The sequence below is a fragment of the Schistocerca nitens genome, chromosome 6, assembly GCF_023898315.1.
Source record: "Schistocerca nitens isolate TAMUIC-IGC-003100 chromosome 6, iqSchNite1.1, whole genome shotgun sequence".
NCBI lineage: Eukaryota > Metazoa > Arthropoda > Insecta > Orthoptera > Acrididae > Schistocerca > Schistocerca nitens.
In genome coordinates, this window is record NC_064619.1 from 433,732,223 (window position 1) to 434,308,938 (window position 576,716).

Genomic DNA, 576,716 nt, shown 5'->3' on the forward strand with positions numbered 1-576,716 from the left:
CCCCAGCGACTACGCTCGAGGGCAATGAGCTATGGATAAGCTGCGAGGGCTGTTCGAAAAGTAAGGTCTGATCGGTCGCGAAATGGAAACCGCAGTGAAAATTAAAAATTTTTTATTCATAACAGTTAGCCACACCTTCCAGCTACTTCTGTAAATAGTCGCCACTCCGACTTAGACATTTGTCGTGGCATTGTACAAACTCTCCAGTACCCATTGCTTTCCGCCAGTTCTCTACGCTGGTCTGCCTTTCATTGTTTGTGCCAAAATGTTGTCTTCGTAGTCAGCGGTTCATGTGAACAGAGATGAACAACGGAGGGAGCCAATTAAGGGCTGTATTGTGGGTGATCAAACACTTCCCATCGAAAACAGGAGCGTCTTCAGAAAGTGGCTGAGAATTGTCTTGAAGAAAGAAACGCATAACATTTATGTTATGTGGGCTGCATAGCTTCAGGCGAAATCTCTCACCAGATCCACATACTTGGAGGGAGACACTGATGTTTTAGGCATTTCTACGTGATCACTTTGCCCTCTGAACTGAAAAGAGCGACGTGAAGCGATCGGCAGGTACACTAAAAACACTGCCCATCACATCTGTGCAAAGTTCCGTCGGATTTTCACAGTGGTTTCCATTCCGCGCCAAATCGGACCTTACTTTCCGAATACGCCTCGTAAATCTGTGCTTGTCTGGCCAGTCACTACTGGGATATCAATGTATCATTAGGTGTTGCGCTATAGCGACATCTTTGAGAGTTTACTAAAGAGAGTGCTGGATTCGATGCCGTGTCCAGGCATACACTACCTTAACTCTTACTTAAATTATTTTCCAAATGAATTTCTGCTACTTCTATTAACACCGAATCCCAAAAAGATAAAGTCGACGGTAGAATTTCGACATTGTTGTACCGCATAGAAAGACCATGTCGATGCAGTACCCCATCACAGCTGATTCATTGGGCTGTAAGAGACCGATGACCTTTGGTGTGACATGGTCTTTCATGGACCGTGAAATGTTACTTTTTCCTCCTTGATCTACTGTTTTGATATTGGTTTTATTTTGCAATGAAACGTTGTGGGGTTTGGCAGCGCTCGTGCAATCTCCCTGCCACTCTCACGAACTCTGGAAAAAAGGCTCCCAGCGATTTCACGATTTCAGAATAATTAATGAGGCCTCCGCTTGTTGAGTAATCATTCATACAGAATATAACAATCGAATATTTCCACTGAAAAGTCGTCAAATTGATCTCATTGGGGATACCAGTATTACAAAGGATCGCCAGTACAATGAAAGCACAGTTTCAAATAAACAAATTTGACTGAACATATTTATAAGATTTTCAGAAATGGGGGGTCGCTTATTAAAAGTTGTGAAGTTGAGCTAACTAAGTTAAATAGATCACTTTTAATTAACCTAGTTTGATTCGTTGATGTAGAACAGTGTGTCCAATCTTTTAGCTTACCTGGGCCACATATATAATAATTCCAATTCCAAAGAAAGCAGGTGTTGACAGATGTGAAAATTACAGGAAAATTAAAGCGACCTTTGGAGAAAAGAGAGCCACTTGTATGAATATCAAGAACTCAGTTGGAAACCCAGTTCTAAGCAAAGAAGGGAAAGCAGAAAGGGTTCAAAAATGGTTCAAATGGCTCTGAGCACTATGGGACTCAACTGCTGTGGTCATAAGTCCCCTAGAACTTAGAACTACTTAAACCTAACTAACCTAAGGACAGCACACAACACCCAGCCATCACGAGGCAGAGAAAATCCCTGACCCCGCCGGGAATCGAACCCGGGAACCCGGGCGTGGGAAGCGAGAACGCTACCGCACGACCACAAGCAGAAAGGGTTCAAATGGCTCTGAGCACTATGCGACTTAACATCTGAGGTCATCAGTCCCCTAGAACTTAGAACTACTTAAACCTAACTAACCTAAGGACATCACATACATTCATGCCCGAGGCAGGATTCGAACCTGCGACCGTAGCGATCGCGCGGTTCCGGACTGAAGCGACTAGAACTGCTCGTCCACCGCGGCCGGCTTTGGGCAGGGCATCATATACACACTTAACACTAAGAGGAAAGCACGCAATGCACCAGTGAGAGAACAGCATAGTGTGGCGAGAGTTTCATATTGAAAATATTCAGTTTATGAACCATGGACCTTGCCGTTGGTGGGGAGGCTTGCGTGCCTCATCGATAGCCGTATCGTAGGTGCAACCACAACGGAGGAGTATCTGTTGAGAGGCCAGACAAACGTGTGGTTCCTGAAGAGAGGCAGCAGCCTTTTCAGTAGTTACAGGGGAAACTGTCTGGATGATTGACTGATCTGGCCCTGTAACACTAACCAAAACGGCTTTACTGTTGTGGTACTGCGAACGGCTGAAAGCAAGGGGAAATTACAGCCGTAATTTTTCCCGAAGGCATGCAGCTTTATTGTACGATTAAATGATGATGGTGTCATCTTGGGTAAAATATTCCGGAGGTAAAATAATCCCCCATTCGGATCTCCGGGCGGGGACTACTCAAGTAGACGTCGTTATCAGGAGAAAGAAAATTGGCGTTCTACGGATCGGAGCGTGGAATGTCTGATCCCTTAATCGGGCAGGTAGGTTACAAAATTTAAAAAGGGAAATTGATAGGTTCAAGTTAGATATAGTGGTAATTAGTGAAGTTCGGTGGCTAGAGGACAAATGTAAGGATTTGGAGGCTTATCTCACGAGGGGTAGTGAGCAAGATGTACGAGACAGGAGAAATACCCTCAGACTTCAAGAAGAATATAATAATTCCAATTCCAAAGAAAGCAGGTGTTGACAGATGTGAAAATTACAGGAAAATTAAAGCGACCTTTGGAGAAAAGAGAGCCACTTGTATGAATATCAAGAACTCAGTTGGAAACCCAGTTCTAAGCAAAGAAGGGAAAGCAGAAAGGTGGAAGGAGTATATAGAGGGTGTATACAACGGCGATGTACTTGAGGACAATCTTATGGAAGAGGATGTAGATGAAGATAAAATAGGAGATACGATACTGCGTGAAGAGTTTGACAGAGCACTGAAAGACCTGTGTCGAAACAAGGCCCCGGGAGTAGACAACATTCTATTAGAATTACTGACGGCCTTGGGAGAGCCAGTCGTGACAAAACTCTACCATTTAGTGAGAAAGATGTACGAGACAGGCGAAATACCCTCAGACTTCAAGAAGAATATAATAATTCCAATTCCAAAGAAAGCAGGTGTTGGCAGATGTGAAAATTACCGAACTATCAGTTTAATAAGTCACAGTTGCAAAATACTAACGCGAATTCTTTACAGACGAATGGAAAAACTGGTAGAAGCCGACCTTGGGGAAGATGAGTTGGGATTCCGTAGAAATGTTGGAACACGTGAGGCAATAGTGACCCTACGACTTATCTTAGAAGAAAGATTAAGGAAAGGCAAACCTACGTTTCTAGCATTTGTAGACTTAGAGAAAGCTTTTGACAATGTTGACTGGAATACTCTCTTTCAAATTCTTAAGGTGGCAGGGGTAAAATACAGGGAGCGAAAGGCCATTTACAATTTGTACAGAAACCAGATGGCAGTTATAAGAGTCGAGGGGCATGAGAGGGAAGCCGTGGTTGGGAAGGTAGTGAGACAGGGTTGTAGCCTCTCCCCGGTGTTATTCAATCTGTATATTGAGCAAGCAGTAAAGGAAACAAAAGAAAAATTCTGAGTATGTATTAAAATCCATGGAGAAGAAATAAAAACTTTGAGGTTCGCCGATGACATTGTAATTCTGTCAGAGACAGCAAAGGACTTAGAAGAGCAGTTGAACGGAATGGATAGTCTCTTGAAAGGAGGATATAAGATGAACATCAACAAAAGCAAAACGAGGATAATGGAATGTAGTTGAGTTAACTCGTGTGATGCTGAGGGAATTAGATTAGGAAATGAGACACTTAAAATAATAAAGGAGTTTTGCTACTTGGGGAGCAAAATAACTGATGATGGTCGAAGTAGAGAGGATATAAAATGTAGACTGGCAATGGCAAGGAAAGCGTTTCTGAAGAAGAGAAATTTATTAACAACGAGTATAGTTTTAAGTGTCAGGAAGTCGTTTCTGAAAGTATTTGTATGGAGTGTAGCCATATATGGAAGTGAAACATGGACGATAACCAGTTTGGACAAGAAGAGAATGGAAGGTTTCGAAATGTGGTGCTACAGAAGAATACTGAAGATTAGATGGGTAGATGACATAACTAATGAGGAGGTATTGAATAGAATTGGGGAGAAAGGGACTGGTTGGTAGGACATGTTCTGAGGCATCAAGGGATCACTAATTTAGCATTGGAGGGCATCGTGGAGGGTAAAAACCGTAGAGGGAGACCAAGAGATGAATACACTAAGCAGATTCAGAAGGATGTAGGTTGCAGTAAGTACTGGGAGATGAAGCAGCTTGCACAGGATACAGTAGCATGGAGAGCTGTATCAAACCAGTCTCAGGACTGAAGACCACAACAACAACAACAAGTTCTAAGTCTAGGAAACTGATGACCTCACATGTTAAGTCCCATAGTGCTTAGAGCCATTTGAACCTTTCGAGTTATCAGCCGATCGTTTCCAAATGCTTGGCCGGCACGATAACCTGATCTAAAATCTTGTTATTCTGTTTGTGGGGCTACCTGAAGGACAGGGTTTACCACGGGAACATTCACACATGTACTAATCTGAAGCGTAGTATATCAAGAGAGGTAGCCGGCAGACGGACATGCTTCGTTGTGCTGTGCAGAATCCAATCCTGCGCTTTCAGGTTCTTATGGGCACTGATGGGCGCCATATTGAGCCCATTTTGCTGCAGTAATGGTACCGGCATGTAGTGGTATGATGTACCGTAGCAGCACGTTAAAAGTGTTTCAATTGAATTGATTCTGCATTATTTCTCTTCCCCATGTCCTTGACATTAATACTACCAACTGTGATCCTCGTATGGTAATTAATTTACGTATTGTAACGTGTCAAATAGGGAAAGTTTAATTATAAGGACTCAGTATATTGTCGTTGGTGTTCGTAAAAAAGTTCTCGGTGTTGAAGATGTACACTTTAGTTCATACTGCATCCTTTCCTAGAGGGTACGGGGAAGAAACGGCTGTTCTGTCTAGGACCTTCCTAATTAATTTTTTCCTTCAACTGTACACGAATGATATTCGTAAGAAGTGGACGTGTCCAATAGCCGTGCAGCCAATGTCGCATGCGAGACGGCGTTTGTGGAGCTGAGCTAATCGCCGCGGGGAAGACCGTCGCGCCATTGACAAAGCCGTCACGGCGTCGATCGTGCGGTCCACGTGCCGCCTGAGTGGCGTTACACACTTCCTGTGACCTGACGCCGCTGCCTTACTTCCGTCTTTTCACTTACCATCGACCGTAATAACATCTCCAGTGGCTTTTGATCCACGTAGCAGGAAGACTATTTTTACAAAAGCTGACCACAGATTTTGCCTTATGTAAGTCACCGTTTGATTAGTATTAATTTATCCAGACACGTTTCAGCAATTTCTGTCTTGCTTTAAAAGGGTATTATTTATTTTCTTTCTGAAAATTATTTTTATAAGTAAACGTCTTATGGAATTTATACGGGATGTTCAAAAAGTCTCTGCGCAGTGCCGTATGATTGTTAGACGCGCGTGCCGTATGCCGCAGTGAATATGCCGAAATGAAACTCACTGCAGTATCGTTGTGCGTGTATTGTTTCGTTGAAAAATATGGGACCCACAATCCGACGTCTAGAAATTGCATTCCAAACTCCTATTTTCACAGAATGAAGTGGTTCCTCATGAATACAGAAGGGATTTGCGGTGCCCACTTTGTATGGGAAAAGTTCTAATTTTTTCCTTGCAGCTGTGTGGGCCGTTCCGAGACTCCTGGGCGAGTTTTCTTACTGACTTGTCCGGACTCATGGACATTTTATCGGTAATATCGAGTATTTTATCCTCAGACAAAACACTAGGACGACCACTTTTGCGTACATCTGTCACTGAACCCGTACTTCGAAATGTGTTAATCAAATCTCGCAGAGTATCGCGATGTGGGAGTGTTGTCTCCGGGAAAACTGAATTAAATGTTTGACGAACTGCAACTGTATTTACCGCCAGCTTTGAAAACTTGTTCCACTAAGAACACAAGTTCTTTAATGGTAAGCATTTTAACACTGACAAAAACGAAATAAAGGAGCTAAACTTAAACGTTCACGTCAACACGTAACGACACACACCAGCGATACTACTGACGCTGGCTGAGATAAACGAAACAGTGGAATGTTGTGAGAGTCCACTTGAAGGAAAGTAACCCAGACAGGCGAACAATCATACGGCACGCGCGGCTAACAATCATATGGCACTGCGGAGAGACTTTTTGAACACCTCGTATGAATGCTATTTACATGTACCTAGCGGTAATCTGGCGTCAGATTTTGCGTCACTTTACTTTTACAGCTAACGAGACATATGACAAACTTGAAGCACTGAATGCTGTACGCTTGTGCTAAGCTGAAAATTAGGCCTAGGATACTCATTTGGAAATAAGACATACAGCTGTTCACATTCCTCTTAGGACGTTTTCAGGAATGTGCATACGTTTATATCTACCATGTATTCAACGCATTGTTATCTGCAAACAGCGAAACTTCTGCTGCTTTCTGGCTCGTCCTTCATTTCAGAACGAAAATCGCAAGTGCTCCCATTTGAGTTTTCGAAACATGTCCGTTAACATTCACATGTTGTTCGAACCTACCGATAACAAATCTAGCAGCCCGCCTCTGAATTGCTTCGCTGACTTCCTTTAATCCGACCTGGTACGTATCCCAAACACTCGAGAAGTACTCATGAATAGGTCGCACCAGCGTCCTATATGGGTTTCCTTTACAGGTGAACCACTTTTCCCTAAAATTCTCCCAATAAACCGAAATCGACCATTTGCCTTCCGTAACACAGTTCTCACATGCTCGTTTCACCTCACATCGCTTTGCAATGTTACGCCCAGATATTTAAACAACGTCAGTGTGTCAAGCAGGGCGCTAGTAATACTGTATCCGAACATTACAGGTTTGCTCTTCCTACTCATCCGCATTAACTAACATTTTTCTACGTTTAGAGCTCGCTGCCATTCATCACACCAACTAGAAGTTTTGTGTAGTTTCTTGTGTCCGCCTACCGTCACAGAAGTACGACACCTTACCGTACACCGCAGCATCGTCAGCAAATAACCGCACATTGCTGCCCACCCTGTCCGCCAAGTGCTTATGTGTATAGAGAACAACAGTGGTCCTATCACCGTTCGCTGGGGCACTCCTTACGATACCCTTGTCTCTGATGAACACTCGCGGTCGACGACAACATACTCGGTTCTATAAATTAAAAAGTCTTCGAGTCACTCACATAGCTGCGAACTTATTTCATGAGCTCGTACCTTCGTTAACAGCCTGCAATGGGGCACCGTGTCAAATGCTTTCCGGAAATCTAGGTATACGGGATCTACCTGTTGCCCTTCACTCATAGTTCGCAGTGTATGATATGAGAAAAGGGAAAGCCGAGTTCACACGAGCGATGTTTTCTAAAATCATGCTGATTCGTGGACATAAGCTTCTCGGTCTCAAGAAAATTTAGTGTATTCGAACTAAGAATATGGTTCAAATGGCTCTGAGCACTATAGGACTTAACTTCTGAGGTCATCAGTCCCCTAGAACTTAGAACTACTTAAACCTAACTAACCTAAGGACATCACACACATCCATGTCCGAGGCAGGATTCGAACCTGCGACGGTAGTGGTCGCACGGTTCCAGACTGTAGCGCCTAGAACCGCTCGGCCACTCCGGCCGGCGAACTAAGAATATGTTCAAGGCTTCTGCAGCAAAGCGAAGTTAGGGATATGGGTCTGAAATTTTTCGGGTCCATTACCTTTTACCGTTCTTATATACAGGAGTCCCCTGCGTTTATTTTTCCAGTTGCTCGGGACTTTGCGCTGAGTAAGGCTAGGTAAGGGGCCATTGCCGTAGAGTACTGTTTGTAAAATCGAACTGGGATTCCATCCGGACCTGGTGACTTAATTGCTTTCAAGTCTTGGAGTTGTTTCTGTACGTCAGGGATGCTTATTACTGTGTCGTCCATACCGGAGTCTGTACGATGGCCAAATGACGGTATGTTTGTAAGATTTAAAACCTCACCTTTGTTTTGCTATCTTCAGCTGCCACACCAGACTGGTCAACAAAGGACTGGATGGTAGCCTTAGATCCGCTTAGCGAGTTTACATAGGACCAGAATTTTCTCGGATGCTCTGCCAGATCTTTTGCTAAGACATGACGGAGGTAGTTGTATGCTTCGCGTATATGTAGCTTTTCACAGACGTACGAATCTCTGCTAGCCTTTGCTTGTCATCATTTGTGTGTTCTTTCTTGAACGGAGAGTGCAACAGCCTCTATTTCCTCAGCATTTTGCAAATTTCATTATTAAACCACGGTGGGTCTTTTCCATCTTTAATCCACTTACTAGGCACATAACTTTCAAGACCACGAGTTACAGTCTGCTTAAACATTGCCCATAATTCCTCTAAGTCAATCTTACGGGAACTAATAGATGTCAGTTCACTGTCTGAGATGCTGACAACTGCTTATGTGCTCTTTCTAGCAGGAGCAGTCTTCTGGCCTTCTTGACTGATTTATTACTAACTTTCGTAACCATGGTTGCTATAATGACATTACGATCGCTAATTCCCGATTATACACTGACATTGTTGGTAAGATCTTTCGAGTCACTGTGGAAGTACCCCTGCAGTAAAAGAGGATCGTGGACACTAGGACTGGAAAAATAGGAAATTTGTGGTAAGTTTTTATGGAACCAAACTGCTGAGTTCATCGGTCCCTAGGCTTACACGCTACTTAATCTAACTTAGCTAATTTACGCTAAGGTCAACACACACCCGCATGCCCGAGGGAGGACTCGAACCTCCGACGGGGGGAGCCGCGCGAACCCTGGCAAGACGCCCAGGACCTCGCGGCTACCCCGCGCTGTTCTAGGACTGGGCTTATACATGAAATAAAGTTATGATCCACAATTTAAAAGCAAACTAGTGCATTGTTTGAATAAACACAGTTAACTTGGATACATTTTCGCACTTTAATATTTGATTACTGTGATCCGTCGTTATTATGAGCCAGTCTGCAAAAAACACTTTGCTGCTTTGTCGACATTTTGTGTAATCAACTAAAGTTAACTGCCAACGCGTCTGTCGCAGTGGTAACACCGGTTCCCGTCGGATCACCGTAGTTAAGCACTGTCGGGCTTGGCTAGCGCTTGGATGGGTCACCGTCCGGTCTGCTGAGCGCTGTTGGCAAGCAGGGTCCACTCAGCCCTTGTGAGGCAAACTGAGGAGTTGTCTGACGGAGAAGCAGCGGCTCTGGTCGTGAAAACTACAACTGCTGGCAGAGTGGTGTGACGCCCTCAGACCCCTTCATATCCGGTTCCTGTGACACCTAAAGGCTGAATATGGTACGGTCGTCGGTCACAACCGTAGGGTATTTCGAGACCTCTTCGGACGGAGTTTAGTTTTTAGTGTTAAGTTAATTAAATAGCCGCTGAACACGGTTAACTTCACTATACTGGACCGTAGCCGAGGTCTGTAACGCATGAATATACCGTGGCACTCGTCTCGGAGCTCCTGTTTGAGTCCTCATGACGAATCAAACATTCGCTGCCAGTATTTGGCTGTCAAGGAGAGAAGAAATTAAAAGAGCTGTCTTTTGAAATTCTTCCGTTACTGCTAAGTGTGACTTTCGCCTTAGCAGGCTGGCTTTTTGTTTTTTCTTTTCGGCGCACTGCCAGTCCCACACAGCACCTCTACACATTTGTTGGTATTCTGTCCTTACACAGCCCCACTTTATTTCATCTATCCTGTATGAATGAGAAAAAACTCGATTCATCACAGAATGTTTGGTACTCTTATGTGCTCTGCCGTAGTATTGCCAACTCAAACTTCTGGGTAGGCAAAGCTGAGTCCAAAGGGTTTAACCTGGTGGTGTGATGGAAACACCGGTTTTGTGGAGGACAGTTGGTACCTGTTTCCTCCACCCAGTGCCTGCTCCGAACGTTAGCACAGAGAGAGTTCCGTGGGGCATTCTCTTAATTTTTTTGGACGAAACTCCATTGCTGTGAGATAGTCTTTTTTTCAGTTTCGAATTACGAATTCAGAACTGTGTTAGGGTTTATGTTAGCTTTTCGACGACTGAGTAGGTTATAACATATTTCATATAGAAATGTGTGTGAAATCTCGTAATTTTAAGTAGTTTTTTTATGATCCACGTCTTTCCTGTTATGGCCTTCAGCCAACCGTGTGGTCGTTACTTTGTCTCCTACCGTTGTTGAATAATTTTCAAATGATTAAGTGTGATATAATAAGCATGATATACAATTTCCGTGTGAAATACTGTAACTTAAGCTATTTTCTTTGTGAACTGCATCTTTGCTATTGTGGCATTCAGACAACCACGTGGTCGTTACTCTATCTCTTACCACTATAGAACTATCTTAAAATGATTGCGCGTATTATAATAACCATAGTAATATACAGTTTCCGTGTGAAATCATGTTATTTTAACTGGTTTCCTTTGTGAAGCACGTCTTTGCTATTGTGTTCAGCCAGGCAAGTGGTTGTTTGCTCTGTCTCTTAACAATTCTGAAATGACTGCGTGTGTTGTAATAAGCATAGTGATATGCAATTGGCGTCTGAAGCATTGCACTTTTGAGTAGTTTTCTTTGTAAACGATCCTTTAACTTTGGCCAATGATCGAACCACATACTGGTTACTTCTTAGTTCTTTGTTTTGGAGCTTGAGCAGATAATTGCTAGGATTTCGTTTCACCAGTACATTAGTTCTTTTTTAGTAACCGCTTTATTCATATTTTCTTTTCTATACTCGGTATCAAGATTATGTTTGCAAAAGTAACATGCTTGAATACAAAAGCTACCAGATTTTGTGTCCCAGCATCTGGTGCATGGTTAAATTCAGCAGCTTCGTGGGTATCTGCAGGCGGATGTTTGAGAAAATGAATGTTTCCTTTTTTTTTTTGAACCCATGTACAATTATCGCTTCCTCAGCCTGATCAGCAGTGAGCAAGGTTAAGGAAATGAAGTTGGAATTTTAAATTCGTCTTAAGAGATCTTTTGTACTGAATAATTAATTAAGAGAACGTAAGCTCGTAGCGCGTCAAGTTTGATCTTTCTTAGAGTAATACAATAGTGGAAATTAAATGAAAATAGTCCAGATGCTAATTAACTTGAAACTCTTCTTTCCCCATCATGTGGTCCCTGCAAGCAACTACAGTGCATTCTTTGTTATGACAGAAGTGTACAGTAGCAGAGGTGATAGAAAGGACTGATTACCTGTATTTAGAAGGCAGAGATGCTTGCGTGTTTATGACGTCACTTTCGCCAATCCTTACACACTTCTAATTATTCATTCTGATTAACACCCACGTTATCCGCCACATAATTTAATAACTTATCAATGACCACTTCACATATTTTATCGGGGCAAACCTTAGGTTTCTGAGCTAAAATCTCTGCAGGGTACGTCTGGAAAGTCAATTTGGCGTACACAGAATCAAAGCGAGCGACCTCAGACGGTCCTGGCAACAAATACAGTAAATATCGCAGATTTCAGAGTGCAGTTTAATCCCAAGGCAGATACAGTAATCTTCCAAGTAGGTGGCGTAAAGTTCCTGATCACCAGTCTTTGAGCTGGTGTCCTGGATGAAACGTAAAACTTCTCCGCAACGCAGTGCCACATGAAATGAGGGCATGTGGCACTGTTGGTGGTGATCTGTACCTCAGATGGGAACCTTAATCTCGGCGGCCCCCTATGAGCTATTCGAGAGGAGCAGACAATGTGCAAAAAATTGGAAATTTGTGGTAAGTTCCTATGGGACCAAACTGCTAAGGTCATCGGTCCCTAGGCGTACACACTACTTAATCTAACTTAAACACACACATCCATGCCCGAGGGAGGACTCGAACCTCCGACGGGGGTAACCGCGAGAACCGTGTCAAGGCGCCCTTGTCCGCACGGCTACCCCGCGCGGCCAGACAATGTGTCCGCACCAGCTTTCACCCTCTCCCTTCTTTCACCATCGTTATACAACAGAGACGTAACACCACACAATGCGTCCACCCATTACACTTATCTACACGCCACGAATACCCATTCGTACGACACAACTCTCAAATGGTCACAAGGAAAGGGGCCAATGAACGTGGCTGAGGCCAACTCGTGGGATATCCCAGCCAAGAATGCCATACGACATTTAATTCAATTGAAGTCGCTTCTCTGTAAATTTACAGTTTATTCCTGGATTAATTCTGTTATTTCGGTTAATATTCACGGCGCCGTTGATGATCACTGTTCGTTAGGTACATTGTGTTTCTTTCGCACTAAATTTGACCGTTTCACAGAAGTTGCATGGCACCCCACATGTGCAAACAGAAAATCACTTGATGCAAAACAGACGTAATTACCGAACGTCCACGCGTTTTACCGCGATCTATGATACAAATGGTCACTGCATAATTGTTTTGTCCCGAACTAACCTCACAAGATCCACAATTTAAAAAGCTGCTTGCATTGCGAGCTGTCGACATGCAGTAGAGGGGGTATCGATAGAACATTCTTACAAGCAGATCAAAATAAACTTCTTTGGATATGAAAGCACGGATCGGAAAGCCTGGGTTGTTCCCGTAATACTCCTAGTCGACCTAAGATAATATCAGCTGCTGGTAGAAATGCTAGAGTGTATCCAACTTCGTAATTACGGAGCCCACTGGTTATGGCGACAGTAACGTCGGGGTCACACGTACCACTGACGAAATGTGGGACCTCTTGCAACGTTCTTTCAAATTATGCGGCGTTGTTTGAAATTATTGTTATACTCAAATGAGTGCCTGAACTGGGAATGCATACAAAACGAGCTATCGTGTAGCGTGTTGTAACTGCAAGTGGTGTGTTTACTCTGTGTTATTGTTAGCAAAACTGTATACTAACTGATGGGCAATGCAACTCCCAGTACCAATATATAAATACAGTCACTGCAAAATACCTTCAGCCCCTTAGGTACTGAATCCTCTGGCCCTGTTCAAAACTGATAACTTCGGTCCCTGTGAACATAAGAAATAAATAAAATTGTTTTACCTCTAAAGCAGCAACGGTGGATCGCGATACATTCTGCTCTCTCGTGAAGAAGAATAAAATTACTAGCTACAGGCTCAGCGGTGTGCAATGCTGGCCGTAATACTTTGAAATACACGTGAAATTCTTTTGGCTGATAAATGAAAACATTTAAGAAAAATTGAATGTCTTTAAAAAACATATGACCTGGACAGGGAGGTGGTATTGATTTGGGTGAATTACTAACACTGCCTTTTTCAATAGTGAAGTTTGATTCGAAGTTAAGTTTAGCTTTTCAGAACATCTGACAATTTAAATTACATGCTCAGAAAAATTATATCCTTTTTGATAAACGAAAACCTTTCTTTGCTGACGTAGTCACAAACAATCAGATTTGTACAGCAAGTATTATCTAACATCACTAAAAAGCATGAAGACAAATCATCAAATTACGTATACCTGTGTTAACAAATCTTAGAAACATTACAAAAGGGAAATATCTAACTAGCCTATACATCAAATATGTTTAAGTACATTCTTGGGTTACTCAACGTAGAACTCACTGTTATCAACTCCACTCACTGTTAGCCAACTCATTTACATTAATGCGCTGGCAAATGGAAAGTAATAGAAAATTAACTTTTTTACCTTCACTGCGAGAAAACTTCTGCTTCCGCATTTGTATTTCCAATAAAGCTTCTTTGTAATTTCAATCCTTTCCTATAACAATTACATTTACAGGGTGATTCAAAAAGAATACCACAACTTTAAAAATGTGTATTTAATGAAAGAAACATAATATAACCTTCTGTTACACATCATTACAAAGAGTATTTAAAAAGGTTTTTTTTTCACTCAAAAACAAGTTCAGAGATGTTCAATATGGCCCCCTCCAGACACTCGAGCAATATCAACCCAATACTCCAACTCGTTCCACACTCTCTGTAGCATATCAGGCGTAACAATTTGGATAGCTGCTGTTATTTCTCGTTTCAAATCATCAATGGTGGCTGGGAGAGGTGGCCGAAACACCATATCCTTAACATACCCCATAAGAAAAAATCGCAGGGGGTAAGATCAGGGCTTCTTGGAGGCCAGTGATGAAGTGCTCTGTCACGGGCTGCCTGGCGGCTTTTCCCTTTGCACAAACACCAATTCTCTGTAAACTGTTTATACCAACGTTTAATACACCACCTATCAGGAGGTTTAACACCATACTTCGTTCGAAATGCACGCTGAACAACTGTCGTCGATTCACTTCTGCCGTACTCAATAACACAAAAAGCTTTCTGTTGAGCGGTCGCCATCTTAGCATCAACTGACGCTGACGCCTAGTCAACAGCGCCTCAAGCGAACAAATGTACAACTAAATGAAACTTTATAGCTCCCTTAATTCGCCGACAGATAGTGCTTAGCTCTGCCTTTTGTCGTTGCAGAGTTTTAAATTCCTAAAGTTGTGGTATTCTTTTTGAATCACCCTGTACATTTCATCATTTCCCTTTACATTCCATTATAAAATCACTCATCATTTTTAACTACCGGTGTAACACAAACTATTGTTATGAGAAAATTTCTACATTATAATCTAACATTTGGTGGCTTTGCAGAGCAAACCACAAAAACTGCCTACTGCATCCCCTATCGCTCACCGATTGATACCCACACATCGCTGTGAGCCAAGCGCTCTCTTACTCCAGCACTACAATCTAAGACCAGAAGCAGTAGTATCTTTGGCTCTGCAGTCGTGCTAAGTCAGCGATCCGCTTTATAGAACTCTTCAGAGACATACATCGTTTACAACTTAATAGTTTCATTTTGTTTACGTTAATATCATTATAATATTCGGGTTCGACTTATAACTGTACCCCAGTAGACTCCTTTCACTCTATTTCGATGCGACCCACCACGAATTCCTCTCTGATGCCAACCTTTTAACCTCACAGTAGCACTTGCAGCCTATGACCTCAATTATTGGGTGGATATATTCCAATCTCTGTCTTTCCCTACAGTTTTTATCCTCTACTGCTTCCTCTACTACCATAGAGGTTATTCCTTGATGTCTTAACAGATGTCTTATTATCCTGTCCCTTCTTCTTGTCAGCATTTTCCATAATTCTTCTGTAGCACCACATCTCAAATGCCTCGATTCTCTTCCGTTCAGGTTTTTCCACAGTCCATGTTTCACTTCCATATATTGTTGTGCTCCAAAAGTAAAATCCCAGAAATTTCTTCCTGAAATTAAGGCCTATGTTTATAGCGTCCATCATGGGCTATTTTGCTGCGTTCCTAGCAGAATTCTTTAACTTCATCCACTTCTTAATCCCCAACTCTGATGTGAAGTTTCTCATTGTTCCCATTTCTGTTGCTTCTCATTACTTTCGTCGTTCTTTGATTTACTGTCAGAGCACAGAATTGTACGGCTGTGAAACAGGGACTTTGGGAAAGCCGGAACAGAAGAGAGTCGAAGCGTTTGAGATGTGGTGCTACAGGAGGAATATGAAGTGAATTGTTAAGGAATGAGGTGATCCTCCACAGAGTTGTGAAGAAGGGAACGTATGGAAAACACTGATAACCAGAAGGGACAGTTCATTTCCTAAGACATCTGAGGATAACCTGCATGGTACTAGAGGGAGCAGGAGAGGGCAAAAACTGTAGGGGAAGATAGAAATTGGAGTACGTGCTGCAAATAATTGAGAAGGTAAGGTGCAAGAGCTACCCTGACGCAGGAGAGGAATTCGTGGCGGGCAGTAGTAAACCAGTCAGAAAATTGATGACTCAAAAAACCACTGCTGGTTTTGAGCCTTTCCATGCGGTGAGTCCAGATTTTCATTAGCCTTTCCATTCGGTGAATCCAGGGTTTCATTCTGACGCAAGGGTCATTCACCGAGGAGTATCTACTGCGAGACGCTGTGACGGTGATCGCGGAAGTTGATCGTGAGCTCACGTACTATATATTAACGGGGCTCTATTGTGCGAAGGTCGATTGATACACGATCAACGTGAGCCAATCTTGATAGTGCTCTTGGGAGCTCGGCTGCCTTTTCATTTGCATTTCTGTTCCTGTATTGGCAGTTGTTAATTAGGTGCCATCCACTAGAAGACAAAGTGACAGATTTACATGTTCTTTCTATTTAAAATTTAAAAAGGAATGCCAGTAACTTGTACGTATGTCCGATTTAAATTTATCAATAAATATTGCACCTTCTGGGTGTTGTCTTGCTGTAATCTACCTTCTATTTAACCACCTGAGCTGGCAGTGTCGTTCAGTGTGTTTCACTAGGCGCGAGGGGCTGGGTACTTAACTGAGTATTGGACACAGATTTGATAAATCCATTTATGCGTTAAATTGTGGGAAAGTGGTATACTGATATTTTCCTTTATATTATATGTAATCCACTGAGGTGATAAAAGTCATGAGATGCACTTATACAGATGGCGGTAGTAAAGCATACACAAGGTATAAAAGCGCAATGCACTGAAGGATCTGTCATCTGTTCTCAGGTGATTCACGTGAAATGGTTTCTGACAGGATTATGGCCGTACTACGGTAATTAACAGACTTTGAAATCGCATTGGTAGTTGGAGCTAGATGCATGGGACTTCCATTTCGGAATTTGTTACGGAATTCAATATTCCGAGATTCACTGTGTCCAGAGTGCTCAGAGAATACCAAATTTCAGACCTATGACAACGCAGTAGCCGACGGTATTCGCTTAACGACCGAGAGCAGCGGTGTCTGCGTAGAGTTTTCAATGCTGACATGGCGGCTATGGTGGCAGACGACCGACGAGAGTGCCTTTGCTAACAGCACATCACCTGTAGCACCTATACTGGGCACGTGACTATATCGGTTGGGACCTTAGATACTGGAAAACCGTGGCTTTTGTCAGATGAGTCCCGATTTCAGTTAATAAGAGCTGCTGGTAGCGTACAACTGGTGTGGAGACTCCACGAAGCGATGGACCGAAGTTGTCAACAAGTCATTGTGCAAGTTGGTTGTGGCTCTGCAACGGTGTGGGCTGTGTTTACATGGAATGGATTCAGTCCTCTGGTCCAACGTTCAGTTGACTGGAAATTATTGTCTTAGATTACTTGGAGACCATCTGCAGCCATTCATCGACTTCATGTTACCAAACAAAGATGGAATTTTTATAGATGACAATGCGTCCTGCCACTGTGCCATAATTGTTCGCGACTGATTTTAAGAACATTTGGGACAGTTTGAGCGAATAGTTTGGCCACCCAGGTGACCCGACTTGAAACCCACCGAACTTTAAGCAAGTGGAAATAATACCAACGTCCTTCACTGAAATTAATGGAATTAAAAAATTCTGAAAAACGTCTCATGTGATGTTAATGGAATTTCGGACAGAATTCTGAAAATTTGTTCCAACTTAATAAGTAATGTCCTTAGTGATATACAGGTATGCAATACATCACTGGAACAGAGAATTATTCCAGACAGGTTAAAATAAGCATTCGTTAAAACTCTTCATAAGAAAGGTAGGAAGATCGACTTCAACAATTATCGTCCAGTGTTCTTAATTAATTTTTTTCTCAAAATATCCGAAAATTTGTCTCACACTTAAATGAATACAGTTTAGTCAGAATATCACAGTTTGGATTTCAGGAAGTTTGCTCAACTGAGACATTCACTCATCAAAGACTACAACCCTTAAATAATAATATATCGCAAGTTCGTATTTTCTGTGATATCGCCAAGCTGTCTGACTGTGCACATCATGTTACTCTGGTAGAAAAACTCAGGCTTTATGGAACTGATGGCTTTACACTCATCTGGTTTGAATTACACTTAAACAGAATGAAAAGTATTGTGCTGAGTAATTCAATCAATATCGCAAGAGTAGAAAATTTTACTGACTAGGGAGAAATCGCTGAGTCCCACAGGGTTCAATTTTGGGTCCACTCCTTTTTCTTATATATATGGATGATCTTCGTCTTAACATTCAACAAGCAGAATTACTTTTTGCAGACGATACTAGTTTTGTAATAAATATCATTAGGGAGAAAGCAATAAGAGAAGTGTTAAATGATATTTTACAAAGATTCAGAAAGTGGTTATCAGAAAATGGACTCTCCCCAAATTTTGAGAAAACATACCATATTCAGTTCTGTACAACAACTGATTTAGCACATGAACGGAGTCAGTAAGCAGGGTAGAAAGTTCCAAATTTTTGGGTGTCAATATTGATGAAAACTGAACTGGAAGAAGCATACTAATGACTTCTCAAACAATTACGTTCAGCAACTTTTGTTCTTCGTATAATTGCTAATCTAGGAAATAAACGAATAAACCTCAAGACATAGTTTGCATATTTACACTCAATAATATCTTATGGAATAATTTTCTGGGTAGCTCTTTACTTGGGAAGAAAGTATTGATTGCACAATAGCGAGCAGTAGGAATAATATGTAGTGTTCACTCATGGACGTCATATAGGTACCTCTTCAAGGAGCTAAGCATTTTAACTGCGCCGTCAAAATACATGTATCCGCTAATGAAATTTGTAATAAATAATCCATCACAATTTGAGAAGAGCAGTGATATCCATATCTACAACAATAGAGGGAAAAATGGCCTCCCCCCCCCCCACACCCCATTGTCAAAGCTCTCAGTGCCTGAGAAAGGAGTTCAATATGCAGCAACAAAAATGTTTGACCATGTGCCCATTGACATAAAATATCTGACAGATAGAGAAGCAAGTTTTAACTCTAATTTAAAATTATTTCGCCTGGACAACTTCTTCTATTCCGTTCACGAATTTATACTTAAAAACTTGTAGCCACTAAAGAAATCATAAAAGTATAGTTGCATGAGTACGTGTAAAACAATAATGTTTTTATTAATGTTTACACTAATCATGTATACATATCCTGTAAACTAACTCGTAACACGTAATTTCCATACAATAATCGTTCAAATGATTTATGTAACTTATAACTAAATAAGTAACTAGTTTTTAAATAATTTTGTTGCTGTTACCTTATTGGCGCCTTTAAACTTTCTTAATGTTTCATATTATAAATTAATTGTTGGCGTTTCCAGACAATGTAACAACAATACTATATGTGCTCGACTAAACAATTATATGTGCTCATGTATCAACGTATGCCTTATGTGAATTCTTTGTGTTAAATAAACCTGCGAAAACTTTTTTTGCTGAGAGTCGACTCATTCTCTTTTCACTGATGGACTCCACGTCCTTCAACCACTTCAACAATTGCTTCAAGGTTTTACAATCGCTCAAATTACAGGTCGGTAATACTGATACCTGCCTGCTGTGGCCGACGCTGACTCGTAGACAGATTATTCAGGTCATCTTAGAAAGTAAATGCGTTGTGTTGTAAACTTGTAAACTTATCTATAGAACAAAATTTCACGACAAACAGAAGAAAAATAATACACAGTTTTCTGGAAAGCCTGACCTATGCTGTGCTTAGTAATGGGAGCTGGAAAACCAACTCTGCAAGATTTGGTGGGAAAGGGTGAGCACTTTAGCTTAGATGAGTAGGTTAAACATTAAAACAGACACGAAAAAATTAACAGAAATTCGCTGAAACACGACAGAAAACCCTACTGTGAAGGTGAACTGGCAAAACTAACACGACTGCAAAAGCAGCAATGAGTGAGCTACATTTTCACTAACTTTAATTAAAAAAAAATTTTGACCATCCTCTAGGTTAGCGGCGTACGTTGGTTGGTGCGAAGGTACGCAGCTGAGCCGAAGCGTTATGACGATATGATTAATAACATGTTGCTTCATCGAGAACGCAATATAGTAGTGATTCGATGTGCCTTAGATTAGACACGTCCATGGTTTCCAGAAGTATGTCGCATGAGATTATGTACAAGTTCATGCAATTCCTGTAGATTACAGACTTGTAGGAACGCAAGTGGCACTCGATAGCGTCGCAGGTGTGTTCCGTCGGGCTTACATCAGGCGGATTTTGTGGTCAAGACGTTAACTGAAGTACACTGTCAGGTTCCTCAGCCATTCGCCTGGATGATGGCGTATACGGACACGACCAAACATTACAAAGAGCATTATAGCTAATAATCTTTACCTTTGTGAAGCCATGAGTAAACCTTACACCATTTGTCATTGAAACTAGTTTCCAATTCCACTTTTTCCTTTTTTTGGCACTAGTACTTTATTAGTTTCGTTGACGGCGAAGCCAATTATAAAAAGGCTTCAACAATAACAAACTGTTTCGATCGATATTTCCGACTAGCTACTGAGTTCGATGTAAGTTACCCGACTGCAAGTCCTGTCCCCAGATTCATCGCCACCGTGCGGGGTGAACAAGGAACAGCTGCTTCTGCAAGCGGAGATCAGAGATAAAAAATCGATTAAGTGATATTCGCGATCGAAACTTAAATCTTCATATGTTTTGATATTTGCAATAAAGATCGTAACTGCAACAATTACGTATACTTATCACAAGGAAAGGAAAACTAGAAATAGCATGAAAAGTGCAATACACAGTAACATAAGAGACAACAATGGCTGCGTCACACAGTACTGTCAGCTATGTGCGTAACGTTGGCTGCAGCCAAAATCAAATCACTGTCGACAGAAGCCTGTCAGCTTCTTCCGATCGAGGACATTTTTGTCCTAAATTGGCATTTGATTATCGTCATACAGCGATTCAGGTCTATGGGGCTGATCGGCAACTCAAAGTTGAGACTCTGCTCGATTGGCCTTTAGGACTAAGAGCTGTATTTTGAACTTCAGTTACCTTTACAAGAGTGCCTCGTAACTCGTACAATGAACACACTATATTGTGTGAAATATTTCCGTTCCGGTTAATCGGCATTTTTATGTGCCCCGGCAAGGTTTAATCGGGAGTCGGGTTTTCAACAGAAAAATCGGGAAAACCCCGCCCAAATCGGGGTATCTGGCAACCTTGTGTAGCATATCTGTCAAAAACCACTGATGTGGAATGGTGCGCCGAGTTCCCTGCTGGTCGCGTTAACGCCCGTCTCCATATCGCAAGAATCGTAACGCGGAAGCAATGCCAAGTTAACTGGGAGACACTCGAGCATCAAGCCTATCGTGTCGATATCTGCCCAAGAGTTTATCATGACTTCGGTCCTTAAAAAAAGGCCTTGAACGTTGACGTTTCCGGTAGCACGGGAATGTGCAGCATGCAGTTATGGACTTCTTCTTCACGCGGCTTTCGAACGGAAACTTTTTGATCGAACCTTATATTTACGGCTTTGTTTAAGACCGAAAATGCGCATCGCCTAACTCGCTGTCGGTCACTGAAGCAGAAAAAGATCTCTGATTTCTTGCAAAATAAAATTGAAGTTATCTTGAGTATTTTAGGAAGTTTGTAGGTGACTTTAGTCTGAAATGCAAAAATAAATAATAGTTAATGAAACTGATAAAAAGGAAGAAATTCTTTTTAATTTCTAGTTTTACTTTCTGTTTCTCTTTGTATACAAATACAAATGTTATTGAAACTACAGTACAATTACTTTCACGTTATTTTTGTGAAGGGTATCCTTACTTCGAGTTTCTCTTGATGCCACTTCAAGCAGTCAAAGTTCGGTAAAATTGAATTCTTTCTTATTTAAATGTTTTTATTCTGTCGTAAGTTATGGATAAAGTGCTTGTTAGGATTCCGTATCTCAGTGAGTAAAAATCCCCTTGTTGTCTGTCTCCCTGTCTGTCTGTCCGACTGTGAACAACCAGGAAGGGGTAGACATATCGTGTTGAAATTTATGTCATATACTAAGATCTACCATCCCTTGGCAATGTAAGGAATTTAAGTTTCTAAGTCAATGTAACCAAAATATACGGCCATGTTGTTGTTGTTGTTGTTGTGGTCTTCAGTCCTGAGACTGGTTTGATGCAGCTCTCCATGCTACTCTATCCTGTGCAAGCTGCTTAATCTCCCAGTACCTACTGCAGCCTGCATCCTTCTCAATATGTCACATATTTTGATGCACTACTGGCCATTAAAATTACTGCACCACGAAGTTGACGTGCTACAGACGCGAAATTTAACCGACAGGAAGAAGATGCTGTGATATGCAAACGATTAGCTTTTCAGAGCATTCACACAAGGTCGGCGCCGGTGCCGACACCTACAACGTGCTGACACGAGGAAAGTTTCCAACCGATTTCTCATACACAAACAGCGGTTGACTGGCGTTGCCTGGTGAAACGTTGTTGTGATGCCTCGTGTAAGGAGCAGAAATGCGTACCATCACGTTTCCGACTTTGATAAAGGTCGGACTGTAGCCTATCACGATTGCGGTTTGTCGTATCGCGACATTGCTGCTCGCGTTGGTCGAGATCCAGTGACTGTTAGCAGAATATGGAATCGGTGGGTTCAAGAGGGTAATACGGAACGCCTTGCTGGATCCCAACGGCCTCGTATCACTAGCAGTCGAGATGGCAGGCATGTTATCCGCATGGCTGTAACGGATCGTGCAGCCACGTCTCGATCCCTGAGTCAAAATATGGGGACGTTTGCAAGACAACATCCATCTGCACGAACAGTTCGACGACGTTTGCAGCAGCATTGACTATCAGCTCGGATACCACGGCTGCGGTTACCCTTGACGCTGCATCACAGACAGGAGCGCCTGCGATGGTGTACTCGACGACGAACCTGGGTGCACGAATGGCAAAACATCATTTTTTCGGATGAATCCAGGTTCTGTTTACAGCATCACGATGGTCGCATCCGTGTTTGGCGACATCGCGGTGAACGCACATTGAAAGCGTGTATTCGTCATCGCCATACTGGCGTATCACCTGGCGTGATGGTATGGGGTGCCATTGGTTACACGTCTCGGTCTCCTCTTGTTCGCATTGGCGGCACTTTGAACAGTGGACGTTACATGTCAGATGTGTTACGACCCGTGGCTCTAGCCTTCATTCGATCCCTGCGAAACCCTACATTTCAACAGGACAACGCACGACCGCATGTTGCAGGTTCTGTACGGGCCTTTCTGGATACAGAAAATGTTCGACTACTGCCCTGCCCAGCACATTCTTCAGATCTCTGACCAACCGAAAACGTCTGGTCAATGGTGGCCGAGCAACTGGCTCTTCACAATACGCCTGTCACTACTCTTTATGAACTGTGGTATCGTGTTGAAGCTGCATGGGCAGCTGTACCTGTACACGCCATCCGAGCTCTGTTTGACTCAGTGCCCAGGCGTATCAAGGCCGTTATTACGGCCAGAGGTTGTTGTTCTGTGTACTGATTTCTCAGGATCTATGCACCCAAATTGCGTGAAAATGTAATCACATGTCAGTTCTAGTATAATATATTTGTCCAATGAATACCCGTTTATCATCTTCATTTCTTCTTGGTGTAGCAATTTCAATGGCCAGTAGTGTACTTCCAAACTCACTCACCAAAACCTATAGAGTACTTCTCGTTGTCCTAGAATCCTGAAGTTTGGCAGGAAGCTAGTGAAGGAAAATCCGAAAAGTGGTAATTTTTAACTATGCCATGAAAAAAAAATTGTTATCTGTTGTCTGACTGTCGTCTGTCGGTCTGCTAAGGTGTCTTTTTCTCTGGAACGGGGAGACGTACCAAGTTTCTAATTTACATCAAATACTAAGGTGTATGGTCCCTTAGGGGTGTAATAACAAGTATGCCAAGTAAATGAAACCAAAAGATACGGCTCTTTACGCAAACTCACTATAGGGTATTTCCCTTTGACCTAAATCATGAAATTTGGCAAGAAATATGATTTGAGAGTGCAAGTAAAGGAAAAAATCAGAAAGTTCTTAATCTGTAATTATATCACACAAAAAATTTTGTTTTGTAATTTTTTATAAAAACTAAACTACGCCGAAGACGCCCCGAAGTCCCAACGGTACCGACCGGCCGCCGTCTCATCCTCAGCCCACAGGAGTCACTGGATGCGGATATGGAGGGGCATGTGGTCAACATACCGCTCTCACGGCCGTATATCAGTTTACCAGACCGGAGCCCCTACTCCTCAATGCTCCCCAACAGCGCTCGGCAGTCTGGATGGTCACCCATCCAAGTGTTAACCTAGCACGGAAGCGCTGAAATTCTGTGATCTGACGGGAACCGCTGTTACCACTGCGGCTGGGCCTGTGGCTATAATATGTTATACGACATCAAAATTGAAATTAAAACATTCTCGAATGTCATGGAATTTCCAGGATCGATATCCTGCAACTATGAGTGTCGATGACAGGCAAAAATAGTCGATATAATCGATTCTTGGAATGTGTGAATTGTCTATGTACATAGTTAAGTTTGTACGGAGTCCTCAGAGCTCGAGTCCTCCTCACACCTGGTGAAATTTTTTCTACTTCTCACCCTACTTTTGTCAACCTTTAGCAACAGACTGGCTATATCACTCAGAGATAACTCGCTGTGTATCAAGTTCTGTTCGATAACTTTATTTGTTAATTTGTTTCATCATCTGCTTACGTAATAAACTTTCCCAGAAGTACTCGTATTAAATTATTCCTTGGCTCAAATGGCTCTGAGCACTATGGGACTTAACATCTGAGGTCATCAGTCCCCTAGAACTGAGAACTACTTAAACCTAACTAACCTAAGGACATCACACACATCCATGCCCGAGGCAGGATTCGAACCTGCGACCGTTGAAGTCGCGCGGTTCCGAACTGTAGCGCCTAGAACCGCTCGGCCACCGCGGCCGGCAAAATTATTCCTTCTGCAGTTCTCCATTAAATAAATACTATGGTTTCCTGATGTATTTTAAACAGAAAAGCAAATATATATTAAGTTTACGTTTTTAAGTTATTTTCCTATGCAAATGGGCGACATGTCCGTGATAGATAAGAAGAAATCGGGGAGAGGGGTGCTCAGGTGGTTGATGAAAATGCAGTCCATTATTTTGGGGGCGTAGGTCTGACATTAATTGTTGAATTTTTAATGTTGCTAAATGGTAATATGTCACAGGTACGAGATTTTCTGTAGTCAGAATATTGTTCAGGACAGCAGTTACAAATCGTATTTCCTCAGCCGTTGTCAGAGCAGTTAAGGAACTGGACTCACATTCAGGTGCAGCCGGGTTCGAATCTCTATCTCGTCACCCACTTTTAGGTTTACTATGATTTTGTATAAAGTTTAAGATAATCCCGAAAGCCTTACATTTAATTTCCGTCCACATATTTATACAGTCCGAGCTTGTACTCTAATGATCTTGCCATTTGTTAATCCTGCCTTGACATCAAATATGTGGGGTCTAGCCGGCCGGTGTGGACGTGCGGTTCTAAGCGCTTCAGTTTGGAACCGCGTGACCGCTACGGTCGCAGGTTCGAATCCTGCCTCGGGCATGGATGTGTGTGACGTCCTTAGGTTAATTAGGTTTAAGTAGTTCTAAGTTCTAGGGGACTGATGACCTCAGTAGTTAAGTCCCATAGTGCTCAGAGCCATGTGGGGTCTAGAAAGCCTGCCTTCTCGGATCGCTAGACAACAATTCAAACAAATCATGTTAATGAGTTTTATTACGGAAAATAAATGACAGTACTTAACTTTGAGAAGTAAATAGGTTTGTCGCTGACAAAGGGCGACATGCAATGGTTCAAATGGCTCTGAGCACTATGGGACTCAACATCTATGGTCATCAGTACCCTAGAACTTAGAACTACTTAAACCTAACTAACCTAAGGACATCACACAACACCCAGTCATTACGAGGCAGAGAAAATCCCTGACCCCGCCGTGAATCGAACCCGGGAACCCGGGCGCGGGAAGCGAGAACGCTACCGCACGACCACGAGCTGCGGACAACATGCAATATAATCAATGTCCTTCAGTATAACGATTCCAATACAAGCGAAGTAATACAGTGGATGCTTCTACTAATGTCGCTGGTCTTGACGCTTCAGTAGAACTGGCCGCGACCAGTCGGGAGCGGCGCTCGTGTTATCTTCGCCTGGAGGTCGCTGCTGTTGCGCTGTCGTCCTAGAAAGGGGCCGGTGAGCGTGCAGTTGGCTGACGTCTTGTTCACAGCCCTCTCTGCTCGATCGCTCCGACTGGCGTGCTGGCGCTTGTCTTTACGCCGTAACACCATTGAAGGAACGTTAAACCTTATTGTTCCTTTATTCAGCTACTGGGTTCAGGAGTAAAGAGTTTTTAAACCGGCAGGGCGTAAGTGTTGTTGAATGGTATTGTTATTTTCAATAAATAGATGGACGCTCAACTTACGTTCGGAGCAGTATATCTGCTGGACCTGACTGAATTTGTTTATGTTTACTTGCTTTACTTTTTATTGCTTTACCTCTGTGTCAGTTCCATAAGGTTATGGAAGAAGTCACTACGTTATGGAAGAAAAGGATGAAAAATGTAAACGTTTGAACTACGAAGATTTAGAATGAAAATGATAACCAATAATTAAATAACCTTGCTTTTAGAGATGATCTTACATTACAACAGCCCATAGACAGATTGAACTCGTAAAAGAAATCGCAGAAAAAATAAAAATGTTCAAATGTGTGTGAAATCTTATGGGACTTAAATGCTAAGGTCATCAGTCCCTAAGCTTACACACTACTTAACCTAAATTATCCTAAGGACAAACACACAGCCGGCCGCGGTGGCCATGCGGTTCTGGCGCTGCAGTCCGGAACCGCGGGGCTGCTACGGTCGCAGGTTCGAATCCTGCCTCGGGCATGGTTGTATGTGACGTCCTTAGGTTAGTTAGGTTTAAGTAGTTCTAAGTTCTAGCGGACTTATGACCTAAGATGTTGAGTCCCATAGTGCTCAGAACCATTTGATTTGAACAAACACACACACCCATGCCCGAGGGAGGACTCGAACCTCCGCCGGGACCAGTCGCACAGTGCATGACTGCAGCGCCTCAGACCGCTCGGCTAAACCCGCGCGGCAGAAAAAATAAGTCGGTACATTTCATTCGAAATAAGTTTCAACAAGAAATCATGAAGGTACATAGAAACATATCGACCGAAATCAGATCAGTTCAACGCTTTAGCTACTCCGATGCGATAATTAAGGAATATCGGATTGGGAAGGACGCTAATGACGTTAGGTGGTGGAAAAAAAAGGTAGTATGGAACTGATGGCCAGCAGTCCCCACCTGGGGAAGTTCGGCCGCCGAGTCTTTTCAGTTGACGCCACATTGAGCAACTTGCGTGTCGATGTTGATGAAATGACGATGAGGACAACACCTAGTCGCTGAAAGGAGGAAACCCCGACCTCTCCGGGAATCGAACTCGGGTCCGCTGCATGGCAGTCAGACGTCTGACCACCCAAAATTCTGCAACGGGAAGTGCATCTCAAAATGTACCGAACTAAAACACAATTCCATCATTAAACCATAATGTCTCCTTGCACCAGCGATACTAATTTTGGCCAAGAATGCTGATGTCGAAAGCAATCGAAAATAGTACGAAAATCTCTAAGAAAGATCCTTGAGCCCAAATGCATTAGCAGTCAGTTCAGACTACCTGCAAGAAGCAGTCAAGAGATCAAATGATGCACAAAAATTTATAGGGACATTAGAAAATGCAGATTAAAATTTTTTGGCCATATTAAGAGTACGACCCAGATAGATTAATAAGATAACTAGCCGACATTAAAATAGGGGTACAGCGAAAACAGACCTTGAAATGATTTAGCAGGATAAAAGAAATGTAAAATTTTCAGCAATTAATCAATAAGATACCAAGAGTACAAGACAATTTTTCAGTCTTATTTTCAACAATGGCAAGTTTACTAGGAGGAGAAACTGAAGAATAATGGAGAAACTTGATCTGAAGCAAGGAAATACGACCACTGTAATGCAATGAAAGAAATATGGTTATAGAGGAAAGACAACCAATGTTTCTAACGACTTTGAGCAGATCTAAATATGGTCATTCGCATAAAAAATAATGATGCTTATTCAGCACAAGATTTACTTCATTTAACAAATGTTAGTCGTGGAGGTGGATAAAGGAAGGCGTCGGCTATCGCGAACTGATATGAAACACCCGGCTGTTCGCATGAGAAAGTGTGGGGAAACCATGGAAACCTAAATTAGGCTAACTGGATCAAGTATACAATCCTGAATCAAGCAGCCCCAAGGCAAGTATGAATCCACCAACAAAATTTCGGGATTTCTTAAGGGATATATTCTGATTTGATGAATGAGATTGCTTTTATGAAACAGATACAGATTCTGATGCACACGATTGGAAGACAGTTAATGTACACAAGTTTGATTGAGACAACTTTTTGACATCAGAAAGGCCGTCTGCTCACATGAACAAGAACCGGATCCACTATAAGTGAAGGGTTATCGGGTGTGGAATGCGAGACAGTGGCAAGTAGGAAAACAAAATGAATTGTTGTATTTCCAGAGGAAAAATTCGGAGAAAGCTCGTATGTTGGTAGAGTGTGGGTGAACCGTCGTATGCAGAGTGGCAGGGAAAAAGCCGCTAAGCCGCGACTGTTGTCGAGTTCTTAGTAAAGGTAATGTTCTCGAGAGAACAAAGGCTGAAGCACTTTCTCTGGCGCGCGAGCTTGTCGGTCGGTCTACTCCTTGCGAAACCTGTAGAGTGACTTATGGAAGCGGAGCAACGCTGTGTGGGATCGCTTGTGTTTCCAGGACCGCTACGTCACACCACTGTACTTTGGTGAGACTGGCAGGTAGGAGGAATACTCTATGCGGTTTCTGGATTAAAAAAAAAAAAAAAAAAAGAATTTGTTTACAGCTTCATGCTTTGTATGCTCAGGCAACCTTACGCTGCGTGTGCGTCCGTGTGTGTGAGTGAGGTGAGGGAAGAGGAGATGGGGGAGGGGGTGGGGGGAGGAGAGAGAAACCTGGCACGGAGAGTACTTCGGATACCACAATCATTTCCTTCATTTCCTGTTCCATTCGCGGACTGTGAGTGGAAAGTGTGAGTGTCAGTAAGCCACCTAGGAGCTCATATTTCTATAAGTTTTTCGTGGTGGTCATTTGATGCGATGTTCTCGTGCGTGGGAGGAAGTGATTTGTTGCCTGGCTCTTCTTGGAATGTATGCTCTGGGGATTTTAACTGTAAACCTTACAAAGATGCTCATCGCCTCTCCTACAAAGTCTGCCACTACACTTCGAGGAATCGTACAGGGTAGCGCAAAATAGCTGTTAGAAAGTATTTGTAATAATTACTAGCGATCTTGGCTAACTTGACTCCTCAAGAATAATATTATTCTCCTCGTAATGTCGTTGTGCAGCATCTCTCAAAATTTTATACCTCACTCATTGATGTCTCACTGGACATTTCAGAATGGAAGCACTACCATTGGAATAGTGTTTTCTGGTTGTAAAGACCTTTCACGAAAATTCTGTACGTATCGTCGCAGTGGAACGCGCGTTCAGCAGACGTTTGGCCCAAGAACAATACCATCCAGAATGACCATTTATAAAGGGGGAGGAGGGCGCTGGTATAGAAGTACAGTTAAATCGTAATAATGAAATTCGAGAATCCGCGAATACAGGTTATTTGTAATGTTTTCGCTGTTTTTAATGGGTCTGTGAGTTGTTTTGAAAAGACCGCATACCTACATGGTTCCAAGAAGGGCCGGTCAGGAAGACTAGCGTCAGTTTTAACCCTGGAGAATATGGAACGAGTGCGAATCTTATTCCGTGACGAGCTCAGCACCTCAACAAGACACGCAGCATAGCAACTTCGGATGTCACTATGGTCTCTCCAGAGGATAATGGAAGAGAAGCTTTAACTTTTCCATCACAAAATACAACTGTGCCAACCTTTGGGGAACAGGGGCTTGGAGCGGCGATACTCTTTTGGAATTGAGATTATTGAGGCGTCTGAAAATGGAGCACTCGATACTGATCACATGTGATGATTAGGCACACTTTCCTCCCCATGACTTTGTCAACATACAGAATTGGAGCCACTGGCCTGTGGAGAATACACATGCTCAAGCTGCTGCACCAGCTCCTCAACAAAAACTCACTGTTTGTTTCGCAATTAGTGCAACAAGACTCATTGGGTCCATTTTTATTGACAGACTTGTCACAGCAGACAAATACAGACTGTTACTGGTCAGGCATGGTCGGCACGCGTCGATGCCGTTTCTTCTTTGGCATTTTCTCACAATCGAGTGGCGTCTTATTGCTCCCTGAGTTACTACCACAACAAGTTGCTGACGTGCCTCCGTCAGTGGCAGTAGTGTAGTACTGCTGTACCACCTTCGGTGTGAGCACTATATTTCCATGTGGTGGTGTATGTGAAGCAGTCGGTCGGTTGCGACAGAGCAGCGACCAAGTCTCCGCGGCGCACGACCAGGACGGGCCACTGGCGGCGTGCATGCGCGATCGGATTTGTCAGGGACAAGCTGTGAGAGCTGCAAAGTTCGTCGCTCACCGAACCTGGATGCTGCAGGTGAGTAATCAGTTATGAAACCTCTTGCCGGTTGCTGCTTCCTGGGTAGTTCCTACAAGCAGCAACGTATGGTGTGCTGTCTTGGTTCAAATGGCTCTGGGCACTATGGGAATTAACATCTGTGGTCATCAGTCCCCTAGAACTTAGAACTACTTAAACCTAACTAACCTAAGGACATCACACACATCCATGCCCGAGGCAGGATTCGAACCTGCGACCGTAGCGGTCACGCGGTTCCAGACTGAAGCGCCTAGAATCGCACGGCCACACCGGCCGGCGGTTTGCTGGAGTTGGCAAAATTATACAGTCGTCTTCCTGTATGGTGTTTAACTATTGAATTGATTGTAACTTATTAGTAAAGTGCACCGGCGGTATCTTCTGCCTTGTGGCCGTTAACGTTCCTCTTACCTGCCCTGGTCGTTAGCGTAGTTTTTCGGCAATGTGTTTTCCTCGCCGTGTTGATGCTGTCCGGCACTACGTGTAGTTCGACAGCCTTGGTGTTGTTCATTTTTTTGAGTGGTTATTGTGCCTTGACTGCATTTAGACGCCAATTGTCAAGACGTAGTGCTGCTGGTACCTTGGTCCTCGCTGATATTGTCGGTTTTCGTGCCGTTGGTCAGGTGGAAGGGAATTAATTAGGTTGTTCGTTGGTTCTTCAGCCATCCCTAGGTCTTGTTGCCATCGGATTATTTAGTATTACGCTTGGCTGCCTGTCTCACCTAAAATTCTATTAGACTTTTCTCCCCAGGCCGACCCTTGGAACACTTCTGAGCACGATTGTTCTATTCTTTTGGATTGTGATTTTCTTTTAGTCTCAAGTACTGTGAGAGGCCTTCAGCTATGTATTAATTTAGTTTGTTTTAATGTGCAGTAGACGGCCTTCAGTGCCCGCATCTCGGGGTCGTGCGGTAGCGTTCTCGCTTCCCACGCCCGGGTTCCCGGGTTCGATTCCCGGCGGGATCAGGGATTTTCTCTGCCTCGTGATGGCTGGGTGTTGTGTGCTGTCCTTAGGTTAGTTAGGTTTAAGTAGTTCTAAGTTCTAGGGGACTTATGACCACAGCAGTTGAGTCCCATAGTGCTCAGAGCCATTTGAACCATTTGAACGGCCTTCAGCCGAACCTTATGTGAAATATTTTAAGATAAGGCCTTCAGCTGTCTTAAATTAAAATTTGAAAAATCATTTGAAAGTTTTCCTCTCTATCTCAATTTTGTTATCCAGGGCTTAAGCCTTGAGTTGTTCAATGATCAGTATGTGGCCTTCAGCCGAACCTTAAGTGAAATATTTTAAGATAAGGCCTTCAGCCATCTCAAATTAAAATTTGAAAGGTCATTTGTTTAAATCCTTTTAAAATTTTCTTACTGAAATTCGTGTTATCCAGGCCTTAAGCCCTCAGTTCTTCTATTTTGTAACTAAGGCCTTCAGCCATGTGTATTCCGTAAGGCAATTTTAATAACTTGTGTTCTGCCCTTTAGCCGTATTGTTTCTGAATTCTTATAAGGGCATGTGTGATTAAGTGTTTTAGCAAAATATAGTTTGTATGTTTGTGCAACTAACAGCAACTGATTTGGGCCACTTTCCACAACTTGATCCGCTCTGTCCTGCGAAACCAGATTTCAACTGGAACATTAATTTGTATCGGTTGCACGATGCGGCCGAATGCTCTGAAACTGCTGGTTCATGCTGAGCGGAATACGTCCAAACACTACAGCGGACATCTTCAATTTCTTTCAGAGGCTGTTCGGAGATCAGACCGTTACCCTGGAGACGTTAGCATTCACTGGAGATGGTACGGAATGGCCCCCTTGTAATCCCGATCTCAGCCCGTGTGATTATTTCTAATAGGGTCTATAGTAATTCATATGCAAGCTTCCAGGATGTTGGTACTGCAATTTCCATAGAGATGCATGAAGTATAAAATAATATTCTTCAGAAAATCGTCTCGGATTCAGTTCACGGCTTTACAGACTCGTTGCTGTAGAAGGAAAGCACTCTGCAAACCGTTTGCGTTAATTTTCCAGTTCTCTGCTATAGCGCAAATATGATAACAAGCATCTATCACGCTATGTCATTTTGTAGAAGACAAAAACTTTCTGATACTTACTTTGCGCCACCCTGTAATTCCAAAACTAACCCGTGACAATAAGCGCTACTCTTCCACCGTTCTTTTCTGTCAGTTCTACGTGCCAAAGAAAAAGACCGAAGAGCAAGACGCGAGAATCGATCGAATGATGGTTCTATACCCTACCTCTTTCGTGGATGAATTACAGATTCTAAGAGTTTTTCCAGTGAATCTCAATCTGCCACCTACCTTTGGTACAACTTCACTTCCTGACGAAAAATGTCAAGCATCCGTAAGGAAGGAAGAAATGAAATGAAATTTTACGGGTTGAGAGGATATGTGACGTTATTCAGTGATTACAAACCCGAGTCAAATTTACGAAGAACTTTGCAGTGTGAGGGCACTTACAATGGAACCCCTCTGGTCTGGATGCATGACGGCTGGGAAGGGTGTCATGAAGCCGTCGTACCCTCCCCTGATGCAGGCTGCCTGGCAAATGTTAGAACTCATGCTTGACATTATGGGTACTGCGACTGGGACAGATTTCTCTTCCGAGCTGGTCCCACACCTGTCCTGTCGAGAACAGATCTAGGGATGTTGTGAGACACAGGAGTGTCTCATTAGCACGCAGACGGGTCATGGAGACAAATGCCATGTGTGGACGAGCGTTGTACGAGGTGCATTCAAGTTCTAAGGCCTACGATTTTTTTTTCTAAGTAACTACTCACCCGATATCGATGAAACTGGCGCTACTTTTCGACGTAATCACCCTGCAGACGTACACATTTTTCACAACGCTGACGTCATGATTCCATGGCAGCGGCGAAGGCTTCTTTAGGAGTCTGTTTTGACCACTGGAAAATCGCTGAGGCAATAGCAGCACGGCTGGTGAATGTGCGGCCACGGAGAGTGTCTTTCATTGTTGGAAAAAGCCAAAAGTTACTAGGAGCCAGGTCAGGTGAGTAGGGAGCATGAGGAATCACTTCAAAGTTGTTATCACGAAGAAACTGTTGCGTAACGTTAGCTCGATGTGCGGGTGCGTTGTCTTGGTGAAACAGCACACGCGCAGCTCTTCCCGGACGTTTTTGTTGCAGTGCAGGAAGGAATTTGTTCTTCAAAACATTTTCGTAGGATGCACCTGTTACCGTAGCGCCTTTTGGAACGCAATGGGTAAGGATTACGCGCTCGCTGTCCCAGAACATGGGCACCATCATTTTTTCAGCACTGGCGGTTACCCGAAATTTTTTTGGTGGCGGTGAATCTGTGTGCTTCCATTGAGCTGACTGGCGCTTTGTTTCTGGATTGAAAAATGGCATCCACGTCTCATCCATTGTCACAACCGATGAAAAGAAAGTCCCATTTAAGCTGTCGTTGCACGTCAACATTGCTCGGCAACATGCCACACGGGCAGCCGTGTGGTCATCCGTCAGCATTCGTGGCAACCACCTGGATGACAATTTTCGCATTTTCAGGTCGTCATGCAGGATTGTGTGCACAGAACCCACATAAATGCCTACTCTGGAGGCGATCTGTTCAACAGTCATTCGACGATCCCTCAAAACAATTCTCTCCACTTTCTCGATCGTGTCGTCAGACCGGCTTGTGCGAGCCCGAGGTTGTTTCGGTTTGTTGTCACACGATGTTCTGTCTTCATTAAATTGTCGCACCCACGAACGCACTTTCGACACATCCATAACTCCATCACGACATGTCTCCTTCAACTGTCGATGAATTTCAATTGGTTTCACATCACGCAAATTCAGAAAACGAATGATTGCACGATGTTCAAGTAAGGAAAACGTCGCCATTTTAAGTATTTAAAACAGTTCTCATTCTCGCCGCTGGTGGTAAAATTCCATCTGCCGTACGGTGCTGCCATCTCTGGGACGTATTGACAATGAACGCGGCCTCATTTTAAAACAATGCGCATGTCTCTATCTCTTTCCAGTCCGGAGAAAAATAATCGGAGGCCTTAGAACTTGAATGTACCTCGTACTCTTGAAAAATGGCACCACGGTACTGTTGCATGAGAAGTAACATTAGAGGATGTAGCGTGTTCGTAACGTTCCGTGTCGGAGATGTACCACTGTGCCGTCAGCGTTTCACGATTCACTACCAGCCGTTACCTGAAGTCATACCCGATGTTTCCCTAGACCATGACGCAATGAGTAAGAGACTGCTTCAAAACATTGGAAGAATGGAATCTGTCCCCAGGTCGCAGCCATACTCGCCGATGATGGTCATCCGGCGCAGCATGTGCGAAAAGCCTCGCTGAGCTTCCGAGAGTATCGATCAGATCATTTATACATGGTGTCTTTTCGAGTGGTACGACCATGTATCCTGCAAAAAGTACGGATAATTTCCAGCACGAAAATTCCCTCTTCCGTTTAATGTGTTTGGTCAGCTGTTGAGTCAATGATCAACGTCGCAGTTTCTTGTTCATAGTGTGCGACAGTTTCGTGGTTATTTTATTGAGAGCACTGGACATGATAGCTTGCGAGTACAGGTTTTTCAATGGCGGGGTGTTCTTACGGTGCGATCTCAGCTTCCTCTTTGTCGGCAGAAGACAGACAATCTCGTTAGGAGAGACAAACCTTCCCAGGAAGATGGGCAACTTCACGAAAGTGGGGCTGTGTTCAGCTTCGTTCTTCTGTGTCCTTGGCTCATGGAAGAGTACGCCGTGGTACCAAGCAGTAATTGAATAAGATATTTTTTCCTCATTTGCATGAACATCAAAGGCCGAAATACCACGATGCTGGCCGATCAGCAACAGGAAGACAGCTGCTTCCGCTTTCAAAAAATTTGGTTTATCCAGTCGCATGTGTCGCCCCACTACCATGCTTGGCGTGAAGAAGTCGACCATTCGAGAAGACACTGCTCCAGACTGGTACCAGCCTCGTGTTAGTCGAAGTGCGTTTTTTACTCCTACTCTGGGAAGATCCTGCTGTGTTCCTCACTTTTTTCGTGAAACAAGCAGTATTCTTGTGCGTCACATTGGCAACAGCATTTAGTCATCCCTTCGATGTACAGTTTTTTGAAAAGTAGGGAGCTGAGGGTGGAGAATGGAGATTCGTGGCATTTCGTATACTGGCGACTGTACCATTGGTCTCCCGCATGCCGTCTCGTACTGATGGGCGCACGCTTTGCTGGTTTTGGGGAAACGTAAATGTCGCACTGGCGGCCGTGTGATCCATATTCTGAGCAGCTCCCTGTTTTATTGGTCTTGGATGCATCTTGACTTGCCTATCTGATAATACTTCGTGATTTTGCCTCATTAACTTTGAATCTGTGAGCTGTTACAGATAAGAATATCCTGTTACAATTTCTCCATGCAGTGTTCCACATAATTTGTTACGTCCCCAGCAATTTGTGTCGGTTCAATCGTGAGTATACAGAACTTTGTTCTCTGTCAATTTCTTGAGAACTTTTGACTAACATTCACAGCAAATAAAAATCTGTTAGACTTGATTTAAATTTCAGGATTATTTTAACTATTCTCCAACTTTCCCACTAATAACAAATATAACCTGTTGTAGATCGAAGTTTGTTATCACTGAGGTAGTTTTATTGTAATGCATTTTGGCCAAACTCAGCGATCAGTTATTATTCAGAAAGGATAACGGCCATTGCACTCCACTCATGATGTGTGATTATAAGCACTCCGTCGTCAGGCCACGAGTGGCCTACCGGGACCATCCGACCGTCGTGTCATCCTCAGTGGAGGATGCGGATAGGAGGGGCGTGGGGTCAGCACACCGCTCTCCCGGTCGTTATGATGGTATTCTTGACCGAAGCCGCTACTATTCGGTCGAGTAGTTCCACAATTGGCATCACGAGGCTGAGTGCACCCCGAAAAATGGCAACAGCGCATGGCGGCCTGGATGGTCACCCATCCAAGTGCCGACCACGCCCGACAGCGTTTAACTTCGGTGATTTCACGGGAACCAATGTATCCTCTGCGGCAAGGCCGTTGCCTTTTGTGATTATAGATCTGTTTATCATCTAAGGATAACTGAGTCATTTTCCCATAGGTTTCCAAGTTCACTGTCTGTTGTTTCACGATAATTTGGCTAACGGTCTTGCAGTATTCAGACGTCACATCATAACGCAAGTCCAGGGCACACTGCACCCACAGCAAACAGACACTATACCTTCAGTAGGAATGACCTGGAGAAAGTGCCTTTAGCCGGTACAGGCATCCACGCGGAAAACTTCCTGTTTAAAATTGTTGAAATTCTTGAAAACATAGTCAGCGATCTTAAAATTTGTTAAAATTAAAATTTAAAATAGTCTTGATCGCAATTTTTTTTATTGGAGTGAGTAACCGGTTTCGACTCTTTCATAGAGTCATCTTCAGACTCCAGAGCAGTGGATGGACACTGCCAGACGAGGGTCGACGGGAATTGATTAATTAGTTAACATTTTAAATAATATCCAATGCAAGTTAACATTTACAGTTGAACATAAAGAACATAAAAGTATACATTTCTTGTTGTTGTGGTCTTCAGTCTGAAGACTGGTTTGATGCAGCTCTCCATACTACTCTATCCTGATGCAAGACTCTTCATCTCTGATTAACTATTGCAACCTACATCCTTCTGAGTCTGCTTACTGTACTCATATCTTGGTCTCCCTCAACGATTTATAGCCCTCACACTTCCCTACAATACTTGATTGATGTTTCAGAATGCGTCCTATCAACCGACCCCTTCCTTTAGTCAAGTTTTGCCACAAATTTCGTGTCTCCCTAATTCTATTCAGTGTCTTCTCATTAGTTACGTGATCTACTCATCTCATCTTCAGGATTATTCTGTAATACCACATTTCGAAAGCTTCTATTCTCTTTTTGTCTAAACTGTATATAGTCCATGTTTCACTTCCACACTTTGGATCCTTTATTGTATGATTATATGATAGGGGAACAAACACTTGTAGCAGATACTTCTGTAAAGTATCTGGGAGTATGCGTACGGAACGATTTGAAGTGGAATGATCATATAAAATTAATTGTTGGTAACGCGTGTGCCAGGTTGAGATTCATTGGGAGAGTCCTTAGAAAATGTAGTCCATCAATAAAGGAGGTGGCTTACAAAACACTCGTTGGACCTATACTTGAGTATTGCTCATCAGTGTGGGATCCGTACCAGGTCGGGTTGACAGAGGAGACAGATAAGATCCAAAGAAGAGCGGCGCATTTCGTCACAGAGTTATTTGGTAAGCGTGACAGCGTACGGAGATGTTTAGCAAACTCAAGTGCCCTCCGCCACACACCGTTGGGTGGCTTGCAGTGTATAAATGTAGATGTAGATCTAGATGTAGATTGCTGCACCCTAGACCACTACTTTCAGAAAAGACTTCCTAACACTTTTATCTATGAAACTTCCTGGCAGATTAAAACTGTGTGCCCGACCGAGACTCGAACTCGGGACCTTTGCCTTTCGCCAAGTTGGTAGAGCACTTGCCCGCGAAAGGCAAAGGTCCCGAGTTCGAGTCTCGGTCGGGCACACAGTTTTAATCTGCCAGGAAGTTTCATATCAGCGCACACTCCGCTGCAGAGTGAAAATCTCATTCTGGACTTATGTCTATATTCGTTGTTACCAAATTTCTCTTCTTCAGAAATGCTTTTCTTACCATTGACAGTCCACATTTTATATGCTCTTTGCTTCAGACATTATTAGTTATTTTGGTGCCCAAATAGCAAAAGTCATCTGTTACTGTAAGTGTCGTTTCCTAAGTTAATTTCCTTAGCATCATCTGATTTAATTCAACCTTATTCCATTATCACTATTTTGCTTTTGTTGATGTTCATCTTACATCCTCCTTTCATGACAATTTCCATCCCGTTCATGTGTTCTGCCAAATCCTCTGCTGTCTCTGACAGAATTAAAATATCACTGGAAAACCATGAAGTTTTTATTTCTTTTCCCTGAGCTTTAATTTCTACTCTAATTTTTTTTATTTCCTTTACTGCTTGTTCAATGTAAGCAATACTTAACAAGTAATACATTTCTTAGATCTTCCGATTTCAGAATATGAAGACAAACACCGCTTTGCAACATGCAGAAAATCAACATCATCTGATATGACAATTAATGCCGATTCTTGCTAGCCACACAACTATAAGGAGGCCTTCTTTCACGCGATGATTCGTATAGTTCTTAAGCTGCCACTGGAGGAAACTGACATTCAAAACGAAATTGATATACTAGGGCAAACAGCGAAAACCAACAGTTTTAAAACTGGAATCGTAGATCCATTATTTACAAATTTACCGAAAACGTATGTTAATACCGAACGTAATGAAAGGAAATATACAAGTATGGTCTATAGTAACAACATATCACACAAAATTAGTAGATTATTCAAGAACACAGATCTCACTGTGGCCTTCACTGTTGACGATATTTATAGAATAAAATAAAACATACAACAAACAAATTTAATAACAGATTTTGAAAATTTGGAGTTTTTAAACTAACACACAATACCTGACAACAATACATCGGAAAAGTTGGATATAACATCCACATCACATTTTGCAAACGCAGAGTAGGCACAGGTAGCAGTAAATCGTTATTTGGACAGAATAGCCACTCTTGTGGGTCAATTGAACATAAGCTCAAAGTATTATACAATGCCTCTGAAGGTCTGTTGCTAAATACACTAGAAGAAATTGAAATTTTCATACAGTACAAAAAAGATCGGTCGATATTACTCAATCAGTCAGTACTACTCACTCAGCAAATAGATTTTAAATAAAGATAATTTTCGATCTGTTTGATGACTTGCTACGAAAAAAAATTGCTTGCTCTTTTTGAAAATTAACTATATACTGCCAATAATATATTTCATGAAATATTATGTAGGCTTCTGTGTTAAGTTACTTCATACATATTTTATCATGAATGCAAAAGTGTTTTAAACATTATTTGCAATTACATTCAAAATAATGAATGCACAACATTCTGAACAAGTTTCTGGAGTGGCTGTATTGCGGTGAGGCTAGACTATGATCGCAAGGGTTTCCTGCTGTGCATGTAACAACATGCAGTATTAATTTATTCTTTTAAATATTGCTAGATATTGACAATCACGTATTTCACGAAACATTTTTTAGACTTGTACATTAGGCTGCTTCTTACATATTTAGTACCAAAACAAAAAACTTTTTAGCAGTTGTTTGTGATTGGATTCAAAACAATGATTATACAGCATTGTGTACGTGGCTGAATCGCTGGTTAGGCTGGGTATGATTGCATGGTATTTCAGCAATGCATGGCACTGAATTCCGTATTGGCGATCGCCGCTGAAGGACGACTTTTAGCAAACGCTTATGTAAAGACCATACTCGGCCGAACCGAAAGCTGTACGACAGCAGCACAGCATCTTTGATCGCTATCGAAAAGATGTACTCGACGCTGGTTAGTGGCGTCCGCAAAATTCCGCAGAATGCATTCCACCAAAGTGTTAATGAGTACCCTTGGTTGGACGATTACATCTTTTCACGTAATGTTATGTAAAATTTTAACTGTGTAACATGTAAACTGTTATTTCGTATTACGCTACTTCCTATACATTTTACCGCCAATGCAGAAAACTTTCACAAACACTTATTTATAATTAAACCCAAGACAATGATTACACAGCATTCTGTACTTAGTATTAGGGTGGCTATGCTTCTGGCGATATTGGATAATAGACACATGGGTTTTATGCACTAAATGACAGTGCGTAAAATTTTGGAGGTTGATGGTGAAGGACGACTTCGTTCAAGGGAGACATGAAGATTGGAATGCAGTTTGGCAGCAGCGTAGCATCACTGATCTTTAATGACAAGGCGTCCACATCGTTAGGTGACCAGAGGCGCCCTGCAGCCCATTCTTGGTGTACAGAAAGTCCCACAGAGGGCAGTCTAGTAACATGATACCACTGGCTCGACAATTACACTTTTTAACATTATGCTATGTAACATATAAATTATTAATTAGATATAAGGTACGACAATACCCAGCGTAGTATTAAGGTTCATATTCAAGCTGTATGACATGTATCGCATATGTTGCATCCTGTTTGCTAAAGATGACGTAGGGGACAGGCAAGGGCGGAATTCTACTGTTTAACATCATGACGCCGTCACATAGTCAGCAGTCGACATCAGTGGCTGGTGTCCACAGTTCCTCCTGCATGCCAGAATCTCCACGCGTTATCACTGGGTATAACATCATATAGTTTGTGTTTAACTTGATGTTTATTACATTAAATTTTATCCTCTAATCTGTTGCACTCTAAATTGTAGAGAATGGCCCGAAGATGGTCCACATCGGTTCGAAACCGGTCAGTCCGCAGCTCGTGGTCGTGTGGTAGCGTTCTCGCTTCCCGCGCCCGGGCTCGATTCCCGGCGGGGTCAGGGATTTTCTCTGCCTCGTGATGACTGCGTGTTGTGTGATGTTCCTAGGTTAGTTAGGTTTAAGTAGTTCTAACTCCTAGGTGACTGATGACCATAGATGTTAAGTCCCTTAGTGCGCAGAGCCATTTGAACCATTTTTTTGAAACCGGTCACTACTTATGAATAAAAGTGTTTTCATGCGATCAAGACTATTCTATGTAATATATTATTGTTCGTAAACGGTTGCTTTCATCGACTCCCCGACTTAGATGATATATTATGAAATGTATTCACAATCTGCCCGCCTTCGGAAGGACGACGGTTCAATCCCGCGTCCGGCCATCCTGATTTAGGTTTTCCGTGATTTCCCTAAATCACTCCAGGCAAATGCCGGGATGGTTCCTCTGAAAGGGCACGGCCGACTTCCTTCCCCATCCTTCCCTAATCCGATGAGACCGATGACCACGCTGTCTGGTCTCCTTCCCCAAACAACCAACCAACCACAATCTGCCAATACAGTACCACAACAGCTATACCATTAACTGCAAACGCACGAAAATTTATGCCGGACTGTGAGTCGAACCCTGTTCTCCCGCTTGTCGCGAGTGGTTGCCTTAACCACTTTGGCTATCAGAGTACGTTTCGAAGGACCGATCTAAATCCCCATACTTTCCAGTGTCGGCTTCATATAGTGCTCGCACAGATATGTGATTCCCACTGACGGAGGGACTTCTTTATTTTTTTCGTCACGTTGCCTTGGCTCTGTCATGAAATGCATTAGTACAGAGTCTGTCATTGAGAGTGTCTGTATAGTTCGATGCAATGTTCCTTCGGACAAGTATTTGATGATATACACTCCTGGAAATTGAAATAAGAACACCGTGAATTCATTGTCCCAGGAAGGGGAAACTTTATTGACACATTCCTGGGGTCAGATACATCACATGATCACACTGACAGAACCACAGGCACATAGACACAGGCAACAGAGCATGCACAATGTCGGCACTAGTACAGTGTATATCCACCTTTCGCAGCAATGCAGGCTGCTATTCTCCCATGGAGACGATCGTAGAGATGCTGGATGTAGTCCTGTGGAACGGCTTGCCATGCCATTTCCACCTGGCGCCTCAGTTGGACTAGCGTTCGTGCTGGACGTGCAGACCGCGTGAGACGACGCTTCATCCAGTCCCAAACATGCTCAATGGGGGACAGATCCGGAGATCTTGCTGGCCAGGGTAGTTGACTTACACCTTCTAGAGCACGTTGGGTGGCACGGGATACATGCGGACGTGCATTGTCCTGTTGGAACAGCAAGTTCCCTTGCCGGTCTAGGAATGGTAGAACGATGGGTTCGATGACGGTCTGGATGTACCGTGCACTATTCAGTGTCCCCTCGACGATCACCAGTGGTGTACGGCCAGTGTAGGAGATCGGTCCCCACACCATGATGCCGGGTGTTGGCCCTGTGTGCCTCGGTCGTATGCAGTCCTGATTGTGGCGCTCACCTGCACGGCGCCAAACACGCATACGGCCATCATTGGCACCAAGGCAGAAGCGACTCTCATCGCTGAAGACGACACGTCTCCATTCGTCCCTCCATTCACGCCTGTCGCGACACCACTGGAGGCGGGCTGCACGATGTTGGGGCGTGAGCGGAAGACGGCCTAACGGTGTGCGGGACCGTAGCCCAGCTTCATGGAGACGGTTGCGAATGGTCCTCGCCGATACCCCAGGAGCAACAGTGTCCCTAATTTGCTGGGAAGTGGCGGTGCGGTCCCCTACGGCACTGCGTAGGATCCTACGGTCTTGGCGTGCATCCGTGCGTCGCTGCGGTCCGGTCCCAGGTCGACGGGCACGTGCACCTTCCGCCGACCACTGGCGACAACATCGATGTACTGTGGAGACCTCACGCCCCACGTGTTGAGCAATTCGGTGGTACGTCCACCCAGCCTCCCGCATGCCCACTATACGCCCTCGCTCAAAGTCCGTCAACTGCACATACGGTTCACGTCCACGCTGTCGCGGGATGCTACCAGTGTTAAAGACTGCGATGGAGCTCCGTATGCCACGGCAAACTGGCTGACACTGACGGCGGCGGTGGACAAATGCTGCGCAGCTAGCGCCATTCGACGGCCAACACCGCGGTTCCTGGTGTGTCCGCTGTGCCGTGCGTGTGATCATTGCTTGTCCAGCCCTCTCGCAGTGTCCGGAGCAAGTATGGTGGGTCTGACACACCGGTGTCAATGTGTTCTTTTTTCCATTTCCAGGAGTGTAGTTGCTGAAAGAATCAAGGAAAATTTGTGTTCATTTCAATAGTTACCCGATTCGTACAATTATATTCGATTGAAACTTCAATTAATCCTCAACATGTTGATTAAAATATATGTTTAACGCCGGTGGAAAGCACAAAACATCGCAACTGTACTAAATATCTTCTTATAGAATTATTCTGAGCAGTTTCGGTAACGTACTAGACCTCTTAGCAACAGTCAAATCTGAGCAAGTAGGGGGCGCCATGACGAATGCAGAAATAAGTGACCACAATGTCGTCGTAGGGATATTGAATCTGTGACATTCAAGATCGACCAAAAATAAATGCAATGTATATTTAAAAATTAGATTAAATTCCTAAGAGACAACCTCCATTCCTCCCACTCTACGCCACCGTCGAAAAAACGTGGCTCAAATTTAAAGAAATCGTATTGATGGTAGTTAGAAGAGCTTTATACCAAATAAATTAATAAAAGAGATAAGACATCCCCGATGGTATAAAAAACAGGTGAGGCAGCTGTTGCAGAAGCAACGGAATAAACTTTTCTTAAATTTTTCTTTAGTCATCAGTATTCTGCATGGTTTGATGCAGCCGGCCGCCTGCGCCAACCTTTTCATCTCCGAGTAGCAACTGCAACCTACGTCCTCAATTAATTGTTGGATGTATTACAACCTCAGTTTTCCACAACAGTTTTTACAACGTGCCAAATTTAAAAGACCACAAAATCTCCAAGACTGGCGACAGTGTACAGAAGCTCAAAATTAGTGCAGGCTTTCATTAGAGATGTTTTTAATGTTCACAGCGAAAGTCTGTCTATAAATCTGGCAGAAAATCCAAAGAGCTTCTGTCGTATGTAAAATATATCAGTGGCAGGAGACAAAACAATACCATCACTGCGTGACAGCAACTGTAATATGACTGACGACAGCGTGACTAAAGCGAAGTTATTAAACATATTCTTCAATAATTTTATCATCAAAGAAGACGTAGTAAACATACCAGAGTAATACAAGAGTAATTTGGAAGTAGATACTCTTGCTGTAGCAAACCAACTAAACTCACTTAACTAATGGAAGTGCCGGCTGGAGTGGCCGAGCTGTACTTGGCGCTACAGTCTGGAGCCGCGCGACCGCTACGGTCGCAGGTTCGAATCCTGCCTCGGGCATGGATGTGTGTGATGTCCTTAGGTTAGTTAGGTTTAAATAGTTCTAAGTTCTAGGGGACTGATAACCTCAGCAGTTAAGTCCCATAGTGCTCAGAGCCTTTTTTTTGAACAAATGCAAGTCTTCTAGTCCAGACTACTCAGGTCACCAGCATACAAGAAAGGAAGTAGAAATAATCTATTGAGTGATAGACGCAAATCAGCGACATCGATATGCAGTAGGATTTTCAGGCATAAACTGTCACCGGACCTTATGAAATGACTCGAAGGAAACGAACTATTGATACATAACCAGCAAAAATTCCGAAAATATCGTTCTTGTGGAATACAACTGGCTCTGTTAACACGCAGTAATGAGTTCTATCGACAGGTGACATCAAATCGATCCCATATTTCCAGATTTCCAGAAAGCTTTTGTACTGTTCCTCACAAGCGACTTCTAACCAAGTTATATACCTATGGAATATTGTCTCAACTGTGCGACTGGAGTCATGGTTAACTGTCAGAAAGGTCGTAGTAGTAACTGACCCGAAGTCATCTAGTGAAGCCGAAGATACTTATGTGGTTCCCCAAGGAAGCGTTATTGGCCCTATGCTCTTCTTGATCTATAGAAGCCAGCTGTTGTGGCCGAGCGGTTCTAGGCGCTTCAGCCCGGAATCGCGCTGCTGCTACGGTCGCAGGTTCGAATCCTGCCTCGGGAATGGATGTGTGTGATTTCCTTAGGTTAGTTAGGTTTAAGTAGTTCTAAGGGACTGGTGACCTCAGATGTTAAGTCCCATAGAGTTTAGAGCCATTTGAACCATTTGATCTATATAAATGGTTTAGAAGATGCGTGAGAAAGGTAATGAGACTGACAGCACTACGGGCAATCTGATAATGCTGTGATGTTCTTCTTGCGTAGACTGATGTGTTAATCTGTGCCAGATGCTCAGTCCGAGTTTCAGACACGTACAGCCATCACGTGATTTTTGAGGGCGCCATCAGTGAGTTCAGTTTCCGTTGTGTGTTACAAAAATGGAAGAGTGAAATTTAGAGCAACGTTATGGCATCAAGTCGGGTGTTAAACTTGAAGAATCCGTGAGTGTGAACTGTGAAATGTTGAAACAGGTCTATGGGGAACATTCTTTACCAAGAGCACAACGGTAGCGTTCTCGCTTCCCACGCCCGGGTTCCCGTGCTCGATTCCCGGCGGGGTCAGGGATTTTCTCTGCCTCGTGATGACTGGGTATTGTGTGATGTCCTTAGGTTAGTTAGGTTTAAGTAGTTCTAAGTTCTAAGGGACTGATGACCATAGATGTTAAGTCCCATAGTGCTCAGAGCCACCAAGAGCACAAGTTCATCGCCGGAACAAATCATTTTTGGATGCCCGAGAACACGCTGAAGGTGAACCTCGCTCAGGGAGACATTCAACTTCAAAAACTGACGAAAACGTGGAACGTGTGTATGCATTCCTGACACCAGACCGACGTTTAACAATAAGAATGATTGGTGACCGATTAAACATTTCCATCGTACACCAAATTTTGACCGAAGTTTTACACATGCGAAAGGTTTGTGCTAAAATGGTGCGAAAAGTTTGTGACCGACATGTAAAAGGCCCTATCAGTTCAAGGCTTTCATTGCTCTATCAAGGCAGGGAACAACGGCTCCGCTGGTGTACAGCTGCCGAAGGAAACTACTTTCAAGGGGTCAATATTGTTGTTCGAAAAAAATAAAAACTTTGATAGATAAAAAAATCAGTCTCATTACTGTTCTCTCACACCTCGTGGGAGAATCCATCTCTGATTGTTTGCAGATGATGTCGTTTACCATGTACTAGTCATCAGGAGATTAACATGAGTTACAAAATATCCGCAAGGTGCGAAAAATGGCAATTGGCCCTAAATAATGAAAAATGTCATGTCATCCCCATGAGTACCAAAAAAAAAAAACCGTTAAGTTTTGGTTACACGATAAATCACACAAAATTAAAGGTTATCAGTTCAACAAAATACATAGGGATTATATGGTTCAAATGGCTCTGAGCAATATGGGACTTAACGTCTGAGGTCATCAGTCCCCTAGAACATAGAACTACTTAAACCTAACTAACGACATCACACACATCCATGCCCGAGGCAGGATTCGAACCTGCGACCGTAGTAGTCGCGCGGATCCGGACTGAAGCGCCTAGAACCACTCGACCACCGCGGCCGGCCTAGGGATTATAACTGCTAACATCTGATTACGACTGCTAACAACTGATTATAACTGCTAACAACTGAAACTGGAACCAGTAGACAGAAAATTTTATCAGGAAGGCAAACCCAAGACTACGTTTTATGAGCAGAATACTTAGAAAGTACAACTAATCTGCTAAAGAGGACGCCCACACCACGCTTGTTCGTCATTTTCTGGAGTACTGCTATTCGGTACGTGATCCTTACCAGACAAGACTGACGGAGGACATCAAGAAAGTTCAGAGAATAACAATTCGTTGTGTATTATCATGAAATTGGAGAGATATTCTCAGTGTATGGTAAAAATGTATTTTTCGTTTCACCGAAATCTTCTCATGATATTACGATCATCAGATTTTTACTACGAATGGCAAAATAGTTTGTTGATTTAGGTGTACATTTTTCCCACGTGGTATTCGAGAGGGGAACGGTCGAGAAATAATATTGTTGTATGCACCCCGTCTCAGACACTTAAGTGTGAATTGCAGAGTAATCGTATAGATGTAGATGTACACTCAAGCGCCAAAAAAAGTGGTACAGGCATGCCTATTCAAATAGAGATATGTAAACAGGAAGAATACGGCGCTGCGGTCAGCAACGCCTTTTTTAAGACAACAAGTGCCTGGCGCAGTTGTTACTGCTGCTGCAATTGACAGGTTATCAAGATTTAAGTGAGTTTGAACGTGGTGTTAATAGCCGGCGCACGAGCGATGGGACACAGCACCTGCGAGGTAGCGATGACGTGGGGATTTTCCCGTACGACCATTTCAGGAGTGTACCGTGAATATCAAATGTGTGACATCGGTGCGGCCGGAAAAAGATCTTGCACGAACGGGACCAACGACGATTGAAGAGAATCGTTCAACATGACAGAAGTGCACCGCTTTCGCAGATTACTGTAGATTTCAATGCTGGGCCAACAACAAGGGTCAGCGTGCGAACCATTCAACGGAACATCATAGATATGGGCTTTCGGAGTCGAAGGCCCATTCGTGTAGCCTTGATGACTGCGCGACACAATGCTTTACATCTCGCCTGGGCCCGTGAACACCGGCATTGCTCTGTTGATGACTAAAAACATGTTGCCTGGTCGGACGAGTCTCCTTTCAAATTGCATCGAGCGGATGGACCTGTACAGGTACGGGGATAACCTGATGAAAACACTGACCCTGCATGTCAGCAGAGGAGTGTTCAGGCAGGTGCAGGCTCTGTAATGGTTTGGGGGGTAGGCAGTTGGAGTGATATGGAACACCTGACACATCTAGATACGACTCTGACAGGTGACACGTACATAAGCATCCTGTCTGATCACCTCTATCCCTTCATGTCCATTGTGCATTCCGACGGGCTCGAGCAATTCCAGCAGGACATGCGACACCCCACACGTCCAGGATTGCTACAGAGTGGCTCCAGGAACGCTCTTCCGAGTTTAGACACTTCCGCCGGCCACAGACATGAACATTATTAAGTATATCTGTGACGCCTCGCAACGTGCTGTTCAGAAGAGATCTGCACCCCATCGTACTACTACGGATTTATGTACAGCTCTTCAGGATTCATCGTGTCAATCCCCTCCAGCACAACTTCAGACATTAGTCGAGTCCATGTCAAGTCGTGTTGCGGCACTTCAGCTTGCTTGCGGGGGCCCTGCACGATATTAGGCACGTGCACCATTTTCTTTGGCTCTTCAGTGTAGATGCAGACTACTCTAGTAACGGAAGAATTACCAACAAACTCGCGAATTTGATTATATTGATAGATATCGCATAATGTAAGTTTGGCGTTGAAGGCAGTCCTGCTTCTCCTCTTCACTTCATCGAACGCCATGCAAGACTATGCGAGAAACTGAAAATGTAGACATGCAATATGTTATTAGAGCTGCACGCTTTCACTCTTCGTTCTCTTCTAGTAAGAGGTAATTAGGATTTATAAATAACTATTTTTCAGTCCTCTGCCCAAAAATTCATCGTCGTACAGAATTCACTCAGCACCAGGTATCTTCTACGTGCAGAAGATCCACGTATAAAGCAAGACTTCTCCCGCTTTCCCCTTTCATGAACGTTACAGACTGTGTCGATCGAATTTCGCAGCAACGACGAGCACGATAGTGGGTGAAAGCCTTTCATCCGCCTCAGAACACTCGCTGTCTGAGTCATCCACGTATTTAGCTTTCCCTGAGTGGATCTAGCGTTGCGCGATGCGCTGCAGATGCTGCAAGGAAACTAGAAATCAGAGACGCGTCTTATGCTCAGGTTTCCCGCAACAAGCACCGTTGAGAAAGATAGCCGTTTTCGGAGAGGGTCCGGTGCGCAGTTCTGATCTGCTACTGCAGAATACTAGTACCACGCACTCTACATATGCTTAGACATTTACGTGTGTACTTGCTAGCAATCTTACGGAACGTGGCGTGCCGTACATAGTGTACCCTTCGTGTAAACCTTGATCTCCAGTAATACAGCCGTGGCCTGTAAACGATATTATGTCATAGAATAGTAAGGAGCAAAAATGGTCATGTGGAAATATGGCTGGAAATGGGCTCCAATGCAGTTACGGGAGACCGGGGCGGAATCAACCACTGGGGCAGAACGGTGACTGTGGTCTGATTTTGTCTAGAGGTACTGAAGTGCACTGACTGACAAGTGTTCACCAAACCGGTGTCTGTTATGGTTTAGTTAAGGTTGCAGCTTTTGCTGTGGACCAGTTACGTATTCCTGTAAAAGCCAGCGAATTGGCCGTTCTGCCATAACTTACCCGACCGTTTCCAACTAACGTAAGTCTGTCATAGTTTTTTCTTCACAACCAACGTCTTAACCACACAGATCAGCGTGTTCTTAGCTGTCTTTGTATACATTGCAATTCGAAAAAAAAATTGTTTAGAGTGGTCACTGAACATTTTCTCAACAGATAAGCTTTTGGGGGCGGAACGGTCTACTGGTATAGTCCGTTCCACCCACGTCACCTTTTCTTCTTCCTTTGACGGATTAATCAGCGTGTTTTGTCTTTCCCGTTTGCAGATGGTACGTCTTCGTGTACGGAAAACGGAGAGGCAAAATTGGTCCCCTAAAAACATGCATACATCAATAACTCCACTGGGTCAAGCTTTCCCTACGTTTAATACGAAAAATGTTACACCGGTACTAAATAGTTACGCCAGGACAGAAAAGAGTGACATTATATCCCTACATGAACGAGCTACAAGAAGTGTCCAAAAATCTCTAGAAGATAAAGAAAATAAACAGAATAGAGCAGAAAGCTAGAGAAGAAAAGAAGAAAATGGAAGGAAAAGGAAGAGAAAAGGAGAAGAAAATGATTCTACAGAAAATGCAACATCCGAATACGACGAAGGTGCTGCATGTATATATTGCAAGGAATTATATTCCACTTCGGCTGACGGTTGGATTCCGTGTGAGAAGTGCAAGCGATGAGCTCATAATTCGTGTACTGACATAGATGGTGAGGATGATGAAGCCCAACTTAATTGTATATTGTGTCAACGAAGAAATAAAAAAAAAATATGGCCCGCGTGTTGGAAGAGACTTAGAGACTTTTTTATTGATATAACAAACGAAATACATTACTTTATGTTATCTTCTTTTATTGCAAACTGCATTACAAAAGCGTTTGAATAAACGGTTCCTAATTGTTCTATAAAGTTTTTACACGGTTAAGATTTCAAAAATTTGGCCCAGACTTCAGATGGGCAGTTCTGCCCCAGTCCCCCCTACATGCTCTTGAAGGTGAAGATAAAATATATTTGACAGAGCAAATTGCAGTGATTGAAAGCACACATGACAGCTCATGAGATAAATGTCCTGTCTGCAGTTGTGTTTTAGCTCCACACTCAAGAGGCAGTGAAGTCGAGCACCGTTACGTAGAAGTCATATTACCCTTTGTTCGATCAAAGGGACATCTTCCAGAAGAGGGGCAGTGTCACTCACAGCAAGCGCAGATATGCCTCGCCTGTGAGATGTCGTGGGAGGATTGAAACTTGAAACGAGGGGAGGGGGGGGCAGTGGAGAGGGACAGGGATCTTAAATTTCTTCTTTTTCTTATTTATCTACTCTGGCAGCTGTATCCAATGTTATGCGGTGCTCAAGTTTATCCACATCACTTCTACAACTTTTCATTCGCTAAATGCGTAGGGTCACACAGCATCCTGAAATGACTTTGAAACATTTAAACCCTATGGTTTTAATAGATCTTAAAAAACAAAAGAAACACAGCGGAAACTCTAAAATCTGGACTGACAGCGCAATGACTGATGTACTTCAATATGCATTCTTAGCAAGACCATTCTTAAACATGTTTGCTCTATAAAGGGACCGAGCGAGGTGGCGCAGTGGTTAGACACTGGACTCGCATTCGGGAGGACGACGGTTCAATCCCGCGTCTGGCCATCCTGATTTAAGTTTTCCGTGATTTCCCTAAATCATTCCAGGCAAAAGCCGGGATGGTTCCTCTGAAAGGGCACGGCCGACTTCCTTCCCCATCCTTCCCTAATCCGATGAGACCGATGACCACGCTGTCTGGTCTCCTTCCCCAACCAACCAACCAACTCTATAAAGGAATGGGACTCTGAATAATGGTAACGGATGAGTGATTTAGCCTTCAAGAATCCAGTTATTTATCGACAAAGTTTAATGCTCAAAATAACACTACCAGCACAAAAAAATGGCTCTGAGCACTATGGGACTCAACTGCTGTGGTCATCAGTCCCCTAGAACTTAGAACTACTTAAACCTAACTAACCTAAGGACATCACACACATCCATGCCCGAGGCAGGATTCGAACCTGCGACCGTAGCAGTCGCACGGTTCCGGACTGCGCGCCTAGAACCGCGAGACCACCGTGGCCGGCCTACCAGCACACATCACTGTTCAATCATAAGAGCTATAGTCCCATTCTTATATTAGAGGTAAGGGAATAAAATCAATATCTTGACGATTAGCGTTGCAAAGCCTCTTAGTACACAAAGATCACTTAAGGATGGGTTCATTATCATGCACTAGTGTTGCACTATCAGATCAATTGATACAAGCAAGACTATCAAAGGCAGTAAAACTCTAGAAGGTGGTTTAATACCAAATAAAAGAACACTTTAGACTGGTGTGCCTAAGATCGCTCCAACTATAATTGCTGCTATGTAAACGTCTTCCATGACAAAGTAATGGGATGAAGTTCATTCTGGCACATTGTGTCTGTTGCAGCTTGCATATATTCAGAGACAAGCAAAAATTCAGTGGAAAATTATCCCCCACCCCTTAACCTATTGTTATGCTAATTGATTATGAGCCTCTGGGAATTGATTTATGACTCTCTGGGGATAATACACCCTTCTGATAAGCCCCACACCCCTCCCCTCCATCTACTAACCTACTACTCCCCCACCCCTCTGCGAAAGGGAACACTTGTTCAGTTTTGAGCCACTTGTTTCTCTCTCCTGGGAAATCTCTCAGCCCTTCTCCCAGTTCACTTCCCCCCCACCCAATTTCCCCCTACCATTCTCCACTTCCCCTCCCTCTCCCACTTGTTAGTCGGCAGGAAAAAGACTGCCGATGTGATCAGGTACTGGAGAGGAAGGACGTGAGGTAAAGTCTTTATTTATTTATTTTGAGCTCTGGAGTGAAATGTGCTCTTAATGGCGTTATCCTGCTGCTGGGTTGTCCTACAACCACCCCTGCCCCTCTTTCTGCCACTCTGTGCACCCACTTTTCCCAGTCGCACATGTGTGTATGTTCACCTTTAAGTTTGAAGACTGACTGCCCTAGTCGATAATACCGCCACCAGACGGTGTTGGAAACGGTCCTGCAGCCACCAAAACCTGTCCACCTTCCCACCATGCCCCGTCCCCACTTGTGTATTGGCTGGAAAAAGGCTGAAGTGGAAGGTACTGTCTTTATTTTTGGCAGGAAATGTGTTTAATTGACGAGATGTTGGTGTTGGACAGATCCGCGTTTAATAATTGTATTACCTATCTACATCTACGTGATTACTCCGCTATTCACAATAAAGTGCCTGGCAGAGGGTTCAATGAACCATCTTCAAGCTGTTTCTCTACCATTCCACTCTCGAACGGCACGCGGGAAAAACGAGCACATAAATTTTTCTGTGCGAGCCCTGATTTCTCTTATTTTATCGTGATTATTTCTCTCTATGTAGGTGGGTGCCAACAGAATGTTTTCGCAGCCAGAGGAGAAAACTGGTGATTGAAATTTCATGAGAAGATCCCGTCGCAACGAAAAACGCCTTTGTTTTAATGCTTGCCACTCCAATTGATGTATCATGTCAGTGATACTATCTTCCCTATTTCGCGATAATACAAAACGAGCTGCCCTTCTTTATACTTTTTCGATGTCATCCGTCAATCTCACCTCATGCGGATCCCACACCACACAGCAATACTCCAGAATAGGGTGGACAATCGTGGTGTAAGCAGTCTCTTTAGTGGACCTGTTGCACTTCCTAAGTGTTCTGCCAATGAATCGCAGTCTTTGGTTTGCTCTACCCACAATATTATCTATGTGATCGTTCCAATTTAGGTTATTTGTAATTGTAATCCCTAAGTATTTAGTTTAATTTACAGCCTTCAGATCTGTGTGAATTATCGCATCATCGAAATTTAGCTTTAAGATAGAGCTGTGAACTGTGTCCATACCCTCCTACATGGGGAATGGAATGAAGTGGTAAAGGATGAGCGTAGGAGGAATACTTTTCAGCAAATAGCGGTGATGAAACGGGATGGACTGAGGATGCAGTTCACAACTCATAGACATTACTGTCTGTGTAGCAGCAGTTCATTTTTTTTTAAGTGGCCAGTTAATCCACAGTGCAGGAGATAATTTTGTCCTATTCCACAGCCCCAAGCTGAATTAACCAGAGGTGCTCACCTTGGTGTATGGGGCTCAACTGAGGGCGGTTGAAACGAGTTTTGCTCTCCTTTCTGATTGTGTGTATGTATATGTTCACCTTGTTGTGCGCTCTGGTCCATAAGACCACTCTAAATTGGTGGGGAATTGTTCTGCTGCCACTGCCAGAAGAATTTCCTTCTACTGATCTACAAGTGTATAGCTGCTGAGGAAGTTGTACACAGACACATACATACACAGTAAGAAGGGACAGGACAGCAAACTATCACTGATGTGTAGGAACAGTAGCCTTCTATGGATCTTTGAGTGCAACAGCTGCTGAGGAAGTTGTACACAGACACATACATACACAGTAAGAAGGGACAGGACAGCAAACTATCACTGATGTGTAGGAACAGTAACCTTCTATGGATCTTTGAGTGCAACAGCTGCTGAGGAAGTTGTACACAGACACATACATACACAGTAAGAAGGGACAGGACAGCAAACTATCACTGATGTGTAGGAACAGTAGCCTTCTATGGATCTTTGAGTGCAACAGCTGCTGAGGAAGTTGTACACAGACACATACATACACAGTAAGAAGGGACAGGACAGCAAACTATCACTGAAGTGTAGGAACAGTAGCCTTCTATGGATCTTTGAGTGCAACAGCTGCTGAGGAAGTTGTACACAGACACATACATACACAGTAAGAAGGGACAGGACAGCAAACTATCACTGAAGTGTAGGAACAGTAGCCTTCTATGGATATTTGAGTGCAACAGCTGCTGAGGAAGTTGTACACAGACACATACATACACAGTAAGAAGGGACAGGACAGCCAACTATCACTGATGTGTAGGAAGATTTGCCTCCTACAGATCTACGAGATTGCTGTTGCTGAGGAACTTGTACACGGATACATGATAAGAAGGGATAGGGCAGCAAAATATCTCTGAAGTGTGGAAGGCCAATACACACAACTGATGGAAAATGCTTCACTGCTATAACTGCACATCGAAATTGTCGTGAAGAAAACACCATGTGTAAACAATGGATCATAATGCAACACAGGCACTGCGAATTGAGAAAAATCGTCGTAACAACACAACTACCGCAGAAACCTTCGCCAAAAGGTCTCACCAGGAGCGGCCGGTGGCAGCTGTACATGTGTTTGCCTTGATTTGCGTGTACAGATACAGACCAACCAGCTTAGAACCAGTCTTACCTCCCCTCCTACCTCCCCTCCTCCCTGCCTGTCCTCCTTCCTGTTCTAGCCTGTCGCTGATGATGCCCGAGGAGATCCATCTTCTGGCAGTGATATAGGCCTACTGCTTCCAGTCTGCAGAAATCATTCACAAATGGACAAAAGACTCAAGAACAGGTCGCTTCCTGCAGTCCGTTACACTTATTTCTCGAAAATATTTCCCACCCTGGAACAATAGCGAAAACTATTTGTCACGGATGAATAACTGAACTGTCAACAGCGGCGTGCTTTCAAACATTCTGCATGCGCCGACACTGTCTGAAAGTGATCCTCAGCTAAGTAAAATCAGTCTCATGTAGGAAAAACATTGAAATAATACATCTCACTTAACTGAGTCACATACTGACCTTTACACTAGTCACCTCACAGTGCGCTGATTCAACCACTCTGCTCCTGCCAGGTGGAGAGCAGTGACCACACTCGCTAGCGTCTGCCACTGCACATAGTTATAACCCATCATCGCCCGAGTTTATTTTAATCCTTCAGGTAAACTGTCTGGAGACTGTCTGATATAGGTCTCAGACGCTTCACTGTATCAAATAACAGCTGTGTGTGTGTGTGTGTGTGTGTGTGTGTGTGTGTGCGTGTATGTGTGTATATACAGGGTGTTTCAAAAATGACCGGTATATTTGAAACGGCAATAAAAACTAAACGAGCAGCGATAGAAATACACCGTTTGTTGCAATATGCTTGGGACAACAGTACATTTTCAGGCGGACAAACTTTCGAAATTACAGTAGTTACAATTTTCAACAACAGATGGCGCTGCAAGTGATGTGAAAGATATAGAAGACAACGCAGTCTGTGGGTGCGCCATTCTGTACGTCGTCTTTCTGCTGTAAGCGTGTGCTGTTCACAACGTGCAAGTGTGCTGTAGACAACATGGTTTATTCCTTAGAACAGAGGATTTTTCTGGTGTTGGAATTCCACCGCCTCGAACACAGTGTTGTTGCAACAAGACGAAGTTTTCAACGGAGGTTTAATGTAACCAAAGGACCGAAAAGCGATACAATAAAGGATCTGTTTGAAAAATTTCAACGGACTGGGAACGTGACGGATGAACGTGCTGGAAAGGTAGGGCGACCGCGTACGGCAACCACAGAGGGCAACGCGCAGTTAGTGCAGCAGGTGATCCAACAGCGGCCTCGGGTTTCCGTTCGCCGTGTTGCAGCTGCGGTCCAAATGACGCCAACGTCCACGTATCGTCTCATGCGCCAGAGTTTACACCTCTATCCATACAAAATTCAAACGCGGCAACCCCTCAGCGCCGCTACCATTGCTGCACGAGAGACATTCGCTAACGATATAGTGCACAGGATTGATGACGGCGATATGCATGTGGGCAGCATTTGGTTTACTGACGAAGCTTATTTTTACCTGGACGGCTTCGTCAATAAACAGAACTGGCGCATATGGGGAACCGAAAAGCCCCATGTTGCAGTCCCATCGTCCCTGCATCCTCAAAAAGTACTGGTCTGGGCCGCCATTTCTTCCAAAGGAATCATTGGCCCATTTTTCAGATCCGAAACGATTACTGCATCACGCTATCTGGACATTCTTCGTGAATTTGTGGCGGTACAAACTGCCTTAGACGACACTGCGAACACCTCGTGGTTTATGCAAGATGGTGCCCGGCCACATCGCACGGCCGACGTCTTTAATTTCCTGAATGAATATTTCGATGATCGTGTGATTGCTTTGGGCTATCCGAAACATACAGAAGGCGGTGTGGATTGGCCTCCCTATTCGCCAGACATGAACCCCTGTGACTTGTTTCTGTGGGGACACTTGAAAGACCAGGTGTACCGCCAGAATCCAGAAATAATTGAACAGCCGAAGCAGTACATCTCATCTGCATGTGAAGCCATTCCGCCAGACACGTTGTCAAAGGTTTCGGGTAATTTCATTCAGAGACTACGCCATATTATTGCTACGCATGGTGGATATGTGGAAAATATCGTACTATAGAGTTTCCCAGACCGCAGCGCCATCTGTTGTTGAAAATTGTAACTACTGTAATTTCGAAAGTTTGTCTGCCTGAAAATGTACTGTTGTCCCAAACATATTGCAACAAACGGTGTATTTCTATCGCTGCTCGTTTAGTTTTTATTGCCGTTTCAAATATACCGGTCATTTTTGAAACACCCTGTATATGTGTTGCAAGCCCCTCTATATATGTTTCCGTAAGAAATTTAGCCCAAATTTACCTCGCACTCTATAAAAAATCTACGTGCTGCCAAAACTATGTATCCAACTTATGTTATCCAACTTAAACTCATATGCTAACCTTTGACTAAACAGAACCTAATTTGAACTGAACTGTAATAGTTCTGCTTTCCCAAGCCTGTTCTGTCCCCTCACTGATGGTACACAAAGAGATCCATCTGCTGGCGATGCTCTGCTTTGGTCAGTGTCATGTTGACAATGATATACTGTTTCAGGTCTACAGGAATCATACGTATTTGTAGGAAATGCTGACCGCTGGAACAATAGCGAAATACTGGACTATTCGTCAGAATGGTCAACAGCATGCTGTGGTCCTCGGCTACGTCTCGCGCTGGGAAGAAGCTACGCTCACCAGAGGGACGGATGCTGTGACCGGGCAAGTGCAGTAACAGGCAGCCATTGAGACCACAGTGGTGGTCATTACTCAGTACGCTGGCGCCGACCGCCCCACTACTACCGTTCACTTCCAGCAACCTCTCGTAGCCTGAGCACTCAAAATCAGTGTCTGTGGAAATCATATAAATGAACTGTATATGTGCAGTCCAGACGCATAAATATCGGTACGGAACAGCAGCTTTCGCAGTATCTATTCGCCATGTCGGAAAAAGAACACAGTCATTTTTACACCTGGCAGCAATCTACGATTCTCGTCCATCCCTTCATGTTACTTCGTAACATTCAATAGAGTGAAAGTACGATCTCGGTCTACGATACTGTTGTCGATGATGGATGAGCAAATTGCCGAGGTCAGAGCTCTATAATAATCATTTTTGTCGTAATTTTCCTCAGTTTTACGTATTTTGTATGAATATCAAGAGCTCAGATGGCAACCCAGTTCTAAGCAAAGAAGGGAAGGCAGAAAGGTGGAAGGAGTATATAGAGGGTTTATACAAGGGCGATGTACTTGAGGACAATATTATGGAAATGGAAGAGGATGTAGATGAAGATGAAATGGGAGACAAGATACTGCGTGAAGAGTTTGACAGAGCACTGAAAGACCTGAGTCGAAACAAGGCCCCGGGAGTAGACAACATTCCATTAGAACTACTGATGGCCTTGGGAGAGCCAGTCATGACAAAACTCTACCATCTGGTGAGCAAGATGTATGAGACAGGCGAAATACCCACAGACTTCAAGAAGAATATAATAATTCCAATCCCAAAGAAATCAGGTGTTGACAGATGTGAAAATTACCGAACTATCAGTTTAATAAGTCACAGCTGCAAAATACTAACGCGAATTCTTTACAGACGAATGGAAAAACTGGTAGAAGCGGACCTCGGGGAAGCTCAGTTTGGATTCCGTAGAAATGTTGGAACACGTGAGGCAATACTAACCTTACGACTTATCTTAGAAGAAAGATTAAGAAAAGGCAAACCTACGTTTCTAGCATTTATAGACTTAGAGAAAGCTTTTGACAATGTTAACTGGAATACTCTCTTTCAAATTCTGAAGGTGGCAGGGGTAAAATACAGGGAGCGAAAGGCTATTTACAATTTGTACAGAAACCAGATGGCAGTTATAAGAGTCGAGGGGCATGAAAGGGAAGCAGTGGTTGGGAAAGGAGTGAGACAGGGTTGTAGCCTCTCCCCGATGTTATTCAATCTGTATATTGAGCAAGCAGGAAAGGAAACAAAAGAAAAATTCGGAGTAGGTATTAAAATTCATGGAGAAGAAGTAAAAAACTTTGAGGTTCGCCGATTACATTGTAATTCTGTCAGAGACAGCAAAGGACTTGGAAGAGCAGTTGAACGGAATGGACAGTGTCTTGAAAGGAGGATATAAGATGAACATCAACAAAAGCAAAACGAGGATAATGGAATGTAGTCAAATTAAATCGGGTGATGCTGAGGGAATTAGATTAGGAAATGAGACACTTAAAATAGTAAAGGAGTTTTGCTATTTAGGGAGTAAAATAACTGATGACGGTCGAAGTAGAGAGGATATAAAATGTAGACTGGCAATGGCAAGGAAATCGTTTCTGAAGAAGAGAAATTTGTTAACATCGAGTATAGATTTAAGTGTCAGGAAGTCGTTTCTGAAAGTATTTGTATGGAGTGTAGCCATGTATGGAAGTGAAACATGGACGATAACCAGTTTGGACAAGAAGAGAATAGAAGCTTTCGAAATGTGGTGCTACAGAAGAATGCTGAAGATAAGGTGGGTAGATCACGTAACTAATGAGGAGGTATTGAACAGGATTGGGGAGAAGAGACGTTTGTGGCACAACTTGACTAGAAGAAGGGATCGGTTGGTAGGACATGTTTTCAGGCATCAAGGGATCACAAATTTAGCATTGGAGGGCAGCGTGGAGGGTAAAAATCGTAGAGGGAGACCAAGAGATGAATACACTAAGCAGATTAAGAAGGATGTAGGTTGCAGTAGGTACTGGGAGATGAAGAAGCTTGCACAGGATAGAGTAGCATGGAGAGCTGCATCAAACCAGTCTCAGGACTGAAGACCACAACAACAACAACAACGTATTTTCCATCAATTTCGCAATTGTACCAGGTTTGTCCATAATTTCAACGCATTTTATCAAATTACTCGAGTTCAAAAGCCACTGCTCTCGGCGACTTCTTTCGTCAACAAAATGTCTCATCACGTCGATCTCGTGATGCTATCAGCTAATGACATGGCAACATGGTTCTCAGTTTCTACATCATTACTAAACCATCCATTACTTTGCGAGTGCTATATACATGTGTACGTATCGTGAATCCTGTCACACTGCCAACAGCACATGGCACAAATACTGTTTCGTAGTGCAGGAAATATCCGCAGCAGAGAGGAGGTGCAAAAACTGCTTTGCTTAGCCGAAACACTTAATAAATTCGGTAAGATTTTATTGCAATTGGCCATCTCTCCCTGCGTGGATGGGAGTCACAAAGTATCCTCGCATTCGTAGGATCAAGACGGAAATTGAAAGATCTCACCAGCACTTTTGATGATTACCACCCCAACAAACGAATCATATGCACAGCAGTACTTTGTCCTCCGTTCCGAAGTGAGCGGCCTCTTCGTTGAACCAATTGGCCAAAGATACGCATCTCGTAACTCTTCGTCTGTCTTTAACCAGCGCTCCCTGCACTCCCTGCAACATTTAATTTGGAACTGACCAGAAGTACGAGGACCCATACCTACTACATTCGACGTCCTGTAAAGGAACAGAACGAGCTGAGTCCCACGTCGTCAATACACTTCAACATTTTGACTTCGGAAGAGCATAACACGTGTTACAAACTTGTACAGCCAACCGACGCTAGTGATATAGATCAGTATTCTCATTCCAGTATCGTAACTGCCGTTCTGTGAAGATTGTAGATACGAGCTTGATACATTTCAGAGTGTTGTGGTGATCTAACAGACGCTCAAGAAGAAGAAGAAATATATGATTAATACATGAGGGAGCTCCAGACGGAAGGACTTTGAAACATTTTACATAAATCACTTGTGCTAACAATTCTGGAGTATTGTTCTAGTGTTCGGAGTCCACACCAAGAAGGAGAGAAATGATCATAGAGCGTAAAGGCACACCCTCCTAAGGCTACTCGGCTCTGCACTTAAACACGCTGTCATGTTAAAGCAGTGTGTTTTCCGATCTATTACTCGTGGACTACAAAGCTGTTAATGCTCCAACGCAGGAAACATGTTTTCAATACCTCACATGCATTCACCCTGCAAGTTTTGTATTCCAGTCATTATGGCAACAAACTTTAAGATAGTAAAACTACTACCTTCTGCAGCAAAGAAAAAAAAGCACAGTATCTTATGTAGCGGGGAAATGATGTATTTCGCATTGATCCTCGTTCGTCTAGAGGAGGGTACCGAAAGGGGTTTTCCAGCTGTTTGGCGGACATGATTCATCACACATGCGTTGGAAGTCTGTGCCAGTTGTGGTATGGAAGAGGTTTGCTGTTAACGATTACAGTTGGATAGTGATTTAAAACACACCCAGAACAAACGAATTGTATACTAGTCGAACGTAAGTTATACCACACAACTGACATCTCGAGAGAACAACGGGAAATGTGCGATGATGACCTGCTACAACAGCTCCCTCTCTCTAAACTGCAACATTAGTCTACCTTGCTACAATTATGTCAAGTGATTACTCCATCTACTTTCTATAACCCTTTAGCGGAGATCCATGTCAATTTAGAGACAGATGGTTCTGTTTTCTGGGAAAGCATCTAAGACAGCAGTCAATTTGCATGCATTGTTATTACCTCAGTAGACATACTGCAGAATGTTGTTACAAACCATACAGCAGCTATTCTGTAAGGTATTTGTTAGCTGACATCGCATGATTGTGGTTGGTAGAGAGTACAGAGAAGCACATCGTAGATACTGTTTGTTAGAGTGTAAAACTCGTAGATAGTCTTGCACGGGGTCAAACACACGATCCATTCTCTAGTTGTATATTGCAGTCCCCAAGCTCGTAACAAAGTTCTTTAGCTAAGGAGGACGCAGAGTTTACCGTGTCACTTTATAAAAATCTATAAGGTGGTTGCCGATGAAAATACAACAAAATGCGGGAAAATTGAAGGCTAGTGAGAAAGTACTTACATGTCTACTTGGTGCAGGTCGGCATAACTCTCAGTTCGGCAGAATTGTAGTGTCGGTGCTGTTTACCCTCTGCTATATGTTCTCGGTATGAAGGATGTTCGTAGGTCCAGTGGATGTTTTCACAAAAAGAAGCAATCTAGTGATCTATCGTCACAAGCCTTTAAAAATTAATGGGAATGACTGATGAGAGGGACGAGAATTCTCACAACGGAAACTTTCCATCGCACCCCTCTCAGATTTAGTGTGAAGTTGGCTCCGTTGTATGTCCAGTAAAAAACTGCACACAGATCAAGCAGAAAAACAGGAAGAAGGTGTACTGAACTTTGGAATAAAGAGAAAAAATTAGGAACAGTGAACGGTCGGACTTAATATGTGCAGTATCAAGCGATGTTTATCGCCGTTGTGTCGTGGTTGTGTGGTCATCGTGTCGGACTGCAGCAGGGGAGATTCGGGTACAAATCACACTCCCTCCCATTTTTTAAAATTTTTTCCACAGAATTACGAGACTCCCGTCAGGTCATTGACGTGTCTGTTTGGTGTATTCAAATTTGTGTATATGTTGTGACGTAATGTCACACCGTAATAGTGACGTATAACGAAGTTCACAACACCTTCTTCCTGTTTTCATGCCGGCCGTTGTGGCCGAACGGTTCTAGGCGCTTCAGTCTGGAACCGCGCGACCGCTACGGTCGCAGGTTCCAATCCTGCCTCGGGCATGGATGTGGATGATGTCCTTAGGTTAGTTAGGTTTAAGTAGTTCTAAGTTCTATTGAACTGAAGACCTCAAGTCCCATAGTGCTCAGAGTCATTTGAACCAGTTTTCATGCTTGATCTGTGTTCAGTTTCTGACGGGCTATTCCATGGGCCAACTTACCACAAAACCTTAGGGCGGTGTGATGGGGAGTTTCCCTTGTGAGTATCTATTATTCAGTTGTGTAAGCGACGGGTACAGCACATTACAATACCATGCAGAAAGAATTTAAGGATTTAGTTGACAATGAAAGAGCAAAAAATTACAACGATCGACAGACAGGGTTTGTTGTTCTGTAAAATTTCTAATGTCGCAAGCATTATTCCAGTCCCAGTTGCTGCAACATTGTGGAACAGAATTGAACGAAGAGTATGGAGACTTCATATATGACTGCAAAGTATGTTAGTTAAGTCAAGAGGCATGCCTCGAACGATTTTTCGATTTAAAACTCGCTACTATTGAACTTATGGAGGAAGAAGTGGAAGAACATAAATTAGAACATCTGGAATGTATTGCTGAACTCTCATTTCAAGTGGACTTAACTGCACACTGTCCACAACAAGCCGTTGCAAAATGAGACAGAACTTCTTTTTGATTTTATGGGGTTGCATTTAAAAAGAAAATCACGTTAAAGGAGGGACTCATTCTGAGAAATACAGTCCAGTTCCATAAACTCTCTGCAGTTAAAGAAAACGCGAGATTTGAAAAATGCATTGTGACCTTTAAATAATCGCAGTGATTGTTTCCTAAAAGTTTTGAAGACACTGTCAGCCTTAATCTGTTTTCGAGTCTGTTTGCCGTTTCAGATGAAAGCACCCTTGTGCATGTGTAGATGTAACTCATTGACCTGCAAGGTAATTCCCGCTTTAATGACAGATCCTTTTACGGCGTCTACACCGCTTTCCTCAGGTAGTTTTTCGACGTCTCCCTAATGAGGTAGCAATATTTCGATAGACATATTTGTGTGAAAGACCTTTTCTTCGATTATGCGACTAAATAAGTGTAACATCCACGAGATAAATTTTAGCTACAGTGCGACGAGAGGAAATCATGCCTGTGACAGTTATAAACATTATCTATGCGACATATGAAAAAATAGTGAAAACGATAATAATATTAATTATTTATATAATATTCTATGATGTAATTGGACATATCGATGTGTATCATACAAAGACAATGATAATTGTAAATTCCTTTTATGATCTGCGTTTGTCTTCCTTTGTTTTTACCTTTTGTTGGTTGGCTTTTGTAGGTTGCCGACGCATATCGAACTGAGGTCTGTTAAGAAATTGTAATTATTTGTTATTTATTACTTGAAAATAGAGTTCATTTATATTATAAACATGAGTGAATAATTATTTGTAACTTTAATTCCTCTCTCAGTAAGCATTATCTGTGTTAATTATTTCTTTCCGCTGCAAGGAGCGCAGCCATTGATGATAGCGATTTGTATCGCGTTTTTGTCTGTGTTTTCCTTAGAAACAAATCAAATGTTTGCTTGATGATGTCTAAATAGTGCACAATACGAAAGTTTCTGTAAAGTTTAATAAGCAGTTAAAATACTTATTTGGTCTAACAATAGAAAGTCTCTACCAATCGTCTGCCACCATCTTAATAATTATCTCAGAGGCAAATTCAAATTACACAACTCTGCAGAAATAAATGCCGAAGGTGATACAAATGCGTAAAAATAAATGTGCACCGGTGGTCCCGAACTCATTTTAATGAAAATAATTCGAATCAGATTGGTTCTTTAAAAACAGTACTCATAGCACGATCGTTATAACAAAACTTTTCTAGCTGATGTATGGAGCCGAAATTAATTACGCACGAGTTGCGAAGAATATTGTTTCAGGCAACATACGTCAGTGTTGTGCGCGGCTGATATTCGGTGGTTTTAACGATCATTTTGCGGAAGACAACTGCTTCCATCTTAATCAATAGTTGTAAGGAATCTGTTGTATGAACTGTGATATAGTAACACTTACACAACTTACAGACAACACTTTAACACGACGTTAACTTGGAGTTCTTTAGCAACTTGATCAAATCTTTAGCCGGGAGAAAAATTATTTAGTAATTACTCAATGTAATAAAATAAGAGTATCATTTCCATTTACAAAATAGTTAAATACCAAACCACTTAATAACACAGCAAACGCCACTTAGGTCACCATTATGTGGTAACTTGAATGCAAAAATTTGTATGCCGACTGTTTGTACCAGATAAAAATTGTATTATGTCTTCAGTGCGCGAGAAATAAATAATTGTGAAAATTTGTTTTGTTTGTGACCTGTTTTATTGTGAAATCTGAAATATACCGTAAAACCAAGTTGCATGCAGTACGACTGCAATGCCATTTAAATAAAGGCTGTTCACAGTTCCCCCCTCTCCCCACTCCAAGCACTCAGTATGGGAGGACAGTGGGGGGGGGGAGGGGGGGCGAGAAAAATCAGTGTTAGAAGTGGGTATTTGTTGGGGACGGGGAGCGTGGGCTGAATAAAATGACAGTTGGGATATGCATATTTGACTAAATGTTGAAACAGGAAAATTCAAATGTTGAATGGACAGGTGGGAGAAACTTGGCGTGGTGGATGGGAGGTGGTGTGGCTGCAAGAAACGTCAATGGACCTACACATAGGCAAGTGGTTGAAGCATCAAAGTGGGGGGGGGGGGGAGGGGTGCCAAGAATGGGGGAGAGACCAGAAGACACAGATCGCGGGAGTGGGGAGATGGATGGGGGTTCAAAGTGGATAGAAAAGATCAGGCTGCAGTCACAAAGCAATATTTATGAAATATAGTAAAATTAGGAAAATATATAGTAATCACAATATGCCTACAGTAATGGGAAAATGCGTTAGCCTTGTGTAAACCAGAGTTGTTATTGCTTAGTAAGAATAAGCACCTAATGAAAGCCACTTTGGTGTTACATAGCAAAAAAAGATTAGTGCATGTAGAAACCTATCTTAATTTCAATAGATACATATTTATTAAAAGGATGGTAAGTAAGCACAGGGAGATGACAGACTTTCCAGCATATTCAGTTAACCTTGACTAGACTTCCCGGCTATTTACATAAAACTTGTTGCATCTTTGGGTTGTGGACATAAGAATAATGGTGTGCTTTAGGGGAAACAGTCAAATGGCGTTGTGTTCCTTTAAAAAGAGTCGTTATACCAAGTTTCACTCGAATCAACACACGAAAGAAGAAAAACCATTTAAATGTAAGTGTAAATGTAGTAACACGCCATGCGTGAAGGTGATGACACTCAAATGTTTAAGTACATTCTAACTCACAAATTATAACCCGACTGAGAATTACATTTCCACACTTCAGCAGAGCATCTCTACTCACCTGGTCCCGACAGCAGACTCGCTCTCACAATCCTCATTTCACTATGCCAGACGCAACCTTCGGTATCTCTCCATTTGTACGCCCACAAAAAATACAGTCCTGGAAATTGAAATAAGAACACCGTGAATTCATTGTCCCAGGAAGGGGAAACTTTATTGACACATTCCTGGGGTCAGATACATCACATGATCACACTGACAGAACCACAGGCACATAGACACAGGCAACAGAGCATGCACAATGTCGGCACTAGTACAGTGTATATCCACCTTTCGCAGCAATGCAGGCTGCTATTCTCCCATGGAGACGATCGTAGAGATGCTGGATGTAGTCCTGTGGAACGGCTTGCCATGCCATTTCCACCTGGCGCCTCAGTTGGACCAGCGTTCGTGCTGGACGTGCAGACCGCGTGAGACGACGCTTCATCCAGTCCCAAACATGCTCAATGGGGGACAGATCCGGAGATCTTGCTGGCCAGGGTAGTTGACTTACACCTTCTAGAGCACGTTGGGTGCATTGTCCTGTTGGAACAGCAAGTTCCCTTGCCGGTCTAGGAATGGTAGAACGATGGGTTCGATGACGGTTTGGATGTACCGTGCACTATTCAGTGTCCCCTCGACGATCACCATTGGTGTACGGCCAGTGTAGGAGATCGCTCCCCACACCATGATGCCGGGTGTTGGCCCTGTGTGCCTCGGTCGTATGCAGTCCTGATTGTGGCGCTCACCTGCACGGCGCCAAACACGCATACGACCATCATTGGCACCAAGGCAGAAGCGACTCTCATCGCTGAAGACGACACGTCTCCATTCGTCCCTCCATTCACGCCTGTCGCGACACCACTGGAGGCGGGCTGCACGATGTTGGGGCGTGAGCGGAAGACGGCCTAACGGTGTGCGGGACCGTAGCCCAGCTTCATGGAGACGGTTGCGAATGGTCCTCGCCGATACCCCAGGAGCAACAGTGTCCCTAATTTGCTGGGAAATGGCGGTGCGGTCCCCTACGGCACTGCGTAGGATCCTACGGTCTTGGCGTGCATCCGTGCGTCGCTGCGGTCCGGTCCCAGGTCGACGGGCACGTGCACCTTCCGCCGACCACTGGCGACAACATCGATGTACTGTGGAGACCTCACGCCCCACGTGTTGAGCAATTCGGCGGTACGTCCACCCGGCCTCCCGCATGCCCACTATACGCCCTCGCTCAAAGTCCGTCAACTGCACATACGGTTCACGTCCACGCTGTCGCGGCATGCTACCAGTGTTAAAGACTGCGATGGAGCTCCGTATGCCACGGCAAACTGGCTGACACTGACGGCGGCGGTGCACAAATGCTGCGCAGCTAGCGCCATTCGACGGCCAACACCGCGGGTCCTGGTGTGTCCGCTGTGCCGTGCGTGTGATCATTGCTTGTACAGCCCTCTTGCAGTGTCCGGAGCAAGTATGGTGGGTCTGACACACCGGTGTCAATGTGTTCTTTTTTCCATTTCCAGGAGTGTATGATGCGCTAAGCCATTCAGAAGTGCTGGAAAATGCGACCATTTTTTCGCCTCAGTTCTTTCAGAACACAGAAAGCTTCGAGAAGCTTCTCGAAGCTTCTAGCCAGCACAGAACCAGTAAAATGGTAAGATTTTAAGAATGGCCGGAAATATTTGGCTGCAGTTAAGATTTAGGTCCAGCAACTAATACTGAAAGGAAAGCTATGTGACATCCCCCTGGCCTCCCATAGAAAGAAAGAAGGAGGAAACCTCTATTGACTTGCAGCTGCGTCAACAAGTGTCCTTTGCATGCTTGGTGTTGCCAAAAAAAGGTTTAGTACATGAGGAGGCATGAGGCTGCTGATCAAAAATGGCTAACCTGAGAAATAAAACAAAATATCGTACAGACTCCCTCCTCCAAGCATAGGCATTTGAGCGGAAAAGAAATGAGAGTCAGTGGGTGAGAACGTTATGGAAGAGGTATGAACGAACGATGGTGGACGAGTTTAGGCATGTTCTGTGCAGCTACATCGCGCATTCCTCGACAGCCAATGAGCGTTCATTAGCGTCCTGATCAATCAACTGTGAATGTAGTAGTCAATGTGAGCATTAAACGTGATCGTAGCGAGTTATTTAGTGGAATTTTTATTTCATTTGTCGTTTGTTATCAGCGCTGATAATGGTCGTAAGCAGCAAATTCTACGTAAGCTAGCGAGGGACATAGTTTGCAAGATACACGCTATCTTCAAACCACGTCCATGCGCGAACCGGCAACAGTGCAATCCCCGTCCGCGCCTCGACCTGCACGAAACGAAATCGTTCATGAATCGCACCACGGTTCACGAAACAATAACGTCCCGCCCCTTAGACAAGTATCGTGATGATGTTTCGACCGGTGCCTAATTAGACATATCTCCGACATGTGACGTCGGTTCTCATACTGTTCTTCCCAAACACTGTGGTCATTCACTGCTGGCCACCGTAAATGCAACACCAAGAAAGACAAGAGGTAGCACAACAAAATTTATTTTGTAGATAACATGTTGACGAAGTATCCAATGATTACGTTTACAGACGTCTGTGACATGTGGTTCCTGCCAGAATCAGTAGCCAGAGTAGCCGCCATTGTTGGAGATCACCGCTGCCACACGTCTCGGCATTGAGTCAAAGAGACGTTGGATGTGTTCCTGGGGTACAGCAGCCCAAGCAGCTTCCACACGTTTCCAAAGATCATCTGGTGTGGCAGCTGGGGATGTAATCTGGGTCACTCGTTGAGCAACCATGGACCACATGTTTTCTATCGGCGAAAGATCCGGAGAGCGAGCCGGCCAGGGAAGCAATTCAGTCTGGTTATTGACGAAGAACCTTTGGACAATGCGTGCCACGTGTGGTCGCGCATTATCCTGTCGAAATATGGCTGTGGCCGAGCCCTGAAGGTAAGGAAGGACAACTGGCTCCAGCACCTCGGATATGTAGCGCCGGCTATTTAAAGTACCGGCAATGCGTACTAGAGGCGTGCGAGAGTAATATCCAATACCGCCCCATACCATAATACCCGGTGCAAGACCAGTGTGGCGGTGCATAATGCAGCTGTCCAGCATCCTCTCTCCACGGTGTCTCCACACTCGAATCCGACCATCGTGGTGCTGCAGACAGAAGCGTGCCTCGTCAGTAAAGACAACGTCATGCCATTCTGCCGTCCACATCCGTCTGTCATCACACCATTGGCGACGGAGACGTCTGTGGTTCTGCGTCAATGGTAGACGAAGCAATGGACGCCTTGCGGACAGACCACTCTGCTGTAAACGGCGTCGAATGGTACGCGCAGACACTGGATGATGCGTTACAGACGCAATGTGCTGTGCTATGGTTCGGAATGTCACTGAGCGATCCGTCACTGCCATGCGCACAATTTGCCTATCAGCACGTGCAGTGGTGCACCGAGGTGAATGCGATCGACCACGTCGGTCCGTCGTACCCTCCTGCATCCAACGGTCACATATCGGCATTACAGTTGTTTGGTTTCGTCCAACACGACTAGCGATTTCTCTGTATGATAATTCACAATCTCGGTAAGCCACTATCCTTCCTCTGTCGAACTCGGATACTTGATCAAACGATGTTCGCTGTTGTCTACGAGGCATAACTGATCGTCTTGCGAAACAACCACAAGGTAAACACACGTGCCGAACGTACACTCGTCGAAATCGCCAAGCCTTAAATGGCGCTATGAGGTGGCGCCACAGGCGCGCGTGATGTGCGTCTGCGCTGAAATTCTAATGAGTTGCATATCTCATCGCTGCAAACCCATGTTGTAAATTTCACTTGATTCGGATGCTTCCTTCAGGGTGTTGCATTTACGGTGGCCAGCAGTGTACATTGATCAGCCAGAACATTAAAACCACCGTCCTGCTATCGATATAAACCCGTCCAGGCGATAGCAGTGTCACCTGGCGTGAAATAACAGCAGAATCATGCACGGTGCATGCAGTATCAGTGAGCGACTTGTCGGGTGTTCGAGGAGTGCTGTGGTGAGTGTCTTCAACACGTGGCGAAACCAAGGTGAAACCACGCCCAGACGTCGTGAGGTTGGGCGACCACCCGTCATTACAGATGTCGGACGTCGTAGGCTGGGCAGACTAGTGGAACAGGACAGGCGACGAACTGTGGCGGAACTAACGTCAGACTTTAATGCTTGCTGGAGTACAAGTGTGTCTGGACACACAGTGCACTGAACACTCCTAAGGATGGGCCTGCACAGCCGACGACCCATGAATGTACCCTTGTTAACACCACCACATCGGCAAGCTGACTGAAATGGACACATGATCATCGACACTGGACGTTGGCACAGTGGTAGAGGTTGCGTGGTCTGATGACTCCCGACACCTTCTTCATCATGCCGATGGGAGGGCGTGAATCTTGTGTCTTCCAGCTCCTTGACAGCTGCACTGTGGGACGGAGGCAAGCTGATGGCAGCTCCATTATGCTCTAGAGAACATTCACGTGTCCATCCATGGGTCCAATGGAGCTCGTTCAAGGCACCATGATGGCCAACGAACATCGTACACTGGTTACAAACCACGTACACACCTTCATGACGATCATGTTTCCAGACGGCAGTAGTATTTTTGATCAACAGAACGCGCCATAAGATAAGGCCAACAGTGTGATGGAGTGGTTCGAGGTACATAGTGGCGAGTTCCAATTGATGTGCTGCCTCCCTCCCCACCCCAACTCACGAGATTTGAACCCGATCGAACACTTCTGGAATGAGATTGATCGTAGAGTCAGTGCTCATCGCCTCTCTCCCTGGGATTTATGGGAATTTGGTGACTTTTGTTTGCAGATGTAGTGCCAACTCCTCCAGCGACCTACCAAGGCCTGACTGCTTAGCCGGCCGCGGTGGTCTAGCGGTTCTGGCGCTGCAGTCCGGAACCGCGGGACTGCTACGGTCGCAGGTTCGAATCCTGCCTCGGGCATGGGTGTGTGTGATGTCCTTAGGTTAGTTAGGTTTAAGTAGTTCTAAGTTCTAGGGGACTTATGACCTAAGATGTTGAGTCCCATAGTGCTCAGAGCCATTTGAACCTGACTGCTTCCATGCCATGATGCGTCGCTGCTATTATCCATGCCAAAGGTGGATGTATAGGCTATTAGGTGGGTGGTCATAATATTCTGGCTGGTCAGTGTACACTGCAATAAAACTGGCTCACACACACTAGGACTGGTCCCATAAGGCAGGCGCCAATAATCCCCACCCACACATTGAGGCTGAAGAGGTGCAGAAGGTTCGCTGCTACTATAACACGGGAATTCTCCGAAGTAAACTGGTCGGTGCTGGGAAGGTTGACGATAACGTCCCTCGTTAAGGCAGTCTCACCTGTGAATAAAATGGATAACAAGACTCCCAGCGCCGCAGTGGCCTTTTCGACGAACCAGCGACAAAACCGTCGCCATAAAGGTAAGATCGTAGTTAATAACGCTTGCACGCGTTGTATGTGAGAGGGATAGGAGCAGTTGTGGAGAATGTTCCACACAGTCGTCTGGTTTACGCCGCGTTGGTGGGCCGCCTGCCGATGCTGATACTGACAAGGGAACCTCCCCATCGCACCCCCCTCAGATTTAGTTAGAATTTGGCACAGTGGATAGGCCTTGAAAAACTGAACACAGATCAATCGAGAAAACAGGAAGAAGTTGTTGGGAACTATGAAAAAATAAGCAAAATATACTAACTGAGTAGTCGATGGGTAATATATGCAAAATCAAGGATGATATCAGCACAGGCGCGCCGTGGTCCCGTGGTTAGCGTGAACGGCTGCGAAACGAGAGGTCCTTGGTTCAAGTCTTCCCTCGACTGAAAATTTTACTTTCTTTACTTTCGCAAAGTTATGATCTGTCCGTTCGTTCATTGACGTCTCTGTTCACTGTAATAAGTTTAGTGTCTGTGTTTTGCGAACGCACCGCAAAACCGTGCGATTAGCAGACGAAAGGACGTGCCTCTCCAATGGGAACCGAAAACATTTGATCGCAAGGTCATAGGTCAACTGATTCCTCCACAGGAAAACGTCTCTGATATATTCTACACGACACTGGTGACGGCATGTGCGTCACATGACAGGAATATGTTGTCGACACACCTAACTTCCACACTTGGCGAATGGGTAAAAAGATTCTTCTACCTTGCCCGATTTAGGTTTTCTTGTGGATGTGATAATCACTTCCAAAAAATTGATGAAAACGTAAGAGTGTATCACATAAACTTCAACAAATGAATGCAACAGTTTCACAGTCGCACAGTTTTCTCTGTGCTCTGTCAAAACATATGTTTTTAAGGTTTTCAAATTTTTCCGTGTGTAGACCGTCAAATCCTGCATATGTCCAAGCAAATCTGAACATGTCCTGGAATTTTGCACAGCGAAGTTAATTATGTGTGAGTGCCTGAACTCTGATAATTGTCTGAAAATAATAAATTTTCATCTGAGGGAAGACTTGAACCGAGGACCTCTCGTTCCGCAGATGCTGACGCTAACCACGGGACCACGGCGCTCTTGTGCTCACATCGTCCTTGATGTTGCCTATGTTTCCTATGGACTGCTTAGTTTGTATATTTTGCTTATTTTTTCATAGTTCCACACAATTTCTTCCTGTTTTCTCGATTGATCTGTGTTCAGATTTTCGAGGCCTATCGACTGTGCCAACTTATAACTAAATCTGAGTGGGGTGCGATGGGGAGGTTCCCTTGTGAGGTCAAATTCTGCAGTGTTCAACACCTCCAAGAGCTGTGCGTAAGCACTGGGCGCAACCAACTCTCGTGGTTAACTATTCCCTTAAACGAGCTTATCTCACACAAATCGCGAAACACTGTTGCAAACTGTGGCGCAGTTGATGTCGGCGGGGATATTTTTACCGGTACAGTCTTGTTGCCGCCCTTCCATAGCAATTTGCCTGTCCGTCAGTAAAGATCACGTCGGCCTGTACCTTGCTGGTGTACCGGGCCATCGTCTCTCAGCGCTGCACTACGTGACACACGCTCACACCTGAGTGAGTCGGCAATATCAGTGAAGCGGATGCCCCCTAGTACTGATGTGTGAGCGCACCGCCATCATGAATAACATCACTGCCTTCTTGACTGTGGGGCTAAACCACTAGTTCAGACAGAACATTCCCACTTGTTTGGTGACTTCTCATGTGTGCTTTCAGTCATTGAAACCTACACAGTCTAATATTTTTTATCTCCAGCTTCCTTGGGAATGCATTTCCGGCCACTTGTCCATACGACCCTTCTTAGTTCCTTATCCCCTCTGGGATCATTTGCTACAGTTCATTCCCATTGAGCAAAATCATCTCGAATAAGTGGCAGTTCCATATTAAATAAATCGGCCGCAACACATGCTTGTATCTGACAGTTATAATTAAAGTGCAGCTACCCACAGAGGTCCAGTGTGGGCTGTAATTATCGTATGACAGCGAAACTGGTAGATATGCTAATGCGTTAATGGGGAACCGGTTTACACGGGAAAAAAAAAAGTTGCAACTTTGGCCATCAGGTGCAGATCTGATGTTGTGAATGCAGGAAAGACTTATAGAAGTGTTTGCATATGTTGTTCCTTAAGAGATGTTGACAGAAAAGGTCGAACAAGTGAGAAAGGCCTAGTGTCGATTTTATTATTAACAGCCGCTTACACAGGTTGTTCAGTATGAGGACTGGAGACGTTGACGACGTGTTGCACAGCGCCAGATTTGCACCTCGTGATCAGATTTGGAACTAATTTTTTTCCAGCGTAAGTCAGTTCCTCATTAACGCATCAGCATGTCTTCCAAATTTTCTGGACCTCCGTGAGTAACTGCACCTTAATTATAACCACCCAGTAGATACTTGAAGCTTGTGGGTGAATCCACTATTTTCAGCTGTTTGTGAAAAGGGGAAAGACGGGAAGGAATAGGGAAGATGCTGATGTCACAAGCAGAAGTTATAGAGAAAGCACATGTGAACGCTGAGCGGTAACACAATATGTAAAGAGACGTGAAAATCTAACAGCCATGGCGGATAAGAACGCTGTGGTAGCGGAAGGATTAGAACAAGCATTTGCAGGAGAGTGTGGACTCGGCTGTTGGAAAGACAGAGGAGAAAGGAAAATTAAGTTCAGCAATGTATTTCAGCTAGTAATAGCGAATACACTCTCCAAGAATCATAGAAGGAGGAGGTATACTTGGAAAAGGCCTGGGGATAAGGAATTATGCCAGCTGAATTACACCATGTTAAGACAGAGATTCTGAAATCAGATATTGGATCGTATGGTGCACGCAGAAGCAGATAAAGACTCAGAGCTAAATTTAGTAACGATGAGCACTAGACCAAGTTTATGAGAATCGTCAGATAGAATCAGTATGTAAGGATGTAGGACACAGTCTTATAGAGGAATGATGATGCGTGTTTGACGTTCTCTGAATCTTCAGATACTGCGATAATCACTACCATAGTAGGCAGTACAGCTGAAGAGGAGCAGACATCCCTTAAAAGGGCAAAAGGGCAAGTTGGATAGAAAAAAATGGTGCAGGAAGTGTGAAGGGACCTTGGCTACCGGAATAGTTACTTCAGTTCATCAACGAAAGTAGAAAGTACAAAAAAGTTGAGGAAAGGAAAGGAATGCATTAACATAGAACATTTAGCAATCAAAAGGAAGTGTAAGAAAGCTTAAGCGAAATGGCTAAAGGAAGAATGAAAAGAAATCGAAAATGAAATGATCTTCCGTAGGAAAGTGAAATCGGGAGTTACCAGGACCAGAAAAATGACATGAAAGGACTAGGCCCCTTTAACTAACATAATTTATCTTTGGACAACAAATTGATTTTTACATTTTTTTTGGTAACAGATTCCCTTTGAAAAACAGGTAGAAAAATTAAAGTTAATTTGGTATTATAGGTGTTGAAAATGGTGAATGAGACGGCTGTTAATTTACAATAATAATAACCTCAAAGAAGTTCGGTAATAAGACCTTAACAATACAGGGCATCTTAAAATTTTTAAATTAAATAACTTTAAACAAACCAGCCAATTAAAATAATTAAAACAGTTCTAGATAAATTTCTTCAGAACATACATCAAAAGATTCATAATAAAAGTAGAACAACGATGCAATATTTATTAAGCATTAAAGGGAAAACTTCTTGTACGGAGTCAGTTAATCAAAGGCCTCTTGGTCTAAAGCAAAATTTCTTTCACAGCGCAAGTCAGATAACGTAAGATACTCAACTTGAGCACAGACAGCCAGAACGCGTGACTGCAAACAAATAGCAAGCCGCGCTACGAAATGCTCGAGAGCGGAGGACACGGCCGCCAGTAAGCCAGGCCCACGCGGCAAGAAGCCGCCGACACGGAACACTCTCCTAGCAACTTAGTAAGTGCTTTTAACAAACAAGAAAGATAAGTATCTGACTGCATTGTACTACAGGTAAAAGTTATGGATTAACCATGATTGCACTTACAGAGCATTTCCAATAAGTTGATACGCCCTAGGAAGTAAGCTTCGCTAACGGAGAACTACAAAAGGAACCTGTAATTTCTTCCAGGAACGAATATAATAAACAACTCGCTAGGATCTTACCATTAGCCGGAGCTCACGACATGCTTAAAAGGATTCGATAATACACTACTGGCCATTAAAATTGCTACACCACGAAGTTGACGTGTAATTTCTTCCAGGAACGAATATAATAAACAACTCGCTAGGATCTTACCATTAGCCGGAGCTCACGACATGCTTAAAAGGATTCGATAATACACTACTGGCCATTAAAATTGCTACACCACGAAGTTGACGTGTAATTTCTTCCAGGAACGAATATAATAAACAACTCGCTAGGATCTTACCATTAGCCGGAGCTCACGACATGCTTAAAAGGATTCGATAATACACTACTGGCCATTAAAATTGCTACACCACGAAGTTGACGTGCAATTTCTTCCAGGAACGAATATAATAAACAACTCGCTAGGATCTTACCATTAGCCGGAGCTCACGACATGCTTAAAAGGGTTCGATAATACACTACCGGCCATTAAAATTGCTACACCACGAAGATGACGTGCTACAGACGCGAAATTTAACCGACAGGAAGAAGATGCTGTGATATGCAAATGATTAGCTTTTCAGAGCATTCACACAAGGTTGGCGCCGGTGCCGACACCTACAACGTGCTGACATGAGGAAAGTTTCCAGCCGATTTCTCATACACAAACAGCAGTTGACCGGCGTTGCCTGGTGAAACGTTGTTGTGATTCCTCGTGTAAGAGGGAGAAATGCGTGCCATCACGTTTCCGACTTTGATAAAGGTCGGATTGCAGCCTATCGCCATTGCGGTTTATCGTATCGCGACATTGCTGCTCGCGTTGGTCGAGATCCAATGACTGTTAGCAGAATATGGAATCGGTGGGTTCAACAGGGTAATAGGGAACGCCGTGCTGGATCCCAACGGCCTCGTATCACTAGCAGTCGAGATGACAGGCATCTTATCCGCATGGCTCTAAAGGATCGAGCAGCCACTTCTCGATCCCTGAGTCAACAGATGGGGACGTTTGCAAGACAACAACCATCTGCACGAACAGTTCGACGACGTTTGCAGCAGCATGGACTATCAGCTCGCAGACCATGGCTGCGGTTACGCTTGACGCTGCATCACAGACAGGAGCGCCTGCGATGGTGTACTCAACGACGAACCTGGGTGCACGAACGGCAAAACGTCATCATTTCGGATGAATCCATGTTCTGTTTACAGCATCATGGTGATCGCATCCGTGTTTGGCGACATCGCGGTGAACGCACATTTGAAGCGTATGTTCGTCATCGCCATACTGGCATACCACCCGGCGTGATGGTATGGGGTGCCATTGGTTACACGTCTCGGTCACCTCTTGTTCGCATTGACGGCACTTTGAACAGTGTACGTTACATTTCAGATGTGTTACGACCCGTGGCTCTACCCTTCATTCGATCCCTGCGAAACCCTACATTTCAGCAGGATAGTGTAAGACCGCATGTTGCAGATCCTGTACGGGCTTTCTGGATACAGAAAATGTTCGACTGGTGCCCTGGCCAGCACATTCTCCAGATCTCTCACCAACTGAAAGCGTCTGGTCAATGGTGGCCGAGCAATTGGCTCGTCACAATACGCCAGTCACTACTCTTGATGAACTGTGGTATCGTGTTGAAACTGCATGGGCAGCTGTACCTGTACACGCCATCCAAGGTCTGTTTGACTCAATGCCCAGGCGTATCAAGGCCGTTATTACGGCCAGAGGTGGTTGTTCTGTGTACTGATTTCTCAGGATCTATGGCACCCAAATTGCTTGAAAATGTAATCACATGTCAGTTCTAGTATAATATATTTGTCCAATGGGTACCCGTTTATCATCTGCATTTCTTCTTGGTGTAGCAGTTTTAATGGCCGGTAGTCTGGTAATACCAGAGAGCCTACCAGCTTCTAAAACATCGTAAAAAATATTAAAACTTGGAACAGCTGCTTCTCCTGCATAAGAATTTTAGAACAATTTAAAAAAAAAAAAACTAGGGCAGATGTAGGTCCCTGATATAGCTATGCGTGACAACTGGGCACATTACAAAACCATAGCAACATTAACCATGGGAAATTTTTTGTGAGGGAGCGCTAGCCAGCAGATTAAGGCAAGTAATTTCAAAATTACGCAGAGCAGACAGGGCAATACACTAGTCCTAAAATCGCAGAACCAGACAACAAGTCGTTGCATTGACTTAGCTCACATTCATTACACCGGCTAGTGACTGTAGACGTTAGTATATGATATAAATTTCAAGTTGATACGTCTACTCGTCCCTGAGAAAAAAGGGTCGCAGCAGATGGACGGACGAACATGCAGTCAGATAAGAAATGACAAGATTGCCTTTCGCGGGAAAGTACTCTACCAAGTAGAGAGCACTTGCTCACGAAAGGCAAAGGTCCCGATTTCGAGTCTCGGTGCGGCACACGGTTTTAATCTGCCAGGAAGTTTCATATCAGCGCACACTCCGCTGCAGAGCGAAAATCTCATTCTAAGAAATGACAAATTTTTTTCGGGTGATATATTTGCAAATTCACAATTTTCGGAATTTTTTCCTTTACTTTTGCAGTGAAACCTTGTTTCTTGCCAAATTTCATGCTTATAAACCAACGGGAAGTACACTAGGTTTTTATGAATGAGTTTGTATCAAAATATGTGACATAAATGGCCGTATCTTTTGATTGCACTGTCTTAGAAGCTTGCCTTTTTTTTACATCGTCAGGGGACCGTAGACCTTAATAAGTGACATAAATTTCAACTTGAAACGCCTCCCAGTTCCTGAGGAAAAGGATTTTGAATAGTCGGACAGACAGACAGGCAGACAGACACATAGAGAACAAAGTGACCCTACAAGGTTTCCGTATTTAACGATTGCGGTACAGTACCCTAAAAGTATTGAGAAAGGGAAAACTACAAAAGGGTTCCATCCTGATTTTAATAGCAGCCCGTAACACCACAACTGCAGTTTGAGCCGTCGTATTACTTCTGGATTTCCAGAAGGCTTTTGACACTGTACCACACAAGCGGCTTGTAGTGAAATTGCGTGCTTATGGAATATCGTCTCAGTTTTGTGACTAGATTTGTCAGAGAGGTGACAGTTCGTAGTAACTGACGGAAAGTCATCGAATAAAACAGAAGTTATTTCTGGCGTTGCCCAAGGTATGTTACAGGCCCTTTGCTGTACCTTATCTATATAAACGATTTGGGAGACAATCTGAGCAGCCGTCTTAGGTTGTTTGCAGATGACGCTGTCGTTTATCGGCTAATAACATCATCAGAAGATCAAAACAAATTGCAAAACGATTAAGAAAAGATTGGGCAACGGCCTTGCCGCCGTGGTTACACCGGTTCCCGTGAGATCACCAAAGATAAGCGCTGTCGGGCGTGGTCGGCACTTGGATGGGTGACCATCTAGGCCGCCGTGCGCTGTTGCCATTTTTCGGGGTGCACTCAGTCTCGTGCTGCCAATTAAGGAGCTACTCGACCGAATAGTAGCGGCTTCGGTCAAGAACACCATCATAACGACCGGGAAAGACGTGTGCTGACCCCACGCCCCTCCTATCCGCATCCTCCACGGAGGATGACACGGCGGTCGGATGGTCCCGGTAGGCCACTCGTGGCCTGAAGGCGGAGTCCTTTTTAGAAAAGATATCTGAATGGTAAGAAAATTTACAGTTGACTCTAAATAACGAAAAGTGTGATGTCACCCACATGAGGCTAACAGGAATTCGTTAAACTTCGGTTAAACGATAAATCACTCTAATCTAAAGGCGTAAATTCAGCTAAATGCCTAGGAATTACAATTACGAACATTTAAATTGGAAGGAACACACAGAAAATGTTGTGGGGAAGGCTAACCAAAGACTGCGTTTTATTGGCAGGACACTTAGAAAATGTAACAGATCTGCTAAGATGACTGTCTGAACTAGGCTTGTCCGTCCTCTTTTAGAATACTGCTGCGCGGTGTGGTATCCTTACCAGATGGGGGTGACGGAGTACATCGAGAAAGTTCAAAGAAGGGCAGCACGTTGTGTATTATCGCGAAATATGGGAGAGAGTGTCACAGAAATAATACAGGATTTGGGCTGAACATCGTTAAAATAAAGGCGTTTTTCGTTGCGACGGAATCTTCTCACGAAATTCCAATCACCAACTTTCTCCTCCGAATGCGAAAATATTTTGTTGACACCGACCTACATAGGGAGAAACGATCACCGCGATAAAATAAGAGAAATCAGAGCTCGTACGGAAAGATATAGGTGTTCGTTCTTTCCGCGCGCTGTACCATATTGGAATAATAGAGAATTTTGAAGGTGGTTCCATGAACCCTCTTCCAGGCACTAAAATGTGATTTGCAGAGTATCCATGTAGATGTAGATGTACTTTCCGTGGCGTCATTCTAGTTGCATGTGGTAACCCTACTTTGCCTGCATGTGGTAACCCAACTTGAAGCGGCATCGCAACAGCAGGGTGGCAAGGCGAGAAGCGATTCCGACGCCGGAAGCGGTTTTACGTTTCACGTCACGCACCTCTCGTAAACGCTTCAAGGCCAACTTTCGGCCGGGGAGATTCGCTACTCAGGGACAAGACACGGCCGTTACTGAGAAACGTGCAGTATGGAGGAGGCGGGGCTTTCTCGGTGATGCGAAATGTTCCAAGTGCGGTACATGGCCTTCCACGCCCAATGCAGGTCGAATCTGTAAAGCCCTCTTTATGCCGAACCGAACACACAGCGAACGTGCAACATCCAACGAGAATCCTCTCTAGTGTAAAAGCTAGATGCGCGTGAACATTCGGTCGTGTTCGGTTCGCATTCGCTCGTCTTTCTCTAATTGTTGATGTTTTAGAGAACCATTCGGGTCCTCTGCGTTTCGGTCGTAGCAGTAGAGAAAAGTTTCACTGCTATCTTGTATACTCTTGTTGTTGTTGACACGAGTTGTGTGAGCAATGGAGAATGTAATGTTATTGATAGAAGAATGTAGCTATCATATGTGCTTCTAGGAGCGCAAATGCAAAAGGACTGATTAGTAGAAAATTACAGAAGTACTTGAAGGTCCGACTGGAAACCTGAGAAAGACAATAAAATCATTAGATGCTTGCATCAGGCGAGAACGGATTGAATAAATTCGAGCTTTGTAATTTATATGATTAAAAAGGAATGCATAATAAATTTAATTGAAAGGAAGCAAGTGTTATCTATCGAGCTGATTGAAATTAAAAATATGATCACTCTCATTACTTGCGTTCATGGTATCTGTAATTACAAGGCTTAAGTACTACTGTTACGTTAAAGATTTTCTATGATAAATAAAAATGGTTTGCCCGGTATCATGCTGTCCGACCCCTGACAAATTATATTGCAGATTTTATCAAGTAGTCTGTTTGAAAGAACAACAGTATGTTTTTTTGTCATCAGTCTTCTGACTGGTTTGATGGGGCCCGCCACGAATCCCTCTCCTGTGCCAACCTCTTCATCTTAGAGTAGCACTTGCAACCTACGTCCTAAATTATTTGTTGGACCTATTCCAGATGTGGACTCTGACCACAATCTATTGGTTATGACCTGTAGATTAAAACTGAAGAAACTGCAAAAAGGTGGGAATTTAAGGAGATGGGACCTGGATAAACTGAAAGAACCAGAAGTTGTAGAGAGTTTCAGGGAGAGCATAAAGGAACAATTGACAGGAATGGGGGAAAGAAATACAGTAGAAGAAGAATGGGTAGCTCTGAGGGATGAAGTAGTGAAGGCAGCAGAGGATCAAGTAGGTAAAAAGACGAGGGCTAGTAGAAATCCTTGGGTAACAGAAGAAATATTGAATTTAATTGATGAAAGGAGAAAATATAAAAATGCAGTAAATGAAGCAGGCAAAAAGGAATACAAACGTCTCAAAAATGAGATCGACAGGAAGTGCAAAATGGCTAAGCAGGGATGGATAGAGGACAAATGTAAGGATGTAGAGGCTTATCTCACTAGGGGTAAGATAGATACTGCCTACAGGAAAATTAAAGAGACCTTTGGAGATAAGAGAACCACTTGTATGAACATCAAGAGCTCAGATGGAAACCCAGTTCTAAGCAAAGAAGGGAAAGCAGAAAGGTGGAAGGAGTATATAGAGGGACTATACAAGGGCGATGTACTTGAGCACAATATTAAGGAAATTGAAGAGGATGTAGATGAAGATGAAATGGGAGATACGATACTGCGTGAAGAGTTTGACAGAGCACTGAAAGACCTGAGTCGAAACAAGGCCCCCGGAGTAGACAACATTCCATTAGAACTAATGACGGCCTTGGGAGAGCCAGTCCTGACAAAACTCTACCATCTGGTGAGCAAGATGTATGAAACAGGCGAAATACCCTCAGACTTCAAGAAGAATATAATAATTCCAATCCCAAAGAAAGCAGGTGTTGACAGATGTGAGAATTACCGAACAATCAGTTTAATAAGCCACAGCTGCAAAATACTAACACGAATTCTTTACAGACGAATGGAAAAACTGGTAGAAGCCGACCTCGGGGAAGATCAGTTTGGATTCCGTAGAAATACTGGAACACGTGAGGCAATACTGACCCTACGACTTATCTTAGAAGAAAGAGTAAGGAAAGGCAAACCTACGTTTCTAGCATTTGTAGACTTAGAGAAAGCTTTTGACAATGTTGACTGGAATACTCTCTTTCAAATTCTAAAGGTGGCAGGGGTAAAATACAGGGAGCGAAAGGCTATTTACAATTTGTACAGAAACCAGATGGCAGTTATAAGAGTCGAGGGACATGTAAGGGACGCAGTGGTTGGGAAGGGAGTGAGACAGGGTTGTAGCCTCTCCCCGATGTTATTCAATCTGTATATTGAGCAAGCTGTAAAGGAAACAAAAGAAAAATTCGGAGTAGGTATTAAAATCCATGGAGAAGAAATAAAAACTTTGAGGTTCGCCGATGACATTGTAATTCTGTCAGAGACAGCAAAGGACTTGGAAGAGCAGTTGAACGGAATGGATGGTGTCTTGAAGGGAGGATATAAGATGAACATCAACAAAAGCAAAACGAGGATAATGGAATGTAGTCGAATTAAGTCGGGTGATGTTGAGGGTATTAGATTAGGAAATGAGACACTTAAAGTAGTAAAGGAGTTTTGCTACTTGGGGAGCAAAATAACTGATGATGGTCGAAGTAGAGACGATATAAAATGTAGATTGGCAATGGCAAGGAAAGCGTTTCTGAAGAAGGGAAATTTGTTAACATCGAGTATAGATTTAAGTGTCAGGAAGTCTTTTCTGAAAGTATTTGTATTGAGTGTAGCCATGTATGGAAGTGAAACATGGACGATAAATAGTTTGGACAAGAAGAGAATAGAAGCTTTCGAAATGTGGTGCTACAGAAGTATGCTGAAGATTAGATGGGTAGATCACATAACTAATGAGGAGGTACTGAATAGGATTGGGGAGCAGAGGAGTTTGTGGCACAACTTGACCAGAAGAAGGGATCGGTTGGTAGGACATGTTCTGAGGCATCAAGGGATCACGAATTTAGTATTGGAGGGCAGCGTGGAGGGTAAAAATCGTAGGGGAGACCAAGAGATGCATACACTAAGCAGATTCAGAAGGATGTAGGTTGCAGTAGTTACTGGGAGATGAAGAAGCTTGCACAGGATAGAGTAGCATGGAGAGCTGCATCAAACCAGTCTCAGGACTGAAGACCACAACAACAACAACAACATTCCAGTCTCTGTCTTCCTCTACAGTTTTTGCCCTCTACAGCTCCCTCTAGTACCATGGAAGTCATCCTTCATGTCTTAACAGATGTTCTATCATCCTGTCCCTTCTCCTTATCAGTGTTTTCCACATATTCCTTTCCTCTCCTCGTTCCTTATCAGTCCTAATTTTCAACATTCCTGTAGCACCACATGTCAAATGCTTCGATTCTCTTCTGTTCCGTTTTTCCCAAAGTCCATGTTTCACTATCATACAATGCTGTACTCCAGACGTACAGCCGGCCGTGGTGGCCAAGCGGTTAAAGGCGCTACAGTCTGGAACCGCGCGACCGCTACGGTCACAGGTTCGAATCCTGCCTCGGGCATGGATGTGTGTGATGTCCTTAGGTTAGTTAGGTTTAAGTAGTTCTAAGTTCTAGGGGACTGATGACCTCAGCAGTTAAGTCCCATAGTGCTCAGAGCCATTTGAACCATTTTGAACCAGACGTACATTCTCAGAAATTTCTTCCTCAGTTTAAGGACAATATTTGATATTAGTAGACTTCTCTTGGCCAGGAATGCCCTTTTTGCCAGTGTTAGACTGCTTTTGATGTCCTCCTTGCTCCGTCCATCGTTGGTTACTTTACTGCCTAGATAGCAGAATTCCTTGACGTTATCTACTTCGTGACCATCAGTCTTGATGTTAAGTTTCTCGCTGTTCTCATTTCTACTACTTCTCATTACCTTCGTCTTTCTCCGATTTACTCTCAAACCATACTGTGTACTCATTAGACTGTTCATTCCGTTCAGCAGATCATTTAGTTCTTCTTCACTTTCACTCAGGAAAGCAATGTCATCAGAGAATCGTATCAATGATATCCTTTCACCTTGACTTTTAATTCCACTCCTGACCCTTTCGTTTATTTCCATCATTGCTTCCTCGATGTACAGATTGAACAGTAGGGCGAAAGGCAGCATCCTTGTCTTACACCATTTTTAATATGAGCACTTCGTTCTTGGTCGTCCACTTTTATTATTCCCTCTTAGTTGTACATATTGTGTGACTCGCCTCTCCCTATAGCTTACCCCTACTTTTCTCAGAATTTCGAACATATTCCACCATTTTACATTGTCGAACGCTTTTTCTAGGTCGACAAATTCTATGAACGTGTCTTGATTTTTCTTTAGTCTTCCTTCCATTATCAACCGCAACGTCAGAATTCCCACTTTTGTACCTTTACCTTTCGTAAACCCAAACTGATCTTCATCTAGCGCATCCTCAATTTGTTGACATTATTATTCTTTTCTGTACTTAAATAGAATCCTTGAAGTGCTTCATATACGTCACAGCAGACATCGGAAACTATCTGATGTATACAGGGGTTGGACAGAAATGTGAAAACACCAAATACACAACACATTACACTGCCTAAAAAACCAATGGCTTTAAAAACGCCTTCCAGCCGTCTCGGAATGGATGAATACAAATCCTATACGGTTTTCAAGAGGATCTTATAGTATTCTTCTTGCGAAATACAGGCAAATTCAGCTAACGACGATGGAAGTGAATAGCGACCACACACACTTCTCTCCAAAGACCACAAAGGCTCCATAATGTGGAGATCTGGTGTCTGTCATGGCCAGGGAAGACGCATCACCTCATCCTCGTGGTCATGAAACCAGTCCTGGACGATGTGACCTGTGTGAACAGAGGCGTTGTTTTCTTGGAACAAAGTACTTGTGTTGGGCAACAAACATTATACCATGGGATGGACCTGATCAGCCAAAATGGGCACACAATCGTTGGCAGTAATTCGACCTTAGAGTACCCACGGCGCCAACGGAATATCACGATATGTCCGCCCAAATCATCACAGAACCCCGGTCACGTTTCACTCTTCGGCTGTTAGTTGGAAACGGCGTGCAACTAGACTCATTCGACCAAATGACTTTCTCCCATTGCTCCATATTCCAGGTTTTAAGGCTTCGGCACCACGTTTCTCTGTTATGGGCATTTGCATCAGTGTAGTCGGACAGTTTCGGAATTCCAGCCCGCCTTGCAATTCCCTGCTTACACTGTGTCATCAAAAGTATCCGGACACCCTCCATCGGTAATGCTGCAATTCAGTATGGTGTTGGCCGACCCTTAACCTTGATGACAGCTTCCACTCTCGCAGGCATACGTTCTATTAGGTGCTGGAAGGTTTCTTGGGAAATGGCAACCCATTCACGGACAGCTGCACTGAAGAGAGGTATCGCTGTCGGTCGGTGAGGCCTGGCACGAAGACGGCATTCCAAAACATCCCAAAGGTGTTCTATAGGATTCAGGTCAGGACTCTCTGCAGGCCAGTCCATTACGGGGATGTTATTGTCGCGTAACCGCTCCGCTACAGGCCGTGGATTATGAACAGGTGCTCGATCGTGTTGAAAGATGCAGTCGCCATCCTCGGATTGCTCTTCAACAGTGGGAAGCAAGAAGGTGCTTAAAACATCAATGTAGATCTGTGCTGTGATAGTGCCACGCAAAACAACAAGGGGTGCAACCCCCCCCCCCCCCCCCCATGAAAAACACAACCACACCATAACATCATCGCCTCCGAATTTCACTGTTGGCACTACACACGCTGTCAGATGACGTTCACCGGGCATTCGCCATACTCACACCCTGCCATCGAATAGCCACACTGTGTAAAGTGATTCGTCGACACAACGTTTTTACACTTTCAGTCGTCCAATGTTTACGCCCCTTACACCAAGCGAGGCGTCGTTTGGCATTTACCGGCGTGAAGTGTTGCTTGTGAACAGCCACTCGAACATGAAATCCATGTTTTTTCACCTCCCGCCTAACTGTCATAGTACTTTCAGTGAATCCTGATGCAGTTTGGAATTCCTGTGTGATGGTCTGGATAGATGTCTGCCTATTACAGATTACAACCCTCTTCAAATGTCGGCGGTCTCTGTCAGTCAACAGACGAGGTCGGCCTGTACGCTTTTGTGCTGTACGTGTCCCTTCACGTTTTCTTTTCAATATCACATCGGAAACAGTGGACCTACGGATGTTTAGGAGTGTAGAAATCTCACGTACAGACGTATGACAGAAGTGACACCCAATCACCTGACCACGATCGATGTCCGTGAGTTTCGCGGAGCGCCCCATTCTGCTCTCTCACGAAGTCAAGTGACTACTGAGGTCGCTGATAGGGAGTACCTGGCAGTAGCTGGCACCACAATGAACCTAAGACGAAAAACGTATGTTTTGGGGATGTCCGGATACTTTTGATCTCATAGTGTATGTAGCACCCTTCTTTCTGTATTGGTGCTGACAGAGTTCGCGAGTGCGACATTCAGTTCTCCAATGACTTTTGCACCTGTCGTCCTCTTGTTTTTCTTCACAGTTCTTTTCACAATGATCGTCTGACACTGTCACTCAACACACATTTTCGTCCGCGCTGTGTCCGCTTCTACTGTATGCGCTATAAATCTTCGATATCATGGTACTTGAAATTCCGAACTACCTTCGTTACGGAAGCACCCAATATACGAACACCAACAATTTGCTCACGTTCGAAGTCACTTAGCTCCGATATAATACGCCCACAACTACAAATATCATTGTTCCGACCACGACTGACACTTGCAACGTACTGAGGTCTTAGCAAGTCAGAAACTGCAATTTACTTTTGTCATGGTAAGTAGGCGTATGTTGACTGTAAAAGTGATCGATTATTACTTCGTAAAGCGTGTATTGGCATTTTGATGTGCGCTATTAAGATCAGGCACTTTCAGCGCAGCCTTATGAGTTCAGGCTTGAGAATGAACCATTTGGTCGCCAACCGTATGTACTGAAACTTTGATAGATTTGTTAATAAATGCTTCATGAAAAAAATAGTGTTCTGCTTTTAAACATCCGAGCTAAATAATCCTCTCTGAATACCAACGTTTTGCATGATGGCTCTAACTACACTGATGGAAAAAAAGTCACAGCACCAAGAATGTGTTGTCCGACATAAATGAAAGTTGGATGGCGTGTTTCTATATCTGGAAGATGATATCTATTCATATTTCGCGCTAGTCGTATAAAGTGATACTCTTAGCGGCACTGTGAGGATACAAATCAAGTTTACTTTACACACTGTAACAGTCGTGGGCGTTATTTATCTTTGAGATTGGACGTGGTAAGTTGATATCAGACAAGAATTCCTTTAAAGCTACAAAGACTCCATTATCAACATCTCACTGAGCTTGAACGAGGTCGTGTAATAGGGCTACGAGAAGCTGGATGTTCCTTATACGGTAGTGTAGAAAAGCTTGACAAGAATGTAGCCACTGTACATTACTGCTGGCAGCGATGATCACGTGAATGTACACCCGCAGGAAGCTCGTGTGCCGGATGACTACACGGCAGTACCAGGAGGGAAGACCATCGTGGTCGGCGTATGGTTCTGGAGCGTCGTACTTGCAGCAGCAATTTGAGCAGTATTTGGTACCACAGTGACAAAACAAGTGTTACAAATTGGTTACTTTAGGACAGCTCCGTTCCAGATGCCCTTAGTGTGCATTTCACTGACCGAATCACCGCTATCTGCGACTTCAATAGTGACAAGCGATAGCTCATTGGAGGGCAGGATGGATGTCTGTTTATTTTCTGATGAAAGCTGGTTCTTCCTCGGTGCCAGTGGTGACAGTATGCTGGTTGGGAGGCCATTTGAGAGCCTGCAACCAGTCTGTCGGCGTGTGAGAGACATTGGACCTACACCTGGAGCCATGGTCTGGGACGTGATTTCAAATGACAGCACCCTGACTGCAAATTTGTTCGTCACTCTGATGATTCGACCTGTTGTGCTCATATTCATGAACAGCATTCCAGGGAGTCTCCTATTTTCCAACAGGATAACACTAGTCCATAGCGCTGTGGTAACCCAACATACTCTACAGAGTGTCGACAAGTTGCCTTGGCCTGCTCGATCACCAGATCTGTCTCCAATCGAGCACATATGGGACATCATCGGGCGACAACTTTAGCGTCATCCACAACCAGCATTAACCGTCCCTGTATTGACCGACCAAGACCAAAAGACATGGAACTCCATCCCATAACTGACTTCTGGCACCTGTACTGCATAATGTATGCCACGCTTGCGTTCAACGTTCTGGCGGTTACACCGGTTATTAATGTACCAGCATTTCACATTTGCAGTGGCTTATCTCGCGCTTACATTAACCTTGCAATAATAATCACTTAAATATATTACCTAGACAAATCTATTCTCGAAATGTCATTACTCTGCATTAATTATTTTTTGTTGTTGCGGTTTTTTTTCGTCAGTGTATATAGTTATGTATCCTGTTAGCACCCAAAAACAACAACTCAGCGGTCATTGGCTATGTTCGTTGTCTCGTGTTCTCTTCCGTTCCCTCTAGTATCGATGTAAGCGAGTGGTAGTGAACAATGGTGAATTGTCTGCGAACGCGCACTCGCTCGTATGCGCCTCCACTCGAGCCATCGTAGATAGGCCTTAGAGGTGGGCGTTCACTGGGGCGCGTTGCACGAACGGCACTATTGTTTCTTTGCAACTTGTAAAACTAGCCGACCAGCGGAAAATGCGGCCTTCCTAAACATGGGGGGGGGGGGGGGGGGGGGGGCATTCGGCTGAGGTCTAAGTGTTCGCGTGTGCTGCGTATTCATGTGACATCACAGAAGAACCCCGCAAACTTTTTAAAAAATTGGTCTCTACCTGCCCAGCCTTTCAGTACATTACAGTGTACCGTACTGAAAGTATTTGCAAATTACACATTCATTTATTATGTTTGCAGAGAAGTTTCGATACAACTAACTCGAACGATACTGCATAAAGAACTTTGGCATTTACGATGGCCGCAAAGCATTAAGTAGCAGGTGGAGTGCATAGTAAATACCAGTGACGTAAATAAAGGCCCCGCAAACCTCAGATATGTTTTAAAATTAGTTAATAGCCCAGTAACGAAAGTTAAATTGGAGAAATTTGGAAATTTGTGGTAAAGACTATGGGACCAAATTGCTGAGGTCATCGGTCCCTAGGCTTACGCACTACTTAATCTGACTTAAACTAACTTACACTAAGGATAACACACACACACGCCCATGCCCGAGGGAGGACTCGAACCTCCGACAAGGGGAGCCGCGCGAACCGTGTCAGGACGCCATAGACCGCACGGCTACCCCGCGCGGCTAAACTGGAGAATAATCTGACAATTAAAAATTTGGAAGTAGAAGTCAATACAGTTGCAGCACAATATCCACTAGAATGTAAACATGGTATGTGTGATAGTCATAATAGAACAGGACGTACAGCAACGCCTTTTCTAAAGATCAAAAGTAGACAGTCTTAAGTGACTAAACCGGTAATGAGAAATAAGTAGTACTGAATGCAATCTAGACTATTAAATTCTCTGCTACTGCAAAAACTGAACGGGGAAGGTTCTGATAGATTGAAAATTCATAGGGGGACAGGGTAACGGCTTTGAAAATGAATCGGGTGTAAACTACGGTGACGCATAATTTGAAAACGGAGCACCAGCAATAGACGCCGATTCACCATCAACACTCTACTCAACCTCAAGATAATGAGCAAGATTCACGGGATTCTTCCAAGGTAAATTGAATGAAGAGACTAAACTAAAAATTGATAAACAGCGAGACATACAAGCCCCAAAGTCCTTTTCCTAGAGTCACTAAGACCAAAAGATTGTTTAGCTGCGATTACTATTGTAAATATACTGAAACAAGTCAGAAAATTAAATGATTTTGGCTATGCTACGCCCTTACCTAATGCAGTATATTGTGCAGCGTGTTGGTTATTTGGAGACAGAAAATGAATGGCGTGATGGACAAATTAATAATTGCCAAGCAAGAAAATAAAACTACGTGAAACACGCTCTGCATATTTAAATTAGTAACTGTCAGGGCCTAAAAAAAATGGCCCTGAGCACTATGGGACTTAACATCTATGGTCATCAGTCCCCTAGAACTTAGAACTGATTAAACCTAACTAACCTAAGGACGGCACAGAACACCCAGTCATCACGAGGCAGAGAAAATTCCTGTCCCCGTCGGGAATCGACCCCGTGAACCCGGGCGTGGGAAGCTAGAACGCTACCGCACGACCACGAGCTGCGGACTGTCAGGGTCTAAGCAAGGAAATCAAACTATATGAAACTTGCTCTGCACATTTAAATATGTGTACTACTTACAACGTCTGGAAACTTGGAAAAATCATTCACACACTTTCCGATGAAGAGCATGACCAAATGAAAGCTACAATTTCTACAACACTGGATGCAACAAAGACTTTATACCAAATTGCTTTCCAAGGCCATAGTAAGTCTGAAATAAGTGAAGAGCGGCAGTTTCTAAAATATAATAGACCTCTCCAGATATGATCCTTTTTTTGAGAGCACACCCGTCAGATGAAAGTACTAAAACCAAACATCCAAATCGAGATGACACAACAACTGTTAAATGATTGTGCTGTAGTGCGGATCATCATTTTTACTTACTGTAGACACAACCCCCGATGTGTCAAGAAAGGAGCAACGTAGTAAGATATTTGCACTTAGATTTAAGCAAACCATATAGAAATGAATTTGAAATAATAAAATCTTTTTTAGGATTCCATGAGGTAAGGGGCCATGATGCTGAGACTGTTGCGAAAAAGAAATAAGTGATTTACCTAAAATTAACATACAACTGGATAGGTAAAGAAGTTGCAAGTGCGATGGTGGTGCATCTAAGAGCGACAAATACTTAGGATCGCAGTCAAGAATTAAACTATATATACGCGGTGTTTGTTCTTTGGCGAGAACGCTCAATGATCTCTTCAGTGTAGAAATACAAACACGCTCGAACTCTTACGGGAATCAGTAAATCGCTGCTAGTAGTGAGGGTAATTGGCAGGGACATTACGTCAATAGTGTGCGTATGAGTTGGAAATTTGAGTCGGGCAGGGACCGTGTCTGGATGGCCGAGGCGGTAAAGGCGAGAAAAAGAAAAATTTTGGTACGAGCCACGGTCTGGCACAAGATTTCAGCTTTCCACTTTGATATATTTTAGTGGCCAACAGCAGCTAGTGTCTTTATTTCCTTTGTATGCAGTCTGCCATCGGTAGAGCAACAGAGCGGACGCGTACGTGTTGACTTCGTGCGGCGCGCGAGCTCGCCTTGTTTACTTTCTGACGGCCGTTGCTTAAGTGCCGGCTTACCTTGTACGATCCATGGCGAACCGTTACCGTAAATCAACACTCCGATTTACTTTCTGCAACGATTATGCCCGACCCAAAGCACTCGAGGTGGAGCGTTTTCTGCGAGAGGAAGTGAAGATCCCGGCTACCGATATTATCGGCATACATTTGTCCATCGTGAGCAGCACGGTCTATGTGAAAATCATTAACGACGCGGCGTGCGAACGCATACTACGTGAGACCAAACAGGGGCTCCGCTTCTGTCACGCTGATGGCAATGTGGGGGAGGTAACCGTCGACCACGCAGGCTTAGGTATGCGAACGATACGCATTTTCGAATTGCCATTCGAACTTCCTGCTGAGGAAGTCGTCGCGGCACTACGCCCATACGGCACAGTCCGTGGCCACACTGCGGAGAAGTGGACACAGTTTCTGACGTATCCTGTCCTAAACGGGTTCCGACAGGTCACCATAGATCTCCGAAGCCACGTCCCGTCCTACGGCGGATGCCGTGCAATAATTATATACGACGGCCAGCCTCGGACCTGTTCCGGGTGCGGCAAAGAAGGCCACCTTAGATCCGAATGCCTACAACGGCGTATTACGCAACTTCTAGCTGCCGAAGAACCACCCACGTCGCAACCTACGGTGCTACCGGTGACCTATGCCGCTGCTCTAGCCTCTCCTACCGCTTTGCAACGTCGCCCGGTCACCACAAACGACGCCACCAACGAGCCCGACCCGACACCGACGGAGAGCGCCTCGGACGACACGCCGCCTCGGCCGGCCATCGACGCCGCTCCGAAGATGCCGGCGCAACCCGACGCTGACCCTGACCTCAGAAACACGATGGAGATCGACTCGCTCCATCGTTCCTACAGCGGCCTTTCTGCCAGAACGACGCGACTCCCTTGCGTCGTCGGACACGGAGGGTCGCACAAGGAAACAACGTTCCCCGAAACGTCGCAAGCGAAGACGTCGCACCGTTTCCGGCCAAGAGGAGATGTTACAAGTCGAGGAGGACGTAACCGTCGACCAGCACGAGGCCTCCGAACCCGCTACTGCTGACGAAGACGTAATGAGCGCGGAGACATCTATCGGTGTGCCTGCGCCCCGTGCTGACGCTGAACTAAATCATGAACGTAACACAGGCGACACTACACCACGCACAATTACAACATCTTCTGCAGACAAAATGGACGATACACCAGTTTCCACTTCCACGGCGTGGCACGAGGAGGAGGTCAAGGAGCAGGACCCGTTACGGGACCCTGCGCCGTCACGGCCGCACCACTAATCATACTCTCCCCAGACTCCCCTGCGGGCCAGCGGGATAACGTTCCGCTGCGACGCCCACACCCTTGCGCGGACGGCGGAGTGGACCAGCCTCCAGCAATCCGACACCAGGCCTACCGGATAGCAACCATCAACACCAACAACATCCGTTCCAGGGTGAAAATCCGCCTTATGCAGGAGATGTTCTGGGCTTCGGATATTGATTTCGCCCTTCTGCAGGAAGTTCACTTGGCTAGTCTCCCGGATATCAATGGCTATACCGCCCACGCCTCCGCGAGTGATCCTATGGGCCGCGGGGTGGCCATCTACGTCCGTCACGGGATTTCTGTGACCGATGTCGCCTTCCTTCCATCAGCTCGGGGCATGGCACTCACTGCCATGGGGACACGCATCATTAATGTCTACGCTCCCTCAGGCACCGACCGACGGCATGAAAGAGCCCAGTTTTATTCCGAGGAAATCGCTCCACTGTTTTTAGGGCGTAATGACCAATGCCTACTAGGAGGTGATTTTAACTGCGTTCTGCATCCTAAAGATCAGATTCCCCACTATACTACATGCCAGGAGCTACGTATAGTGGTGCGAGACCTCCTGCTTCACGATACCTGGGAAGTACAACAGGGCGACCCTTCTGGCCATACCTTTCTTACAAGTCATTCCGCAAGCCGCCTAGACAGGATATATGTCTCACAAACTCTTAGATCTGCGATACGGGGCGCCGAACGATGGCCGCTGGCCTTTTCCGACCATTGCGCTTACATCTGTACGGTCCTCCTTCCGCCGCAATCAGTATGGCGCAGCCGTGCACCATGGAAACTCAATACCTCACACTTGCATGACCTGGCGTGTCGCCAACAAGTCACTGAAACGTCGACAGCCTGCGAACGACGCCTTCCCCGCTACCACTCGACATTGACATGGTGGTTGGACTGCGCCAAGCCGGCGATCCGGAGGACACTGATGAGATACGGGAAGGACATGGCCGACTGGCATCGCACCACTGTTGACTTCTATTACGCGATTCTCCGAGATCTGGATGCTCAACCGCCAACCCCGGACAACCAGTTGGAACGGCAAAGAACTAAGGCGAAGATAATTGCGCTGGCACGCCGGAAACTGCAAGGGGTCGTGATACGGACGCGGCGCCACGATCACGCGGATTTAGAAATTCCATCCATGCATGATATAGTGTCCGACAAACGAAGGCGTCGTCGGCAGATCATCAGCACTCTGACCACGCCTCATGGAACGCAGGTGACCACTCAGAATGACATCGTCCACGCATTCGTCGAGCACTACCGTCGTACTTGTAGTGATGAAGACGCTGAAACTGCAGCAGACGACTCCGTTTTGCATTACGTCACGCGCACCCTCCCCCACACGGAGGCGGATGCTTTGACAGTGCCGGTCACGCCAGACGAAGTCAACCACGCCATCGCCAAGGGTGCAGTCAACAGATCGCCCGGCTTTGACGGCTTACCGATTGTTTTACCGTACCTTTCGGGACCTCATGGCACCACGGTGGACGACTATGTATCAAGAACTGATGACATCTGACCAAGCAATCCCAACCGCCTTTGCTGAGGGCATCATTATACCGGTCCACAAACCAGCCCGAGGTTCGATGGTCACGAGTTACTGACCGCTCACCCTACTCAATGCCGATTACAAGATTTTCGCGCGCTTACTGGCAATGCGGCTCCGAACTACACTCCCTCATATCCCCTCGCCAGAGCAAACGACGCCTGGCGAACAGGTTAACATACAGACTGCCACAGGGGAATGCCGCGACTTAACTGCGATAGCGGCGGCCTGTAGATTCCGGGCAGCGGTCGTCGCTATAGACTTCGACAGCGCCTTCGATAAAGTGCGTCATCGTTTCCTGTTTTCGGTGGCAGCCCGAATGGGCATCCCCCCACCGTTTCTCGACGTCATCCGGCGTCTTTACGACAGTGCCAGTTCACGTGTCCAAGTCAATGGACGTTTAGCAGGGCCGGTACCTATCTGCCGTTCGATACGGCGGGGGTGCCCCCTCTCTACCCTCCTGTATGCCATTGCCCTTGAGCCCCTTATTGGTGGCTTGACGACCAAGCTCTCTGGCCTCACCCTACGCCAACACACTTTTCGCTGTCGGGCATATGCTGATGACCTTCTCCTCCTCATTCGCTCCGTCTCTGAGATTCGGGAAGTCCTCGAATTGATTACCCGTTATGGGGCTGTCGCTGGCAGTGCCATGAATGTCGCCAAATCTTCTGCAATGCACATTGGACGAGGTCTCCAGGAGGGTGGAGTGGCACCCCTGCCGCTTGTGCGGACTTTCCGGTACCTGGGCATTACCTTTACCCCCACGGTCACACACACAGCGGCAACGAATTTCCGTCGCCTGTTACACGTCATCCGCAACGACGTCCGCCAGAACCTCTTGCGCCGTCAGGACACACTTCAACGGGTTGAGTTTATTAATCTTTATGTGGCATCAAAATTGGTTCACATCGCGCAAGTTCTCCCTCTGCCAACTGCAATTGGGCGCAACATTCAGGCGGCTTTTGGCTATTATCTCACGGCTGGTTCAATGTTTAAAGTCCGTTATGAGACACTTACCCTGCCCTCACGGTATGGTGGCGTCGGGCTCGTCAATGTCCGTATGCGAGCTGCAGCCTTGTACATGAGTACCATGAGAAAACAGTGGATGGGCCAGGGTACATCTCTAACACGCAGCCTGCTTGAAGTCCTCCTACCTGCTTCCACCTCACCACCGGTGTCTGTCGGCCATATCGTGCCTTATTTGTCCCATATTTCGACCTTTTTCGTCGACTACAGTTACATACATACCAGTCTCCCAGATACACGCCCACCTAGGACTAAGGATTTTTACAGCCTGTTGCTGCGCTGTGTTCCCCGGAATGTGATGGAGACCAAACATCCCTCCATCCAGTGGCCCATAGTGTGGACTACCGTCCACCAGCCCTTCCTCCCTACGAACGTCCGGGCACTGTGGTGTCACATAGTCAACAGGAAATTTGCCACGAAGCAGCGCCTGCACAACATTGGCTTGTCAGAATCCCCTCTTTGTCTCCTTTGCCAGCAACTGGACACTGATGAACACCGTCTGACATGCGCCTCATCGCAAGATGTATGGCGCTTCGTGCAGCAAATCATTGCCTGCTATCTCCGGGTGCCACCAGACACAATCGAACCTCGAATGTTTCTATACCCTGAGGACCGACATTTTCCCGCCGCCAAATGTCATGCTATTACGTGGGTCAAAGGATGGGCGGTCGCTTATCTCTTTCATGAGGGACCTAAATCCCGCCTCGACTTTTGGACCTATTTACGAACAGCCCATGCAGCTCTCGAAAACACGCCACGTTACCGAACATTATTTGCTAACTATCTTCGAGCGGTCTTTGTTAGACCTCCACTGAGTTGGGGGGTGCCTGGCTCCTCCCCCGGCGGTGTCTGAGTTTCAACCGCCTACGATCTATTCTACTTCTGACCTCCGCGGATGGGAGAGCGCGTCGCAGATTGCGCGGATTTTATTTCTTTTTGCTTTTCCTTTTTGCTTTCTTTTTCTTTAACCAGAATTTATATTTCTTTTCTTTTTCGTCGATGTGTTCCCATAATTTCATGATATTAGTGAATCTTACTAAAACACATGCAAATAAATAAATAACAAAAAAAGCGGTCTCACGCACAAAAAAAAGTGGTCAGCGTGACCGATTGCAGTCCTACGGGCCCGGGTTCGATTCCCGGCTGGGAAAAGTTAAAAAAAAAGGCGGTAAAGGCGAGAAAAAGAAAAATTTTGGTACGAGCCACGGTCTGGCACAAGATTTCAGCTTTCCACTCTGATATATTTTAGTGGCCAACAGCAGCTAGTGTCTTTATTTCCTCTGTATTATAAATAATTAAAGCACGGGTCCAAAGTGCTGAGTTTGCACGCTTTTCAACACATAATTTAAATTTGTTACTAAACGGTTCCGCCTTTAATATAGTGAAACTGCAACAGTTTTACGAAACATTACAATTCATCATGTTTCTTGAGTGCTACTGTTGCTTGGTGGCAAAAATAAATGAAACTGTTTGCAGCTGACAGACATGTTATGAAGAAACAGTACTCAACTAGATAGTTTTTCAGAACTGATTCATTGTCATCAGTCAAACGAAGTTCGTACAGTGTCCGTCAACAGGTATTAAGTGGGCATTCCGGGACGAATTTGACATTTCACCTTTGACCTTCGTGTTGTCTACATTCAGGGGCAGGGGAAATAATATAGTTGACATCACACTCTTATAAGTGATGTCATCATCCTTTTCTGTGACAAGTCACGTCCGCAATCCTGTTCCCTCCCCCCCCCCCCCCCTATAACAAACCAATCACAGCAAAGTATTAAAAATGAAGCAGCGTTGCTTGTGACTGATTATGATGACGACGCCACTGATGAGAGAAATGATATCACTGATATAGTTACCCTTGCCCCTGAATGTACGTAACCCAAATGTCAAAATTTTCCCGGAATCTCTGCTTAATACCTACTCCTATCCAGTATCATTTTAAAGAGTGAGACAAAAACACAAAGCGATTAAGCTTCTAATGTGATAAAACATTTGGAAACTTTCTATTTCAATGTCAGATTTTGGAAAATATTAACCTAGTTTTCAAGCGACTGTTGCTGTGCGGACATTTTGTTTGGTAAATATTGGTTTGTTTGAGAATGGGCATAGTTCAAAACCGGTCACCAACTAAATAAACAACCATTTTAGTTGCAACTCTAGCTGTCTCTTTTTGCATCACAATCAGTTTCATAACATCAGACGGCACATCTAAGTTAGTTAGATATTTATATGAACCAAAACTATCATCTGCAAGAACCAAAAACGAAGGAATTATTGTTAACGTCATTTCACCGTTTAAATCTGATAATGTGTTGGATTCCTTAGAAAACATTAACTCTCTCAGAACCAAGCCTATTTTATGCACGTATCCATAGAAACCAGGCAGTTTTAGCACTGCTTAAAAAATCACTGCATGAAATCTGCTGACTGGATTGTGACACGTTTAGTACCATTTTTAAGCTGCGCTTTTCTGCTTTAATAGTGCGTGAAAGGAACTTCACTGGAATGTGTGGCTTTCAGTTACAGTTATGGAAATCACTTGGATGTTTTTAAGAAATTAGAAAAGTCATACAAAGAAAGAAGCTCAAACTTTGTTTTATTTTTAATTTTACAGTACTGCCGACAGCCTTGCCACGGTGGTAAAACCGGTTCCCGTCAAATCACCGAAGTTAAGCGCTGTCAGGCTTCACTACCAATTGGATATGTCAGTGTCCGGGTCCACCGAGCACTGTTGGCAAGCAGGCTGCACCCAGACCTTGTGAAACCAAATGAGGAGCTACTTGATCGGGAAGTAGCGGCTCCAGTCACGATAACTGACGACTGCCGGGGCCGAGCGGTTCTAGGTGCTTCAGTCCGGAACCACGCGCAGGTTCGAATCATGCCTCGGGCATGGATGGGTTTCATGTCCTTAGGTTAGTTACGCTTAAGTAGTTCTAAGTCTAGGGGACTGATGACCTCAGATGTTAGGTCCCATTTGAACCAACTGCTGGGAGAGCAGTGTGCTGACCACATGCCCATTCATGTCCGCCCCAGTGCCGCTTGTCGTCTCAGGGTGAGATGCTGTTTAGTCAGTAGTGTAGGGCTTTCCGGGGCCCGTTTCGATGAAGCTAATTTTATGGTATTACATTATATCTTAATGTTTGTCTACAGATAATCATATAAAATGGTAAATGGTTCAAATGGCTCTGAGCACTAAGGGACTTAACTTATGAGGTCATCAGTCCCCTAGAACTTAGAACTACTTAAACCTAACTAAGCCAAGGACATAACACACATCCATGCCCGAGGCAGGATTCGAACCTGCGACCGTAGTGGTCCCGCGGTTCCAGACTGTAGCGCCTAGAACCGGTCGGCTACTCCGGCCGGCATATTCATATAAACCTTACTCAGAATCATATCTGTTTTTAGTGTGGGAAATTTTGAAACAAAGATTCCAGGCATAGTGCAACACCACATTGTTCACACTGGTAGCATGTCTGCGAGAGGCCTTGCCGCTCTCTTTCTTGCTTTTGGAACAGCACACGACACACACGACCGGCATATTTCTTAGTAGCTGGAGGTATGTGCTGCAAAAAATCTCTGTGTTAGCGAGCTTACAGTTCCTTCATTTCTTTGTACGACTTCAAGTGTATTATCTACAACAACCTGGGCTGCAAGCATTGTTATAAATTACTGTTATTGTGAATTTCTTATTGTGCACCGCATTGCATAGCCACGTTGCATTTGATGTCATATCGGCAGCACTCGGGAATGTAATTTTCGCCACCATTTCATAGTTCTGTGCTGGAATAATCATGCTGCAAGTGCAGGTCTTCAATAGATTGTAATCCAACACGTGAAGTGGTTACAATACTGGAGTCCCATTTTGGTAGTATGTGTACCAAATATGACCTGAAGCCTCTTAGACAATGTATGCACATACCCTTTATCCTTTCAATTCATCGTCAATATCGTATCTGTACGCATGAAAGACATTTCGCGCTTTTACAGCTTAGTAGCTACTGAATCTTTGTGATTATGTTTCCTACACTACTAGCCATTAAAACTGCTACACCACGAAGATGACGTGCTACAGACTAGAAATTTAACCTACGGGAAGGAGATGCTGTGATATGCAAATGATTAGTTTTTCAGAGCATTCACACAAGGTTGGCGCCGGTGGCGACACCTACTACGTGCTGACATGAGGAAAGTTTCCAACCGATTTCTCATACACAAACAGCAGTTGACCGGCGTTGCCTTGTGAAACGTTGTTGTGAAGCCTCGTATAAGGAGGCGAAATGCTTACCATCACGTTTCCGACTTTGATAAAGGTCGGATTGTAGCCTACCGTATAGAGTATCGTATCGCGACATTGCTGCTCGCGGTGGTCGAGATCGGTTAGCAGAATATGAAATCGGTGGGTTCAGGAGGGTAATACGGAACGCCGTGCTGGATCCCAACGGCCTCGTATCACTAGCAGTCGAGATGACAGGCATATTATCCGTATGGCTGTAACGGATCGTGCAGCCACGTCTCGATCCCTGAGTCAACAGACGGGGACGTTTGCAAGACAGCAACCATCTGCACGAACAGTTCGGCGACGTTTGCAGCAGCATGGATTATCAGCTCGGAGATCATGGCTGCGGTTACCCTTGACGCTGCATCACAGATAGGAGTGCCTGCGATGGTGTGCTCAACGACGAACCTGGGTGCACGAATGGCAAAACGTCATTTTTTCAGATGAATCCAGGTTCTGTTTACAGCATCGTGATGGTCGCATCCGTGTTTGACGACATCGCGGTGAACGCACATTGGAAGCGTGTATTCGTCAACGCCATACTGGCGTATCACCCGGAATAATGATATGGGGTGCCATTGGTTACACGTCTCGGTCACCTCTTGTTCGAATTGACGGCACTTTGAACAGTGGACGTTTCATTTCGGATGTGTTACGACCTGTGGCTCTATCCTTCATTCGATCCCTGTGAAACCCTAGATTTCAGCAGGATAATGCACGACCGCATGTTGCTTTGGCCAGCACATTCTCCAGATCTCACACCATTTGAAAAGTCTGGTGAATGGTGGCCGAGCAACTGGCTAGTCACAATACGCCAGTCATTACTGTTGAGAACTGTGGTATCGTGTTGATGCTGCATGGGCAGCTGTACCTGTACACGCCATCCAAGCTGTATTTGACTTAATGCCCAGGCGTATCAGAGGTGGTTGTTCTGGGTACTGATTTCTCAGGATCTGTGCACCCAAACTGCGTGAAAATGTAATCACATGTCAGTTCTAGTATAATATATTTGTCCAATGAATACCCGTTTATCATCTGCATTTCTTCTTGGTGTAGCAATTTTAATGGCCAGTAGTGTACATTGTTCGCGGTTACAAAAGCCCCAGCACCTTCTCAGACAGTTGCTGGAATAGCTCACGACTGAAACAAAGTCGGTCTAAATACACTGTGATGTGTGCCGCTGAGTTCTTCGGCTATCGATTCGCATCAGCGGTAGTTGCAGCACTGGCTGCGCGACTAGAGGGCGCGCGAGGACGCGAGGACGGGATTTTAATAGGGGTGTGGCGCGCGATAGCGAGATGCTCAACTCTTTTCATCGTTTTATTACCCATCCTGCCCCACGTCGTCCTGGCTCAGTTTGCAACGACACAGCCTTTCTCACTGGTAGCCAGCAAACTACCGGAGCTGTGGGGAGACGACATCCTCAGCTCACACTGACGGAACAGTGGGCATCAGATAGTCACATTCGTCTTAACGCCGACAAAACTAAGCTTGTCCTCTTCACTCCCAAACGGCCCGACTTGCGGGACAGGTTTACTCTTCACCGTAGATAACTTGCGTGGACGAACGAAGTAAAATACTTGCGGGTCACCGTGGACAGCTAACACCCTCGTCAAACGTCATATACACAACAAGAGGATTCAACTATTATACCTCCTACATCAATTATAGCCATTGTTGCGCAGTTTCCAGATGTTCGAGCGAAACTTCGGCTACATCGAGCGACAGTTTTGCCTGCACTTCTTTATGGCTGCTCCGCGTGGGGAACTACCAGCCCATCCAACCTTCGTCCACTCCAAGTCATTCAAAACAAATGCCTCCGCCTCTGCTTAGGAGCTCTAAGATGGGCCCGGATTGCCGACCTTCACATCGAACTGAACATCCCACGCATCTCCGATCACATCACGTGTCCAAGGCAGAAACTCCTTCATAGGATCGAGGAACTCAGGCCGACAACTGGAATTTACTGGTTCTATCGTTTCACAACGCTGGTACCGAGTGCGAGTCCCACGTGCAATCATCGAGGCCCCCAGTATCTGGATTCAGCGTTAACCGACACCTTTATTAGGGCCTGGGGCTACGAGCCCTTCCCCTGCTTACGTCTGAATAAAGCTTGAATAAATCCCTGTACCCAGCCATCCTAGAACTCCAGCCTTACTGCAAGGTAGTACTTCGGTTTACCTCAAATACGCACACACACACACACACACACACACACACACACACACACACAGAAAGAAAGAAAGATAGTGAGACGAGGAAGCACAGCAAACAGCGCATGAGTCAGTACAACAAGTGAGACGCTGCTACGGAGCCGGGTTGTGGACTCCTAGAGGACGCGAGTGAAACAAACAACGTCGAAAGCAGCGGGCCCTGGCGCGTTGCTGTTTCGCGAGGACGAAACAAGCCACTGAGGCTGGCGTCCCGAAGGTTTGGCAGTGCAAAGCGAGAACTGCTACTCCTAGATTCAGGGTAACATCATCAAGTAACGTTCATGGAGAATTTAAACATCTGGGCTAATACTGTTTTGCACCGAGTGGTCATGTATTATATACCTAAACTTACTATGTGCTTAAAAACATCTAGAACGCTATGGCTAAAGTCCGTTAAAATGGTTTAAATGGCTCTGAGCACTGCGGGACATAACATCTGTAGTCATCAGTCCCCTAGAACTTAGAACTACTTAAACCTAACTAACCTAAGGACATCACACACATCCATGCCCGAGGCAGTATTCGAAGCTATTCCAGACTGAAGGGCCTGAAACCGTTCGGCCACAGCGACCGACAAAGTCCGTTAAAAACATCTGCTATGTGGATGTAGTGGTAACCCAGTGGTTGTTACTTCTGATTTTTTTTAATTAAACATTTTGGACCGACATAGGCTGCTGTTAGTTGATATGTGGGTGGCTAGAGTAGCCTAACTTAAATATTCTCTGTTGTTATTATTCTTACGGCCATCTTTAACATGTCCTGGCAGTATTACCGTATGCTTTGTTTTGGAGTAATTTGTGGCAGTAAAATGGTTTCTGTCTAGCCTTTAACCGCACATCGATTTTTAAATTGTTACCATTGAATACTTATAAAACCTTAAGCCTGTTACGTTCCAGGATTTGAGGTCTTATTCATAGACAAGTCGTAACCTACTGTCTGGGCATATTCATTTATCAATCGTAAGTCTATCTGAGGGTCCAGTCCGGAACCGCACTTCTGCTACGGTCGCAGGTTCGAATCCTGCCTCGGACATGGATGTGTGTGATGTCCTTAGGTTAGTTAGGTTTAAGTAGTTCTAAGTCTAGGGGACTGATGACCTCAGATGTTAAGTCCCATAGCGCTTAGAGCCATTTTTTCTGTCTCAGGGACAATATGCCTGTATACGTCGCTCTTTCAAATTATCATTGTACGGTAAAACTTCGTAAAGTGAATGAAATCCATCTTCTCCTGGTCTTCTCTGTTTAGAATTGTTAACAAGATGTAAGGACGACCGTATCTGAGTATAATGCAAATGGCTGATAACTTGCGGACAGAAGTCACAACTAAGAACACGATTTCGGAGTATCCAAGCATGTTAAATAGGAAATGGTTGAAATGGCTCTGACCACTATGGGACTTAACTTCTGAGGTCATCAGTCCCATAGAACTTAGAACTACTTAAACCTAACTAACCTAAGGACATCACAACATCCATGCCCGAGGCAGGATTCGAACCTGCGACCGTAGCGGTCACGCGGTTCCAGACTGAAGCGCCTAGAACCGCACGGGCACACCGATCGGCTGTTAAATAGGAAGAGAGGACCACAGTCGATAGGAATGTTATAATTTTCAACACTACCGTCAGCCGTAATTACATAGTCAATTTATTGGCAACCAGTTTCGACGATACACTCCATCATCAGGCAATCTAAATACATAGTGGCTAAAGTTTTCCCCACAGCATCACTGAGAAAGTCCGACGCAAAAATTTCTGATATCCGCAACAATTGTAAGCAACCACACATTGTTTGTAGTCTCACTGTGTGTGGTTGCTTACAAGAGCGGTTATTTTCACGTGGGACTTTCGGACTGATGTCTTTCAGGAAATTTAAGCCACTATGTATTTAGAGGTCCTGATGATGATGTGTATCGTCGAAACCAGTCGCCAATAAATTGGTAATGAAATTTGTAACACCGAAAATGTTGACAAATTACCTTCTGCAACATCTAAAATTTTCGCCGTTTGATATTCGTTGATAACTTGCACTGTACTTTTGATTCTGAAGCTGTAAGCTGTATTACAGAAACTATATTTAATACGTAATTGATGTACTAGTGTATTAATTTTTGACTGTGTACGACTGATTGCAATTATAATGTAAATTGTTGGGTAATAGCCAAAGGAATTTTGTTGAAATGTATCATTGCAGAGTCTCAAGGCCTGCAGAAAGACCGTTCACTCATGTAATGTCATGTATCTCGAATCAGGGAGTGGGTTTGTTCACAGTGACACAGATATCCATAAGGACCGTGCAAAAACGTTCAGAGCACCGCGGATTATTGACACGGTGACCGTCGCTGCGGCTTCCCTTGACGCGGCAGCAAAAATGCGCACCAACCCCTCTCGAATTAATACTTTCACAACATTAGAGCAGACACACTTTTCCGTCTTGCTGTGTCACGGAAAGCCTGGGCAAAGGAGCATGCGACCTTAATTCTGATAGAAGCAGACAGTTCCCAGTGGTCTCTGAAGGCGCAGCAGGTGAAACATGTGCCTGGATTTTGTCCCTCGATGATGTTCCGTCGGCAACTCTGACCAGCGTATTACTTGGGCGTCGAGAACCTAGTCTACAGGCGTGGGAATCTTCCACGGACCACCGCTACAAGAGCAAGACACCACCGATACAATATTCCCAACATGTGCAAGCACTCCGTTGACACGTCCATCCACCTTCCCACAGGTCCACAATGCGACCTTGTTCAAATGGCCGAAACTGTTCAACAGGATTACGTGCTCGTCAGCGGGGCATTCCATTCTCTCTCTCACTGAAAACGCCTCGTCATGGGTTGCTGAGTGACTGGCACACCACCACTCACCAGCCACTACGGCTGATGAATTCTGGCGTAGAGCTGAAGTAGCACGCAATGCCATATCCCTCTCTGTCACCGAACCTCCACTTGATGAGTCCGCGCGGGGTGGCTGTGCGGTCTTAGTCGCCTTGCAATGGTTCGCACTCACTGTCGCAGGTTCGAGTCCTCCCTCGGACATGGGTGTGAGTGTTGTCCTTAGCGTAAGTTGGTTTAAGTTAGATTAAATAGTGTCCAAGCCTAGGGACCGATGATCTCAACAATTTGGTCCCATAGAACTTACCATAAATTTCCAATTTTCCACTTGGTGACCAGCTGGATTAGAATTGTTGTTGCTGCCAGACCTGTCAGTCCTACGCAATAAGTTTCACAACCTGCATATTGGCAGATTACCTACAAATTTAATTATGTATTCTTCCTACTACATTGTATGCTCATGGCAAGTGAAAATTAGGTTACTTGCTATCTTTTTTGGTGGTACAATTTTAATGGCAAGCAGAGTTTTTATTAATCTATCCACCTTCCACGTGGTCTTCATCTCAGTTGTCTCTTTCCGTTTGGAATCTAATAAAGAATGTCCTCAGTTCATCTTCCATCGACTCAGCTGTCTATTTATACCACCCAACTCCAAGTGGCGTGGGTACATGACACTGGTTTCCAGCACAATCAAAAGTCTCTGTAAACAATGGTCCAAATATTCTACCAACCGTTCAGTTCTTTGACGATAGAAATCCACTCTTTGGTCACAAAGACATGCGAGAAATACTCGGTGAACTTCTTTACCGTTATAAAATCTGTTCCTCCCAGCCTATCCCTCCCCTCCCCCCCCTCCCTCCCTCTAATGTTCTTTCATTTTTCCGAAAGGATTGCCTAGATATTGTCATCTGTTAATCACGTCGATGGCCTTCCTTCCTGATCGGCATCACTCACTTCTGTGCGCCCTTGGTTAATTGTTAGCACCATTTCACTACAGCTTGAAGCCACGTTTCATTTGGCCCATACACCGCCAGAAATTTCGTGGTGAATCTGTGTGAAATATAGACATCTGGCCCACGAGAATCGTACTGTCCTGTGCACATCAATTTTGGAGTACGTTTCCAGTTGCTGCGGCATTTCATTCCTGAACGGTGAAGTACATGTTATCTGTGTCTACAGGAAACCTGAAACATGGACTCTATTCTGACAATGTGCCACTCCTGTTGCACAGTGGTCTTAGCATGGGAGGACATATATAACTTATCTCCTGAAGCCGCTACGTAAATATCTGTGGTCTAGGACCATTTTGAATGTACGAAGAAATGTTTTCGAACAGCGAAATTCCAATCAAAGTGTAATTCTTGGGCTTTGTGTAGATAACGCGCTAAAAAAACATATTGATAAAACAGAACGATCACTTTGGTCTGTAGCCAGAACCGATTGTTATCGGAAACTGTCTTAATGAGTTCCACTTTAATTTGTCTCTACTCACAGGTGTGACAGTAGACAATAGGCTACAATATCATTGAAAAGAAAAGCGACGGACCTAATGAAACTTCATCATGATTACTACAAGCATTATTGGACATGAAGCTCAAAATAAAAATGATTGTTAGAAATTAGTAATACCAAATTTCTCAGTGATTCATTATTTCTTGTTTTAATAAAACTACAAAAATACTTGAGTTTTATTTATTTGAACGTTAACGAAGTATTATTTATCATTTGTAACTACAAAATTACCTCTTTTCACATCCATAATTCCAGTTAGAAGTCCACTTCCTTGGGGCGCATTAACTGGTGTCTACTCCTATCCAGGGGTAATTGTCTCAGAATTTTGGGCACCACTGAATAGTGACTAAAGGAGGCTGTTCGCAGATGGTGCAGTTGTCTATAAGAAGATGGCAATGCGTCAAGATTGAAGTGAACTGCAGAAAGGCCTGCAGAGGATTGATGACTGCTGATTGGTGTGGAGAGTGGCAGTTGACCTTGAATGTTAAAAAGAAGTAACATACCGAGCACGAATAGGTCAAGAAATCCCCTATTGTACAATTACACTATGGGTGACAAATCACTGCGAAAGTAACTTCCTGAAAATACCTATCAGCAACATTCTGGAGCACCTGTAGTTAGTAACCACATGAAAGGAATTGTAAGAAAAGCAAATTCCGTGTTGAGATTTTATAAGGAGAATTATAAGGAAATGTAATTCATCCATGAAAGACTTGTTCAACTGATTCTTGAGTACTTCCCGTCACTTTGGGACCCATACAAGGTTGCATTAACAGAAGGACACACAACGTCCAACAAAGAGTGACGCATTTCGTCACAGGACTATTTAGTTGGCACAAGAGTGTTAAGGAGATGCTCATCAAACTCCAAAAGCTACAAGAGGGATGATGTGCATCATGGAAAATTTTGCTATTGAAATTAGAGACGGAGTATGTTGCGGGAACAGTCAAGCAACATACTACTTCTTTCTACATATGCCTCACGAAATGAGCACAACAAGATATAATCTGGGAAATTAGAGCTAATATGGAGGTTTGGAGACGATCATACTTTCCATGTGCTGTTCAGAAATGGAACAGGGAGAAGTTGGAAACAGGTAGTGTTACCAGAAGTACCCTCTGGTACACATCATAAGTTGGTTTGCGAAATATGGATGTAGATGTAGTAATGAGGAGCGTGAGACGTAGAAGACTTGCAGCTGCAAGCGCCAATTTTATTTAGAAATGGGATACTGTAGTAAAATCAGCAAAAGAAGATCCCTGACAGCTGGCAGGATTGTTGCCAGCTTTCAACTAGGATGCACAAATGGCTGTAGCCGAAAAGAGTTTTCGTCTATAGAGCTGCGACAACACTAGAGCGTTGCCACAGACACATAGACAAAAGTGCATTATGTTATTGGTTAAGAGAAAAGTGCGAAGCGGCCACCGCAACTATGAGAGATCGCCTTTTGCCAGCTCTACTGGAGACGTCAGGTATTACTATACAAAATTGTTATCGTAGTCTTCAGTCCAAAAACTGTTGGGATGCAACTTTCCACACAAGTCTACCCTCTGTCAGCTTCCTCATATCTACATACCTACTGTAACCTACAGCTACTTGAACCTTCGTACTGCAGCTGGTGCCAGCCCTTGTCGCCGGGCGGTTCTAGGCGCGTCAGTCCGGAACCGCGCTTTTGCTACGGTCGCAGGTTCGAATCTTGCCTCGGGCATGTATGTGTGTTATGTCCTTAGGTTAGTTAGGTTTAAATAGTTCTAAGTCTAGGGGACTGATGACCTCAGGTGTTAAGTCCCATAGTGCTTGGAGCCATTTGAACCAGTTTTTTTTTTTTTTTTTTTTTCGGACGCGGGTTTGAATCGTCGTCCTCCTGAATGTGAGACCACTGCGAGTCCACTGCGCTACCTCGCCCGGTATGATTAATTGTGGGTAGCGTTACCTTATATCTTTTTATATAGGAGATGCCTGTGTCGATTCTTCTTGGTAACAGGTGGTGGGGCCGGCCGAAGTGGCCGTGCGGTTAAAGGCGCTGCAGTCTGGAACCGCAAGACCGCTACGGTCGCAGGTTCGAATCCTGCCTCGGGCATGGATGTTTGTGATGTCCTTAGGTTAGTTAGGTTTAACTAGTTCTAAGTTCTAGGGGACTAATGACCTCAGCAGTTGAGTCCCATAGTGCTCAGAGCCATTTGAACCATTTGAACAGGTGGTGGACTTCGGTTTATTGGTAGAATACTGAGGAAGTGCAATCAGTCTGCAAAACAGATTACTTACAAACTACTCGTGCGACCGGTTCTAGGATACTGCCCAAGTATGTGGGACCCGTAGCAAATAGGACTAACAGGGGACACTGAACGTACACAGAGAAGGGCAGCACGAACAGTCACAGCTTTGTTTAATACGTGGGAGAGTGTCTCAGAGATACTGAAGGAACTGAACTGTCAGACTCTTCAAGACAGACGTAAACTATCCCGAGAATGTCTACTACCTACGTTTCAAGAACAAGCTTTAAATGATTACTCTAGGAATATACTACAACCTCCTACGTATCGCTCACGTAGGGATCGTGAGGATAAGATGAGAATAATTACTGCACGCACAAAGGCATTCAAACCATCATTCTTCCTGGGCTCCATACGTGAATGGAACAGGAAGAAACCCTAATAACTGGTCCAATGGGACGTACTCTCTGCCACGCACCTCACGGTGATTTGCAGAGTATAGATGAAGATGTAGACGTAGAAAGCTATCAGTTACGTTATCTTTGAACTTCTAACAACTTGTAAGTTTTTTAACCAGGTTCTTTTCCATGGCAATTCTGCAGAGAGAACTTAATCCAACATTTGTCATTGAATTGCGAAGGCAATTTTTAATTTTTTTAAGGGTGCTTCTACTTCTTTCAGACGAAGCTGTTGTGACAGGGAATGTAAGACTCAATATGATGGACTTTGTTACTTCGTTATAAATATTTTGAAAATCACTGTCCGCCGGCCGGAGTTGCCGTGCGGTTCTAGGCGCTCCAGTCTGGAAACGAGCGACCGCTACGATAGCAGGTTCGACTCCTGCCTCGGGCATGGATGTGTGTGATGTCCTTAGGTTAGTTAGGTTTAATTAGTTCTAAGTTCTAGGCGACTGATGACCTCAGAAGTTAAGTCGCATAGTGCTCCGAGCAATTTGAACCAAAATCACTGTCCATTATAAATTTAAATTGGTCTGTAGGTGGTAAATATTTGTTTGTCAATACAAATGTTTCCTAACTCATTTTCCAGTAATTATTTGTTGAAGAATGGGTAAGATGTGTGAAGGCCATTTAGATTCATTGTTGGTAAATTTGATTTATAATTTCCAAACTGATTCTTATCAAACAACTCTATAAACTGAATGTTCTGAAGTTCTCCAAAACACATTTCCATTTGCACGTGCATGTTATGTAAGATCTCAGTAACGTCTTAAGGGACTGGAAGTCACACCCAGTAACACTTATCCTACTGTGAAATTTCTTTTACGGTTTTCAGTAGATGAGGTCTCAGTTTTTTCTGATCTAATAGCCTTTAAGTAACAAGATGGTATTTTTCATTTCAGCACTGCACACAGTTAATATACCAAGCAATTTCGTGTTGAAGAAGTGCACAGAGGTAATCAACATATACAAATATTTCTATGTAAAGGCAAAGCAGGAAAAGAAATTGAGTGGTAAAGCTTTGGAAAATAATTTGAAGCCATATTGATCATTAATAGAAAAAAATATGAAAAGATATTCAAATACCGCTACCAGTCACAAAAATTGTTGACTACTAAATTATTTATTTAGCTTGAAACATGTCTGTAAATAAGTAATTTAATAGTTAACAAATTTTGTGACTGGTTGCGGTATTTCGAAATCTTTTCATATTTTGGAAAATGTCTTTCAACTCATGGAATTTAAGATATATTTTCTGAACGACTCATGGATTGAAATTCCGGTATGTACTACATGTTTGAGGCAATCTGAATCTTTTATTTTCTGAAGTTGTGTTCTGTCTTAGGAACCGCTAAAAAATCAGTGGAAAGTTACAAGATTGTAGATGAAAATCCTAACTGTTCTGATACTTTTAGAACAATGTCAGAGCGGTAGATTACGTTTACGAACATGTAAGAGGTCCGAGCAGATGTAATTTCGATGTATTGCTCACGCGCTGCCTGCGATATGTAAGATATAAGAGAATCTCAGACCAGAGAGCAATGTTGACTGCAGTAGGAACTGTGTAGCTGTAGCAGTAAGTAGTTGCTAGCGAGCAGTCTGGTCTGGTGTATCGTGTTGGCTGGGCCGGTCGTGGTGCAGCGATGCCGGAGCCTGAGCATTATTGTATAAGGTAAAAAGCAGCCTCACGCATGTGTAGTATTGTTATCTCAAGTCACATGTAAATGTTTTAAAAATGTCCTAATAATAATCTTTCTCATAAAAAGTAACTTTTAACAACCATTCATTTCGATTTAAAGAATTTACTAATTTCTCCAATCCATGATCATCCCGATTATTGCAAAAGAAAAATCAGTTGTTTCCTTTCATAAATGACAAATCTATCGGCCAGCATTGCACAGGGCTGTGCCAGAAAAATTTATTGTAAGAGCAGATATATATGCGTTATCCGGCGACTTCATTGAGGTAAGAATTTTTCTTTTTTTTATTCAGAATGATCTTTCGGGGCCATGACGCAGCACTGCTGACGTCCAAAATTTACCAGGTTAAATTCACAGTCAATTATTGAAAAGTTACAAGTGAGTGACAATTTAATTGAGAGGTTAGTTACATTGTATTATTACCAGGTTACTGAATTTATTTTTGTTGGGACGTTATACTGAATGTGAACGACATAATTATAATTTTTACCGTTGAGAGGTTTAGGAATTTTTCTGTTTTGAGGTTACACTAAATGTGAAAGAATTTTGTGGGGAGGTTACACTTGGCGACAACCGGCCAGGATCGTATTTCTTTGTGAATTTCTGAGAAGTAGTCAGTTATATATATATATCTGCTCTTATTTACTTAATTTTAAATGTAGTTTGCATCTGGCGCAACGCATTTACTAACTTGTCACTCTTTCTTTCACAGGTCATCGGCAATTTATTGCTCTTTGTTGTAATTGTATTTGTTTCATTTTTGCTTTGACTTTGATTGATTTTGTGCTTAATTTTGATTTGTGAAAAATGCCGCGAAAAACTGTTAACAGTACATCGCGATATGCAATGAGTGAAATAGCCGACTCGAATAATTTGAACGATAATACTTGCGACACTCAGTGTAATAGTGATAATCCCTTAATTACAGATAATCGGTGGCTGCCGATCACTAGTAATGATATTGATGCTAATGATGAGCAAACAAATTCAATCATGTCCACCGTAAATGTAACAATTGATGACGCGGCATGTTCCGTTACAATGAACGCTCTCCAGTTAGACACGCATGATTTGCAAAATATACGTAGCGAACAGCTAATTGTTTCTAACGAAGGTGAACAATATTCACAAAATACGTCAAATTTATTTGATTTCGATGTAATAACCAACAGTGCACATCCGATTGGCAAACCTTTTTGTGAATCAAACAATGACCAAATGGTTACACAAAACGCGACAAATGCAGATACATCATCACACAGCACAGAGAATACGGCAGCTAATTTTGGCATGGATCAAGTTAAGGCAGTATTGCTACAACTTAATGAAAATCTCAAACAGTGGAAGAAAGAACAAAACAACCATTTCAAACAACTTAATGAAAAATACGACAACCATTTCAAACAACTTGCTGAATCGTGCAAACTACTTAACCAAAGTTTCAAACAGTCGAATGAAAAACACGACAACTTTAATGAACAGAACAAACAACTTAGTGAACAGACTACGGCCGTTGCCGTGCAACGTCATGATACTAAAGAGCAATTACGTGAGGAAAGTAAGGCTTGTGCTAAGAACAGTAATGAAAAATTAATTACACATGTAGCCACAACGAAATTACTTAAAGATGAAATTAGTGCAGTCGCTAAACAATGTCCTGAAAATGCAACACAGTTACGCAACGAGTTTAAATTAATGTCAGCAGAACTTTCACGCCCTCTGGAAGCGAAAGTCGATAAGAAATGTGAACAACAGAACAGCCAAATTGACGAACGTTTTAAAGTGACAGAATTGAAAAATGTTTCAGTCTCTAACACGTCACAGCATACGCTAAATTCATTACATTTCTCACACTCACACAGCCAGTGTAACTTAGGTGATTTAGAGAGAGTATGTGACTTATAAGATTCCGAACAGACACAGGCAAATAGAGTCTCATGCAATCCTGAACCTACTCAGACACTCAGAGACGAAAATTTTGATTATAAGCACTTTCTATCCGTTAGGAAATTTAAGTTATTTAAAAATGACAGAACACAAATACACCCTTTCAACTGGATACAAGGATTTGCTTTTGCATCCACCAGCTTGGCCTGTAATGCAGAAACTAGATTGGACTGGATACAACAATTTAATTTTGAATTTTCACCGGCTTCGCCTCTAATGCAGAAACTAAAATTTGTTTGCAGCGCGTAATTGACCTCAGGGGGTTCATTACACTTCGATGAATATGTGCCGTAGCGTGCACAGGGCCCCGAACCGTAGTAGTGCTATTTCATCTTTAGTTTTCTGCACTGCTGCCTTCTCTTCTACTATCCTTTATATCTATCAAAACAGCTCTTCAACTATCGATCTATCTAGGATTAAGAATGAGTAAAGAAAACCTGATGTGACAAGTTTACTTGAAAGTGACAGTTTTCATTAGAGTGTCCCGAAATGACAAGAACTACCAGCGTAATTTTAATAACAGACAAAATTGTAATCATCAGTATGTACAAAATTTTCAGCAATCGCAAACACATTTTGGCAACAATAGAGGTTTTTCTCCACAACAGCAACAAAATCAGCCGGTTAGCATACTCTAGCATTAAAAGGTTTTCGCTTTGCTTTTCGTATTTAACCAAATATAACATTGATGATGATAATTCATGGCAATGTTTGCCGACAAGATAAAGAATGCAACCTTTTAACACTAGATTGCGTACTCACGGCAGTTCCCCTTGGCCGTTTTTTGGTACGACTTGGGAAGAGAGAAAAATTAACGAATGATCGACGATGCGTCGGTTCTCGATTGTGTTTAGGAGACGTACGGATTGATTGCGTGAAAATAGTTTCTCAAATGACCTCTTAACCCGGATTGCTTTCACGCAATCAGACTCTTCAATGAAATTACCTAAGGGACCTGTTTGAATAATAAAAAAAATGCAAAACAGTGAAATTTTGTAAAAAAAGTTGTCAGATCGGAAATTGAACACATTAATGGTCTCCCAAATACAATCGAGACACCGCGATAAAGAGCGAACCTGTAACAAAGTTCATTTAAACATAAACATTATTTGTGGTCAATTTAAAGAAAAGAATAAGCATAGATTTTCTGTACAGTGAAACATCAATATATTCTCAAAGAACAAAGGCGTTAAACTATAAACATTAACAAATTTACAATGAATACAAAACTTACACTTTTATGTTTTTCTCATACGTGGAACAGTCCAACAATCGCTGCTTTTGTATGTGTGATATTTTGTAAAAATTAAATGTCCTGGCGTGCGCGTAAGTATTTTTTTATCGTCACAAAGTTTACAAAAGCGTTTTTGTTTTCTTGGTGATAACGTGGTTTTTCACACTAAATGAAATATAACTTGTAGCGGTGCTACACAACACGTCTTAACAAGTCGGCAACCAAACATCAAAGGTAATGGAGTACATGTTAACATATCGGCGAGCAGAATTACAACTAACTATAAAGACTCTAGAATTTTCCTAACAAATGATAAATTGTTCTTTCTTCTGTTTCGCAGCTTCTTGCTATCAAGTGCTGCGGCAATGATTTTAAATATCTGCGCCCAGCGAGTCATAGTGTACCTTTTAAACGCTGGCCGCGCGTCTTGGTATAGGCGCACATTATAAACAGATTTCGTTTCTTTACTCTCGTGTTGTCATGCTTAGTATCATTACAAACTACAGCTCGATGGCTGTCCTTTTCTCATATGCAAAATGTCTGAAATCCAATAATATCACATTGCTTCCCGCGTGAGGAGCGATGACTCCGTCAGGATCATCGCGACTCACGCGTAGTCGTGATATTATTGCTTTCGTGAAACAAGTTAGTATTACTTGCAAAACTTCTTTACAATAGATTTTACACACTACATCAGGCAAAGTGGTTAACATACAGTGTATCAAGTAAGTATATTCGTACGACTGAAATTGATAGTAACTTGTCCATAGGGTAACTACATGACAATTGAACTGTGCTCTTTCTAAGGATAACAAATGTTCATTTCTCGGTAAAAGAAATTAAGATAAAGATACACATACATAGATACATTACACATGGCATAATAAAATTAAAAAATAACAAAGAAATAAATTACTTTTCGCAGGAAGTCTGGGTGCTGTGTGCACTCGTGGAAAAAATATGTTACAAAAAATTGACATTCTTGTTTTTCAATGACATATTACAGGAATATTTTTGTCGTTTTTTCGTCGAAGATTTCTTGCAGTAAATACGTAGCACTTTACTTATTTGTGGCTTTCATGACCTGAAAAAAAATGTTTCACTACACTTGGGTAGGTATGAGTTGCACTGGGAGTGGTAGAACTTCGGGTATAAATGATAGCACTGTACTTGAGTGGGGAAATTGATTACACTTTCACAGTGGAGGAAAAGTAGGGCATCACTTTCACTGTGGAAGTTGGAGTAGTTGTCGGGGTGTGATGTTGCGTTGGAAATACGTCGTGGGTCAGGAACTGGAAGATTGGTTCTGCAACATGTTGAGCCGTATGGTGGCGGTCTCTGTTTCACTTGACACATGTCCGTGCTTCCATTTATGTTTTCGTACATGAAAAATACAGAAAAAAAATCTGTATTAGAATGTGCTTACTTACTAATAACTTAGTCTAAAAGAAAACTGGATTAGGTAAGGATAACAATTGTTTATGTACATAAGGTCTCATTCTCTTAGGAATGCTTAGTTCTCATATTTATCTATTTTTCTGGTTTTATTTGGTTCGACACGTTTTCGTCATTACTCGGCCTGGTCAGTAAATTCGGTAGCAATTGTCAAATTTGAGCTTAAGACTCTTCCGATTAGTGTCTTTATAATTTCACAAGGTACATGAGTGCTTAATTCATTGCTTCATCATATTTTATTTTGAATGCATTTCAAACACATTTGGCATCCGCGCTCGTTGTGCAAAGAAAAATTGATTGTTGAGCGCTCAGCGTACACAGTGTTACGTCCGTTGGTCACAATCACGTGATAATAACTTGACAGTACCACAACGCTAGCAGCAGTATTCTGCGAGAAGCAGAGCGTTTGGTGTCTACTAGCCGTGGCGTGAGTTTTTACACAGTTTTTCATCGACTCTGGATTACGGAAGCAGCCAGATGCGGCGACTCCCGCAGCTGTTTCGAAGAATGTGTCCGTGGAAAGGCGTACAGTACCGTTTGTGGTAAGTACAACACTCACTCACTTTCACTCTTCGGCTTCCTACATCGTGGTTTCGTGGTACAAGTACTTATAACATTACTTCACACGCGGTATTTAACACGTGTCCTTGGAGTTATCACCTTTTCAGTTCACACGTTATTATTAATTCGTGTTCACATTTATTTGGTCGTCATGTTAAGGTTCACACGCACCACTTTTATACGTGTCCGTTAATTACTTGTCTATAGTCGGTTCACACGCAGCAGCATATACGTGTCCATTTATTACTGACTGCATTATTATACAAAGTACAGTTAACATTTAGTATACATATCATGTCTAAAAATTATTTACAAAGAAATATTTAGTCTCTGTGACTACAAGGCCTGACAAAAAGCGTGTCTCTTGTTCGTAGTTTGTGCTTCCAAGGCACTTTAGGTTTACACTTTGTTCGAAATCTTGTTATTCTTTTCTTTTTACAATAGTTACTCTTTTATCAAGTTCAGCTCTTTTATTTTCTCTCTATTACGTCGTTAGTTTGAAGACATAGTCAATGTGGCTTCGTTTACGTGATGAACAGTTCGTGTTCAAACTACCATTAGGGAAATTAGGAAGCTTGGTGTTCCCTGTCGTGCAATTGCACATAACAAATCTTAACTGAACTCGCAATTTGCGGAGAATAAGCATAGCCCGTCGACATCCAATGTGTCACGATTATCCATTCGTATAGCCTGTATGTATCAATCATGCAACCAGCTCGTAAAATTCACTTCTCCACTGGATAAGGTAGGATGGTAAGGATACTGGTTAGAGGAAAACACAAAAGACTTTTATGGAGTGAAGAGATTTGAAGACACAGTGTTAATGACGTATTATATGATGAGCTTAACATAAAATATTATCACCTTAGTTTTTCATGACAAATAGTATAATTAAATCGATACAGTAGTTTCAGTGTCGTCTGATCCAGCTCTCTAAACAATTTTTTATGCATATCTAAAATTACTTAAACCATGCATTAGCAGTGAACTGTGTCTGTTAACTATCTTCTGTTCCATGTATCGTAAAATTGGTTTTCTAAAAAAAAAATCGTCGTATCTCGAGGACCTGAAATAGATATTTCTAGTACTAAATTAGTTTATTTATAAATGATCTTTGTAAGTATTTCAGCTGCACTGTGCCGTAAAATTCTTATGTGCGTATACGGTTTTCTCCGTATTATAATAAAATAATTGAGTTGCGCACTTCTTTCCTGCTACCTGGATCGTTATTGACTTACTTGATTCTTATATGCTAAGCTGCTGCTTTTTGCCTGCTGTGTTTCATAGGTGGTCTCATAAAATTTGTTGTCACACACTCCTTATGCATAACATAACATTTACCTCATTAGAGTAAGCGACCTTAATCAATTTTTTTTAACCTACGAGCAATCATTCTGGTCTGAATGATCATTTTAATTTATTTCATTCAAGAGGAGAGAGCTTCGCTATACTTAAAACTAGTGGTAGCAGGTGGCACTTAGCACGTCCCTACTATAATATTTATTTGTCAGCTCTTTTGGCTGTAGCCGTTCATGGCTCAATTAACTTAAAACTAACTTACATCTAAGGCAAATCTTGCTCTCCTACAATAAATGTGTTTTACTTAAGGTGCTCATATAAATTACTTATCTTGTGTGGCAGGTCAACAGGGTGTTAGTCCTGTGCATTACTCTTACATACGTTGGTACTTCACACATAGTATGACAACTTATAGTGTGTGTATATTTTATTTTGGCAGCTTAACTTAACAGATATTTTCAATGATTGACGCGGTATTTCTTCAAGTCTGCGTGATGAAACAATCCTTTTATTCGTCCAGATACAGGGTCAGCTAATAGATAGCAACCAATGTGCGGCTTTCTTAAGATAATATATGGTCCTTCATACAAGTGCTGCCACTTGCGATTCTTATGATGAATCAAAGATGGTTTGAAGTGGGTCTTTAATAGCACTCGTTCATTTATACGATACGATAAGACTTTGCTAATGTGTTTGTAATGCACCTTTTTTCTTAGGTTGGCATGAGTGGTTAAAGATATGAGAGCTTATTGGTTCCGCAGCTTCCCCGTGGAGGCCTAAAGAAGCTGCTAATGGTTTTCCGACTGGGGTGGAGCTGAAATGTCAGTTATTTTTACTTGACTAGTATTTTGCGACCTACCAGGTCGAAAATTCGCGTTCGTATCCCATACGACTTGTGCATCACTTGATTGCGTGTTATTTGACATCGCGTTTGGTGCTTGGTTCGCCTGTGTGTAGAAAATGGTCGGATTTTATTGGCTATTATGACCGGCGTTGTCAGGAAAAGCATGCGACGAATTGTCCTGACTATTGTTCCTGAACTGTTGGTTGTGTTGGTGAGAAAATGTCGCATTTTTCGGCTGTGAAAAATTCATTTGGTGAGAGGGAGTGAAGTGACTCGGCTGACTGTACTGTTGTGGTTTCGTTATAATTGTTCCATTTTCTCTTGTGACGATTTCCATTATTCGTCTTGTTGTTCTGGTACTGGTAATTACCGTTGTGATTTATCGGTGAATTACCGTATTGTTGCTGTGTGTTTTGATAAATCGGATTGTATCTATTCTGGTGTGGATATTTGTTATATTGTTTCCATTACGGCGGTTGAAACTGTTATGATTTCCGTAAGGCTGACCGTTTGGTTGTCCCGTGTTATGTTGGTACGACATTCCATTGAAGCAATTTGTTATGTGCTGCTGCGGAGCGGGCGGTCCATTATTATAATTATTCCGCGCGCTCGCACGCACATCCTCATAGATCATATCCAAATTGTCAAGAACAGAAAGAAAGGCTTCTAGGTCTTCTTCACTCACATTAACTAGTTTCTCTCTTATTGACACAGGGAGTTTTGACTTTAAGATCATGATTACATCTTTGGTTGAAATGGGCGTGTCCCAATACTGAATTTTACGTAGATATTTTTCAAAATAACGTCTCAAACCTCGTCCTTTGGTGTTGAAAGGTTCGGCGTTGTAAACCTCCTTTCGGAGTCTTTGTTGTATACCTGAACTCCAGAATTTATTCAAAAAATACTTTTCAAAATCTGCATAGATGTGACATTTATCTATTATTTCTGTAACCCAAATTGATCCTTCACCGTGTACATAGCCTAAAGTGAACTGTATCCGCTGCCTGTCGTTCCATGATTCTGGAAAAGCACATGTGAATGATTTTAGAAATGCCATGGGATGTATATTTCGTTTTTCAGGTATAAAAGGCTGAAAAACTCTGTGCTTTAGCACACTCTCGTCTCGCATTAGTTCAACGAGTGTTAGTTGATCGGTATGACTACGTGACGTAGAAGTTTCATCACGCGTATTATTTACTGTTGGTGAGAATTGTACCTGACACTCGGGATATTGACGATTATCGTGTTCTGGCGGTAGCGAATACTCACTTGGATTGTCACCTTGCAATTCCGTAACTTGTCGTTTCAGTTGATCTATATCATTGCTTAGCTGACGTTTCCATTCCGGAAGATCGTGGCTAAATGCTCGTCTGATTTCACCTAATTCACTGGTTAAAGTGTCACCAGAAGTACCGGGAGCGGTTAAGATTTCTGCTGTAGCAGATTTAACCGTACCCTTTAGCTCAGCGTGTACCTTGCTGATAATGTACTGTTCTTTGGATTGCATCCACTCTTCAAATTCCCTATTAAGTGTATTGCTTATACCGGTGTTGACATTGCGATCTTTTTGTCAATATTGACATCGGATATTTGCTGAGCAAGGTCTTCGACTCGCTCGCCAACGTGGTTGACACTTTCTGTCAATTGGCTTACTCTCTTTGAAACCTCACTGTAATGTTTCAAAGAGTCACTCGCAGTTGATTTACACACATCTATTTGGGCCTGCATATCTATGAAGTTGCTACCAATATTGGTCTCGGCGGATTCCACCATCGAAAGAACACTATCAATTTTTGCGTGTACGCTTGCGTTTAGCTCGCTTGCGTAAGCAGTGGTAATGGCTTTAATTTTTTCCTCCATGGTGTCATTCGAATTTTTGATTTGTGCTTGGATGTCGGTAATAACAGAATCTATATTGTTCATTCGCACTTGAGTGTCCTCTATCCTTGATTCTAAACTGTTGAACCTGCTGTCACTTTGATTTGCTAACTGACTGATTTGCGTTTCAATATTGTCACTTTGGTTTGTTAACTGACCGATTTGCGTTTCAATATTGTCACTTTGGTTTGTTAACTGACTGATTTGCGTTTCAATATTGTCACTTTGGTTTGTAAGCTGTGCCATGTTTGCTTCAAAACTGGTTTTCATATCAGCAAACAATTTTAGTATATCTGACAGCGAGCATTCACGTGACTGCGACGCGGTCTGTGGCGCCGACAGCTCACGTGTCGCTTCGTCGTCTGTTGTTCCCTCACTACGAGATTCAGGTTTGTTTACACCCGCGCGCGGTCTAAGTTGCCTTGGTTGCTCATCAGCCATCGTAAATTTAAAGTAGTTACACTGCACGAGCTAAAAAAAGATAATTTTTTTTTTTAATTATGATTTTCACTTGTCGGGTGCGCCAAGGATTTCGCGTCCTGATTTCACAGATATTGCTTGCGTGTTATAAACAATTGAAACTCTGACACACGAAAATGCCAATATGGCAACGGGAGTGATAAAATAAATGAAAAACACTTACAGAGCACTGAAACTGGCACAGATAGCGGCCATTGTGATTCACTAAAATGCACAACAATAGAAATTCTTACTAACTATTTCTAACTATTGTAAGCGAAATGATGTGATAGAGGCGGATCTAATAGCAAAAGGAAACAGAAATTTGGAAATTAAATTGCTCGAGGAAAAGGAAAAAAAGCATAGAGAGTGAATCTCACGAGCCGACTGAATGCTCGGTAGGCAAAGCTTCAAACGTAATGAAAAATCGTACTCACATTAGTTGTCTTGCACGCTGCTATTTATTGCTGTTGTGGATTCTTACTGCGATTTTCTGCATATACGTCCTTTTTTTTTTATCACTGGCTTCGGCTTCCAATTTTCTCCAGATGGTAGCATGAAAATAGAAAGAACAAATTAGTTTTTTAGTTAGGTCCCTGTTCGGGCGCCACATCTAGCATTAAAAGGTTTTCGCTTTGCTTTTCGTATTTAACCAAATATAACATTGATGATGATAATTCATGGCAATGTTTGCCGACAAGATAAAGAATGCAACCTTTTAACACTAGATTGCGTACTCACGGCAGTTCCCCTTGGCCGTTTTTTGGTACGACTTGGGAAGAGAGAAAAATTAACGAATGATCGACGATGCGTCGGTTCTCGATTGTGTTTAGGAGACGTACGGATTGATTGCGTGAAAATAGTTTCTCAAATGACCTCTTAACCCGGATTGCTTTCACGCAATCAGACTCTTCAATGAAATTACCTAAGGGACCTGTTTGAATAATAAAAAAAATGCAAAACAGTGAAATTTTGTAAAAAAAGTTGTCAGATCGGAAATTGAACACATTAATGGTCTCCCAAATACAATCGAGACACCGCGATAAAGAGCGAACCTGTAACAAAGTTCATTTAAACATAAACATTATTTGTGGTCAATTTAAAGAAAAGAATAAGCATAGATTTTCTGTACAGTGAAACATCAATATATTCTCAAAGAACAAAGGCGTTAAACTATAAACATTAACAAATTTACAATGAATACAAAACTTACACTTTTATGTTTTTCTCATACGTGGAACAGTCCAACAATCGCTGCTTTTGTATGTGTGATATTTTGTAAAAATTAAATGTCCTGGCGTGCGCGTAAGTATTTTTTTATCGTCACAAAGTTTACAAAAGCGTTTTTGTTTTCTTGGTGATAACGTGGTTTTTCACACTAAATGAAATATAACTTGTAGCGGTGCTACACAACACGTCTTAACAAGTCGGCAACCAAACATCAAAGGTAATGGAGTACATGTTAACATATCGGCGAGCAGAATTACAACTAACTATAAAGACTCTAGAATTTTCCTAACAAATGATAAATTGTTCTTTCTTCTGTTTCGCAGCTTCTTGCTATCAAGTGCTGCGGCAATGATTTTAAATATCTGCGCCCAGCGAGTCATAGTGTACCTTTTAAACGCTGGCCGCGCGTCTTGGTATAGGCGCACATTATAAACAGATTTCGTTTCTTTACTCTCGTGTTGTCATGCTTAGTATCATTACAAACTACAGCTCGATGGCTGTCCTTTTCTCATATGCAAAATGTCTGAAATCCAATAATATCACAATACCTAACCAACAATGTAGTCTGCAAGGTCAACCAAGCTTTAATGTTTCGCCGCCTACACGTATAGCGTCGGCTCCGCCAAATAGTAACGCACAGCAACAAGGAAATCACTACGTACAGAAGACACATCATTTCAACTCGTATCGCAACGCGCCGTATAGTAATGACTGTCATGACAGACGTAAAAGTAATGAGCACAGTTTTCAGCGTAACAGTCGGTCTTACCAGCAGCAGAATCAGCCACAACAACGGATAATCATGAATGAACCAGACAGTAGATATCATCCCAAACCTAATACGTCAGGACGAAATAACAGAACAGTACAAATAGTTGAAATGCCACAGCATCCTCCCGCAAATAACAGCACGTCAGAAAGAATTTGACTAGATACAGTACATATTGAACCTTCCAGCAACGTAAGCAATACTTTTGACACAGAGCATCTTGTTCACGAAAATGTTATTACTTTTGACGACATCCGAGACACTCTTTTGCAGGAAAAACCAGTTATTCAAAAAACCATTTCCCACCCTGTCATTGAAGTAAAGATTGGATCATCCAAATTTTCAGCAGTAATCGATTCTGGATCACCTATGTCAGTTATAAATGAAGAAACCTTCAACGAATGTAACAAAGAGAATATTTATCCTACGTTACCATTAGGCAAAACTGAAGTAAAAGGAGCAGTATCTAGTAAAGGAGTAGATGTAAAGTTACAGACACACTTATCATTTTGTATTGCAGGTCATACGTTTCACTCAAATTTTTGGATTGTTCCCTTATTGACAACAGACGTTATTTTAGGTACGAATTTTCTGGTACAACACGACGCAATTATTGACTTTCAAAATTCCTATTTAATGTTAAAGGATGAAAATGTACAACTGGCATTAGAATTTCAGCACTCTTTATCTGCAGAAGAACAAATAATTAATCGAACAGAGGTCATTTCTACATCGCGTTACATAGACTGTCATTTGACATTGTTCACAGATACGTACGTACACAACTATAATACTCCAGACGAAGCCGACTATGACGTTATGCAAATGATTTCTGATAAAGTGAAACAAAGCAGTGCAAATACAGACGACGAACGTACGCAACTACGCAAAATTCTTTTACAGCAAGGTCCAGTTTTTAACAACATCCCTGGTACAATGTCCGGTTTTATGTATGAATTTCAAGTTAAACAGCACGACACATTTGAAGCTAAACATTATCCCATTCCTCATATTCACAGAGAACAAGTTAAGAAAGAATTGCAAGCTATGCTCGACCAAGGAATTATTGAACCGGCAGTTAGTCCGTACGTAAACCCGCTCAAAAAAAAAAAAAAAAAAAAAAAAAACCGGCTCTGAGCACTATGGGACTCAACTGCTGTGGTCATTAGTCCCCTAGAACTTAGAACTACTTAAACCTAACTAACCTAAGTACATCACACACACCCATGCCCGAGGCAGGATTCGAACCTGCGACCGTAGCAGCAGCGCGGCTCCGGACTGGAGCGCCTAGAACCGCACGGCCACCGCGGCCGGCCAAACCCGCTCCATATTGTTAAGAAAAAGGATGGTTCACTTCGCCTCGTACTTGATTCGCGTCACAACAACGACATTATTATTAATGAAACAGATCGCCCACAGACACTAGAAGAAGTTCTACAGAAATTTCATGGTACTGCTATTTATTCCACATTAGATTTGAAATCGGGATTTTGCCAAATTCAGCTCCATCCGAACTGCAGAAAGTACACAGAATTTCTCTGTTTTGGAGACTGTTATCAATTTTGTAAATTACCGTTCGGTTTAACAATTTCTTCAGCAGCGTTTATTCGCGGTTTGAATACTACACTTCCGACAGAACTTAAAGACAGAATCACAACGTATGTAGACGACATTCTTATTGCAGAAGCTAACTGGTCTGAACACAATTTGATTCTTGAACAACTGTTACAAACTTTTCGTGCACAAGGACTCACAGTTACTCTTAGCAAATCGCACTTTGGTAAAACTTCCATAAAATTTCTTGGACATGTAATTTCAGCAGAAGGCATTGCGCCTGACCCGGAAAAACTTCAAGCTTTACGTGACATTACTGTTCCTACGACGAAGAAACAGTTACGGGGCTTTCTGGGATTTATTAACTTTTTCCGTAAATTTATTCATTACGCTACTTTAGACACCCCTAAATTATGCCAGTTGACGGGTAAAAACACTATTTGGTCGTGGGATAGCCAAGCACATTCTGAATTTGTCAATCTAAAACAAGCTTTGTTGAACGCACCTCTTTTATCACACCCTGATCCTACCAGAAATTTTTCCATTGCCACCGACAGTTCTAACACCGCTTTAGGCGTACACATTTTTCAGGAAATTGAAGAAGATGGTACTACAGTAATTAAAAACATCGCCTTTGCGAGTCGCATTCTGTCACCTGCTGAACGCAAGTATTCTGTTACAGAACTTGAAACATTATGTGTTGTATGGGCATTTACGAGATTTAGGCATTTTCTTTACGGAAGACATACGACCGTTTACACAGATCATAGAGCTATCCAGTTTTTACTTTCAGCAAAATTTACACATGACAGATTAAGCAGATGGAAACTTTATTTACAGGAATTTAATTTTACAATTGTTCACATTCCCGGTACACAAAATGTTGTAGCAGACGCATTATCCCGTTCTCTCAGCAACAATCAGCAAGACATCGCAACCAACTTCTGCCAAGCAAATTCTAGCGTCATGTATATTCAACAAGTTGCATTCGAAAATTTTATTTTGGCGTCATTACGAGATATAGCACAGGAGCAGAGCAAAGACAACGTATGGAAAGAAATTAAACACCTTTGGCAAGATAAGGATAATGTTACCATTAGAAACCATTATACTGTACGCAATAATATTCTGTTTCGCCGCTCTCACCCTGACAGCAACAGTTGGTTATTATGTATTCCTGACGAGCTTGTTAACAAATTAATTTGGTATACTCATTTAAGTTACGCACATTACGGAGCCAGAAATGTTTTCTTATACTGAGACAGAACGGTTATTTTGCCAACATGGAGAAACGTATACGATGAGTTTTAGCGTCATGTAAAATCTGCCAGAAAGCTAAATCAGACACGACTTCACATATTCCTCCATTACATCCCATTCTACCGATTAAATCGAGACATATGGCCTCTGTAGACATTTTTGGTCCGATTCCGAGAACTAATAGAGGTTTTTGCTACATCTTTATCGCTGTTGAACTCACTTCGAAATTTGTTACCTTCACTCCGTTACGCAAAGCTACTGCTAAATCTGTTTCGAATGCATTTGTAAAACATTTTTTATTTCATGTAGGGCATGTATTGAAAGTAATTTCCGACAATGGACCACAATTTCGATCTACGATATGGACACGTATGTTACGAGCTAGAAACATTTCTCCGATCTATATATCCAGGTACCATGCTTCTTCGAACCCTTGTGAACGACTAATGAAAGAAATTGGTGAACTATGTAGAATATACTGCCATAAAAAACATATTGATTGGGACACATATATACTCTCATTCCAGGATGTAATTAACTCCATACCAAATGAATCTACTATGCTATCTCCGACTGTTATACTGAAAAATGTTGAACCACCCAACAAAATTAAAGAACTAGTATCTTTTCCTACATCTCGTCGACTACGCCACCATGAAATGATTGACATTGCACTCAAAAACATCAAATGTGCCGCAGAGCGCCGGAGAAGACAGCAAAAACAGGTTTGTACACGCCGTGACTTTCACATTGGACAGAAGATATTAGTGCGTACACACTATTTATCCAACAGAGGAAAGAGTAGATGCAGTAAATTTGAGCTTCTATACGCAGGTCCATATCGAATTCGCAGCATTCCTCGCCCCAATGTAGTACACGTCGAAACTTTGAGAACCAGAAAAAGCAAGGGCAATAATCATGTCTCCAATAGTAAACCCTTTATTGAATGAATATACTTTATGATTTATTACACTGTAATGCCATCTCCTGAATTTTATATGACCACTTATGCAATTATATTTATATGAACACTTACTGATGATTATCATATTTTTTCTTGGCAAGTGCCCGGCAAGGTAAGGTTAGCAGGTCGCTTTTCTTGTCGTTATATATCAGACCGTGCACATTTTCCATTTTTTGTGTATGTATGATTGTTTTCCTATCGAAAGTAGAATTTTTGTCTGTATGCACTATGAAATGTTTAAGATGTAACAAACACCAGATGACTTTGACATTTTTCCTTATATCTCAATATCTTGACTATTCTACATTTTTTGGCTACTGCATTATGAGACTGTGTGTACATTTTTGCACCTGAACACTCTCTATGTTTTTGACATAATACGTTTTCTGTCATGCTATGCTGTATGCTTAATTATATCACTAGAAACAAGTTTTTATTTAATGAGTATATGATTTAAATGCAAGTTATTAATCCTTATTCATCATTTTCAGAAAGCAATAACGTGTAAAAGAAATAAATTAAACAAACCACAGTGGATTACTATGAAATGGGAATTTCACCATCGGAATGAACGAAAGAAAATGCAATACCTTGTCATGAAGAGTAAATGGATCAGAATTAACAAGTGTTAACCAGAATATACTATACACATCGTATGATAGCAGTATTGACTAATTATTTTTCTTTCAGAATACGAGGCGATTGATGCAGGCTGTCAGACAGAACTACACATCTTAGTTTTAGTGATGAAATATGCTAGAAATAAGAAACTCTATACTATGAATAGTTGTATGAAGTTAATGGTAATATGAGTAATGAATAATGAAGTGTCTATTTTTGCAGATGATAATAAACGATGATGAATAGTTATATGAAGAATATGCTAATATGAATAACGAAGTTTTTCTTTGCAGGTGATGATAGTGATGAAGTTATGGTAGTATGAATAATGAAGTTTTTCTTTGCAGATGATGATAAATAACTACATAGCATTTCTTAACTAACAGTAAATATACAAACGTCATTGTGGTGTCATTGCCAGACACCACACTTGCTAGGTGGTAGCTTAAATCGGCCGCGGTCCATTAGTACATGTCGGACCCACGTGTCGCCACTGTGTGATCGCAGACCGAGCGCCACCACACGGCAGGTCTCGAGAGACGTACGGGAACTCGCCCCAGTTGTACGACGACGTTGCTAGCGACTATACGGACGAAGCCTTTGCTCTCATTTGCCGAGAGACAGTTAGAATAGCCTTCAGCTAAGTTAATGTCTACGACCTAGCAAGGCGCCATTAGCCTTAGATAGCTTGTATCTAAAGAGTCGCACTTGTATCGCCACAATCTCCAGATGTCTCATCAAGAACGATGTATACAAAGGAAGGATTAAAAGTTAAGTAGTCCAGAAGCTACGTACTTTTCTTTATAGCATTCATTAAGTCTCCTGTTTCAGACCTCACTCCATCCTTCGTGAGTTAGCGCGTGCATCTTGGCCGCCTCTTTCAATTAGTGTGCGTAGTGTTGGCAAGTCTGCCGACACAACAGTCATCATTAAGTATTTGTTGCAGTTCGTTTTGACAGTATGTCTTATGTCGCAAGGTATAATGACTGAATGTTTTGGGAAAGACAGCTAGAGTACATACATATTGAGTACACGTTTCATTACCTGTTAATTCGAAGTTCACTACTTTTCAGCATAATATGCGTTTCTTCTTTCAGCTCAATAATCCATTTTGTATTTTTTCGAGGAGAAGCTATTCATGAAATTAATGTGCTACAAGCAGTTAGTCATTAAACCTGTTCTAGTACTTGCATTTTTTTTTACCCATTCATGAATGTGATCACATATACTCTACTTGTTTCATAACCTTGCTACAGCTGACTCATGACGAATGACGTTATTAATCCTTATTTCCTGCAATAAGTCAAAAGCAAATATTCATGCCCCAGCAATTAATTACCGATCTCAACGCAATGCATTGCTAGCAGAAAAAAATCTATTACCAGTCCCAGCTTTCACCGGTATACAACCAAATAATGCTACCAGTTCAAGACATATTTCTAGTCCTAAATGTAACGCAAATTTCTCTGATGTGTTGATTCCATTATGTCTATGTATTATTGTAATACAGACTTTGAATAATAGTTCCAATGTCTTATATTTTAAATTTGTCTTATGTCACTTAGATGATATCATATATGAATACCAGTAGCTCGATGCTACACTCATTAGCTCCTGTTTTGAATGATGACTTCTGAATAATACTGAATAATGTTTTGTAAAACTATATGAATACTTTGTAACTGGCCAATGAGTGCCAATAATTACCGCAATCAGATGAGTTATGAAAAGTGTTTTGTAATATTCAATACTTGCTACATGTTTAGTAACTGGCCAATGAATGCCACTGTTTACTGTAATATGATGACTTATGTATAAATGCTATGCCATTAATAAACTCTTGCTTTGAATGATGACTTCTGAATAATGCATAAAAATGGTTTGTAACTGGCCAATGAGTGCCAATATTTACTTTAATCAGATGACTTATGAATAATGTTCTATAATACTCCATACATAGTACGGAAATGTTTAGTAACTAGGCAATGAGTGCCAATATTTACTGTAATCAGATGACTTATGCATAATGTTCTGTAATACTCCATACATAGTACAGAAATGTTTAGTAACTAGGCAATGAGTGGCAACAATTACTTAAATCGGTTGATAGACTAATGTAATTCTCAATGATGACTAGCATAAGACTTAATGTCCTTCACCTTCTGACCTAATTACCAGAATTTACTGCAATATCCGTTTGTCCTGTCCATCTTCATGATTATGGAGCACTATATTTGGTTTTTGCACTAATTCTACGTTGGTGAAAGAGTATGGATTCTACAAAAATGTGGTGTTGACACATCATGCTGTCCACCACCTTGAACGATGGAGATGTTATTATGGTCCTACTGTTTGGTGTACCTAATGTACTACCAAAATGATAACATTGAATATTAATACAACATTTCAGTGTCTTGGCTACACTGATAAATACTTCAGGGATGAGAACTTCAGATTGTCTCACTTGGTGTTGTGCTTCTGTAGAAAGATATGGACTTTCAGTGCAGCTACATGCAACCTACTGTGGTACAACCATGATGCAATCCTTCCCATTCCTTTCCTAGTTCTTGTAAAATGGTAAAGACATATACAGTGCGTGTGCACTTCATTTCATTTGTTAACAAGATCAGTTGTCCTAAATATGCTAAAGACTTTTACAGTGCGTGTGCACTTCATTTCATTTGTTAACAAGATCAGTTGTCCTAAATATGCTAAAGATTTTTACAGTGCGTGTGCACTTTCTTTCATTTGTTAATAAGATCAGTTGTCCTCAAAATACTAAAGACTTATACAGTGCGTGTGCACTTTATTTCACTTCATGATATGTTATGTAAAAATGCTAAAGACTTATACAGTGCGTGTGCACTTTGTCATTTGTTAATATCTTTTGTACTCATTGCGTATACATTTTGTCATTACTTAATATGTTCTGCACTTATCAATAATGTATATATTCTGTGACTGTAGACTTAGTTAATTAAGTAGATTATAGAAAAATTTGTTGCTCATGGCAAGTCCAAAGAATCTCAGACCAGAGAGCAATGTTGACTGCAGTAGGAACTGTGTAGCTGTAGCAGTAAGTAGTTGCTAGCGAGCAGTCTGGTCTGGTGTATCGTGTTGGCTGGGCCGGTCGTGGTGCAGCGATGCCGGAGCCTGAGCATTATTGTATAAGGTAAAAAGCAGCCTCACGCATGTGTAGTATTGTTATCTCAAGTCACATGTAAATGTTTTAAAAATGTCCTAATAATAATCTTTCTCATAAAAAGTAACTTTTAACAACCATTCATTTCGATTTAAAGAATTTACTAATTTCTCCAATCCATGATCATCCCGATTATTGCAAAAGAAAAATCAGTTGTTTCCTTTCATAAATGACAAATCTATCGGCCAGCATTGCACAGGGCTGTGCCAGAAAAATTTATTGTAAGAGCAGATATATATGCGTTATCCGGCGACTTCATTGAGGTAAGAATTTTTCTTTTTTTTATTCAGAATGATCTTTCGGGGCCATGACGCAGCACTGCTGACGTCCAAAATTTACCAGGTTAAATTCACAGTCAATTATTGAAAAGTTACAAGTGAGTGACAATTTAATTGAGAGGTTAGTTACATTGTATTATTACCAGGTTACTGAATTTATTTTTGTTGGGACGTTATACTGAATGTGAACGACATAATTATAATTTTTACCGTTGAGAGGTTTAGGAATTTTTCTGTTTTGAGGTTACACTAAATGTGAAAGAATTTTGTGGGGAGGTTACAAACATAACAGTGCAAAAATTTAGCTTGCAGACACTTTTGTATAACAATATTTTGGTCACCTCCATGTTTACCGGCCATAACTGCTCCATCATGTTTGGCTTTATTTCGTCACTGGGAACATTGTGAAAATCAATAAATCTTTCTATGGGACCATCTTGTGGGTAAAACCTGAGAATAATATTCATTTGTTACTTACAAGAAACATCCAGGGTTTCATCTGCTTATACTCCGACAAACTCGCATGACTGTAACTCTTCTTCTATGTGATAATTAGTGATACAAGCAACTGATTCAATTAATTAATTTTGAACAGAGCTTCATGTTACTTTCAACCCAGAAGTTCTGTGCAACTGATTATGAATAAACATTTCCTGTCTAGACAAAAGTTCCAATAATTCAAGGTTATTCCCTTGATGTCGGAACTTTCATGTTCAAAATGTCCTCTGAAAGCAAGCTCTTCCTCGATCTAGAAACAAACATCAATAGTCTGATTCATAATTGCATAATGTTTTCTGGCTAGAAGTATGGCTCCTTTAGAAATTGGATGTTCAATTCGTCCATGACCCAACAACTGAAAACTCTCTTGATTCTGAAGGTGCCTTCTTGAATTCTGGTGTTCCTCGGCTTTTCTGTCGAAAGTTTATCACACGTACTTTGAAAGAAGCTGAGGTCCATTTTTTTTTCGACCCAGGCCCACCAAACAAAATATACCTGGAACAACACAATTCATTTATTACATTTATTAGAGATAAAGTTAGTGAACTGGTAATACATCTTCATCTACATCCATATTCCGCCAGCCACCTGACGGTGTGTGGCGGAGGGTACCCTGAGTACCTCTATCGGTTCTCCCTTCTATTCCAGTCTCGTATTGTTCGTGGAAAGAAGGATTGTCGGTATGCTTCTGTGTGGGCTCTAATCTCTCTGATTTTATCCCCATGGTCTCTTCGCGAGATATACGTAGGAGGGAGCAATATACTGCTTGACTCTTCGGTGAAGGTATGTTCTCGAAATTTTAACAAAAGCCCGTACCGAGCTACTGAGCGTCTCTCTTGCAGAGTCTTCCACTGGAGTTTATCTATCATCTCCGTAACGCTTTCGCGATTATTAAATGATCCTGTAACGAAGCGCGCTGCTCTCCGTTGGATCTTCTCTATCTCTTCTGTCAACCCTATCTGGTACGGATCCCACACTGCTGAGCAGTATTCAAGCAGTGGGCGAACAAGCGTACTGTAACCTACTTCCTTTGTTTTCGGATTGCATTTCCTTAGGATTCTTCCAATGAATGTTAACTCTGAAATTATTGGTATATCAGAGTTGTTGTTGTTGTTGTTGTTGTGGTCTTCAGTCCTGAGACTGGTTTGATGCAGCTCTCCATGCTACTCTATCCTGTGCAAGCTTCTTCATCTCCCAGTACCTACTGCAACCTACATCCTTCTGAATCTGCTTAGTGTATGCATCTCTTGGTCTCCCCCTACGATTTTTACCCTCCACGCTGCCCTCCAATACTAAATTGGTGATCCCTTGATGCCTCAGAACATGTCCTACCAACCGATCCCTTCTTCTGGTCAAGTTGTGCCACAAACTCCTCTTCTCCCCAATCCTATTCAGTACCTCCTCATTAGTTATGTGATCTACCCATCTAATCTTCAGCATTCTTCTGTAGCACCACATTTCGAAAGCTTCTATTCTCTTCTTGTCCAAACTATTTATCGTCCATGTTTCACTTCCATACATGGCTACACTCCATACAAATACTTTCAGAAAAGACTTCCTGACACTTAAATCTATACTCGATGTTAACAAATTTCTCTTCTTCAGAAACGCTTTCCTTGCCATTGCCAGTCTACATTTTATATCCTCTCTACTTCGACCATCATCAGTTATTTTGCTCCCCAAATAGCAAAACTCCTTTACTACTTTAAGTGTCTCATTTCCTAATCTAATACCCTCAACATCACCCGACTTAATTCGACTACATTCCATTATCCTCGTTTTGCTTTTGTTGATGTTCATCTTATATCCTCCCTTCAAGACACCCTCCATTCCATTCAACTGCTCTTCCAGGTCCTTTGCTGTCTCTGACAGAATTACAATGTCATCGGCGAACCTCAAAGTTTTTATTTCTTCTCCATGGATTTTTATACCTACTCCGAATTTTTCTTTTGTTTCCTTTACTGCTTGCTCAATATACAGATTGAATAACATCGGGGAGAGGCTACAACCCTGTCTTACTCCCTTCCCAACCACTGCTTCCCTTTCATGTCCCTCGACTCTTATAACTGCCATCTGGTTTCTGTACAAATTGTAAATAGCCTTTCGCTCCCTGTATTTTACCCCTGCCACCTTTAGAATTTGAAAGAGAGTATTCCAGTCAACATTGTCAAAAGCTTTCTCTAAGTCTACAAATGCTAGAAACGTAGGTTTACCTTTCCTTAATCTTTCTTCTAAGATAAGTCGTAAGGTCAGTATTGCCTCACGTGTCCCAGTATTTCTACGGAATCCAAACTGATCTTCCCCGAGGTCGGCTTCTACTAGTTTTTCCATTCGTCTGTAAAGAATTCGTGTTAGTATTTTGCAGCTGTGGCTTATTAAACTGATTGTTCGGTAATTTTCACATCTGTCAACACCTGCTTTCTTTGGGATTGGAATTATTATATTCTTCTTGAAGTCTGAGGGTATTTCGCCTGTTTCATACATCTTGCTCACCAGATGGTAGAGTTTTGTCAGGACTGGCTCTCCCAAGGCCGTCAGTAGTTCCAATGGAATGTTGTCTACTCCGGGGGCCTTGTTTCGACTCAGGTCTTTCAGTGCTCTGTCAAACTCTTCACGCAGTATCGTATCTCCCATTTCATCTTCATCTACATCCTCTTCCATTTCCATAATATTGTCCTCAAGTACATCGCCCTTGTATAGACCCTCTATATACTCCTTCCACCTTTCTGCTTTCCCTTCTTTGCTTAGAACTGGATTTCCATCTGAGCTCTTGATGTTCATACAAGTGGTTCTCTTATCTCCAAAGGTCTCTTTAATTTTCCTGTAGGCAGTATCTATCTTACCCCTAGTAAGATAAGCCTCTACATCCTTACATTTGTCCTCTAGCCATCCCTGCTTAGCCATTTTGCACTTCCTGTCGATCTCATTTTTGAGACGTTTGTATTCCTTTTTGCCTGCTTCATTTACTGCATTTTTATATTTTCTCCTTTCATCAATTAAATTCAATATTTCTTCTGTTACCCAAGGATTTCTACTAGCCCTCGTCTTTTTACCTACTTGATACTCTGCTGCCTTCACTACTTCATCCCTCAAAGCTACCCATTCTTCTTCTACTGTATTTCTTTCCCCCATTCCTGTCAATTGTTCCCTTATGCTCTCCCTGAAACTCTGTACAACCTCTGGTTCTTTCAGTTTATCCAGGTCCCATCTCCTTAAATTCCCACCTTTTTGCAGTTTCTTCAGTTTTAATCTACAGGTCATAACCAATAGATTGTGGTCAGAGTCCACATCTGCCCCTGGAAATGTCTTACAATTTAAAACCTGGTTCCTAAATCTCTGTCTTACCATTATATAATCAATCTGATACCTTTTAGTATCTCCAGGGTTCTTCCATGTATACAACCTTCTATCATGATTCTTAAACCAAGTGTTAGCTATGATTAAATTGTGCTCTGTGCAAAATTCTACCAGGCGGCTTCCTCTTTCATTTCTTAGCCCCAATCCATATTCACCTACTATGTTTCCTTCTCTCCCTTTTCCTACACTGGAATTCCAGTCACCCATAACTATTAAATTTTCATCTCCCTTCACAATCTGAATAATTTCTTTTATTTCATCATACATTTCTTCAATTTCTTCGTCATCTGCAGAGCTAGTTGGCATATAAACTTGTACTACTGTAGTAGGTGTGGGCTTTGTATCTATCTTGGCCACAATAATGCGTTCACTAAGCTGTTTGTAGTAGCTTACCCGCGTTCCTATTTTCCTATTCATTATTAAACCTACTCCTGCATTACCCCTATTTGACTTTGTGTTTATAACCCTGTAGTCACCTGACCAGAAGTCTTGTTCCTCCTGCCACCGAACTTCACTAATTCCCACTATATCTAACTTTAACCTATCCATTTCCCTTTTCAAATTTTCTAACCTACCTGCCCGATTAAGGGACCTGACATTCCACGCTCCGATCCGTAGAACGCCAGTTTTCTTTCTCCTGATAACGACATCCTCTTGAGTAGTCCCCGCCCGGAGATCCGAATGGGGGACTATTTTACCTCCGGAATATTTTACCCAAGAGGACGCCATCATCATTTAATCATACAGTAAAGCTGCATGCCCTCGGGAAAAATTACGGCCGTAGTTTCCCCTTGCTTTCAGCCGTTCGCAGTACCAGCACAGCAAGGCCGTTTTGGTTAATGTTACAAGGCCAGATCAGTCAATCATCCAGACTGTTGCCCTTGCAGCTACTGAAAAGGCTGCTGCCCCTCTTCAGGAACCACACGTTTGTCTGGCCTCTCAACAGATACCCCTCCGTTATGGTTGTACCTACGGTACGGCTATCTGTATCGATGAGGCACGCAAGCCTCCCCACCAACGGCAAGGTCCATGGTTCATGGGGGGAGGATATCAGAGCACCACTTAAATAATTTGATAATTCAGAGGCTTCCTTTACCATGCTACAGATTAGCTGGCTGTTTCTCAAGGAGTTCCTTGCGGGGTGGGGGAGTGGCTCTGTACGTATAAAACAGTATTTCATTTGAGTCCATAGATGTATCACGACACTGCACTGAACAGATATTTGAAAGTTGTGCAGCATTAATTGAATTTAGTGAAACTAAACTTCTAATTGCTGTTGTTTATAGGTCCCCTAACTCCGACTTCAGAGCATTTTTGCTTAAGCTAGAGAGGGTTCTTGATTCACTTTGTAGGAAGTAACCAGAAAGTAGTTATATGTTGTGACTTCAATATTAATTTTGTACATGATTGTGCAAGAAAAAGGATGTTGGTAGATCTCCTAAATTCATATGATCTGATGCAAACTGTGTTTTTTTTCCAACTAGGGTGTAGGGTAACAGTAGCACAGTCATAAACAATATTTTTATTCATTCTTCATTACTAGATGGGCATTCTGTTAGTAAAAGGGTGAATGACCTTTCAGACCATGATGCACAAATTTTAACACTAAAAGGTTTTTGTACTCAAACCAATGTCGTATTTAATTATAAACTACGTAGGAAAGTTAATCCAACAGCAATAGAGAGTTTTTCAAAACTTGTCAAGGAACAAGAGTGGCAAGATGTTTACAGTGCCGATTTTTTTTTATTCGTGTCAGAAGCACCATGGATACAGGAATATAAAAAAAAAATGAATAGCACACAGAAAAATAATTACAGGCATATGAAAATATATGTAAATATATATACAAATATGTGTGCACAGAAACAAAATGTTATAGGCATTTGGCCCATAAGCGGGCTACGTCGACAGCATTTGGGGTTGCCAACATCAGATCCTCTAAAGTGCAGTGTGAAGGACATTCAGGGCAGTTATACATGTGCTGGGTCGTCTGCACCTCTCCACAGTCGCAGAGATTAGATGTAGTAGAATATCCCCACTTCAGAAGCTTATCTCTTGACCGTGCAGTGTTGGTGCGTAGCCTGTTTAGTGATCTCCAGACCACCCAGTCCTCATCGTAACCTGGTGCCAATTCTTCCTTTGGTTCCATCCAGTGCCCTTCTCCCGACCGCTTCCATCTCTCCACCCTAGATCCAGGTTGGTCGCTAAAATCTTCGGTTGCTCTGAGAAAACTGCGTCGAGATTTCAAGCGTTTGGTGGCCGGCTGAGTTTTGAGGAGGGGGTGGCTCTCTGCCATCTCAGCCCTCGCTCTTTCACTATAGGCTGCCGCTTCTCTTCGCACTGCAGGAGGTGCAATCCCAGCAAGATGGTAGAGCTTGTCTGTTGGCGTCGGTTTCAGACATCCAGTGACGAGCCTGCAGGTCTCGTTCAGAGCAATGTCGACCTGTTTAGCGTGGGTAGAGTTGTACCAGACACTGCTTGCATATTCGCCTGCTGGGAAGCAAACTGCTAGTGCTGTGGTCCTCACTACCTCTGGCTTTGCGCCCCAGGAGGAGTTCGTTATTTTCCGAAGAATATTATTTCTGCCACTCACCTTCATTTTGGTGTTAATAAAGTGCTGTTTATACGTCAGAGCCCTGTCTAGGGTTACTCCTAGGTATTTGGGGTTAACGCAGTGTTCGAGGAGTGTGTCCTTCCAGAAGACACGCAGCTTACGGGATGCCTGCTTGTTACGGAGATGGAAGGCGCAAACTTGTGTTTTGCTAGGGTTCGGCCTGAGTTGATTGTTGGCGTAGTACTGACAGAGCATGTCTAGCGCATCCGTGAGCTTTGTCTCAACATCCTCAAAGGAGTCACCCTGTACGGTCATAGCACGGTCATCGGCGTAGATATAGTTTTCCGTACCAGCTGGCAGTGGTTGATCGTTAGTGTATATGTTAAAAAGTAAGGGTGCCAGTACGCTGCCCTGAGGGAGACCATTTTTCTGGCCCCGCCACCTGCTACGCACCCCTTGGAATTCCACAGAGAACCTACGGTTCTCTAACAGACTTCTAACTGTGGATGTGAATTTAAAGTCCCTGATAATGGCATACAGCTTCTTCATTAGCAGACGTAAGTTGACGGTGTCATATGCGGCTGTCAAGTCTATAAAGGCGACACCGGTTGTTTTCCGGTTCTCATAGCCGTCTTCAATCAGCTGCGTGAGGTTAATTACCTGAGATGTAGTGCTTTTCCCTGGGCGGAAACCTCCTTGTTGGGGGATTAGGTAGGGTTCTATTGCAATGGAGAGGCGATCCTGGAGTATTCTTTCAAAGATTTTAAATATATGGCAGAGAAGTGATATGGGTCGGAAATTTCTGGGGTCATCAGCATTTTTGCCTGGTTTTAAAATGGCAATAACTTTAGCCTTCCTCCAGATTGTGGGAATCTGACCTGTTTCCATGCAATTGTTAAACAGTTTCAGTAGCCATTGTTTAACGTTGGGACCAAAGTGTTTAATCTGTTCAACAAAAATCCCGTCCAGGCCCGGGGCCTTCCTTAGCTTGCATTTCGCTATGGCTTTGTGCCGATAATATAGATGATAAATACAATGCTTTCTATAACACACTTCTCATGCTCTTTGAGAGTTGCTTTCCATTAGAAAATTGGAAACGGGGTACTAGCAATAATGGACAGCCAGGTTGGCTGACTAGATGGATAAGGATATCATGTAGAACAAAGCGGGAATTATATCAAAATGTTAGAAGCAATCACAATCAAGCTACAGTAGCCCATTACAAACAATATTGTAAGGTGCTTAAAATGTTACTAGCAAGGCAAAAAGTATGTGGTATGCAAATAGAATAGCTAATTCACAGGATAAAATTAAAGCCATTTGGTCAGTTGTGAAGGAAGTGTCTGGTCAGCAGCACAAGGTTGATGATATAAAGTCAGTTTGCAGTAATAATATTTCTGTTACTGATAAATCAGATATATGTACAGTATTTAACAACCATTTTCTGAGCATTGCTGGTGAATTAAATAAAAATTTAGTTTCTACAGGAAATCATATAAATTTCTTAGCAAATGCCTTTCCGAGATTGACGTCTGAAATACTCCTCTGTGATACAGACAAGAGGGAGATTGAGTCAATAATTAAATCACTGAAGACTAAGAACTCTCATGGTTATGATGGAGTGTCTAGTAGAATATTAAAGTACTGTGCTGCACATATTAGCCCTGTATTTAGCCATATCTGTAATTTCTCCTTTAGGAATGATCAGGTTCCCGAGCGATTCAAGTACTCAGTAGTAAAGCCGCTTCATAAAAAGGGAGAAAGGGATAATGTAGATAATTTTAGACCTATTTCTATGCCATCAGTGTTTGCAAAAGTTATCGAAAAGGCTGTGTATGTAAGGTTAATTGATCATTTTATATCACACGATTTGCTATCAAATGTACAGTTCGGCTTTAGAAGCCGTTTGACAACTGAAAATGCTATATTCTCTTTTCTCTGTGAGGTACTGGATGGGCTAAACAAAAAGTTTCGAACGCTTGGCGTATTTTTTGATTTAACAAAGGCATTTGACTGCGTTGATCTCACAATATTGCTCCAGAAGTTGGACCATTACGGAATAAGGGGAGTAGCTCACAATTGGTTCACCTCTTACTTTAGCAACAGGCAGCAAAAGGTCATTATTCACAACGTTGATAACGGCTGTAATGTGGGATCTGATTGGGGTACTGTCAAGTGGGGGGTGCCCCAGGGATCAGAGTTGGGGCCGCTCCTGTTCCTTATTTATATAAATGATATGCCCTCTAGTATTATGGGTAACTCTAAAATATTTCTGTTTGCTGATGACACTAGCTTGGTAGTAAAGGATGTTGTGTGCAACATTGACTCGGTGTCAAGTAGTGCAGTACATGACCTCAGTTCATGGCTTGTAGAAAATAAACTAACGTTAAATCACAGTAAGACTCCGTTTTTAGAGCTCCTAACACACAATTCAACAAAACCTGACGTTTTAATCTCACAGAACGGGCATATGATTTGTGAAACTGAACAGTTCAAACTACTAGGTGTTCGGATAGATAGTAAGCTGTCGTGGAAAGCCCACGTTCAGGATCTTGTTCAAAGATTTAATACTGCCATTTTTACTATTCGAACAGTATGAAAAGTGAGTGATACTTCGACACGTAAATTAGTCTACTTTGCTTATTTTCATTCACTTATGTCGTATGGTATTATGTTTTGGGGTAACTCTTCCCATTCTAGAAGGATATTTTTGGCTCAGAAACCGGCGGTTCGGGCAATAAGTGGTGTGAGTTCGCGAACCTATTGTCGACCTCTGTTCACGAGTCTGGGTATTTTGACATTGGCCTCTCAATATGTATATTCCTTATTGTCGTTTCTTGTTACCAATATTAGTTTATTTCCAAGAATAAGCAGCTTTCACTCGGTTAATACTCGGCAGAAATCAAACCTCCATTTAGATCGGACTTCCTTAACTCTTGTGCAAAAAGGTGTGCAGTATACTGCTGCATCCATTTTCAATAAGCTACCACTCGAATCCAAAAATCTTAGCACTAATCCACGCGCTTTCAAATCGAAACTGAAGAGTTTCCTCATGGGTCACTCCTATTCTGTCGAGGAGTTCCTTGAAAAATTAAGATGATTCTCATTGTATTGCTGAAAGCGTTTGCTTAAACTTATGGACTGATTTTCTTTCAGGTTCATGAACTTTTATTTTTATCTGTTATTACTTTTATGTTGTAAGTTCATGTACTGACACGTTCCATGACCTTGGAGATTTGCTCCTCAATTTGGTTCTACGGAACTTGACACGTAAATTAAAAAAAAAAATTGTCAATGATACTTTTTATACCACAAAAACCGAAATTATCTGTTTTGTTTCTCATCAACTATTTTAACATCTAAGTGTGATGTGATTAGCTTATTTTTGTTAGCGTACTTTGTTTCAAGTCCAGCTTGAAAATGGTTTATCATCTAATTCACGAAATAAACAAGTGTTCTGTCTGCTTGAGTTATAATATACACAACAAAAAGAGTTTTGCATCACCTCGGTTCCGAGAGATCCGGAACCTGTACAGAAAATTGGAATAGAGATCAACATAAACATCATTCCCGCCCTTTTTATTGATCATGAAAACCACACGTTGCATGTTGTACTACCATACAGCGAGACCTTCAGAGGTGGTGGTCCAGATTGCTGTACACACCTGTACCTCTAATACCCAGTAGCACGACCTCTTGCGTTGATGCATGCCAGTATTCGTCGTGGCATACTATCCACACGTTCATCAACGCAAGGCACTGTTGGTCCAGATTGTCCCACTCCTCAACGGCGATTCGGCGTAGACGCCTCTGAGTGGTTGGTGGGTCACTCGTCTATAAATAGCTCTTTCCAATACATCCCAGGCATGTTCGATAGGGTTCATGTCTGGAGACCATACTGGCCACTCTAGTAGAGCAATGTCGTTATCCTCAAGGAAGTCATTCACAAGATGTGCACGATGGGAGCGCGAATTATCGTCCACGAAGACGAATGCCTCACCATTATTCTGCCAGTATGGTTGCACTGTCGGTTGGAGGATGGCATTCAAGTATCGTACAGCAGTTATGGCGCCTTGTATGACCACTAGCGGCGTAAGTCGGCCCCACATAATGCCACCCCAAAACAGCAGGGAACCTCCACTTCGCTGCACTCGCTGGACAGTGTGTCTAAGGCGTTCAACCTGACCGTGTTGCCTCCAAACACGTCTCTGACGATTGTCTGGTTGAAAGCATATGCGACACTCATCGCTGAAGAGAACGTGATGCCAATCCTGAGCGGTCCATTCGGCATGTTGTTGGCCCCATCTATACCGCGCTGCGTTGTGTCGTTGTTGCAAAGATGGACCTCGCCATGGACGTCGGGAATGAAGTTGTGCATCATGCAGCCTATTGCACACAGTTTGAGTCGTAACACGATGTCCTGTGGGTGCACGAAAAGCATTACGCAACATGGTGGCGTTCTGTCAGGGTTCCTCCGAGCCATAATCCGTAAGTAGCGGTCATCCTCTGCAGTAGTAGCCCTAGGGCGGCCTGAGCGAGGCATGCCATCGACAGTTCCTGTCTCTCTGCATCTCCTCCATGTCTGCACAACATCGTTTTGGTTCACTCCGAGACGCCTAGATACTTTCCTTGTTGGGAGCCCTTCTTGGCACAAAGTAACAATGCGGACGCGATCGAACGGCGGTATTGACCGTCTAGGCATAGTTGAACTAAACACGAGCCGTGTACCTCCTTCCTGGTGGAATGACTGGAGTTGATCGACTGTCGGACCCCCTCCGTGTAATAGGCACTGCTCATGCAAGGTTGTTTACATCTTTGGGCGGGTTAAGTGACATCTCTGAACAGTCAAAGGGACTGTGTCTGTGATACAATATCCACAGTCAACGTCTATCTTCAGTAGTTCAGCAAACCGAGCTGATGCAAAACATTTTTTTATGTGTGTTTAATCATTTAGTCACATATGCTCACAAATTATACTACTGAAACAAGTTTTGTTAAACCAGGACTCAAAAGCTCGCTATATAACACACAGTTTCACAGTTGAGGCAAGCCTTACTGCCATGCTCCTACGGCACACGTGATTCCCTGCTGGCTGTTGCACGGAAACAAGAGGCTATTTTAAGAAGTCTCAAGTGAACTAATAAAGTGGACAGCATGCATAGCATAGTGAACTCTCAGCTTTTGGATGGATCGAATGAAACTGTAGTAACTTCCAAAACAAACTAACACTGTTTTCAAATGCTTTGTTATGTTGTAACTCTCAATTGCTAGTTTTCTTCAAATTTTTGTGTAGGTTAAACCTCAAAAGCCTGCATGAGCTTCACCACAGATTCACACACTTCTCTCCATTACCAAACTCATGATTCCTCAATGCCTATCAACTGATCCCTTCTTTTAGTGAAGATGTACCTCAATTCTTTTCTCCCTGATTTTATTTGATATTTCTTCGTTAATTATCCAGTTTTCTCATTTAATCATAAATGTTCTGCTGTAGTACCACATTTCTAAAAATTCTATTCTCTTATTGCTTGTACTGTTTATTGTCTTTCACTTCTGTACAAGGCTACACGCCAGATAAATGTGTTCAGAAAAAAGTTCATAACAAATTAATAATGATGTTATATAATTGGTGTTAGTAATATGCAAAAAATTACACTTACCAATACTGGAAATGTAACTGGGATAAAACGAAGTTTGTTAACTGTATCGACCATGCTGATAACGAAAACGACAATGAAACACTCGAATTAGCTCTCGTTTCAAAATGAAGGGGCCATTCACAAATTAAGACACCCGTTAAGGGGGAGGGAGGGGCCAGGGGGCCAACAACGTTTGACATCGTGTGACAAGGGGGGGGGGGGGTGGACGAGGCATAATCTTCATGATGTTACATGTATGAAGTTTTGTATTACAACTGGTAAACTTAAGCTCTCAGAAAACAACTTTAAGACACTACCAACTGTATCATTGTTATTTACTAAGGTTCAAATTAGTGATGAGTATGGGACATCTGGGTAGAGCGGCTCGCACGGGTCGTGTTAGGTTTAGGTGTTTCGAGATGGGCAGAAGAACTGTGACGGTGCAAACAAATTAGTGGCACATGCACACACACTTAGTTGTATAGTAACTAGTTGGATGTGGTTGCGCAGATACAACTAACTAGTGGCGTGTAAAGGCGTGCGTTACTGAACAAGTGTCAACAATTTATGTCCATCCAGGCGCCACACTGTCAGTCACTGTAGTGAACACTTGTCCCTTGGTGAACGCTAAAGGCGACTCTCACAGGCTGATCTCCACTACGAACTGTAGCTACGAACAGCAACCCTGGAACTCCGTACTAGAACTGTCTTACGCCAACGCTGAAAACGAACCGTCCGTTGCTGCCTGTGGCCGCCGCTTATCACAACGCGTTCGAAACAGTTCCGCACTGTCGCCTGATAAACAAAGTAAGAGCCTACGGAATATCAGACAAGCTGTGTGGCTGGATTGAAGAGTTTTTCTCAAACAGAACACAGCATGTTGTTCTCAATGGAGAGACATTTACAGACGTTAAGGTAACCTCTGGTGTGCCACAGGGGAGTGTTATGGGACCACTGCTTTTCACAATATATATAAATGACCTAGTAGATAGTGTCGGAAGTTCCATGCGGCTTTTCGCGGATGATGCTGTAATATACAGAGAAGTTGCAGCATTAGAAAATTGCAGCGAAATGCAGAAAGATCTGCAGCGGATGGGCACTTGGTGCAGGTAGTGGCAACTGACCCTTAACATAGACAAATGTAATGTATTGCGAATACATAGAAGGAAGGATCCTTTATAGTATCATTATATGATAGCAAAACAAACACTGGTAGCAGTTACTTCTGTAAACTATCTGGGACTATGCGTACGGAACGATTTGAAGTGGAATGATCATATAAAATTAATTGTTGGTAAGGCGAGTGCCAGGTTGAGGTTCATTGGGAGAGTCCTTAGAAAATGTAGTCCATCAACAAAGGAGGTGGCTTACAAAGCACTCGTTCGACCTATACTTGACTATTGCTCATCGGTGTGGGATCTGTACCAGGTCAGGTTGACGGAGGAGATAGAGAAGATCCAAAGAAGAGCGGCGCGTTTCGTCACAAGGTTATTTGGTAAGCGTGATAGTGTTACGGAGATGTTTAGCAAACTCAAGTGGGTTCTCGCTTCCCACGCCCGGGTTCCCGGGTTCCTGGGTTCGATTCCCGGCGGGGCAGGGATTTTCTCTGCCTCGTGATGACTGGGTGTTGTATGCTGTCCTTAGGTTAGTTAGGTTTAAGTAGTTCTAAGTTCTAGGGGACTGATGACCATAGATGTTAAGTCCCATAGTGCTCAGAGCCATCTGAACCATTTTTTGAAACTCAAGTGGCAGGCCCTGCAAGAGAGGCGCTCTACATCGCGGTGTAGCTTGCTGTCCAGGTTTCGAGAGAGTGTGTTTCTGGATGTGGTATCGAATATATTGCTTCCCCCTACTTATACCTCCCGAGGAGATCACGGTAGTAAAATTAGAGAGATTCGAGCGCGCACGGAGGCTTTCCGGCAGTCGTTCTTCCCGCGAACCATACGCGACTGGAACAGAAAAGGGAGGTAATGACAGTGGCACATTGTAAAGTGCCCTCCGCCACACACCTTTGGGTGGCTTGCGGAGTATAAATGTAGATGTAGATATAGAAGTCCATCTCATTGGCGGCCGCTTTTGTGGTTGGCGGCAAACTTGAAAGCGCCACCTTGGACAGCAGTCGGAAACTGTCTCAAAGCGCCAGCTCCGGTTGTGTCCATTGGCGAGGACACAAAACTTTTTGGCCTTTGGCGCCCACGCGATGTACCTGCGGTGCCGCGAGTCGTCCTCCTTTGACATATGCCGGAAGGCAATACCGTCTTTGAGGCTTTGACAAAAACCGCCACCGCTCTGATTTCGTCTATGCTGAATTTTTTATGTCATTCAGTCGAAACTATACTTTCACTGAGTGACGGACTTGTTTTTCTTGGCTCTACTATTTTGTGATTTACAATTTATCTAAAAAAATTTAAATTAGTAAAAAAAGTGATTAAGGTATTCTTTACCGCAAACTAATTGAAGTATACAGTGCTGCTTATGCTGATAAAAATAAACAAAATGTAGAAGACGAAGATAGCACCGTATGGCGAAGTTTGTAAAGTAGTGACAATGTGGATGATGAAGTGAATTTAACAATCAGAGAACTGCAAATAAGACACGAAAACTGATTTTTTCGAAAATTTCTTCGTCGTCAAAACCGTCAAAATAACTAGAGCCCTTGGGTATAATAGTAAGTTTGAGTTTTATGTTAATTTAATATTTCGTTCTCCGGTTGTCAAAATAACTAGAGCCCTTTGGTATAACAGTAAGTTTGGGTTTTATGTTATTTTAATATTTCGTTCTCCGTGGCTAAAAATATATTTAGTGTTCTGGGGCAAATTGAAAAACAGAACAACTGAGTCAGTTACGTTCACTCGTTATCCACTACTCATTATTAAGCAAAATCGCCAACCGTATCTTTTTGTCTGTCTTTTGGATGTAATGGTGGAAGGTACAGGGTCGATATCAGTGCAGTTCTCACTATCGTGTACCTGGATTCTTCTGGGTAATTTAGTATACATATTGTGTGAAATGCCTTTTTTCAACATTTTACATACTTACTTTTAATTTCAGGAAGAAACCAAACACGACATACCAGAGGACGCTAAAGACGTTAGTATGCAATCAGGTGGAAGCCAGTGACCATAAACAGTACCTAAAACAACGCCTAGACAGAACACTTTTGGGAATAAAATTGTAGTACTAGAATCTGAGCTCAGAAGCTTGCTTTTAGCACATGATATTGGCACGACGAAAGATGAAGCAACAAAAGACTAACAACATTAGGGAAAGACATTCAACAAGAAAGAAACATACTGAAGAGAACGACAGAGAAAAGTCATAATTCATTATTCTTAAAAAAAAAAAAAACTAGAAATTTGTGAAAGTAATTCCGACTTAACAGCCGCTCTTACAATTCGAAATACTGTTCATCGGCTTATAGTAGAAGAACATTAATCCGATTTACTTAAAATAATATATGAGGTTGCAACTTTTAGTGTACAGTTGATGATAGACGTCGCCCTGAAATTATTAGGTGTTGGAAAACACTGGACGACTTACTAGTCGAACTTCGTAAACAAGGCTATACTATCAGTCGACCAGGGTTATATTTAAGACTCCTTCGCAGACGAGTCCATACAGAGGCAGGAAAAAAAAAAAAACAAATGGTAACTGCTCCTCTTAAATTGTGCAAACCAGACTGTAGGCTTCGTGTAAAGGATAAAGACGGCGAATTCTGTACAATTGGCATAAGAAACTTTGAGTCTTTAGATTCAATTTTGTTCCCTGATCAAGTATTCTTTTTTGCCTATGGATGACAAAGCATGTGTGCCATTAGATATTACAGCAGCAAATGGTCAAGCACCATTAATGCACCTTGCCAACAAGATCATAATTTCCTGGTCGCTGAAAAACAGTCATTCTCTCCGTTTTGCAGGTATTGTAATACAGAAAGATGGTGAAGGGAAACCTGAAGCTATGACTCACTTTGGGCATACATTCGTAGTGATTCGTAGTGGAAAACATCCTTTCTCTAACGCAGCGGTCCATGCCACAGACATACACAGACTTTCTGAATTACCAGCTTTCGAAAAGTTAACAAGAACTGGAGAAGATTTTTGTAATACCCGTGTTTATTTTCACTTGAGATGGTGGTCCCGACGAAAATCCACGATACGAGCAGGTTGTAGTTTCAGATGTACAACATTGTAAAGATTTTGACTTCGATGCTATTTACATTGTTACAAGTTCTCCAGGAAGAAGAGCATTTAACGGAGTGGAGTGACGAATGTCACCTTTCAGTCGCGAAGTTACTCGTGTTCTATTGAGAAATGACAGTTTCGGTTCACATCTCGATTCCGGTACTCAAACTACTGACTTGGAGGTAGAAAAACAGGACTTGGAGAGTGCAAATGTCGTGCTGGCTAATGTTTGGACCCAACTCTTCATTGACGGTCTTCCTGGGGCTGCCGAATACATTGTGCCGTCAGATACCAGACTGGATATCACACTATTGCCGCAGTGTCGAGGCATACTTATTTAGAACGTGTGGCATCTGTGGCCTATATTTTTCATCATACAACGCCAATAACCAATACATACAATTACATAAGTGCCAACAAGAGGTTTTGCCGATCGCGAAGATTCATCCTCAAACAACTGCAGCTGGATGTGCCAAGAATGATCTTTGTCTGATAAACGACGACGATGTTATGTGGTTGGATGAAGAGGATGGGACACGTCGAATATTCCTAACATCATCCACATCGAGAACCAAGTAACTGCTATGCCAATGGTAAACAATGCAGGAGGAATGGTTTCAAAGTGCTTGGACATAAGATGATTAAATTCTGCGCATTTCATTTGATTTGCCATGTTCTGTAAATTTTCTAAAACATTTGATTTGTTCTTGATTCTATGAAAAAAGATTTTACACTGAAGAACCAAAGAAACTGGTACCGCTGCCTAATATGATGTAGGGCCCCCGCCAGCACGCAGAGGTGCCGCAACACGATGTGGCATGGACTCGACTAATGTCTGAAGGAGTGCTGCAGGAAATTGACATCATGAATACTGCAGGGCTGTCCATAAACCTATAAGAGTATGATGGGGTGAAGATCTCTTCTGAACAGCACGCTGCAAGGTATCCCAGATGTGCTCAATATTGTTCATGCCTGGGGAGTCTGGCGGCCAGTGGAAGTTTTTAAATTCAGAAGAGTGTTCCTGGAGCCACTCTGTAGCAATCGTGGACTTGTGCAGTGTCGCATCGTCCTGCTGGGATTGCCCATGTTCATCGGAGTGCACAATGGACATGAATGGATGCAGTTGATCAGATACGATGCTTAAGCCGTCGGCACACGGACCGTGCATCCGAACGTTGAGCGTTGAGCGTGCCGAGTTTCTGACGTCATAGCGTGGAATAGCACGTTCGGGAGTCTTTCCGAGCGTGCAGAGCAATATCTGGCATGTCAGATATTCTGAGCGTGCGTCTGAGCGTTGACCAATGAGATGACACAACGCCAACTACGTCACACGCACGCCGTCTCCCTTCAGTACACAGTTGTGAGGCGCCATATTGGCGTTCATTTCAAGCCTATATGTATATATGCCGTTTCGGAGCACCAGCAAATTGAGAATCACTGGAAAACCCGTTGTTGGTTGTGTGATTCGTTCCAGTAAAATAATGAGAAACATCATATTCGTGGCAAAAGAATTATTGTAACTTGCGTATTATAAGAGTAGGCTATTTGAATACAGCGAAGCACTGAAGATCCACCCAAAATGCATTGTTCTTGGTACAATTTGTTATAATTAAATTTCAATTAGTAACATAATTATCTACGATTAACGTTTTTAGCAAAGGGTAACACAATGTGATCGAGCACAGTAAGCGTGCTGTTGGTTTACCGTAATGAGTAGCGTCTCTGTTCCAGGATGAGCTTTCGTTGGGGCGGTGGTTCGCGTCGTAACACTTCCAATTTTTTTCCCTAGCATTCGCGTTTTTATTAGGTTCTGATACTTTATTATTAGTTTAATGTAAGTATATGCTATAATATTTGCTGTTATGTAAATATAAGTTCACCTGGCTTAATCTACAGGACAGCTTGCGCTACTTGTATAAAGATATTTTGCTCTTTTTACTTTTACGCTTCGTACTTCACATGTTGCAAAGATTCTGCTACTGGGTAGGAACAGTGATCAAGTAAGACTGACCTTGGGGTTTTACTAAAATGTGGGAACGATGAAATAATGTTTATCTTATGCGGAGAAGTATTCCAAATTTGTACCGCACTGTTTGTAATGGAACTTTTATAAGCCAGTGTCATTGATTGGACATGGTACTTTGCTTTTCGTAGACGATGGAGAAAATGTGCGTTTCAATAGAGCTAGCGTGGGAATTTTACGCGCGCCCGTTGAGTAAACAGTGTGATTTACGAACTACAAACATCCCTCAACTGCCGCTGGAGTGCGTTGCGATCGCGTATACCACGTTGGGGCCCACGTACCGTATGCACAAGTCGCATCGTTCTTGAGCGTTCAGCAGCACGTTGAACTTGGCACGCTCAACGTTGACGTTCGACAGCACGGCCCGTGTGGCGACGGCTTTACGTAGTGTCACCTGCCAGAATCATATCTAGACGTATCAGGGGTCCCACACCACTCCAACTACACACGCAGCACACTATTACAGAGTCTCCACCAGCTTGAACAGTCCCCTGTTGACATGCAGGGTCCGTGGATTCATGAGGTGGTCTCCATAGCCGTACACATCCATCCGCTCGATACAATTTAAAACGAGACTCATCCGACCAGGCTACATGTTTCCAGTCATCAACAGTCCAATGTCGGTGTTTACGGGCCCAGACGAGGCATAAAGCTTTGTGTCGTGCAGTCATCAAGGGTACATGAGCGGGCCTTCTACTCCGATAGCTCATTTCGATTATGTCTAGTTGAATGGTTCGCCCGCTGACACTTGTTGATGGCCCAGCATTGAAATCTGCAACAATTTGCAGAAGCGTAGCCCTTGGCTCACATTGAACGATTTTCTTCAGTAATCATTGGTTCTGTTCTTGCAGGATCTTTTTCCGGCCGCAGCGATGTCGGAGATTTGATGTTTTACCGGATTCCTGATGTTCACAGTACACTCATAGTGTGGTCATACGGGAAAATCCCCACTTCATTGCTACCTCGGAGATTCTGTGTTCCATCGCTCATGTGCCGACTGTAACACCACGTTCAGACCCACATAAATCTTGATAACCTGCCGTTATAGCAGTAAACGACCTAACAAATGCGCCAGATACTTTTTGTCTTATGTAGGCGTTGCCGAAAGCAGAGCCGTATTCTGCCTGTTTACATATCTTTGTGTTTGAATACGCATGCCTTGACCAGTTTCTTTAGCATTTACGTGTTTATACAAAAGTGCTATTTTAATTTAAAATTTCTGAATTTAAAACTGCAAAATCAGTCACTATACACCAAAAGAGGGGGTGGTCATACAAATGTGGTCACCTGTGATAAGGAAGGGGGGGGGGGGCTTCAAAATTATGAGATTAGTGTAAGACATAAAAAAAGTTTTGCATCACCTCGGTTCCGAGAGTTGCGGAACCTGTACAGAAAATTGGAATAGAGATCAACATAAACATCATTCCCGCTCTTTTGTTGATCATGAAAACCACACATTTCACGTTGTACGATCATACAGCGAGACCTTCAGAGGTGGTGGTCCAGATTGCTGTACACACCAGTACCTCTAACACCCAGTAGCACGACTTCTTGCGTTGATGCATGCCTGTATTCGTCGTGGCATACTATCCACACGTTCATCAAGGCAAGGCACTACTGGTCCAGATTGTCCCACTCCTCAACGTCGATTCGGCGTAGTACCCTCAGAATGGTTGGTGGGTCACGTACTCCATAAACAGCCCTTTTCAATCTATCCCAGGCATGTTCGATAGGGTTCATGTCTGGAAAACATACTGGCCACTCTAGTAGAGCAATGTCGTTATCCTCAAGGAAGTCATTCAGAAGATGTAGACGACGGGGGCGCAAACTGCCGTCCACGAAGACGAATGCCTCACCAATATGCCGCTGATGTGGTTGCACTATCGGTCGGAGGATGGAATTTACGTGTTTTACAGCCGTTACGGCGCCTTCCATGACCACCAGCGGCGTACGTCAGCCCCACATAATGTCACCCCAAAACAGTAGGGAACCACCACCTTGTTGCACTCGCTGAACAGTCTGTCTAAGGCTGCCTCCAAACACGTCTCCGCCGATTGTCTGATTGAAGGCATATGTTTCACTCATTGCTGAAGAGAACGTGATGCCAGTTCTGAGCGGTCCACTCGGCATGTTGTTGGGCCCATCTGTACTGCGCTGCGTCGTGTCGTGGTTGCAAAGATGGACCTCGCCATGGACGTCAGGAGGAAGTTGCGAATCATGCAGCCTATTGTGCACAGTTTGAGTCGTAACACGACGTCCTGTGGCTGCACGTAATGCATTATTCAACATGGTGGCGTTTCTGTGAGGGTTCTTCTGATCCATAATCCGTAAGTAGCGGTCATCCACTGCAGTAGTAGCCCTTGGGCGGCCTGAGCGAGGTATGCCATCGACAATTCCTATCTCTCTGTATCTCCTCCATGTCCGAAAACATCGGTTTGGTTCACTCCGAGACGTCTAGATACTTCCCTTGTTGAGAGCCCTTTTTGGCACAAAGTAACAATGCGGACGAGATCGAACCGCGGCATTGGCCGTCTAGGCACAGTTGAACTACAGACAACACGAGCCGTGTACCTCCTTCCTGATGGAGTGACTGGAATTGATCGGCTGTCGGACCCCCGCCTTCTAATAGGTGCTGCTCATGCGTGGTTGTCTACATCTTTGGGTGGGTTGAGTGACATCTCTGAACAGTCAAAGGGACTGTGTCTGTGATACAATATCCAGTCAACGTCTATCAACAGTTCTGCAAACCAGGGTAATGCAAAAGTTTTTTTGATGTGTGTATTTTATTAGCGGTCAATATCAGTCCCTTCCCATATAAGCTTCGAAATCCTGCTGATGGTACACAAAGTTCTTAAGTTTCAGCCGACAGTAACTGCGTATATTTTGGCGCTATTTTTAGCCCAGTCTCGTAGCAACAGAGGGAAGGAGAAGAGGAAGGGAGGAGCGGAGTACGCTTCATTTAAGCGTAGTTTCAGTCTGATACAAGCTGTGTTCTGTTGGCGTGCTGAAAGAGCGTGTTACTGAACTGCAATTAGTCCGTGTAGTCACTGTAATTCCTGCGATTCAATATGCCTCGCGAATGCGTAAAATGTGCTGACAATTTTTGGTACGTTTGCAGACAGGCTACATTGATATCGCAAAGGAGGCCGAAACATCGTATATTAGGAAGGCACTCAGACTGTAATACGTCTATGAAATAGGGGACAAGGACTAGCCATGGGCTCCTCATGTATTTTACTGGTGTCTCGAATCTTCACTCGTGGTTGAATCGTAAAAATCTTCCACTAGCTTTGCTATATCTTTGTTCTGGCGACAACCATGACACCATGTGAATGATTGTTACTTTTGTACGACAACTCCATTAACACATGGTATTTCCGAGAGGAAAACGTCTTCCTTGACATATCATAACATACAGTCGGCAATGCGACCAGTGCCTCGCGGAGGCACCTCCTGTTCTTGTCCCACCTGATTATGATAGTGACGAGGGTAATAGTGAAACCAGTGCTGCACCATCACCCTCAAAACCCAGATTTTGTGTGTAAGATGAGTGTACCGAGATCACAAAATAACAGTGTGATCTAGCGAGAGCTCTGGAACTGCCGAAACGTAAAGCTGAACTGCTGGCGTCAATACTACGACTGTGGAATTGTCTTCATAAGGCGGTATTTGTGACAGCGTTCCATAACCGCCATATGCCACCCATTCTGTTTTTCTGAAGTGAAAAGAACTTGATATATTTTAGTTATGTAGACCTACAGGGACTAAAGGCAGCTATGAGCAGTCTATAAAAATGATCAGTGGAGGTGGTTCATCGATTCCTCCCAAGTCAGCCTCAAGTGTGTTGTGCTACTGCATAATGGCAACGTATTACCGTATATTCCGATTATAGGAAAGAAATGTATGATGAAATAAAACATTGTTATTGCAACTGAACTATGAGAAGTTTAAATGGCAGATTTTCGGGGACCTGAAAAACATAGGCGTTTACTTGTGCTACAACACGGCTACACCAAATTCTGTTGCTTCCTGCATCCCTGGGATAGCCGCGCCAAGGCACTTCATTATAAAAAGAAAGATTGGCCTGAGGATCAATCAGTTGAACCAGGATCTTTCAATGTTAAACATGAAGCACCTGTCGAACCGAAGAACATAAATCTCCCTGCTGTTCATATATAATTGGGCCTAATGAAAAACTTCGTTAAGATGACGCACAAAACTGGGGATGCATTTCTCTATTTGCACGAGAAATTTCCACGTCATAGTGAGGCAAAAATAAAAGAGGGGATTTTTGTGGGTCCCCAGACACGCAAGCTGTACAAAGACGAGCATTTCAACTCAGTACTGACAGGTGATGAAAAGTTAGGTTGGAATGTCTTTGTTCAAGTGTCAACGAACTTTGTAGGAAATCAGAGGAGGCAAATCTTCTGCATTGCTATAATACATTGGGGTGCAACATGTCCTTAAAGTTACAGCTACATCTACATGGATACTCCGCAAAACAGACTTAAGTGCCTGGCAGAGGGTTCATCGAATCACTTTCACAATTCTCTACTATTCCAATCTCCTCGTATAGCGCGCGGAAAGAACGAACACCTATATCTTTACGTACGAGCTCGGATTTCCCTTATTTTATCGTGGTGATCGTTTCTCCCTATGTAGGTCGGTGTCAACAGAATATTTTCGTATACGGAAGAGAAAGTTGGTGATTGGAATTACGTGAGAAGATTCCGTCGCAACGAAAAACGTCTTTGTTTTAATGATGTCCAGCCCAAATCCTGTATCATTTCAGTGACTCTCTCTCCTATATTTCGCGATAATATAAAACATGCTGCCCTTCTTTGAACTTTTTCGATGTACTCTGTCAATCCCATCTGGTAAGGATCCCACACCGCTCTCTTCCTAGATTCCTACTTAGACTTCTTTCCTGACTACTGTGCTTTTATAACCGACGAGAACAGACACACTTCCACTAGCATATTCCGGACATGGAAATGAGATACCAGGGAAAGTAGAATGCATCAGTGTTATCCGATTACTGCTGGACGCTAATCAGGGAATCCGCAGTAGAAAACTGCAAACGTCAGGCAAAGCAGTTGCACCTTCAGTGACCCTCCTCTGAGGGATAACACCAAGGTAAACACATTCATAAGCTCATAAAGGCAATAACGTCAAGTTATCATAACTTCAAAACGATAGCTAATCTTGCATTTTCATTATCAGCACATCCGAAAAAATAAATATTAGTTGTTTTCACGCCAGTTACAGAAAAAAGTAAAATCGTGTTATTAAACTAATGGTTCAGTAATATTCATACTTGTCAGCAGCTGCTATCTTTGGAACTGAGATTATTATAATATTTCAGAAGGCTTTTTTGATACCCATCTCATGATACACGCCTAACAGGCGGAATAATTTGATCATGGGATATTCTCACATGGACCTTACCATTACTCTTGCAATGTTGTCCACGTTTTGTCTTAGGTCTTTAGTGCTCTGACAGATACTGCTCGTATTATAGTGTCTCATTTTGTCTCCATTTACTTCCTCTTCTCTTTCAGTAATATTTTACTCAAGTTTGTTTCCTTTGTATACCTCTTCTGTATATCTTTTCCACATTTTGGTCTCCTCTACTTACCGGGATTAGTGGTTTGTCATCTGAATACACTACATTCTTACAGCTGTTTCTCTTTTCTCCCAGTCTCCATAATTTTTGTGTATAAGTTATACGTTTTTCCTACAGTCATAAATGCTTCCTACCTCTTTGCACGTCTCCTCTAGCCTTTCTTGCTTTCCACTTCACACTTTCTACCAGCCTCATTTTGTAGGTCTCTTTTCTTTCATTGCCTGCTTTACAGCAGCATTCTTATATTTTTTCTGTCATTAAAGTAATTATCTTACATGTTATCCAAGGATTTCTATTGGACCTTGTGTTTCTGCCTATTTGGTCCTCTGCTGTTATCAGTATTTCACCCCTCAAAGCTAGTCGTTTATCTTGTATTGTGTTGCTTCTTCTGTTTCAGTCAAGTATAGTGCTCCTTTAGAAACTCTCTGTGACCTCTGGTTCTTTCTATTTATACAGGTCCCATGTCCTTAATTTATTACCACTCTACGATGTCTTCAGAGTTAATTTAAAATTCATAATCAATAAATTGTGACTAGAGTCCACATCTGCCCCTGAAAGTGTTTTTAACTTTAAATTTGGTTTTGAAATGCCCGTCTTAGTACTATGTAGGCCAGAGGAAACGACTCGCAGCCGGCCGAAGTGGCCGCGCGGTTCTGGCGCTGCAGTCTGGAGCCGCGAGACCGCTACGGTCGCAGGTTCGAATCCTGCCTCGGGCATGGATGTGTGTGATGTCCTTAGGTTAGTTAGGTTTAACTAGTTCTAAGTTCTAGGGGACTAATGACCTCAGCAGTTGAGTCCCATAGTGCTCAGAGCCATTTGAACCATTTTTTGAAACGACTCGCAGTCTTATCTTTGACGGCTGACGGTAGCAGTTCAGTTCGCTCTGTGTTTCGAGTGTATTATATCGTGTATCCTTGTATGTATCCAATTTCTATAAAAGAAAGTGTGTTGTGTACACCGTACCACTGTGTTGTCTGTCATGCACTATCACTGTGTACTGGAGTTCCACATCGGTGACCTACAACTTCGAGTGAACACTAAAATTATGCAAACTCGCGTCGCGACAATATAGCCTTCACGCCCCCATTGTGTTGCTCCGATCGCGAATTTCGTTGAACTCTTGCGGCGCTCTCTATCGACAGACACGAATAGTGTTCCGTATGTTGCCCAAGAGGTTAAAAGTGGCAGTGACACTTATCACATTGTAGCCTCGATGCAAATCGCAGGGACACAACAATGCAATTAATAATCCGTTTGTTGAATTCGTTACGGACTGTGCCAGTGTAATGTCTGTCCCTGCATTCCGTCATCATTTTCACGGCATGTGCTAATGATCTGTGACAAACGTGTCGAGACCGTTACCGTACGCACCTGACATGTGTCTATCCAATAAGCATGCCATCTCAGCCGCGCGTCTTACCGTTCTCCCTCCGGTCCAAGCAGCCGCCTGCATTACCGCCACCGCCCACCCACGGTTCCCTCCGTGCTGTGGGGCCGTATTCCAACCACATTACCGAACCAAACTGTCGACTGCTTCACGGCTCACACAACAGCTGTTCTACACAGACAAATCGCACTTGTGGTTCGTGATCCTCGAAAGCATATTCTCCTTCAATGCCATCGTCAAGGACAACACAAAGTACTCAGCCACCTTGGCACCCAGGCTGACATTATCTACGATGTGAGCCTGGCACCATAGTCTACGAAAAAGTATGAAACCGCCAAAACAACGCTCTTATGATGCCTCTCCCAGTCTCCCAAAATGCAGCTACACCAGGTACTTTACAACGAACATTTACAGGATGGTCCCTCCTCTGAATTGCGGCGGCGTCTTTACAACAAAACAGATCAGTGCATCATGTCTGACGATGGGCTGTGGACGATCTAGATCATCAAGCTCCCGTGTCGGGTGCAAATGACTTTACTCACCACTAGTAACCAGTCTCCTGATGCCCACCTGCCCCTGGCCAGCCGCATTTTCGCCTTTTCTCGGTGCAGGCACAACATTAACAAAGCTCCCAACATAGGTGTGGATATGCACGCTGCACTGCCACGTGTGCAACCTTCCTAAGCGACCGACAGTGGCTGTGCACTCCTGGCCCAGCCTGTCGATGTCACAGTGGACGCCGCCCCCTGTGTTTACAAAAAAACTCAGCTCCAGCAGTCACTCCCAATACATCAGCAGCCATGCAAGCGCAGTCTCACCTCTGTTGGTACGACACTCGCGTTGGTGACACTGTGTTCCTCTGTCATCAACCTTGTGACTACCCACACTCACCTCACGACCTGCAAGAGGTGTCGCGAGCCGTGAACAATACGTAAGCTGCCAGAGAGTTGTTCCACTCTCGAGCACCTCTGTTTCTCACTTATCGCCTCCACTCGTGGATCTGCACCTGTCACCTGACACCCCTAGTTGCCTGACGCAGCCGCCCCTCGCCTCACCATTTACTGAGGTTAGTGCATCATCTGCTGCTTATTCCGACCTCGCTCCTTCGCCACCTGCTGTCATCTGCATCGCACACGCATGACTGCTCCTCACCTCCCCCAACCGTGCAGCCATGCCAGATGGTGCCTGCTGTGCTTTGCCTGCATCTAAGCTGTACGCCACTGCCAGTGTTGAGCCAGTGCTTGCACCCTGGGCTCCCTGCTGCACCGTGTCTGAACCTTCACAGCTTGCTAACCGTGCCACTCACACGCAGACTACCGCCTTGCTAGGGCAACCTGGCTCCAGCCTACTTCTGACAACCAACGTTATTGCTGTTGCTCAAGGCACCGACCACCAACTCTGAACTGGTGGTTTCACCCCGAGTAATCTTCTTAAGGGGATACGGAATCGGATTTTGGGTTAAAAAATCGAATTTTTTTTTATTGGCGTATTATATTCTGCCATGTTTCCTCTTTAAAATGACGTATCATACATAGCTCTACTACAATTATAACTATTTTATTTTTATATATTTGTGAGATCGGGTATTGCGCTTTAGTTATACACGTCTCTCGTGGCTGACCATGAACTTTTTGGCAGTACCTTTAAAGTGACATGAATTCAAATATCCCGGTTTCCAGCGACTATTTATACACTAGTTGCCCGAAAATGTTTCTCTCTGGTTTCCTCAAGTTACTCTTTGACTTTGTGGCGGGACTGTTTTGTAAACAGTGTGATATAAGAAAGTAGTTGTTGTTGAGTTATTTCGTATTTAGTGCTTCATTTTTCGCAGTGAAAATGCCTAGAGCTAAAGCAAAAGTATTTAAAAAGCGTGTGAACTGGCAAAAGAAAAGAAATAATGATTCATTAGCAAAGCAAAGCAGTTCATCATCATCACTGTTGGAAAATGTGAATCCACTTATTACTGATTTGCCGAACGAACTTACACCAAATGAAAACAGTGCTTCTCATAAAAAACTAAGAGATTTGGAAGAGAAATATAATTTACTTGATAGAGGGAATGAAGTTTTTGAACTCATTGATACGAATATATTGTGTGAAGCTCTTGAAAACAGTTTGTGCTGCAAAAAATGTCATGGAAACGTTTCTCTGAAAGTAGAATCCCATGTTGGCCTGGCTGCCCAGTTTAATTTAATATGCAGTGTTTGTAAATACAGCTGTAAGTTTCCAAGTTCGGTTTCAGTAACTGTAAATAATGGATACAAGAAAACTGAACTTTATAGAGTAAATATTAGGTTAGTTTATGGATTGCGAGCAATTGGTAAGGGCAAACCAGCTGGTGATATGCTATGTGGTGTTCTAAATCTTCCAAGTGCACCTTCAAAGTTTGAAGCTTACAATTATGTACTAGGATCTGCAGTTGAAGATGTAGCACAGAAGTCAATGCAGGTTGCTGTGGAAGAAGCAGTGGAAGAAAATGACGGCAGTCGTGACCTCACAGTGGCGTTTGATGGCACGTGGCAGAAAAGGGGCCACACCTCCAACAATGGTGTTGTAACAGCAACTAGTGTTGATACTGGCAAGGTTATTGATGTTGCAATAATGTCTAAATACTGTAGGTGCACAGGCAGGCTGAAAAATGAACACAGTGATGACTGTATTGCTAATTATTATGGTAGTAGTGGTGGCATGGAGGTTGCTGGGGTGAAGAAAATTTTTCATCGCTCTTCACAGTGGTATAATGTTCGCTATGTCAAATATCTGGGAGATGGTGACTCTAAAGCATTCAAAGAAGTTTTGGAAAGCAAACCATATGGGAACAGTGTAAATACAAGCAAACTTGAATGTATAGGACATGTGCAGAAGAGAATGGGTGCCAGGCTGAGAAGGTTAAAATCAGTTATGAAAGGGAAAAAACTAGATGATGGGAAAACCTTGGATGGCAGAGGAAGATTGACTGATTCCATAATAGACCACATTCAGAACTGCTATGGCCTTGCAATCAGGCAAAATACAGGCAATCTTGAAGAAATGAGGAGAGCTATATGGGCTTTATATTTCCACACCGCATCCACGGATGAGCATCCACAACATGGTTTGTGCCCCAAAGGTGAAAACAGCTGGTGTAAATACAATAGGGGACTAACAACAGGAGAGAAATACATTCACCACCACAGTCTACCATCAGCCATCATGGCAGAAATAAAGCCCATTTTCAGAGATCTGGCTGACAGAAGTCTTCTGATGAAATGTCTTCACGGAAAAACGCAGAACCCCAACGAGTGCTTGAATAGTGTGATATGGCATCGTCTCCCAAAAACAGTGTTTGTCAGAATTAATACACTACATTTTGGTGTGTATGATGCTGTGGCAACCTTCAATCTTGGAAATATAACTAAATGCCAGGTCCTTCAAAAGTTGGGTATGTGTGTTGGTTCCCGTACGGTACGTGCTATGTTCTTTTTAGATCAGCACAGACTAAGGCATGCTGATAATATAATCAAGACATTAGTGAAAAAAGCAAGACAGGTGCAGAGGGGTGCCAAAAGAAGACTTGAAGATGATTATGAAGACTGTGAAGGGGGTATTAGCTATGGATCAGGAATGTTTTAATCTTCTTTCTCCGTTTCCCGTAAGTTTACTTTTTACTTCATCTAGGAACATTATCTCAGGTACTGGTCAACCTAGAAGTCTGAAATTTTTATGACGTAGTGACATAGGTCCCTATTACATACTGAAACAACGATTTTTTAATTACTTGATTTACAAAAGACTTAGGGGTGATAGTCTAGTAAAAAGCGATGGAAAAAATTTACTTAAAAATAAATGTACAATATCTCTGTAAGAAAATACTTTGACAATAAACTGTTGTTTCAGTATTGTTGTAACATATGAATGCACCTACAGTAAAATTTTTACCTCTCTGTCTCCAGTAGTTTGTGAGAAAATGTTCCCTATAGTAGGCATATATTAACATTGCGGGGATACGTGATTCCGTATCCCCTTAACTTGTCAGCCATCAACAATGGCAAGGTGCACTGCATTAACACTGCACCCAGCCTGGCAGTTAGTCAGTGCCCCAGACTTCAACCCCCCGACTGCCTCTGCACAGTGGAAGCAGTGTTACTAGGTGGCATCGTATGCTCATCAGGTAGCAACTGGGTCTCATCCATATACCTCATCCATAAGAAGGATGGCTTGGCCATACTTTGCAGGGACTATCGTGACATGGTACTAGAGGGGTAAAAAACTATAAAGGAAGACAGATTGCAGTAGATCTGGGACATAGGTTGCAAGTGCTACTCTGAGATGAAGAGATTGGCACAGGAGAGGAATTTATCGCGGGCCACATCAAAAATGGTTCAAATGGCTCTGAGCACTATGGGACTTAACATCTGTGGTCATCAGTCCCCTAGAACTTAGAACTACTTAAACCTAACTAACCTAAGGACATCACACACATCCATGCCCGAGGCAGGATTCGAACCTGCGACCGTAGAAGTCGCGCGGTTCCGGACTGCGCGCCTAGAACCGCTAGACCACCGCAGCCGGCGCGGGCCACATCAAACCAGTCAGAAGACTGGTGACTCAAAAAAAAAAAAATTGTGCCTTGAATGCTCACACTATAATGGACAGTTACCTGGCCCCTAACGCCCAAGACTTCACACACTAGTGATTTAGCAATAGCAGCCATCCTTCAGCAAGAGATCGATGGTTGCAATCAACCCTTGCGCTGCTTCTCCTGTAAGCTCACCAAGACACAGTGCACGTGATTGGCTTTGGCTGACAACCAGGAGTTACAGGCTGTTTACGAGTCCATACAGTATTTCCGAGATGATACTGAAGGACGCCCCCTTGTCATTTACAAGTTCCACAGGCCCCTAGCTGAGACCATCCATAGCCACCCAAGGACAATTGCCTCTGCTGTTACCATCACCTTGAATACATTGTGCAATTCACTAAGGACGTCTGTCACGTGAAAGGCGCAGACAGCATAGTCACTGACTATTTGTCATGCACGGGCACCTTCTTAGCCATGATCGACTTCGAGAAGCTCATGCAAACTCGAACATGACAACCCTCAGCTATAGGTCATCTTTAACGATGCCTCCTCCACCCTCACCATTGAGCGAAATTTTATCACTGGTTCAACCCGCCCTGTCCTTTGCAACATATCACATGGGTGCACACACCTGCTCGTCCCACAACCACAGAATTATTTTCGACCTGTTTCACAACCTCGCCTCGCCCCCTTCCCCCCCAGTGTCAAGTCTGCTACTTGCCTTATTACTGAGCAGTCTGTTTGGCCGCATCTTAAGCAAGACTGCAGGTTGTGGGTGAGGGCTTGTGTACTGTGCCAGCAATGGAAAATCACCCAGCACACGCAGCCCTCTCTAGGCACCTTTCAGATACCAAAGGGACGCTTCCAATACATTAATGTTGACCTGGTCAGCCCCCTACTCCCATCTGGCAACTCCTGCATTGTTGACTGGGTAACACAGTGTGTTGGGGCTATCCCCATCCAAGCCATCACTGCTCAAACAGTTGCCAGATATGTCTACTTGGCTTGTGCAATTCAGCTGCCTTGCCTTCATAACTATGGACCGAGGCGGGCAATTTGAGTTCTTGCCGTTTGCCAAAATCTGTGAACTATGTGGCATTACCTGTTACAGAACCACTGCTGCTTTATGTGCCATGGAGGTGACTGGTCTGATGCATTCCTGTGGGTGCTGCTGTTGTCCGCATGGCATATTTTTTTATACGCCTCAATAGCTCACTAGCCGAGATTTTATATGGCGAGACACTATCCCTCCCTGGTGATCTTATCTCTTCAAACTTCCCATTATGCCAAGCTCTCTCACTTTCTTGATTGACAGCATCCAGTGCCACATTGCCAACTTCCATGTTCTCCCCCTTCCCCCATACCACTCCTAAAATGTTCGTCTCCAAAGATCTAGTCACGTGTGACCATGTCGTGCAGGATGATGATACTGTCTGCACCACATTCCAGCCCTCATTCTCAAACCTGCATAGAGTTCTCCAATGTGGCCCCAACACCTATGACATTCTGCTTAATGGCAAACCAGTTACGGTCTCCATCAAGTGACTAAAACATGCCTGGTAGCTTATCGATGAGCCACCTGATAGGGACTCTCCCATCATGGTCGCTACCTCCCCTACTCTTGACTCTCCTTCCCTTGCAGTTGCATCCCCTCCTTTCCAGACGCTACTTGACATTCGTTGCTTCTGCCCAGAGGATCTTAGCCTCAAGGATACAGAGAATGAGCTGGTAGTCACAGCAGCTTATGATGACTGCACAGTATTACCTGAGTCCCTGGTACCCCATTTCTGAGAAGTTCTCCCCTTAACCGATAAAGCCAACACCCGCAACTCTGCACGCACATTTCACCGATGATGACCACCTGGCCATCTAATCCACTTGCCCGCCCCTTCTGAACAACGAGCTCCTTACAGACCCAACTGATGCACACATAATGGGGGATACATCTTCCTCCTCTCCCATGCTCACCTAAGTGGGCTGCACCATTCACACCCAGCACCCTCACCAGTGCTTAACACCCCCCCCCCCCCCCAGTTGTCACCTCCCCATCGGGCTCTCTACACCAACATTAGCATTGCTGGCCAGACAAAATGGCTCTTAGTCTTGTCGCTGGTGGTTAATTTGTTGATGGTAGCAGTGTCCAGTTCATTCTGTGACTTGAGTGTGTTATATTGTATCCATGTATATATCAAGTTTCTCCAAAATAGTGTTGTTCTATAATTTTTCCTTTTCTTTTTCCCACTATCAAATTCCAGTCAGCCAGCAGTCTTTCTTAACAAGTTAATGGAGTTTTATTTGATTTTGTGTTTATTTTATGCTTAACAAGGACATGTAATAGAAGAAATGTTTAAACTTCTATCATCAGGTGGATTTATGCGGGTTAATGAGGCATATATATGTTGTGTTATAACTTTTGGGTAATGTGGGACTGTCTCCAGCAGTCACAGGCTCCTTTCATTGTTGGTTATGCATTAGATATGTGGCAATGTTTCATTCAATATCAGTAACAGTCATGGTAAAGCCCAGTTAAAAAATGCTTGTACTTAAAGTAGTGAACATTTGTTCTTCCTTTGATGGAGCAGTTGTGTCATTTTTAAGCTCTCGGCACACAATCATGTTAATGTGATAGCAATATGTAATAAATATACATATCTAAGGTATCCAATGGAGAGCAGTTTCATGTGAGAAAATGAAACAAATTTTGGGAAGTTTACAGCAATCAGTTCACTTGTTGTTTGAGTAGTTCCTTTTCATTAATAATATATGTAACCTCAAAATGGTTATCTGAAATGACCTAAAGGAAATATGAATTAAATGAAACATTGAGAATGTGAAACAAAAAAAATTACAAACAAAAATGAGGATAGCGAACCCTCACCTACAGTTGATCAATGGGTGCCACTTCCACAAATGTAACACATAAATTTTCACTAGCTTTTGATTGTGAACATTACTCTCCTGCTTTTTCTCTTCCTTCTTAACATGTAGAAGCATAATGTTCTTTTTCTGAATGTTTCACATACATAACTGTTTCTATGAAGTTGTATGTGTATGCACCAATCAGCTGCATGTGAATATTGTAAGGCAACCATGTAATTCTGATTGAAGTCAAATTATACATTTACAAAATATGATGTTTTATTCACACAACTTGTTTCAGCTGAACTGCAAATCATTCTTAACTGAAACACACACTTAAGTTGAAGTGGTTGTGTGAATAAAACAAAATAATTCACACTTTCAGTGCTTGATTTCAATAACCATACAATCAACTGTTGCAGACAAACTCCAGTACTTTAAGGAATGGCAAATCAACAGTTTTCGCAGGAACAAGGCAAAACCATCAAGTATTAAGAAAATATCCTTCTTATGCAAGTAGACAGTTACTTTTAAGACCATTCTAATTCTGAACTTAACAGACAGATGTAGGCCAGTTCATAAAATTAGAATCAGAGCAGTTTCATTATCTTGATTTGCAATTTGAGAATTTATCCAACAATAAGTTATTGGATGGCCTACACCTTCAACCAGAAAGATGCTGTGTGCTTATATGGTCTTGGTAAATGTCTGCTTCTAAATTATTAATTTTCTAAAAATGGGGCAGGAGAAAATTTATATTTTAGGAAACACATTAACTCATAGATTACTGTTCATTTTTTATGGTTCTGTGTGCAAAAGTAAATTAAATATGATGTTCTTTAAAATTTGAAATTTCATAGCTGGTAATATCACACTTATCAAAACATTCATTCAGAGCTGTTAGGCCATGGTTGAATGGATTTCTGGGAGAAATCTGCTGTTTCATCCCTATCTATGGAGGGCATCTTCAAGGAAGGTTGTAGCTTCTACAAATGTCTGATTCACACCCTGGCTCACTACTCACTGCAGCAAAAGTTTATTTCCATGTGCTGCTGCACAGAGGCATGAAGTCTCATTTTTTTTAAAAACTCTAGCACAACTGGCTGTTATCCATTTCTGTCATCTGCTACTGCATTGTCCCATGATGGAAGATTGCTGGGCACCATCTTCAGCACCAGAATCCAGATACTATTCAGTTTTGTACCCTTCATCTTCCTAATAAAATTTCTGGCATCCTTATCACCTCTCTGTATATATGTTAAAATGAACAGTAAAGTCTATCACAATATTTGCTCATGGCTGCTAGGACATGTCTTATGAACTCAAATCTGATGGTCTCATGGCTGCAAAGCATGTTCCACAACAGCTAATTTATCCATTCCTTCCCTTCAACAGTTGACCCTACGGTCATTACTTTTTATCACTCTTTTGATAATAAACACACATATCTACAAATTCATAGTATTCTGTAAACTACTACTTTTTCCAGTAGCTTGTGAGCATCCTTGGCCAACATAATATTTTTTATTTTTATTTTATTTTTTTTTTTTTATGGGTGGCATTGTAGACTGTGGTGATGCTCCAGTTTTTCAAGGTCTCTTCTGTATGGTCAGTGATATCTTTAGTGAATGGCAAGAAAATTTTGGATTTCACAGATAGCTGCATGTCAGTAAGATCTTTACATCACCATCTTAACATTCTTATTTCAGCATATGGATACCTCTTATTTAGCAACATTCTGATAAGCTATTCCAGATCTGTGTTGAGCAATTCCTGTTTGCAGATATTCATCACTTTATCCACTAATGTTTTTATAACACTGGATGGTGATCTGAACCCTTGTGTAGGTAATGTCCATATCTATCTAAAAACAAAGATGATGTGACTTACCAAACGAAAGTGCTGGCAGGTCGATAGACACACAAACACACACACAAAATTCAAGCTTTCGCAACCAACGGTTGCTCCATCAGGAAAGAGGGAAGGACAGGGAAAGACGAGAGGATGTGGGTTTTAAGGGAGAGGGTAAGGAGTCATTCCAATCCCGGGAGCGGAAAGACTTACCTTAGGGGGGAAAAAGGACAACTATGCACTCGCGCGCGCGCGCGCGCGCGCGCGCGCGCACACACACACACACACACACACACACACACACACACACACACACATATCCATCCGCACATACACAGTCACAAGCAGACATTTTCCATGTATAGCGTTTTTGGCATACTGGTACACTCAATCTCTTAACTAGGGAGCAAGAAACCAGTCTAAGTGCTTTGAGGTCCTCCAGCAAGTATGTACGTGTACAAACATTTCGTATCAAGAGTTGGACATAAATCACAGTTTTCATGACATGCTATTCTCATTCTAAAATAAAGAAATATTATTCATCTGACATGCAGTCTACCTTAATAAATGGTGTATTAGCTCTCACATTGACTAAAAAATGCATGACAGCAGTAGAAGTAAGAAAGTTAGAGTAGAATGGGTCTTGGGCATCAAGACGATCAGAGATGGGGCATTAGTTCAGATTTGATAGAAGCACGGAAGGACCTTGGCTATGGCCCATGTGGAAGTGCTCTCTAGAAACTATATAAAGCTCAGATCATGGTTATCACTTAAACCAGAGTGACCAATGTCACTGGAACTGTTAAAAAAATCAGAAAATATACACCAAAATTTATGTGACAATTTGAACAGATAAAAATCTGTATTTTCTAGTTTTGAAAATTTTCCCATTGTGGCATATTGCATCCAAAGAGAAGTCTGAATGACCTCATTTTGTGTCTGGCTTAACATGGAGTTATTGAGGAAAAACAGTTGTGCAGTATGATTATTGCAAATGAAACCTGAATCTGCAGCAAAGCATGTCCGTTATATGTAAGTGGTTATCTCTATCTTTACTCCTTCCATTGAACATATTGCATTCACAATGGCCAATATAGTCTTTCATAAGAATTCAACACAACCTGGAAATGATTTAAAGAAAATGAATACATCAGGGACCATTCTGCAGTAGGGCTTTTCATAACTACAAGTTCACAATTTCACCTGTACATCATAAATTGCTCAGTGAGGCACCTCAGTTCCATACATACAATTGAGTCTTAATTGCATGCCATATATATTATGAATCAAGGGACAGTAATGAAAGACACAGTTACATTAAAAATGCGAAACACAAAATGGTACTTCTAAATTTATTTTCCACTTTCATTCTACATTTTTACTTCTGTATCTATGTGACAATAAAAATCAAATACAAAAGATTATAATTTGGTTTCAGCTCATGACATTTTTTAAGAACACACACAGCCCATACATTCATCACATAGTCTTCCATTCACTTAACTTACACACAATTTAAAAATAAAAATAAATCTATATTCAGCATGTTTATAACAGACAATTCAGACTGGGAGTTGATGATAAACATTGCTTCTTCTTGTGAGCTTCCTTCAATAATTAACTTACTGAAGGAGCCAGGAAGGGAACAACTTGAAACACTGTGGCTATGAATGTCCTTTATGAGCAAGAATTTGGACAAATTGTTATGTTTCGTTTTCAGATGGTCCATTGTGATATGACACAGTTACATATAGTTATATATGACTTTCACAACAGTATTACAATGTAGTATGCCACAAGTAACAATGCTCAAGTATTTAAAATCAACATTGGTAACTTGTCTACACTTATATTTTCTGATCCTTCAAACAACTGGCAACTGAAAATTACAATTTTATTGACAGTATAGCATGGTTGGATGCCAAATTACTGTTCAAGTACATGTATGTCTGTTTCTTAAGGCATCATTTCATGAATACAAAAACAATCAGTAAATGTGCTACGAATAGAACATAAGTAATTGGCACTGGTATTTGGACACACAAGCCAGTGGCCAATTTCCATATCAAAACTACAATATTGGTAGCAGTTAGTTATCTCTCTTCATATAAAAAGCTTTACAGATTTTAATTACCATAAAATAATACAACCTATCACTTATGAATAATAGAGGTAAGCTTATTTCACAAAGCATATCACTCCTCTTTTTTTGGCAGTGTTATAATCTACAAACACTTACCTCACTCTACTCTGTTATAACAGTATTAAGTTCTGTTCACTTCATTTCCATATTAAAATTAGGATACAGATACTCAGGACTAATTATTGAATTATTGCATTGTAGTGCAACGGAGTTCCTGCACTGCATATGTATTGTCAAGTCATGCTTAAATGGAGCCAAGTGTGGTACATGGAAGGCACCAAGTGATTGATTATATGTCTGTCATCTCCACTAAAGCACTGTGAAGAAATATGTGCAAGTAACAGAGAAGGCAAGGAGTCTTATGTTAAGGAGGCACATAAGGAGGTGGTTTTCTGTAAGTCGGCGTGGGTTTGGGACGGTTTTGGCGTCCAGAATCTCGACTAGTTGTGAAAGGAGGCGGCGGCTGGTACGGTGTGTCGTCAGTAGCCGTATTATTCTCTCCCAACAGTGGGTGAGCAGCTGTTGGTGGCGCACTAGGCTCTGCTTCACTTCGCTGATATTCTGGTGGTGGAAGAGGTGGTTTTTCGTCCTTCATGATCACAGGACTCTTGTTCTCTGGCTCGGGTCGCTCCTCGAGTTCATCTTGGAATATCACCGGTATTCCCTTATTACGGAAAGTCTGACGCTCGTCTTCATCACCCACACTCAGTTTGCCACGTCTTCTCCTTCGGTACAGCACACATGCAACAATCCCAGCCAGTAATATCATGCCTACAATAATCACAGCTGGTACAATAAAAGTAATGAGGTATTCATCTGAAGATCCTACAGCTGCTTCTTCAAGTGGTGGTACTTTTTCCTCGATAGGATGTATCAAGGTAAACTCTCCTTGGCATATCTGTGCTGGTATTACCTCTATTTCTTCCACAGGGAATTCTGGGCCGAGGACCATACCCACACGATCTGATATACTATGATCATTATTCAATAAAATTTTTCTCAGTTTTCTAATTTCATCCTCTGGACACACAGAGGTATTCAGTGTCCTGTTGTGCCATGTAACAATTGTTGAACCTTCTATTATGTCACTTAAAGCAATTGCAGAGGCATCGTTGTCTCCAAAAAGATCACATAATTTCTCAATAAACTTTCTTTTGTCTGAAGCACTGCTTTTAAATTTATTATATGGGACATCCAACTTCATTCTGAATTCAACATTGTAATTAACTTTCCTTGCAGGCTTTACTTCTACAGTCAGTACATCATGTGCAGTTAACCCTCCTTTATCTTCACACACCTAAAAAGAGAGCAAACAATTATTTCAGTTTTTTGAAACTCTCAGAATCTGATGAGAAAAATAAACAAAATTATGCTTTCACTTACCAGATGGTATTCCTTGCTGCCTTCATCACCTGGCATTGGGATTCCATAAAATTCCTGATTCTTTGTATCAAACTGAAGCCAGTTGTCTGAAGAAATTTTGTTCAGCTCTAATGTAAGCAAGTTAAGATGCATATTACGGACATTTCCTTCTTCTGGATCATAAAATGAATCCTGTGAACAAGTTAAAACATAATGTAGTTTCTGATTAGTTAATAGAAATTGGTATATGAAACTGTTTGTGAAGACAGCAGCAAAGTTGCTTTAATTAACTATGGGGACATTTTTTTGTCTTACCTCAGGTACAACAACAATCAGCAACTCTCCAACAACTGCTTCAATATGATCAATTGGATTCCTAGGTACAGGAGGGAAGTTCTCAGTAGTGCTTGGTGGAGGCACTATTGGCTGATCTGGTTTTGATGGTGGTTCACATTGTCCAATTCCTCGGTATGACACTTTTTTCACTTTAATGAAATCATGTGCAAGAAGATCTCTTAGTGCCTTTGACGGTTCACCCTCTTCATTTGCAGTTAATCTCTGCAAATGGAAAAAGCAAACAAAAACATATAGTCTCTAAACAGAATACAACTGAAACAAGATGCTTTTTCCTTTTGAAACCATTACTCAACCATGTGATGAGGTTTCCCCTTTGCGTAACTTACTAACATAACAGAGTAACACACTATATTGGCTACAACTTTTCCTGCTGCATTGTCTGCAAAAAATAATCTAATCACCTTTTACTGTCAAATACTTTCCTTCAAGGCACCTGGACAACAAATTTAAGGTAACTGCAAAAAATATGCATGTACCACCAAGTCTGTTCTATTTCAGGCTCTGCATGCTAGAGGCTAAAAAAAGACACACTTCATGGCTAACTTCTACCTCCCTGGTGGTACCATAACAAGCTCTGTCTACATTAATATCACTAACCATGAACAGTATTTTTCAGTTCAATAGCGGTCTCCCCTTGAATTCTAAAATATTCCTCCCCATCTTGCTTGAAAACTCATGGATACCACATGCATGCAATGATAAGCTGTCTCTGTAAACACACTGAAGATATTGCAGAGGTCTTCAAAAAAGAGCAAATATCCTTCCTACCACTTCCACATCTCATGGGCCATATCCAGGATATTAGACCATACCTGTGACCCTGTTGCATTTTGAGACAATGTACTGAAATAGAGTCTGAGAGATTTAAATACAGCATATTATATCTAATATATGACACATCTACTAGAAGCCATCATTAAAAAAATACCTATCTTTCAATGCTATATTATGTTGCACTGTTTATTCTTACCTTATATAATCTATCTATTTCATCTTTTGGGCAATGTGATCTTGGCAAGGAATCATTTGTCCATGTGAATATGATAGGATCTGTCACTGTCAAATTTCTAACAGTTACTCTGCTGGTATCTGGATCTCCATAGAGTGCTGCCAGACTGTCCAGTACTCTTAGTTGCCAATCAACTGCTGTTGGAAATTCATATTTCTTTTCCAGTCGCAAATGGAGAGTGAATTCATGGTTAACAGTACGTCTTCCTTTGTGATGTTGAACCAATATCTCTAAATTGTCAGAGACAGTCTTTCCTTCTCTATCCATTGCTTCAATTACAAAGGTCCACCTTGACACTTGCTCCTCCAATGGCCTGCAGAATGTATTCAGATGAGATGAATAACTAACAGGTTAACAATCATAGTCTAAAAACGCTTAACAAAGTTTTCAACTCACAAAGCATAGACTTCTTGTTTTTCTCTGTCAAACTGCACCCAGTATGTTGGAGGCACCAACGTTCCTTCAAGAGTCTTAAACATGAGCCTTAAGTTTCTTGTATTGCCATCTTCCAAATCTGAGAAAACATCCTCTGGTATAATGTGCCTGCAAAATTAATGAAGAGGTAAGTATATGATATGAAGATATGAAGAAATGAAAGCACTCCAAGGATTACCTTCCAGCACAATCAAGTATGGATAAATTCAAAACAACAAAAGTTCCAAAAAGTCTTAACATACATTACACCATGTTTGTATGGATTCCTTGAGATGATATATAAATAGGAAAAATTGACCATCATCTATCACAAACCTCTCAGTGGTGTTTCTGATCCCATTCCTCTAAAGTCTTAAGCAAGAATGTGCACAAAACAACATTTAACTTCTTCACGAGAAGTGTCTGCAATATACTACATTAAAGTCAGTGTTAACATGTTGTCTCTACACACTTTTTGGGAGATACTGCGACTTCAAAGAATATACACAAACACTACAAAGTATCATTAATATCTGTGGAGGCTTTACATTGATGTAATCCTTGCATGTTGTAGTTTTACTGTTTGTAACCATTCTGACTGCATTTCACATGACATTTGCTTACCTCCGCCATCAAAGACAACACCTCGCTCATGCCCACAATTGCACTTTGGAATATTGTCTTTCTACATTTGACTATCAATTTACTTCCCAGGATTTTTTTCCTTCAAAGATGTTCCATATAAAATAATCAAGCCAATTTATATCTTCAGTTCATTTACATTTTCTTGCTTTTATACTGTTACTCAAAGTCCTTATATATTTAGTACAAGGAACAACCACAGTTTTATTTATCACCTTGAAAAAATAAAGCTATGTAATCAATTTTTGATAGTTTTCAGATACCACTCTGCAGTCTTAGCACACACTGAAATCCCCATGCCTGAGTACTATAGCACACTGCTATAGGAGCTAAAATAAAATAGCAGAGCTCTTTGATAAAGTGACATTCATTTTTAGGAGAAATGTTGCAGCTGTGTCAGGCCAATCCATGTGGCTTCTTCAATTATCTGAATTGGCCTGATACAGCTGCAACATTTCTGCTACTGCCAAAAATGAATTACTGCACACTGATTCACTTTATCAATGGGCAGTACTATTTTGCTTTGTCTCCTACGACACTGTGCTATAGTACTCGGGCATGGGGTTTTTAATGTGAAGTAAAAACATTTATCTGCAAATTACAGAATTTGATTGAGAAAACCTCTGGCTACTGAAGGAGTTTACTATGCTACACATATTACAATTTATGAATGAGAGACGCAAGCCCCACATCTCTTCATGATGTCAAAATTCTGGAACTGTCAATACACTATCATGCTGCATTACTGTACTGCATCACAATAGCTGCCTACTAAAATGGTGAAACAGATTTATTTATTTATTTATTGTATGGGAAACATTACAAGTTTTTGAACCAGGATAGCTGTACATATACAAAGATTACTAAACCTCTACGTACAAAAACTACAACACAACTCTACAGCACAATATAATACGAATGACAACAGCTACAAACAAATATCAAAATCTTATATAGTTTATCACTCCTGTCATTCAGCACCACTGGCACAAGATGGCAATGAAGATTTGCCCCACTTGTGGGAGAGTCTCCACATCTTCCATGGCACTTTCAGATGCAATTCAAAGTAGACCAAATTGCCCAAGGCTGGTCAAATTCAAGAGCTTCTCCTGGATGCAGGGCATTTTTAGGCATTGTGGAGTACAGGTTTGTTGTCAGCAGCATGTACATTCACTAATGATATTGAATTCATTTTCGGAATGAGTCCTGGCTGTGACAAGAGCGAGATGTCTTTAACTTAATCTTTTTTTGCTCCACATGGGATGTAGTCGAAGGTCTTTTTTATTGTCATGGCAAGGTTGACACTAAGGATTTGATATTCATGTGTTGAGACAAATTCAAGACAGTTCATTTACTGATTCAGACTGTCTTACTGTAAAAGCCATGAATGATAAAAGTACACTTTGGTTTCCATTGTTAAGTTACCACCACCACCACCACCACCTTAACTTCTCAGCGAGCTATGGCATCTGGACTCCTTAGCAACAAGTTAAATCTATTAGACTGTTCACATGTCTACTGTCCAGCTCTGAATTACCTAGTGACTTGTTGCAATTTGCACTGTCTAAATGCTGTTAAAATCTGGGTTAGCCATGTTAAAATCTGGGTTAGCCAACAATGCCATCTCTCGGGTAGCTTCCCACAGAATGTACACACATTATCCTGTAAAGCACCCAGCACTTCTATGAAGTTTTGACACTGTCTCCAAGCCTCCCATCTGATCTGACCACCTAAGAAGTGGTCAAACAGGATGAGCTACCTTACAATGAATACACTGAAACAAAAATTGTACAAATTGACAATGAAGTCACAGACCCAGTTGGTGAGTTTTTGTATTTAGGGCAGTTTAAGATTACTGAATGAGCAGCAAAACAAATAAACAGATGAATACAAATGGCTTGGAGTGGTTCTAGCAAACGTAACAGACTTTTTACAACTTAAGCTTCTGATGTGTCTGAAACAGGAACTTCACTAACTGCATGTATTACTAGCTTTGAATTAAGGCAGCAACACACACACCATCACTATGAAAACTATTCAAAAACTGAGTTTCGCTGAAGAGATTAATGCTGGGAATCAGAGATGGATAAACAAACCAGTTATTCAGGGACAAACCTGAGTTGAAGGTATAATATGATTGTAACAAAAACAAAAGGAAGTGGGTAGGTAATGCAACCAGGCCAATAGATGACAAATAATTTAAGGAATTACTTTGTTGGGGACCAAGATAAAGCTAAACACATAGGCTATGGCCTAATGGAAGGGAGTAGATGGTATTAGAAACATGTTGGAGCAATAATGACACATATAACTGCGGACCATAACACGTAGACGAGAGTTGTGAGGCATTTATCTGTATTGGATGCCAAAAGCTGATAATTGCACTCATTCTGTCTACTGCTATCATTCAGATAGGAAGTATGAAGTCAAAAGGTATCACAATAACTGAACCATTTCTTCCAAGATGGCAGTTATCCCTAATTCAGTTCATCCTTCACGAGTATTAATATATCATTTAGTGATATGAATATAATAGAAGGAAACATTCCACGTGGGAAAAAATATATCTAAAAACATAGATGATGTGACTTACCAAACGAAAGCACTGGCACGTCGATAGACACACAAACAAACACAAACAAACATACACACAAAATTCAAGCTTTCGCAACAAACTGAGGCAACAGTTTGTTGCGAAAGCTTGAATTTTGTGTGTATGTTTGTGTGTCTATTGACATGCCAGCACTTTCGTTTGGTAAGTCACATCATCTTTGTTTTTAAATATATCATTTAGGATGGATAAAATAAAAGTGTTAATATATCTCATACCTGAGGGCTTTACCAGCCGTTATGGGTAGTTTGCGAAGTCTGTGCTCAATTGTAGGAGGGATGTTTTTCACACCATATTCAATATCTTCATCTGTTGGTTTTGGCAGAGGGACTGCTTTCTCAGAAGTAACTGCAGGAAGTGGAGGTGTTGGCTCTTCTTCTGTGGTTGATGCTAGTGATGTGCTGCTTGTATCACTGAAGCTGGTGTTAATACTGCTACTGGTGAAACTGGTTTCATTAGAACCAAAACTACTACTCCAAGTTGGAAGAGGTTCAGTCACCTGGTGGACAAAAAATGGTTGTCATTTTATAATATAAATACTTTGGTAGTAACATATTATGAGAAATTATATTTGAAGTAGTGTACTTGTGTACTGAGTAACAAAGCATAGGCAAACTTTCTGCATAACAATCTAGAGAAAACGTTAAGTAGAAATTTAAAAACTGTTTTCTTTTGTAATAATGTTAATATTTTACTGAACTTTGCTTTTAATATTGCACAGTGATAAATAAGACTAGTTAACTGCCTTTATTGCAGGCTTTTGTTAAATTCGGTAATATATGTGGTGTATGTTCTTTCATCACATTCCTTATCTCAGTGTGATTGTGGTTGGCTTATGTGTTGCTAACGTTCAGTCTTATCTAAACACAAGATACTAAAAAAAAACTAATTGATTCAATATGAGTGCCACCAATCTGTTCAGACTTTTTCTGCAATTTTATTTTATCTGCGAGCAAGATACTTAACAAAAAATATGTATGTATTCTGATAGTAAACATTTTTAAGATTTTATTGTTAATATTTTAAATATTTCTATTTTATTTTCAGAGCAAGACATACCTGCGTACTTGGAGACTCTGGTGAGGATGATGGCTCAACCTCAGTTACAAAAACTGGTGTAGCTGATGGTACCACCTCTGCTTCATACACTCTGCTGGGTTCCACCAAAACCTCCATGCTCATTAAATTGGTAGGTCTGATGGGTATCTAAAACAGAGTTTCAGAATTCTACAACAACAATTTATCAAAAACAGGTAATGAGATATAATGAATTAGGAATAAAATCTGTCTACAGGTGTGGATGCAGTCCATGGGGCCATGCTTTACTCCTTATGCAAATCACAGTGTCTTATTGTATGTTAACATACAAGCAATCTTTTCAGTATTTCAGAAATTTCAGAAATGATCTTTTTGTGAAATAGTATCATGACTGTTCAGAATAACAGCAGTCACAATACAGTATATAGTAGGTAATCTCATTTACACCGTAAAATTAACAAGTGACCTGAGATTGAAGTATTGGAAAAGGACAGCATTGTGTAAAACATTTTCAGTTTACTTCTTATATCAGATCTGGGTAAAACCTCCAGCTTTCAAAGAAATCACCCCTCATCTTCATCAGGAAGAACTGATTGTTGTGGCTGCTGTTGTAGTGATTATTTAAAGCCCATAGATAGTTTGTAATTGGTAGGCATGCATCATCATTATTATGCTGTGCTGACAGTGTCCATGTCTGCACTGGTAGTGCCAGCACTCTATCCAGAAAATAATGAATAACCATGTGGTGATCTACATACTCTGCACTTTCTACACTACTACATCTGGCAGAATACATAGCATCCTGGGAAGAAGAGGTGTAAGATCTATTTTCCAACCACCAAAGAAGGTAAAGAAGATGCTGTGCCCCATTAAGGACAACCTCAGTCCCAGTAATGCTGGAATTTACAAGGTTCTTAGTGAGTGAAGAAGCAACTACAATGGTCAGCCTGTCTATACCACTGCCAGCTGTTGTGCAGAACACCAAAGGCACATTAAAGATTAAAAACTTGGGAAATAAGCAGTTGTTGAACACAGTCTCACTAATGAACACAGAATAATGTCTGATGAAACTAAAGTCTTGTCCCACACTTCTACATACTGGCATTCTGTTACCAAAGAATGCTACAGAAATTAGAATATATGGAAACAACTATAACTGGGGCTGTGGCTATCAACATCTATGTACACGTCCACAAGTCATCTAATGGTACATGGTGGAGGGTAATTTGTGTTCATTGTCACTTCCCCCTTCACCTGTTCCAGTTGCAAATGATTTGTGAGAGAAATGATTGCTGGTAGGTCTCTGTATGGGCTTGACTCTCACCGATTTTATCTCCATGGTCTTTTCATGAGATATAGGTAGGAGGAAGCAATACATTGGTTGACTCTTCCAGGAATGTACACTCTTGGAACTTTAACAATAAACCACACTATGTTGCAGAATGCCTCTCTTGCAGAATCTGCCACTGGGGCTGGTGGATCAGCTCTGAGAGACAAATGAGCAGTAACACAATATGTTGCTCTTCTTTGGAGGTTCTCTATTTCCTCTATCAAGCCTATTTTTTATGGATCCCAGTCTGATGAGCAATACTGAAGTATTGGACAAACAAGTATTTTGTAAGTTACTTCTTTTGTTGGTGGACTACATTTCTTGAAGATTCTTCCAATGAATATCAGTGTGGCATCTGCCATACCTGCAGTTATATCTATGTGGCTGTTCCACTTCAGATCACTCTGTACTCATACTCTTAGATATTTTATTGAAGTAAATTCTTCCAGTGAGTGTTCAACAATCATGTAATCAATCAGTAATTGGTCTTTCTGTCTACGTAAATGCAATAAGTTATACTTGTTTATGTTGAATGTCAACTGCCATTCCCTGCACCAAGTGCTGATCCTATGCGGGCCCTCCTCCATTTTTCAACAATTTTGTAACATTGCAACTTCTCTGCATACAACAACATCTGTTAAAAGCCTTGTGGAACTACTGATGCTATAAGATTTGATGCAACAAATAAACTGAGAATGTATCAACACAATAAATGATCTGTTTTGGATGTGACAAATTGTGGGCTTCACCACCAGGGTGTGTGTCGGAGGACACTTTACGTGCCACTGTCATTACCTCCCTTTCCTGTTCCGCTCGCGTATGGTTCGCAGGAAGAACGACTGCCGGAAAGCCTCCGTGCGCGCTTGAATCTCTCTAGTTTTACTTTCGTGATCTCCTTGGGAGGTATAAGTAGGGGGAAGCAATATATTCGATACCTCATCCAGAAACACACCCTCTCGAAAGCTGGACAGCAAGCTACACCACGATGCAGAGCGCCTCTCTTGCAGAGTCTGCCACTTGAGTTTGCTAAACATATCTGTAACGCTATCAAGCTTACCAAATAACCCTGTGATGAAACGCACTGCTCTTCTTTGGATCTTTCTATCTTCTCCGTCAACCCGACCTGGTACGGATCCCACACTGATGAGAAATACTCAAGTATAGGTCAAACGAGTGTTTTGTAAGCCACCTCCTTTGTTGATGGACTACATTTTCTAAGGACTCTCCCAATGAATCTCAACCTGGCACCCGCCTTACCAACAATTAATTTTATATGATCATTCCACTTCAAATCGTTCTGTACGCATACTCCCAGATATTTTACAGAAGTAACTGCTACCAGTGTTTGTTCCGCTATCATATAATCATACAAAAAGGGATCCTTCTATCTATGTATTTGCAATACATTACATTTGTCTATGTTAAGGGTCAGTTGCCACTCCCTGCACCAAGTGCCTATCTGCTGCAGATCTTCCTGCATTTCATGGAGTATAACTGTCACTGAATGACTACATTTATGTGAGGCTTCCAAATATGGTTTTCATAAACTGCTTTCCAGTACCACTTTTAACAGTTCATGTAAAAACTTCAAAATTGATTATGAAAATGCAGTCCAAACTGCTGAATTGTCCCTTCCTCAACTGATATTCATTTTCATGTAAGTGCTCAACTATTCTTGAGATTTGCTTTAGTTGTTGGGCTCCTACTTGCTTTTAAAAATGTTGGCTATCTCAGTGGCGTGGCTTTTGTGTGCCTCAGCAGAAAATGACATACTGAGCAAGAAGTTTGCACCTCCTTAATTGAAGAGAAATGGACACTGTGCTATTTAAATCAGAAACTAAACAACTGATTTCCTGAGGCAATTTATCTAAAATAACTGACAATTGGAAATCTGACATTAGATTGGACTAGCAACATCAATTTTGGCTTTAATGTGTAAACTTATGAATGAAAATGGTTTATGACATTCAGTTTCGATCTTCTGCAAGTTGTGTTGCTTTTATATGTGGTAACTACTCACTCGTCACCAGTCCAAAAACTAGTTTGATGCAGAACTCCATGCTAGCCCATTAAGTGCAAGCCTCTTGATCTCTGCTCAAGTACTGCAACCCACATCCATTATAATCTGCTTACTGTACTCATCTCCTGGTCTCCCTCTACAATTGTATCCCTCACATTCCCCCCCCCCCCCTCCCCCCCATTCTTTCAGTGAAGTTGTGTCACAAATTTATTTTTACCCTCAATTCCATTCAGTACATACAAGTAAGATTTCAAGGAATATGGCTTGAAGTCAATGGTTTTGGGATTGAAGTCAATGGTTTTGAAACCTGTGGGTTTTTTCAGGTGAGTAGTTCATACTTTGGTTGTTTGGTTCATGGCAGTGAGAATTTGAATGGCTTTTTAGAACACCTGAATTCAATCGACCTAAATATTATTCATTTCACGATGGACAAGGAGAAGGGTGGCCACCCTTCCCTTCCTTAATGTGTTGGTCAGGAGGAATGTTGATGGTATTTTGGGAAATGTGTTTATAGGAAGCCTACTCACACTGAACTTTATCTACAGCCTGATAGTTGTCACCATCCAGATCTGCATGAAGGAGTACTTCATGGCATCAGTCTCGTGTGTGTGTGTGTGTGTGTGTGTGTGTGTGTGTGTGTGTGTGTGTGTGTGTGTGTGTGAGTGTGTGAGTGAGAGAGAGAGAGAGAGAGAGAGAGGGGGGGGGAGAGGGAGAGAGAGAGAGGGGGGGGGGTGCGGGGAGAGGGAGAGAGAGAGAGAGAGAGAGAGAGAGACATTGTCCTTTACTTCTTCCATTGACACCCCCCCCCCCCCTCTTGTTTCCAGTACCATATTAATTTGTTATTGCCATCACTGAATCTTTTCCAGGTTGAAAATGGGGCATAGTATCAAGAATGAACTTTGGTGCTTGCACGTATTGATTGTGTTACTTACTAGGACTGGTGTAGGAAGAATTGTGAAAGAATGTACAGGGCTTGTTGGCAGATTATAGCCAGCAGCAACAGATGTGAGCATTGAGCTGAGTTCCGCCTCTGACTCAAGTTGGTCCGCATCCTCCCCATGGTGATGTCTATGAGGATGAGGTGATGCTGTGGCCTCTGGGAATGAAGGTGAAGCCATCGTAGGCACAATTCTGGCTTCAGGAATAGCATCAGTCTCACTTTCAATGTCACCATCATATCCGCTTGGCACGTCTTCATCATCATAGTCACCTGAACCGACCTGAAATGAGATCAGAATGAACATAATGAATACATTTCAGTAAGAGCTATCAAATCTTAAATTCTTTATTTAAAAAAAAAAAAAAAATACACGATGGCACAAAATAATAAAAAGAAAGGCAGTTGCATCCACAAAGAACTATGAAATGTGTTAAATCAAACAGCTGCAAGTAAAAAGCCTGGTGTAAACTCTTTTTACTTTTGCAACTCATATTGTTTTTCTTGCATGAGAAAAATAAGCAATGTAACACATCTCTCATAAAATAATCAAACAATGGAAAATCTGCTTACTTATTTGACCATTTTACTGTTGTGCCTACCTGCAACTCAGCATATCTGCTATATGGTGAGTAGCAATATAAGTAATATAATAAGTTACTTGTACACATTTGTAAACAGCTGTTCCCAGTAAACATCTGGACTTCCTGATAGTTAATGAAGTAAAACTGAAATCACTAAATACTACCTACAGGCTGTGTATCACAAGTGGCCTCTGTAATGGCTGATACTAAGCATTTTGCAGTGATTCCCAGCTTTTGAAATGTGTCTGGCAGAAGATTCACACCATGAACTCAATGACTGAGACTTCAACTGGGTTAAGATCTGGAGAATTTGGGGATCATGAAAGTACTTTCAAATTATGATCGTGTTTGCAGGAACACTGCACTGACAAATAATATCACTGGTTGTCAACCTGAACACTGAGCAGAAAGTGTGACAAAGAGTCTGTCTTATGGCTTTGTTGTGTTCGGTCATTTGTCCTGTGTACACGCTACGCAATAATGAAAGCATTCTACATTGTATCCAGGTTATGTGATTATCCACCATTTTCATCATCTATACCCTGCAGAACTACATTGGTGACCCACACGACCTTGTTTCCATGCAATTTCATCATTTCTGACTATTGTGCAATTATAATGCTGCTGTCGTGCCCCCACTGTGCCATGCAATTTATGCCCGTGGACAATGTTTTTCACGCCAAGAAATTAGACACTACAGGTAACAGCATGCATGAAGCCCACATGATACATAGTGTCAGTGGCATTCCCTAGAACACTACTACTTTAGTGGTCAACACTGCCAAGGAATGAAATGTAACAAACCATGTGATTTATGACCATGTTCAGGACTCTGTTCCTTTCACAAACCAGGCTGCATCCAAACCACAGTAATCCAACTAGTTGGATTCATGCTTACTTGCTTTTGTAGGGACATCAACTGTGTTGGGTACGAATGTGATCACTCTGAACCTCGTGCAGCTGGCTGCATCACCTTCCACGTCACCTACTGCGCATCATGCTGTGTCACATATGACAGTACTTGCTTGGGCATTCTGTCACTACAAACATAGTCTTGGCAATCTACCAGTAACAGGAGAAATCTCAGATTACCACCATTCTGGACAGATCATCCATCATTACGGTTCACCATTGTGGACAATGTTTATGCATAAAATGATGTCATCAGTGATGGCACAAAATTTGTTGCTCTACTACGCCACTTTGGGGGAAACATGCAGACACAGCTCACCAGAGTAATAAATCATCTATCACATCATTTACAATGAAAGTTCATGATAAGACTCCATCACAATTATGATGATGCCTCCATACACATATCAACCTTCAACCTCATGCCCCACCATATGTTATGGACCCTGCGGGTTGCCAGATCCCCCACTAGATATGGTCATTCATAAGCATGAACCACTGGACCTATGCCTTCAACTTGCTGATCGAATATACTCTCACAGACTGTGCATTAATAATATTGATAACAGTGGCAGCTGGCATGACACACAACCACAATGACAATAAAAAGGATGGCCCACCAACAACGAGCTGACCCAATCCTGCATGACTTTCACTGAAGCTGATGTCACCATGCCCAGGCCAGAGCAATGACCTTTGCACACCATCAATGAACTGCCACTTTCCCACCATCTGTAATGCACATGCATCTACACCAGTGTAGAATGTGACAAACTGCATCACATCTGCACCTGTGCAACATGCCCCTGCCCATTCCATGCCTGTGCAGAATCGCTTTTGTTGCTATTGTGCAACATGTGCCAGTTCCACCCACAACTGCCATCCTCCATGTAATTTTCCAAACTACACACTTGGTTCACTGATGCACACTGTTCTGCACAGGATATCTGAGTTGCCTAGATTGCCTTAATGACAGTGGTGGATCACAGCTGACTCATCTCCTTCAACAAAGAACAACTTTTTGCACTTGACTGCAGTAGCGACAAGCTATACCTCACTGACATGGGCTTAGTGGTCAGCACTGTGCTGCCCTCCTCACCAGCCAACCAAAATCTCATACACCCGTTCAGATCTGCACAGCAAATGATTCATCAATCTATATCTATGGCTCACAAGACTGCACATTAGACCTCAGCCTCAATGAAGAATTCACTTGAAAACTTATTGTGGATGCAGCACAATCAGTTATCGGTGCAAACTGTCTCTGATGCTTCCGGCAGATCTGTCCAACAGCATGCTCACCTCTGTTGTAACTGGCAATGCTCCCTCAGTGGCCCAGCACAATGGCACAGGTCACTCCGCACCCCTACTACCACCGCCTCTCATGGATACACCCGACAATCATCGGCTTCACCTGGAATGCCTCCTTAACACTGACCTTATTCAACACATCCAACAATATCTCAACACACACATGAAACGAACTTTCACATACAGTGTGACAGTGACATCTGCCACAAGATCCAGGATGTCAAAAGTGAGCTCATTGCAATACTTAAGATTCTTGACTGGCTACATCAACCACCTCCATCTGTTACCTCCAACTTGCAGACATCTCTACACCATGCTGACCTGACACCTCTGTCACCAACGAAGAACAAGCTCACATCACCACTCCCAGCTACATCAACAATGGTCAGTACCACACCACTCACTTCCCACTCTCTAATGAGTCTTTTTACACCCCCACCCCCACCCCCTCACTCGCTTCCACCAGAATGATTCAGTGTGCCATTAAGAACAGAACAGTCCATGAGATCATCACCACTCTCAACCCCCCAGTATGTCGCAGACCATGTTGGCTACCACCAGGTCTACTTTGGGCCGCCAAAGCAGCATTGTATGAGCTTTTACAAGCTGCTACAGTTTCTAGGCTTCTCCCATAAAACTGGATCTCTCCCCCCCCCCCCCCCCCCCCCCCAAAAAAAAAGGATCTCTCACTTGCGTGGAGATTACAGAATCCTCAATGCTCATAACATTATAGGCTGCTAACTGTACCAAATGGCCAAGACTTAACCCAATATTTACCGAATTCCTCTGGTGTTAGTGTTATTGGCTGTAAGATGGCACACTTACTAATACGAATGTGCCCAGACAACATTTGCAAAATTGCCATTATCACACCTTTCGGTTTATTCAAATTTAAGCTCATACCATGTGGACTTGGGCACATGCAATAAACATAGCAACACTCCACTGATAGTTTACTCTTCAAATCCCCATTCTGTTATGTTTATCCTGATGAAATTTTAATTTTCTCTCCAGTCAAGGAATCTCAAAGTTTTCAATACCCTCTCTCACAATGGCTTTGTAATCAACTAGGACAAATGTAAACTACGACTCAAAGAAATCATCTTCCTCAGGCACATTATCAGAGCATCAGGCATCTGTCCCATACCACAATGTATCAAGACTATCCACCAACTGCCTCCACCACACAACTTTCGAGAACTACGTCGGTTCTTATGCATGATAAATTTCTACAGAAGACACCTTCCACAGCCAGCCTCCCTGCAAGCGCCACTAACACCAGCTTTCACCATCAACAATGCCAAAGGCAAATACAAGCTTACATGGATGAGTGAATGCCTCTGCTTTTGGAAGCATTAAGCACTGCCTTACCCAGGCCATCACCTTGGTCATCCCCTCCATTATGCACAGCTTATCATAACAATAAATGTGAGTGACTCTGCTATTGGAGCCGTGCTAGAACACGAGGTGGTGGTGGTGATGGGGGGGGGGGGGATAGACTATTTCTTCTCATGCAAGCCCACGGTATCATAAAGCAAGTAGTCCGTGTACAACAGGAAGTTACTGGTGCTTCATGAAGCAGTATGCTACTTCAGACAGGACATAGACTGATTCCCCCTGATTATCTACGCCAATCATTGTGCACTTGCTGACTAATTGAAACCCACCCAAGGACACCCGCTCCAAATGGTTTTGAATACCTGCCACCTCAATGGCATGAAGAACATTGTGGCAGATTATTTTTCACCATCAGCTTCTTATCATCAACCCTTGAATATGATCACTTCAATGAGGTACAACGATAAAATGCACAGTTACAAGTCCTCATTCACAATCCATCCTTGAATCTACAAAGTGAATCTCGTCCTGTCTCAGAGGTAACCTGCCCTATACTCTGAAGTTTTGCAAAATCAGACAAACACTCTCATACATCAACATTCCCACTATGTTATATTCAAACAGCTCCACAATTTCACATACCTGGGAATTTGCCCATCCACCCATCTAATGATGGACAGGTTTGTATGACTTAACGCAATCAAAGACTGTAAACTCTGGGCTTGTGCATGTGTCCCATGCCAGAAGACTACGTCTTACATCACATGCAACTGCTTATAGGATGCTTTCAACATATACATATTGACCTCATCGACTATCTGCCTCTGATTTACCACTATATTCTTTCAGCAATTGATTGGGTCACATGTTGGTTTGGAGTAATACAGCTAAGAGAGATAATAACTGGATCTAATGCCAAAGTATTTATGGAAATGTGGATCTCATGCTTCAGCTGCTCCTAGTCCAGCCCAGCAGACCACGCAGGAAGTTTGAAACTGCATGGTTCCTTGAACTATGGAAATGACAGGTGCTAAGTGATTCAGAACCACAGCATACCATCCTCAAAGTAACAGTCTCATTGAATGGTGGTGCTGCATATTAAAAGCAACACTCCTGTGTTATGGAGGGCTACAGGCCGAGGCACTCCTATGCGCCCACCTGCGATTTTGCACAGCACAAAACCATGACCTCGGTGGCTCACTGCCTGCAAACTTCGTGCTCCAAGAATCATCACCTATGCCCCCAGACCTAGTGGACTTAGTTGCACGTGTCAAGAACCACATAGCATCCATCCGTAAACCACCCACACTCGGCACCTAAAGTCTCTCTTCACAAAGTACTCACAGACTGTGGCTTTGTAAAAAAGATGACATGGTACCCCCCTTCCACTTACCGCCTACTCAAGCCCCCACAAAATGCTCTGAAGAGATGATCAAACCTTGCACATATTAAATAGGAAACCTACCATATCCACCAACTGACTCAAACGCACGTGGTCACTACAGGATGCCTCACCAGATGACATGTGCCAAGCAACCCCATATCACTCCACACAGCCTGCTTCACAGTGTTCCGCAAGGAGGGGGAGGAGACGTCTGTGGAAACAGTGCAGAAACAAGTAGCATTGCTAGCAGTTGACCAGAGCTCTGGCAGAAACTCTCTGACAGTCTGGCTTACAGCTTGTCTTATGTGTGCTCTGTGTGATAATGAATGTGTTCTGGATTGTACCTGGGTTGTGTGATTATTCACAACCATCACCGCTTAGGTTCTTCCAGTTATTTGCAGATACTTCTAGATACGTAAGCAGATAGACTACCTTGGCAGGTAAATTACCTTGGCAGGTAAATTATCTTGCTGAAAAATCCATCATCTCAAGGGAAAATATGCAGGGTGGCCTGGTGTGTGTGTGTGTGGGGGGGGGGGGGAGGTGGGAGGGGGTGGGGAGAGGGAGAGGGAATGATCGTATGGCATTGAAGGGACTCCCTACGTGACGAAGTTTGGCTGCTAAGCCGCAAATCATTTCAGTTGACACCACATTGGGCGACTTGTGTGTCAATGAGGATGAAATAATGATGATGATGACAACACAACACCCAGTTCCTAATGAGAGAAAATCTCTGATCCCACCAGGAATTTAAGCTGGGCCCAATACATGGCAGTTAGACATGTTGACCACTCAACTCAGGGGGCAGATAGTGAACTGGTAAACAGATCATTTGAGAGACCCTAGCATAAGAACAAGTGGTCTGAGAAAAGGCCAAAAAATGCTCCAGATCATGAAACTGCCCCAACTACCTTCATGATTTGTTGCTGTTGCAGTCTTCAGTCAGAAGACTGGCTTCATGCATTTTACATTAGCCCCTACTCTGTTTTGTGCAAACCTCTCCTCCTTAGTATAACTATCACAAACTACATACATTGAACCTGCTTACTGTATTCAAACCTGATTTCCCTCTGTAATTCCACTCCACCTTCCCACAAACTTACTGCCACTGCCAAACTGACAAGTCTTTGATGCCTTGAGATGTGTCAATAGACCTCTTTTCTTAGTCAAGTTGTGCCATAAGTTTCTTTTTCCCGCAATCTGATTTAGTACATCCTCATTATTTGCTTGATCTGCCCATCTAATTTTCAATATTCTTCTGTAGCACAATATTTCAAAAGCTTTGGCTCTCTTCTCATTTTAACTGCTTATTACCCATGTTTCACCTCCATACTGGGCTACATTCTATACAAAGATAGCAGAAAATATTTCCTAACATTTGAACTGATATTCACTGTTAAAGTTCTCTTTTTCAGAAACGTTTATTGCTATTGCCAGTATGCATTTTATATCCTATTTGCTTCAGTCATCATCATTTATTTTTCTACCCAGATAATAAAACTGATTACCTACCTTTAGTGTCTCATTTAATAATCCTCATTTTATAATCTAATTCCATCACTATTATCTGATTTGATTCCTGGACTATTTTAGCTAAAATTCACCTCAGATTGCATCTGATGTTTACACTTTAGTTTATCACAATTTTATTAGTCGACTCTGGATGCACTCTAACATGTAGGCACGGAAACTTTTCTGTGCCACAGATGGATGGATGGATGGATGGATGGATGGATGGATGGGATGGTGTGTGTGTGGGGGGGGGAGGGGGGGGGTCTCTTTCGTGAAGAAGGCTTTAGCTGAAAGCTTATATGCAGCAACAGTCTTTTCATCATGTCTGTCTACAACAACTCAACGTGTCATCTTTACGAAGAATTGTAATCTCTCCTTTTCTTGATATTGATGATATTTCAACTTGGACTTTGCATTGTTGATTCTACCATCCAATACAGATAGTAATGTTTTTTAGACATACCAGCGTACTGGCTTTTATTGTCAGATATTTGTATACTGTGTATTAGCTTGAAATTTTCTCCACGAGTTTATGACTCTTAATACCATCTACTATATTACTAAATGGTTAGCCCAGTTCATGGCACCTTATCCCAGTTGGAGGTTGCCTATTGATGACTTCCATGGGCAACAAAAACTTTATTTTCAGTATTTCATATAATTATTGAGTCAATTTAAAAATGTAAAATGCTGTCATAATTTAATCATTAACAGATGTAATGTACAGTTACAGGTTTAACACGATAAGACAAGCATTACAGTTAAAACTGTGTATATGTCTTGTGGCAATGCTACTCACCGCACACAAGTACCCATAATTCATTCATCCAATATCTGAGAATGAGTGGTCGTAACAACAGTCAATGAACTTTAAACATCATTTCAAACCTTTCCTAAACTCACTCTGTCTTACCTGCTTTAACTCATTTGTAAAGCAATCAGAAGTTTGAAGTCAATTCGATAGAACGTTTAAACACATACAAATAATAATAATAATAATAATAATAATAATTAAAACTAATACTTAAGACAACACAAAAATGGCACAGTTTTCATTGTTTAAACTTCCAGTATCTATATTTGGTTTTGAATAAAATTTTGTAAAGTGGTTACCTCTCTCCTCTCTCTGTGACTGGAAGACGTTTCAGTCTTTACATGCCAGCCAATAACAGGCAGCTGGAGAACTTCAGCCAATGTCCCATCATGCGCCTGCTGCTTCAGCTGGTTGACTAGTTGTGAGTAATGCTTTCGCAGTTGACCTTCACAGCCCACCTGGCGAACAAATCACAAATTAGGAAGACACTGAAATTCTTACAGTACAATGTTCACTACAATCATCAGAGAAAAAAGCATTGTCGACAGTGAGTGAATCTGGACTGGTAATCAAGAAATCATTTGCAAAGAAGTGTGTGTATGCAACAGGTACCAGAAAAATCAGGAAGCATAAATTTCTCACTTTAAATAGTTGTTCAACATTGTTTCACCATATGAGATAAAGATCTCTACGGGCCTGTTGCTGCTCTGTGAAGCACATACCTGCCACCCTAACACAAAAATAAATTTTTTCTGTCCAGCACTAGGCTTATTATTTATCAGTTTCTCTTCTGCAGAAATCTCTCTTGTACTTTTTAATGAAAGATCTTCATACAAGGTTGCAGCTGCCTAATAAAATAAAGCATCCTTATGGAGGATGGTCACTTGGTATCTTACAAATTTGTATGTACTTTCGTGATCTCTCATCGACATTTAACATTGACAGATAATGTGCAATGGTCTCCCAAAGCTCTTTATTCTCAAGGGGAATACATGTAAAACAGACCACCAAAACAACAGCATTTTCAATTACAAACAAAAATGTTACTGAGAGAAGTTATTGGATGAGAAGGAGTAATAATAATCTCTGTGTAGGTGGTCAGATACAGAAGATGTAACTTTCAGCTTAGCTTTGTTATTTACACACACACACACACACACACACACACACACACACACACACAAAATTAGTTTTTTCTGTACTACTTGTCAAATTTAGTTCTTAGGGCATGACAGAGTTTCATATCCACTGAATCAGTTGTAAAACTGACAAGTTTTGCTTCTTGCCTCCTCTTGGAAAAACTTCTGCACATTCCCATCATGAAGGCACTATATAGCGTTCATTACTTCTAAGTGTTACACTATGTATGGAGTAGTGTCTGGGCACTGAAAGACATCCTGACAATGCCAAATGTGTGTCCCATGATAGTACAGTTATTAAAAATAAGTCAAACTCTAGGAAAAGTGGATAGTACAGAATGGTAGCCAATAGGAATATACAGTGGACATACAATCTGTATGTCTGTAAAAAACAGGTTGAACATTAGGTTGTCCTCCAGTATTGCATGTCACAAAATTTCATATTTCACTGCCAATTTCATAGTGACAAATTTAACAAATGGGTGCAGATACCAATTGCCAGGATTTTTTTCTTAGGTGAGGCATTATGTACCAACAATATGTGCCTCTTCACAACATGCACTACTTGTCCGTAAAAAAATTGGTACCTGCAACCATTTGTTAAAGTTGTCACAATGTAAATCTGGTGAAATATTAAATTATGTGGCATGTGATTCTGGCAGGATGTTCAGGCTGTCCAAGATACACCTCTTACTAGTTACCATTTTGTGTTATCCACATTTTCTGGTGCTTGAAACGATATGTAATGAGTTTCTGTATGACCGTCTTTTCAGAGATGGTTATGGGGCTTAACTGTTCGGTACAGAGTGTCAGATCAATCACCCTTCAGCTGTCTACTTTCCAAACCGTTATTTTATTTGGCTACCAGTTTTGGCAATTCACTATGCCATCTTCAGGCCCCCTGTCCAATGTGTAGGAAGATTTCAACCTCAGTTCCAGCAAAATAGGGTCCAGCATTCAAATAATGGTATCTGTAGATTTCTGCTGGATAAGTGATCACTTCAACCATCATCATCTCAGCAGATCATGGTTGAAGTGATCACTGTATCAAGCAGAAACCTACAGATGCCAGTAGAATGCTGATCCCTATTTTGACTGGAACTTGGGTTGGAATCTTCCTACACATCAGTCAGGGGGCCTGAAGATGGCATAGTAAATCACCAAACTGGTAGCCAAATAAAACAACAGTTTGGAAATTATATGGCTGAAAGGTGATTTGACAGCCTAAATGTAATAAGTATTCAATCATTAACACACATTTCATCAAGGGAAGTTGACAGATGAGGCTTATAGTCTATCGGTGTGTATGGTGTGGTCTTGCACATAACTGGCCTATTTTATAAATAGGACCTAAAATAGGGCCAGTCCTGATCCTAAATGAAATGCTGCTACAACTCTTGGTTTACCATCTACTAAACATATGACAATAGACGTATCCTGCTCATTTGAAACATAAAATTACAGAAATTCTTAGCAGCTGTTTTGAATATTGTGAGGTGGTTGGCCTGGAAAAATTAAATAGGCTGCAAATGTGCCAAACCAGGAGATGACAGTTTTACTTCCAGGTAACATTAAAATGTCAAGGACACAATTACATGCCAGTGACCCCACAGATATTTAAATGCTGTTATGAGCTCCACATCTTTACCATTAAACTTGTGAACTGATACTATCTGGTTCTCACCCTTGTTCATAGCAATACATATTTTGCTTTTATTTTTATTTAAAAGGAGATTTAATTGTGTATATTAAGTATAAATACTGTCAAAGCCATTCTGCATGTACATTTATTCTCTCACCTAATGAAAATGTTTTCTTGCAGACAAAAGCACTGTGAACGAAAAGAGTGCTACTGACCTTATCTAAGAAACCATTTTATATGTTTATAATATAAGCAGTATCTTTCATTCTATTCAATATTCGTTATCTAGTGTAATGTACTGTGTTATGTAAGTCAAAAATGTTTTACAGTCGTTTGCATATCTATAACAACAACTTAGTTCACAGTCAACAGTAAGGTGAAGATTCCAATGCTATTTGAAAATTTATTGAAGGTGAGAGCTACCTTTGCACCTGACCACACAATTTGTAAGACATTATGTAATATACGTGACTGGCATGAGTGATTTCTCTGAACCCATGCAGTTTCTTTGAGAAAAGCCTCTTTTCCTCCATAAATGTCTCAATGTTGTTGCTTAGGATATCTTCTTATATCTTTCAACAGAATCATATGAAGGTTATTGGTGTGCAATTCCGTGCAGTTATTCTTTTTTAGAATCAGAAGTGTCTTCCAGTCTTTCCTAGTCTTGCAAGCCTATTCAATATGCATAAGACTCTAGATGAATATGGACTAGGAAAGGGTCTCCCTACATTGTATTCAATGTATATGATTGTTTCAGAAGCAAATTAGGAATGTAGATGCCATTAAAAAAAAAGTTCATTTATTTTTCAATATAGTTTCCTTTTTGGGATATATGCTGTTTCCAACATCCTGGCCATTTCTCAATCATTTTTAAAAATAGTAAGCTCTCTAAAATACACCTCTGTCTCAACAATGACCTCTTCATTTGAGTATAATTTTAATATCTGTAAACCATATCTTCATGTTTTGTGTAATGAGAAGCCAGTTTAGGTGAATAGGGGCTGTGCAGGAGTAGCAACTCTAAACACATTGGAGCCCCACTGTGGCGAAACAAGCATTTTTTTTCCTTTACCAAATGGAGCCATGTTTCCTTCAGTTTCTTGTCAAATTGGTCTATAGTGATGCCCAGTGATAGTTTTTCCTTTTTCTAAGAACCTTACAACTACTTCACCCTTCACATCCCAGAAACTGTCACAATAACTCTCCTGGGGGATGGGATCAATTTCACCTTCTTTGGAGCAGATTCACCACAGCAACCCTTCATTTTGATTGTTTCTTGGATTATGAGGTAAAATGAAACTAGGTCGCATCCAAGGTGATAACATGGTCAAAAAGTCTTTCAGATATTGCCTAAATTCCTCCAAACATACATACAAAGTTGAAAGGTACACCCATGTCCACCATCAACCATCACAACAGCCATTGGGCCTACAATTTTTTTTACAACAATTTATCATGTAAAATATTGATTGCTATTCCTGCCAACACACCTGTAGTCTCGGGTACAGCATGCACTTTTGTTTAATGATCAGCAATGGCCTTTTTAAAATTATTTCTTTGGTAACCAAATTTGTCAGGAGTTCTCAGCAGTCCTCATTAAAAATGGTTTGACCACATTTAAATTCATGGAACTAATTTCTAACTGTACTCACTCTCACTGATAGGGAATGGTCAACATAAATATCACCCAACTTCACTTTTTTGATCACCAGTTTTTTCACCAAAAAGCAAAATGCTAATTAATGAATGATACTGTACTTTTTCCAACTTGGTAAAAACTCGTAGCACCACTTACTGAAATGGTTGGGAAGTACAAACGAACCTTGAGTCACCATCATTTTTCTTTTAGCATTGTCTTATAGGTCACAACGTGAGACAGTACATAAACTTGCATTAACAATGACATCTGCCATCCAACATAGCTGATAGGCCGATGACCGTAGCAGTCTGGCCCCTTTAATCCCACAAACCACAACATAGCTGATAATTCAATGATGGACAACAACTGGAAAGTAACTGTTGGGAACCATGTTCCCATTATGGTATAGAGAAGCTGCTGCCCTAAATATGAAGGATTTCCAATAAGTAATGCAACATATTTTTATCTCAGCCAATTTCAGTTAAAAAATACAGAATTTGTGGTGGAATACTCCTGCTTCAGCCCCTGTAGTTTCACTACATTCCAACAGATGGCAGTGCTACATGTAGCCTTCAAAATTGTGCCGGTACTGGTGGTGCGTTCAATGCAGAGAGATGTCACCGAGTTTCTTTTGGTGGGAAACCAGAGCATCACAGATATTCTCAGGCACTTGCAGAATGTCTACATAGACCTGGAATGGAACAAAAGCATGGTGAGTTGTTGGGCAAAGTGTCGCCAAAGCAACAATGTTGCACAAACCTGTGTGATCTTCCACACACCAGGCGACTGCACAATTCTGTGACTACTCTAACATTGGAACATGCTGACGCACTCATTAGAGGAGATCAATGTATCTCAATGAAACACTTCACGGGAAAACTGGACATCTCTGTTGGTAGAGCTGACACACTTATTCACCAGTTGGGATACTCAAATGTGTGTGTCCTCTGGGTTCATCACCACCTAACAAGAGATCATAAAGAACAATGAAGGGCCATCTGTGTGGAATTTTTTTCGTGTTACGAGGCTTATTGTGACAATTTTTTGTCAACATCATCACAAGTGATGGAACAACTGGAAAAAAATGGCAATCCACACCACCTCTCCTCTGAAGAAAAAGTTCAAAGCCACACCCACAGACACTATGTTATGATGATAATCTTCTGGGACTATGAAGGGGTTATTCTGTTTGATGTCCTTCCTCATGATGCAACAATAAACTCTGCCGTATATTGTGCCACCCTCAGGTAATTGAAGAAACCACATCATCATGTTCAGAACCACAAAAATGCGAATGACCTTTTCCTTCTCCATGACAGCACATGGTCTCACACAAGTCTGTGCATCCAAGAGGCACTCCCAAATTGCATTGGCCTGTTATTCCTCATCCTCCCTACAACTTGGATGTCATGCCTTCCTCCTCCTATCTGTCTGGCCCAATGACAGACGCACTCCAAGGGAGGCAATATATAGGTGGAGGGCAGGTTATTGATGCAGCAAGATGTTGACTCTGACATCGACCAGTAAAATGTACCATGTGGGCATACAGGCCCTCACAGTAAAGTTGTTTAAGGCAGTTGCATTGAACAGAGATTATGTTGAAAAAATAGGATTTTGCAGCGAAAAGAGTGGGGAATAATATAGTTATTGAAATTCTGATTAAAACTAATCTGCTTTCAGAAACGAAAAAAAAGTTTTGCATTACTCATTGAACATGCCTTTTATGTTTCTCTGACGCTGTGTGTCACAATGCACACTGACAGGCATGGAAACAGGAATAATGCCACTGGATTCTTGAAGCATAGACTGGCCTCCCAGGTTACATGATTGAAATCCTACTGAGCACATATGGAAGGCCATTAGGTATGTTGGGCCTCATCTCCAATAAAGCTTTGTGACTTGTGGGTGGTAGTTAAGTCAACACATATCAGTATGGTTGCCCTACACTTTTTATGTTTAGTAAAACCACAAGAAAATGCTACAATCAAGATGAAACTGGATTTACCTGGTGCTAACCAGTTGTGTGCTTCAGCTGCTCATGAACGCACTCAACCAAGTCTCATGCACAGCCAAATAGTAGCTAATCACACTGTCTGTGCCCCTAAGGGAGACAAGCTTCATTGGGTTTGTTACAATTTTTACAGTTTGCAGTTGGGTGCAAATATGATATGAAATTTTACTAACAGGAGAATGCCTCCTGATGTGTGATTTATTCTACCATCACATATTATACAATTTAAGCTGTATACCTTTCCTAGTATTCATTTAGGGGCACAATCCCCCCCCCAAAAATATATGTATCCACATTCTGAAGCAGGAGGAATGGAGTTTAGGGTTCAATATTCATTGGCAAACTGAAGTTTTTTAGGAAAGCTGTGGACATCATACATCAGGATAGCTGCAGAGAGATTTATATTTTGGCCATCTCGAACACAGGTAAAGTGGCTGAGTATACTGACTAATAAGAATTATTACACAGTATCTCAGTGGAATTCTGACATGCCTTTATGACCACATATCACAGAAAAACATTACACACTGCAGAACATGTTAAGAATCAAATACATACAATTAAGTGTTACATGAGCAGGCATTCAGAATGTTTAATAGAAAAACCTTAATATACATTGTTACTAACTTTCTGGATACAATATATGTATTTTTCATACAAAAACTGACACTTATGGAGCATGGTTGACTGAAATCATCTTTGTAACTAGCCTTGTTTTAATTTTGCAATAAACTCAATGAAACCAAACAAAATATAAATCATGGGCATAATGTTCCAGAATGCAGATATTCACGTAGTTTCTAATAGTCTTTTAATTACAACTGAGTTGGAATTCTTTGTTTAATGCGTTATGTCAGATGGTAACTTGTTCAAGATTGCTTTATTAAGGTATACTGGTGAGCCAAATCATCATGACCACAGGCTTTTTAGTGTGTTGCTGCACCTGTAGAAAGCAATCAGCAGTGTTTCTGTATGGCATAGATTTGCCAAGTCCCTGGAAGGTTTCCTGGGGTATTTGGCACCAGGTGTCTGTGCATAGCTCTCATAATTCTCATAAATTATGGGCTAGTGGTTTGTGGACATAGAACTGAAAACCAATAGCATCCAAAATGTATTCCATTGGGTTCAGATCAAGCAAACTTGATGAGTAAGATATCAGCACAAACTTATTATCATGCTCCTCAAACAACTACAGCACAAGTCTAACTTTGAGACATGGGTAATTTTCCTATTGTAAGATGCCCTCAACATCAAGGAAAACATCAAGCATGGAAGGAACGCACATCATCTGAAATAATGTTTGTGTACTCCTCAGCTGTCAAGATGCCTTTGGTTGCTACCAGAGATTCCATGAAAGCCCAAATGAGAGTCCCCTTAGTGTAGTACCATCCTGACTGGCCTGTGTCTATGTGGTGCATTTTTTAAGCAGCTGTGGGCCTGGATGTTGTCGTTTCTGGACACAACTGTTCGACCTGGTGTATCAAAAAGATGATTGACCTGACCAGGTACCATATTTTCATTGATCCAGTGTCCAATCTTGATATTCCGGTGGCCACTGCGATCATATTTGATGACATCGTTTGAGTCAATGTGGAAACACACAGTCCTATGTTCAGCAATTTGTGCTGACCAGTGTACTCCAGGTTCCCAATGAGTTTATTGCACAAGTAAACAAGTGTGGGTACAGAGAAGATTCTGGTCAACTATGCTTCATCGTGTCAGTTTTTATGTGAAAAATACTTTTAATTTTATCATAAAAGTTAGTTCGAATGTATATTAAGCTATTTCAAAAAAACATACAGAGTGCATCAACATTGGACTGTTAACAGATCTGCCACATTTCACTTCGTATCCATCTTTACAAAGTGGGAATGTTTCCAATCTTCAGGTGCTGTAATCAGATGTTGATGTCCAACACCTTGTTGCATACTCGAGGTTTGTGGTCCTTCAAATACTTTGCATAGATGCTCATGACAGAATCACAAACAGGCAACCAACATAGCCACTTCCAAAATGCTTGTTCCTAGGTTCTAGGCCATAACAATCTCCTCTTTGTCACAATCATTTATGTCAGCAGATTTTCCCATTTACAGCCTGGTCCAGTGCTAGAAAGATTCCCAGTCACCTCTGCTCTGCTTATACAGGGTGAACATTAATAAAACCAACAAACTGCAGGGACAGATGGAGGAAATGAGGTCCTATGGACATGTGTCCGGAAATGTATTGTTGCCACAGTAAATGACACTGACAAAAGAGAGTTCTTCTGACCACGAACATTAAGAATATTTATTAGTGAATTATGTTAAAACTGAAGGGATCATTGCTTGGGTCATCTGCTAAGATGACAATTTGGACTCCACCAACTCAATTTCTGTGCAGAGTACGTTTTCACAACATTTTATGGCATTTGTATAATATTTTTTTATGTATTTGCTATTTGTAAATGCTCCTGATTTTATTTCTTAATTGTAAGAAAGCTTTTTGACTCTCTTTTGACATTGCTGAGGCTTTCATATACCACACTGTTTTGTACTCTGCTTCAATTTTGATTACAAGCAATCCACAGAATTAAAGAAAATTCTGATACGAAATATTGTGATTCCAAATATGTGTTCCTTTCTTCTAGTTTCCATAAGAATTATTCTCAGCTGTCTTAGTAGAGACTTTCAAACACAGCATGCATATTGCAAAACATTTATTATCTATGGTATTAGCTTTCAATATATGTTAATCATTGATTTTTCTGTAAAATCTATCTAAATTTTCAACCAAAAAGTATTTCCTTCTTAGCATCAAAATTTTCTTTTTGTAACCAACACTAAGTGAGCCAGATGTTTATGTGCAAATTATATTACCTTTGTAATCTGTCAAAATATCTGCTATTGGTTCTATGTCTATAGCACCTGAGGTAATTGGATCTTACTGAATGTTTTCACTGGTTGTTACTTTCGACAAATACTGAGAAAAATAGTAGCTGCTCTGTAAGTAGTGATTATTATGTATGTAGATTAAAACAGTCATTTCTTGTTAGATACAAATATAAATAAAGAAAAGTGGCTACGAAGATCTCAGGAAATAAGATCTTCTCACATAAATAATTACTAACAGCTAATGCTGTGCTATGCCCAGTCTGTTAGAAATTTGTGTATGAATGATTCATATTACCTGCCATCTTACAGCTGATGAATGCCTATTCGATCTCTGCTTTAAATTTCCTGGTCCAGCCAGTACGATACTTTCACTTAGCAAGTCTTCCTGAGTATTATGTGGCTCGAGGTGAAATAAACTCTGTTACAAAAATACTGCAGATCAGTTATGGGAACCATAACATTAATTAGTAATTTACAAATTAAAATGCTTACACAAACACTCAAAATAATGGCTCATTCACTATTTTAAGTAATAATAGATGCAAGATGACAAAATGATTATCAATGGAGGTAACATGTTGTAACATGTGATGAACAAATTATGTACTAGAATTTGACTTACATGGTGAAGGCCTAAAAATCCTGAAAGATTCTTAACAGCAGAAATTCGTTGTGACGGCTTCAAACTGTCGTATTTTACATCTAGAGCAATAGTTAAAAAAGTGGGGTCTTCACCTCGATCACATTTTACCTGAAAATTTAATGAACGTATATAAATCCTAAACATCATGTAAAGTAACAACATTAGCATAGAAATTTACCTTGCTTATAATTCCCAGGTTTTTTCCTCAGACGAAATGAATATTACATCGAGTACTATAACGGGATTGCCAAAGGTATAATTTAAGGAAACTAAAGGGAATCTTTCATTGTTCCAACAAAAGTACCTTATTCAATATTGTATGGATAAAATATGAACTTTTTTTTTCTTCAGTTTCAGTTCTCACAATGATTCTTACAAAGAGAGCTTATAGGACCTATGAAATCCTGAAATGTAGTGTACTGCCATCAGTTTCTTCCATTTCTTGGAATATCTTTAAAAGTTTTTCAGCTAGTCAGACATGCAATCTAGACACAATACACAGCTTTATCAACAAATTTTTGCTATACAGGATAGCATAATCTTATATCACTATAGAAAATAATGTTTTCCATTAAAAAAGTAACAACATTAAAAAAATACCTTATGGTGTGGACTAATTGGTAGAGAGTTATCAACAGCTATTGCTTCTGCTGCAACATTACTTGGTATAACTTCTATCGAAAAGACATCTTTGGCTGTATTCTCAGGATGCTGCCCAAGTGCTTTCACTGTGATGTAGTACTCCCCAGCATCTGCAATACTGGGCACTCCCTCAAATTGTCCTCTTAACTTGTCAAACAACAACCAGGATGGAAGAGGCCTGCCAGATGGTCCATAAGCCTGAAAATAATGCATATAATTTTGTGTATAGCACAAACAATATTCTGACAGTATAATGGAATCGGATAAATAGTAGATTTTTATCTATCTGATTACATTACATATAGTATTCTGTTTCTTTTGTACGTGTATTGAAATTTATGATGAAAGAAAATGACAAACTGTTGATGACAAGGTCCACTGTATGTTCATTGTTGGAACAGCATATTAAGTATGTGTTTCTTATTCACATGCACATTCCAGTTCATTGTTATGTAGCATGAGGATTGCTTTGTACTATTTTCATAGTAGCTCTTTTCAATAATCGCACTGCAAGATAGGAGACATTAAATAAGTGATAAATTCTGTGTAAAGAATTTCATTCAATAATTTATTGCAACTTAATGTGCATTACAAATAATTCGGATTCATTCCCTGCTTCAGTAAATGTTGTATTTACTCTGGTTAGTACATTGCAAGGGGTTTACTTAGAGATAACTTCTTAATTTAGATAATTAAATTACGGATTATGTAAATATGTACAGTATTTATCATCAATGTGTAGCCAGCCTAAAATTATTTTCATAGTTCTGCTGTTCAGTTTAATTGCAAACCCTCTGGGAGCAGTGCCTTATGAGTCACATATCCTCATGTTACCCATGCGAAATCAAATTCCTTTCAAAAATAACTGTCAAGGAGGGAGAGGTGGTCACTTACCCATAAATCAAAATTTGTTTCCTAAACAAAACACGGGAATCAACAATGGACAATATATGTATGATAAGACAGCTATGTGCACGACACAAACACATTTGTCTGATCCAAGGTTTCAAAAAGGCACATGGCAAAATTCATTCTGAGAGGCTGTATGATACCACACATAAGACTGATAAATGCGAAAAGTTTAGTATTGGTAGACATACTGCTGTGTGTTGAAAGAGGTTTGGAACAAAATGTGGTCACGAGGATGGTGATGCAGCCTTCCCACTGGTATTTGCTTTCAAGTTTCTCCACTTGGTTTGATGGCTTTTCACTCAGTTAACATGGCATAATTGTGAACTTTCCATCCACAAGCGAAATGAATGTCTTGATTAAGAAAAACTGAAGCAAAATAAAGGCTTAATTTAATTAAAATATACATATGAGAAAAAAATTAAGTAATTTGTTTATTATTTCAAAATTAGACATCATAGCCAGCCATTAACACATTTATCCCACTTTCAGAAAAAATGGTTAATGCTTTTGTGGGCTCCAAAAATATGATAACTGTCTGGGGAGAAATTAGGACTGTATGGAGGATGTGTAAGGGCTTCCCACTGAAACTTCTGTAGCATAGCTGAAACAACCTGGAAACATGTGGGTGGGCATTTTGCTGTAGGATATTTTGACTATGTTGCAAAAGTTTTGTGCAGAAGCCCTTACAATCATGCAGGCCCAATCTCTGCCCATCCAATTTCCATATTTTTGGAGCCCTGAAGGAACACATTTGTGGCCATCGATTTGCTTCAGACAAAGTAATGCATGCCTGGGTATAATAATGATTCCATAGGCAACTGCAAACATTTTTCCATGAAGGCATTGACCATCTTGTCTCTCAGTGAGATAAAATGTATTAACACCTATGGCAATTCTTTTGAAATAATAAACAGTTGTGCATGCTGTGTGCTACAAGAACAGCGACGTGAAGTCTGTGTGGCATTAGGTGAACATCATTAACTTCCGTAGCAAGAGAAATGATGAACTTGATGGGATTTGTTGCATGACAGAAACTGAACGAATGGGTGCCCATAAAGCAGTTACAGATACAGTTATTGTGGCAAAGTACAATTTAATGAGAAGATTCCTTACAAGCAATGGACATCAGAGGTGTAAAACTAACTGAATGAGCAAGAGTTTGAACCTCTTTGACAGATAATGAGGCCATTGCTTAAACTGTGAGAGATCCAAAGCTTGTATTTTCGCTTGGCAGTAATTTTGTGACTTTTTTTTGTGAGAACGGATAACCATTCTAAGTGCTAAAGTTCAGTTAAAATTGACTAATGACAGTTCCCAGCACCCACTTGATTCCATGCAATACCCTTACCACATTGCCAATGTTATATATAAAGAAAGAATGAACCAGTAAGAAACCTCTGTCATTTCAAAATAGCGGCAATGTTGTGGAAGTACAGTCACTATATTTTGTCAACCAAGTAAGTGTTGTTTGAGACAATGTCCAGTTTGCTTTTCAAATAGTTCAATCATTGATTTCTTTTCTAATTAAAGTTGTGTACAATAACTGTGTATATGACATCAATTTCATAATTAACAGTAAAAACTTAAATCCACATATCTTGCATATTTTTACACAAAGAACTAGTAGTAGTGTCACCAGTAATAAGAATATTTTATTTCATGTATGTGTTTTGTTTTGAGATGACTTTTCTGCAATGTCAGTTTGCTTTTTGGCATTAGTGACATTCCAAGTATAAATATATTGTTAACATCATTACTTACTGCAGGCAGAGTGACAGTGTGGAAAGTTACATGTCTACTGTCGGTTAGATGACTTAGTAAAAATGTTAAAGCTGGGAACAGAATGAATTCTTGTCAAGCTGTGTTTAGTACGAGAGGTGACAGAAAGACTAGTGAGCATGTTTGTTATATAGTCAGTTGGCAGCTACTGGTGAAGTGCCCCTGAAAGTGAAAGTGGATCCTCCTCCTCTGGGGATGAAGTCTGACAGGCATCTGGAGAGGATTGTTGCTCTGATGAAAAGAACCCACTACACTGTCAGATGAAGTGGCCAGCATTTGGCTTTTAATGAGTGACTGTTGTTCACTTCTGGCATGTAATTTGTGCCATAATCGACATAACTGCACTGGTAATCAGTGTCTATAGGAAGAACCAAAGCTGAAGGGTAGAAAACCTTGTTTGAGCAATGCCATTGGGAGTGTGCTCTAAAATAGGAGGCAACTGTAATGTCTTATTGGCTTTTGCTTTTGCTTTTAGTAATAGTAAACTTAAAGCAAACAAGCAAGACTGTTGCATGTGGTGACAGTGACCAGACAAACTGTAACTAGGTAATTTACTCTTGGAAGCCAGTAAAACTGTTGTGTATCCACACATATACCTCTTCTTGCATGTGAGACATGCTGGGTATACAGCACACAGGTGTGAATGTGGCTGTGGTGACAGCAAAAACATCTGTTCCCAAAGTAAAAATAAAAATAACTTTGACAAATCATGAAAACAACAGACCCCATGCAGCAGGATAAACTCTAGGAAATAGCATGTAGCCACTATATAACTAAAAGATACCTTTCAGTGTACTTTTACAGTTCTTCAGATTTTATTCCCCAATAACGTAGAATAATTACATTGTACCCCATTAATGTGATGATGGGACTGGTTATCAGCAGTTACACCAACACCAGCAGTTACACCAGCACACTTCACAGCTCAAGGGCAAGCAGACTAGCTGGGCACCTGTGAAATTCCACTGGCAGTGCCAGAATAATGCTGAGGCAGCATGCTGCAAGACACAGCCTGGCAAAGTGACAAGTGCAGTTACGTCAAGCTTCCCCCCCACCCCCAATTCAATGCTGTGCCACCTTGACCTCTCTGTGTGTCCAGTGCTGTGACGAAGGCTTAACAAGCTGGTCAAAATTTGCCACAAATACTTGCTGCCCAGACCTAGCAGATCTGTCTTTGACTGCTGTCTGCACTGAGTACTACTACTTGACAGCTGTCAAACCAGTGTGTGTCACCTACTCTCACCTACAACTAGCTGCTGACTGCTAGCTGCTCCTAGACCCGATGCTGCTGGTGTCTAAAAGGGCGCCATCCAGTAAGGGTTCATCTCCAGGCTGTCATCAACTAGGTCCTGGGTATTTTCGAGGAGTCCTGGATTGGCAGTCCTCATATGGGCACACATCACACCTGACCTACTACTGCTAGCTGTTGGTGTCCTGAGCTTACATGACTTGCTATTGGTGGAACATCTGCCACAGCCACGAGCTGCGAGGCTGCTAAAGCTGCAACTCTGCCTCCCAGCATCCGTGCACTGCCAACAAGCTACCTCGTGTTACACCGAGGTGGTCTCTGCCAGCCAGTGTCTACCCACACCTTTGCAACACCACATTCGTCTGTCATAGGAGTTCTTGCTAAATTAAGTATGGTGTTCTTTTGGCGGTGTTTCTGATTCCATGACTGCTGATGAACTGGTCCGTCGCACCAGGTGCCCTGGTGACTGGTGCGAGTGTGCAGTATAAACGCCAATGGACCATTCTGGAGCTGTAATACAGCTATTACTGCAAATCTGATGTAATCAGCGGATATACCACTAATGTAATGTGATGCCAAGTGAACAGTATGTATACCTAATCACACTTTCCTTTTAGTGTGTAACACGAGTCTATGGAGTTTGTAACGGAACATATTAAAGGCTTTACTTTCCCGAAGTATGCGATACCCTCCAAATTCAACCAGTTTAATGAGTATTTATGATTATAGAAAAGTTATTGTGTATGTTAACAATGATTGCACAACATGTCTCCATAAACAGTCAACCCATTAAATTATACTGAATAACTGACCCACACAAAAGTTAATATCACTTGATCACTGATACAGCAAATGTCATCATGTAAAAACACTAAGTTCATCTTAAATAATTAATATGAAGTACGAAAAATAGTGGCCAACTTAGGTATTTTGGATCTCCTTAAATAAAAATCACCCAGTGAAACCTATTTGTTCACTAGGAGCGTTTTCACTCAGTATTCACGTAATCTATCCTATTTTAGACGAAAACCAATGTAATTCTTAATAATTCATGTTACTTACTTATTTATGCAAATTAGAGAAGTCAATTGACAAACTTCTAAAAAACGACCTTTTTGTAACAAAGAATTATTCTGTCAAGTCAACAAATCTGTCTGTCATTTTAATAACATGTTAAATTATGTCACTCGATGCAAATTAATAACTTTTCTGCACAAATTATGATAACAGATGTACATGTGACTTATAAACTATATCTCTTTTTAGTAGTTCTTTGACAATGTTATAAATACAAGCAGCGAGAATGGTCAGATAGTCAGTCGGAGGCAGTGGGGCAGTCGGAATGTCACTTTGGTGAAGTGTGTTTCTGTGTTATTGTTTGGGATGGAAAAACAATGCAAAGAACATGTAAAGGAAGTACTACTTTGTGTTGTGTTATGGTCTTTGGTGGACAGTGGAATTAAGATGGCCACCAAAGTAATAAATATTTGATGTTTACATATGTGTTGGTTTCGTTTGTTCTTTATCATCAAAAGCACATGAAAAACACGGGACCTCATGTTTTTAACCCTAGACAACCAGATTTAGAGCCAGCATCAGCATCGAGACACAGCAGCGATCCAGCAAGCAGCAGAGATTACTACAATGCATTGTAATGGCGCCAACCTAACATCAAGTGCTAACAAGCTCCGTAAATGGGAGTGAAATAGTGCGATTACAGCAACTAGAGATATCAACGACTAGGCAGACCATTACAAGTTGCATAATGTGACGGTTCAATCCCATAAGGTCTCTGAGCTGGTTTGAATGCCCACCTCAACTTGGGCCCCATTTTATAAAAGGTTCTTCAAGCCTGCTTAACAAGATTGGTATGTGGCATGCCATGCAGTATGCAAGCTTCCCGAGCTCACTGGCGAGACAGTCACATAGAGCAGCTAATTCTGGGGGAATACAGTTGTTTGGGGAATTTTCATTAATGAGCGTACTTAAAATTTTACCTGAGTGATTAAAGTCAAGGTGGCTCTGAATTTGTTCTTTCCCGCTATTTTGGGGCCAGTTTTATTCAACATGTGGGCCTAATTCCAGATTGGAGGAGAGGCAATTTTTTTTTTTTTTTTTTTTTTTTTTTTTTTTTTTTTTTTTTTTGCATTGAGATGGACGTGCTTAAGGAAGACAGCTATGATTTCAGATATTTATCTCCTGAACAGGATCGGATCCGCAGGCTGTGAGATCAGTTTAGTGATTTCTTAACCGATCATCTGGGTGAAGTGAAAAGTGAAGAATATAAAACAGAGTTTACAGGCGATATCCCTATGAGGCATCCGCCATATTGGCTCTCTCCACCTCGTATTAAACAGCTTAAGATCACCATGAGATGAGATGTTGAAAGAGGAAGTTATACGCTCATCACCATGTTCTTATCCCATATTTTATGAGCCCAGGGGGCGTGATGGAGTACATCCTGTTGTGGATTACCGAGCCTTCAACAAAAAGGCTGTTCTCCAGTCAATAACATTACCTGAACTGCATACATGTTTTTGGCTGGTTGCAGAAGATGAAGATTTTTACTACCCTTTGTATCAATCACGCTTATTACCAGATTACATAACCATAACGACTTTTAACCGTGATTGGAATCTTTTTGAGTATACCCAAGTTCGGTCTGCGCTGTCTACGGACCATTCCAGAATTTTGGACTAGGCTTTTTCGGATTTGAAGTTCCAGTGTTGTTCCATCCTCCCGTGCCTTTGGTTTAAAATCTGGGGGAGGGGCGGTGACGCTTCAATTCCGTCACGTCTGCGAGCAGCTTTGAATACCCGTTCAACACCTCCGGCACAGCCAGCACCAAGCGAGGCCAGAGAAATGTTGAAGTCGGCAGCAGCTGGTGAGACGGCATTACGTTGCCCGATTCGCCGGTGCCGCTTTCCAGGCCCGTCTCAACTCCTGTCAAGCGACCAACAAGTAAACATCTGGTGGACAACCTATGCCGAGCGGACACAGTTCGGCGATTTGGTACGGGCCTCGATCCGGTGGCAAGTGGGACCCATCAACGGATTTCCCAGCCGGCAGATGATTTCGAGGCGTGGTCTCACCTGGGTTTCAAGTGTATTGGAATTTTAGCTCTGTAGAAACTTGTTGCGTGCCAACGGTTACGGACGTTTGATGAACTTCAAGTTATATGGTGACTGTGTTTGTTACAAATGCTTCCTATTCATTACTAACTGATCGTGAGAGATTCTGTGTTTACTTGCGTGGCCTACCGGATGGCCGTTTCAATAACGATTGTAATTAGTCTGTTGGTTACTGTTTTCACGGCCCTCATTTTGGCTATTGGGTATTTTGTGGGCACCATTCAAGCTAGAGTGCTTCCTCACAACTTTGGTGGTTATGATTTAGTTTTTTTGTAACTGCCACCTTGAATCTGAAACCATATTTGAGTATTTTTAATACTGTTGTTGCTTTAAAGAGAATGCAGATGATATTATAAACCTACGACCTCAAGAATTTTTCTTTCTATTCTCGTCTTGCTAATTGACTTTAGACAGCTTAAAATTTTGTAAATCCTTTATTCATCGATGTAGGTGGTGGTACTTCGCACGTTTTTTTTCAATGATGGTGCATTGGGATTATTATACATTGTGGTTATAAAATTGTAAGGCTATCTGGGGGTTCCTCTCTTGATTGTTCAAATGTGTGTGAAATGCTAAGGTCATCAGTCCCTAAGCTTACACACTACTTAACCTAAATTATCCTAAGGACAAACACACACACCCATGCCCGAGGGAGAACTCGAACCTCCGCCGGGACCAGCCGCACAGTCTCTTGATTGGATTTTGGTTTAAATTCAATTCTTTGTGCTGACGACAAGAATTTTTCCTGGAATGTTGCTGCACCACCACTTCCACCTACCGACTAAACTCGCTATCCCCAACCTGCTGCTGCATGTTGCACGGAACCGAAGCCAAATCTACATCGACGTGTGAAAGTGCAAGCGATATTACATGCATTTGGCTGACAAAGGACGAATCGTTCGCCCACACGTGTGCTTTCAAGCGGGAAGACGTTTACAGCTGCGCATTTCACAGCTTCCGCACTGCGCAAAGTGATTTAGAGGTGAAAGACGGCCGAGTATGGAAACCTGGCGCAAAGTAGACGTGTATGTGAACCGAAACATTTTCTTTGTGAGATCATAAGATTACTAAAACAGGAGCAAGTGTAGTACAGCATGAAACGAAATTTGCTGTATGTTAAAGAAGTAGACGCCGCATCAGCAGTGGGGAAAACTAAAAAGAAATAAAAACTCTGCATTAACAGCACTCCCGACAAAGACACTAAAGATAGGTGATCGCGGTAGTTTCGATACGAAAGTGTTTACATACACTTGTTTTCTGGACAGTGCCGAGCGTGTCTGAATCTGCAGCTACGAAGTCTTTTCTGAATGAGCGTAATCTGTTATTTTCAGTGGAAAACATCTGTTTATTTACGTATGATGAAATCTGCTATCAACATGAAGTGATACAGTCTACATAAGAAATTATTTTCGAAGAAATGTTCAGCTTCCCTCCTCCTACCATCTACTCTTCACTGTTTTCACCTACAATGGTCTCTTTCTTTCCGTGTTATTCACTGCAACGGCAGCGGCCGCTCAGAAGGCAAGAATTGCTGATTTCCTTTTAGTTCTCGAAGCCACGACAGCTTGCTCTCCGCGTGCAGCAGTGAGTCCTCTTTGTGGCGTGTTAAATCACACGGACGTTTCCCGTTCGATCTGTTGCGCGCTTCAAAGAACATCTAAATGGACACTAAAGCACCTTTCACTCTAGCGAACTTTCTTGTCCCAGTCGACTACTCGTGATAAATAAGTCTACTGCAGCGCCCCTGGCTTTTTATTCCTGTACTAAGTATCGTCTGTCACAGGCGGTCGTTTTTGTTTGAACGTCAACACCAAAACCGCTGTGCGGTATGGTTCCCGAACAGTGAAAGTGAGGTTATGAGGACCATACTTTGTATGAAAAATCCAAATGTTGTAACAAGAATGTAGGAAGAAGACTGATAACAGAGTTTATTAATGACAATACCCTATGGTAAATTCTTCACACTCTTCAGAACTGAAAGAATAGGAACTATTTCGTCCAAAGATTTCAAAATATCTAAATTTATTTGGTCGAGAAAATACAGGGGTGAACAAAAATATGGAAACACAAAGAACACAACACATTACCATGTCCAATACGGTGTAGGAAAATCGTTGGCGTTTAAACAACTTCTAGTCGTCTCGGAATGGATAAATACAGTTCCTCTATGGTTTTCAAGGGAATCTTTTACTATTCTTCCGACAAAATAATGAGCAAGTCCAGATAACTATGATGGCTGTGGATAGCGATTACGCACCCTCCTCTCCAAAGTATGTGAGATCTGGCGACTGTGGTGGGCAGGGAAGTTGCGACATTCATCCTCCTGCTCACAAAACCAGTCCTGGACGATGCGAGCCGTGTGAACAGCGGCTGAGTCGTCTTTGAATACAGCATACAGTGTACAATGGCATGGACGTGATAAGCCAAAATGGTCGTATAATCCATCGCAGGAATGCGATCTGGCGTGGAATACCGCTGTCCAATCATCACCGAATCCCTGCCAGGTTTTACGCTTGGGACAAACTGGGCCATAATTTGGAAAAAGTGTGCAAGACTCATCTAACCAGATAACTTTCTTTCACTGCTTCGTAGTCCAGGTTTCAGGACTTCGGCACCAGGTTAAACCTGATGCATGCTTCTGAATCACTGATGAGAAGGTTTAGAATTCCGTCTCGACCTGCAGTTTATTGCTTTCGGAGCTTCGTCAGTTTTGTTTTGGTGCCGACAGAGTTCGCAAGCGCGACAATCAGTTCTGCAGTTACTATAGCAGCTGTCGTTCTATTATTTTTCGTCAGTCCTTTTCAATGAGCGTCTGTCACAATCACTCAAAAGACACTTTCGTCTGTTTTGTTACTTAAGAGGAGGTTTAGTATCTTTTGGTTCAAAAAATCGATTTTTTAAAATTGCATTTTTGGATTCATGAAAGTGTTTAGAATCCACCCCTGAAACGGTTTTCCGAATACGGAACGGAAATGTTTGTTATTCGCGGTTGAACAAAAAAATGCACCTGCCTGAAATCGGCCTTTTCCACGCACCATTTTTTTCTTTCTTTCGGAAGACGAGTTAGTGTACCGGTGCTTGGGAGGAAACACACAAAATTCAAATGAAAGTTTGAACGCGTGTGTTTGGAAGTTAGCCCTCAAGCATTTGCATTCTGGTGCAAAGACTGTGGACGTTGCGACTTTCCTGGCACTGAGCAGCTTCAACGAAGGGTATTCAGCAATTCTGAAGACGCATTTCGCCAAGCATTCGGACGACCACCGGATTCAAGCGGCCGAAAACCACTTGACACCGGCCGTACGAGCGGCTCTGGAGCAGCGCAGGATGGCCCAGATCGAGCAGAACGCCCTCTATGAGGAAGAAGGAGGACTAGTTTATGGACCCGGAATAGCAGATTGAATGTAAGTTGCATAGTATTGCATTTATATGTAGTCAAAACTTCAAACGCGTTTTTCTCGAAATGACTTTTTTTTCATCGCGCAGTATGGTAACTTCAAATCTACTGAACAGATTGGCATGATACTTTGTTTCCGACGAAGTTAACTAAATTGTCTAGGCGATGTACCACTTTTACTCCGATCCATCAACTATAAATATTTTTACTTTGCAGACGAAGTCGAAAAATCGATGAAAAAACCCTATTTTTTTTTCAAATGGCCGCCATTTTGTTTCCTATGGACCAAATAACTTAAGCGAGGTACAACTCCTAAAGAATCTTGTATACTTCGGTAACGTCAACTCAGTTTTGATTTCAGACGAGCCGGCTGACCTGTGACATACCGTACGTGGAAGTCTACATCGAAATTTTGTTTCGTTCCGACGGCACTTGCGCCTTTGCTCTTCGAGGAAAGAGGAAATATCAATAAACATTTTGACCAAATTTGACATTGATATCTATAACACATCCCGAGAAAAAAAATTCTCAAAGAACATGCTTTTTTCGGGCCAAAGATATTAAACCTCCACTAAACGGATGATGTTTTACTGCTTTCCCTGTATGCGGCAGGAATCCTCGATAAGAAGCCTCTTGAAACATAAAACACTCCAGCTCCTTTGGTTACAGAAGTACCGACCATAAGAGCACCAACAATTGGCCCACTTTCGAATTCACGTAGCTCCACCACAATGCACTCTCATCTACACAGAACACGACTGATTCTTGCAACGTACTGAGGACATTGCGCAGGAGCCGTTTGCGTTAAAACAGAACACGCAACCTGCAGACATCGGTAGCATCTGCATTTACGTTCAAGCACGCATTTCTCGCATTGTTTCCATATTTTTGTCCAAACCCTGTATATACCTACAAACATACCTAACAATGTTTACAAGACAGAAAACCGCATGTTCTTATTTTGTCCTCTGAATCTTTTTCCTAGGTGTCAATGAACATTGAAAATTATTTTGCTTGTTAAATAAAACTGAATTTTTCACTGTTGAAACGATTTTAATTAAAAACGTTTCTTCATTTACATTCTTTTTTATGCACAGTGTAGGCTTTTTCTTTGTTCAGGTATTCTAACACACAAATATCTTTTTGCTTTCGAATATTTCATTTCTTTTGTGAAAGAACGCTAGTAGGGGAAAAAAAACCAGGCCACCGAGGAACCTTCGCGATTAATCACGAAACCAAAGCGAACAACAAAATAAACATTAAGAAGAAACAAGATCCGTTAGTACGACAGAAGTAAGTTGGCGAAAATAGGTTAACTTCCTATGTTAGCATAAGAACCAGCGGTCTCCTGTTTTTAGTCATGCACAGCCTACAGCACACTACTCTGTATTTTAGAAATCCACCGCCTGACACTGTCAGTTGATCACTGACGTCATTGATATCCTCTCGAGGTGGTGGTCATCTGATTTACACGCAAGCAAATGACGCGCACCCACAACGAGTAGACTGTTTCGGACAAAAACTCACCCGTTTAAAATGGAATGAATGCCGCTGCTATCACAGTGGCATCGACAACCGCTTGATTCCGCCGACGACCGAACACTGTCGATCTTTTCATACCAGCACGCCAATACGTGGGTGGCCACAATGCAGCCAATCTCATCGCCCGAAAAATACAGACTTCGGACGACAATCTCTGAAATTCGAATCTGTCTGTTTCTTTCGGTCGATTAGGCCGACGCAAGACACAATAAACATGGATTGCAAGGAAATCTAACAACAGAATAGTCTGTGGCATCCACAGGATGAAAAATATCATAATAGAGATGTAACTGAGTCTATGGACTGGAATCGCAACTGTCTTGAAAAGCACAAGTAGGCAAAATCTTTACCGGAACTTTCAGGCATAAATTATAACCTCAAAAAATTATTTGTTCAAGTGAGAAGGGTGCCTTATCTTATGCTTAAAGTTACTCTGGTGGATCTTTTTTGGTCTGTTGTAGGTAGCCATTAGCTGTATGCAAATTATTATTACAAATTATTAGTTTTATGCCATTAGGGTGGCGATTCTGTTATGCGAAGTGATTCGCAGATGTGGCGTATGTTTTTCCTCTTGTCAGGTTTTCAGAGTATATTACTCTAAAATTTATATTTTTGCCTAACAATAATAATAATAATAATTATTATTATTATTATTAATCGTGGAAAGCTAATGCCCATCTACCACGACCCAAGAAGATCTACTACAACAAATTTAGGCGTAAGATAGTCCATCCTTCTCCCTTGAGCAAAGTAACTTTGAAGTTTGCAAATTATGCCTCAAATTTCTGGTAAAGATTTTGCCTACTCGAAATTTCCTATAAAGCTATAATTTCAGCTATATCCCAATGATTATTTTCATCCTCACAGTCCATATTTCATGTGTGAGAATGTCGGTCGATTCAACCGAAGAAAACAAACTGATCTGAATTTCACTGATCGTCGTCCGAAGTGTACAGTTGGGTGATGAGATCGGCCGCAATGTGGGTGCTCACGGACTGTCGTACTTATTTGGAAACGTCAGTCCACACCAGCCACCTCCGACCGACACCAGCCACCTCCGACCGACACCAGCCACCTCCGACCGACACCAGCCACCTCCGACCGACACCAGCCACCTCCGACCGACACCAGCCACCTCCGACCGACACCAGCCACCTCCGACCGACACCAGCCACCTCCGACCGACACCAGCCACCTCCGACCGACACCAGCCACCTCCGACCGACACCAGCCACCTCCGACCGACACCAGCCACCTCCGACCGACACCAGCCACCTCCGACCGACACCAGCCACCTCCGACCGACACCAGCCACCTCCGACCGACACCAGCCACCTCCGACCGACACCAGCCACCTCCGACCGACACCAGCCACCTCCGACCGACACCAGCCACCTCCGACCGACACCAGCCACCTCCGACCGACACCAGCCACCTCCGACCGACACCAGCCACCTCCGACCGACACCAGCCACCTCCGACCGACACCAGCCACCTCCGACCGACACCAGCCACCTCCGACCGACGTCGGCTCGCACCGAACAACTCTGACCGACATCGGCCGACACCTGCCACCTCCGACCGACACCGGCCACCTCCGACCGACACCGATCGACGTCAGCCGACACCGGCCACCTCCGACCGACACCAGCCACCTCCGACCGACGTCGGCTGGCACCGAACAACTCCAACCGACGTAGGCCGACACCAGCCACGTCAGACCGACGTCGGACGACACGTACCACCTACGACTGATCGCGGTCGATATTGACCGTTTCCGACCAACATCGGGTGACACTAGCTATGTTCGACTAGTCGATATCGGCCATCTTCAACCGATGTCGGTTGTCGAAAAAATCCACCGATCTCGGTACCACTGTGACCGCAGCCTAAGCCGCTTGTAGATCACGTATCTCTTGATCCATATTTGGCGAGCACACGCCCGCGTGAAGAGAGGTACTTGCCGGCCGCGTGAAGCCGAGCCGGGTGAAAAGTGAGCTATGTGAAGTGAGTGTCGCTTCGTTACGCCGATGCAGCCCCCTGTCCAGTACTCACGTCGTATCGGTCGACGGCGCCGGAGAAGGCGTCTGCGGGGATGTCTATCTGCAGCAGGCGGCCCGCGACGGCGAGGCGGTCGGGAACTCCCCACTGTCGCCGCAGCGGGCCGTCGGGCGCGGGAGGCGGGGCGCCCTCCTCCGGCTCGAAGGCGAAGTCCTCCTCAGAGGGCGAGGAGGGGGCGGAGGAGGAGGAGGAGGAGGAGGAGGAGGAGGAGAAGGAAGTGGAGCCGGTGGCGGCCGTCGTGGCCACCAGGAGGAAGATGAGCAGGGGGCAGTGGCCGGAGAGCGGCCGTGGGCGGGTGCGCGGCGCCGCCATCACGAACACTCGCGCATGGGCCGGCCGCCTGCCAACACACACAAACACACGGCGGGCTCAGTAAAAAGTACCACCACTTCTCATTTTGCTGCAAAAGAAAAAAAAATATTCAACTTGGAAACAGGAGATAATCCCTCTGCATTTGCAAAACATCTAAGGTAACATATTCTGTGACGTTTCGGGATTGCAGCCGGATCGTGTTGACTTCTAGAGGCGGACACTCACTTGAATATCACTAGACGGTTGCCAGCCGAAATATTGTGGCAAGAAGTCAACGTGATCCAGCTGCAATCCCGAAACCTCGTAGAATGTTCTGTACACTGGGTAACGTGTTCACAACTCACCACCAGGAGAATAGCAGCAGTGGTAGTCAGCTCTGTTGTGCAAGAGCCGTATAGATATTTGGGCCGTCGCCTCAGGCAGCGTATGCACCAGTCTTATTGTTAATTGCTTAACTACATAAATTAGTATGTTATGAGGCCAAAATAGGGTAGATATAGCAAGGGCGCGATAAATTGGTCGCCTGCCCCCCAAACATCGATTGTTAAAATTCGGCACAATTCGAAACACTTCGTGACTACCGTTCTCTGTTTCAGATTCCTGCCACTCTGAGCGACGCCGTAGTATTTTAATTGCCTTACGAAGTTTTGCTGTGTTGTCCGTGTGAGCGGACAAGTAACAGTTTAATAACAGTAACTCTACTTATATACGAATGCACTATTGAATGTGAGACACGACCACAGATGTTTATCAAGTTTGTGAATGTCACTTTTCTTCTAAAAAATGGCTCTGAGCACAATGGGACTTAACTTCTGAGGTCATCAGTCCCCTAGAACTTAGAACTACTTAAACCTAACTAACCTAAGGACATCACACACATCCATGCCCGAGGCAGAATTCGAACCTGCGACCGTAACGGTCGCGCGGTTCCAGACTGTAGCGCCTAGAACCGCTCGGCCACCCTGGCCGGCCCTTTTTCTTCAACTTATTGTCTTACAATACAGCATTCATAATTTGATATTCCTTGCTACTAATATGTACCGTTTTAGAACATGAGCGTCTCTATAATGCGCACTGACGAATCCGTGTTTCTTCTGTGTCAAAATTAATGAAGTAGCAGAGAATCGGTACAAGTCGCGCAAGCCAGTCAGTTGTCGGTATGGAAGACAGACAATGAAACTTTCCCTGCCTCTCATCTCTAAACACCGCTTTGGCCACGCTATTTGCCCTTCTGTCCCTGAGGTCAGCGGCCAGCTTTACTTAGCTCACGGCCAAATTCACCAACTTAAATTAAAATTAAGCACTTCTTAATATATTGCTGTCTCTACAGCAACTTGTTGGTTACTGAGCGGGAGAACTACTCTCTTAGGAAGCTCTTAACGGGTAATGCTCACTTCACAACAATTCCCACAGACATGACGTCATCTTGACGTAACGCACGATATCGATGACCGCATGATCGGCTATTGACTTTGTGAAAAAGAAGAATATAATGTTATTGCTCCTCGATTAGGTCGTAGTAGTTAAAGGTGTCCTCTTAGGTTACTGCCAAACCACATACTCGGAAATCGCTAAATATTTATTTCATACTTTGTTCTCAGATCAGACTGAATGTAAATAATATCGAATATTTCAGAACATATTTGTATAACATTCATAAGAAAGTAACAGAACGTGTTAACAACGCTAATATGAAAAAAAATTGCATGTAACGAGATGCAAACAAGCAGCTTTCGACTCCAGAAACCACGACGTTACTCATATGCTAGCAGTTAATCTTGCGATGTTTAACTCCGGTCTTCGTCATCATACTCTATCTTGCAGACTCGTATTTTTGACGCGTTATTAAGTGACACTTGTTGTGTCGTCTGTGTTAGTAAGTGACACTTGTTGTGTCGTCTGTGTTAGTAAGTGACACTTGTTGTGTCGTCTGTGTTAGTAAGTGACACTTGTTGTGTCGTCTGTGTTAGTAAGTGACACTTGTTGTGTCGTCTGTGTTAGTAAGTGACACTTGTTGTGTCGTCTGTGTTAGTAAGTGACACTTGTTGTGTCATCTGTGTTAGTAAGTGACACTTGTTGTGTCATCTGTGTTAGTAAGTGACACTTGTTGTGTTATCTGTGTTAGTAAGTGACACTTGTTGTGTTATCTGTGTTATTAAGTGACACTTGTTGTGTTATCTGTGTTATTAAGTGACACTTGTTGTGTCGTCTGTGTTATTAAGTGACACTTGTTGTGTCGTCTGTGTTATTAAGTGACACTTGTTGTGTCGTCTGTGTTAGTAAGTGACACTTGTTGTGTCGTCTGTGTTAGTAAGTGACACTTGTTGTGTCGTCTGTGTTAGTAAGTGACACTTGTTGTGTCATCTGTGTTAGTAAGTGACACTTGTTGTGTCATCTGTGTTAGTAAGTGACACTTGTTGTGTCATCTGTGTTAGTAAGTGACACTTGTTGTGTCATCTGTGTTAGTAAGTGACACTTGTTGTGTCATCTGTGTTAGTAAGTGACACTTGTTGTGTCATCTGTGTTAGTAAGTGACACTTGTTGTGTCGTCTGTGTTATTAAGTGACACTTGTTGTGTTGTCTGTGTTATTAAGTGACATATAATGATAATGATGATGTGTTTCTGATAAATTTTCAATGCTCCGTTGCACTGAAACGGCATAGTGCAAATTATAAAACAAGTGTGTTTCATGCTTACTTTGTAAATTACTGACGATAACAACCCACTCCGAAGGGAGCACTCTTATATGAAGGCACTAACTGTCGATAAATCATTACGTGACATCTTATTATAGCAATAATTATAATAAATAATTCCCAGAATGACGTGTTTTTGTAAATGTCCGGTACGAGCGCATGAAATCTTGTGAGAGGCCTGTGTCGAATGCTAACGTAAGTCGATAGCCGATCATGCGGCCGTCGATTTTCTGTGTGACGTCAAAATGACGTCACGTTTGCGGGAATTATTGCTCTTAAAGTCCGTTGACGTTTATGGATTGGGGTGTTTTCTGCTAGATGCACATTATAAAATACGCTGTGAGAACCACGGACGGCTCTGATACTTGATACGGGCCGCAAGCAGCCCAAGGACCGCTTTTTGACGACCATTGGACTAGACAGCAATAAAATCTTAAAATATGTGGATAAAAATCCTAGGTAAAGATCGCTAAAACTCCTTTATTTGATCACTGACGAGTCGCCTTCAAATCTAAAACACGCAGAACTGCACAACTGAAAGGGACAATAGCACACTACATTTTGTATTTAAACTTCCATTCTAGGATTCATAGCAATAAAAATTTTATTATTTGATTCCGTGTATACCAGCCACCAGGCAGTACATTCCATCATAATCTGTTCGGCTGAATCGCTCTTGTTGTCATGTACACTCTGAAATTTTTTTTTGTATTGATTGTGACAAAATAAAGACACACAAAGTGCTTTTGGTAGGTGATATACGGCTGTGATCTTACCTAAAGTAGGTCGTCCTGGTTGCATACAGTCTATCACTAGCCATGTGTTAACAAGGAAGCAGCTGCAGGACGGCTGTCAGAGAACTAACCACATATGCTGAGTTATTACTACACGAAAACGTTGTCAGATGGCGCTATCAGCCAACGAAGTTTTACAGAGTCGTGCCTCTATAGTAATATTCAGAATGGCAACGTAACTAACTATGTTACATTTCTACAATCTGTAGAACCCTTATACCGAACATAGGCTATTCCTTAAGCAGTAACAACCAGACAAACACTAAAAAGCAAGAAATAAAATGGTCATAGTTGAAAGTAGTACAGTATTTAAGATACAGGAAAGTATTAACAGTGGCAATAATCAGCAACCATTATACTGAATAATAAAGAGAGTATTCACTGTAACTCGAGGTCTAGGTGCCAATTATAATCAGCGAGATAAGTGGTTTTCATTACACCAATATATTAACAGACAACCTAAGTTCATGTATGTACAGAACTTGATCATATGTGTAAAAGCACAATTTGAATGACATGTTCAAAGCCAAGTACCGAAGTTGTAAGCCGTAGAAAAGACTGGTTGGTTGGTTTCAGAGAGGTGGGGGGGAGAGAGATAAGGGACCAAACTGCGAGGTCATAGGTCTCATAGAGAAAGATGCAGACCAAATGTAGCTAAAGATCTAAGTGCTGGGCACACGGTATTACTTATAGTGAAGTAGCTCACAGGTAGTAGCTGCATGTATGGAGATTCAGCATAAATTATATGCATAAAAGCGTAATAGTGTGACACCCACATAACAGAGGTAAAAAGAATGTCAAATGGTATCGCAAAGTACATGAGTATAAAATAATCAATGGATACACTAGAATATATTGAGTGAAGGTTCACATAAGAGAAGCAGTTATTGACACTAGTTATAATAGAGGCTCAACTCTGTAAAACTTCGTTTGCTAGAAGCGCCATCTGATAGCGCTTTCGTGTAGCAATAATGCTACATAAGAGATTAGTTCTCCGACCGCCGTCTTGGAGCAAATTCCTAGATCTTTTAGCAGTGCGAGTTACTCCTATGGCTAGTGATAGTCTATATGTAACCATAACGACCTACTTTAGGTAAGATCACAGCTGTGTATCACCTACCAAAAGCACTTTGGGTGTCTTTCTTTTGTCACAATAAATACAATAAAATTTCGGTATGGACATGCCAACAAGAGCGATTCAGCCGAACAGATTACGACGGAATGTAATGCCTGGTGGCTGGTATACACGGAATCAAATAATAAAATTTTTATTGCTACGTATCATAGAATGGAAATTTAAATACAAAATGTATTGTGTATTGTTCATTTCTGTTGTGCAATTTTCTGTACTTTAACACTGAAGATGGCTAGTCAATAAGCTGAAACTAGTTATCAAATAAGCGAGTTTTAGCGATCTTGAACTAGGATTTTTTTATCTACATGTTTTAACATAATAGTTCACGTATCTTCCGATTTGGCAATGTCAAATAACAACAGAAAAAATCTTATTTTACCAGAAAATTATCGGATGCACAAAACCAAAACAAAAACGAAAACATTTTTCGAGCACCAATGTGAACATGGCAAACAACTCAGTAGTTAATTTAATTTTATCGATTTTCGCAGCTGCGCATGTAATTGTAATGAATACTTTCGGAGTATATTAAACAGAGCCTTCAGTCACTAATATTTGACCGAGTGGAGCGGCGCAGTGTTAGCACACTGGACTTGTATTCGGGGGAACGACGGTTCAAACCCACGTCCGACCATCCTGATTTAGATTTTCCATGATTTCCCTAAATCGCTTCAGGTAAATGCCGAGAACGTTCCTTTGACAGGACACGGCCGACTTTCTTCCCCATCGTTCCTAATCCGATGGGACCGATGACCTCGCTGTTTGGTCCCCTCCCCCAACCAACCAACCAAAACTTATATTTGTCTTTTATTACACTACACCGCGCATTTCTGGACCTGTGGACACATTTTCAGGTTTATCTAGGTGGTTACCTTAATTTTCTTGTTCTTGAGCTCTGATGATGCTTCAGAACAGTGTATTTCTGTTTTCAGATGTTTAGGTGTTGACTTCCGGAAATCGTGGAAGAAAGAAACGAATGAAACTAAGAATGAGGAAATTCGCGAATCTTACCAGGTAATTGTACCGCTATACTACTTCACTTCGCTCACGATGCACATGTTTGTCTGTAGATGACAAACTGTAACTAAAATAGTTCAAATGGCTCTGGGCACTATGGGACTCAATATCTGAGGTCATCAGTCCCCTAGAACTTTGAACTACTTAAACCTAACTAACCTAAGGACATCACACACATTCATGCCCGAGGCAGGATTCGAACCTGCGACCGTAGCGGTCGCGCGGTTCCAAACTGAAGCGCCTAGAACCGCACGGCAACGCCGGCCGGCCGAAGTTAACCTATATTTTGATATTTGTATGGTAGTTACATCTTTTTCAGCTATGGCTTGAAGAACACCTCTTTTCGTTGTTAACAGGTATTACATTAAGAATAAGTGTCTAAAATTACTCAAATAACTGCGGATAGTAAATTCTATTTGTTTATTTTGACAGTGATTCATCTTCTTTTAGTTTCTGGGAATACATCTAGATTCTTGTGGGTAGGCTGGGTTCTTTTGCAAATCATTAATGACATGCCTGGGGATACACAATTGTCAACATAAAACAACATAGCGTCCAGGGATGTTTTACTCAGCTTATCTGGTAAGTCACAGAAGCCCCGTCCTTCCTCACTCTACCCGGCTTCCGTGCAAATAACCCGTACCCAAAATCCAGACATACCAACCCGTTCTGCCCCAAACCACTTCCTGACAAGTATTCTAGTCACATCCATCATTTTCAAAACCACTTCCCCTTCCCCCAGAACGTTACTCCTACTAATACTAACACAATGTCCTATCTCTCTAACAAGTGTCCGCAGCTCGCGGTCGCGTTCTCGCTTCCAGAGCACGCGGTCCCGGGTTCGATTCCCGGCGGGATCAGGGATTTTCACCTGCCTCGAGATGACTGGGTGTTTGTGTTGTCCTCATCATTTCATCATCATTCATGAAAGTGGCGAGATTGGACTGAGCAACGGTTGGGAATTTGTACGGGCGCTGATAACCGCGCAGTTGAGCGCCCCATCAACCAATCATCACCTTTAACAAATCTGCTCTCCCCTCCTTCCCTTCTTTTTTTTACTCTCTCTCTCTCTCTCTCTCTCTCTCTCTCTCTCTCTCTCTCTCTCTCTCTCTCTCTCTCTCTCTCTCTCTCACACACACACACACACACACACACACACACACACACACACACACACTCTATATAACTTCTGCGACTTGTAGAGGGTGAGTGAATGCATAATACTTTGAACTGAAATCTATATTCGGAAACTTACCGTTTCCGTGATACACCGCCCGCATCTCGTGGTCGTGCGGTAGCTTTCTCGCTTCCCACGCCCGGGTTCCCGGGTTCGATTCCCGGCGGAGTCAGGGATTTTCTCTGCCTCGTGATGGCTGGGTGTTGTGTGATGTCCTTAGGTTAGTTAGGTTTAAGTAGTTCTAAGTTCTAGGGGACTGATGACCATAGATGTCAAGTCCCATAGTGCTCAGAGCCATTTGAACCATCGTGATACACCCATTTGAAAACATGTTGAGAATGCGACCGCTTTTATAAGTAACTGATCGGGGGTGACCCAGTACATCATTTGTTTTTCATTTCCACTCGTTCACAGCTAAAGCAATTGCTCGTATACTCGCTGACAAGTTCTCATCGGCGTGATGCAGTACGCCTTCTTCCAATTCGGGTGCGCGGCGTCTCCTTGGAGCTCCACAGCCACGCCTGCTGATTGTGAAGGTACCCTTTCTGGAAGGCGTTGCGTAATTATGGCGAAAAGGACATGCGATGGGGTCGGATGTTGTGGAGAACGAACTTGATAAAGGCGACGAGCAGCTCTTCCATTACTGAGAGCTTCGCCGTGCAGAAGGATCATATCAGTGTATTCTGCAAACGTGTATTCAACCATGTTGCTCTAACACTCACAGACACGTGAATGAGGTTCGAACCAGGTCAGAGAGGTACGATAGACGTCAAATGACATCAGCTGATACGACGTAGTCATCCCCCACCATGACTACCCTGTTGCATAAATACCTAACAAACGCCGGCCGGAGTGGCCGAGCGGTTCTAGGCGCTACAGTCTGGAACCGGGCGGCCGCTACGGTCGCAGGTTCGAAATCTGCCTCGGGCATGGATGTGTGTGATGTCCTTAGGTTAGTTAGGTTTAAGTAGTTCTAAGTTCTAGGGGACTGATGACCTCAGAAGGTAAGTCCCATAGTACTCAGAGCCATTTGAACCTATCAAACATGTTTTCAAACGGTTGTAGCACGAAAACGCTAAGTTTTTGGACATGGGTTCCTATTCAAAATATTACGTACTCATTCCGCCCTCTACAACTCTCTCTCTCTCTCTCTCCACAACAAATGATCTTAGCGCAGAAAACAGTCACTGTCAGGTTACCTTCCATTCGGAAAGTGGGTGCACTCAGCGACTATTATGTGACTTATAAATTGTAGAGTGCAACAATCAGTCGTCTTTTTTTTCCCTTAGATTTCATTACGCAAAAGGTGCAGTGGTTAGCACACTGGACTCGCATTCGGAAGGACGACGGTTCAATCCCGCGTCCGGCCATCCTGATTTAGGTTTTCCGTGATTTTCCTAAATCGCTCGAGGCAAATGCCGGGATGGTTCCTTTGAAAGGGCACGGCCGACTTCCTTCACCATCCTTCCCTAACCCTATGAGACCGATAACCTCGCTGTTTGGTCTCTTCCCCCAAACAACCAACCAACCAACCATTACGCAAATCCAGATTTCGGATAGTAGCTAGCCATTCTCAATAATGCACTATTTTCTATTGTCAATGCATGTAAGTCCCTGTTGTTCGGGCGTCAGTCACAGTTCTTTGAATACTAAAACAGTCACTGTTCAAAAATTCTCTATATTTTCAACCACAACTTGGGTTTCGAGAAAAATGTTTAGTGTTGATTTAAACGAGCACGAGACACACTTGGCAGCACCGCTTAATCAGCTATCAAAATCGGACTTCGACTGCATGTATTAATTGTATATCATAGATACACAGCATTAATTACTGACCGTTTCTTGCTGAACAGATGGAGGAAAAAATCGAAAGAAATTCCTTTAAGAAACGTTTCCACAGCCGAAATAGCTATCTATAAAGTAAATAATATACACTGAAGGGACAAAGACACTCGTACACCCGCCTAACATCGTGTGGGCCCCCCGCACACATGCAGAAGTGCCTCAACTCGACGTGAGATGGACTCGACTAATGTCTGAAATAGTCCTGGAGGGAATTGACACCATAAATCCGTAAGAGTACGAGGGGGTGGAGATTTCTTCTGAATAGCACGCTGTAAGGCATCCCAGATATGCTCAATAATGTTATGTCTGTGGAGTTTGGTGGCCAGCGTAGTGTGTAAACTCTGAAGAGTGTACTGGAGCCACTCTGTAGCAATTCTGGAGGTGTGGGGTGTCGCAATGTCCTGCTGGAACTGCCCAAGTCCGTCGGAATGCACAACGGACGTAAATCGATGCAGGTGACCAGACAGGATGCTTGCGTACGTGTCACCTGTCAGAGTCGTATCTAGACGTACCTGGGGCCCCATATCACTCCAACTGCACACGCCCCACACCATTACAGAGCCTCCACCAGCGTCGACAGTCCCCTGCTGACACGAAGCGTCCTTGGATTCATGAGGTTGTACCCATACCCGTACACATCCAACCGCTCGACATAATTTGAAAGGAAACACGTCCGAGCAGGCAACATGTTTCCAGTCATCAACAGTCCAATGTCGGTGTTGACGGGCCCAGGCGAGGCGTAAAGCTTTGTGTCATGCAGTCATCAGGTGTATATGCTTGGGTCTTCGGCTCCAAGCCCATGTCGATGATGTTCCGTTGAATGGTTCGCACGCTGACGCTTGTTGATGGCCGAGCATCTGCAGCAATTTGCAGAAAGATTGCCCTTCTGTCACGTTGAACTAATCTCTTCAGTTGTCGTTGCTCCCGTTCTTGCAGGATACTTTTCCGGCCGCAGCGATGTCGAAGATTTGATATTTTAGCGGATTCCTGATATTCACGGTACACTCGTGAAATTGTCGTACGGTAAAATCCCCACTTCATCGCTACATCGGAGATGCTGTGTTCCATGGCTCGTGCGTCAACTATAACACCTGCATCAAACTCACTTAAATGTTGATAACCTGCCATTGTAGCATTAGTAACCAATCTAACAACTGCGCCAGACACTTGTCGTCTTATATAGGCACTTCATCTTATAACTGCACAAAACGAAATCCGTTCTCTTGAAGTGTCAAAACATTGAAAGTGACGATTGCAGTCGAACGTGACATGATCTGCGAAATTTTGCTATTCAGAATTGATCCAAGTACATGCCAAAATAATATGAGATTAAACAACACAGGTTTCCAAGTTCGTTTTTTGTCCTAATCTAACTGCTTTATACAATCAGCCCTTATTTGAAGGTGTGTGTGTGTGTGTGTGTGTCTCACAGGCCTGTTGATTGATACATTCCTTCATTCATCCACAAATGTCAAACAATGGTACCCTCCGCGATACATCATGCGGTGGCTTGCAGAGTACGTATATAGATGTAGAACAATTTAAGGAATGCAATAAGTAAGAAGCAGCTCTTATGATTTGTTTCTTCAAGCTACGCTAACTTCTACCTAAGGCCTACCAGCAGACCTGCTCTTCTGACTTCTATTGCCCTCGAATAACGGTATTCGGAAGACTGAGCGTAATAACGACTATCACCTTTTTTTGTGCGAAAGACTTCTTATGCCCTTATTCACATGTGTTTCTGCATTTATGAACTGTTCAAAAAATGGCTCTAAGCACTATGGGACTTAACATCTGATGTCATCGGTCCCCTAGAATTAGAACTACGTAAACCTAACCTAAGGACATCACACACATCCATGCTCGAGGCAGGATTCGAACCTGCGACCGTAGCAGCTGCGTGGTGCCGGACTGAAGCGCCTAGACCCGTTCGGCCACAGAGGCCGGCTTTATGAACTGTACTCGCTGAGTCACTGTTCCTATTAAATGTCTTCATTCCTATTCGTTTTGGTCACAGAACATTAATGATTTGGTGGTGGACAGTCTGTCCATGGCACCATGCTCACGTACACACACCAAGAAAAGAAAAGCAATATAGACAGAACTAGTTCACATACTCCATTATTACTAGCACACTGACATATTCAACTTGTGCACTGCACGACTTAAAAAAAATATATATATAACCGCACTTTCGCTTAAAACTTCCACACTAAGAAACCGTGGTCAATATATGAAACTATTCACTGACGTTTCGTCCCCACTGATGGGGAAACATCATCAGATATAAATAAGAAGTCGCATCGATAGTCAAGGACGACCGGAAATTACCCAGATGTACAGGGGGCACTACCATCCGTTACGTGATCATCCGTTGCTAGTAACATCGTTCTCGATTAAAAGTAATCGATCTTTAGTCTCTTGGAGCAAATTCGGCATCCATATTTAATTTTACGTAACTCCCTCTTATTTTCTGTTAACAGTAACATAGTGTTTATGTATTTCGATTGTCTCTTTGTACAAAAGCGCATGATAATGCGTAGTCTTGGTTAAAACACTAGTCTCACTGCATTTTATTTCATTGTCTCATTTCGAGAAACATGTTTTGCTACGGATGTTTTGTCATTTTCTCCGAAGCGGCAGTCCCTTTTAAGTTCGACTAAGCGAGTATTACTACTACTTTCCTTGGTTCCAACGTGTACTTCGACATAACTACACCAAAGTTTATGCACACCGGATGTCGCTAGTGGATGACGTACATCCTTTGTAGTTCGTAGCATTATTTTATTTTCCTGGTGGGTTCAAAAATCGTTTGAATCTCATGCCTGGCCAAAACTATACCGACGCTTTCCGTAACCTTTATAATAAAAGGAGAGAAAACTTTTCCTATGGCATGCGCTGTTCCTCATTAGTCCTGGAATCCTCTCCACTTCAATTTAGAGCTCGTTCACCATCTCAGTGCAGTACCATTTTTTTCTAAAAAGCTGGCGTAAGTAACAGTTCTTCTCGGAAAGAAAACTGTGTCACATAATTTATTAGTCCTATCCAGTAAAGTTTTAATTTCATGTCTAGGTTGCGTATCTGTACGTGTTGCTTTCCTGTACAATTTTGGCCCATAGTTCCGTCCGCCCGTTTGATCAATGACATAATAGAAAATTAAGTTGCCCGTTGCTCTTTCTCCAACGCAAATTGATTTTTGGGATGATAATATTTAGAAGTACCAGGAAGATATCCAGACCCTCTTCGTCGTGGGTTCATACTACAAATACATCTCCACAGAGCGGAACCTCTTGGTATTATTCTAATTACATTTAAAATTTCTTCTTCTCTCATGCATTGGGGCACTTGGACCATTGCGACTTCTTATCAGTCCATCTCTTCTTTGGTCTACAAACATTCCTTCTTTCTTTAGGGATGTACTGTAGCTGCTGTTTTGGAATAAGTCCACCATCTATTCTTTCTATACGTTCTTTCCATTCTTTTCTGTATTCCTTAGCCTATTCATTTCGCTGTAAGTTTCTGCATTCTGCCGGATAGCCTCGTTACTCAATCCCTGTCTTCTTGTTACCTCCTGGACTGTTCTCAAAAATCTCATCTGGGCTGTTTAGAGTTCTGTGTACTAGAGTTCGTAGTCCACTTATTGCTTGTATACAGTCCACAAGGAGCTGCCGTAATCTTTGAAGGTGCCACATCTCATACTGACACTCTGAATTTTCTTTCAGTACTCACTTCAACGAGATATGATACGTCACAGCCCAAGAATATGAAGATATTAATTTGTTCAAAAGTTTTGTTTCCTAATATGAATTTATACATTAAAAGTTGCGACTCTTGAAACGGCATCCACTTGGTTTTGTTTGTCGGTATGCGCAAATTATATTGATTTGCTGTTTTATATAGTTTATATAGCTCTCTTTGATATCCGCACTACGATCCGGCCGTCGCAAACATAACGGTTTGGATGATTTTTTTCTTCTTCTGGACCAACACTCAAAATTTCCATCATTTAACTGTTATAATGTGCATATTTCACTATCTAGACACCTCCTTAGGCCATTTCCAAGTTTTATGTCAAACATCGTCCGACTTGGGTGAAACAGTCATCGTTGAAAAAAAAAAAAAATATATATATATATATATATATATATATATATATATATATATATATATATATATATATATATATATATATACGTAAACTTGTAAATTATAGATTGCACCGTTCAGTCGTCCTATTTAAATTTTATTGTGCAGATCTAGATTTCAGCTAGAAGTTAGCCATTCTCAATGCACTATTATTTTCGCTCAATGCATGTAATGCCTGTTGGTCGGGCTTCATCCATAGTTCATTAAATACTAGCTGAAATCTAGATTTGCCAATAAAATTTAAAAAGAACGACTGATCGCTGCAAGCTATAATTTACAAGTCAATATAACAGTCGCTGAGTGCAACAGATTATATAAACCTGTTGTCTCATAGGTAAGTGTGAGAGCATATCTGCTATACACAAAAAGGCTGGAAACTTTCAAATGAGTTTTGATAAAATTTCCCCCTTTCAAGCTGTCCTCTGTATTAAATTTCATAACACGTTGTTTCCATTCCTCACAATGTCGTCTAAATGTAAATTAAAAAGTATCGATGAAATACACCCCCGTCCCCTGTCTGACCACTTTATTAATATATCCTAGGGCGATATTTCCAGATTCCACCTTCACATTTATCCGTGTTCCCCTATAGATACATTGGATAACTTCGATCACATGTAGTGGTATTCCTCTTTTTTCCATTGTATTCCGTATTTTTTCTCTCTGCACATTACCAAAAGCTTTACTGAACTCTATAAAGACAATGTAGGTTTTTAAATGGTTCTCTCTTCTTTTTCTATTATGTGTTTAATGACAAAATGTTATCTGAACAGGACCTTCCTTTCTGAAAAACTATTTGTTCGAGTAACATGCTGTGTACGATATTTTTCTAAATTTCTGTAAATGAAAATCCCGCCCGACGCGTGGAATTGCGCTGCTTTGATAAAAGCTGACTGATACTCCAGTTATCATACTCTGCTGCTTTTTGTCGATTGTCGCGCACTTCACACTAACGTGTGTAAATATATGGTTATTTATGCATTGAAATACGCATATACCAAATGTTCCAGGCCTACCCAAATACCTACGCTACCACGAATTTCTAAAAAAAACTATTCGTCTGAATTCCTTCGAGTAAAACGTGTTTTAGGTAACGGTTATTGATGAATCGGATGGTGAAGAAACTTCATCTACAATTCAACGGAAAAAGAACTTCGTTAACTCTATAATTTCAAATGGCAAGATGATACATACTTAGTTTGGTTGATTAGAGCTCTAAAAACTGAACATAATATTACTGGGATGCTTTTCTAGCAAGTTACGTCAATTCGATGGTATCAATCAACGGTCTCCCTTGCGGTGACTGCCTGAACAATGGTTAAGGAAACAAGGAAATACCGTAGGGTAAGGGATGCCTTTGAAAACACATTCATAATGTTTTAGTCCGTCAAATTTCTTTTCTTTCACTTCCTGTTTTAAATAAAATAATTTTTTTAGCTGTTCAACAGTATAATTTTTAAGGAATGACATTTTCTAGGTTATCAAGCCGCATCATTTCGAATACAATTCTCGAGCTTCCGACAGCTGTCTTCGCTATCGTCAACAGAAGTGAAACTTTTGATCGACGAGAATATTTTACTCACAAGGGAACCTCCCCATCGCACCCCCCTCAGATTTAGATATAAGTTGGCACACTGGATAGGCCTTGAAAAACTGAACACAGATCAATCGAGAAAATAGGAAGAAGTTGTGTGGAACTATGAAAAAATAAGCAAAATATACAAACTGAGTTGTCCGTGCGCAAGATAGGCAACACCGTGGTTAGCGTGAGCAGCTGCGGAACGAGAGGTCCTTGGTTCAAGTCTTCCCTCGAGTGAAAAGTTTAATTTCTTTATTTTCGCAAAGTTATGATCTGTCCGTTCGTTCATTGACGTCTCTGTTCACTGTAATAAGTTTAGTGTGTGTTTTGCGACCGCGCCGGAAAACCGTGCGATTAGTAGACGAAAGGACTTGCCTCTCCAATGGGAACCGAAAACATTTGATCGCAAGGTCAACCGATTCCTCCACAGGAAAACACGTCTGATATATTCTATACGACATTGGTGACGGCATGTGCGTCACATGAAAGGAATATGTTGTCGACCCACCTAACTTCTACACTTGGCGAATGGGTAAAAAAGACTCTTCTACCTTGCCCGATTTCGGTTTTCTTGTGGATGTGATAATCACTCCCAAAAAAGTGATGAGAACATAAGAGTTTGTCACATAAACTGAAAATAAAAAATTAAATATTTCACTCGAGGAAAGTCTTGAACCAAGGACCACTCGTTCCGCAGCTTCGCACGCTAACCACGGCGGTCCTTAGCGCAAATTAACCTTGATGTTGCCTATGTTGCACATGGACTACTCAGTTTGTATATTTTGCTTATTTTTTTGTAGTTCCGCACAACTTCTTCCTGTTTTCTCGATTGATCTGTGTTCAGTTTTTCAAGGCCTATCTACTGTGCCAACTTATAACTAAATCTGAGGGGGGTGCGATGGGGAGGTTCCCTTGTCAGGTATTCCGGCGCGAAAGACTGAGGACACAGTATCACAGGTGTGGATTCAAGGGGAGAGGGGGTGGAGAATCTTGAGCCAAACATCTATCCGCCCTCCCACCGTAAGAATATTTTACCGGAAGTGTTTATACTTTCACATATAAAAAAAAAAGGTTCAAACGGCTCTGAGCACTATGGGACTTAAAATCTGAGGTCATCAGTCCCCTAGAACTTAGAACTACTTAAACCTAACTAACCTAAGGACATCACACACATCCACGCCCGAGGCAGGACTCGAACCTGCGACCGTAGCAGTCGCGCGGTTCCGGACTGACGCGCCTAGAACCGCTCGGCCACCGCGGCCGGCCTTTCACATACATTTATTTCCAAATTTCTCTGTTATCTTTGGGAGCATAAGATTGCCTCAAAAACGGCAAGGAATTCTAGAAAATCACAAGCTTCGTCTAACACAGTACTTTTCAGTTACTTTCCTGCCTGGATTGACTTTACGTCCCAACTTGCTGCAGAAAACATACCACTGAGGAAGAGCACCCACTCACAGCTTTGCCCTAACTGTTGCCAACAATACAGCCTCCACAGGTAGAAGCGACGACAGACAAGAAGTTGAGTAAGCCACATTGAATAAGGCACACCACGGGGGGAAAGACCCTCCAATGAAGGCCTCGAAATGAGGCGGAGACGACCAAAAGAAACCGTATTTTCTTCATTTACGCGTAAGTATGGCAATAGTTTGCAGACAAGTTTTCATAATCTTTGTGGTAAGCGAAATACAGTAAACGGTCGAAAGCATCAGGACAACCCCAACGTAATGCGGCACTGACCGCTAGCTGTAACTAGAGGCGGAGAATATTGTGAATACTGAAGTGAGAATATTGTGTTGTCAATAGAGATGTAGTAACAGTAAAATGTGTCGGTCTGGAGAGCTCAGTAACTTACGACGTGAAGTAGTCACTGGATGTCACCTGAGTGACAGATCCAGCAGGGACGTTTGAATTCTTATGGCCAAGTCGACTTTTGTGATTGTGAAGTGGACCGCGCGACCGCTACGGTCGCAGGTTCGAATCCTGCCTCGGGCATGGATGTGTGCGATGTCCTTAGGTTACTTAGGTTTAAGTAGTTCTAAGTTCTAGGGGACTGATGACCTCAGATGTCCCATAGTGCTCAGAGCCAACGCAAACAAACAACCACAACTATACCGAGAGTAGACAGACCTCATAAGATTGACTGGAACCGTCGCATTACGGAGGGTGTCTGTTTAAAAATATACAATACAAAGGCATGAAACCAAAGGATGCAACCACTGTTGAGATCCAAAATGTTACTAGCACTCCAGCTAATACAATGACAGTGTGTAGGAAGTTGAAAATAGCCAGTGGATGACTAAACGAGTAATTTGGAGTGATGAATCACGCTATGCTCTATGGAAATCCGATGGAAGAGATTGGGCTTGGCAAATGCCTAGAGAACTTTAGCTGTCATCATGTGTAGTGCCAACTGTGAAGTACAGAGTTGATAGTGTTATGGTGCTGAAGAAAACGGAGGAGAATTAATAGGTTACTGTTTAACGACCCGTCGCCAATGTGGACATTAGAAACAAAGAACGAGCTCGGAGTAGGCAAGTATGGAGAAGGAAAGCGGCCGTGGCCTTTCGAAGGAACCATTACGGCATTATGCGATTCAGGGAAATCACGGGAAACCTACATGAGGATGGCTGGACGCGCGCGTTTGAACCGTCGTCCTCCCGAATGCGAGTCTAGTATAGGGACAAGGGAACCTCCCCATCGCACCCCCCTCAGATTTAGTTATAAGTTGGCACAGGGATAGGCCATGAAAAACTGAACACAGATCAATCGAGAAAACAGGAAGAAGTTGTATGGAACTATGAAAAAAATAAGCAAAATATACAAACTGAGTAGTCCGTGTCAAAGATAAGCCACATCAAGGTACGTGTACACTGACGAGCACCGTGGTCCCGTGGTTACCGCGAGCAGCTACGGAACGCAAGGTCCCTGGTTCAATCCTCCCTCGAGTTAAAAGTTTTAATTTTTTATTTTCAGACAATTATCAAAGTTCATGCACTCAGACATGATCAACTTCGCTCTCCAAAATTCCAGGACATGTTCAGATTTGCTTGGACACATGCAGGATTTGACGGTCTACACACGGAAAAACTTGAAAACGTTAAAAACGTATGTTTTGACAGAGCACAGGGAAAACTGTGCGACTGTGAAACTTGCATTCATTTGTTGCAGTTTATGTGACAAACTCTTATGTCTTCATCACTTTTTTGGGAGTGATTATCACATCCACAAGAAAACCTAAATCGGGCAAGGTAGAAGAAACTTTTTACCCATTCGCCAAGTGTGCAAGTTAGGTGGGTCGACAACATATTCCTGTAATGTGAAGCACATGCCGTCACCAGTGTCGTATAGAATATTTCAGACGTGTTTCCCTGTGGAGGAATCGGTTGACCTATGAATTTGCGATCAAATGTTTTCGGTGCCTATTGGAGAGGCACGTCCTTTCGTCTACTAATCGCACGGTTTTGCGGTGCGGTCGCAAAACACAGACACTAAACTTATTACAGTGAACAGAGACGTCAATGAATGAACGGTCAGATCGTAACTTTGCGAAAATAAAGTAAGTAAAATTTTTACTCGAGGGAGGACTCGAACCAAGGACCTCTCATTCCGCAGTTACTCACTCTAACCACGGGAACACGGCGCTCCTCAGCTTACACAGTCCTTGATGTTGCATATCTTACACTTGGACTACTCAGTTTGTATAATTTGCTTATTTTTTCATAGTTACACACAACTTCTTCCTGTTTTCTCGATTGATCTGTGTTCAGTTTTTCAAGGCCTATCCACTGTGTCAATTTATAACTAAATCTGACGGGGGTGCGATGGGGAGGTTCCCTTGTGAGCACTGCGCTGCCCCGCTCGGTCTGAAGAAAACGCTGAATGCGGAAGGATACGAACGCAGTTTATAGTGTACAATGGAGGAACAGTTCCGATACGATAATTGTTTGTATCAGTGTTACAGTGCATCCTGTCATGAAGCAGCATCCGTGAAGCATTAGTTTGCAGACGGTAACGTTCCGGAAATGAAATGGCCGGTCCTGAGTCCCTACGTGAACACAACAGAACACCTTTTGGTGACTTAAAACGTAGTGTTTGCTCCCAAATCTAACTTCCAGCTCCATCACTAACTTCTCTGAATACGGCTCTTGAGGAAGAACGAACTGGCATTCCTTCTCGGACTTGCAGACACCTCACTGAAAGTATCCCGAGCTGAACTGAAGCCGTCATACAGCCATAGGCCGGTCACATCCAGTAGCAGTGTTCAATTTTGGTCAGATAGTGTTCTGCTAATGCTGAGAGCTCAGTTAGATTTAATACCGTACAAATTCTGAAGATATCAAAGTTGTGGAACTTTATTGCTATTATAGTCCTTAAGTGAACTCGTGACGAAGGTACTCCTCAAATTTTTGAACGGTTACTTTGCAAATTATGTAATTCTCTGAATTTCATTTTGTTGTAAGTTGTGCTAAAGCGATGTAGTCGTGCATGTAAAATTAATTATTAAAGTTTAAAATATTTTATAAATTGTTATTTTCAGTCCGAAGAATGCTCTCATGCTGGCGTATCCTAATCAGGCCATGGTCTCCCTCTGTCCCCCGCCCCCTCTCCCATGCTTCGCAGCATTACTAATCTATTATTTTATGCATTACATTATTATGTCCGCTCCCGTAGTAATGGTAAGCGTGACGAATTGTCAATCCTCTGGGCCCGGGTTCGATTCCCGGCTTGGTCGGGTAATTATCTCCGCCCAGGGACTGGGTATTGTGCTGTCCTCATCATCATCCTATCATCCTCACCGACTGCCGATCGCTGAAGTGGCGTCAAATTTAAAGACCGGCACCCGGCGAACGGAGTGCCCTACGGGAGGCCCTAGCCATACCATTAAATTAAATAAATTATTATTATTATTATTATTATTATTATTATTATTATTAAAATTAAAATGCTAGCTCGTAGGCATCTCTGCCTCTTTCGAAGCGGTAAGTTACATTGAGGGAGGACGGGGGGGGGGGAGGGGAATGATGTGACCAACTGCGACTCCCCCTCTCCTCCTTCCAAGAACCGAACTAGGATCAGCGACTGCACGATCGCCAATGATGTTTTAAAGTGTCAACAACATTGTTGTTCATAAATTATTTCAGAAGAACACAACTGCTTGTTTCGGTTTACGGTAAAATTCGTTCGAAACTGATTTCGCATCATTCTAGACACATTTAGGCTCCGCAGAAGGCAGCAGCTTTACATGTGGTACGGTGAAACGACGTAAGACTACTTGTTGCACAGCTCGTTGCGCCCGCGCGCGTTTTACTTGAAGGTGAAGTAATGCTACCGAATTTGAAACTAAATACGGCGAAATTAAAAGGAGAGCGCCGCGGGGAGAGGATTAGGGCGGAGCTCTGCGTGGGCGCGTTTAATTCCATTTGGCGGCCGTTTCTCTCCCTGCGGCCGCCGGGCCCCGCTTATCTGCAAGAGAAACGCGTGGCCGCGAGGTGCGCGCGCCGCCAACAGAGCGGGCCCTGAGTCTCCACCTCCGGGACTCCCTGGGGCGTAGTTAACTGCGTCCCTCTCCGCTCGGCTTCTGACCACACTCACTGGAACTTAACTTTACCACAGAGGAACTTTCGACAAGAGCTCACGCGACGTACTTCTTTTCATTTCTCTTGGGGCATTAATCAAGGGACTGTCAAATACAGAGTCCAAAAAAACGCACCCATACACTTTATAATAGCTGATACGAGGGTCACTCCCAAAGAAATGCACACTATTTTTTTAAAAAATACCTCTTTTATTCTACATGTTTGAAACTTTTGCGGTGTGTAGATACATCCTTGAAGAACAATATTCTCATTTCTCCACATAATTTCCATCCCTCTCAACTACCTTACGTCATCTTGGAACCAGCGCCTGTATACCCGCATGGTAAACTTCTGGACCAACCAGTTGGAGCCACTGTTTGGCAGCGTGCACAAGGGAGTCATCATCTTCAAACCTTGTTCCACGAAGAGAGTATTTCAGTGTCCCAAAGAGATGATAGTCACATGGTGCCAAGTCAGGACTGTAAGGCGGGTGTTTCAGTGTTGTCCGTCCGAGTTTTGTGATCGCTTCAATGGTTTTTTGACTGACATGTGGCCGTGCATTGTCGTGCAACAGCGAAACATCCAGCTTTTGCCAATGTCGTAGAACACGACTCAGTCGAGCTTGAAGTTTCTTCAGTGTCGTCACATATGCATCAGAATTTATGGTGGCTCCACTTGGCATGATGTCCACAAGCAAGAGCCCATCGGAATCGAAAAACACCGTAGCCATAACTTTTCCAGCAGAAGGTATGGTTTTGAATTTTTTTTTTCTTGGGTGACTTCGCATGATGCCACTCCATTGATTGCCTCTTCGTCTCAGGTGATAAAACATGGCTCCATGCCAGCCGGGGTGGCCGTGCGGTTCTAGGCGCTACAGTCTGGTACCGCGAGACCGCTACGGTCGTAGGGTCGAATCCTGCCTCGGGCATGGATGTGTGTGATGACCTTAGGTTAGTTAGGTTTAAGTAGTTCTAAGTTCTAGGGGACTGATGACCTCAGAAGTTAAGTCTCATAGTGCTCAGAGCCATTTGAACCATGGTTCCATCATTTTTCAACAGTCACAATTCTTCCAAGAAATTCATCTCCACCATTCTCGTACTGTTCCAAAAGTTCACTGCATACCGTTTTTCTTGTTTCTTTGTGAGCCACTGTCAACATCCTGGGAACCCACATAGCACAAACCTTTTTTAACGCCAACACTTTCAGTATTCTGCAGACACTTCCTTCCCCCATCCCAATGTAGAGTGACAATTCGTTCATTGTGATGCGTGTGTCAGCAGTCACCAATTCGCTAACTCTCTGCACATTGTCTGGAGTGTGTGTAGTACGAGGCCTGCCGCTGCGAGGACAATCCTCAATATTGCCGTGCCCGCTATCATCACGTAACCTGGTTGCCCACCGACCAACTGTACTGCGATCGACAGCAGCATCTCTATACACCTTTCTCAACCTCTTGTGGATGTTACCCACTGTCTCGATTTCACAGCACAGGAATTCTATGACAGCACGTTGCTTCTGACGAACGTCAAGTTTAGCAGCCATCTTGAAGACATGCTCTGACGGCGCCACTTACGGGAACAGGTTGAACTAAGTTTGAAAACAAGCGGGAAGGATGTATCCACACTGTAAAACTTTCACACATGCAGAATGAAAACTGTATTTTTACAAAAATAGTGTGCATTTCTTTTGGAGTGAGCCTCGTACATATGTGGTAGCCACCTATAAAATTTGGTATTGCTTTACTTTTGTAATGCAATAGATGATTATTATTATTATTATTATTATTATTATTATTATTTGAGGGGCGTTCGATATCATGGTCATCAGCGCCCTGACGAAGAGTCAGCATCCTAATCGCGTTGGTGACGACGAAGGCTGTCCCCCTCATCCAGAGCAGTTTATAACGTATTAAAGTCTGCCTCCCTACCCCACCAATTTAGGAATGAGCCCTGAAAGTTCACAAAATTTCACCATCGTTGTAACACTGGAATCAGTATCTGCGAGGATGGTGGGCAGATCTCCATCGACACTGAGGGCTGCCCTAATACCAGTATATAGCACATACGTTGCCAAAATATGCTGAACTGAAAGTGGCACGCCATAAACTACACAAAGTGGTGGATCCACCCGCAGGAGGAGGAAGCCATATGTTAAAGGGCTATGTCCGATGCGCAGTCTGGTAAGCAGAATCTCCTTACAGCTGTGAGATGATGATGTTTGGTTGTGGGGCGCTCAACTGTGGGGTTATCAGCACCGGTAAAAAGTCCCAACATTTCCACAGTCCAACATTTCATTTCCACAGTCCAACATTTCATTTCCACAGTCCAACATTTCATTTCCACAGTCCAACATTTCATTTCCACAGTCCAACATTTCATTTCCACAGTCCAACATTTCATTTCCACAGTCCAACATTTCATTTCCACAGTCCAACATTTCATTTCCACAGTCCAACATTTCCACAGTCCAACATTTCCACAGTCCAACATTTCCACAGTCCAACATTTCCACAGTCCAACATTTCCACAGTCCAACATTTCCACAGTCCAACATTTCCACAGTCCAACATTTCCACAGTCCAACATTTCCACAGTCCAACATTTCCACAGTCCAACATTTCCACAGTCCAACATTTCCACAGTCCAACATTTCCACAGTCCAACATTTCCACAGTCCAACATTTCCACAGTCCAACATTTCCACAGTCCAACATTTCCACAGTCCAACATTTCCACAGTCCAACATTTCCACAGTCCAACATTTCCACAGTCCAACATTTCCACAGTCCAACATTTCCACAGTCCAACATTTCCACAGTCCAACATTTCCACAGTCCAACATGTCCACAGTCCAACATTTCCACAGTCCAACATTTCCACAGTCCAACATTTCCACAGTCCAACATTTCCACAGTCCAACATTTCCACAGTCCATGTAGCCACTGTCACGAATGATGATGATGAAATAATGAGGACAACACAAACACCCAGTCTCCGAGCAGAGAAAATCTCCAACCCGTTCAGGAATCAAACCCGGGACCACGTGATCCAGAGGCAGCAACGCTAGCTACTAGACCGCGAGCTGTAGACTACAGCGGTGAGGCTGACATGAAGTCCGCGATGCCTTTGTGGCGATTTGAGTGACCGCAGTTTGTTTTTTGTCACTTGTAACCATTCAGTCTCCCACTGACGCAGGATGCGTCTGTCAGAAAATGAGATGATGGGGTGCAACGGGATGGCCATTGACGGACAGCACCATCCCGACATGCTTCCTTGGAGGCCACGTCGTTGCCCTGTATACCGACCTGACCAGGTACCCAGCAAAAGATCACTTCCTTGCCAGCGTGCTGGAGCCGCTGTGAGGGGTCGAATGAGCTGAATCAGCTGGGCTACTGGATACACTTTGTGAAGTGCTTGCAATGCACTAAGCGACTCTGAACAGACAAGAAACCTTGTATGGTGGTGTCTGTGAACCCTCTCCAGTGCCATCAGAATGCCATATAATTCCGCATCGTAATTTGTACATTCTTCCGGAAGACGCACTTTGAAAACCCTGTCAGGGAAAACAGCAGAGCCGAGGACATTCTCTTGCTGGGCTCCATCTGTATAAACAACAATAAAACTGTGGTACATACTTAAAATGGACAAAACGTAAAAACGTAATCTGCAGTACAAATGGTTCAAATGGCTCTGAGCAGTATGGGACTCAACTTCTGAGGTCATTAGTCCCCTAGAACTTAGAACTAGTTAAACCTAACTAACCTAAGGACATCACACACATCCATGCCCGAGGCAGGATTCGAACCTGCGACCGTAGCAGTCTCGCGGTTCCAGACTGCAGCGCCTAGAACCGCACGGCCACTTCGGCCGGCTCTGCAGTACATGTTTTCTTGTACTGTGTCAAGTTCAAAACAACATTGGGCCTCTGAAGACGCCAAAACGGCAATGCGTTCCATCCCTGGTTGTGTGATTTTGATGCCTGATAGATCCAGATCCTTGAGACGGTCTGTAGCACGTATCCGAAATGGTTTGATCTCATGGGGCCGATTCCTGAACAGGTGCTCAAAGGTGGGTTGGACCACTAAACGAAATGTCAATGACTGAGGTGACGCTGATGTATTCAGCGCCTGTCGAGCCAAAAGGATACGTCGACGAATCTAGATAGGTGGTTCACCAGCCTCTGCACACAGACTCTGAACTGGGCTTGACCGAAAGGCTCCAGTCGATATCCGAATGCTCTCATGAATGCAGTAGAAGAAACTGTGCTAAGTTCAAGTCAGTGACATGATTCTCCTCATAGCCGATAGCAAGCAGCGCAAAAACCACAGTTCAGGTATATAAGCCGAGATCACAAGAAAAGATGGACAAAGGATGTGCTAATACCGAATGTGTAATTCATTTTCAAAAAAGAGAGAAAAAAACTATCCTGGCCGATTGGAACGGTGTGTTAGGGATGGAAAAGAAATGTTCCTGATCTATATTAACGACCTAGGAGAAGATCACAGTAGCAGTCTTAGATTGTTTCCAGATGATGCTATCATTTACCGTCTTGTAAAATCATCAGATGACGAAAACGAATTGCAAAATGATTTAGATAAGATATCTGTTTGGTGCAAAAAGTGGCAATTGACCTTGAATAAAGAAAAGTGTGAAGTTATTCACATGAGTACTAAAAGAAATACGCTAAATTTCGATTACTCGATAAGTCACACAAATATGAAGGCTGTAAATTCAACTCAATACTTAGGAATATCAATTACAAATACCATAAATTGGAACGATTACATAGATAATGTTGTGGGTAGAGCAAACCAAAGACTGCGATTCATTGGCAGAACACTTAGAAAGGGTAACAGGTCTACTAAAGAGACTGCTTACACCACGCTTGTCCGCCCTATTCTGGAGTGCTGCTATGCGGTATGGGGTCCGCATTAGATGGGACTGACGGATGACATCGAAAAAGTACAAAGAAGGGCGGCTCGTTTTGTATTATCGCGAAATAGAGGAGATAGTGCCACAGACATGATACCTGAATTGGAGTCTTAATTATTAAAAGAAAGGCCTTTTTCGTTGCGACGGGATCTTCTCATGAAATTTCAATCACCAATTTTCTCCTCCGATTGCGAAAACATTCTATTGGCACCCACCTACATAGGGATAAATGATCATCATGACAAAATAAGAGATATCAGGGCTCGCACAGAAAAATTTAAGTGCTCGTTTTTCCCGCGCGCCGTTCGAGAGTTCAAAGACAGCTTGAAGGTGAAACACTGAATCCTCTGCCATTCAATTTATTGTGAATAGCAGAGTAATCACGTAGATGTAGATGTGAAGTATTACTGTAGATTATGGACCCGGTAGTAGGAATGAGGTAGGAACACGACACACAGATTTCTGCAATATATTACAGCTAGTAATAGCAAATACGATATTCAAAAGCCACATGAGGAGGTGGTATACTTGGAAACGCCGTGGATAGCAATTACTGGACGGTAAGCGTACTCAGAAGCAGATCTATCTGCTCGAAAAAGGTCAAGACACCTGCTATTGACACTGATATGAGGAGTTTGTACACCCTTCACCTTTACGGCGGCTTGAAATCTGCTAGGCCACTTTCAATGAGGTATCTGAATACCTGTGGAGTAAGGGGAAGCCCGCTCTTCGTCGAAAGCCGGAAGCAGAGAAGGTAGTGATGTTGGACGCTAGGGTTTGGAATGAAGTAGGCGTTCTATGCCTCTATGCCATACCAAAGATATTCCGTTGTGTTCTCGTCGCGATTCAGGGCAGGCCAGTACATTTCGGGAACGTTATTATCCATAAACCATTGTCCGACGGATGCTGCTTCCTGGCAGGGTACAATGTCTCGCCGATACAAGCTCCGTGTACTTAAAGTTCCTCTAGTATACGAAGTTTCTTACGAGCAACAAGGGGATCACACATTAACCACGAAAAATACATCTCCGTACTTCACTGTTGGCACTATACCTGGTGGCAGGATGTTCAGGCATTCGCCAAACCTCAACCCTTCCATCGGATTGCCGCTGGGTGTAGCGTGATTCGTCACTCCAAATCACTCACTTGTGGCGTGGCTCTCTATACTGGACCAAGTGTCTGTTAGCACTGATTACAATAATGTGTGGCTTGCGATGAGCTGCTCGAAAGCTGCACATCATTATTTTTAACTAACTATAAATAGTCATGGTGCTACCTAGATTGCCGGAAGCACTTTGGATCTCTTGAGTTATTGCTTCCGGTGATTTCCCGCCACGGCTTCGAACGTCGACTAGTCAGCTGAGTAAAAACTCCTGTCCACGTCGATTGGTCAGCTGAGTAAAAACTCCTGTCCAGGCCGACTCTTGGTGATGTGATTGTAAAGCCGAAACCCAAAGGAACAACCGCAGCTAAGCCAAGGCCAGGTAGACCACCTGCACTGACAGACAGGGACCCTCAAGCATTGCAAAGGATGACTGTACAAAATAGCGTGAAATCAGCGGAAGGAATCACTCGTGACTCCCACAGTGTTACCAACAGTCCAGCTAGCTCAATGGCTGTACATAATGAGTTAAAAAGAAAGGGATACAACCGTTGAGCAGCTTCTCATAAGGCACACATTTCTGTAAACAGTGCCAAGCTTGAGGTAGGATAAATGGTGACGCTACTGGACAGTGGGTGGCAGCAAACGAGTGATTTGGGGTGATGAGTCAAAAAAAGTTCAAATGTGAATGAAATCGTTTGGGGCTTAACTGTTAAGGTCATCAGTCCCTAAACTCACACACTACTTAATCTAAATTATCCTAAGGACAAACACATACACCCATGCCCGAGGGAGGACTCGAACCTCCGCCGGGACCAGCCGGGTGATGAGTCACGCCATAGCCTGTGTCAGTCCGACGGAAGAACGTTACTTGCCGACCGTGCAGTACGGAGGAGATGGTGTTACGGTATGTGGGTGCTTTTCGTGGCTAGGTGTAGTCCCTTTATTGCGCTTCAGAAGCCACTAAATGCGGATCGATATGGACACATTTTAGAGTATTTTTATGCAGGAACATTTCGATGATGATGATGATGATGAATGGTTTGTAGGGCGCTCAACTGCGCGGTCATCAGCGCCCATACAAAGTCCCAATTTTTACATAGTCCAATCTAGCCACTGTCACGGATGATGATGATGATGATAACACCACACACACCCAGTCCCCGGGTAGAGAAAATCCCCAACCCGGCCGGAAATCGAACTCTGGACCCCGTGATCTAGAGGCAGCAATGCTAGACGCTAGACCACAGCTGCGGACGAGACGATGATTGTATCAGCGTGATAACGCGCCCTGTCATAAAGCAGCACGTGTGACGCAATGGTTTGTGGACAGTAACACTACTGAAATGGACTGGGCTGCGCAGAATCCAGACCTGAAGCCAGTGGAACACTTTCGGGATGAGTCACAACGTCGACTTCAGACCCCAACGTCCAACTTCACTACCTACTGTGGTTTCTGCGCTTGGGGAAGAATGAGCTGCCATTCCCCCACAGACATTCAGACGCTTCACTGCAAGGGTCCCCAGCATAGTTCAAGCCATCATCAAGGCGAAGAGTGGACACACTCAACATTAATATCCACTAATAGGCGTCCAGACACTTTTTGTCACCTCATGTACGTGTAGTCTTTGGTAGTAAGTGCTGCTCTGAGTTTAAGAGATTGGCACAGGAAAGGAATTCGTGGCAGTCCGCATCAATCTAGTCAGTAGAATGATGGGAAAAAAAGATGTTCATTTCGAAGTTACCGTGCAAATAAACACACAAATTTCAGAATTACTACCTTATAAAAACACTGCAATTTACACCATTAAAGTCTAGCCGTGTTTACTAACAAGAGGTAACGAACCCGAATCGTGGCGGCTTTAATTTTGGCGGCATGGCACTCCGCTGGCGCCACTAACTACTTGGGTTGCCAATATCGACCTGATTATATGTCGCGAGCTAGGGTCATTGGTCGAGGCGTGTGTTGTTGGTTTGGCGAGACCTGTGATAGTCAGTTGGCTGGAGGGAGGACATGTGGAGGCCAAGTTGTTGCTTTTGGGGAACTTAGACCGTCCAGTAAGGGGCTCGAGAAGCCACGAGTGGTTAAATCGGTCGGCGCAAGCCCTGCCAGCGCTCTTGAGGACTGGTAGCAGCGAGTTGCAGGAAGAGCAATCTAGTCGGCAAGTTCCCGGCCTACTCTGCAGGCTTAAATTTTATGACACCTCGAAGACCGCCTTTAGGGTTGGAGGCAATAACACACCGACTTGGAATCTTGGAAGTCTTGGCTCCTTAACAACTGGATGGAGTTGAATGAAGTAATTTTTTTTTTTTTTTGGGTGGGGGGAGACTTGATATTGCAAAGCCACGTCTGTTTTAACGTGGAATTGTATCTGTTGTATTAATGCGCCTCAGAGTGATTATGTGTACGATCATTGGCCTGTGTAACTGATTGCAATATGTTGTTCCACGCCGTATTTCGTGCAAGTCTACGAGTATTGTATGTTATAAACTGCATCGACGAAATTAAATTTGTAACATAATCTGCGTCGGGGGCAATGCACCCTCTGTAGATGAGAATCCCTTAAGAATTCCATTAGCAAGTGCTGATATTTTGTCTTGTAAAAGTAATTTTAAGGAGTGTGTAGCTTGTAACTTTGTGTAGTCGCTTTCGCGATAAGCTGAGATTTCCTAGAACTTAGGCATTCTCGTCTGTAGCCTTATTTTCGCGGATTACTGTTCATTCCCAGCGTGTTTTGGCAGGATAGCTCTGGCAGCGGACGACGCGTTACTGTTCCCTGGACCCGGAGCAGAGGCGTGTTTGCTTTCTGCTGCGGCGGTACTTCCGTCGTCGCACGGCGTCTGGGTTAGCCAGCAACCGGTGGCTCTTCCAACTGGATTACGCTGACTCAAGTAAAGTAAAGTGATTTTTGATGCGTGCCATAGCGGTGTGTAGCCTATTAATCGGGAACCATTAGTCTGTCCCATTTGGTGAATTCAGTAAGCTCATGAGGTTTAACCATTTCGGGACGCGAGGACCGTATACGTGGCCCGATTGTCGCTTCACACACCCAGCGCTGTATCTAGGGACTGCCTTGGTATATCGACACGGGACGGGGCACATACTGCCAAAAGGGTAATCGTTCTGGCTTCTTTCAATTGGGGTCGTCAACGCTTTCTTGCTGTAAGTTACCATAGCAAAGAAAAGAGGAGTCATTTGCAGTTTCGGAAGAGTCTCGTCAAGGAGCTTGTGAGTGACGTCAGGGCTCAACCAACCCATCGAGGAAGAGGCCACGCTCTGAGCATGGTTACCTACACAGGATGCATGGCCTGTACAATGCTATCGCAAGAATGGACACCGGGAAACAGGGTGACTGTGTCGTTTACAGTGATCGCTTCAAGCCAGAAGGGCGAAAACGGTCCCCCCTTTTTTTTTTGCGAAACGTGCCCGTCCAACCCTTCTCTTCATGTGCCTGAGTGCTTCAACAGGTATTACAAAGTAGCAAAGTACCGAAAGAACTTGTAAAATGTGGTTGGCATATCGATTTTTCGATAGGCAAAGTTGTAAAGTTAGTTTTAAGCAAATATTTTTAAATTTTTGTAGTTTATTGACAAAAATTAAATTTTTCAACCCTCAAAATGGACTTTTTATTTTTCTCTCCACGGACGTCCCATAAGAGATAAAATTGTATTTTATATGTCGTTTTAAAGAATAGGATACAACTAATTTTAATATGTCTAAATCAATGCATCACCTCTCAACTAAAAAAAAGCAAAAGAAGCAAATTTTTCATTTTTTTCTATTTCAACATCACCGCCAAGTCAAAAAGTGCGCGATATGGAATAATGGAAATAGTATGCCAGTAAAGAGCGTGTTTTAAGCTTCATTTACAAAAATTACACCTATAAGTCAAAAATTGTAGATTTTATAAGCGATGGAAGAAACCTAAGGGATATGGAACCCGCAAAGCACCGCCGAATTGCTCCGCTTTGGGGAATTCTGCTGTAGTTCTCACATTACCTTGTATTTTGGGCAGTTGTATTTTTATTAAGGCTCACTGTAAACGTTTCTGCTAGTGTGTACCAGTTGGGAGTCACATTTAAATTGCATGTCCTTCCAGCTTTGCCTGTGTTTTGGGGGACTGTATTTATTTCCTAATCGATTTTTTAAAATTTTATCCATATTTTGCAGCTTAAAACGTGACTGTATTCAAAACATTGGAGGTATGAATTAAACAACGCCTTCAGTCTCAAATTTTTCGTCTTTTATTAACTACACGATGAATTTCGAACCCTGTGGGTCCATCGTCAGGTGTAATTTGTCTTAATACATGTTTTATTTTTTCTCCTGAATGAGGTGAAATGCATATTCCTGTCACTAAAAGGTTTAATGTTAGGTTATGAATTTCGTAAGTCGAACGCGAAAAATATGTGCAAAATAGTGGAAAATGAACAGTGTAAACTTACCACATACCAAGGAAAGCATTTTTAACGTTTTAGTACCGGCAACCATTCTTTTCTCCGTCGTTTTAGTACATATCACTTCATTCAAGATTGAAATTTGCACACATACGTTTATAAACACTTCACAGATGTTTTGATACACGGTGGGTCAAAGATGATACGTGTGAGTGCAAATGTACATCTTGAATGAAGGGACATGTACTAAAACGACGGAGAAAAGAATGTTTGCCGGTACTAAAACGTTAAAAATGCTTTCCTTGGATGATGTGGTAAGTTTACACTGTTCATTTTCCACTATTTTGCATATATTTTCCGCGTTCGACTTACGAAATTCATAACCTAACATTAAACCTTTTAATGACAGGGCCCGCATCTCGTGGTCGTGCGGTAGCGTTCTCGCTTCCCACGCCCGGGTTCCCGGGTTCGATTCCCGGCGGGGTCAGGGATTTTCTCTGCCTCGTGATGGCTGGGTGTTGTGTGCTGTCCTTAGGTTAGTTAGGTTTAAGTAGTTCTAAGTTCTAGGGGACTTATGACCACAGCAGTTGAGTCCCATAGTGCTCAGAGCCATTTTTTTAATGACAGGAATATGCAGTTCACCTCATTCAGGAGAAGAAATAAAATATGTATTAAGACAAATTACACCTGACGATGAACCCACAGGGTCCGAAATGCATCGTGTAGTTAATAAAACACGAGAAAGTTGTGACCGAAGGCGTTGTTTAATTCATACCTCCAATAATCGATTTTTATCAAGACATATATTGTTAAGGGGCTTCCAGCAGCCGTCAGTGGTGTGACTTATTACCCTTTCTATATTTCGGATGGGTGTTATCCACTTGTGTACTGTGTTACCCATACTTGGAAACGGTTAGTACATTAAAATTGTTTGTTTAACCCGCTTGTAACTAGGTCTAGTTGGCGTGACTTCGTTCTTGTATTTGGGAACAATATACTATTAGTTTGAAGCCCTGCTTTTAATGGTATAAATTGTTAAAGTCTGTTATTAATGAATTGAGCCTGTTCAAGTTTTTTTAAAGATTGTGAGCGCTGTTATTCTTTTAATAAGGTTTTTAATATTTTAATTATAATATTGTTGTTAACAATGAAGTGTATTCCATGAAGCAAGAAATGACGAAATACGTGGGTACACCTTCAGTATGTTTTTCCTAAAAATTACCCCAACCCTTGTTGTGAGGTATCAGTACCATTATTATTATTATTATCATCCGATGGTGATTCGTCACATTACATACTGTAGCACATGTCAAGAACATCTGACCATACAGCGAACATCATGTCAAAGCCTCTGATATGGTATTTGGAAGCTGTGTAAATACACATTGTAAGAACAGCGAATGGAAACACACTCCAAATTTAATGACAGTCTATCAGCAAAACGTTACCAGCATACAATTCAGCACCATAACAACTCGCAGTGTAACACTTGGCAGAGATAGAAACCAGTTTCCTCGTTGATAGGGTATGATGTGAATGATCCATGTACGACGTCCCCAACTCTGCAAAAGTATCACATGTATATCTACGATGACATCACATGTAAAACACAGCCTTGACATTGAGTTCTTCCCTAGTGCAATTGATGTCAGAGTATGTGGAGTACGAACCTTCCTAATCACAACTGGTTTAAGAATAGGAACCAAGATCATATTCGGTTAGAAAACCGGAGACGCAGTTACTTAGCTATTGACAGCTGTTCGTTTACTGCAGTCTTTGGTTATGTTCTTGTCCCCATCGCAGCCAAACTGCACAACGAACTGCATCCTCCCTGCTTCGACAGTTTGAATTACAGTAATAAAACAATACGTATTAGTTCAGCGCTCCAGCTTCCTACTCATGTGTCTTGGCCTGTTTCGAAATTTATGGCGGCGTAGTTCCTAACTCAGTACATTTTAGACTGCGAAATAGACTTCGATCGGCAATATTTCCCTGACTTGAGAGCGGCTCTGCTTGGGCGCAACTTTCCGCTCCGAAAGCGAAGTTAGGTTTGTCTTTGCGTGTTGCTGGAGAGTTACGGCGCCCGCCGAAGTCTGTTCCCTTTGCTGCATCTGCTGTGTTGCAGCAAATATTTGCTATCAGAGTGAATTGCCGCTACCGCCGCGGGCACGCTGCACGACGATGAAAATAACAGAACTCGGTTGCGCCGAAGGAGGAGGGGCGGCGACTGAGGTTTTGAATTATTGAATGGCCGACGACAAAAAAGTCCCCATAAATAAGGCGTTGAAACGGCCCGCGCGTGGAGTGCTGGAATTGCGTAGCAGGTGTCTGCCTCGCCCTGGAAGTTCTAGCGCTTGACTCGACGATACGAATTTCGATTTCTGATGTCATACTTGCCTCGACAGCAAAAGAAGGAGAGAAGGGGGACACACTTTTCACCGTGAGCTGTCCGTCATATACATACTGGCCATTAAAATTGCTGCAACAATAAGAAATGCAGATGATAAACGGGTATTCATTGGACAAATATATTATACTAGAACTGACATGTGATTACATTTTCACGCAATTTGGGTGCATAGATCCTGAGAAATCAGTACCCAAAACAACCACCTCTGGCCGTAATAACGGCCTTGATACGCCCGCGCATTGAGTCAAACAGAGCTTGGATGGCGTGTACAGGTACAGCTGCCCAGGCAGCTTCAACACGATACCACAGTTCATCAAGAGTAGTGGCTGGCGTATTGTGACGAGCCACCATTGACCAGACGTTTTCAATTGATGAGAGATCTGGAGAAGGTGCTGGCCAGGGCAGCAGTCGAACATTTTCTGTATCCAGAAAGGCCCGTACAGGACCTGCAACATGCGGTCGTGCATTATCCAGCTGAAATGTAGGGTCACGCAGGGATCGAATGATGGGTAGAACCACGGGTCGTAACATATCTGAAATGTAACGTCCACTGTTCAAAGTGCCGTCAATGCGAACAAGAGGTGACCGAGACGTGTAACCAATGGCACCCCATACCACCACGCCGGGTGATACGCCAGTATGAGGACGACGAATACAAGCTTCCAATGTGCGTTCACCGCGATGTCGCCAAACACGGATGCGACCATCATGATGCTGTAAAGAGAACCTGGATTCATCGGAAAAAATGACGTTTTGCCATTCGTGCACCCAGGTTCGTCGTTGAGCACACCATCGCAGGCACTCCTATCTGTGATGCAGCGTCAAGGGTAACCGCAGCCATGATCTCCGAGCTGATAGTCCATGCTGCTGCAAACGTCGCCGAACTGTTCTTGCAGATGGTTGCTGTCTTGCAAACGTCCCCGTCTGTTGACTCAGGGATCGAGACGTCGCTGCACGATCCGTTACAGCCATGCGGATAAGATGCCTGTCATCTCGACTGCTAGTGATACGAGGCCGTTGGGATCCAGCACGACGTTCCGTATTACCCACATTCTGCTAACAGTCATTGGATCTCGACCAAGGCGAGCAGCAATGTCGCGATACGATAAACCGCAGTCGCGATAGGCTACAATCCAACCTTTATCGAAGTCGGAAAGGTGATTGTACGCATTTCTGCTCCTTACACGAGGCATCACAACAACGTTTCACCAGGCAACGCCGGTCAACTGCTGTTTGTGTACGAGAAATCGGTTGGAAACTTTCCTCATGTCAGCACGTCGTAGGTGTCGCCATCGGCGCCAGTCTTGTGTGAATGCTCTGAAAAACTAATCATTTGCATATCACAGAATCTTCTTCCTGTCGGTTAAATTTTGCGACTGTAGCACGTCATCTTCGCGGTGTAACAATTTTAATGGCCAGTAGTGTACTTTGCCAACCCCCTTACGGTGCGTGGTGGAGGGTACTTCGAGTAAAACAGCCTGTCTACAACCCCTAGGTTGGCTTTTACAGCGCAGTATTTGACTGGGTATTGTCTCAACGGGGTTTGTACGCCGCTGCTTTCCTCTGAACTGACTGCCCCAGTTAGTCATAGGAGGCATCCTCAGTTTAGATGTAAATACCATCTTCAAGCGCTACGAAAAGAAGATAAACTAGAATGGATACTCCATAGTTAATTAATATTAAAAGAGCCCAGATAAATCTGAAGATCAGGCTATACACTGATTGCGTACGAATCAATCGTACCAGCCATGTAACAAATTCAGCTAATTTATGAAGTTGCATGAGAGAACACGAGCGGGTAGGACATGAAACGTTTCTTTGCGTCATCAAGTACCACACCGGGCGAACGGGGCCTAACCGAAAAAAAAAAAAAACTGTAATGGATCAACAAACAATTACTCATTGCCATAGTAATGGTATCTACGAATCAACAGCCAGACTTGTGACATTGAGTTAAGAAAGTAAAACGAAGGCATAAATTCCGTAGAATGCCAATCTGTGAACCTCAAAAGTAGCTTAATATGCAAGTGCCCATTCGGATGTCGATTTCCCGATCTTTAGAACCGTACTCTGGCTCTTTACCAATTAACCACTTTTTTCTTTTTTAATTTTTTTCGATAGCTCTAGTACACTTTTTTGCGAAATGAGACTCCTTTCTTCCGTTCCTCCCTTCCTTTCGCTCGCCATATATTTTCTTCTCGTCATCTATTTCCCCGTCACAGGTGTTCTTTTAATAAAAAGCTATTTTAAATTTGAAAGGAATTATGACATGACGTCTTTCTTTTTTATAATGTAAATGATTTCATCGTTTGTGATGTACTTGTTTTCTTATTTCTAATTTGGAAGTTTTGCCTCTTTTATAATTTTGAAATATCACTTTTTTTTATAAAACGGCATTACTGCCTCTTTACAAATAATGCTTTTTATTTGAATGGAAATTACGTAAGAGAATAAAGGAAGATGGATGAACTCAATTGGCTAGTTTGATGAAACCACATGTTAATACGAAACTAAACTTCAATCCTTTTGAATTATCATGCTTCGCCACTGAAAAAATAAATCTATGTTTCACAAAGGTAAAATTATTTTAAATCAAAACCTATCTTCCTTTTAAAGTAGTGAATTTTCTTCTTTATGTTTGTGATTCCGTTTCCCTGAGTTAAACTACTGTTTCTTGATGGTGGTAAACACATCTCTATAAAAATCAAATTATTCTTTCTTTGAAAGTACTGCGTTTTTCACTTGCATCAACTTGGAAAGAAAAAAAAACTGAACTCAAATTTTCTGTAATAGCTTATTTTCGAAGTCTTTTCTTCATAATATGTAACACAAAATTTGAGGGATTTAAGTTAACTTCAATTCTCTCTCACAATTACTTCTGTTGTACTGAGAGAGTGAATCGAAGAATGTTTCGAAACGTGTTTTTCTACTTACGTTTCAGATAATCCTTATCTTTCAGTGTTGTTGCCAAAGGTACTCCCGAGTATCTTGTTCACCAGGTTTGGACCAGTATTGAGTAATGATATTTATGAATAAATGAAGGACGTGAAATTATTAAAAACGATTCATCGCAAAAATTCACCCAACTATTTCAAAATACAAATCACAGGTCCGTATCTTAGCGTGTATGTAAATGAGGTATACGGAAAACCTGACTCTAAATTGTACACGTTTCCTCTTTGTCAAATGGTTCAAATGGCACTGAGCACTATGGGACTTAACATCTGAGGTCATCATTCCCCTAGAACTTAGAACTACTTAAACCTAACTAACTACTTTAACCTAACTAACCCATGCCCGAGGGAGGATTCGAGCCTGCGACCTTAGCGTTCGTCCTGTTTGTCATCGTCAGCGGAAGGCCAGTTCGGTATGTCAAGAAGAGGAGAAAAGAGGAAGAATCAGAATATTATCTCACACTTGGCTTGTAACACTATCTGTTTTTAAGTTTTATGTTCTTCCTTGTGGCGGGCAGAATGGTAAATTGTCCGTTCTCCTAACGACAAGCCAATACAGTCCATAGGCGGCAGGTATAGGATATCCCAAACTAGTGTGTGTCATTGTGAGGGATTGCACGTCGCTAGTGCCCGCATGGCGCTTAGAGTTTCGGTGCCACCCAAAGCTACTTTATTCTCCACCATCTGAAAAGATTTTCAGGCAACCATAATTACCATAGCAGTCTATATGGTGTCACACTCGGTAATAATTTTACGTTGGCTGCCGATGATCATAGTCGGTCGAAACTGAAGGCAAATGAAGGTTTGTCTTATAAATAGACCGTGCTACTGCCATATAATTGCAATTTTTGTAAGATAGAGGAAGTAGAGTTTAAAAATAAACACGGAGAAATCTGAGTATATGATAATGGATGGTGAATTCTGCTGGGGCGCTTTTAATGAGGTGTCAAGGTATGTGGAGGAGTGACAGCTCAATCTCCGTCAAGAGGGAACGTAGTGTTCCGTTAGATTCTGGTAGGAGCACTGGGGAACCCAGTCCATTTCAGGAATGTTACTGTTCACAAACCATGACCACAAATGAAGCTTTATGAAAGGGTGCTTTGTCATGCTTACACAATCATCGTCTCCGAACTGTTCCTCTACTGGACGCAGCACACAGTGCTATAAAATGAAAATGTGTTCATATCCTTCCACATTTACCATTTTCTTAGGCGCGATAAGAGGATCACACTACAACCACGAAAAACACCGCCATAATGTAACACCACCTCCACCGTACTTCACTGCTGGGCGATTGTCAAACTCAAATGCTTCCATCGGACTGCCACAGGATAAAGCGTGATTCGGAACTAAAAATCACTCCAGTCATCCTCTGTCCAGTGGGGTCGCTCTTTACCCAATCTCAAGCTTTGCTCAGCACTGACTCCAGAAATGTTTGCTAATGAGGAGCCGCTTTAGCACATGTTTAGTAACTCCATAAGCACAGTCTTTGTGCTAGTTGGTCTGGTGGTATCACACTGAAGCTCACCAGTGATATCTTCCTCTGAATTCATGCAATTTTTTATACCTACCCTTCGCAAAGCTCGACGGTCCCTGTTCTGTACGGACAGGTTGCGCGTCGTCTTTCATTCCTAAGGGACCAAACTGCTGAGGTCATCGGTCCCTAGGCTTACACTCTACTTAAACTAACGTATGCTAAGAACAATACACACACACACACACACACACACACACACACACACACACACACGCGCACGCACGCCCGAGGGAGGACTCGAACCTCCTGCGGGAGGGGTCGCGCAATCCGTGACATCGCGACTCAAACCGCGCGGCCACTCCTCGCGGCGCGTAGTTTTTCTTTGGCTGTGATTGTTCCTTCAAGTTTTCACTTTAAAATCACGTCACCAGCAGACGACTTGTGCAGCTTTAGAAGTGTTGAAACGCCCCTGATGCTTTTGTTATTCAGGCAAAATGCAGTGACTAGTCCACGTTCGAAGTCACTGAGCTCTCATGATACACTCTTTCCGCTGTTAAAGCCTCGCTACTGACAACACAATACTCCCCTCTTCCACGCTCGCGGGCTCGACTCTCGTGACACCTGGTGGTCAGATCCGCATGACCCAGAGCTGTCCGCATACTTTTGATACATGGGCCATTACCTTGGGAATCCGGAAAGAGAGAAAGTGTACTGTTTCTCCTGGGTGGACTTGGGTTTAAAAAAAAATGTAAACTAAATATTACGACAAATTTTATAAATAATCGACAAGTACGCCAAAGAAGAAGAGATAGAACTACAATGGACATGTTATTCCATGGACTCTTGCGCGTCTATGCGTGAAATATCTTTCCTTTGTCATTCGCTTATCTTATCTGCTTGGATTCGGACCTAAGAGGACGTTCTTGTGTAAAGCTCATCTTGCTGTACCAGCTGATAATGTAACTTTTACTTAAAACCAGAAAAATATAATGTTTGTTTTGTCAAAAGAATTTGTGTATGTGGTCAGTCTATTGTAAATCTGATATCTTTATTGCCTTAAGCAGATATGGGCCTTAACAAAGAATTTTCATTGTTAGGCGCCATCTTAGAAAAATCTTTAACATTTTTCTTTTAGCTCATCTACGAGACGTGCCGTCGGTTAGGGCAATTAACTTTATTTCAGATCCCACGAGACCGGAGGCAGCTACTAATAATTTAACAATTTTATTTACAGATTTTGTTTATATCACGAGATAACATCCCAGGCAGGAAAGGTCTGGTCACAGGATTCCAGTTCCATTATAGGATTTCATTTGTAGATGCTACTCTTGTTATCTTATATTGGGGAATCGAGACGAAACCACGACATTAAGTTACGTATTACAGTAGTGTTCATCGAACAGACTTGGCAAATATTCGCTAGTGTTGAATAAATAAGAAAAGGACAATTAAGTATCGACGATTACGTAACTACCCTGAGAACTGAGCTAGTTTACTGAGTGCTCATACAAGTCGGACTAAATTAAACAACATATTACACTGTTAATAATATTCCTACATTAGTTATTTCTCTTTTATGCTGAGCCATTGCATTAATATGTGTTTCTTTTTATACAAGTCACGGCTCATATTTTATTTTATTACATTACAAAAGGTGAACTGTTATGCTTGGAAATGGATCACAGGAGACGAAGAGCTGGTGTTTGAATATTAGGCGGCATCAGAAATGAAGAAATCGAAAAAATTATGGATGTGGAAGGAAAAATAACGGAGTCTATCAAGCAAGATGAACAGGTTGTTATCCTACGGCCTTAAAGAACGAATGGATCATGATAGATAGCCAAAGGATGTGTGGAGGTGCAGACGAAAGAGGAAACTTAAACTAGCTCGAATTGCGTAGATGATGGGCGACAGATGTTGAGGAACAACTCGCATTATATATATATATATATATATTCACGAGCTGTGATATACCAACTGCACAAACATATATATATATATATATATATATATATATATATATATATATATATATATATATATATACTCCTGGAAATTGAAATAAGGACACTGTGAATTCATTGTCCCAGGAAGGGGAAACTTTATTGACACATTCCTGGGGTCAGATACATCACATGATCACACTGACAGAACCACAGGCACATAGACACAGGCAACAGAGCATGCACAATGTCGGCACTAGTACAGTGTATATCCACCTTTCGCAGCAATGCAGGCTGCTATTCTCCCATGGAGACGATCGTAGAGATGCTGGATGTAGTTCTGTGGAACGGCTTGCCATGCCATTTCCACCTGGCGCCTAAGTTGGACCAGCGTTCGTGCTGGACGTGCAGACCGCGTGAGACGACGCTTCATCCGGTCCCAAACATGCTCAATGGGGGACAGATCCGGAGATCTTGCTGGCCAGGGTAGTTGACTTACACCTTCTAGAGCACGTTGGGTGGCACGGGATACATGCGGACGTGCATTGTCCTGTTGGAACAGCAAGTTCCCTTGCCGGTCTAGGAATGGTAGAACGATGGGTTCGATGACGGTTTGGATGCACCGTGCACTATTCAGTGTCCCCTCGACGATCACCAGTGGTGTACGGCCAGTGTAGGAGATCGCTCCCCACACCATGATGCCGGGTGTTGGCCCTGTGTGCCTCGGTCGTATGCAGTCCTGATTGTGGCGCTCACCTGCACGGCGCCAAACACGCATACGACCATCATTGGCACCAAGGCAGAAGCGACTCTCATCGCTGAAGACGACACGTCTCCATTCGTCCCTCCATTCACGCCTGTCGCGACACCACTGGAGGCGGGCTGCACGATGTTGTGGCGTGAGCGGAAGACGGCCTAACGGTGTGCGGGACCGTAGCCCAGCTTCATGGAGACGGTTGCGAATGGTCCTCGCCGATACCCCAGGAGCAACAGTGTCCCTAATTTGCTGGGAAGTGGCGGTGCGGTCCCCTACGGCACTGCGTAGGATCCTACGGTCTTGGCGTGCATCCGTGCGTCGCTGCGGTCCGGTCCCAGGTCGACGGGCACGTGCACCTTCCTCCGACCACTGGCGACAACATCGATGTACTGTGGAGACCTCACGCCCCACGTGTTGAGCAATTCGGCGGTACGTCCACCCGGCCTCCCGCATGCCCTCTATACGCCCTCGCTCAAAGTCCGTCAACTGCACATACGGTTCACGTCCACGCTGTCGCGGCATGCTACCAGTGTTAAAGACTGCGATGGAGCTCCGTATGCCACGGCAAACTGGCTGACACTGACGGCGGCGGTGCACAAATGCTGCGCAGCTAGCGCCATTCGACGGCCAACACCGCGGTTCCTGGTGTGTCCGCTGTGCCGTGCGTGTGATCATTGCTTGTACAGCCCTCTCGCAGTGTCCGGAGCAAGTATGGTGGGTCTGACACACCGGTGTCAATGTGTTCTTTTTTCCATTTCCAGGAGTGTATATATTCACGAGCTGTGATATACCAACTGCACAAACATAGCGCTCTTCTGTAACGTTGGTCGTCCACCTCCATAGCTGAGTGGCCAGCGAGGCAGGATGCCATGTCTAGGGCCCGCGTTCGATTCCCAGCCGGATCGGAAATTTAAGTCATCCACCTGGCGATCGGTGTATCTGGCGGGAGGCGCTAGTCGCACGTACATTTCATTTCGTTGGTCGAGAGGCGAAACCACTGACCACGTAGAGACAGAAAACGAAATTTGTTGAAATTTTCTCTATTCCCACGTATAATTTGGCGCTCTCTTTGCCCATGCGGCTACCTATTTCGCCTGTACGATAGGTCCATGCGTGTCATGCAAGTAGCTGATTGCAGAAGAGAGAAGTCGCCAACCAACTGGACAGCCTTGGACGCGTCTCTGGAGCGCCTAATAAGGTGAAACGAGGACCGACTTTCTATTGTTACGCTGCACGTACAAGAAAACGGCTGAGCCCAGAATGGGGCTACTGCTGAAACGACTTAGTCCAGAGTTTCTTCCTTACTACTGGCCGAAGTAATCCGCTAGCAAGACACTGCAGAACCAAGTTCAGGTTCATATTTTCGACCTAATAAGGAACTGTGCCGATGTTAATTTCTGCAGCTTAAGGTACGTTTCATAAACGTCTAGCTACATCAAAACTTCCCGTATAATGAGGTTTTCGATCCTCCACAGGTGATGGGATAAACCACCAGAGTGTTTACGAAAGTTTGCTACTTATATATACCGCCTACAGGCACGGTAGATTATTATTCTTAGGTGAAACAAAATTCACACACTTGGATGTCGCAGTGCGATTTCTTGTATACCAATATTAATAAAATTTCGTCACGTGCATATTTTCGACAGAAAATGACACCACAGAACGGCAGTAATTTCTTGCACAAGTGGTCTCTTCCTTCAATACTGAACAGTAGCGCTGTACAGCTAGTACACTGGGTAGAATTTCCGTCAGTAAACTTCAGTTGGAGAGTTCGATTGCTTGGTATGGTACCTAGCTTGTAATATTTATACAGCAATCACAGCAGGTCTTACACAAAATACAACAAAATTTCTTTCATTCCACTTTTAAAAGAATTCTTTATTTCTGGATGTTTACTCCGATCTCTTCTAAGCACTGCACCCCCTACTTCAGGTCATTGCTCTGTTTTCAGTTTTCCCCGAAGAAAAACCTAAAAGAACGGCTCCACACATCTCTTTGGTCTATCCGCCTCCTCCCTTTCTTTATCCTATTATAGATATTTTCCTTGCAACCATGCAAATCGCAAAATCACATCGTCTAAGCGTATTGTTTAACACCACATCAATACCATTCGAACCCAGTTTTTGGTAGACCTTCCTATCTATCGATTAGTACGAAATATCATGAATCACTTTCATGTCCATTACATTTCCAAGGATATAACGTCACCAGTACGGCTGGCAGACCATTTCACAGGTAATTCCCAAACTTTGTTACTATTTATATCTTCATCAGCAAGTTACGACTAATTGTTTCTTTCGTCGTCGTCGTCGTCGTCATCAAATGTACTCGTCCTTGCGAATATGGACAACCATAAGCTGCATAATACAATGACGACAATGAAGTTTCTGTCGGACCGGGACACGAAACCGGATTTCCCAATTAACGCGAGTGGTCGGAACAGTTGATGGCTGACCATACTTGCAACTCCGAAGGCATTTCATGTATTTCATAACGGCTGAAGTCCGTTCCTTCGGACATGCGTGCATGTCTGACGAAACATGCATCGTACTTCAGAACAAAAAAGGCAACGCAGTATCGTAAATACCCGTCACCGGGCAAGCGACTTTCAATTAAAATGTGTCTCCCTGTACGGGAATACACGCAATGGATGTACGAAAACAATGGTTCAAATGGCTCTGAGCACTATGGGATTTAACATCTGAGGTCATCAGTCTCCTAGAACTTAGAACTACTTAAACCTATCTAACCTAAGGACATCACACACATCCATGCCCTAGGCAGGATTCGAACCTGCGACCGTAGCTGTAGCGCGGTTCCAGACTGAAGCGCCAAGAACCGCTCGGCCACAACCAATGGATGTACGAGTGCAGGTCGCAGGAACAGGTTGACGACGTATGTAAGTTTGGGTCTGACCGTGAAGTATGCTGGGATAACCTAATGGTAAGACGACCGCTCGCGATAAGTGGGGAATTCGGGTTCGAATCCTGGTCTGGCACAAATTTTTGTTGTCGTCGTTCCACTATTTACCTGCTGATTGTCCATATTCGCAACTGCGAATACATTTCATGTATTTCATAATGGTTCCTGTCACTGCAGTGCCTTTCCTTCGGACATGCGTGAATGTCGTAGGAACTTTGCATTGTATTTCTGAACAACATAGGCGCTGCAATATCCTAAACATTATTATTACCATTGTTACTATCATTATTATTGTTGTTGCCTGCATCGATGGATACCTGGACGAATCTCATCTATTACCGCTACGGAAACTGCGTAAATGGAATTTTACGGCTTTCACAAGTGGCAGCCTTGATTTGAATAATGCAGAGCAAAAGCTGTCCCGCAGCCCCCTTTGCAAACGAATAATTATTCGTCGTCATTCTGTTTCTCAGAAAGCACTCCCAAAGCGTCTTGAATATCTTTACTCCGTTGGATTTTTCAAGGAATGGGCTGCTACTTAAAATTCAGTGAAAAAGCTCAGCTTACTCCCATAACTCCGTATGCCACCAAAATCAAACTTACGGATGTGCAGTTTTATACGAGTGAAGTGCTGACATGCGTATTCCACAGATAGAGAATAGCTGTGAGCAAAGTAACGCACAGTTAACGTATTCAAGGCATAATCGCAAACGCAACGTACTTTCATGCTGTTGTGATCGTAAAGCAGCGTGGGCAGCAGTACGGCATGCGAAAACGCCGAAGACAAAGACTTCCTATTGCCCTTGGTGCATCTCGTAAATAGGCTGGAATTGCTGGTCGTGAATATGATGCCAGGTGTCCTCAGGGCCCGTTATCGAACATTTTTCTATACAAGCGACGTACCATTTGGCCTCTCCCCAAGGTCCGTCGTCGTCGACGTCGTCGTTGTCGTCCTCCTCCTCCACATACTGTCTTCACTTGCTAAGGCCGGCCGCGGTGGTCTAGCGGTTCTAGGCGCTCAGTCCGGAACCGCGCGACTGCTACGGTCGCAGGTTCGAATCCTGCCTCGGGCGTGGATGTGTGTGATGTCCTTAGGTTAGTACGGTTTAAGTAGTTCTAAGTTCTAGGGGACAGATGACCTCAGAAGTTAAGTTCCATAGTGCTCAGAGCCATTTGAATTTTTACATTTCGGTATCTTACTACGTCGTTAAAAATTAAAAGAAGCAACAATCCATTCCCATTTGAGGTAACTCGTGAGATGGTTAAAAGCTTCTAGTGAAAGCAGAAGAGCTAGACTTATTGTTCTGTTCTAGCTACAATAAAATTGTGCTGTCTATTACAGCGAGTAGAAAGAAATAAAATAGAAAGTTTGTTATTATTTTGTTTGATAATGGAAGTTCTTAATGCTGCAACTTAGGAATTATTTCACTTTTTCCAAAAAGTGGGGTGGAAATAAAAAAAACTGCCATCTTATTTTATATTGACGTCTTCAACATAAGACTGTTTAATTGTGTAAGTTGCATGTGACAGGTGAGAAAAACTCAGCAGCAAGCACTTACAACCGTAAAAAATTGTCATTTTGTTGATAATTCATAAAATGACCAAAAAATTTTGTACGAGGGGCGTTTGAAAAGTCCGTGCAACTACTTATGTGTTTGGGGTAAACCTTTTTTGTCTTTCGACACAGTCCCCTTTTAGACTTATACACTTCGTCCAACGCTGTTCTAATTTGTTGATCCCTTCCGAATAGTACGAATTGTCCAAGTCTGCAAAAAAATGGTTCAAATGGCTCTGAGCACTATGGGACTTAACAGCTATGGTCATCAGTCCCCTAGAACTTAGAACTACTTAAACCCAACTAACCTAAGGACAGCACACAACACCCAGTCATCACGAGGCAGAGAAAATCCCTGACCCCGCCGGGAATCGAACCCGGGAACCCGGGCGCGGGAAGCGAGAACGCTACCGCACGACCACGAGCTGCGGACCCAAGTCTGCAAAATAGCTATTAGTTGCTGCAATCACCTCCTCGTTTGAATAAAATCTTTGTCCCGCCAGCCATTTCTTCAAATTGGGGAAGAACAAATAGTAGTCCGAGGGAGCCAATGCTGGAGAATAGGGGGGATGTGAAACTAGTTGGAATCCTATTTCCATTAATTTTGCGACCACAACTGCTGAGGTGTGTGCTGGTGCATTGTCGTGACGGAAAAGGACGTTTTTGTGGTCCAAGCGCCGGCGTTTGTCTTGCAGCTCGGTTTTCAAACGGTCGAATAACGATGAATAATATGCACCTGTAATAGTTTTACCCTTTTCCCTTGCGAATGCCAAAAGAGCCGCCATAACCTTTCTGGCCGAAGAAATGGTCTTTGCCTTTTTTGATGCAGATTCTCCCTTGGTAACCCGTTGTTTAGATTGCTTTTTGGTCTCAGGAGTATAGTAATGTATCCACGTTTCATCCATAGTGAATAAACGACATTAAAGTCCTGCGGATTCTTCCTGAACAGCTGCAAACAGTCCTTGCAACACTTCACACGATTCCATTTTATCACCATATCATGGATTTATGAATGATTTCTGGAGTCGTAACCTCCACAGGGCGTCCAGAACGTTCAGCATCCCTTGTGCCACACGGCCACTCCGAAAATTTTGGAACCACTTACAAACTGTTCCAATCGAAGGTTCAGAGTCACCGTAATGTTTATCAAGCTTCTCTTTAGTCTCCTGAGAGGTTTTGCCTTTCATAAAGTAATGTTTAATCACCACACGAAATTCTTTTTCGTCCATTTTTTGACAATCATTCGCCTTCCTTGTTTCACACGAATGCCAAACACAAAGAAATATACCAATATGGCTGAAACAGTGTGTGTTAAAAACTTCCTGGCAGATTAAAACTGTGCCCCGACCGAGACTCGAACTCGGGACCTTTGCCTTTCGCGGGCAAGTGCTCTACCAACTGAGCTACCGAAGCACGACTCACGCCCGGTACTCACAGCTTTACTTCTGCCAGTACCTCGTCTCCTACCTTCCAAACTTTACAGAAGCTCTCCTGCGAACCTTGCAGAACTAGCACTCCCGAAAGAAAGGATATTGCGGGGACATGGCTGTGGCTAAGCCATGTCTCCGCAATATCCTTTCTTTCAGGAGTTTGGAAGGTACGAGACGAGGTACTGGCAGAAGTAAAGCTGTGAGTACCGGTCGTGAGTCGTGCTTCGGTAGCTCAGTTGGTAGAGCACTTGCCCGCGAAAGGCAAAGGTCCCGAGTTTGAGTCTCGGTCGGGCACACAGTTTTAATCTGCCAGGAAGTTTCATATCAGCGCACGCTCCGCTTCAGAGTGAAAATCTCATTCTGGAAATAGTGTGTGTTCTTTCCAAATATGCTAATAACTAAACATGACCTCGATACGCGCCGGTGGTGGCATCTCTCGGACTTTGCACGGACTTTTCAAACGCCCCTCGTATGTAATTGAAATGGAAAACATTAATTTGGGGGGAGGGGGGGGCGAGAGATACGAAAATGAAAAAAAAGAAGAAAAAAAAAGGAACTCTGTGGACGTGTCTTCGATTAATGGTGACAGCATGAACTTTAACTAGCACGGCCATCACTGAAACGGCGTCTGATGAAAATATTTGTGCAAAGCTGTGAACCACATGAGATTTGTTATTTATCTATAAACATTGTAACAAACAGTTTCTGGTTCATACAAGCTGAATCACAATTAATGCCGAAAACTGTCGCGGATGAAACTTGTGATAACAGAAGCAAAAATGTAGCGTAAACATGGATCTTCGAACAAGCTATTTGCGAGACAAATGAGAATGTGTGGTTGCGAGCCACTACTGACGTCATTGTGAAATATTGTCCTAGTTAGTATAAATTTATGTGAAATGTTAAGTTCTAACTGGGCTCAAATGTCACCTATAGCCTCCCTTACCTTGTGCGACAATGGGGAGTGTGGTAACTACATTTGCTGTTAATAAAGTCGACAGCTAACGCGACAATATGACCGAAGAGGTACAGACTATATCCTGGGCTCAAAGATCACCTGACTTCGATTCTCCAAATTTTTTCTGTCTCCGGTGGTCTTAAAAACCGATACGGTTGAACAATTGGAGCAGCGACATATACACTCTTATCAAGATTTAAGTGATCATCTGGATGCGTTTGAAAGAATTCGTAATTAAATACAGAAACGAGTATAGCATTGCATCCAAAGGCAAGTACGACAAGTTCAAAAATGTGTGTGAAATCGTCATCAGTCCCTAAGCTTACACACTACTTAACCTAAATTTTCCTAAAGACAAACAAACACACCCATGCCCGAGGGAGGACTCGTACCTCCGCCGGGACCAGTACGACAAGTGTAACACCACCTTTAACAGACACGATTGTACAGTAAATTGTCACTTGTATCGGTACGAGGCAGTATTCGGTTTCGTGTTAAGGTAAACCTTGGGTGAAATTTGAGCCCAACAACATGGGGGACTTACGGAGTTTACGTTTCGAATACGGTAATGCTAACTAGGGCAATATTTCATATTGAAGTCGGCAGCTCGTAACCATGAATGAATACTGAAAATTTTTCTCTGCTTTTATCGTAAACTTTTACCCGTATCATCTTTCGCTGCTAATCGCGGTACACTCTTCTGTACACGTTTTACCTTTGGGCGTCTCTGACGCTTTTCTCGTCTTGGCGCACCATGTAGCCGCTTGAGTCGCTTGACCCTTAAACCGGCTCTGCCTACATTTGTGAGCGTCCATTAGCCTAGATCAGTAATTATTTACTAACCTGGCGAAGGTGACACCGATTGCCTTCTGTAAAACTCGTTGATCAAGGAAGCCGGCTTCCCCAAGAGTATTCGCTCTCTTGAAGCGTACGGCTTTCACCAGAAGGATACCTTCACTATGTCTCTCCTGATGTGTACTTTTCCAAAGCGAATGCGTCACTGCTGGAGTCACCGCCAGGGGAACTTGACTGAGCGTGGCAACTTTGGCGCTAGGCCAGCAGGTGACGGCAAGCACTTTCCTTGCATTCATTGATGGCCTGTCTAATCTGGCGCCAGTAAATAGGTAATCAGAACACATGTGAAATTAGTTGCGGCGAGCCCCGAACCGTCATTTCGTTGTCATCAGCGATAGCGTCAGTTGCAGAAACAAAGCGGAACGTTCCAATTACAGCACAGTGCAGCTGCTAATTTCGAGTTGATCCCTACATCCCAAATGACACAATGAACCCCGTAATTTACCGGATGGTTATAATTAAAGTGCAGCTACTAACGAAGGTCCAATATGGGCTGTGATTATCGTACGGCAACGAAACTTGGTGGGTATTCTAATGCGTTACTGCGGGGCCGATTTACGCTGGAAAAAATTAGTTCCATTGTTGGCCACCAGGTGCTAAATCTGGCGCTGTACAGCATCTCGTAGACGTCTCCGGTGCTCATATCGAACAAATTGTGTAAGCAGCGGTTAATAATAAAATCAACATTAAGCCCTTCTTACTTGTTTGTCCTTTTCTACCCATGTCCTGTTCCTAATCCATAGGATGTGGAAACGTTTCTATTCTTCTTTCTTGCGTTCACAGCGAGAGATCTGCATCACGTGGTCAAAACAGGATCTAATTTTTTTCAGCATAAATCGGTTCCGCATCAACGCTGCCATACGACAATTACAGTCCACACTGGTGCTCCGTGAGTAGCTGTATCTTAATTACATTTGCCCGGTATAACTAGACAAAGACGTGTTCAAAATGCTCGTTTCTGACAATTTCTGAAGTACACTTCTTGAACATCTGAAATTGTTCTGGTTCTGATTTCCAGTCCCAGCCAATCCTGTGCATTAACTGCTGCATCCTACATCCGTTTGAATCTGCTTACTGTTGTCTTGGTCTCACTCTACAATTTCTCTCCCCCCTCCCCTCCCTTCCTCCACACACCCAACAACCACTCCAAATTAAGTTTTCATTGATGACTCAAAGTGCGTTCGATCAATCGATGTCTATTTTTGGTCAAATTGTGCTATAAATTCCGTTCAACACCGATTACATTGTTGCTCCTCAGTAGCTATCCTTTCTACCCACATAATCTTTGACATTCTTCTGTAGCACCATATTCCCACAGCTCGTATTATTTTCTTATCTACTTCACATAATTATTGACTGAATTTAAAAACATTAAAACCCTGTCATAATCTACTGATTAGAAGTATAATCTTATGTAAAAAGTTCAGCACAATAAGTATTACAGTTGGAAACCGCGTGTTTGTCTTAGACAGTGTAACTGTGCACAAATACCTTAACTGTATTCATCCAGTATATCTAAGAATGAGCTGTTAGCGACTACCAATAAACTTGACACATCATTTTAAACCTTCTTTAAACTTTTTTCGCTTACATTTTGAAAGTCAAAATTTGGCACATTAACTCATTTATAAAGTAGTGAGTCGTTTTATGCCGTTTTATGCACGAGAGACTGATTCTTTAAATAATCTAGGTTTACTGGCGCCTTCTGAGAAGACTTCCTAACATTTAAATTTATGTTCGGTGTTAATAAACTTCGGTGTTTTTTGAGCGCTTTTCTTGTTATTGAGAGTGTGCTTTTTATGTCGTCCTAATTTGGCTATCCTCAGTCATTTTGCTCCCCAAATAGAATAGCAAAACTCATCTTCCGCTTTTACTTTCTCAAATCCTAATCTAATTCCCTCACGATCGTCTGACTTAATTCTACTACATTCCATTACCTTTGTTTTACTTTTGTTGATGTTCTTCTTAAAATCTTTCTTCGAGACACCATCCATTTCATTCGACTGCTCTTCGAGGTCCTTAGCCGAATCTGTCAAAATTATGTTATTGGAAAACCTCAAAGATTTTATATTCTCTCCCTGAACATTAACCATATTCCAAAATTTCTGCTTGGTCAGTAAGCATATTGACTAACTTCGGGGTAGTCTACAACCCATTCTCACTCCATTGTCAACTATTGCTTCTTTTTATGTTTTTCAACTCTTATAACTGCAGTACGGTTTCTGTGAAAGTTGTAAATAACCGTTCGCTCCCTGTGTTCTATCTATGTTATCTTCAAAATTTTGAAGAACGCAGTCTAGTCGGAATTGTCAAACGCATTCTCTAAATCTAAAAATGCTACAAATGTAGGTTTGCCGTTCCTCAACCTGTTTTGTAAGATAAGTTACGGAATCAGTACTGCCTCTCGTGTTCCTTCATTTCTCCGGAACTCAAATTGATCTTCCCAGAGATCAACTTCTACCAGTTCTTTCGTATATCTGTAAATAATTTGTGTCAGTATTTTGCAACCATGACTTACCAAAGTAAAATAAAGGTATTCCTTTGGGATAGGAATTACTACATTGTTCTCGAACACTGATAGTATTTCGCCAGTGTCATACGTCTTGGGTACCAGGTGAAATAGTATTGTCCTGACTTGTTCTCCCAACGATCTCAAAACTTCTGAGGGAATATCGGCTACTCGAGGGTCTTGTTTTGACTAGCTCCTTTCAGCGCTACGTAAAATTTTTCTAGCAGTATTATATCCCATGTCTTACACACATCTGCATCCTCTTCTCTTTCTTGTCCCTCCTTCCACCTTCAGCTTTTCTTTCTTTGCTTAATACTGGCTTGCCATCTGCACTCTTAAATTTCAATCAAGTGGTTTCTCTGCCACGGATCTTTCTAATTTTTTTGTAAGCAGTATCTATCTTTCCCATAGCCATGCATCCTACAATAGCTTGCCATTTTGCAATTTCTTCCAGTATCATTTCAGACGTCAAAATCCCCTTCTTGCCTACTTCGCTTACTGCATTTTTGTATTTTCTCCTGGGCCGGGCCGTGCCTTTTTGCCTCTTTGATCCTCTGCTCCCTTCACTACAGGATTCATACACTCCCGTCTATGACCAAATTGTTAGTTTCTTGATGTCTCAGGATGTGCACAATCAATTTGAGGAAGTTTTGCCTCGGGCATGGGTGTGTGTGTGTGTTTGTCCTTAGGATAATTTAGGTTAAGTAGTGTATAAGCTTAGGGACTGATGACCTTAGTAGTTAAGTCTCGTACGATTTCACACACATTTGAACATTTTTGAAGTTTTGCCGTAAATTTCTTTATTCTCCATTCGACCAGTACCACCTCACTAAATACTCAATACACCCCTGTAGGCTTCAGTATTCTTCAGTAGCACCACATTACAAAAATTTCGATCATCATCTTGTCTGAACTGCTTATCGACCACTTCTCATTTCCATACAAGTTTGTGTTACATGTTAATAAATCCCAATTAAAACAAAAGTTTTAAAATACTGCTTTTAGTGACTCATTTCGAACCATGAGTCTCTAACACTCACTACCTTTTCAGAAATGATTTTCTTGCTATTCCCAAACTGCACTTCGTATCCTCTCTGTTTCGGCCATCATCAGTTATTTTGTCGCCCAAATAGCAAAACTCACCTATTAGTTTTAATATCTCACTTCCCGCTCTAATTCCCTAAGCAAACCTAATTTAGTTCGACTACATCCCACTATCAATGTTTTTTTTATTGTTGTTGTTCTTCAGGGCCAGTGCTAGAACATTTTTCCGCAAAGCGACGTACCATTATGTATGTACATTACACATATACTCCAAAACGACTGGATTAATTTCAACCAAATTTGGTATAAATCTGGAAAAAAGCACTGAGAGGGTAAGAACAATCTGCTTTCCATAGGGGTGGGGATTGGATGTACGAGAAGCCGTGAGGTATGAAACTATTCAGATATTAGTACCGAATCGATAGTTTTTGGGTTCGCTAGGTTCGTTGGTGACATTTCCGATGATGCTTCACTTGTATGTGTGTGTGGAGGATGCAGAGTGCAGGACAGAGACATAACGGCATACCCCTTGTAACGCCTGGAGCAGTTTCAACTAAATTTGGTGTATACATGACATTATTCGCTTAGAAACAATGTAGGGGGAGAGATACCCCTATTACACTAATTTCTTTCCTGTATTCATTTCACGTGAAATATTGTAATAGCGTGAAGCACAGCACACTGCTGAATGCTCATAGAAGTATAATGAGGGGAGTTGACATGATGTCACAACCTCGATGAAAGTGGAATCGTTCAAGCGATACTTTCTTTTACATACATGCATTTTTGTTGTGCGCTTTACTTCAACTATAGTGGTTTCATTTCTGTCATTTAACTTCAAATTTCCTATCAGTCCATCTCGAAAACCTCTCCGGGTGAATACTTGTACCGTGAGAAGAAATTATTGGAAACCGACCAAACATACCGAAATATGTTATCAGCTGTTTCGGGAAGAGGTCATAGACCGAACATCAGTTTCGTCAGTCCGTATTAAGGAAAATATATGTTCGACATTGCGTCGATGTAGGGGGGCGATCTCTTATTCTTGAAGATTCAAGTTGCCAAGATCGCTAGTAATTCTTTTTATTACTGATTTGACAGATCTACGCTGCCATCGGATCTTGTAACATTATTAGATGTAAAGGCTTTTTACAATACTGAAAAGCGACTCATCAGGTGGTTCAAATTTTTAATGATGATGAGTAACTAGGCAACTTGAAACATGTCTTGCTGTAATAAAAATCGAACCATTTCAAAATACGGCAGATTACACTTATTCTTCGTACAGCCATATTTAAATTGTATGATGGTGGAACATCAGCTGGTACAATTTTTATTAAAAATGAAACTCTTCCAGAGTTTTCATATTTTATGTGAAATCTTATGTACATCTGGAAGAGTTTAATTTTTAATAAATGATTACACTTATTTCTGAAAATCGTTATACACCGAATAGCCAAAGAAACTGGTACGTGGACGGTCCCCACGAGCGCGCAGGACGTGCCGCAACACGACGTGGCATGGGCTCCACTAATGTCTGCAGCAGTGCTGGAGGGAACTGAAACCATGAATCCTGCAAGGCTGTCCATAAATCCGTAAGAGCACGAGGCAGTGGAGATCTCTTTTGAACAGTACGTTGCAAGGCATCCCAGATATGCTCAATAACGTTCATATGTCTGGGCAGTTTGGTGGCCAGCGGAAGTGTTTGAACTCAGAACTCTGAAGCAATTCTGGTCGTGTGTGGTGTCGCACTGTCCTGCCGGAACTGCCCAAATCCGTCGGAAGGCACAATGGACGTGAGTATCCGGATGGAGGTGACCATACGGGATGCTTACGTACGTGTCACCTGCAAGAGTCGTATCTAGATGTATCAGTTCCATATCACTCCAACTGCACAAGCCCCACACCATTACAGAGCCTCCACCAGCTTGAACAGTCCCCTGCTGACATGCAGGGTCCATGGAATCATAAGGTTGTCTCCATACCCATACATGTCCATCCACTCGATACAATTTGAAACGAGACTCGTCCGACCAGGCAACATGTTTCCAGAAATCAACAGTCCTATGTCGGTATTGACGGGCCCATGCGAGGCGTGAAGCTTTGTGTCGTGGAGTCATCAAGGGTACACGCGTGGGCCTTCGGCTCCGAAAAGCCATATATTCACGGTACACTCGCGAAATGGTCGTACGAGAAAATTCCCACTTCATGCTACCTCGGAGGTGCTGTGTCCCATCGCTCGTGCGCCGACTATAACACCACATTCAAACTCATTTAAATCTTGATAACCTGCCACTGAGGCAACAGTAACCGATCTACCAACTATGCCAGACACTTGTCTCAAATAGGAGCTGCCGACCGCAGTGACGCATTCTGCCTGTTTACATTTCTCTGTATTTGAATACGCATGGCTATACCAGTTTCTTTGGCGCTTCAGTGAATTTTTAGCGCACTTCCTTGTAAGTGACATTCACGTTGATCTTCAGATTCACCAGCCCGCATCATTGTGACAAGTTCCCGCAAGAGCTGAAGTGCTTATGAAATCATCGCATTGCAGTCCCATTCCACATCCATAATGGAAAAATGTCTGTTATATTTTATAAATATATGAGACAATTGCGCACGCAAGCGAAGTTGCGGTCACAAAGAGAGGAAATTATTAAAATAAAAGAAATGATTATTCATTATTAGCGTTTAGCGTTCAAAACTTGACTCCCACTCCTGAAGATAGTACGTAAATGGTATTTTACAAGCTGGTATACAGGGTGGTCCATTGATAGTAACCGGGCCAAATATCTCACGAAATAAGCATCAAACGAAAAAACTACAAAGAACGAAACTCGTCTAGCTTGAAGGGGGAAGCGAGATGGAGCTATGGTTGGCCCGCTAGATGGCGCTGCCATAGGTCAAACGGATATCAACTGCGTTTTTTTAAAGATAGGAACCCCCATTTTTATTACATATTCGTGTAGTACGTAAAGAAATATGTTTTAGTTGGACCACTTGTTTCACTTTGTGATAGATGGCGCTGTAATAGTCACAAACATATGGCTCACAATTTTAAACGAACAGTTGGTAACAGGTAGGTTTTTTAAATTAAAATACAGAACCTAGGTACGTTTGAACATTTTATTTCGGTTATTCCAATGTGATACATGTAACTTTGTAAACTTACCATTTCTGAGAACGCATGCTGTTACAGCGTGATTACTTGTAAATATTACATTAATGCAATAAATGCCCAAAATGATGTCCGTCAACCTCAGTGTATATTGGCAATACGTGTAACGACATTCCTCTCAACAGCGAGTAGTTCACCTTCCGTAATGTTTGCACATGATTTACAATGCGCTGACGGATGTTGTAAGGCGTTGTCGGTGGATCACGATAGCAGATATCCGTCAACTTTCCCCACAGAAAGAAATCCGGGGACGTCAGATCCGGTGAACGTGCGGGCCATGGTATGGTGCTTCGACGACCATCCATCTGTCACGAAATATGCTATTCAATACCGCTTCAACCGCACGCGAACTATGTGCCGGACATCCATCATGTTGGAAGTACATCGCCATTCTGTCATGCAGTGAAACATCTTGTAGTACTTCTGTAGAACATTACGTAGGAAATCAGCATACATTGCACCATTTAGATTGCCATCGATAAAATGTGGGCCAATTATACTCCCTCCCATAATGCCACACCATACATTAACCCGCCAAGGTCGATGATGTTCCACTTGTCGCAGCCATCGTGGATTTTCCGTTGCCCAATAGTGCATATTACGCCGGTTTACGTTACCGCTGTTGGTGAATGACGCTTCGACGCTAAATAGAACGCGTGCACAAAATCTGTCATCGTCTCGTAATTTCTCTTGTGCCCAGTGGCAGAACTGTACCGAAATAGAGGAAACCGTGGTGTACGTCCATTAGCTCGTGCCACTACCACTCAGTGGGGTACGTCTTCATATCGTGGTACTGTCTAGACCGCTGTCTTGTTCGGTGGAGTGGAAGCGGCGATGTAACAGAAACTCCCGGGGCTGCAAGGAACAATAGCTGCGAAGGGTGGCGGAGTGCGCCGTTCCACGTGCGGCCGACAGGGCGTTTCTTGCCGCCGTTTCGCCGGGCCAGCCGGAGCGGGCTACTTAATATCGTGGCCGGGTGCGGAATTCCGAGCGCCCGAGGAACACAAGTTGGCCAAAGTGGCACCGAAGTTCTCCAGGGCTTACCGGGGCGACGCGGCGGCTGACGCCGCTGCCCAGATGATCAGACCGTCAGCCAGCCACCGTCTGGGCCAGCGCGAGTGCCGATGGCAAATATGCAGCCGGCGAAAACATGTAAGCCGATAACAGAGTAAAGTTTCAACTTCGAGAGTGAATCTTTCACTGCACAGCAGAGTGTGCGCGCTTATGAAACTTCCTGGCGCATAACCGTCCTCTGTACGGGGTCAAGTGAGATATACGGGCCCTGCAACGAACTAGTGACGTCACACAAGTCGGCTTGTCCAGCGTAAGTCACGAACGGTCGGCTCCGTGCAGGACCCACGGGAAAACTATATTTATTTGAAAAGGTACCCACTAAAGGCCTTAATTTTGTCGTGTGTTATCGAGAACTTGCATGGATTTAAACATGCACTCAAGAATTTTTAAACTCGTCTGAAATACACTCCTGGAAATGGAAAAAAGAACACATTGACACCGGTGTGTCAGACCCACCATACTTGCTCCGGACACTGCGAGAGGGCTGTACAAGCAATGATCACACGCACGGCACAGCGGACACACCAGGAACCGCGGTGTTGGCCGTCGAATGGCGCTAGCTGCGCAGCATTTGTGCACCGCCGCCGTCAGTGTCAGCCAGTTTGCCGTGGCATACGGAGCTCCATCGCAGTCTTTAACACTGGTAGCATGCCGCGACAGCGTGGACGTGAACCGTATGTGCAGTTGACGGACTTTGAGCGAGGGCGTATAGTGGGCATGCGGGAGGCCGGGTGGACGTACCGCCGAATTGCTCAACACGTGGGGCGTGAGGTCTCCACAGTACATCGATGTTGTCGCCAGTGGTCGGCGGAAGGTGCACGTGCCCGTCGACCTGGGACCGGACCGCAGCGACGCACGGATGCACGCCAAGACCGTAGGATCCTACGCAGTGCCGTAGAGGACCGCACCGCCACTTCCCAGCAAATTAGGGACACTGTTGCTCCTGGGGTATCGGCGAGGACCATTCGCAACCGTCTCCATGAAGCTGGGCTACGGTCCCGCACACCGTTAGGCCGTCTTCCGCTCACGCCCCAACATCGTGCAGCCCGCCTCCAGTGGTGTCGCGACAGGCGTGAATGGAGGGACGAATGGAGACGTGTCGTCTTCAGCGATGAGAGTCGCTTCTGCCTTGGTGCCAATGATGGTCGTATGCGTGTTTGGCGCCGTGCAGGTGAGCGCCACAATCAGGACTGCATACGACCGAGGCACACAGGGCCAACACCCGGCATCATGGTGTGGGGAGCGATCTCCTACACTGGCCGTACACCACTGGTGATCGTCGAGGGGACACTGAATAGTGCACGGTACATCCAAACCGTCATCGAACCCATCGTTCTACCATTCCTAGACCGGCAAGGGAACTTGCTGTTCCAACAGGACAATGCACGTCCGCGTGTATCCCGTGCCACCCAACGTGCTCTAGAAGGTGTAAGTCAACTACCCTGGCCAGCAACATCTCCGGATCTGTCCCCCATTGAGCATGTTTGGGACTGGATGAAGCGTCGTCTCACGCGGTCTGCACGTCCAGCACGAACGCTGGTCCAACTGAGGCGCCAGGTGGAAATGGCATGGCAAGCCGTTCCACAGGACTACATCCAGCATCTCTACGATCGTCTCCATGGGAGAATAGCAGCCTGCATTGCTGCGAAAGGTGGATATACACTGTACTAGTGTCGACATTGTGCATGCTCTGTTGCCTGTGTCTATGTGCCTGTGGTTCTGTCAGTGTGATCATGTGATGTATCTGACCCCAGGAATGTGTCAATAAAGTTTCCCCTTCCTGGGACAATGAATTCACGGTGTTCTTATTTCAATTTCCAGGAGTGTAGTTACTCGCTTATAAAACGCTAATACGACCTATTCTTTAGTACTGCTCGAGCGTTTGGGATCCCTATGAGGTCGGATTGAGGGAGGACATAGAAGCAATTCAGAGGCGGGCTGCTAGATTTGTTAATGGTAGATTTGATCATCACCAGAGTGTTACGGAAATGCTTCAGGAACTCGGGTGGGAGTCTCTAGAGGAAAGGAGGCGTTCTTTTCGTGAATCGCTACTGAGGAAATTTAGAGAACCAGCACTTGAAGCTGACTGCAGTACAATTTTACTGCCGCCAACTTACATTTCTTGGAAAGACCACAAAGATAAGATAAGAGAGATTAGGGCTCGTACAGAGGCATATAGGCAGTTACTTTTCCCTCGTTCTGTTTGGGAGTGGAACAGGGTGAGAAGATGCTAGTTGTGGTACGAGGTACCCTCCGCCACGCACCGTATGGTGGATTGCGGAGTATGGATGTAGATGTAGATGTAGTTCTAAGTTCTAGGTGTGCTGATGACCTCAGATGTTAAGCCCCATAGTGCTCAGAGCCATTTGAACAAATGTCCAAAGAAGATCTTGATGTACCATCCTCAGGGAAGAAGGAGAACAGAAAGACCGAGAAGTGCTTAAACTGGGTGAAGGACGACACGAGAAAAAGATAAAAAGAAGAAGACGAAGAAGTTGGGGGGAGAGAAACCGATGGCGATAAATGTGGTGTGTGGATGTGGTGAAAGCTGTACGAACCCCACAGAAAATATATTCTCATCCCTATGTTATGCTGTATTGACCACTAGATATCATGAAACACGGACCCACCAGTATAAAAGGAGGCGGGCAATTTGTTGCCAGTAACGAAGCTGTAACAGCAGAAATGATCGATCAGAACAGTTCGCTGCTTTCGAACGTGGGCTGCTCACTGGACGACACTTGAGTAAAATTAAAAAATAAATAAATAAATAAATAAAATGTTCCAATGGCTCTGAGCACTATGGGACTTAACATCTGAGGTCATTAGTCCCCTAGAACTTAGAACTACTTAAACCTAACTAACCTAAGGACATCACACACATCCATGCCCGAGGCAGAATTCGAACCTGCGACCTTAGCGGTCGCGCGGTTCCAGACTGAAGCGCCTAGAATCGCTCAGCCACATCGGCCGGCAGTAAAATTTCCATCATGGACGTTTCAACCTTTCTAAGGCTGCCCAAGTTGACTGTTGGTGTAAGTGAAGTGGAAACGTGAAGAAACGACCGCAGCTAAACCAAGACCATACAGACCTGATATAGCGTCGTAAAGGAACCTTAGAGCATTGCAGGGAGTGGTTGTCAAAAGCCGCATCAAATGTGGAGACGGAATCACTCGTGAGGTCTGAAGTGATACCAGCAGTCCAGCTACCACAATGACTGTGCGTGCCGAGTGCAGTGCGGTACAAATGGTCAAACAGCTCCTCGTAAGTCTCATATTTATCATGGTAAATGCTAAGCTACCCTTCGGGTGGTGTATACAGCAGCGCCACTGGACAGCGAATAACTGGAAACGAGTGATTTGGAGTTATGAATCACACAGTACCCTGTGGCACTATGATGGAAGGGTTTCCGTTTGATCAATGCCTTCAGAACTTGACCTGCCATCATGTGTAGTGCCAACAGTGAAATGCAGCGGTGGTAGTCGTACGCTACGTGGGTGTTTTTCATGGTTAGTATGTGGAGCCCTTTAAAGTCTTCAAGAAAACGCTAAATGCGAAAGGACATAAAGACAGTTTACATCCTTTTGTTGTAGACCAACCGTTCGGAAACAGAAACACAATGCACCCTGTCATGAATCAACATTTATGATGCAATGGTTTGTGCACCTTAATATGAAATGAACTGGCCTGCCCAGAGTCCCGACCTGAGTCCAATGTGACAGCTTTGGGGTGAGTTAGAACGTCGATTTCTCTCCAGAACCCAATGCTGAACAGCATTACCTCCTCTGGTCTCAGCTCTTGAGGCTGAATAGGCTGCCTTTCCCCAAAGACATCCAGAGTGCCCAGTGGAGCTCAAGCCATTATTAACTCTTCTTATCAGACACTAATAAGAGTTGGTATACTTTTGATGGTGATGATATTTGGTTTCTGGGGCGCTCAACTGCATTCTTACCAGCCCCCGTACAAATTCCCAATCTTTTCACTGTCCAGTCTCGCCAGTCTTTCCGAATGATGGTGAAATGAGGAGGACAAAACAAACACCCAGTTCCCAGCTGAAGGAAATCCCCGAGCCGGCCGGGAATCGAATCCGCGACCCCCATGATCCAGAGGCAGCAACGTTAGCGACTAGACCACGAACTGCAGACATGGAGTACTCTTGATCAAATAGTATACATGCAGACTACACACAATACCGTCATGTTTGAAAATTGTGTATAATGAACTCCGTCTTCGGGACACAATTGGCACCATCGTGACCATCCGACCGCCATGTCTTCCTCAGATGAGGATGAGGATAGGAGGGACGTGTCGTCAGAACACCGCTCTCCCAGTCGTTATGATGGTTTTCTTTGACTGGAGCCGCCGCTACCATTCAGTCGAGTAGCTCCTCAATTGGTGCACCCCGAAAAATGGTAGCAGCGCATGGCGGCCTGGATGGTCACCCATCCAAGTGCCAGCCCACGTCCGGTGTATCCACTGCGGCAAGGCCGCTGCCCTTGAAAATTGTGTATGCTGATATAATATTGTAAGGGGACGTTCATTAGTTACGTGAGCACAAAATAGGTGGGACTGGGGGTAGGGATCCAGCAAAATTTCAACAAATCTCATTTAAACGGGTGGCGGGGTGGGGAGAGACAGAGGAAATTCCACGTCTAAAATTAAAGCAACGAAATTTTGCATGGTTGCGTTAATTGTGTCACGAAACAGTATAAACAAGTGATAGTAAATAACAATGTAAAGAATACAGAACGTAATCATCTGCAACATGCATAACGGTAGAGAGCTGATCTTCGTTTTTTTCCTACTTTTCGAATTTGCACACACATTCTGACAACTGCTTAATGTGCTCAGTATGGGGCATAACCACCTGATGTCATCAATCTCATGCCTGAGGCAATAATGCTCATTCTTCATGCAGAGCTGCTCGTAAGTCGTGGAGAGTGTTTGGTGGATGCTGACGTGAAGCAACCCGTCTCCCTAGTGCATCCCAGACATGCTCAATAGGATTGAAATCGGGTGAGGGAGCAGGCCGCATCATGCGTGCAACATCTTCCGTTTCCAAAAAAACATCAGCCACCCGTGAGGTCGATCATTATCCTCCATCAAAACAAAATCTGGGCCCACAACACCTCGCAACACCCACGCATGAGATCCCAAGGTCTCCTCACGGTACCTGACAGCAGATAAATCTTACTGATTCATCCGTGCAATTTCATGAAGAGGTGTTCGAGTAGTCAATATAATTGCTGCCCACACCGTTAGGGATTCTCCTCGATATCGGTCTCTTTCCATAATGTTTGAGTCCCGAAATCGTGTTCCACGTGCCCTCCAGATGCCAATCCGTCGAGAATCACTCTCCAGACCAAATCGGGACTCATATGCGAAAAGAACATTAGCCCACCGTTCAACGGTTCAGGTGGCATGTTGACGGCTCCACTCTAGACTTTCCCTTCTGTGAAGACACGCCAGAGAGACAGCAGATCTCCAACAATAAAGGCCATTTTGCTGAAGCCTTCTTTACACCGTTTGCCTCGATACAACACGTTCAGGGGATGCTCCGAGGTCAGATGTCGGATGCCAGTTGCAGTGCAGTATACTAAGGCGATACCGCCGTGTCCTTACAGCCAGTGTTCTCGCTTCCCACGCCCGGGTTCCCGGGTTCGATTCCCGGCGGGGTCGGGGATTTTCTCTGCCTCGTGATGACTGGGTGTTGTGTGCTGTCCTTAGGTTAGTTAGGTTTAAGTAGTTCTAAGTTCTAGGGGACTGATGACCATAGATGTTAAGTCCCATAGTGCTCAGAGCCATTTGAACCATTTTGAACCTTACAGCCAAATAACGGTCCACTCTGTCTCATGTCACACATGGTCAGCCCTGTCATAGTCTCTGGGATACAGTTTCGGTCTCTATAAACTGTCGCCTTATGCGAGAAACAACAGAACGATTCACATTAAGCCATCGGGCCACTTACGTTTGACACTCTCATGCTTCCATTTTTTCTAAGGCCCTACACAGGAGAGAGTGTTGGCGTCTTCTCTGTGCCATACTGCACCGTCTGTGACTGTGTACACAGCGATTGTGTACGTGGGGCTACCCTGCAAATACTAACCCGCTTGATAGGTGTCCTGACGCCATTGCTGGTGTGGTTGATCGTCGATCGGGACGCCATCTTCCACTCAGAACACGATCGCAACGACGTTGTTGACGGTTTGTATGATTATATCGTGAATTAGACACAGAACGGGGAAACAGCCGTTTGTTGTTTAAATTGTGGACACCAGTGTACATTGTTATAATGCATAACATATTGTTTTATACTATTAATGTAGTGGACTGTTAAGGCAGCCAGTCCACAGTGAAGTAGCCGAAAGGGCACGCGTCAACTCACGCCGTCTGGCGTTAAGTCTGGGACAGGATTCGTAATGAATGTGATAAAGAAAAGAACGTAGCTACTAGAACACTTAACTTTTATATCGTCCTTTGGTATACAGCATTCTTGATGATACAAGTGAGACTCTTTAGATTCATGAAATGGTACAAATGGCGCCTTGCTAGGTCGTAGCCATTAACTTAACTGTCTCTCGGCAAATGAGAGAAAGGCTTCGTCCGTGTAGTCGCTAGCAATGTCGTCCGTACAACTGGGGCGAGTGCTAGTCCGTCTCTCGAGACCTGCCTTGTGGTGGCGCTCGGTCTGCGATCCTGACAGTGGCGACACGCGGGTCCGACATGTACTAATGGACCGCGGCCGATTTAAGCTACCACCTAGCAAGTGTGGTGTCTGGCGGTGACACCACAATTAATCTCAACTATCTTTATGATCTCTCTGAACTGCACTTAGTCATGTGCGTTCCCGGGAGTCTCCAATCTGAAACAAGAGCCGCGCAAGTGTGAATTTCATTCGGAGAGTTCTCTACCACGTCGATCGAAATCACCGGGTGTCAATCAGTGAGTCAGTCGTGATATTCTGGAGCGCTTATAAAGCTGATGTTACTGTGTTCAATATGAATTTCTATCAAAACTTTTACAATGTGTGAGTTAAACGGCGAGCGAGCAAGAATTTAATTGTTTGTGGAAGGAAGCTAAGCTGAAGTTCACCAACAAGAATTCAAGAATTTTCTTAGTGATCATATAAATCAAGAGATTGAAAAGCTACGTAATCATACGGTTCGAAGGAAGTGCAAACAAACTTCGTCTTTCATCATCTTAGTAAGTAAAGTTTTGTGCTGATGCAGGTTTTTTTTTTTTTTTTTTTGTTTTTGTTTTACAGTATCAGTTAGTGCAGTAGTGACATATGGCGAATATCCGTCTGAACTTATTCATGCTAAGTGTAATATAACACGGACAATGTTTGTATAAATTACGATCATTTGTTTTGAAACCTAAGAGAGGGGGGGGGGGGGGGGGAGAGAGAGAGAGAGAGAGAGAGAGAGAGAGAGAGAGAGAGAGAGAGAGAGTGTGTGTGTGTTTTTATTATGTTTCATGAGCGGCGCAGCAGCTAAGCGGGCCTTTGTTTTTAATAACGAAATTACGTTTAATAAACGAAAATGTGATGTAACTTCACTACTCTGTCAGAGTTCGATGTTAACTTTTCTAAAAGGGCCACGCTCGATGGCAGATGTACGTTGAAAAACTTACATAGCAGTCATTTATGTATGTTCTTACGAAACAAAATGTTGTGTTTCTTCTAAAAGAAAAGTGTTAAGGATTTAATTATTTTGAAAATTGATGGATCCAGTTTATTTATACCGAGGTGTGTGAATATCAGGAAGAGCGGTGATTTTTACTGAATGAAAATTTATATACCTTACGAAGCTGTAAGCAAGAGGTGTTTAATCCAACTTATCGAGTTTAAGAGAAGTGATATAAACTGTGAATCTAGGAATGATTTCAAAGCATAGTGATCTGATAGGGTACATCAGTGAAATATTATCTGTTTCGTTATTCAAGAGGCGTCTAAATTTAGCACAAATAACGTAATCAATATTTCCTGCATTTGAGAATTTTAATACGATTACCATAGATAATTGTGTTTACGGATCTTGGTGTTAAGTCATCCTTGGTTCGCATAGTAACAGATAAACGAATAGAAGAGTATCTTTAATCTCAACTCACGTAATTACACCAAAAGATATATTTATAATATTCAGTGCCCACAAATTGACCGCTTGAGCGGAGTGAACCTCTCTGAATAACCAGTTTACTAATTTTGGGATATACACAGGTGTGTTTAGACGCGACCTCTCTGAACAAGGTAGTGGAACTTCCTTGGACTACGAGCTAAGTAAGATACGCTCGGCCAGAAGAGTCTTTAAGCTTCCGATCCCTAATATACCTATAGAGAGACTGCGACGCGACCCGCCCTGAGATATTAACATCTCGGGTTAATTGACATTTAATGTATATATACACCAATAAAAGGCCAATAATTTAGATGTGCATGTGAACATTTAATACTATTTCCGTGGAACCTTTTTGTCCGTTTATGTCTGTCTGTCCGTCCGTAAGGGTTGGCATGTTTAAAATAAAATGTTTTTAGTTATGTGTTAAAAAACACTGATAAATACGCTTTACAAATAAAACATGGTTTTATTAAAGTGTATTATTCATGATATTTTATTTTAAGTATTTTGTGGCTGTGAACATAGTACCCGTGTATGTAATTATATAAAATATAATGGTCAGCCCACCGGTTGCACATAGTCCTTTAAAAAAAACCGCATTAACTAGCTTTCGATAGTTCTATCTTCATCAGAATGGTACATGAAACCACATAACAACTTTTAAAATTTCAGCAACCGTACTCTCGTCAAATGATGTGTGTGTGTTCTACATCTACATCTACGTTTATGCTCCGCAAACCACCCAACGGTGTGTGGCGGAGGGCACTTTTCGTGCCACTGTCATTACCTCCCTTTCCTGTTCCAGTCGCGTATGGTTCGCGGGAAGAACGACAGCCGGAAAGCCTCCGTGCGCGCTCTAATCTCTCTAATTTTACATTCGTGATCTCCTCTGGAGGAATAAGTAGGGGGAAGCAGCATATTCGATACCTCATCCGAAAACGCACCCTCTCGAAACCTGGACAGCAATCAATACCACGATGCAGAGCGCCTCTCTTGCAGAGTCTGCCACTTGAGTTTGCTAAACATCTCCGTAACGCTATCACGCTTACCAAATAACCCTGTGACGAAACGCGCCGCTATTCTTTGGATCTTCTCTATCTCCTCTGTCAACCCGACCTGGTATGGATCCCACACTGATGAGCAATACTCAAGTATAGGTCGAACAAGTGTTTTGTAAGCCACCTCCTTTGTTGATGGACTACATTTTCTAAGCACTCTCCCAATGAATCTCAACCTGGTACCCGCCTTACCAACAATTAATTTTATATGATCATTCCACTTCAAATCGTTCCGCACGCATACTCCCAGATATTTTACAGAAGTAACTGGTACCAGTGTTTGTTCCGCTATCATATAATCATACAATCAAGGATCCTTGTTTCTATGTATTCGCAATACATTACATCTGTCTATGTTAAGGGTCAGTTGCCACTCCCTGCACCAAGTGCCTATCCGCTGCAGATCTTCCTGAATTTCGCTGCAATTCTTCTATTGCTGCAACTTCTATGTATACTACAGCATAATTCTCCAAAAGCTGCGTGGGACTTCCGACACTATCTACTAGGTCATTTATATATATTGTGAAAAGCCATGGTTCCGTAACACTCCCGTGCGGCACGCCAGAGGTTAAGTCTGTAGACGTCTCTCCATTGAGAACGACATGCTGTGTTCCGTTTGCTAAAAACTCTTCAATCCATCCACACAGCTGGTCTGATATACCGTACGCTCTTACTTCGTTTATCAGGCGACAGTGTGGTACTGTATCGAACGCCTTCCGGAATTCAAAGAAAATGGCATTTTGCGGGTCTCATGAACAAATAAAGTGAGTTGGGTCCCACACGATCGCTGTTTCCGGAATGCATGTTGATTCCTACGGAGTAGATTCTGGGTTTCCAGAAATGACATGATACGCGAGCAAAAAACATATTCTAAAATTCTACAACAGTTCGATGTCAACCGGCTGCGGTGGCCAAGCGCTTCTAGGCGCTTCAGTCTGGAACCACGCGACCGCTACGGTTGCAGGTTCGAATCCTGCCACGGGCATGGATGTGTGCGATATCCTTAGGTTAGTTAGGTTTTTTGTAGTTCTAAGTTTTAGGGGACTGATGACCTCAGACGTTAAGTCCCATAGTGCTCAGAGCCATTTGAACCAGCCAAGTTCGATGTCAGAGACATAGGCCTATAGTTTTGCGCATATGCTCGACGACTCTTCTTGAAAACTGGGACTACCTGTGCTCTTTTCCAATCATTTGGAACCTTCCGCCGGCCGAAGTGGCCGTGCGGTTCTAGGCGCTGCAGTCTGGAACCGCGAGACCGCTACGGTCGCAGGTTCGAATCCTGCCTCGGGCATGGATGTGTGTGATGTCCTCAGGTTAGTTACGTTTAACTAGTTCTAAGTTTTAGGGGACTAATGACCTCAGAAGTTGAGTCCCATAGTGCTCAGAGCCATTTGAAAAAATTTTTTGGAACCTTCCGTTCCTCTACAGACTTGCGGTAGACTGCTGTTAGAAGGGGAGCAAGTTCCTTCGCGTACTCTATGTAGAATCGAATTTGTATCCTGTCAGGTCCGGTGGACTTTCCTCTGTTGAGTGATTTCAGTTGCTTTTCTGTTCCTTGGACACTTATTTCGATGTCAGCCATTTTTTCGTTCGTGCGAGGATTTAGAGAAGGAACTGCAGTGTGGTCTTTACTTGTGAAACAGCTTCGAAAAAAGGTGTTTAGTACTTCAGCTTTACGCGTGTCATCCTCTGTTTCAATGCCATTATCATCACAGAGTGCCTGGATATGCTGTTTCGATCCACTTATTGATTTAACGTAAGACCAGAACTTCCTAGGATTTTCTGTCAAGTCGGTACATATAATTTTACTTTTGAATTCACTGAAAGCTTCACGCATAGCCCTCCTTATGCTAACTTTGACATCGTTTAACTTCTAGTTTGTCTGAGAGGTTTTGGCTGCGTTTAAATTTGCAATGAAGCTCTCTGTGTTTCGCAGATTATTCATTATTTAAAAGAAACGAAAAAGGGGGGGGGCAAGGGGATCCAAAATTTTAAACGAAGTCCCTCACGTAATTAATGAACGTCCCCTAAACAACATTGTTGTTGTTGTTGTTGTTGTTGTTGTGGTCTTCAGTCCTGAGACTGGTTTGATGCAGCTCTCCATGCTACTCTATCCTGTGCAAGCTTCTTCATCTCCCAGTAGCTACTGCAACCTACATCCTTCTGAATCTGCTTAGTGTATTGATCTCTTGGTCTCCCTCTACGATTTTTACCCTCCACGCTGCCCTCCAATGCTAAATTTGTGATCCCTTGATGCCTCAAAACATGTCCTACCAACCGATCCCTTCTTCTAGTCAAGTTGTGCCACAAGCTCCTCTTCTCCCAAATTCTATTCAATACCTTCTCATTAGTTATGTGATCTACCCATCTAATCTTTAGCATTCTTCTGGAGCACCTCATTTCGAAAGCTTCTATTCTTTTCTTGTCGAAAATATTTACCGTCCACGTTTTATTTCCATACATGGCTACACTCCATACAAATACTTTCAGAAACGACTTCCTGACGCTTAAATCTATACTCGATGTTAACAAATTTCTCTTCTTCAGAAACGCTTTCCTTGCCATTGCCAGTCTACATTTTATATCCTCTCTACTTCGACCATCATCAGTTATTTTGCTCCCTAAATAGCAAAACTCCTTTACTACTTTAAGTGTCTCATTTCCTAATCTAATCACCTCAGCATCACCCGATTTAATTTGACTACATTCCATTATCCTCGTTTTTCTTCTGTTGATGTTCATCTTATATCCTCCTTTCAAGACACTGTCCATTCCGTTCATGTGGTACCATAAACAAAATAAGTCAACAAAATTCGCAGGGCTTCTGACCTCACAGAAGATATTACTATCAGTTTGTTATGTACATTCTTTGATGGTCGACTGCCAAACTTGTACAGTGCACTGAGCATCTGCAGTTCCCCTTACCTGTCGTAATACGTTGTTACCCCCATGTACATGACTGCGTCGCCTGTTTATGGCCTCATAAAAAGTACAGAGCGCATCCTCTAGCCCGTTTCTGTATATCGTCGCACATGACGCAGCTGTTCATCAAACGTTCCTTTTTTACGGGTGCATCTGCAAGCTTCCGAAAGTCTGCGGAAGACGCACCGAAAGCAAAGCAGTCTGTTGAAATATTGTAATCGTTCCCGTTGCCTGAATAAAATTGTAGCGGTGCGGACACTTACAATGTTTTACAGATACGCGACGAAGCTTGCGTCATAAATAAGCGAGGCACATCTGGGTCCGGCACTAAAAGCGCATGTATCGCGTTTTAGCGGAGCAGACACGCCGCTCCCCCCCCCCACCCCCTCCCCCCATCCCTCCCACCGCAGACAGGGCGGTGAAAACGTCCTGGATGACAACTGGAGGATAGACGACGCGCAGCCGAATAGGAGTAGGCGGGGCTAGGCGGACCGTGGAGATGAATAGTGGGGACGTGCGCTAGGAAGCGCCGCAGCGCAGGTCCGGCCGAGTGCGGTGATTTACAACTACAGGGGCCCGGCAGTCCATCGCGCGACCTGCGAGCACGCAGCCTCTTTAATTATAGCCCGGAAATTCCAGTCCTAAATCTGCTCTCGCGGCACAATATTCGCTTCGTGCCGTGAGAACGATACCATCTCGCTAATGGAATTTCGGGACCGCGCGGAGATCTGAATTAAATATCTCGCGCCCATTGCCTGGTGCGCCAAGCTACCGCCCGACGCGAAAGCGACCGAGTTCGAACCGGGGAATTCCCCTATTGAAGTTCGCGGAAGGGAAATGAGCTGGTGCGTTGTATCCAGGCAGCTGGTAGCACCGTCTTCGTTAATGAGCCTAACTTAGTTTTGCCGGCCAGAGTGACCGAGCGGTTCTAGGCGCTACAGTCTGGAACCGTGGGACCGCTACGGTCGCACGTTCGAACTCTGCCTCGGGCATGGATGTGTGTGATGTCCTTAGGTTAGTTAGGTTTAAGTAGTTCAAAGTTCTAGGGGACTTCAAATGGTTCAAATGGCTCTGAGCACTATGGGACTCAACTTCTGAGGTCATTAGTCCCCTAGAACTTAGAACTAGTTAAACCTAACTAACCTAAGGACATCACACACATCCATGCCCGAGGCAGGATTCGAACCTGCGACCGTAGCGGTCACGCGGTTCCAGACTGCAGCGCCAAGAACCGCACGGCCACTTCAGCCGGCTCTAGGGGACTAATGACCTCAGAAGTTAAGTCCCATAGTGCTAAGAGCCATTTGAACCTAACCTAGTTTGAATATGATTTTTCCTTGGATGGGGGGCAACAGAAATAATATACTTTTCAAATTAAATAATCACTGTCATCTCACTCAAATTAAATAATCACTGTCATCTCACTCTAAGTTTTAGGGTTCATTTGAATAGTGGATATGGTAAACGTTGTAAATGTCAACTCCCACATTTGTCACGAGAATGAAAAAAGAATTTAACTCTGTTCATAACTGATTTGTATTAAAAAATTTGGGCAACTGCTCGTACGACTCGCATGCTGAGGGTTCCGCAAATACTGGGAATCGATGATCTCGACGATTTTTGTCTGTTACAGATATCGATACTGGCAAGATATCGATACCAGGAATCCCAAGTCTTTCGAGGAAGTTTTGATTTCAAGTTTAAATTTTTTGTATAATTTCGTATTCACTATTGTAATTTTTCTTCTATCTTATTAATTTTTGAGTTCTATTAACATGCTATGCTAACTAGCAATTGCAGACGCCTTGACTTAATCTGCTCTCATCCCTGTTTGCATTACTGCTAAGATCTGACGGAAGTCTCCAGAGACGAAAACTGTACAGCCCGCCATGGGGGTATTCTTGTTACGCAAATGAATTGTTCAGTGCAACGCTACAATGGATAGTTTAAGGGTTATCAGAACCTCATCCCAAACGACAGGAGTGCAGTGCTGCATCAATTACCAGTACCGCTTTGCTTTGAAACATTATTGATGCCGTATGTGCCGTAGGTATTTATATAGATATAGACGCGAGGTCGCCGGACGGTCCCTCGCCTGTCACCGCTAGATGGCAGAGGCATCTCTTTCACAGCGAATTTCATTTCCTCGTAGATCAGCCAATTAGCCCGAATTTTTTATGAACTATACACATAAATCTTCCTTGTGAATACACTACATTTTACTGGAAACTAGATCAAAATCACCACCGTTCCCGAGATTTTGGCGAATTACGAACGCAATGTAAGTTCGTAAAGGCAAAAAAAAAAAAAAAATTAATGTGACATAATTTTACATATTTGCATAATTTATTTTACCTGTACTGCGAAACCTAGCTTGTTCAGAAAGTTCATGGTACTACATCAATGCGAAGTACCATTTAATTTTTTATGAGTGAGTTCCCAACTATGCCATGTCATTTGACTACACTGACTTAAAAGTTTTTACATCGACAAGGTACCGTAGACCTTAGTATGTGAGATATTTTTTGAACATGATACTTCAACCCGTTCCTGAGAAAAAGGGATCTCTAAGGATACACACACAAGGTAGTGTGACCTATAAGGGTTCTCTTCTTACTGAATATGGTACGAAACCATAAAAATTGAGATGATGTTTTGGTATCACGGAATTATGCTGCTCATTGCATCACCGCAAAATAATGAGACAAACTAGAAGATCAATAGTTCATTAACAACATTTTAGGTGCTATACCAGGAAAAAAAAAACTGGTCTGTAAATGACAATACGAATGATTTTACAAGCCGATCCTTGTAAAGGCGAAACCAACAACCAGAAACTGTTCATACAGCTACTTATTCACACTAGTAGCACTTTTACCGGTTTCATATAGACAGGTTATCTTCAGACTAGCGTTCACGTTTATATTACATTTGTTGTTTACATTAGTTGTAGGCTGTTCACTGTCCAACCATCTGAAGATCAAGCTGTTAGTTCTGAACTGGTAAAGGACGCTATTTGTGTGGATAAACAGCATTATTATCAGTGGCTGATTGCTGTTTTCTTCTTTGCAACAGTCGATTTCTAAGAACTTCCTAACTGGCACGTAGAACCAACCAGTTTCCTGGTATTGCAATTAGAGTGTTCTTAATAAAGTATTTATTTTCTAATTTATATCTTTTTTTCGGTGATGTGGTGAGCAGCATAACACTGTGGGATCAAAGTAATTTATCAATTTTGTGGGTAGAAATCAGTTATGTACAAACAGAGATACCTTGTTTTTCATTCTTCTGACAAATATGAGATCTGGCACTTAGTACATTTTCCATCTCCACTCTTCATACAACAAACAATAAAAACTTTAAAAAAGCGGCAGTTATTTCATGTAACAAGTTTGAATGCTTTGTAGGCGATCTCGTCATATACAATGGGTTTCATATTAAGTGTTTTTATTTGTTTCTTACACAGAAGGCAGTGAAAGGAATATTTAGATGGGTAAAAGTAAGAAACGCTATACTCTCTGTGGAGATTATTTAGTTATTTTCCAGAGAGGTACAGCAACAAGCTACAGCTTTTTAAAATAGAACATCATTTTCTTTCAATAATGTAGCTGACGTATTTTAGGCAACTGTGTACAAAACAATTTATATCAACTATCCATCAATTTTAGTTGGGGAGCCAGAAAGTTTCGAAGTTTTAGGGTGGATGCACCATGCTGTAGATAATTCAGGGAGATGATCTGGTGACGGAATGTTTATTTAATTGAGGTCTATAAATGAGTGCCTTTTGCCTGGATGCACAACTCAATGGACCTGCTAAACGATCCGTGCGCGAAACGTAAAAGCTGCTGCTGTCACGACCTTCCTCGCTGGTTTCGCTGAAATCATGTTCGCTTACACTGTATCCTTCCACTGTGGTATATAAACAAGTTCTGAATGCACAAACGAGGATCAGTCCACCACTGTACATAGTGACGCGGAATAGAAATGGCATACAGATGCGACGAGTACACGGAAATGTTGCACTCCTAATGTGAATAGCGATGACGCACCCTTCTCTTCAAAGCAGACCACGAAGGCTTAATAATATTCGTATCTGGTGGGTGTGGTGGCCAGGGCAGACGCGAAACTTCATGCTCGAGCTCACAAAACCAATCCTGGACGAGGCAGGCTCTGTGAATAAGGTTCCTGTCGCCTTGGAATGCAGCCTCACCACTAGGAAACATACATTGTTCCATAGGATGGGCCTAATTAATCAACTGTCCAAATCTTCACGGAAACCCCACCATGTTTCACTCGTAGAACGTAAACACTGCCAGAAGTTGGAAATCTTGTGAAACAAGACTCATCCGTCCAAATGACTTTCTTCCATTGCTTCATAGTCCAAATTTTATTGTTTCTGCACCACATTTTCTCGTTACGGGCATTTGCATCCTTATGAGTATTTTTACAATTCCAGTTCGCCCTGAAATTCTTTCTTATGGAGCTCCTTTGTGTTTTCTTCGGTGCCACAGAGTTCTGAGTGTGACATTCCGTGCTGCATTTACTTTTACAGCTGGCTGAGCACTATGGGACTTAACATCTATGGTCACCAGTCCCCTAGAACTTAGAACTACTTAAACCTAACTAACCTAAGGACATCACACAACACCCAGTCATCACGAACTTTTACAGCTGCGTCCTCTTATTTTTAGTCAAATCCTCTTCAACACCCGCTTGCCACCATCAGTCAGCACTCAATTTCGTCCGCGTTGTGACTTGGCGGATGATGTTTTTCGGCTTTCCTTGCAAGCGGCCCGCCATGCGAGCACCAACATCTTGCCCACGTTCGAAATAGGTTCGACATAATGCACTCACCACTACAAAGAACTCTGTCCTGATGACGACTGACACTTGCAACGTATTGAGGACTTGTACAGGCGCCGTTCGTGGTCAAATACAACAGCGCGACCTGCAGGCTCGGCCAACAGCTGCATTTATTATTAAGCGTGCGTTTCTCGCGGTGTTCCTGAAAGTGCAAACTGCTGCACAGTGAAAGACTGACTGTGGAAAGTAAAATGCGTTTAGGTGCTTTTAACCGTTTCATTTTTTCGAGCGAAAGACATTAATGTACGGCTTAAATCACTTAATAAAGGCAAGGCCTGCGGTCCAGATTGTGTACCAGTCAGGTTCCTCTCAGAGTATGCTGATAAAGTAGCTCCCTATTTAGCAATTATATACAAACACTCACTCAGAGAAAGATCCGTATCTAAAGACTGGAAAATTGCTCAAGTCACACCAATACCCAAAAAGGGAAGTAGGAGTAATCCGCTCAATTACAGGCCTATATCACTAATGTCGATTTGCAGTAGGGTTTTGGAACATATACTGTATTCGAACATTATGAAGTACCTAGAAGAAAACGATTTATTGACACATAGTCAGCACGGTTTCAGAAAATATCGTTCTTGTGAAACACAACTAGCTCTTTATACCCATGAAGTAACGAGTGCTATCGACAGGGGATGTCAAACTGATTCCATATTTTTAGATTTCCAGAAGGCTTTCGACACCTTTCCTCACAAGCGTCTTCTAACCAAACTGCGTGCCTACGGAGTATCGCCTCAGTTGTGCGACTGGATTCGTGATTTCCTGTCAGAAAGGTCACAGTTCATAGTAATAGACGGAAAGTCATCGAGTAAAACAGAAGTAATATCCGGCGTCCCCCCAGTAAGTGTTATAGGCCCTCTATTGTTCCTGATCTATATTAACGACGTAGGAGACAATCTGAGTAGCCGTTTTAAATTGTTTGCAGATGATGCTGTCATTTACCGTCTTGTACAGTCATCAGATGATCAAAACGACTTGCAAAATGATTTAGATAAGATATCTGTATGGTGCGAAAAATGGCAACTGACACTGAATAAAGAAAAGTGTGAAGTTATTCACATCAGTACTAAAAGAAATCAGCTAAATACTTAGGAATTACAATTGAAAAGAACCTAAATTGGAACGATCACATAATATTGTAGGTAGAACAAACCAAAGACTGCGATTCATTGGCAGAACACTTAGAAGGTGCAACAGGTGTACTAAAGAGACTGCTTACACCACGCTTGTCCGCCCTATTCTGGAGTACTGCTGTGCGGTGTAGGATCCGCACCAGGTGGGACTGACGGATGACATCGAAAAAGTACAAAGAACTGCGGCTCGTTTTGTATTATCACGAAATAGGGGAGACAGTGTCACAGACATGATACGTAAATTGGAGTGGCAATCATTAAAACAAAGGCGTTTATCGTTGCGACGGGATCTTCTCATGAAATTTCAAACACCAGTTTTCTCCTCCGATTGCGAAAACATTCTGTTGGCACCCACCTACATAGGGAGAAATGATCATCACGATAAAATAAGATAAATCAGGGCTCGCACAGAAAAATTGAAGTGCTCGTTTTTCCTGCGCGCCGTTCGAGAGTGGAACGGTAGAGAGAGAGCTTAAAGGTGGCTCATTGAACCCTCTGCCAGGCACTTTATTGTGAATAGCAGAGTAATCACGATTTTAAGTAATATCGTAGTCTGAAGTAACAACATGAAAAAATTTTTTTTTACCATTTCATTTTTCAGGACTGTAAGGGGTTGTATATACATAGTCAATCGTAAGTGCCCCTGTTGGAGCAATGGTCTTTAGTCCGAAGACTGGTTTAATGCAGCTCTCCATGGTACACTATCCTGTGAAAGCCTCTCCGTCTCCCAACTACTGCAGCTCACGTTCTTCTTAACCTGCTTACTGTATTCATCTCTTGGTATTCTATGATTACTACCCCCCCCCCCCCCCCCCCGCCGCACCCACGCTCACTCTTCGCTCCAATACTAAACTGGCGATCCCTTGTTGTCTCAGAAAGAATGCGTCCCATCCAAGTGACCCCTTCTTTAGCAGAGTTGTGCCACAGATTTCTTGACTCACCAGTTCTATTCAGTACCTCCTCATTAGTTGCGTGACCTACCAATCTAATCTTCAGCATTCTTCTATAGCACCATATTTCAAACGTTTGTATTCTCTTGTTGTTTAAACTATTACACATCCAAACATCGCTACATTCCATACAAATACTATCAGAAAAAGACTTCCTGACAGCTAAATCTACATTCCGTGCTAACAAATTTCTCTTCTTTAGAAACAATTTTCTTGCCAATGACAGCCTACATTTTACAGCCTCTCTACTTCGACCACCAGCAGTTATTTTGCTGCACAAATAGCAAAATTCATGCAATACTTGTTTCCTAATCTAATTCCCTCGACATTACCCGATTTATTTCGGCTACATTCGATTATCCTTATTTTGCCTTTGTTGATGTATGCCATATATTCCGCTTTCAGGACACAGTCCATTCCGTTCAACAATTCTTCCAGGCCCTTTGTTGTCATTGGTAAATCTCAAAGTTTTATTTCCTATCTCTGGACTTCGATTCCTACGTCAAATTTTTCTTTGATTTCCTTTACTGCTTGCTTAATGTACAGATTGAATAACATTGACGATAGGTTACAGCCCAGTCTCACTCCCTTGTCATTGTCAACCACTGCTTCCGTTTCGTGGCCTCTGTCTCTTGTAACTGCCGCCTGGTTTCTGTACAAGTTGTAAATAGCCTTTCGCTCCCTGTGTTTTACTCCTGCTACGTTATGAATTTGAAAGACAGTATTCCAGTCAACACTGTCGAAAGCTTTCTCTAAGACCACAAATCCTACAAACTTAGACTTTCCTTTCCGTAACCTATCTTTTATGTCGTAGGTCATTATTGCGTCGCGTGTCCTTAGATTTGGATTCCGGAGACATGTAGGCACAAGCGAGGCAATATTGACCATACGACTTACAAGATAGATTAAGGGAAAGCAAACGCAGATTTATAGCATTTGTAAATTTAGAGAAAGCTTTCGAGAATGCTGAGAGGAATACTGTCTTCGAAATTTTGAAGGAAGCAGGGGTAAAATACAGGTAGCGAAAGGTTATTTACAACTTGTGCAGAAACCAGACGGCAGTTACAAGAGTCGAGGGGCATGAAAGGGAAGCAGCGGTTGAGAAAGGAATGAGATAGCTTTGTAGCCTGTCTGCGATGTTATCTAGTCTGTAAACTGAGCAGTGTCTCTTCAGGTCTCGAAAGACACCAGCACAAAATCTACGCGACATACTACGAGTAAAATCACACATCGGTGGATAGAACATTTCTCGACGTCTGTAGCTCACATTACAACACGAAGGCTGTTTGTGAGGCAGCAAACGTCAATACGTGCGTGCAGTTCAGTGACACGAATCGTCTGGGAAGGCGCGACAGCAATCCGCTTGACAAATCTGTTTGTTGGGTTGCCTATCCGCAGGCGCTAATTAATTCCTCGCGACAGTATGGAGTGGAGCGGAAGGTTAACAGTGGCACCAGCTGTGCCGATCAGTGGCAGATCTGCGACTTAGGAGGTGGCGCCATCGCTGGCCGAAATAGGAGGACCGTGGTGTGTGGGTTAGTTCGCGGCTGCCAGTGCGGGAAGACGGTTAGTGTCCGCTGGGTAAGCGTAGTGCTGCCGGTTTCGAAGTTTCTGATCTGGCGGGAGGCCACTGAGTTGGTTTCGGGACATGTCAGTGCTTATCCTGATTTGATAGCCTAATTTGGATGTGGAGGTGGAGGTGCCATATAACCGTGGCCTGCGGCGGAGATTATTGGACTTCCTTACGGGAGCAATACGGTGACAGACCTACGTCCAGCAAAGGGTTGATGTCTCGCTTCCCGCGCCTGGGTTCCCGGGTTCGATTCCCGGCGGGGTCAGGGATTTTCTCTGCCTCGTGATGACTGGGTGTTGTGTGATGTCCTTAGGTTAGTTAGGTTTAAGTAGTTCTAAGTTCTAGGGGACTGATGACCATAGATGTTAAGTCCCACAGTGCTCAGAGCCATTTGAACCAAAGGGTTGATGCGCTACGTCTACTTATGTGTTCCTAAGTCATATATTTACTGTTTCCAATGGCGGTCTGCATTTACAGTTGCTCAATACCACAGGTCACGCCTTGGTTCAAATGGCTCTGAGCACTATGGGACTTAACATCTGAGGTCATCAGTCCCCTAGAACTTAGAACTACTTAAACCTAACTAACCAAAGGGCATCACACACTTCCATGCCAGAGGCAGGATTCGAACCTGCGACCGTAGCGGTCGCGCGGTTCCAGACTGCAGAGCCTAGAACCGCGCGGCCACACCGGCCGGCCGGTCACACCTTGGTGGGCTAATATGGCGTACAGTATTTTGTGTTCAGCACCAGCACGGTGTGTCTGATTGTTCTAATTGCATTGGCAAGCATACCATGCATATGTACAGAGAAACTGGTCTTTGAGTATGTGAAAGATGTGCCTTCACAAAAATGTTCGAATGTGTGCGAATTCCAAAGGGACCAAACTGCTGAGGTAATCGGTCCCTAGACTTTAACTTATGCTAAGAACAACAACAACAACAACAACAACAACAACCACACACACACACACACACACACACACACACACACACACACACACACACACACACACACACACACACACACACATATTGCTATAAGCATCCCACGTCTTTTGATTAAACTCTGTACGCTGACGGATGTAGGACCTTATTCAAAAATCTTGATGTTATATTATTGCGTAACTTATGACGTGAGGAAGCTGCGTTATTACTATGGGAAAATGAATTAAGGAAGAGGTTATTCTCGTCAACGCTCTCACCGTAACTGTGTTGCGACTTCGGTTATTTCTTGTGCCGATCAGGTATTAGTGGTGTTGGTTTTCAGGAATTAATTATCGTTGCTTTCATATTATCTAAAGAAATGTGTCATGTACAAGTATGACATTCTTGTATGGGTGCTGCATATCCAGTACATGTTGTCAATAGGATGAATCCGACGCTATTTGTCACTCCATGGCGAGCGATGGCAATTTATGTTACCGGCTCTACAGCTGACTGGGGCGCCTCGACTGTGTTGGTCGAGTTTCGGTCATAAGAGATTACATTACTGACTGTTAATCCTTTAGCATTTTACCAAAAACTTTTAAATTATTGTCATTGCTACTTGCCTCCCTTGTGTCCTAGCTGTGTAAACAGTGTTATTAAAACCTTGATTTTAATTTATATCTCATTGGTTACAGAACTTTTTGTCTATTGTACTGGCTGAGTTTGTTTAAATGATTATTGCTGTTTTTAAATTTTTAAGAAACTTCAAAACTTAAGGGAACCATCTATAGTTTTGAATTCAACATCTTTGTTGATTGTTTTCATTTGATCTTTCATTAATTCGTCCACTGGGACATAAAACTAAGAAGAGTGTACTTAATACTGATTGTTAATATCCTAGTAATCTGTTATTATCTCGTGACTATTTAGTTTTAATAAATATTTGAGAGCGTCAATCTCTCTTTTTAACACGAAGTCCTTGTTTCACCTCTCCTTTGGTACACAGCACAACCTATAAATGCAAGCCGTAATTATAAGAATTCTTCCCTTTCGCAGAGTGACGTTCATACCACAGCAAATTCCCATTGGTTTTCTAACAACACACCGTACGGCATATACGTCATACCCTTTCAAGGGTTAAGAGTGATACTAGAAGCTGATGCCGGCCAATAAATTGCAATGCGGCGGTGAACTTGCACTTTAATTACAATTTTCATCTTCATTTTACTGAAAAACTAAATGCATAAACTGTTACGTACGAAGGAGGCTTCAGTAAGGGGAGACGACGCGCAGAACGTATTTTGTATCTGAAACTGGTAATAGCGTATTAGAAACAGAGGAGCAAGAATTTAATGTTGACATTCGTAGACTTCAATGAAGTTTATGATTTGGTAGGTAGACGAACACTGTTTCAAATTTTAGAGTAGATGTGTTTGGATAAAAGAAATCCAATGAACTGACCACAAACACGGTAACATACCCAACACCCAAAGTCAAGTCGGGAGGCTTTCAGAGGCCATAGAGAGTCAGTCAGCGAGACGAAATCTACCCTTCGTTCTTTAACAGTGTTCTTGTAAGGTGGTGATGAAATGGCGACGCGAAATGAAAGGAATGGGTGGAGTACGACAGGAACGCAAGACAAAACGAATACGGGTAGATAGTCTAGCATTCACAGACGATATCGTGATATTGTCTGAATCATTAGAAGAGACTTAACCAAACCTCCCAACTTCAGAGACAAACGGCTAATGCAGGCCTACAGATCGCTATCGAAAAGACTCAGTATATGACAAACATCAAGGCAGTTCCTAGATGCGTGACAATAGAAGGAAGGAAAATACATGAGATCGAGAGATTTAAACACTTAGGAGAAAGAGTAGCAACCACGATTACAAAAAAAGGAAGCAATGGAAGCCCCTAGTAAAAACAATGGATTTAGCATACTGATTATCTATGAACATCTACGTTAGAATATTTCGATCAATGGAAAATTGAGGCATTGCCAGATAGTGATCCGCTCTGGACCCATATACTCAGCAGAAAGTCAACCAAATATGAGCAAGAGTACTTAAGAAAGTGGAACTGTTGGAACGAAAGATTCTCAGGTGGATATTGAGTCCTCGAAGAACAAAAGATGGTCAGTTTAGAAGAGCGAGCCATGAATTGTTTACTAAGATAGAGAGAATCTCGTATACTATCAGGAAAAGAAGGAGAGTGGTCCTCGGACACACCCTTAGAATGGACAAAGGGAATTTAACACAGCACATAATATAGTTTCTTGTCAAAGAGAACCAACAGATGCAAAGGGATCAGGCAGAAATGCGAATACAGGATTCAGAGATAGATAACAGGACGATTTTTAAAACAAAACTGCAGGCTTTCACATGTTTCCAGCACAGAACTAGACCCAGAGCAAAACCATCATGCACAAAAGAGGGAAGAAGGTTGTGAAGTATGAAATTAACAAAATATTTGTCAATGAGGAAGACCAGAAGAAACGAAGCTGGCGCGAATTAACGTAAACAAGAAGTAAAAGAAACCTAAGATAGCCGTTTTTGTGATATGTATACAAAGACCATCATGTTATTGACAAAAACTGTGATTAACAGCGACTGTAGCCTGAACTGCTCCAAATTTATGTGAGAACTGTTAAACACTTTTCAAACTGGACAAACGTATCTAACATTCTTCAACTTCATTCTTCATGTCTACATATTTGCAGCCCACTGCCGCTAAAGGGCTCCGAATTGTAGCGTGAACATGGCACTGTGTAACTATGTTGGCGCGTGAGTAACAGCGTACTATAATTGTGTTTTGAATTCGAAGAGTTCGTCCACATACGGAGCATCCCCTCCTTAAGTATGACAACGCCAATCCACACACGTGCGCTGCGATATCGGCAGCATCCCGACGCCTTGGCTTCAATGTCATCGATCATACTCCACACTGTCTCGACTTGGCCCCATCCGATTTTTTTTCTGTTTCCAAACTCTGAAGAAAACCTTCCAAGACTTCACATTGATGATGATGACACGGTACAAGCAGAGGTAAGGTTGTGGCTAAGTCAATAAAGTCAAATAATCTACAGTGACGTAAACAACAAACTGGTGCCGCGCGGCATCAGCCGAGCGGTCGAAGGCGCTGAAAAAAATGGTTCAAACGGCTCTGAGCACTATGGTCATCAGTTCCCTAGAACTTAGAACTACTTAAACCTAACTAACCTAAGGACATCACACAACACCCAGTCATCACGAGGCAGAGAAAATCTCTGACCCCGCCGGGAATCGAACCCGGGAACCCAGGCGCGGGAAGAAGGCGCCGCAGTCATGGACTGTGCGGCTGGTCCCGGCGGAGGTTCGAGGCCTCCCTTGGGCATGGGTGTGTGTGTTTGTCCTTATGATAATTTAGGTTAAGTAGTGTGTAAGCTTAGGGACTGATGACCTTAGCAGTTAAGTCCCATAAGATTTCACACACATTTGAACATTTTTGAACAAACTGGTTTCTCGTTGGGAGAAATATGTTCGTCGCCAGGGTGATTGTGTTGAGAAATAAGTATGTACGTATGAAGAAGAAAGTTAACAACGTTAGTTTTAATTAAAATGCTTTAAGAGTTTCTACGTAAAAAATTCGGAACCATTAGTTTCAAGCAAGCTCTCGTAATTCGTCCACAGCATTATACTGAGCGGGGTGACCTAGTTCTATATTTTGTGAAGACACTGATTTTACCCACTCTTGTTAGTGTATGTTTTTCACTGTACTACGACCCACGCACTAATCTCTTTCATCGTCACGTGCGTTTATTTAATAGTTTTCACGCATTAACTTTATTACTGTTCTTACGATAATGTACTAGTTGTATTATAAGGGTTTTAATGTAAGTTAGCATATTTTACTTTACAATAGCGTCCTTTAACATTCTTTATTTCTCACTGTTCTTTCACTCCCGCTCCCACAATGCATTTCCCCGTACCAGTTGTTTATGGCGCAAATGTACTTCCATCTCGTCGCACGCGCAACCTGCCTTGTTTTCGTAGTGTTCACACTCTCCGCTTCCCACCAGTCAGCGTGCAGTCCATAACATGACTTGCCATTTTATGTGACTGATTTTATTTCTGGATTTCAACTCTCCTATCTGACAAAGCCCCGATCATAGGGGCCAATATATCTAATGAGTGTACAATGAAGTGCACTGCCAGTATATTTTCTTCTTAAAAGTGTCAGATTGCTTTATTATGTCGGCCGGTGTGGGCGAGCGGTTCTAGGCGCTACAGTCTGCAACCGCGCGACCACTACGGTCGCAGGTTCAAATCTTGCCTCGGGTATGGATGTGTGTGGTGTCCTTAGGTTAGTTAGGTTTAATTAGATTTAAGTTCTAGGGGACTGATGACCTCCGCTGTTCAGTCCTATAGGGCTCAGAGCTATTTGAACCATGTCCTGGTATTACAATTTAAGAACAACAGAATTAAAGTAATTCACATATATAGACATTTACAGACAGACAGGTCTAGAATGTCTAGGATGTCCCAGGTAGTTGGCCGTAGCCTTGCAGTAGGAACCATCCCGCGATTTGAGTGAAATAATTCAGGCTGGGACAGGTATACATCAAAGTGCCACATCCTACCACTGTAGCAAAACAAACCGCACTGAAAGCAATGTTTACTGGAGAGATCCTGAATGCTGCGTAGCACTGAAACTAAAAATATTCGTAATGCACAAGTATAAATATGGAAGCCATCAAACACGCCTGTTAGCTTCAAAGACAGAGGCCCCTTCTGACGCCAATTGGTCGTGGAAGAAGGAAAGTGACGTTACAAAGCGTTGAAGCGCTTTTAACTTTTGTGGCATGACTAAAAGTGGCATTACTCGAGGTGGCGCCACGGGAATCTGGTTGTTTCCACATGCAACTTCGGTGACGCCACTAGAGTGGCATGTGTAAACGCTCGGATTGTGAAAGATGGGAGAGTAACTCAGCCTTGTTCTTTTCAAAGGAACCATCCCAGCATTTCCCTTAAGCGATCTGGGGAAACTACAGGAAGTGTAAATCTGAATAACAGGACTGGGATTTTAATCGCCATCTTCCCGAATGCGAGTCTAGTGCTTTACCGCTGCGCTGCCTGGCTCGGTGCTTTGGTCCCGAATAATCGAAGACAGACTACGCCCGTTGACGGATGAGAGCACTCTGACACGAGCGGCCACGAAGCGGCACAAGATGAATCGCCGCTGTCAAAACCTGCGAAATCCGACACGCACTGCAGATCGGGCCTTTTCGGTTTTTCCGGCGTAATCGGAAGAGTTTTTGCAGCCAATTTGAGAAGAACGGTGCTCAGTCTAATTGGATCCGCAATCGAGTGTAATTGTTCGTGACGGTCGAATTCCGAATCCCTTCATAATGCACGGGGGAAATTGAAAGCGCGACGGATACGGGCGGCGCCGCATACCGGAGAGCGAGAGGGGAGCGTGCAAGTTAATTGCCATTCACGCAGTCAGACACGATACAAAAAGATGAAAGAACGGCGAATTCCGGCGACGAATCGGCAGGACGCGCGACGCGTGGCCAGCCGCGGCCGGATCCACAGGCATCGGGCCGACAGATTGACTGCGTCACGTCAGCTCTTCGCTCCTGTAGCAGCTAATTAAATTTGTCATTTGGCAAAGTTACAATTGAAAATGGGCGAAACTGACAGGGAATGAGAGAGAGAGAGAGAGAGAGAGAGAGAGAGAGAGAGAGAGAGAGAGATCGTGGTACTTTACGCGATTGGATGGAATCCCGACGGTGGCGAGTATTGGGTAGCCGTTTCGCCCGTTTGTGAAGCGGATTCCGATTAACGTAATGCGTTCGGCGCTGCGCCCGCGTGTGAGGGAGAGCACGTCGGCTTGCATTTCGCAGGCGCTACGAAGTCGTTCCCCATCAGAGCACGTCTGCCGATTAACTTCGAGTGATTACTGTCGACGATGCCGAGGAGACGAGGAGTTTTCCGAGGAAAGATTACAAGTGGTTCTCATAATCAAGCTTACAGGGCAATTCGTATCATTTCCTACATTACAAAAAATGGCTCTAAGCACTATAGGACATCTGAGGTCTTCAGTCCCGTAGACGTAGAACTACTTAAACATAACTAAACTAAGGACATTACACACACCCATGCTCGAGGCAGGATTCGAACCTGCGACCGTAGCAGCAGCGCGGTTCGGGACTGAAGGGCCTAGAACCGCTCGGCCACCACGGCCGGCTCCTACAATACGTCTTACGGTGTGTGGCAAAGAGTACTTTGTGTGCCGCTTTGACTTCACCGTTTATCTGTACCAGTCACGGAAGGTCAGTGGGAGGAACGATTATTGGTAAGCCTCCATGTGTGAGCTCGAAACACTCTAATTTTACTTTTACGGTCTTTTCGTGAGATTTACGTAGGCTGAAGACGTATTGGTTGACTCTTCTTGGAACGTACCGACACAATCGGAATTTTAACAGTAAACTCCGTGAGGCAGAACGCCTCTCTTTTAGAGAGTGCCACTGGAGTTAAATGAGCATCTATGTGACGCTTTCGTGCTTATAAGTGAACTTGCAGCGAAACATACTGCTCTTCTTAGCGACTTCTGTATTTCCTTTATCAGTCCTATTTAGTACGGATCCCAGATTCTACATCTACATATATACTCCGCTAGCCACCAAGCGGTGTCTGGCGGAGGGAGAATTCGCACCGAAGTCATATCATATCATCGTCTCCCCCCCCCCCCCCACACACACACACACACACGCCGCACTCTGTTCTACTCGCGGATCGCGCGAGGGAGAAACGACTGTCTGAATGCCTCAGTACGAGCTCTAATTTCCCTTATCTTTGAATGGTGATCATTGCGCGATTTGAAAGTTGGTGGTTCAAATGGCTCTGAGCACTATCCGACTTAACTTCTGAGGTCATCAGTCGCCTAGAACTTAGAACTAATTAAACCTAACTAACCTAAGGACATCACACAGATCCAAGCCCGAGGCAGGATTCGAACCTGCGACCGTAGCGGGCGCTCCGTTCCAGACTGCAGCGCGTAGAACCGCACGGCCACTCCGGCCGGCAAAGTTGGTGGTAATAATATACGCTCTACATCTTCGGTGAAGATCGGATTTCGGAATTTAGTGAGCAGCCCCTTCCGTTTAGCTCGTCTTCTATCTGCAAGTGTGCCCCACTTCAAACTTTCTATGAGATATGTATCGCTCTCGCAATGGATAAATGTACCTATCACGAATCTTGCCTCTCTTCTTTGGACCTTCTCAATCTCTTGAATCAGACCCAACTGGTAAGGGTCCCATATAGACGAACAATACTCTAAGATTGGACGAACTAACGTATTGTAAGCAATTTCCTTTGTTGAAGGACTGCATCGCTTTAAGATTCTACCAATAAACCGCAATCTAGAGTTCGCCTTACCCGTTACTTGTGTAATCTGATCCTTCCATTTGAGATCATTTCGATTAGTCACACCCAGATACTTGACAAATGTCACCGCTTCCCAAGACTGGGCATTTATTTTGTACTCTTACATTAATGGGGATTTTCGCCTTGTTATACGCAGTAGGTTACACTTACTAATATTGAGAGGTAACTGCCAGTCATTACACCACGCACTTATTTCCTGCAAATCCTCACTGATTTGTTCATAAGTTTCGTGTGATACTACTTTTCTGTAGACTACAGCATCATCGGCAAACAGACTAACGCCGCTGTCAGTACCATCAACCATATCGTTTATGTAAATCGTAAAAAGCAGCGGACCTATCACGCTGCCCTGGGACACACCTGAAGTTACGCTTGTTTCTGTTGAAGTCACCTCATTCAGGACGACATACTGCTCTCTGTCTGTTATAAAACTTTCTATCCAACCGCATATGTCATCGGATAGACCGCAAGCGCGCACTTTCTGGCGCAAGTGACAGTGCGGAACTGAGTCCAACGCCTTTCGAAAGACGAGAAATATGGCATCAACCTGGGAGCCGGTATCTAGAGCCTGTTGTATATCATGCACAAAGAGGGCCAGCTGTGTCTCGCATGAACGTGCTAGTTTCTGCAGATGAGCTTCTCAGAGTCTAGAAAGGTCATTACGTCTTAACACAAAATATGTTCCATGATGATTGACGAGCAGTAATCAAGTAGTGGTTGAATGAGGGTATTTTGAGCTACTTCCTTTGCAGGTGGACTATACATCCTGATCTGCCTTACCTGCTCATAGATTTATGTCGCCGTTCCATAGTTTTATGTCGCCGTTCCACCTTAAATTGTTCGGTACACAAATTCAGATACTGAATAGATGTGACTGCAGTACAATAGTTGGAAGTAGTCCTCTAGTCTGACCATCGTGAGCCTTACTGTCTATTACCCGTTACATTTCCAGAATGAAATTTTCATTCTGCAGCGGAATGTTGACTGACAAGACACTTCCTGTTAGATTAAAACTGTGTGCCGGATTGAGGCACAAACTCGGGACTTTTGCCTTTCACGGGCAAGAACTCACCAAGAGAGCTACCCACGCACGACTCACGACCCGTCTACACAGCTTTATTTCCGCCAGTTGGAACGTAGGAGATGAGGTACTGGTGGAAGTAAGGCTGTGAGGACGGGACATTAGTCGTGTTTGGCTAGCTCAGTTGATGAGCACTTGCCCGTGATAGGTAGCGATCCCAAGTTCCAGTCTCGATCCGGTACACAGTTTTTGTCTACAGGAAGTTGTACGCTCCACTTCCATATGTTGAGAGTCAACTGCGAATTGTTGCACGAAGCGTTGGCCCTGTGCGTCTTCCTGCATTATAATACAATTTTCTAGTGTTGCGACTTCTCTGTGTACAACATCATCCGTAGAAAGCCTTATGGTACTTCTGACCGATTTATCCACTACACCATCTTCAACGTCAGGAAAATAGCCTTACGTTACTTCTGATTTTATGCACACTAATATATATATATATATATATATATATATATATATATATATATATATATATATATATATACGAGGCGTGTTTTTTAAGTAAGGTCCGTTGGAACATAAGTACACAACGAAAGGTTTTTTCAAAACAAGCTAATTTATTTTCGGAAAGTACATACTTCACTCTATTTTTCGACATAGTTGCCAAGTTTGTTCAAACACGTATCATACTTCTCAACCAGTCTTAAAACACCCTCTTCATAAACACTTGCCGCCTGCTCCGATAACCAAGAGTTCACTGGTGTTTTCACGTCGTCGTCATCATTGTAACGGTTGCCACTGAGGTGTTGTTTGAGGTGGAGGAACAGATGGTAATCTTTCGGCGCAAGATCAGGACTGTAGGGTGGGCGGTCTAAAACTTCGCAGCCAAAACTGTCCAATAAATCGCGGGTCCGACCTGCAGTGTGAGGTCTTGCATTGTCATGGAGGAGGACAATTCCCTTTTTCAGCATGCCGCGCCTTTTCTTTGAATCGCTCTGCGTAGCTTTCTCCGGTTTTGGCAGTATGCTTCTGCTTTCATAACTATTCCTCGTTGCATGAAGTCGACCAACAAAATATCATGCCTATCCCAAAGCACCGACGCCATGATTTTGCGCTGGGACAGAGTCTGTTTGGCTTTCACCTTTACAAGCGAGTGTGTGTGTCTCCATTCCATGCTCTGTTGCTTCGATTCGGGCGTGATATACGAAACCCATGTTTCGTCTCCAGTTACGATCTGACTCAAGAAGCCGTCACCTTCTTCGTGATAACGAGCCAAGAACTTCGTCAGACACTCAAATCTTTGGTTTTTGTGGTCCTCTGTTAGGAGTTTCGGGACCCAACGGGAGCACAGTTTCCTATTTCTAAACTTTAGGTGTTCAGAAACAATGTTGTAAAGCACTGATATAGACACGTCAGGAAATTTGTTTGAGAGACCTGTTATTGTGAAGCGCCCGTTCTCACGAATCCTCGCTTCAACTGAAGCCACCAAATCGTCTGTAATCAAAGATGGCCGACCGGAGCGGTCCTCCTCATGGAATTTGTCACGGCCATCTCTGAATTCTCGTAGCCACTAACGCACTTTGCTTTCACTCATAACAGTATCACCGTACACTTCGCAAATCTGTCGATGAATTTCTGCATCAGACAGGTTCCTTGCTGACAAACGCCGTATCACTGAGCGGACTGCACACGCGGCGGGCGAGTTGATAGTCTTAAACGTTTTGAAATCACACAACAGAACAGTACAGGTTAGCTACAGAGCTGAAACTGAGCACAGTTGTTCCCGAGGCATGCCGGTACACGACGCACGCGCTCGTTGCGGTATCCACGTGAACTACTAGTGTCTACAACAAAACGGACCTTACTTAAAAAAAAAAAAAAAACACACCCCGTATATACCTAGTGCAAAAAATGGTATAAATGGCTCTGAGAACTATGGGACTTAACTTCTAAGGTCATCAGTCCCCTAGAAATTAGAACTACTTAAACCTAACTAACCTAAGGACATCACACACGTCCATGCCCGAGGCAGGATTCGAACCTGCGACCGTAGCGGTCGCGCGGTTCCGGACTGTAGCGCCTAGAACCGCTTGGCCACCCCGGCCGGCATACCTAGTGCATAACGCTTTTTTTCTAGATTTTGAAGATGGTTTTGTGTTGTTACTATCCGAGGCCTGGACAAAAACCCTGTAGAACTACCACTAATAATAGCAAATTAAGCCTTGAATTAATAAATATCTAACTGTGTATTCTGAAATCGAAGGACGATAGCACCCATGGTTGTTACCGTCAAAAGTCATACACAGAATAAATAGCTTGTCAGTTACACTAAAAAAAAAAGGAAAAAGGCGGGCTTTCAAGAGCGTATTAGAAATGTCCCACATCAGTTTTGCGTTCGGATAGGTAGGAACTCGTCACATCAATTCATTTTAACAAGTCTCCAAATTCGAAGTACGAATCACACGCTGAAGTAGTTTAAACACGCATCGATATAATTTCTCGTATTTGTACAGTAGCTGCTAGCGAAGTAACGATCTGCGATATAAAGGGCATCCCTCCCAAAAGTCGCCAGGTACATTTTCTCCAAATACAACACATGACTATTTCAGTTTACAATATTTTAAATGAACCGCCGGCCGGTGTGGCCGAGCGGTTCTAGGCGCTTCAGTCTGGAACCGCGCGACCGCTACGGTCGAGGGTTCGAATCCTGCCTCGGGCATGGATGTGTCTGATGTCCTTAGGTTAGTTAAGTTCAACTACTTCTACGTTCTAGGGGACTGATGGCCTCAGATGCTAAGTCCCATTTTAAATGAACTGAATCTGTTCTGGTGAGTGCGGCTGCCCTCTGATAGTGTCCTCTTTCTGCAATGTTTTTCAATACGATTGGAGGTAAAATCTGCCCCCCCCCCCAACCCCCCCATCACATCTTACAATTCTGGAGCGTGGTTGTCTTCTCAGCTGCATCTGCATTCAACAGTATTCCGAAGTAGACAGATGGGTTGGCTATTAAAGTAAATTAATACGGTCACTATAAGCGGACCGTTACCGAGTGTGTTCAGGTCACCACACAGTACAAGGTAGTAACTGACAGTAGGTACTTACATTACAGGTATGACGGTAGTAGTTGCAGCAGGTGCGGCCTGTGGCGGCTCACCTGTAACAGAAGACGGGTCGGTCGTGAGACGATGCGCTGCGTGAGGAACGCTAGGCTATACTGTACTGGAGCCTGTCAGGGGGGACACACAGGACCAGCGAGAGCCCCCCTCTCTTCCTGTGAGTCAGCGCCCGCGGCCTCTACTCTCCATGCCCCACACACCTCGCGCCCCAGGTGTCTGTGTTTCCTCCCACCCTGACCACAGCCGCCCTCTCTGGGATTCCGCCCTCCGCGTCAAACAACGAACGGATTTCCGCTCTTCCCAACAGGTGCTTTTCAGTGATTCATTTTGGCCAACTGGCACATGTCGGGCATGCAGCAAAGTATCGAACTGCGACGTAGATGGCGTCCGTTCCTCCTAAGCCTCGTCAGGTTCATTTTCGCTGGGTGTTTCGGCAGATAATTGTAATTTCGTTTTCCAATGTGTGGCTGGAGGCAGCTCAGACAAATAAGACTCATTGTATCTCTCATGCAGCGCCCTACGTAGCCGGAAAACGTCGCTTAGTTATCTGTTACGAACAAAACGAATTTTAGCGCGGAATTTTACTTGTCCACACTCGATATAGAGGCCCCCAATTAATATAGTGAACACGGTGGGTCATGAACTGCAGATTAAAACTGAAGAAACTGCAAAAAGGTGGGAATTTAAGGAGATGGGACCTGGATAAACTGACTAAACCAAAGGCTGTAGAGAGTATCAGAGAGAGCATTAGGGATCGATTGACAAGAATGGGGGCAAGAAATACAGTAGAAGAAGAATGGGTAGCTTTGAGAGATGAAATAGTGAAGGCAGCAGAGGATCAAGTAGGTAAAAAGACGAGGGCAAGTAGAAATCCTTGGGTAACAGAAGAAATATTGAATTTAATTGATGAAAGAAAATATAAAAATGCAGTAAATGAAGCACGCAAAAAGGAATACAAACGTCTCAAAAATGAGATCGACAGGAAGTGCAAAATGGCTAAGCAGGGATGGCTACAGGACAAATGTAAGGAGGTAGAGGCATATATCACTAGGGGTAAGATAGATACTGCCTACAGCAAAGTTAAAGAGACCTTTGGAGAAGAGAGAACCACTTGTATGAATATCAAGAGCTCAGATGGAAGCCCAGTTCTAAGCAAAGAAGGGAAAGCAGAAAGGTGGAAGGAGTATATAGAAGGTCTATACAAAGGCGATGTACTTGAGGACAATATTATGGAAATGGAAGAGGATGTAGATGAAGATGAAATGGGAGATATGATATTGCAGTCGAAACAAGGCCCCGGGAGTAGAAAATATTCCATTAGAACTACTGATAACCTTGGGAGAGCCAGCCCTGACAAAACTCTACCATCTGGTAAGCAAGATGTATGACACAGGCGAAATACCCTCAGACTTCAAGAAGAATAGAATAATTCCAATCCCAAAGAAAGCAGGTGATGACAGGTGTGAAAATTACCAAACTATCTGTTTAGTAAGTCACGGCTGCAAAATACTAACACGAATTCTTTACAGACGAATGGAAAAACTGGTAGAAGCCGACCTCGGGGAAGATCAGTTTGGATTCCGTAGAAATGTTGGAACACGTGAGGCAATACTGACCCCACGACTTATCTTAGAAAATAGATTAAGGAAAGGCAAACCTACGTTTCTAGCATTTGTAGACTTAGAGAAAGCTTTTGACAATGTTGACTGGAATACTCTCTTTCAAATTCTGAAGGTGGCAGGGGTAAAATACAGGGAGCGAAAGGCTATTTACAATTTGTACAGAAACCAGATGGCAGTTGTTAGAGTCGAGGGACATGAAAGGGAAGCAGTGGTTGGGAAGGGAGTGAGACAGGGTTGTAGCCTCTCCCCGACGTTATTCAATCTGTATATTGAGCAAGCAGTAAAGGAAACAAAAGAAAAATACGGACTAGGTATTAAAATCCATGGAGAAGAAATAAAAACTTTGAGGTTCGCCGATGACATTGTAATTCTATCAGAGACTGAAAAGGACCTGGAAGAGCAGCTGAATACAATGGACAGTGTCTTGAAAGGAGGATATAAGATGAACATCAACAAAAGCAAAACGAGGATAATGGAACGTAGTCGAATTAAGTCGGGTGATGCTGAGGGGAATTAGATTAGGAAATGAGACACTTAAAGTAGTAAAGGAGTTTTGATATTGGGGAAGCAAAATAACTAGTGGTGGTCGAAGTAGAGAGGATATAAAATGTAGACTGGCAATGGCAAGGAAAGCGTTTCTGAAGAAGGGAAATTTGTTAATATTGAATATAGATTTAAGTGTCAGGAAGTCATTTTTGGAAGTATTTGTATGGAGTGTAGCCATGTATGGAAGTGAAACATGGACGAGAAGAAAATAGAAGCTTCCGAAATGTGGTGCTACAAAAGAATGCTGAAGATGAGATGGGTAGATCACATAACTAATGAGGAGATATTGAATAGATTTGGGGAGAAGACAAATTTGTGGCACAACTGGACTAGAAGAAGGGATCGGTTGGTAGGATATGTTCTGAGGCATCAAGGGATCACCAATTTAGTATTGGAGAGCAGCGTGGAGGGTAAAAATCGTAGGAGGAGACCAAGAGCAGATCCATAAGGATGTAGGTAGCAGTAGGTACTGGGAGATGAAGAAGCTTGCACAGGATAGAGTAGCATGGAGAGCTGCATCAAACCAGTCTCTGGACTGAAGACCATAACAACATAACGCGGTGGGGAAAATAAAAGTGGCCCGGACTAGTGGATACAGTTGGACGTGAATTTGTGCAGCATTAACGGAGGAGGAAAAGACCTACAGTTACTTCCATCAGGTTGGAGCAACTGGCCATACAGCCGGCCGAACCTTCGAGCACTTTTACACAGTCTTCGTGCTTCACAGGGTTGTTAGCAGAAGTCAGTCTGGTCGCAGCCCTAGCTGGCCAAGCAGGTCACTTAATCTGTCAGTGTACGATTACTTCGTGTATGGTGCTCTCAAGTCTAAGGTGTATCGCAACAACCCTGTCTTCAAGAACTGCAGCTAGACATTTCGGATGAGACAGCAGCAATTCCAGCCGGCCACCTTCGATCAGCCTTTAGCAACTTGCTGACCAGGGGCCCAAAGTGCCGAGAGATGAATGGTGGTCACTTTCAACGTCTTTCGTAATCAGGTTAGTACTGTATTTCCTTTCCTCTGCTGTGTTTCTCTGTAGCCTCGAACACTGTTCCCTGGGTCACTTTTTTGCCCCAACCTGTGTTAACAGCAACATTAAAGAACCGATCAGCGGCTGCTCGAGTACAGGTTCAAAAAAATGGTTCAAATGGCTCTCAGCACTATGGGACGTAACATCTATGGTCATCAGTCCCCTAGAACTTAGAACTACTTAAACCTAACTAACCTAAGGACATCACACAACACCCAGCCATCACGAGGCAGAGAAAATCCCTGACCCCGCCGGGAATCGAACCCGGGAACCCGGGCTCGAGTACAGGTTATCATTCGTGTTTCACTGCCCCTATTAACATATACCGATAAAACGAATAATGGAACAGACTAATTTGGCACTTCTCTATGAATAAACACGCAAAATCCCGCGTTAATAATAATTTTGTTCGTAACAGGAAACAAACCAACGTATTCCGTCGACAATGGGCGTCGCATGAAAGACGTGACGAGGATTATTTGTCTGGGCTGACTTCAGCTACACATGGCAAAAACGAAATTGAAAATATCTGCCCAAGCACTAGAGAAAATGATCCTGAGGACTCTTGGGACACCTGGTATACCGAAGGTAGAGGTGCGGTATGGGACATTTCACATTCATAATCTAGGTGATAAATTTACAGTACTTTAAGAAATATTGTTTTTCGACAAAACAAGAATTATTCGGGTGGCCGCAACATTTTCCTGAAACTGGTGCTAATCATCATTCATGCTATGAATTTATGTTCGCAGGCGCATAAAATGCATTTAAAAAAATGCTTAGTGTCAGATACAGCAAGGCACTTTGAGTTGAAGGAAACGTGTAATAATTTGAAAAAGAGATTGTAAGATGAACATCAACAAAAGAGCAAAAGTTTATTTGATTAAATGAACTTAAAGTGGCTGAAAATATAATGAATAGAGAGAAGCATACGAGCGGTAATATTTGAGGGGTAATGTAATGTAGTCGACTTAAACCAGGTAATGTTGAAGAAATTACATTAGGAAATGACACACTGAACGCAGTGGATTAATTTTTCTATTAAGGCAGTAAAGTAAAGGCAAGAGTTGAGGCAGAGAGGGTATAAAATTTTGTCAATAAAACCGTCTATATCGCTAAATAGAGTAAAGTGTCCCAATATGGGGTAGCTATGATTTTATCCCATATTGCTAATATCATTAAGAATTAATCCTACTTTTACACATATATTAAGTATGGGATTTTAAGATTAGGTTTATTTTGCTTTTAGCTTCTAAATGTAAAATCATTCTTTTATGATTTATTTTTAGAGAATTCCAAGAGCAGTTCTCAATATGGGGGTGACTGCTGTTATATGGTACCATCTTTTCGAAAAATTTTCAGTTAGAAATATGACAATAAAATCAGTATTACTAGAAATAGTTTAACACAATTTCCATAAGCAGATAATGCACTGTTTTAAATTCTTCAGTCACAAAAAGCAAACAATTAAATGAAAATTATTTTCTTAGTTTAAACTGAATAAAATAAATGAAAGAAAAACAACTAAAATGATCACATGGGGTTTATAATTCAATAGTTTGCACTTCAAGCACATGAAATTCTTTTTCGGTTTACCTGCACAGTTTATGTGAGCCCATTTCAGGCATTTTTTTTTTTACAACGGATCCCCTCTTCACCTGGCCGATCATCTCAAAACAACCTTGCACAATACACACACAGTCCGCATCAACGCCCTCTTCGCTTTCATTTCCCCCATCACCAGCCTCTGACAGAGAAGACAATTCTTAATCTTCAGAAGAAGATGAAGTTGGAAGATCTAGAGATTTTCTTCCTCTTTTCTGCATTTGCTTAGCAGGGCTAGTTGACCTCTGTGCATAGGGATCGTTCTGCGTAATATTTAGGTGCCATTTAGTCTGTGTAAGCCTTTCAGTTTTTTTTTTTAAATTATAAGCCCTTACGATGTTGTTCATTTGAGGCCTTTCGGGTTGGTATTTATGTGTTGATCAGGTTATGATCTTCGCAGAGCCTGCTGTAGGACTTCCTTGGCCAGCGGTATTGTAAATAGAGGGCAGAGAACTCAAGTCTGCAGATCACACCAACCAAGTCGACGAATGGATTTGTGATCCTCTGATTACCCCAAAAAATCGCTCCTCCATTAACAGGCAATGCCTTACCAAGTCATATTCAAGATCCGGTGGAAATATAGGCTTTCTTCCCACTCCATAATTTTGTAATACTATCTTCATTGTCAGATTCTCGCCTTTGCTTTAAATGCCTTTCTAACGTTGTTTGTGGTACACAGAAATGTCTAGTAGCTTTTAAGTAGCCTATTTATTTCCTTAAAACGGCTTACATAGATCCTTTCATTTGGTCTTTACCGCAAGCCTTTCTTTTCTTCAGTGAAGCCATCTAATAAGGAAAAAATATATATTACACTGTATTATATATTGTAATACGGTATATCTTTATTTCAAAAATATTATAAAGAACGTATTCGACCATAAAAATAAATTTCTAAATAAGCTCCTGCAAATGTGGGGTACCCCATTTTGTATCCATATTAAGCTTCCCACCATCTTCACTTTCCTTCGTAACCAAATGCTATACAGATGCACGAAAGTGAATACTGAAATATCATGTACTTACGATTAAAACGAAATAAATAAAGTACTTATGAAGTCAATATGCCCAAACAACGATGCAGCTTGATTTCCGTGACACCACAAAAATTTTTCAGATGGCAAATACAAGCGAACGGATGCAACCTAAACAAACTACAGCTCATAAACTGCTTCCGGTCATAAGATGGTATAGGGCTCATATAGAGCAAGTTCAGATACTTGCCAGTAGATGTCTGGTGCCAACAGTAGTAATAACTAGGTACCCTACATTAGGCGGTTTCTTCGTATTATGAGACTTTACCCTTTGCAGGACCTTAAAAAAGTGTTTGATATTTTGGGAGGTATGGACCAAAGTAGACAAAAGTGCCCAATAAACATGGGTTGTAAAATGCATGCCTGAAGAGCTACGAGCTAATTCAAGATCTTTCCTATTACGAGCGATCTACAGAATGCAGTAAACAAATGAGAACACATCCCTCTGTTATTGTTCATTGGTACAGCATCCAGTAAATACCTGTTACTGTTGTTACTGTACACCGTATTCACATTTCTGGCCAAGTGCAGCACATACACGATGTCTGCCATTTCCAATCTGGAACAATAAGCTTCCATTAGGCTGGTAAGTGTAATGATAAAACTGCAACGTGAAAGCATTTCACAGACTCATCAAAACAGTAACTACTTCTATTAGAACTGTGTATGCGCTGAACATACCGAGAACTGTGAATACGGCTTACAGTAAGGAACACTAACATAAGTTACGGCATGCTGTATCCATGGCCAATAAGGGAGGAATGTGTCATTTGTTTACTGTATTGCACATCGTTTGTAATAGCAAAGAGCCTGCAGTGGAAGAAATGTGTTTCACAGTAGAGAAGATGCACTACTTATAGCTCTTAAGGTATACATTGTAGAGCCCACGTTTACTGGACATGTTTTCTTGTTTTGGTCCGTATTACCATTACTCAAAATATGGAATGCAACACTCTTACTTCTCTAGCGACCTGTCCCAGATAAGCGCCACTACCACTAGCAATGGAAGTCTATCGGCTCGAGCAATAATTTGGCTTTATGTACCACCGGCATTAGGGTGATGAAAGCATTCGATTGTGTTACCCTTAGTTTGTCACTATCGGACTTTATACTCGTAAATGTACATAACGTTCCTCAATGAAATGGGCGAAACAATACGCAAAATCACAATAGGGGTATTTCGCGAAAGCAGTATCTGGATAATCCGCAGAATCGCATTCTTGAGCTGCAAAATCAATTTGCCACTTGAATCACATTCTTGAATTCACTAACATCTGAGGGAGTATTGTACCAGTCTGTTGCCAATAATATTGAACCATATGCCGATACAGTGAAGCGTGCAGCCGGTATCGAACAACAGAATACATTTTCATTACGAAAATTCTGTTTCTTAATTTAATGTCGAAGTCGCTGTAGAAAGTCCTTATAGATTCAGTTATCCTACTTGCGCATATTTTATATTGTCGGTAGAAATATGCGTCCAAAGGCTGTACGTATTTGTTGTCTTTGGCAGAATGGCCTTGCATTCAATGTCGTTACCAGCAAATGAATCATTTGCTGTTGGTGTGTCCTCATCAGCACTACAACAATCACGAAGTAGTTTACATTCCTGGATATTTGCAACACTCTTATAAAAGTACTAAGGACAAAGAATTTTAAACGGTCTTCTGACATTTTCCCACTTGTGCTAGCCAACATATGTGTCTACAGTGTAAGACTGTCCTCAATAAGCCGGCCGCGGTGGTCTAGCGGTTCTAGGCGCTCAGTCCGGAACCGCGCGACTGCTACGGTCGCAGGTTCGAATCCTGCCTCTGGCATGGATGTGTGTGATGTCCTTAGGTTAGTTAGGTTTAAGTAGTTCTAAGTTCTAGGGGACTGATGACCTCAGATGTTAAGTCCCATAGTGCTCAGAGCCATTTGAACCATATTGTCCTCAATACCTTTTTAACTTTCGGGACGAAATTATTTTCCTGAACATAAATGCACACATTTTCTGTTAGGTGTCCACTGATTGGAAGTCCGAAATCTATTGTGTAACTATGAGTAGTATTGTGTGCATATTGGGCCAACGCAACTGCTGATTTTTCCCTTTTTTAGAAAGTGTCACACCAAAAGGTACTTCGCAATTAAATCCACTTTGAACGATGTTCCGAATGCCAGTGTGGGTGTATCTGAAAATTTACAGTTTTCTTAATTGTTTGACAAAACGGGCCTCAGACTGCCGAATACCTTGGTCTTTCTGTACATCTCCGAATGTCATGAAAGCAGTGATACGTCCACGGGACCTACTGCGTTTTTTCTTGAGGCTTGCTTCGAAAGCGGCACAACATTTACACTTTCTGTGCCCCATTTCCTTTGTTTTCGGCATTACCCAGATTTTCGGATGCCAGTAATGGCCACATTTTCCTTCATTCCTTGCTATGTCAAATTGAGACAGAATCCGTTGTTTTATCTCCAGTTCTCGATTTTTTTTTTTGTCGAAATGGATGTTCATTATGTATTTTTTTTCCGTATAGTTAAATATTACTTTGACGTTCAGTGCTCTTCTTATTGAAGGGCGTCTCGTCAGTAATGGGCTATAGGTCGCAACTTTACGTGGAGGTGTATGGTAGTTATCATGAATACACTGAAAACGTTCTTCCAAAAATTTTGTTATAATAACAACAGTGGATTTGCTTTCTGGTGAAGGTTCATAGTCACCAGAACTGTTAGCTTCTGTTTGAGGAGTACTCTTTACATCACTGTCACCAAGACTACAATCTTTAACGCTATTAATCGTTATCTATAATGTCGTTTTATTCATCCACTATTCTATCTAACGTAACTTCAACTGAGCTGTCAAAAGAATATTCATGTTTCTAAATAATCAGAGCCACCAAACCGAAAGTGTCATCATGTCCTACACCATCCACCGTTGGATAACGCCTTCTTATCTTAGATGCCACAATACTTGAAAGGTTCCAAACGTTAACTGTTCCGCTCATTTTTACTGTATATGTATGATAGTACTGACACATGTACACTGAACACTTCACCTATCTGCTGAGATAAATGGTTTACTGACATGTCAAACCCCCCTCCATCAAGACCGTAAGCGCTGCTATGTGCAAACCAAGAGCAAAACAATCACACGCCATCACGGGAATGGTTAGAAGTGTGGAATCGTTTTGTGCATAAACGTTTAAAAACAAATTCATTTTCGTACGGAGAGATGTCCCTTTTAAGTATCGAAGGCGTGGTCGATTTGTCTGGCGATAATAAACTGTACACAAAAACCTTCTCCTTCATCAGTATATTTATTATTGATTACCGTATCAAAATCCCTAAAGCAGTTGATGAGCTTAGCATTCACATATGGCCAGAGAAACACAACGAGGACTTTAAATTATTTATATACACATCAAAAAAAGTTTTGCATCACCTCGGTTCCGAGAGTTCCGGAACCTATACAGAAAATTGGATGGGAGATCAACATAAACTTCATTTCTGCCCTTTTTATTGCTCATGAAAACCACACATTGCACGTTGTACCGCTACGCAGCGAGACCTTCAGAGCTCGTGGTCCAGATTGCTGTACACACCGGTACCTCTAATACCAAGTAGCACGTCCTCTTGATTTGATGCACGCGTATATTCGTCGTGGCATACTATCCACAAGTTCATCAAGGCACTGTTGGTCCAGACTGTCCCACACTCAACGGCGATTCGGCGTAGATCCTCAGAGTGGTTGGTGGGTCACGTCATCCATAAACAGCCCTGTTCAATCTATCCCAGGCATGTCGATAGGGTTCATGTCTGGAGAACATGCTGGCCACTCTAGCCCAGCCATGTCGTTATGCTGAAGGAAGTCATTCACAAGATGTGCACGATGGGGGGCGCGAACTGGTGTCCATCAAGACGAATGTCTCGCCAATATGTCGCCGATATGGTTGCACTATCGGTCGGAGGATGGCATTCACGTACCGTACAGTCGTTATGGCGCCTTCAATGACCACCAGCGACGTACGTCGGCCCCACGTAATGTCACCCCCAAAACAGCAGGGAACCTCTACCTTGCTGCACTCGCTGGACAATGTGTCTAAGGCGTTCAGCCTGACCAGGTTGCCTCCAAACATGTCTCCGACGGTTGTCTGGTTGAAGGCATATGCGACACTCATCGGTGAAGAGAACGTGATGCCAACTATGAGCGGTCCATTCGGCATGTTTTTGGGCCCATCTGTACCGTGCTGCATGGTATTGTGGTGGCAAAGATGGACCTCGCCATGGACATCGCGAGTGAAGTTGCGCATCAGGCAGCCTATTGCGCACAGTTTGAGTCGTATCACGACGTCCTGTGGCTGCACAAAAAGCATTATTCAACATAGTGCCGTAGCTGTCAGGGTTTCTCCGAGCCATAATCCATGGGCAGCGGTCATCCACTGCAGTAGTAGCCCTTAGGAGGCCTGAGCGAGGTATGTCATCGACAATTTCTGTCTCTCTGAATCTCCTCCATGTCCGAACAACATCGCTTTGGTTCACTCCGAGATGCCTGGACACTTCCCTTGTTGAGAGCTCCCCTGGCACAAAGCAACAATGCGGACGCGATCGAATCGCGGTACTGACCATCTAGGCATGGTTGAACAACAGACAACACGAGCCGTGTACCTCTTTCCTGGTGGAATGACTGGAACTGATCGGCCGTCGGACCCCCTCCGCCTAATAGGCGCTGCTCATGCATGGTTGTTAATATTTTTGGGCGGGTTTAGTGACATTTCTGAACAGTGAAAGGGACTGTGTCTGTCATACAATATCCACAGTCAATGTCTATCTTCAGGAGATCTGGGAACCGGGGTGATGCAAAACTGTTTTTGATGTGTGTATGAATTGTTTTGAATTATCGTTTCGGCTACTGACATCTTAGATCAAAACTTAGTAATTACAACGTTCAATGTCAGCTATTAAAACTTGTATCTGCAGGGGCGTAAACGTCAATCATAGAACTCCGACCGCGAACTCGCCTGCTTCCGCCACCAGAACTGGAGAATAAGCCTTCGAGCTCGTGCTGGCGAAACGTCATAAAGTCATTAAACAACCGTCGGTCGAAGATCCCGTGACAGAAACCAACAGGCAATACGTCATGAAGTGGTAGAAGAAAGCCTTTGCAATTTTATATTCTGCAAGTACTTACCTCGACACACAATAACTTCAAAAATCTGCAGTGAACTGGGTAACACGATTTTCGCCTGAAGCTTTCAGCCTAACAAATGTTTGGTTTAGTCCTCAGTATTGACCACGGCACGCAACTCGTGCTTCTTTGACAAGCTCTGTACACAGCTTTCTTCAAATATTGACATCCAGGAAAGTGCACAGGCGAATACGACCGTCTGCCGAAGATGCTGTTGAAAGCGAGCACGGTTATGTAATGAATGATAGGAGTCTCTGCAGATACTCTAGCCTGCCCAGAACCTTTTACCTCAAAGAATCCATCAACGCAAAAGCAAAAAAGCTGAAGGTAGGTGATGTGGAGAGCCTTTGTTATTTGGTACAAAACTGTGAACAAACAGATTCAAATAGCCCTGTAGGGAGCTCTCAAATGAACATCAAACTTGAGTTGATATGCTTTCTTCTCACAGAGGTGTACAATTACAAAACAATGCGCCGGATGGTACAGGTTCTTAGCGAAAAACGCACGTCTTTGCGAAATTTATAGTGGTTCTACCCGGTGGAGTTTCTGACTCAGGCAGTGTGATGAGTCAGGAGTGCGATCCGCCTAGTACAACAATGCTAGTAAAGAATTCAGGAAGGTCGACCCAGATTGTGCATGACACTGCAGAGCTGACGTCACACACTCGCAAACACCGAGTCGATACTGGGTCTCTAATAACTTACTACACCAGTAAATGGGTCTGAAATAGTACGAGTAGAGGCGGAGCTGAAAAGGGCACACATCACATTGTTAGTACCTGAAATGTATGCGCAGTTACGAATATGGACAACTATCAGTTGTATAATGGAATGATGACAATGAAAATTTGTGCTGGCCCGGGACTCGAACCCGCACCCGCATTTCCCGGTTTCTCACTTGTCCTTCTAAACAACACATGCACTGCACTATCGCACATTGTTAGTAGCCTGTGCTAGGTGGACAGAAAAAAATTAATAACAGCTAGCGATTTGTATTTAAAATCTATGTAAACAGCAGTCCCACTGCGTTCAAATACCTGAAATGGGATACATAGATATCGAACGACCTCACAACTTGTTTTCAGGTATATTCTTGAAGAGCTGCTGCACAAATTTTGAAGTAATGTGCCATTAAACGTCAGCGTTAACACAAAAAAATAGTTTTAATTGGACTGTTACTCAGTAATTTTTTTGTCAGACCTACAAAACAGTTATACAAGAGTTGGTATTATGCAGCTTAAACATTAACACTGTCCTACGACCGTCCTGTAATACTTCCTCTTTCCTGCAGTATGAGTAATTATTTTATATTTATACGTGACAGTAAATTATTGTCGAGGGAAAGGGTGCATCACCTTGCCAATATGAAAAAATAGCCTAACTATAAAAATCAGTAAGAGTATAGGCGTGCTAGAACCTTCTCTTACAGTATAAAATTATTTTAGCCTCAAGCTCAGCAGTCGCCGACGGAAAGCAGCGCGCCTGGTGACGCAAAAACATATTGTTGCTTATCATTAATGCAAAAAGTTAGGTTTGTTTGATGATGATAATTACAATCGGACTTCGTTAAAAACGTAGACTGCAGGTTTGACTTACAAATAATGAAATGAGAAGACGATAGCGCGCTGATGGGGTGCGATCATTGCGTCACAAACTTTAATTTAGAGGCCCAGAATTGAGCAAAATAAACATCATTAGTGCGGGCGTGTGCGGTTTCATATTGTGCTACCCAAAGAAAGATAAAACGGTTTAAATTCCTTAACAGGAAGTACGAGTTACAGGAATGATACAACCTTCTCGTAGCAAGGCTCGAAGAAGGAAGGAATACCTGTTCAATTGGTTTCACAAAAGAAGATCGAAAATGTCTTTCATAGATAATGAATTTATAAAGATCAAGTTGATTTTATGAGCTAATATTGTCTCTAATATCGAAATGTCAACTTGAAATAAAGTTTTTGCTAGAGTCCACCCACGCAAGTACAATCCTAGTTCTATCTACAAGAATTTTCATTAGACTAATTATTTCAATAATCGTTATAATCCTTGCAACAGCACTATCAAAAAAATCAATTAATGACCGAGAAAAAAGATCACCATTTGAATGCGGGTTAGATCGAAAAAAGATCACCATTTGAATGCGGGTTGGATCGAAAAAAGATCACCATTTGAATGCGGGTTAGATCGAAAAAAGATCAGCACGAATACCATGCAATACGATGTTACTAGCCAGGCGGATGCATAGAAATATGTCTTTCCTCATTCGGACAGGAAAACATGTTACATATCCCTTACCTCCAGAAATTTCCTTAAGTGGCTATCTGTTGAGACATGCTGTTTATAGGAAAACATGAACGTGTAAGAAGCATTACGTACCGGAAGAGAGGGTGCAGCAGAACGGCCGAGGTATTTAAATAAAATGGTGTGAAACGTAAGTCCCTACTCCCGAAAGCTCCAATACGAGAGAACCTACACTTCACAGCGTGATGCCGAGAAGACGTTTAAAGTTTTTCTAGAGTAATGACAGATCGCTAATTCAGAAGATACCACAGTTCATCACTGCTAATTGCAACAGGACAGTGGCTGAGTAGTTGCTGAATGACTGTAAGATACACAACTTTCATAAAATACAAGCAAGCCAAATAATCGTATTTTTGAAAAAGCATGATCTGCACAATAGATGTGTGTCATTTTATTAAATAGAACCGATCATCCTCATGTACACATATAACTAGTAGTTTTTATTAAAATAACGCATAGATATTGCGCAAAACACGTGTTTTCAAAAATACTTAGAAGCTACAAATCATCACCTTCTTAAAGTCATATTTATCGATAAGCGCTGGGAAGGAAGGAGAGGGAAGCAGGGGAGGAAAATAGTGGGAATGGGAGGACAGCAGTAGGAAGTGGGGAGGAGGGCCGAAGAGCTCGGGGGGCAAAGATGTAAAGACGAAGCTGTGGGGGGACGAATGGATAAAGAGGGAGATGTAAGGGAAGAACAGGTAAAGAGGAAGCGGTAGGACTAGTGGAAGGAGGAGTTCAGGGAAAAGGGTAGGGGGACGAAGGGGTGAAAAGGAAGGGGTAATGAGGGAATGGAGCGAGTGAAGAAGTAGGGGAAGGGAAGAGTGGAAGAACGTAGTTAGAGAAGCCAAACAGAGGTAGAGAGACACGGAAGAGGATGGCAACTAATAGATGGAGACAAAAAAGGTAAAAAAGATATAAGGCGGTTTGACGTGGCCGTTTTAATGTGTGTGTATATCGGGGGGGGGGGGGGGGGGGGAGGAGGCGGCGCCTGTACTACGACACTGCCAACGTCAGTAAGCAGTTGTCGTAGCCATTACCGCATGTTACATATACTCTCCTGTGTTCGCGGCCGACTGCGGCCTCATAGTGGTTCAAATGGCTCTGAGCACTATGGGACTTAATATCTGAGGTCATCAGTCCCCTAGACTTAGAAAATACTTAAATCTAACTAACATAAGGACATCACGCAACGGCCTTGCCGCAGTGGATACACCGGTTCCCGAGAGATCACCTACGTTTAGCGCTGTCGGGCGTGGTCGGCACTTGAATGGGTAACCATCCAGGCCGCCATGCTCTGTTGCCATTTTTCGGGGTGCACTCAGCCTCGTGATACCAATTGAGGAGCTACTCGACCGACTAGTAGCGGCTTCGGTCAAGAATACCATCATTACGACAGGGAGAGCGGTGTGCTGATCCCACGCCCCTCCTATCCGCATCCTCCACTGAGGATGACACGGCGGTCGGATGGTCCCGGTAGGCCACTCGTGGCCTGAAGACGGAGTGCTAAGGACATCACACACATCCATGCCCGAGGCAGGATTCGAACCTGCGACCGTAGCAGCAGCGCGGTTCCGGACTCAAGCACCTAGAACCGCTCGGCCACAGCGGCCGGGTAATATCACAGCATTGCTGCGTACGAATAGACACCACGATACTCATGGAGTGGATATGGAGGACCGAAGGATGATGTAGGAGTGATCAGATTGTGAAGGCTTTCTCTATTCCTTGAGAATGTACGTGTGTGTGTGTGGGGGGGGGAGAGAGAGAGAGAGAGAGCGAGAGAGAGAGAGAGAGCGAGAGCGAGCGAGAGAGAGAGAGCGAGAGAGAGAGAGAGAGAGAGAGCGAGAGAGAGAGAGCGAGAGCGAGAGCGAGAGCGAGAGAGCGAGAGCGAGAGCGAGAGAGCGAGAGCGAGAGCGAGAGAGCGAGAGAGAGCGAGAGAGAGCGAGCGAGAGAGAGAGAGAGAGAGCGAGAGGGGGAGGAGGGGAGGAGGGGAGGGGGAGGGGGGAGGGGGATGGAGAGGGGGAGAGAGAGAGAGAGAGAGAGAGAGAGAAATGAATAATGACGTATCTGCCAGTCTGCCAGCTGAGATTATATTCCAGAGACGGGCCGAGGCAGCAGACGCAGTGAGCGACATGCATATTACGCGACTGCGACTGCAGTGGTTCTGCTCGCTGCTCTCTGCGGACCTGCCGCAACCCCGCAGTGCAGCGGGGCGCGGAGAATAAATAGTGGGGCGAGAGGCGGCCCTCTCCTGCCGTAAGTAGCAGGCGTGTCGTGAAAGTTGCACGAGGACGCGCGGGCATTACTCCATAGCCCTGCGCGGGATTAAGCCCCAGAAGGGTCCCGGCTGTATAACGGCTAGCCGCCAGCCAAGTTAGGGCTCTGAGCTACAAACCAAACACCGGCCACTAAGGACGAGTAACGGCCGAGGGTAAGTCCGCGAAATATGTGCAGCCGTAGCCACCTCCAGCGGCGAGCGCCAGTCTGGGAGAGCCACCCTATATTCCCTCTGCGAGGCAAGCTCCATGATAGACGCTCTGTGTGTGCACGATGTTACCAGCCAAGAGGATGTATAGGAATATGTCTTTCCTCATTCAGACAGGAACACATATGCAGAGTGTAGCAGAAAGATACGACCAATCTTTCAGTACACATTCCTAACACAGGTGGAGTGCGTCACAGCCGGAATGTTCTACATTCAGGGATGTGACAGCAAAGCAGCAAAGTCTAGTAAATATGGGCTCTAAAATGCATACCTGAAGAGCGACGAGCACTTTTTTAGTGGAAGATATGTTTCACAGTAGCAAAGATTGTCAGTACTTCATATAATTATTGAATGAAAATTTAAAACGCTGCCACACCCTAATCATTAAAAGAGGTATAAACTTACGTTAAAAGTTTAACACAGTAAGACAAGTATTAGAGTCAGAAACTATGTACATCATGATAACTCGCCGCACGCAAATAGCCAGACTACACTGACGGAAAAATATCGCGACACCAAGGAGGAGTTGTGCGACATGAACAAAAGTTGGCAGGCGCATTTCTACTACTATTACTGCTGCTGCTGCTTATTCAAATTTCGCGTCACTCCACAAGAATGGCGCTACTAGCGGCACTATGGGATCGCAAATCAGGTACCAGATTTGCTTTAATTACACATTCTAACGGTTGTGAGTGTTAGCTACCTTTGACATTGGACGTGGTGAGTTGATGTTAGAGAAGAATCCCTTTAAGGCGACAAATTTGCCGTTATCAACACATCACTGAGTTAAGGTGAGGTAGTGTAATAAGGCTACGAGAAGCTGGATGTTCCTTCTTAAGACTGTGCAGGAATGCAGCCACTGTAAAGGAATGCTGGCGGTGGTGGTCGTGATCGCAAGAGAACAGGTCTCCAGACGGCCATGTGGCGCACCGTGTTCGGTGTATAGCTCTAGCGCAGGGGTCTCCAAACTTTTTAGTCCGCGGGCCACATTGACTCCTCTACGAAGTCATCAGGGCCAAGATCTACCTAGTGGGATTAAAGCACCCTAGCACTCCATGATCACCGTAATGTAAGGCTAAAGGAAAGATGAAATCGCAAAAATCTAAGGTTGTGGGAATAGCTAGCATTGAAACGAACTACGATTTTTATTTAATTACATAATTTTGATTGGTGAACGTACCTGACCGAAATTCTGGCGTATTTTATTCTGGCGAATTTCACCGACAAAAAAGCATGTCACTGCACATTCTTCACGAAAGCGTCCTGCAAAGTTAACGAAATCTCAAAATCATTGTTAGCAACACTATTACTGCAAGACGTAACAGAGGTAGAGTATGTCAACGCATTGTTATTTCAAGCGTCGCAATAATAAGTTTAGTTATGTAGTCTTGTAGCGAGTAGCAGAGCCAATGTCGCGGTATATTGGTCGCGATAGGCGTCGAAACTCAAATGTTGGCAGTATAGGTACGACCTCAAATATTTGGCGGGCCGTATACCGGCGATGTCCGGCTAGATATCGCGGGCCGTTTTGATGGCCCTCGCGGGCCGGTTTCGGCCCGCGGGCCGTAGTTTGGAGACCCCTGCTCTAGCGCATCCTACTGCATATGTAGCAGCAATATGAGCAGCAGTTGGCACCTCAGTAACAACGAATTTCCAAAAATCGATTACTTCAAGGACAGCTCCGAGCCAAACACCCTGTACCGTTCACTTCACTGGCCCCCAACCACCGCCATTTGCCACTTCAGTGGTGCCATTGGAGAGGAGGGCGGAGGTCTGTTGTATTTTTTGATGAAAGCTGCTTCTGCCTCGGTGGCAGTGATGGCCGTGAGTTGGTTAGGAGGCCATTTGAAGGCCTGCATCAAACCTGTCTGCGTGCTAGACAAACTGGACCTACACCTGGACTTATGGTCTGGGGTGTGGTTTCGTATAATAGCTGGAGCACTCGCGTGGTTATCCCACGCACCATGACTGCACATCTGTGAGTCAGTCTAGTGATTCGATCTGTTACGCTGCCATTAATGAACAGCGTTTCACGGGGTGTTTTTCAACAGGATAACGCTTGTCCACATACCGCCGTTCCAAGCCGACATGCTCTACAGACTTCGACATGTTGCCTTGGCCTGCTAGATCACAATATATGAAACCAATCGAGCACGTATGGGACATCATCGGACGACAACTTTAGCGTCATCCACAACATGTATTGACGATTGTTGGATAAGCCTCCGCATGAGCTCGAATCTCTCCACTTTTCCTTCAGGCGTTATTGCCTGCACTCTTCCCCAGCGACGACCGTTTCGACACACAGGCCACCACGGTGCTGCAATTTCTGTCATTTATCCTATTACACAGATGAGGCTACATCATCAAACTTCACAGTACCCACCTTTGGGCTACGAAGAATCCCGTGGTATGGTGACAGCGAATCATCAGCACCGGTTCAGCCTCAATGTAAGGCCGGGAATTATTTACGACTGCCTCCTGGGACCAGTCATCCTTCCACAACACCTCACAGGCGAGGCGTATCTGCACTTCTTGCGTTTGATCCGCCTCCCCTGCTGGAACACGTGCCTTTGGTGGTACGATGGGTAATGATACTACTACATGTTGGTGCTCCAGCTCACTGCCCTCTTCAGTTTGGAGCTAAAACACTATAATACAAACAGTGAATTCCCATTTGCCTGGTGTGGTCTCATGTGTGCTTTCAGTCGTTGAAACCTACACTGTCCAGGATCTTTTATCTCCACCTTCAAGCAGGTGTACCTCCGCTGGAAAACATTTCTGGTCACACGTCCATATGACTTTTTCTTCTTTTTCTCTCAGCGATCGCTCCCTGCAGTTTGTCCTCACATAGCGAAGTATGTATACAGAGATGCAGAAAATAAGCTCGCCCAAGAAAATATTAGCCACCCCTTACAAGACGACAATGGTCGCTTTGCAGCGCTGTAGATGGCGCAGAAGTGAAACCACGTTGCCGTGTGATCCTCCCCCACTGACGTAAATGACGGCAGCGAAGTCGTGTCTAATACCAAATCTGTTGTGTCGGATCAGCACAGTAAGATGGATCAAGCTGATGAAGTGGGAGAATCACAGAAAATAGCTTTCGTGTTTCGACGTACCCATGACCATACCTCGAATGACGTTGCTTGTTTTACAGCTGTATCAACGGGATTGTCCAACATGTTTACAAGAAATGGTGAACCATTGAATTAACTTTCGCTTGTGTGATGCCAGACGCCGTAAAATCATTACGACATAGATCAACGCCGCCGCCTGTATGACGTGACATACCACGTCACGTCACGGGTCAAAGTCGACGTGAGGTATCGGTAGGTTGAATTAAACTACGAATTGTTGGGTTCAATTTGTCAACACTACTGCCAATGTAGGCGTCGCCTACGAACAGCCGCCGAATGCGCCTATCCGGCAGTTAAGAGAGGCTGCGAAGAAAGCGCTGCAGCCCGTGATTGAATGAGCAACAGGGGCGCCGGTTGAAATGGGCCCCGTAGGGCGCCTCGTTGCGCGCGCATACACACACAGACACACACACACACACACACACACACACACACACACACACACACACACAGACCATGTCGTGGGCCGAGGCGGCGCTGGCCGCGCTAGCCTCCCTGGGGAGCAAGTACCGCCCACGCTCATCCTTTATTCACGGCGCGTTGCGCGCGCGCGTGTGTGTGTGTGTGTGTGTGTGTGTGTGTGTGTGTGTGTGTGTGTGAATTTCCCCCGGGACACCGGCACCTGCTCCGGTGTTCTCAGCCACCCAGTGGCTCACGTCGCGTACTCGCCAAGTGCAAGGCAAGCACCTGCCGACGGCTGTGTATCTTCCCGACTGCTGGCCGCCTCTTGACAGGCATTTTTAAACAAAAGAGGCAACACCGACACGAGTGCTCAAGTTCACTCCAAAATTGCTAGCTGCTCCGCGATGGAAAGCCACTGCAGAAACTTTTACATCCACCACGTCTTTCCCTTCTCTATACACAGTTCCCTGCGACAGTCTGCTTAGACAGAATTTACAGCACTGACTCTCAACGCTATCTTCAAACTTTAAAAAAATGTTGTTCTGTGTTGTTCGCTGAAGGAAATGAAGGAAGGCTAGATGGGGGAGCGCAAACTCCACGGCATAAGAGGGGAAAGCAAAAAAGCGACCGTGTCTTTTTCAAATAAACCATCGTCAGTAGACCTGCGCCTCAATGTCCTGGCTGGGATTTGGATGATACTCCTTCCGAATGCAAGCTCAATGGATTAACAATTGTGCAACGTCTGTCAAAAGTGGTGCGCTAAGTTTTGAAATAAGGAGCTTTTGGCTCCTCAAGACGACCACGTTTGAACGACCCATCCAGCCAAATGGTACTGCGCCGAGCCGAACCTCGACGTGTGTGGAGACACTCAGATTGGCTGGCATAGCTCGGGAGATCTGGTTCGATTTCCGGCGCTGACTTAGCAATCCACCGAGATGAGGTATTGCATTCCCATGTTTGTGGAATAATGTCGCAACACTCTTCGTTTAAACGGAGACCATTTTTTTCACGCATCGAACAACGCATTTTGCACTATTTATTATTGCAGTGATGTCCGGGGCGTAACTGAACAATAAGTTACCATCGAAAGTGTCGACCGAGCGAGGTGGCGCAGTGCTTAGCACACTGGACTCGCATTCGGGAGGACCACGGTTCAATCCCGTCTCCGGCCATCCTGATTTAGGTTTTCCGTGGTTTCCCTAAATCGCTTCAGGCAAATGCCGGGATGGTTCCTTTGAAAGGGCACGGCCGATTTCCTTCCCCATCCTTCCCTCACCCGAGCTTGCGCTCCGTCTCTAATGACCTCGTTGTCGACGGGACGTTAAACACTAATATCATCCTCCTCCCTCGAAAGTGTTACAAAGTGCTGTGTTAGTACAATGAGCAGCACAAGGAAGCCGTTCATGATGTTCTAAAGCTTTTCATGTTTTGGCAGCGACACAACATTTATGCAACATAGCCAGAGAAGTGTTCCATAGCCATTTTTTATTTCTTTAGTACTATTCATTCCATTCTCCTTAATCACGGTATTTCGTTGTAAATAAAACTATTCACAAGAGACGAATATGTGTTGACGTAATGCGCGGTAAGCGTAAAATAGTTCACTTGACTGTCCAGCCCAGGTATGAACTGTTGCTGGAAATCCCTGATTAGGAACTCCTATATTACTAAAAGGCATAATAATATTTTGAACTGCACCGAATTGTTCCTTAAGATATCTACTTATATTAGAGCAATGTGACACGATATCTGTAAACGCTGTCGCATCCAAAACGTGCACCAACATCTGTTCGTATTATTGGCCTGGTTTTTGGAAAAATTCACCAGAAACAGCATTATAAGGTTGTGGTGTTTCGAAAGTCTAATCAGGAAACATCGCGTTTCTTTACCGGTTGAGCGACGCCAGGTAAGAAACGTTACTATATACACTCCTGGAAATTGAAATAAGAACACCGTGAATTCATTGTCCCAGGAAGGGGAAACTTTATTGACACATTCCTGGGGTCAGATACATCACATGATCACACTGACAGAACCACAGGCACATAGACACAGGCAGCAGAGCATGCACAATGTCGGCACTAGTACAGTGTATAACCACCTTTCGCAGCAATGCAGGCTGCTATTCTCCCATGGAGACGATCGTAGAGATGCTGGATGTAGTCCTGTGGAACGGCTTGCCATGCCATTTCCACCTGGCGCCTCAGTTGGACCAGCGTTCGTGCTGGACGTGCAGACCGCGTGAGACGACGCTTCATCCAGTCCCAAACATGCTCAATGGGGGACAGATCCGGAGATCTTGCTGGCCAGGGTAGTTGACTTACACCTTCTACAGCACGTTGGGTGGCACGGGATACATGCGGACGTGCATTGTCCTGTTGGAACAGCAAGTTCCCTTGCCGGTCTAGGAATGGTAGAACGATGGGTTCGATGACGGTTTGGACGTACCGTGCACTATTCAGTGTCCCCTCGACGATCACCAGTGGTGTACGGCCAGTGTAGGAGATCGCTCCCCACACCATGATGCCGGGTGTTGGCCCTGTGTGCCTCGGTCGTATGCAGTCCTGATTGTGGCGCTCACCTGCACGGCGCCAAACACGCATACGACCATCATTGGCACCAAGGCAGAAGCGACTCTCATCGCTGAAGACGACACGTCTCCATTCGTCCCTCCATTCACGCCTGTCGCGACACCACTGGAGGCGGGCTGCACGATGTTGGGGCGTGAGCGGAAGACGGCCTAACGGTGTGCGGGACCGTAGCCCAGCTTCATGGAGACGGTTGCGAATGGTCCTCGCCGATACCCCAGGAGCAACAGTGTCCCTAATTTGCTGGGAAGTGGCGGTTCTGTCCCCTACGGCACTGCCTAGGATCCTATGGTCTTGGCGTGCATCCGTGCGTCGCTGCGGTCCGGTCCCAGGTCGACGGGCACGTACACCTTCCGCCGACCACTGGCGACAACATCGATGTACTGTGGAGACCTCACGCCCCACGTGTTGAGCAATTCGGCGGTACGCCCACCCGGCCTCCCGCATGCCCACTATACGCCCTCGCTCCAAGTCCGTCAACTGCACATACGGTTTACGTCCACGCTGTCGCGGCATGGTACCAGTGTTAAAGACTGCGATGGAGCTCCGTATGCCACGGCAAACTGGCTGACACTGAAGGCGGCGGTGCACAAATGCTGCGCAGCTAGCGCCATTCGACGGCCAACACCGCGGTTCCTGGTGTGTCCGCTGTGCCGTGCGTGTGATCATTGCTTGTACAGCCCTCTCGCAGTGTCAGGAGCAAGTATGGTGGGTCTGACACACCGGTGTCAATGTGTTCTTTTTTCCATTTCCAGGAGTGTATATTTATGTATTTGTAGTATGTTAAGTGGAAACTTGTTATTTAAAAAGATTTTGTTTCTTTTCTTTCATGTCGAGCGTGGCAGCTAGATGATCCAGTGGAGACTCCAGACGCGGCGGACGACGAGAGCTAACCACTGTTGCATCGTGGTCGAAGGCCGGCGGCTGGAAGAACCGTTGAAACATCATGCTGACCATTATTAAAATAGGGTTTTTTTTTTTTTTTTTTTTTTTTTTTGTAAAAGGAAAAGAAGTTCAATGTTGAACGTGGAAGGATAAAGTTTGTAATTGATGTCAATTGGTAAATAAACTTCGAGTTGGAACTTGGAACAGTCAGTTGACTCTGTTGTTACGACATGCATCGTAAATATTACTTATGTGTGAGATTTGCAAGTTTTATTAAAATTCAGACTTCTTGAGAGGTTCTGGCAGGGTTTTGTCGAGAGTGTGGACGATCTTCAATGGTTGACTGGTTTGAAGTTTTATTGATGAGAGGTCGACACGTATTGATATTTTGAAAATAATCGATACTGTGAAGTGTGTTATGATTCTGTTTTGAAACTTTATTTGCGATTGTGGTCGGGAGGATCGGTTTTAAAGTGGAATATTTCGTTGAATGAGAACAGGATTGAGTCTTTACTGACATAAATTAATTTAAGGAAAAATCAGGACAATTTCAATTTATTCTGGCAAAGATATCAAGGAGGGTCAGACCGCACAACGAATATATAGAAACTCTGTGACTTTGTTGAACGGTCAAAAAATGTTTTTCTACGACAAAACTTGTCTACAACAGGGACTGGTGAATTTTGCTGCATCTATCCTTATCTTCTAGGTTGAACCTGCTACAGCTTAATGTTTTTCTTTATGGATTTTTCAAGTAACTGTGAAAAGAACTTATAATTTGATCTGCGGCGGACCGTCGATATTGTGTACACGGTTAGGCTGTTGTGAAGCCTGTTTGTTTGCAGACTGCCTTTCTTTCTCCTGCTGCAGACATCGTTGCTGAGTTGCTGCGACAGGATCGGCGGTTCAGCGCAAGGTCTCATATCTTCACGTATTGCTTTTTACTATTTCATGCATCCCTGAAGGAGCTGTGTCAGTTCGGTATTTCTTACTGCTGTGTTTCTTTAAACAAGTCCTCGTCCACTATAAACACAATGACAGTAACTAACGCACGACATTATGCCTGCAGCTTTCGCCTACAGCCAATAGAAATTTATTTCAGGCTTCCCTTTTTAGGCCCTGTCTGTTTCATCAGTTGTACACATTCCTTTCAGCCTTACTTCTTACTGCGCTAGCTTCCTCACGCTGAATGATTACAGAAAGAAACGCCAGGAATCAGTAGCCTTTGCTAGATGTAGACGCCCATGGATAAAGACGCGTTTAACGTCTTTAGAGTCAACCATGGCCTAGCATTCAATCATGGTTCCCATACTCTATACTATACAGGAACTGGTGCGGTCACCCTGACCAGTCAGGCTGTGCTCGCTTAAGGCGGTCATGCAATCATGAATTTTTTATTTATTTATTTCTCAAATAAAGACCTGTCGCGTGTTGTATAACAGGTCGTATATTGCGTGATTTTTCTTGTTCAAAAATGGTTCAAATGGCTCTGAGCAATATGGGACTGAATATCTGTGGTCATCAGCCCCTAGAACTTAGAACTACTTACACCTAACTAACCTAACGACATGACACACATCCATGCCCGAGGCAGGATTCGAACCTGCGACCGTAGCGGTCACGCGGTTCCAGACTTGAGCGCCTAGAACCGCACGGCCACACCGGCCGGCGATTTTACTTGTTATGTCATACAAGTTACCTGGGGAATTGATTAAAAGAACACCTTAGCTATACATTTATAAACGAAAAAGGAAAACACAAACAGTACATATGTACAAAGTCAAAACCACTACTTAACTTAATGGTGTAAGCTCCACCTCACACCGCCGGCCAAAGTGGCCGCGCGGTTCTGGCGCTGCAGTCTGGAACCGCGAGACCGCTACGGTCGCAGGTTCGAATCCTGCCTCGGGCATGGATGTGTGTGATGTCCTTATGTTAGTTAGGTTTAAGTAGATCTAAGTTCTAGGGGACTAATGACCTCAGCAGTTGAGTCCCATAGTGCTCAGAGCCATTTGAACCACCTCACACTGGCCTATGTTCGATGGGCCATGACCCGCCATAAACACAGCGAGTCAGGCTTGTAAGTGAGCGACCGTTTGTAGCTGCAGTTTATGGCGGGTCATGGCCCATCGAACATAGGCTGGTGTGAGGTGGAGCGTACACCATTAAGTCAAGTGGTGGTTTTGACTTTGCACGTATGTACTGTTTTCCTTTTCTTTTTCGATTATAAATGTATAGCTATGGTGTTCTTTTAATCATTGACGAAGGTCTTATTAGGCACTTGCGGGTTTTATTGTTGTTCTGAAGAAGGTGTAGTTATCTCCGCCGAAACCTGGTTTAACACTTAACACTAGGTCCTTTTTTGTCAATCGAGGCTGGTTTTTAGTTTTTTAATATATTAACCAACGATTGCTGACGCGCTGCGATGTTGAAGGTTCTTACCATCTGGTCTACTAAATTGTTCGTGTAGGCGGCGTCAAGAATACAGTGACATATTTACATAGGTATCAGGCAAGCAGTCAGTACCTATTCCGTCTCATAAACATCATCATTTTTCAAACGACCACAAGGAAAGGCATACCATGTATTAGGAAAAAAATCGCGAAACGAATAAAAGAACTATTTGTGGGAACACCAAAACTACCACACGATTATAGCGGCGGACATGTTGCAGAAACTGCAAGCTTTGTTAACGTTTAAGGTGCGTTAATGCCAGGTAATAGTAAACGACGTAATTTTCTTGACTGAGGTGCTAAATTTAAGATTCTAATTTTGGATAGCTACTGGACAAGCAATTGCTGCTTCGCCAATTGCAAACGAGGAAACAATTATCGTAGCATTCTACACACACATCAATTCAGTTAACAATAACGAAGAACAGGAAAACCACGAAAAGCACACACATCTAGACATATTGTGAAAGTGGATGTGTGTGTGTGTGTGTGTGTGTGTGTGTGTGTGTGTGTGTGTGTGTGTGTGTGTGTGTGTGTGTGTGTGTTTTGTCCTTAGCGTAAGTTAGTTTAAGTCAGATTAAGTAGTGTGTAAACCTAGGAAACTAAAAGGGTAATACAGTATGTAAAGAGACAAGAAAATCTAATAGTCATGGGAGACTGGAATGCAGTTGTAGGGGAAGGAGAAAAAGAAAAGGTTACAGGAGCATATGGGCTTGGGACGAGGAATGAGAGAGGAGAAAGATTGAGTTCTGTAATAAACTTCAGCAAGTAACAGCAAATACTCTGTTCATGAATCACAAGAGGAGGAGGTATACTTGGAAAAGGCCGGGAGATACGGGAAGATTTCAGTTAGATTACATCATGGTCAGACAGAGATTCCGAAATCAGGTACTGGATTGTAAGGCGTACCCAGGAGCAAATATAGACTCAGATGACGATATAGTAGTGACGAAGAATAGGCTGAAGTTTAAGAGATTGGTTAGGAAGAATCAGTACATAAAGAAGTGAGATATGGAAGTACTAAGGAATGAAGATATACGCTTGAAGTTCTCTAAGGCTGTAGATACTCCAATAAGGAATAGCTCAGTAGGCAGTACAGTTAAAGAGGAAAGAGCATCTCTAAAAATGGCAATCACAGAAGTTGGGAAGAAAAACAGATACAAAGAAGGTAACTGCGAAGAAACCATGAGTGACAGAAGAAATACTTCAACTGATCGATAAAAGGAGGAAGTACAAAAATGTTCCGGGAGACTCAGGAATACAGAAATATAAGTCGCTGAGGAATGAAATAAACAGGAAGTGCTGGGAAGCTTAGACGAAATGGCCGCAGGAAAAATGTGACGACATCGAAAAGGAAATGTTTGTCGGAAGGACAGACTTAGCACACAGGCAAGTCAAAACAACCTTCGGTGACATTAAAAGCGAGGGTGATAACATTAAGTGAGCAATGGGAATTCCACTGTTAAATGCAAAGGAGAAGCGGATAGGTGGAAATAATACACTAAAAGCCTCTATGAGAGGGAAGATTTATCTGATGTGATAGAAGAAGAAATAGGAGTCGATTTAGAAGAGATAGGGGAGCCAGTATTAAAACCAGAATTTAAAGATCTTTGGAGGACTTAAAATCAAATAAGGCAGAAGGGATAGATAACATTCCATCTGAATTTCTAAAATCCTTGCGAAAAGTGGCAGCAAAACGACTATTCACGTTGGTGTGTAGAATGGATGAGGCTGGCGACAAACCAACTGACTTTCGGAAAAACATCATCCACACAATTCCGAAGACGGCAAGAGCTGAAAAGTGCGAGAATTATCGCACAATCAGCTTAACAGCTCATGCATCCAAGTTGCTTACAAAAATAATACACAGAACAATGGAAAAGAAAATTGAGGATGCGCTAGGTGACGATCAGTTTGGCTTTAGGAAAGGTAAAGGCACGATACACGCAATTCTGACATTGCGGTTAATAATGGAAGCAAGGCTAAAGAAAAATCAAGACACTTTCATAGGATTTGTCGACCTGGAAAAAGCGTACGACAATATAAAATGGTGCAAGCTGTTCGAGATTCTGAAAAAAGTACGGGTAAGCTATAGGGAGAGACGGATTATATACAATGTGTAGAACAGCCAAGAGGGAATAATATGAGTGGACTACCAAGAATGAGGTGCTCGTATTAAAAATGGTGTAAGACAAGGATGTAGCCTTTCGCCCCTACTGTTCAATCTGTACATCGAGGAAACAATGATGGAAATAAAAGAAAGGTTCAGGAGCGGAATTAAAATTCAGAGTGAAAGGATATCAATGATACGATTCGGTGATGACATTGCAATCCTCAGTGAAAGTGAAGAAGAATTAAATGATCTGCTGAACGGAATGAACCGTCTAATGAGTACAGAGTATGGATTGAGAGTAAATCAAAGAAACACGAAGGTAATGAGAAGTAGTAGACATGAGAACAGCGAGAAAACATTACGATTGATGGTCACGAGGTAGCTGAAGATAAGGAATACTGCTACCTAGGCAGTAAAATAACCAATGACGGACGGAGCAATGGCAAAAAGATCATTCCTGGCCAAGAGAAGTCTACTAATATCAAATATCGGTCTTAATTTGAGGAAGAAATTTCTGATCATGTACGTCTGGAGTACACCATTGTGCGGTAGTGAAACATGGACTGTGGGGAAAACCGGTACAGAAGAGAATCGAAGCATCTGAGATGTGGTGCTACAGACGAATGTTGAAGATTAGGTGGACTGATAAGGGAAGGAATGAGGAGGTTCTGCGCAGTATCGGAGAGGAAAGGAATATGTGGGAAACACTGATAAAGAGAAGGGACAGGATGACAGGACATCTGTTAAGACATGAGGGAATGAACTTCCTGGCAGATTGAAACTGTGTGCCGGACCGAGAGAAGGTAGGAGACGAGGTACTGGCGGAAGTAGAGCTGTGAGGACGGGGCGTGAGTCGTGCTTGGGTAGCTCAGTTGGTAGAGCACTTGCCCGCGAAAGGCAAAGGTCCCGAGTTCGAGTCTCGGTCCGGCACACAGTTTTAATCTGCCAGGAAGTTTGAAATCAGCGCACACTCCGCTGCAGAGTGAAAATGTCATTCATGAGGGAATGACTTCCGTGGTACTAGAGGGAGCTGTAGAGGGCAAGAGATTGGAATACAACCAGCAAATAATGGAGGACGTAGGTTGCAAGAGCTAATCTGTGATGAAGTTGTTAGGACAGGAGAGGAATTCGTGGGGGGCCCCATCAAACCAGTCAGAAGAATGGTGGGGGAAAAAAAAGCCTAGGGACCGATGACCTCAGCAGTTTGGTCCCATAGGAACTTACCAAATTTCCAAAAAGTCCTTCAGGGTGTATAGCTGCGCCCTTTTATGAAATTTTTACAGTAGTTTCGGCTGAGTTGCAGCGGGTTTCCTCAGGGCTAAAGTTAATTAGCTGAGGAGAGGGAACGTCGATGTATCTCTTTTCTGTATATCGCACCAGACCATCGTGGTCATGTGTGTTAGATTTTATTGGCCCTGAAATAACATCGGTGTGTTGAGAGAGAGAGAGAGAGAGAGAGAGAGAGAGAGAGAGAGAGAGAGAGAGAGAGAGAGGGGGGCGGCTGTACGGCAGACTGATCGTGACTTGCACGGCTTGCTGGCAATTAGTGGCAATTAGTAACCTTCTATGAATCAGTGACGAGCCGGTCGCGGTGATGCCCAATAACGCTCCTGCGCTACTAATACGCGCGACTCCACAGATCGACACTGGCACAGCACCATCGCGATTGTCGACAGGCTGTTAACTTTCAAGAAGCACGATTACTTCCAGGACGTCGTGGATACGCATACGCAAAGTAAGGGGGGGAATCTAAATTCAGAAGCAGCCTGACGACGTCAGCAGCGAAGATGGCGATGGGCTCCCCGCGTCATGGCTACCAACAATCCCGGTACGTCGCGCCGAGTGTGATCGCAGGGCAACGGCCTCACCGAACAGTGCCGCGAGAGATAAAACAAATAGCGCAGCTAACAGCAAAAAAACACGGGCCCAACTACGAAAAGGTGTGTAAAACACTACTATTCCGCCACATATCCCATCCCTGCCTCTTAACATAAAAATGGTTCAAATGGCTGTGAGCACTATGGGACTTACCATCTGAGGTCATCAGTCCCCTAGAACTTAGAACTACTTAAACCTAAATAACCTAAGGACATCACACACATCCACACCCGAGGCAGGCGCCTAGAACCGCTCGGCCACAACGGCCGGCCCTCCCTCTTAACACCCACCAACGATATTCCTATAAATTTTGGTAAATTGTCCTGTTGATATGTTACTGTAAAAATTATTTCGCTGTAGACTTTTAGACATCTCAGAATCGTTTGATAGGTATCAGCATATACCTGCCCCCCCCCCCCCCAAAAAAAAAAATCAGGTGAAACATACGTTGGAAATTTTTCCCCACAATACAATGTATCGAAGCGTAGCAGACTATCTCTTGGGCAAGGTGATGTCTTGTGTCGTGCTTGTACCCTTATTTCTTGACCATTAGGTTGCCTATTTGAAGTAATCTGTTTTACATAGTCTGATACATTCGTAAATAATTTTGCCAACCACCAGTTTCGAGCTAGAGTTCTTGATCCATTTGTCTTCTAGCTGAAAGCCGTCTTTTCTGCCATATTCTTTTCACTATATAAAAGCCAAAAGTGCCGGCAGCTAAATTATGGAATTTCTCTTCGTTTACAGCCACAGTCGTTCACTGCAAACACTTCACAGACAACAGCAGACTGGCAGCATGACGCAGATCAGTAAGGTCCACTTGTAAGTGTCCCTCTAATATGGACGAGGGCTATACGGACTGAATCCCAACTGCGTCAGGCGAAATGGGCTGGTCGTGTGTGGCGGCCTTGATGCGTCCAGGAGAAATACTTCGTTCGCTTACTTTCCCTATGTCGAGTTCGCGCAAAATAACTCTGCACTAGCGCGGAAACGCGTTCTCGTTGTGAGCAATGGGCGAGTCCACCACGTTCTTCTGTAGGATGGCCGCCTCGGTTGGATGTCACCTGCCAACGTGAGCACTTCCAGCATTGTCGTCGTCTCTCTGCTACGTAGCTAGGCGCCACACTTTTTGCCCATCACATGTGCAGGGAAAGTTCTTCATAATGAGGTACACGTGATTCTATGCAACGACATTAATTTCTGTCAGATGAGGCAAATGAAGACCCAGAAATCGTATTAAAAGCTGTATTTTGGGAGGTTGTAGGAATCGCTACTGCACTCACTGAATAAATGGAATACAGAAGGAGGAAAACATCACTACAAGTACTTCACAGGGGTTCACTACTTCGGGAAGATGCAGAGGAGAAAATTTTATAATTTAGGTAATATTGCGTAACAGGTTATCACTGAACTGACACAAAATGTCCACGTGATACGTTCTTTATTTCTCATTGACAGTATCGTACTAAGTGATGTCCACTATAATATATTTTTACCCTTTTTGTTTTGTGAGATTCCCCTCTGCTTGTGTGTTGTCCATCTCGTTTAGTTTTGGTTGATCCTTCGTATCTTTTTCAGTTTTATGACATTTTAATGGATAATTAAAAGTAAGCTTCAAATAGTTTTATTAGTAATGCTTCTTGACTACAAGCTTGTTTCGGCTGTACTGCCATTCTCAAGTAAACCTGTAGATGGTACGTTTAGTGAGTGTACTTCCGTTTATAAAAGTTGTACACCTAGTTGGAATAGATGCTCACATTGCATCGGTGAGTAAACTCTCGACTGTCTATTGGTTGCTAATTCGTTATAATCATGAGAGTTTTCTTTGCATGATTTCTTATGTTTATAGTATAATTTTGGTAGTCAGTGATGTTAGTTGCGTTTCACTGCTTTTATAATTTTCATCAGCAACCAAAACCCTCATCAAGTATTTGAAATTTACAGAAAAACAACTATTACAGACTGCATAATAAGTCGAAGTTATTGTCACCCAAAATCGCAGACATATTCCTCTTTCAATGATCAATAGAATAATCAATTTACCATTAGAACACCAAATAAGAGAAAATGAGCTTACAATATTCCTGTATATATCCCAACAAAACCAACATCTCGACTTTTGTCAACCCGAGCAATTCGTGTAACTATTGCGCAAACTTCTACATCGCTCACACAGGACGAAATTTTAGCATTCGATTCAAAGAACGCACAAGAAATTACGACAGCAATTGATCAAGCTTTCACCTGCATCTCAAAACCCAAAACCACAAATTCTACACAGAATACCGAAAGGACATCCCATGAACATCTTGGAAGAATTAGATGAACAAATCGATCTCAGACATAAAATTACCTGGAAAATTTTGCTGACATTTTGGAAAACGATCGGATGAAAATCACAGTAAACAGGAAGCAAAAGATAACCATAGATACAAATGAAACAAAATTATAATGTCAATGAAATGCAACTAACATCACTGACTAGCAAAGATTATAATGTAAACCCGAAGCATCACCCAAAATAAACTGTCAATCCGGCTGTCGGAAGCATTTCACGAAAATATTCTATGCAAATAACTTACGTGATTATAATGACCTAACAACCAATAGGGAGTCGTCAATTTACTCACTGATGCAATATGGGCGTCTATCCCAACTAAACATTCATTAAAAAAATGTCATGGCATTCTGTGCCGCAGGCCTGACAGACAAGAAGATATTTTTCAGTATTATAGTATAAGAAATTATCAACTATTTGATGAATTACTGCCCATACTGACATAACCTGTTAGTAAGATTGTTTGTAGACTTGCTAGCAGCAGTTTATCAGTTACGTTTACGTGAGAGATCCGTTTGTCTGCTGCCTAACTACACCTCCCCTACGACGTGGTGGTCGTTCACAAATGAGCACCCGACCTATACCGTTGTCTACTCTTCTTCCGTGTGCAGCTAGGCTTCTAGTTATTTTGTGCAGACTGTCTTTGTGATTATATTACTCCGTGAAGACCCCAGGAATCCAAAGCAAATACTTCTACAACTTTGATTTAAATTGAGATTGACTTTTGAGCGAGTCGAGTGGTGGGGGACAACCGTCCGCCAATCATTATGTTGCCCGTTTTGACGGGACGCGCAAAACCCTGTCATGCATGTCTGGCTGTACTGTGTCATCACAGATTCCCGCCATTGCGCTCTGTGAATCACAAACTTGTTTCATTCGAGCTCTAATATCGAACGCGTACCGTATCTGTAATCAAACGTTACCCACCTCCGTAGCACAGATATGGAACGGAGGCTTGCGCAGTGGTGATCCGACTAGGAGATAGCTGCTTCGAATCCTGATGCTGAAAAAAATCGTCGAGCGCATTCAGCCGGCAGATTTATGTGGTAGAAAGGAACATGTTGGCTGAGTCTTCAGGGAACGCTTGCGCTTGGAATTTTAACGGTTCTCTACTCCATGGTACATGTCACCCCTCTTGCAGAATCTGGTTCTACGTAAGGGTTTCCCAACGAAACGGACACACGTTTCCAAGGTTGTTAGGCGTAGACCTACGCTGCAGGAATTGCGATTACCCTGATCTCCCCCGCCCATGTGATTTCCCTATTTTTGGCGCCTTAAAGGAAGACATTCGTGGCAGTTGGTTTGTTTCAGATAAAGGGGTGCACGGGTGGGTACAATCAAAAAAATGGCTCTGAGCACTATGGGACTTAACTGCTGAGGTCATCAGTCCCCTAGAACTTAGAACTACGTAAACCTAACTAACCTAAGGACAACACAAACATCCATGCCCGAGGCAGGATTCGAACCTGCGACCGTAACGGTCGCGCGGCTCCAGACTGTAGCGCCTAGAACCGCTCGGCCACTCCGGCCGGCTGGGTACAATCATGATCCCATAGGTAACAGCAGACATCTTGCCCCGAAGGCATTGACCGGCTTTCTCACAGTGGGATAAATGTATTAACGGTTAACGCGATTACTTTTGAAATAATAAACAGTGTAACAATTTTTTTCTATCCGTCTCGTTTTCATTTCACTGCCCTTTATAACAGGAGCAGGGAAGACTGGCAGATTAGACCAGGCTGGATGCAAGTCAGATAGCCTAATGTACGAGGTAGCTGCTCAGAGTATAGAAGAGGTGTCATCAGACTTCTGAGTAACTTGATGAGGAACGTTACGACTTCCCCTCCTGAGCCAACCTTTTCATCTCAGAGTAATAATTACATTACTTGTACTCTATTAGTTGCATATATACGAACATCTGTCTTTCCCTACAGCTTCTAGTCTCTGCTGCTTACTCAAGTAGCATGAATGTTATTCCTTGGTGTCTTTACCCACGCCCTATCATCCAGTCCTACGGTCATCAACATGTTTTGTTGAAGAGCCAATACTGACCTTGTGGAACGGCCCTAGGAACATAAATATACTGATCTTATCGTTAACTAGTAACGTACTTAAATTAGTATTTTACGAGCCTTCAACGAACTATATATGCCAGGAGTCTCTCCAAAGACTCGTCAGGTACATTTTCTCTGAAGTTTCGGCAGACATTTGCAATTTCGTTTTTGCAATTTGTAACTGTAGTCAGCCCAAGCAAGAAATGCTCGTCACGTCACATATACGACGCTCACTGTCGACGGAAAGCGTTGGTTTGTTTCCAGTTGCAAGCAAACCTAATTTTAAAAGCGGAATTTTACGTTCGCACTCGATAGAGCGGTGTGATATTAGTTTCATCGGTATGTATTAACACGGACAGTGAAATACCAAGTGTAACGAGTACTTCAGCAACGACAACACTGCCCTGGCCGACGCCGGCTGCTACCACCATGCAACAGCGCTACTCAATCGCTGCAGTGGTCCTGGTTATTTTACTGTCCACGTTAATAGATACGGATAAAACGAATATCGCACAATACTAATTGGGACCGCTCTATCGAATGGATACGTACAATTACGCTTTGAAAATAATTTTGTTTGTAGTGGGAAACAGGCCGACGCTTTCCGTCGACGCTAGGCGTCGCATGAAAGATGTGATGAGCAGTATTTGTTTTGGCTGACTCGTAGGGAGAGCCTGTATAGTGACTGCACGATACGTTTGCTGCCGGCCCTTCGACCATAGATACTAGAAGACTGGTCTTTATGTGCAGAAGCTATAGGGCTGCTGTGGCTCCAACATAAACCATGTGACTGTTGGCAAAACATGGCGGGATTTCAAATTAGCGGTCTGCCATCCTATGTTTGTATCGTATTTTACCCACATTTCTCAACTGACTGCCAAACGCTTCCAACAAAAATTACTTTTTTATTTGCGAAAAATTATGTCAGAACTACATTTGACCTGGAGTTGTTCACAGTACCATTTATAAAATCTAACAAATACATCGAATGCCCCTCTGGTGGGCAGCGGGACGAAATTACTATAAACTATCAATTAAAGTAAAATGTCGTTAAAATTCTTTTAAACAGTAAGAGTGGGCTCGTGTCAAAACTTTAAATATTGGATTCGCTGCGTTTTGAGCTCTAGTCACTTATAAAAGAAAATGGGATATGGGAATTATGTCAACTATAGGTGCCAAAATTGTCGACTTTAGGAGCAGGTCCATTTTAGAGTATCAATTTTAGGTGCACTTCAAAGGTTCAGTTCCTACTATTTTTGCAAAAGTTTAAACTATCAGTTAAAAAAATATTTTAGATTAAAGGTTGAAGTTTCAGAAAATAATTTTGGAGCCTACATTTATTTAATAGTATTAGAAGGTAGAAAAAAAATTTTCATGTGTCGACTATAGGTGCTCTTACTTTATTATAATCTCGCTTGTATATACAAGAAGGCGCGTATGTGCAGATGGCTTAAAGTTTTTCCGTTTCAGGACCTGTATCCAAAGCTGCCTTCGGTTTTCATGCTTAGGGAACCTATGAGTAGGAACGAGAAACAGTTATACTTACTTCTGTAACCGAATTATCACAGATACTTTCCAAAATGTAATATGAGTCTGACTTTACAGGCATCACTTTCAACACTTTATGTGATACTCTATTTCAAGTGTAAAAAACACATAAAAGTCACTTCAGCAGATTTCAATAAACGCATCTGCACTATCATAGAAACACACGTGAAATGTAATGCCATTTCCCCCGACAAAACGCTGAGTACAGCCATAAGCGCAACAACATTCACGTGACTTTAGTCCAGAGATGTTGGAGCCACGAAAATGACGTCAGGGCCAGTCTATTATATTTATGGTCGAAGTGCCGGCCCTGAACTACTGACCGTCAAAAGTCGGCACCATTCGGAACACTTCGCGTCCACTGTTCTCTGTTTTACAGTGCTGCCACCCTCAGCGACCCGAAATTCGCGAGACTAATTGCATGACTAAGTGGTGGTGTGTTGTTTGAATGAGTAAATAATCAGTTGGTTAATAACAGTAGTTGTACCTACATTTAAATGCTCATGAAATATGAGACAGGGTCGAAGATTTTTACTAAATGCTGTAATTGTCGTTTTCCTACTACTCATTGCACTATATTACAACAGTCTTAATTTAATTTCATATTCATTGCCAAAAATACGAAGTGTATTTTAGGATGAATGCCTCTGTAATGCACATTCACGAACCTACGTTTCTTTCGCGTCAAAACCTACAGTACACCATTGCTTCTGAACGGTACGAGTCGCGCACGCCCTAAATTGTTAGCACTTGAAGACAAGCAATAAAACGTCTCCCCCTCCCCCCCCCCCCCCCCAATTTATCTAATTCTGCAGCCGCCGCGCTACTAACTCCTCAGCCCTTGAGGTAAGTGGTCAACTTTACTTACCTCACGGCCGAATTCAGCAACGTCAATTAAAATTAAACGTATCTTAAAACATCATTTCTGTAAGTATTTTTGTTTTTTACTGAGCAGGAAATTTACATCCCTAATAAACTCTTAATTAGTTAACGCTTTTGGATTCGGCTTTTATTTGCTAGATGCATATTATCACAAAATACGCCTGAGAACCGCGGGCTACACGAATATCTGAGTCGGGCGGCAGTTTGACAACCACTATTCCAGTCAATTCTTGCCACCGCTTTCCATGTGTTTCTCCCCTCGCTGATTCTACGCAGAACCACCTCATTATAATAGCGCTTACCAGGCACTATTACGAAATTACGACTACTACGAAAATAGTAAATGTGCTGTGTTTTTGAGTGCTAGTGTGCAGTACAATAGCAACACCTGTCTTATCTGGCGGCAATTGGCACTGGCTAAGCTTTCTCATTATTGCAGGCTCTAATCTGAATGTTTTAATTTGACACTTGTAACATTAATGGATCAACAACATACAAACTAGTCTGAAAAACGAATCTTACATCCTAGTCTTCCAGATAAACTTTCGTTTATATTTCAAATTAATCACAGTTGGTTTATTAAAAGTATTTCTTAAGTACTTAAGTAATAAGGATCGATAAATAATTCAGTTATAAATAAGCTCATACTATGGGTTCTTTAATTGGTTTGACAATTACGTAACCTCAGAATGCATTGTAAGTAACTACGTTCACAATGACGGGCTGAACTTTACCGTGAATAAATATTTAGTCTAATTAATCGAGTCAATAAGCGCTAAGGCTGAAGTGAAGGCGAAGCAAGATCTATCGCAGGAGTGGGTTATCGTATAAGTGGGGTTCACAAAGCGGCCGATTTATCTTTTATAATTTCTAATAGACAGCGAGTAGAATGAAAATGACTGTAGCGATGTATGACAAAGTGTGCAAGCGTCTCTGGAATCCAACTAGATCGCCCCGAATTCTTGTATAAACTCCTACTTGCTATAACCCCACCCGTCTTGTGCAGTTTTTATCGAACGCGCACTATCAGCTAACACATGACGTGCTGTTATGTTCACTAGACACCTTTCTGCAGTAGACTGCACAGATATCGTGTGTAGCCCAGACACGGTCTCTCTATGTGGCGAAAAGCGGCAGTTGACCCTAAATAATGAAAAGTGTGATGTCATCCACATGACTACGTAAATGAATCCGTCAGATACCGGTTACATGAAAAATGGCACAGTCTAAAGGCTGTAATGCAATTAAATACCGACAAATTACAATGACGAACGACTTAAATTGGAACGATGACATAGATAACGTTGCGGGTTAGGCAGAACACTTAGAAGACGCAACAGATCTGCTAAAGAAACACCCTACACTACACCTGTCTGTCCTCTTCTGGAGTACTGCAGCACGAAGTGGGATCCTGATGAGATATGATTGACAGAGGACGTCTAAGAAGTTCAGAGAAATACAGTTCAGTTTTGTACTATCGCAAAATAAGGGAGAGTGTCGAGTATGATAAGCAAGTTGAGATGGCAATCATTAAGACGTGTTTTCGTTGTGGCAAGACCTTTTTACGAAATTTCAATCACCAGCGTTCTTCTTCGAATGCGAAAATATCCTGCTGACGACCACCTACACAAGGAGAAATGAGTTTCGTAGTAAAATTAGTCAGATCTCGCACGGTAAAATTCAAGTGTTAGTTTTTCCCGTGCGCTGTAGGAGAATGGAACGGTAGAGAAATAGTGTGGCACTCGTTCGAACCCTCTGCCAGGCACTTAAGTGTGAATTGTAGAGTAGTCATGAAGATGTAGATGTAAACATTCGTGCGTCATACACGGGACACCACATGGGACAACCTTTCCCTTCAATTTTGACCACGCAGTTTAAATTTAGAAACACCTTCCTGTATCGTAATATGGTCATCGGTTTTCCTGGAGCACAAAGTAAATATTGGGAGGCGAAATTTGATTCACGCCTTTTATGTCTTCAAACAGAAACTGAAGTTTTACTGAGTTACTAAGTTTCTGAAAAACAGGGGCCAGAGTTGCTTTCATTCGTGTGACTTAATTTCTCGTCTGCTCCCTTGTGACAGCTAATAATTTTATCTGGTATCCGTCTGATTTGAAATTATCTTTAGGGAAGAAATTAATAGGGAGTGGGATGGGAGGAAAATTATTCTCTTAGTGACGAACAAGCGTTGATCTATGCTGTTTGTATACATTGTGATATACTAGGAAATGTGTTAGTTATGAAACCACTAAAGTCTTGAGCAAAGAAATCCAATTATTAGAATTCAGAGGTGCTTTCGTTGAATTTAATATGTAAAGTCGTTAGAAGATATTGCCTCAGATATCTGCGTCATTTCACGGCGTCCGGGAGAATGTGCAGAAGTATAATTTCCTGTGAAGAGATTTATGGAGTTTAATAACAAGGAAATCGAAGGAGTGAGCGTAATGTGGTGCCAGTAAATCTTAGGTGGGTTTATACTCGGACAGACGAGATCGTAAGTGAATTTTAAGTTAAGTATCAATCGCACTGCTTGGATAGCTGCCAGAATAGTAGCGTCTTCGAGCTGCATATTCTTCCCGTCTACAACTCAAGAACTCGAATGAAACTTTTCGCAGTTTATCACTCGCCAACACTTACTTATTCGTGTTGGATTGTGGTTCACATCGTGGCGAGCTGACGTCCAATTTTTGCGAACTGGCCGCGTGGAGTGTTTCAGCATAGAAGTGTGACGATTAGCTTCCAGAGGGAGAAAAGTTGTATGTGCTTTTATCGCGTTGTTACGAAGTTCTGAGTTAAAGATGTGAATATCTGTGATTCAAACATTCGTCCTTCTCGAGTCAACAAACAACCTTGATGGGTAATTTCTTCGATGTCATAACGTTCAAGGCCTCGCCTAAACTAATAAAACAGCACTGACGTTTATGATAATTCGAAACCAGCAACTTTCTTATCAGTTTTTAATTAATGTCAGTGTATTTGTGCCTATCCTTCCCGCTCAAATTGCCAATAAGTGAGACATAGTTCCAGTTAAAAACACTGAATATAAGTGGTTGGAGTCATTGGCGAAAAAATCGATGACCAGGCAGTGATTCAAAGTGTCAGTGGCAATTGTTGATAAATGACGAATCTGCAATGTAATGAATATCTGCGATTATCAAAACCGGTAAAAGTGAAAGATAATTACAGGACCTGTTGAACAGAATGAATAGTCTAATGAGTATAGAATATAGACTGAGGGTAAACTGAAGAGAGACGAAAATATTAAGCAGCAGAAATAATATTAGCGATAAACTTATCAGAATTGGTGACCAAGAATAAGATAACATGAAGACATTCTGTTATGTTAGAAGCAAAATAACACATAATAGAGAAGCAAAGAGACATAAAAATCAAACTAGGACAGGCTGAGAAGGCATTGATGGCCAAAGGAACTCTACTAGTATCGAATATCGGTCTTAATTTTTTGAGGCCGAAATTTCTGAGAATGTTCGTTTGGATCACAGCAATGCATGCAAAGGAATCGTAGTCTGTGAAAAAGCAAAGAAAGAAGGGAAACGGCTCGTCAGATATGTGTTGTAGAAGGGTGTTGAAAATTAGACAGACTGATGAAAATGATGTAACATATGAATATATTTTGAGACGTCTTATTTCGCTACTTCTGTATCTTCAAAATATCTAGGTTGGATCTTCACTGCCAGAGAGAGAATCTTTCCGTATGCATAAGCCACCGCTCAGGATGACAACAAATGTTTGACGCACGGGCTTCATGTCGCCACACACGACTAGTGAATGTGTTCGTATCTGAAAATCGATACCTGGATCGCACTACCCAGACCCAAAATTATTCTTTCAGAGAGCCACGTTTTCGTCGAAGAGTCACCTTTCTTCTCACTCATTTCGGCTTGTCACCATAAGAAAGCTCACTTGATTTAAAAATAATTAAAGATATTTATGAAGTTCGTAATTCTGTTTTATACATTAATGGAGGAGATAATCGGAACACACTACATTACATGAGCATAATATTAATGTCGCATTTTAGTTGTTATAGTTTTAAAACCTAAATTGATATTAAAATGGGAACCATAAGTGCTGATCTTTGTATTATTGGTTTAGCAACTTTCTGATTCATCCAGATTTCGTCGCTCTGCAGTAACCATTCCGTGCAGTGGACATTCCCCAGTTCTGCACCCGCTGATTCAGCTGATAGCGTATTTCGCCAATTTTCACAGGGCTGCGTGTGACCCATAGATTGCACCTCTGGTGTGGACACGAACGTCAGCAGAGCGCACGCGAAGCCCACTTACTAGAACATAGCTACGCCAACTAGAAAAGCGTTTCGTGTTCATCTAGCTAACTCGCTTCCCAGAATAGAGCAATATAACATCGCTCGAACAGTTTGCGCAGTACAGACGGTGCTGAATTTCCTCTGCATGTAAAGCAGTTGCGGTTAACGCCAAGGTCACCCATTTTGTACATATCCAATCCACTTCAACTGAATTATCTACTCTGCCATTCATTATCGTACCATCCGAATCCTTAGCGAACTTCAAACGCGTCTTATCATTCCTCAGTGCTTCAGTACCCCACTTCCTTCCACAATGACTCTTCCGGATGATTCTCTTAAGCTTTAGCCCACTTTGCATGATTACTAAATTGGGCTCTGGGTCTATACCTGCACCCGAGTACGCTTACAGTCGAATATCTGATTTCGAGGTCTTTGTCTGACCATGATGTAATCCACCTGAAATCTTCCCGTGACTCTTGATATTTTCCAAGTAAATCTCCTTCTCTAATGACTCTTTAACAAAATATTGACAGTGACCATCTGAAACTTATTGTTGAACGCAATTAATCTTTCTCCTCTCTCATTCCTTGTCCCAAGCCAATATTCTCCTGTAACCTTTTCTTCTATTCCTTCCCCTATAGCTGCATTCCAGTCCTCCATAACTGTTAGATTTCATCATCTTCCTTTACAGACTCAATTACTCGTTCAATTTCCTTACGCTCACATACTTTTTCTGTCTCTTCATCGTCTGATAGCGACGTCTGAACTATAGTTGTCGGTGCTGGTTGCTGTCGAATCTAACGAGAACAACCATGTCGCTGAACTGTTCACAGTAGCTCAATCTCTGCCCTACTTAACTATTCGTAACGAATCCTACTACCGTCATACCGTTTTCTGCTGCTGTTCATATTATCCTATATTTGTCTTATTTTCATTTCACTTCACTGACTCGTATTACATCTGTATTAAGAGTTTTCATTTCCTTTTCTGATTTTCTTGCTTTCCCACTACGTTCAAACTACTAACATTCCATTCTCTGACTCGTAGAATGTTATCCCTTCGTTGTTTCCCCCATTTTTTTCTCATGATCATCGCTTCCTTGGTACTCGAGATCCCAATGGAGGACTAATCCGAAATCTTTTGCCAATGGAGAGACCATCATGACACTTTTACAGTTACAGGCCACTTGTCCTGTGGGTACACATTGTGTGTCTTTAATGCAGCTGTTTCCATATCCTTCTGCATTCTCATGCATCAATGCTGCTGCTTCCTCCGTTGAAGCCAGTTTCCCACCCCAAGGATAGACTGTATGCTGAACGTCTGTCCCCTCCTACGTCCTCTCCGACGAGGCCGATGGCAGATGAGGGTGACTTCTTATGCCAGAAGCCTTCGGCCGCCAATCCTGGTGATCTTTATTCAGAACTCAAGTAATGGCTGGGTTCGAATCCGGGACACGGCATATTTTGATTACTAGTCAACGACGCCACCCCTCTACCACGAGAATTATTGTACCAGTATTGAAACTAGATTCCAGAATTTGTAGCGAAAAAGAAAACCAGTGCGGTTTTTTAAAAACGTTTTTCGTCATACCTTCACTGGATTGATGCCTGATACGACTCTCTCTCCTATCCCAAGCCTTTCATTTCAGAATAGCGCATACACGCAACGCCCTCGATTAGTTGCTGGATATATTCAAATACACCCCCCCCCCCCTTTACATTTTGCTCCACTACGCCTATCTCTAGTAGGATGGAAGTTATTCCGTGATGCCTTAACGCATCCTGTTCCGTCTTCTATTTCTTCTTCAATGATTCTGCAGAGAAACGGCTAATTCCGTCTCTGTCGCTTTAGCATCCTTCTGTAACGCCTCAACTGAAACGTTTCGATTCTCCTCTTTGCCGTTTTTCTCCCAGCGCTATCCATGATTACTTTCCATCGGCTTTCATACTCAGGAACTTCTTACTCCAGTTAAGCTATAATTTTGACGCTAGCAAACTTCTTTCAGCGAGGGATGCCCTGTTAATGCGGTGAAATCGACAGACGTGTAAGTAGCTTGAGATATACACACATCAAAAACAGTTTTGCATCAACTCGGTTCCGAGAGTTCCGGAACCTGTACATCAATGTAAATGTCATTTCCGCCCTTTATATTGCTCATGAAAACCACGCATTGCATGTTGTACCACCACACAGCGAGACCTTGAGAGGTCGTGGCCCAGACTGCTGTATACACACCGGTACCTCTAATACCAAGTAGCACGTCCTCTTGATTTGATGCACGCGTGTATTCGTCGTGGCATACTATCCACAAGTTCATCAAGGCACTGTTGGTCCTGATTGTCCCACTCCTCAACGGCGATTCGGCGTAGATCCTCTGAGTGGTCGATGGGTCACGTCGTCCATAAACAGCCCTTTTTAATCTATCCCAGGCATGTTCGATAGGGTTCATGTCTGGAGAACATGCCGGCCACTCTCGTCGAGCGATGTCGTTATCCTGAGGGAAGTCATTCACAAGATGTGCACGATGGGGGTGGGAATTGTCGTCCATGATGACGAATGTCTCACCAATATACTGTCGTTATGGTTGCACTGTCGGTCGGAGGATGTCATTCAGGTACCGTACAGCCGTTACAGCGCCTTCCACGACCACCGGCGGCGTACGTCGGTCCCACATAATGCTACCCCAAAACATCAGGGAACCTCCACCTTGCTGAATTCGCTGAACAGTGTGTCTAAGACGTTCAGCCTGACCGGGTTGTCTCCAAACACGTCTCCGACGATTGTCTGGTTGAAGGCATATCCGACACTAATCGTTGAAGAGAACGTGTTGCCAATCGTGAGCGGTCCATTCGGCATGTTATTGGGCCCATCTGTACCGTGCTGCATTGTGTCGTGGTTGTACAGATGGACCTCGCCACGGACATCGCGAGTGGAGCTGCGCATCAGGCAGCCTATTGAGTACAGTTTGAGTGGTAACAAGGCGTCCTGTGGCGTAGCTGTCAGGGTTCCTCCGCGCCATAATCCATGGGCAGCGGTCATTCACTGCAGTAGTAGCCCTTAGGAGGCCTGGGCGAGGCATGTCATCGACAGTTCCTGTCTCTCTGAATCTCCTCCATGTCCAAAAAACATCGCTTTGGTTCACTCCGAGATGCCTGGACAAATCCGTTGTTGAGAGCCCTTTCTGGCACAGAGCAACAATGCGGACGCGATCGAACCGCAATATTGACCATTTACGCATGGTTGAACAACAGACAACACGAGCCATGTCCCTCCTTTCTGGTGGAATGACTGGAACTGATCGCCTGTCGGACCCCCTCTGTCTAATAGGCGCTGCTCATGCGTGGTTGTTTACATCTTTGCGCTGGTTTAGTGACATCTCTGAACAGTCAAAGAGACTGTCTCTGTGATAAAATATCCACAGTCAATGTCTATCTTCAGGAGTTCTGGAAAGAGGGGTGATGCAAAACTTTTTTTGATGTGTATATGAATTGCTTTGAACTATCGTTTCAGCTAATGACATCTTAGATCAAAACTTAGAACTTACAACGTTCAATGTCAGTTATTAAAACCTGTATCTGTATGGGGCGTCAACGTCAATCATAGTACTCTGACCGCGAACTCGCCTGTAGTCCGCCACCAGCAACGGCGGATAAACCTTCGATCTCGTGCTGGCGAAACGTCATAAAGTCATTAAACAACCGTCGGTCGAAGATCCCGAGACAGAAACCAATAGGCAATACGACATGAAGTGGTACAAGAAAGCCTTTACAATATTATATTCTGCAAGTACTTACCTCGACAAACAATAACTTCAAAAATTTGCAGTGAACTGGAAACAAGATTTTCGCCTGAAGCTTTCAGGCTAGCAAATGTTTAGTTTTGCTCTCAGTATTGACGACGGCACGCAACTCGTGCTTCTTTGACAAGATCTCTACACAGCTGTCTTCAAACTTTGACATCTAGCAAAGTGCAGAGGCGAATACGACCGTCTGTCGAAGATGCTGTCGAAAGTTATTGTTTCGTATCAAGATAATCTGATGGGGAACGTTGAATATATGATGTATATAGGAAAGTCACAAGACCAGAAAACTGGACCGAAACTGGCGAAGATCTGGAAGTGTCGACGGCTAGGTCAGGAATTATTACTTACTTACATACTTACTACTGCTACACTAGAAATCTGATCGAAAGGCTCGTTAGATATTGCACATTGTACAATACAAATAGTGATTGCGAGAAATATTAAATCACAAAATGAAATGCTGACTATGTCGTAAGAACCGACTAACTATCGTCTTACAACGCATATCGTTTTGTGCAGGTGTGACATTTTATACGGGAAATATGACGAGGTATTTATTGAGCAATTGGTGATTCGGCCCTCATAGTTCAAGGTATAGTTAGCTACAACAGGACCCAGGAGCCTCACTTCTGTCGGTGTCCTTGAGTTGTCAACATGTAGCACCTGTGGGCATCACAGGAGACGTCGTGGACAACCGCCGGCCGCCGTCAACACAACAGGGCGACATGCTACAGCCTACGACGTTTATATCGATACCTTTGCTTGCAGTGCGTCTTTGGGTTACGTTACCTAGCTACGGTTTACCTGGCACCCTTGCAGCGCCTCGAGCGGGATTTAAGTACGCGAACAGCTTTTATTGTTAGTAGCTGTCCGTGCGCTGGGGGTTGACTGCCTCGGAAGGAATCTCTCTGGATCGCAGCCTGAGCTCTCTAGCTGTGACGGTGCATTCAGCGTGTTTGGATGGCGGATGTTTAGTTTGCGGAGCGCGATTACGCCTACTCGAGAGTCACCACTTCCCTCTGCTTGTGCGTCATCGGGCCTAACTCTGGATTTCGACTAGGCCTGTTTCCTGCTGCCTTGGTTGGTGGACATTGCCACACATACTGTCCTTAATTTTCCTTGGCCTGACGCAAGAATAACCGTCAGTACCATTTCATGTGTGCGGTAAAGTGTCCGCTGCAATTCGAGAAAAATCCTGTGCTTTTGCTACTCAATTTCGTTTGATGTCCTAGCCGTAAGGTGAAAGGCTTATACTGCTAACAATTGTTTAGGCCGAAATCCCGGTTAAAAAGATTTTAAGAAGGCTTCCACTTTACCATGTGCTATTTGGGAGTACCTGTTCTCGACGCGCTTTTACTTAATCTACTGGCACTTGTTTCCTAGGTTTGGTTATATTTAATTTCTTGTAAAAATTATTGTCTGTTAACCTTATTCTAGAAATATTTGACGCCGGCCGATGTGGCCGAGCGGTTTTAGGCCTTCCTGTCTGGAGCCGCGCGACCGCTACGGTCGCAGGTTCGAACCCTTCCTCGGGCATGGATGTGTGTGATGTCCTTAGGTTAGTTAGGTTTCAGTAGTTCTAGGGGACTGATGACCTCAGATGTTAAGTCCCATAGTGCTCAGAGCCATTTGAACCAAAGATTTGTCATTAACTGCTTTATGGTGCGTACATTTTCTAGATTTAGGTATTTTAAAAAAAAATTCAGTGTCAGTTGACTCTGATCTATAAAGATTCGCCGTTACCTGCACCTCCTCTCCAAGTTTAGGTATCTGTAATATTTTCCAGTGTTAATTCAGAATAAAAAGGTTCATGCGTGTGTTGTAATTTATTATCTACATCCTGCTGTACCACAAGTACTTGCAGGGCTATCGGACTCAGCTGACAGCCCCCATTTTCCCTGTCAAGGTTGGGGGCTTGAATGCTATTTGTCGTTTATATGTTAAGTAAATCTGAGGTCTTTCATGCGTGCTGGTTCTAGAATCTGACCTGAATCGAGCAACAGTTCGGGGCGCGGGCCGAGTTCAAGCCGTTTACTTGCGTTGATTAATCGACGTGTTTTTTAAAATGTATGCACCATATGGTCTTTTATATGGAATTGCAAGTAATCAGAATTATTGTTGGACCCAGTAAGAGCCTCAGAGATGGATTTCTGATGTTTATAGAGTTCAAGGAGTGTTTGGCTTTTATTTTTTAAAAAAAGTTATCTGAAGTATTATGAGAACTGAAATCAATTTATTTTTATTTGGGTTATTCTCGTGAACTTAATGATTCGTGATTGTTGATGTTAAACTAGGCTCCTGTCGGGAAAAGGTATTACTCATTTTGCCCTGGAAGATAAATATGTTCAAACGATTGTTTTCTTTACACTTAGCGCGTTACCGATTCCACATCCTAGCTCCCTGCCATTTCAAAGTGTACTTGATACTGAACACCAGTGTACTCTTTCCCCAGATTTCAGTACTTCATACTCTTTTTCCGTTGCCTCGTCAATCTTAAATTCGGGCTGTATCGCAATTAAAGAGTCGAATTTGGGCTTTCCCCTTTGTTTATGATTGTAGAACTGTTCTTCGGGTTCACCTCCACTCCCACGATTAGCTTCGATTAATCAATGTTCATAAGTACGAGGGTCACTCCAAAAGAAATGGACACTATTTTTTTTAAATCCATCTTTTATTCTACATGTTTGTAAGTTTTAGAGTGTGTAGATACACCCTTTAGGAACAATATTTTCATTTCTCCACATAATTTCCATCTCTCTCAACTGCCTTGCGCCATCTTGGAGTCAGCGCCTGTATACCCGCACGGTAAAATTCTGGACCAACCTGTTGGAGCCACTATTTGGCAGTGTGCACAAGGGATTCATCATCTTCAAACCTTGTTCCACAAAGAGACTTTCAGTTTCCCAAAAAGGTGATAGCCACATGGAGCCAGGTCAAGACTGTAAGGCGAGTGTTTCAGTGTTGTCCATCCGAGTTCTGTGATCGCTTCCATGGTTTTTTGACTGACATGTGGCCGTGCATTGTCGTGCAACAGCAAAACATCCCGCTTTTGCCTATGTGGTCGAACACGACTCAGTCGAGCTTGAAGTTTCTTCAGTGTCGTCACATATGCATCATAATTTACGGGGGTTCCACTTGGCATGATGTCCACAAGCAAGAGTCCCTGCGGAATAGAAAAACACCGTAGCCATAACTTTTCCAGCAGAAGGTGTGGTTTTGAATTTTTTTTTTCTTGGGTGAATTTGCGTGATGCCACTCATTGATTGCCTCTTCGTTTCTGGTGAAAAATGATGGAGCCGTGTTTCATCACCTGTCACAATTCTTCCAAAATTCATCTCCACCATTCTCGTACTGTTCCAAAAGTTCGCTGCATACCGTTTTCCTTGTTTCTTTGTGAGCCACTGTCAACATCCTGGGAACCCACCTGGCACAAACCTTTTTTAACGCCAACACTTCCTTCCCCCATCCCAACGTAGCGTGACAATTCGTTCACTGTGATGCGTCTGTCAGCAGCCACCAATTCGTTAACTCTCTGCACATTGTCTGGAGTGTGTGCAGTACGAGGCCTGCCGCTGTGAGGACAATCCTCAATATTGCCGTGCCCGCTTTCATCACGTAACCTGCTTGCCCACCGACTAGCTGTACTGCGATCGACAGGAGCATCTCCATACACCTTTCTCAACCTCTTGTGGATGTTTCCCACTGTCTCGATTTCACAGCACAGGAATTCTATGACAGCACGTTGCTTCTGACGAACGTCAAGTGTAGCAGCCATCTTGAAGACATGCTGTGACGGCGCCACTCACGGGAACAGGTTGAACTAATTTTGAAAACAAGCGGGAAGGATGTATCTACACCCTGTAAAACTTTCACACATGCAGAATGAAAACTGTATTTTTACAAAAATAGTGTGCATTTCTTTCGGAGTGACCCTCGTAATTGCAAATCGGACAGTCCGATTCTTCATAGACCACAAGGTGTGGCATTACCTTCATTGGGTTACACTTATTAACTGAAGCGGTGGGCAAGCGAGGTGGACCACCACTTCTTCTACCAGTTCATTTTGTGCGCTATCTTTTGAATCACCTTGTAGAGAAATAGAAGGCGCAGTTGTTGCCATCACAGGGCGGGGCGTCTGCGTGACGGCAGGAAGTGGTTTGGCTGCCGGCGAGGCGTCGTTATGCACTGCGGCAGCCTTCATTAGGGCCGCTAATTGAGAAGGTGGTGGCTGGCTGCATCCAGGTACCGCCCCCCCCCCCCTCCCCCACCCCGTGGCTCCAACCTAGCCGCCGCCCTCCTGCGCAGCATCTTGTTGCCTTTCGCCGCGACTACACTCGTCTCTTTACTCAATTACAGATTTCTCTGTTACGTTACCACAAACTGAAGGAAAGCATGCGCAGCAACAAAGTCTAAAGTCGTTATAGCGTGACGCACATTAAGTGGCTCTTTTTCTTGAGAAGACGGCATTAAGCGGCTTCTATTGTTACTATTTCCAAAGAAGGCAGGTACTGATTGTTGTGAATACTAGCGAAACATCAGGTCAATAAGTCATGGTTGCAAAATATTAAAACGCATTGTTTGCAGGCGAATAGGAAGATTAATAGACACGGACATAGGTTCAAATGGTTCAAATGGCTCTGAGCACTATGGGACTTAACATCTGTGGTCATCAGTCCCCTAGAACTTAGAACTTCTTATACCTAACTAACCTAAGGACATCACACACATCCATGATGATTCGAACCTGCGACCGTAGCAGTCGCGCGGTTCCGGACTGAGCGCCTAGAGCCGCTAGACCACCGCGGCCGGCACCGACATAGGGAAAAATCAGTTTAGATCCCAGAGAAATGGATGAATGCAAGCGGCGATGCTGACTCAACGAGTTATCTTAGAAGACAGACTGAAGAAATGTAAACCTGCTTTTATATCACCTATAAATTTAGAGAAATATCTTGACATTTTTGACTAGATTGCACTGTTTGAAATTCTGAAGTTGTGAGAAATAAAATACAGGGAGCAAAAACTTATCTGTAACTGGAACAGAATACATTTTATAGTGACTTGAAAAAGGTTATAAGATGAATATAAAAATAAAAAAAAACAAGGATAATGGAATGTTTCAGAACTAAATCAGGCGATGTTACGAGAATTAGATTAAGAAATGGAACACTAAAATTAGTGGATAACATCTGCCATTTAAGCTGCAAAATAACTGACGATGGCCAAAGTAGAAAAGATATAGAATGTACGTAGACTGATAACAGCGAGGAAAGCGTTTTTCATAAAGAGAATTTTGTTAACTTGTAATTAAACTGAAGTGTCATCTTTTCCGAAGGTGTTTGTCTGAAGTATAGTAGTTATATAGAAGTGAAAAGTACGAGGAACACTACAGACAAGAAGAGAATAGAAGCTTTTAAAATGTTTTTCTATAGAACGATGCAGATTATTAGATAACTGACGGAGCTGTAATGAATCGAACCGCTGGGAAAATAAACCGAACGCACAACTTGACTAAAGGAAGAATCTGATCATAGAACACATCCTGAGACATCGAGGCACTGTTAATTTGGTAATAGAGGGAAGTGCCGGGGTTAAAACTGTAAAGAAAGAATAGGGAGTGTCTACAGTAAACAGGTTCAAATGGATGTCGTTTGCGCCATCCGAAGTGGCCATGCGGTTCTAGGCACTGCAGTCTGGAACCGCGAGACCGCTACGGTCGCAGGTTCGAATCCTGCCTCGGGTATGGATGTGTGTGATGTCCTTAGGTTAGTTAGGTTTAACTAGTTGTAAGTTCTAGGGGACTAATGACCTCAGCAGTTGAGTCCCATAGTGCTCAGAGCCATTTGAACCATCTGAATGCTTATTTCTAGCGTGTGGCCAAAAGGGGGGACGGGGGGTGGGGGGTGGTTGAACGTGACGTGTTTCATTAGGATTCGTCCAACGAATCTTGACTTTGCCATCTCCTTTTCCTACATATAGTTTTATGTCGTTGTTACGGTTTAGGTCTCACGTCGCTCCTGAATATGCTCGTATTACACACACACACACACACACACACACACACACACACACACACACACACACGAAACAAACAAACCAGCTCTATTACACTCACTTGGGGTGCTCCAGATGTTCGTTTGCATGTGACGATTTCGCTCCGATATGGAGACCGACGACAATGTAGGAGGTAGAATGTATGTAAAAGGTGTACAACTTTGCTTCTGCCGTTTGCCGATAGGTGGCGACAACGGTAAGTAGCGGTCGAAAGAAACAGATCGCAGACGTCAGGAAGTTAGCTTGGACCTCGGTCAACATAACCTCATTCAAACATTAGTCGATTTGTGTCTGCATCATAAAGTTGGTCGTGATTGAAAATGTCAGTTTAAGAGCCTAATTCTCGTCATTTGCGAGAGGTGTTACTGTTTTGTTTCAGTATGAAGAAAACAGCGGCTAAGTCTCATCGAATGCTCTCAAGTACGTATGGTAAGGACGCGATTAGTGAAAGAACGTGTCGTGGGTGGTTTCAACGCTTCAAGAGCGGTGATTTTGTCGTAGACCGGTGTAGTGGTGGAAGAGAGAATGTTTTCGAAGATGCAGAATTGGACACATTTCTGAGTGAAGACTCGCGTCGAACTCAAGAAGAATTGGCACGATTAGTGGGAGTGACACAACAAGCCATTTCAAAACGTCTCAAGGCTATGGGAATGATTCAGAAACAAGGAACTTGGGTCCCGTGTGAGCTGAAACCAAGAGACGTTGAACAGCGTTAGTGTGTTTGTGAATAGTTACTTCAGAGGCAAAAACGGAACGGATTTCTGCATCGCACTGTGACCGGGGACGAAAAATGGGCTCATTACGATAACCCTACACGCAAAAAATCATGGGTATGTCCCGGCCATGCTTGCACGTCGACGGCCAAACCGAGTATTCACTGCTCCAAGATCAAGCTCTGCATTTGGTGGGACCAACTCGGCGTCGTGTACTATGAGGTGTTAAAACCAAGTGAAACAATCACAATTGCTCTTATCGAACGCAATTAATGCGTTTGAACAGAGCATTAAAAGGCAAACGGCCGCAATACGGAGAGAGGCACGATAAAGTGATTTTGCAGCACGACAACGCTCGACCCCACGTTGCAAAGGAGGTCAAAACGTACTTGGAAACGTTGAAATGTGAAGTCCTACCCCACCCGCCGTATACTCCAGTCATTGCTCCCTCTGACTCTGTTTAGATTAATGGCGCATCCAATCTCATGAAGAAGTCATAAATCGGATCGATTCGTGGATCGCTTCAAAAGATGACAAGTTTTTCGACGCGGGATTCGTACACTGCCCGAAAGATGGGAGAAAGTAGTGGCCAGCGATGGAAAATGCTTTGGATGATACATGTGTAACCAATTTGTTTCATTAAAGCCTCAAATGTTGGGGGGACAAACGGCGGAAGCAAGGTTGTACACCATGTAGAGATGAAAATATTGGGAAAGCAGGAAAGACACCTTTAAATCCTTATAAGGGATGATGAATTGCAAAAAATTAATGCCTTGCTTCATACGACGGTAAAAATCTTTGGAGAACTTTAGTCTTTCTCTGTCTGTCTGTCTGTCTGTCTGTCTGTCTCTCTCTGCCCATGACTGATCACCTGACCACTAGGAGTTTAAGCAGAGGGAATTATCTGTCGGAAATAAATCCCATATATCTATAAATGCGAAAGTTTGCGTGGACGCGTGTTTGTTACTCCTTCACGCTGAAGCGGCTAGACGGATTTGTAATGGAACTAGCTTATACCCTGAATTAACACAGACTTCTACAAGAAGTGTGTAGTACAAGATATTTACTGATCTGAAGAATATAACACGAACTGTGGAACAGTTAGTACGCTTAGAAAAAGCTATTTACTCTTTAACTTTTGAACTGGTATCTTTTTTTGTGAGAATGCTTTTATTGTTTAATATGTCCTATACGATACAATTCAACGTAATGAACACGATGCTCTTACAATCCTCTTTCATACAAGCTGCTGAGCATCAGGCGTATCTTACAGCTTTTGAGACGCGTGAAGGCTCACAACAACGGTGTCAATCAAATGCTGTACGGCAGAGAGAGGACATGGCTTTACATGTATAACGTGGTAGGCATTTAGTGAGGTTCGACTTGATTATGATATGCGAGCGTATGCCCTGGTAACAGGCTCACACGTGACAGCAGATGATGTCGTTGCACGTAAAATTGTGCTGCACCGAACTAGGAACTGCTTATTTTCTTTCTTCGCCGAGTTAATATGTTTGTTACTTCTGGATGAACTTCGGAGTGGAGATACCCTGAATTAACACAAAGGTTACCTTTTATTATTATTAAAAAAAATGCGCTGTTCCGGTAGGATGGATAACGTGACTAAAAAGTCAAACATTAAAGTCAATTACGAAATGATTGTATTAAGTTTCGCGTGGAGACTAGTTTTTTCCTTAAGAAAGCGAGTGAGTTGTGAGCGACACGTATTCTGTCAGCTTTTCCCATCGCCTCAAAATCTGATGTACTTTCTTCCGATGACATGCGCGTTATGCTGGGCCGCAAGTGCCTCGTGTCTCATTATCTCCATTACTTTTGTGATGGCGCATATGCATGGATAGTGCGTTTGGGCATTCACATTTCTTTATAAATAACTTCAACCGTGAGTAATACCGATGGACGCAGGTGGTTTGTTAATAAATGTCTTCGTCCCTATTGTGTTAAAGTCACTGAAGTTAATTTGATGGAATATCCAGGAGAGAAACCAATGAAATGCAACAACGAGAAATGAAAGGGAAATTCTGAACCTGTAATTTGAGTGGATGTGGTGAAAAAAGAAATTTTCACTGAATTCATTTCAGCGAATTTATTTGAATTGGTATATATCTCTATGGCAGGGAAAATTAAGGGTCTCCGTATCCTGGTGGTGCTATTCCCGCATGCTCCATAGGAGAACCTCTGATTGTTAGTCTTCGGTAATAACAGAGGGAAATATGAGAGCGACAGTGAAAATCTTGAGTCAGGCCTGAAGGCGTTCTCAGATTCCCTCACGATTAAGGCGGCTGCTCGCTATAAGCAGTAAATCCGTAATCGAATCGCAATCGGACACAAATTTCCATTTCTCAGGATACATTCACAGATTTTCGTCTTATGTTTTATATTGAAACCGAATTCCCTGACGTTTAGAGGCACCAATTCTTTTATTAAAAATGAGCAAAGCATTGAACGGTTCGGAGTTTCGTTTGTATCAGCTTGCATTCGCAGTGCTACAGTTGAAATTACAGGTGATAAACATGGAACAGTTTGACAGTAATTGTTTAGCTGGGCTATAGTGTTGTAGCATTTCAGTCAACGAGGAAATGCAAAATAGAGACCGTTTGTATAGGCGTTTCATTTGGGTGTCGATGCTAAAATTTACGATAGTGAATAGCTGCCGCCCATCTAGCCATCAAAATTTTGGAGAGAGAAGGCTCTTCTACTGCACTGTTACTTTGTCAAACAATATTGCAGAGCTCGTTGAAAGATCGGTGCAATGCGTCGCAATTTGGGCACGCGGTTAGCTATCATTATGTACACGCTCACCGGACAATAACCAAATTTCCATTATGTTGGCGTTTTGTGTCACGGGAATAAATTTGAGCGCGGAATGGCCGTCCCGCCGACATTTTATAAAACATCCGTAGTTTGTTCAGCTGTCAGCGGGCGCTGTTTACACGTGTGGTTGCCGTCCTCGCCGACGAAATTATCCGCTATTAATATGCAGATTGTTTGCGACAGACATCCGTTGACATGCGGATAATGCGTTTTTATAGCCAAGTAATTAAAACGCAGCGCGGCGCATTAGTAGCGAACGTGAGGTTTCTGGTGCGTGGTTAAGAAGAATATTCTTTCACTGCTGATCTGTCTGGTCGATTTTCCTGGTTTTTTTTTTAATTTTTTTTTATTTGTAGATACCTAGTGAAGAAATTACTCTAGGTCCATGGGCGTATGCGGCCTCAGAGGAATTTTATCCAGGGGGTGGGGTTATTTAAGACTTAAAAAAATGCCTTTTTTATACGAATAAGTTCACCAGTTTCGAGACGTGTCATGCTACAAGAACTAATTTTATAGGTGACACAAACATTTATTACATCCCATCGAAGTGACGATTATCCTCCCAATATTTCTTACAAAATGGTTCAAATGGCTCTAAGCACTATGGGGCTTAACATCTGAGATCATCAGACTTAGAACCTATCTAACCTAAGGACATCACACACATCCATGCCCGAGGCAGGATTCGAACCTGCAGCCGTAGCAGCAGCGCGGTTCCGGGCTGAAGCGCCTAGAACCGCTCGGCCACAGCGGAGAACAACATTTGTTACACGTAGATTTCTTTGGTACTTAAAAGAGCTCATGATTTCATGATTATCTTGTATTACGAAAATGATTACGGATGTGGTACTTTTTTTAAGTCGATTGTCTGAAATTCTGTCGTATGATATGACGCGTATCCAACAAAATATCAGTAAGTTACGAATTAAAGCAATAAAATACAATGTTGCGCAAAAATTAAGCACGAAAGTAACTTTCGCATGATGTGTCATTGTCATGTAACACAGCTCGATGAAACTTGGAACCTGCACGGAATGAACTGCTCTTGTATAGTGCAGAAGGTAACTGAAAGAAATACGCAGTGAGACAAAATTACACACTGAAACATCCTGGCAGATTAAAAGTGTGTGCCGGACCGAGACTCGAACTCGGGACCTTTGCCTTCATATCAGCGCACACTCTGCTACAGAGTGAAAATCTCATTCTGAAAATTACACATTTAGCTAAAGACAATAATTACAATGAAATCACCGTAATTTATGATGGTCCCCTGGACACTACGAAAGGTGGGACATGGTACTTATGGTGTGAGATCAACACCAACGGCAATTCATACTCTGTAATGCGTTCCCGTGCTGGCCACAAGGTTGGCAGGTGACTCTTGTGGTAAGGCGTTCCGTTCCTGCAGCAGAGCGGTTGACCACTCTTGGACGGTTGTTGGTGCACGCCGTCGTGTGCTGCAGTATATCTTCCCAACTCATGTCACACTTGCTATCAAAAAATGGTTCAAATGGCTCTGAGCACTATGGGACATAACATCTATGGTCATCAGTCCCCTATAACTTAGAACTACTTAAACCTAACTAACCTAAGGACAACACACAACACCCGGTCATCACGAGGCAGAGAAAATCCCTGACCCCGCTGGGAATCGAACCCGGGACACTTGCTATCCAACGCACCCTCACTGCTAGTTTCGTCGTCGATCTGGTGATTCAAACTGTTGCCATGAATAGCATTTCAGGTGCTGTTTTTCCAAGTGGATAAAGCTTGCTCACATGCCGCTGTTGTAACCCAATATGCTTTACAGAGTGTCGACATGTTGCCTCGGCCTGTTCGACCACCAGATCCGTCTCCAGTAGAGCACGTATGGCATATCGTTCGACGACAATTCCAGCATCATCCACAAACAGCATTTACCGTCCATGTATTGACCAACCAAGTACAACAGGCATGGAACTCCAGCCCACTAACTGACATCCGGCGCCTGTACAACACAACGCATGCTTTCATCAACATTCTGGCGGTTACACCTGTTACTAACGTCCCAGCATTTCACGTTTGCAGTGGCTTAATTCGCACCTACATTAATCTGTGATCTTCAAAGTTTTACTAAAATGTGTTACCTAGACAAATGTATTGTCTAAAGTTCATTACTCTACATTAATTATTCTTCGGCATTGCGATTTTTTCCGTCAGTGTATGTGAATGACCTACCACTTAACATTCAACAAGCGAAACTGGTACTTTTTACATACGATACTAGTGTTATAACAAATCTCATTAGAGAGAAAGCAGCAGAAGAGTTGGTAAATGATGTTCTCAAAAGAATTATGCAGCAGTTCTCTGGAAACGGACTCTCCCTAAATTCTGAAAAAAAAAGAATACTACGTTGGGGTTCTGTACAGAAAATAGAGTGATAGAAACGACTGAGGAGGAGGAGGAGATTAGTGTTTAACGTCCCGTCGACAACGAGGTCATTAGAGACGGAGCGCAAGCTCGGGTGAGGGAAGGATGGGGAAGGAAATCGGCCGTGCCCTGTCAAAGGAACCATCCCGGCATTTGCCTGGAGGGATTTAGGGAAATCACGGAAAACCTAAATCAGGATGGCCGGAGACGGGATTGAACCGTCGTCCTCCCGAATGCGAGTCCAGTGTGCTAACCACTACGCCACCTCGCTCGGTTAGAAACGACTGATGCCGCACATGAACAGGACTCAGTAAAGAGGGTGGGGTATTCCAAATTTTTGATTGAAAATTATGATGAAAACTTGAACGGGAGGAAGCATATTACTGGGCGTCTCAAACAATAAACTTTAGATAATTTTTCTCTTCGTATAATGACTAACCATGAAAACAAACGTATTAACCTTCTGACATTCTGCATATTTCCACGCAGTGTCTTAAGAATAATTTTCTGGAGTAACTCATCACTTAGAAAGAACATATTGACTGCACAAAAACGAGCAGTAAGAGTAGTACCTACTTTTCACCCACGGACGTTATGTCGGTATTGTAGTGTTAGCAGTTAGCCAACACTACGCACACTACTTGAGAGAGGAGGCCGAATGCACGCGTTAACTCACGCAGGCTGGCGTGAGGTCTGAAACAGGATACGTAATGAATGCTATAAAGAAAAGTACGTAGCTGCTGGATTACTTAACTTTAATCCATCATTGTTGTACATCGCTCTTGACGGTACATGTTAAAGAATATAAACTGTTAATGGCGCCTTGCTAGGTCGTAGCCATTGACTTAGCTGAAGGCTATTCTAACTATCTGCTCTGCAAATGAGCGAGGCTTCGTCAGTGTGCATCGCTAGCTAAGTCGTCCGTACAACTGGGGCGAGTGTTAGTAAGTCTCTCGAGACCTGCCGTGTGGTGGCGCTCGGTCTGCGATCACTGACAGTGGCGACACGCGGGTCCGACATGTACTAATGGACCGCGGCCGATTTAAAGCTACCACCTAGCAAGTGTGGTGTCTGGCGGTGACACCACAGGTATCTCTTCAAGGAGCTAGGAATATTAACTGCGACGTCAGAATACGTATATTCGATAATGAAATTTATATAGTTTGAGAAGTAAGGCCGGCCGCTGTGGACGAACGGTTCTAGGCGCTTCAGCAATCCGGACTCGCGCTGCTGCTACGGTCGCAGCTTCGAATCCTGCCTCGGGCATGGATGTGTGTGATGTCCTTAGATGTTAAGTCCCATAGTGCTTGGGTTTTTTTTTTTTTTTTTGTTTTGAAGTATGTGACGTCTATATTTGTCATTGGCTCAGGCAGGAGTTCAATACGTAAAAAGAAATATTTTTAGCAATTTCGCAACATCGTAAAATGTCTGACAGGTAACGAAGTAAGCTTTAAAGCTAATTTAAAATTATGTCACCTGGACAACTCCTCCTATTCCACTTACGAATTTTCGCTTAAAAACTGATGGTGAGTAAAAATGTAGTTGCATGAGTTTGATTAAAAGTAATAATGTATTCATTAATGTTAACACTAAACATCCTGTAAACTTATGCGTTCCATATCATTTCGAAAAAACAATCTTTCAAATGTTCTATGGGACAGGTAACTAACGAACTAAGCACAGCGCTCTCTCGCTGCACTTGTGCCTTTAAACTGACGGTTTGTTCACTTGTCGAAATACCGGCCCTTCTCGAAGACACCACCCTGCTGCATGCCCATTAGTTGTCTGAATACTTTACACCCCGTGACAAACTCGCGTTTCACAATGCGTTAGAAGCGCAGGAGACCAAGTGAGGCTTGCGGCGGCCTGACATTGACTGCGAAGAGCCGGCCAGCGCCCCTTCCAGTAATCAGCTGGAGTGCGCCTGGAGAGGCTAACTCTCTCCAGAAATAGCGGCCGTTTTTACCGAGGCGAGCACGGCGCGCGTTTTTCACGTCTACATACCTACTTCGCAGATCACTCTCTGATCGATAGCCTGCAAGACTCGGAAAGGGGTACGTGGAGAGTTCTCCTTCACTTTCAGCACAAAACAATCAGTGACTTCTTTGTTCAAATGTTTCGCCTGTCTACCCGTCCAGTCCGATGATGTGGAAATTACTGTTTACTGTAGCGTCGACGACGAGGTCATTAGAGACTCAACACAAGCTCGGACCCAGGAAAAACAGAGGAGGCTGGCCGCGTCTTTTCCAAACGGATCATCAGCCTTAATCGATTTACGCAAATTACATAAAACTACTTATGCATATTTTTTGAATTATGTGGCCGCCATTTGAGGGTTACAATTTGTATTTTATTGTTACACGGTCCAGATTTCAGCTGTTGGCTATTTTTATGTACAAAAACTTATCATGTTAACTGATTCTTCCGTCGGTTCTTGGTGGAACAACATTATAATAAATGAAAAGCACTAGTTTGCTTTTGTTCTACAGTATTGCTTTTATTGTGTTAACCGGTTTTCGGCTTACAAGGTCATCTTCAGACATTTGCTGAGTAATGTCACCAAAGAAGTGACCGTGTTTGTAAACAACACTGGAAGAGAAGCTACATGTCTACATTGAAGCAGAAACATACAATAAGTAACATCTTTGTCATTGTGGTGGTAGTGCAATGTAAAAAGTAAAAAATTTGAACATTAAATTAATAAATAAAAAAGGAGTAGACAGGAAAAAACTTGAACTGCATGCCTAAATAACAGTTTCTATTAATAAAAAAACTAATGAAATAAAAAAATAGTACTTGACAAGGCTACTTCATGAGGTATAAAACATGGAGAGTGATCAATTAAAAGAAGAAAAAATTAGCATTTAAGCACAGAATATATAAGGAACTTAAGCACTATCAATAAGATAAATGGAAATGAATAAACGCAGGAAAATGGAGGAGGTTGAGGGAACATACTGATAATGCAATCTTGGAGAGTGTGATGCTACTGCATTTTAAAAGGTAAAAAAAAAAAAAAGGCTGAACAATACACAAATACAAAAGGAGGAAACATTAACATTATACTCAAAACTGACGGTGTAACAGCTGGCATTAAATAAATGAACCAAGTAAAATAAAAACAATATTTGATGAGACAGTGCGAAAATGTGATGTGAAATGTTTTATCATATTTATTTATTTGAATCACTTTTTTTTACCGAACCCTGTGTGTTTTCAAAGTAATCCTTGACTGTATGGAATTTACTGCTTAACAGGTACTTTAACTACCTTTTTAAGCGATTGTGGTAATCTCTCTGATCTTGTTGGCACTTTATAGTACAATTTCATTCCTTGGTGGAAAATTATGTTTTGTGTTTTATGTTTATTATTTCATCTTAGATGCAGTCAAGATCTTGTTAAATGGTCATAGACACAACTGGTTGTAGAGTAATCATTTTTGATGTGCGTAGCTAAACTGGTAAATCTACACACTATGTAGTTACAATCCTCAATGTTTTGAAGAGACATTTACACTCAGTTTGACTGCTGCTTTTTGTTGTTATTCTCAGCGCCTTATTCTGTAGTTTGAAACTTTTTCCCCAGAAAATGTTCCCATGGCTAAGAATTGAGTGTAGGTGTGAATAGTACGTAAATAGGTGACACTGCCTGTTACACGCTGATGCCAGGATCGCAGGGGCATAACGTACTGATGACATTCAGTTTGCAAGTACATCTGTGCGTTCACATTACTTCAAACTGAAAAGCAATACTCATTACTAGAAGTTGTGTGTTTCTTACAGATCAATAGACGTAGTCATGTAATTTAAGAGTGACATTTTCCACCTTCAAACAAATTCATGGCATTTATTTTCAATATGCTGAATGCAACTTTGATGCATATTTACCAATTGCAAACTTCCTCGAGGGTTTTAGTTGTTTTGCCTGGAACCGAGCGAGTTGGCGCAGTGGTTAGCACACTGGACTCGCATTCGGGAGGACGACGGTTCAATCCCGTCTCCAGCCATCCTGATTTAGGTTTTCCGTGATTTCCCTAAATCGCTTCAGGCAAATGCCGGGATGGTTCCTTTGAAAGGGCACAGCCGATTTCCTTCCCCATCCTTCCCTCACCCGAGCTTGCGCTCCGTCTCTAATGACCTCGTTGACGACGGGACGTTAAACACTAATCTCCTCCTCTCCTCCTGTTTTGCCTGGAAGGAGTTCTCAGTACAACTTTTTCCACCTGATTAGTGGGGTATTTATGTAGATCAGAACTAGCATCTGTTCTAAGACGCCATCTTAACCACTGTGCCTCCTTTCTTGGTCACAGTCTAATGATTACCACCTATAAGCAGTACCTGCAACCCACTGACAGTCGATTATCTGAGGCGATAATACTCTTACACTCCACAACAGGGATTCGAAATCCATTGCAATTTTCGTTCTACTCAGAACGAAAGCACAACTGTTTCACGCCAGTGTACGTTCATAAGCAGGATTAGGTCCTCTGAAAATCGGGTCCAACCCAACTCATACTCCATGCGCACTGACTTCATTATTGCAGACTGCGAGGATTTTCAACAGCCTTTGGGCTGAATGAATACATGCCACCGTATCTCGCACAAGATGTTGCAGCATACTTGCCATGAAGTGCCCGTGCAATTCACCTCTGCCTTTGATCGTCCTATTTATCAATTTTTCTAAGAGCCTCCTTTCGAATTTCTGTCTCCTGTGTTACAATAAGTGTGGTGTTCTCTGTCTGTTCACGTACGAACACTCACACGCTCTGAAACTCCAGCGACCAGGGGACGAGGAAAACTGCATTAACGTCCAACGCAGTTTGTGGTTTTAAATAACAAAACAGATTTTCATGGGCATTGTGTTTGATGGTAAAATATCCTGAGTCGTTTGACCGCGTCAAATTCTTCGTCAAACTTCTTCACTGCTCGACCTTTCGATCCCTCTACTGGGATGATCATCAGGATTCCGCTGATGTCCCTGGGTGGCCAACCCATGAGCACAGTTTCATACAGGAATAACTTGCAGCCTTTAATAGCGGTCACATTATAACGCAAGACTTCAACAAATTAGGGTGGATAAAAAGCCGTGGGTTAAGGCAGTTAGCTACATACAGTATTTTCTGACTTCCGAAAAGCATTTAACGCAGTACTACGCTAACGCTTATTAAAGAACTAGCTGAGAAACCCGGCGTTGCTACATAATTTTTCATATCTGTGCCCGAGACTCTGTACACATGGAATTTATTTTTGACTTATAAAGCTTCTTCGTAATACAACGTTTGAAGTACACTGAAGAGCCCAATATCGTGTAGGGCCCCCACGAGCACGCAGAAGTTGGTTGGTTGGTTGGTTTGGGGAAGGAGACCACACAGCGTGGTCATCGGTCTCATCGGATTAGGGAAGAAAGTCGGCCGTGCCCTTTCTGAGGAACCATCCCGGCATTTGCCTGGAGTGATTTAGGGAAATCACGCAGAAGTGCCGCAACACGACGTGGCATGGGCTCGACCAATGCCTGAAGTAGTGCTGAAGGGAACTGACGCCATGAATCCCGCAGGGCTCTCCATAAATCCGTAACAGTACGAGGGGCTGGAGATCTCTTCTGAACAGCACGTTGCAAGGCATCCCAGATATGCTCAATAATGTTCATTTCTGGGGAGTTTGATGGCCAGCGGAAGTGTTTAAACTCAGAAGAATGTTTCTGGAGCCACTCTGCAGCAATCCTGGACTGCGGGGTGTCGCACTGTGCTGCTGGAATTGCCGAAGTCGGTATAGGTGATCAGATAGGATGCTTACGTATAGAGTCGTATCTAGACGTATCAGGGGTTCCATATAACTCCAATTGCACAGCCCTCACACCATTACAGAGCCTCCACCAGCTTGAACAGTCAACTGCTGACATTTAGGGCCCACGGAGAAGTTGTCTCCATACCCGTACACGTCCATCCGCTCGATACGATTTGAAACGTGACTCGTTCGACCAGGCAACATGTTTCCACCCCTCAACAGTCCAATTTCAGCGTTGACAGACCCATGCGAGGCGTAAAGCTTTATGTCGTGCAGTCGTCAAGAAAGCCCATATCAATGATGTTTCGTTGAACGGTTCGCACGCTGACACTTGTTGATGGCCCACCATTGAAATCTGCAGAAATTTGCAGAACGGTTGCACTTCTGTCACGTTGATCGAGTCGCTTCAGCCGTCGTTGGTTCCGTTGTTGCTGCAACTTTTTCCGGCCACAGCGATGTCGGAGATTTGATGTGTTACCGAATTTCTGATACTCACGGTACATTCGTGAAAATCGTGAAAATCCCCACTTCTACCTCGGATATGCTGTGTCCCGTCGCTCGTGCGCCAACCATAACACCACGTTCAAACCCATGTAAATCGTGGTAACCTGCCGTTTTAGCAGCAGTAACCGATCTAACAATTGCGGCAGACACTTGTTGTCTGATATAGGCACTGCCGACCGCAGCGCCGTATTCTGCATGTTATATATCTCTGTATTTGAATAGACATGCCTATAGAAGTTTCTTTGGCGCTTCAGTGTAGTATGACTAGGGACATGAACAAAAAGCTTGTTTGCTTCACTAACATGGGAGAGAGTCACGTAGTACTGGTCATGCGAAAAAGCAACTGACACCAACGTCGACGTCCGCAACCCATAGCGTCTGGCTTTGTGCTTTGTTTATGGTCATGGGCTAAATTAACCCCTCTGGGAATTGCACACCCTTAAACAGAAACAGTAAATTCTTAGGAGTAATTGGGATTTGGTGTATAAAAACTCGCCTGCCTGCACCATTTCCTGTCAAAATTTCCGCTTCTATGATTCTACGCTGTAGGGAAGCCACTTTAAACCTCTGTGTGCGAAGGGTTTTGAGAAGCGAGATAATGCATGACTCTGCTCCTCGCTTTCAGAAGGAGTTTCCAAAGAGCGAGTCAAAGCCTGATGTTCTCGAGCCACTCAAGTCTCGCCTCACGATCTTCATTGGATTCTTAAGACCACATAGCCCTCAGTCTTTTAGCGTTTCTGATGTATTCAGAAAGAATCATATCCTAGGCGTTTTTATTCGTAAACAAGATGTAATAAAAAGGTAATGAATAGGCACTCAAATCACAAAGCACACTTAATAAATTCCTTTTTTCTGGCAAATGATGTAAATAAAACCTATCTAAAGTAGCAAAGCAGAATGTTTAAATTTTTAATACAAGAAGAAAAATCATCGAATTGTGTATCACAGTCAAGTAAATTCGTTATTTTGTATTCGTCAACATAAGACTGTTGCTTAGTTCTGTCATGACATGAACTTGAAATAGGTACATATAATGAAAATTGTAAATTTTAACGTATTATTCAAGAGCATAAGCGATATGTCGATTACAAAGATGTACGTGTGAAAGAACACTGCGAGGTAGTTATCGCTGAGGCAGAGTACGTGTAACAAAAATGTTATGTTAGCTCGCGCAGTAGTAAGTAGTGGCTACTGAGGACTAGCAGGCGTAGCGTGCGAGAGGCTGGCAGTGTCTGTTGCGATGCTCCAGAGTCGGCAGTCGCTTAATATTAAATATTCAGTGTAGTAATTGCAGTGTTGTATATTAATGATTTATGGAAGAATATTTGAAGTAAAATTAATTAATAAAATGCTACAAATATTATTAAGAAATTTTGATGAAGAATCTTTCTACGTAATGTTACTTCGACCTAAAATAAGGTAATCAATATTCATGTATCTTTGCGATTTTGCTGTAGAACGAATTTGAATGAGACTAGCTTTGTATGTAAACCCTAGTTTTTTATTGTAATTTTTTGTAAAGATAATTTGTTTACAAAAATGGAATTTTTATGATATGGCTTAACAATTGCATGTCAGTCTCACAATACAGTACGATTTTCAAGTAAGGTATTACAGTCATTCGCCTCAGTCACGTTCCGCCTCCTAATTCCAAGTCATTTTTATTTAAACAAATTCTAAATGTGTCTCAGTCAAATATTTTGCACTTTGGCTTTTGTAACTGTAGTTAGTTTAGTAGTGCTGAGAGTAGAACAACGCGTTATCCAAGGCGACACCAATACGAGGTAAGAATTTATTACACACAGTTTATGGATTTTCGCACAGGCACCACTTTTGTACTTATTCAGATGTACAGGACCGTAATAAGATCGGGTAGGTCTGAATGCACTTACCTCTAATTTGGCACTATCGCGCACAGGTTTTAATTAGTTTTGGTTTACTGGTATTGCTTTCTTGCTAGTAGACAGATTGTTTAAAACAGGGTCAGGTAAATATACAGGTATACGTTATCAGATACGCAGTCAGAACACCACTTGATACAACTGTTCTTTGTTGCGGTCTCTGACGCATTTTCACGGTTCGCGTGGCTGCCCCCGTCGGAGGTTCGAGTCCTCCCTCGGGCGTGTGTGTGTGTTGTTTTTAGCGTAAGTTAGGTTAACTTACTTTAGACGTAAACGTTACAAACTTTCAGACTTACATGTCACTGAATTAGAAAACAACTAACAGCGCCATCTATTGGTTCTTTGATATATTGTGTCACGATGATTAAACGCCTGAACTACTGAGCTGAGCAGACGAATTTCGATAAAAATTAACTTCCGATATCTTTTTTTCCGTGTTCCCATTTTGATAAAGTAAAGCCTATAATTACAGCAAATTACGCTGAAGTTACCTGTGAAAACCCCATGAAAATTCATCTACCAGTTGTGAATATTGGTGTGTTTAGAGACACGACGGTTTTACAGTTTTATTATTACTGTGGATGTACGATTATATGGGTTATCAAGCTAAATTTTTGACTAGATTGGGGGTATCTTGGTAGAAAGAACGCAGCACGTTATCTTCGATGGAGCGTCATCAACAGATGTAGAAGTAAACTCATTGGTGCATCAGAGAGGTGTGTCAGGACCGTTACTGTTCACGTTAATAGAGAACTAGTTTGTGTTCATGAGCTGTACTAACAAACAGCACAAAACACGTCGAGATATTAATAAAGCATTTGTAGTCAAGACACACATACAATTAAATACATAATAATTCATAATTTTTTGTCATCTGGTTATAGACCATAGTAAAACGTACAAACAAAGCTTCTGTGAGTACTATACATCAAAATGTGTAGTCTCCCTGTTTTTGTAAGATACGTCCATCAATAGTTATAAATTGTTCAAATCAGTTCTTTCTCTTTGAAACATGATGTATTTTCGGGCTCAGCTCGTTCTGTTCCCAAAGATCGCTTGGCTTTATCAATTCAGAAATTATCTGCAGAATTTCCGGGAACGTTACGCGGATACCACAAGCCCCCAGAGGGAGAGTTCGCTAATTAGCTGTTTCCCGCAGGCGCTTTGATCTGTAGTCCTCGTGTTTTAATCCGGAATTAAATCTAGAGCCCCTCTGCAGCGCCTCAAGGAATGAGGTCGTAATTCGCATTTCTGGCGGCTCGCTGGTCTCATAGCTAAAAGCGTCCTGTCCGATTAGAGGAAAGATAGATACTTTCCAATTTCTTCTCATTTAAATATATTTCGTTCCATTTCCATATACATTTTAGTCAAACAAATTACACTGCATTTAACGTGTCGTATATTCATAGCAAAGGTGTAAATCATGCACTTTGACACTCAAGTTGATGACGGGCAGTTTTTTCCACTTAGAGTCGTAAAGCATGTCTTAATCGAACGACTGAAGTATGTCCGTTCTCGACTGGACCTGTATCTGTTATTCGAAAACTAAGTTCCACAAAACTGTTTAGTACTAAAATTAATTACAGATGTCAGAAAGTTAGTTCCGAACAGCCGTGACGGTTACGACAGATTGCTCCTACAGCAAAGAAGAAAATTAGTTACACCTTGTTTTGATGCACAAAAAGGGCAGACAGAGACCAGCAAAGTTTGTAATAGCGCTCTCGAGCTTCAGCTGAGAATTAGCACCTTATCTGAGGACACTGTTTCCAGGTACGTGAAAATGCTGACAGCGTTATAAAGTCGCTTACAAAAAAAAACTGGAAATGTTCAAATGGCTCTGAGCACTATGGGACTTAACTTCTGAGGTACTCAGTCCCCTATAACTTAGAACTACTTAAACCTAACTAACCTAAGGACATCACACACATCCATGCGCGAGGCAGGATTCGAACCTGCGACCGTAGCGGTCGCGCGGTTCCAGACTGTAGCGCCTAGAACCGCTCGGCCACTCCGGCCGCCGGCAATGGAAATGTGATACATGTACTGTACAGTAAAGAAATTATGTCTGAGTATGAGTATAAGCTATAATAAAATAACGTACAGTATGATGTAGAAAAGAGCTGAGCATCTACTATTACATTTATACTCCAAAAGCCACCTTATGGCGTGTATCGGAGGATACTTCTGATACCACTATCTGTTACCCCCTTTCCCTTTTCGATTCACGGGTGGCGAGTAGGAAGGATGACTGTGGCTAAAGCTCCTAATAACATCTAATTTATCTGATTTTCTCCTTGTGGTCGTTTCCCAAGACGAATATTGTAGAAAGTAAATTTTTCCCACTGTTCTTGGAACGCACGCTCTAAAACTTTCAACAGTAAATGTCTCTCATTATGCGCAATAACTCTCCACTGAAGCTTGTTGAGCATCTCTGTAACTCTCTCGCACCGACTAATCGATCCAATAACTATACACACAGATCTTCGTTGAGTCTCGTGTATCTCTTCTGTTAACCCTACTTGCTGAGTGTCTCAGTGTAATGAATAAACAGGAATCGGCAGAACCAGTGTTTTGGAGGTCACCTATCGTGTATGAATTACATTTCTTGAAGATTCTCCCAAAGAATATCTCTGCACCATCTGCTTATCCTACTATTTGTGATTACTCGACTTTAGGTCGCTTCAGAAGGTTGCTCCTAGGTTATTTTATGGAAGCTAATGTTTATAGCAATTTGGCACCAAACACGTAAATGTATAATAGAGTATCTCTTCGCCTATTGATGTACAATACTGAGCTGGTGCGATGCTGGCGCCAGTCTCCCTCGATTCTCGTCACGATCGTCTGGGTCGATTTTCGATGCGTGCTTGGCTTCGTATCTTTGGCGGATGGCTATTTAACTGCGGCGCGCGCGCTCTCTGGGTCTTCAGTTCGGGTATCAGCTGTCAGCGACAGTCACGTCTTGGGATGAGCCTGTATGCAGCGTGGCGAGTGGTCGAGTCGGTTCGACGAAGGAGCGTGGGCCGCTGCTGCGGCGTGTTTAGCCGTTGTAAGGCAGATCCGCTGCCGACGGTGATTGGGGTTTCTTGCATATGTGAAGGACAGATTTCCTTCGTGTCTGTTGCATGTGATTCAAAGTCAATGAACTGGAGTCGTCGAAGTGTTCATCGGTGGGCTCTGTTCATCAAGATAATTGAATACCGCTGTGCACTGAAAACTATCTTGGCTGTTTCAGTTACCTTTGATCTTGCTACCTCATATGTTGACGGCATTTAAGGGAATGCTAGTGACGCACAACCAATAGACATGAAGCCGTGTTTAATGCATACCAAGTAGTGCGTAAGTTTGTGCCTGGCGTTCAGTAGCCGGCCAAAATATTTTCCCTAATTCCTTTTCTATTTTATTATTTTATTTGTTGTTTAACCAAATCTTGAGAGCCACTGTCACGTATGTTAAGTCTGCTTATTGTTCATTTGTGTTGCGTAGAATTGAAGGTTTATTGGTAACTAGTTGGGTTAATATCCTTGTGTATGTGTTGCGTCATAATGTTGTCTGCTACTGATGTATTTATGTTTCAGATAATTGGCGGTGGTCGACGCTCGTAAGCTCCGATCGGGGTATCACGGCGGAAGAGTGAAAATTAAGGACCTGGATCGGTGTCTATGGTTACGTGGTTAAGGTGCGGCTTACTTGTAGATCAAAGTTGAGTATATTTTTATTTCACCTTCTGGTCCGTACATCTCCTGTATCTGTTAGACCCTTTCGGTTTGCTCGCGTCCATCACCAATTTATCGTAAAGTTGAGGCGGTCCCACGTTAAGACGATTTCATATGTTATTATTATACTGAATGTATTATAATCCTGTTAATTTGTCAGAAATTTTAAGACAAATTTTGGAAAGGTCTGAGTTTATTGGTCTTAAGTGGATTAATGTTCTTAGCCGGGTCTTGAGCTACATGAAAACCAGTTTCTATGTAGTTGAAGCATGTTTGATTAATTGTGGTTTTATAAATATTGTTTTAATTAATGAAAGTTGGTTAAGCAAAATTTGAAAGATCTGAGTTTGTTGGACTTAATGCATTCTTTAGCTGTTGGAAGTAGTCAGAGTTTTGACGTGAGCCATGTGAAAAACAGTTCCACCCAAGTCATGAAATTTGTGTGATTTAGTTCACTCAGTCATATTTGATTAATGATGCTTTTATGAAAATTGTTTTAATTAATGAAATTTGGTTGAGACAATTTTGCTACTGTTACTTTGATAAGAGAAATATTTTTGTAATAAAGAAGTGTGTGGCAACTACAAACTGGTTGTGTGTTTAATTTCGATGTGTCAAACTTTTTTTTCCCCACACATCAAACACATTACGTTTATTTACGTCGAAAGCAAGCTCCCATTGCTGCACCAACAGTCGATCCTCTGTATGTTTTCCTGCATTTTGCTAGTCTTCTGTAGCTGCAGCCTTCCTATAGACAACATAGTATGCAGATAGCCTCACAGGACTTCCAATGTTATTCGCTGCATCCTTTTATATATAAAACAGAATGTATTTCTGTACATATGTCCAGAATCTCCTCTTAAAGCAATGGATCAATTTCAACCAAAGCTGGCACACATACTGCTTGGTATATGAGAATTAGCACTGTCGAGTTTAGAATCCCTTAGGTCATGTAGAAGCGGAGATAACGGGCAAAAAAGGGGTTTCCTATACCGGACATGTGGACATGTTAGCTGACCTGCATGACAGGCATGTTGCGTGGCTAGTAATGGCATGCCCTGCACGACCTATAATTTCAGATAAGCACAGCTCAGGAAAGAGAGAGATGGGGGAGGAGAGAGAGAGAGAGAGAGAGAGAGAGAGAGAGGGGGGGGGGATAGTCAGAGCGTAGGATGATGTGGCGGAGGAGGAGGAGGTAGAGATTGGGGAGGAAGTAAGGACAGAAAATGGGAGAGGAGGAAATGGACGTAGGGAGTGGCAAGAGGATGACGACGGAGGAAGGAAGATATGTTCAGAGACAGGGGCAGAGGAGACGGACGAAGAGAGGGGAGGAGGACATGAAGGCACAGAGAAAGAGGGGAGGATCAGGTGGACAGAGATATGGGGCAAGGAAGAGGTGGACACAAAGAAGGGGAGGAGGAAATTTATGTAATATATGTGTCAAGCGAGTACACGAGCAAGGCTGCGGAGAAAAGGCTAGTTATTAATATGAACTGGAAGTAGTAGCGGTCCTCTAACATTCCCTGGGTTTACTCCCGATGATGATGATTGGTGTGTGGGGCGCTCAACTGCGGAGTCATCAGCGCCCACACAAAGTCCCAGTCTTTTATACAGCCTAATTTTTGTACACAGTCCAGTCTAACCACTGTCACGAATGATGATGATGGAATGATTAGGACAGCCGGCCGGTGTGGTTCTAGGCGCTTCAGTCTGGAACCGCGCGACCGCTACGGTTCGAATCCTGCCTCGGGCACGGATGTGTGTGATGTCCTTAGGTTAGTTAGGTTTAAGTAGTTCTAAGTTCTATGGGACTGATGACCTCAGATGTTAAGTCCTATAGTGCTCAGAGCCATTTTTTGATTAGGACAACACAAATACCCAGTCCCCGGGCAGAGAAAAAGCCAACCTGGCCGGCAATCGAACCCGGGACCCCGTGATCCAGAGGCAGGAACGCTAGTCACTAGACCACGAGCTGCGGACGTTTACTCCCGAAATAACCTCTACATCTGTCAATCTTGTTCCGTTACGAACGACATGTAGAGTTCTACAAGAAAATCCTATATCCAATCATGAATTTAGTCCGATGTTCAGTATGTTCGTATTTTGTACACTACACATTATATGTAGTATAATGTGTGGGTGCGTGTTCGAAACCTCAGCGGAACTGACTGCAGCACGTAAAACACTTTAGAAATGTTTCAGTTTAACTGGTTGTGGCTGTTGATGCAATAAGCCGTCGGAGGAGAGCATACGAATCAGCCACCTATTCATACATATAAGCATCTGAACAACTTATAGACAGTTCAGTAGCCAAGCAATCGACAGAATAACAAGTTACATCCATTTATAACGACAAAAGTTTGTTAAAGTCGTTGATGAAAAACAAAATATACTATATCTCCAGACTCCTGTCAGCCTGTGTTTGTTAAAGTCGTTAATGAAAAACAAAAAACGCAAGCTGTGTTCACAGTCCTTTGTGCTTTCAATACAGTAGGAAATATATAAAATCAATGTCACTTGAGGCCCAGGAAAATCCGATACGCTAATGTTACGATCACGACTGTCTTTCTTTAGTCATTCAATATCGCATCAAACATTGTCCGAAACACTTTAAACATTAATTTCCCTTTTCACTACAAAACTAAAATTTATTCGTTCGATGATGAGTTACGTATAATTACCAAGCACCGAGCCAGGCTGCTTAATGAACACATCTAACAGTTTCCCACTTGCGTGAGCGGAGCGCACTTCCGTATGAGACCGAACATTTGATTCATTTCTATATCTCCAGAAATTCGGGGAGATCTCCCGAATAAATTTCCCGAATTTATTTTTAACAAATAATATTGCAGATCGAAACGATGGTTTAAATCAGGATTCCACTACGATCTGTTTTTTTAAATAAGTTGCTTATCAATTACTATCACTTGAAGGCATATTGCCGCCTGCTTTATACTGTAGCTTCCACGGTCTGCTGTACCTCGAGGATAAGTTCTCCCACCTACTGAAACTCACCCCTCCCCCCTCCCCCCCCTACACACACCTACACACACACACACACACACACACACACACACACACACACACACACACACACACACACACACACACACACACACACCAACAGCAGCAATTGCACTGAAGGTAATTCTGTATTGAAATTAAATTATTACCCACAAGGTGCCATAAACGCAACAACTTCCGCACGCGAAGATACTCGTGTGAACCCGGAATTTGCTGCTTCGTGGTTGGCAGCTCTGCTTCGAGGTATTCACTTTTCAATTTCCACTAGTACATGTTCAAGAATGACGCAGGGGGAGAAAACTGATAGTCTTTCTGACACCGTACTCTGCTTGCCATTACGAATTTTACCGCAATGGAAGCTATTAGCACACGCAGCTGCCACCACCCGATGCCCTGAGAAGATTAGTCTAGGTAAAGAAAGGAGAGGGTGAGGGGGGAGAGGGGGGGAGAGAGAGATGGGGGGAAGGGAGGAGGGGCGGGGCTGAGGCTGGAACCGCACCCCTGTGGCACCCGTGGTCGTACATAAATCACGGTATTAAAGCTGCGTGGAAAACAGAGGAAAAATTAAAACTGCGGAGGTGCTGCAAAAGGGCGGGTAGGTGAGGGTGGGGTGGGGTGGGGGTGGGGGTGGGGTGGTGGTGGTGGAGTGTGGTGGGGTTTGAGGTTGCCTCGAGGGTCAATATCCGGCCGTGCGTCGCCTCTGCCCCAGGGCGACCCGGCAGCTGCCGCTAGAGCGTACCGCAGGGACTCAGGAGACTAGTTTGTTTACACACTCGGGCAGTGGCCGCAGGGTGTGCTGCAGAAATGTCACGAGACTCCACGCCGCATGTATGTCTCGCGTACACAACTTTGCGTCTAAAGGACTAAGGAAATTAAAAAGGATTGGAAGATGAGGGAGTAACGTCGACGAAGAGATTAGCGGAGGTCATTACAGGCGGTGCTCAAGCTCGGATAGATGAACGTCGAGATCTCCATCTGTTCTCCGCAAGCCACCTTATGGTGTGTGCCGGGGCGCAGCACTGTCACTTCTGCCACTTCACCTTCTCCTGTTCCTTGTATGGATATGGTTAGAACAGACACCATATCCGCATAAGTATATAGTTGTGGCAATACCGGCCATGACCTTCTTCTGTACGGATGCACGCATATTACCCGAACTCTTATGGGACTTGGTAAGAATGTCTTCCACGAGTAATGAGTGTGTTGCGGCGGGACACTACGAATGTAGTGTGTGGACATACAAGGTGAGAATGTGGATCTCGCGGGAGGCGTGTGCGAGATAATGCGACTGCAGGGACTATCCTATGTACCGTCGGTGGCTCAGACGGACGCCGGCACGGTAGCTCAGCGTGTTCGGTCAGAGAGCTGGTTGGCCTCTGTAATAAAAAAAAAAAACTGAGTGAAAAGATCAACAAACGAACTTAACCGGATGTCATGTGACGTCCGCAACGAACAAACACAACGATCAACAACGAACAAAATGGAGAGAAAAAAAATGGATAGAGCGTCTGCCATGTAAGCAGGAGATCCCGGGTTCGAGTCCCAGTCGGGGCACACATTTTCACAAGTCCCCGTTTATATATATCAAATATCATTAGCAGCTGAAGGCATTAAAAATTAACTCTAATTTCTCATGTTCCAGTCACGAAACGTTCGCGGAAAGAACGACTGTTGGTTAGTCGCCATGTGTGAGCTCGAATCTAATTTTACCTTCATGCTATTTTCGCGAGACGTACATGGGAGGAAGCAATAGACTGGCTGTCTCTTCTAGGAACGATGACTCTCAGAACTGTTGCCGTTAGCCACTTCGTGATGCAGAGCGCCTGTCTTGCAGCCAACCGAGTTGGCTGAGCATCTCTGCGACGCTCTTGCGCTTACTAAACGAACCTGTAACGAAACGTGCTGCTCTTCTTTGAATCTTCTCTATTTCCTCTATGAATCCTATCTGGCACGCATCCGAGACTGTCGAGGGGTGTTCAGGTACTGGTCGAACGAGGGATTTGAAAGCTGCCTCCTTTGTGGGTGGACTACGTTCCTGAGGATTTTTGTAAATCCCGGTCTGGCATCTGCATTACTCGCGACTAATTTTACATAGTCGTTCCACTTGAAATAGCTCCGTAGAAATACTACTACATATTTTATGTAATTAAATGCGTCTGGTGATTGTTCTGCAATCGCTTAATTGTACAATAATGGCTCTCCAGAATTAAATTTTCACTCTGCAGCGGAGTGTGCTCTCATATGAAACTCGTATATGATGAGATACTGGCGGAAGTAAAGCTGTGAGGATGGATGGTGAGTAGTGCTTGGTCTGCAGAGCACTATCCCACGAAAAATAGTCCCGAATTCGAGTCTCGGTCCGGTACACAGTTTTAGTCAGCAAGGAAGTTTCAGTAATGGGTCTTCCTATTTAACCGAAATACGTTTCATTTGTTTATGTTGACGCTCAATTGCCATTCCTATGAGCCACGTGTATTTGATCAGGTCAGAAGCGTTCGTACGCATTTGACGTAATCATGCTTTTATTGTACGATGTATAACGTCTCACTAGAGCGTCTCCATCAGCAAGCTATTCCCAAATACGTCCCTAAGTACATGACAGTACATGGCACAATGGTCCATGTATGCAGATCTGAAAATGGCAATGTAACTCGCCGAAACTAGCTCTCCGTGTATATTTATTGCGATCTGAGCAGTAGTAAGAAGACTACAACATTCAAATTCAGTGATCGCTTTTCTACTGACAGTGTCAAGTAACCGTAATATATGCTGTATGCCTGAAGTTATTCTTTCTTCTGAAAATTTCTCTCCGTTGGGGGTTATTCGCTGTTCTTTTCAATCCACTCAGACAGCTGGTCTTTTAAACCGTATCTTGTTCATTAGGCGCCAGTGCCGAACTTGGAATGCCTTACGGAAATCAAGGAACACGGCATATACGTGGGAGCCATATCTACCGATTTGTTGATGAGATCCCGCTGGAATGAAGGAAGACGAGGGGAATCGGCCGTTAGGAACCATTCTGGCATTTGACTTAAGCGAGCTGTGGGAACCACGGAAAACTGGCTTCTAGTTGACCGAACGGGTATTGGAACAGCCGGCCTCCCAAATCAGACTCCAGTGTCTTGCATGAGCGGCACTTCGTTGGCTACAATCTGTTGGAATAAGTTTTTCGTTCCCAACATAATCTCTTCTCTTCCCTTTGAACAGTTTCGATTCAAAGTGAGCATGAGCATGTGCTTGATGTACAATGGAGCAGTCTTCCTCTGATGGTGCCCGACTTGATCGCATTTCGCATGGCGCGTCCTTCACATTCACTGCCACGTCCGACAACAGTGCTTTGCGATCTTCATACTGGTTTGATTCATTCCCCCAATTCCTCACCTGTTTCAACCTCTTATTTCAGAACAGCACTTGCATGCAATGTCCTCAAATGTTGGATTTATTCGAATCTCTGTCTTCCCCTACAGCTTTTACTCTCTAAAGTTTCCGCAAGTACCATGGAAGTTATTCTTTGCGTCGTAACACATCATCATCACCTTCTTCTTATCAATGTTTTTTCTTATGATCCTCTCATCGCTGATTCTGCGGAGAACCTCTTCCTTTGCTAACAGCCACCTAATTTTCAAACTCTCCTGTAGCACCACATCTCAAATGCTTTGAGTCTCCTCTGTTCCGCTTTTACTACTGTCCATGATTCGCTACCATAATGTGTTGTGCTGCAAAAGTGCATTCACAGAATTTCCTTCCTCAAATTAAGGCCAATGTTCGATGTTAGAAGTTTTCTTTTGCCGAGGAATGCCTTCTTTACGCTGTTAACCTGCTTTTTATGGCCGGCCGAAGTGGCCGTGCGGTTAAAGGCGCTGCAGTCTGGAACCGCAAGACCGCTACGGTTGCAGGTTCGAATCCTGCTTCGGGCATGGATGTTTGTGATGTCCTTAGGTTAGTTAGGTTTAACTAGTTCTAAGTTCTAGGGGACTAATGACCTCAGCAGTTGAGTCCCATAGTGCTCAGAGCCATTTGAACCATTTTTTGCTTTTTATGTCCTCCTTGCTTCGACTGACAAGTGCTAATTTGCTTCCAAAGTATCAGAATTCCTCAGCTTAAAATCTACTTCACGCTCAACAGTTTTGATGTTAAGTTTCTCGCTGTTCTCATTTCTATTACTTCTCATTAGTTCTGTCTTTCTGCAGTTTCCTGTCAATCCATTAGACTGTTCACTTCATGCAACAGGTATTGGAATTCTTTCTCGTATTCACTGAGGATAGCGAATCATCGGTGGATCTTTCATGTATCCTTTCATCCTAAATTTTAATCGCACATCTGAATCCTTATTCGAAAAACGGCTGTCCTTTCACCCTAAATTTTAATCCCACTTCTGAATCTTTATTCGAACATTGCTGTTTCGATGTACAACTTCAACAGCGATGGAGAAAGACTGCTTCTTTGCCTTTCCACTATTTAGCGGCCATTTCTCTATTGGTCTTCCATTTTTATTGTGCCCTCTTGGTTCTTGTACATACTATCGAACCCTAAAATGCTAATATGCGTGAACTGGATATACACTCATGTTCAGAAAAAAACAGAACACCTTGAACGACTAGAGATAGGACGTTCATATTCATTGGACATGTACATTAGTATGTCCTGTACAAATGATTAGCATCTGAAACATGTCGGCCCGCGTGTTCAAGGTCAACATCGATATCGCACCACAACACCACTTACCGGAAAATATGCCTGCTGGTCTCGTTGTCACTATAAACCAAAGTAATGGACCAGTGTGGTTAGAGCAGACGTGCAGAATGCCGCCCACAGTATGCGCGAACCGTTTCGTCAAATGAGAGAGGTTGAAAAAGGACACGTTATTTGGATGAGAGAATGTGATGCATCCATATGGAAAATTGCTGCTCGTGTGGAACGAAGTGTTTCGGCAGTGCTTTGTGCGTGTCCCGAATGGTTCACGGAAGGCCGTAGAACAAGACGAGGTGGGTCAGGTTGCACCATGCAGACTATCCCCCGAGAACATTGACATCTCATCCGAATGACATTGCACGATAGGTCCGCGTCGTCCTTGGCTCTAGTGGAACAGTGCAACACATCGTAAACTATCACGGGTGACAGTCCGTCACTTTTATTACGACATGGATTATACATCGTACGCTAGCAGTGGTGACTGTCTATCGTCGTTTATTACGGCATGGGTTACGTGTCCGTCGTCCACTTCTCCAAGAAGCTTTGACAAGTGTGCAGAAAGATGCTAGATGGCAATGGGGATTGGAACAACGTCACTGGAGACAGGAATGCGATTAGATAGTGTTTCCTGACGAATCCAGGTTCCGTTTGTTTGAAAATAATGGCTGCATTTTGTTTCACCACAGACAGAGGGAGCGGCATCACAGTAGCTAAACTCGCACAAAACATACAGCGCCGACTCAAGACCTTATGGTGAGGAGTGCTACTGGGTACAACTACAAATCACAGTTGATGCGTGTCTAGGGCACTGAGAACAGCGTCACCTTGGAAACAAGAAATAATTAATTGCAAGGGAGTGAAAGTACAATCTCTGTAACAATAAAAATTCATGGAATAAAACAAATTAATTGAGGTGTATGGACCAAACTAAAAAGCGCTTCATGAAAAGGACATCTTCGTTGACTTACAAGAAGTGGTTGACGAATATCCATATGAACGTGAGGTTGGGGGACTTAACCGACAGTTGGAAAAATATTAAATGATGACGTTGTAGGACAATGGGGAGAGAATGTAGAAAACGATAACGGAAGGGAGTTGTTTATCGTGTTTAAAGGTCAGAAGTGCACTGTTATGAACGGCCAATTCGAGCATAATGTACGTCAATACACCTGGACCAGCCCGTCAAGGAACCTAATGTCAATTATAGACTATGTAATAGTGCAGAAGCAGCGGGTAATTGAGGTGCAAGATGTAAGGGTAAAAACAGAAGTAGATTGTAGCTCCGATCATTTAACAATTACTCCAAAAATTCCTTTTCCGAGTAAGACCAAGCTAAAACAGGAGGAGAAAAGGGGGGGGGGGACACTAAAAGTAAAAGTATAGAGGATCCAAAGCATAGTATACGTCTGCTACAAGGAGAAAGTGTGAAAAGTTCGTATCAGCAACCATTAAATCGAAGATTAGATGGACTGGAGGAGGACTAGAGATTAGTTAATGATACACTCCTGGAAATGGAAAAAAGAACACATTGACACCGGTGTGTCAGACCCACCATACTTGCTCCGGACACTGCGAGAGGGCTGTACAAGCAATGATCACACGCACGGCACAGCGGACACACCAGGAACCGCGGTGTTGGCCGTCGAATGGCGCTAGCTGCGCAGCATTTGTGCACCGCCGCCGTCAGTGTCAGCCAGTTTGCCGTGGCATACGGAGCTCCATCGCAGTCTTTAACACTGGTAGCATGCCGCGACAGCGTGGACGTGAACCGTATGTGCAGTTGACGGACTTTGAGCGAGGGCGTATAGTGGGCATGCGGGAGGCCGGGTGGACGTACCGCCGAATTGCTCAACACGTGGGGCGTGAGGTCTCCACAGTACATCGATGTTGTCGCCAGTGGTCGGCGGAAGGTGCACGTGCCCGTCGACCTGGGACCGGACCGCAGCGACGCACGGATGCACGCCAAGACCGTAGGATTCTACGCAGTGCCGTAGGGGACCGCACCGCCACTTCCCAGCAAATTAGGGACACTGTTGCTCCTGGGGTATCGGTGAGGACCATTCGCAACCGTCTCCATGAAGCTGGGCTACGGTCCCGCACACCGTTAGGCCGTCTTCCGCTCACGCCCCAACATCGTGCAGCCCGCCTCCAGTGGTATCGCGACAGGCGTGAATGGAGGGACGAATGGAGACGTGTGGTCTTCAGCGATGAGAGTCGCTTCTGCCTTGGTGCCAATGATGGTCGTATGCGTGTTTGGCGCCGTGCAGGTGAGCGCCACAATCAGGACTGCATACGACCGAGGCACACAGGGCCAACACCCGGCATCATGGTGTGGGGAGCGATCTCCTACACTGGCCGTACACCACTGGTGATCGTCGAGGGGACACTGAATAGTGCACGGTACATCCAAACCGTCATCGAACCCATCGTTCTACCATTCCTAGACCGGCAAGGGAACTTGCTGTTCCAACAGGACAATGCACGTCCGCATGTATCCCGTGCCACCCAACGTGCTCTAGAAGGTGTAAGTCAACTACCCTGGCCAGCAAGATCTCCGGATCTGTCCCCCATTGAGCATGTTTGGGACTGGATGAAGCGTCGTCTCACGCGGTCTGCACGTCCAGCACGAACGCTGGTCCAACTGAGGCGCCAGGTGGAAATGGCATGGCAAGCCGTTCCACAGGACTACATCCAGCATCTCTACGATCGTCTCCATGGGAGGTGGATATACACTGTACTAGTGCCGACATTGTGCATGCTCTGTTGCCTGTGTCTATGTGCCTGTGGTTCTGTCAGTGTGATCATGTGATGTATCTGACCCCAGGAATGTGTCAATAAAGTTTCCCCTTCTTGGGACAATGAATTCACGGTGTTCTTATTTCAATTTCCAGGAGTGTATATACGCTTTCCCGAGACAGTCAGTTAAGAAAGCAACGGAGGCCGGTTTAGGAAGCGAAAGGGTGAGAAGAGTAAGAAATGAATGGATATCGGAAAAATAAATTTGTAAGAAAAACCACATCGTTACAGAGGCCACTACAGTAGCTTGAATGAAGCGAAACGCGCATCCTCTTGTTTTATTACAGTCGCTAAAGACGGTATACTGTACGACGATCAGTCAGAACATTATGGCCACCTACCTAAGAGTACATCTGGGGAGGATAACAGAGGCGAGGAGTCGCGGCATGGAGGCAACGAGGCCATGGCAGGTCGCTGGAGGGAGATGGAAACACATCTGCACACAACAGGCAGCTAATTCCCCTAAATTCCGGAGTTGGTCGGTGAGCTCTGATGCCATGTTCAATCACATCCAAGATGTCAGGTTCAGATCTTGCGGGTTGGGGGGCCAGCACTTCAATTGCAGCTCACCACTGTTTTCCTCAAACCACTTCATCATACTCCTGGCCTTGTGACATGGCGCATTATCCTGTGGAGAAATGCCACTGCCGTTGGGAAACAAGACCGTCGTGAAAGGGTGTACGTGATCTGCAACCAGTGTACGATGCTCCTTGGCCGTCATGGCGCCTTGCACGCGCTCCACTGGCCCCATGGATGCCCACATGAATGTACCTCAGACCATAATGGAGCCTCCGCCAGCTTGTCTCCATCCCGCGGTATAATTGTCAGGGAGCTGTTCTCCTGGAAGACGACGGATTCGCCCCCTTCCCATCGACATGCTGAGGAAAGTATCGGGGTTCTTTTTTTTGTGGTTTTAGGGCGCACAACTTCAATGGTCATTAGCGCCCAGACTACGTTAGGAATGCACCGCGAGGCACAAGTTTAAAACAGCAACTAAAAGGGAAAACACGATAAAAGACACTGACAGGCATAGGATTAAAAAAACAGCATAATCAAATGTCCTTACAAAGGTTTGTCAAGTTGATAAAACGAAGAACGCGAGCAGCTGCTCGTGGGTCATCCGCTAAAATGGCATCTAGAGTACATAGCAGGCCAAGATCAAGACGCAGTGTGTTAAAATCCGGACAGGACGTTAAAACGTGGCGGACCGTCAGCAATTGCCCACATGGGCAGAACGGCGCCGGCGCAGCCGTCAGCAGATGGCGATGGCTGAACCGGCAGTGTCCAATTCGTAACCGGGCCAGAACGACCTCCTCCCGCCGAGAAGGGCGGGAGGAGGACGTCCAAGCCGCGGGAAGAGGTTTCAAGGCCCGAAGCTTGTTGTCTGTAAGTGCAGCCCAATCGGCATGCCACAGTGATAAAATGCGCCGACAAATTACCCTGCTACAGTCTGACGAAGGGACACAACAAGAAGCTGTCCGAGGCTGGAGGACCGCAGCCTTGGCCGCGGCATCTGCAGCTTCGTTCCCAGGGATACCGATATGGCCAGGAACCCACATAAAGCTAACCGGAGAACCGACGTCCACCAGCTGCTGAAGAGAGCGTTGGATCCGGTGCACGAAAGGGTGAACCGGATACGGATCACTGAGGCTCTGGATGGCGCTCAGGGAATCGGAGCAGATGACATAAGCAGAATGTCGGTGGCGGCAGATGTAAAGAACAGCCTGGTAGAGGGCAAAGAGCTCAGCTGTGAAGACCGAACAATGGCCCTTGAGCCGGTATTTGAAACTTTGTGCCCCGACAATAAAAGAACACCCGACCCCGTCATTGGTCTTTGAGCCATCTGTATAAATGAAGGTCATATTAATGAACTTCGAACGAAGTTCGACAAAACGGGAGTGGTAGACCGAACCGGGGGTAACCTCCTTTGCGAGCGAGCTGAGGTCAAGGTGAACGCGAACCTGAGCCTGGAGCCAAGGTGGCGTGTGGCTCTCGCCCACTCGAAAGGTTGCAGGGAGTGAAAAATTAAGGTGTTGAAGGAGGCGACGAAAGCGAACTCCAGGGGTAGCAGGGCAGAGACATACAACCCGTATTGACGGTCGAGAGAGTCGTCAAAAAAGGAACGATAAGACGGGTGGTCGGGCATTGACAGTAGCCGACAGGCATACCGACAAAGCAGTATATCGCGCCGGTAGGTGAGTGGCAATTCACCAGCGTCATCATGAAGACTCTCGACGGGACTAGTATAAAACGCTCCGATCGCAAGTCGTAAACCCCGATGTTGTATGGAGTTGAGGCGGCGTAAGATGGATGGCCGTGCAGAGAAGTATACGAAGCTCCCATAATCCAGCTTGGAGCGGACGATCGACCGATATAGACGAAGTAGGACGGTTCGATCCGCTCCCGTATCGGGGTTCATCAGACCATGCACCGCTCTGCCACTGTGCCAACGTCCAGTGCCGATGGTCACGTACCCATTTCAGTCGTAGTTGCCGATGTCGTAGTGTCACCATTGGTACATGCACTGGTCGTCGGCTGCGGAGGCCCACTGTTAGGAGTGTTCGGTACTCTGGGTGTTCACAAACGCTTGTACTCTGCCCAGCATGAAAGTCAGACGTTAGTTCCGCCACAGTTAACCGCCTGTCCCGCCTTTTACCTGTATGCCCAGCGTACGAGGTCCGAGATCTGTAATGAGGACTGACCGCCCAACCGCACCATGTCTGGTCGTGGTTTCACCTCGGTTTCGCCACGTATTGAAGAGACTCACTACAGCACTCCTCGAACACCCGACAAGTTGTGCAGTGTCCGAAATGCTCGTGCCGAGCCTCCGCGTCATCAAAATGTGCCCTCTGTCAAAATAAGATCGCACACCTTCCCCTTTCTACACAGGGACAGGACGCTCACTGATAACACAGGCATCGTGCGTGTGTCTGACAAAAAATGGTTCAAAATGGCTCTGAGCACTATGGGACATCTGAGGTCATCAGTCCCCTAGACTTACAACTACTTAAACCAAACTAACCTAAGGACATGACACACATCCACGCCCGGGGAAGGATTCGAACCTGCGACCGTAGCAGCAGCGCCTATAACCGCTTGGACACAGCGGCCGGCGATTGTGTCTGAGTAGCAATCATTTCTTGCCAGGTGAAGCTGCTATTGCCTGGAGAGGTTTACGAGGGCCTTTTGAAAAGTTCGTGCAAAAATAAAAGCTACTTACGTATTTGGGGTAAAAGTTTTTTTTTATTTTTCGACATAGTCTCATTTTAGACTTATACAATTCGTCCAACGCTGTTCTAATTTGTTGATCCGTTTGAAATAATAGGAATTGTCCAAGTCTGCATAATAGCTATTAGTTGCTGCAATCACCTCCTCGTTGGAATAAAATCTTTGTCCCGCCAGCCATTTCTTCAAATTGGGGAACAAATAGTAGTCTGAGGGAGGCAAGTCTGGAGAATAGGGGGGATATGAAACTAGTTGTAATCCTATTTCCATTAATTTTGCGACCACAACTGCTGAGGTGTGTGCTGGTGCATTGTCATGATGGAAAAGGATTTTTTTTGCTATCCAATCGCAGGCGTTTTTCTTGCAGCTCGGTTTCCAAACGGTCCAATAACGATAAATAATATGCAACTGTAATAGTTTTACCCTTTTCCAGATAGTCGATGAGGATTATCCCTTGCGAATCCCAAAAGACAGTCGCCATAACATTTCCGCTGAAGGAAAGGTCTTCGCCTTTTTTGGTGCAGATTCTCCCTTGGTAACCCATTGTTTAGATTGTTGTTTGGTCTCAGGAGTATAGTAATGTGTGAATGTTTCATCCACAGTGACGAAACTATGCTTAAAGTCCTGCGGATTCTTCCTGAACAGCTGCAAATCATCCTTGCAACACTTCCAACGATACCGTTTATTGTCAAGTGTGAGCAATCGCGGAACCCATCTTGCGGATAGCTTTCTCATGTCCAAATGTTTAAGCAAAATATGATGTACCACTTCATTATAAATGCCCACAGCCCTAGCAATCCCACGCACCTTAATTCTATTGTCATCCATCACCATATCATGGATTTTAACAATGATTTCTGGAGTCGTAACCTCCACAGGGTGTCCGGAACATTCAGCATCACTTGTGCCCATAAGGCCACTCCGAAAATTTTGAAACCACTTATAAACTGTTCTAATCGAAGGTGCAGAGTCACCGTAATGTTTATAAATCTTCTCTTTAGCCTCCTGAGGCATGTTGCCTTTCATAAAGTAATGTTTAATCACAACACGAAATTCTTTTTCGTCCATTTTTTGACAACCACTGGACTTCCTTGATTCACGCGAATGCCAAAAACAAACAAATAGACCAATATGGCTGAAACGTGGTGTGCATTCTTTCCAAAGATGCTACTAACTAAACATGACCTCGATACGCGCCGGTGGTGCCATATACATCTACATCTACATGATTACTCTGCAATTCACATTTAAGTGCTTGGCAGAGGGTTCATCGAACCACAATCATACTATCTCTTTACCATTTCACTCCTGAACAGCGCGCGGGAAAAACGAACACCTAAACCTTTCTGTTCGAGCTCTGATTTCTCTTATTTTCTTTTGATGATCATTCCTACCTATGTAGGTTGGGCTCAACAAAATATTTTCGCTTTCGGAAGACAAAGTTGGTGACTGAAATTCCGTAAATAGATCTCGCCGCGAAGAAAAACATCTTTGCTTTAATGACTTCCATTCCAACTCGCGTATCATATCTGCCACACTCTCTCCCCTATTACGTGATAATACAAAACGAGCTGCCCTTTTTTGCGCCCTTTCGATGTCCTCCGTCAATCCCACCTGGTAATGATCCCACACCGCGCAGCAATATTCTAACAGAGCACGAACGAGTGTAGTGTAATCTGTCTCTTTAGTGGACTTGTTGCATCTTCTAAGTGTCCTGCCAATGAAACGCAACCTTTGGCTCGCCTTCCCCACAATATTATCTATGTGGTCTTTCCAAATGAAGATGTTCGTAATTTTAACACCCAGGTAATTAGTTGAATTGACAGCCTTGAGAATTGTACTATTTATCGAGTAATCGAATTCCAACGGATTTCTTTTGGAGCTCATGTGGATCACCTCACACTTTTCGTTATTTAGCGTCAACTGCCACCTGCCACACCATACAGCAATCTTTTCTAAATCGCTTTGCAACTGATACTGGTCTTCGGATGACCTTACTAGACGGTAAATTACAGCATCATCTGCGAACAACCTAAGAGAACTACTCAGATTGTCACCCAGGTCATTTATATAGATCAGGAACAGCAGAGGTCAAAGGACGCTTCCCTGGGGAACACCTGATATCACTTCAGTTTCACTCGATGATTTGCCGTTTATTACTACGAACTGCGACCTTCCTGACAGGAAATCACGAATCCAGTCGCACAACTGAGACGATACCCCGTAGGCCCGCAGCTTGATTAGAAGTCGCTTGTGAGGAACGGTGTCAAAACCTTTCCGGAAATCTAGAAATACGGAATCGACTTGAGATCCCCTGTCGATAGCGGCCATTACTTCGTGCGAATAAAGCTGCGTTGCACAAGAACGATGTTTTCTGAAACCATGCTGATTACGAATCAATAGATCGTTCTCTTGGAGGTGATTCATAATGTTTGAATACAGTATATGCTCCAAAACCCTACTGCAAACCGACGTCAATGATATAGGTCTGTAGCTCGATGGATTACTCCTACTACCCTATTTAAACACTGGTGCGACCTGCGCAATTTTCCAATATGTAGGTACAGATCTATCGGTGAGCGAGCGGTTGTATATGATTGCTAAGTAGGGAGCTATTGTATCAGCGTAATCTGAAAGGAACCTAATCGGTATACAAACTGGACCTGACGGACTTTCCACGGACTTTACAAACGCCCCTCGTATATCGATAGTAGGTCGGTGGTCATAATGTTCTGGCTGATCAGTGTATATCCTACATTACAATCAACTTTGTTTACTTAAATGTAACTAGAAGCTTTGAAAGACGTCCGCACTTTTCCCGCTGGTTCGGAGGTTCCAGTGAGGCAGGGGTTTGTGAGCGTGGCCTCCGCGGGGAAGGACGCCGCTTTTCGGCGCCGGCGCGTGCTGGCGCGACGTCGGGGTCGCGTGAGCACCGCAGGGGAGACAGGTGCGCGTAATTCAGAGCACGTGACCAGCGTGCCGCCGCCCGCGGCCGGATGCTCTTCTGCCTCCGCACCGCACCCCACACCGGGACCGGCGCGGAATACAGACGCGGCACGTCGCGTCAGAGGGGCGAACTGGGAGACAGCGCGAGGCGGGCTGCAGGTGTTCTAGGCTACAGGGTATCTCATCTTCAAACGCAAACTTATGCGTTTACACACAATTGGTTTGAATCATACTTAACAAACAGAATGCAAAAGATTCTGCTGAACAATTAAAAAAATTTTGGGACGGTAGAAAATTTTGGTCAGTGGCGAGAAATCACCACGGAAGCCCCACAGGGTTCAATTTTTTGTCCACTCCTATACTTTTAAATACCTGAATGATCTTCCAATTGACATTTAACGTACAAAATTGGTACATTTTGCAGACGCTACTGACGTTATGATAAAGCAACAGAAGAGATTAATAATGGTGTTTTTCAAATAATTGTTAAGTGATTCTCTATAAATGCACTCTCCGTTAACATTGAGAAAACACGCTATATTCAGAATGTAATTTTCACTCTACAGCGGAGTGTGCGCTGATATGAAACTTCCTGACAGATTAAAACTGTGTGCCGGACCGAGACTCGAACTCAGGACCTCTGCCTTTCCCGGGTAAGTGTTTTACCAACTGAGCTACACAAGCACGACTCACGCCCCGTCCTCACAGCTTTAATTCCTTTCTTCCAGGAGTACTAGTTCTGCAAGCTTCGCAGGAGAGCTTCTGTGAAGTTTGGAAGGTAGGAGACGAGGTACTGGCGGAATTAAAGCTGTGAGGATGGGGCGTGAGTCGTGCTTGGGTAGCTCAGTTGGTAGAGCACTTGACCGCGAAAGGCAAATGTCCCGAGTTCGAGTCTCGGTCCAGCACACAGTTTTAGTCTGCCAGGAAGTTTCACGATATATTCAGTTCTGTTCAAGAGAGAGAGTAATACCAGCACGTCATGTAGCATATGAACAAGAGTCAGTGTAGACTATTGGGTAGAATGCTCCAAATTTTTTGGTGTACATTTTGATGGTAACTGGAAGTAGAAGCATATTACTGAACTTCTCAGACAATCAAGTTCAAGGACGTTTGCTCTTTGTATAACTGCTAGTTTGGAAACAAACCAACAAACAAACCAATTTTGCACATTTCAATCGGTCATGTCATAAGGAGTAATTTTCTAGGATTACTCATCACTTAGAAAGAACTACTGATTGCACAAAAGCGAGCTGTGAGGATATTATGTGGTGTTCACCTTCGTTCTCGAAGGAGTTAGGAATTCTAACTGTTCCATCACGATACGAGGGTGGTTTTTAGGTTCGGTAAAAAAAAGCAAAAAAGAATGTTTGTTTCGTAAACATCTCATCTCCTTTGAGCGATACACACTTAGTCCAGCGATCCTCCACTTTTTCAACCCATCGGAAAAATGTCGTTGTAGTGGTCTTCAGTCCGGAGACTGGTTTGATGCAGCTGGGCTCAAATGGCTCTGAGCACTATGGGACTCAACTGCTGAGGTCATTAGTCCCCTAGAACTTAGAACTAGTTAAACCTAACTAACCTAAGGACATCACAAACATCCATGCCCGAGACAGGATTCGAACCTGCGACCGTAGCGGTCTTGCGGTTCCAGACTGCAGCGCCTTTAACCGCACGGCCACTTCGGCCGGCTTGATGCAGCTCTCCATGCTACTCTATCCTGTGCAACGCTCTTCACCTGCGATCAACTACTGCAACCCATATCCTTCTGAATCTGTTTATTGTACTCTTGGTCTCCCCCTACGATTTTTACCCCCGACACTTCCCTCCAGTACTGAATTGGTGATCCCTCGACGTCTCAGAATGTGTCCTACCAATCGATCCCTGCTTCTAGTCGGGTTGTGCCACAAATTTCTCTTTTCCCCAATTCCATTCAATACCGCCTTATTAGCAAAATGATCTATCCGTCTAATCTTCACCATTTTTCTATAGCACCAGATTTCAAAAGCTTCTGTTCTTATCTAAACTTTTTATAGTCCATGTTTCACTTCCACACATGGGCACACTCCGTACAAATACTTTCAGAAAGGACTTCCTGACACTTAAACCTATACTCGATGATAAATTTCTCTTCTTTAGAAGTGCTTACCTTACCACTTCTAGGCTATATTTTATATCCTCTCTGCTCCGGCCATCGTCAGTTATTTTGCTGCCCAAATAAGAAAACTCATCTGCTACTTTAAGTGTCTCATTTCCTAATTTAATTCGCTCGTCATCACCTGATTTGATTCGAATACATTCTATTATCCTCGTTTTGCATTTGTTGATATTCATCTAATATCCTCCTCTGAAGACACTGTGCATTCCGTTCAATTACATTTCCAAGTCCACTAACAGAATTAAAACGTCATCGGCAAACCACGAAGTTTTTATTTCTTCTCCATGGGCTTAATTCCTACTCCAATTTTTTCTTTTTTTCCATTAACTGCTTGCTCAATGTACAGTTTGAATCACATCGGGGTTACGCTCAAACCCTGCCTCACTCCCTTCTCAACTGCTGCCTCCTTTTCATCCCCCTCGATTCTTATAACCGCTATCTGCTTTCCGTACAAGTTGTAAACAACCTTTCTCTCATTGTATTTCTCCCCTGTTACTCTCAAAACTTCAAAGAGATTATTCTAGTGAACACTGTCCAGAGCTTTCTCTAAGTCTACAAATGCCATAAATGTAGGTTTGCCTTTCCTTAACCTATCTTCTAAGGTAAGTCGTAGGATCTGTATTGCCTCCCGTGTTCCTACGTTTCTTCGGAATCCAAACTGATCTTCCCCAAGGTCAGCTTCTACCAGTTGATCCATTCGTCTGTGAATAATTCGGGTTAGTATTTTGCAATCGTGACGTATCAGTCTGATAGTTCCGTAATCTTCACACCTATCAGCACCTACTTTCTTTACAATTGAAGTTATTATATTCTTCTTGAAGTCTGAGGGCATTTCATCTGGAAGAGTTTTATCACGGATGGCTCTCCCAAGACAATCAGCAGTTCCGGAATGTAGTTAGCTCCCGGGTCTTTCAGTGCTGTGTCAAATTCTTCACGCAGTATCATAGGTACTGTAAAACTCTCCAAAATATTCGTTGACTGCAACTATTACTTCCTCGCTTGATGATAAATTCTTCCCAGCAAGTCGAAATTTCAAGTTAGGGAACAGAAAGAATTCACTTGGGGCTAAGTCTGGTGAATAGGGTGGATGAGGAACCAATTCAGTGCCCAAATCATGCATTTTCACCATTGTTATCGCTGATATGTGGGATGGTGCACTATCCTGCTCTTTTTTTAGCCATGACGAGTTTCAAACATTTCAACAATGAAGCATTATGATCCTGTCGTTTTCTAAGTGAACTATGAGGATTATTCCCTTGTAATGCAAAACAACAGTGGCCATCACCTTACCAGCTGACAAAAAGGTCTTCGCTTTTTCGATGTTTTTCCACAAGCTTTAGTCCACTGTTTTGACTACCATTTTGACTCTGGTGTGCAATGAGGGATCAACGTTTCATCAACAGTCACAAATCAGTGCAAAAAGTCTCGCGGATTGGGATTAAACATCGCCTGAGGTGCTCTTGAAGTACTGTTCCGGATGGACTTACGGTCCATTGTGAACAGCGCGGCACCAGCTCACACTCAGCTTCTGTGTAGCTATTCTGCAACAAGATTTTTTTATCGTTTGCCCAAAAACATGAAATGTCTTACAGATCACGAAGCAAAATTTAAATCGAACCTCCAGTCATTTCTTCAGGACAATTCCTTCCATTCCATGCACGAGCAAGTGAATTTGCATGAGTAGGAGTAAAAAATAATACTTTCATTAATGTTAACATTAATCAAGAATACCTATTCTGCAAACTGACTCGTTCCACATCATTTCAATAGAAGTATCGCTCAGATGATCTTTGCAACATGTTATTAACTGGACACCGGCGGTCTGCAGAATTATGCAAAGCAACTCGAAAAGTTATGTAGCTTTTCTTCTAAGGCATTCCTTTTGTTTTGTTTCATATGACAAATGATTACCAGAAATGAGAAACTAATGCGTGATCTTCAAAGGGAGCCACCAGATAAGTTCACACGGTGCTGCATTAACGACTTCGCTTCCAAGCTTACAAAGTTCAAATCGTGCATGCATTGAAGCGAAATGAAACCTCGCCACGAATTTGCTGTTAGGATGAAACTTCCTGACAGATTAAAACTGTGTGCCCGACCGAGACTCGAACTCGGGACCTTTGCCTTTCGCGGGCAAGTGCTCTACCATCTGAGCTACCGAAGCACGACTCACGCCCGGTACTCACGGCTTTACTTCTGCCAGTATCTCGTCTCCTACCTTCCAAACTTTACAGAAGCTCTTCTGCAAACCTTGCAGAACTAGCACTCCTGAAAGAAAGGATACTGCGGAGACATGGTTTCGCCACAGCCTGGGGGATGTTTCCAGAATGAGATTTTCACTCTGCAGCGGAGTGTGCGCTGATATGAAACTTCCTGACAGATTGAAACTGTGTGCCAGACCGAGACGCGAACACGTTAAGTTTGAAAGGTAGGAGACAAGGTACTGGCAGAATTGAAGCTGTGAGGACGGGTCGTGAGTCGTGCTTGCGTAGCTCAGATGGTAGAGCACTTGCCCGCGAAAGGCAAAGGTCCCGAGTTCGAGTCTCGGTCGGGCACACAGTTTTAATCTGTCAGGAAGTTTCATATCAGCGCACACTCCGCTGCAGAGTGAAAATCTCATTCTTGTTGTTAGGATGTTGTTTCAGATCAGAAAAAAAACCTATCTAGGAAATGTCGTGTTCTCGTACGAAGCAAATTCCCACACGTATGGAAAAGTTAATCGGCATAAATTCGCATCTAGGGTGCGGAAAACACAGTTCTCGTGAACGTGTAAGAGACAGCGAAACGGTGAATGTCGACTGCGATGATGAAAGACTGCTTGGTTGGGCAATTTTTCTTCATCGAACAAACAGTAACTGGAACCTTTTACCCGGACATGCTTGAGAAAATTGCTATCCCTCAGCTTCTTCCCCTATAGATACACTACGTGATCAAAAGTATCCGGACACCTGCCTGAAAATGACTTCAAGTTCGTGGCGCCCTCCATCGGTAATGCTGGAATTTAATATGGTGTCTGCCTACCCTTAGCCTCCATGACAACTTCCACACTTGCAGGCATACGTTCTATCAGGTTCTGGAAGTTTTCTTGGGGAATGACCGCCCCTACTTCACGAAGTGCTGCACTGAGGAGAGGTAGCGATGTCGGACGGTGAGGCCTGACACGAGGTCGGCGTTCCAGAACATCCCAGAGATGTTCTGTAGGATTAAGGTCAAGACTCTGTGCAGGCCAGTCCATTCAAGGGATGTCTGTGCAGGCCAGTCCATTAAAGGGATCTTATTATCGTGCAATTACTCCGCCACAGTCTGTGCATTAGGAACAGGTGCTCGATCGTTTTGAAAGATTCAGTCGCCATCCCCGAATTGGTCTTCGACAGTGGGAAGCAAGAAGGTGCTTAAAACATCAATGTAGGCCTGTGCTGTGATAGTGCCACGCAAAACAACAAGGGGTGCAAGACCCCTCAGCCGGCCGCTGTTGCCGAGAGGTTCTAGGCGCTTCAGTCCGGAACCGCTTTGCTGCTAAAGGTCGTGCCTCGGGCATGGATGTGTGTGATGTCCTTAGGTTAGTTAGGTTTAAATAGTTCTAAGTCTAGGGGACTGATGACCTCAGATGTTAAGTTCCATAGTGCTTAGAGCCATTTGAATCATTTTGCACGCCACCTCCATTAAAAACGCGACTACACCATAACACCACCGCCTCCGAATTTTACTGTTGGCACTACACACGCTGGCAGATGACGGTCACCGGGCGTTCGCCATTCCCACACCCGGCCATCGGATCGCCACATTGTGTACCGTGATTCGTCACTCCACACAACGTTATTCCACTGTTCAAACGTCCAATGTTTACGCTCCTTACACCAAGCGAGGCGTCGTCTGGCATTTACTGGCGTGATGTGTAGCTTATGAGTAGCCGCTCGACCATGAAATCCAAGTTTTCTCACCTCCCGCCTAACTGTCATAGTACTTGCAGTGGGTCCTGATGTAGTTTGGAATTCCTGTGTGATGATCTGAATAGATTTCTGCCTATTACACATTACGACTCTTCTCAACTGTCGGCGGTCTCCGTCAGTCAATAGACAAGACCGGCATGTACGCTTTTGTGCTGTACGTGTCCTTTGACGTTACCACTTCACTATCACATCTGAAACAGTGGACCTAGGAATGTTTAGGAGTGTGGAAATCTCGCGTACAGACGTATGACACAAGTGACACCCAATCACCTGACCAAGTTCGAAGTCGGTGAGTTCCGCGGAGCGCCCCATTCTGCTCTCTCAGGATGTCTTATGACTACCGAGGTCACTGGTATGAAGTACCTGACAGCACAATGCACCTAATATGAAAAACGTATTTTTAGGGTGTCCGGGTACTTTTGATCACATAGTGCACATGTGATCTTCCAGCAGGATGGTGCAACATCGCACTGGAATTTACAAGTTCGTGGGAGAGGAGGAGGAAGAGGGAGAGGGAGAGACCGGAGCGTTTCTATTGCGTTATATATTCCTGACGTTATCGGAATGGGGAGCGATGTGCAAACGTCAGCAGACGCGGATACGGAGGGGCATGTGGTCAGCACACCACTCTCCCGGCCATTGTCTGCTTTCGTGACCGTTGCCGCTACTCCTCAGTCAAGTAGCTCCTCAACTGGCCTGACAAGGGCTGACTGGACCCCGTCTACCAGCAGCACCCGCCTGACCTGGACGGTGACCCATGTAAGTCCTAGCCAAGGCCAACGGCGCTTAATTTCGGTGATCGGACGGGAACCGGCGTTACATAGCTCTGTCGAAACCGGTTACCCAATAAAATGGTTTCGTACCCATCTTGGCTTGTGAAGCTTTCTTCAGTTACCGCCGATCATGAGACCCCAGCATTTTGACAATGATAGTCGCAATCGCGTCACTCACAACTGACAAGGACGCAACGCCGTGACAACCATTTCGTTGACTTCCGGTATTCTAATCGGAGGTCAGTCGACTGTTGCTTATGTGAAAGTTTGAGCTATTTATGTTTCTATTTGTGAAAAAGAAAATCGAGGTCAAATGTCACGACAAAGGATCCATTTCGGACTAAGTGCAATTGTCAGATAATTGATAATTAAAAAAAATATTTTTGGACCGCAAGTGAACGACCGTTCCCTTAGCTCAGTGGTCAGGTTTCAGGGAAGACCGGGAAATTCACTGGTGTCCAAAATTAAAGCAAGAAACGGAAATTTTGCAAAGTTGCGTTTATTTTGCTACAAAACAGTATAAATAGATCGTAGTAAAGTAGAAACAATGTAAAGAATACATAACGTAAACAACTGCAACATGCATAAAGATAAAAACTGTGTGACGGACCGAGACTCGAACTCGGGACCTTTGCCTTGCCGGCCGCGGTGGTCTAGCGGTTCTAGGCGCGCAGTCCGGAACCGCGCGACTGCTACGGTCGCAGGTTCGAATCCTGCCTCGGGCATGGATGTGTGTGATGTCCTTAGGTTAGTTAGGTTTAAGTAGTTCTAAGTTCTAGGGGACTGATGACCACAGATGTTAAGTCCCATAGTGCTCAGAGCCATTTGAACCATTTTTTGCCTTTCGCGGGCAAGTACTCTACCAACTGAGCTACCCAAGCACGACTCATGCCCCGTCCTCACAGCTTTACTTCCGCCAGTACCTCGCCTCCTACCTTCCAAACTTTACAGAAGCTCTCCTGCGAACCTTTCAGAACTAGCACTCCTGAAAGAAAGGATATTGTGGAGACAAGGCTTAGCCACAGCCTGGGGGATGTTTCCAGAATGAGATTTTCTCTCTGCAGCGGAGTTTCATATCAGTGCACACTCCGCTGCAGAGGGAATATCTCATTCTGGATGCATAAAGATAGACGAAAATGTTCTTCTTTATCTCCAAACTTAACTGATTTGCACACACATTCCAGCAACTGGTTAACGTGCTCAGTATGGGGTGTGACCACCTCTGCCAGTAATACAGGCCTGACAACGACGGGGCTTGCTGTGAATGATGTCATCAATCTTATGATGGGGAAATAACGCCCATTCTACCTGCAGAGCTGCTTGCAGTCTTGGAGAGTGGTTGATGGATGCTGAGGTGATTGAGGTCGTCTCCCTAGTGCATTCAAATCGGGAGAGCGAGCAGGCCACGCCATCCGTGCAATATCTTTCGTTTCCAAGAAAACACCAATCACCCTTGCTCTATGAGATTGACCATTATCGTCCATCAGTACGAAGTCTCGATCCACAGCACCTCGCAACAACCGTCCCAAGATCTCATGACAATACATGGCAGCTGTTAAACCTTGACGATTCACCCGTACAATTTCATGAAAAGGTGTTCGAAGGGTCACCACAATCCCTGACCACACAATCAGAAAACCTCCTCGATATCAGTCTCTTTCCACAAATTCCGGGCCCCGAAATCGTGGCGAGAAAATGGGGATCATCATCTTCAGTAATTCCGTGAATGTATGACACACTGAATGTGAATGTTACGTGCAGCCACATAACGCCCCCTGACCCAGTCAATCCCCGCTGAATAATAACGATTAACTCTGTTCGCTCTTATGGAACCATAGTGTTAGGACTTTATACGTTTTCCGTGATTAATGCAGTTTAAAGTAATCTCCAATCTGCAAATAAACGACCTCTCAATTTCAATATAGTTCTTAAACTTTCCCCCAATGTGCGTACCTGCACGCCATCCTTCCTCCTGTGATCACTGACCTCACTTATTCTGTAAGAGAGAATTACTTGGAAGCATTCCGGGAAATTCAATCCGTTATCAGCCAATCTGAAGTCTGGCAGATTTCCGTTGGCCATATTTCAGGGTTCCGTGTCTCAATCCGTAAAAACAGAACCCTTATGGGATCGCTTTGCTGCCGTCCGACTCAAAGGAGTGTTTGACTTTTCAGGAACGAGTATACGCATCACGTTCAAATTTGTCACATATTAAGGTGTATGGTCCTTCGGCGAAGCAAGACTTGGAACTTCTAATCACATGTTTTGAGACTAGAAAACTTACTCACCAAAATCTGCAGGGCGCCTCCCGTTCGCGTGTTGTTGTTGTTGTTGTGGTCTTCAGTCCTGAGACTGGTTTGATGCAACTCTCCATGCTACTCTAACCTGTGCAAGCTGCTTCATCTCCCAGTACGTACTGCAGCCTATATCCTTCTGAATCTGCTTAGTGTATCAATCTCCTGGTCTCCCTCTACGGTTTTTATCCTCCACGCTGCCCTCCAATACTAAATTGGTGATCCCTCGATGCCTCAGAACATGTCCTACCAACCGATCCCTTCTTCTAGTCAAGTTGTGCCACAAACTCTTCCCCAATTCTGTTCAATACCTCCTCATTAGTTATATGATCTACCCACATAATTTCAGCATTCTTCTGTAGCACCACATTTCGAAAGCTTCTATTCTCTTCTTGTCCAAACTATGACATATAATCATTAAATTTGGCAAGAAAAATGGTTTCACAGTACAAGTAACGGTAAAAAATCAGAAATATTTCATTTATAGTTATATCAAACGAAGAAAATATTTCTTTTCTCATTTGTTATCCGACTTCGAACTTGAAATTAACACGTTGTGGAAAGCAGGAGCGATATCTTGCCAGTAACAATGTCGTCAATATCCTCGATTCCCTGAATGGAGCCGGCCGGGGGTGGCCGAGCGGTTCTAGGCGCTACAGTCTGGAACCGCGCGACAGCTACGGTCGCAGGTTCGAATCCTGCCTCGGGCATGGGTGTGTGTGATATCCTTAGGTTAGTTAAGTTTAAGTAGTTCTAAGTTCTAGGGGACTGATGACCTCAGAAGTTGAGTCCCATAGTGCTCAGAGCCATTTGAACAATTTGAACCCGGAATGGATGAACTGTCTATATAAATAATTAAGTTTGCACGAAGTCCTCAGTGCGTGTGTCCACCTCGCATCTGGCCGATTTTTCCTCGGCAAAGCAGCTAGGACTGAAGACAATATTTCTTGGATTTCAAACTACTTGGCGTTGAGGTCGGGGTACAGAATGTTAAGCACTGTATTCCTTCAATATAAAGCTGGCAGCTGCGGTTACGTGCCTGTTATACGGCTAAAGATTGTCCCACCAAAGAATTAATTAATATCTACACGTTCTGGATAGTCAAGAAACAGTGGGCTTCTTTAACGTCCTTACACCTTTATACTTAACGCTTCTCTCTCTCTCTCTCTCTCTCTCTCTCTCTCTCTCTCTCTATATATATATATATATATATATATATATATATAAAGTTTCGGCAGTCTATCCTGTCGAGCCCTTTTTCTGCCTCGACTAAGGCAATATACCAGAGGAATTCTATCAGTGATGTAACGCATTTTCTTCCGGAGGCAGGTTGGTTTTATTCAGGATTACAGTACATCTTATTTCCCACAGCCTTGTCGCAGTGGTAACACCGGTTCCCGTCAGATCACCGAAGTTTAGCGCTGTCGGGCCGGGCTAGCACTTGGATGGGTGACCATCCGGTCTGCCGAGCGCTGTTGGCAAGCGGGGTGCACTCAGCCCTTGTGAGGCAAAACTGAGGAGCTGAAAGATTGAGAAGTAGCGGCTCTGGTCTCGTAAACTGACATACGGCCGGGAGAGCGGTGTGCTGACCACGTGCCCCTCCACATCCGCATCCAGTGACGCCTATGGGCTGAGGATGACACGGTGGCCGGTCGGTACCGTTGGGCCTTCACGGCCTGTTCGGGTGGAGTTTAGTTTTAGTTTGGCTAGAGAATCCTATTTTTCAACACTATCTCCGTTCAATGCCACGGTCTTGCGTCACCTTACTGGGAGGGCCTGTATGACCGCATAGTACCACTCTGCTGGTCGACATCGGAGCCAACATCTTGCTGCATCAATAAGCTCCCCATTATCCGCATTGGACCAAACAGGAGGAAATCGGAAGGTGCCAGATCCGAGCTGTAGGGTAGATGAGGAAGAACAGTGCAACAAAGTGTTGTGAGCTCTGAGCTCCTCTCGGTGTGCAGACTTACGTGATGCCTTGCGTTGTCATGGAGAAGAAGTTCGTTTGCAGTTTTATGGCGACGAACATGTTGAAGTCGTTTATTCAGTTTCTTGGGGGTAACACGATAGACTTCAGAGTTGATCGATGCACGGCGAAAGAGGGAATCAAATAGAATAATCCGTTTACAACACCGGAAGACTATCGCCATGACTTTTCCGGCTGAGAGCGCGGCTTTTAACTTTCTCTTCGGAGGAGAGGTGGTGTGGCGCCACTCCATGGATTGCCTGTTTGTTTCCGGTTCGAACTGAAGAACCCGTTTTCACCGCCTGTGACGATGATCTACAACAGTCACGATCAGCCTCACAACGAACAATAAATTCCGCCTAGATTGTTCTTCTTTGCACTTTATGGTGTTCTGTTAGGCTGCGTCGGACCCAGGGGGCACACACCTTCGAACGCCCTACCTGGTGGACAAGCGGGTCAGTACTACCGACAGAGACGTCCAGTTGAGTTTATCATCGGTCGAACACCGCCAACGTTGCAGGAGTCACAGCTCAGTGTAGCCGGCCAGCACACGGGAGATAGGACAGGTTTGCGCGACCTTGTTGCGATGGTGACAAACGCCTCGCCCAATGGCTCACCGTGCTTTTGTTCACTGCAAGATCTCCGTAGACATACTGCGAGCGCCTATGGTTGCCTGCGATGCCATTATTTTCCGTTAAAAGAAACTCAGTGTTAGCTCTCTGCTTGCAATGTACCTCCGTTACAGACGCCATTTTGAAGGCCACCTATAGCACCGTCAGCAATTGGAACTTCATGAAACTGTATCGGCTGAACAGGGAATAATCCCCAACAAAGACCACATTTTTTCAACTGAAAGTGGCCGAGGAAAACAAATGTGTTGTATTAATTATTAAACGCCCCTCGTATGTGTGCTGAGCTTTCTTCAGTCTTTTCTCAAGAATTAATCATAAGTTGAGCATTGTTTCTCGTGTGACCACGCTTCTTGCAAATCTCAAATGGTTGTCCGTGCCCATTGAATCTACCCTCCGTTCTGACAGGAAACGAGGCCGCTGACGCTGCTGCCAAGGTTGCAGTCCTCGTCTCTCCGATGATCTCTGTGTTGACGTCTGTCAGCAGGTGATGTCACTTTGGCATCACCACTGGTCCTCCCTTCATGGAAACAAGCTCCGGGTTATTAAGCCTCTCCCAGTGGCTTGGACGACCTCCTCTCGTTCCTTCCCGCCGGGAGATCATTTTAACTAGATTGCTTATTGGGCACCGTCTTTTCAGCCATCGCTATCTGTTATGTGCCCGCCGCTCGTGGTCTCGCGATAGCATTCTCGCTTCCCGAGCAAGGAGTCCCGGGTTCGATTCCCGGCGGAGTCAGGGATTTTCACCCGCCCTGAGATTAGGTGTTGTGTCGTCATCATCATCATCATCATCATCATCATCATTCATCCCCATTACAGCCTGAGAAGGGCAACCGCAAATCACCTCCATTAGGACCTTGCCTAGTACGGCGGTGTCGGTGTCCCGCGTCGTTCCCCTACGCTCTGACGAGGAGTATGGGACTTCATCATCATCATTTGTTATGTGGTGCTCCCCCGTTTGTGCAAACTGCGCTCAGCTTTTCACTGTCCGCCATTTCCTTACGGAATTCCCTTTTTTTTTAACCGCTTACGTTCCCGTTTATGTATACCGTCTGAGTTATCGACTGTTTTAGCAAACGACGCGCAGGCTGTAGGCCGCGTTTTACTTTTTATCCGTCCCAGCAACATGGCGAAGGCCGTTTAATTTTTAGTTCTGGACCTCCGTTTCTCTGTGGCGTATTTTATAGACTTTCTCTACGTCCCTGTTTTTAGCTATCTTCTCTTCCGTCAGTTGGGATAGACGTGTAGTCATATTTAGCTCCTCTCTCTGTCTTCGCGTTCTTTACTTTCGACATGGGAGCGGATGACCGTAGTTGTTTTCCGCCCTAAAACAAAACAAAACAAACCATCCTGCATTCGATCCTCCTTACGATAAGAATGTTCAAGATGTTGGTTTTTTTTTGTTTCTTTTTTGTTTAGGGCGCTGAACTACTAAGGTCATTAGCGCCGAGTCACAAACGTTAGTGCACTAATAGCGTAGAAAAACGCAAGGGGACAACACCACAACGGACTTACAAAGTCGCAGATAAACAAAATAAAAGAATTAAATCTCTTTGGACAGGTCCGTCAATGTAATAAAACTAAGGATACGAGCAGCTGCTCGAGCGTCAGCAGCTAAAAGTTCCTGTAAGGTAGACGGGAGAGACAGGACAACACCAGAGTGAATAAAAGGGGACAGAACAATAAAACATGGCGCACCGTCAATGGATGACCACAGGGGCACTGCGGGGCGGGGTCACCGGACAACAGGTAGCGCTGGCTAAATCGGCAATGCCCAATCCGCAACCTGGCCAAAATGACCTCCTCTCGCCGGGAAGGGCGTGAGGAGGTCGTCCAAGCCCTAAGCTTATTTTCATGGAGAGAGGACCAAGCCTCATGCCACAATGATGAAACGCGCCGACAAAGAACCCCACTAACATCAGTTGACGGGACACAAAAGGAAGCTGTCCGAGGCCTTGGCCGCAGCATCAGCAGCTTCGTTCCCAGGCACACCAACGAGGCCAGAAATCCACACAAAAAGGACACAAGCGTCGGTATCAGCTAGCGACTGAAGGGACCGTTGAATTCGTTGCACGAGAGGGTGGTCCGAATATGGGTCACGGAGACTCTGAATGGCGCTCAAGGAATCAGAGCAGATGGCATAGGGTGAATGACGATGGCGGCGGATGTATTGAACAGCCTGATAGCAAAAAGATCAGCTGTAAAGCTTGAACACTGGTCAAGGAGCCGGTATTGAAAGGTATCATCACCAACGACAAAGGCACATCCGACGTCAGCAGTAGTCTTGGACCAAGATGTTGGAGTCATGTGTTAACAAACTGAGCGTCCTTTCCCTAAATGGCTTACGGCGAGCTCCGAGCCAACGCAAATTCTCTTTCAGCATTATCCAGGTGACCTCTACACAGGCTGGCTCGCATCCTTCCACGGAATGGCGAAGGCGCGTGTCGCGACGTACTGCACTAGAGGCAGGGCTGTATGGGGCAGCAGGTGCACGCCACTCGCACCTCGGCAGGCACACACGGTCGTGCATTATGCAGCCGCTAATGGCCGGCAAGGCACCGCACGCCTGGCTACCAGGACCCACGGCTACCGGCCACGTGTGCAGGGTGGCCCGTGTGTTGAAAGAGACGCCTCAAACACGCACACACACCGAGAGCCTTTCCACGTTCGTCGCTCACGCTCTTCTTCCTGAATACGTCGCTCGCTGAATACGTACAAAGTACATAAAAAGCAGAAAATAACGACTAGGTTCTTTTTCAAGACTGGGGAAAATGTTGCTCCTAGCGTATGCAAATCGCGTGGCAGATAAAGTTTCCAGTTCACAGGGGCTGTTCGAGACGCAGTACGGTTCTTTTTAGCAAGGTCGCGTCAGCGGAAAACTGCTGCGGAAGTCAGGAAAATCTGAAGGCCATCAGCGTTCGATGTAACAACTAGTAGCAACGAGGATAAACGTAGTGCGAGGTTCAAAAAATAGACACGCCCATCGTTAACCTACTTGTCCGTCAGGATAGATTTTACTGCGGCTAATGTACAGGGTGGGCGAAATATAACGGATAGTAAAGTGAAAACGAGGGAGATGTTATACGGCTAAAGATGGTCCTACCAAATAATTAATTAGTATATACACGTTGTGGATAGTCAAGAAACAGCAGGTTTCTTTAACGTCCTTATACTTTTATACTCTCTCTCTCTCTCTCTCTCTCTCTCTCTCTCTCTCTCTCTCTCTCTCTCTCCCTCATATAAAGCACCAGAATGATATTTTCACTTTGCAGCGGAGTGTGCGCTGATATGAAACTTCCTGGCCGATTAAAACTATGTGCCGGACCGAGACTCGAACTCGGGACCTTTGCCTTTCGCGGGCAAGTGGTCTACCAAATGAGCTACCCAAGCACGACTCACGCCCCGTGCTCACAGCTTTGATTCCGCCAGTACCTCGTCTCCTACAATCCAAACTTCACAGAAGCTCTCCCGCATACCTTACAGAACAGACGGGTCGTGAGTCGGACTTGGGTAGATTAGTTGGCAGAGCACTAACCCGTGAAAGGCAAAGATTCCGAGTTCGAGTCTCGGTCCGGCACACAGTTTTAATCTGCCACGAAGTTTCATATATAAACTACATTGTTAATTATTTCAACTGTTAATACATTTATACCACTGTGAGAGAAGACAGTCTAATACCTACATGGAAAACTTTTGGGATTACCTACTGCACCATGATTGTACCCAGGCTTGTATCTCGTCGTTCGAAGCAAATCTACGGCGACGAATGTCTTTCTTCAGGGCTCCACAAATATTGAAACCGCATGCAGAGAGATATGAACTGTTTAATAAATGTAAAGGGCTTTCCGGTGAAACTTCTGCAGCGTACTCGAAACAATTTTGACAACGTATGGGCGTATTGAAGATGTGTATGGATTTAATAGCGGAAGAAATCTGCAGCGTACTCGTGGGCGGGCCAACACGTTGCCGAGGTTGTTTCGCCGGTCGTTGGTTGCCGAGCGGTTCTAGGCGCTTCAGTCTGGAACCGCGCGACCACTACGGTCGCAGGTTCGAATCCTGCCTCGGGCATGGATGTGTGTGATGTCCTTAGGTTAGTTAGGTTTAAGTAGTTCTAGGGGACTGATGACCTGAGATGTTAAGTCCCATAGTGATCAGAACCATTTGAACCGAGGTTGTCTCGAGTAAGCTACAGCATTTTCGCTAGGAACGTCCTACTCATCCTCCGTACGCTTACGATTTCCGTATTTTTGAGGCCCTTAAGAACGACATTTGTGGAAGTCGATTTGCTTCGGACGAAGAGGTGCACCCTTGCACGAAATTATCGTTCGGAAGGCAATCGCAAACATTTCCCATGCATGCAGTAACTGTCTTGTCTGACAGTGGGATAAATGCGTTAATATTTATGGCGATTACGTTTGAAATAATAAACAGTTCACTTATTCTTTTCGATCTGTCTAGTTTTCATTTGACTGCCCCTTATAAAATTGTCAATGGGAAATATTTCGTGCCCGTTAAGACAGGTAATCCAACATCACCTGCAACTTGGGTGTTCATGTAAGTTGGGCTGCCTAGCTTTAGGTGCACGCAATATTTTCTCTGGACAGTTTTATTTTGCTCGCTCTGTATATACCAGAACTATCTTTATAGGAAAGAAATTAAGGAAATGCAAACCACGAATAAAAGCACTTGCAAAACTCTTGTTCAACCAATCCATTAGTACTGTTTGTGCATCTCGGACCCTAACCAAGTAGATCAGTGGAAGAGAGAGAAGTTTCAGACAGAGGCTTTGTGAGAATCGTCACGAGCTTAATAGATGGGGAAGAATATCAGAGTGGATAAGGACGCAGAAGGAAGAGTCGACAGTGTCCTTTTAAAAGAAACCAACTCATCAGCTACCTTAAGCGTTTTAGATAACACGGAAAAACATCGTTCCTTCTCCTAATGGTTTAACTCTCTCTACTTCGCTTGTCAAGGGGTCTTTTTAATCAACACAGATGGTCAACAAGCTTCAGTGGGAGACAATAAAAGAAAGGGCTGTGGGCATCGTGGATACCCTTACTCTCTGAAATCCGACAGCCCACTGTAATGTACCAAACAGATACCTTTAGTTTATCATTCGATAAACTTTCATGGTGAAGGAACTGAAACCATGCCGTAAATACCACAATCCGAAAATTTCTGCTCAGTACTTTATTAGTCAGCATCCGATATTGTAATGAGGTACAGGAACCTTATTAAAAATGTAAAACGTAGTTAATTCTGAAATACTGCCTTTGTTGAAAAGCGTCAACCATACGTACGTTCAAAAGCAAATTTGATCTTGTATTTCCAAAGTAACGGTAACAAGAGATTAAAAATTCAGTTTCAATTTCGAAAACATATCATCAACGTGTATACACGGTGATTCAAAAACGACTTTACAACTTTAGAATGATATAGAAATTTATTGAGATAACTTACAGAATCAGTAGATGGGTTTTTGTGGTGAACAGCCTCAAGTTCCACATAAAAGTGTCAAGTGTCATTTTGGTTCGATGTGACCACCATTTGTGATGTGGCAAACATCCCACCGCTAAACAATTTCTTTCCACACTCGTTGCAGCAAATCGGGCGTAGCTTGTGCAACGGCGGCGTAGATTCGATTTTTCAGGTAATCTAAATTGTTTGATCGGGCAGGAACGTACACACGGACAGCAGTGTTCGTTTCGTGAAACGACAACACGCTCCGCAGCAGTGAAAGTAGTCACTGTAGCTGTGAACTACGCTAGCGCTCCTGGAGGCAGAATGGGGTACTGATGCACTACGTGAATCAAACTTGAGCTTGTTTGCTACAAAAGACACATCTACCGATTCTGTAAGTTATCTCAAAAATTTCTGTATCATTCCAAAGTTGTAAAGTCCTTTTTGACTCGCGCTGTACTTATGTAATTGCAATGTATTTTATATCTAAATTAAAAACATTGTCGACCAGATTAATTTTGTAAAGTTTACAATCGAGAAAATATTCTTTGAAAACAGTTTTCTAATAAACTTTGCCAATTATTTGTAAAATACATTAATGTATTAATGTATCTAATGTTTTGTGATACGATAATTTGTATTTGTAAGTCCAATTAACTGTGAACTCAAGCAGTGTCGCCTAATACTTTCATTGTAAAATGTTGTATATCATACGGCGGAAGTGGCTACCAGGACAATGCAAGATAATCGAGTTTGTCCAACAAGAGTCGCCGTGTAGACCATTTCTACATTGCGAGACGGTTCGATTTATGCAATGAAGAAATAGTCTATTATTAAATTGAAATGCTAGAATGGCCAGAAAACTGTGTTCATCGTTTGGTGGAGTGCACGGAGGAGATCCTACATGAAAGAACTTCCAGGTTTTTTAATCACAGCGAAGATATTATTATTATCCAAATGTCGACCTAATAATCGAAATTTAAGTATGTACTGCGAAACTGTCTGCTACGATTTTATTGAAGTTTGCAGCGTGCTTCTATAAATCAACGGAAGCAAAAAACAAAATTATTGAACTATAATAAGTTTCTTAGTACCATTCTTAGTATTCGGTACAACTGTATTCACCTGTATCTCGCCTACTGGCAATAAAAATTGGAGAAATTAGGAAGTATACAGAGAAGTGCCGACAATCTTTCTTCTGTGCGATATTCATTAATAAAACAGGAAGGGAGACAGTGGTGGGCAGATGTAAACGAAGGGAAGATGATTCTGTTACGCCACGTACCCTTTCTCACAGACAGCGTAGTAACTTGGATAATACCAGTATCGCGGTAGAGAAACAATTCTAAGCTTAGACAAGCCTTCACACACTGAGGCTACATGTATTTAAATTTTCTGAAGTTTCTCAAACCAGGATATTCAAGTATGTCCTTAGGTTAGTTACGTTTAAGTAGTTCTAAGTCTAGGGTACTGATGACCTCGGATGTTAAGTCCCATAGTGCTCCGAGCCATTTGAACCATTCTGTTGAGCATGTGTTATTTTATCTCCGAAGTGCAGCACATAAACAATTAAAAGAAGAAAATGCAAAGCACAATGTGAAAATTTTCTTTCGCTGAGGTGCCAAGAAGTGAATTCGGCTTCACAATAATTAACAAAATGCGTGTGATCAAATGTCGTCAGAAACTGTCTTGAAGCCGACCTTACACTCACATGTTTCCATCCTGAAGCATGTCACACGTGATTTTCCAACTTGGTTTGTGCACACCGAGAAACGAGCTGGTGCACAACACGGAACGAGCTCTTCATAGTGATTTACGATTATAGCGCTCTCCACCTCCAGTTGCCCAACATATCTAGAGCTCATGCCACCACGTTTCTTCACAAAATGGACGCGCATAAAGTAACTACTTTAGATCTGTTAGTGATCGTCGAAAACTAGCAGAGAAAACAGCGAAGAAGATCGTTCTCACGTCGATGGATTACGCTACGAATAGTTGGGCATATTTAAAAATTTGCTTTGTCATTCCTATGGAGTCAAATGGTTCAAATGGCTCTGAGCACTATGGGACTTAACTTCTGAGGTCATCAGTCCCCTAGACTTAGAACTACTTAAACCTAACTAACCTAAGGACATCACTCACATCCATGCCCGAGGCAGGATTCGAACCTGCGACCGTAGCAGTCGTGCGGTTCCTGACTGAAGCGCCTAGAACCACTCGGCCACAGTGGCCGGCTATGGAGTCATTAACTCCGGTCTAACGCAATTTAATTTTTCTAACACGCGGGACAGCGTCTTGGCTCGTCAAAATTTATTAGGTTAATTGTTACTCTAAACGTTTTAAAAGCACTGTTCCCCTTTTACTGCGTCTATTAAAAAGCACAGTTACCGCCCCTGTCCACATGGCAGCCATGTTGCTCCGTCTGTAGTACGCATCGTACTGAAATGCGAGGGATCAACGTGTGACGTAGACAGCACTCTTGCAATTCATTGTTCCATGTGCCCTGGAAAGTTCACAAAATCGAAAACAACTCACTCCTGAATGACGCGTGCTTTTATTTACGCAAATCATCGATTATTCCAGAACATACTTATATTACATTAATAAGAATGTCCCATCATATTTGGGAAAATATACGAGTGAATACAAAGAAATGCTGAAAGGCGGAAGCGAACTAGCAACGTATCAGCTCACTGTTAGCATATCTATCAGTTATCCTATAGTTCACAGTTAATATGTAACACTGTCTTTCATCTTACATGTTGAAGACTTAAACTGCTGACATTTCGTAATGACAGATCATACCAATGACGTGTTTTTGATGAAATTTCAGTATGATGACGCCCTGAAACGACATGCTATCATAACATCTACATCTACATAATTATTCCGCAATTCAGTTCACAATTAAGTGCCTGGCAGAGGGATCAGCGAACCACCTTCAAGCTATTGCTCTAACGTTCCACTCCGGTAAGACGCGCGGGAAAAACGAACGCTTAAATCTTTCTGCGCGAGCTCTGATTTCTCTTGTTTTATTATTATCATTCCGCCCTATGTAGGTGGACGCAAAGAAAATATTTTCACATCCCGAGAAGAAAGACGATGATTGAAATTTCATGACAAGACCCTGCCGCATCAAACCTGCCTTTTCTTTAATGACTGCCAACCCAATTGAAGTATCATATCCGTGGAGCTCTCTCCCTTATTTCGCGATAGTACAAAAAGAGCTTTCCTTCTTTGAACTTTTCTGATGTCCACCATCGATTCTATCCGATGCGGATCACATACCGCACAGCAGAACTCCAGAAGAGGCAATCTGTTTAGTAGACCTGCTGCATTTTCTCAGTGTTCTGCCAATAAACTGTAGTCTTTGGTTTGCTTTTCCCACGACATTATCTACGTGATCGTCCCAACTTAAGTTTTTCGTAATTGCAATCCTTAAGTATTTAGTTGAATTTACAGCCTTTAGATTTGTGTGATTTAACACGTAAAAAAATATTTAGCGGATTCCTTTTGGCACTCGTGAGGATGACTTCGCACTTTTCGTTATTTAAAGTCAATTGATACATTTCTTACAATACAGACATCTTGTCTAAGTCGTTTTGCAATTTGTTTTGACTTTATAAGACGTTAATTGACAGCATCATCTGCAAACAATCTAAGATGGTTATTCAGATTGCCTCCTCAGTTTTCCGAGGAGATCCAGGGTGCATACGCCGACAAGGGGAAAAATTCCCGGATTTCCCTGTTAAAAATACACTTCTTCCCCGAATGAAAATACACTTTTTCGGTGTTAAGTGACAGCATAATTTCCCTCGGAACTGTAAAACGTATCATTTCCTTGAGTGGTTAAGGTTTTATACACCGGCTTAGAACTTCCCAGAGCTTTAGAAAACGAAACCCAGAATAAAAACGCGGTTTGGGAAGACCATTGACGTGCAGCAACATATATGCTGCATATTTTCTTATTACAACATGCTGCATATTTTCACATTACAAAAGTATATATCCGAATCCCAACAAACACAGCACGTTAGTTTCCGAAGCATTGTAATCGAAATTGCGATGCGCTTTTGTAAACCAATCATAGCTCACGTCAGATGATCTCACCAGCCGACGATAGTGGATATTGAGAGCATAGGACACGTGACAGACAGCCAATAACAACATCACTGTTACATAGTGGGAACACACAAAAGGGAAAGTTAATGGTTTAAATTGCCATGCATAATACGGCTACAAGAAAGCTAAGCTTCCACATATAACACAGGTCTTTTTTGTATGTGTAACACTTTAAGATACATGAAATGCGCCGGTAAAATTTTAAATGATGACATAGACGTCTGGTCTTCTGGGTTCGAATTTTGTCTAAGTGACTGGTCCTGGAAGTGCTAAGCTTTAAGTGAGAGTCAAACGCTCTATGATTTAAGAAATTAATAGCACATTCTCACACGTAACATAATTCATCTTGAAAATTTTTTTAAAGTAACGCATCTTAAATCACCCTTCTCAACAATTGCCCGCGACCTGTTGTCAGAGCGCGCCATAAAAGAGTCATTACTGCGCGTGCACAGCCACTATGAGGTATGTTCGTACGTATGTACACTATGTGATCAAACCTATCCGGACACCTGGCTGAAAATGACAAGTTCGTGACGCCCTCCATCGGTAATGCTGGAATTAAATATGGTGTTGGCCCACTTTTAGCCTTGACAGCTTCTACTCTCGCAGTCATACGTTTAATCAGGTGCTCGAAAGTTTCTTGGGGAAAAGCAGCCCATTCTTCACGGAGTGCTGCACTGAGGAGAGGTATCGATGTCGGTCAGTGAGGCCTGAAACGAAGTCGGCTTTCCAAAACATCCCAAAGGTGTTCTATAGGATTCAGGTTCATTACGGGGATGTTATTCTCGTGTAACCACTCCGCCACAGGCCATGCGTTATAAACAGGTGCCTGATCATGTTGAAAGATGCAATCGCCATCCCCGAATTGCTCTTCAACAATGGGAAGCAAGAAGGTGCTTAAAACATCAATGTGGGCCTGTTCTGCGCTAGTGCCACGGAAAACAACAAGGGATGTAAGCCCCCTCCCTGAAAAACACGACCACACCATAACACCACCAAAAATGGTTCAAATGGCTCTGAGCACTATGGAACTTCACATCTGAGGTCATCAGTCCCCTAGAACTTAGAACTACTTAAACCTAACTAACCTAAGGACATCACACACATTCATGCCCGAGGCAGGAGTCGAAGCTGCGACCGTAGCGGTCGCGCGGTTCCAGACTGTAGCGCCTAGAACCGCTCGGCCACACCGGCCTGCAGTAACACCGCCGCCTCTGAATTTTACTGTTATCACTACACACGCTGGCAGATAACGTTCACCGGGCATTCGCCTTACCCACACCCTGCCATCGGATCGCCACGTTATGTATTGTGATTCGTCACTTCACAATGTTTTTCCACTGTTCAGTCGTCTAATGTGTACGCTCCTTACACCAAGCGAGGCGTCGTTTGGTATTTACCGGCGTGATGTGTGACTTATGAGCAGCCGCTGGACCATGAAATCAAAGTTCTCTCACATCCCGCCTAACTGGCATAGTACTTGCAGTGGATCTTGATGCAGTTTGGAATTCCTGTGTGATGGTCTGGACAGTTGTCTGCCTATTACACATTACGACCATTTTCAACTGTCGGCGGTCGCTGTCAGTTAGCAGACGAGGTCGGCCTGTACGCTTTTGTGCTATACGTGTCCCTTCACATTTTCACTTCACTATGACATCGGAAACGGTGGACTTAGGAATGTTTAGGAGTGTGGAAATCTCACGTACAGACGTATGACACAAGAGACACCCAATCACCTGACCACGTTCGAAGTCCGTGAGTTCCGCGGAGAGCCGCATCGTGCTCTCTCATGATGTTTAATGACTACTGAGGTCGCTGATATGGAACACCTAGCAGTAAGTGGCAGCACAATGCACCTAATATGATAAACGTATGTCTTTGGGGGTGTCTGGATACTTTTGATCGCATAGTATAGCATGACGTTACGTCATAAACGAAGTAGGACTTCAGAGGATACTCTAGGAGCCTCGGAATTTCGTTAACCAAACTAAAATGCATAAATTGTATTAAAGTGCACATTCGTATATCCAGATTCACAAAGAAGTAGGCCTCAACTTGATATTCAACTTTTCAGTGTGGTTCTCCGGACGCAAATTTTCTTTGGGTACCATTACTATATTATGTCATGTTTGGTTCTTTACTATGGCACAATGGTAATTACTACTTCTGTTTTACTCGATTTTCCGTGAAATTTCTGACAGTAAATCACCAAGCCGCACAAACTAGACGCAATCGCATGTCAGGTACGGTGTCAAAAGTCTTCAGGAAATCTAAAAATATTGAAACAATTGCACATCCTCTGTCAAAAGCACCCATTAGCTCGTGCGAATAAGGATGTAGTTGTGTTTCCGAAGAACATTTATTGAATCCATATTGGCTGTTTGCCAACAAATAGTTTTCTTCGAGATAAAGAGTTACCTTCGAACACAGTATATGTTCCAAAATCCTACTGCAAATCGACGTTCGCGATATGGGTCTGTACTTTAGCGGATTACTCCTATTTCCTTTGTTGGTATCGGTATGACTTACGCAACTTTCCAGCCTCTGGTTACGGAACTTGTATATATTTGCTAAGTATGGAGCTGTTGTATCAGAATACTAAGGAAGGAACCTGACTGGTATATAGTCTGGACTGGAAGCCTCGCTCTTTTTAGCTAGTTGCTTCGCTACACCAGGGGTATCTACTTGTAAATTACTCATGTTGGCCGTTGTTCTTCGTTGGAGTTCTGGAATATTTACTTCGTTTTCTTTGGTGAAAGAATTTCGGAAAACTGTATTTAGTAACTCTGCTTGAGTGGCACTATCATCAGTAACATCACCATCGTTATCGCGTAGTGTCTTTCCGCTGTGTACTTTACACACAATCAGAATCTCTCTGGAGTTTCTTCCACATCTCGAGATAGTTTCGTTGTGGAAAGTATGTTCGCGCTACATTTCGAGCTTCTGTAAGACTTCGTCTGTCTTAAGGGTATTGCGTTCTTTTAAAGTTGGCACGCTTCTTCCATTGCCTCTGCAATAGTGTTCTTACCCGTTTAATGTACCATAGGGAAATCAGTACTATCCCCTATTAATTTTGTGGTATGCGACTCTCAATAGCTGTTGGTACTATTTATTCGAATTTAAATCACATATTCACATTGGAAGGAGTGGAGACTGTCTCTTATAGCAAGGTCTCGAACGAATTTTTATCTTCTTTTTTTAAATGGAAGTATTTTGCTTTTATTTTTGATGGGTTTTCATGTGACGATACTCAGTATCGCTGCAACAACCTTGTGGTCACTAATCGCTGTGTCCGTTAAGATGCTTGGTATTTGCTCAAGATTATTTGTTGCTAAGAGTTCAAGCATGTTTTCGCAACCTTTTATACTTCGAGTGGGTCCCTGATCTAATTGTTCAAAATAATTTTTTGAGAACGCATTCAGAACGGTTTCGGACGACGTTTTATGCCTATCACCTACTTTAAATATGTATTTTCGCCAACATCTCGAGGGCAGACTCAAGCCACCAAGCAACTATTACTGTGTGAGTGGGGTATCTATTTGAAATGAGACTTACGTTTTCTTTGAACAGTTCAGCAACTGGATCATCTGAGTCGCATGTTATGGTACAAGAAGTACGGAAAGCGAAAAGCCTTTAATCACAAAGATCTCGCTTCTGATCATTTTCTTATAAGATATCATGCCACAAAAGCCACTTTCTTCAAAGGTACTCAAAGTGCCGGCGTTCTTCTCCACGAACCACATATCTGACATACCTGATTCCGCCTTTGAAGTTTGGGAATGCTCCACAACATTAAAGTCCGCGGCGTGATCTCACGAAACTTGACCAGTTTTACGCTCCCAGTCACGTCTCGTATGAATGGTAGTAAGCGAAGTAAGTTGTTAATGTAGTAACTGTAACATCTGCAAAAGGGATGAAGTTTCAAAACACGGATTAAACAACACTACTTCATAACAAAGCTAAGACAGAGCGAGACACGAATCCAGTACCTGGCCCTTCGCGGGCAGATTGAGTTTTCGAGATACTATTCACGATCCGCTTTCACAGCTTCTAGTAACTCCTTGATACATTCTAAACTTAACAGTTAGTTTTAATTTGTTATGAAGTTTCGCAAAAGTGCACGTTACAACGCTGAATTAAGAGACTAATCGGTCTGACTTTAGACAAACATGCCAAATCGGAAGCATTAACACACGCCATAACCACAAAATTTTCCTTCCTTCGACTTGGAAGTTGTTCATGCTGTTGTGAAAAGAAAAGCAATCGATCTTACCCTATATCTAGCAATCTCTGAATCACTAAAAATGAAGATTGACGTTAGCGATATTGGTCTGTAATTACGTGAATCTCTCCGACGACCGTTCGTGAAAAAAATAACGACCTGCGCTTTTTGTAACTCGGCAGGTACCTTTGTGAAAAACAGCCATTACGATTTTGTTTTCGCCCATTAGTCCTCACACCAGTGTTAGCTCAACAGTGGTGCAAATGTTTTTCACCGTTTTGTCGGATACTTTCATCGATCAGCTTTGGGCAGTGCGACGATGTGATGTTGACGTTCCGCCTACCGTCAATACACCGCCGATTGCTGTTCCGTGATGTGACCTCCCACCGACGTTGAAAAGAAACATGCAGTTCACAGAGTGGCCTTTTAAACGGAAAAATATTATGCTGCGTTGTGTTTTTCTGGAAGCTGCGGAGATTCTGTCGGGACAATAGGGAGCGGCCGAGCGCTCTCCAGACGGGCTCGCCCGCTAAGCGGCTTTGCAGTCGGGCTGCGCTGCCCCACCGCCCCCGCACCACTTTCTGTGTAGCAGTCCGCGTCGGACAGCGCGCAGCGGAGCACTTAAGCCTGCAAGTGTAGGCCGCCCGCAACACAGCAGTGGTGGCTGGGTAGCATAACGCACAAGGTACTGACGTTGTCAGAAGTGCGAAACTGCGATTCCAAACGCGATTTAGTGCAGTGTGTGACGGTGTTATGTATTTAATTCACGCCAGTACGAATGGGTCGTTGGTGGAGTAATTATTCATACCCGAGTGTAATTTTATGTGCTTAAATTGTTCGTCGATTAAGCAATTAAGGAAGCGTATGAAAATTTCAGAATAGGAATAAAATTTCAAAGAGAACTACTCAGAAGTTATTGAAAGGGTAACCATCGTTAAGTCATTAAAGAAATGTTGCGAATCCCTGGAAGACTAGAAGCAGATGACTTTTGTAAGAACTAACGGCGTGTATTCAATATACGGAACTAGCTACCTATCCCACCTTCGTACGGATAGCACTAAGTATCCACGGCTGGATGACTTACCTGGGTTAACGTACAACATTTTACACCCAGTTACCATTCAGCGAAGAGCAATTACCCTTTGAACGCAGTCAAGTGTAATAACTCTGTGACGTTGCGGTAATAAAATGTAAACTGTGTACTGCCGCGGGGACATGAGTTACACACCTGCCACTGTCTCTTTCGTTGGTTAACGCATTTTTGCGGCTACCAGACTCGATTTTTCTGGCTTTAGTGAAAGGACACATGGATATTTCCGCTCGATGCGTGTCCTCGGCCACGGTGATGATTTCATTATATGTGATAATTGAGAAATAATCGTTGAGAAACTAAACTGTTTTGAAGTTTAAAAGCACTTGTTATTACGTACACTGGTTGTGATTGATTGTAGAAAAACTTTTTTACGAACAATAATTACAAAGATATTAAAACGTATTTGTCTGTCTTGTTTCTCGCAGTCAGTTTCAACCGGCAATGGCTTGAATTTAGAGACTGTTTTCAAATTCTACCTATCAGAAAGAGGGGGGCAGGGCTTTAAAAACATTACACATATCGTTTCCTTACACGGATGATGAATTTCCCGATCTCACGCCCTCCGCCTACTGACCCTCACCTTAGGCAAAAGATTTTCAAGCCTGGCTTAAATTGCTTTTTGTTTTTTTTTTATTCCCTGCCTCACGTAGATTACTTTGGAACGACAAAAATATTTTAAATTCAGAAGTGAATATAAGTAATCACACACTCTCAAAAACAACTGAGGACATCAATGACGAAGATCGTTGTTGCTTTGATGAGTACAGAACAGTAATACTGTGCAGCTGAGTTTAAAGATATCCGAGGAAAAAATACCTAAAATCTTTTTTCCAGAATTTCACAACGTAAATATGAATTATTTTGTTGTGGTGTTCCTTAAGTGCGATGAAGGCTCAAAGAAAGAAACTTCAAGGAAACAGCTGAAGTACCTTTTGGGTTTTTAAAAACGATTCTACAGTATTCTATTTACACCTGACGTTTTTACCACGTGATATAACGTCTAGGGGTAGCGTCTTTGATTCATAATCAAAACGTCTTCGGTCCCGGGTTCGATCCCCGCCACTGCCTAAATTTTGATAAATAATCAGCATTGGCGGCCGAAGACTTCCGGCATACGAAGTCAGCCTCATTCTGCCAACGGCCTTGTCAAAGAGGGCGGAGGAGCGGATAGAGGTTCAGGGCACTCTCTTGTCCTAGGGGTGGGAAATTGCCCCTAAAGGCGGAAGAATCAGCAATGATCAACGACATGAGGATGCGGAAGGCAATGGAAACCACTGCATTAAAGACACGTAACGTGTATCCACAGGACATGTGGCCTGTAATTGAAGAAGTGTCATGATGATCTCTCCATTCGCAAAAGATTCCGGAATAGTCCCCCATTCGGATCTCCGGGAGGGGACTGCCAATGGGGAGGTTAACATGAGAAAAAGATTGAATAATCAACGAAAGGATAACGTTCTACGAGTCGGGGCGTGGAATGTCAGAAGCTTGAACGTGGTAGGGAAACTAGAAACTCTGAAAAGGGAAATGCAAAGCCTCAATCTAGAGTAGGGGTCAGTGGAGTGAAGTGGAAGGAAGACAAGGATTTCTGGTCAGATGAGTATCGGGTAATATCAACAGCAATGGTATAACAGGTGTAGGATTCGTTATGAATAGGAAGGTAGGGCAGAGGGTGTGTTACTGTGAATAGTTCAGTGACCGGGTTGTTCTAATCCGAATCGACAGCAGACCAACACCGACAACGATAGTTCAGGTATACATGCCGACGTCGCAAGCTGAAGATGAACATGTAGAGAAAGTGTATGAGGATATTGAAAGGGTAATTCAGTATGTAAAGGGGGACGAAAATCTAATAGTCATGGGCGACTGGAATGCTGTTGTAGGGGAAGGAGTAGAATAAAAGGTTACAGGAGAATATGGGCTTGGGACAAGGAATGAAAGAGGAGAAAGACTAATTGAGTTCTGTAACAAGTTTCAGCTAGTAATAGCGAATACCCTGTTCAAGAATCACAAGAGGAGGAGGTATACTTGGAAAAGGCCGGGAGATACGGGAAGATTTCAATTAGATTACATCATGGTCAGACAGAGATTCCGAAATCAGATACTGGATTGTAAGGCAGATATAGACCCAGGAGCAGATATAGACTCGGATCACAATGTAGTAGTGATGAAGAGTAGGCTGAAGTTCAAGACATTAGTCAGGAAGAATCAATAAGCAAAGAAGTGGGATACGGAAGTACTAAGGAATGACGAGATACGTTTGAAGTTCTCTAACGCTATAGATACAGCAATAAGGAATAGCGCAGTAGGCAGTACAGTTGAAGAGGAATGGACATCTCTAAAAAGGGCCATCACAGAAGTTGGGGAGGAAAACATAGGTACAAAGAAGGTAGCTGGGAAGAAACCATGGGTAACAGAAGAAATACTTCAGTTGATTGATGAAAGGAGGAAGTACAAACAAGTTCCGGGAAAATCAGGAATACAGAAATACAAGTCGCTGAGGAATGAAATAAATAGGAAGTGCAGGGAAGCTAAGACGAAATGGCTGCAGGAAAAATGTGAAGACATCGAATAAGATATGACTGTCGGAAGGACAGACTCAGCATACAGGAAAGTCAAAACAACCTTTCGTGACATTAAAAGCAACGTTGGTAACATTAAGAGTGCAACGGGAATTCCACTGTTAAATGCAGAGGAGAGAGCAGATAGGTGGAAAGAATACATCGAAAGCCTCTATGAGGGTGAAGATTTGTCTGATGTGATAGAAGAAGAAACAGGAGTCGATGTAGAAGAGATAGGGGATCAAGTTTTAGAATCGGAATTTAAAAGAGCTTTATAGGACTTACGGTCAAATAAGGCAGAAGGGATAGATAACATTCCATCAGAATTTCTAAAATCATTGGGGGAAGTGGCAACAAAACGACTATTCACGTTGGTTTGTAGAATATATGAGTCTGGCGACATACCATCTGACTTTCGGAAAAGCTGACAATTGCGAGAATTATCGCACAATCAGCTGAACAGCTCATGCATCGAAGCTGCTTACAAGAATAATATACAGAAGAATGAAAAAGAAAATTGAGAATGCGCTAGGTGACGATCAGTTTGGCTTTAGGAAAAGTAAAGGGACGATAGAGGCAATTCTAACGTTACGGCTAATAATGGAAACAAGGCTAAAGAAAAATCAAGACACTTTCATAGGATTTGTCGACCTGGAAAAAGCGTTCGACAATATAAAATGGTGCAAGCTGTTCGAGATTCTGAAAAAGGTAGGGGGTAAGCTATAGGGAGAGATGGGTCATATACAATATGTACAACAACCAAAAGGGAATAATAAGAGTGGACGATCAAGAACGAAGTGCTCGTATTAAGAAGGGTGTAAGACAAGGCTGTAGCCTTTCGCCTCTACTCTTCAATCTGTACATCGAGGAAGCAATGATGGAAATAAAAGAAAGGTTCAGGAGTGGAATTAAAATACAAGGTGAAAGGATATCAATAATACGATTCGCTGATGACATTGCTATCTTGAGTGAAAGTGAAGAAGAATTAAATGATCTGCTGAACGGAATTAACAGTCTAATGAGTACACAGTATAGTTTGAGAGTAAATCGGAGAAAGACGAAGGTAATGAGAAGTAGTAGAAATGAGAACAGCGAGAAACTTAACATCAGGATTGATGGTCACGAAGTCAATGAAGTTAAGGAATTCTGCTACCTAGGCAGTAAAATAACCAATGACGGACGGAGCAAGGAGGACATCAAAAGCAGACTCGCTATGGTAAAAAAGGCATTTCTGGCCAAGAGAACTCTACTAATATCAAATACCTGCCTTAATTTGAGGAAGAAATTTCTGAGGATGTACGTCTGGAGTACAGCATTGTATGGTAGTGAAACATGGACTGTGGGAAAACCGGAAGAGAACAGAATCGAAGCATTTGAGATGTGGTGCTATAGACGAATGTTGAAAATTAGGTGGACTGATAAGGTAAGGAATGAGGAGGTTCTACGCAGAATCGGAGAGGAAAGGAATATGTGGAAAACACTGATAAGGAGAAGGGATAGGATGATAGGACATCTGCTAAGACATGAGGGAATGATTTCCATGGTACTAGAGGGAGCTGTAGAGGGCAAAAACTGTAGAGGAAGACAGAGATTGGAATAACAGAGATTGGAATAACAGAGATTGGAATAACAGAGATTGGAATAACAGAGATTGGAATAACAGAGATTGGAATAACAGAGATTGGAATAACAGAGATTGGAATAACAGAGATTGGAATAACAGAGATTGGAATAACAGAGATTGGAATAACAGAGATTGGAATAACAGAGATTGGAATAACAGAGATTGGAATAACAGAGATTGGAATAACAGAGATTGGAATAACAGAGATTGGAATAACAGAGATTGGAATAACAGAGATTGGAATAACAGAGATTGGAATAACAGAGATTGGAATAACAGAGATTGGAATAACAGAGATTGGAATAACAGAGATTGGAATAACAGAGATTGGAATAACAGAGATTGGAATAACAGAGATTGGAATAACAGAGATTGGAATAACAGAGATTGGAATAACAGAGATTGGAATATGTCAAGTAAATAATTGAGGACGTAGGTTGCAAGTGCTACTCTGAGATGAAGAGGTTAGCACAGGAAAGGAATTCGTGGCGGGCCGCATCAAACCAGTCAGTAGACTGAAGACAAAAAAAACACACGTCATAAACAGAAGTGTTTCAAGAAACCCCTAGCACGGTGTATCCTGTTTTTGTAATACCAAATATTTTATTACCTATTGGAAAACTTAGTCGTCAGTGTACCTCAAAGTTTGGAATACATTTTATAGTGTTTCCGTTCATTGTTGTGATGCAGTATGGCTTAAAATTTCAAAACTGTTTCAACTAACACCAAAAGGCGGCAGCTTTTTTCTATACAAGGTTAAATACACACTAAGTCTATTGTATGTATGCACGATCACATATGCTCACGGTTGTACGAGAGGTATCCTGCCAACACCGTTTTTGGTCGAACAGCGTGGACTTCTGGTGCTTCAGTTAAGTTTCATGTGGTTTTTTTTTTTTTTTTTTTTTTTTTTTTTTTTTACGACTGTGGGACTTTCTCTAGCCCCGCGATCGTTATAGATATATGTTGCAGCGTATGTACGCTATTCTTATGATGCAAATGGCGATATATCCACATTCTTGTCGGAGGAGTGCCTGATGATACATTGTTACTCTATTATTTCTGCATATTACTTCCCTTATGCTTATCAGCCGCAAATAATGAGGAGCAAAGACTTCCATAGAGTACCACTAGAGCACTGCAGCAATAGTAAATCTCTTACCTCAGGTCAGAGTCAGAAAGCGGAGGGTGTGAAATCCGTAAATTGATCATCAGTATAAGACAACCATTTGTGTACTCTTTTAAAAACCCTGCCGTCCTGGTTCTGATCGGCGTAAGTCGGGAAGACTCTGTAAATTAGTTTTCTGTTAAAACTGACTGCCAGAAATAAAAGCCGCGCGGGGTAGCCGTTAGGTCTGGGGCGACTTGCCACGGTTCGCGCGGCTCCCCCCGTCGGAGGTTCGAGTCCTCCCTTGGGCATGGGTGTGTGTGTTATCCTTATCGTATGTTAGATTAAGTAGTGTGTAAGCCTAGGGTCCGATGACCTCAGCAGTTTGGTGCCACAGAACTTGTCACAAATTTCCAAATTTCTAGAAACAAAGCAAATCATCACATTTTCATAATTTTGTAATCATTGTTTTTAAACAAATTTGTTCACAATTAATCACAACCGGCGTTTAAAACAACGAATGTTTTTAAACCACAAAACAGTTTAGGTTCTCAACGATAATTTCCTCCTCTTGCTCGAGAACGCGCACAGAGTGGAAACGGCTGTGTGACGCTAGTGCACTTGAGTGCCAATATCCAGTCCCGACAAGTGCCTCTTATATTTTTCAAATATTGAAGTTCTTCAGTTGAAAAAAGGAAATCGTCACTTTCTAATAATAACAGTACAAGCCAAATTATTTTCTTTTTGTCCTTTTAGCGCGTAGCGCACTTCCCTAATAATGTCTAAACTCTTCCAACCCTGTGTTAACAGTTAAGCTCGTTTCACACTGATTCCATAGTAACCATTTCTATGTTACGTTTCCATACGAAATTATACAGGTAATCACCGATCACTGAAGCCTTTTCATTTACGTCCTCCTATCAATGCCTTGCTCCACTAAAGTTTATGATCCACGCCCACGATGCTGTTTTAACCATAAATCTCGAAATTAATTCCGCGCGCCTCTCCGCGAAATCATTCGGACACTTTCCTCGTTCTGACCGACGTAACACTTTCAACTCCTAATTGTACTTTCCAGCAAATTCTTCTTGTTTCTTCTTTTTCCAGTGCCTTTATCCCGCGCTTTCGCGAGGTCGGCACAGTTAGGTACGGATTTAGCAATGTTAATGTGAGATGTCTGCGAGGCGTGTAACTGATGCGGGACGTGCGGACCAACCTGGTATTCACCTAGTGGGATGTGGAAAACCGCCTAAAAACCACATCCAGGCTGGACAGCACACCGGCCCGCGTCGTTAATCCGACGGGCGGATTCGATCCGGGGCCAGCGTGCCTACCACAGTCCAGGAAGCACCGCAATAGCACTCTCGGCTAACCTGGCGGGTCAGTTCCTAACAAATTCTCCACACTACTTATTCGCGTCGCGGCAGCGCGGGACCGCTGCGTGAGGAAGTCCAACAGCGAATCTCCTGCGCGCACACCACGACGTGGAGTGCAGTGCTGCTTGAGCATTGTTGACATTCTATAGCAAAGCAATGCTCCCTCTAGAAGAGAGGGGCGCTAAGCTTCGAAAGTTCCAGAAGCCAGCTACAACTAAGGAGGAGAATGCCGCTACATCAAAAATTGCACAACTCCTTACAAGCGTCAATTTTGTTTACGGGCCACTGGGTACAGTTACAATTATAATTCAGGGAACAACGTTAGGTAACTGAATATTAACTCCAGATACTCGTACAACTTTAGCGATTTAAGCAGGGCACTCCGGAAAAGTTCTCCGGAGGCACGACTTAATCGACGTATATCAACATAGTTCAGCCAGTTTGCACGAAATGCTTGTAAATTGTATGCAGAAATTTTCCTCGTGAATCAGACTATTAGTAAAAATGGTATCATTATTTATGTATGTTTTCAGGTTGGGATATTCAGCTGCCAAGTAATTGTTAAAATTGTTAGACAACCTTCAAGCTGTCCTTCATTTTGGAAAATTCGCTTCGCTACTAATTACTCTTATCATGGTATAACTTTCCAGCCGTTTATGCCGGACTAAGCTTGATAATGGTCATTTGACCGAAACTAGTAGCGAACCGAATTGTGCAAGTGAAGACAGCTGTTGGTATCATACACCTTACAGTAGCTCCGTCACATACAGGCATAAAAAGTGGTGGAAGGCTTTAATCTATAATGTCACGTAAACAGACAGATCAGAAACCGAAAGCGCAACTTTCACCGGCAATACCCTTAGCAACTGAGCAATCCAGTCACGACTCGCTGTCGATGCTTCACTTCAGCCAGAATGTCTCTCCGGTTTTGCAAATTTCAGACAAGTTCTTCTACATACTATGCTGCACTAGAGCACTTGAAAGAACTGACATCGTGAAGGGAGACCAAAACAGTGACTAACCCAACTTATGCGTAGGGTGAATATTAACAAAATAGGCCAACAGCACTAACGGATTCCTGATTGGAAATGGACGAAAAGAGGTCATATGAACATCTGTCCTTTAATGCATCGTTTCCGCGGTAGATGGCGGTGACGAATGAAAGTTCCTGTGATCACTTGCCGTGTGTTCCTTGTGTGTTGCAGACTGTGTAATTGACGCAACGTACTGTAAACAGCAGAATGGCCCCGTATTCATGCTGGGAAGAAACTGAGATGGTGTTTGTTTGCGGCCAAGCAGATGGAAACGGTCGAGAGGCAGCATAGCTGTACCAAAACGAGAGCTGTCACAGGCATCAACCGTATCACAATCACATTAACAGTTCAAGTCCTTCCTGCGCGGCCGGCTGCTGTGGCCGAGCGGCACTAGGCGCTTCAGTCCGGAACCGCGCTGTTGCTACGGTCGCAGGTTCGAATCCTGCCTCGGGCATGGATGTGTGTGATGTCCTTAGGTTAGTTAGGTTTAAGTAGTTCTAAGTTCTAGGGGACTGATGACCACAGCAGTTGAGTCCCATAGTGCTCAGAGCCATTTGAACCTTCCTGCGCGTTTGTGTGATGATGGCTCCTTTCAGACCGACGAACATGCAGGAACGCTGCGTAATGTGCATACACGAGATCTGAAGGACCGTGTTCTGCTTCTTGACCGTTGTCGCCGGCTGCGCAAGACTATGGTCAGAAAAGTTCCGTGCACTCTGTGTTCAGACAAAAAAAAAAAAAAAAAAAAAAAAAAAAATCAAGTGTGTGTGAAATCTTATGGGACTTAACTACTAAGGTCATCAGTCTCTAAGCTTACACACTACTTAATCTAAATTATCCTAAGGACAAACACACACACACCCATGCCCGAGGGAGGACTCGAACCTCCGCCGGGACCATGTGTTCAGACACATTTATACTCTGCTCAACATTAAAGTCTAATGCTAGTTCCGCCACAGTTCGCCGCCTGTCCTGTTTTACCAGTCTGCCGAACCTACGACGTCAGAGATCTGTAATGAGGACTGGCCGCCCAACTGCACGGTCTCTGGCCGTGGTTTCACCTTGGTTCGCTACGTGTTGAAGACACTCAGGACAGCACTCCTCGAACACCCGACAAGTCGTGCAGTTCCCGAAATGCTCATGTCGAGCCTCCGGGCCATCACAATCTGGCCTCGGTCAAACTCAGATCGCGCACGTTCCTCATTTTACACTCTGACACCACGCTCACTGACACCACAAGCAGCGTGCCCGTGTCTGAAAAGCTGTCTTCCCTCTCCAGGTGACGCTTTTATCGCCTGGACGGGTTTATGTCGACAGTAGGTCGATGGTCATAGTGTTCTGACTGATCAGTGGAGATGCAGATGGTGTTTCTCCCAACTACTAGGTGCTGCACTGCAATGTTAATAGACCGAAAATCGAGGCGTGTACAGTTTGACATTTATTGCATGTAGTCTTCCCAGTGTTGCTGTTTTAATGGCCTGTAGAGCATATGGTTAGCACTCCGTCCCTATACTTGGCTGTGTACGGTTTGTCGCAGCTGTGTAGGGGTGAATCACAGCGAGTCTAGGAGAGAATGGCACCGGGTGCCGGCTGAGGAGTATTCCCAAACGGCTGCGACGTCGTTTTTGCGGCCTGCGGGTAGCATCGACCGACGCGCGGAATGCAATAACAGCTGTAACCGGGCGGTGGACGTCGTCGTGGGAAGCGCCCGAGGCACGAACATGGACATACACTTCGGCCCCCTCCAGGCTGAGCGCGGCCGAACAAAAAACACTGGCCGTGAAGAATCCGGGGCGGTGGGAGGGGGGGGGGGGCTGTCTCTGCATATGCAGGCGGGCAGTGGTCGTTGGTCGTCGATAAGCGTGGTTTCAACAGCGCGGCAGCCCAATCTCTCACGACAAGGACGAACCTGGTAGAAGGCTCCGTATAGCATTGAAATGTCCGTCTGTGCTTGGCAAAAAGTGTTTATATACAGAGGGGTCCAAAAAAATGTATCCACTGTTTAAAAGTCCATAACTGGCAAACTAACTGACGGAGTTGTGTTATCCTTGGTAGAGTAATAGTTTGTAGTTCCGACAATCGACACACAAGAGTTGTATTGCGATGTTTTGTTTTGTCAGATGACAGTCGCCAGATAGTGTTTTGTTCTCAGTTGCACCTGGTTACTCGAGTAAGCAAAGCTGGCGCAAGGCTTACATTCGATGAAACAAAGTCAGTTTTGAAGTGGTATTTTAAGTACGAAAAAATTAATGAGGTTCAGCGGCAATGGCGAAATGAGTATCAAACAGAGCCACCGACACTTAACGATTCGTCGCATTCGAGACAAATTTGAAGCAGAAGGCTGTGTTAAACATGTACACAAACAACGATCTGGACGACCTGTAACAGTAACCAGTCCAGCTAACTCTCGTCGTGTGTTAGCAACAATTCACTCGCTCACCACAGAAGTCTGTGAGACAGTGTGCCCGTGAAACTGGAGTCAGTCCCTCACGTGTTCGGCGAATTTTGAAGACAGCAAAGTGGAAGTGCTGCATCCCACGATTGCTACACGTAATGAACGAGGGCGGCCCAGATCGTAGAATGGAGTACTGCGAGTGGCTTACTAACATGGTGCGCAACGATGAAGAGTTTGCAGAGATGATTGCGTGGTCTGATGAGGCACAGTTCAAACTCAATGGTACGGTAAATCGCCACAATTGCATCTACTGGGCCGCCGAAAATCCGAACGTCCATGTAGACAAAGCCGTCAATTTGCCAGGAGTAAGTGTGTGGTGTGGGTTGTCTTACCAGGGCTTGATTGGGCCATTCTTCTTTGACGGAACAGTTACCGGTGAGGTGTACCTTCAGAAGCTTCAGACATCAATTTTACCTGCCATCTGAGACTTGTATGGAGACGGAAGAGTTTACTTTCAACAATATGGTGTCCCAGCCCACTACCAAAATCGTGTTACGGCGTATCTCGACGAAAATCTATCAGGAAGATGGATAGGCCGTAGAGGTGCTGTGGAGTATCCACCACATTCCCCAGACCTAGTCCGCAGCTCGTGGTCGTGCGGTAGCGTTCTCGCTTCCCACGCCCGGGTTCCCGGCTTCGATTCCCGGCGGGGTCAGGGATTCTCTCTGCCTCGTGATGACTGGGTGTTGTGTGCTGTCCTTAGGTTAGTTAGGTTTAAGTAGTTCTAAGTTCTAGGGGACTGATGACCATAGCTGTTAAGTCCCATAGTGCTCAGAGCCATTTTTTTTCCCAGACCTAACTTCTCTGTACTTTTACCTATGGTGAACACTAAAGGACGTCCTTTATCGATAAAAGCCACGCACATTGGATGAACTTCGAGAATCCATCGTACATTCATGTGCAAATATCCAACTGAACACGTTGCAGTCAGTAGTTCGTGGTGCAGTTCGGCGGCATCGTTTGTGTGTGGATGCTAATGGTGACCATTTCGAACACCTACAGTGATATCTTTAAGTTGGACTTTAAGCTACACTTTCACCAAAAATGAGACAACCCGTTAATTAATTTGCAAGTTATGGACTTTTAAACGGTGGATACATTTTTTTGGACCCCTCTGTATATATCCTTTCTTGATATGTGCAATATCATTTATTTAATATCAGTGATTATTGGAAACTACATCAGTTGTATTATCACAGAAATACACACTGTGTATAAATTAATATTCTAAAATATAAATTACATATTGAATAATGAATATGATTTGGAAGTTTATTGATTTAATTGAGTGCAATAGTAAAACTAACCCCCCCCCCCATGAACCATGGACCTTGCCGTTGGTGGGGAGGCTTGCGTGCCTCATCGATACAGATAGCCGTACCGTAGGTACAACCACAACGGAGGGGTATCTGTTGAGAGGCCAGACAAACGTGTGGTTCCTGAAGAGGGGCAGCAGCCTTTTCAGTAGTTCCAAGGGCAACAGTCTGGATGATTGACTGATCTGGCCTTGTAACAATAACCAAAACGGCCTTGCTGTGCTGGTACTGCGAACGGCTGAAAGCAAGGGGAAACTACGGCCGTAATTTTTCCCGAGGGCATGCAGCCTTACTGTATGATTAAATGATGATGGCGTCCTCTTGGGTAAAATATTCCGGAGGTAAAATAGTCCCCCATTCGGATCTCCGGGCGGGGACTACTCAAGAGGATGTCGTTATCAGGAGAAAGAAAACTGGCGTTCTACGGATCGGAGCGTGGAATGTCAGGTCCCTTAATCGGGCAGGTAGGTTAGAAAATTTGAAAAGGGAAATGGATAGGTTAAAGTTAGATATAGTGGGAATTAGTGAAGTTCGGTGGCAGGAGGAACAAGACTTCTGGTCAGGTGACTACAGGGTTATAAACACAAAGTCAAATAGGGGTAATGCAGGAGTAGGTTTAATAATGAATAGGAAAATAGGAACGCGGGTAAGCTACTACAAACAGCTTAGTGAACGCATAATTGTGGCCAAGATAGATACGAAGCCCACATCTACTACAGTAGTACAAGTTTATATGCCAACTAGCTCCGCAGATGACGAAGAAATTGAAGAAATGTATGATGAAATAAAAGAAATTATTCAGATTGTGAAGGGAGACGAAAATTTAATAGTCATGGGTGACTGGAATTCGAGTGTAGGAAAAGGGAGAGAAGGAAACGTAGTAGGTGAATATGGATTGGGGCTAAGAAATGAAAGAGGAAGCCGCCTGGTAGAATTTTGCACAGAGCACAATTTAATCATAGCTAACACTTGGTTTAAGAATCATGATAGAAGGTTGTATACATGGAAGAACCCTGGAGATACTAAAAGGTATCAGATTGATTATATAATGGTAAGACAGAGATTTAGGAACCAGGTTTTAAATTGTAAGACATTTCCAGGGGCAGATGTGGACTCTGACCACAATCTATTGGTTATGACCTGTAGATTAAAACTGAAGAAACTGCAAAAAGGTGGGAATTTAAGGAGATGGGACCTGGATAAACTGAAAGAACCAGAGGTTGTACAGAGTTTCAGGGAGAGCATAAGGGAACAATTGACAGGAATGGGGGAAAGAAATACAGTAGAAGAAGAATGGGTAGCTTTGAGGGATGAAGTAGTGAAGGCAGCAGAGGATCAAGTAGGTAAAAAGACGAGGGCTAGTAGAAATCCTTGGGTAACAGAAGAAATATTGAATTTATTTGATGAAAGGAGAAAATATAAAAATGCAGTAAATGAAGCAGGCAAAAAGGAATACAAACGTCTCAAAAATGAGATCGACAGGAAGTGCAAAATGGCTAAGCAGGGATGGCTAGAGGACAAATGTAAGGATGTAGAGGCTTATCTCACTAGGGGTAAGATAGATACTGCCTACAGGAAAATTAAAGAGACCTTTGGAGATAAGAGAACCACTTGTATGAACATCAAGAGCTCAGATGGAAACCCAGTTCTAACCAAAGAAGGGAAAGCAGAAAGGTGGAAGGAGTATATAGAGGGTCTGTACAAGGGCGATGTACTTGAGGACAATATTATGGAAATGGAAGAGGATGTAGATGAAGATGAAATGGGAGATACGATACTACGTGAAGAGTTTGACAGAGCACTGAAAGACCTGAGTCGAAACAAGGCCCCCGGAGTAGACAACATTCCATTGGAACTACTGACGGCCTTGGGAGAGCCAGTCCTGACAAAACTCTACCATCTGGTGAGCAAGATGTATGAAACAGGCGAAATACCCTCAGACTTCAAGAAGAATATAATAATTCCAATCCCAAAGAAAGCAGGTGTTGACAGATGTGAGAATTACCGAACAATCAGTTTAATAAGCCACAGCTGCAAAATACTAACACGAATTCTTTACAGACGAATGGAAAAACTAGTAGAAGCCGACCTCGGGGAAGATCAGTTTGGATTCCGTAGAAATACTGGAACACGTGAGGCAATACTGACCTTACGACTTATCTTAGAAGAAAGATTAAGGAAAGGCAAACCTACGTTTCTAGCATTTGTAGACTTAGAGAAAGCTTTTGACAATGTTGACTGGAATACTCTCTTTCAAATTCTAAAGGTGGCAGGGGTAAAATACAGGGAGCGAAAGGCTATTTACAATTTGTACAGAAACCAGATGGCAGTTATAAGAGTCGAGGGATATGAAAGGGAAGCAGTGGTTGGGAAGGGAGTAAGACAGGGTTGTAGCCTCTCCCCGATGTTATTCAATCTGTATATTGAGCAAGCAGTAAAGGAAACAAAAGAAAAATTCGGAGTAGGTATTAAAATCCATGGAGAAGAAATAAAAACTTTGAGGTTCGCCGATGACATTGTAATTCTGTCAGAGACAGCAAAGGACTTGGAAGAGCAGTTGAATGGAATGGATGGTGTCTTGAAGGGAGGATATAAGATGAACATCAACAAAAGCAAAACAAGGATAATGGAATGTAGTCGAATTAAGTCGGGTGATGTTGAGGGTATTAGATTAGGAAATGAGACACTTAAAGTAGTAAAGGAGTTTTGCTATTTGGGGAGCAAAATAACTGATGATGGTCGAAGTAGAGAGGATATAAAATGTAGACTGGCAATGGCAAGGAAAGCGTTTCTGAAGAAGAGAAATTTGTTAACATCGAGTATAGATTTAAGTGTCAGGAAGTCGTTTCTGAAAGTATTTGTATGGAGTGTAGCCATGTATGGAAGTGAAACATGGACGATAAATAGTTTGGACAAGAAGAGAATAGAAGCTTTCGAAATGTGGTGCTACAGAAGAATGCTGAAGATTAGATGGGTAGATCACATAACTAATGAGGAGGTACTGAACAGGATTGGGGAGAAGAGGAGTTTGTGGCACAACTTGACCAGAAGAAGGGATCGGTTGGTAGGACATGTTCTGAGGCATCAAGGGATCACCAATTTAGTATTGGAGGGCAGCGTGGAGGGTAAAAATCGTAGGGGGAGACCAAGAGATGCATACACTAAGCAGATTCAGAAGGATGTAGGTTGCAGTAGGTACTGGGAGATGAAGAAGCTTGCACAGGATAGAGTAGCATGGAGAGCTGCATCAAACCAGTCTCAGGACTGAAGACCACAACAAACAGTAAAACTAAACCATTGAACGGACCCTGATAGTGTCTTGAAAGGAGGTTGTAATGTGAACATCAACTAAAGTAAAAAAAATGGTAATGGAATGTAATTGAATTAAATAAGGCGAAGCTGAAGGAATTAGATTAGGAAACGAGACACGAAGTAGGAGATGGGTTTTGCTATTGGGGAGAAAAATAACTGATGATGCTCGAAGTAGGGAGGATATAAAATGTAGACCGGCAATGGCACTAAAAGCGTTGCTGAAGAAGAGACATTTATCAACATTGAATATAAACTGGAATGTTAGGGAGTATTTTCTGAAGTTATTTCTCTGGAGTGTAGGCTTTTTTTAGAAGAAAAGCAGAAGGTAAGCAATTCAAACCAGAAGAAAATATAACCTTCTGAAATGTGGTGCTACAGAACAATCCTGAAAATTAGATGTGTGGATCAAGTAAGTAATGAGGTGGTGCTGAATCGTCAGTTTAGTAACGGAAGGATGTACGTGGGGTGAAATCGTATAGGAGGAGCTAGATTTGAATACAGTAAGCATATCCAAATGGATATAGCTCGCAAAAGATATACAGACAATGAGCCTTGCGCAGGATACACTGCATCGAATCAGTCACCAGACAAAAAAAGGATGACTACTGCGTCAACAGTAAAATTATATTTATTATTCTTTTTAAATTCCCTTTGTAAGAACCACGTGAAGTTATGAGGATATTACCTTCTTGCAGTAAGCCGAAAATCCAATATTTCACTTTGTTCTGTTCTCACAGTTATTGATGACTAAGTTGCTGGAGAATTATCGCTGTTACGGTTGGAAATCGAAATTCGTCGAAGCAGGAAAAGTTACTTATTTTTAAAGGTAAGTTTTGCTTATACTGCTAAGAATTGTTGTATCGAGATAAATTGTCATGAACGATGAAAATCCTAGGGACTGCTTGTGTGACTCCATGGGTCAATAAATGCTGGAAGAATTCACTATTGTGGGGCTAAGCCATCGAGTAATGCGCAAAGTGTGCCCAAATTTCTAGTAGTATACAACTGCAGGTAAGTTTTGCATACAACTTGGCAGTCTGAATCACTTCCTTCGTGTTATTCAGTTTTCCACAGCACTGTACTTATTTTCCAATAGTAACAAAATTCTTATGACGTGCTGAATGGTTATGTGTAGTCAATATTTAAGTTCCACTAACGATGAACAAAGATTACACCAGAACTACAAAAGAAAGAATTTCGTCCCCAAATAATAATAAAAGAATGATAAATTGCTAATTTGCTGTATATCACTCATTTCAGGACACTTTTACTTTAACATACTAAAAAGCCATTTCACAGCGTCACACCAGCATAAGCAGAGTCTCAGCAACACGCTAAAGTGTAGCACAATGCCTAATAATAATTAAAATAAAAATATATTTTTATATAACACGTTTTTAAATCTAAATATAAAGCATAAAATAATTTCTCCTAGCCCCCATACAGATTCCTAACACCGTACGGATAGTGGTGAAAATTTGTGCTTGCGTACTTTTAATAGCTGTGACAATACTTGTAAATTTTCTAAGGAAAAACGCAGGTCTGATGCAGTTTATAATTGTTGCACGAGTAGTTCACCTGCTACCTTTTTCATTCACACCTCGGTTTTCGTTATGAATCTTACAAGCACTGACACAGCTATTAAACATTAACAACCACAAATTTTCACGACTATTTGTGTGGAGTTAGGAACCGGTATGTGACTATATTAAATTATTTTATACACTGAGATGGCAAAAGTCATGGGATACCGCCTAATATCGTGTCAGGCTCCTTCTTTTATCCCCGCATAGTGTAGCAACTCGACGTGACATTGACCTCAACAAGTGTACGGAAGTTCCCTGCAGAAATATTGAGCCATGCTGCTCCTACAGCCGTCCATAATAGCGGAAATGTTGCCGGTGCAGTATTTTGTGCACAAAAGATTTCTCGATTACGTCCCACAAATTATCGATGATATTCGTGTCAGGTGTTCTGGGTGACCAAATCATTCGCTCGAATTGTCCAGAATGTTCTTCAAACCAATCCCGAACAAGTGTGTAAGGGTGACATACATGGGAACTGAAGTCCATGAATCGCTGCAAATCGACTCCAAGTAGCCGAACGTAACAATTTCCAGTTAATCATCGGTTCACTTGGACCATAGGACCGAGTCCACCCCATGTGAACACAGCCCACGCCATTATGGAGCCGCCACCATCTTGCAAAGTGCCTTGTTGACCACTTGGGTCCATGGGTTCGTGGGGTCTACACCACACTCTAACCTTACTATCAGCTCTTTGCAACTGAAATCGGGACTTATCTAACCAGCCCACGGTTTTGCAGTCGTCCAAGGTCCAGCTGATGTGGTCAAGAATCCATGAGAGGCGCTGCAACCAAATTTGATTCATGTATTAAACAGACCTGTAAAGAAATACTATGGGGGTAAGGATATTCAGAGAGAGGTGAGGAGGAGGAGGAGATGGACAGACGAGAGGAGAGAGAGAGAGAGAGAGAGAGAGAGAGAGAGAGAGAGAGAGAGAGAGAGAGAGGAGATGGACAAAGGTTGTGCGATGGAGGATGGAATGGACTGTGAGGGGGGAGAAGAGGGGATAGAGAAAGGAAAAAGGAGCATATGGACAGAGAGAGAGAGAAGAGGGTTGAGGGGATGAAATTAGAGGGAAAGGCAGTAGACCGAGAGAAGGGTGGAAGATATGGTCAGAGAGGGGGGATGAAGGAGATTCAGAAAGAGCACGGGGGAAGGAAGATATGGACTAATACAAGATTGGAATAAATACATACCCGGACAGGTTCGGGTCCTCAGCTAGCTTTTTATGCATGCTTCGCGCATGCACACGTATGTCACATGTATTGTACGCAACTGCTCGACCGCATCTCTCCGTCCTCTCCTACCCATCTTTTCTCTGTTCAGCCATACATGTCAGTTCGCATACCGCGTGGAACGCATTTAAATACTACCTGCACAACACGCAAGTGCTGCAGGGCAGCTGCGACAGATGTTACCAACTCTTATCACCCCTACCCCAAAGTCCAGACAAGAAAGAGAGTTGATACTGAACTGTCATTCAGTTCCGAGACGTGTTTAAAATTTCAGAACTTAAGTTCACTGGGCCGTTAGGTCAAAGTCAATTGCATAATTTGTACCGAACAGACAGACTAGGAAGCGACCAAATAAAAAGTGTGAAGAATAGCGGCGACTAATCCTTTCTCATAAAAAAACGTGGTATGCCCTTCCACTTTTCTTATCAAAGCTTTGAGCCCAGTTCATTTCAGACATCGTGTGCAAATTGTTGGTTGCCGAAGAATAAGGAAGTATTTCCTTTTTCCGATTTTATATGACTTGTAACTTCGTTTCACGAGCGTGTCCGACACGAACTACAGAGTTATTTTGCACAGGATGGTTACGAAAACAGAAGACCTTTAAATTTGAATGTGTAAAATTGAAATTAGTGGTAAACTAAGTTAAAGCGAAACTGAGTGAATATCGTGCAAAATGTTATTTTAATTAAATAGATTAGCTGCTGCCAGAGAGGAATTTTATTTGTTTAATTGATCGTGTGTACGGTGGATTTTAGAAAATAATTTCCAAAGGGAAGTGTTTCCCTTAACACGAAACCTGACATAAATTTAGTAAAAGTAAGATGGCCGGGAGGGAGGGAGGGGGAGGGAGCGAAGGCAGCAAGGCGTGCCACCGTATAGTGCTGGGAATGGGTGAACTGTAAAAGAAGCGTGATGTGGGTTCGTTTCGACTGAACCATGGTTTGCTAAAAAAAAATGGAATTGAAGAAACTGGACTACTCATTGCCACCCGTGAATTTTACTAGAAATAAGCATTCAGATGGTTCAAATGGCTCTGAGCACTATGGGACTTAACATCTGAAGTCATCAGTCCCCTATAACTTAGAACTACTTAAACCTAAAGCCGTCGGCACACGGACCGTGCTGTCGAACGTTAACGTTGAGCGTGCCAAGTTCAAAGTGCTGCTGAATGCTCAGGAACGATGCGACTTGTGCATACGGTACGTGGGCCCCGACGTGGTATACGCGATCCCAACGCACTCCAGCGGCAGTTTGAGGGATGTTTCTAGTTGGTAAATCGCACTGTTTACTCAACGGGCGCGCGTAAAATTCCCACGTTAGCACGAAAAGGAAAGTGCCATGTCCAATCAATAAGGATACGGGCTTATAAATGTTCCATTACAAACAGTGCGGTACAAATTTAGAATACTTCTCCGAATAAGATAAACATTATTTCATCATTCCCACATTTTAGTAAAACCCCAAGGTCAGTCTTACTTGAGCACTGTTCCTACCCAGCAGCAGAATCTCTGCAACATGTGAATTACGAAGCGTAAAAGAAAAAGGAGCAAAATATCTTTATACAAGTAGCGCAAGCTGTCCTGTAAATTAAGCCAATCCAACAAAGTCACCCCTCATAAAAACGTGAACTTATATTTACATAACATCAAATATTGTAGCATATTCTTGTATTAAACTAATAATAAAGTATCAGAACCTAATAAAAACGCGAATGTTGGGAAACAAAATTTGGAACTGTTCAGACGCGAACCACCGCTCCAACAAAAGTTCATTACTCTATACAGACGCTACTCATTACGCTAAACATACAACACAATTCTTTCTTCAACATATTGGATTACCCCTTCCCAGAAACGTTAATAGTAGATAATTATGTTACTAATTGAAATTTAATTATAATAAATTGTACGAAGAACAATGCGTTTTGGATGGATCTTCAGTGTGTCGCTGCCTTCAAATAGCCTACTCTCATAATACGCTCGTTACAATAATCCTTTTGCCACGACTATGATGTTTCTCATTATTTTATTGGAACGAATCACACAGTTAACAACGGGGTTCCCAGTGATTCTCACTTCGCTGGTGCTCATAAACGGCGTATACATGTATAGACTCGAAATGAATGCCAATATGGCGCCTCACAACTCTGTGCTGAAGGGAGACGGCGTGCGTGTGACGTAGGTGGCGTTGTGTCATCTCATTGGTCAACGCTCACACGCACGCTCAGAATATCTGACATGCTAGATATTGCTCTGCACGTTCGGAAAGACTCCCGAGCGTGGTATTCCACGCTATGACGTCAGAAACTGGGCACGCTCAACGCTCAACGTTCGGATGCACGGTCCGTGTGCCGACGGCTTAACTAACCTAAGTAGATCACACACATCCATGCCCGAGGCAGGATTCGAACCTGCGACCGTAGCGGTCGCGCGGTTCCAGACTGTAGCGCCTAGAACCGCTCGGCCACCGCGGCCGGCAGAAATAAGCATTCAGTGGGATGGCGGACAAGAGTTTTTTTTTTTTTTTTTTTTTTTAACGTACGAAAGTTCGTAGTTTATCGTAACAAACTATTTTCCATAATGAGATGCACACAGAGTTACTAGCGCTGTCATTTCCCCGAACTCTTATCAAAAGCTTGCTGCAAAAGGTCTTCAGTTTTCTTGGATAAGGGCCTTTCTTACAAATTTTCGTTTTGTCGGAAGCGCTGCATCGTCAGCAGAAGAAGAATCAGGAGCAAAGCAGGAGAGGCTGGGGTGGGCGAGGGCTGGGAACTGAATGCCAAAGCAGCCCTCATCCCCTTTTTTCGTATCTTGTTTGTGCCGCCTCTTTTAAAACGCCTTTAAGAAATTTAATAAGCAGTACGGAAACGAACGCCGAATTTAAAGGCGTGGTATTGGAAAAAACTCAAGGCACGGTAAACAAAGTGGCAGGCCCACGTCTTTCGCTTTTTGATAGGACATTAAATCTAATACTGAGTGTTCAATATAGAGCGGACAGGAAAGGCAGAAGCGCAGATGCTAAGCGAAGTAATATGTATTATAGAAGGCGTTAGAAGGGAACAGTAGTTTAATATTTGCTTCCAAGAATTCGTGTGCGGCTGTTTGAAATGAAAATGAGACTTGAAGAAACAACTGAGCAAAATTTACCAGTTCGCTTAAGAGATCAAGTTCCCACAAAATACACCTGATCGGTTGGTTCGTTCGAAACTGTTTCTGTTTCATCCAACACCCTAATGCTCTCCGAGCTTCTGCTTCGTCTCTGGCGATCTCATCACATCCGTGCCGTCGAATCTCTATCTCCCTTCATCTTATCCATACCTGCATCAGGCTTTTTCATGCTGGTAACAAACATTTTATGAGTCGCGTAACAGGCGAAACAAACACTGCTACCTAGGGTAGCACAACGCGTTGCAGCAGTTTTACGATGTACTGAGCTTTTGTCACAAGCAGCATATTGTAAGCTTTGTCGGATATTGGCCGACGGATGTGTTTGATTTGAAGATGAGCCCAACAAAACGATAAATAATTCATTAATTTTTGAATAGCAACGATTGTGAACAGTAATGTGACAGTGTATGTGCTGTAGTCGCTTCATAGTAAGTTTAGACACTTGGTATACAAACATTATGGGAAACTTGTACTGGTGGGCCACGCGAACAGCCAAACAGTTTCGGCATTTCAAAGTTAGTCGGTCCGTGGCGCCGAGCCGTAAAAATCCGCCCTTTGTCAAAGTCTCTTATGTCAGTGGATTTTCCCATTCACAGCCTGTATCGGCGCTAGAATGATTGCCCATTCGTCTCTGCACCGCTTGTATGTATACTTTCTATTGCAAACGCTCGTCGCCAGTTTTGTAGAGGCCTCGTCGCTACTGCTATGGGGGCCGAGTTGCCACTGTTCTTACGGTAGGCCGAGTTTGAGAGTTCATGAAATGGTTTCTGGTGCAGAACACCGCTAAGATAATTTCTCCCTGCCACTATGGCTGCAGTACATTAGGATTTTGTTTTTATGAAACAGATCTGATGATGGTCAATATTATCAAATAGTTTGTGACCACAGACTTAAATTAAAGGAAACTTACCTGTAACTGTGATGTCTCTCCAACTGACAGAGAAACATTCAAAATAGAACATTCAAAGATATGTCTCATAGAATACTCTTCTGTGTGTTCCTTAAGGGGGCGGATTTAACTGGTGCACCATTTTTCGTGTCTGAATCCAGTCTGTTACGGACTGAACTTTCGGTCTGCGACATTTGCTAAGTGATTTAAACTCATTCGTTCGTCAGCTTATACAGTAAACCCGATATGGGGAGGGCAATATTACAGCCTTCGTCTGTATTACCGCTCTGGTAAGAGAAGCTATGTTCTAATCCCGAAAATTTTAGATATAGAAAGGGAATTCGAACAGAAATTTAGTAGGCGCTATAGATACCAGCGGGTTATGTAGCGTAACGTAATTTTAAGCTTACTTCTGTTATTTAAGTAAACAGTGTTATGTGAACGCACGAGTGAAGAGTTAATATGCAGCCGTATTCATGTACTAATTTCTGACACTTCATATGATCACGATATACGGTAACTGTCCTGTTCAGTGTTCCGTCCCTAACGGAACCGACTGGCCGCCATGTTATCGCCTGCCAATGGCGTCATTTGAATGCAATATTAAGGGTGGGGCGTGGGGTCAGGACACAGATCTCCTGGCTGTTGCCAGCTTTCCAAAACTTTGAGCCGATATTTATTATTGAAGTATCACCTCAAACACCAAAACAAGGCAGTGCTCCCAGTTCCAGTCCTCTAATAAATGACCCATTCAGTACCAGGAACAGAATTCAGAGTCCTCCACATGGTACCCAGACAAGCTGACCACTAAGCTACGAAGGTGGACATATTGCCCCACTGAACACTTGACGACTTCTGGCTTATTTACGCCTTTCCCTTGCCCCTGATTGTTTTGAAGGACACGCAGTCATAAATTTATGTTCTCTAATTGCATCCTGATCAATTTAAGACAGTCCAAAGGATCCACTAAGACAAGCAACAACGACAGAGGTAGCAGGATTCAAATCATCGTCCTACCATCGAGATATATGGTGGCCAGAATGCTTGTCAGGGTGTTGCAGGGTAGGTTGTGCTGAGAAATAACAGTTCGATCTCATCGGATTATGGAAGGACGGGGAAGGAAATCGGCCATGCCCATTCAAAGGAACCATCCCGGTATTTGCCTGGAGCGATTTACGGAAATCACTGAAAACCCAAATAAGCATGGCCGGAATCGGGATTGAATCGTCGTCCTCCCGAATGCGAGACCAGTGTGCTAACCACCACGCCACCTCGCTCGGTCTGCTACGATATGTTCTAACTTCCGTGCGCAGTGTTGGGCTGTACCGTGAGCAGTGACGCCTTAACGGAGCTGTCTGCCGTCTGCTGTGGAGTGACTACACGACTTCTCTTTCGCCGCCAGCCTGGAACTAACAGCGACTATCGACGCAGTCCAGCCACCGGAGCCCTGGACACGTTTCTTTGCTGGCTCCGTATCGGCAATGGCAGCGTCCACCATCGAGTGATCCAGTGTGCAAATGGTCCTCTGTGTGTATCTCGTTGCATACGCGTAAGTTCAAACGGTTCAAATGGCTCTGAGCACTATGGGACTTAACATCTGAGGTCATCAGTCCCCTAGAACTTAGAACTACTTAAAGCTAACAAACCTAAGGACATCACACACATCCATGCCCGAGGCAGGATTCGAACCTGCGACCGTAGCGGTCGCGTGGCTCCAGACTGAAGCGCCTAGAACTGATTGGATGTGAGTTATGAATATTGTTGTTTTCTTTTAATGAAACTTTTTCTTTACGACAAAAAGTGTAATGTATTTTGAAGAAAAGTATCACATACACCTCAGCCTAGCCCTTCCATTCATTACGTAGCACAGTGACATGACCGTATCTGAAGCTCAGGCTCAATGACCAACTGAGCTACAAATGTTCTTGCTACCAGGGGTGCCATCTCTTTTTTGCCATATACCCGTCAAAACACCTACAAATTTATGTATTCATCGTATTACTCAAATTTCTTGTAATTAGAGATTTGAAGGAGCGATCGTATTTGCTTTGCAGAAACTTCTAGTAGCCCTGATCGCATTCGATACTATTTGTTCCTGATAACTGGTTTCAACAGTTAAGACCGTCATCATCTGGTCTTCAAAGGACGTCTTGCTACACGTCCTCTTCCATTATGACTGTGTCACACGTCATGTGCCACAAATAAAATCAATGCACATAAAAAGCAACTTGTTTAACTAGGGATGTCCACAAACACAGCGTTCCACTGATGCTTGTACAATGTAACAGTGCAAATTTGTGCACGTGTTTACGTGTACATGAAGAATTAAGCACATCATGGATTCACATGGTCTGAGTTGAACCGTGTACCTCAAAGAATTTGGATCCATGACTTATTTAACTTGTCTTATAAATGTGTACATGTGCACAAATGTTGATTGTTATGAAATTCAGCGTTATACAAGCATCAGTGGAATGTTGTGTGTGTCGACATCACTAGTCACACAAGGTGAGTTTTAACTGTATTGTTTTTATTTTTGACAAATCTCTCTCTATTTTTAACGTTGTTGTTGTTGTGGTCTTCAGTCCTGAGACTGGTTTGAAGCAGCTCCCCATGCTACTCTATCCTGTGCAAGCTTCTTCATCTCCCAGTACCTACTGCACCCTACATCCTTCTGAATCTGCTTAGTGTATTCATGTCTTGGTCTCCCTCTACGATTTTTACCCTCAACGCTGCCCTTCAGTACTAATTTGGTGATCCCTTGATGTCTCAGAACATGTCCTACCAACCGATCCCTTCTTCTAGTCAAGTTGTGGCACAAACTCCTCTTCTCAGCAATTCTATTCAATACCTCCTCATTAGTTATGTTATCTACCCATCTAAACTTCAGCATTTCAACATTTCGAAAGCTTCTATTCTCTTCTCGTCTAAACTATTTATCGTCCATGTTTCACTTCCATACATGGCTACACTCCATACAAATACTTTCAGAAACGACTTCCTGACTCTTAAATCAATACTCGATGTTAACAAATTTCTCTTCTTCAGAAACGCTTCCTTGCCATTGCCAGTCTACATTTTATATGCTCTCTACTTCGACAATCATCAGTTATTTTTAACGTGCGTGCGTGAATTCCTAATGGACCAAACTGCTGAGGTCATCGGTCCATAGACTTACACTCTACTTAAACTAACTTATGCTAAGAACAACACACACACACACACACACACACCCGTGCCCGAGGGAGGACTCGAACCTCCGGCGGGAGGGGCCGCGCAATCCGTGACAAAGCCCGCGGCCATTCCGCGCGGCTTTATTTTTAATAAACCTGTGGGTGTTATAATGGAACAGGACGTGTAACAACAAGTTCTATGAAGATCAGAATATGACAGTCTTAATTGTTGAAACCGATCATCACCCATAAAAAGTGTTGATTGAGATCTTAGTTATTAAAAGTTTGTCCATCCTGCTCAAATTGTACACCCAGAGTAAGTAAAATTTGGTTAGTTGAGCCTTCCTGTTGCAATTTCATTGGTAAGCGCCCCATTCGCGCTGTACTCGTTTATTTTCTAGAGTTTCAGGCCGCCTTTGGCCATTATTTTGAAATTTCGTAGACCCGTAGTGCTCCTTTGCAGCTACATCTACATCTACATGATTACTCTGCAATTCACATTTAAGTGCTTGGCAGAGGGTTCATCGAACCACAATCATACTATCTCCCTACCATTCCACTCCCGAACAGCGCGCGGGAAAAACGAACAGCTAAACCTTTCTGTTCGAGCTCTGATTTCTCTTATTTTATTTTGATGATCATTCCTACCTATGTAGGTTGGGCTCAACAAAATATTTTCGCATTCGGAAGAGAAAGTTGGTGACTGAAATTTCATAAATAGATATCGCTGCGACGAAAAACGTCTTTGCTGTAATGACTTCCATCCCAACTCGCGTATCATATCTGCCACACTCTCTCCCCTATTACGTGATAATACAAAACGAGCTGCCCTTTTTTGCGCCCTTTCGATGTCCTCCGTTAATCCCACCTGGTAAGGATCCCACAACGCGCAGCAATATTCTAACAGAGGACGAACGAGTGTAGTGTAAGCTGTCTCTTTAGTGGACTTGTTGCATCTTCTAAGTGTCCTGCCAATGAAACGCAGCCTTTGGCTCGCCTTCCCCACAATATTGTCTATGTGGCCTTTCCAACTGAAGTTGTTCGTAATTTTTACACCCAGGTACTTAGTTGAATTGACAGCCTTGAGAATTGTACTATTTAACGAGTAATCGAATTCCAAAGGATTTCTTTTGGAACTCATGTGGATCACCTCATACTTTTCGTTATTTAGCGTCAACTGCCACCTGCCACACCATACATCAATCTTTTCTAAATCGCTTTGCAACTGATACTGGTCTTCGGATGACCTTACTAGACGGTAAATTACAGCATCATCTGCGAACAACCTAAGAGAACTGCTCAGATTGTCACCCAGGTCACCTTTATAGATCAGGAACAGCAGAGGTCCCAGGACGCTTCCCTGGGGAACACCTGATATCACTTCAGTTTTACTCGATGATTTGCCGTCTATTACTACGAACTGCGACCTTCCTGCCAGGAAATCACGAATGCAGTCGCACAACTGAGACGATACCCCATAGGCCCGCAGCTTGATTAGAAGTCGCTGGTGAGGAACGGTGTCAAAAGATACAGCCGGTGCGCATTATTCGTCGACCTCTGCCGGAGCGTTAATGCAAATGTAGGCTAGGTGGTGGCGAGGCGTCTTCAGCCCGCAGCGTAGCGCGGAGCAGAGGATGCAGGGAGCGTTAATGAGGTGGCGAGTTGCCCGAGGCCTGGCCCTTCCCGAGACGACGGCGTGTGCTGGGAGAGCCCGCTGCGCTGATGAGGAAGTCGCCAGCCGGGGGCAGCAGCTAGCGGCTTCCAGCTGCCTGGGTCAAGATTGCGCGCTGCGCCGCCGCTGATGGGATGATGGCCGGCGTCGACAACGCCTACGCCGCCCAACCGTGGCCTCCTAGACGCCCACTGTCCGCCAGAGCTGTTCGCACCTCACCGTGACACACACGCTGTAAGATTCCGACAAAAATCTATTGCGTAATTTGTGGGGAGTCTTGTTTCCGCTCCACTTAAACGTTTAACAAAACATTTCCAGTGTTTCCAGAATGAGATTTTCACTCTGCAGCGGAGTGTGCACTGATATGAAATTTCCTGGCAGATTAAAACTGTGTGCCTGACCGAGACTCGAACTCGGGAGCTTTGCCTTTCGCGGGCAAGTGCTCTACCAACTGAGCTACCCAAGCACGACTTACGCCCCGTCCTCACAGCTTTACTTCTGCCAGTACCTCGTCTCTTCGTCGCAGGAGAGCTTCTGTTAAGTTTGGAAGGTAGGAGACGAGGTACTGGCAGAAGTAAAGCTGTGAGGACGGGGCGTGAGTCGTGCTTGGGTAGCTCAGTTGGTAGAGCACTTGCCCGCGAAAGGCAAAGGTCCCGAGTTCGAGTCTCGGTCCGGCACACAGTTTTAATCTGCCAGGAAGTTTCATTTCCAGTATTAGCCACACAGCAAAATACATCCTCTCTGCGTGCTGTCATTTGCGATATCTTGAACCGTTTACCAAATATGACGACTTTTACGACCACATGATGCACAGGGATGGAACTGGGCGCTCCGCGCTCGACCAGTCCACCAGATACACACACATGTTTAGAAAAATCAGAACAACCTGAACGACTAAAGATAGGACGTTCATACTCACAGGAAATGTACATTAGTATGTTCTGCAGAAATGATTAGCATTTGAACCTGCAGGGTCAAGGTCAACATCAGCGGTAAAATGTGGCTGCGGCTCTCGTTGTCACTATAAACCGATAGATCAGTGTGAGTGGAGCAGACGTGCAGGATACCTCGCAGACGTATGCGCGAACCATATCGTCAAATCAGCGGGTGTGAAAGAGGGCGCATTATTTGTATGAGAGAATATGATGCATCCATCCGGGAAACTGCTTATCGTTTGAGACGTAGTGTTTCGGCAGTGCAACGGATGTGTCCAGAATAGTTCACGGAAGGCCGTAGAACACGACAGGATGGGTCAGGTGGCACCACCCAGACCACAGACACATACGATTGGCACTGCACGACAGATCTGCACATCCTCGGCTCTGACGCAGCAGTGGAGCAGTGTAACACATTGTAGTGGCGTAGCAAGACAGCCAAGCCACTCGGAGGTAGCCGAAAGGCACGCGTTAAGCTCACGCAGATTGGCGTGAGGTCTGGAACAAGGTAAAGTAATTATCCTATAAAGAAAAGAATTGGAAACAATTGGAGAACATCGCTCTTGTTTAGTCATTATTACACTGAATATAAACTGGTAATGGCGCCTTGCTAGGTCGTAGCAAATGACGTAGCTGAAGGCTATGCTAACTATCGTCTCGGCAAATGAGAGCGTAATTGTCAGTGAACCATTCCTAGCAACGTCGGCTGTACAACTGGGGCGAGTGCTTGTAAGTCTCTCTAGAACTGCCGTGTGGCGGCGCTCGGTCTGCGATCACTGACAGTGGCGACACGCGGGTCCAACGTATACTAATGGACCGCGGCCGATTTAAAGGCTACCACCTAGCAATTGTGGTGTCTGGCGGTGACACCACACACATCTTGTACTGTGACTCTTCAGGCTTTCCCGGCGGATATGTTGTAAATAGTCTTCACGGGTGTGCCGCCGGATGACGTTGTGCAAATCCCACAATATTTCCTCGGAGCAACTGTCCGACATCATCAGGTGGTTGAAACCTCGCTGGTGGCTAGGTACTACTGACAAGATCTGCATGTCGACGCCGCTGTATATAGAGCACGCGCGTGAAGATTGCGCAGGCGTGAGATTAAACACGGTGCGTCTTCTTGGCATGTTTTCTTGCGTTCGGGCTTCGAGTCGATCGTATTTTGCCATTTGACGAACCTTGGCTTGCTGTTCAGTCCAATCAGCTAGCGCCCAAGTGGCGCTATCTACCCAGTTCCAGGATACCGCTGAAAAGTTCGCTGAGATACGTTATGCATTCAGGCCCAAGCGAGTTCAATCTATGGAGCAGAAAGAAGATACGAAGACACCCATCACCTTGGCCTTCTTGCCGTACTTTGGTGCCATGTCGTCAAGAATCGGAAGAGTCCTCGAAAGATATGACATCAAGTGTGTTTTCCGACCACCTGCAAAACTGAGGAACCTGTTAGGTTCGGTTAAGGATGATCTCGGTCTGAGGAAACGTGGTGTGTACTAGATTCCTTGTCAGTGTGGGGCGGCATATATAGGTCAGACATGTCGCACAGTACAAGAACGTTGCGATGAACATCAGCGTCATACACGCCTACGCCAACCGGAGAAGTCGGCAATTGCAGAACACTGTCTGAACACGGGACAACACATGATTTATGAAAAGACGGAAGTTTTATCCCCAGCATCCTCTTTCTGGGATTGCGTCATTAAGGAAGCAATACATATCCATACAGCTCATAACCTTATCAACAGGGATGCGGGATTTCAATTGAGTACAGCCTGGAACCCTGCATTGGCTGCTGTTAAATCACGACGAGAAAGCAAAGAGCTTTCGATAATAGACCCGTCATAACTTTGACAGCATGTTAGTAAACACAGCGTCAGCGCACGCGCAGAACGGCCGCTCTGCGTTTCCCGGCAGAGGGCTTTTGAGTCTGGCGCCATCTATCTGCCATTTTTTGCGCATGCGTGGTTCCCGCGCCCGCGCAATCTTCACGCGCGTGCTCTATATACAGCGGCGTCGACATGCAGATCTTGTCAGTCGTACCTAGCCACCAGCGAGGTTTCAACCACCTGATGATGTCGGACAGTTGCTCCGAAGAAATATTGTGGGACTTGCACAACGTCATCTGGCGACACACCCGTGAAGATAATTTACAACATCTTATACTACCAGGGATGACAGTCCGTCGCTATTTATTACGGCGTGGTGTGATATTCCTGTCTGTGTCCGGCAGTATTTTGCTAGAAGCTCGCCTTGCAGCTTGGTACACGTGAAGCAGCATATAATACAAAAGTGGAGTGAGGTACAAATGGCTCTGAGCACTATGGGACTTAACATCTATGGTCATCAGTCCCCTAGGACTTAGAACTACTTAAACCTAACTAACCTAAGGACATCACGCAACACCCAGTCATCACGAGGCGGAGTGAGGTACAAGTGACAGATGGTACAATATGTACCAGTCCCGTGGGCGACACCGCCAATTGTACTGAACTTGCTTCTGATTGGTCGGCACATTCGGGTGCTAGGCGCCAAAACGCGTAACTTCTCTTACTAATTATTTACATACTTTTTATTGTATTTAACCCAGTTTTTAGTGTGAATCTCCCATGGTTACCCTACGAGTCTACCGTTTTTGTTTATTAAATTTCACTGGTTTTGAGAAACATAAGAGTAACTATATTGCAACCGAAGTGCTTCGGACACCATCGGGTTGCTGTGGCGCGCCTGGGAGACGTACTTCGGCTGCGATAGTAACTCTGTTTCGAGCGTTCTGGAGAGCCGGAAACGTATCTCAGTATCGTGCTTTACTTAGATGTAAACATGTAATTGTCACTCTATTTCGGGTGTTCTCCAGAGCCGGACATGTTGTACTCTATATCGGGCGTAGCGTAGGGAGCATCGGAGAGCCGGACATGGGTACGGTATTTCGGAAGTTGGATGGAAAAGGTACCATACAATTAAGAAAGCTATGTCGAGTGTTGTAAAAGACAGTGTAAATGTGTGAATAACTGAATAATAACCAAACAAGATACATTAATGAGAAGTGTCGCCTACCATCATTGGCAGTATTACAGATCTTGCCCTCTGTAGATACGGAGACTAATCTGGGCATGTAGCATCCTGCAAAAAGCACAATCACAGGTTCAAATTGACAGAGCAGCAGCCTCCGCCGATAAAGATCCCACGACCGACGAGCTGTCTTCTGCACTGGGGACACAACTTTAGATGACGTCGGTGAGAAGAACAGTCAGAGACACTTGTTCAATCTCTCCAGATCTCTCCACCTTCCAGATCTGAGCTCCAATTTATATTGGGCTACGTGCGCGTCGTCCACTTCTGCGCCTACCTCTGACGAAAGTGCAGAAACATGCTGGATGGCAATGGTGTATGGAATGACGTCACTGGGAGCAACAGCAATGGCATAACACAGTGATTTCGGATGAATCCAGGTTCTGTCTGGTGCACTATGGTTCGCTGCAGACAGTGGCAGTGGCACCACAGTGACTACATTCGCAAAAGACATACAGCACCAAATCAAGGCCTTATGGTGTGGGGTGTTATTAGGTACAACTATTGTGTAAAACCACAAATCACTGTTGGTGCATGTCCAGGGCAGTGTGACCTAGGTGAATGACATCCTGCGACCAGTAGCCGTAACCTTTATGCACGACACTCCAGACACCATTTTTCAACAAGACAACGCACGACCACATGTTGCTGCATGAACACGTGACACTTGTTGTCACAGGATGTCAGCTTTTTGCCCTGGCCTGTCAGATCACCAGACTTTTTTGTCGCCAATTGAAAATGTATGGGATCTGGTGAAATGATGGGTGCAGCACAGTGACGCGACACCAACCACCACAGATGAACTACGGAACAAGATGAATGCAGCATGGATGGCTCTGTCACAGGATGCCATCGTGCATGGAACAAGTTATCAGGGCCCATGGTGGACCATTTGCCTATTAGGCATCAGGACACATGCTTTGCCGACGTGACTGAAATGCTAGTTACTTCTGCAGAACCTACTAATGTGCATGCCCTGTTTTTTCTGAACATGAGTGTACAATACAAAATCTCAAGAACGAAGAGAGAGAATGTTCTGTTCTCAACTTTAAATACAATTTCGATATCTGGGCTACATTTCATACACAGATAGTAAGACTTAAAATGTACTATACACGAAGTCCACGGAGTGCGTTTTTACTCTGCAAAAAAAAAAAAAAAAAAAAAAAAAAAAAAAAAAAAAAAAAAAAAAAATCCGTGCAGGCATTTAATTAGTTTCGTGCTGCAGAGTAACCATGACGAATAACGAAAACAAAGCCAGTCCTTTGGCGAGCTAAGGTATCAAGCTGTAAGATGAGAAATAATAGAAGTTTTTAAACGAATAATTTTATTAAAATTGGATGATAAGTATTTGATAGTAGCCGGCGCGTCCGCTCCAGCGCTTTGACGATAAGACTCACAGCTGTCGCTCTCACTGTCGCACGTTTTGCAGAGACTAGATTAACACGTTTGAATTCAAATGTCGTCGCTAGTTGTAGCGGACGTAGTTCAAGTAAGACACTTCCGTAAGTACAACTGCAGTTGTGTTTCGTCGTCTGAAACTGTCGCGTGCTGACGGTTCCTTCTGTCGCTTACGTAGAACGTGACCTAATACGACTTAGGTAAGCTACATAAAGCACACAGTACAAGTATTTGGTTACTTCGAGGAGACATCACGTAACACCTTGTTACGCCGTCCTCACACGGGGCGTGTTTCCCGTCTCAGAGCATACCAGACGTGTTTTCCATAGCGGTTTGTGCACGAGCCGCTGCATCTCCCCGACGTAATTTCCGACTTCACCACTCTCCAAAGATAAATATTGTCATGTGTACCTGACTTTCACATCAAACAGTTTTTTACCAAAATGGACGCGCGTAAGTTGTAATGGTAGCTCTAATAAAATGTACATTTCCTCCATGGCCCATATATGTTTTTATCTATAGTGTACATAAATATATACAAGGCAAAAAGGAACGTTCTGTGTCCACCCAGTAAGGACATCCATTTCTTAATTTGTATTCCAAATAGTACGATACAAATTTACAATAGTCTTCCACAGAAGACAAAACTTATTACTCTTTTATATAGATGGGTCCACAGCCTCTGTGAATTTCTTGAGGGAAGTTATTTTCCTGCATAGGTTGTTTTCATTTTTGAAATATATGAAAGACCCGAGGTCCGGGTTTTAAGGTGGATGAGAAGAACAGTCCAATGAAGTTTTGTGAGCGTCTCTCAGGTGAGCAGATTTTTGTGAGGCCTTCGGATGTCACGGAGAAGTTAGTTTGAATTTTTGTGACGACAGACACGCTGAAGTCTTTTCTTCAATTCCCTGTGGGTGTGTGCGGTTGGCCTCCGCGCGAGAGATCGGTAAGGTTTCCGCGACCTTGTTGCGATGATGACAGACACCTCGCACTACGACTCATCGTACTTTTGTTCACTGCCAGGTCTCCGTAAACATTCTGAATATCTTCGATGCTCTGGTTTTCGCCCAAAGAAACTCCATGTCAGCTCTGCTTGGAACGCACTCCATTACAGACGCCAAACTGAAAGCTATTTATAGCGCCGCACCTATCGGAACTTCGTGAAACTATAGGGGCTGAAGAGGGAATATTCCACGATGTGCCACAACAAATTTCGTATTTTTTCAACCGAAATTTGCGGAGAATAAAGTGTGCTGCGTTACTTGCAGTATACCCCTCATATATTCCACAGCTCTGAGCAACATCTGATGGTGCCCTCAATGATGTTTTCTTACCAGCGTGGTACAGGCTACGTTTCTCGAATTTATGCCGGCGGATCGAATATTTTTCTGGAGCGCATTCAGGATATGATTAACTCCTGTGCCGATAATTCGGATGACAACCCTGCAGCCATTCTCAAGATGGGTCGCTTACAAGATTTTTAAATCACTTTATACTGTGGAGTAAACGCGCCTGCGTCAGAGGTAACACTGTTCGCAAGAAGGGCGTCAGTTACAAGTAAATATCTGCGCCACTAATAGTAAAACAAAGGAAGCGAAGAGTCAGTGAATCGACAGTGCTTACCAAGTATTTGTTTGGTTATTATGGACGACATATGTTGGAAAGCTGAGCAGTGGAAACCTAGAACAAATTTCCTTTGGGAGTGCAGACTTGAAACGAGCGGTTTCCATGATTTGTCTGCTAACTATATTTCCAATTTCCTTGACCACTGAATCCCTCTAGGACGAGATTGTCGCCAGTATTTTGACTTTCCCATAATCCATGGACTGGTCAATGGAAATACAATGGTCAGCCACAACAGATTTGTTGGGCTCTAATAGGAGAGTGTATCTCTGGGGTTCAATGCAACGTTCTTCTACATTGCGTATTTTTTGCCCTATGTACCACTTACAGCTCAGAAGAAATTTCGTGTACACCCGCTTTCATAAAAGCAAATCATTCTTCACAGATCCCAGAAGAGCTGCTGCCTTGGCCTGTGGAAGGAAGATCACATCCACTTTATTCTTTTTCATTATTCTTGTGAATTTTAAAGATGTATTTCCCACGTACAGTAGAAAGCCCGTAGACTTCACATCTCTCTCTTCTTCAGCAACATTTACAAGACTACTCCGCAATTCGCACATAGATGCCTGGCAGACGCTTCTTCGAACCGCCTTCAGAGTATTTCTCTATCCTTCCACTCCATGACAGTGCTTAGGAAAAATGAGCACTTTCTGCTCGTGCTCTTGTTTTTCTCATTTTATGATGATGATCATTTCTGTCTATGTAGGTTGGCGATGATAAAACCTTTATTTTTCTTCTTCTGTTTGGTCTGGCATTTTCGTTTGGAAAGTTATATCAATTTGATGTTTTGTGTATCCATTCTTACGGAATATTTCATCCAAGTGTACCAGTTCACTCTGCAGGTTGTCAGTGTCTGATACTACATGAGCCCTGTGTGCTTAAGTTTTAAGTATTCTGACAATTCGCGAAGGATGGTAGCATCTATGAGCTTGAAAGTATAAATCGGTAAACGGAACAAGAGTTAATAATATCCCGGATGCACTCCCGAAAAACGACGGAATAGTTACTGGCACAACTTGTGCAGCTAGAGTCGCAGTTTTCTCTTGTTGCTCGCAGAATTCATGTGCGAGGTAGTTGTGCCCGAAAGTATCCTCTACCATGTTCGTAGTCAACCGTTATTATGAGCGCCATCACATGTTGCTTGCTGCAGACAGATGTGCGGAATATGTGATGCTATATGATTAATTACAGTTTTTTTTATTGTGATGCAAGTAACAGAGGCTGCCTTAAAATGTTAAATCATTAAATAAAACTATTTCAAAAATAAATTGTATGTAAGAAAGTAACGCTGTAAAATAATATTAGTTGTAGTTCTTTGAGTGAATAACATGTTTGCAATCTTGAGTGAAACTATTGGAGTCACAAATGAAATATTCACTTGGTTTCTTTAAATGTTACTGTTCATAGTATTGCAGCGTCAATGCGTGCAATCTGAGCCATTCAGAAGGTCTCTCTCTCTCTCTCTCTCTCTCTCTCTCTCTCTCTCTCTCTGTGTCTGCCTGTGTGTGTGTGTGTGTGTGTGTGTGTGTGTCTTTAAAGTGAGGGTGTGTACAGGTGTCTAAGACTTAAGCCGGCTGCTGTTTAAACATTTTATGCGCCGAGAGGAACTTAGTATTATCTCTATCATGGAAAGTATTCATGAGAAAAAAACAGATTTGTAACAGCTTGCGAAAACTACTTACGTATGGAATTGGGTACGGCTTCTGGTCGCGAAAGGACAGCTTACCTGGAACACAAACAAATATTGCTAAGAAGTGAGTAAACAAAGGAGGTGGGCTAAAGCTTCATTGTGAATAATATGAAGGCGGTGAAGAACACATTCATGGTCAAAAGAAGCCCACTAGTATCAGACATCTGCATTAATGTGACGGGGAAATTTCTGAAAATGTAGGTAGAGATTACAGCACTGTATGGCAGTGAGACATCGACTGTGGGAAAACGGGGAAAAGAGGAGAATCGACGGGTTTGAGAAGTGGTGGTACAGGAGGATGCTGAAAACTAGGTGGTCTGATAAGGAAAGGAATGAGGTGCTCTCAACAGAATTCGTGAAGAAAGAAACATATGAAAAACACTGAGCAGAATAGGGGACAGGTACTAGAGGGAGATAAGGAGGGCAAAAACTAGGGGAGAGAGGTTTGAATATATCCAACAAGTAATTGAGGACGTAGAATTTCAGTGCAACTCTAAGATGATGAGGTTGGCGCAGCGGAGGAATTCGTGGCGGGCCACATCAAACTGCTCAGAAGCCTGATGAAAAAGTGTAGACTGAGTATTCTGAAATATTGCACTAACAGACGAAAATGAAAATTTTAGGCGATGCAAGGTCTTAAATGAGCAATGCGAGTGGGCCTCGCTCACATAATCTTTACCAAAGTTTACAATTCATGACCGGTTGTGGAAGATAGAAGAACTTGCAGATATGCATTAAGATTACGAGGGACTCTGCCGTTTAAACCACAGAATTCTGATCAACTTTCCGAGCAAAAATCTGTTTGCACAGTGTAAGTCGATGAGTAAGTGTTAGATGGTGTGGAAAAAAGATTCGTCTATAGGCAACCATCAACTTTTCCGTCAAATGTGCACTTGAATAGAGTGTGGAGAGTGCTAGCGCAACAGCAGTTACATCCCTGTCGTAAACAAAGTCCACAAATAGTGGAGCTCAATGTTCTTAAATCCCGAGTTCAGTTGTGTACATGGATTATCCAGTGCAGCACTGAAGTGCTTAAGTTCCTCCCGTTTGTATTATTCACTTCAACCATGATGGCGTTCGTAACTATGGTAAGCGTCATGCCTAGAGAGGTGAAAAACTGTATGCAATGTTTGATACCAACGTTATCTGTCAGCTAGTGGTTTGGAATTGTCCAGGTCAACTAAATAAAGCGTAGTTTATGAATGTCGCTTAATTTATTACTTTCTGTTTAAGCGAGTTTCAAGCCACTGTCATCAGATCAAAGCGTAGAAGTTGGAAAAAAAAGAAAGAAAGAAATGTTCAGCGTCGTATGAATGAAACCTCTGCCTAAGTTGGCTGTCAACTCAACTAAAGGTGTTTTACAAGGTATAAGATCCGACGAAGTAATGGCAATAGTCGAAATGTCGTTATACGATGGTGAGTCAAATGAAAACCTTAAATTTGTAATAACAAATAGAAATTTCGCGCCGTTATCCTGTAAGTTGGTAAGCGTGCTACAAACAGCGTGCACAATGGCCTGTAGGTAGCAGCATAGTGCAAATGCACACATACCGTCGCAGTATCAATATAAAGATGGCCGCCCCATTTGCGACTTGCACCAGGGAAAAACAGCGTTCTGTTATTCGGTTTTTGCGTAGTGAAGGTGCGAAACCTATTGAAATTCAGCGACGAATGAAGGTTCAGTACGGTGATGCATGTTTGTCAGAGCAGCAAGTCTACGAATGGAGTAGGAAGTTCGCAAATGGTGTGACTTCAGTGGAAGATGCTCCTCGTCCAGGTCAGGCACAACGAGTTGTGACTCCACAGAACACTGCAGCAGTTGAAGCCATAGTGAAGGAAAACCGCCGACTGACACTGAATGACGTTGCAGCATGTTTACAGATTAGTCATGGGTCAGCACACCACATTGTGCATGATGTGCTCCAGTTTCACAAAGTGTCTGCAAGATGGGTGCCACGGCAGCTGACTCCTGAAATGAGTGAACGACGTGTTGATGCTTGTGAAGAACTTCTTCGGCGCTTTGAACAAGAAGGTGATGGATTCCTTGCAAGAATCGTTACTGGGAACGAAACCTGGGTTCACTTCCAGCAACCGGAAACGAAGAGAGGGAGCAAGGAATGGTGCCATTCCTCATCACCAAGTGATTTCCATATGTTTGGACCACTCAAAGACGCAATGGGAGGAAAGAAGTTCCGTTCTGATGAAGAGGTAAGCCACGCGGTGCGTGAGTGGTTCCGCGGACTACCAAAAGAATTTTTTTCTAAAGGAATTTATGCACTTTGTAAGCGCTGGAGGACTTGCATTGAAAGTGGGGGAGATTATGTTGAAAAGTGATACAGCTTTGTACCACTTCCGCACAATAAATAGCATTTAAAAAAATATTCAAGGTTTTCATTTGACTCGCCCTCGTATAAGGTTTTGATGCGAACATTATTATGTTGTTGTTGTTGTTGGTCTATAGAGCGACGGTGTACCGCCACCCTCTATTGATGATAGTGAACAACTCTCGAAGTTAGTGCTGTTGCACTGCTCACGCTCTGGCGAAATTTAGAGTACTGTATCATAATTATTTGTATGAAAAAGGATGCATGACGTGAGGACTAGGAGCCAAAACCCTGGAAAAAAAGTGTTACGGCCACACGGCCTAGCTAGATACGAGTACAACGCGCACAACTGTGGCGCTCTTTGCATCCAGCACCCGGCATAAAACGGCTGACTACGGTAATGATGATTTACTGTTAGGTAACTGTCCTTTAATGAGACTGAGGACTATTTCAGTAATATGCTGCAACTTAACTACGTCGACTTTATGAGCCACAAACGTTGTTAAGGTACACCGCATCAGTTTTTGCAAACGAACTAACTGCGCGTAGTTGATTCCTGCAGCCGAATGTCGCGTTTTGTAATCGACAGCTGGGTTGCACTGAAATAACTATGACTGACTGGAAGTAGGTCGATACTGCCACGTCGACCTCTTGAATACGGTCACAACAGCGCTAACAGCGTCAGACAGCCCATAAATAAATGGCGGCACGAAAGTGATTCTTACAAAAAGAAATAACAGGCAGTGACGGGGTATTGAAACCTGAGGCAACACTATTAGGGTCGATTCACACACATCTGACGTGACAAGTCTTATGTGATGTGTCCAATCCAATATATGTGACACAGAGTTACAAAATTATAGATGCAGCAACACTCCAATAAAAATGGGAAAAAATAGTACAAAAATCCACCTTAATTTTTTTTGTTAGTTATTATTTCATTAACAGCAACATGTTATGAATCAAGTTACTTCAATTTACGTTGCTCATCTGTTACAGACAATGGTTACGAATTTGCATTTCCGTTTAGCCATGTACATGGTGAGCAAAACAAAAAGCCTTGGACATATCTCTCCTCACATATTAAATACCATCATTCTGTAACTGCAGTATCAAATGAGACAGGTCCGGCACCTCGATTGTACCTTTGCTTGCGTAATACTAAATCTCGTTCCATCTCCTCCGCCACTTCAGCCTTATGACTGTAACAAACTGCCGCGTAGCCCGCCTCTTGTCCAATTCTACTCTGCGTTCAATACGAAGCTTTATACTGCATTTGCACCTACGTTCATACTCCGCAAGACACCGTAGGGTACTTGGCGGAGGGTACCCTGTACCACTACCACCATTTCCTTTCCTGTTTCACTTACAAATAGAGCGAGGGAAAAAGCGGCTGTCAATATGCCATCGTATGAGCCCTAATTTCTCGTATCATATCTTCGCGGTGCTTATGCGAAATGTGTGTTAGCGGCAGGAGAACCATTCTGCAGTCAGATTCAGATGGTGTTTCTCTGAATTTTCGCAATAGTGTTCCAAGAAAAGAAGTTTACCCTTCCTCTGGGAGTTCCCTGTTTGATATCCCGAAGCATTTACGTAATACTTGCGTGTTGTTCGAAGGGAGGAGGGGCGACAAACTGCAGTGGAAACTGCAAGGGATAATTTTTTTTTTGTCACGAATATCGTACGAGAACTTACCAGTAACTGTTTAACAAACAGTTACAATAGTATTTAATCAAAATATCAACAGGTAACCTTTCTAAAATTACTGAAGAAAATTCCAAAATCATAACAGGGAACGCAGAAGGCGTTTTAATAAATTACCGAAAAAAATTCAAAACACGATTCGCAGAAGACGATCAGTAAGCAGGAGGCAAAGCAATTTGTATAGAAACACTGTTTGGCAGGATTGCGGAGAAGGCGACTTAGTGCGCTTAGAGAATAACATTCTTATAAAAGTGCAACCGTAATAACAAAACATTTTAACCAACAGGCAAGCAAATTAAAAGAAAACACAAGAACTGTTCAGCTGAAGGCTCTTTATTAAATAGGAGGCATAGTTATTCAACGACAGTTGTGCAAGGAATACTATTTTAAAGGAAATATACATACACGGCAATTTCGCTGAAATGCGAGGTTACTCGAGCTGCACAGAAGCCAACTTACAGAGTTAATAAATTATGTTATAAACGTAACAAATAAAACAGAAATAACAAATCTGACGAAATGCCAAGTTTCAGCGAACTGAATGTTAGATGTCTTACATGAACAGGCATAAACAGTAAAATTAATTTTATTTCAACTGCAAGGACGTTCAAAATCCAGTCACCATAGACTGCTTGCGCTTATGGGTGACAGTTGAAAAATTAAAGTGAGCCACGTGACTCCCAGTCAAAAGCCTTCACGAGCTCATCCGCTACAGCAACATTAGATCAACTGCGTCTGAATGGTCAACCAGCAGCACCCTCAGAATAACAATAATTACAAGCCAGACAATAGTGACAAGCACATGTAGCTTTTCCTCGGCGGCAATCAGTCCACATTTGTTACACAAGTTGACCAACATTCAAAAGTTCTCTCTGCCCTCCTTCCTGAGAGAATTCCATCTAATCAGTGCCCCTCGAACACCGACACCAACGTTGATCCCAGTCCGCCGCGCAGCCTCACACGCAATCGCCGGCCAAGCCGACTCCCGGCGTTGTGACCAGTTAGCAGCCACGAGGAAACCTGCTCATAGGCACTGCAGTCGACAACTTCCTCCCCGGAGGAGCCGTTTAAATCACCTTTTCAGGCCATGCCTTCTCGCGGCCGGCCAGGGAATCCATAGAATTCTCTGAGCGACGATAGGCGAGCATAGTAACTATCAAAAGGGCGCTCGCAACGATCACGAACGTATCGGTCACAAATCTAGCACCACGACTCTTGCAGTACCTGATGGGGATAGCAGACCCTTGAGCAGTACGTAAGAACAAGTCGCACTAGCGTCCTATATATGGTATCCATCACAGATGAACAACATTTTCCTAAAATTCTCCCAATAAACCAAACATTCGCCTTCCTTTTGATTGTACGGAACTGGGGACCTAGAAACGACGGAGAGGCTTCGTCCCCGCCGTAGCCCTCAGTGGTTCACAATCCCACAACAGGCTACAGCAGTCCACTCACCCCAACGAACCCAGGGTTATTGCCCGGAAGGCAGTGCGTTTTAGACTGCATGCTAACAGGGCGGGTCTTTTCGCCTTCCTTACCACAATCCTCACATGCTGGTTCCGTTTCATATCACTACTCCCAGATATTTAAACGACGTTAGTGTGTCAAACAAGACGCATCCGAACATTACGGGCTTGTTTTTCCTACTCATCTGATGAACTTACATTTTTCTACATTTAAAATTAGCTGTCATTCGCCACACTACCAAGAAATTTGTCTTAGTCACTTGTATCCTCCTACGGTCACTCAACTTTCACGTTTTCCCGTACACCGCAGCATCGTCAGCAAACAACCGAAGATTGCTGCAGATACTGTCCGTCAGATCATTTATCGGTTTTATCGCACTTCCCTGGGGCACTCCTGACTCGAGCGTTGTCTCTGATGAACACCCGTCGTCGAGGACAACGTTCTGATTTCTATTATCCGTCGAATCGTCTAACTGGGGAGGTATAAAGAATGGTGTCCCACAGGGTTCAGTCTTGGATCCCTTATTGTTCTTAATATATGTTAACGACTTGCTACTCTATATTCATGAAGATGCAAAGCTAGTTCTTTTTGCTGATGGTACAAGTGTAGTAACCACACCCAACAAGCACGAATCAGCTGAGGAAATTTCAAATAATGTCTTTCAGAAAATTATTAAGTGGTTCTCTGCAAATGGACACTCACTAAATTTTGAGAAACCACAGTTTATACAATTCTGTACATAAATGGCATAACACCATTGATAAATATAGACTATGAACAGAAGTCTGTTTCTAAGGCAGAATACTCAAAATTTGTGGTTGTGTGCACTGATGAGAAATTGAATTGGAAGAAACACATCAATGATCTGCTGAAAGGGTTAGGTTCAGCTACTTTTGTTAGGGTTATTGCAAATTTTGGTGATACACAAATCAGTAAATTAGCCTACTATGCCTATTTTCATTCACTGCTTTCATATGGCATATTTTGGGGCAATTTGTCATTAAGAGAGAAAGTATTCACTGCACAAAAGCGAGTAATCAGAATAATAGCTGGAGCCCACCTGAGGTCACCTTGCAGACATTTGTTTAAGGAACTCGAGATATTCATAGTACCTTCACAATACATATATATACTCTTACGAAATTTGTCATTAATAATCAATTCAAAAATAACAGCGAAGTGCATAGCTATAACACTAGAAGAAAGGATGACTTTCACTATTCTGGATTAAATCTCACTCTGGCACATAAAGGAGTAAATTACGCTGCCATAAAAATCTTTGGTCATTTGTCAAATAGTATTAAAAGTATGACAAATAGCCAACCAACATGTAAAAACGAATTAAAAGAATTTCTGAATGACAACTCTTTCTACTCAGTAGATGAATTCTTAGATATGAAGCAGTAACTGTAAAAAAAATTAATTATAGTGTGTAAAAAAAAATTGTGTTAAAGTGACACGTTCCACATCATTACGAAAGGTCTTATTCATGATCTACGAAACAAGGATTAATGTTTGTATGTATGTATGTATGTATGTATGTAGGTAGGTGTGTATGTTCTGATTTCTATTACTCAAGTCTTAAGAAGTCTTCGAGCCACTCACATATCTGGGAATCTAATCCGTATGCTCGTGCCTTTATCTTTTATCATCAGCGAACTTTCCTTTCTGTACGTGTCACCTACTATCCTTTCGTTCTTCAGGAAACCATCTCTGTGACACTGTAATCGAGGTTTTCATCAGCCCTTTCTATTGATGTTCACTTCCTTCCATCTTGCCTCTTAATATTACTTTATTTTTCTGGCTATTTCTGTTACCAGTTGGCTTCTTCTCCACATTCATTCCTCCTATACTGTTACCACACATTTCTGTCAAATATTATTCAGATTCGACAAGAACGAAACGAGGAAATAACATGACACAATGACATTTCTGTACATGTGCAGAAGTGACTTGATCAGGTTGGCGAGGGTGAGGGCATCATTAATCAATGAAAGTGACGGTTAAAAATATTGATAACAGTACATTCAATGTAAAGAATACAGAATGCCGCGCATATGTCGGTATGTGAGGCCGTCAGCTCGTTGGCCGGCCACGAGGTGAAGTTAATTATAATGTAGGAACAAAATCCGGAAAAAGGAGTAGAGAAAGAATCACGTCATCACCTGCTGCAAGTCAGCCTCGGAGAGCTTCCGGCCTGAAATCGACGCTCCATGCGGCAACAATTAGAAATCACATGACTTCCCTCCCACGCTCCCTATAGGCTACCCACAGCGGGTGGGTAGGGGGTATTTGGTCGGCGTATCACGAACAGACTTCCTCTTCTTAAGCGATGATCTTACTTGTAACGTAGGCCACAGTGAACTGTACAGTGTGGTTGTCAATAAACTTTCTCTACTTGAGAGGGCCCCCGTGAAAAACGGGTGATCGCAGGACAATGACAGTTTGTGGAAACAATTGTGACGACATGCTGAAGAGAAAGACTAAACCGATGAAATAAACATATTTTAATTTACGTAAGAGAGGGTAACGTGCTACAAAAGTTGCCCAGACTAAACCGATGAAATAAACATATTTTAATTTACGTAAGAGAGGGTAACGTGCTACAAAAGTTGCCCAGTGTGACGACCATCTGCATCCATGACAGCCTAGAGCCGCTCTAGAGATACCATTTCACAGTTGTTCTCTGTACTTTTTTTAACGGTGGTCCACGGAATATTCGGCTTTCGTTACGCAACTCATGTACTGCCTGAAGATCGCACATTACGTCCAGCATTCTCATCCACGACACCAGTAATTTCAACACCCTGTGGTGCAACTGGCCGTCGGCCTCTCCCATGAGCAATTCCCAAATGGCCAGTTATCTCGAACTTCTGGATCATGGTCTTCAACTCCGGTGGGGAAAAAGCACTTCTCAGTATTCCTTTAATGCGTCGATACTCGAGAAAAGTAGCAGCATTATTACTTTGTTGATAAAACAGCTTTACGAGTAAAGCTCTGCACATCTTCTCCAGACCCACGTTGACTGTCTGCAGCTGTAATGCACAGTGGTGCTTGTGTTTGAACCCTACGTCGCAGTACCAGTGTCGGCGCCTAACGGCAAGTCGCGGCACTAACGCTATTAGCAACGCCAATATTGCAGTGCACTGCCTGACCATGACTCCTAAAAAGTTGGGTAACCACAAGTTGAACAATTTTCCGTCCCTAAGGGGCTCCGGAAAGGCTCAAAATCATGAAAAGTTCAATTTTTACTTTTTTGCGTTTTCTGAATCTGCAGACTATTACCTTTTAATAGATATATAATTTATTCAATTCCGAAGACAACTATTTTTAAATTTTTTTTGAAATGTGTTCTACATGGGCGTGACCCACTGTGGCGCTGTTAAACTGCTGTCAAATGGTGTTATTATTAACGTCCGTGTTCATCAGGTACATTTTAGTGATGTGAGATAAAGTATGTGTTGTGGCTAACCTGTGATGGTTCAATATATATCGCTGGTGTGATTGTCGATTGTTTCATGTTTATTTACTCTGTCGTTATCTCGAAAATATTCGTAATTAATTCTGTTTCTTGAGTCTCTGTTTTGTTGAAGTATAATAATGAGTAAAAGTAAAGTTATTAGAAATCCTCTGAAGGCTTTTAAGAAAAGGAGAAATGCTGGAAAGCCAAAGGTATTTAGAGATATGGGAATGAAGATAGGTTCTAACATGGTACGAGCGATGCTTGCTTTAGACAAGGAACGCCTTCGGGCTGCAGACAGGGCTGTAAAGAGTCTAGAAATACAAGCAAGAGTAAACAGGAGGAGGAACAAGAGGAAGCTGGAGGAGGAGTTTGCAGAGGATGAAGATAATCCATCCTATGGACCTGGAATGCACTAAAAAGTTAATCCAATCTTTGTCGCTCGATTCCCAAAACTTTTATTTTCTCATACTATTTACATGTTTTCTAAGGATCTTCCAAACATATATGTTTCAAAATTTCAGTAAATGTTACACAGTACCTTCTGCATAATTTAACACAGCCTTTTTCCAAAAAACTGTATATTTTTGAATATATAAATAAAAAATTGCAAAAAAATGTTGTGAATTTTCATTACAATTGGAAAAAAATCATCTTTAATAACTGAACTAAAATTTTGTAAAATCCCTGTGTTAAGTTGTAGCCCATATTCCAATAAATAATCTGTAAAAAGTTCAACTTCCTACCTCAAATACTTTGTGAGGAAAGATGTAATTTATAAGCGTTATTTTAACATTGCAAGTATAGGGCGTTCCGGAGCCCCTTAATTGCTCAAGCAGCGGGAGTTTAATTATAACCACCCTGTACCAAAGACTACAAGAAAATTTTAAACTGAAGTATTAGAAATACACGTCGCAATTTCTAGGCGACTTGCACGTACAGGGTGAGTTGCGAAGTTTCCCCCGGTTGCTGGACGTTATTTCTTACGTTATTTGGAACAAAAGATGTAAATACAGTAATGTGATCAGATCCATAATTGAGGAGCTACAACAGAGTTCCGAAACATGCCACAGTGTGTGGAGCGCTACACGTGTGTTCACAGGACACACGATCTGCCTTAGATAGACAAGTGCAGCGAGTGGTACGTTTGCAATTTACTGTTATTGTCTCCTGTGTGCAGTACACTTTGAGATGCCGTACAAGTTTTCATCGCAGGATTATGGAGAGATGGTTTACATTTTGGGCTTCTGTGATGGTAATGCGAAAGCTGCTGTTGCCGAATATCACCGTCGGTGTCCTAATCGTAGGATACCGAACATTGCTAGAAACTGGTACTCTTCCCAGTATTCTTATTCACTCCGAAAGACATCGTGACGTTCAAGAAGAGGAAAACATTCTTAATTCAGTATAGCGCAGTCCTCATTCAAGCACAAGACGCCTAGCTACCCGACTGAACGTTTTACGATGTAAGGTATGTAGGATTCTTCATGAGAATGGACTGTATCCTTTTCATGTGCAGAAAGGTCACGATTTAGAGCCACATGATTGTGCCAACCGTTTGCTCTTTTGTAACTGGTTAAGTGGAAATCGGCGGCTCTACCGCTTCATAGTGTTCAGTTTACAAGATATGGCATCAATAACATGCATGTCTGGACAGACGAAAATTCCCATGCCACGGTAGTGTCTCAATTGTGGTGTTGTGTGTGACAGGTTATTGGTGCCTTTTATTCTCCCGGGAAATTTAAATGGCCAGATGCACGGTAACTTTTTACGAGAAGACTTACCGTAGCTTCTTGAAGATGTTCCTCTGGAAACAAGACGCCACGTGTACGTCCGACATGATGGGGCACCTACACACTTACACCATGTAACAGCTTATCTTCACCAGCAATTCCCATATCGATGGATAGGTCGCGGGGGGGCCATATCAACTGGCCTGCCAGATCCCCTGATTTAACACCCCTAGATTACTGCGTCTGGAGGTGGATGAAAGACATCGTGTACGAAGTTAAGATGGAAACACGAGACGAACTGGTACAATGCATTTTCGATGCTGCAACGTGAATAAGGAACGAGCGTGTGATATTACGAAATGCTACTCACGCGGTTCACTTCCGTAGGAATGCATTGAAATGCCGGGAGGAAATTTTGAACACTTGCTTTAAGTCCACTCTGAATGCAAGGGACTGCTACAACTGTTTTAAAAATTATTATGTGCATTTTTGAGAGTGAAATCCTACAACAAAAGTTTTTTTCTGCCATTTTCCTGTGTTTTTCAATTACTGTAGCTCCTTAATTATGGATCTGGTTCCATTACTTTTATTTACATTTTCGGTTCCAAATAACCTAAGGAATATCCTCCAGAACCGGGGAAAACTTCGTGACTCACCCTGTATAATAATAATAATAATAATAATAATAATAATAATAATAATAATAATAATAATAATAATGCCTAATGCCTATAAATATCTAGGATACAGACAAAAAATAGGAATAGATAATACAAATATTAAAGAAGAACTAAAAGAAAAATATAGACAAAGACTAACAAAAATACTGAAAACAGAATTGACAGCAAGAAACAAGACCAAAGCTACAAATACTTATGCCATACCAATATTGACCTACTCATTTGGAGTAGTGAAATGGAGTAACACAGACCTAGAAGCACTCAATACACTTACACGATCACAATGCCATAAATATAGAATACATCACATACATTCAGCAACAGAAAGATTCACATTAAGCAGAAAGGAAGGAGGAAGGGGATTTATCGATATAAAAAACCTACATTATGGACAGGTAGACAATTTAAGAAAATTCTTTATAGAACGAGCAGAAACTAGCAAAATACACAAAGCAATCACTCATATAAATACATCGGCTACACCACTACAATTTCATAACCACCTCTACAACCCGTTAGACCACATAACATCAACAGATACGAAGAAAGTAAATTGGAAAAAGAAAACACTTCATGGCAAGCACCCGTATCATCTAACACAGCCACACATCGATCAAGACGCATCCAACACATGGCTAAGAAAAGGCAATATATACAGTGAGACAGAAGGATTCATGATTGCAATACAGGATCAAACAAACACCAGGTATTACAGCAAGCATATTATTAAAGATCCCAATACCACAACAGATAAATGCAGACTTTGTAAACAACAAATAGAAACAGTAGATCACATCACAAGCGGATGTACAGTACTAGCAAATACAGAATACCCCAGAAGACATGACAATGTCGCAAAAATAATACATCAACAGCTTGCCTTACAACATAAACTTTTAAAACAACAAGTTCCTACATACAAGTATGCACCACAAAATGTACTGGAGAATGATGAATACAAATTATACTGGAACAGAACCATTATAACAGATAAAACAACGCCACATAACAAACCTGACATCATACTCACCAATAAAAAGAAGAAATTAACACAACTAATCGAAATATCCATACCCAATACAACAAATATACAAAAGAAAACAGGAGAAAAAATTGAAAAATACATCCAACTGGCTGAGGAAGTCAAAGACATGTGGCATCAGGATAAAGTTGACATCATACCAATTATACTATCAACTACAGGAGTCATACCACACAATATCCACCAGTACATCAATGCAATAAAGCTACATCCAAACGTATATATACAACTACAGAAATCAGTAATTATTGATACATGTTCAATTACCCGAAAGTTCCTAAATGCAATATAACACATACCATACAGTTAAAAGGAAGTGACGCCTGATCAAGGTCCGCGTCACTTTTCATTTTTAACCAGACTTAACGTCTGAGAAAGTAAAGAATAATAATAATAATAATAATAATAATAATAATAATAATAATAATAATCTGTATGTACTGCTCACGTACCACACATGTTGTAATGTTACTTCAGGAAGATAGTCTGGTTGTATGTAAGAGAGGGCCTGGAGGCCCTAATCTTCCCAGGTGAAATAAATGCATAAACAATTAATGCATAAATGAATAAAATATAAATACAAAAACCCATGAATTCTACATGCCCACCCAATAGATGTACTTCCTTAGTCATATCCTCCTCGCTCCGCAAAACGCAGCGAATAATTTTGCAGTGTAACACAACATGCTGTTGCAGTACTCGTCGGCAAGAAGTCCAGTTTTTTCGTTTGATAAGGATACTCCAACGATGTTAAATTTTTCGTCGTCCTGATTCGAACCAGTTGCCTCCGTATAGTGCTGAATCATTTCCAAACAATTTAGCGACTGCTATCATGGAACCGGAAAGCTTCTCAATTGCAAGGCTACTACCGAGCCGTCCCGGCTCCGCAGGGGTATCGCTATCTAGTGTCGGCCCACTTGTGTGGCTTATTTATGGGCCAGTGCGTAGAGCTGTGATTAAAGTCCAGACAACAGAGTTAGGCAACTGAGTAGTATCACTTTCGTATAACTTAACGATTTGAGCAGCACACAGCAGGAGAATTCTCAGAAAGCAGTTGTTCGAAGCGACATCTCGTGGCAATGATGAGTTGTGAGCCATCAAGCCATCCGGTTCGCCCTGGATCAGTCTACGTGTTACTGAAAACCCTATCAAAATCTTCGCAGTAGTTTCTGAAGTTTGATATAGATAGAAAAACGCGACGGACGATTTTAATTTGTAAGAAGTACAGGAGGTGGAAGAGGAGGAAGAGGAGGAGAAAGAGAAGAAGATTAGGATACATGTAGATCTACGCATAGAAAGTGGTATCAATAGTTCGTATCGCCCAATGGCCAAGTGCAGATCTTTCAATTAGACGCCAGTTCATATCCGTACTGGGCAACATTGGCTTCATCTATTAATATGCGTGGGCTGTACAAAATGTACAAACACGAGAACGGACAACGACAGAAGACCACAGAACCGCGAAGATGGTGCCTCAAGACCACAGAACCGCGAAGATGGTGCCTCGGAGCGAGTGGAGAATCGTAATGCTGTAGGGAGCGGTGGAGATTAAAAAGACGCTACCAATCGCGCAGTCCCAGCCAGCGCTGACAGTTATGCCATTCACCGCTAGATGGCAATGACATCGTTTACACAACAGTACAACGGTGGTTGACTTCACTTCGTCATAGTTCAGCCAATTTGCAAGAAATATTTATAAATCATACACACAAACCTTCACCTAACAGTGAAAATCGTGCCAAAGTTACTACTGTAGCTCGTGACATTAACCCGAACATACAGATAAATGCGAGCAGGGGACATCAATTTATTATACATGTTGAGAAAGAGACAAAAGGAGAGACGCCAAATGGCGAATGCTTCTCCCTATCCAGCATCGCGAAGCGCGGTTTCTCAGAGTCACTGTGTTCGTGTGCGCTCTTAATGCAAACAGTCTCCATTTTCCGTTTTTGCTGAATGCGGGGACTCTGTGTTCTCGTTAATGAGGAGCACACAGCACGTTCAGATTCAAATTAAACTGCTGAAAGGTTTTTTATCTCCCACTCTAAACACTGTCTGACAGAACTACAACGTGCAACATTGTTTTTTTCTGCACTGCTATTCAAAAGAACGACCACTGTTGACTTTTTTTTTCACGTACGGTAATATTTACTGCGGACAGTGCATTTAGGTGTGGCACGTGCCAGGTCGAACGCATGTTATGTATTCTAATGAAGTTACGCTGCGTGGCAATGAACACCGTGATGAACTGGTTAACAGTTCTGCGTAAAGGTGGACATTCTGTGTACGGCGCGAAAGGTAAAAAATTCTCACACTTCGTTATAGAAGTGATTAATATGACTAAGTGTTCACTTATTCCCGATAAGTTCCAATTAAACATGAAAATACAAATAATGAACAGAATGACTTATTTTATACTACACAACATCTATACTCCGCAAACCACCTTACGGTGTGTGGCTGAGAGTACTTTATGTGTCAGTTCCCAATTTTCCTGCTACAGTCGCGAATGGTTCGTTGGAAAGATCGTTGGTAAGCCTCCATGTAGAAACAAACTAATTTTAAAAAATGGTTCAAATGGCTCTGACCACTATGGGACTTAACATCTGAGGTCATCAGTCCCCTAGAACTCACAACTACTTAAACCTAACTAACCTAAAGATAACGCACACATCCATGCCCGAGGCAGGATTCGAACCTGCGACCGTAGCAGTCGCGCGGTTCCGGACTGAAGAGCCTAGAGCCGCTCGGCCACCCCGGCCGGCCACACTAATTATTCTCATGGCCTTCTCGCGAGGTATACATAGGAGGAAGCAGTATATTTGTTGGTTCTTCTACGAACGTACGGTCGCGGCACTTTAACAGTACACCTCACCTTGATGCAGAAAGCCTGTCTTGCAGCACCTGCCACTTGAATCTCACCTTGATGCAGAAAGCCTGTCTTGCAGCACCTGTCACTTGAGTTGGCTGAGCATCTCCGTGACACTTCGCGCTTACTAAATGAAACTGTAACAAAACGTGCTTCTATTCTTTGGATCTTCTGTTTTTCCTCTATCAATCTTATCTGGCAGTATTCAAATGTTTTTCGAACGACGGAGTAAATTTAATGAAGATTCTTCCAACGAGTCTCAATCTGGTATATGCCTTACCCGCGATTAATTTTATGTGGTCGTTCCATTTAAAATCTCCCGTACTCATACTGCTAGATATTTTATGGAATTAAGTGCGTCCAGTGACCGTTCTGCAACTACTGAGGGCCAACTGCCATTTCCTGCATCAAGCGTCGATCGTCTGCAGCTGTTTCTGTATTTCGCTACAATTTTCTAGCTTTGTGACTTCTCTGCAAACAACAGCATTATACGCGAAAAGCCCCATGAGACTTTCGATGTTATCACTGCGTCATTTATATATACCGGAAGTAATAGTCTTATTTTTGTAAACCCTCGTCGCCAGTTTTGTAAAGGCCTCGTCGCTACTGCTGTGGAGGCCGATTTGCCACTGTTGTTACGGCAGGCCGAGTTCGTGAGTTCGTGTAACAACGGTTTCTGGTGCAATACATCGCAAAGACAATTTCTTCCTGCCACTATTACACAGCTACGCCACAGGGTCAGGTAAAAGGATAGGAGGACGAAAGGTTCACTTCAACAAATTAGCAACAAAGTCGCACAAATGTGTGAAACACGTTTACTTATCTTTGTGACTTGTTGATTAATGAAGTCTGCAACAACACAAAAGACCCTCAATGACTAGTGCAAATAATCATAGGTGAACTTCACAGTACGTAGCAAATGCAATTTACATCAATTATCTGTTCACCACTCAGCGTTCGCTAAATGACGTTCCCTATCTAAGTCAGCCCTGAACGATGGTCTATGATCGAGTGGGCGAGAGCTGCTCTTCTATCTTCCGAGTAGGCTTCTGTCGGTTGTCGCCCGGTCATTGGCGGATTGTACTCGGTCGGCAGTTTGCCGAAGCAAAGTTTCTATCTTCATCTTCAGCGCCACCCGTGGCGCTGGTGGAACTCGCGCAAGTGGCGAGTCTCTACGGCAGAGGTTCCCAAACTGGGGGGCGCGACCCCCTGGTGGTGCGGGGGGAGGGGGGGCCGTGATGATGTTGCGAGGGGGGCGCGGGTGGAGTCAGCGCTATAAACCTAATACTTCTTTTTAATATCGATATTTTAATAAAAATGAATGTGCAGGTATTAATGTTAGATTATAGTGCTAAATGCAATCGTTTGGCGTCCCACTTCCCGCAATCCTATCTCAATAACCTATCCTAGAAGATACAGCTTTTGAAGATCACGTTTAGAATGTCACACACAGAAACTCTCAAAATTACGAAGGCGATATGCGTTAATTCTAATATATCAGATTTGTAAACAACTTACTTCTGACAATTGGAAAACAGAAAAGTCAGGTATTAACTATTCCGTACATTTGTACTCATGAACTGAACGTAACCATGGTGTAACTTTTAGCCGTAGTAGGCTATGTTCATCAGAGTAATAATCACTTATACTGCGTAACTGCAAAAATGCCGTTTTATTACCCTGTCAACCCGCGGATCCCCATGTAATGCGGTTACAGTGACTTTAATAGACTGTACAGTGTATACGCTTCAAATGAACTGGCAGGTTCGTAATTTGGACGTCAGGGTTATGCCCCTTGTCACCAGAAAAATGTGCACGACGTGAATGCGAAACTAGTACAAGTGTTCGTTCTACGCAGAGTACTTCACGCCGTTCTGGAAACATTGTAGTGACTGCTAACAATGAAACATAACCCAGCTAGGTAGACAATGAAGTCCATTAGGCTTTTTTTTCTAACGGGCAGTAGTACAGCTCTCATTCGGATTACTTATCTGACAAAACAGTTATTTTTCTTCTGCCTTTTTGAAATACGGCATAATTTCGTTTGAAATCAGAGTACGTTCTTTGCTGCGAAAATGGCTTCTTTTGGTACGAGTACAGAGATAACTGCTTGGCACTGTGCACAGTTTCCAGCGATGTGTGAGGTGTATCCGTGACCTTACTTAATTACTGTGAAATTTGACAACCAATTCATTGATGTTATCTCAAAACTTAAAACGTTTCGTTTATAAGTAACGAAAGATAGGGGGCACGAAAATGATTTTCGCATAAAACCCCAGGCTGCACTGCTCAGAACAGCACCGCTGAACAGGTAGCAAATTCTTAGGGTGCCTGTGGGCTGTTTCCGCCCTAATCCAGGAAAAGCCCGTTTCTCCCAGCAAGATCCCTGCTCGGCCACCAGGTCGCAGACAGACAATGCACTGACTGAAACTTCATAGAGCACTTGCCCGCGAAAGGCAAAGGTCCCGAGTTCGAGTCTCGGTCGGGCACACAGTTTTAATCTGCCAGGAAGTTTCATATCAGCGCACACTCCGCTGCAGAGTGAAAATCTCATTCTGAATGCACTGACTACCTGCACTGCGGCTGGGCTTCCCCGTTCTTCACCCCACTCCTCACAGGCAGTCATCCGAGGTGCCAACCGATGACAGTAGCTTTCCTTTATTTCAGTTGGTTGCTTGCAGTTGTTGATACATCTGATGTATTGGATTTTGCTGAAATCGCGTTGAATCTAACACAGTTGTGCCTCAGTAAAATCAGTGTTAGTGCGAAATTATACTGTTAACTTCTTGTTTTCTTTTTACTTCGCCATGAGTGTCGTGAAAAAACGTAAATACAATGATGATTATATCAAATACGGTTTTGCTTCTATACAAAAAAAAAAAAAAAAAGGTGTTGACCAGCTGCAATGTGTTATTTGCAATGAGGTACTGAGCAATGATTCCATGAGACCTTCTCGTCTGGAACGCCATTTGTGGGCAAAGCATGGTGCATTGAAAGAGAAGCCGAAGGAATTTTTTGCTGCAAAATGTGATAATTTGAAACGGATGAAGTTGGATACTGCTAGATCCTTCGCTCAGACATCAGAAAAGGTACTGGAAGCCTCGTATGAGTTATCACTACTTATTTCAAGGACCAAGAAAAGTCATTATCGGAGAGTCACTAGTCAAACCCTGTTTGTTGAAAGCTGCTGATATTGTTCTTGGGTCAGAAAGTAAACAAAAACTTTCACACATACCGCTTTTCTGACAATACTGTGAAACGTCGGATTGTTGATATGGCCGAAGACATACAAAATCAATTAGTTACGGCCGTCAAACAATCGCAGTTTTTCGCAATACAGTTAGCGAGAGTACCGACGTTGCGAATTGTTACCAACTGCTAGCTTTCGTTCGCTATATAGAAAATGAAGCAATTAAAGAAGAGTTGCTGTTTTCTAAAGAGTTAAAGATAACTTCAAAAGCAATTCATATAATGGCAGTCGTCTCTGAGTTCTTTTGTAAAAATGAGTTATCATGACAGAAACTGATAGGCGTATGTACAGACGGCGCCCCATCAATGCTTGGATGTCGCTTAGGATTCGTGCAGATGATCAGAGAAAAATAAAAACCTGGTGTTACTGCTATCCACTGTGTAATACACCGTCAAGCATTGGCAGCTAAGACACTTCCAAAGGAACTTAATGATGTCTTGAAATTGTACATCAAAATCGTGAATCATATTACAAAGAGTGCGTTAAATTCCAGGTTATTTACGGCTCTTTGTGAAGGCTTGGGAGCAGAGTATAAAACACTTTTACTTCACACAGAAGTACGCTGGGTCTCAAAAGGAAATATGCTAGGAAGATTATTTGAACTTCGAGACGAAGTGATGCAGTTTTTGGAAAAGAACAAACTGAATTGTATGTGGAATTTAGAAAGCCCAGAGTTCATGTTGCATTGGCTTATCTGTCAGATATTTTTTAATCTTTAAACACATTGAATTTGAAATTACAAAGTGGAGAGTCAAACGTAATTTTTCATCGGGATGCCATCAAAGTGTTTACTGATAAGTTGCAACTATGGAAACGTAAAATTTTAGCCTGCAATTATTCCTGCTTTCCCAGATTGTTTGGAATCCTGGAAGAAGCCCGATTTCAAAACGATTTAAAGGATACTGATACTAATAGTAAAATATCGAGCCATTTGCAGCACCTCATTGATGAATTCGAACGATACTTCCCTTACAGTTGTGATGATAAAATTTATTATAGGCTAGCGACGGATCCTTTTCACGTTGACGTGGATGTGTTGCCAGACAGACTACAAGAGGAAGTCTTAGAAATTTAAAATGATTCTGCAGCGAAGCATGACTTTGAGAAGATGGATAAGCCTCTATTTTTGGGTGAAATATCTCACGGTGTATCCCAGCACAGCAGAACAAGCACTGAAACTATATTTACCATTTTCAAGCACTTATTTGTGCGAAAGAGCATTTTCAGCGGTAGTGGCGACAAAAAATAAGCTTAGAAGCAAAGTCAGTATTGCCAATGATTTACGTTGCGCAGTTTCTACTATTCAGCAAAGAATTCAAAATCTTGTGAAAAATATGTAAGCTCATCCTTCACATTGATTTATTTGTTTGTTTCTTGTCATATGTGTGTGGAAATAATATTTTTATAATAAATACGTCAAATTATAAGAGAACTTGTTATTTTCCTCCTAACTATCCTTACATTTAGGTAATACTGTAAAATTATATAAAACTATTTCGAAGAAACAATATAAAATAAACATAGTGAATCTGATTTAAATATAAATACTGCGTGTGATCCTTATGGATTCTGATGTTACGTGTGGTACGTTATTTCAACTAATAATAGGATTTCTTCTGGATGAAGACAAAGCGAAAGTTTATCCTAGATATGGCAAGCGAAGAGTAGTCCTAAAATCGTATACTGGTGAAGAAATGGTGTGCAGCAAGGGAATGTAATCAAGGTAAGGAAGTTGTTTTATTCATATTTTTTAAAGTTCTGTGTAGTCTGCAAAATTGTTTCGTAAAACTTATTTTTTATTTTTTGTCTGGTTATGGGAACTGGGCCTTTGTCTCCGTTCGGTAACTGTCGTCGTTGACATAAATGCCAACCTATACGCAATGACAATGGGGAGCGCTATAGGCGTACAAATCAGTGATGTTCGTTAACACCGTGACTGAGCGACTATTTTTGATAACGAGTGAAAGTAATAAGCTACACTCAACTTAAAATAATGGCCCGTATCCACTAATCTGCAAAGGTCGCAAATATTTTTCCTTGTTTACCAATGACTTTATTTACTTTAGGAGGGGCTTGTAATCACTAGACTAGACTGATGGCGTAATAACTGCGACTCGATACATTAACAACCCACCATGTTACAAGACGTCACCATCACAAATTTAACAATAGTTTCTTGATAATTAATAAAAATCTATATTTTTTTTAGGGGGAGGGGGGGGGGCACGGAAGTTTTCTTTTCGGCAAAAGGGGGGCGTGACAAAAGTTTGTGAACCTCTGCTCTACGGCATCGACACCAGCTCGCGTCTTTCCGCCTGTGGTGCTTTAGGCCTGGCTGTCTTGTTCGGACACCACAGGACTTACAACACTGCCTTGGAATACGCCGAAGACTCCTCTTCATTGAGACAGGCTGTGTTTTGTTTGCTAGAAACTCTTCAACGTCATCAGACAATTGGTCTGATATTTCGTACGCTCGAATTTTTTTAATTAGGTGGCATTGCGGAACCATTGGACGCCCTCCGGAAGTCAAGGAATACGGCACCTACCTGGGCGCCTCTGCCTACTGCTTTCCGTGTCTTATGGACGAACAAAGCGGCCTGGATTTCACACGATCGCTGTTTTCAGAACCAATGTTAATTCATACAGAGGAGATTTTCAGTCTCTAGAATTGTCATAGTATGTGAACATTAAATACGTTACAAAATTCTATAACAGACCGACATCATAGATAGAGGCCTATAGTTCTATGCCTTTGTTCATTGACCTTTCTTGGAAAGAGGAATGACCTGCGCTTTTTCCGATCATTTGGAACGCTTCGCTCCTCGGGAGACCTACGGTACATTCTTGCTAGACGAGGAACAAGTTCTTTCGCATACTCTATGTAGAATCGACCTGTATCCCGTCAGATCCAGTGGACTTCCGCTGTTGGACGATTTCAGTTTCCTTCTTTTTCCCTTGGTCACTTATTTAGTTCGATGGGAAAATCTGCTTCCCGCTACTGTGCAAGTTAAGAAAATTACTCTACCAGATATGAAGGGTGCTGTTTGTGCGTCACAGATTTATTTGAATAGTTGGTCAGATCTCAGTTACTAAAAAAAAATTGGGACTTTCGACTTTTTGCTCAACATTCCGCAGTTGTTAAATAAATCGCTGCAGTCTTCTCCGTTGTACACGTTCTGATGTTTCTAATCGTTTCATGAATCACTCCCGTGAGCGAAACGTGAGAGCGTCATGTTCAAAAACTTGTAGACTGTTCTTGAAAGACATAATATTCTCCTTTGCCTATTAAAACCATTGATACAAAAAAATCCAAAATTTCAATTTCAGCAGTCTGGCCATTTTTAATTGGAGTACAGCGCACTGCATAAACAGGATGTACGTACAGTATTGAGTCATTCATCTGTTTACAAAATGGCACTAAGTAACTGAAATCATTCAAATCTGAATGTGCACAATGTACTGTACTTTACCCTAGCTGCCACTTGAAAATGGCTAAAGAGCAAAAATTTATTTACATTATTTCATGACTATATTTTAACAGTCAAAGCCGATGATAATGCGTTTCAAAAAGTTTTATATTATTGAATCCCAGCAAAGAAGTTAAAAAAGGAAAAGAAAATAGACTGCGGACAAATATGCCTTCCGATTACTAACGAAATTTTTATGCCGTACAAAAATGCTTTTTCCGTCAATACGTACTTTATCATTATAAATGGTATTATTAACAACACATAAAAGAAAATGCGAATGTTAACATTTAACGTCATTATTTTATTTGTTAGTTTTTGTCGACCAGAACCACTTTAAGTCTTGCGGCTTTTGGCAGCGAGTTTAGCTTCTTCTCAGCCCAGAATCTCTTCGCTCTTTATGTGTGATCTTCTGTGCGGTGCTCTGTCCCGAGCGGCAAAGCGTAGTGTTTTAAATATCTCTTAATGTAACAGATCTTCGTCAAAGACGTTGGTGGGCTACTTTGGTGTTTTTAAGTCAGGGGACATCAGTTATGGGATTTTGATCTAAAATGTCAAAAATCTTTTTGGTCAATCTGTTTACGTGCGTTTATTTTAATTGAACATTTTTTTCTTTTATGAGCGTCGTTCTTTTAATTGCATCCACTAAATATTTCAAACGACTTTGCGTCATTCCTACTCAGACTAACTGTATGCTACTTTCAGAAATGTTATACACTGAAGTGCCATAGAAACTGGTACAGGCATGCGTATTTAAACACAGAGAAACGTAAACGAGCAGAAAACGGCGCTGCGGTCGGCAACGCCTATACAATTTATGACAAGTGTCTGGCGCAGTTGCTAGATCGGTTACTGCTGCTACAATAGGAGGTTATCAAAATTTAGGTGAGTTTGAACGTGGTGTTGCAGTCGGCGAACGAGCGATGGGACACATCTCCGAGGTAGCCGGCCGCTGTGGCCGAGCAGATCTAGGCGCTTCAGTCCGGAACCGCGCTGCTGCTACGGTCGCAGGTTCGAATCCTGCCTCGGGCATGGATGTGTGTGATGTCCTTAGGTTAGTTTGGTTTAAGTAGTTCTAAGTCTAGGAGACTGATGACCTTAGATGTTAAGTCCCATAGTGCTCAGAGCCGTTTGAATTTTTCTCCGAGGCAGCGATGAAGCTAGATTTCCCCGTTCGACTATTTCACGAGTGTACCGTATCAGGAATCCGGTAAAACATTAAATTTCCGACTTCGCTGCGGCCGGAAAAAGAAAAAAATGGTTCAAATGGCTCTGAGCACTATGGGACTTAACATCTGTGGTCATCAGTCCCCTAGAACTTAGAACTACTTAAACCTAACCAACCTAAGGACATCACACACATCCATGCCCGAGGCAGGATTCGAACCTGCGACCGTAGCAGTCGCGCGGTTCCGGACTGATCGCCTAGAACCGCTCGGCCACAGCGGCCGGCTCCGGAAAAAGATCCCGCAAGAATGGCACCAACGACGACTCAAGAGAATCGTTCCACGTGACAGAAGTGCAACCCTTCCGCAAATCGCTGCAGGTTTCAGTGCTGGGCAATCAACAACTGTCAGCGTGCGAACCATTCAACGAAACATCATCAACATGGGCTTTCGGAACCGAAGCCCCCCCCTCGTGTACACTTGATGTCTGCACCCCACAAAGCTTTACGTCACGCCTGGGACCGTCACCATTGACATTGGAGAGTTTAGAAGAAAAATTTTGAATGGTGGGGCGAGTGTCGTTTCGAATTGTATCGAGTGGATGAAAGTGTACGGATATGGACACAACCTCATGAATCCACAGACCTGCGGCTCTTTAATGGTGTGGGGCGTGTGCAATTGGAGTGACATGGGACCCCTGATGCGTCTAGGTACGACTGACAGGTGACACGTACGTAAGCATCCTGTCTGATCACCAGCATCCATTCACGTCCATTGTGCATTCCTATGGACTTGGGACTTCCCAGCAGGACAATGCGACACCACACACGTCCTGATTGCTACAGAGGGCTCCAGGAACACTCTTGAGTTTAAACATTTCCGCTGGCCAACAAACTCCCCAGACATGAACATCACTGAGCGTATCTGGGATGCCTTGTAACCTGCTGTTCGGAATAGATATCCACCCCTTCGTACTCTTAAGGATTTATGGACAGCCCTGCAGGATTGATGGTGTCAGTTCCCACCAGCATTACTTCAGACATTACTCGAGTCCATGCCACGCCGTGTTGCGGCACTTCTGTGTACTCGCGAGGACCGTACACGATATTAGGCAGGTGTACCAGTTTCTTTGGGTCTATTCCTCAGTTCTTAACGTCTGCTCAATTTCCTTTAAGTCTGGCTTGTTCATTTTGCTCCTCCCACCGTTATGATAAAGGAGCTAAAGTGAAACTACCTGCGCAAACATATAGCTGGCTTTTCCGTAGTCACGTTGGACCGATAGCGCAACCTGTTGCCAGCAGGCTGAAAAGTTGCCAGGCTAGCCGAAACACAAGTTGGCCTGCTTTAATAATTGTGGTGGAGATAGCGGCATGCAGGCTGGCAGGAGAATTCGTACACCTCTTGGCAATCTGATGTAATGGTGTGGATTTGGCGAATGCCTGGAGAAAGTTAGCTACCATCACGTGTAGTGCCAACAGTTAAGTACGGAGGAGACGGTGTTATGGTATGTGTTTATCACGGTTAGGGTGCAGTATCCTTCTTGCGCCTAAGAAACCGCTACATGCGGAAGGACATGAACAGATTTTACTGCATTGTATAGTGCTTTCAACAGAGGAACAGTTCGGAGACAAAGATAGGTTCTCTAAGCTTAACAATGAACTCCGTCATAAATCAGCGACTGTGAGGCAATGTTTTATGGCCGATAACACTCCTGAAATGGACTGACCTCTCTAGAGTTCCGATATGAACCTAGTGGAACAGCTTTTGAAGAGTCAGAATGTTCAGTTCGTTCCAGACCCCAGCTTTCAACTTCTCTGATTTCAGATCTTGAGGAAAATTGGGCTGCCATTCCTCCATATACATTCGGAGACCTCGTTAAAAGCGTCGCCGGCCGAATTCAAGCTGTCAAAGCCGAAGGGTGCACACTCCCCGTACTAACGTCCACTGATAGGTGTACGGAAACTTGTCATGATATAGTGTGTAAGTCTACTTTTTGAAAAGAGTAAACCGCTATTTGATTGCGCATTATTTATATTTTGTACTATCCTGATTTAGGCTTTTATTCCGTTATCAAATACAATGCTAAAAGCTTTAAGACCATTATTAAGTCATATTTGTTAAAGCAGTCCCAAGCAGGTAAATAAGGCAAACACCTGCCTTTAGAACGTAACAGTCGTGTTAGCCATGCGTACCTCCCTTGGACTGCCTTAACAAATATGACTTGATAATGGTCGAACAACTTTTAGCACTATACTCCTTAATGGCATAAGTGCCGAAATCTGGATAGCAGAAAAAATAAATATAATAATACACAGTCAAATGGCGATTTACTCTTTTCAAAAGTATTTCGCGACTGTGGCTCGACGCCATCGAAAATTTCTGATAACTCAGCAGGTTTCGTGATTTTGTTTAGCAGGTTAATTTGGATACGTGCAGTTTCGGTTACGTTTGGCAGACGTCGCCGTCAAAAGCTGCGCCATATACAGCGGTCCTTTACGTTCGATTTCCATCCTTAGTGGTTTGTGGCCTCTTTTTCTTGGTTTCGTTCGCCAGGTTCAGATGATCTTATCGAGATCACAGGTGAAGCAGCCTGCTGATTCTGGAGTACTGCGATTCTGAACTTATTACATTAAGGGAAATTACAAATATTCCGAAGTTGATCACTGATTTATTTAGCTGGCGCGAGAGCTATACAGAGAAATGCTCAGTCATCTCCAGAGGGACGCCGGGAATCGGAGACTTCGTACTTCATTCTTGTTCCTTCCATTGCGTTGGAAGACACGGAGACGTCAGCCAGTTGTGTGGGCGATCTGTTAGTATGAAGCTGCCGGTCTATGTGGCCGAGCGGTTGTAGGCGCTTCAGTCTGGAACCGCGCGACCGCTACGGTCGCGGGTTCGAATCCTGCCTCGGGCATGGATGTGTGTGGCGTCCTTAGGTTAGTTATGTTTCATTAGTTTTAAGTTCTAGGGGACTGATGACCTCAGATGTTAAGTCCCATAGTGCTCAGAGCCATTTTTGAACTTCAGCAGCACTTGGATGTTGCCTGAACTACTGTTAATGGCCAGTTCGGGCTCGTACAATTCAATTCTGTACATATAAATGTGTGGCTACGCACTAAGCCTGGCAATAGTTACAGAGTTGCAGTCCAAGTGCGGTAACCGCAACACGGCACTTCACTATTGTGTGGCAAACAAGCACCAAGTCACTCTCTAAAAAAGTAACACAGTTTAGACAGGATAACGCACTGGTCTTCAACTCGTATAAAATCATTGTTTGTTATAAGTGCACAGTAAGCCTTTATCCTCATTAAACAACACTGCCGTTGTGGGTCAATCTTAGAGACTGACACAGCCATTAGTATCACGAATAAGTTCACATTAAAAGTATCAAAAATTACCATTCAGTTATAGAGTAATAAGCGGCAAGGCACGAGACACTTCGCGAGCTCGGTACCCGTTCTCGGTTTAACGTATCCACCGGACCGACTACGGTACATTTCCATATATACTGTCATACAGGCAGATGTATACCTTTACTGACTCAACAGGGACTGACTCTTTCGTCGTAGAGATGGGTCTTATGAACAGTCACGTAAGAAAAAACGGTTATTTTGGAAATTACATACTGTTTTAAAATTGGGTAGATTGGAATTTACGACTTTCGTTCAAATGGCTCTGAGCACTATGCGATTAACTTCTGAGGTCATCAGTCGCCTAGAACTTAGAACTTATTAAACCTAACTAACCTAAGGACATCACACACATCCATGCCCGAGGCAGGATTCGAACCTGCGGCCGTAGCGGTCGCTCGGCTCCAGACTGTAGCGCCTAGAACCGCACGGCCACTCCGGCCGGCCGAATTTACTACTTTCGACGAAGTACAAGAACCAATGGAATTTTGAATTACACAAAAATGTTGCTGGTTACAAATGTAGAAAAACATAAGGACACTATTTTTCTTTTGCAATATGATCCCCTTGTTTACATGAACATAAGCCATCCTGAAACTATTACTCTATACGTTTGTATGATATTGTTAATTAATTAATTATTTAGTACTGTATGTAAGGTTATTCAGGAAATTTCAGGCAGCAAAAGTATGTAAGCTAAGTCCGGACTCTAACAGATAGTATTAACAGCTGTAACAGTTTACAATGGAATGTGGCCGCCTCTTTGAACTTCAAATCGAATTAACACGGAAGATAATTAATTTCAGGAAAAATAAAATGCGTTGCCTGAAAATCGGAATATTGTACTATAGAATAGGTCATTATACTGAAATGTGTATATTAGCTCATAAAAATCTGCAGAGTCGTACTGCATTAATATTTCCAGTTAATGATACTTTCTAATTATACTAATGGATTCACAATAATCAGATGAATGATTTGAGTAATAAAGTTAGATTAGGGTTATTTACGGATTTGCAGTTTGTGTCTCTCTATCACACACTTTGCCAATGGCTTTATCGGGGATAAAAGAAATTTGGGGGAAAAAAACGTAGCATATGGGTGTCGGTACCCACGTTACTACGTTTCACATTCAACTGTTGAACTTCTTTACAATCTCTGACAGAATTCCAATGTCATCGACAAACTTCAAAGTTATCGTTTCATCTTCCTGAATTTAAATTATATATCCACGTCTGTTCCTAGTTTCCTTTAGTACTTGCTCGGTGCACAAATCGAATAACAGCAGGAATAGGCTACAACCCGGTCTCACTCCCTTCACAATAACTGCTTTCCTTTCAGTCTGTTTCCTGTACGAGTTGCATGTAAACTTTCGCTCGCTGTATTTTATCAGTGAAAATTCAAAGAGCTGCTGCTATAGGTTACGGCAACGTACTAATTTTAGCGCAGCGAGGAGATCCACCGGGACGAACCGGCACCGAATATATCTGGGGGCAGCCGTCTTTTACGAGCGCGTTAACGCTGGGTGAAAGGTTTAATCAGTGCCTGTGTTTGCCCAGCATACGGGAAACTCAGGCAGTTACCCGACCGTCTTTATTGCCAATAATCGAGGTGTCTGAGGGTAACAGCAATTCTGACGTGCTAGAATTTAATTTTTTCAGAGAATGAAAGCACTGTACTGAAAGTTTGCAATTCTGAGTTTTTTCAGTCAACCTCGGACACTCAACTGTGTGGTTTCTGTATAAAATACACTGACAAAAATTGAAAGCGTTTCTCCATAAACACCTTGACCTTACGCTACCAAGTAAGTATTTCAATGGCTCTGGAATATGTGGATTAAAATTTAATTCGTATGCAAGCTTATTACGAGTACAGGAAAAGTAATTCCTTTAAATGAAGAAGGATACATGTCTTCGTTAGCTGGTTGGTATGCGTCATGTTACTGGACGTTTTCGGTCGAGACTCACAACACAGTATGCTGTATATGGAAATCTGTGGTAAGGACTATGGGACCAAACTGCTGAGGTCATCGATCCCTAGGCTTACGCACTACTTAATCTAACTTATGCTCAGGACAACATACACACCCATACCGGAAGGAGGACTCGAACCTCCAACGGGGGGAGCCGCGTGAAGCGTGACATGACGCCTCAAACCACGGGGCTACCCCGCGCAGCGAGTGTGCAGTGCATGTACAGTTTTTTCGCCATTTTTCGAAAAGTGAGATGGGTAAAATCACTGCCATAGGGGCAAGTGAGCTTCATACAGAAAATGGTTCAAATGGCTCTGAGCACTATGGGACTTAACATCTGAGGTCATCAGTCCCCTAGACTTAGAACTACTGAAACCTAACTAACCTAAGGACATCACACACATCCATGCCCGAGGCAGGATTCGAACCTGCGACCGTAGCAGTCGCGCGGTTCCGGACTGAGCGCCTAGAACAAATATACACATAAGTGATAGGAAACAATGTTCTGTTATTCTTTGTCTAGAGAGCAGCTACGTATCGTAGTGAACCTTCCTGACAGTGAACTGTGTAGGGAAGAAGAAAGTAGCAGCTCTGGAAATGTGGCGCTACAGGAGACTGCTGAAGATTAGACTGGTTCAAGAGGCCATACAACCCGGATTTGGCTCCCTCTGATTTTCATCTCTTTGCTTGCATGAAAAGCTGGCTAGGACAGCATTTTGTTACAAACAATAAGCTGCAGAAGCGTGGAGAATTAGCTGTGACGAAGGTAATGGAAAGTTGCTATTAAAAATTGCAAATAAAACATTTTGATTTTCACTGTGGACATGGAAAAAATAACCCTCGTTCAATAATGTACCATCTTGAAAAATAAAAAAGCTTCACAAACATTCAGTCAGTTATTGGTAACATTTCATAACATTATCTTCATAATTGCAAAATTATATCCTTCTGAATGCGCAGAAAAGTTGTCTCCTATGGTTACACCAACAATTAATCATAGCTGGAGTTATTCTAATCTCAGAAATATCTATGCGTAAAAATTTGCGGGAATATGAAATGGGAAGGTCATATATGCTCAGTTGTAGATGAAGCATGTAGCGGATTTCGGTTTATTCGTACGATGCTAGGGGAATGCAGCCAGTCTATGAAGGAGATTGCTTAGAAAACACTCGTTTTTCCCATCCAAGAATATTGTTCAAGTGTTTTTTTTTTTTTTTGTTTGTGGTTTTAGGGCGCAAAACTGCTATGGTCATTAGCGCCCGGTCCGTGACTGAGGAAAGAATAAAAACCGAAAATAGAAAACAGCAAAAATGGGAACGAAACTCAAAGAATTGGAGACATTAAAAGCAGAAACAAGGCTTAAAAGTCCACTACAGAGAGGGCTTGATGGTCCCCGATAAAACTTCAAATGACTGACGTCATTTCACTGTCACTAATAAACTGGAGAACGCGGTCGGCTGAGCGCGTGTCATCTGCTAAAATCGACGATAGATCAGGCGATAGCTGTAGACGGGAGCGTAACGGATTAAAATAGGGGCATTCAATTAAAAGGTGTCTGACCGTCCACAGCTGAGAGCAGTGGGGACAGAGTGGGGGAGGATCGCCGCTTAAAAGATGTCGATGGCTAAAAAGACAGTGCCCTATCCGGAGTCTAGCTAAAATTACCTCCTCCCGACGACGCGTTCGGGAGGAAGAGGTCCAAGCGCAAGGAAGGGCTTTCACTTCCCGCAATTTATTGCGGGGAAGTGTTGACCAATGCGCATGCCATAAATGAGCAACTTTGCGACATAAACCGCTCCGTAGATCGGTGAAGGGAAGCGACTGAATAGCTGGCCGAGGAAGAGAAACTGCAGCCTTGGCTGCTATATCAGCCGCCTCATTCCCACAGATACCAGCGTGTCCCGGGAGCCAGAGGAACGCCACCGAGACGCCCCCCAGGTGGAGCAAGCGCAGACAGTCCTGAATCCGGTGGACCAGAGGGTGCACAGGGTAAAGAGCTTGGAGACTGAGGAGAGAGCTGAGAGAATCGGAGCAGATTACGTACTGTATCTGCTGATGGCGGCGGATGTAGTGGACAGCCCGGAGAACAGCGAAAAGCTCCGCAGTATAAACCGAACACTGGTCGGGAAGCCGAAAGTGATGTGGGGCGTCGCCAACAATATAGGCACTCCCTACACCCAACGATGTTTTCGAGCCGTCGGTGTAAATAAAGGTGGCGTCCGTCATTTGTGCACATAGAGCAGCAAACGCCCGACGATAAACAAGTGAAGGTGTACCATCCTTGGGAAATTGACAAAGATCACGGAGCAGACAGATCCGGGGACGGAGCCAAGGCGGTGCTGTACCCCAAGTTGTCAAGAAGGTTTTAGGGAAGCGGAAGGAAAGAGAATGGAGCAGTTGACGGAAGCGGACTCCCGGGGGTAGTAGGGAGGAGGAGCGGCCTGCATACCCTACATCAAAGGAGGCGTCGAAAAAAGGGTCATGGGCTGGATTAGCAGGCATGGAAGACAGATGGCTAGCATAACGGCTCAGAAGGACCGCTCGCCGATTGGACAGCGGAGGTTCAGCAGTCTCAGCATAAAGGCTTTCCACAGGGCTAGTGTAAAAAGCTCCAGACGCTAAACGTAATCCACGGTGGTGGATAGAGTCGAGACGCCGAAGAATAGACGGCCGAGCAGAGGAGTAGACTATGCTTCCATAGTCCAATTTCGAGCGCACTAAGGCGCGATAGAGGCGGAGAAGGACCACTCGGTCCGCTCCCCAGGAGGTACCATTCAGGACACGGAGGGTGTTGAGCGTTCGCAGACAGCGAGCCGAAAGATAGGAAACGTGGGAGGACCAGCACAGTTTTCTGTCAAACATAAGACCCAAGAATTTAGTGACGTCTGAAAACGGAAGGTTGACAGGACCGAGATGTAAGGAGGGCGGAAGAAACTCCTTACGTCGCCAAAAATTAATACAAACGGTCTTACTGGGAGAAAAACGGAAGCCGGTTTCGAGGCTCCAAGAGTGGAGGCGATCGAGACATCCTTGAAGACGTCGTTCAAGAAGGCTGGTCCGTTGAGAGCTGTAGTAGATCGCAAAATCGTCCACAAAGAGGGAGCCCGAGACGTCAGGAAGGAGACAATCCATAATTGGGTTTATAGCGATGCCAAACAGGACAACACTCAGCACGGAGCCCTGGGGTACCCCGTTTTCTTGAGAGAAAGTACGGGAGAGAGTAGTGTTCACCCGCACCCTAAATGTTCGCTCTGCCATAAATTCGCGAAGAAAAAGGGGCAGCCGGCCTCGAAAGCCCCAAGAGAACAGTGTGCGGAGGATGCCTGTCCTCCAACAGGTATCGTATGCTCTCTCCAGATCAAAAAATATTGCTACCGTTTGGCGTTTCCGGAGAAAATTGTTCATGATATAAGTGGAGAGAGCGACTAGATGGTCAACTGCAGAGCGATGCTTTCGGAATCCGCATTGGGCAGGTGTTAAAAGATCGCGTGATTCCAGCCACCAAGCTAAACGGTAATTCACCATACGCTCCAAAATCTTACAGACACTACTCGTAAGAGAAATGGGGCGATAGCTAGAGGGGAGATGTTTGTCCTTTCCAGGTTTCGGAATGGGAACGACGATAGCTTCCCGCCATCGTCTGGGAAAAGTACTGTCGGTCCAAATTCGATTATAAAGGCGAAGGAGGTAACGCAGACTATGGGTTGATAAATGCATCAACATTTGGACATGGATACCATCCGATCCTGGGGCGGAGGAGCGAGAAGAAGAAAGGGCATGTTGGAGTTCCCGCATGGAGAAAACAGCATTGTAGCTTTCGTGATTTTGAGAGGAGAAAGCAAGATGTCGCACTTCCGCTGCACGTTTCTTCGGGAGAAACGCTGGCGGGTAATTTGAAGAGCTCGAGACCTCAGCAAAGTGCTGACCCAATGAGTTAGAAATTGCGACGGGGTCCACTAAGGTATCATGCGCGACAGTGAGCCCAGAGACCGGGGAGACACTAGGCGCGCCTGAGAACCGTCGAAGCCGACTCCAAACTTCCGAGGAGGGAGTAAAGGTGTTAAAGGAGCTAATAAAGAATTGCCAGCTTGCCTTCTTGCTATCGCGGATGACGCGACGGCATCGCGCACGGAGCTGCTTATAGCGGATACAGTTTGCCAAAGTAGGATGGTGACGGAAAATGCGAAGAGCACTTCGCCGCTCACGTATTGCGTCACGGCATGCCTCGTTCCACCAAGGAACTGGGGGGCGCCGGGGCAATTCGGAGGTGTGTGGTATTGAACGTTCCGCAGCTGTAACAATAACGTCGGTAATATGTGTGACCTCATCGTCGACGCTGGGAAAGCGACGGTCATCGAATGTCGCTAGAGACGAAAAAAGTGTCCAATCGGCTTGGGCAAACTTCCAGCGTCGCGGGCGCAGATATGGCAGTTGAGGCTGCAGCCTAAGGACACATGGAAAGTGGTCACTCGAGTGTGTATCATCAAGGGCGAACCATTCGAAGCGCCGAGCTAGCGGAACAGTACCGATCGCAAGGTCCAAATGAGATAAATTTGTCGTGGAGGCAGACAAAAACGTGGGGACCCCAGTGTTGAGGCAAACTAGATCCGCTTGGTGGAAGACGTCTAGCAATAGGGAGCCACGTGGACAAGGATGTGGAGATCCCCAAAGCGGGTGGTGGGCATTGAAGTCCCCAACCAGCAAATAGGGGGGTGGAAGCTGACCAAGAAGATGAAGGAGATCAGCTCGCGCCATTGGTGTGGACGATGGAATGTAGACAGTACAAAGAGAGAATGTGTATCCAGAAAGGGAAAGACGGACGGCGACAGCTTGGAAGGAACTGTCTATGGGGATTGGATGATAATGGAGAGTATCATGGAGAAGTATCATGAGTCCCCCATGGGCTGGAGTGCCTTCCACAGAGGGGAGGTCATATCGGACGGACTGAAATTGAGGGAGAACAAAGCGGTCATTAGGACGCAGCTTTGTTTCCTGAAGACAGAAGATGACCGGCGAGTAGGATCGTAAGAGGATCGACAATTCATCCCGATTGGCTCGAATGCCGCGGATATTCCAGTGGATAATGGACATAGGGTGAACAGAAAATGGAGGAATGTGACCAAGGGTGCTGTCAACTCAACGACTGCTCAGAGCTTGCGACCGACAGCATGGAATGGCATTCAGCCGAAGGCGGAAGATCCTGATCCATAGGTTGGAGCAGCTACTGCCACCAGCGATCGGCCAGTTGACCGGCCACCAGCAGTGCGCCTCGGCGACACAGAAGACGGCCGAGGGCGATTTCCGCCAGGTGGCGCTGTGGATGGGACACGCCTTGGCGGAGAAGGAGAGGAACTGGGTTTCTTTGTAGCCTTCTTGGAAGTATGAGGTTTAGAGGAAGGAGGAACCGATGGTGGTGAAGTTGCCGTACGTAAAAACTCTTCACGAGTATGCTCTTTCTTCGAAGACTTTGTGTCGGACTTGTGGGCTCGAGATTTAGCAGAACCCGACGAAGGGTGAGCCAAAGAGTGGGCCGGCGAAAGTGGTGAAGTTGAACGGGCGATCTTTGCGCTGGCCGATCGGACGACCGTGGCACTAAAGGTGAGGTCGCAAGTCTGCGTGGCCGCCTCCTTTGTTGGCCGAGGAGAAGCAAGGACAGTGCTGTATTTGCCAGTCTGAGGCACGGTGGGTTGGCGACTGGCGAATAATTTCCGAGCAGCAAAGGTCGACACCTTTTCCTTCACTCTTATTTCCTGGATGAGCTTTTCGTCCTTAAAAACGGGGCAATCTCGAGAGGAAGCAGCGTGGTCACCCATACAGTTGATGCAGCGAGGGGATGGAGGTGGACAAGCACCCTCATGGGCATCCCTGCCACACGTAACACATTTGGCCGGATTAGAACAGGACTGGCTGGTGTGATTGAAGCGCTGGCACCGATAGCAACGCGTAGGGTTTGGGACGTAAGGACGAACGGAAATTATCTCATAGCCTGCTTTGATTTTCGATGGGAGTTGCACTTTGTCAAATGTCAAAAAGACAGTGCGGGTCGGAATGATCTTCGTGTCAACCCTTTTCATAACCCTATGAACAGCCGTTACGCCCTGGTCTGACAGGTAGTGCTGAATTTCTTCGTCAGATAGTCCATCGAGGGAGCGTGTATAAACGACTCCACGCGAGGAATTTAAGGTACGGTGCGGTTCCACCCGGACAGGGAAAGTGTGTAGTAGTGAGGTACGCAGCAATTTTTGTGCCTGGAGGGCACTGTGTGTTTCTAACAACAGGGTGCCATTCCGTAATCTGGAACAAGACTTTACAGGACCTGCAATTGCGTCGACACCTTTCTGAATAATGAAGGGGTTGACTGTGGAGAAGTCGTGACCTTCGTCAGACCGAGAAACAACAAGGAACTGTGGCAACGATGGAAGAACTGACTGTGGTTGAGACTCAGTGAACTTACGTTTGTGAGCAGACATAGTGGAAGATGAGGAAACCATTGCGGAAGAATCCCCCATGATTACCGGCGTCTCCGATGGCGCGCTCCTCCCTTGTGGGGGCCCTCTCTGAGGGCACTCCCGCCTTAGGTGATTGTTCACACCTCAGGTCACACCTCCCGACAAACGGACGGAGGGACCAATCGGCACTTTCGGAAGGTATCAGCTCGGGTAATCACCCCTCCCTGGGCCTGGCCGTTACCAGGGGGTACGTACGTGTCCTACCTGTCGACCCGGGGCGGGGAATTACGCGTTACCCCGTCACCGGCTACGCATGGAAGTGCGTGGGTCGGCCTTCAGACACGCACAGGGAGGAAGAAAGAAAGGGAAAGGGAAAGGAAGGAAGAGGTCTCAAACGCCGCAGCGGAGAAAAGGGGAGAGAGAAGAGGTAAGGAAAAGAGAAGGACAAAGGAAGGACGAAGACTTACAAGTAAGGAAGGCGAAGAATGTGGTACATTTACAAGCGTCCGTCTCCGGACGTAGGCACAAACCATTCCCCCAGAGGGGGAGAAAAGGAAGGAAGGAGCCAGAGGTGAGGGGGGGGGGCGAAGATGGGGGATGGGGAAGGATGCGGAAAGGGAAGGTATGCAGCCCGGAAAGGAAGGAAGGCCACATCAGCTCGGGGTCCCGTGCTCGCTACGCACGTATCCACAAAAGAGTTGTGGATCCCCTGGGGGGTTGTTCAAGTGTGTGGAACCCGTACCATACACTGAACATGTATGAAGAAGGGCAGTGCGGGAGATCCTGGAAGCGCGTGGCCAATCCGAGTGGTCGCACGCGCCTGTGGTGCGCGAGAGCGAGCCCGAAAACGTTAACCGATCGTTGGCGAAAGTTGTCGAAGATTACCGATGCTAATGACAGCCGCGAGAACGCATATGCACTGGACACAGGCGTGGCACAGCCGCATGAACGCTTGGCTGCAGCCACGTCGATTTCACGCGCCTGCACTCACTCGCACAAAGGATACGAATTAGCACAGTGTGCATGCGTCATGCGCTTCGCTTACGACCAGAGTTGGGAGAAATTTATGCAAATAACGAATACAGATATAAACTTTATTTATGTATTCTTTCATTACTTCCTGGTAGAACAATTTCATATTTAAGATTAAATAACAAGTTCACTGTTTTTGTTTTAATGATTTTTGTTTACTTCGGCTACCTACGAAGTTACAAGAGCCTGCTTTAAGAAAGGAAATATAGTGCAACCCTCTACATCTCGCTCCCGTAGGGATCATCTATATGTTGGACCAGTTACACACAGGCGTTTAAGCAATAGTTCAGTGGAAATGGAAAATGTTCCAAGTGCCAAATCTGAAATTTGTCTGAAGGATGAAAAAACAATGTACCTCTATTTGTACACAACTGATTTATATATACAAAAAAGAAACTGAAAATGTATTGTGATATCAAAGTATTATTCTGCTTAACATATCAAAGCAAATTAGAAAATACGAGATTAAGTACTTTATTAAGAACATTCAAGATGCAATACCAGGAAACTGACTCGTTCTAAGTGCCAATAAGACAAGTTAAAATATGCCATTGTCCGGCCTCTCCACAAAAAGGGGGAAACCACAGATGTCAATAATTACCGGCCAGTATCCTTGCTTACAGCATTTTCAAAAATCTTTGAGAAATTAATGTACTCAAAGAGTGGTTAGCCATCTCAACAGTAATGGGATACTTAGTAAATCACAGTTGGGATTTCAGAAATGCTGTTCCACTGAGACAGCAATATACAATTTCATTGTCCACATAATAAGAGGCTTTAAATAGTAAAATGTCACCAGAAGGAATATTCTGTGATTTATACAAAGCATTTGATTGTGTTAGAGAAATTACAATTCTGTGGTATAAATGGAACAGCATACGAGTGGTTTAAGTCGTATCTGCAGGACAGGAAGCAAAGGTTCTCTTTATATGCTTCGAGTGATTCAAAGGAGTTTGCCACTTCATCTAACTGGGGTGAAATTACATTAGGTGTTCCACAAAGTTCGATCAGGGTCCCCTCCTGTTCTTGATACATGTGAATGACATCCCTTCTAATGTGAAACAAAATGCTGAACTGACACTGTTTGCTGATGATACAAGCATAATTATTATTAATCCAGGAAAAGAAAGTCCGATAGAAAATGATACAAATATGGTCATTGAAAAAGTTATTAATTGGTTTTCTGCGAATGGCTCGCTCTGAACATTGAAAAAACACAGTACATCCAATTTTCTGCTGTAAAAACTATAATTCTTTCAATAAACATAACACATCAAAAGAAGTAAGTAGCCAGGTTAGAGCGTACTAAGTTTTTGGGTGTACATATAGATGAGAATCTTAATTGAAAAATTCGTATTTTGGATCTCATAAAACGACTAGGTTCAGCAACTTTTGAAATCAGAATAACTCAATTTTGAGGATGTAGAAATTAGCGAGCTAACATATTTTGCATTCTTCCACTCTCTAATGTCATACGGAATAATATTCTGGGGCAACTCAAAAATTAGGCAAAAGGTGTTCACTGCTCAAAAGAAAGTAGTTAGAATAATGTGTGCGGTTCATAGTCGCACATGTTGTAGGCATCTGTTTAAAAGGTTAGGAATTCTTACAACTGCTTCACAGTACGTTTACTCAGTAATGAAACTTTTCTCAACGACATCGACCAGTTTAAAATCAACAGCAACATTTATGATTACAATACCAGAAAAAAGAAAGACCTACACTATCCTTTACTTAAACTATCTTTGGCACAGAAAGGGGTAAAATATGCTGCTATAAAATTTTTTGATAAATTACCAGATGAAATAAAATTGGTTGGGGTTTTGGGTTGTTTGAGGGAAGAGACCAAACAGCGAGGTCATCGGTCTCATCGGATTAGGGAAGGACGGGGAAGGAAGGCGGCCGTGCCCTTTCAAAGGAACCATCCCGGCATTTGCCTGGAGCGATTTAGGGAAATCACGGAAAACCTAAATCAGGATGGCCGGACGCGAGATTGAACCGTCGTCCTCCCGAATGCGAGTCCAGCGTGCTAACCACTGCCCCACCTCGCTCGGTATGAAATAAAACGTCTGACAGACAGCAGTAATAGTTTCAAAAACAAACTAAAATCATACCTTCTTGACAACTACTTCTATACCATAGATGAATTCTTCAATATGAGTAAATAAATCTGAATATATATTATATAAAAAAAACCTTGCTTCCTGCGCGCATTTCTTGTGCATTTGACACGTTCCACATCATAACTGTTTTTCCGTGCTACTGATCATTGGAACACGTAACTAACTAACCAACTAAGAAAATTTTTACGAATTGCAGACAAGGAAACAGCAACCAGCTAATGCTATTCATTTGCGCAAATAGCGCTGTTACTGGTTTCGAACTGACAGATTATCTTCAGGTGACTTCACTTTTTTTTTTACAGCAACTACTGTAAACAACAATTAACAATAAATGTGATACAAACGTGAACAGCCGTCTGAAACTGAACCTGTGAGCTCGAAACCGCTAACAGCGCTATTTGCGCAAATGAGTAGCTTTATTAGCGGTGGCTGGTTTCCGTTTCCTTCCTTGCAAGAATCGTCTTTTGTACGCAGTCACGATGTCAAAAATGCCAGTTTTCAACAAAATATCTGGAAGAAAGCTTCTGTTCCAAGTGACACTAATACTGCGGCACTAGTTTTATTTGTGCACAGAAACAAGTTTCTAATTATGACCTTTTCTGGGAGACAACATCATACAGCTAATATCATAGTCGAGAGTAACATATCGGAACGAGTTCATATATTCAGGTACTGGGGCTACAGCATCTCATATGCCTATGATAATGGTCCCGAACCGAAACTACAAAGTTACTTACACATGTTAGATGCGATTAACTGAACGCTCCTGAACAAAAGCAAGGAAGAGAAAGCATTTAAATTTTGTAATATTATGACTGTACTTTTACAGCTGTATGGATCCGAAGTATCTACGTTAACGACCAAACAATGACACTAGTGTAGTGGCACAAATGAAACTTCCAACATCTTTGCCAGCATACGTGTTAGATGATCAACGAACAATAGCGAGACAAGAGAGGAGCTCCGTGTTCTATGAGTAGTACAAAAGATACAACGACATAGTAAGGAATGGCCTGAACATCTGCTACCTATGGACCAAAGCTGGTTATGATTATAGACCGAAGGGTAGGAGGAGGATACGAAGAACACAAAGATGGTTCGATCAGCTTTAAATAACTTGGACTCGGAACAGGCAAATACGTCTAATCCGGAAATGTTCATGACGATGAGGAAGTATTTGACTGGTGGAAGTGCAATCAACAAAAACCACTTTTCACATCTTTTAAATTTTTGAACTCCAGAAGCATAATTTCGCACAAAGCCCATGCGTCAACAACTAACGCATGTTTGAAAGACTTTCTCCATGAGTTAACGTCTGTATCATGTCGAGAGACATGCCATGGAGTACCCAGAGCACTGAAAACGCTTTTTTCGAAAAAATATTTACACTTTTTGTGGTGTCACCGCCAGACACCACACTTGCTAGGTGGTAGCCTTTAAATCGGCCGCGGTCCATTAGTATACGTCGGACCCGCGTGTCGCCACTATCAGTGATTGCAGACCGAGCGCCGCCACACGGCAGGTCTAGAGAGACTTCCCGGCACTCGTCCCAGTTGTACAGCCGACTTTTCTAGCGATGGTTCACTGACAAATTACGCTCTCATTTGCCGAGACTATAGTTAGCATAGCCTTCAGCTACGTCATTTGCTACGACCTAGCAAGGCGCCATTATCATTTGTTATTTATCTTGGGATGCATGTACAGTCAGACCGATGTTCACCAATTACGGATTAAAGTTAAGTATTCCAGCAGCTACGTACTTTTCTTGATAGTATAATTACTTTACCTGTTCCAGACCTCACGCCAGCCTGCGTGAGCTTAAACGCGTGCCTTAATTGGCTCCTGCCAATTCACAACACTTTTCAATTCTCCCAGAGCTCCAAGCGTCAATGGAATGGAAGAAGCCTTAACGCATAGTATAAGGGCAATTACCCTCTGTCATACACTTCACACTGGTTTGCAGTGCATAGAAGTAGATGTAACTCTCTCTGCTTAACGTGGCACAAGTGAACGAACTGACCTTTCGGTAATACCGACAAAAAAGAAAGAACTTACATAAGAATAGACGTCAAGGGCAGCAGAATGGCGCGTGTCGACAAGGTCGCAAATTGCAGGTGCAGCTGGGTACTCCCCGGGGACGCGCCCCCTTACGGAGGCCATCATGTCGGGACACACATCAGCCGCTCCGCTGGGAGGTGCCCGGGGCAGGCGCCCGGTGCGTACGTCGGGGCGCTCCCTGGGGACCGCCTGCACTTACGAGGCCAGCGGCACACCGCCAGCAGACGCTATCATCACATGTCTTTGGTCACAGGCCACAAGCAACCACCCGAAAGCCTACATTTATACCCATACACTCACAAAGCAGTGAGGCGGCGGCCTGTTTCAGGTCTTTCTCCTCACATTTTACCTTATTTGAAAATTGAATTTGCGTACGAGATACTCTTGCTTCGTTTACTTCCCATTTCTCGACTTTTTACTACACTCATGCTCATAAATTAAGGATAACGCTGATACATGGTGAATCAACGCTCTGGTGGGCGGTTTGCGGGTTTAAATCACCATGGGGTATGAACATGCGCTGCATTTGAGCTGCGGTCGTCGCACGGTGGCCGCTGCCAGCAGTCCATATACGCAGAGGTGTGTTGGTGCATGTCAGAGTACGGTGCAGCAACTAAGTGTGCAGACGTTTTTAGACGTGCTAATGGTGACTGTGTGTCGAAAACGGCTCAAAGAACGCACATTCATGACGTTATGAGGGGTAGAATACTTGGGCGACTGGTGGCTGGTCAAACACAGCAGGTCGTAGCGCGGGCCCTCCGTGTTCCACAAAGTGTGATCTCAAGATTATGGCAACGATTCCAGCCGACAGGAAATGTGTCCAAGCGCTACAGCACGGGTCGTCCACAGTGTACAACACCACAAGAAGACCGATATCTCACCATCAGTGCCCGCAGACGGCCACGGAGTACTGCAGGTAGCCTTGCTCGGGACCTTACCGCAGCCACTGGAACAGTTGTCTCCAGACACACAGTCTATAGACGACTGAACAGTAATGGGTTATTCGCCCGGAGACCTGCAAGGTGCATTCCCCTGACCCCTGGGCACAGGAGAGCCCGTAAAGCCTGTTGTCAAGAACACAGTACATGGTCATTGGAACAGTGGTCCCAGGTTATGTTCACGGACGAGTCCAGATATAGTGTGAACAGTGATTCTCGCCAGGTTTTCATCTGGCGTGAACTAGGAACCACATACTCTAGTATTATAAAAAAATTATTATTATTAGGTTAAATATATTTCAATTCTTTCAATTTAAATCTGTGTTTCATACTAGAATGTCGTGTTCCCAGTTTGGCACAGCTTTGCCACAGGAGACACGAAAGCGGTCGAAGACGTCCGTCTTCTGGTCGGCTCCTGATCGTTGTCAGAAGGAGGCTAGTTTTTGATTACGCAAAGACTTCTATTATTTGGAAAAGAACAACCCGGATTTCTTTACATAATCAATATTAATTTTATAATTACCTAAGGGACCTTTAACAATGAACAGTAAAAAAAATGCATTTGCAAATGAAATCATTAATAAATGGGGCTGCTATGAGTTGTATAGAAGACAAGGGGCGGCCTTCTGTACACGACCAGGATGCCGCAGTATTCTCTGCTCTAATAAAGGCTGTTTGACATTTATAAAAATAATATGGCATGGAGGTTAAAGAAGTGTAAAGGAAAAGAATAGAATAAGAAATCTGGTAAACACTAAATATATTCTAATAATTCTCACAAGCAATTAGAGTTACTTTATAAACAGCATAACTTACATAAGTGATTTTCTAACTCTATGGTGCGATCAGATTTCAGCCTGTCCTGTACTAGCTCCTATGTTCCCGTTTTTGTCACAAATTACAGTCATTACTTTTCTCCTTCGTTAAAGACAATTCTCGCACTGTTCAACACTTTCATAACAATAACTTGCCGATTTACAGTTTCGAACATAAATTACTTGAATTTTATTAATTAATAGTGTTGTCTGCACGCTGGCAAGACCGCTCACTTTTATAGCTTAAAATCGACCACCTTTACGTTTTCACATAACAAGCAGAAGTACATTAAAATCTGAAGATCTACAAAAGTTTGTTACTGTCATCTTTTATTTAGATCGAAGCGGAACGTCAGTTCAGCTTCTGTTAAAATGTTTCTTTGACTGCACAATCGATGTATTAGCGTCCGCGCTAGATGCGCCACTTTGCAGTTACGTAAATTATATAAAACAAATGTCTTTCAAAGAATATGTCTCATCTCATAGGTTGATCTTTTAATATACAGATAGGTGAATGCCTTTCCAAGGGTACTCACAGCTTTCATACTACGGATATCCCAATAATATTACAATACCAACCCCTTAATGTCCTTGAAAGGGATCTATATGGATGTCCTGGTTTGATTGTGTGGGGTGGGATTATGATTGGTGCATGTACACCCCTGCATGTCTTTGACAGAGGAACTGTAACAGGTCAGGTGTATCGGGACGTCATTTTGCACCAGTATGTCGGCCTTTCCAGGGGTGCAGTGTGTCCCAGCTTCCTCCTGATGGATGATGACGCACGGCCCCACCGAGCTGCCATCGTGGAGGAGTACCTTGTGTAAGTAGGCTGTTTAGGTTTTCTTATTGGTAACGCCACGTGGCGCTCTGTATGAAAATCACTGGCTGTGCTGTGTGCAGTCTGTGGCTAGTTTGCATTGTTGTCTGCCATTGTAGTGTTGGGCAGCTGGATGTTAACAGCGCATAGCGTTCGGCAGTTGGAGGTGAGCCGCCAGCAGTGGTGGATGTGGGGAGAGAGATGGCGGAGTTTTGAAATTTGTAAGACTGGATGTCATGAACTGCTATATACATTATGACTTTTGAACACTATTGAGGTAAATACGTTGTTTGATCTCTATCAAAATCTTTCATTTGCTAACTATACCTATCAGTAGTTAGTGCCTTCAGTAGTTTGATCGAGTAACGAAGATTTTTGTGAGGTAAGTGATTTGTGAAAGGTATAGGTTAATGTTAGTCAGGGCCATTCTTTTGTAGGGATTTTTGAAAGTCAGATTGCGTTGCGCTAAAAAATATTGTGTGTTGGTTTAAGCACAGTCTTGTATTATTGTTCAAAGGGGACGTTTCACTTGGAACAGAAGATATCAGGCGAATGGAGTGGCCTGTCTGTTCTTCAAACGTAAAACCCGTGGAGCACGTCTGGGATGCTTTTCGGTAGACATATCGCTGCACGTCTTCAAACCCCTACCACACTTCAGCAGCTCCGACAGGCACTGGTGCCAGAATGGGAGGCTATACCCCAACAGCTGCTCGACCACCTGATCCAGAGTATGCCAACCCGTTGTGCAGCCTGTGTACGTGTGCATTTAGCGCCAGTAATGTGTAGTGCCACGTTGTGTGGCACCATATTCTGCAATTATCCTTAATTTATGAGCATGAGTGTAGTTTTGCGTGCTATTTACTTGACTGGCTAAGAGGCAGCATGTAACAACGTAGGTAATACACTCCTCAGTACCTAATAGAACATTTTATTATGGTAGTACAATGAAGCGTCAAAGAAACTGGTATAGGCATGCGTATTCAAATGCAGAGATATGTAAACAGGCAGAATACGGCGCTGCGGTCGACAACGCCTATATAAGGCAGTTAGCGCAGTTGTTAGATCGGTTACTGCTGCTATAATGGCATGAAATCAAGATTTAAGTCAGTTTCAATGTGGACACAGCATCTCCGATGTAGCGACGAAGTCAGGATTTTCCCGTATGACCATTTCAAGAGTCCGTGAACATCAGGAATCCAGTAAAACATCAAATCTCCGACATTGCTGCAGCCGGAAAAAGATCCTGCAAGAACAAGACCAACGACGACTTAACAGAATCGTTTAGCGTGTTAGAAGTGCAACCCTTTCGCAAATTGTCGCAGATTTCATTGCTGGCCCATCAATAAGTGGCAGCGTGCGAACCATTCGACGAAACATATCCGACAGACTTTCCGAGCCGTTAGCCCAATTGTGTACCCTTGATGAGTACATGACACGAAGCTTTACGCCTGACCTGGACCCATAAACACAGACACTGTTGATGATTGGAAACATGTTGCCTGGCTGGACGAGCATTGTTTCAAATGGTATCGAGCGGATGGACGTGTACGGGTATGGGGACAACCTCATGAATTCATGGACCCTGCATGTCAGCATGGGACTAATCAAGCTCGTGGAGGCTCTGTAATGGTGTGGGGCGTGTGCAATTGGGACCCCTGATGTGTCTAGATACGACTCGGACATGTGACACGTACGAAAACATGCTGTCTGATCACTTGCACCTGCACCCATCCATGTGCATTATGCATTTCGACGGACTTGGGAAATTCCAGCAAGACAATGCGACAACCCACACGTCCAGAAATGCTAGAGAGTGGCTCCTGGAGCACTCTTCTGAGTTTAAACACTTCCGCTGGCCGCCAAACTCCCCAGACACGAACATTATTGAGCTTATCTGGGATCCGTTGCAACGTGCTGTTCAGAATGGATCTCCACCACCTCGTACTCTTACGGATTTATGGACAGCCCTGCAGGATTCATGGTGTCAGTTCCCGCCAGCACTATTTCAGACATTAGTCGAGTCCATGCCACGTCGTGTTGCGGCACTTCTGCATGCCCGCGGGGGCCCTACATAATATCAAGCAGGTGTACCAGTTGGCTCTTCAGTGTAGTTTTTCCGTTAAATGCATTCTGTCTCGACCATGGGAACTTCTTGTCGCTGGGGCCGGCCGCCGGTTCTAGGAGCTTCAGTCCGGAACCACGTGGCTGCTACGGTCGCAGGTTCGAATCCTGCCTCGGGCATGGATGTGTGTGATGCTAGTAGGGTCAGTTAGGTTTAAGTAGTTCGAAGTCTAGGGGACTGATGACCTCAGATGTTAAATCCCATAGTGCTTAGAGCCATTTGAACTGTCGCTGGGACGAAAACAGGAGACGCTTTCGCACATTTTGGAAGAGCTGCCGGTCAATTAAAGTGCCAAGTCTCAAGCTAGTGGGGCGTATAGGCAGTCGGAGGAGCCTTTGTAAGGATTGTCGTCCTGCTCAGCTCCGCGGAGAATGAGCGGCGGAACGGAAGACTGCTGCCTTCTACAGCAGAACGGGGAACAACTGGTGGAAGAGGTGAGGACTTTGTTAGTCAATTTCGAGTCGAGTCCTCAACTGTCCACTTCCCGGTATGCTGCTGCGTGAGGTCTCCAGACACTTTTCCTCAAACAAAATATACAGCCCCCGTCTGAAAATTACCGAACTTTGCCCTTCTCATGGGAACGGTGTGTGAAGCTCAACAAAATTTCCAGAATTTCCGACGAACACGGCTGCGACAAACGAAGCTGGACGTGGCAACGGGGCGACCCCTGTCTCCCTTTTCCATACACACGTATCTACTTGGCGGATACATGTTAACTTGACGGTGGGAGCCAGAGGAAGCTTAAAGGAGATTTTCTTTCTCGTAACCACATGTTTTGTTCCGCTATGGAATGAAATCACTGGAGCTCACACTCCTAGTGATGTTTCTTTCCGATCTCTTCCTTTATTCATTGATCTGTTAGTGTGTTCTGTTCGAATTCATCTCTTTTTGTGTAATCACACAGTTTTTCTATCACGGTGGAAGGCATTACCTGCGTCCTTTGTGTGTCTGGGCACCATCTCAGTCACAATTGTGCAGCGTCCTGCTGGTGGCGACCTTATATACCATTCATTTTCCAATAATTGTTCGATTTTATTCATGTACATAGTTTTATAACCTCGACGTTTTTGTGTGCTGAGTAATTTTTACCTTTGAGCAACCTTTAAAATCAATTATTCAATTGAAATCCCCAGGTCCTCCAACTGTAAGCATTAGGCGAGGCCTCTGACGAGTTCTGGAACATATCAAATACCTATTTCCAATATGCGCGGCAGTGGCATCTTCAAGTAGCCGGCCGGCCGGAATGGCCGAGCGGTTCTAGGCGCTACAGTCACACGTTCGAATCCTGCCTCCGGCATGGATGTGTGTGATGTCCTTAGGTTAGTTATGTTTAAGTAGTTCTAACTTCTAGGGGACTGATGACCACAGCAGCTAAGTCCCATAGTGCTCAGAGCCATTTGAACCATTTTTCAAGTAGCCTATTAGCTTCATGGGGGTAATTTGTCATCTTGTGTGATCTGCGGTGATAGTTTCAGCATCAGTCTAATCAGCATAACCACGGAGCACCTCATAAGCAAGAGGTCCTTTTCACAGCATATACGGCTTTTGGCAACGCTTAAAATGACAACGAGATAATTACGATTCGAAGACAATGCCGTGACATTAAGCGCACTCATTAACCACGACCCCTTCGCTGTCTCTAGAAGCACTGTAGGCATATCACGTAAGTTAGTCAAACAGGTATGTATTTGTTTAACCTGATCAGATATGGATCTCGATTTCACACGTGTAGTATTTTTCTTACATCACAGATACTTAAGAAATAATGCGTTTAAAGTGTTACAGAGTAGTGAAACGATATTAATAGAATTTACAAAAATGGGTTGTTTGTATAGACGAAGTGAATAACAGCACTAACAGATAACGCTGTCTCAGAGGATTCACAGCATCTCTGTGTCCTTACGAACAGCGGTCACTCAACATCCGAAGCTTTTAACGTCCCTTATATAACCTACCAGGCCCGGTAACAACAATAAACACGAAAACCCTTATGCACTCAGTTGGATGTTGCCTGCCACAGTGGATAGCCGCCAATTGTGTGCGTACTAATTGTAAGTCACACTAACATGTGGCTATGCTTACGAGGGCAATCACTTTTCTGGTCTACCAGCTTATTACAACTACTGATTTTATTCTTTGGAAGATTACGCATTATATAAAGACAGCCAAAGAGGAAAAATTCATTGTCTTGCAAAATTTTGTTAATGGAATTAAAAAAAAAAAAACACGAAGTTTACCATTGTTATTCATCACCAGAAGTTGGGGTATCTTTAGATCTACCTCGTAATATATATGATTACTCGGTAGCCAGAACTCTGAATCACTGTTTGTTTTGATATGGAAACTTGCCAAACGCGACTATGCACAACAATTAAACATTGACTGGCAGTCTTGTTTGGCAATATTCCTCGCAGTGTGTCACTCTGCCAACATTTATTGACTGTATAAGATACATAAATCCGCGATCACTTTCTGTGCTTACGCTAACTTAGTAAATGCAAGCGTTACTTTCAGCTGCAACATGGCTGTACCTAGTCACGTGATCAAATTTGTTCCCGTTTGTAACGGTACAGATACATGCCTTTTTTTTCCTCTCTGATAAAGTACTGGTTGTTTCAAATTGAATATCGTGGTTTTAAGGCTTTGAGGTATTTATTACTTTCCACTAACAATTATACACAAAATGAAAGAACAGCTCAAACTGTTTTTTCCTACAAGTGTTTAACGTGAGCAGCATTCGTCACACCGCACACATCGAGTCGACTGGTGAAGTGTTCCCCAAGCTTTAATCAGTGAGTCGGGATTAAATGTTGCAACAACTGTTTCATTCCCGTTTCTTAAGCTGGGTAGATCACCTGGTAGCGGAGGCACATACATATGGTCCTTTATGAATCCCGAAGTTAAAAATCACATGGTGTGAGATCGAGTGAACATGGAGACTGTAATATCCCCACGGAAAATTACCCTCTACCATGCACTAATTAATAGTGATTAATCAAATCATCCACATTTATTTACGTTTGAAAAGTATCTGATCAGATTTTCTAGTAAGATATGCGCCGACAGCTCGTCGACGCCAAGGTATTTTTCTAGTACGTTTATTCTCTGGAACAACAGAGGTACAGATATGTATGCTCCATGGTTATTATAGTTGGGATAGAGAGAGGGAGAGAACGGATCCTTTTCCAAAATCGGATTGTTAAAGAAGTTTTAGGTACTCTTCTTCGCACTAAAGCGAACAAGGGAAATTTGTGCCGCTAGTGGGAGAGATAAAGAAATGATAAACTTGTAAAAATAAATCTCCTGAGATTTAAAATACCCGAAAACGGAATCTGTACAACAAAGGATTTAATATAAACCGTTCATCTGAAATCAGGTTTGTGAATATTTTATTACAGAGTGAATGAAGAATGAGTTTTCTGTATGAATCATTGATGATTGTCTGGGCCTGTAATTAATTGGGAAGTTTCAGCTGTGACGAAGAGAACCTGCAATCTATGAGTTTTACAAACCGTCCAAAAAGGCTTCGTCCACATCTGAAATACTAGATCTGTCGTAAACTGAACGAACTGTTCAAACGATCGATTTTCCCAACTGAATGCAGCGCTTAATAATAATAACAAATGTAAAGATCTTTTCTAGCAAAACTGCCGCTGAATATCAAGACGAGGGGCTCAACCAGAGTTTCGACGAGGCTGATCTCAAGTAAAATATATTTTCATTGTACACAGATAAATTAGAGAGAGAGAGAGAGAGAGAGAGGGAGTGAATGTAATTCTAGAAATTACTTAGAATCCTCCAGTAGTATAATTGTTTATCTGTCCTTTTACGGATCAGCCAATCATAATCCACGAAGCCCTGACTTTACTGTACTGCTTCAGGTGTGAGAGTGAAGGAGCGATAAAGACGACAGTTACACATCTGTACAGACAAACACTACACCAAGTTAGCGGCAAGCTGCATTCACACACAAAGACTTTCATCAGAAACAAAACCACAAACATAATAGCAGGAAGAGAATTCATTAGAATGGCCAATCCGTGACAGGACACGTTTTTGGACGTTGTTAAAATAATTTTGTTCTTTGTTTCATGTGAACGACGACGAGACAACCTAACTTGGAAAAAAGAGAAGAAATACTCGCAGCTGAATTCGTGGGGTCTACGAATAAACAGCACGCAGGGCGCAGAAAAAGGCCAGATCTATAATTTTTTACTAAAGCTTGCTAGTAGGCTGGAAGTAGACGTAGATTTGAACATTGACTAATTGTGTTCATACCAGACGTAGTTTGACCTGCCCGAGTTGCATTTAAATATATAAGTAATATATGAAACTATTATTGTGTGGAGGGAGAGATATATATATATCTTGACTGTAGAACATTTATATGGTTTTAACTAGGGCAATGTTTAAGATGAGTCAAGCAGAGCAGAGCAACACGCAACAGCCTTCAGCTGTGAGCACAGATGATATTGAGGTAGTAAGAAGTGTTGTAGAACCGATCGCTACAGATAGCGCAATCGAACGCCCGGTAGACTCGGCTGGAGATGTAACAGCAGGGATGCAACATGGATTAGATCCATTAGTAATTATAATGAGGCAGATGCAAATGTTAACTGAGACCATGAATAATATGAACACAAAATTAGCTTCAGTCACTGAAGGGCAGGAAAATTTGAAAACAGACATTAACTGGAAATTAGCATCAGTTACTGAAGGGCAAAACCATTTGAATACAAAATTAGCCTCTGTTACTGAAGGGCAAAACCATTTGAATACAAAATTAGCTTTAGTCACTGAAGGGCAGGAAAATTTGAAAACCGACATTAACGCGAAATTAGCCTCAGTTACTGAAGGCCAGGAAAATTTGAAAGCTGAGATTAAGCAGCACTTACAGGCCAGTTTTTCCGAATTAGAGCAGCGGATAGAAGAAAAGACAAAGGAACTAAAAGATCAGGCCGAAGAGACGGAACGAAAATTAACTGCACAAATAGAATTGGTTAAAGCTCAATGTGAGGAATCTACTCAACGTGTACGTGTAGAAATGAAGGAGTATGTGGCCATTAAGATAGATACCGTACGCGAACAGGTGGAAATGGTTCCGCAGTTAGTACAAAAGCAAGATGCCATGTCATGTGCAATTGCGCAACTTCCGGAATTGGCACGTACGCAGACGAACCTAAAGGAAAGTGTGGAACATCTGACAGAACGTCAAGACGTTATTGACCACCAGATTAATGTATTAACGGGTAAATTATCCGAAATCACATTAGAAAACAAAAGGCTAATGTGTGAAAACGTTGAGCAAAATGTTAAAGCAGCATTCCAGAGTCTATGTGGCAAACACGAAGAGAATTTGTTTGCGAAAGGACTTGAGGAAGTGCGACAGCAGTTAGGTGATGATCTCGAGCATTGGAAACAAACGATCGAAGAGTCGATACGCGTTTCACAACAAGGCTCAGAACAAATGAATACAGGCCGACAGCAGAAGTTGTCAGCGACTATAGACCCAGTTACTGCACATTCGCAAACAATACCGACATGTGTAAGTAACTCGAATATCAAATTGCCACGAGCTAGTTGTTCGCGTGATGTTTTAGCGGATGGAGATTACGAAAGCCTGTGTCATGCCGAAGAAAAAATGATAAAGCATCGGCAATTTCAGATTTTTAACACTGACAAAAGGGGGGTCCATCCGATTGTTTTTATACGAAGTTTTAGAGGAGTGCTACCCAGAAATTGGTCGGAGTGGCAGAAGATCAGTTTCGTTACTGGGTATATACAGGGTTCGGGGGCGATCTGGGCCTCGGACATGACTTCTGTTTGCTCGACGTATGAAGATTTTGAAAAAGCGTTTTTAGCGAAATTCTGGTCAGAAGGAGTACAGGAACGCCTAAGGCAGGAGGTGCTCTACCCAGAGCCTTTCTCTTTTTCGAAAGGAAGCCTTAGGAAATATTTTGAAAAATATATAAATAAAACAAGATATTGGGACAGACCTATGCCTTTGCCAGACATAATAAACATACTTAAGGCAAGATTACCAACTAGCATCCGGAATCAATTAATTTACGGCAACGATAAAGACCTGGAGTCGTTCCTCACGACGTTAGATCATATAGACATTATAGAAGAGAACAGCCAGAAAGCCCGTAATAACAGATTCCAATATAGGGAGATAGAACCTCCGGCTAATGGTAGGCAAGGGAACCCACAGAGATCGATAAATAATGGAGAAACTCCTCAAAATCTCAACAATAATACCGGCAATAGTCTTGCGAGGGGCTATCCAAGGAATAACAGGAATGGGAAAAGATACAATCCCGTATGGGGAAACGAAAGGAATTTTAGACCGCAAGCTTGGAACAATAACGGTAATAGAAAGTGGAATCAACCGGGGGGAATAAACTCAACCAACCAACATCAGTGGGGACAGACATCTACGAATCAACCGGTAATTACCGAAGTGACGGACGATGTCAACCACCAGGCGAATCAAAATCCAACAAACTTGTAAGGACCCACTCGTGCCCCGGAGGAGCGGTCAACAATAGGTTGAGGGGCAACAGGATATGTGTACCCATGCTGACGTATAATGATGGAAGATTACTGGCAGATGAATTGACCGAAGACTTAGAACCACAAGATGAGGATAAGGAACAAGTGGCAGTAGCCGAAGTGCAAGTGATTTTGGAGACTGTACCTATAGTGGCGGTTTTAGACACAGCTGCAACCACAAATGTTATTTCAGAGGCCCTATTCAACAAGGTCAGAAATATAAGAAGAGTACCAATTTTTCCAGTTCAGAATTGTAGAATAATAGGCGCCGTTGGGGCTCGATCGGCGAATGTAAAAGTGCAGTCACTACTTAGTGTAGAAGTAGGAAATGTAGCAATATTAAGCACATTCCTTGTTGTGAAAAATTTGGTGGTAGACTGCATTATCGGAGTCGACAGCCTACGTCAATACGGATGCAGAATAGATTTTAAAACAGGAAAAATTTGGTTGAATATAAATAAACAAGAAATTGAGTTGGACTTGTTGAAAAGGGAAATCCTTACCAGAAAATATAATAGTGGGATCAGCGTGCAAGTAATCAAGACTGCACAGAATTCTAAACAGCACGCAAATAATGAGTTCCAAGTCAAAGGAGATTTCGGTCAATTAGTGTATGAGAAGTTAAATGAATCTGACTGCATCACTGAAGATCAGAAGAAGCAGCTCAAAGAATTATTATTAGCGTATGAAAACGTGTTTGATGAGAGGCCAGGAGTGATTAAAGGATACATATGCCATCTTTACGTTAAGCCACACGAAACATATTGTCGAACTTTCTATCCTGTTCCCTGGAGGTTAAAGGCTCAAGTTCAAAAAGAAATAGATCGCATGTTGAAATGGGGTTTGATCGAACCCTCTACAAGCCCATACTGCTCCCCATTGTTGGTAGTGCCAAAAGCAAATGGAACTGTGAGATTGGTACTCGACGCCCGGGAAATAAATAAAATCATAATTCCAGTGAGGACACATCCGGAAAACATAGACGAACTGATACAACGGTTCCAGGATGTCCAGTATTTGACGAGCATCGATTTGCGGAGTTCTTATTGGCAAGTCAAGCTGGATGAGGTATCAAGGAAATATACAGCTTTCATTTATGCAGGAAGAAGTCACCAATTTACTGTAGTTCCTTTCGGACTCAACATTAGTGCTGGAATCTTTATAGCAGCGCTAGATTATGCATTAGGCCCAGAACTAAGAAGTAGGATAACAGTATTTGTGGATGACATGCTTATTGCATCGAAGACATGGGAGGAGCATATCACCTTACTGAGTCGGGTATTGGACGTGTTCAAAACCATGGGAATAACTGCTAACCTACAGAAATTCCATTTTGCACTGAATAGAATCAAGTTCCTGGGGCATATGATTGACGCAAAGGGAATTTTACCGACCAAGGAGAAGCTAATTGCGATTAGTAAGTTTCCATCACCAAGAAATAGGAGGCAATTAAAAGGGTTTATGGGTCTTGCCTCATTTTTTAGAAGATTTATAACGAATCAGGCCATGAATGCGGCAGCTCTAAATAGTTTGCTGAAGAAGGATGTGCCATGGCTCTGGACATTAGTGTGTCAAGATGCATTTGAAGAGATAAAGAAGCAATTAGTAAACGCACCGCTTTTGTACCATCCGGACATGCAAGAGGAATTCTACTTGTCAACAGATTCGTCAAATGTGGGTCTTGGAGCGTGCCTTTTCCAAGTACGCAAGATGAATGGACAGCTTACCTTTTGTCCTATTGCGTTTGCTAGTCGTGTTTTGTCCAACTGTGAACGAACGTACACGACGACAGAATTAGAGGCTCTTGCGGTCGTCTGGGGATTTAAAAAATTTCATTATTATTTATATGGGTCGAATACTATCGTATATTGCGATCACCAATCATTAACATTTTTACAAACGTGTAAACTGTTACACCCCAGACTCGCTAGATGGACTCTCGCTCTGCAACAATACCAATTTAAGATCGTACATGTCTCAGGGCAACAAAACATTATTGCGGACGCTCTATCAAGGTCACCACAAGGTTTAACCAGAGAGATTGAAGTAAATAATTACTCAGAATTCCCTGTATTGCTGCTGCAGGAAAATCCCTTTAAGACGTACTATGTCAATCTGTGTGTTCATATGGCCCAGTTACAGAAAAAGGATGCTCAATGGGGAAGTGTCATTCAAAGGGTACAACAGCAACCTTCGGATCAAATCACAAATTATTATAAATTGGTAAACGGCGTATTATTTTTCCGCTGTGGAAGGCCAAACAAAGTCCGTTGGTGTGTTTGTATACCGGAGGCACAAATAGAGAAACTTGTATGGTTCACTCATTTAACCTGGGGACATTTTGGTGCGACAAAATGTGCAGACAAGATAAGTGGATACTGTTATTTTCCCAACATAAAACGCAGAGTGCATGAGATCTTAAAGAGGTGCATAATATGTCAAAAAACAAAGCCAGATTCAAAGGGAACTAAGCACCCATTATGCTCTATATTAGTACAAGAACCAAAAGGATTAATTTCGTGCGATCTGTGTGGACCGTTACCTACTTCAAGAGGTGGTGTTAAATATGTGATAGCATTTCTCGATGTGTGCACGAAATACGTAAAGCTATACCCAATAAAGACGGCTACAGCCAAAGTAATTGTATTAAGATTGATAAGAGATTATATTCCACATGTTGGTACACCAAAGGCGATCATAACTGACAATGCTAAAATATTCACGGGACTCCGGTGGAAGCAGACTTTGTCTCAAGTCGGTGTGAAACACGTACTAACATCATTTTACCACCCACAAGGCAATTTGGTGGAGAGGATTTTTAGAGAATTCAATCGATTTATGAGGACGTATTGCCATAATAAGCAAACTGCGTGGGCAAATTATGTGGAAGAGTTTGAGCAAATATACAATAACATGCCCCACTCCTCAACTGGATATACACCTCGTGAATTAATGTTCGAAGCAAAAGAGGAGAACTTCTGGACTGACCATATCCCCAAAACTCAGGAAACTGAGATGCCTTGGGAAGAGAAAATAAGACAAGCTATTATAAATATGACGAGAAAGGCTGATCAAAGAAAACAACGATATGACAAGTTGATCAAGAGGATACAAACATACCATGTCGGAGAGAAGGTACTAGTAAAACGACATACCAAATCATCCGTAATAAAGAAAAGTATAAAGAAATGGGAGTTACTATATACTGGACCGTACCTTATCCTACAAATTCCGAATCCTGGAGCTTATCTGTTAGCATACCCGGGATCGAACAAAATAAAAGGGTTATTTCATCATAACGACTTAAAAAGATATAATGAGGATTAGAAGATAGGGAGGAATGGTGTTCCGAGTGCCAGAGATGAACATTCGTAAAAAATATAACCATAAACTGTGTGTGTGTAGCGTTAAAAACATTTAAAATGAAATAGTTAATCAATGACATAGAATATAGAAAATAGTGACTAATTATTATTATTGCATGTTGTAAAAAGGATAGTGGAGATAGGCTTCACCTGTGGTTTGAGTGAACATAGGACTTTAGCTTTGCTAATGTGATCAAGATGTATAAAGTATCTGACTGACCTGCGAGAAAAATGAAATGTTTCCCGCAAAAGGACGCTGAATAATCAAAAAAGGTTCAAAGTGAGTATTCAGATATAATCTCATGTGAACGCTTAGATGTATAAACGTGTGAAGGGATGTGTTGTGGTAGTGAATCGTGAGTGACGGTTAACGCCGCAAAGACAATTTCCCGCGCAAAACAGTTGACGTCGGCGCGAGAATTAAAATCGATAGAGACGACACAGATATGCTTTATAAGAGACTCGCACCAAGCGCGAGAATAAACTCATTCAGGTTGAACTTTAAAAGGAATAAGTGTAAGAATTAGGAGTTAAGAGTTTTTAATTTATTAATGAATAATTAAATAAAGTAATATGCATAGAATTAATAGTTGTTAATGGTTTGTGTTCGTTTGGGAATTTTGTTTGAAAAAATCCAGTTCCATAGATGAGCATGGATGAACGCAGTATGAATCAGAGAGTAAATGAAAGAAGCGAATCCGCATTCCTCAATGATAATAACTTTTAAATTTCACCACTAAAGCGAAGAAATATATGTGTTTAGAATAAAAAGTTTTGAGGATAGCTAAATTATATGACTTATTAAGGGAATATGGATGATGTCTGGTATAAAATGAACTACACTTTCCATTATTCGATGATTTGAATCCAAAATCTATAGTAAGTTACATGAATCCTTTAAATTACGAAGGACAAATCAGTCATAGAAAATCTGTTAAAGCGTTTGGACTTATAAGTACAAGTGGGGAGGCAAAGTCAAAAGGAGTATTCAAACAAAAGTAAATCGGATGATGCTTTTGGCAACATCATTAATTAAGAGTTGAATTCATTGAAGTACGTCGTAACAAAAAGGATCCATGAAGCCATAAGGATTTTGCTTTCAAAAAGGAGAATCTTGGATGGTGCAACCTAATCAGTTCTCTTACAGGAAGAGTTTCCTTTTTGTTCACTGCTAATTCTTTTGGGAATGAATGTTGCATGTCAATTCGAGTATCCCGGTTTCTTCTACTCTTCCCATTGTGGGCCGCGTAGAAGATCTACTACAAAGGGGGCCGCGTAGAAGACAGACTACAAATGTGGACGTCGGGGACATGCAAGACCCGGGGGAGTTTAGCACCGCAAGATATTGTACTAGGAGCAAGATTGTAAAACGCAAATTTACGTTATTTATTGTAAAAAGTTTTTTGCTAGAGGCACAAACTACCTTTTTCCAAATCGGGATACAAATTGATCCCTATCTTTTCTTTAGAGATAAATTTCAAAATTAATTTTGTTCTTCTATAGGCTTTCCTATCTTCTATGTATCGTAGGCTGGGGGTCTAAGCTTAAGAGGTTTTCCAAGGTTTCCCTGCTTAAGAAAGTTCCCGAATGGGTAGACCCTGACAACAGTTTATGAAAGATCATCTTCCTTGGTTGTGCACAGCAAACATAACACCGAGATGCACGTAAAAGCAATACAGCCGCGGTACCTGTCTCTTCATTTCTTCTGTTTTCCACATTTCTTTTCTTCGTCTGTCTCAAACATAATATTCTTTTTCAGTCGGAGGACTGACAATCATCACTTCCGGGTTATCCACATTAATAGATAGCTCGCGAAGTGTGTTCGGTGAATCAAAATTGAGCTCACAAACTTCGCTCGCTGCGAGGGGCATTGTAATATCCCCACGGAAAATTACCCTCTACCATGCACTAATTAATAGTGATTAATCAAATCATCCACATTTATTTACGTTTGAAAAGTATCTGATCAGATTTTCTAGTAAGATATGCGCCGACAGCTCGTCGACGCCAAGGTATTTTTCTAGTACGTTTATTCTCTGGAACAACAGAGGTACAGATATGTATGCTCCATGGTTATTATAGTTGGGATAGAGAGAGGGAGAGAACGGATCCTTTTCCAAAATCGGATTGTTAAAGAAGTTTTAGGTACTCTTCTTCGCACTAAAGCGAACAAGGGAAATTTGTGCCGCTAGTGGGAGAGATAAAGAAATGATAAACTTGTAAAAATAAATCTCCTGAGATTTAAAATACCCGAAAACGGAATCTGTACAACAAAGGATTTAATATAAACCGTTCATCTGAAATCAGGTTTGTGAATATTTTATTACAGAGTGAATGAAGAATGAGTTTTCTGTATGAATCATTGATGATTGTCTGGGCCTGTAATTAATTGGGAAGTTTCAGCTGTGACGAAGAGAACCTACAATCTATGAGTTTTACAAACCGTCCAAAAAGGCTTCGTCCACATCTGAAATACTAGATCTGTCGTAAACTGAACGAACTGTTCAAACGATCGATTTTCCCAACTGAATGCAGCGCTTAATAATAATAACAAATGTAAAGATCTTTTCTAGCAAAACTGCCGCTGAATATCAAGACGAGGGGCTCAACCAGAGTTTCGACGAGGCTGATCTCAAGTAAAATATATTTTCATTGTACACAGATAAATTAGAGAGAGAGAGAGAGAGAGAGAGAGAGAGAGAGTGAATGTAATTCTAGAAATTACTTAGAATCCTCCAGTAGTATAATTGTTTATCTGTCCTTTTACGGATCAGCCAATCATAATCCACGAAGCCCTGACTTTACTGTACTGCTTCAGGTGTGAGAGTGAAGGAGCGATAAAGACGACAGTTACACATCTGTACAGACAAACACTACACCAAGTTAGCGGCAAGCTGCATTCACACACAAAGACTTTCATCAGAAACAAAACCACAAACATAATAGCAGGAAGAGAATTCATTAGAAGACCATGGTGAACAAACTGTCATCCTGCCCCTCGAGGCTGGTCCGGCGCTTAACCAATCACGTGAGTTATGCCATTGAGGTGGTGCGCCATCTTTATACCAAACAGAGATATATGGTTCAACGTCTTTAGCTTAAGAGAGAGCCATAGGTCTTGCGCACCAAGATAAGAAATGTCAGTTACAGTAACCTCGCCGAAAAAGAAAGGCCCATATATTCTCCACTATGATACGGTTCAAAAAACATTCAGTTTAGGGGAGTCTTCATGCACCTGTCTTCCCAGATACGCACATTGTGTGTGCTCACATTTCTACTTTGGTGAAGCGTCGATTCATCACTGGCGTCGATACGAATCAGAAAATCTTCGTCATGCAGTATGCAGCAACATTTCGTTCGCAAAGTTGGCACGTAAACTGTAGTCTGCAGGCTTTAATGCTTGCAACAACTGTAGCCGATAAGGATGTAGTTGTAAGCACCCGCTTAAAAGTTTCCACATTTATATATCACTAGAACTGCTGATTCAGGAGTAGTCCTCCGAACTGATTTCTTGCGGCAACACGCTCAAGACACCAACTCGTTCAAGTTCGTCATCCACTCTTGGTCATCTCGTGCTCTACCCCTTGCAAAGACAGCCTATGTCTTGAAACTGATGATACTATGTACGAATGTCATTGTTACATGGACGCTTACAAAGGAACTGAATGCGAAACGCACGTTACACTGTAACATTATGAATTACATCGAAGAGAACGGTCTATTGACACACAGTCAACACGGATTTATAAAACATCGATCTTGTGAAACACAACTGCCTCTTTACTCGGACGAAGTGTTGAGTACACTGAGAATGGATTTCAAACTGATTCCATATTTCTATATTTCCTGACGGCTTTTGACACCGAATCTCATAAGCGGCTTGTAGTGAAATTGCGTGCTTACGGAATATCGTCTCAGTTATGTGACTGGATTCGTGATTTCCTATCAGAGAGGTCACAGTTCGTAGTAATTAACGGAAAGTCATCTAGTAAAACTAAAGTGATTTATGGCGTTCCCCAAGGTAGTGTTATATGCCCTCTGTTGTTCCTTATTTTTAGGAGACAATCTGAGCAGCCGTCTTAAGATTGTTTACAGATGATGCTGTCGTTCGTCGTCTAGTAAGTCACCATAAGATCAAATCAAATTGAAAAGGGATATCTGTATGGGGTGAATATTGAAAAATCACCATAAATAGTAGAAAGTTTGAAACCACCCACATGAGTGCTAAAAGGAATCCGTTAACTTCAGTTGAGCGATAAATCAGTCAAATGTACAGGCCGTAAATTCAGCTAAATACGCAGGCGAACCAAAGACTGAATTTTATCGGCAGAACACTTAAAAGATGCAACAGATGTACTAATGCGACTGGCTACACTACGCGTGTCCGTCCTCTTTTGGAGTACTGCTGCGCGGTGTGGGATCCTTACCAGATAGGATTAACGGACTACATCGAGAAAGTTCAAAGGAGAGCAGCACGGTTTGTACTATCAAGAAAGGATGGAGAGAGTGTCACTGACATGGTGTAGGGTTTGGGGTGGACATCATTAAAACAAAAGCGCTTTTCGTCGGCGGAAAATTCTCACGAAATTTCAATCGCTAACTTTCTCCTTCGAATGCGAAAATGTATTGTTGACGCCGACCTACATAGAAAGAAACGATCATCATAATAAGGGAAATCAGAGCTCGGAAGGAAAGATATACACTTATGCTCATAAATTGATAATGCTGAAACGTGGTGAAACAACGCTCTGGTGGGCGGTTTGCGGGTTTAAATCACCTTGGAGTATGACCTGCGGTGCATCTGACCTACAGTCGTCGCACGGTGGCGCTGGCAGCAGTCCACATACGCAGAAGTGTGTTGGTGCACGTCAGGATACAGTGCAGCGATTAAGTGTGCAGACGTTTTCCGACGTGCTACTGGTGACTGTGTGTTGAAAACGGCTCAAAGAACACATATTGATGACGTTATGAGGGGTAGAATACTAGGGTGACTGGAGTATTGCCAAACGCAGCAGGTCGTAGAACGGGCCCTCCGTGCTCCACAAAGTGTGGTCTCAAGATTATGGCAACGATTCCAGCAGACAGGAAACGTGTCCAGGCGGTACAGTACGGGGCGTCCACAGAGTACAACACCACAAGAAGACCGATATCTCACCATCAGTATCCGCAGACGGCCACGGAGTACTGCAGGTAGACTTGCTCGGGGCCTTACCACAGATAATAGAACAGTTATCTCCAGACTCACAGTCTACAGACAACTGAACAGACATGGTTTATTCGCCCAGAGACCTGCGAAGTGCATTCCACTGACACCTAGTCACAGGAGAGCCCGTAAAGCGTGGTGTCAAGAACACAGTACATGGTCATTGGAACAGTGGTCCCAGGTTATGTTCACGGGCGAGTCCGGGTGTAGTGCGAACAGCGATTTTCGCCGGGTTTTCATCTGGCGTGAACTAGGAACCACATACCAACCCCTTAATGTCCTTGAAAGGGCCTGTATGGAGGTCCTGGTTTGATTGTGTGGGATGGGATTATGATTGGTGCACGTACACCCCTGCATGTCTTTGACAGAGGAACTGTAACAGGTCAGGTGTATCGGGACGTCATTTTGCACCAGTTTGTCGGCCTTTTCATGGGTGCAGTGGGTCCCACATTCCTCCTGATGGATGATAACGCACGGCCCCACCGAGCTGCCATCGTAGAGGGGTTCCTTGAAACAGGTGAATGGAGTGGCCTGCCTGTTCTCCAGACGTAAACCCCATCGAGCACGTCTGGGATGCTCTCAGTCGACGTATCGCTGCACGTCTTCAAACTCCTACGATACTTCAGGAGCTCCGACAGGCACAGTTGCAAGAATGGGAGGCTATACCATAGCCGCTGCTCGACCACCTGATCCAGAGTATGCCAACCCGTTGTGCGGCCTGTGTACGTGTGCATGGTGATCATATCCCATACTGATGTCGGGGTGCATGCGCAGGAAAGTGGCGTTTTGTAGCACATGCGTTTCAGGACGGTTTTCTCAACTTATCACCAATACCGTGGACTTACAGATCTGTGTCGTGTGTGCTCCCTATGTGCCTATGCTATTAGCGCCAGTTTTGTGTAGCGCCACGTTGTGTGGCACCACATTCTGCAATTATCCTCAATTTATGAGCATGAGTGTAGTTGTTCGTTTTTTTTCCGCGCCGTATAGGCGTACGAGACTGGAATGACAATTGTGCAGGTGGTTCGCTGAACCCTCTGTCAGGCACTTAATGTGATTTGCAGAGTACCCATGTAGATGAAGATGTAGAAGAGATTCAGTCCTTGCAAACTGTAAAACACAAAATATTTCTGTTCGTTAGTCGCCATCTTTGCCAGTAGCGCGTTCTAACGGTAAAAAGAAGTAACTGTGCACGCACGTGTGACAGGAATACAAACAGAGCTGTTTGATTTGCTCTTCTTTTTGATGTATTGTTTATAACAAAACCTTAAACCGCCGAAATTAATTTTGAAACTCCCGGTATTCATATGAAATACAAGTGAGGAAGAACATTAATTGCATATTGTTCTGAATGATGGGAGGTGAGTAGCAAATGGGGAAAATCCTTTTATTAATATTTGTGGAAAAAAATTGTCTCATATCCTCGTCAATTAAGAACTTCCGAGCCGCAAGCCAATTTCGAATCCCGGAGTATGGAGTACCGTGAAGATCAATGTAGAAGCGGCGGAGCGACAGAACAGTAGTCAAGAAACAACAGGCACGGCGAGCACAACCAGCCGTTGTTTTCTGAAGAACGAACACTGAAAATTGATTGTACGAGGCGTGTCTTTTTAAGTAAGTACCGTTTTGAAATTAAAAAAAGACGTGCTAAGATATCTCAATAATTTTATTTTTACACAATTTCCGTCAATTTTAAGGCACTTGTCATAACGTTGTACCAGTTTTTGAATACCCTCCTCATAGAAGTCTGCCGCCTGACTTTTTAACCACTGCACCACCATTGTTTTGACTTCGTCATCAACACGCTGACCGACCAGGTGTTTCTTCAAGTGCAGGAACAGATGGTAGTCACTGGACGCACGATCGGGGCTGTACGGAGGATGATCTAGAGTTTCCCATGGGAAAGATGTGATGAGACCTTTGATGTGGTACGCCACATGCCGACGGGCATTGTCTTGCAGCAAAACGATGCCCTTGCTCAACTTCCATGGACTGTTGCTTTGATTCGGATGTGTCGTAGGACACCCATATTTCATCACCCGTAATAATTTGGCTTAAGAAATCATCACCGTCGTTGTGGTACCGCTCAAGGAAAGTGAATCCACTGTCTAAACGTTTGGTTTTGTGCACATCCGTCAACATTTTCGGTACCCAAAGTGCGCACAATTTTCGGTAATTCAAGTGCTCGGTCACACTATGAGAAACATTAGGAAAGTCATCCCGCAAGGAGCAAATCGTAAAGCGTCTGTTTTCTCTTACCTTATTGTCCACTTCCTGCACCAAAATTTCACTAACGACCGAAGGACACCCATCCTGTTGTTCGTCATTCACATTTGTGCGGCCATCTTTAAATGCTCTCACCCAATTTCTTAGCATTCCGTCACTCATTATGTCTTCTCCGTAAACTGCACAGATCTCACGATGAATATCGATCGCTTTTAGGCCTTTAGCACTAAGAAATCTTATAACAGCCCGTACTTCACAGTCGGAGGGACTCACGATTATCGGAGGCATCTTAAACACTCAGTACACAACGTAAACAAGGAATAATCAGACTGTAATGGCGTCAGTGCATAGATTAAGGTACAGGCTTTCATGTAAAAATAAAATTATTTAAATATCTTAGCACTTTTTTTTTAAATTTCAAGACTGTACTTAAAGAACACGCATCGTATAACATCAGTAATTGCATTGTTTTCATTGTGGACTTCTAGGGTTACCATTACGCCAGGGTTTTCGTGGTCTAGCTATTCCTTTGAAAGTCAGAAGTTTACAAAGACGAGGCGTATTGCGTACTTTAATCAAGAATATAGCTGACTGTTTTCTGCAGACATTTGTTTCTTTTACCGAGTGATATGATAAAATGTGTGTCTTATTTTCAGTCAATTTACCTAATATTCCATTTTAACTCCAGTGAGTGATGCTGTGAGAGCTTTGTTTTATGAGTGTTCTTCGGATATATACTGGGAGCTGAACATTATTCAAGTAGTAAGATGTGTAGTCCAGGTCCGCTGACACAATGTGTGTGCTGGTTAATTAATGCTCACCCGAGTGCAGCGATACAAAAACTTCATTAGCTCGAGTTATAAACATCATTTCAGAATTACGAGGGTCAGTCAAAAAGTAATGCCTCCTATTTTTTTTTCTACGTTTAATTGTCAGGAAATTTAAATGCAATTACATAGGTTGAAAACCACAACATTGAGGATCATTTTGTCATTTTTCAATGTAATCTCCGCCCATCTCTACAGTTTTGGTCCATCTTTGAACAAGGGCATGTATCCCAGCACGGTAAAAATCACAGCTCTGCTTCCTAAGCCATTGACGCACGGATGTTTTGACGGCCTCCTCATCTTCAAAATGAATCCCACGATGAGCTTCTTTTAGTGGCCCGAACAGATGGAAGTCTGATGGTGCCAGGTCAGGGCTGTATGGGGGATGAGGCAAAACTTCCCATCCAATTTTGACAATCTCGTCAGAGGTGTGACGACTGGTGTGTGGTCTTGCATTGTCATGCAAAAGAAGAACATCTGCCATTGATTTTGTTGGGCGAACTCGCTGAAGACGTGCTTTAAGTTTTTTGAGGGTTGTGACGTATTGAACAGAATTTATTGTGCATCCCTGCTCCAAAAAATCAACCAGAATCACACCCTCTGTATCCCAGAAAACTGTTGCCATAACTTTCCCTGCCGATCGCACAGTTTTGAATTTTTTCTTCCTCGGCGAGCTTGTGTGACGCCACTCCATTGACTGCCTCTTTGATTCGGGTTCAAAAAAATGCACCCATGTTTCGTCCCCGGTCACAATTTTTTTCAGAAACTCATCTCCCTCCAAACGGAAGCGCTGCAAGTGTTGGGAGGCTATTGTTTTCCTTGCCTCTTTATTCTGATCGGTTAACATTCTTGGAACCCACCGTGCACAAACTTTTGAGTACCCCAATTGTTTAATAATCGTGATCACACTGCCTTTACTAAGAGAAATAATGCGACACACTTCATCTGCAGTCACCCGACGGTCACCACGAATGATGTCATCAACTTGCTGAATGTTGTGTGGAGTCACTGCACTCACCGGCCTGCCGCTCCGCTTTTCGTCAGTCAACGGTGTTTGCCCTTCAGCTTCCTTACAACGACGAACCCATCGTCTAACAGTGCTGACATCCACTGTCACAACACCATACACCTTCTTCAGTCTTTCATGAATGCGTATGGGCGTTTCACCTTCTGCATTCAAGAATTCAATCACACAACGCTGTCTCAAACGAACATCGATGTCGGCCATCTTACAAACTTCTGCTGTGCTGCCACCTGTTGACACAGAAAGTTACTACTGCAGTGGATTGCAGAAGGTTTGAGGAATGGCGCCAAATTCAAATTTTTCACTTAACTTAATTTCTTTAAGTAGAAAAAAATGGGAGGCATTACTTTTTGACCGACCCTCGTAATAGAAAGGAGAATCGCTACACGCTGCGACCGGCCCAAGGATCACTTTATCGAGTAATACATTTTTACAGCTTCTTGAACACACGCTGATAATTCGAACGACTTTTCCTTCTTCCCAACCGGCGTCCTTTTTTCCAAGTATGTAACGCACTCATTTGTAGAATTCATGTGCGACTATTAGTCACCGAGTTAAATTCAGTCCAGAATGTTCAGTGTTGTCTTCGTGGATCTTATTCCCAAACGGAAAGTTACATCTCCGTGATCAATTCGGTGGTACTGCCGGCAGTTCGTACCATCTACGCACACGTATCGACATGTCCCGTCCGTAGCGTATCGCGCATCTATTGTTCGCTACGCAGAGAATGAAGGCTTCTGACTGGGATAAACAAACGGACGCCAAGAGGTGAGCTCTCGCCGGTTATTTGTTCCGGCGAGCGTTCGAAGCACGCGCGCCCCGCTATTCAGAGCGCCTTGCTTTAAGGGCAAGCGGGTCGCGCGCCGAGGGAGAAAGGTTAGAGCTTAACTTCTTGTCGACGAAGATAACAGTACCCAGGACGAAAGGTCAATACTCCGAGAGGCTGACAGACGGTTATCTGGAGCAAAAACTTTCATATAGACAGATGCTCTCTCGGTATTGTTTCAGGGTCAGAGTTAGACCAATCTTTCCCCCTCCGATTCAATGTAAGCACACCTGTTGGTGTACCAAGGAGCGGCTTTTAGCTTCTCTGGAGCCCTAGCTGTGTGTGTACTAGTACCTAGCAATACAGGAAAAGCTAAACATTTTCTTACACATAAACGTCACTAACTTGTTATATATTGCACTTCATTCTTTTCTCCACGTGATAACTAATGCTTAAGATTTCAACGTAAAAAGATTAGCTTCTTGCGCTTTTAGAATTACACTGAAGAGCCAAGGAAAGGGTACACCCGCCTAATATTGTGTACCACGCAGAAGTGCCGCAACACGAAGTGGGGAGCTTGTGGCAGCGGAAGGGTTTAACCTCAGAAGTGTGTTCCTGGAGCCACTCTGTAGCAATTTTGTACGTGTGGGGGTGTCGCATTGTCCAGCTGGAACTGCCCAAATCCGTCGGAATGCACAATGAATATGAATGGATGCAAGTGACCAGACAGGATGCTTACGTACGTCACCAGTCAGAGTCTTAGCTAGACGTATCAGGGGTCCCATATCACTCCAACTGCAAGCTCCCCACTCCATTACAGGGCCTCCACCAGTTTGAACAGTGCACCACCATCCGCTCAATACAATTTGAAACGAAACTCGTCCGACCAGGCAACATCTTTTCAGTTATCAACAGTCCAATGTTGGTGTTGATGGGCCTGGCCGAGGCGTAAAGCTTTGTGTCGTGAATTCATCAAGGGTACACGAGTGGGCCTTCGGCTCTGTAAGCCCATGTCGATGACGTTTCGTTGAATGATTCTTACGCTCGCACTTGCTGATGGCCAAGAATTGAAACCCGTATGAATTTGCGGAAGGGTTGCACTTCCGTCACGTTGAACAATTCTCTTCAGAAGTCGTTGGTCTCGTTCTTGCAGGATCTTTCTCCGGCCGCAGAGATGACGGAGATTTGATGTTTTTCCGTATTACTGACATTCACGGTACACTCGTGTAATCACTGTACAGGACGATCCCCACTTCATCGCTACCTCGGAGATGCTTTGTCTCATCGCTCGTGCGCCGACTATAACACCACGTTCAAACTCACTTGAATCTTGATAACCTGCCATTGTAGCAGCAATAACCGATCTAACAACTGCGCAAGACACTTTTTGACTGATATATGCGTTGCCAACCGCAGCGCCGTATTCTGCTGTTTCTTTGGCGCTTCAGTGTAATAGTAAAAGCTAAATATTTTCTTACGAATGAGTATCACTAACTTGTTATGTATCGCAGTACATTTTAATCTCCGCGTGATAACTTCACCTTAAGATTTCGACGTGAAAAGATTAGCTTTCTGGCGCTTTAACAATCATTTTTCTGTCTATTTTATAATTTTAGCCTACAACGCAATTTTGACGGCTTGTATAATTAGCGTCATCATATAATTGTTTTATTTCGATCTATCATGAAATTACCCACTTTAAAAAACAGTGCCTGTCTTACATACACTACTGGACATTAAAATTGCTACACCAAAAAGAAATGCAGATGATAAACGGGTATTCATTGGACAAATATATTATACTAGAACTGACATGTGATTACATTTTCACGCAATTTAGGTGCATAGGTCCTGAGAAATCAGTACCCAGAACAACCACCTCTGGCCGTAATAACGGCCTTGATACGCCTGGGCAGTGAGTCAAACAGAGCTTGGATGGCGTGTACAGCTTCAACACGATACCACAGTTCATCAAGAGTAGTGACTGGCGTATTGTGACGAGCCAGTTGCTCGGCCACCATTGACCAGACGTTTTCAATTGGTGAGAGATCTGGAGAATGTGCTAGCCAGGGCAGCAGTCGAACATTTTCTGTATCCAGAAAGGCCCGTATAGGACCTGCAACATGCGGTCGTGCGTTATCCTGTTGAAATATACGGTTTCGCAGGGATCGAATGAAGGGTAGAGCCAAGGGTCGTAACACACGTCCACTGTTTAGAGTGGCGTCAATGCGAACAAGAGGTGACCGAGACGTGTAAGCGATGGCATCCCATACCATCATGCCGAGTGATACGCCAGTATGGCGATGACCACGCTTCCAATGTGCGTTCACCGCGATGTCGCCAAACACGGATGAGACCATCGTGATGCTGTAAACAGGACGTGAATTCATCCGAAAAAATGACGTTTTGCCATTCGTGCACCCAGGTTCGTCGTTGAGTACACCATCGCAGGCGCTCCTGTCTCAGCGTCAAGGGTAACCGCAGCAATGGTCTCCGGGCTGATAGTCCATGCTGCTACAAACGTCATCGAAGTCCCCATCTGCTGACTCAGGGATCGAGACGTGGCTGCACGATCCGTTACAGCCATGCGGGTAAGATGCCTGTCATCTCGACTGCTAGTGATACGAGGCCGTTGGGATCCAGCACGGCGTTCCGTATAACGCTCCTGAACCCACCGATTCCATATTCTGCTACAATCATTGGATCTCGACCAACGCGAGCAGCAATGTCGCGATACGATAAACCGCAATCGCCTTAGGATACAATCCGACCTTTATCAAAGTCGGAAACGTGATGGTACGCATTTCTCCTCCTTACATGAGGCATCACAACAACGTTTCAACCGACAACGCTGGTCAACTGCTGTTTGTGTACGAGAAATCGGATGGATACTTTCCTCATGTAAGCACGTTGTAGGTGTCGCCACCGGCGCCAACCTTGTGTGAATTCTCTGAAAAGCTAATCATTTGCATATCACAGCATCTTCTTCCTGTCGGTTAAATTTCGCTTCGGTAGCAAGTCATCTTCGTGGTGTGGCCAGTAGTGTAGTTCGTTGTTTTAATTAGTTGCCATTTCAACTTATGTGCGGAAGCGTCTGGACTGAATACTACTAATCCATGTTTTCGGCTCAATTTGGTTTCAGCATTTTCAGCCCATTTAAGCCAAAGATACGTGACATTTTGTCAACTTTGATGTCCGTTTATCTATTTACTACAGTTTTTGAACGTCGTTTTTTTAATAATGACCATTCATGCGATCTAGGAAAAACCCTGGATTGCAATAAAGTTGCAAACTGGAATTTGTTTCCTTCGTTAACATTTAGACAGATTTTGTTCAGCACTGCTGACCGATTTCAACTTTGGGTCCCATCAAGCGCAAAGATGGATATGGAGACAATCTAACTGTAAATAAGCATTGGAAAAGATAGTTACGTACAATGGAAAACGGGCATGGCACGGCCATAGGTGGACACATCGGCGAACATAATTTCCCTGAGACAGAACAGCTTCTGTTCACAGATCAGGACGGACTTAGAAAGCATTGCTCATGCGAAACCCAGCTGGCCCTTTTGTCACACGATACCTTGCGAAACATGGACGAAACGCTACGTGCAGATTCCATATTCCTCGATTTCCAGATAGTGTTTTACAACGTTCCACCGCAGACTTGTTAGTAATAGAACCCAGGACGTTGTCCTCGGCGGAGAGCGTTCATCGGAGACAAGGGGTATCGTCAGGAGCACCCCACGGAAGTGTGATAGAATCATTCTTATTCTCTACATACAAAGGGCGTTCAGAAACTTCTGCACAGTCGTCTCTATTTTTTTTATTTTTTCCAGGAGGAGAATGAAATTTTTTGTGAACGTACTTGGAACATTTAGCTACACACTGAGCCTAATCAATGTAGGCTCCATCAGCTGTGGCTCATCTGGCCCAACGTTCTTTCCATGATGTAAATGCACTTTGGTAAAATTCTGGGGATTTACTTTTAAACCATCGCTTGATACAGGAAATAAGGCCTTTCTCACTATCAAATGTTTTACCGCGCAGATGGGCCTTCAGACTACCAAAGAAGTAAATATCAGACAGATCCATGTTCGGACTGTAGGGGGGATGAGGAACAATTTTCCAACCCATTTTCCTGATTTTATCCTGCGTCATAAGGGCTGTATGGGGTTTGGCATTGTCATGGTGTAGTCTGATGAGCTGAACCCGAAGCTGTGGTCTGTGGATCTTGGTAGCACGTCGCGGTTTGTCCAGTGACAAACAGTAACGGTCCCGGTTAATTGTGGAGCCAGGTTCCAAGAGGTCAATGAAAATGACATCACACTGATCCCAGAAGGAGGCCATCACCTTTCGGCCTGCTGTTAGTGGAAGTCTTGGTTTCTTCGTCCGAGGGGAACCCGGATGACGCCACTCCATGGATTGGGTTTTGCTCTCAAGTTCGGGCAGAAACAACCATGTTTCATACTGGGTAATGACGCCGTCAAAGCACTGTTTCCAATCTCGAGTAAAGGTCTTCATGAGACCCTCGCACACATTCTTCCTCATCGTTTTCATTTCTTTTCTCAATAATATAGGCACCCGACGTGCGCAGATTTTTCTGTACCCTAGTGACTGTACCAGTGATACCACACCGCCCAATGACAAACGAGTCATTTCAGCAAGCTGTCGTGTCGTCACACGTCTGTCATTTTGGATGATTTGATCAATGGTCTCATTCACATCACTCACTGCCGTCGATAGTCTACCGCATCGTGGATTGCCCAGTAGAGAGAAATCACCTTCTTAAAAACCTCTGCAACCACCGCTGGATACTGTTGCGATCCACTGTGTCCTTCTCATAAACAGGGAGCAACTTCCTGTGAACCGATGTGGCAGAGTCATCGCCGGTCTTTAACATTAACTCCATCACCGAGCGTTGTCGCAACCTGACATCTACTTCATGGTTCATTATGTCTCACCTGTAAATAAAATATGCCCGCCGAGGTGGCCGAGCGGTTCTAGGCACTACAGTCTGGAGCCGCACGACCGTTACGGTCGCACGTTCGAATCCTGCCTCTGGCATGGATGTGTGTGATGTCCTTAGGTTAGTTAGGTTTAAGTAGTTCTAAGTTCTAGGGGACTGATGACTTTCGAAGTTAAGTCCCATAGTGCTCAGAGCCATTTGAACCATTTTTTTGTAAATAAAATACTTTTATATACCAACTTATAGCTAAATATTCCAAGTATGTTCACAAAAAATTTCATTTTCCTCCTGCAAAAAATAAAAGAATTAGAGACGACTGTGCAAAACATTTTTGAACGCCCTTTGTACATAAATGATCTGACGAACTGGGTGAGCAGTAATCTGCTGCTGTTTCCTGATGGCGCTGTGGAGATACAGGAAGGTGTCGTCGTGAAGAGGATAGAAGATGACTTAGAATTTCTATTTGGTGTGATGAAAGACAGCCTGCACTTAGGTTAGAAATATGTAAGCTAAAGACGAGTAGCTAGAACAATACTGTAATGTTCGAATACTGCATCAGTTGTGTGTTGCCTGATATAGTCACGTCGATTACATGTTTAGGCGTAACGTTGGGAAGCTGTACGAAATGGGAAGAGCTCATAAAAGGAAGGTAGTAGGGAAGGCGGAAAGTCCAGTTTATTGCGAGAGTTTTAGGAAAGTGTAGCTCATCTGTAAAGGAGATCACGTGTCTAACACTTGTGTGACCTCTTCTACAGTAATGCTAGAGTGTTTGTAATCCCCTCCGGGTACGATTAAAGAAAGACACCGAAGCAATGCAGAAGCATACAGCTGGACTTGTTACCGGTGGGTTCTGACAGTATGCGAGTACTTAAACAGCAATCCCTGGAGGAAAGACGTTCTTTTCGCGAAACACTATTGGGAAAATTCAGAGAACAGGTATTTGTAGCCGACTGCAGAAAGATTCTACTGTCGTCAACGTACATTTCGCGTGAAGACCGCGAAGACAAGGTAAGAGAAATTAGGTTTGTTCTACAGTCATTTTTCCCTCGCTCAATTTGCAAGAACATCGGAAAGCACAAAGTAGTAGATGTACAAGGTACCCCCTGCCATAGACCATACGGTGGCTTGCGGAATATGTATGTAGATGCAGACAAATAACCGGACGTTCATATTTGTTTACGAAACAGGAATTTATGCTTACCTGCTTTTTTCGATACTGTCATCACCTATTAACATGCCATATTAAAACAGCGTTCGAAGATGTAAAATGGTGAAATTTGTATGAAGTTCCGAAAAAATAGGTGAGACGAAAGTAATGAGAAGCAGCAGAAATGGGAACACCGATGATCTAAATATCAGCAGTGACAGCCAACACGTAGATGAAGTTAAGGAATTCCACTATTTAGGCAGCAAAATAACCAGCGACGGACGGAGCAAGGAGAACATCAAAAGCAGACTAGCACTGGAAAAAGGGCATTCCTGGCCAAGAGAAGTCTACTAGTATCAAACATAGGCATTAATTTGAGGAAGAAGTGTGACAAAGTACGCTTCAAGCACAGCATTGTATGATAGTGAAACATGGATTGTGGGAAAACCGGAACAGAAGAGAATCGAAGTATTTGACATGTGGTGCTACAGACGAATGTTGAAAACTAGGTGGACTGATAAAGTAAGGAATGAGGTGGTTCTACGCAGAATCGGAAAGTATATGTGGAAAACACTGGCAAGAAGATAGGACAGGGATGACATCCATGTTACTAGAAGGAACTGTAGAGGGCGAAAACTGTAGAGGAAGACAGAGATTGTAATACATCCAGCAAATAACTGAGGACGTAGGTTGCAAGTGCAACTCTTAGATGAAGAAATTGTCACAGGAGTGGAATTCGTGGCGGGCTGAATCAAACCAATCAGAAGACTAACGACTCAAAAAAATTAAAACAGCATGACAATTGATAATTGTGTGTACTTATGAGAGTGTGAAAAAGGAAGATTCGTATTTATAATGCCGTGGATGGTCTCATTAAAGACGGAGCACAAAGAAGAACTGGCGAAGTATGGTGGAAGGAAATCGGCCGTGTCACTTCCAAACGAACCGTTGCCGCACTTGCCCCGAGCGAATGAGGGGAAAAAAAACATGGGCGGATGGGGCTTTGAAATCCGACCTCTCCCCCCTCCCCATGTCCCCCCGGAAGTGGTACCTTAACAGCACAATAAACGTTAAGTGTTTAATGCTTAGAGTATTGCATGCGATCTGTAAGGAAAAATACAAGGTGTATCAGAAAGAACCACCCGATTAAAAAAAAAAAAAAATCATAACGAACTGTTGGAAAGAGCAAACTCTCGAGTGTCACGTGGTTCCCGCTAGGTAGCAGCAGTGTGCGCCCTCTTCAGTTCTAGTAAAAATGGTGTCAACAAAGTGTTTTGTGTTCCATGTTTTACACTGTGCCGGTCAGTAATAACTGTTCAGCGTGACTTTCGTACTAGGTATGGTGTGGATCCTCCTACAGCACAGAGCACCCATTACATGATGGGACGAACAACTCCGAGAAACAGGTTGTTTGTGTAAAGGGAATTCGCCGGGCCGTCCACAAGTGTGACACAGACGTCGAAAGCACCCGCCTTTGTTTCACAAAGAGTCCGTAGAAATTCGTTCGCCGTGCAGCTCGACAACTCAACTTGCCCCCGATGTCCGTCTGGCGTGTGTTGCGCCGACGTTTACACATGAAACCATACAAAATTCAGCTACTGCAAGCTCTTCATGACTGGGGCAAACAACAACGTGTGGAGTTCTGTAATTTCGTTCTTGGCAAGATGGAGGATGAATTTTCCTTACACGCTTAGTGTTTAGTGACAACATTCCATTTAAATGGAAAGGTGAACTGTCATGTACAGAGCAACCACATGAAGCTGTACAACATGAGAGGAACTCTCCAAAATTTAATGTGTCTTGTGCAGTTTCATAGGGAAAAGTGTATGGTCCATTTTTCCTTGCCGAGAACACTGTTACAGGAAGCTCATATCTCGATATGCTTGAGAACTTTCTTTTTCCACAGTTGGAGACTGATTCGAACGGCTTCATTTACCTACAGGTTGAAGCACTGCCACACTGACATCTGAAAGTGCGGGAGTTTTTAAATCAAAGGATTACTGAACGACGCATCGGTCGCACTGGACCAAATGATTCAGCCTTACATCACTGGCCAACAAAGTCACCGGACAAGACTGTATGGGATTATTTCTTGTGGAGTTTTTATAAAAAACTGTTTATGTGCCTCCGTTACCAACAACAATGAATGAACTGAGACATCGCATAACCGCAGCTGTGGAAGCTGTAACTCAAGAAATGCTTGCTTTAGTGTGGGAATAATCTGAATACCGCATTGACATATGCCGTGCATCTCAAGTGGGGTATACTGAATACCTATGGAAAGGTATGAAACAAACTTTGAGTCTCCTTTTCTTCAAAAAACAAAATTCACTGGTTATGTTTACTAGTTTCAGAATTACAGACGCGCCAAACCGGGTGACCCTTTTTGATACACCCTGTATTTTTAGTGGTGTACTGAATGCCTTCATCTGCAGTACTTCCCTCGCCACAAACGTGTGCGCATTACGTAAGGTTCTCGCCCTTTGGGATCAATGCGGACTCGTATCAGCTAGCTCAGCAACAACTTGCACTATCGATCGCCGAGACATTACAGACAAGTTGCTATGAACCAGAACGCTTCGTGTAGTGTCGGCTTCGTCTCTAGTTGAAAGAAGGAATGGAAGGCAAAGGAATTAGTTTCGTATAAGCACAGGAAAACTTAAGGCAACAATTTTTTTGACATTGTGCTGGAATACTGCACCGTGTACGAATGCATTACTTTATATACCCTACAAACTGTGAGAACAGATTTTTTTTTTGGCGTTATGCGATGAAATAGTCGAAAGCTCATCTTCGCAGCAGTTTTATCCGGCATTGTTTTCATATAAGGAGGTTTAAAATTTTAATTCTTTTCTAATTAAAGGCGTTAAAGAAATTCATTTGCCTACGTTGTTATTATTTCCTACTGATTTACTTCCTTTATTACACCCCCTACGCCTACTAATTTCGAAAAATGAACTGCAGAATGCAACTAGAAATTGAACACAGGTTCTCTGTTTGGCAACCAGATTTCTCGGCCGCTAATACAACGGCGCTTTCGTTTCACAGAATCTGCCTCAGTGGTACGTAAGCGATAGTCGAAAATGTTTCTTCCCTCGATTCCTAGGAAAATGTGTGTTTGCAGACTCCATATCTCTGGTGAAAAATGCTAAATTTACAGTCTTCTGACGATACCGAATAGATTATGCGTCATGAATATTAGTTGTTTTCTCAAGAAAGGGAGAATTGTTGCGCCAAAATACCTGAGAGCATTTGGTTTTAAGTTATGTACAAGCAGCCTGCCAAATGAACTGCCCGGATAAAATGGCAACATTAAAGAATAATTAATGGAGAGCAATGAAATTTCGGGAATACATTTGTCTAAGTAACGTATTTAAGTGATTAACACTGCAAGATCACAGGTTATGGGCGACATAAACCACTGCAACTGTGAAATGCTGTTACACTAAAACCCATGTAACAGACATAATATTGAATGCAAGCATGCAAACGTGCATGTATTTTGTTGTACAGGTGCCGTATCTGAGTTAATGGAATCGAGTTCCACGTCTGTTGCACTTGCTCGATCAATATAGGGACGGTTAATGCTGGTTATGGGTGACGCAGGAGTTGTCGTCCGATGATGGCCCATGCGTGCTCGATTGAAGATAAATCTGGTGATCGAGCACTGTGTGGAGCGTGGTGGGTTACAACAGCGGTATGTAGGCGAGAATTATGCTGCTGGAAAACGCTCCCTGGAATGCTGTTCGTGAATGGCAGCACAACACGTCTAATCCCCAGAGTGGCGTGGAATAACCAGAGTAGTGGTCTTGCTGTCATACGAAATCGCACCGCAGGCCGTAATTCCATGTCTAGGTCCAGTATGCCTAGCACACGGACATTTGTTTGTTTGTTTTGGTTTTGGGGCGCAAAACTGCTATGGTCATTAGCGCCCGGTCTGTGACTTAGGAAACGGTAAAAAAAACGAAAATGGAAACCAGCAGCAATGGGAACGAAACTCAAAAAATTGGAGAAACTAAAAGCAGAAGGAAAGCTTAAAAATCCACTACAGAAAGGGGTTGGTTGTCCCCAAGAAGAGCTTCAAATGACTGACGTCATCTCACTGGCACGAATAAACTCGAGAACGCGATTGGCCGAGCGCGTGTCATCTGCTAAAATGGACGATATTTCAGGCGACAGCTGTAGACGGACGCGTAACGGAGTAAAATAGGGGCACTCAATTAACAGGTGTCTTACCGTCCACAGCTGAGAGCAGTGGGGGAGGACCGCAGCTTAAAAGATGTCGATGGCTAAAAAGACAGTGCCCTATCCGGAGTCTAGTTAAAATTACCTCCTCCCGACGACGCGTTCGGGAGGAAGAGGTCCAAGCACAGGGAAGAGCTTTCACGTCCCGCAATTTATTATGGGGAGGTGTCGACCAATGTGCGTGCCATAAAAGAATAACACGACGACATAAAACACTCCGTAGATCGGCGAAGGGAATCGATCGAATATCTGGCCGAAGAAGAGAGACTGCAGCCTTGGCCGCTGTATCGGCCGCCTCATTCCCACAGATACCACCGTGTCCCGGGAGCCAGAGAAACGCCACCGAGACGCCCCCCCCCCCCCCCAGGTGGAGCAAGCGCAGACAGTCCTGAATCCGGTGGACCAGAGGGTGGACAGGGTAAAGAGCTTGGAGACTGAGGAGAGAGCTGAGAGAATCTGAGCAAATAACATACTGTATCCGCTGATGGCGGCGGATGTAGTGGACAGCCTGGAGAACAGCGTAAAGCTCCGCAGTATAAACCAACACTGGTCGGGAAGCCGAAATCGATTTGGGGTGTCGCCAACAATATAGGCACTCCCTACACCAAACGATGTTTTCGAGCCATCAGTGTAAATAAATGTGGCTTCCTTCATTTGTGCACATAGAGCAGCAAATGCCCGACTATAAACAAGGGAAGGGGTACCATCCTTGGGAAATTGACAAAGGTCACGGAGCAGGCAGATCCGGGGACGGAGCCAAGGCGGTGCTGTACCCCAAGTTAGCACACGGACAAGTTGGTCCTCAACTGGCCTCGTTCTAACCAACACATGGCCAGCACTGGCACCGAGGCAAAACCAGCTTTCATCAGAAAACACAAAATATCGCCACCAAGCCCTCCAGTTAGGGCTCAACTGAGTGGTTTGCGGTCAGTGGAATGTACGCTACAGGGCGTCTAGCTCGGAGCTGTCCTTGAAGTAACCGATTTGTAACAGTTTGTTCTGTCACTGTAGTGTCAACTGCCGCTCGGATTGTTGCTGCAGATGCAGTACGACACGCCAGAGCCATACGCCGAACACGACGGGTCTTCCCTCCTGGTAGTGCTCAGTGGCTGACTGGAGCCCCATCTTCTTGCGACCGCTGCCTGCAATCGGATGCAGTGGTTACATTCGTGTCAAGTCTTGGCAAGTCTTTCTGCAATATCGCAGAAGGAACCTCCGGATTCTCGTTGCCCAGTCATGGGACTTCGTTCATACTCCGTGAGGTGCTTATAATGGCGTTTTTGTCACCTTACAAGTTGTTTGACTATCAACAGCTCACTACGACCAATCGCAAAGGCAGCTAATGCTCATGTATTGAATGCTCGAGTATTGAATGCTCGAGTATTGAAAGCAAATCTGATTCGCATCCTCTCACTCCTAGCGCCATTCTTATGAAACTGGCGCGAAATCTGAACAGACAACGTTATTCAGATGTAGGGACACACCTACCAACTTTCGTTATGTCGCGTAACTCCTTGTTAATACAGCGATTATTTTTCCTCTGTCTACGAGCAGCACCGGTTGGCTGTTTCTGAGGCCTTCCTCTTGTGAATCGTAATACGTCGTTATTACGATAGGCAGAGGAGAGGCTGATGAATGTAGTAAAATCATTTGTCACATCAATGATAAGTGCTCAAATAAGAAAAGACGATGTAGCAAAAGAAAATATGATGGTTAACAGTAATGTTCAGTGAGCAGATACTGGGGAAGCACAAATGCTGAAACGAGAACCGAAACGGCATGTAACTTCCTTCTACAGAACTGATAACGGTTTGCCGTCATGGAAAGGGGACAGAACATCGCAAAATGGACGGAGTATTCTGCTTAATGGAATTAGGGGCCGAGCTACAGATACGAAAGACTGTTTTTGAAAGTGCAGACACGCCCATTTGCGTGATCTTAGTGAGTATGTTACGGCGGCTGCACAACTGCAAAATGTGGCTGTTCTGCTGACTGAGTAGCAAAATCCTGTTTATTGTCAACGCAAATACTGAACAGAACCGCATCCCTGCGTCCCATATCGCGTTCTTGAACCGTTTGGTGTGTGTGTGATTTTACAGAGCTGTATTTAGGTTCCACAGACCCCTGAGCTGAACTTATTGTAAAAATCCGACCGACGAAAATTTCAATTACCGTGCACAAATGGCATTTGAAGCTATCTTCGAATTAAAAGCATATCAAGCAGCATTTCAGTTTCATTGTGTAACTGTATACAGTTTTACTACAGATGTTACGATTCAACGAATTCATGCGATTAGAAAGGAAAAGAACTTAAGTCTTGAAGACATTCATCGTCATCTATTAACAACGTTATGAACAACTATTGGTTTATGTACTTTATATGCCACCAGTGTCTTTTTAAATTTGTTTTAACACTTCCATCTGATGATGAGCCTTTAGTGCCTCTAAAACTGGTTAGTGGTTCGATAATTCACATCAACTTAAATAAGCGTCTAGATGGGTATCATAACAATACTAGCCAATCCGGTAATGCTTCGCAATTGCTAAACATATATGGAAATTGATCGTACATCCTAATTTCCATCCCTCCCTCCCCACCCCCTCCGCTCTATTCATCTCATCCTCTTAATTCCCTCTCCCCTCTCTGTCCGCTTCTCTTCCTCCCTCTTTCTGATGTTGAGCTTTGTTTACTGGCGTTGCAAAGGAAACCTTGATTGGAATTTGAAGTCGCGGAAAATGAATGGGTGGATCGGCTGAGATCATTGGGATACAGGGTATGAGAGAGACTTATCCACCTAAGGATCTGTGAGGACAGCAGCTACAAGAATATTTCCCATGGTTTTAATCTGCGAATGGGTAGAATTACAAAGTTTCAGATGAATCACATTCCATAGTAATATTCTAATCACAAACCACCACCGAGGGCGAGGAAGAAAAAGCAGCACATATGGCACACAACAATGATCAGTGATCACGTAGGAAGAGGCACACAAAGGCCATCCCGGGCTACTAAATGGCGTTGCAGTTATTTAGTTACATGCTGCAAATGGACGCCCACTACAGGAGATGCTGACATCGACATTGTCTAGAGTGGCGGATCCCTGCTGCTGCAACAAACCTGCCCATTACGTTCTCCGGCGATGTAATAGGTGTCTCACGGTTCTAGGCACTTCAGTCCGGAACCGCGTGACTGCTACGGTCGCAGGTTCGAATCCTGCCTCGGGCATGGATGTGTATGTCCTTAGGTTAGTTAAGTTTAAGTAGTTCTAAGTTCTAGGGGACTGATGACCTCAGATGTTGAGTCCCATAGTGCTCAGAGCCATTTTTAACAGGTGTCTCATGCACAAGGTCCTTGAGATACCTCCACAGGGAAACATCGACTGGGGACAGATGACGTGATCGTGGTGACCATGCGACTTGCCTGCCGTGATCCATCCAGCGTCCGGGAAAGGCCTGCAAAGTGTCCTCATCTGTCTGCTGAAATGCGCGGGGTTCTGTCGTGTTGAAATTGAATGCGGCTCCGGATAGGCATGGAAACATCATTCATCGTGTCCGGCAGAGCATCTCTCAGGAGTAAGGTTTATTCATTAACATAGTTATCTTATTTTACGAATAGCTCCTTGATTAACGTTATTAATTTTGAAGCTGCGACCGTTAATTCGGCCGGGAGAATGTACAGCCCAATGTATCCACACGTTAAGAGTAAATTTGCGTTGTCGGCATGCGTACGTGTCGCACACGAGTTCACATCCGCCCACCTATGCAAGTCGTGAACGTTCACCACATCCTCGAGTAAGAACGCAGTTTCATGGGTGAAGACGACACTCGCTTTGAAGCTTCTATCTCATGACCGTGATTACTGGTCCTTGTTGTATGCTCGACGTGTCACGTCAGTTTGTAAGCTTTTTATTTTTGAATCAACCTGCGTATAAATACTGAACTACTATCGATATAAACGCCCAAGCGACGGCAGCGTCACCTGGCGTGGAATGACTGATGGTCAGACACATCCACTGTGCATTTAGTATCAGAGAGCGTGCTGTCCGTGTGTAGGATGGGGAAGGTACGCGATCTATCTTTCACCGAGGTCAAATTGTGACGGCCCAGAGGCTCAATACGAGCATTTCGGAAATTGCATGAGTGTTTGAGGTGTGCTGTGGTGAGCGTCTTCAACACGTGAGGAAACGAAGGTGAAATCATATCCAGACGTCGTGGGGTTGGGCGGTCAGCCCTCATTAGAGAAGTCGAACATCGTAGGCTGGGCGGACTGATAAAACAGGACAGGCGGCGAACTGTGGCTGGGCTGGGCAGAGTACAAGTGTGTCTGAACACACAGGGCACCGAACACATCTAACGATGGGACTCCGCAGCCGATGACCTGCGCATGTACCATTGTTAACACCACTACCTCGGCAACTACGACTGAAATGGGCACGTGACCATCGGCACTGGACGTTGGCGCAATGGCAGAGCGTTGCATAATACTATTAATCCCGATACCTTCTCCATCATGCCGATGAGAGGGCGTCAATCATCTTCCAGGGGAGCAGCACTGGGAAACATTCACGTGAACATTCATGGGCCAAATGCAGTTCGTGCAAGGCACCATGAAGGCCAAGGGGTATAACACACAGGTTGCAGACAACCCTTCATGACTATCATGTTTCCCGACGGCACTGGTATTTTTCAACAAGATAATGCGTCATCTCACAAGGACTGGAGTGTGATGGAGTGGTTCGAAGAGCACAGTGGCGAGTTCCATTTGATGTTCCGGCACCCCCAACTCGCCAGATCAGAACCAGATCGAACAAGTCGATGTGTTTGGACGTGGTGCCAGAGCTAATTGCCCCCTACCCGGAATTTAGGGGACTTAGGTGACATGAGGTCCCAACTCCCTTCAGCGAGCAACGAGTAACAAATCCTCAAGACTTTGATGCCACAACGCTTTAGATAGATGGACACAATGTTCTGGCTGATCAGTGTATATACTACTCCGGCTTGTACGGCTTTTGTGAGGCTTGTCAGTGATTAAGACAGGATGCAAAACTAACGCCCGTTCCAAGCTAATGACGTAAGCGCGAAGAATAAGGTGAAAGAAATAGCTGTACCCGAAGGATATATAGATACACCAAAAAATCCTAGTCGCATGTCTGTGTTCAAGTTTTTCTTTGCACGCCAAACGAGGGCAACACGCAGTGTCATAGTCACATCATGCGCAAAACGAGCGAGTCAAAATCGAAGGAATAAGCCGATGCCAACGTGCCACCCTCTGCTGGCGCGTCGCTTCTACCAACAAAACTCAGTCGGAACGGTACAAAACTTAAACTGGGCAAGGTGTCGCAGTGGTAAACCACTGAACTTTAAAATCACCTCCGGCCGTCCAGATTTACATTTTCTGTCATTTCCCTGAATCACGTAAGGCGAATGGCTCTGAGCACTATGGGACTTAACATCTATGGTCATCAGTCCCCTAGAACTTAGAACTACTTAAACCTAACTAACCTAAGGACATCACACAACACCCAGTCATCACGAGGCAGAGAAAATCCCTGACCCCGCCGGGAATCGAACCCGGGAACCCGGGCGTGGGATGCGAGACGCTGCCCCACGACCACGAGCTGCGGACCGTAAGGCGAATGTCCGGATGGTTCCTTTGGAACACTACGGTCGATTTCCATCCCAGCTCCGAGCTGATTCTCCATCTCTAATGATCTTGTTATCAACGAGACCTTAAACCATATTTCTTCTTTCCTTTTTTGCGTAAAATTGCATTACATTGATTGCATAGTGCATAAAATGTCGTGTGTGCTATGGAAAAGCATAGGCATAGTGAGATGATGTAAATCAGTAACCACACAAATTACGATACTCCATAAAATATTTCCAAGCATTTTTGCCCAGGAACCATACCTGTATGAACCTTTATGCTTCAGATGACGAAAAGCAACTTTCCTTCTGGGGCATTAGGAGATTCAGCAAAAATTTAAAAACATGAAAATACGACGACAAAACACCAGATTGATGAATGAGTATCTTTCATCAAGCAAGAAACAAAACGTGCTCTAGAGAAAAGAAAAACCATCTGGTGAGTAAAACACACCATAAGAGGAACACAGTGGAGTACCAACAGAGAAATAACACACCCAACCGGTTGCAAAGAATTGCTTAGTACACTGATCTAGGTTTCGACACGTTTAAGGATGTCTTCATCAGAATGAAATTTTAGAATTCGTGAAGTTACACTGCGAGAAGACAATAGCCAAAGTTTAGAACAGTCAGATGATGTTACTTTATATGAACTAAGGGTTGGAACATTTTTAGCTTTTAATTTTTGTCTTTATCGTGTCTGCTCTAAACTTTCACTATTTTCTTCTTGTAATGTAACTTTACAAATTTTAAAATTTCATTCTGATTAAGACATCCTTAGAAGTGACGAAACCCATGTCAATATACTAAACAATTTTTTGCAACCGTATGGCTGTGTTATTACTCCGTTGAAACTTTTATACGGTTGTTGAAAGACAGCCATATTCAAAACTGTACAGTGCGGAAATTTTATGTAAGCGCGTAAGTATTGCGGATGACTTAAGGTAACGATAATAGAGACACAGCAGCAAGTTGGAAGCAGAATGAAGCGGCATAGAAGTTCTGAAGAAGCACGAATTGAGGGACGAACTGTGAAAGTGGAAGGAATTGTGCATGATGTGGAAATGTTTACTGAATGTAAAGGAGAAAAATGGAGTGGGATGGATACAAAATGTGTTTCTCGGCAACGGCAAGTGTAATAGACGTTTTGTTCCATATACTGTCGTGGAAAGATAATGTCGATGGAATGAGAGCGTCTTCAGAGAGAATCGGGCACTACTCTAGTCAAAAAACCACCTCTGCATTTTGGCGTAAGTACGCATGAAAGTGAAGCAAAATATTTTAAATGCAGGTTTTCAAACCTGCAAACATTAAGACAGCTCTTTAAAAAAAAAAAGAAGTATCACCAAGACAAGCTGTTTCACATGGAAGATAACTGAAGAGCACTTCGTTTAAACTTTGCAGCGTGTACTCTGAGCCATTGAGACGGCAACGATACTCTGTGGAACGGAGAAAAGCGAAAGGGAACTAAGGGCGAATGGAAGCGCCGCATTCACACCGCGCACACAGCAGACCGGGTACAGCTGCCTTTTCATCGGACAGCGGAAGAGAGAAACATGAAAGATATTCACGAGACAAAAGAAAGCCTACCGCCAGCCGCTTGCGCGCTGCCGCAAAAACTACTTACGTCTGCAGACGGAGCGTTAGGCGTCTGGCTACCGAAGGACGACTCACCTGGAACAGAAACACGACCACTAAGACACGAGTGAAGAAAGAACATAAGAACACCCCCAGGACACCAGAAGATAACTGCACACACACACACACACACACACACACACACACACACACACACAGTATTTAGGCTTAATGTTTTCTGTACATTTATTTACGTCTAGCCTTAACGTTTTCAACTATGCTACTACTGTACTGCAAAGATGACACATACTCTGTTTTTTGCACTTCACTATGCACGTGTAGAATCTTTTTCACCAACAGTGTACACCCTCTGATGACGGTAATTATAACTGGTCATGGCGCTTGTAAGCCGAAAGCAGTTTAACTAAATACACTACTAGTCATTAAAGTTGCTACATCACGAAGATGACGTGCTACAGACAGAGTAAATATCTCTGGAGTGAGCACTCACATGCGCAGAACAGATTTTGTGTTGTCAACATACATTGCCGGCCTGGTCACGTGATCTCGGGACGTCGTGTGTTTGTTCGTATAGCGCCCTGTATATTTAGAATGTCACTACATTCCTAGTACAGACGGATTCTTTTCGTACGTGTCGTGGATTATTTATATATGTTGCGAAGACATTTTAACAGTATCCATTTGATACCGGGAATAAACCAGCTACGTAACTTTTAAGGGCAAGTGATATTACATTCAGCTTCTTTGCGATAGGTGTCATAGTTCAGATGCACTCGATTTTTGGTAGTTTTTGGTATGATACCGCACTTTATAGTATTACAGAGCCTGAAGCACATTTTTGCAGTGATAGTCCTGCAAAACGACTTGCCAGTACGTTAGTACTTTCTCAAGTGTCCGAAAAACACCGAATTTACCACACATTAGCGATTATATCCCTGCTAATTCGTCCTTTTTTCTTGTATTTCTGCGTATTTATTTTCTCGTTTTTGCGACCTAAAGCACAATTTTTCTTACTGGTGGCACTTTGAGGTATTTATTTAACGCATTTTAAGTACTTGCTCCCAGTTCATTAAATAAATAGTAGACGGAGTAATCTATATACATAATTGACAAGTCACTGATAAATGCATGGAGGACAGTATTTACTGAAACAACTAACCTTTCCCTTTCCTGTTCCACTAGCAAATTTACGAGAGCAAGCGATTGTTTGTAAGCTTTTGTACGAGCCGTAATATCTATTATATAGTCATAAAATCGTAGAAAAATAGGTCTACAGAATCAAGTCTTAATTATAATGCGTCTCGAAATTTTTAAACGTATACAGTGTCTCTTACTAAAATGAAAACTATAATTAGAGCTATATGGAATGTACCCATGAAAAGTTACTATCCCTCCTTTCACATATTTTTCTTTCCATCCGTAGCAACAACGTAATTCACCATCGCTATTACACTATCAACAAACGGTGAAACAACAAAAACTCTTGGTATTATAAACTTCAAACGCTGCAGAAAGCACACAGGCACAGCGATGTCCCGAGATCACGTGACAATCCTGGTTTAATGTTGACAACATGCGCAGAATGCAATGCTCACTCCAGAGATATTTACTCTATGGCTACAGACGCGAAATTTAACCGACAGGAAGAAGATGCTGTGATATGCAAATGATTAGCTTTTCAGAGAATTCACAGAAGGTTGGCGCCGCTGGCGACACCAACGTGCTGACATGAGGAAAGTTTCCAACCGATTTCTCGTACACAAACAGCAGTTGACCGGCGTTGCCTGGTGAAACGTTGTTGTGATGCCTCGTGTAAGGAGGATAAATGCGTACAATTACGTTTCCGACTTTGATAAAGGTCGGATTGCAGCCTATCGCGATTGCGGTTTATCGTATCGCGACACTGCTGCTCAAGTTGGTCGAGATCCAATGACTGTTAGCAGAATATGGAATCGGTGGTTCAGGAGGGTAATACGAAACGCCGTACTGGATCCCAACGGCCTCCTATCACTAGCAGTCGAGATGACAGGCATCTTATCCGCATGGCTGTAACTGATCGTGCAGCCACGTCTCGATCCCAGAGTCAACAGATGGGGACGTTTGCAAGACAACAACCATCTGCACGAACAATTCGACGACGTTTGCAGCAGCATGGACTATCAGCTCGGAGACTATAGCTGCGGTTACCCTTGACTCTGCATCACAGACAGGAGCACCTGCGTTGGTGTACTCAACGACGAACCTGGGTGCACGAATGGCAAAACGTCATTTTTGCGGATGAATCCATCGCGGTGAACGCACATTGGAAGCGTGTATTCGTCATCGCCATACTGGCGTATCTCCCGGCGTGATGGTATGGGGTGCCATTGGTTACACGTCTCTGTCACCTCTTGTTCGCACTGACGGCACTTTGAAAAGTGGACGTTACATTTCAGATATTTAACGACCCGTGGCTCTACCCTTCATTCGATTCCTTGCGAAACCCTACATTTCAGCAGGATAATGCACGACCGCATGTTGCAGATCCTGTACGGGCCTTTCTGGATACAGAAAATGTTCGACTGCTGCCCTAGCCAGCACATTCTCCAGATCTCTCACCAATTGAAAACGTCTGGTCAATGGTGGCCGAGCAACTGGCTCGTCACAATACGCCAGTCGCTACTCTTGATGAACTGTGGAATCGTGTTGAAGCTGCATGGGCAGCTGTACCTTACGCGAATCCAAGCTCTGTTTGACTCAATGCCCAGACGTATCAAGGCCGTTATTACGGCCAGAGGTGGTTGTTCTGGATATTGATTTCTCAGAATGTATGCACACAAATTGCGTGAAAATGTAATCACATGTCAGTTCTAGTATAATATATTTGTCCAATGAGTACCCGTTTATCATCTGCATTTCTTCTTGGTGTAGCAGTTTTAATGGCCATTAGTGTAAATTAATACTGTAGATAACCTACAACTTTATACGTTTGTGCAGTTGATCTGCCAGACAGCAACGGAAGAATCAGTTAACAGTCAAGCTTTCTAGTTTTTATTACTGTGCCGTGCCTCAATCTGTAGAAAGGGAACACTAACAGGACCGCTTTCTTGACCGTCTATCTGCCTGTCCTACTGTTACGAACCCTTTTTTTCTCTGGAATGATTATAAGTATCACGTTCAAATTTGTGTCACATATTAAAGGCTACGGTCCCTTGGCGGTGTGAAAATAATACGATTCTGAGTCAATTTAGTCAAAAGATACAGCCATTTATGTCATTTAGTTTGATACTCGAAAACTGACTCATTGAAACATGTGGGGCGCTTCTCGTTGAACCAGAATCATGAAATATGGCAAGAAGCAAGGTTTCACAGTTCAAGTAAAGGAAAAAAATCCAAAGATTCTTAACTTATAATTATATAAAATGAAAATATTATAATCAGCAAGATTTTATCCTACTTTCCCTTTCTCTGTCCATCTGGTAAGAACCTTTTCCTCTGTTACAGTTTGGCGTATGATGTTCACATGCGTCCCATATTAAGGTCAATGGTCCCTTCGCGGTGTAAAAATTTTCAAGCTTCTAAATCAATGCAAGCGAAAGATACGGCAATTTATGTCATTTATTTTTATACTCTATAACTGACTCATCAATCCCTGTAGGGTGCTTTCCGTTGACCTAGAATCATTAAATTTAGTAGGAAGCAAGGTTTCACAGAACAAGTAAAGCTAAAAATCCGAAATTGTTATTTTGTAATGATATCACAAGAAAAAAATTTCATTTGTCATTTGTTATCGGACTTTAAACTTGAAATTAAAAGATTGACTGAAGTCTTGGAAGCTCTGGGAGCGGTATCTTGTCAGTATCAATATCGTCAACAGGCAAAAAACGCCAATATCAACGCTTCCCAGAATCGATAAACTGTCTTTATACACAATTGAGTTTGTGTGGAACCCTCAGTGCGCGATTACTACTCGCACCTAGCCTACTTTCTATAAACAAGAAAGCTCTTGAAAATACGAGTACGGTAATATAACTCTTTGCAATATCGGCGTCGAAACTTTTCGCTAAAGCGCCTGGGAAACGGCCAGGTGGCCGTGCGTGTTAACGCGACCACTTCCAGGAGGGGATTTATGCCGGCACTGCCGGCACCTGATCGAACCCGCCCGGCAGATTAACGATGAGCGGTCGGTGTGCTGTCCAGGTGGTTTCCTACATCTCAATAGGTGAATACTGGGTTGGTTCCCAAATTCCACTTCACAAAGGGGAGGGGAGGGGAAGGGGTTCTTAAGAGTATTCTGATGACCACTGTCTTCGTAAACACTCACTTAGCATCCGCCATGCCTAACATTAGAACTGGCCCAAGGTACTAATATGACACCTGTGTTGCTCCCCTTCATAGAACAGATTAGGGCGAGACGTGAGTATTGTAATTAAAAAAAGTGTATGTTAACATTAAGAGGATGAGAATGGTATGAGGAAAATTGAGTCAGATGTACGTGAGCCCTTCATATTTCAGCCCAGCTTTGCAGATTTTGCACTGCAATAGTGCTTTCTGGAGATTGTACATTTCCAAGATACTTCAGCAAAAAGACTGAACGCCAAAATTATCAAATGTTATATCATAGTATAAGTTTTTTCAAAAATTTTCAAATTAAGTCAAAAAAGTGTAAGTTCCATTTTACTAGCGCCAAGATCTCTCTTGATACAACAGCTAAAGGTAGCAACCGCATAATAAAATTCTGTCTTACGCGACTCACCTGTATATACCGGATAAAGAGAGTCGTATCGATTTTATTAGTGAGAAGGCACTGGGATTAAGTTCCGCAGCATAACTGAAATTTATTTCTTTGTCCATAAATATACAGGGGATGATTATGGATACAAACTAAAGGGATAAGTAGAGGACAATGAAACAATCAAATAAATCTAATAAACTTTGTTCCGGAAACGAATGGTTTCCCCGATACGGCCTCATTTCCTACCTGGCCAACTTACTAGTCCTGCGTACCTTCATTTCCTCCAGCGCAAGGAAATCGACTATTTGGATGATTTTTCTTATGATGTATATGGCATATGCATGATTACACACGCACACTTTCATGAGGCTGTTCAGGAATTAATAGTACGAATGTTCGACAAGCGGATCGATTGTGGGTAGCCATGTGCCCCGACCTGAAACCGTTGGATTTTTTTGTGTAGCGATATTCAAAAGCTTTTGTGTATTCCAGCGCTGTTGACAGTACCAATGAACTCTGGTAACGCATTGTGGATGATTGTCAACGCATTCGGAAGACGCCTGGTATTTTTGAATCTGTGCGGACGTCGATCAGGAAACGCGCCTCCACATGAACGGTGGCCACGGCGAACACCTGTTGTAATGTGTATGTCCTCAAGTGCATATCTGCAGTTTGGAAGCTATGGGACATTTATAAGGTTGTCATGTACTCAGTCGTAATAGCATTGGTTGCCGGACGTACGTTTATTAGAATTGCTCGCTTGTATCGTTGTCCTCTACTCGCACACTTTAGTTTGTTTAACAGTAAAACACCCTGTATGTTGAGAATGATGCCTTTACAAAGATGTAATTTCTTCTTGTTCTCTGTGTACCGGTGTACGTTTCGGTAACTTTACACTGGAATGTAGTTCGCCTGCCCAATGGATTAATGAGACCGCAAACAGTATTCTTGCTGCAGCGTGCTGGTATATTTGACGGGCAAAACTTTTGCAAGCGTCCTTCCAAACCACAGCCTTACCTTGTAACGCGGGAGGACTAGAATTCAAGAATATACGGACTCATTGTCAGGAAATATACAACCAACATACCGTCAATATCCTCCGCACAACCAAGCCCGCATAACGAAACAGCTGTTCGAGATAGTTGATTCTCCTGACAAGACTCCACAGACCCATCTCGCCTCAGTTCATTCTGACACCGATTACGCCATTTTCTACTTTCTCGGCTCCGGCTATATAACGGACACTGACATACAAGCAAAATGATTGAGATTTATGGCGCTTTAAGACTAAACTATCGCCCTAATCAGACTATGCGAAATCGCTAGTCAAGGACTGGAATACCACACGATCTAAACCCAATTGGGTCTTTGGAATTGCGGTCTGTTACGAAACTGTCCACAGAAGTATTCACATAGCGAAGCGCCTGTATACAACCAAGTTACGGCACCTGCCGTACTGCGAGAGATGCAATTTGACTGCCTCCCTATGCTCGTCTACGAAGACCGAACACGCGTACGGAACTGGATACATAAGAAACAGGTAGTTTTAAGCAGAACTACTCCGCTCGTCGTAAACATCACGGACGTACTTCAACCTGACTGGCCTATGTACACGTCAGCTAAACACATCACACACGCAGTAATTTTAAAAACCATCACCGCAAAATTCTCTGAAGTTAGAGGTACATGAGGTTTCCTTAAATCACTTGAAGCAAATCAACGACGATTCCTTAGGTTTGATACTACTCTACATGCTTACCTACCTTCCGCTAACAACAGTCCTTATTATCACTTTGCACTGTGCTATTAGTACAGCTTTTACACAACCTTTCTCTCTCCCCCCCTCCCCCCCCCCCCCCCGTCTCTTACAACGTCGGAACGACAAAGCGTATATTCCAGTCGACAGTGTGAAAAACAATTTTCTAAATACAATAAAGGCTATAAACGTGGGTGGACTATACGTCAGGCTAATGCAGTCAGTGGGCTGCCCTGGGACGGGGTTCCAATGCTACTCACGACCTCTGAACGGCCTGCGCTTCCTCCCATTGTTCAAGAGCGCAGCAGAGATGGCGCCGACAAAAAGTGACAAAAATATGAGCCTTTCTTTGCTTGAGAAGGGCAGCAGCCGTGACACGGCAACTACTTTAAAAGAGAAGTGACTTCAGATTACTTTGTCATCATAAAGAGTGATTTCTTCAAGACCAGCGTACATTGTTAAATGCTTTTCATAGTCGATTAGAAAGGAGGAGAGGCTCTTATACTGCTCTCAGCACCACTTTTAGCTTTAGTTTACTCTGGGTGATACGAAAAGAAAGAACAAATTTCAGTTGTTTATTACTGGCAAACTATGAAAGACAGAAAAACATCGCGACTCTCACTGGACACAGGAAGGTTCGAAGTTTTGACACAGCTGCGCCGTCGTTTGTTTGCAGCAACATGGCAACTATTGTTTGTTGGAATTTGCGCAAAATGAGTCCATTGTTCCAGCGCAGCGTACATTCCGCCGTCGATTCAGCAGGAAGCTGCTTCTGCACAGGAAGATTGATGCATACAACAGTCTAAGAATGTTGGTTGCGTATGCAAAGGGAAGAGGACTGGTCGGCCACACACGTCTGACGAAAATGCCGAGCATATCCGACATATGTTCACACGGAGCAGGCCAGGTCTTCAAAGATTGGTGCGACTCCTGTATATGAAACCTTGCAAGTTATATTACTGCCCCTGTTGCGTCCCGGCGACCGTAACAGAAGATATGAATTTAGCATTTCAGCTCTTCAGTATGTAGCGGAGGACACTTTTTCCGAACGATTCATCTCTCCAGACGAATCGACTTTTCATCCATGGGTAAAATAAAACTGCATATTTGAAAAACATTGGGTGCCACAAAATCCTGGGGTCGAACATGAAAAAGACTCATCGATATTGAATGAGTTTCGTATCGTTTCTGTTCGCAAAGTTTGCGGACCTTTCCTTTTTTGCGGGAGAAACTGACAGGAATGTCGCATCTGAGCATGCTGCAAAATTGGTTGTTTCCTCAACTTCAGAAGATTCCAATGATTTCATTTTTATGCATGACGGAGCCCCGCCAAATTTTCACCATTATGCGCGGCGTTATGTTAACTACACCATCACATAATGGTAAATTGGAAATGATCGACAAGATCTTGTTCATTGTCTTTGGCCTCCGTTCACCAAACGCCATACCTTACTATTTATTTTCTATATGGGTGCATAAAATAGAGTTGTCTCACCTACCTCAATTACTCTTCAAGAGCTGAGAAATCGAATTGTTGAATATGTCTATTCAATAAAAAGGCACCTATTGATTCGTGTGTCGAATGAGACTGACTACCGTTTCGATGCTTCTCGAGCAACGTTTGGCGCTGATGTCTGTGCGAACATGAAACTTTGAATGTACATTTTGAATAAACAACTGAAATCTGTTCTTTCTTTTTGAGTCACCCTGTACTAGTAGCGTGTAGTGTGAGGAAAGCCCGTTAGTGATAACGTCTGATGTTATCCTACAAACAAAAGAAGTTCCAATACAGGCTAACTAGAACTACTCCGACAAACGTTCAGATGTGGTAGTACGGACCGAAACAAGAAAGAAATGTGCAGTAAACATGGGCTCTGAAGTGCATACCTTAAAAGCTATGAGCACGTTTTCTAGTGTGAAACATCTCTTCTGCTGAAGAAGTGCCCATAGCTCTTAAGCTATGCCCTTTATGGACAGTACCTACTACCACTAGTTTTGCTTTTTTTTGCTTCATAGTACTTGTAGACTTAGAGAAAGCTTTTGACAATGTTGACTGGAATACTCTCTTTCAAATTTCAAATTCTGAGGGTGGCAGGCATAAAATACAGGGAACGAAAGGCTATTTACAATTTGTACAGAAACCAGATGGCAGTTATAAGAGTCGAGGGGCATGAAAGGGAAGCAGTGGTCGGGTAGGGAGTAAGACAGGGTTGTAGCCTCTCCCCGATGTTATTCAATCTTTATATTGAGCAAGCAGTAAAGGAAACAAAAGAAAAATTCCGTGTAGGTATTAAAATCCATGAAGTAATAAAAACTTTGAGGTTTGCCGATGACATTGTAATTCTGTCAGAGACAGCAAAGGACTTGGAAGAGCAGTTGAACGGAATGGATAGTGTCTTGAAAGGAGGATATAAGATGATCAACAACAAAAGCAAAACGAGGATAATGGAATGTAGTCGAATTAAGTCGGGTGATGCTGAGGGAATTAGATTAGGAAATGTGACACTTAAAGTAGTAAAGGAGTTTTGCTATTTGGGGAGCAATATAACTGATGATGGTCGAAGTAGAGAGGATATAAAATGTAGACTGGCAATGGCAAGGAAAGCGTTTCTGAAGAAGAGAAATTTGTTAACATCAAATATAGATTTAAGTCTCAGGAAGTCGTTTCTGAAAGTATTTGTATGGAGTGTGGCCATGTATGGAAGTGAAACATGGACGATAACTAGTTTGGACAAGAAGAGAATAGAAGCTTTTGAAATGTGGTGCTACAGAAGAATGCTGAAGATTAGACGGGTAGATCACATAACTAATGAGGAGGTATTGAATAGGATTGGGGAGAAGAGAAGTTTGTGGCACAACTTGACTAGAAGAAGGGATCGGTTGGTAGGACATGTTCTGAGGCATCAAGGGATCACCAATTTAGTACTGGAGGGCAGTATGGAGAGTAAAAATAGTAGAGGGAGACCAAGAGATCAGTACACTAAGCAGATTCAGAAGGATGTAGGTTGCAGTAGGTACTGGGAGATGATGAAGCTTGCACAGGATAGAGTAGCATGGAGAGCTGCATCAAACCAGTCTCAGGACTGAAGACCACAACAACAACAGTACCAGGTCTGTGAGTTTGCCGGTGGTATTGTGGTTCAACATGTATTATGCTCGATAATCTAAAGTGCAGTGAAGTTTGCTGAACTAACGTCTGCTTAGCCTAGTGATTCATCGGTCAGGTTTCAGTTCCAAGTGGGCATGTTTCTTTATTTGTTCGTGTTTGGGGAAGGATGGGGGAAGTAAGTCAGCTATGTCTTCTTTAAAGAAACTATACTGCCATTTGCCTTAAAATGGTTTAGGAAACATACGGAACACCTAAACCTCTCTGGGCGGACCGACATTTGAACTGGCGTCCTCTCATGTCTTGCCAATGCACAGTCTCGCTCGGCCAGGGGAAGAGCGGTATAAAAGGGGGCGGGACTTTCTTACAGGAAAAGGCGTGCCTGAACTAAATGTTTAAATCCCCCTCTGACAGCCGCTGCACTGTGTAGCAATACGAAAGCCTACGTTGTACCTTGCGAACACAATTTCATTAACACAGTTAACATAGACTTTTACGTTCTTACAACACTACAGCTTTTGCTGTGATTGTACTTCGTTAGGAGACTGGAAAAAAGTGGTATTCTGTGTTTGGAAAATGTGTTCGTTACTGGAAACACATGCTTTAACATACGAAGAAATTTTAAATACAATATTTGCATCCGCGACAATTTCCAGAAGACAGTTTTACACTTCCATCTGATGATAGTAAAATAGCAAAACATTTTGGTAAAAGTTATGTACTGGAGCCCACTTGTATTTTTCAACAACGCGCGGACGTAAAACATTAAGGTTCGCTACCTTCCAGTTTGTTACCATAACCAGATTTTCCGCTTTCACATTCGTTGGTTTCGCAAACTCTCAACCAAATTGTCACCTCGTAGACACCACGAGCTGCGCTACAGATCAGTATCACTACAACCAACACTTCTGGGGACGGGTGGGGGGTTTTGGTCCAGTACCAAAGTTTCTCATATACGGTCATGAACTAATAGATATCAAAATTTTGTTGGTGACACAGAGAGATCCTTCTTCAACATAATAAATAAGTAAACAAAAGCAGTTAATCCTATCAGCAAAAATTAAACTGGGACATACAGCTGATAAACTGTGCACACGAAGTAGGTATTCACAAAGGAAGTTCACGTATTGATTGATTCAGCGCTTTCCCAAGCAAAATATATTTACAATGAAGTTCGCAGTGGTTGCTTAAAATGACGGAGCTGCCGAACAAACGCGTACGATCTTTTCAGTGAACAAGAAGACTCCAAAGTGTTCTTTTTATCCATCCGCAAAATGTATCTTTTACGATATTTTACATCCGTTCTCCCCTATGTCGCCAATTGATGTGGTAAGTTTATGAAAAAGCTTGACTCTGAATGACAAAATGGTCAATGCTGTTATTTTCATGAAGACGGTAGCTACAAAAACTAATTTTAAAAATTTATCGACGTTAATGTGCTTGTATAATAGAGAAGGAATTTAATTTTAGCTCATGTTTCTAAATATTGATGCAGGCGCGTTCTTCAAAGGCATTTGAAAAAGAATTTTTTGAAAAATGTACGTAAGGAGGTACCATCAGCATTGTTCTTTGCGCAACAAACAATAGCAACGCTATACGATTAAAGATACCCAGATAATATATTTCAAGATGTGAGAAAACATTTTCGGAAAGAGGTATGACAATATGTCACATTAACTATGCGGTTCTGCACTCAACACAAGTATTACACTACAGTGAATCGAAATTTAAACAATGAACACGGAAACATTATATTCTCAAAGTGAACCTTAACCGCAACAAAAAGTATTGGCAATAACACAGTACTGAATAAAAACAATGAGTGCGTCCAAAAGCAGTGGAACATTGTGAAGCTACTTATAACAGTTTTCTGAATTAGGAGAGCAGATATAAACCGAAAAGAGAAAGTCAGTTTTTAAAATCCGAAAGAGAAGTCCACTGCATGTGCTGTGCAAATGTTCTGTTGCATCCTTTGGAAACTGTGAAGAAAGAAATAAACAGTTACGTAGGAAAATACAGATTGCTACTTACCATAAAGATGATACGTTAAGTTGCAGCAGGCACAATTAAAAGACACTTACACATAATATTTCGGCCACAGCCTTCGTCAGAAGAAGAAGAAGAAAGAGAATCACACAGAATTCATTCACACCTCACGCACACTTTACCGCCAACTCCGGCAGCTCGGACCAGAAATAAACAGTTCTGATCACAATACATGAAAATGAACAACCCTGTAACCTATCGTCACCTTCTGAAGCAGAACTATTTAACTCTGCAATAACTGAATTATCAGAAAGATTAATATATTCAATTCCGTTATAGTATGCTGGGAATGCTTTATCAAAAAATTAAACAGTTCTGGTCAATTTTTTCTCAACTTAAAGGGCCCTTATGATGTAAAAATGTAAAATAATGAGTGCATTGTTTATATTTTTTTATCGGCTTGACAGTGGCGTCGATATTCACACAATAGATATCATTAATGACATACGAGTACTACAGTGGCACCTGACCGAGAACCTCTTGACAAAAGTAACGTAGCATACCTGGTTTATCACTGAGTGTTTCGCTTTCTCGGATGTAAACACAAGGTTGAGGGCACAGGTGCACTTACTATGCATTACAGCGGGCAAGCCGTCCTGTGTTCGTTGGGAGCGTGGCGCTACAAGCGGCTGTTACATGGACACTGGCGCCGCCGACGTCGCTATGTGTCACCGAGGAAAATCTGCCTGCGGCACGCAATGAATATATTACACTCGCTTGCAAAAAGAATTTTAATGCGACGGCGACGTTTGCGATATGTGATGCATTTTCATGGCAGTGTGACAGCGGACCTGCTTCTATTCGCGTCCCGCTGTTTTTCTGGCTGCCGGAGGAGCGGGCGGAGCACGTGTTTGTATTTTCTGTCTGGCGACTCCCCTACTTCTCCGGTAAACTTGATTTCCAGCAACCTACTGTCTCCTCCATCCTTCTCCTGAGAATAAGTTAATCATATGCTCAAGTGAACAGATATTGTCTGTACAATAGAAGGAGTCGAATGGAGAAAGTGATATCCCACGAGAACGTCATTTTCAGTTACTGTATGTTATATACTATCTGATCGAATGTATCCTGACATGTTGTTGTTGTTGTTTGCAGTCAAAAGACTGTTTTGATGCAGCTCACCATGCTACTCTATCCTGCGCTAGCCTCTACTACTGCAACCTATATCTTTCTGTACCTACCGATTGTATTCATCTCTTGGTCTCCCCCTACGACTTTTACCCCCCACATTTCCCTCCAGTACTAAACTGGTCATCCCTTGATGTCTCAGAATTGTCTAACAAGCGATCCTTTCTTTTTGTCAGGTCGTGCCATAAATTTCTTGTCTCCCCAGTTCTATTCAATACTTCTTCATTAGTCACGGTAGCGACCCATCTAACCTTCAGCATACTTCTACAGCACCACATTTCGAAAGCTCCTATTTTCTTTTTGTCTAAACTGTTTATCACCCATGTTTCACTTCCATACATGGCGAAACTCCAGACAAATACTTTCTGACACTTTATAATCAATGTTGACATATTTCTCTTCTTCAGTAACGCTTTTCTTTCAATTGCTAGTCTACTTTTTATATTTTCTCCACTTCGGCCATCATCAGTTATTTTGATGCCCATATAGCAAAACTCATCTACTGACTCAAGTGCCTCGTTTCGTAATCTGATTTCCTTAGAATCAACTGACTTCATTCGACTACATTCCATTATCCTTGTTTTACTTTTGTCGGTGTCCATCTTATATCCTCCTTTCAAGACACAGTCCTCTTACAACGGCTCTTCCAACTCCTTTGCTGTCTCTGACAGAATTAAAATATCATCGGAAAACATCATAGTTTTTATTTCTTCTACCTGGAACTTAATACCTATTCCAAATTTTTCTTTGGTTTCCTTTACAACTTGCTCAACGTACATATTGAATAACATCGGGGACAGGTTACAACCATGTCTCACTCCCTTCCCAACCGCTGCTTCCCTTTCATGCAGCTCGACTCTTATGAACTGCTGTCTGGTTTCTGTATAAGCTGTAAATAGCCTTTCGCGCCCTATATTTCAGCCCTGCTACCTTCGTAATTTTAAAAATGGTATTCCAGACAACACTGTCAAACGCTTTCTCGAAGTCTACAAAAGCTAGAAATGTAGGTTTGCCTTTCCTTAACCTATCTTCTAAGGTAACTCGTACGGTGAGTATTGCCTCGGGTGTTCCTGCATTACTCTGGAATCCAAACTGATCTTCCCCGAGGTGAGCTTCTACCAGTTTTTCCGTTCTTCAGCATGGAATTCGTGTTAGTATTTTGCAACCATGACTTATTACATTGATAGTTCGGTAGTTTTCACACCTCCCACCAGCTACTTTCTTTGGAATTTGAATATTCTTCTTGAAGCCTCAGGGTATTTCACTCGTCTGATACATCTTCCGCACTAGATGGAAGAGTTTTGTCATGTCTGGCTTTCCAAAGGCTGTCAGTAGTTCTAACGGGATGTTGTCTACTCCCGGGGCCTTGTTTCGACTTACATTTTTCAGAGCTTTGACAAACTCTTATCGCAGTGTCATATCTCCCATGTTATCTTCATCTATGTCCACTTCCCTTACTAAAATATTGCTTTCAAGTACATTTTCCTTGCGTAGACGCTCTATATACTATTTTCCGCTTTCCTTTCTTTGCTTAGCACTGGTTTACAGTGGACATAAATAAGGCAGACGTCCACTCTTGGTCTTTATGAGACTAGCACTCTGCTAGGGACAGTTTCAATAACGTGTCTCAATTTTAGAAGCCCATTCTTTCTCGAGAGCCGATTCCAAAGCAGGTGTGGGTGTTTTCCTCTTTTTAATTTTTTGGATTTGGGGAGGTGCCAATAAAAAAATGGCTCTGAGCACTATGAGACTTAACAGCTGAGGTCATCCGTCCCCTTGAACTTAGAACTACTGAAACCTAACTAACCTAAGGACATCACACACATCTATGCCCGAGGCAGGATTCGAACCTGCGACCGTAGCGGCCACACCGGCCGGCTGCCAATAAAGCCACCTTCAGCAGTGGAATGTCACTTATAACGATACGTCGCAAGGACAATACAACACCCAGTTCCCAAGCGGAGAATCGACCTGGGACCATTTGGTTAGCAATGTGAGCGCTTACCGCGCAGCTACCGAGGCAGATGAAAGGCAGAGATGTGGAACGCTGGGGTCTGGAGTGCAGTCAGCGTTCTAAGTCATTCCAAATATGTTACACTGAGTTGGGCGGAACTCTGGGCAGGGCAGGCTAGTCCATTTGAGGAATGTTGTTGTCCACAAACCATTGGATCACAGATACTGCCTTGTGACAGGGTGTCATGCTGATACAATCACCGCTTCCGAAATGATCATCTACTTTATGCTGTATAAAATACTGGGTATAGGTTCCGCCTTTTATACAAAACACTTTTTTTTTTAATCCCCAAACATGTTTCGGCACCTCTGTGCCATCATGAGTGGGTTTTGTTTATAGAACAACTGTGAAAACTAAACGTATTTTAGGTTGTAACTGAACTAACAAAATGAGGCCTAATGACAATTTTCGTTCGCTTTTGTTCTTATCTTGATTTTACGTTATATAGTTTTGCAATATCATCTGTATGGTGTCCTGCACTGACAGCTTGTCATCTGAAAACCAAACGATGTAAATGTGAATTTTATGCGCAAATTAACACATTCATTGATGTTTAAAAACTTCATTTTGGTGGGGCAAAATGTTTTGTGTGCATATTTGTTATTAATCATTACTGACATGGGTAACGCACAGAAAAACGGAAATCTGTGAATCTATTAGATGTCGATCACTTTCGTTTTGGGAAAGTCAAATGCACAAGGCTTAAGAAAAATCAAGAGTTTTTCATAGAATTTGTCAACCTACAAAATCGACAAATGTAAAATGGACCAGGATGTTGCAAATTCTTAGAAAAGTAGAAATGTGCTATATGAAGAGACGACTAATATACAATACATTCAATAACCAAAAGGGGGCAATATGAATGGAAGACGAAGACATAAGTCATTAGATTAAAAATTCTGTAAGGCAGGGGTGTTGTCCTCCTCCTGTACTGTTCAAACTGTATGCTGAAGAAGCAATGATGGAAATAAAAGCAAGGTTCATGAGTAGATTAAAGTTCAGAACGAAAGCATATTAATCATAAAATTGCCTGATGACATTACTGTCCTCACTGAAAGTGAGGCAGGATTACAGTATTTGTTCAGTTGAATGAATAGTCTACTCATGATGCATTATGGACTAAGACTAATCTAGAGTAAGAGGAAAGTACTGAGGCGTAGCAGATATGGAATTAGCAACGACCTAAGCATCTGAAGAGGGGGCCACAGACCAGGCAAATCGAAAGAATTGGCCTTAATTTGAGAAATCAGCTTGGGAAAATGTTACACATGAAGTTCACAGAAACACAGAATTACGGAAAAACAAATAAAGAAAATAATAAGAATAACTGGCTCGTTTGCAGTGATAATCATTACGCACTGTGCTGCTGAATCCCAGCAAGTTACACCTTTCTGATATTTTTTAAACGTGAATAAGCGTCGACTGCTCTGAAACTTTTCCAACGCAATGCTTGGTCCAGTTAAAAATGCCGGCAGCCAAACGAGCGGCCCTGTCTCGTAAAGAAGGCCTCTCACTGACTGATGACCCTGAAAACAAACAAGGAGGCACGTCACAGACTGCGAGTGTCCATCAGCGACGGCAGCGCTGGTGTTTTGTTTAGGAGTGCCATCCATAACGTCCGTCCAGACAGGTGGACCGTCAACAAAAGGGATCCTCCACAGGCGGCGATATGAGTGGGTTCACGGGGCGGACGATAGCCTCACTGTGCACATGCGACAAGTACCAAATTGTGTGGACTGACAAGAGTATGCCGATATTTTACTTGTGGCAATGTATACAGAATATCTCTACAGGGTGTTCTAAAATTCAGTTAGCAAAATAACGTACACGGCAACGGAGCCCACAACAAATGTATTTTGTGAACCAATCGGGCGTCGGAAACGTATATTCAGTGAGCAGTAAGTATGCGTAAGTACGCCCGCGGCGAAGGAGATAAGCAAAATCTACCGTCTTCAGACATTGTTGAAGGCCTCTATCGTGGGTGACTGTTTACTTGGGCCCCATATGTTGCCTCCTCGACTCGGGAGGCCAGTGGAGGGAGAGTTCTTGGAAGAGTATCCGCCGACGCTACTAGGAAAGGTACCCACACGTATAAGAGGGAGGATGTGGTTCCAGCGTGATGGGGCCCCAGCGCATATTGCAGAACCAGTACGCGGAACATACTTTGGGTAATACGTAGGGGACGACCAGTACATCGGCATTCAACATCCCCGCTTCTTTCTCTGGAGCTACTTGAAAAGCAGTGTGCACTCTACCTCTGTGGACTCAGAGACGGAATTAATTGTAATAATTATTGCAGCGGCCACACTTATACGCGAGTGCATGTTGAAAAGCAATTCCTCCGAATTTTAATGTGAAAACTGCTAAAGCTTTTTAAATAAAACAAACTTTATTAAGATTCTATACCTTTATTCTTCATATCTACATATTCGCAGACCTCTACTGCTAGAGAGCCCCGAATTCTAACGTTTAAAATGGTGGTGTGTAACGTAACTGCCGGCCGAAGTGGCCGAGCGGTTCTAGGCGCTACAGTCTGGAACTGCGCGACCGCAACGGTTGCAGGTTCGAATCCTGCCTCGGGCATGGATGTGTGTGATGTCCTTAGGTTGGTTAGGTTTAAGTAGTTCTAAGTTCTAGGGGACTGATGATCTCTGCAGTTAAGTCCCATAGTGCTCAGAGCCATTTGAACCATTTTGTAACGTAACTATGTCGGTGTGCTGTAATCGAGTTTAGAATTCGAAGTACAGCATGAGAATGTCAGACCTCACAAGAGCGCTATGACATCTGCAACATCCGACTACTTGGGTGCACTGTCATCGACCACCCTCCACACAGTCCCGACTTGGCCCATTCCATTTTCATCAGTTTTCATAACTTAAAGAACACCTTCGAGGACTTCACTTAGACAGTGATGATGAGGTGCAAGCAGAGGTGAGGCTGCGGCTCTATCAACAAAGTCAAAACATTCTATAGTGATAGTATCAACAAACTATTCTCTCGTTGGGAGAAATGGGCGGTGATGACCGCGCAGTTGAGCGCCCCACAAACCAATCATCATCATCGTTGTGAGAACTGTATTCGTTGCTAAGCTGAGTATGTTGAGAAATAAATTGTAGATATGAAGAATAAAGATGTAGAGTGTTAATAACGTTTGTTTTATTTGAAAGACTGTAAGAGTTTTCACGTAGAGAATTCGGAGACGTTACTTTTCAACACGCTCTCGTAAGTCATGACCACACATTTTCCATCAAACATGGGACGCCCTGCAACGTCGATACCGGCTCTGCGCTGAAGTTAATGATGCTCATTTTGAACATTTATTGCAACATTCATGAAAACAGTTCTGGACTGAAACACAACTTACCTACTTTTATTCTCATTCACACCCAGTGACTTCGTGGATACTCCGTAATAACTCAATACGCATTTCCGGCGCCGAGTTGCTTTAACTCCAGCGTGCTGGAAGATCGGAAATATATTTGTTGTTGTCTCCACCATCACATTTGTCAGTTTGGACAGTGAGTTTTTGAACACCCTCTACAAGTACTCCGCGACTCAATTTGTAATGCAAGTCGATATTCCAGTACCTGCCTCCCCTACAATTTTTACCTCCTACGTTTTCCTAAAGTGTCATACAAATTATTGCTTTATGTCTAAACACATGTCCTCTCATCCTGCCTCATCTTCTTGTCAATGTTTTCCATATTTTCCTCTCTTCGACGATCCTGTGGGGAACCTCACTTCGTCTCTTACCAGTCCATCTAATTTTTAAAATTCTTCTTAGCATCACATCTCAAATGCTTAAATTCTCTTCTTTTAGATTTTTCCCACAGCCCACGATTCCCTTGCACTGCTGTGCTCCTGGCAGTCCCAGAAATTTATCACTTAAACGTATGCCAATTTTTTATACCAGCAGACTTGTTTTGGCGAGGAATGCCCTCTTTTCTTGTGCTACTCTGTTTCTTTATGTGTTTCTTTATTACCTTCTTACTTAGTCGGCCATGTGCTATTTTGCTTCGAAGGTATGAGAAGTCCTTCGCTTCCTACACTTCGTACTCCCTAATTTTTATGTTTAGTTCATCACGAATCTCATTTCTGCTTCTCCTCATGACTTTCGTATTTCTTCAGTTTACTCTCAATTCATAGGGTGTCCTCATTAGATTGTTCATTCCTTTCGACACGTCGTGCAGTTCTTCCTCAATTTCATTAGGATAACTATGTCATCATTGATATCCTTTCACCCTGAATTTTAATCCCACTCCTGAATCATTCTTTTATTTGCTGCATTGCTGCTTCGATGTGGAGATTGAATAGTAGCAGCTGAAAATTACATCCCTGTCTTACATCGTTTGTTATCCGAGCGTTTGTTTCATCGTCATTCATTTACAGTATGATGAATTCGATGCCATCACGATTGGAGGCGCTGACTGCTACACACCATAAATATTTCTCTAAAACTGGAGATTACCTACAGTTATGTGGGTGTAATCGTTGTGTAGAATCACGCAACTAATTGTCGACATAACTTCAGCTGCATGCGATAGTTGAAAATTTAAGAGAGCCAACTGTTTATTTACAAGTCATAAAAATGAATATGTGTCTCAAGGTTTTATTATTCTTCAAAGTAGTCACCATCATTGTGCATAACCTGCCGCTAGCGATGTGGGAGTCGTGCGATATCCTGAGTAGCGCCAGTTGTGTTGATAGTTCGAGTGGAGCGGTCTCTTGCTCAACGTATCTCTGTAACAGTTTTGAATCAAATGCCTTGATGAAGTGCTACCTTCGTCTTAGAAATCAAGCTCAAGTCACGAGGGCTTAAGCACGGGGAGCGTGGTGGGTGCTAGAGCACTTTCCAGCGCCACCGATCGAACAAATCAGTCACAACTTGCGCCATATGCTCCCGACTATTGTCCTGCAAAATTATTGGCGGGTCTTTTAGAGAGTCTCCTCGCTTTCTCTTTACACTGGTTGCAGGCTGTGTTTCAAAAATGAACATTTTCGAGGAAAAAGCGGCGACACTTGCTGCAGGACCTACCCAGCATTTTGCAGGACAACACTCGAACGCATAAGGCACTTGTTGCCGCTGTTTTGTTCGATCGATGGGGCTGGGAACTGCTGTACCACCACACTCGCCAGCCTTAAACCCTTGTGTTTTCAACTTGATTCCATGATAAGAATAAAGCACTGCATGGCATTCGCTTAAGAAGTGTTACAGAGATTCGTCGGGCAGTAGACTGAATCACTCGAACTAGCAGCACAGTTAGCACCGCTAAGGGTATCCTATAACCTGCACGCCGCTGGCAACGGTTTATACACAATGCTGGTGACTACTTGAAAGGAAAGTAAATCTTTGAATCTACGAAGTGTGTGAGAAAAGTAACGAGACTGATTTTTTATCTACCAAAGTTTTTATTTTTTTCAAACTAACAATATCGTCCCCTATAAAATAGTTCCATTCGCCAGATATACACCAGTCTTCACAGCAGCGCTGAAAGGCTTCAGCCGACAGGGCCTTAAACACGTCAGTCACATTCTTTTGAATGACGTCCAGAATCCAAAAATGGCGTCCTTTAAAGACGTACCTCAAGTTCAGGAAAAGAAAAAGGCCACAAGGGCTCAGATCAGGTGAACAGGGTGGCTGTAAAACAACAGGAATGCCTTCTGAGGTAAGAAATTCCGTGGTGGAAGAGAGTGTGATATGAGGCGTTGTCATGATGCACCATCCACTTGTCTGCAATGTCCGGTCTCGCTGCCCTGAGCCTTTCAAGGGTATCTTTGTAAAACACTTGACTGACATTTTGTTCTGGAGGAACAAATTCTTTATAACAATACCCCAACACGAAGAAAGCAAATCAGCATTGTTCTGATCTCTAATTTGCTCATTTGAGCTTTTTTCGGTTGAGCAGATGTCTCAATGTGCCACTCGTCACTTTGGCACTTTGTTTTAGGATCGCAGAAATCCACGATTAATCATTTTGATCACATGACTGAACGATTCGTGGTCATAGGCAGTCCTCTATAGAATATTAACGCACACGTTTCTTCGATTGTCCTTCTGCTCAGCTGTGAGGTTTCTCAGCACCATTTTGGCACAACACTTTCGCATGAGCAAATCTGCGGTCATAATTTGATGTACGGTGAAAGTGGTTATCAGGTCACCCATCATCGAATTGTTAAACGTCGGTCTGATCTCACAAGAACACGCATACGTCAATGTTCATCTTCATCGTGTTCTTCACCTTCCAAAAGTGATTTTTGCCCGTGAAAAACTTGTGCTCTAAATATGGAAAGTGCCCCATAGCCCTATTACAAGTTTTCAAGTTCACACTCGCGGATTCCACAAGTTTAACACAAAAAATGATTGCATAACATTGCTCTAAATTCCACTGTCCCATTTTTGTAACGAAGAACAAAAAACTTCAATGTTGGCGCTCTCAAAAATTACGCGATGCCTGTGCGGAGGTGAAATTCGGACTGCGAATCTGGAAAGGATGAACACACCGGTCTACGCAAGTAGAACAACATAACGTCGCCATGTCGCTCGCTGTGTCATCATCAGTCTCATTACTTTTCTTACAAACCTCGTATTTTCTATAAGTTGTAAATACGAGGGTCACTCCAAAAGAAATGCACACTACTTTTGTAAAAATACAGTTTTCATTCTTCTTGTGTGAAAGTTTTACAGTGTGTAGATACATCCTTCCCGCTTGTTTTCAAACTTAGTTCAACCTGTTCCCGTGAGTGGCGCCGTCACAGCATGTCTTCAAAATGGCTGCTACACTTGACGTTCGTCAGAAGCAACGTGCTGTCATAGAATTCCTGTGCTGTGAAAACGAGACAGTGGGAAACATCCACAAGAGGTTGGAAAAGGTATATGGAGATGCTGCTGTCGATCGCAGTACAGTTAGTCGGTGGGCAAGCAGGTTACGTGATAAAAGCGGGCACGGCAATATTGAGACTTGTCCTCGCAGCGGCAGGCCTCGTACTGCACACACTCCACGCAATGTGCAGAGAGCTAACGAATTGGTGACTGCTGACAGACGCATCACAGTGAATGAATTGTCACGCTACGTTGGGACAGGGGAAGGAAGTATTGGCATAATACTGAAAGTGTTGGCGTTAAAAAAGGTTTGTGCCAGGTGGGTTCTCAGGATGTTGACAGTGGCTCACAAAGAAAAAAAGAAAAACGGTATGCAGCGAACTTTTGGAACAGTACGAGAATGGTGGAGATGAATTTTTCGGAAGCATTGTGACAGGTGATGAAACATGGCTCCATCATTTTTCACCCGAGACGAAGACGCAATCAATGGAGTGGCTTCGTGCAAATTCACCCAAGAAAAATAAATTCAAAACCACACCTTCTGCTGGAAAAGTTATGGCTACGGTGTTTTTCGATTCCGGGGAGGCTTGCTTGTGGACATCGTGCCAAGTGGAACCACCATAAATTCTGATGCATATGCGACGACACTAAAGAAACTTGAAGCTCGGCTGAGTCGTGTTCGGCCACATCGGCAAAAGTAGGATGTTTTGCTGTTGCACGACATGTCAGTCAAAAAACCGTGAAAGCGATCTCAAAACTCTGATGGACAACACTGAAACGCTCGCCTTACAGTCCTGACCTGGCTCCATGTGACTCATCTCTTTGGGAAACTGAAAGACTCTCTTCATGGAACAAGGTTTGAAGATGATGACTCCCTTGTGCACGCTGCCAAACAGTGGCTCCAACAGGTTGGTCGAGAATTTTACGGTGCGGGTATACAGGCGCTGGTTCCAAGATGGTGTAAGGCAGTTGAGAGGGGTGGAAATTATGTGGGGAAATGAAAATATTGTTCCTAAACATGTAGAATAAAAGGTGGATTTTTAAAATAAAATAGTGTGCATTTCTTTTGGAGTGACCCTCGTAAGTAGTTGCCAGCATTAAAGCACCAACCCTCGTGTCTCATCCGCGTTACAAATGTCGGACAGTACTTTTAATCGGTGCCTGTCGCGCTCTCAGTTCTCATGTGCACGATAGGCACCCACAGCTGTTACAAAACAACGTGCGCTCGAGATAATTTCCGGCGGCGTTTAACTGTCGAAGTAGCGAGCGGCGGGGGATGAAGTTGTATGGCGTGGTGCAGCTAATGCAGCGCAGATGCGGGCGCCCGTGGCTGCGGCGGAGGATGCCGGAAGTGGGCCCAGCCGGCACGTGTTTCCGGCTCCGGCGAGCAGCTGACGGCGGGCACTCTCCAGAAGGAGTTCCACCCAATGGCAACCAAACTGGAGCTCTACAACCACACCAGATGAGTGCCCAGAGATGCATGGTTGTTTATTCATGTTATACAGTAAGGAACAACCCTGAATACGGTAGATCTTGGACGTTTTGCTAAGCCTGTATAGTATTGACACTTACTTAAAAAAAAAAAAAAAAAAAAAAAATAGAAACCATCATTAAGTCCTTCAAATCAAAGCATTCTACTGGTTATGATAACATATCAACAAAGTTAAAAAAAGAGTGTTCATGTGAGCTTAGTCATATCTTAAGTTATTTGTGTAATCAATCACTTGTCACAGGAACATTCCCGGACTGGCTTAAATATGCTGAAGTTATACCTCCCCACAAGAAAGGGGACAAAGAAATGCCGTCAAATTACCGACCGATCTCACTTTTGCCAGCTTTTTCAAAAATCTTTGAAGAGGTTATGTTCAAGTGTCTACTTAAGCACCTTAGTGAAAATAGCATACTGTCAAAGTCACAGTTTGGGTTTCTTAAGGGTTCTGATATTGAGAAAGCTATTTAAACTTACAGCAAAAATGTCCTTAATTTATAATAAATGAAAAGCACCAGTTTGCTGAAGATGGCCTTGTAAGCCGAAAACCGGTTAGCAATAAAAGTAATATTGTAGAACAAAAGCAAACTGGTGCTTTTCATTTATTATTATAATGTTGTTCTACCAAGAACCGACGGAAGATTCTGTTAATATGATGTCCTTAATTCATTGGACAACAAATTAGTGGCAACTGGCATATTGTGTGACCTGTCAAAGGCCTTTGACTGTGTGAATCACAGCATTCTTTTAAGTAAATTAAAATATTATGGCGTCACTGGGAGTGCTGCAAAGTGGTTTCAGTCACATCTTACTAATAGAAAACAAAGGGTGTCATTGCATAACACTTCAGCAGTAGGCAATCAGACATCATCTGACTGGGAAGATATTACATGTGGTGTTCCCCAAGGTTCCATACTAGGTCCACTACTGTTTCTTGTGTACATTAATGACCTGTCATCTGTTACATTACCAGATGCCAAGTTTGTCTTATTTGCAGATGATAAAAACATTGCAATAAATAGTAAATCAAATACAAATTTAAAAAGAGCAGCTAATCAAGTTTTTACTGACATTAATAAGTGGTTCATAGCCAATTCACTGTCATTAAACTTTGAAAAGGATCACTATAAGCAGTTCAGAACTTCCAAGAGATTTCCTTCTGGTGTGTGTATACAATATGATGACATGGAAATAGGAGAAGTTGAGAGTGTAAAATTCTTGGGATTACAACTCGATAATAAATTCAGTTGGGAGCAACATATAACGAACTGCTAAAGCGCCTAAACAAGTCTGTGTTTGCAATGCGAATGATGTCAGACATAGGAGATACAAATATAAAAAAACTGGCATATTTTGCTTATTTTCATTCCATTATGTCATATGGTATCATATTTTGGGGTAACTCCACAAACAGACAAAAAATTTTTTGAGTACAGAAGCGTATAATAAGAATAATGAGTAGTGTAAATCCAATGACATCATGTCGAAACCTATTCAAAGAATTAGGCAATAGCTTCTCAGTATATTTATTCCTTAATAGGGTTTATTGTAAATAATACTTCTCTTTTTCCAACTAACTACTTAGTTCACAGTATCAATACTAGGAATAAGAACAAGATACATAAAGATTTAAAATCACTTACTCTAGCCCAGAAAGGAGTCCAGTATTCAGCAATGCATATTTTCAATAAGTTACCAGCAACCATTAAGAGTTTAGTTTCAGACAAGGCACAATTTAAACATAATTTAAAAGAATTTCTGGTGGCCAACTCCTTCTATTCCATCCATGAGTTTCTCAACAAGTGCAGTAGACCATTTTAATTAAAATTTATTATACTTTAATTTTTGACAATACTTGGTTTAACAGCCAAGTAACTACCTACTGTGTGATTGATGGATGTATGGAAAGCAGATGTAAGTCTTAAGTCTGTAAATAGTGGAAGTTTAATTTTAAATCTTGTACATAATCTGACTGTTCTTAACTGAGGATCACTGAAATGAATAATTTACTTTAATTTTTTACAATACTTGGTTGTAACAGTCAAGAAACTAGCAAATGTCTGCATGATGGATTTAATGAAAGCAGATGTAAGTATTAAACCTGTAAATATTATAAGTTTAAATTTAATTCATGAACATAATTTTACTGTTTATTGACTGAGGATCACTAAAATTAATGAAACTCAAGTTTTTCTAATTACATTTTTGTAATGTGTTTATCTGACATGTTCCACACCCAGGAGGATTCCCTCTTTTATGGGTCTATGGAATTAATAATTAATCTAATCTAATATCTTGCAGGGTTGGTTGGTGCATAAGTTCGTAGCGTCTTTGTTTTGCATGTTGGTACACCGGTTGCCATAGGTTTATTTAACGACAGTCATTTTAATTTGTAGTTCACTGTTGCTATTTGATTTCACGAAGTGTCATTTTGTCTTCTGAACATAGTGAGAAGAGCTGTGGACGTTAAAGAGTGATGTGACAAGTGGAGAAATCGTAACATTCCCGACATATTCTTTTGTTTGAATTGGATAGAGAGGTGACAGCAGCGTAGGCAGCCAGAAACGTTTGCGGTGTGTATGGGAATAGGGCACGGCAAGAAAATGGTTTTCTCGTTTTAAGGAGGATCATTTTGACATTAATGACTCTTCACGTCCAGAAAGGCATTCAGGATTTGATGAAGATCGTGTAAACGCATTAATCCATATGATCCACATCAGTGTACTAGAGAACTGGCAACTGTGATGAACTGTGATCCTCTCACCATCGTGCGACATTTGCAAGCGATGATGAAGGTTCGAAAATCGGGTGTATGGGTATCGCTTGCTCTAAGCCAAAATCGCAAAAATCAGCGGAATGCCGTACGTGCATCTCTGCATGCTCCTCATCAAATGGTTCAAATAGCTCTAAGCACTATGGGACTTAACATCTGAGGTCATCAGTCCCTTAGACTCAGAACTACTTAAACCTAACTAACCTAAGGAGATCACACACATCCATGCCCGAGGCTGGATTCGAACATGCGACCGTAGCAGCAGCGCGGTTCCGGACTGAAGCGCCTAGAACCGCTCGGCCACAGCGAGCGGCTTGCTTGTCATCGATTGGCTCGTGAACAACACCGATCGATCCTACACTATAACATTACTGACGAATAGAAACGGCGTCTTTACGCTAAGATAAGGAAAAGAAAGGAAAGACTGAGCACAAACAAAGCAGCAACACGCCGTACAAAGATTTGCGCGTATCCACAAAAGATGATGTTATGCATCTGGTGGAAGACGGCGTTGTGGTGTACTACGAATTGCTTCCCCGAGGTGGAACCATCACCGCTGGCATTTACTGTCAACGGCTGAGACGTCTTGCAGATGCAGTCCATGAATGACGACCAGGAAGACTGCGTGAAGCGATGTTACTCCACGAAAACGCCCGCCTAAACCCTGCTAGACTGACAAACAACGCTGTACAGGAGTTGGGTTGGAAGTCATTCCGCACCCAGTTTATTCACATGAACTTGCGCCCTCAGATTTCCACCTTTTCCGTTCTCTCTCACGCTCTCCTTCAAGGAACTTCCCTTCCGGATGAAATTGCGCTCCAAACATAGCACGACGAGTTCTTCGCCTCGAAACCACGTGATTTCTACTGTCGCAGAATCGAAAAGTTGACCATGGAGGCATCAGACTACATTAATGAAGAGAACGGGGGGGGGGGGGGGGGGAGGGGGGGAGAGCTATGACCACTAACAGTAGGATATTTTCCAAAAACAAGCGATTTAACATTTGACGTCCTCGCCCTCCACCCCACTTCCACCCACGTCGGTTTCCGCTACTAACTGTGGGACGCACTGTGTACATATCTTGCACTTGGACGCCCCTCTCAGCTTGGGCCATAAACCGGACCTGAGTAACAACGAAGAACTGTAATTTAAAGCAAGTACTGGGTCAGACTGAAAGGAAGTCAGAAAACAAAGGAAACAAGAGACTTTGAAGTAATCACATTAGCTACAGCACACTTTGTTATACCGGAGCCAAGGGAGCCCCTGAGGGCCGGCAACCCATATTACACCACAGACGACGAGGTTGTCTACGCCCAAGGTGTACCATGGTAAACATCGGCTATTTACATACAAGATAATGGAAACAGACATTCCGAGCACTACTTCCTGCAGGGGGAGCTCGAGCCACGGCCTGCAAGAAGTATCACTACGCCACAACCTGAATGGCTGGAGACAGCTATACAGGGGCTAGGACCAGCCCCGAAGTTCAGTTCACGTCGGATGTCGACCTCGCGTACTGCGAGCGTTGAAGATAACGTCTTCGTCTCTGAATTGGCCTGTTACTAGTGTGTGTGTGTGTGTGTGTGTGTGTGTGTGTTACCACGAACCTTTGTAGAAAATTAGAAGTGAACTTTTGTTTGCTTCAATTAGGAGACTTTTACTGGCATTGTTATTGCTACCTTTCGTTTGTTGTTCAGTCATCAACTTCGTGAACTTACATCAATAAAAGTTGTGTTTGTGAAAAATTGCGAATTGCCAGTCACAGTTGTTGGAAATTGTTAACAAATGTTTCTTATGCAGTCGCTTGAAGCACCGTGGTTCAAATGGTTCAAATGGCTCTGAGCACTATGGGACTTAACATCTATGGTCATCAGTCCCCTAGAACTTAGAACTACTTAAACCTAACTATCTAAGGACATCACACAACACCCAGCCATCACGAGGCAGAGAAAATCCCTGACCCCGCCGGGAATCGAACCCGGGAACCCGGGCGTGGGAAGCGAGAACGCTACCGCACGACCACGAGATGCGGGCTGAAGCACCGTGCCCACGTGTTCTTGGATATCCGTAACTTGTGTAAATGTTCGTGAACAATAGTGCCTACACTCTTCAAATCGTCTATTCTCATCCTCAAACACACCCACAAGCATGCGTCGCACTCGCCCCATGTCTGCCGATTTTGCGTGTTAACTCGGACACTGCTTCTCCTCAGTGCCATCCTTCCCATCTCTAAAGCGTTTAAACCACTCATACATTTGCGCAAACTTTCCACGAGTCTCTGTTGCCGCTTTCCGTAATTTGAAGCCAAACGTGTTGCTTCATTTTGCGCTCCTTTTTGCAGTGACACGACTGCAACAGACGCTTGCGGGTGATCGGCGGTTAACTTTGAGAATGAGAGTAGCAGAACTGAAGATGAGCAAAGACAGTGTACGCACAGATGTTTACAAACATTCGCAGACTCTGCTTATATCCAGCAACGCGTCACCGCCGTGCTTCAAGTGAGACCTCAGAAAGCGTTTGCTGACAGTTTCCAACAGCTTTACAACCGATGTCGCAAGTATGCTGAAGGCCAGTAAAGATATTTCGTTTGTAAACATTGTTTCTTTTAATTTCTGAGACCATTCTCCAAACTCTTCAAACACATTTGGTATATTCTGGATAGAAATGCTTAAACGTGAGCCCAGAATTCTGGTTTAAATGGCGAGCTGCCGGCTTGCTTGTTGTCAAGCTAAAGGCACATAAAACAGGCGCAGAACCATCGAAGAACAAAGATAACTCGTATAGTCCCTAGAGCAGTGGTTCCCAAATTTTCTTAGATCATTACCCCTGAGTACAATCAGACATTAGCTAGTACGAGGATTGCCCGGAAAGTAATGCAGCTCATTTTCTTTCTCGGCCCCAAACGATGCTACGAAAGCGAAACGTTACGTATGTATTATTTGAAGTGTCCTAAGCGAGCACGCCAACTTTGCGTCACTTCTGACAGCGTAGCTGCAGGACATTTTCAAAATGGCGTCTGTAGGTGATGTACGTCACAAGCAACGTGCCGTCATTGAATTTCTCACTGCAGAGTAAGAAACTGCGGGGAGTATCCACAAACGCTTGTGCAAAGTCTATGGAGCGTTTTCTATCGACAGAACTACAGTCAGTCGCTATCCATGGGGGGTGAGGTCACCAGAAGGCGGTTCGGTGGAGCTCCACGATTTGCAGCGGTCGGGGAGAACGTCCACGGCTGTCACACCTGACATGTTGCAGCGAGCTGATGTCATTCGCGAGGACAGACGCATTACAACTCGGCAGTTGGCACTGCATCTGTCAATCAGAAAAGGAAGTTCACGCAGTGAAGCACTGGCTGCGCCACCAGGACAAGGATTAGTACCGACAGGCCATACACGACCTTGTTTCGCGCTGGAGGAAGGCCATAGCACGGGATTGAGATTACGTTGATGAATTGGGTGTGTAGATAAAACACTATTCTTTCGTATGTGTGATTCTCGTTATGTTCAATAAAAAATTGTTGAAGGAAAAAAATGTGGTGCAGTACTTTCTGGAAAACCCTCGTACCTCTGCCCTACCCCCGACTACACATCATCACCAACTTTAGCACCTAAATAAGTAGTAGAATGAAGGGCATTAAATCTTCATTTTTAAATTGAAGAACAATTAATGATATTTAGTGTGTGTGTGGGGGGGGGGGGGGAGGCGTGTTTTAGAATAAATGACGAAGGAATTCGTGGTGAATCGCAAGTGTTACCTACAACTCCTTGTCAGAGAAGAAAGCTAACTATCAACAGTGAGCCGGCCGGTGTGGACGAGCGGTTCTAGGCGCTTCAGTCTGGAACCGCGTGACCGCTACGGTCGCAGGTTCGAATCCTACCTCGGGCATTGATGTGTGTGATGTCCTTAGGTTAGCTAGGTTTAAGTAGTTCTAAGTTCTAGGGGACTGACGACCTCAGATGTTAAGTCCCATTGTGCTCACAGCCATTTGAACCATCAACAGTGAGGACAGACACTGGTTACAAAATATGTTCCTCTTGCATTACTCTCCTCCATTGTGGCACTTGCTCGACCTGCACCCTGCAACTCCATTTAAAATAAAGCAATTAATCGTTGTAAACCACTTGATTGCTGCACTCCTTAGTGCTGAACTGGCAGAAACTGGACATCTTCGGGCTATTAATGCTTTGTGTCTAATCACTCTAATAATAACAATAATAATAGCAACAGTGCGTAGAGAACTACAGTAGCCCTTATGCAGTCTCCGCTGCGTCGTGATGTCAACTAATTCAATTATCTGTTCCGAAGCGAGTAATGAAGCAGCTTCTGGGCTACAGCAGATACTATCTACAACTCGGAGAAGACATTTTCTTGAGATATTCAGCATTTGTTATGTATGTGTCTGACTTTTATCCTCAGCGATGCACGGGACAAAGTACAACATGTGTGTGTGTAATAGACTTACTATGTGGGAAACCTGTAACCTCCACTGCATTAATAGTACTACTTAAGAAAAAGTTCAAATGGTTCTGAACGCTATGGGACTTAGCTTCTGAGGTCATCAGTCCCCTAAAACTTAGAACTACTTAAACCTAACTAACCGAAGGACATCACACACATCCATGCCCGAGGCAGGATTCGAACCTGCGACCGTAGCGGTCGCGCGGTTCCAGACTGTAGCGCTTAGAACCGCTCGGCCACCCTGGCCGGCTGAGAAAAAGTAATTGTTCACAACTTATGTAAACAATATTAGAGTCCTACAAAACTGTGATAATAGTAATGATCTCTTCTAAATAATTTAGTTCCGTGTCTGAAACATAATGGAATCGTTTAGTTTTTACCCCTCACAAAATCTCATTTTACCTTTCAAGGGGTAATTACCCGCAGGTTGGGAACCACTCTCCCAGAGAGAGTGATAACTGGAGAAATAGAGATGAACCTTGAGAAATGAGAATCACGAACGAATGAGTTAGCCAGGAGGAGTCACGTAATACGATCATACAGACAGGAGCAGTGCTACCAACTTTACCGGTCTAACATGGCTGAAACCTTAATGCTGGTTGCTTGAGGTGCAAATCACGTAATTGCACCTTAATCAGAGACGAACTTGCAGCGAGCACTCTATCGCGAAACGTCTTGAGTAAGACTGAACTAGCACATAGTTGCTTCCGAGGAGATGGAAGGCGAAACACGTACTACAAAATGGCGGCAACTACTGCACTACTGCCAGCCACAAGGCGAAGCTGACTAAGAACTACAACGAAAAGGGGCTGAGAGAGCGTCTCTCAGCAGTTTAGTAATCTCTGTCACAGAACAGCTGTGTGCCTCCTGCGACAGAGAAAGGTCGCTGTAGCCAACTTGACTGCGGTTGGCAATGCAAACCGTTACTACTGTTTTAGACCTTCTGGCACTCAGGTTGGTGACACTGTGGTGGCGCCAGTCCGAACGCAGGCAGGGCCAGTGTTCCCATGTTCCAGCGTTATTGTGTCTTGAATTTGAAAGTAACAGCTCCAATTTGCAGACAATTGGATGCTGCACCATGACGACGCCTCATGTCACAGGGCTACTTCCGTCACGGAATTTTTTACTTGAAAAGGCATTCCTATTGTTCCACAGCCCGCCTATTCACCTTATCTGAATCATTGTGACTTCTGTCTTTTGCAGAAATTCAAAAGTATCTTAAAAAGAGATCATTCGAAAGAATGTGACCGTAATGTTAACTGCCCGACCAGCTGAAGCATTTTGGCGCTGCTACTAAGACTGGAACAACGACTCCGCCGGTGTATAGCTGGCGAAGGGAATTACTTTGAATGGGACAGTATTGTTGTTTGAAAATAATAAATAAATAAAATAAAATCTTACATGGATGAACAAACAGTCTCATTACTTTTCTCACATACTTCGTAGATACACGATTCGAAGTTTGTAAGATGGCAAGAACGATGCCCCTTACATGAAGTCATTAAAGATCACCTAACTCACGTTGAGCGAACAGTAGGGCTGAACAAAAATGACTGACAAGGCACAATGCATCTTGTAGAGGGTATAGTATGGACATATTGGAATAATTAATGTAGGGTGATGGTTTTAAAGTAATTCACACGACATGAAAAACTTTGTGGAAATGTGTCGATTTACTGGAGGCTAGTTTATCCCAGGGAAGTATACAGTGACTGTGGCCGGCTGGCGGGGGAGCGGGGAAGGGAAGCGACAATAGGCAGCTTAGGGCGGCTCAAGCTCTGAGAAAGCTGTAACGGGGTGCGGCCTCCAGCTGCCTTAAGATGAGAGACAGTGAGTCGGTGGTTGACCCCATGCTGGCATACCGGGAAGCAGACGGAGAACTTGTACACCTGTTGATAAATGTCCGTCGTCCCGTTTTCAGTGAAACATTCGAGAAAGCTGTGCAAAGCTACGGTGGAGCAGTCAACAGAGGTCAAAATATGCGTGTTCATGACTATAGCAACTTCACACTGAATTCATGGTCCGCAGAGTCTGAAGTAAATCAGGTGAAGAGCGAAAGAATGAAATACGCTGGCCTCCGATGGGAACATAGGACCAAGGAATTTGAAGTACTCTCCTGGGAGTCAGAATTCCGGAAAAATTGGTGTTTGTGCACACGCTAACCTTGATGGGTGGCATGGGAGGAGCTAAATAGGAGACGTTGAGAGGAAGGGAAATTTTGTGGGAATTTGTTCACTTCCCAGTCGGTGCTGGGAAGCAATGCATAATTAATGCGACTTGCGCTGCAATTGGCGTAAATGATTTTGCTGGAGGGGAAACCGAGGCGAAGAGCAGACTGAGAAGTCTCCGTAGAGGTCTTCCGTTCCCAGCTTGCCTAGAGTGCGGACGTGGCGTTCTTTACTCAGTTTGCCTGGGAAAGAGTGAGCATCTCTGCAGTTTAGGACCTAGCAAATGGAACGATTGAGCTTGGAGATAGGAAGTTTTGGTTCAGCTATGTACCGAGCAAGATAGCTAGGAGTGAATAGACGAGCGCAGCCCTGCAGCACCACGAGGTCGGCCGACGTCTGCACAGCGACGCCGCTCCGCGACGCTGTATTTGGTGATATTGCGCCCTCTCTGGCGACTGATTAATTTGTTGGATCACGTCGGCAAATTTTCCACGAGGGTTTCATGGGCCGCGTAGTGTAGAATTCTTCTCGCACTTCGCATTATGCCTGGGTCAGTCGATACGAATTCCTTTTGAGTTATCACGCTTTACTCCGCGCAAACGCAATTTATTACCACTGCCTGTTAGGAGTCATATAATGTGATGATTGAAGGTCGTGAGTCAAAATAAATCTGTGCTAATCGTCTGCATCTGTTTTCAATCAAGTAGTTGAAATCCCAAGTCACTTTCTTAATTAATTTTATGTTCAACATTTGCATCTGGTGTTCAATAGCTGAATATAACATCAATGTGCACCCATTTTTAATTAAAAGGGATCAATTCTGAATCAATTAATGTCAACACTGCCACCACAGTTCAATCAGGAGTCACAGGGCCTTATTACTTTCTTTTCGTTATCCGACATTGCGGCAGTTTTGCACTCTCTGTTGATCTGTTAGTCAGTTACCTGGGGTGAACGCACACCAAAACCAGATAAGTGACGGGTGGGGTGTTACAAGTTTTACTGTCCTTCCCCCAACAATGAGTATGCCAGCGATGTGCAAGTCGTAGAATACCCGTAGCAATGGCACTTGTGGCACGATCTATTGCCCGACGAATCTTTCTAACAGTTCTGAAGCGAATGCCGTGAAGAATTTGCTTCATCTCAGGAATGAGGTTGAAGACCGGCAGTGTGGTATGTGATATAGCACTTCACAGCCATATCTATTGAACAAATCAGTCACACCTTGCGCCATTCGCGCACGAGCCTTGTCCTGCAAAATGATGGGCAGGTTCCATAGAAAGAGTCACCGCACCTATCTTGTTTTTGAAACACAGCCTGCGAGCAGTTTAGTGGAGGAATCCGTGAGACTTCCTGCAGGTCCCGCCCATCATTTTGCTGGACTAGGCTGGGACATATACGGCGCAAGTCGTGATTGATTTGTTCGATTGATAGGGGTGGGAAGTGTTATACCACACTGCCAGGACTTAATAATCCCCTGTGACTTCGATTCCTGAGATGAAAAGGAAATACATCATCGCATTCGCTTCAGAACTGTTAGAGAGATTCGTCGGGCAATAGATCGCTCCACTCGAATTATCAACACAACTGGCGCTGCTAAGGATGTCCTATGACATGCACATCGCTATCAACGGGTAATACACAATGCTGGTGACTACTTGGAAGGGCAGTAAAACTTTAAATCTTGTATCTACGAAGTGTGTGCCGATTTTCGCTGTCTTGTGTATTCGATAGTTATCTACTCAGGTGAGCTATCAGTAATCTCGGCTGGCCGGGGAAAAATGATTTTAATGCATTAATAGGTAGATTAAGTTCACTTAATTTTTGATTTATTGACTTACAGGCCCGTGCCTGTTAACAAATTCTTAACAATATAAGAAATACGAATCTGTAATTGGAAACGCGATCATAATTTTATTCAGCTCTCTTTCTCTGTAAGGGACTGCATCGGATAGTTGCTGAGACTTCTCAAGTGCTCTGCAAGTCTCAGAAAAGTCTCCTGATTATAGTACTATTGGTGCATCAATATTACCTGTCACTGTAGGTTTTCACAGCAGGTGTTTACTTTAGTTAGTGTGCTGTTGAAGCCATCGTACAACAGTATCACTATCAGTGCTAAGAATATTACGCTCCAGTTGCCGAAATGGTTTTTTACCACAGTACGTTTTCGGACTGCATTATCCAATTTTCAAGTTCTATAAAAAAGGATACACAAATCATTACATGGCAGAAAAAATAAAACTTAAGGATCACTAAGGAGATTAGATTGGGTACTGCTTCTCAGAGCACGTCACTAAAGTGGGCCCAGATATGCCAATTGGATACTTAACGTCTTTTTATTTAATACGTTGACGCATTCCTCTCTTAAACCGTAAAAACATCTCCCATTTCGTCTCAGTCTGACAGCAACCAACTGTTTTCTTCTAAGTGCGATACATTCATGCTGTCTGCGATGCTTCCCAACGAATGCTGATCGCTCTTAAGGCGCTTTGTCACTGCCGATGAACCATTCCCTTCATTATTATGCTCTTTAACCCTTATTTTAAACTTTCGCACCATTCTACCCACATACTTCACTTCAGAATCCCGACACTTTATTTAATAAATTCCCGCTTTCCTCATCCAGTTGTCTCATGTGTCGATCTTATGCTTCAGCGTCTGTTCCAGTTTGTTATCCGTCCGGAAAGGAATTCTGAAGCATTTATTGTTGGATAACCTCACCGGTTTATATAATTTCTCAATACGGCATTACTCTATATTTCTTCGGATTTGTCTCGTTTTGTTGCTTTCTGTCTCCTGCCCTTGCATCAATCCTACCTAAAAAAAAAAAAAAAAAAATTCCACCGCTATTTTTCTGTGTTTTCATTTCTGGATTCTGGTTCTTAAGGTTTAGCGGGACTGTATTAGCTGTATACACTGCATTTCTGACTTTGAGATACGACGGTTGGAACTTTTAATAGTGGCAACCATTTATTTATAGCTCGTACAAAATAGATACGTGTTTCAAAGTTTTCCTGACCTCCAAACTAGTCACCAGCATTGTGTATAACCCGTTGCCAGCGATGTGGGAGTCGTAGGATACCCTTAGCAGTGCCAGTTGTGTTGACAGTGTGTCTCTAATCTGGTCGTAGGTTGTTTTCCAAAAATGAACAGCATAGAGACAGAAGTGATGACACTTTCTGCAGGACCTGGCCGTCACTTTGCAGAACAATGCTCAAGCACGTACAGTGCAAGCTGTTGCTGATTTGTTTGACTGATGGGGCTGCTAAGTGCTGTACCACCTACTGCTCTCCCCCGCCTTAAGCCCTCGTGATTCAGCTCTACTCCTAAACTTAAGGAAACACTTCACGGCATTCGATTCAGAACTGCTACAAATTCGTCGGGAAATAGACCGCGCCGCTCGAACTGTCAACACAACTGGCACTCCTTAGATTATCCTACGACTTCCACATCGCTGACAACGGGTGACTACTCTGAACGTCAGTGAAACTTTGAAACACGTATCTATTTTGTACAAGCTGTAAATAATTAGTTGCCACTATTACAGTTCCAATCGTCGTAGATCAGACTCATAGCATTATTTAAGTTTGATTTAACGTTCCACTATTTTAATATTTAAGCATTACATACAAGAGTATGGTTTAGTTATGAGCTATTCAGTGGCAAGGTAGATGGCGGACATTTTATTGAATGCATACGAGCAGCTTTCTTTAAAGAAAACTGCTAACTATGTACATATAGAAGATATGTTGCCGATGCTATAGTGTGTCAAGGGTCCGAGGAAAAAGTAAATGAATCGCTCGTTACCTTAAAAGGGTACACAAGAATATAAATATTGCCAGAAGAACATGAGCAACAGGGATTTTTAAATTAGTTTAATTTGACCGTCAAGAACAGTAATAACAAGCCAGAAATAGGAGTATATGGAGAACACACGTTCACTTCATGCCGCCGTATAAACGTAAAATACCATTCCAGTTTGGATTCCGTAGAAATGTTGGAACACGTGAGGCAAAACTGACCCTACGACTTATCTTAGAAGAAAGATTAATGAAAGGCAAACCTACGTTTCTAGCATTTGTAGACTTAGAGAAAGTTTTTGACAACGTTGACTGGAATACTCTCTTTCAAATTCTGTAAGTGGGTAAAATACAGGGAGCGAAAGGCTATTTACAATTTGTACAGTAACCAGATGACAGTTACAAGAGTCGAGTGGTATGAAAGGAAAGCAGTGGTTGGGAAGGGAGTGAGACAGGGTTGTAGGCCTCTCCCCGATGTTATTCAATCTGTATATTGAGCAAGCAGTAAAGGAAACGAAAGAAAAGTTCGGAATAGGTATTAAAATCCAGGGAGAAGAAATAAAAACTTTGAGGTTCGCCGATGACATTGTAATTCTGTCAAAGACAGCAAAGGACTTGGAAGAGCAGTTGAACGGAATGGACAGAATCTTGAAAGGAGGGTATAAGATGAACATCAACAAAAGCAAAACGAGGATAATGGAATGGAGTCGAATTAAGTCGGGTGATGCTGAGGGAATTAGATTAGGAAATGAGACACTTAAAGTAGTAAAGGAGTTTTGCTATTTGGATAGCAAAATAACTGATGATGGTCGAAGTAGAGAGGATATAAAATGTAGACTGGCAATGGCAAGGAAAGCGTTTCTGAAGAACAGAAATTTGTTAACATCGAGTATTGATTTAAGTGTCAGGAAGTCGTTTCTGAAAGTATTTGTATGGAGTGTAGCCATGTATGGAAGTGAAACATGGACGATAAATAGTTTAGATAAGAAGAGAATAGAAGCTTTCGAAATGTGGTGCTACAGAAGAATGCTGAAGATTAGATGGGTAGATCACATAACTAATGAGGAGGTATTGAATAGAATTGGGGAGAAAAGGAGTTTGTGGCACAACTTGACTAGAAGAAGGGATCGATTGGTAAGACATGTTCTGAGGCATCAAGGGATCACCAGTTTAGTACTGGAGGGCAGCATGGAGAGTAAAAATAGTAGAGGGAGACCAAGAGATGAATACACTAAGTAGATTCAAAAGGATGTAGGCTGCAGCAGGTACTGGGAGATGAAGAGGCTTGCACAGGATAGAGTAGCATGGAGAGCTGCATCAAACCAGTCTCAGGACTGAAGACCACAACAACAAACAACCATTCTTTAAAAATTCTGAAATGTTAACCGTGTCATATCTAAGCATGTAATAAACTTCATGGCAATGGGACGTCAGTTGGATGCGGCCTTAATGATAATGCAGTTTTAATAGACAGCAGAGTACTTGTAGCTACTTGCTTCTTCTCAGGAGTACAGCTGACATGAAAGGAGCAAAGATCGCACAAGTGTAAGACTAATACGACCTGTAGTGGAATAAAGCATAACGTGCAGCGAAAGAAATGGACACAGATACAAATCGACGCGACACGGATGATTTCCTCGTTGGCTGCTTTCGTCAGGTCCACACCGGCGACTTCGCAGCACCCTATATCTCAGTGCCAAGAGCGAAGCACAAAAAGAGAGAAGCTGAAAGCACGAAAAAAAAGAAGAGCGAATCCAAAGCGAGTCTGTAGAGTGGGAGCCCCCGGACATGCGGCAAGCGCCGTGTCCTGTGGCGACCGATGCAAACACAGCTCGTGGCAAAAGGGCGGCGCTGTTTGCTCGCCCTACAGGGCGGAGCCTAATAAAGAGCCAACACACACACAGAGAGAGAGAGAGAGAGAAATAGACTGGCGCCGTCCGCTAATAAAGAAAGGACGCGAGTGCCTGGCGCGGAGAGACTGCAACCGCAGGGACAGTTACTTCCTGAAGGCGAAGGCGTTTCTTCAGTGCCACCATCTCCGGAATAGCAACGCTCCGACAATATGTAATTAAATTCTCCTGGAGACATATTGAGTCTCAACTTCACCTTCGATAAGAATAGAAGCCGAAGTAATGAATTAAAATTTCTGCGAAGGCCAGGATTTGAACCCGGGTGTTGTAATACACCTTTTGCATTTCTTTTATGTTTTCGTCTTCTTTAAAGGCAAAGAGAAAAGATGAAGCGGTAGCCCATCATAGAGCCTACGCCTACCGTCAGGTATTTTTGATTTTCAGTTGTTAAAAAACAGAGGAGATTTTCTTGTACCAGTATGAGGAAAGGAGGATTCGCGTTCAGCTAGTGAACGAGTGAGAAGCACGCCATTTTTAGCGAGTAATTGTAGACCGCCATTTTGGGGTCGCTATTAATAAGTGAGGAGTATGTATTTCTTATGTGCACCGTTTAGAAAAATGCAGTATTGTTTTATTAACAGAAAGCTCGTGTGAGTTGTTATTTCAAATAGTACGATAATTACAAGAACTGAAGCCCACCTGTGTACTTTGAAAAATTACGAAGATCCGATAAGCTTAATGGGAACACGGTCAAGACTTCAAAGGTGAACACGGCGACCAAACGTAGCATTATAAAGAATGGTAAGCACAAATCTACAGCAGAGAAAGAAACTACTTCGCCCTGCAAAATAATATGAACTAATATGAACTTATTTCCAGGCATAGCTCAGATTATTGTGCTTGTCATTCATGCCGAAAAATTAATCTCATTAATTCAACACATTTTAAAAAGCCACGCATTTCAACATTTTATTATCATCTATTCCATTATTTTATTATATTATAGTGTCCTGTGTACTAGGCAGATGTATTATCCACGACACGACACATTTACTACCCTAGTCCAATGTCCTTCGCCGGTCGGAGTGGCCGTGCGGTGCTAGGCGCTACAGTCTGGAACCGGGCGACCGCTACGGTCGCAGGTTCGAATCCTGCCTCGGGCATGGATGTGTGTGATGTCCATAGGTTAGTTAGGTTTAATTAGTTCTAGGCGACTGATGACCTCAGCAGTTAAGTCGCATAGTGCTCAGAGCCATTTGAACCAATGTCCTTCGTAATACAAACTTCAATTCATACCCTCGGCCCATCTTGATTTTCCCCTGCTCATATCGTCGGTCTTGTGTTGGAGACGCCACTGGACTAGCGTACTTGTCCAGCTGTGTTAGCCACAGCGTCAGGAAGGTGTAGCGGCTTACACATTTGTCTAGTAGACTGGAGACTTGGGTTCAAGCCCCAGCCTTGCCACAAATTTTGATTCATTACTTCAGCTTCCACCACTTCTACCCTTACAAATTAACTCTGTTCTCTGTGATGCAGATTTACTACAGAGTTTTGAATCTGAATCTCTCTCTCTCTCTCTCGGCAGTTTTCCTGGTTTGATGCGGCCTAAGGCCGGTGCTACACTATCAAATATCTTTGTCAAAGATATTTGATGGTGTGATAGGGAACTCTGTCAAATGTCGTCCAATATTCGATCAAATCTACGGCCACGCTGTAGATTTGATCAAAGAAGTAGCTTGTCTTCTGTTCACTGCAATGTGACATGTTACCACATGAAGAGCTAGCATCGCTGCGTTCTGTCGTCTGTAGTGTTTTTATAAACATTGCCGGTAAATACAACTGGTGTGTGCCGACAACTACAAAATTAATAGAGATGTATGAAGCTGATGAGGCGCTTTACAACGTGAGGCACCCTGAATACAAAAATAGATTACGAAGATTGGAGACCTGACCTGACCTAACCTAACCTAACCTAACCTAACCCTCTCCTGTAGCAAGTCATCAGAGTGTTACAGTGAGCCTGCGTTCTCCAGATGTAGCAGTTATTAAGTGAATATTGTGCTTTGTGATATGAGGATACACTTCATTTAGCACATACAGAAATGTATGCTCATCCATTCTTAAGTAATTGATGTACGACTTGACGTCCTCCACTATAAGCTCACGTAACAAGTTTTGTTGAATGCTTTTATCGTGTCGTCGTAAAACCCACGGCTTCACCCAGGTATGTTTCCATTTTTCTCCCGCTTCTCTTCCGCATGTGCACACAGTGCAATTGTGGTACATGCAACTGCTGCGGTTAATAACAAGTTGTTGTTGTCAGCCATCTTGAACTTTGACGACGCCGGCCGAAGTGGCCGTGCGGTTAAAGGCGCTGCAGTCTGGAACCGCGCGACCGCTACGGTCGCAGGTTCGAATCCTGCCTCGGGCATGGATGTTTGTGATGTCCTTAGGTTAGTTAGGTTTAACTAGTTCTAAGTTCTAGGGGACTAATGACCTCAGCAGTTGAGTCCCATAGTGCTCAGAGCCATTTGAACCATTTGAACTTTGACGAAAAATATGATGACTGTGTAATACTACTTCTAAGTCAAAGATCTTTGTCAAATATATTTTACGGAATATTTGATCACATCTTTGACAAAGAAATTTGATAGTGTAATACCGGCGTAACACAAATTTCTCTACTACACCAACCTCCTCATCCCAGCGTAGTGTCCTCAGTTATTTGCTGGATACATTCTAATGCCTGTCTTTCCCTACAGCCATTGCCTTCCACAGTCTCCTTAAGTACTATGAAACTTACCTCTTAATGTGTTAAACTCTTATCACCCCATCTCTTCTTGTTGTCAATGTTTTCCACGAATTTGTTTCATGCTCGTTTCTACGGAGAACCTTCTGATCTTCTCACTCTACCTAATTTTCAACATTCATCTACAGCAGAACATTTCAAACGCTTCGGTTCTCTCCTTTTCTCGTTTTTTCGCATTCCGTGATCCAATTCCACTCAACGCTGTGTGTCAAATGCATATTCTCAGAAATTTCTTCTTCAAACTTAGGCACCTGTTTGCTACTAGAGGAATTCTTTTGGGAAGCAATGCCCCCTTTGCCTGTACTAACTCTTTTTTTTATGTCCTCCTTGCTTCGTCCTACCATGTGTTACTTTTCTTCAGTCGCTTGTTTGTTATTTTGTGTCCAAGCTAGCATTACTTCGCTTCGTCTACTTCGTGGTCCTCAATAAAGATGACAAGTTTATCGCTAATCTCGTTCCTGAGACCTCCTTACTTTCGACTTAAGTTTCCTCTCAAATCACCATGTGCGCTCATTAGATTGTTTATTCCATTCTCCTTTTCTGAAGGCAGCAACTTCAGTGAATCTTGTCATTGGTATACTTCTACCCCGAATTTTAATCCCACTACTAAACCTTTCTTTTATTTCTGTCGTTCCTTGTTTTAATGCTCACATTGAACAATACGAACGAAAAACTACGTTCCTGTATTCCACTTTTTCTAATCTGAGTACTTCGTTCTTGGTATTCCGTTATTACTCTTCCCTCTAAAAAATCTCCTACATTTTGTACATTACCCAACCTCCCCTACAGCTTACAACTGTTTTCCTGAGATTTTTGAACATCTTGCACTACTTTGCATTGTCGAACGCTTTTTCTGGACCGAGAAACACTACGAATATATTTTGATTTTTCTTATAGCGAAACGTTAGAACTGTGTTTCTTGTGCCTTTGCCTTTGAAAGGGCACGGCCAATTTCCAACCCCATACTTGACACAATCCGAGCCTGTGCTCCGTCTCTAATGACCTCGATGTCGACAGGACGTTAAACCCAAACTTTTTTTCCTCCTTCCTTCCTTCCTAGCCTTTACCTTTCCTAAATCCAGACTGATAGTCATCTAACATTTTAATTTTCTTCTCCATTCTTCTGCAACTCATAAAAATTGCTCTAGAAGCAGAGAAAACACAACGGATCATCTCATGTGAACTGAACTATCGAATGTAGACATGAATATGAACTACCACTTCGCCTGGGATTGATAAACTTCGTGAAAACTTTTGACCCAACATTAAATAAAACAGCCATACGTCACGCACAAAGTGATTCGCTATTACCGCTCTTTATTGTCGGATCGAGAGTAAACTGAAGAAACACAAAAGTAATGAGAAGTAGCAGATATCAGAACAGCGAGAAACTTAACACCAGGACTGATGGTCACGAGGTGATGAAGTTACGGAATTATACTACTTAGGCAGTAAAATAACTAATGACGGACGGTGCAAGGAGGATATCAAAAGCAGACTAGCATTGGCAAAAACGGCATTCCTGGCCGAGAGAAGTCTGCTAGTATCAAACATAGGCCTTAATTTGAGGAAGAAATTTCAGAGGATGTGCGTTTCGAGCACAGCACTGTATGGAAGTGAAACATGGACTGTGGGAAAACCAGAAGAGAAGAGAATCTAAGCATTTGAGATGCGGTGCTTCAGACGAATGTTGAAAATTAGGTGGGCTGATAAGGTAAGAAATGAGGAGGTTCTGTGCAGAATCGGAGAGGAAAGAAAAATGTGGACAACACTGGCAAGTATATGTGACAGGATGATAGGACATCTGTTAAGACAACACGGAATAACTTTCGTGGTACCAGAGCAGGCTGTAGAGGCTAACAACTGTAGAGGAAGGCAGAGATTGGGATACAACCAGCAAATAATTTAGGGCGTAGGTTGCAGTTGCCACTGTGAGATGAAAAGGTTGGTACAGGGTAGAAATTCGTGGCGGGCCGCATCAAACCAATCATAAGACTGTGACCCACGCACGCGCTCGTCAGTCGCGAGTATCATCGGATATTCATTGCTCTGGCGGCAGATCGTTAGGGTTTAAAATCAGCGCTCGGTACCACAAACACGGCGTCCAATACAGTAATAAACCAGAACATTATGAGCACTGCCCAGCGCGAGATGGAACGTTGCCTTGTGGTCTTGCGGGCACGAGATATACTAAGAAAAAGTAGATAAGCGGAGTAGAAGCGTACAGGGGATAATTATAGCGCTCCAAGGGCGGCAAACGGTGAAACGCACTGACGTAACCGACTCTGAAAAGGAGCAGATTGTTGTGTCCCTTCACCTAGGAAGGAGCATCTCGGAACTGGCGAAGCTGGACGGCCATCCTTATGCTGCTGTCACGCGCATCTTTGAAAAGGTGCCAGGAGGACAATGAAACCACAAGTAGGAGACAGTGTGTTGGAGGTCTAGGCCCTATCACACAGACCGTGGAGGTCGGAGGCTTGCCTGATCTGTAAAGCAAGAGAGCAGCCGATATGTGGCAGAGTACAACGCTAGCGCAGGCAGAACTGTTTCGGACCACACCGACCAGGGCACTCCTACGTACTCCAATGTTGACGCAACGTCACCCTGAATTACGACTGCAGTTGGCACGGCATCATCGGGATTCGACCGTGGATCAATGGCACTGTACCGCCTGGTAGGTGGTTTACGTTTTTATTTTACAACAGGTCGATGGTCGTTATCCACGTGGAAGTCTGCTAGAGACTTGCATCGCACAATGGACACAGGGTGGTGGGCATAGTACTATGCTGTGCGAGACCTGTGATAGTAACTAAAGGCACCAGACAGCTGCGAACAATGTGAACACTATCGTAGACCAACAGCACTCCTTCATGCTTTATGTCTTGCCTGACGGCGATGGCATTTTTCAGGGGAAGCAACTGTCCGTATCACAACGCCAGATTCGTGATTTGGAATGTACACACATCACTTATTGTCTGCCGGCCGCGGTGGTCTCGCGGTTCTAGGCGCGCAGTCCGGAACCGTGCGACTGCTACGGTCGCAGGTTCGAATCCTGCCTCGGGCATGGATGTGTGTGATGTCCTTAGGTTAGTTAGGTTTTAGTAGTTCTAAGTTCTAGGGGACTGATAACCACAGCAGTTGAGTCCCATAGTGCTCAGCGCCATTTGAACCATTTTGAACTTATTGTCTGAATCACTGTGGGGGAAAGAACCACCCACTTATCAAAGGTGTGGGGGTGGGGACGAAAAAGCAGTGTAGCCCACGATGCGACCCATACTTTAGTCGTCTAGTATTTGAGAATGAGAGCACTTAGGGACTTGCCACAAACTTTATACATAATTTCAAACCTGTACGAAAGTTTTTCTCTATGACGATCCCCACAAAATGACGAAAGGAAAAAAGTTCATCCCTTACTACATTTTCGCTATTAATGCAGTAAAACTGCCACATGAAGCATGACGTTTTAATTTACTACTTCTTTTCTTCTAACAATTCGTGACACTTTTTGAGGACAGTATTCATATAGACCACTGATTGTACCAGAAAAGTTACAGCATTGAGCGACACTTAGTTTAGGAGATACGACGTCATAAACACTGAAATGCTTGAAGAACTACCACTTCATGGAAGACGTTTGAATTTAGCACTTCTTTGCTTCTAACTCCATTCGCAACTCTTTTTCGCTGACAGAATCCATGTCTGCCGCTGAATGTGCTTACAGAAATATATCACTGACAGTACAATACATTGTTTAGGAGATATGACGTCATATACTGAGACGCATGAAAAAAGTGACGTATCATCCAAGATTATTACATTTATCACTTCTGGACTACGAGCTCTATGTTTCGCAGACAGTAGCTACATATAACACTGAATGTATCTGCAAAATTATATCACTGTACAGCACATAATTCACGAGATACGACATCTAAACATTCAGCAGTGGGAAAATGCAATTACAGAGCGAAATTCGTTAGAGATACAGATGAAATATGTGTACAAATATTTGTAAAAATATGTTAAATATATTTGTTAGACATGTGCGTATGCAGGCAAAGCCACGGGTAGACAGCTCTGCCTAAACCCCTGAAACGGTTTCAATCAAATTTCGTACATGTATTACTTACAATCAAGAAATCAAACAATGGAAAATCCAGGGTGGAATGTAACAATATTATGAGAAGGAAACTTGCTACTCACCACATAGCGGAGATGCTGAGTCGCGGACAGGCACAACGAAAAGACTTTCACACTTAAAGCTTTCGGCCAATGGCTTTCGTCAACAGTAGACACACACACACACACACACACACACACACACACACACACACACTGGGTGAGGTGTTCGTGTGCGTATGTGTGTCTATTAATGACGAAGGCCATTGGCCGAAGCTTTAAGTGTGAAAGTCTTTTTATTGTGCATATCTGCGACTCAGCATCTCCGCTTATGGTGAGTAGCAACTTTTCTTCTCATAATATTGTTACAATCAAGAAAGAAATATTGTAGGGGTAAGAACCACCAGCCTCCTGCTGGGGCGAGTGATAACGTGGAGAGAGAAGGGTGGAGGTGAAAAGACAACGAGAGGGAAGGAGAAGATAGGCACACGTAGGAGGAGGAGGTGATGGACATAGATAGGAGGATATGAGCACAGAACGGAAAGGGGAGGGGATGAATAGGGAGAGGGCAGAAGGAGATTGCCAGATGGGGGGGGGGAGGGGAGATGGGCAGAGCGAGGGGGTGGGGACGATGGACAGAGAGGAGGAGTTAGAGATCCCGACTTCACTCCAGGACTCAGCGTCCATCACTACCTCATCTGGTTTCGACTCCAGAGAAGGAATGACAGCATTTCTTAGCATTCAGACACGTCCTTGAAAATGTCTTCCGCAGATTGCAAGTAGTCGTAAAGGCGAAGGGTGGACACACACCGTATTGTTAGCTAATATGTCTCCAGATACCTTTGATCAGGTAAGCGACACATGCTGCAAATGATGATAATCATGTACTTCACGCCGAGGAATCTTCCTTTAACCTGATGGTCATCCGTGACTTGAAGATCGCCGCTTAACGGAGACTTGTTCGTGTAGCCGTTCGCGATTTAACTGAACCGCTCATCATTTGAGATGTGGATTTAAGTATGAACTAATGAAAAAAAACCGTGAGATCTGTTCGATGTAATTGGTTCACTTCTCCGTGTTCAGAAAAGTGTTTAATGATTTCTGTGACTACTGTAAATTAATATCGTGCACCTATTTAATTTTACAGTTGTACCAAATGCGTCATCTACCGGGAATCAATTTTTCACGAATACAGGTACAGCTCTTAGTTAACTTTGATTTTATTTCTCGTCCTCATGCGTGAAATTTATCAAACTAAATTTCCAGCTGGTTTATGGCGATCCTAAACCGTCCACAGCTCTTTGTTATGACCTTATCGCCTTCTAAATGTGCGAGTGTTGGCAAGTCGTTTTCGTAGACTGTGCACGGCGCATGATCCAACAGTTATGTTTGCAGCACGTCCTCTATAATATATTTTGTACCAGATGTTTTTCATCGATTTGAAATAATACTTGCGTACAGCTAGAGAACTGACCTCTTATTTCACGTAACAGCCACTCGGTATCGGGTGTTCTTGTGGGCCTGATCACGGAGTTCCTTGTGGGGAATCTAGCACGTGACCTGCCATCCTGAGTGTCGCACTTAGTGTTTTGCAAGTTAATCTTTCCTTGCTGATTCTGCTGAGAAACACTTCACTTAATTTTCAGCTTCCTGTAACACCACATTTCAGATATTTCGCTACCTTCAACGATTCAGTTTCATACACTGCTGTGCTCCACACGTACCTTCTCGGATATTTATTTTTCAAATTATGGCAAATAATTAATAGTAGTAGACTTGTTTGACGAGCGATGCTTCCTTTGCTGTGCTGGTTTGCTTCTTATATCTCTCTAGTTCCGTTCATCATGTGTTATTTTAATTCCAATACAGCAGAATTTCTTCAGTTCGCCTACTAGGTGATCTGCAATTACGACGTTACATTTGTCACTAATCTAATTTTATTCCTTAATACTTTCCTCTTTATTTACTCACAATTCTTACTTTGCACTCAGTAGATTATTTATTGCAATCGACTTGCCGTGTATTTCTTCCTCACTAATACGAGTATACATTACCAACGTCATCAGCATATGCTTACATTTTAACCTTGAATTTTAACGCCCCTTCTGAGCTTCTATCTTATTTCCGTTCACTGTCGCTTCGACAGGTTAGATAGTGAAGGAGAAAGACTGGACCTCCGCCTTACGCCCCCTTTTAAGCCGAGCACTTCCCTCTTGGCCTATAGACTCTACCGTAGGTCCTTTTTACGGCTAAGAAATCTCTGTCCCCCCAGTGTGTGAAGATTCCATTTAGCCGGGGAACGCTGGCGTGCATGGAGAGGACGCCAGAACCTTCCCTCCCCCACCCCCCCACCCCCCACCCCTTTCCCACAACAGCGCCCCAGGGCCTCATCCTCTGAGTGTCCTGTGATGCCCCGCTCTCTGCTGCTTTGATGTCGGCACCATGGTAGCCTGCCTAGCAAAACACACGCAAGTTGCGCCTCCCTCTAATCAAGCAAACATCGCCGCCACTTCACGTCAATTTCTGATATTAGCGAGGAAAGAGGAGAAACTTCCACATGGGAGAATGTACATACCTTCACTTCTTGACACAAAACGATGATGACGATGGCAACAACAAGACACACACACACACACACATACACACTGGTTTTTAAGGTATCTTTTATAAGATTTGTCAGGCGTATTTTCTCTGGGGTTTCAACAGATACTTGCAAATTCGTTTATGCATTGTGTAGCTGGAGCCAACTGAAAAAAATAGTGCTCATCGCGTCTTTCAAGCGACGCCGAGTATCGACAGAAAGTGTAGGTTTGTTTCACTCTGTGACATTACACGTATGTAGGCGAGCGATTTGGCCACTTCGAGGTGCTAGGAGCGGAGGTGAAATATTTATTGTACACGGCTAAACGCTAGCGCGTCTAGGGCTCAGGGCGCGCAGCGTCGCCAGA

At 43.2% G+C, this 576,716-nt stretch overlaps 1 protein-coding gene and 1 non-coding gene across 2 annotated transcripts; both read right to left on the reverse strand.

Annotated features, from left to right (window-relative positions):
* Window positions 1–165,669: 165,669 nt before the first annotated feature.
* Window positions 165,670–446,267, reverse strand: LOC126262189 (dystroglycan 1). The gene is made up of 15 exons (XM_049958600.1): window positions 446,236–446,267; window positions 299,597–299,648; window positions 210,704–211,049; window positions 196,600–196,839; window positions 195,979–196,107; window positions 195,652–195,774; window positions 186,355–186,513; window positions 178,196–178,483; window positions 173,935–174,081; window positions 173,094–173,374; window positions 169,605–169,751; window positions 169,170–169,521; window positions 168,158–168,400; window positions 167,864–168,034; window positions 165,670–167,777 (listed from the first exon to the last, which is right to left on the reverse strand). Coding segments are annotated over exons 2-15 (3,561 nt in total). The 5' UTR covers window positions 299,599–299,648; window positions 446,236–446,267; the 3' UTR covers window positions 165,670–166,844.
* Trnas-cga (transfer RNA serine (anticodon CGA)) lies at window positions 256,782–256,855 on the reverse strand. Its single transcript has one exon. It is a non-coding gene; the product is annotated as a tRNA-Ser (tRNA).
* Window positions 446,268–576,716: the final 130,449 nt, after the last annotated feature.

Excerpts from the sequence above, each read along its gene's own strand:
- LOC126262189 (XM_049958600.1), bottom strand. Across the intron at positions 186,514-195,651 it reads CATCAGCTGTAAGATGGCAG|GTGGGCTGTGAAGGTCAACT; the intron begins GTAATATGAATC and ends TTTGTTCGCCAG. Across the intron at positions 178,484-186,354 it reads GTCACAGAGAGAGGAGAGAG|GTCGGTTCAGGTGACTATGA; the intron begins GTAACCACTTTA and ends ATCTCATTTCAG.